Below are 524408 nucleotides of genomic sequence, written 5' to 3' on the forward strand. Positions count from 1 at the left end.
GTACTCCATTTACCTTGTCCATTTGTTAATAACTTGTCTACCAGTTAGTGGTCCTCTGCCTCCCTCTACTATATAAGATGGGATTTGGTCTGTCTTGATCATTTCTGTGTTTATAGTAGAGCTCTAAATATCATATAATATATGCTCATTAAATTTATATTAAATGAATGAATTTTATTGCTTCTGTATAGAGCATATATCCAGATTTTTGACAATCCATATGGTAAGAGTCCCCAGACCATCACAGTTTCAGTGGTTTCAAGGTTTTCTAGTTTTTATGCAATGTTGAGATTTTGTTACAACCACCACAAGCTAGCCCTACAACCTCACTTCCTGGATCATATAATGTCCCTGTCTCCTCATTCACAATCTTTTGCAACTGAACGAAGATGACTCCATAATATGATCTTTGTTGAAGAAGGTCAAATTCTTCATTTTTTCTCAGTCAGACAGAATTAAATCTGACTGTGTGAAACTCTGCCAGTGATGTGGCAATAGACATGAAGAGGATCAATTCAAGTTGACTCCCTGAGCGGATCCCTATAATCTGCTTAGGGCATAAGTACACTTAAATAGAAATTCTGCACTCAGAAATATGTCTACTGTTTATCCAAGGAACAAAAACCAAGCATTTAAATAAGTAAGTCATTTCCATGGAGAACAGCATAATTAGGGAGACCAAGTGGTGCAAAGTGGGTGAATTCTTCTTTAGGACCTTAACTATTGCAGAGACACAGTTCACTCAAGGGGGGTGTGTAACAGAAACATGAAACCCAAGAGCTGCTGTTGTTGAGTAATAATGTTCTCTAAACTGTGCCTTATGCATTGACATAATAATGCAAGGGAGTTAAGCACTTATTATAAGTGGCACAGAAGTGGACAATTTCTACATGCTTCAACACCTCTTTATAATAATTCATTATGTCTGCACTTTGCGCATGAACACTCCCTTGGTCATTTGCTCCCTGAAAAATAAGTCCCCTGTATTAGAGTGAATTTGGCCTTCTTGAATAGGGTGGGAGGCAGCAAAAGGGCATCGCTTGGTATCTGTTGTTTCATTTTATTGGATAGTTGTGAACCTACCCCTGTAAAAAGATTCAGAATTTTCATAGTATGTCTTGAGACTGAATTGAAAGCCCATTGTATTCAACTTAACAAATAGAGTATTACATATCAGACATTGTGAAACATGTAACTGAAGGAATATTACTTCCCAAAGATTGACCCTCCAGATCAGTCTGCCTTCCTAACGATGCCTTGTTTTTTGGAAGGTCATGAAATTAGTTAGTGAATCAAGATCAGCGTGGTTTAAAATGAAATAGAACCATAAATAAAATATAAAAGTACATTACACTTAGTAAAGCTAACCAATATTTCATGAAATTTTGTTTCATTTATTTATATGTATGTGTATGTGTGTGCTTTTACTGGGTTGTGGTGAAATATGTGTTCCTTATAGTAGATTGGGGATAAAATGTTTGAAAGACACTGTCCTAATGCACCTTCCCAAGCTGCCTAATGTCTCTGCAGCTGGGGTTCTGGATAGGGCTTAGGTTCATCCAGTTCATGTACTTGCATGAAATTTGGAAGATATGGTGGTTAATTTTGTGTGTCAACTTTACTGGGCCACAGAGTTCCAGATGTTTGCTTAAACATTATTCTGGGTCTTCTGTGATGGTATTTTAGATGGGATTAATATTTGAATCTGTACAATTGAGTAAAGCAGATTACTTTCCCTAATGTAGTGGGCCTTATCCAATCAATTGAAGTCCTGAATAGAATAAGGATGACTCTCTCATTGATAATAGGGAATTCCTACTGCCTGCCTGACTGCCTTTAAACTGGGACATTGGTCTCTTCCTCAGACTCAGACTGAAACATCAACTCTTCCTGAGATTCAAGTCTGCCAGCCTTTGGACCAGAAATATACAATCAGCCCTCCTGGGTCTCCGGCTTGCCTGCTAACCCTGCAGATCCTGGGACTTGTCAGTGTCTACACTCATGTGAGCCAATTTCTTATAATAAATCTCTTTCTATATATATACATCTTATTGCTTCTGTTTCTCTGGAGAATATTGACTAATTCAGAAGGTGAAAGACATATCTATTGGTTATACAGCTTTTTATCTTTTTACTTTTTGGCAAACACAATGTGGTAGGCAGAATTCTAAAAAATAGCCCCCAAGTTTCCATACCTTAATTGTGGGAACCCATGAATATGAAGAGATATGATTTCTTTAGTCATGTTGTATTATATAGAGAGATTGTCTGGGTGGGCCTAATCTCATCATGTAAACCCATGTAAAAGCAGAGAGTTTTCTCTGGCTGGAGGCAGTAACAGAAGCCAGAAGAGTTAGTGTGAGGGAGATTCCACAGAAGGGTCTTGCCCCAGCTGTGATGCTATGGGAGGGTCTGTAAGAAGGCCTGTGGAAGGAACTGTGGATGGCCTTCTTACATTTTAAAGTGACCCCTGGTCCACAGTCAGAAAATAAAGACCTCAGTCCTGTAACTGCAAGGAACTGAATTCTGCCAAACCCAAAAGAGCTTAGAAGTAGATTTCTCCCTGGAGCCTCCAGATAAGAACCCAACCTACTGACACCTTGACTCCTACATAGAGATACCCTAAGCAGAGAACCCAGGTGAGTCTGCTTGGACTTTGGACCTACAGAATTAGGATAATAAATGAGTGTTGTTTTAAGAATTTGTTGTAATCTGTTACACGGCAATTAAAAACTAATGCACTTAGTCATGGAGATGTGTTTTCCTGTGGTAGCATTAACAGAGATTTAGGGGCCAGTCACTGGTATCAGGGGACAGGGTATAGGACATTTGCTTTGACTGGTGCAGGCCTAGCAGGTGTAGTGGCTCTGGAGCCAACAGTTCCACTGGTGGCCTCCTTGTTTCTAGCTTTCTCATTGCAGAAGAGGCTGGGGTTATTCTGGCAAGACAATTCTGCAGTGTCGTCCTTGGATTTGGAAAATGCAGTCTATACCCCACTAAACCAACCCTTTTCATGGTGTTTTGAACACCCAATTCCTCATATTAAATCACTGCTTAGATAGAAGATAATTTCTGTTATATTCTACTGAACCTTGACTATTTTATTCCACATATTTCCTACTTGTTAAGTACAGTGATATCTGTCAGCTTATTTAAAACTCTGAAACAATACAAAACACAAAATTCTCCTTACCTCTTGAAAATACCTCTTGTTTTGTTTTTGATGACATTTCACTCTCCTGGTTTCTCTTATATATTCCCTCTACTAATTTTTGTTCTGTTTTTCTGCCTCATTTTCATTCATTAAACATGTATTGAGCATGTACTAGGTTGTAGACACTGTATGCAAAGAGCAGAGGCCTTATCTAGAACTAATCATGGACCTTGTCCTCTAGGGATTTGCCACTATGTAAACAAATTAACTATAGTGAGTTTATAACATCTGTAATAGAGGTGGATAAATGTACTCTGGAAGTCCAAAGAAGAAAACACATGATTCTCTGGGGCAGCCAGGGAGGATTTACAAAAATGAGACTCACTTGAGGTGAATCTTTTAGAGTAGACAGATTTCAAATAGACAGAGTAAGGAAGGGCATTCCAGGCAGAAGAAACAAGGCAAAGGCATGGAAGTTTGAAAAGATGACACATTAAAGGAGTAGCAAAAAGTTTCCTGTGGCTGGATTTCTGGGGAGAATGGGCAATTGGTAGAGAGTCAGGACTGGTATAGAAGGTGACATATGAATTGGATCCTAGAAACAGTTTACAGGAGATAGTTATTGTACTAGAATTCTGAACCTTTGATGACTACCCATTATATTCAAATAAATCTGAAGCCACTTCCTGGCTTGGTTAAAAGGTTGTTCATCATCTGACTAACTCTCTAGGGTTACTCTTATCCTATTTTCCTCTTTTCTATAATTCATTCACTCATTTACTCATTCATTTATTTAGTCAGAGAGGATATGGGTGGGGATGCATATCATGAAGGATGTAAAGGTCATTATAAGGACTTTGGCTTTTATTTTAGATGAGATGGAAAGTCAGTTGAGTGGTCAGATCAAATTTACATTTTATTTATTTATTTATTTATTTATTTATTTATTTGAGAGAGAGAGAGTGCAAGCAGGGGCAGGGGAGAGGGAGAAAGAGAGAGAGAGAAACAGAGAGAGAATCTCAAACAGGCTCCATGCCTAGCACAGAGCCAATGCAGGGCTTGATGCCATGACCCTAAGATCATGACCTGAGCTCAAATCAAGAGTCAGATAGATGGTTAGCCAACTGAGCCACCCAGGTGGCCCTAATTTACATTTTAAACAAATCACTCTGGCTACTGGGGAGTAGGATGGAGTGGGAGGCAAGTGTACAAGCAGCAAAACAAATAAGGAGGTTATTATAGTAATCCAGAAGTAACTGTAGCTTGAATCAGGGTGGAAGAAGTGGACAAAGAAGGATTATGATGATGTATATATTATAAAGGTAGATATAATAGAATTGCTTGTGGATTGAATGTAGGGTATGAGAAAAAACAAGATATCAAAGATGACACCAAGGTTTTTTGGCCTGGACCACAGGATGGAGGTAGTTTTAATTTGTGTGTTAGAGATCATGGATTTTAGAGGAAATATAAGGAGTTGCTTTTTTAACATGGTGACTTTGAGATGCTTATCAGACATCCAAGCTGCATTTTGAGCATGCAGTTAGATATAGGCATCTGGAGTTAGAACTGAGAAGTGCAGGCAGGACTCATGGCTGGATTACTTAGTATTGAAGCTAGGAGATTGCATGAAATCACCTTGGAAGAGAGAGAAGATGTGCAAGGACTGAGCTCTGGGTTTAGAATTAGAGAACTCTTAAAGTTCTGAAAGATGTGAAGAAACCAACAAAGGAAACTAGAGGGAGTGGCCACTGAAGGAGGAGAGACAGGAGGAGGACCTCAAGTCCAGGAAGCCTAGTGAAGAATGTGTTTTGAGGAGGGAGGGATCAAATGGGTCAAGTGCTGATGGCAGTCAAATAGGAAGAAGTCAAATAAATGATCACCAGGGGCACCTGGGTGATTCAGTCGGTTAAGTTTCTGACTCTTGGTTTCAGCTCAGGTCATGATCTCATGGTTTGTGGGTTCAAGTCCTGTGTCAGGCTCCATGCTGACAGTGTGGAGCCTGCTTGGGATTCTCTCTCTTTCCCTCTCTCTCTGCCCCTCCCCTGCTCACTCTCTCTCTCTTTAAAAATAAATAAATAAACTTTAAAAAATTATAAAAAGTAATCACTGGATTTTGTGAAGTGGAGTTCATTGACATGTGACAAGAGCCATTTCAGTAGCACTGGGGAAAAGCCTAATTGGAGTGGGTTCAGCAGAGAATTGGAGAAGGACTGTAGAGAGTGGATAAGGCAATTCTTTCAAGGAGTTTTGTAACAAAGTGAGGGAGAAAAATGAGGCAGTAGTGGAAAGGGAAGGAAGCAGGGTCAAGAGAGGACTTTCTTTTTTCTTTTTAAAATTCAAGAAATAAGTGTTTTGTATTTTCCATATTGCTGATGGAAATGATGATGTGGGAGAGTGGGGGAGAATTGCTTATAACAATGTTCTTGAGAGAGCAAGAGTGCCTTGAGTCTAGTGTCCAAAACATAATTGACTCAGAGAGGGATGAACAGATCCTTCATATTAATGTTGGTGAAAGCAGAGCACACGGGAATAGATGTAGATGGAATGATAGATGTGATAGGTGATTTTGCAAATTCTCTTCTCACTGATCTGATTTTCTCAGTGCAGTAATAGACAAAGTTATAAGACCAGAGTGAAGAAAGGATTGGGAACAGGTGGAAGTTTGCAGAGAAAGAAGTTGTAAAGTAGTAGTCTAGGGGTGAGTAGCCTTGTGACCTCACTTGAGGTCAGTGATCCTCAAGTAACTTTTGTGTGTTTTTCTCCAATTACATTGGGTGTTAATATGAATAGGAAGTTAGATTGAACTTCTTGCAGTTCCCCACTCCTTTACCTTTGCCCAGGTAAGGTTGTATCTGTCTGTGATGCCCTCTCTACCCTATTTACTCATCTTTCAACTTTTGACTCAACCATTACTTACTTAAGCCTACCAGGCAGAGTTAATTGCTCCCTTTCTTGGAACTATTGTGGTACCACATGCAACCCTCTATTGTAATCGTTGCCATATTATAATAATTTGCTCCCCTGTCTCCCTAGTTAATTTGGCTACTCCTTGAGGGTGTCAATTTGGTCATTGCAATTCTTAGTATACAGTTTGGCTTATGGTTAGCCTTTGTTAATTGCCTATCGATTTGAATTGAATTGAATTGAATTGAATTGAATTGAATTGAATCGAATTCCATGGAGAGAATGAGCGAAGGAGTTGGCGGGTAGGATAGGCAGGGTCTAGAAAAAGAAAGAGTGGTGACATGTAGAACCAGACTCAGCTGCTCTATAAGGAGGGGATCCCCTGCCATGAGGGGAAAGGTAACTGCTAACTCACCTGCAGTGGAGTGAATGGGCCCTAACCCCCAAATGAACTTATGTAAATTGTGTCAATAATTTTCACTTCTATAGAGTTTTCTTTGAAGATCAAAAGAGTTCATACATGCAGAAGGATTTTGTAAAAATGCACTACATAACATACTGTTTCTTACAACATTCTGTGCCAAAGTAATAGAAATGTGTTGAATTTATATATTTTGCTAGAGGATAGGCTGTATAACAAAGGAAGAGAAGGATGAGTTAAAAATAAAAAAGAATGATTATAGCTATAATCTTTTTGTTGGCCTTTCTACTCTTAAAAGTCTCTTTGGAAGATATCATCATAGTCTCTTTCAGTTACAGCATGTTCCACTGACTCTCATTGTCTCTGAGCCAAGAGCCCTAATGTGACCTACTTTGCTAAGCCAGGTGGTGTCGTAGACAGACAAAACTGCCAGCTCATTCTGCAGGAAGCAGAGGGTAAGGAGTTTGCTGATCTGACTGGCTGGTGTCACAATGCACAAGTTTGGGAATTGCCCGTACTCAGAAAAGGCCAACCTTCCACAACATTCTAAAACTCAAGAGAACTTTCTAACACAGTGGCAATGTTAGTAGTTCCAAAGCAATAAAATGTCTGATTCTTGATGCTGACTAGAAGTAGTGTTATTTTAATACAGTTCTGACTCTTATTGTTTTCACTTCGCTTTCCTTTATGTTTCAAGTTTCTTAAGGGCAGGGACCATGTTCTATACTTCATAGCCTTTGCCCACACATGCCTACCATGGTATTTTATGGGTAGTCAATTATCATCTGTTATTAATTGGGTTTTTCAGTAGATGTCAGGCAGCTTTCATGGTGACTATGTATTGGCAGAGCATAAAAAGGATGTCAAGAATGGAGTTTTTTGGGGCGCCTGGGTGGCGCAGTCGGTTAAGCGTCCGACTTCAGCCAGGTCACGATCTCGCGGTCCGTGAGTTCGAGCCCCGCGTCAGGCTCTGGGCCGATGGCTCGGAGCCTGGAGCCTGTTTCCGATTCTGTGTCTCCCGCTCTCTCTGCCCCTCCCCCATTCATGCTCTGTCTCTCTCTGTCCCAAAAATAAATAAAAAACGTTGAAAAAAAAAATTAAAAAAAAAAAGAATGGAGTTTTTTCTACTATGAAGACCACATGTTGCTTACCTTAAAATCCTGGGAACATAGGATGTCCTGCACAAATGACTGTGAGTTTAGAACACTCATATTATACCCCTTCTTCCCAACAGTTTAAAATACCTTTATGACAGTTTATCTTCCTTTCACTCCCTAACTTAAAATAATTTACAGCATTGGTTTTGGTCTACCTGCTTACATGTGAAAAGAAGCAGCCTTAGAAAACACATAGCTGTTGCATTTTGAAGTATCCCTAGAAGGCTGCCTTACTTGCTGCCTTTGTCAGGTGGGTTGTGTAACTCTGTTATTTCTGGGAAGATCTTCTAAGATGCAAGTATATTTCTTGGGCAGAGTGGCATGTTGGTCCATTATCATCTGGAGTGAAACTCAGCTTATGTCCACTAGAGTTGGTCCTATTGGTCACACGAAGGAATGAAAAACAGGCCAGATTAGTTTGGATGATCATAACATTCTGGGACATATAGTGATGCCCATGAAAAAACGAAATAAGAGCACCAGACTGGAGACTCAAATTAAGAGATGTCTCAGAAAGCAGAATCAAGATGCCAGAATGAACAAAGATAAAGGCTGTCTAGGTTCTAGAGGTTGGAGAGTTTGCTCCAGAAGAGAGAAAATTCCTTCAGAGTTAAGGGAGAGGCTGGCCAGTGATGTACAGGCCCCTTGTTACCACCTCCAGTCCATGATCTTTCTACTCCCCTGAAATTCCTGCCTCCATCCTCCTTAGCCCATCTATTCAATCCCAGAGCATCACCCTTTTTTTATGGAACTCTCTGGAATTCCTTCCTACTCTTCTTTCTTCTCAGCTTGCTCCTGCCTCTGTTGTGGACAATTTCAGAATCCTAGTATAATTGGTCCAGCAATGTAGCTTCAGTGTTCTTTAAATTTTCAGACTCCCACAACCTTAACTGCCAGTTTCCTTCGGTAGCTAACTTCTGTGGTGGTTGGTGCTCTGGGCTCTATGATCACTCAGATGTCTCCTGCTGGAATCTCAAACTTAACATGTCTCCTGCTGGATCTCTCAAAAGAGCCTCCCCTGACCAGGTGTTCCACTCCTTGACTTCACAACTTCTCTTCTTCAGCCTTGCGGTCCCTACTCCCTCCTTTTCGTTTCCCTGTATATTGTCCCTCGTGGCTCTATTTCCTTTCCTAATCCAGTGTATACCCCACAGTGTGTCACTTTGTGTTGGAGCCTCCTTGTCCTCTGCTGCATCTGCCTTGGTGGCCTTGAATCTTGGATGAGTCCCCTACTCTGTCAGCCCTTCCTCTGTTTCACTCAACCTAGTGAGCTGCTGCAGGGAATCACAGTTACTAGGGTTACTCACTGTAATTTTATGGTTGCCAATGTCAGCTGACCCTTAGGGCTCCTTGCCAGTCTTAAAGGGGTCTGGTCATTTCCCATTTCCACTCCTCACAGCAGCTATTCCAAACCTCCATAATTTCCCTCAACCTATCTTTTTCACCTTTTCTTGGGAAATGATTCATATTTCATAGATAGAACTTAGATTGTAGACATCTTCAAACTCTCACTCAGACCCCATAATTACAACCTTCAACACCCTCCAATACCTCAACCCCAGTCTGAGAGACAAAAACGTTCCTATTCCAACTCTAGATTCATTCATTCATTCAACAATCACTGAGAGCCAACTGCATCCTAACAAGCACTGTGCTATATGCTGGGGATATTAGAGATGAAAATGTAGGTGCTACCCACAAAGAGCTTAAAATCATATAGGGGAGACAGATATTATGGTGTAATGATCAAAATATGCATGGAGGATTATAAGAGTGTGAGGGGAAAAGCCACCTAATTCAGCCTTCAGGGGAAGGAGATGAAGTGTCATGAGGGACTTTTTAGATGGGGTGGTGTCTTGAGCTAATCCTTAAAGGGTGAGTGGGTGTTAATTAGGCAAGGTTGGAGTGGGAAGGAGACAAAGGGTCATTGATTAGAGGGCAGGGAAGGTGACATTGTATATAGGGAGAGGGTATAAATAAAAATAGGAAGTTGAGTCATTCTGATTCTTGACTGTATCCTAGACTTTGTTAAGTGGCCATCGCACAAATAACCTCAAACTAACACATTTTCCCCAAATTGCCTTCTCCATTTTTTATTCTTTATCCTAGTATAATTCCTTTCATTCCCTCACTAACATGATTCAACTAGTACCTCACTTCTGTTGATTCTATGGCTGTTGATTCAGCATTTCCTGTATGCCTCACCCTTCTCTATCTTTGCTTAGCATCAGTGCGGTAGTCTCATGACAGATCTCACATCTGTACTCCCCATAGAGAGATCTTTCTAACATGCACAATTTATTACATCACTGCCTTCCAAGATGTGGTTCCCCCACACTCCAGCATGATAGAAAAGGCCTTTCCCATCCAGCCCCTGCCCCCACCTTTGCATCCTTATTGGTCCCAGGCCAATTGCTCATGCTGCTAGACTCTCACATGATCAACTATCAGCGATTTCCTTAATATGCCCTATTGTTTTATACCTAGATGTCTTCCCCCTCCCCACAGGTACAAGAACGTTTTGATGCAGCATCTTAATCTGAACATATTTCATAATGCAGTCTAAAACAACAATCAGACATTTAACCTAATCTTTTTTTTTCTTTCCTGAATAACGATTGTAATAGATGCTCTTTTTTTTTTAATTTTTCATTTTCTATTATTGAAGTATAGTTGACATCCAGTGTTATATTAGTTTCAGGTGTATAACAAAGTGATTTGATAATTCTATACATTATTTAGTGCTCACCATTATGAGTGTAATCGCCATTTGTCACATCATGTTATTATAATATCGACTACATTTCCTATGCTGTTCTTTTCATCTCTGTGAGTTATTTATTTTATGACAGGAAGTTTGTACCTCTTAGTCCCCTTCCCCTATTCTGTACCCACACGACCATTGTGTTTGTGCTTTCAGCACAGTATTCAGTGAAACGCATGAGACAGTTAACACTTTAATATAACATAGGCTTTGTGTTAGATGATGTTTCTTAACTGTCAGCTAATGCAAGTATTCTGAGCACGTTTAAGATGGGCTAGACTAAGGTATGATGTTCAGGAGGTTAGGTGTATTAAATGCATTTTCAACTTAGAATATTTTCAACTTACAATGGTTTTATCTAGAGGGGACTCTATCCTAAATTGAGGAAGATCTGTAATGTTTTTGTACAAATGTTGGAAAATTTCTTAGAACTGCAATTGTGGTATCAGTAGGACAGAAAGAACCTCCTCCACATCCATTTCTTCACCCCCTTCCTTTCATGGTTATTACCAGTGCTTAGCTGTGCCTATGGTTACTCAGAATTAGGACTACATTTCCCAGCTTCTCTTGCAGCCAAAGCAATGTGAGAGGAAATGTCATTTGGCAGCTTCTGAGAAACTTGAGAGACAGCTGATGCATGCCTTTTGTCCTTTATTCTTTGATGTGCTTTGCATACTGCATTGGACCCTGAACTATAGGGCCACACCCTTTGGATGGCAAGTGAACTGAGATTGTTTCAGCAAGAGCTGGAAGGAACTAGATTTCTGAGCACTCCATAGAGTATAGCTGTCCTATCAGTCTTGAACTGCATACCTCCAGATTTCATTTACTCGGGAGAGAAATCCACTTTTACCTTGTTGAAATCATAGTTATTTTCTTTTCTGTGTTGTCCAGCCAAACCTAACCCTAATGAATGCATACAGATAAAAGGTATAAATATTTTGAATTTTTATGGATATTGTCCAGCTTGGCAAGCTGAGTTTGAACTTCAGCTACTCTGTTCATAACACATTTCTTAATCTTCTTCTGCCTCTGATTTCTCATACGAATCATAATAGAAAGTACTTCATTTGGTTGTTATGAGGAATAACTAAATTAAAATATCTAAAATAGACCAGTGTCTGCCTAACATAGCAAATACTCAATAAATATGTTATTATTATTACCATTATCATGTTTAATTGTCCTCCAAAGAAGATGTACCAGTTAGCCAATTACATTTCTGAAATGTCTTTTTCCTCTTCCCTTATTGATACTGTGCATTACCAAAGATTTTTGTCCAACAGATGAATAGTAGTATTTCATTTTTATTTTAAATTGCTTCCTAAAATTGAGATTGTACATCTTTACATTTTTTAAAAAAGCCATTTATGCTTGTTTTCTGGTGAACTTCCTTTTTGTGTCCTCTGTTCATTCCATTGGATTTTTGTTTTGTTTTACAGTGTATCTTTAAAAAAAAAAAGCAATACAAGGATTATGGAAATTAGCCTTTTGTCTTCTGTAGGTGGTGCAAATATTTTCCCTACTTTTCATTTGTTTTTTTGACTTTACTTTTTCTATACAAAATGTAAAAAATTTCAATATAGTAAAAATGATCCTTCTCTATTATAACATCTGAGCTTAATGTCCATCCCTAATTTAGAAAGATTTTTCTCACTCTGGATTATAAAAACAATTCTCCCATGTTTTCTCCTAGGACTTTATAGATTGACTTACATAAAAGTATTTTCTCCATCTGGAATATAACTTGGGTAGACAGTGAGGTAAGATTTGCAGTGATTCTGCAGATGACTGTGTTGGAGCATTGACAAAAATGAACCCTCTGACACATAAAATCCTACCTACGTTAAGTTGTAGTTTACTTTGATCCACATAATAGATACATCTTAAAGCATGCCGGGAGCCATCCCACTTGCAGATATTGGGTAAGCTTGCCTCCTGGGCTTTTTCTTCCTTTTAGAGGGAAACACATAGGTCGTTTACAATGGCATTTTGTATTTCCAGGGTAAGGCCCTGCCAGGTCCAGCATAACTAATTTACCAGGTTGCAAGACTGCCTCTCACACATCACTTCCTGGTGGTGGGCACAGTACCTTTCTCTGCCACCAGGACCATCCTGCCACCTGTTCACAGGTTAGGTAATAATGCCAAGATGCTTTTATGCCGGTGCTAACAATGACCCATCTGTGGACATATGCAGTCAGATACTGCCTACCTTTTAAGGCCAAGGAGGGATTGAGCCCAGGACCTGCCCCTGGGCTCCATTGTTGTTTCTTTTTTCTCTCGGGTTTGTCAGTTGTTATCATCACGGTTGAGAACACAAGCTCTAGAGTAAAACTGTCTGATTATGTACTTCTGTCTTGAGCTATGGGGAAAAAAACAAGTTTTCTTACCTATTTTGTGCTTTGCTTTCTATTCTGTCAAATGGACATTATCAATAGTGTGGAAATGAAATAAATAAATATGTAAAGTGCTTAAAAATTCCTTAGCAACAAATGCTCAGTAAATATTAAGGCCTTTCCCAATCCAGAATATAAAAATAACTTTCTTGTTTTCTCCTAGGATTTTACAGATTCGTTTTTATAAGAAAATGTATAACATCTGTAACAAATATTATAACATATAATAATATGACATAATAAAAATTAAAACATTTATAAGAAAGTATTAAAACTTTATGAATAGAATTATTATTACTATTATTTGAACAATGCATTTGCTTTGAAATGTCACCTTTGTTATATACTAAATTTGCATATGCTTTTGAGTCTAGTTCTGGATTCTCTATGGTGATTCATTCATTGAGCTTAACCACATTTGCTTTATAACATGATTTATTATCTAGTAGAACTTGCCTAATTCATATGCTTCCCTTTCAGAAAATTTTTTCTGGCTGAGCTTGAATTTTGATATTTATACAAAAATCTTAGAACCAGCTGCTTTGATGTAAAAAAATCAATATTTTATTGGGCCTGCAACAAATTAACATATTAATTTAGAGATAATTGACATTCTTACAATATTAACTTTTCCTATTCCAACACAAGGAATAGCTCTATATTTATATTTAAGCTCTTTAAAAAAAAAATCTCAGAAGAGTTTTAAAGTTATCTGAAAGTCTTCTTTATATATTTCTTGCTTGTTTTTTACTAAGTTGCTTCCTTCCTTCCTTTTTCTTCTGTTATGGCAAATGGCACCAATTCTTTTATTGTATTTCTAATTATTTCTTGTTTGTATGGGAGAATTCTCAGTTGTCACTTTGTGAGCCTGGATCATGTAATTGGATCAGGAAGACTCATGAAAATCTGATCTCCCTTCCTTCATTGCAGTTACGTATAATTGCCATTTGTTGGAAGGAGATAAACTGAGTCAGGAGACTGTCTTAGAAGAGAAACCCCTGAGGTGAGAGCAGTCTGAGAGAGCAATTGGAGAAGAAACAAATGTGACCCAAAAAGGAGCTCACCGAACAAAGTGATTGGAGTAACACCCAAAAAGCAGATTGATTAGGAATAGCACCAATAAGTAATTGTCAGATATGATCAAAGCTGTACACAGGCAAATTTAAAGCGTTAAATGTTTTCCTTAAATACAAGGACTTTTTCTTAAAAAAAAATAACCGAGACAAAAGTCAGTAAAATAAAACTTGTTTGTGTGTGTGTAGACAGAAAATTCAAGCGCACAAAATTAGAAAAGTAAAACATGGTAACAGTATAGAGCTTTTTGTTATTTAAAAAAATCATATGTACCTATGCCAATAGAAAATTAATGTTTGGGAGAAAATGTAAATGACTACAACTGGTTTAAGAAAAAGTAGCAAGAGAATGAAAGCTACTCAAGTCATTTTTTAAAACTAGCATAACCCCATAACCCTGACACCAGAGCCAATGGGTAAGACTTGGGGACCAGCCACCCTGGCTGGGATCTTTTTAACTAACACTTAACTTAGTTCTTACTCATTGCAGGTGTGGTTCTGAGCATTTCACAAGTAATCCACGTAATTCTCCTAAGGGCCCTATGAGGGAGGGATTACCATTATCCTCCTTTTACAGATCAGTAAATTGAAGAAGTTCAGAGGTTAAGGAACTTGTCTGCTCCTAAGGTCACACAGGTGGCATGTGATGACACTGAGAGGTGGCATGAAATAGTGTCCTCTCGTTCCAGCTTACCCAAGTTCACATCCCATCTTACCATATACTAGTTGTATGACCACAGGCACAATTTTTAATGCTTTTGTGCTTCAGGTCTCATATATGTTAGACTAAGAAATGAATATAATAATCATATAAAGAGTTTAGAACAATATCTGGAATGTAGCAAACACCCCTTAAACATAATGCTATTATTATTGCTATTACTACTAAAATGGGACACAGAATACATTTTATAAGTATTTTTTTTCAATGTTTTTCATTTTATATTTGGGACAGAGAGAGACAGAGCATGAACGAGGGAGGGGCAGAGAGAGAGGGAGACACAGAATCGGAAACAGGCTCAGCCCAGTGCCTGACGCGGGGCTCGAACTCACGGACTGCGAGATCGTGACCTGGCTAAAGTCGGACGCTTAACCGACTGCGCCACCCAGGCGCCCCCAGAATACATTTAAAAAAACATAGTTCACATATACACACAAAATTTAATTTCCTGGTACCTAAAATATCAGAAAATCCAGTAATTTAATTAAGTACTCTAAAGTCTGGTTTTTCTTTTTTCATAAATTTAATTTAACTTATTTTAAGTATTTTATTATTTTTAAAAAATGTTTTATGTATTTTTGAGAGAGCGCAAGCAGGGGAGGGGCAGAGAGGGAGGAATAGAGGATCTGAAGCAGGCTCCAGGCTGACAGAAGCGAGCCCCATGTGGGGCTTGAACCCACAAACTGCAAAATCATGACCTGAGCCAAAGTTGGATGCTTAACCAACTGAGCCACCCAGATGCCCCGATTTATTTTTTTAATTAATTTTTTTTTACGTAAAGTGTTATATTAGTTTCAGGTATACAATATATTGATTCAACAATTCCATACAACAGCCACCGCTCATGGCGACAAGTGCACTCCTTAATCCCCATCACCTGTTTCACTCACCTCCCCTACCCCTCTCCCCACCATCAGTTTATTCTCTATAATTAAGAGTCTTTTCTTGACTTGTCTTTTTTTTTTCACATTTGTTTCTTAAATTCCACATATGAGTGAATTCATATGGTATTTGTTTTTCTCTAACTGACTTATTTTGCCTAGCGTTATATATACACACACACAATATCTTCTTTATCCATTCATCAATTGATGGACACTTAGGCTGCTTCCATATCTTGGTATTGTAGATAATGCTGGTATAAACATCAGGGTGCATGTATCCCTTTGAATTATAATTTTTGTATTCTTTGGGTAAATACCCAGTAGTGTGATGGCTGGATCTTAAGGTATTGTATTTTTCACTTTTTGAGGAACCTCAGATGTTTTCCACAGTGGCTGTACCAGTTTGCATTCCTACCCACAGTGCAAGAGTGTTCCTTTTTTTGCCATATCCTTGCCAACACCTGTTGTTTCTTGTGTTGTTGATTTTAGCCATTCTGACAGGTGTGAGGTGATATCTCATTGTACTTTTGACTTGCATTTTCTTGATGGTAAGTGATGATAAACATCTTTTCATGTGTCTTTTGGCCATCTGGATGTCTTGAAGTGTCTGTTCATGTCTTATGCCCATTAAAAAATTTTTTTTAAATGTTTGTTTATTTTTGAGAGACAGAGTGCAAGCGGGGGAGGGGCAGAGAGATGGGGAGACACAGAATCCGAAGTAGGCTCCAGGTGCTGAGCTGTCAACACAGAGCCCAACGTGGGGCTCGAACTCACGAACAATGATATTATGACCTGTGCCAAAGTTAGATGTGTAATGGAGTGAACCACCCAGGTGCCTCTCTTCTGCCATTTTTTAATTGAATTATTCTGTTTTGGGGTGTTGAGTTTTCTAAGTTCTTTATATATTGGATACTAATCCTTTACTGGATATGTCATTTGCAGGTACCTTCTCCCATTCTGTAGATTGCTTTTTATTTTTGTTGATTATTTTCTTAGCTGAGCAGAAGCTTTTTATTTTGATGCAGCCCCAGTAGTTTATTTTTGCTTTTGTTTCCCTTGTCTCAGGAGACATACCTAGAAAAAGTTGCTTTGGCCAATGTCAAAAAAGTTACTGCCTGTATTCTTTTCTAGGATTTTTATGGTTTCAAGTTTCATATTTAGATCTCTAATCGATTTTGAATTTATTTTTGTGTATTGTGTAAGAAAGTGGTCCAGTTTCATTCTTTTGCATATTTCTGTCCAGTTTTCCCAACACCATTTGTTGAAGAGAATGCCTTTTTCCCATTGGATATTCTTTCCTGCTGTGTCAAATAGTAATTGGCCAGATAGTTGTGGGTTCATTTCTGGGTTTTCTATTCTGTTCCATTGATCTATGTGCCTACTGTGTGCCAGTACCATGCAGTTTTGATAACTATAGCTTTGTAGTATAACTTGACATCTAGAATTTGTGATGCCTCCAGTTATTTTTTTTTTTCCAAGATTGCTTTGGTTCTTCAGGGTCTTTTGTGGTTCCATACAAATTTTAGGGTTGTTTGTTCCAGTTCTGTGAAAAATGCTGTTGGTATTTTGATTGGGGATACATTCAATATATAGATTGCTTTAGGTAGTATAGACATTTTACCATTATTTGTTCTTTCAATCCATGAGCATGGAATGTTTTTCCATTTCTTTGTGTTGTCTTCAGTTTCTTTCATCCATGTTTTAGAGTTTTCAGAGTATAGGTCTTTCACCTCTTTGATTAAGTTTGTCCCTAGATATCTTATTATTTTGGTGCAATTATAAATGGGATTGTTTTCTTAATTTATCTTTCTGCTGCTTCATTATAAGTGTATAGAAATGCCATAGATTTCTGTTCATTGATTGTATCCTGTGTTCTTTAGTTCTAACAGTTTCTTCATGGAATCTTTTGGGTTTTCTATATAGAGTATCATGTCATCTACAAATAGTGAAAATTTTACTTCTTATTTGTTGATCTGGATGCCTTTTATTTCTTTATGTTATCTAAATGCTGTGGCTAGGACTTCCTGTACTATGGTGAATAAAAGTGGTGAGAGTGGACATCCTTGTCTTGTTCCTGACCTTAGGGGAAAACCTCTCAGTTTTTCCTCATTAAGGATGACTTTAGTTGTGGGTTTTTCATAGATGCCCTTTATTATGTTGCAGTATTTTTCCTCTAAACCTAATTTGTTGAGGGTTTTTATCATGAATCAATGTTGTACTTTGTTCAATGCTTTTTTTGCATCTATGGAAATGATCATGTGGTTCTTATCCTTTCACTTATTGATATGCTGTATCATGTTAATTGATCTGAATAATGAAGTACACTTGCAACCCAGGAATAAATCCCACTTGATCATTGTGAATACTTTTTTTAATGTATTGTTGGATTCAGTATGCTAGTATTTTGTTGAGTATTTTTGCATTGATGTTCATTAGGGATATTGGCCTATAGTTCTCTTTTTTTAGTGGAGTCTTTTTCTGGTTTTGATATCAGGGTAATGCTGGCCTCATAGAAAGAATTTGGAGGTTTTCCTTCCTGTTCTACTTTTTGGAATAGTTTGAGAATAATAGGTATTGACTATTCCTTAAATGTTTGGTAGAATTAATCTGGTCCTGGACTTTTGTTTGTTGGGAGTTTTGGGATTAATAATTCAATTTTTTTTCCTGGATATCAGTCTGTTCAAATTTTCTATTTCTTTGTGTTTCAGTTTTGGTAGTTTATATTTCTAGGAATTTATTAATTTCTTCTAAGTTGTTCAATTTGTTGGCATATAGTTTTTTCAGAATATTCTCTTAAAATTGTTTGCATTTCTGTGGTGTTGATTGTTATTTCTCCTCTCTCGTTTGTTCATTTTATTTTGTGATTTTATTTGAGTCATTTATCTTTTTTTCCTGATGAGTCTGACTAGAGATTTATCAATTTTATTGACTTTTTCAAGAGCCAGCTCCTGGTTTCATTGATCTGTTCTATTGCTTTTTAGTTTCAATATCATTTATTTCTGCTCTAATTTTTATTATTTCATTTCTTCTCCTGGCTTTAGGCTTCACTTATTGTTCTTTTTCTAGCTCTTTAGGTGTATGGTTTGGTTGTTTGAGACTTTTCTTGCTCCTGGAGGTAGACCTGTATTGCATAAACTTCCTTCTTAGAACCATTTTTGTTGTATCCCAAAGGTTTGGACCATTGTGTTTTCATTTTCATTTTTTCCATGTACTTTTTCATTTCTTCTTTTATTTCCTAGTTAACTCATTCATTGTTTAGTAGCATGTTATTTAACTGCCATGTATTTGTGGTCTTTCCATATTTTTTCTTGTGTATGGCTTTGATCTTTTTGAGTTTGTTAAGGCTGATTTTGTGTGTTAATATGTGATCTATTCTGGAGAATGTTCCATGTGCACTTTAAAAGAATGTGTGTTCTGCTGTTTTAGGATAGAATGTTCTGAATATATCTGTTAAATCCATCTGGTCCAGTGTTTCATTCAAAGCCATTGTTTCATGTTGATTTTCTGTTTAAATGATTTGTCCATTGATGTAAGTGGAATGTTAAAGTCCCCTACTATTATTGTATTATTATTGATTAGTTCCTTTATGTTTGTTGTTCACTGTTTTATGTATTTGGGTGCTTCATGTTTGGTACATAAATATTTACAATTATTGTGTATTCTTGTTGGATTACTCCCTTTATTATTATATAGTGTTTTTCTTTGTCTCTTGTTATAGTCTTTGTTTTAAAGTATTTTGTCTGATGTAAGTAGAGCCTTTGGCTTTTCTTTCAATGTTCTAAGCAGTATTTGAAATATGAAAGGGTTGCTAATGGACAAATCATTCATGAAGAAAAGCTGCTGAAATTTTCAGCAATGTTGGTGCACCTGGGTGCCTCAGTCGGCTAAGTGGCCAACTCTTGATTTTGGCTCAGGTCATAATCTCAAGGTTCATGAGTTTGAGCCCCACATCAGACTCTGTACTGACAGTGCAGAGCCTCCTTCAGATTCTCTCTCTGTCCCTCCTCTGCATGCACACTCTCTCTCTCTCAAAATAAATAAACTTAAAAAAAAAGATAAATTGAGACATTAAAATTAAAAAAAATTGGCAATGTTGGCAATATTTTCAGAAGGAATGAATTTGAGAATCTTTATAGATATTGACTTCAAAACTTGTCATCCCAATTTTATACAAATCAACATTTAAGGGGTTTTACATTATCTAATATCAAATCACATTTTTGAGGTAGTTTTTTAAAATCATGGTTTAAAGTACTATAACAATTTTGTGAATAAAGTTTCGAAATTAATGAAAAAAAACAAGAGACCTAACTTTTTGATCAAATAATTTCTGAAAGATTTTCATTTTGGAGAAAATAAATACAAATAATGATCATGTGTAAGATATACAAATTGACTTTATCTATTAAAAACAATTGTTTGGAAAACAATATGGAAACTTTTTAAAGAATAAAACAGACTTATTGTAAGAACCAGCAACTCCACTCCTAGAACTCTACCCAAAATAATGAATGTATATGTTCACACAAAGAAAAAAAAGGCATCATTCTAAACTATAAATATAAATGCAAACTGAACTCTGAACAATAATGGAATTATCCACCATGGCCAAGTTGAGTTTAACCTAGGAATATATCATTTTAATGTATCCAATAAGAGTGTGTGTGTATGTGTGTGTGTGTGTGTGTATATAATGTAATTATCTCAATAGATCATTGCAACACTATTTCTAAAATAAACAAACAGACAACCCCTAGACATTTTGGAACAGCAAATTCTTCCTAAACATGACAAGGATATTCTGTATTAAATAAGCAGCCAACATCATACTCCATGGTAAATTACCTGGATGAAGATCTCAATTCTCTGAACAAAAGAATTGCCTAGGGAGCTTTTAAAACCTTCTGATATTTGAGACCTACCCCTGACCAATAAAATCAAAATCTCACGGGTTGGGACTCTTGCAAGAAAGTAGTGAAAAACCGGTCTATAAGAAAGCGAAATCAAGAACTAAACCAGGATGCATATCATGACCATTTTTATATAACATTATTTTGGAGGTTCTGGTGCATACTCTAAAACATGAAACAAGAGATAAAAATATTGGCCAGGTGGAGATAAAATCATCATTTGTAAGCAATGTGATTATGTACTTGGAAAACCTCAGGAGAATAAACTGAAAATACAGTTTTTTAGAATTTTCAAGAGAATTTATTTATATACAAAGGCAACATTCCTGTATATCAACAACAATACAAGTTAGAAGATGTAATGATGAGGGTTTCATTTATATTAGTAACAAAGAGAAAATAGAACTAATAAAAAACATATGGAACCTCGATCAAGGGTATAATAAAATCTAGTTTGCAGAATAGGGCCTAGGTCTGTGGTTTTCACACTGTACTTTTTGAAGTCTCAGGGCAAAGTTGACCTGGTAAACACTGAAGAGGACAAAGGAGTCTGAGTAAAAGGAGCTCAGGACCCCCCACTCCTGCTTTAATTGAGGCAGCTAATAACAAAGGTTTTGTTTGACAACATCTGTCCTTGATGAAATGTTCCTTAAGAACATTAATTCCTTTTGTCCATTCATTTGTTCAGTTACATGTTCTGTGTTTATTGAATTCCAACAATATACAAAAATTACCAACTTTTGTTGAGCACCTACAGGAGTCTTACTGTGTTAGATGTTTTATGTACTTTACCTCATTCAATCTTTGCAAAAATCATGTGAGGAAGGTATTATCCCCATTATTTACAGACAAGGAAAAACATTCAAGGTGAGGAACTTGCCCAACCTCTTACACATTGTAAGAGCTACAGCCATAATTTGAAAGTATTTTAGCTTGCTTTCAGACCTCCTTTTCTTAACATATCACACTACTTCTTAACATGTGGAAAACAATGGTGGCATGGGAGATCATGATAATGATGGCATTGATGTTCATGACTCATTGGAGTTTTGATGAGGGTGTTAATGTTGGAGATGAGGTAAGGGACATGAAAGAGATGTTGATGATGCTGAGGGTAAGGAATATGGGATGCATATGATTTTGGTAGTAGAGGTGGAGTTTTTCTCTGTGATGACTCATCCTTCTGCCAGTTGAGATGGAATGGCAGAAGCCAGAATTTGCCTGGATGCCCTGGGCCAAATATCTTCTGTCAAGAAGAGAAGAGGGCTAGACTGTTGGGTCTGGAGAATAGATAACATATTTAAGGTAAACAAGGGACTGGTTTTAAGGAACAGGAGATGTTGGGGGAGGATACTCTGGTTGAAACTCAGTCCCCAGCAAGGACTGCTTGGACAGAACAGGAAGCATGCCTAGCAATATTTGCTTCACCTATGGTAGTTCTCAGAATAACTTTACTCTACATCTACTGCACATGTGCCAATAGACCCTGCCACTGTGCATAGTGGAAGGAATGGAAGCAGGTGTTATAAAAGACCTTTCCGATCACTGATTGCATTCTTCAGAAACCTTGAAATTAGGCAAGATATCCAGGGCCTCATTATTTTAAAATAAACTATCTACTCCAGGGGCGCCTGGGTGGCTCAGTTGGTTAAGTGGCAGACTTCAGCTCAGGTCATGATCTCGCGGTCCATGAGTTGGAACCCCACGACGGGCTCTGTGTTGATAGCTCGGAGCCTGGAGCCTGCTTCTGTTTCTGTGCCTCCCTCTCTCTCTCTGCCCCTCCCCCACTTGCGCTCTGTCTTTCTCTGCCTTTCAAAAATGAATAAATGTTAAAAAAATTTTAAATAAACTATCTACTTCAATTCTAGATTCCTACAACTCTAGTTTGTAGTAACTCTACCAATGCATAGGACCCCCAGTCGCCAGAGCAGCAAGTCCTCTCCATCTTTTTCACAATATGACATAGGAGATTTTTCATCAGAAAACATTTTCTGATGAAATAACAATATGGAATAGAAAACATGATTCCATAGACTCTATGAAATAAAATTATTATTTTTACTGAGAACTGTCACCATTTCAGACCTGCATGAAGTTGAAATAAATACTATGAACAACTCTAAGTAAGAACTAACAATTCAGAGTGAAAGGAATCAGAGGTGACCAGATGAGTTAGTTGTGTCCCAAGCAAAATGCCCTAATTTCAAAATTATTCATGTATTCAGAGCAACAGAATCAATGTTCATTCTATTTAAGAGGTAGTGGTTTTTTCTACTCAAGTAAAAACACAGTACATACACCCAAATTCTGGACTGAAAATAGAAGATTATTAGCATTATAATATATGTAAATGTCTGCTCTATTCATGTTAAAGTAATTAGTATCTCTCAGTCATATGCTAATTATTACATAAATAGATTATAAATAATCATTGGAGAAGATTTCATTTTTTAAGCTGAAACCCTACATATTTAAAGAGCCTATTGTTTTATTGTACAAAAAATATGGGAAGAATAACACTGTATGTTAACTATGCTGGATTTAAAATAAAAAATGAACAAAAAGCATGAAAAGAATGACTTGCTTGTTCAACTGATTTAAAACTAAAAATTCTACAAGGTGCCTGGGTGGCTCAGTTGGTTAAGCACTCATTTTGGCTCAGGTCATGATCTTGTGGTTCATGAATTCAAGCCCCACGTTGGGCTCTGTGCTGACAGCTCATAGCCTGGAGCCTGCTTCTGGTCCTGTGTCTCCCTCTCTCTCTGCTCCTCCCCCGCATGTGCGTAGGCATGCGCACGCTCTCTCTCTCTTTTCTCGAAAATAAACATTAAAAAAAAAATTAAAACCGAAAATTCTGTGGTGTTCTAAAACTTGTATTTGTTAAGGTTTGGTAGGTACAAGATACACTTAAGATCTAGAGCAGTAATTCCCAATCTTACTGGAACTTATTGAAGATGTTTGTCTTGGTGGCAGGCTTGGGGAAGAAAAAGGGGTATAATTTTCTCAGAGTGCATAAAAATCACCTGGAAAGCTTGTTAAACACAGACTTCTGGGTTCCATCCCTGGAGTTGTTGAGTCAGTGGGTCTGACCTGGGGCCCATGATTTGAATTTCTAACAAGTTCCAGGTGATACTGATGGAGCTGGTCCCAGCACCACATTTTTTAGTGTTTTCAAGGATGAGATGGTGGTGGGTCCCAAGGACTGGAGGAGTCACCGAATGTGATGGCTTTTCGGGCTCCCATTCCCCTGAGTAGATGCAGCATGTTTGGAGGTATGTCCTGTGTCAGAGGCCTTGCCTTTGCTTTTGCTGGTTGCGGTTGCTCTAGGCAAGTTGGGCTTTGTCTATGCTTATTTATTTATTTATTTATTTAATGCATTGTTTATGCTTATTTATTCGCTTGTTTGCTTGATCTGATCTGATTCAGGGGAGGCTCGTGTTTATGAATTCCAATAGCTTTTGGCCCTTAATCCAGAAAAAGGCCAAGATAGGCAAATTTCTTTGTAGCCTCCCTTTGCCAGCAGACAGCATTTTTTCGAATCCCCTCTTTCCACTGACCTGCGTCTTCAAGGGCTCTAGTGTTAGGTGACACGTGTATGTTTTGTATTGTTAGTTTCTGCTTTTCATGACTTCTTTTATTCTACTTTCTTTGGACTTCATTTGTAGTTCTTTATGTAATTTCTCAATATGAGTGCTTAGATTGATTTTTTTTAACTTTCTTTTCTAACGTAGGCATTTAAGTTCCAACTTTGTACCTGAAGTGAGCTCCAGTCTTAGTCTTCCTTTCTCAAATGGCTGTTAAAACCCAAACTTATTGTTTGGGAAGACCAGCCAATGCCATAGGGCAGCCAGAAGCTGTTAGGGCTTGCTGATAACCATGCCTTTAAGCCTCTTTGTTGTTTTCACTCCTGGGGAAATCCTTCTTTCTCTCTAGCTCAGATTATATTCACAAGTCAGCTTGTTATACTTCATAAATCATTTCTAGGTATTTTTCAATAAGTGGCTTCTCAAGATCTCTGTTCTGTCATATTGCTAGAAATAGAAGTCTAGAGTTAGCAGCACCTACAGATTGTGAGAATGAGATAATATCTATAAAGCCCTTAGCACCACTACTGTCAGATAACAAGTTCTTAGCAAATATTAGCTACTATTGTCATTATTATTAGCATACCTAGATCTCAGTGGATTATTAGTGGCAGAGGTAAGAAATGGAATGCTACAGGAAGCAAATCCTGCCAGGAGAAATAGTGATAGAAACAGGAGAAAACATGGTAAATTTATATTTTAACAAGTTTGTGATAAAGGATTGAGGATATGCATTGCATGCTTCCTGAATAGACCCAGAAAACTGACCCAATCAAGAGAACGTTCTCATACAGAGGGAGAAGTCCTGGAATCAAGTGCAGAGCTATCTTAACCAGTTGCTAAATCTAGGGGCACCAGTTGTAGACCAAGATGTCACAGTGGCTGTGACCAGGCTGAAGACTCTCTCCTCCAAGGTATGCATTTTGGCAAAGTTAGAAAGGAAGCAAGGATGTGGAAAAAAGCTAGACATTTTTTTAAAAGCAATAATTGGGAGTGTCTTTGCTGGCTCACAGGTGCACACCCTGTGTTAAACATAAATTAATAGCCGAGAAGGAATGCTTAGTGTAACTTTCTGTCTTGGTCTCTCACTCTCTCAAAGCTCTGGGATTCCTCTGATAATTAAATGGGTAAAATGAAGTTGTATTCCATCCCTCAAAACTATTTGAAGCAGAAGAGCTCAGTACTGGATGTCCCCTTCTCAGGTCCCCTCTCTTTTTTCCCCCTGGATGTTCTTTTCCACTCTTTCCTCTTAACTTTTCTCTCACCTCTTGTTCCCTGTCTTGGGATCACTGATTCTCCTGTCTCTAGCAGTGAACACCAGCCATTTCCCACACTGTACCATGTCATACAGCAGACAGTTCTTTATAGTTCTGGTTGGGATTCAAGATGGAGGCCATGGCCCTTAGGAAGGCTGGTGGGAGCTAGGCAGGTGTTCACCTTTAGACCTGAGGTATCAGGCAAATGATCGAGCCAGTGCTTGTGGAATTGGGAATAGGTGGCGCTGTTTACCTTAACCATGTAGAGGCCTGTTATCAGAACAGGGGCTCAAACAAAGCCAGACCCAGTCAGAGGAAGCCCAGGACAGAAGAACAAGCTCAAGGCACTTGGTACTGTGGTTCCACTGCACTTGCGCTTTGGGCCACCTCAGAGAATGTATGTCTTTCTTTCCCACACACTTGACTTCAGTGTGAAGACTTTCAGAAAGGTAACAGCTTCTCCTCAAAATCAGAGAAGACCTAGATATCACCAGGCCATTTCTGAGGTAGACAAGAGGAGAGCCACACGTTCCAGTTCCAATGGGCCTTTGCTAAAGAGTCAGGAAAAAGGAACAGTAAAAGATGGGTGAAATGCTGGACCCAGCCTGTGCTGCTGAGATTACTTTGTGGGTGTCTTTCTCTGTGAAGTACTGAGTGCAGTTAGTGGGTAAGGCAGTTTGGGGACCCAAGCTAGGGGCTCCACATGGCCTTGTAAACATGAAGACCAAGTCAGGATACACCTCACAAAGTAGCATAACCATCTTATGACTTACTGTTGGCACCAGCTATAGTTTAGCTGCTGTTTTGGGTAAACTTGGGTGAAGAGGCAAATAAAAGAGCCTCTTAACATACTTGTCCGAGTACTGCTTTTTGATGACCTCTTTGGCTTTTTCAGAAGTTAATGGGAATCTGAGAAAGGGGATGAGGCAGGTGCTGGGGTCTCTGGTAGTTCTCTTCCAACCACTTGAGGTCCTGATGGTAGCACATTTCAGGAGGCAAAGAGAGAGAAGGAAGCAACATCCAGACGCATCCATCCAGGATCTTGATCAATACTGAGTGGAAATGGAGGCTCTTAAATGGTGAGGAAGGTATTCTGGATCTAAAGATCTTGTTCATCAACAAAATGGTCATTGCAAATGAGTTGTATTGTTAAACTATACAAAGTGAGCCATATATGATATTGTATTTGCTCATAATAACTGCCATTTAGAAAGTGCTGCCAATTCAACTCTTCATGCAAATTATTTTCACAACCTCTCTATGGAGAAGACATTGCTGTTTTCTGATTTTTATAGATGAGAAAACTGAGGCCCCAGAGGGACAAATAACATTTCCAGAGTCACACTTAGCTGGTAGTCCGAGCTGGAACACTAACCCTGTTCTGAATTTACCACCCAAGCTTTTAACCACTCTATGAAACTACTTCAGAGCAGACCTGGAAGGTGGGGACTGATAGCTGCATTTCAGGGCAGGAAATTTTGGTTTATATTAGGTTAAACTATATGAAACTGTTGATATTTATCATTTAAAATTTTTTTAGATTTTAAATGTTTTATTTATTTTTAAGAGAGAGACAGGGTATGAGCAGGGGAGAGGCAGAGAGAGAGAGGAAGACAGAATCCATGAAGCAGGCTCCAGACTTTGAGCTGTCAGCACAGAGCCTGATGGGGGGCTTGAACCCGTGAACCACAAGATCAGGACCTTAGCTGAAGTCAGATGCTTAACCAACTGAGCCACCTAGGCGCCGCCCCCCCCCCCCCATTTTTTTTAATGTTTAGTTTTGAGAGAGAGAGAGACAGTGCACAAGTTGGGGAGGGAGAGACAGAGAGGGAGACACAGAATCTGAAGCAAGCTCCAGGCTCTGAGCTGTCAGCACAGAGCCCAACGTGGGGCATAAACCCACAAACCGTGAGATCATGACCTGAGCCGAAGTTGGAAGCTCAACCAACTGAGCCACCCAGGCGCCCCATTATTTATCACTTTTGACTTACAAAAATGACAATGTCATATGCTCCAACCCTAATAGAGACTAAGTGAATTAACCAAGTTTATCCCAGGTAATAAGTATTCTCCTAAGACTCTAAATCCAAGTTCTTTGTACTAATCCACTCAATCTGAAAGTAAAGGTCTAATTTACTCTCAAGTGCCTAAATGTTGCCACCCTTTGGGGTCTCGCCACTTTGCAGGGTGAGGTGTTGGGACAAAGATGCAGGGTAATGGTTGTAAAGAACACCTCAATAGAAGTCTCGAGGTGAGGCTCTGAGATGGTAGAGGACAAAGTCCTAAAGAGATCAGGTAAGACCTCCAGACCACATTCCCTATTGAGAGAGCAGCTCAAGCCCTCACAGACAAGAGAAAGAACTGTGCCTTCAGGGAGCTTTGCATAGTTGCACTCATTTACATCATTGGCCTTTGGGGAGTGGGAGAGAGGTGTGCGGGTGTATCACAAACTTCCTGAAAATGTTAGAAGATTTTATCCTCCTTCAGAGCAACATTCTGATGTGACACGATCACATTTGTGCTTGGAAGACCCTCACTGTATGTGTGTGCATGTTGGATTAGAAGGGCATGCCCAGGGGACTAGTTAAGAGAAATCCAGACAGGACATAATGCACATCTGGCCTAAGTCGCGGGGGAGACAAAATGAGGGAGGAATTTGAGGCTATTTAGAAAGTAGAATTGACAAGGCTTGGTGACTCATTTGGAAGCAGGGGGCATTCTACAAATGACAAATGTGTGTAGAATTTACAAATAGATTCTCAGCCTTAACCAGTTACTAAAGACTGTCACTCAAACTTCCAGAAGAGGGAAGAATAAAGCCTCTAAAATAAAGAGCCCCAGGCCACAAAGAACTATGCCCCCCCTTTTTTTAAGAAATATGGAAACAAGGGAAGAATCTTGCAACCTGGAGATCAGTCATGGGGGAAGTCTCCCCACTTGTGACAGGGCCAACATTCTGTGGTAGGTACAGAGCTGACATACTGGCCAGATCCATTTGGATTGATGACTGCCATACTGCCATGTTTCATGTGTTGTCAAATATTTTGATCATTCCTACTTTTTTTTTTTTTTTTTTTTTTTTACCAAGGGACAAACCAACTAGCCAATTTTATTGGTGTGTGAGAAATGCTATACAAGGATACTTATGTTCTGAATCCTTAGTTACTTATTGGAGAATAGATTTTTTTAATATCTCTAAAATCCTTGGGAGGAAAGGAAGTTGAGACACCATAACCACAGAAAGATAGGGCTTGCTATCCTTGATATGCAAGGATATGGTATTGATATGATATGATATATGATATGATATGATATGGTATTGAATGCCCTGGGAAAAAGAGGGAAGTTCAGGCATATCTTGGGCAGGATTATAGTGCTTATTTGGTTATTGAAAGAGAAGTCATGTATAGCCTCGATCTCACACTGCCCATCTCACTTGCTTTCAGCTGTGTGTCACCTTGGACTGGTGTAAATTGTTCCCATTTTTAAAAAAATATTCTTGGGAGAGCACAAGCAGGGGAAGGGAAAGGCAGAGAGAGGGGACAGAGGATCGGAAGTGGGCTCTGCACTGGCAGGCTGACAGTAGCAAGCTCCATGTGGGACTCAATCTTACAAACAGAGATCATGACCCGAGCTGAAGTTGGATGCTCAACCAACTGAACCACCCACGTGCCCCTAAATTGTTCCCATTCTTAGAACCTTGTGGTAGTATCTACAGTACAACAGCCTCCCCACAGCAAGTAGCAAGAGGAGTTATGGACAGATTTGTCCCACTGACTACCAATATAATGAAATGCAATAAAAAAAGTAATTCTGTACATACTAAAAGGAAAGTTCTGGGACTCTTCTTGGGATTGAAGTCAAATCAAAACACAACCTCTCAAAAGAACCTTTGTCCTTTTTTTTTTTTTTTAAATAAACAAACTAAGCCACCTAGCCCTGCTCTGTTGGAAAGTGAGTTAAAAGGAGGCTATGTTAATATTAGGCATGTCCTTTGACCAGTGAGTAAAGCAAATTTCTAAAGAGTAGGCCGCAAAAAAGTTATGCCCATTTAAAACTTTTTCCTGGAAACCTTTATTTCTCTTCCCCATATAGTCTGTATAATTGAATATGAATTTTCAGAGGGCTCAAAAATACAAAGACTTTTCAATAAACTCTCCCAAGCAGCCTAGTGTAAAGGTTTCCAAGGAGGAGAAGACAGATGCATTAATCAACAGCTTTCAAAGTAGCAAAGCTCTCAGGGATAATCATGAAAGACATCTGTCACCAATGGCAAAGTGTTTAGTAGCAGGAAACAACATAAACTTCAAGATTAAATCATTCCAAAGATCTATGTGTTAGAAATGCTTCATGGTCTATGTCCCACACAACCTACATGTCTACAAAATGACAATTCAACTGCCATGGTTTTCCAATTTTACTGTCTCTTTGTCTTGCTCTGTTCTCAATTTCTTGGTCTCTGTATTTCTGGAGATGCATATGTGTTTCACATAGACATAGAGAGTCCTCAGATGAGGCCAATCGTGGACTTGGCCAAGGACTGGCCTTCATGGGATGCTGAATGTTCCTGCAGCTGAATTTGGTGAAACCTGGAATAAGGGCAGAGTGAAGCCAGAGGACTGCCTAACTCAGCACTGCACCCATCTTCACGGATTGTGTAAGCATGTCTAGGCCGCATGGTCTCCGGGAGCATAGTTCCAATGACCATCAAGGCATGAATACGTTAAAATGAGACATAGTGTGGTCATCGTTTACTGTGGTCCTGTGTTCCCTATGTCACAACTTGGAGAATAACTAATGCCCCAGACAGGGAGATTTATTTTCTCTGATGCAAATGTAGGACATCTACATTTCCCTTCAGCCTTTGCTGTTTCAGGGGGCCCTTCTCCTGAGACCAGGACAGACAATCTGCAGTTACTAAAAATGTATTTTTTTTTCTTAAAATGATCGAATAGGGGGTTATTGAGTATAGATGAAAATGCATCTTTCAAAGACACTGTAGACTGAAATAGACTTTGTATTGGTCTGGTAACCCAACAATTAGAAATAACATTCTTTTTGTGAGGAATTGCTTTTCAGGTTACAAACAAAATAATTAGGAATCCAACTCCTTTGAAAGTTAATGGATACCCTCAGTGGCACATAATAGAAATCTATAAAATGATAACATTAAGCATTTTGTGGCAGAGACTTAGTTGTCTTCCAAATTCTGTAGCTATGCAATATTTAGCTGAGCACATGGCCTCTCAAAGTAGAGATTCTTTTTCTGAGCCTTCCTTGCAGCTAGATGTGGCTGGTGACTGATTGGCTAATAAGATGATGGCTTTACTGATGCTTGATGGTGTGTATGTGCTATATGAGTTATGAGGGATTTGGATGTGGGGGCCTTTTGTTGCTTTTTGTTCTTTCATCTTGCTGCTCAGAATGCACATACTACCATCTTGGTTCATGAGATCAAGTCCACCAATAGCAGTGCAACCAGATAGAAGAAGCCTGGGGCCCTGGCACCATGTTGCTTGGGGGCTTTCTGTTACTTGCAACTCAGCCTAATTCTAACTAAAACATTTATTATCATATGCCTAGACATAGTGACGTACTTGATACTGTCATTTTGGTATTAACTCAGTATCTAGAATAAGTTCCTTTTGTAAATGAGCCTTCCAGGCATGTATATTCTCTCTTTAGTATAAAACGCATCAGGTTTATAGGTAAGGTTTTCATAACTAAGGTTTTTAGTGAAGTCTTTCATTAGCATGCAACTATAACACTAATACTGTTCTTACCAATTGCTTCCAATTGGCAGTAAGCCTGGAAAAAATCAATTATGCAAGTGGATCAATTCTTTTGTATTCTTTCTCAAGGTCTGTGTCAAGAAAAATATGAGATCTTTATTATTTTCTGGTTTGACTCTTTTAAAATACAAAAGTAACTGAGGCTCTGGTCTGATAGAAGGCAGAATTATTGACCAGAATGAAAATAAGCTTTTAAACATTCTACATGTATCAGTTGGCTATTTCTGGGCCAGCTGGTCTAGGATGGCCTCATACATCTGGCTGTTGGCTGGCTGTCAGATGAGTCAACGGGTGACCAGGCCACGTGTCTTTCATTATCTAGCAGGCTAGCTTGGGTTTGTTTACGTGGTAGTGGCATGATTCCTAGAGAGAGTGGAAATGTGCAAGGTCTGTAGAGACCTAAGCTCAGAACCAGCACACCATCACTTCCATCATATTCTGTGTCCAAGCAAGTCACAGCACCAGTGGATTCAAGGCCTGGGAGAAATAGACTTTACCTCTTGATGGGAGGAGCCACAGAGTCACATTGCAACAGGTATAGATATAGGGAGGCTAAAGAATTGTAGCCATTTTATAACCAGTGTAACAGAGGCTGTGGGCTTGGACAAATGTTTCCTCTTCTTGTCTGCTGGAGAAAATGACTGGGAAGGAGCACAGAGACCTAGAAGCAGGGTGAAAGGGGATGGCAGATTATCTAGGTAGAAATGCTCTGGAGTTTAGAGATATTGTGTAGGCTGGAAAGGTAGGTGCTGGGAAAGACAGCTTTTGTTTTTGTTTTTTCTAGGAATCTGTTCGAACTTGAATGTGCATACAAATCACCTAATTCTGATTCAGTAGATCTGGGTTGAATCTTCAATTGCTGCATTTCTAAGAGTCTCCCAGGCAATGCTGCAGCTGATCTTAACACCACACTTTGCACAGCAAGATTCTAGACTCTTCAACCATCATTGAAGCTGGACTCCTGGAGAAGAGTCTAGCTTAATGGAAAACCAGAGAGTTGATATTAGAAAGAGCATTTATTTGTGAAATACCTAGTATTTGTCAGGAACTGTGCCAAGGACTTTCTGTGCCTTGTTTAATTCTGGTCACAGCTTTGTAAGCTAGGCAATGTTATCCTTATTTGAGAATAAAATTATAATACAAGGGTTTTGGGTTGCCTGCCCATTGTGTTACAGTGTGGATAAAGGATGACCACACTTACAATACTGGGCATGGTGCCATAAATGTAATAAAACATAATAAATAGATTGATGTGATCCTATGGTTGGTCAGGCTCATGTTTTTCCAAGGTGAAATAAATCTTTCCAAGCCTGTTCAAGCCTACCTCTCTTTGGATACCTCAGCTTATGAATTGGTTCAGTCACTACACTATTTTCTACTAGATCAAAATGTCAAAGAAGTTCACCCTCTGTACTGCTGAAATTGTGCAGTGAGTTTCCTTAAGATCACCCCCAAAAGAGAAAGCCTTTGAAGTCTGGAGTGATTGGTAGGATTGAGTCATATATTTGTACAGTGTATCACTTATATAAACATAGATGTTGGTCCTTGTGATAAGGAATAACGAAAACTACAAACTCACAACTGCCAAAGCCAAGTTACAGAGAAGGACTTCTACCCATTTCTGGTGCCCTTCATTCCTTTGTATACAACCAATTATTAATTATCACTTGTTTCTTTCATGGATGGTGTCTTTGGTGATATATTGTGTTTAAAAATCTTTGCCATTTGGAATGATCTCCTATGTTATCCTCTAGGAATTTTACAGTTTTACATTTTACATTTGGGTCTGTGATCCAGTTTAATTCTTGTGCAGGATGTAATATCTGTGTCTAGATTCATTATTTTGTTTGTGGATGTCCAGTTGTTCTAGCACCATTTGTTGAGAACACTTTTTGCTTCTTTGTATTGCTTCTGCTACCTGTCAAAATCAGTTGACTGTATTTATATGGGTCTATTTCTGGACTCTGTATTCTGTTTCATTGAGCTATTTGTCTATTCTTTTGCCAATACCACTGTCTTAATTACTGTAACTTTTATCATAAGCCTTGAAGTCAGGTAGTACCAGTCTTCAAACTTTATTTTTTAATACTGTTTCAGCTACTCTGGGTCTTTTGCTTCTTCATATAAACTTTAGAAGCAGTTTGTTGATATTCACAATATAACTTGATGGAATTTTGATAGGGATTGCATTGAATCTGTAGATTAAGCTGGGAAGAACTGACATTTTGACAATATTGGGTTTTCCTATCCATGAACATGGGCTATCTCTCCATTTATATAATTCTTTGATTTTCATCAGAGTTTTGTAGTTGTCATCATATAGATCTTGTACATATTTTTTTCACATTTATACCTAAGTACAGTAAAACTTTGGTTTGTGAGCATAATTTGTTCTAGAAACATTCTTGTAGTCTAAAACACTTATATATCAAAGTGAATTTCCCCATAAGAAATAATAGAAACTCAGATGATTCATTACACAACCCAAAATAAAAATGTGTATACACACACACACACGCACAGGCACACACACACCCTACATCTTTATCCATTCATCAAAGGACATTTGGGCTCTTTCCATAATTTGGCTTTTGTTGATAATGCTGCTGTAAACATTGGGGTTCATGTGCCCCTTCAAATCAGTATTTTTGTATCCTTTAGGTAAAATCCTAGTACTACAATTGCTGGGTTATAGGGTAGTTCCACTTTTAACTTTTTGAGGAATCTCCATACTGTTTTCCAGAGTGGCCGCACTAATTTGGATTCCCAGCAACAGTGAAAGAGGGCTTCCCTTTCTCTGCATCGTTGCCAACCTCTGTTGTTTCTTGCATTGTTAATTTTAGCCATTCTGACAGGTGTGAAGTGATATATCATTGTGGTTTGGGTTTGTATTTCTCTGATGATGAGTAATGTTGAGCATCTTTTCATATGTCTGTTAGCCATCTGTATTTATTCTTTGGAAGAATGTCTATTCATGTCTTCTGCCCATTTCTTAACTGGATTATTTGTTTTGGGGGTGTTGAGTTTGGTTGGTTTTGGGTCTTTATAGATTTTGTATACTAACCCTTTATCAGATATATTATTTACTAATATCTTCCCTCATTCCATAGGCTGCATTTTAGTTTTGTTGATTGTTTGCTTTGCAGAAATTTTTATCTTGATGAAGTCCCACTAATTCATTTTTGCTTTTGTTTCCCTTGTCTCTAGAGACGTGTCTAGTAAGAAGTTGCTCCAGCCAAGGTCAAAGAGATTGCTGCCTGTTTTCTCCTCTAGGATTTTGATTCTCCGCTGTCTCACATTTAGGTCTTTCATCCATTTTGCATTTATTTTTATGTATGGTATAACAAAGTGGTCCAGTTTCATTCTTCTGCATGTTGCTGTCCAGTTTTTCCAACACCATTTGTTGATGAGATTTTTTTTTCCATTTAATATTCTTTTCTGCTTTGTCGAAGATGAGTTGGCCGTACAGCTGTAGGCCCATTTCTACGTTCTATTCTGTTTCATTGTGTCAGTTTTGGAGCCATACCTTCTTGATTCCTACAGTTTTCTTTCTTTCTTTCTTTCTTTCTTTCTTTCTTTCTTTCTTTCTTTCTTTCTTTCTTTCTTTATTTTTTCAACGTTTATTTATTTTTGGGACAGAGAGAGACAGAGCATGAACAGGGGAGGGGCAGAGAGAGAGGGAGACACAGAATCGGAAACAGGCTCCAGGCTCTGAGCCATCAGCCCAGAGCCCGACGCGGGGCTCGAACTCACGAACCGCGAGATCGTGACCTGGCTGAAGTCGGACGCTTAACCGACTGCGCCACCCAGGCGCCCCCCTACAGTTTTCTTATGTAGCTTGATGTCCGGAATTGTGAGGCCTGCAGCTTTGCTTTTCTTTTTCAAGATTGCTTTGACTATTTGGGGTCCTTTGAGTTTCCATAGGATTGTTCCAGCTCTGTGAAGAACACTGGTGGTATTTTTATTGGTATTGCATTAAATATGTACGTTGCTTTGGGTAGCATAGACATTTTAACAATACTTGTTATTCTAATCCATGATCATGGAATGTCTTCCCATTTCTTTGTGTCTTCTTCAATTTCTTTTATAAGTATTCTATAGTTTTCAGAGTACAAATCTTTTACTTCCTTGGTTAGGTTTATTCCTAGGCATCTTAATGTTTTTGGTGCAATTGTAAATGGAATTGATGCCTTGATTTCTCTTTCTGCTGCTTCATTATTAGTGTTCAGAAATGTAACAGATTTCTGTACATTGATTTTGTATCCTGCAACTTTGCTGAATTCATGTATCAGTTCTAGTATTTTTTTTTTTTTGGTGGAGTCTTTTGGGTTTTCTACAGAGTATCATGTTGTCTGCAAATAGTGAAATTTTACTTCCTCTTTGCCTATTTGGATGGCTTTGTTGTTGTTGTTGTCTGATTGTTGAGGCTAAGACTTCCAGTACTATGTTAAATAGTAATGGTGAGAGTGGAAATCCTTGTCATGTTCCTTACCATAGGGGAAAGATTCTCAGTTTTTCCCCATTAAGGATGATATTAGCTATAGGTCTTTCATATATGGCCTTTATTATGTTCAGGTATGTTCCATCTGTCCCTACCTTGTTGAGACTTTTTATCAAGAATGGGTGCTGCATTTTGTCAAATGCTTTTTTCTGCATCTATTGACAGGATCATATGGTTTTATCCTTTCTTTTATTAACATGGTATATCATGTTGATTGATTTGTGAATATTGAACCTGCCCTGTAGCCCAGGAAGTAATCCCACTTGATCATGGTGAATAATTCTTTCAGAATAATTCTTACTGTTGAATTCAATTTGCTAGTGTTTTATTGAGAATTTTTGCATCCATGCCTCAAGGATATTGGCCTGTAATTCTCCTTTTTATTGGGATCTTTGTCTGGTTTTGGAATCAAGGTAATGCTGGCTTCATAGAATGAGTTTGGAAGTTTTCCTTCCATCTCTACTTTTTGGAACAGTTTGAGATGAATAGGTATTAACTCTTCTGAAATATCTGGTAGAATTCCCCTGGGAAGCCATCTGGCCCTGGACTCTTGTTTGTTGGGGGATTTTTGATTACTGCTTCAATTTCTTTGCTGGTTATGGGTCTATTCAAATTTTCTACTTCTTTCTGTTTTGATTTTGGTAATTTGTGAGTCTGTAGGAATTTTTCCATTTCTTCCAGATTGCTCAGTTTGTTGGTATATAATTCTTCATAGTATTCTTTTAGAATTGTATTTCTTTGGTTGTTGGTTTTGATATCTCCTCTTTCATTCATAATTTTACTTATTGGGGTCCTTTATCTTTCCTCTTTGATAAGTCTGGCTAGGGTTTTAACAATTTGATAATTCTTCCAAAGAACTGGCTCTTCGTTTCATTGATCCGTTCTACTGTTTTTGTTTCTTTGTTTGTGTCTATATCACTTATTTCTGCTCTAATCTTTATTATTTTCCCTCTTCTGCTGGCTTGGTCTTTATTTGCTCTTACTTTCTGAGCTCTTTTAGGTGTAGATTAGGTTGTGTATTTCAGACCTTTCTTCCTTCTTGAGGAAGGCCTGTACTGTTATATACTTTGTTCTTATGGCTGCTTTTGCTGGATCACAAAGGTTTTGGACTGTCTTGTTTTCATTTTCATTTGCTTCCATGTTTTTAATTTTTTTCTTTAATTTCCTGGTTTACACATTTATTCTTTAGTAGGATGTTCTTTAACCTCCATGTATTTGTGGTGTTTCCAAATTTTTTCTTGTGGTTGGCTTCAAGTATCATAATGTTGTGGTCAGAAAATAGGCATGGTATGATTTCAATATTTTTATATTGGCTGAGGCCTGATTTGTGACCTAGTATGTGATCTATTCTGGAGAATGTTCTGTGTATACTCAAAAAGATTATATATTCTTCTACTTTAGGATGAAATGTTCTGAATATAACTGTTAAGTCTATCCAATCCAGTGTGTCATTCAAAGCCATTGTTTCCTTGTCAATTTTCTGCTTAGATGATCTATCCATTGCTATATGTGGGGTGTTGAAGTTTCCTACTATTATTGTATTACTTTCAATGAGTTTCTTAATGTTAGTTATTGATTACTATATTTGGGTGCTACTAAATTGGGGATATAAATATTTACAATTGTTAGATCTTGTTGCATAGGCCCCTTTATTATGATACAGTGTAGTTCATCATCTCTTGTTATAGTCTTTGGTTTAAAATCTTTCAAGGAAGGATGCTGTATTTTGTCAAATGCTTTCTCTGCATCTGTTGAGAGGATCATATGGTTCTTGTCCTTTGTTTTATTGATGTGATGAATCACGTTAATTGTTTTGTGGATATTGAACTAGCCCTGCATCCCAGGTATAAATCCCATTTGGTAATGGTGAATAATTTTTTTAATGTATTGTTGGATCCAGTTGGCTAATATCTTGTTCAGGATTTTTACATCCATGTTCATCAGGGAAATTGGTCTATAGTTCCCCTTTTTACTGAGGTCTCTGTCTGGTTTTGGAATCAAGGTAATGTTGGCTTCATAGAAAGAGGTTGGAAGTTTTCCATTTCTATTTTTTGGAACAGTTTCAAGATAATAGGTGTTAACTCTTCCTTAAATGTTTGGTAGAATTCCCCTGTAAAGCCATCTGGCCCTGGACTCTTGTTTTTTGGCAGATTTTTGATTACTAATTCGATTTCCTTGCTGGTTATGGGTCTGTTCAAATTTTCTATTTCTTCCTGTTTCAGTTTTGGTAGGGTATATTTCTAGGAATTTTCCCATTTCTTCCAGATTGCCCATTTTATTGGCATATAATTGCTCATAATATTCTCTTATTATTTTTATTTCTGTTGTGTTGGTTGTGATTTCTCCTCTTTCATTCTTGATTTTACTTATTTGGGTCCTTTCCTTTTTCTTCTTGATAAAACTGGCTAGTGGTTTATCAATTTTGTTAATTCTTTCAAAGAACCAGCTTCTGGTTTCATTGATCTGTTCTACTGGTTTTGTTTTTTGTTTTTTGTTTTTTGTTTTGGTTTCTATAGCATTAATTTCTGCTCTAATCTTTATTATTTCCTGTCTTCTGCTGGTTTTGGGTTTTATTTGCTGTTCTTTTTCCAGCTCCTTAAGGTGTAAGGTTAGGTTGTGTATCTGAGATCTTTCTTCCTTCTTTAGGAAGACCTGGATTGCTATATACTTTCCTCTTATGACCACCTTTGCTGCATCCCAGAGGTTTTGGGTTGTGATGCTATCATTTTCATTGACTTCAATATACTTTTTAATTCCTCTCTAACTGCTTGGTTAGTCCATTCATTCTTTAGTAGGATGTTCTTTAGTCTCCAAGTATTTGTTACCTTTCCAAATTTTTTCTTGTGGTTGATTTCAAGTTTCATAGCATTGTGGTCTGAAAATATGCATGGTATGATCTCAATCTTTTTGTACTTATTTAGGGCTGATTTGTGTCCCAGTATATGGTCTATTCTGGAGAACATTCCATGTGCACTGGAGAAGAATATATGTTCTGCTGCTTTAGGATGAAATGTTCTGAATATATCTGTTAAGTCCATCTGGTCCAGTGTGGCATTCAAAGCCATTGTTTCCTTGTTGATTTTTTGATTAGATGATCTATCCATTGCTGTGAGTGGGGTGTTGAAGTCTCCTACTATTATGGTATTACTATTGATGAGTTTCTTTATGTTTGTGATTAATTGATGTATATATTTGGGTATTCCCACATTTGGCTCATAAACGTTTACAATTGTTAGGTCTTCTTGGTCTATAGACCCCTTGATTATGATATAATGCCCTTCTGCATCTCTTGATACAGTCTTTATTTTAAAGTCTAAATTGTCTAAGTATGGCTACTCCAGCTGTCTTTTGTTGACCATTAGCATGATAGATGGTTCTCCATCCCCTTATTTTCAACCTGAAGGTGTCTTTAGGTCTAAAGTGGGTCTCTTGTAAACAGCATATAGATGGATCTTGTTTTCTTACCCATTCTGTTATCCTATGTCTTTTGATTGGAGCATTGAGTTCATTGATGTTTAGAGTGAGTACTGAAAGATAGGAATTTATTGCCATTATGTTGCTTGTAGAGTTGGAGTTTCTGGTGGTGTTCTCTGGTCCTTTCTAATCTTTGTTGCTTTTGAGATTTTATAAATAAATAAATAAATAAATATATATATATATTTATAAATATATATAAATATAAGTATATATATATATATATATATATATATATATATATATATATATTTTATTTATTTATTTATTTATTTTCATCTCTTCTCCCCTCAGAGAGTCCCCCTTAAAATTTCTTGCAGGGCTGGTTTAGTGGTCACAAACTCCTTTAATTTTTGTTTGTCTGGGAAACATTTTATCTCTCTTTCTGTTTTGAATGACAGCCTTGCTGGATAAAGAATTCTTGGCTGCGTATTTTTCTGATTCAACAAACTGAATATATCCCGCCACTCCTTCCTGGCCTGCCAAGTTTCTGTGGATAGGTCTGCTGCAAACCTGATATGTCTTTCCTTGTAGGTTAGGGACTTCTTTTCCCTTTCATGATTTCATGATTCTCTCCTTGCCTATTTTGTGAATTTGACTATGATACGCCTTGTTGATGGCTGGTTTTTGTTGAATCTAATGGGGTCCTCTGTGCTTCCTGGATTTTGATGTCTGTGTCTTTCCCCAGGTGAGGAAAGTTTTCCGCTATGATTTGCTCACATAACACTTCTACCCCTATTTCTCTCTCTTCCTCCTCTGGGACCCCTATGATTCTGATGTTGTTCCTTTTTAATGAGTCACTGATTTCTGTAATTCTTAAATCATGCTCTTTTGCCTTAATCTCCCTCTTTTTTTCTGCTTTGTTATTCTCTATACCTTTGTCCTCTATATTGCTGATTCTCAGTTCTGCCTCATCCATTCTTGCCACCGCTGCATCCATCCATGATTGCAGCTCAGTTATAGCATTTTTAATTTCATTCTGGCTATTTTTTACTTCTTTTATCTCTGCAGAAAGGGATTCTAATCTATTTTCGACTCCAGCTAGTATTCTTATTATCATGATTCTAAATTCTGGTTCAGACATCTTGCTTGTGTCTGTGTTGGTTAAATCCCTGGCTGTCATTTCTTCGTGTTCTTTCTTTGGGGTGAATTCCTTTCGGGGCTTCTTGCTCCCCAAGTTCAGCTCTTTGTGTTGTGTACCTGCTGAATTCTGTGGTTCAGGTTGTGCAGATTGTTGTGTTAATCTTCCAATCAGTTTTTCAGGTGTGTAGGATGGTTTAGTGTTGGTCTGTCTGTATTTCATGGACATGAGACACACAAAAACCTTCCATGCTGTTCCGCCATCTTGGCTCCTCTGTCTCTTTGGTTTAAAATCTAGTTTGTATGATGTAAGTATGGCTACTCCAGCTTTCTTTTGACATCCATCAGCATGATAAATGGTTCTCTATCCCCTTACTTTCAATCTATGGGTGCCTTTATGTGTAAAATGAGTCTCTTATAGATAGTACATAGATGGGTCTTGCTTTCTTACCACTTCTGCTGCCCTATGTCTTTTGGCAGAGCATTTAGTCTATTTATATTCCGAGTGATTATTGATAGATATGAATCTAGTGCCATTATATTACCTGTAAAATCATTGTTTCTGGAGATTTTCTCTGTTCCTCTCTAGTCTTCATTACTTTTGGTCTTTTTTTCCCCACTCAAAGCATCCCCTTTAATATTTCTTGCAGGGCTGGTTAGTGGTCATGAACTCTTTAGTTGTTGTTTGGGAAACTCTTTATCTCTCCTTCTATTCTGAATGACAGCCTGGCTGATAAAGTATTCTTGTCTGCATAGTTTCCCGTACAGCACGTTGAATATATCATGCCTCTCCCTCTGACCTGCCAAGTTTCTGTGAAAAAGTCTGCCGCTAACTTTGTCATCCCTTGTAAGTTAGAGATTTCTTTTCCCTTGCTGCTTTCAGGATTTTTTTTTAAATCTCTGTATTTTGCAAATTTTATTATGATATGTCTTAGTTTGGCCTGCTTTTATTGATTTTGATGGGAGTTCTCTTTGCTTTCTGGATTTGGATGTCTGTTTCCTTCCCAGTTTAGGGAAGTTTTCAGCCATAATTCACTCAAATAAACCTTTTGCCCCTTTCCGTTTCTTCTTCTTCTGGGAGTCCTGTGATACAAATGTTATTATTCTTTATGGAGTCATGTGTTCCCTAAGTCTATGTTTGTGATCTAATATTTTTCTTTCCCTCTTCTTTTCAGCATCATTTTCCATAATTTTATCTTCTATATCACTGATCCGTTCCTCTGCTTCTTCCATCCTTGTAGTTACTACACCAGTTGGTTTTACATCTTGGTTGTAGCATTTTTTATTTTGGCCTGACCAGTTTTTAGGTCTTTTACCTCTGTAGTAAGGGACTCCCTGGTGTTTTCTATGCTTTTCTCAAGCCCAGCTAGTGTCCTTATGATTGTTGTTTTAAATTATGGTTCGGCCATATTACTTATATCTGTTTTGATTTGATTCCTTGCTGTGACCTTTTCTTGTTCTTTCTTTGTGGATGACTTCCTCTTCTTGGCATTTTGTCTAAGTCTCTGTCTTCTCTGTGTTAGGAAAGCCTGTTATATTTCCTGCTCCTGAGAGTAATGGCTATATTTAGAGGTCCTATACTGTCCAGGGCCTGGCGCTTGAGGAAATTTTTCTGGGGCATGTTGTGTGCATTCCACTGTTGTGTTTTGGCTGCTTTTTCCCTCCAGTGAGTCCTCTGGAGAATTTCTCCCTGTCTGCAGTGGGAAGCATTTGGGGACCTTGTCCAGTGCAGTGGGAAGCATTTGGGGACCTTGTCCAAGTCAGTTTTGGTTTGCTTGTTAAAAGAAGCCAGATCCTGTTTCCCATAGAGCTGAAGCTTTGTAGCACTCTGTGGTCAGTAGACTTGGTACATGCAAGGGGTTTGTGCTGGTCTTCTGGTGGAGGGGGCCCACTGTTGCTCTGGATTTCAGGCACACTTGCCCTAGTTAAAAGGCACCTGTGGGATGCCTGGGTGATTCCATTGGTTAAGGGTCTGACTCTTGACTTTAGCTCAGGACATGATCTCACAGTCGTGAGATCAAGCCCTATGTTGGGCTCTGCACTGGGTATGCTACCTGATTATGATTCTGTCTCTCTCCCTCTCCCTCTGCCCCTCCCCAAATCCTACTCTCTTGTACACCTGCCCACATGTGCTCTCCCTCTCAAAACAAGGGAAAAAAACAGCACATGCAGAATGTAGGGTGGGGTTCATTGGAGATGGGGGTGGCACATGGTGTAAGTAGTTCAAGCCCTCCACTACTGGCACTGTGCTGCTCACTGAAGTCTATCAGTACTGATGGGGGGCAGGGGGGAAGATGACAACAGCCCACTCTCATACCTGGAGTTCGCACCCACTTCTGTTCAGGAATCCCTCATAGAAGAGCAAACAATCTCTCCTCATGTGTCCGAGGCATCCTTCAGATCCCTGCCTTCATGCTGTGTCTGAGCCATCTGCCCACTGGTGGTGTAGTGCTCCTGTGTTTCTTCTCAGGAGCACTGACCAGGTTTTAAAACTCAAATTTTAGGGACCCTGCACAGGGTTGACATACCCTGATCTTCTCCAAGAGGGTCTTGCCATGCTCAGGCTGGTGCTGGTTTGTCCTAGAGGGGCAATTGCACAAATGCACAGGGGCTTGGAGATTATGGTAAAGTGCAACAAAAAGCCAGTGTCCAGGTTAGCTGCCTTCTGCAGGTGCCTCTACTCCTATGCTAATGAACAGGGCAGAAAAATGGCTTTTGCTGGCTCATTATCCCCTATGGGGCAAAGCCACCTTTCCTAGATGTACTCCAAGAAGGGGAACTGTCTCTCCCATTACAAACCAGGAGATCTTCAGTCCATGCTTTCCTCTCCAAGGCCTCTGTGCTCCTCCACAGGAGCACCTCTATGCCTTCCAGGCTCCACTCTGGTGATGGCATGGCCTTCTAAAACTTCAGACTTTGAGCTCTGCTGCTTGTAAAAGCTGAGATAATCAGTCCCTCTTGTTTTCCCAATTAATGGTTTTGGCAAAGTGTTTTTCTTGTGCAATCCTGTGTGTGCTGTGCTCACTTGCTCATACTCTTTCTCTCTCTCTCATCACCTCCCCTCTCTCTGTGATCAGGGCTCCTCCCCTCTGCAGCACCTGTGATTCTTTTCTCCCCCAAATCATATCTCTGCACCTCCTACCTTCTATGATATGTCCTCTTTTCTCCCTCTAGTTGTGCAATTTATTCTTTCAGTTCTCAGATTGATTTCTTGGGTGCTGAGAATCATTTGATATTTATCTAGCCATGTTCAAGGGACAAGGTGAGCATAGATTCCTCGCTACTACTCTGCCATCTTAACTCCTTTCCCCATCTTAATTTCTATTGCTATGTGTTCAAATTAATTTCTTTCAAATTAATTTCTCCACTTAAAGTACTGAATCTTTCCTCTAGTATTTTGAATATAAGGTACACAGTGATAACTATTTTAATGTTCTGGTATGCTAATGCTAACATGACAACTCTGGATTGGTTTCGATTGATTGTTCTTCTCATGGGTCAGATTTTATTATTCACTTGCATACCTGGTAATTTTTTGTTGGATAGCAAACATTGTGAATTTTACCTTTTTGGATGCTGGATATCTTTGTGTTTTATAAGTAGTCTTGATGTTCCCTGATGCAAAGTTATTGGGGAACACTTTTAGATCTTACTCTTAAGCTTTTTTTCTCCCCAGCTTTATGAATTTATAATTGAAAAATAAAATTATAAGATATTTAAAGTGTACATTGTAGTGATTTGATATTCATAGTGTACATTGTAAAAGGATTTTGCCATCTAGTTAATTAATACATCCATCACCTCACGGTTTATGTTTTTGTTTTTTTCTTTTCGTGAGAACACTAAAATTCTACTTCCTTAGCAAATTTCAATTATGTAACACAGTGTTACCAACCAAACGGTCACATGTTTTACATTAGATTTTTAGAAATTATTCATCTTACAGCTAAAAGTTTGCACTCTTTCACCATCCCCTCCCTCCTTCCCTCAACCCCACACCCTGGAAACCACTTTTTTTGCTCTGTTTCTAGGATTTTGATGTAGAATTTTTAAAAAGTGATACTATACATACAGTATTTGTCTTTCTCTGTCTGGCTTATTTAATTTAGGATAATGCCCTCAAGCTCCGTCCATGGCTCTTAAGCTTTTTAAGGCATGACCAAAGCAGCATTTTGTCTAGAGCTGATTCTTTCCCATTACTGAGGTGAGACTTCTTGAGTTCTATACCTAGTTCCCCATGAATTTTGAGATTTTCCAGTCTGGCTTATAGGATGAGACACTATCTCAGGTCTTGTATGAGTCCCTCTAATTATTTCAGGTGGGTTTTTCCCCCTTAGCCTCCAGCAGTATCCTTACATACATGTCAGTAGTCTGCTCAGTGTTCAAAGAGGACCCTCTTCAGACTTCCAAGTTCTCTGTCTGGCAGCATTCTCCTATCTAGTACTCTGTCCTGTAAACTTGAGCTGCTTTTGTGTCCCCAGATTTAGGTCTGTCTTCTCAATTCAGGGAATCTACTGGACTCGGTGTTCCCTATTGTGGAGTATAAAACTCACCCAGTAAGAAGAGAGTTCTACAAGAGCTCACTTTATTTTTCGTCCACTGGTTAGTCCTTAGTTGTCTGATGTCCAAGTCTTGGAAAACATTTATTTTCCTCAATATTTTGCCTACTTTTTTAGTAGTTTCAGGTGGGAGGATAAATATGGTCCATGATGTCTCATGTTGTTCAGAGGCCAAAGTTCCTATAATTGCATTCTGAAGCACACAAACATATAAAAAATTATTTCTTCATTTATGGCTCTCGGGTTTGCACACCCTGGCTTTAGGCTCTATGGGTCTTGATTTCCTTATTTGTAAAAGTAAAGGGCTAGACTATGAATTAGTCTGAGTTCTCCAGAGAAACAGAACCAATAGGATATGGAGGATATGGAGGTGTATGTGTACACACACACTTAGAGATGTATTATAAGTTATCAGCTCATGTGGTGATGGATGCTGAGAAGTCCCATGATGTACCACTTTCAAACTGGAAACCTAGGAAAGCTGGTGGTATAGTTCAAAGGCATGAAAGCCAGACAGCCATTGCTGTAGATTCCAGTCTGAGTCTGATGGCCTCAGAAACAGGAATGCTGATGGCAGGAGGAGATTGATGCCCCAGCATGTGTAGTCCAGTGGGGAACAAATTCAGACTTTCTCAACCTTTTTGTTCTATCCAAGCCCTCAACAGATTAGCTGATATCCACCCACCTTGGAGGTGGAGGGGTCTCATCTACTTAACTCAGCCCACTAATTCAAATGCTAATCCCTCCAGAAACACCCTCACAGACATCCAGATAATGTTAAATCAGACATCTAGGCATCCCATGGCCTGGTCAAGTTGACACATAAAATTAACCATTACAGACCAGAAGCAAGACTCCTTGCATTGTAGTTCTAAAGGTTTCAAGTTCATGAAATAGACCTGCTGATGTTGTCTGAAACAGAGCATAGCAAGCACTCTAGCCTGAGCTGACTCAAAGTTCATATGGGGGAACTTGGTGACCATGCATCTCCTCCCTATAGTTATTTCTCTTCTCTTCATCCATCTATTCGATCATTTAGTGAGTACCTACTATGTGCCAGGCACTATGGTAAGCACTGGAGATACAACAACAAACAGACTGACTAGTACATTAGTGAATGCTTATCAAGCATTTACCAGGAGTCTGCTGGGCCAGTGCAAAGCACCTGACCTGCAGTATCTTACTCAGTTCTTCATAGGATTGACGTGAAGATTATCTTTACACAGGTAAGAAAACCACAATCACAGAACCACTGAGTAATAAAACAGAGATGTGAACCTAGGCAGTCTGACTCCAGATCTCCTGCTTTTAATATATTTGCCATAGATTCTGAAAGGTGACCCACAGACAAAACTCAGCTTGTAGATATATTTGTTTGGACACACTTCCTTGTACAAAAAATTAAATCTGAGTTTCTGAAACTCTCCAATTTGCCACAGTGCATACTGTTTCAATTCTTTCATACCCAGCCTGATTCTTTTATTTACCTGTCTGGCCCTTAAAGGCATTTGGATTTTGATTTCTGCCCACTTCTGTGCTACCTTCTTTTCAGGGTAATTGCGTACATCTTCCTCCTCTCTCAGCTCTGTTAACTACTCCTGAAGTAATTCTTTATCACAACACACCCCTCCCTTTTACTCCTTTTCTCTTTCCCATTTATCCTTAATTTCCTGCCAAGTTTTTTCTCAAAAATTTCTCACTCTTTTCCCTCTGGTTTTGAACCCTATCCCCATGGGCTGATTGTGGCTGATATACTATAGCATTAAGAACAAGAAAGAAGTGTAAATGGACATAATAAAAGATTCCTTAAATGTCTAAAACCTTTGAAAATTTCATTCTATTTCTTCAGATCTCAAAACTAAACAAACAAGAGGACTGACATTATCTTTTTTTTTCTTTTCTGCCTCATCAAAATCTGATTAAGAGAAACAGAGTTTTGATGTGGTCGTGTTTTCCTGTTTTGTTTTAACCATAGTATCTGGGCTTGACTGTAAAGCAAACCATAGGATATACCATCTTATGAAAACAAATACATTTCAAATTCCAAATAATTGACTGAAGAATGCAGTTTTTAAAAATCTGAGTATGATTTATGTAACTACATAACCTGTTAGTTTCAGATGCATAACCAAATGATTCTATATTTGTATATATTGCAAAATGATCACCACAATAAGTCTAGTTAACATCTGTTGTCATACACAGTTATAAATTTTTTTTCTGGTGATGACAACTTTTAAGATATACCTTCTTAGCAACTTTCAAATAAACAATACAGTAGTATTAACTACACTTACCATACTATACATTACATCCCCGTGGCTTATTTTATAACTGGAAATTGTACCTTTTGATTGCTTTAAGCCATTTCTCCCACCCCCACTCCTTGCTTCTGCCAACCACCAATCTGTTCTCTGTATCTATACACTTGGGGTTTTTGTTGTTCCACATATAAGTGACATTATATGCTATTTATCTTTCTCTGACATATTTCTTCTCACAAATGGCAGGATTTCCTTTTTTAATTGCTGAATAATCCATTGTGTGTGTATATACCACACAAAATAATATATATATATTTGTATATATATATATACAAAATATATATATATATATATGTTTTTTGGAAATATAATTGACAACATTCTATTAGTTTATATAATAGACATTCTATTAGTTTATATATATATATATATATATATATATATATATATATATATATACTATATATATATTTTTTTTTTGGAAATATAATTGACAACATTCTATTAGTTTCAGATATACAACATAGTGATTCCACATTTGTATCCGTGGTGAACTGATCAATGCAGTATGTGTGTATGGTTTCTGTCATGATGCAAAATGAATATAATCTGATTTACTATATTTTTATGCTGTACATTGAATCCCTGTGACTTAATTATTTTATCACTGGTGGTTTTTGTATCTCTTGATCCCCTTTACCCATTTTGCACTCCCTCCCTCCCTCAGTCCTCTTTACTTCCAACAACCACCACTCTATTTTCTGTATCTGAGTCTAGGTGTGTTTTGTATTATTTCTTTGTTTTCCATTTGTTTTAGATTACACATATAAGTGAGAACATGCAGTATTTGTCTTTCTCTGACTTTTTCCCACTTACATAACAGTCTCTGTTGTCACATGTTGTCCCATGTTGTCACAAAAGGCAAGATTTTATTTTTTAATGTCCAAGTAGTATTCCTGATTTCAAGCCATACTACAAAGCTATAGTAATCAAAACAGTATGCTACCTGCACAAAAACAGAAATACACAGAGAACCCTCCTACTGTTTTCCATAGGGGTTGCATTTCTTCCAATGGTGAATGAGGGTTCTCTTCTCTCTATATCCTGACCAACAGTTATTTATTTATATATTTTTTATACTAGCCATTCTGACAGATGTGAGGTGATCTCTTACTGTGGTTTTGATTTGCATTTACCTCATGAGTGAAGAGAATCTTTTCATGTTCCTGTTGACTATCTTTTTATCTTCTTTGGAAAGAGTCTATTCAGACCTTCAGCCCATTTTTTAATTGGATTGTTTGGGGAGTTTTGTTGTTATGGGGTTATGTGAGTTCTTTCTATATTTTGGATATGAACCCCTTTTTGGATGTATTATTTGCAGATATCTTCTCCTATTCAATAAGTCATTTTTTTACTTTGCTGATGGTTTCCTTTGCTGAGCAAAATCTTCTTAGTTTAACATAATTCCATTTGTTTATCTTTGCTTTGTTGCCCTTGCTTTTGGAGTCAAATCAAAAACAAAAAAAATTGCTATGACCAATGTCACGAAACTTACCACCAATGTTTTCTTCTATGAATTTAATGGTTTCAGGCATTAACATTCAGGTTTTTAATCCAGTTTCAGTTAATTTGTGTATATGGTATAAAATCGTTGTCCAGTTTCATTCTTCTGCATGTTGCTGTCCAGTCATCCTAACACCATTTACTGAAAAGACTGTCCTTTCCCCATTTGTCATAAGTTAATTGACCATATGTGTGTGGGTTTACTGTCTATTTGGTTCTATTGATATGTGTATTTCTGTTTTTATGCAGGTAGCATACTGTTTTGATTACTATAGCTTTGTAGCATGGCTTGAAATCAGAGATTGTAATACCTCCAGCTTTGTTCTTCTTTTTCAGACTGCTTTGGCTACTTAGGATCTATTGTCGTTCTATACAAATTCTATAATTGCTTGTTCCAGTTCTGTGAAAAATGCCATTGAAATTTTGATAGGGATTACATTGAATCTGTAGATTGCTTTGGGCAGTATGGAAAATTTAACAATATTCTTCCAGTCTATGAACATGGAATATCTTCCGATTTCTTCTGTTTCTTTAATCAGTTTCTTACAGTTTTCAGTGTATAGATCTTTCACCTTCTTGGTTAAGTTTATTCCTAGATATTTTATTGTTTTGGGTGCAGTTGTAAATGAGATTGTTTTCTTAATTTCTTTATGATAGCTCATTATAAGGGTATAGAAATGCAACTAATTTCTGTATGTTAAATTTGTATCCTACAAGTTTACTGAATTATTCTAACACTTTTTGGTGGTCTTTATGGTTTTTCTATATGCAGTATCAATGGCAAATGGTGACCATTTTATTTCTTCCTTTCCAATTTGGTTACCTTTTATTTCTTGTGTAATTGCTGTGGCTGGGACTTCCAATACTATGTTGAATAAAAGTAGGGAGAGTTGGCATGCTTTTCTTGTTCCTGATCTTAAAGGAAATACTTTCAGGTTTCACAGTTGAGTGTGATAATGGGTGTGGGTTTGTCACATATGGCCTTTAATAAGTTGATACACATTTCTTCTGTACCCCCTTTGTTGAGAGTTTTTATAATCAATGAATGTTAAATTTTGTCAAATTTTTTTTCTGCGTCTATTGAAGTGGTCATACAATTTTTATTCGATGTGGTACCTCACATTGATTTGTGGGTTGATTGATTTGTGGATGTTGAAATATTCTTTCATATATGGAATAAATTCCACTTGATCATAGTATGTGATCCTTTTAATGCATTGTTGAATTTGGTTTGCTGATATTTTGTTGAGGATTTTTGCATGTACTTTCATCAGGCATATTGGCCTGCACTTTTCTTGTTTCGGTAGTGTCTTCATCTAGTTTTGGTACCAGGCTAATGCTGGCCTCATTAAATGAGTTTAAAAGGAAGTGTTCTTTCTCTTTAATATTTTGGAAGATGGGTATTAAGTCTTCTTTGGGGGCACCTGGGTGGCTCAGTCGGTTGAGCATCTGACTTCAGCTCAGTTCATGATCTCGTGGTCCGTGAGTTTGAGCCCCGTGTTGGGCTCTGTGCTGACAGCTCAGAGGCTGCTGGAGCCTGCTTCGGATTCTGTGTCTCCCCCTCTCTCTCTGCTCCTCCCCCACTCATACTCTGTCTGTCAAAAATAAATAAACATTAAAAACATTTTAAATCTTCTTTGAATGTTTGGTAGAATTCACCAGTGAAGCTCTCTGGTCCTGGACTTCTGTTTGGGAGGTTTTTTGAATTTTTTTAATCTCCCTTCTACTAATTGGTCTATTCAGATTTTTCTATTTCTTTATGGTTCAGTGTTAAAAGATTGTATGTTGTTAGGAATTTATCCATTTCTTCTAGGATGTCCAGTTTGGTGTGTAATTGTCATAGTAGTCTCATATGATCCTTTTTATTTCTATGGTATCAGTTGTAAATTCTCTTTAATTTCTAATTTTATTTATTCGGACCTTCTATTTTTCCTGGTGAGTGTAGCTGGAGGTTTACCTATATATTTTTTAAGTTTATTCATTTATTTTGAAAGAGAGAGGGAGGGAGGAAGAGAGGATTCCAAACAAACTCTGCACTGTCACCACAGAGCCCCATGTGGGGCTTGAACTCATGAACTGTGAGATCATGACCTGAGCTGAAACCAAGAGCTAGATGCTTACCAACTGAGCCACCCAGGCACCCCAAGGTTGACCTAGTTTTGTCTGTCTTTTCAAAGAGCCAGCTTTTATTTCCATTGATCTTCTCTCTTACTTTTTAAGTTTCTATTTTATTTCTGCTCTGATCTTGTTGCCTTTCTTCTACTAACTTTAGGTTTATTTCCTCTTTTTCTAGTTTCTTTAGGTGTAAATTCAGATTGTTTGGGATTTTTCTAGTCTTTGACGTTGGCCTGTATTGCTGTGAACTTCCCTCTTAGAACAGCTTTTGCTACATTGCATAGATTTGGGAAAGTTATTTTCATTTTCATCTGTCTCAGGCATTTTTTTTTTTTTATTTCTTTGACCCATATGTTCTTCAGTAGCATGTTGTTTAGTCTCCATGTGGTGGTATTTTTTTTTCCATTTGTCTTCTTTTGATTAAATTCTAGTTTCATACCATTGTGGTTGGAAAAGATGCCTGATGGGATTTCAGTTGTTTTGAATTTGAGATTTGTTTTGTGGTCTAACATGTGATCTATCCTGGAAAATGTTCCATGTGCCCTCTAGAATAATGTATATTGAGTTGGTTTTGGATGGAATTCTCTGTATTTATCTATTAAGTCCACTTGCTCTAATGTATTGTTTAAGGCCATTGTTTTCGTAATGATTTTCTGTCTGTATAATCTATCTCTTGATATAAGTGAGGTATTAAAACCCTGTGCTATTATTGTTACTGTCTTTTTCTACCTTTGTCTATTAATATTTGCTTTATATGTTTAAGTTCTGTGCTGAGTGCATAAGTATTTACAAATGTTACATCCTCTTCTTGGATTGACCCTTTTAACATTATGTAATACTCTTTTTGTCTCTTGTTATCTTTGTTTTAAAATATATTTTGTCTGATATGACTATGGCTACTCCAGCTTTCTTTTCATTACCTTTTGCTTGGAAAACCATCCATTTACTTTCAGTCTGCATGTGTCCTTAGATCTGAAGTGAGTGTCTTGTGGGAAGCATATAGATAGATGAGTCTTGTGGGGTTTTTAAAAAATGTTGATTTACTTATTTTTAGAGAGAGAGACGGAGGGAGAGAGCAGGCATGTGGGAGGGGAAGAGAGAGAGAATCCCAAGCAGACTGCTGATTGTCGGCATGGAGCCAGATGCAGGGCTCGATCCCATACCATGAGATCATGACCTGAGCTGAAATCAAGAGTCTGACACTTAACAAGCTGAGCCACCCAGGCACCACAGTCTTGTGTTTTTTTATATCCATTCAGTCACCCACCCTATGTCTTTTGATTAGAGAATTTAGCACATTTACATTTAAAACAATTATTAATACATATGTACCTATTGCTATTTTGTTAATTATTTTCTTGTTATTTTTGTACTTCTGTGGGCCTCTCTCTCTTTTGTGATTTGATGATTTTCTTTAGGTTTATTTTTGGGTTCCTTTCTCTTTATTTTTTTGTGTATCACAGGTTTTTGAGGTTTTGGTTACCATGAGGTTCATATATATTGCTGTATATCTATTTTAAGCTGATAGAATGCATTTGAACTTGAGCAACTCAAGCATTACATTTTTACTCCCCAACCCCTGCAGTGTTTCATGTTTTGACATCATATTTTACATCTTGATTTGTATCTCCCTTAACTACTTACTGTGGTTACAGTTGATTTTTGCCATTTTTGTCTTTCAACCTTTATACTTTTTAAGTGGCTGATCCACTGCCTTTATTGCATGTTTAGTTTTACCAGTGCGATATTTTCTTTTGTATATTTTATGTTATTGTCTTTTATGCTTAATGAAGACCCTTTAACATTTCTTGTAAGTCTGGTTTAGTGGCGATGAACTCCTTTAGTTTTTGCTTGTCTGGGAAATTTTATCTCTCCTTTAACTCTGAGTGACAACCTTGCTTGGAAGACTATTTAAATATATCCTACCACTACCTTTTGGCCTGCAAAGTTTCTGGTGAGAAATCTGGTAGAAGGTAACCTTGCTCTTACAAAGTTTTTCTCTTTATTGCCCCAGGAATGCACACACTTGTTCATTCATCTGTTCATCATTCATTCGTTATTCATATACACCATTGTCAGGCTCTGAACCAGGCTCTGAAAACACAAGGACAAATAAAATTCAACCCCCTCCTTAAAAGGCTCCTGATCCAGTATAGTGGTCCCTACCATTGTTACCTCATGGTACAAATGATGGATGATTGTTCACTCATTTGTTAGTCTGCTGGTTATAATCCTGGATGCACCCTCCTCTTCTTTTCCCTCTTAAGAGAGAATGGAAGGCCAGTGAATGAGAGCACTATTATTCAAGAGAGAACTTTTATCTTTTTGAAGTTACAGAAAATTATTTTTAAAGTACATTATTTGCTAACTTATGTATAAGTAGTGAATGATATGGGTCATGCTGATGTGTCTTGCAGGTAATAATCTAAAATTTAGTGGCTCAAGTGACACTGCTCACTTGGAATGTCCTTTTCTTCTTTATTGAAGTGAATGCTGAGGGCGTCAACTAGTCCTCATGTTCCCAAAGAAAAGCAACTCACAGATGAGGAACTTCCCACCCTTTTGAGGAGAGAACTTGTTATCTGATCTTTCACCTTTGTGTTCTTTGAGTAAATACCACAAAATACAAAAGAACTGGGAATGTTAACCAGAAGAATAGAGTGTTAGAGAGATTGTGACAGGAGTCACTTGTCTGAAGGAAGAGATTTATTCTATTAGTTCTAGGGGAATAACGCCAATGAGAGAAAGCTATAAGAGGTATAATTCACACCCACATGACTTGTTCCCCAAAGGGGTGTGGCCAAAATAGCACTGAACTTGGAAATGCTCTGTTACAGGGGGTGGGGAGAACCCCAACATAAATAAGATCAAGACAAAAGGGGAACTTAATAATGACTAAGGAAGCCAGGGGTGGAGGGACTTCAGTCACCCCTGGATTCCCATTGTGTTGTTAAAAATCTATCTTCACCCCTGGTTTCTATGCCAGTACTGCACTGGCCTCCCCACTGGGAGGGCTCTAAGATACGTGGTGAAGTGAATCTTGGTGTCCCAGGTCACACCCAATAGCAGCAGTGCTATTCACAGTGGCTTGAGCACACTCCAGGGACTTGGGAAAGGGGTGCTGACTGGCTGCTGGAGTCATATGCTGGCCTTAAAACCAGGGATGTGGAAGAGGGGGTTGAAGCTTCCTGCCCAACCTTCAGAGTCTGAAGCTAAGGTGACCACCTCCCACCAAAAGAAAATGAGGCTGCTAGACTGAATGAAGGGGGGAGTAGGTGAAGGACAGGTGAAAAGAGCAGACACTGTTTGTGTTTCCAAGACTCATCAGAATAAATGAAGTCCTGTACTTGTTTTTGTTTTGGTTTGGTTTTTTGTTTTGCTCCACATGAAGGCCATGCAGAAATCTTCGGCAGCTCTTCTTAAAGTTCCCTGTTAATTATCCAATTCCACCCTCTCATATACCACAGCAGTGCTCAACACAATTCTCTTCAACTTAAAGATTCCCCTCCTCCTCAGCTTTTCCCTCTGATTCTTGTACACAAAATGGGAAAACTGGTCTGACTGGTAGAATTGAGGAAGGGACAGGACAAGTAACTGTTTGGGGTGGGTGTGGGGAAGTTGGAAACACTGGCAACTGGATTATTTTATCCCATCACTTCAAGAAAATCAGATTCTTCCAAGGAAAACAATGAATTCCCAATCCTGGAGGACAGGCCATGCTCCTAGGACATGAGAGACCTGGAGCTTCACAAACTCACTCAATGCCCTGCTGCCACATTGGAACTTTATACAAGTCTACTTCATGTTTTTTGAGAAGAGAATTTCTCTTCTCACATGCTATCAAAGGTGTTGCTAATAACTTAAACTGGTATGACTTGCATAATGGTCTGGCACATCTGGGACTGAAGCTTCAAGACTATCTACTAGCAAATAAACAGCTATGAAAGAAGGGGAGAAAGTAGTAAAGAGCAAAAAGCAAACAAAAACTCAAGTGAAAAAACATGGCCAAGATGGAGGGATGGGCAAAATGGGTAAAGGCAAGTGGGAAGTACAGGCTTCCAGTTATGGAATGAATAAGTCATGGGAATAAAAGGTACAGCATGGGGAACCTAGTCAGTGGTATTGTAACAGTGTGGCGTGGTGATAGATGGTAGCTACACTGTGGAGTATAGCATCTTGTATACAATTGCTGAATCACTTTGTTGTATACCCTGATACCAATGTAACGCTGTGTGTCAACTATATTCAAATAATAATAATAATTTAAAAACCTGGCCACCTTCATTAAGTGATGGGAAGTAAAAATAATTCAAGGCGATTACCTAGAAGGGAACTTTTGGTTTTATCCATTTCTGAGATAAACCTCATTAATATAAATAGTTCCAAAACCAAAATTTTGGAAAACCTCCCCCTATATTTAACTAGCCACTTATCTCCTGGCCAATTTGTCTTAGAAGGTACACCAGGAAGCTCTATTTTATTTCTCTAAACTAAAACAACTATAGGAGCTTTGAAATTTTTATTATTTTGTTTAATGGTCCAGGTGGATACATGAGAACACCTGCTTTAAGATGTTTTAGATGAAAATTATTATGATTATAATAAAGCAAAACTCTAAAGCCTTAAGATTTGTTTCATAATAAAGAAGCCCAAAATTGTTCCATCCCTATATCACCTCTGGAATGGCCTTTCATGCAGACCTCATCAGGCCCTCCAGCTGTCAGTAGGAGAGTGTCATTTCCACCCCCCTCCCTTAGCTGATTGCCAAAACATTTAGTTTTGCATTTTACCACCATCATTGGATAGCCCTATTCCAAAAATACATCAGGAAATATCTCAAATTTATGGAGGGTCAGTAATTGTCAAGGACTTAGTTGTGAGAAGTAGTATTTTAAGGAGGATTACCTGAAGGAAATGCATTTCTAACACTGTAAAATTTATCCTTGGGTTAGCAGACCCTCAGGGAACAGACGACCTGGACCACTAAGTTGTGGCTTCCCACCTAGTTAATTTTATTGAGCCCAGCATTGGCGTTCTGCCATTTGCATGCTCTAAGGAGTGGTATAAGAAGCAGTGCCAAGAAATGTGATGCTGCCCTTACTAAGGTGGTTTTGGGGGTGCCTGGGTGGCTCAGTAGGTTGAAAGTCAGACTCTTGATTTTGGCTTAGGTCATGATCCCAGAGTCCTAGGATCGAGCCATGCTGAGTATGCAGCCTGCTTAAGGTTCTCTCTCTCTCTCTCTCTCTCTCTCCCTCTCTCTCCCCCTCCCTCTCCCTCTCTCTCCCCCTCTCCTCCTCTCCCCCTCTCCCCCTCTCCCTCTCTCCCTCTCCCTCTTTACCCACCCGGAGCACAGGTTTGTTCATTCATTCTCTCTCTCTCTCTCTCTCTCTCTCTCTCTCTCTCTAAGATTAAAAAAAAAAAAAAAAGGTTTAGGAGAAACTGCTCATGGTTGTTTTAGGATTCTTCCTGCATTAACTAGAATTCCAGAACACATGTTTATTTGCATCCCACCCCTAGTCCCTGAGGCCCCAAGTGCCAGGCCTTGCAAGGAGGTTTTGGCCCACCCCTCACACTTTGACCTTCCCTAAGGTGATACACCAGATGGAGAAGCCTGGGGGAGATTCTTCAGGTTACTTGGGCTGTGTTGGTGGTGGTTATTTTGCCCTGGAAGGGGACCCCACAAGTTATTACTATTTTAGGCAATCCACAACCATGACTCTGCAAATTTACTGCAGAGGTTTTACTGGCACCATGGGACTGTTTTACAGAGACTGCAGAACTTTGACCCTTAACACCTTAGGGACAGATCCTCTACCCTGGGGTTATGGTGATAAGGTCACTTTCACATAATTTGAATGTGCTCTCTAATGGCCAATTCAAAGATCTGTTTGCAGCATTTAAATTGCTGCTAGTAATTTAGCTGCTGTTTAACACAGGCAATTATTGCATCATTTCACACGTTGAAACTAAACACTCAGCCCTAGTGGTTATTGCATCACCTCAGAACAACCTGCTCTTCCAATCAATTAAACGCATTGCGCTTGAACACGAGTTGGCTGCCAGTCACGCTTTAAATCACCACCTCACCACCTATTTCACAATGAACTGCCAAAATGAAATGACCTCCCTAAACTTAATCCGTCTCTTCCTTGGGACAAACTGGCTTTGAAAGAGATTTTCCACGGTCTTCTGGGAATAAAACTATTGCCTGTCTCCCCTCACCCCTTCCTCCACAGGGAGGAAACCTTCTCAGGTCTCTGTTCCAGGAATAGTAGCGTTGCTTCCCAGCTGAAGTTTGTTTTTGTCCTAAGACATTGTGGATGATGAAACTAGTTGTGTTAACTGTTTTCTCCCCTCCATTTATTTTTGTTATACCAGCAAAGCATGCTCATTCTAGGAAAAATCAGAATACATAGCTGTGCAAGATGAAGAATAAATAAGTTAACTAAAATCTCACAACCCAAATGGTATCATGGCTAAAATATCAGTTACCCTTCCAGTCTTTTCTGTTTTCTCTTTGAACTGGCTGTTAGAAAGAGCCAGATACCAAATCCCAATATGGAAAAGGATTTAGTATACAACCATGGAGAAAAGATGTAAGATATAGATGGTAATGGCTCTCCATTTGGAAGAATATAAAATTGAACTTCTACCTTATACTACATGGAAAAATCCACTTCAAATATATTAAGTATTTAAATGTAAGAAATATAACAAAGAAGTGATTGTTTAAAAATTGGTAGGCTACATGATCTTTCTAAGGGTGGGAAAGACTGTTTAAAGTCAAAACTAGAAGCTATAAATGACAACATCATTATACTTACTTTTTAAAAACTTAAAGCCAATAGAAAAACAATAGAATAAGTATATTTGTAATGTAAGTAACAGGTTTGTATCTCTAATGTAAACTCTTAAATTTGAGGGAAAAAATGAGATGATGAAAGATACCCAAAATATACAAATGAACAGTTGACTGAAGAATAAATTCGAATGGCCAACACACCAACAAACATAAGATGCTGAGATTGACCAGTTGTCAGAGAAAGGCAAATTAAATTTAATGATAAAACACCATTTTACACTATGACTGGCAGAAAGAGCCATAATACCATATGCTGGTGGGGGTAGGAGGATGTACTCATATTTTGCTGGTGAGTGTGATATGCTAAAATCTTCTGGGAAAGAAACGACATCTATTAAAATAAAAAGGACATGTACCCCTTGACCCAGAAATCCATACCAAGGAACATAGCCCATACAAATAAGCGCATATTTAGGGATATATGTCTAAGGAGGTTTACTGCAGCATGGTGTCAGAGGAAAAACAGGGAAAAAGAGCATACCCGTTACCAGAGTACTAGCTTAATAATTTATGATACATCTCACATAAAGGAATATGTTTGCAATCAATTTTAAAAAAGGAATTAAAACTAAACCAGATGATTTGGAGGAAATCCTCATAAGATACTACTGAGAAAAATACATAGAATGATTCTATTTTTGAGAGATAAGAATTGACAGAGGTGTGTATGTGTACCTGAATGAGATGATATAAGTACAGAAAACAGTAAGGAAGGAAGCAAATTTGGTTGTAAAAATTGGTTACCTTGGTCAGGGGAAGAAGGCCATGTGATCAAGGTGCATGAAAGTGGAAAAGGGAGAAGGGACGCACAGAGCCAAGTTTAAGGGGAAAGAAGCAAAAAGGATTCACTAAAAATAAAACTCTGTGCATATGATCACATTTATACTTTTGTATAAAATTATGTGATTTAAGGGTTGAATTGTTTCCCTAAAAGAAGATAAACCCTAACCCCCAGCACCTTAGATGTGACTTTATTTGGAAATAGTCTTTATAGAGGTAATCAAATCCACATGAAGTCATTAGGGTGGGCCTTCATTCAATGTGACTGGTGTCCTTGTAAAAAATAGAAAATTTGACACAGACACGCATACGGTGAAGATGATCTGAAGACACAGAAGGAGAACGCTATGTAAAGGGAGAGGATTGGAGTGATTCATTTATAAGCCAAGGAATGCCAAGATTCTGACTAACCACAAGGAGAGGCAATCAAATAGCCCCCTGTATGTTTCAGAAGGAGCAGAACCCTACGAACACACCTTGATTTCATACCGCTATCCTCCAGAACTGTGAGATGACAGAATTTTGCTTTAGGCCACCCATTTGTGACACTTTGTTATGGCTGAACTACGAAATAAATATATATTGAGTGTGTATTAAAAAAAAATCAAGTGGGGCACCTGGGTGGTGCAGTCGGTTAAGCGTCCAACTTCAGCCAGGTCACGATCTCGCCGTCCGTGAGTTCGAGCCCCGCGTCGGGCTCTGGGCTGATGGCTCAGAGCCTGGAGCCTGTTTCCAATTCTGTGTCTCCCTCTCTCTCTGCCCCTCCCCCGTTCATGCTCTGTCTCTCTCTGTTCCAAAAATAAATAAACGTTGGAAAAAAAAATTAAAAAAAAAAATCAAGTAGCAAATTTAAAAAATCCTTATCTAAATCAGTAAAAATACCCTATAAGTTCAGAGCCGTATTTATACTTCCGTCCCTTGAATAGACTTACCATACTTCTTTTAGTCCTTTTTCATCCCTCATGTATTCATCTTGATGTCCATCTTAAGTTACTTTTGGAACACAGAGCTGTAGATTTATGTAAGTCCTATAGCCTTGGAGCTGATGGCCTAGTTGAACCATATACACTAAAGGAAACTGACCAAGGTGAGAGGAGATGAAAATGCAGAATGAGGTGACCCCACAGCCCTTGATCATCAGAAAGAGATGAAAAACTATCAAACTATTCAGAAACAGCAATCTCATGGCCAGATTCCATGTTCCAGTTTCCATTCACTTTAGGCCTGTTGTTTTGGTTTCTGTGAGGAGTAGTCTTCAGAACCCTCCCCCCGAAACAACACTTTTTTATTTAAGATAATTGGAGTGGATGTCTGATTAATGTAACCAAACTTAAGACCCCCAGGAAGTTCGTGGTGGGTGAAGGACAAATGGTTGAATGGTGAATTCTGAATTAAAATGTTCAGTTGTGTGGCCCAAAGATTGAGTCCCTCTCAGCCTCATCTAATCAGTGTACACTAACACTGAGAATTGCATGATGGGTCCAAATTCTGTAACTGCGAATTTTGATCTATTTTTTGATGTGAAGATAATTAAAAGATAGCAAAGTTGTATATGAGAGCTTAAACTTACTCTCAGAGACTGAAATTTGGAAGAACCAACATATAAGAGATGAAATCAATGATCAGTAGTCCTCCCCCACCCCCTGCTAGAGAAATTGTCTCATGAAAAGATGTAGGAATTCAGGTAGCTGAGGCCAAATTGCACGAGCAAGAATATCTCAGAAGGCTGATGTCCCATGGAATTTGAAAAGAGGATCAAAAGATCAAATGTGTCAGAGTACCTTCAATACTGAGCCAGGAGAAGGAGCCCCAACTCTCCAGGTTACCCACATAGTTTTGGAATGTGCCCATAGTGGGAAAGGTGGCATAATTCTGACTGGCAAAACTTGAGGGCACCTATCATTAATACCATCAAGAAAAACCCTCTTGTTTAGTCTTAATTCTTATCCTTCTGATAGTAAATCCTTTCTCCAAATAGATGTCTCTGTGGGGAAGGTACTTTGAGTTTTGATAAGCTCTCCCAGCCATATTGCCCACTGTGAAGTTGTATTTTCTCTGAAAAGGAATAAATGATGGGCCACTTTATGTCAGCCTCTGTTGAATCAATCCCGAATCTACTTGTGTAGGTAAGTTGACAACACAGTTTCTGATGAGCTCTCTACAGAAGAGCTCTAGGGTATTCTTGTTTTATTAACTGTATCATCTAGCAGATGAGTGATTGAGATTATAAGTACCCGAGGGAAGACTTGGTCAACTCTGTAGGGTGATCTTGATGCAAAATCCAGGTGGTGGTGGTTTGGTGTGTGTGTTTGTTTATGATCACGTGCTTTGATGTTGGGCTGACTAACTGGGAACCATATTCCAGACAAAATTCTGTGTAAGTTCTGGTCATCAATCTTAATACTGCCTTCACACAAACATAGTAAATGACATGAGCCAACAAAAGAAATTCTGCAATTAATTGCTGCCTTTGGCTTAAATGGAATGGGTCAAGAAGGCCAACAAAATAAAATGTATTTTTCCCCCAGACCAACACCCTCTCTACTGGCTAAGAATCAGGTTATTCTTCAGTTTATAAGAAGTTCCCCTAAATAGATAAACTCTAAATATCCTGAACCATAACCACTGCTAGACAATCAGAAGCCTGGATTATAGTTTAATTAGCTAATTAAGCTTAATTGGTTTATTTATGTGCCAAAAGCCATGATCACTCACTACAGGCTGAGTGTGACATGCTTGGCATAGACATCCAACTGCTTTCAGCTCCATGCCTCCTGATTCCATTCGACACCCCCAGCTCTGGATTTCTGTGCTGGGCCTCCTCAGTCCACTCTGTGTTATGGTTATGCCAACGCATATGAGGTCCAGCTTTTCCTTTTTATAACAGAAAGTTGCTTTGGGAACTGCACTGGGGAAGTCACTGTGCTGGACTCTACTCTTTTTAGAAATTTCTCTGAGCTTAAAGTTAAGCTGTGTATGTTCTAATTCTTGGCTCTCTGCTCACTTAGGTGGATTTTGTGCTTCTCTTTAGGGGACTGCAGGGCAGCAACTGCCACCCTTTTGGTCCAAATGTGGGGCATCACAAAGTCCTCCTCAAAGGACCCAGAGGAAGGTAGGCTTAAGAACTCTGGTGAAAATGGTCTGACAAGTGTTCAAGCTATATCCAAACCATAATCTTAATTAAATGGTAAAAAGAGGGGACTAGTTGGAACCAATATCTGGAAAGCCTTCATCTTGGTATTAAGTCTCTGCAGGCTGTTTACGGTTCTCAGGAGATGCTGCACCCGCTGTTTTGACATTTAAGCAAGAGTAATGTGACTTACTTGCAATAGGTTCCAAGCTCACTGGCGTGCAAGCTTTTGGCAGATCTGATCTGAAGCCAGGGTTTTGATGTAGTATGAAAAGATTAAAGAAAGGGTGCTTTAGTGTTCCCTGTATAGCTGATTTGCAGGTTAAATTGTTTATTTTCAACTTCTGAGATTTGTCTAGAGAAGGTTTATGACTGCAGATTTCATTTACATCTTCATTTTACTTGAATTTGATTAATTTGTGGTTAACTCTTCAAAATGGAATGTTAAAAACAGACACAGCAAGTACAACTATAGAGAATAATGCTGGCTTACACATTATTACAGGAAGAGGAAAGGGTAGCTCTCTAAAAATGAAGCAGAACCAACATGAGATACATATTTTCCTTTTTTCCACATGCTGGTGCCATTGTGGAGAGAAAACAAGGGAGCTGTCACCCCAGTGAGAAATCCACTGGGGTTCTCCACACTGACTCAGAGCAGGTATAACCTAGACATCAAGAAGCTGCAATTGAGTAGAGAAATGTCTGAGGACACTGGGTAAATAGGGTAGGGATGACAGGGCCTCACCAGTCTGCATACAACTTTCTTTTGGTAAAAGGGCTGCCTGGGAAGGAGTAGGCACATCCCTTTCCCACGAACTGCCTCACAGCATCAGTTGGAATGATCCAAGCTAGGCTGGGTATGTGATGTTATTGAGGTTATATGATACACCACTGAATATGTGATATAATTGAGGTTTGAAGCCTTGAGTCTCTGACCTTCTTCTAGCTCATCTTGTCTTTAGTCTCCTACCTCCCTCCACCCCAAATTCTTTTTATCATTACACACAGAAACATCAGCACATTATTTCTGATCTCTGATATTCTGTCCCATCATTAAGCTTTGTTTGATGCTGTCTCAATCATCTTGTCTTAGATAATCTGTTGCTCCACCTTGTATGCATATATGTCCTTCTCCACAGGGAAAAGAACTTGCGGGGGACAGAAGAAAGGAAGAGGGAAGGAAGGGAAGTAAGGAGCAAAAGAAGAAAATAAATATGGCTATCATGTGGCTCTTTCCATTCTCCAGAAATTCGTTCATTAATTACTTAAACAAACACTTTTATAGTGTTTATTGAGTGCTAGATGCTGTTTTAAGTGCTATGTTAGTAATAACTTTTAAAATCAAGTAAAAACAACTATCATGATATACTTTGTGAGGTAGGTTCTATTTCTTTCCTCATTTTACAGAAAAGGAAGCAGAGTTGAACCAAATGGTCAAGGTCACAGCCAGGTTCCAACCCAGTTTGGTTCTGGCTTCTTTTCTTAACCATTTCCTTTTGCTATCTTTTCCTTCAGGTATTTTAGTTTTTAAGAATCTAACCTAAACATTTTATGACTATACGAATAATACATTCTTCCTGTCAAAAGTTTGGAAAGGAGATAAAGGATAAAAAGGAAAAGATAACTCCAATATTTCTAGCCTTCAAAAAGTACAGTTCCTATTCTTACATTATAAGTGTTTTATTTATGAGATTTTTGTTCACGTATGGAGATCATATTACATGTATAATTCTATTTCCTAATTTTTCCTTAATGTCCTATAATAAGCATTTTCTAATGGTCACCAAACACTTTTTTTTTTTTTTAAATAACTACTGGGCATTTGAATTGTGCTAAATTTTTACTCACAAATCTACTTGTGTTTTGTCTTACTGTTTTTTCTCTAAAAAAAGATATTTGTGTTAAGACAATTTGATTACAAACATTCTGATGACAAAAGATTTGGAAATAGAGAACTATTCAATTTATAAGTTCATCAAGGTTTGTGGAGGCATCCTTCCTATGCTAGACACGGTAAGAAGCTGTAGATATGGTGAACAGGAGCTGTTTCTTACCCTCAAGGAGCTTACATTCCAGTTAGGTAGACTAATATTGCAAAAAATATTAAAAAAGAAAATAAAAGGAACCTCTTAGCCCCACCACCGAGAGATAACCACCACTCACAATTATGTGTATAACCTTTCTAATATTTTTTTATTTATTTTTTTAGAGAATGGGTGGGTCAGAGGGAGAGAGAGAATCTGAAGCACGCTTCACGCTCAGCTCAGTGCAGAGTCCAATGTGGGGCTTGATCCCACGACTCTGAGATCCTGACCTGAGCCAAAAGCAAGGGTCAGACACTCAACCAATTGAGCCACCCAGGCTTCCTTCTAATATATATTATGTATACATATAGTTTTAAGGAAAAACTGAGATTACATTACCTATGGCTTTATAACCCAGCAGTAACATTTGCTATTATTCAATGTTTGTAAAAAATTATACTGTTAATGGTGGCATAGTTTTCCATTTTATGTATCAAACATAATTTAATCATCTTTCTTTTGTAAAATGTTCAGATTGCTTATACTGTTTTGAACTATAATGAGTAGGCTTAGACTTAAAACCCTTTTTTTTTTCACATCTCCCTGTGAAATTTCTGAAGATCGAGTTTTCAGCTCACAGATCATGTTTGAGACACTTAAGATAAAAACATTACACTTTAGAAAGCCTGAATATTTTTCAGTCTCACCAGGACCACACGAAGATATACCTTTACTGTGTCTTTACTCATATTGTCATTACAAAACAAAACAAAAAGTGAAGGTTTGCCAAGACCTTGTTCAATTCCCATCTCAGTTTGAATATATTTGAGTACTGATAAAGGGCAAATTTTTTTTTCACAAAATTATTGACTATTTGTGTATCTTTTGGTGTTTTTTCCTTGTTCTTCACATCTTTTTTTTGTAGTAGGGTTTTTCTTTTATCCAAACTGATTTGAAAAATTTCTTGTCACTAACCTGTTAATTGATAATCATGTGTTTTTATAGAGATGGCTGTCGAAGTTAAAGACTGCTGCTTTCCTTGGCTCATGCCTGCCATTTTCCAGTTTCAAAGCTAACCACTGGAGCCTCTCTGAACCTTTTTCCATAGTTAAATCTCTCTCTGACTCTCCTCTCCTGCCCCCAATTCCACTCCTAATGACCCTGGTGATTGTATTAGTCTCCCCCGCTCCCCCCACCCCGATAATACAAGATAATCTCCCTATCTCAAGATCAACTGATTAGCTGACTTAATTCCTCCTGCAACTTAATTTTCACATGGGAATTAGGATGTGGACATATTCTGTTCATTACAATACTTTATTATACTTTATTTACCAAATAGCTACCTCTCTATACATCTTTGTCTATCAATTTACTGTATTTTTTGATGTATTTAAAAGTGAATTGCAGATGTCAGTACACTTCACCCTAAATAGTTCAGCATAAGCTGAATTATAATATTTGTTTACAGCTTAAAAAAATGTTTTTTGGGGGATGCCTGGGTGGCTCAGTCGGTTAAGCATCCAACTCTGTTTGGCTCAGGTCATGATCTCATGGTTTTATGAGTTGGAGCACTGCATTAGGTTGTGTGCATACGGTGCAGAACCTGCTTGGGATTCTCTGTTTTCCTCCCTCTCTGCCTCCCCTTCTCCCACTCACACTATCTCTGTTTCTCTCAAAATAAATAAATAAACATTAAAAAAATTTTTTTAACCACAAAACTGGGTTTTCCAGAAAGAGCAGAGAATTAGAATCTGGGATGAACAAGTTACAGCAAAATCATAGGCAAATACTCAGTTTTTAAAAATCTTGTGGTAAATTTTAATACAAGAAAATGTACAAATTTTATTTATTTATTTAATGTAATTTATTGTCAAATTGGTATCTATACAACACCCAGTGCTCATCCCAACAAGTGCCCTCCTCCCTGCCTCTCACCTGCTTTCCCCTCTCCCCATCTACCCTTGATTTCTTCTCAGTCCTTAAGAGTCTCTTATGGTTTGCCTCCCTCCCTCTCTGTAACTTTTTTTCCCCTTCCCCTCCCCCATGGTCTTCTGTTATGTTTCTCAAGATCCACATATGAGTGAAAACATATGGTATCTGTCTTTCTCTGCCTGGCTTATTTCACTTAGCATAATACCCTCCAATTCCATCCATGTTGTTGCAAATGGCCAGATCTCATTCATTGTCATTGCCAAGTAGTATTCCAGAAAATGCACAAATTTAAAATACGCATTTGCTGAATTGAATAAATGCATATACTTGTGTAACCCAAAATCCTATCAAGAGATGGCATCTTAACATCACCTATCATGCCCCTTCAGAACCACTGTTCTGTTTTGTGTTGTATTATAGGTTAGCTTTACCTATTCTAGATCTTCATTTAAATGGAATTATTCAGCATGCATTTTTATGTAAGTCTTCTTTCACTCAACTTTCTAAAATTTTTATTTTTTAGTATCAGTAGTTCATTCCTTTTTACTGTTGATACTCCACTGTGTTGAATATTACTATTGCCCAGTTGATGTATACCAGATTTCAGTTCTTGGCTCTTACAAATAAATTCTTACACCACTCCTTGTATGGGCATATGTTTTTATTTCCCTTGGGCAAATATCTAGAAGTAGAATTGATCAACCACTGGGAAAGAGTATGTTTAGTTTTATAAGAAACTGCTAGAACTTAAAGAAAATTATATTATTTCACACTCTCACCAACAATATGTAAGACTTCCAGTTGCTCTAAATCCCTCAACACTTGGTGTTGTCAGTGTTTTTAATTTTAGCCATTTTAATGGGTGGTGTCTTTTGTGGTTTTAGTTTGCATTTCAGTGATGACTAATGTTTAGCACTTTTTCATATCTCTTTTTTTGAGTGTATATTTACATCTTTTGCTCATCTTTACTGTTTTTTATAATTTAAGTATTAACTGTTTTGTATCTCATTTGTTTTTATTTTAGTGGATGGTTTGAGATAGAAATTAAAAATTGTTTACACATATTGAACTAATTGTGTCTATATATATATTAATATTGATATTATATATTTAAATTCAGGTTAGTTAACATACAGTGCATTGGTTTCAGGAGTAGAATTTAGTGATTCATCACTTACGTCCAATACCCAGTGCTTATCCCAACAAGTGCCCTCCTTAATGCCTATCACCCATTTAGCCCATTCCCCCACCCAACATCTCTCCAGCAACCCTCAGTTTGTTCCCTGTATTTAAGAGTCTCTTGTGGACTGCACCTTGAAGATGGCGGCGTAGGAGGACGCTGGGCTCACCACGTGTCCTGCTGATCACTTAGATTCTACCTACACCTGCGTAAATAACCCAGAAAACCACCAGAAGACTAGCAGAAGGGAGTCTCCGGAGCCAAGCGCAGACAAGAGGTCCACGGAAGAGGGTAGGAAGGGCGGAGAGGCGGTGCGTGCTCCACGAACTGGCGAGAGGGAGCCGGGGCGAAGGGGCAGCCTGCCGGCCAAGCAGAGCCCCCGAGTCTGGCTTGCAAAAGCAGAGGGGCCAGACAGAGTGTGTTCTGACAGCAAGCATGACTTAGCATCTGGGATGCCATAAGTTAACAGCTCTGCTCGGAAAGCGGGAAGGCTGGAAGACAAAGGGAGGGAGAGTTGCTGAGCCCCTGGATGACAGAGCTCAGTTTGGCAGGGAACAAAGGCGCTCGCCAGTGCCATCTCCCTCGCCCATCCCCCAGCCAAAATCCCAAAGCGAACCAGTTCCTGCCAGGGAACTTGCTCCGCGCAAACACCCAATGCTGTGTGGAGCCACCCCTCCAGCAGCGGGTCTGACTCCCTCCCACTGCCACAGGGCCCCTCCTGAAGTGGATCACCTAAGGAGAAGCGAGCTAAGCCAGCCCCTCCTGCCCCCATGCACCTTGCCTACCCACCCCAGCTAATATGCCAGATCCCCAGCACCCCAAGCCTGGCAGTGTGCAAGTAGCCCAGACGGGCCTCGCCACTCCACAGTGAATCCCGCCCCTAGGAGAGGGGAAGAGAAGGCACACACCAGTCTGACTGTGGCCCCAGAGGTGGGCTGGGGGCAGACATCAGGTCTGACTGCGGCCCCGCCCACCAACTCCAGTTGTACACCACAGCACCGGGAAGTGCCCTGCAGGTCCACACCACTCCAGGGACTATCCAAAATGACCAAACGGAAGAATTCCCCTCAAAAGAATCTCCAGGAAATAACAACAGTTAATGAACCTATCAAAAAGGATTTAAATAATATAACAGAAAGTGAATTTAGAATAATAGTCATAAAATTAATCGTTGGGCTTGAAAACAGTATAGAGGACAGCAGAGAATCTCTTGCTACAGAGATCAAGGGACTAAGGAACAGTCAGGAGGAGCTGAAAAACACTTTAAACGAGATGCAAAATAAAATGGAAATGACCACGGCTGGGATTGAAGAGGCAGAGGAGAGAATAGGTGAACTAGAAGATAAAGTTATGAAAAAAAGAGGAAGTTGAGAAAAAGAGAGATAAAAAATCCAGGAGTATGAGGGGAAAATTAGAGAACTAAGTGATACACTAAAAAGAAATAATATATGCATAATTGGTATCCCAGAGGAGGAAGAGAGAGGGAAAGGTGCTGAAGGTGTACTTGAAGAAATAATAGCTGAGAACTTCCCTGAACTGGGGAAGGAAAAAGGCATTGGAATCCAAGAGGCACAGAGAACTCCCTTCAGACATGACTTGAATCGATCTTCTGCATGACATATCATAGTGAAACTGGCAAAATACAAGGATAAAGAGAAAATTCTGAAAGAGCAAGGGATAAACGTGCTCTAACATATAAAGGGAGACCTATAAGACTCGTGACTGATCTCTCTTTTGAAACTCGGCAGGCCAGAAAGGATTGGCAGGAGATCTTCAATGTGTTGAACAGAAAAAATATGCAGCCGAGAATCCTTTATCCAGCAAGTCTGTCATTTAGAATAGAAGGAGAGATAAAGGTCTTCCCAAACAAACAAAAACTGAAGGAATTTGTCACCACTAAACCAGCCCTACAAGAGATCCTAAGGGAGATCCTGTGAGACAAAGTACCAGAGACATCGCTGCAAGCATAAAACATACAGACATCACAATGACTCTAAACCTGTATCTTTCTATAATAACACTGAATGTAAATGGATTAAATGCGCCAACCAAAAGACATAGGGTATCAGAATGGATAAAAAAACAAGACCCATCTATTTGCTGTCTACAAGAGACTCATTTTAGACATGAGGACACCTTTAGATTAAGAGTGAGGGGATGGAGAACTATTTATCATGCCACTGGAAGCCAAAAGAAAGCTGGAGTAGCCATATTTATATCAGACAAACTAGACTTTAAATTAAAGGCTGTAACAAGAGATGAAGAAGGGCATTATATAATAATCACAGGGTCTATCCATCAGGAAGAGCTAACAATTATAAATGTCTATGCGCCGAACACTGGAGCCCCCAAATATATAAAACAATTACTCACAAACATAAGCAACCTTATTGATAAGAATATGGTAATTGCAGGGGATTTTAACACTCCACTTACAGAAATGGATAGATCACCTAGACACACAATCAATAAAGAAACAAGGGCCCTGAATGATACATTGGATCAGATGGACTTGACAGATATATTTAGAACTCTGCATCCCAAAGCAACAGAATATACTTTCTTCTCGAGTGCACATGGAATATTCTCCAAGATAGATCATATACTGGGTCACAAAACAGCCCTTCATAAGTATACAAGAATTGAAATTATACCATGCATACTTTCAGACCACAATGCTATGAAGCTTGAAATCAACCACAGGAAAAAGTCTGGAAAACCTCCAAAAGCATGGAGGTTAAAGAACACCCTACTAACGAATGAGTGGGTCAACCAGGCAATTTGAGAAGAAATTAAAAAATATATGGAAACAAACGAAAATGAAAATACAACAATCCAAACGCTTTGGGATGCAGCGAAGGCAGTCCTGAGGGGAAAATACATTGCAATCCAGGCCTATCTCAAGAAACAAGAAAAATCCCAAATACAAAATCTAACAGCACACCTAAAGGAAATAGAAGCAGAACAGCAAAGGCAGCCTAAACCCAGCAGAAGAAGAGAAATAATAAAGATCAGAGCAGAAATAAATAATATAGAATCTAAAAAAACGGTAGAGCAGATCAATGAAACCAAGAGTTGGTTTTTTGAAAAAATTAACAAAATTGACAAACCTCTAGCCAGGCTTCTCAAAAAGAAAAGGGAGGTGACCCAAATAGATAAAATCATGAATGAAAATGAAATTATTACAACCAATCCCTCAGAGATACAAGCAATTATCAGGGAATACTATGAAAAATTATATGCCAACAGATTGGACAACCTGGAAGAAATGGACAAATTCCAAAACACCCACACTCTTCCAAAACTCAATCAGGAGGAAATAAAAAGCTTGAACAGACCCATAACCAGCGAAGAAATTGAATCAGTTATCAAAATCTACCAACAAATAAGAGTCCAGGACCAGATGGCTTCCCAGGGGAATTCTACCAGACGTTTAAAGCAGAGATAATACCCATCCTTCTCAAGCTATTCCAAGAAATAGAAAGGGAAGGAAAACTTCCAGACTCATTCTATGAAGCCAGTATTACTTTGACTCCTAAACCAGACAGAGACCCAGTAAAAAAAAGAGAACTACAGGCCAATATCCCTGATGAATAGGGATGCAAAAATTCTCAATAAGATAGTAGCAAATCGAATTCAACAGCATATAAAAAGAATTATTCGCCATGATCAAGTGGGATTCATTCCTGGGATGCAGGGCTGGTTCAACATTCGCAAATCAATCAACGTGATACGTCACATTAATGAAAGAAAAGATAAGAACCATATGATCCTGTCAATCGATGCAGAAAAGGCCTTTGACAAAATTCAGCAACGTTTCTTAGTAAAAACACTTGAGAAATTCGGGATAGAAGGAACATACTTAAAGATCATAAAAGCCATTTATGAAAAGCCCAGAGCTAACATCATCCTCCATGGGGAAAAACTGAGAGCTCTTTCCCTGAGATCAGGAACACGACAGGGATGCCCACTCTCACCGCTGTTGTTTAACATAGTGTTGGAAGTTCTAGCATCAGCAATCAGACAACAAAAGGAAATCAAAGGCATCAAAATTGGCGAAGATGAAGTCAAGCTTTCACTTTTTGCAGATGACATGATACTATACATGGAAAATCCGATGGACTCCACCAAAAGTCTGCTAGAACTGATATATGAATTCAGCAAAGTTGCAGGATACAAAATCAATGTACAGAAATCAGTTGCATTCTTATACACTAACAATGAAGCAACAGAAAGACAAATAAAGAAACTGATCCCATTCACAATTGCACCAAGAAGCATAAAATACCTAGGAATAAATCTAACCAAAGATGTAAAAGATCTGTATGCTGAAAACTATAGAAAGCTTATGAAGGTAATTGAAGAAGATATAAGGAAATGGAAAGACATTCCCTGCTCATGGTTTGGAAGAATAAATATTGTCAAAATGTCAATACTACCCAAAGCTATCTACACATTCAACGCAATCCCAATCAAAATTGCACCAGCATTCTTCTCGAAGCTAGAACATGCAATCCTAAAATTCAAATGGAACCACAAAAGGCCCTGAATAGCCAAAGTAATTTTGAAGAAGAAGACCAAAGCAGGAGGCATCACAATCCCAGACTTTAGCCACTGCTACAAAGCTGTCATCATCAAGACAGCATGGTATTGGCACAAAAACAGAAACATAGACCAATGGAATAGAATAGAAACCCCAGAACTAGACCCACAAACGTATGGCCAACTCATCTTTGACAAAGCAAGAAAGAACATCCAATGGAAAAAAGACAGTCTCTTTAACAAATGGTGCTGGGAGAACTGGACAGCAACATGCAGAAGGTTGAAACTAGACCACTTTCTCACACCATTCACAAAAATAAACGCAAAATGGATAAAGGACCTGAATATGAGACAGGAAACCATCAAAACCCTAGAGGAGAAAGCAGGAAAAGACCTCTCTGACCTCAGCCGTAGCAATCTCTTACTCGACACATCCCCAAAGGCAAGGGAATTAAAAGCAAAAATGAACTACTGGGACCTTATGAAGATAAAAAGCTTCTGCACAGCAAAGGAAACAACCAACAAAACTAAAAGACAACCAACAGAATGGGAAAAGATATTTGTAAATGACATATCAGACAAAGGGCTAGTATCCAAAATCTATAAAGAGCTCACCAAACTCCACACCTGAAAAAAAAATAACCCAGTGAGGAAATGGGCAGAAAACATGAATAGATACTTCTCTAAAGAAGACATCTGGATGGCCAACAGGCACATGAAAAGATGCTCAACGTCGCTGCTTATCAGGGAAATACAAATCAAAACCACACTCAGATATCACCTCACGCCAGTCAGAGTGGCCAAAATGAACAAACAAATCAGGAGACAATAGATGCTGGCGAGGATGTGGAGGAATGGGAACCCTCTTGCACTGTTGGTGGGAATGCAAATTGGTGCAGCCACTCTGGAAAACAGTGTGGAGGTTCCTCAGAAAATTAAAAATAGACCTACCCTATGACCCAGCAATAGCACTGCTAGGAATTTACCCAAGGGATACAGGAGTACTGATGCAGAGGGGCACTTGTACCCCAATGTTTATAGCAGCACTCTCAACAATAGCCAAATTATGGAAAGAGCCTAAATATCCATCCACTGATGAATGGATAAAGAAATTGTGGTTTATATACACAATGGAGTACTACATGGCAATGAGAAAGAACGAAATATGGCCCTTTGTAGCAACGTGGATGGAACTGGAGAGTGTGATGCTAAGTGAAATAAGCCATACAAAGAAAGACAGATACCATATGTTTTCACTCTTATGTGGTTCCTGAGAAACTTAACAGAAACCCATGGAGGAGGGGAAGGAAAAAAAAAAAAGAGGTTAGAGTGGGAGAGAGCCAAAGCATAAGAGACTCTTAAAAACTGAGAACAAACTGAGGGTTGATGGGGGGTGGGAGGGAGGGGAGGGTGGGTGATGGGTATTGAGGAGGGCACCTTTTGGGATGAGCACTGGGTGTTGTATGGAAACCAATCTGACCATAAATTTCATATATTGAAAAAAAAGTAAGGGTCTCTTATGGCTTGTCTCCTGTTTTTATCTTATTTTTCCTTCCCTTCTGTTCATCTGTTGTGTTTCTTAAATTCCACATATGAGTGAAATCATGGTATTTGTCTTTCTCTGACTGACTTATTTCACTTAGTATAGTATTCTAGTTCCATCCATGTTGTTGCAAATGGCAAGATTTCATTTTTTGGTCGCTGAGTAATATTCCAGTGTGTGTGCGTGTGTGTGCATATCACATCTTGTTTATCCATTCATTAGTCGATGGACATTTGAGCTATTTCCATAATTTGGCTGTTTACAGTGCTGCTATAAACATTGGGGTGCATGTACCCCTTTGAATCAGCATTTTTGTATCCTTTGGATAAACACCTAGTAGTGCAGTTGCTGTGTCATAAGATAGTTCTATTTTTAATTTTTTTGAGGAACCTCCATACTGTTTTCCAGAGTGGCTGTACCAGTTTGCATTCCCAACAACAGTACAAAACAGTTCTCCTTTCTGCACATCCTTGCAAACATCTATTGTTGCCTGAGTTGTTAATTTTAGCCATTCTGACAGGGTGTGAGGTGGTGTATCATTGTGGTCTTGATTTGTATTTCCCTAGTGATGTGTGATGTTGACCATCTTTTCATGTGTCTATTAGCCATCTGGATGTCTTCTTTGGAAAAGTGTCTATTCATGTCGTCCTCCCATTTCTTAACTGGATTATTTGTTTTTTGGGTGTTGAGTTTAATAAGTTCTTTATAAATTTTGGATACTAACCCTTTATCTGATATGTGGTTTGCATATCTCTTCTCCCATTCCATTGGCTGCCTTTTAGTTTTGTTGATTGTTTCCTTTGCTGTGTAGAAGCTTTTTATCTTGATGAGGTTCCAATAGTTCATTTTTGCTTTTACTTCCCTTGCCTCAGAGACATATCTACTAAGAAGTTGCTGCAGCCAAGGTCAAAGAGGTTACTACCTGTTTTCTCCTGTAGGATTTTGATGGTTTCCTGTCTTATATTTAGGTCTTTCATCCATTTTGAATTTACTTTTGTGTATGGTGTAAGAAAGTGGTCCAGTTTCATTCTTCTGCATGTTGCTGTCCAGTTCTCTCAGCATTTGCTGAAGAGACTGTCTTTTTTCCATACATTGAAAAAATTATCCTTTATATTTCCACTGATGTGAAATGCTCTCTTTCTTATACTGTTGAACACACTGGACTTTTTTTCACAAGGTTTTTTCTGTCCAATTATAATGCTTATTCTTTCACTGTTATAATTTTAATTGTTGTGGAGATAGAATACACATTAAAAGTCGGCACTACAAACTCACTGTCCTTGTTCTCTCTTTTTCAGTATTTTATTTTTCACTTTTTCAAATGAAAATCACTTATTGAAGCTACATGCTTTTATATCTCATTATGATTTTGAATGGAAAATTTTTAAACTTACCAATTTTAGGGAAACTGCCCTTCTTACCGATTTTGCCTTACCATCTAGGAGCATAATAACTTTCTCCATTTATTCAAGTTTTCTTTAATTTTATTGAGTAAATTGAATAAAATTGTTATTTGATATTTTGAGTTTGTTATGGTACTGTGAGACTGGTAATTTGGATCTCTGTCCAGTTTTCCTTCTTTTTGTAAATATTTTCTGATATTTATATCCTTAAAAGAAATGAACAGTCACAAAGCAACCAATTAACACATTTTAATAGACACACCTCAGGACTTGGCTCATCAAGGCCTGTTTGATTAACCATAGCGTCATGGGAGAAAATTTTCTAGGTAAGTAGGGCCACAGATGCCAGATGGAGTCTAGTGCATAGTATTCTATCTATAGGGATGCCTGTCCCTTACAAGCTGCTCCAACTCTAGGGACTAAGCAGATCACTAGCCCTGCATTATGTTACAGTCTTTAAGTCTTTGTAGACTCATGGTCTTTAAGGTTCCTTAAACGACATTGGTCCTGTATCAGTGGTTATTATCCCTGGCTATGCCAAAGAATCTATGATCTCAGAGAATCTGTTTTAAGTGATTTGGGAACTGGAACATCTATATTTTTGTCCCAGTTTTATTGAGATATAATTGACATAAAACATTGTGTTAGTCCATGGTGTACAGTATAATGATTTGATCACATATATATTGTGAAATGATCACCACATAAGTTAATATCAATCATCTCACATAGTTACAAATTGTTTCTTATGAAGAGAACTTTCAAGATTTATTTTCTTAGCACCTTTCCAGTGTACAATGTATTATTGTTAACTCTAGGCGCCATGTTCTACATTACATCCCTAGGATTTACTTATTTTATAACTGGAAGTTTATACCTTTTGACCACATTTATCCACTTCCCCCACTCCCTTCTCCCCACCTCTGGCAACCACCCATCTCTTCTACCTATGAGTTCAATTTTTAAGCTGCCACATGTAAGCAAAACCATACAGTATTTGTCTTTCTTTCTCCGATTTATTTCACTTAGTGTAATTCCCTCAAGGTCCATCCATGTTGCTGAAAATGGCAAGATTTCTTTCCTTTTTATGGCTGAATCGTAGTCTGCGTGTGTGTGTGTGTCTGTGTGTGTGTCGCATTTTCTTTATCCATTTATTCACTAATGAACACTGAGGGTGAATCTAAGTCTTGACTATAAGTAATGTTACAATGAACATGGGGATGCAGATATCTTTTTGAGATAGTTAGTTTCCTTTGGTTATATACCCAGAAATGGAATTGCTAGATCATCAGATAATCTCTTTTTAGTTCTTTGAGGAAACTCCACACTATTTTCCACAGTGGCTACACTAATTTACATTTCCACCATAAGTGCACAAGGGTTTCTTTTCTTCAATTCTCACTAAGACTTGTTATCTCTTGTGTTTTTTGATGATAGGCATTCTAACAGATGAGAGCTGATATCTCATTGTAGTTTTTGTTTGAATTTTCCTGATGATTCGTGATGTTGAACACCTTTTCAAGTACTGTTGGCCATTTGTATGTGTTCTTTGGAAAAATGCCTACTCAATTTCTCTGCCTATTTTTAAGATTATTACTGCTTTCAAGTTTTTGCTATGAGTTCTTTATATATTTTAGATATTCACCCTTTATCAGATATACGATTTGAAAATGTTTTCTCCCATTCCGTAGATTACTCTTTCATTTTGTTGATGGTTTCCTTTGTTGTGCAGAGCTTTTTAGTTTGATGTAGTCCCATTCGTTTATTTATGCTTTTGTTGCCTTTGTTTTTGATAGCACTTCCAAAAGACTCATTGCCAAGACCAGTGTCAAAGAGCTTAACCCCAATGTTTTTTTCTAGGAATTTTATGGCTTCAGGTCTTGTATTCATGTCTTTAATCCATTTTGGTTTGATTTTTGTGAATTGTGTAAGATAGGGGTCCAATTTCATTCTTTTGCATGTTGCTGTCCAGGTTTCCAACACCATTTATTGAAAAGACTATCCTTTCCCCATTATATATTCTTACCCCCTCTGTCCTAAATTAATTGACCATATAAGCATAGGTTTGTTTCTGGGCTCTCTATTCCATTGATTTATGTCTATTTTTATGCCAATATCTTATTTTGATTACTATGGCTTTGTAATATAATTCAAAATCAGTGAATGTGATATATCTAGCTTTGTTCTTCTTAAGATTGTTTTGGCTATTTGGGGTCTTTTGTGGTTCCACAAAATGTTAAGATTTTTTTCTGTTATGAAAAATGCCATTGGAATTTCACTAGGGGTTGCACTGAATCTGTAGATTGCTTTGGGTAGTATGTATATTTTAATAATATTCTTTCAATCCTTGAGCATGGAATCTTTCCATTTATTTCTGTCATCTTCAATTTCTTTCATCAATATCTTGTAGTTTTAAGTGTATACATCTTAATTTATTCTTAGGTATTTTATTAGTTTTGATGCAGTTTGTCAATAGGATTATGTTCTTAATGTCTCTTTCCAATTGTTTGTTATTAGCATATAGAAATGCAACAGATTTTCATACATTCATTTTTGTATCCTGAAACTTTACTGAATTAATTTATTATAACAGGGTTTTTTTTGTAGAGTCTTTAAAGTTTGCTCTATATGATATGTCATCTGCAAATAGTGACAGTTTTACTTCCTTTTTACCCCTTGGATGAACTTTATTTTATTTATCCATTCGTTTACTTATTTATTTACTTATTTTTGCCTAATTATTCTGGCCAAAACTTCCAATATTATGTTGAATAAAAGTGAGGGAGAATAGCATCCTTGTCTTGTTCCTGATCACAGAGGAAAATCTTTTCAGGGTTGAGGATAATGTTAGCTGTAGACTTGTCATATATGGCCTTTACTATGTTCCTCTATGACAGTTTGATGAAAGTTTTTATCCTGAATAGATGTTGATTTTGTCAAATTCTTTTTCTGCATCTACTGAAGTGATCATATAGTTTTTATCTTTTGTTTTGTTCTGTGGCATATTACGTTGATTGATGTGCAGATGTTGGACTATCCTTGCATGCCTAGAATAAATCTCACCTGATAATGATGTATGATCCTTGTATTGTTCAATTCAGTTTGGTAACATTTGTTGATTTTCCTGTCTACGTTCATCAGGGATACTGGTCTGTACTACTACTACTAGTCTCCTCCTCCTCCTCCTCTTCCTGTCCTTGTCTGTTTTGGTGTCAGGGTAATGCTGGCCTTGTAAAATGAATTTGGAAGCGTTCCTTCCTCTTCTGTTTTTGGAGGAGTTTGAGAAGGATTGTTACTAATTATTTAAGTGTTTGGTAGAAGTCACCAATGCAGCCATCTGTTTCTGGACTTTTGTTTGTTGGAAGGGTTTTGATTAATAATCCAATCTCCTTACTAAGAATTGCTCTATTCAGATTTTCTATTTCCTCATGATTTAATTTTGGAATATTATGTTTTGCCAGGAATTTACTCATTTCTTCCAAGTTGTTGAGCTTGAATCATTTAATCGTTGTAGTAGTCTCTTGATTTTTTGTATTTCTGCCGTATCAGTTGTAACTTCAGTTTCATTTCTGATTGTGAATCCTCTTTTTTGTTGTTGTTAGTCTAGCTGAAGGATTGTCAATATTGTTTATTTTCAAAGAACAAGCTCTTAGTTACATTGATCTTCTCTATTGTTCTTTTAGTCTTTATTTATTTACATTCAGACACTATTTATTATTCTCTTTCTTTTACTAACTTTGGGCTTTCTTCTTCTTCTTCTTCTTCTTCTTCTTCTTCTTCTTCTTCTTCTTCTTCTCATCTATCTATTTATTTATCTATTTATTTTTAAAATTTAAATCCAAGTTAGTTAACATATAATGTAATAATTTTAGGAATAGAATTTCGTGATGCATCACTTACATATAATACCTAGTGCTCATCCCAACAAATGTCCTCCTTAATGTCTCTCACCCCTTTAGCTTTTCCCCCCTCACCCAACACCCTGCCAGCAACCCTCAGTTTGTTCTCTGTATTTAAGAGTTTCTTGTCGTTTGTCTTCCTGTTTTTATATTATTTTTCTTCCCTTCCCCTATGTTCATCTGTTTTGTATCTTAAATTCCACATATGAGTGAAATCGTATGATACTTGTCTCTCTCTCTAACTGACTTATTTCATTTAGCATAATACACTCTAGTGCTATCTGTGTTGCTAAAAATGACAAGATTTCATTCTATTTGATCACCAAGTAATATTCCATGGTGTGTGTGTGTGTGTATGTATGTATATATATATATATATATATATATATATATATATATATATATATCATATCTTCTTTATCCATTTCTCAATCAATGGACATTTGGGCTCTTTCCATACTTTGGCTATTGTCAATAGTGCTGCTATAAACAGTGGGATGCATGTGCCCCTTTGAATCAGCACTATTGTATCCTTTGGATAAATACCTAGTAGTGCAATTGCTGGGCCATAGGGTGGTTCTATTTTTAATTTTTTGAGGAACCTCCATACTGTTTTCCAGAGTGGCATATATATAAATTCTCCAAAGTTTTGTTTTTCTGGTTTTCTTCTTGTAACTGATTTCTAGTTTCATACCAGAAACCAGAAAATGTGGTTGATATGATTTCAGTTTTCTTGAATTCATTATGACTGGTTTTGTGACCTAATGTGTGAGCTATCGTGGAGAATGTTCCAATGTTCCATTTGAGAAGAATATGTATTCTGCTTTTAAATGGAATGTTCTATAAATGTCTCTTACAACCATATGGTCTAATGTGCTGTTTAAGCCCAAAGTTTCTTTATTGATTTTCTTTCTGAATCATCTATCCATTATTGAAAAGCAGTTATTGAAGTCCCCCACTACTCCTGTATCAGTGTCTCTTTCTCCCTGTAAGCCTCTTAATATTTGCTTTATATATTTTTGTGCTTCTGTGTTGGATGCATATATATTTACAGATACTATATCCTCTTGTTGGATTAACCCCTTTATCATTATATAATTACCTTATTTATCTCATTGCAGTCTTTGTTTTAAATGCTGTTTTGTCAGATATAAGTATAGCTACCTCTGCTCTCTTTTGGTTTACATTTGCATGGACTGTCTTTTTCCATCCTTTACTTTAAGGCTATTTCTATCTTTAAAGTTCAAGTGACTCTGTTGTGGGCAGCTGATAGCTGGGGTTTGTTGTTGTTGTTGTTGTTTTATCTATTCAGCTACTCAGTGTCCTTAATTGGAGAATTTATTTCATTTATATTTAAAATAATTACTAACGGGTATGGACTTGCTATTGCCATTTTGATTAATTGATTTCTGACTGTGTTAAAATTCCTTTGTTCTTCTCTCACTCTCTTCCTTTGTGATTTGATGAGTTCCTGTAGTAGTATGCTTAGATTCCTTTCTCTTTCGTTTATTTGTTGCAATTTTCTGCTTGTGGTTACCATGGGGCTTATATAAAACATTCTACAATAGTCTGTTTTTAGTAATAATAAGTTTGAACTTATACAAAACCTCTTATTTTTACTTCATTCCCAACATTTTATCTTTTTGATGTCACAATTTACATGTTTTAATCTTGTGTTTCCCTTAGCAAATTACAAGTTATAGTTATTTTTAACACTTTTGTCTCACAACTGTCATACCAGCTTTATATGTGATTTGTCTATCACCATTACAACATTAAAGTATCCTGAATTTAACTATATATTTAACTTTACTGGTGTCCCTGATAATTTTATCGGTTTTCCTGTTACTACTTAAAATCCTTTCATTTGAACTTGAAGAACTCTCTTTAACATTACTTTTAAGACCAGTCTTGTGGTGAGAACTCCTTCAGATTTTGCTTCCTAGAAAATTCTTTATCCCTTTTTCAATTCTGAAGGACAACTTTGCATATATAATGCGACTCTCTTCTGTCTGGCAAAGTCTCTGCTAAAAAAAAAAAATCTGCTGTAGTCTTATGGGGGGTTCCTTGTATGTAGCAAGGTGGGTTTTTTTCTTGACACTTTTAGGAGTCTCTCCTTAACTTCTGACTTTTTAAATTATAATTTGTCTTGGCATGTATCTCTTTAGATTCATCTCATTTGAAACTTTCAGTGCTTACTGGGTCTGGATGTCTGTTTCTTTTTCAGGTTGGGGAAGTTTTCAGCCATTATTATTATTATTATTATTATTATTATTATTATTTAAAGGTGCTGAATTTATGTTTATTGTATTGTATCAAATTTTGTTTCAAATTTTTATTTAAATTCTAGTTAGTTAACATATAGTATAATATTGGTTTCAGGAGTAGAATTTAGTGATTCATCACTTATATATAACACTTGGTGCTCATCATAATGAGTGCTCTCCTTAATACCCATCACCCATTTAACACATCTCCTGCCCACCTCCCTCCATCAACCCTGAGTTTGTTCTCTGTAATTCAGAGTCTCTTAAGGTTTGCTTCCCTCTCTATCTTTTTTTTTTTCCTTCTTTCTTTATGTATTCATCAGTTGATGGACATTTGGGCTCTTCCCATAATTTGGCTATTGTTGATAATGCCACTTTAAATATCAGGTACATGTGTCCCTTTTAATCTGTATTTTTGTATCCTATGGGTAAATACCTAATAGTTCAATTGCTGGGTCACAGGGTAGTTCTATTTTTAACTTTTTATGGAACTTCCACACTGTTTTCCAGAGTGGCTGCACCAGTTTGCATTCCCACCAACAGTGCAAAAACGTTCCCTTTCTCTGGGGAAACAAAACAAACACTTGTTGTTTCCTGTGTTGTTAATTTTAGCCATTCTGAAAGGTGTGAAGTGGTACCTCATCAAGGTTTTGATTTGTATGTCCTTGATAATGAATGATGTTGAGCATCTTTTCATGTGTCTGTTAGCCATATGGATGTCTTCTTTGGAAAAAATGTCTATTCATGTCTTCTGTCCATTTCTTAACTGGATTATTTGTTAAAATTGCTAGAACCAATATATGAATTCAGCAAAGTCACAGGATACAAATCAACATACAGAAATCTGTTGCATTTCTACATACCAATAATGAAGCAGCAGAAAAAGAAATCAAGGAATCAATTCCAATTACAAGTATACCCAAACAATGAGATACCTAGTAATAAAACTAACCAAAGAGGAAAAAGATCTACATTCTGAAACCTATAGAACACTTATGAAAGAAGTTGAAGAAGACACAAAGAAATGGAAAAACATTCCATGCTCATGAATTGGAAGGACAAGTATTGTTAAAATGTCTATATTACCCAAAGCAGTCTACACATTTAATGCAATCCTGATCAAAATACCACCAGCATTTTTCACAGAACTAGAGCAACCAATCCTAAAATTTGAATAGAACTACAAAAGACCCTGAAATAGCCAGAGCAATCCTGAAAAAGAAAAGCAAACTTGGAGGGATCACAATTATGGACTTTAAGCTATGTTACAAAGCTGTAGTCATCAAGACAGTATGGTACTGGCATAAAAACAGTAGCATAGATCAATGGAACAGAATAGAAAACCTAGAATTGGACCCACAACTAACTACATGGTCAACTAATCTTTGACAAAGCAGGAAAGAATATCCAATTGAAAAAAGACAGTCTCTTTAATAAAGGGTGTTGTGAAAACTGGGTAGTAACATGCATAAGAATGAAACTAGACAACTTTTATTATTATTATTATTAATTTTATTATTAATTTTATTTAAATCCAAGAGAGTTAACATATAGTGTAATAATAGTTTTAGGAGTAGAATTTAGTGATTCACCACTTACATACAACACCCAGTGCTCATCCCAACAAGTGTCCTCCTTACTACCCATCACCCATTTAGCCCATCCCCCCACCTCCAAACTCTCCAGCAACCCTCAGTTTGTTCTCTGTATTTAAGAGTCTCTTATGGCTCCCCTCCTCTCTGTTCTTATTTTTCTTATACCATACGCAAAACAAATGCAAAATGGATAAAGGACCTAAATGTGAGACAGGAAACCATGAAAATCCTATAGAAGAACACAGGCCTTGACCTTGGCTGGAGCAACTTCTTATTAGACATATCTCTGGGGACAAGGCAAACAAAAGCAAAAATGACCTATCTGGACTTCATCAAGATAAAAAGTGAAGGAAACAATCAACAAAACTGAAAGATAGCCTACAGAATGGGAGAAGATAACTGCAAATGACATATCAGACATAGGGTTAGTATCCAAAATCTATAAAGAACTTATCTAACTTGATACCCAAAAAACATAACCAGTCAGCCATTATTTCTTTAAATAACTTTCTGCCTCTTTTTTTCCCTCTCTTCTCTTTCTCAAATCCCTTTTAATGCACATATTGGTCTACTTGATGGTATTCCATAAGTCTCTTAAAGCTATCTTCATTCTTTTTTTCTCCTCTGCTTGAATGAATTCCACTGCCCTGCCTTCAAGTTCACTGACCCTTTCTCTGCTTAATGTATTATAATGTGAACTCCTCTATTGAATTCTTAATTCAGTTATTATATTTTTTGAGCTTTTGTTTGTCCTTTTTATATTTTCTGTCTCTGTTGAAATTATCACTTTGTCCACACATTGTTCTCCTGACCTCAGTCAGCATCTTCATGACCACTATTTGGCTGTCTTATCAGGTAACTCACTTATATTCATCTCTTTAAGGTCTGCTTCTGAAGTTTTATATTGTTCTTTTACTTGGAACATATTTCTCTGATCCTTTATTTTACTTGACTCTGTGTTGTTTTCTGTGCACCAGATAAAATAGCCACTTCTCCCATTCTTGAAGGAGATGATCTTCCATAAAAAATGAACCTTATCAATCAGCCTGTCCCTAGCTCTCAAACTTTTGTAATTGTCCCTCAAAACTTTGTGACTATCTAAGCAACTTTCCTTGTTCTTGGTAGCTTCTAGGAGTTGAGCTATGTCAAGATCTGTCAGCATCCCAAATGGGAGCATCTCAGTCAGCACCTACATGCAGGCTGTTTGGAAGCCAAACCCTCAGGCAGCATGTGTTAAAGTATGCAAATAGACTTCTTTTAGAGAAAGACTTGGTGATGGGTATTTTTCTGTTCCCTCTGCGCTGAGCCAGATGACCAAGAGGTGTGTCCCATGGGTGACAGCTGTAGACATTTGCAAAAGTTTCTTTTAGGGAGATACCAACAACCTGGTGCAGGGTAAAGACCTAGCCCAAAGGTGGTACTGCCAGCAGGTGGTTCATAGATGTATATTAAATTTGAAAGCTGACCTTCAGGATGGAGCTTTTGAGGTGTGAAAATAGGTCTCATACACAGAAAAACTGGGAATTGACATTTCCAACTACTGCCTCTGTTCTAAGCCTTGTGGGGATAGTCAGTTAAGTACTGTTTATCTGCTACACTCCTGTTGAAACTGCAAACACAAGCTCACTGGCCAACAAAGCCAGGTGATCAAGGGGATGAATCCCCTGGGAAGTAACTGCAAGATCCAGGGGATTAGATGTGTGCACAAGCTGGGTAGAGGGAGACCACAAAGATGATACCAGGCTGTCTCACCAGTTTCTGGAGAGGATTGTAGTCTGCCCCTAGGTTTGTGTTAAATCAGGAGCCTGACCCACAGTCTGTGCTTTTAAGGTAAGCAAAAAGTTGTTTTTTTTGTTTTTTGTTTTTGTTTTATTTTGTTTTGTTTTGCTTTTCAGGAAAAGAGTAGAGATGGGCATTCCTATCTGCTGCCTCTATGATGAGCCCTGGGTGGGTAACCACTGTGAGTCCTCAGGTGCGCATTTGTTTCCTACAGCCTTGTGGATCTTATGGATTCAAGCCCCATTGCCCTCAGAGCTAGGTTTTTGGGGGCGATTCCTTGGGTGGAAGTCCTAAAAGTTGTCTGAGTCCAAACTCTTCGTTTCTCAGGGAGAAGCTGGGAGTTGTGAGTTCTTTCCCGATTATATGTCACTTTGCTGGGGGTTGGGTTTATGGCAAGATTGTGTCTCCATCTCTACTACCCACTTTGGTGTTGGTTTTTACCTCCTATCCATGGTATATAGGAGTTGCTCAGCTAGTTTCTGGGTTTATTTCAGAGGGACTTGTTCCATGCATAGCTGTAGGCTTGGTGTATTTGTAGGAAGAGGAGCCTGTTATGTTGCCATCTTGAACTGGAACCCTGGAACATATTCTTAAAATTTCTCCCAGATAATTCTAATTTGCTTCCAGGGTTGATAATCATTGTTGTAAATTCTCATCTAAAGATCTGGGGTGGAAATTTTCATATAGTATCCATAACCTGTCACCTGTTTCCTAGGACTCTTTTAAATGGACTGAAGAAAGGAAGGTTCATCCTTCCATTTACAAGACCCCATTCCCTTGAGTGAAATATTGTACAGGTAGGTGTACAGATTGAGAAGCAGAATAGATGAGCATGGAGAGATGGGCATGAAACAAATAGATGAGATGTTTTTCTCAGCCTAGAGACGAAGGACCAGCCTGAGGAGCTGGAAGTTTCAGTTGGCACCAGTGAAATGACAGAAGTTGGGAGTCTTTCTCTTTGGCTAGTGAAAATCAAACATTGTTTGTTGAGAGGCATGGTGATTGAGAGACAGGGAGATTTGGTGATTGGGTCAGTAGATCCATCACTAAATTGACAAATTTAAGAAAGGATTGGTTGCTGATGTTTGGTGGTTATATACCATATGAATAAAATCTGGCAGGCCAGCCTCCCTAAAGCTTGGAGTCTGAAGGCAGATAAATGCTCTGTAGAGAATTTCCCATTCTGGCATTAGTGATTCTCAGATGGCCTTGACTCCTTGGCCTTAATCAGCCATGGGGCAGAGCATTACAGTCATGGATTTCAATGGGATATTTCACTTAAAAGGCAGTTGAGTGCACATGGATTGGTATACCCTGATGTATGTCACTAGTTCAAATCGTTGTTTACATTGTGCCAGAGGTACACACTGTAATTCCCATGACCATACTTTGGCATTAGATGAGTCTCGGCTCAAGGTTCTTTACTTAACATGTGACTCCATATTACTTCTGACAGGAAATTTGGGAAGAAAACCAAAAGTGGGCTTGCCTCCCTCGCCCAGGTACAGCCAGCCATGGTTACTTTAGGATCCCACAGGAAAAAGGTCATGATATTCTGTTTTTCAAATGGAGCTTAGGAGTCCAGACTTGTGATCTGATATGCTAGATGGGCTATCTAAACCTTTCAAAACAGTAATAACCATCAGTTAGCACAGTGTTACGCTCTGAGTGCTTTCTATTTGTTGATAATATATTTCTCACACCAACCCTATGCATTAATATGAAAAAACAACAATACAATTTAGTTCTTTGAACATGGTTTCCAAACCCCCTTACCAACGAAGGGCTCCTTGGCAGGCTCCTTAGCAATGAACCCAGACACAGATTGCTTGGGTTCAGATCCAATTTCATGATTCACTGTTAGTATGACTGAAGCAGGCTATTTAACCTCTTTGTGCCTCCTTCATCTTGTATATGAAATGGGGGGTGAGGTATGGTGAACCTACCTCATAGAATCATTGAAGAATTAAATAAATTTATTTATAAAGCAGTTAGAACACAGCCCGCACATAGAAAGCAGTATATAAATGTCTGCCATATCATCATTATCTTAGGGAGAATTGGGTAAGGAAAGGTTGATAGTTGAGTATTATCTATAGTTTCTGTGGGTAAAACAGAAGACAAGCCTATTGATAATAATATAAATCGACAATATATTGCCATACAATAGTAGTAGCACGAAGTATTTAGGAGCCCAGGTGGCCAGCCAGATTACCTGAGTTCAAATTCAACAACCACTTATAAGCTGTGTGACCTTGAGCAAGTTACTTAACTACTTTGTGCCTCAGTTGCCATGTCAATAATAAGGATAATGACAGTAATAATAGGTGCCACATATGGTTGTTTTATGACTTAAATGAGGTAATCCATTTAAAGCACTTAGATCAGGTGTTGGGGTATAGCAAGTGCTACATAGTAGCTATAATATGAAAAAGAATATTTTAGATATTAAATTTTTCCCTTTTTCATACTTAGCTTTCTTCTTTTTCTCAATACCAGCTAATCCTCAGATTACTCTTAAGTCTTTCTTCAATGAGATTTAAAGAGATCTTTTCAATTCAACATTTGTTAAGCAGCTTTCACACATAGTGGGTTATGACCTACTCTTTGTGGAATAGGATATAAATATGGACTCTACCCTAAATAGCTCCCAAGGTTTTAGGAAAGGCTGTGATATAAACACAAGAAGTAACACTATGATAAGCATTTTAAGAGAAATAGTCCCACAGTAAGACAGGCTCCTCGAGGTTTGATAAAAGTTCCGAACTGGAAGAGTAGAAAACGCTTGCAGAGGAAGTAACATTTAGGGTGGGCCATGAAGTGTAAGTCATATTTTTTCAGGCAGTGAAGAGAAATGTTTAAGGCACACATGAACCTTACACTTACATCCTTTAGCTGTACCTCAGAATCATCTGGGGACATGCTGAAACATGGGCTACTGGGATCCACCCACAGAAATTCTGATTCAGTAGGTCTGGGGTGGGACTTGAAAATTGGCAGATCTAACAATTTACTAAGGGATGTTGATGGTGCTGGTCCAAAACACACTTCAAGAAGCACTAAATTAAGATCAGTAGGTCACCATGGTTTGATTTCACTTTAGAATCCTCCAGGCAGCTTAAATTTTTTTTTAAGAGTCTCATGCTCTACCGACTGAGCTAGCCGGGGGCTGGCATTAATTTTTTTTTTAAAAAGACTGTCAGGGTGACACCAAAAAACGCCTTTGGTTATTTTCATAGGCAGCTCAGGTTGAGAACCTCTAGGTGTTTAGGTTCAGGTTGCATTTTACAAGGTACTTTCTCAAGATCCATTAATTCCTCCCTGTGCTTTAAGGTATTATTATTGGTATCCTACTTTATGGAGGCTTCAATTTTGACAGAGAGACAAGGAAGGTAAGGATTTGTTGAAGGTCACTAAATCCTTGACCAAGCTGGACTCAAACCCAGGTCATTGGCTGACCACATTTGCTTATTTTATACTTTCAGCCCTTTGGGGGGAAAATAATGCATCCAGAGGGGATGACATGAGTATATAAAGGAATGAACACAGGGTATGTTGAGGTATGAGCAGTTGGCTAGGATGGCTGGGCCATGGGTGCCTTGGGATGTCAGGGCTTGGACAGTTTGGGACTTGCTGTGAAGGGGCTAGAAAGTCATATTCAGGAATAGGAACTTAATTTGAGGAGAATTAGGGAGCCATTCAAAGACATTTATTAAGAACCAACAATTTAACACTTCCTGAGCACCAAAAATTCTGTAAAGGCCACTGTGCTCCATAGTTAATATACATTATCCCTAATTCTCATAGCAATTCTACAGAATGGGGATTATTTTCCCCATTTGGTGGATGAGGGAACTGAGACTCAGAAAGACAAATGGCTTGTTGAACTCATGGAGCCAGAAAGTGACAGAGCCTGAACTCAAAGCCAAATTTGTCTGGCTTTAAAGACCCCATGGTGTTCACGATGTGTCACTAATATGATTTGAAGGTGTTTGAAGAAAAAATTTTTAACTTTTAATTTTGAAATAATTTTAGACTTTTAGAAAAGCTGTAAAGTAAAATAGTAAAGTTCTATATACCCTTCATCTAGTGTCCCCTAATATTTGTTGTACATAAACTTGGTACAAATACCAAAATGAAAAAATTAGCATGGGCATAACACTCTTAACCAATCCAAGTGCCTTATTTGATTGATAGTTCTTTCCAATATTGTCATTTTAATTATTTTTAATGTTTATTTTTTAAGAGAGAGCATGAGCAGGGGAGGGCAGAGAGAAAGAAGGGGACAGAGGATCAGATACTTGTTCCACGTGGACAGCAGCAAGCCCAATGCAGAGTTTGAACTCATGAACCATAAGATCATGACTTGAGCCAAAGTCAGAAGCTCAACCGACTGAGCCACCCAAGTGCCCACCAATAATGTCCTTTCAGTTTCCATGTCTATGTCTCCTAATTTCCTCCTTTGTGTCTTCCAGTATAAGGACTTAGATTTACTTGTTCTTACACTTGATTCCAGGTCTAATGGAAGGATCTAGGCCTTGGACTACTCAGCCATCAGCTTGTGCTTATGTTCTTAACTCTCTTTTCTACCAACTCCAGTTCAACCCTTCACTCTGGTTAATTATATTAACTTGGTTTCCTGTATGAATCCTTTAGATTATCTGGTTTTGTTTTTTTTTTTTTTCTTGATGGGTTTGAGAGAGTTTATCATTTTATGTTCACAACTCTTAACATTGCTCTTCTCTCCCTGAGACTGGCATCAAGGGACAATGGCTATGCACAAGTGGATGGGGACCAAACTGGGAGGTGATCTTATAGTGTCTATGGTTCCTGGTGTCCTTAGTTAGCAGTGAACAAGCCAGGAGGGACAAGTTTTCAACTGACTCTCTCAAATAGGAAAAAAAAAACAAAAAAGACCCTCTGGTGGCCCTAGTGTGCATCTAAATCAGGGTTTGGAACTGGGTATGCTTATGCTCTACCCACTACAAATAACAGTGTTAAAACACTGGATGACTCTGTTTTAGCAGTAATGGTGTGAAAGGAACTGTTGCTTTCTCCATTTGTCATTATGATTAGTCTTTAGGAACTTTAGTCAATAATAACAACAGTAATAACAATATGTTCTGCTCTACCATATTGAATGAACTCCATGGTGGTTGATCATCAACAAGAGAATGCCATATTGGAAATTCTTGTTGTAGGTCTTCTAAGACATACATATAGCTCTTCTTGGACATGAAAAGTGGTAGGAACTTTAGATCATACTACCTTGCAAAGACTGATGTTTGTGGTTAAAACAAGAGAACAATGCTCAGATGTAGATCAATCAGCATCTATTCTGGTTTGCTTTATAAACTGTCCATTAATCTGATGGCGGTAGAAAATGCAAATTCTCAGTGTGTCAGCACTTCAGTAATTCAGCAGAACTGACTCTTGTTGAAGCTTGCAGAGTAACTGGCTGGGTAATAAGAAACCTACCCAATTCTTTTTTTTTTTTTTTAGTATTTATTTATTTATTTATTTATTTATTTATTTGGAGCAGGGGAGAGTGAGCAGGGGAGGGACTGAGGGAGAGGAAGAGAGAGGATCCCAAGCAGACTCCACACTGACAGTGCAGAGCCCAGTGGGGGGCTCGAACTGATGAACCCTGTGTTGATGACCTGAGCTGAAGTCAAGAATCAGACGCTTAACTGACTGAGCCACCCAGGCTCCCCGAAACCTACCCAATTCTTATTTGCCCCAACAATCTACCTCAGAACATACTTAGAGTTTTTCATTGATCTTTTACCTACAAATGATGAGAGCCTGCCCTTAGATTCCTTCCTTGCCATAACTGTCTCAAACAGGACTAATGGATATGCAGTCCCACTATAAGAAGCAGTAGTTGCTGCCTGTATTCTCCTCTAGGATTTTGATGGCTTCCTGTCTCACATTTAAGTCTTTCATCCATTTTGCATTTATGTTTGTGTATGGTGTAAGAAAGTGGTCCAGTTTCATTCTTCTGCATGTCGCCATCCAGTTTTCCCAACACAATTTGCTGAGGAGACTGTCTTTTTTCCATTGGATATTCTTTCCCGCTTTGTTGAAGATTAGTTGACCATATAGCCGTGGGTCCTTCTTTAGGTTTTCTATTCTGTTGCATTGATCTATGTGTCTGTTTTTGTGCCAGTACCATAGTGTCTTGATGACTACAGTTTTGTAGTATAGTTTGAAATCTGGAATCATGATGCTTCCAGTTTTGTTTTTCATTTTCAGGATTGTTTTGGCTATTTAGCTTTTTTTTTTTTTTTTTTTTTTGTGGTTCCATACAAATTTTAGGAATGCTTGTTCTACTCTGTCTAGAATACTGTGGTATTTTGATAGAGATTGCATTAGATGTGTAGATTCCTTTGGGTAGTATAGACATTTTAACAATGTTTCTTCTTCCAATCCATGAGCATGGAATGCTTTTCCATTTCTTTGTGTCTTCTTCAATTTCTTTCATAAGTGTTGTATAGTTTTCAGAGTGCAGATCTTTTACCTCCTTGGTTAGGTTTATTCCTAGGTATCTTACTGGTTTTTGTGCAGTTGTAAATGGGATTGAACTTGATTTCTTTTTCTACTGTTTTATCATTGGTGTATAGAAATGCAACAGATTTCTCTACATTGATTTCATATCCTGCGACTTTGCTGAATTCATGTATTAGTTCTAGCAATTTTTTGGTGGAGTCTTTCAGGTTTTCTACATAGGGTATCATGTCATCTGCAAATAGTGAAAATTTGACATCTTTCTTGCTAATTTGTATGTCCTTTATTTCTTTTTGTTGTATGATTGCTGAGGCTAAGACTTCCAGTACTATATTACATAGTAATCGTGAGAATGGGCATCCTTGACCTTGGCCAGAGCAACTTCTTATTAGACACATTACTGAAGGCAAGGGAAATGAAAGCAAACATGAACAATTGGGACTTATCAAGATAAAAAGCTTCTGCACAGTGAAGAAGGCAGTCAATAAAACTAAAAGGCAGCCTGTATAATGGGGGAACATATTTGCAAACAACATATCTGAAAAAGAGGTATCCAAAATCTATAAAGAATTTATCAGACTCAACACTCCAAAAACAAACAACCTGGGTGAGAAATGGGCAGAAGACATGAATAGACACTTTTCTGAAGAAGACATACAGATGGCTAACATACACATGAAAAGATGTTCAGCATCACTCATCATCAGGGAAATTAAAATTAAAACCATGATGAGATACCACTTGACACCTATCAGAATAGCTAAATTAACACAAGAAACAACAGGTGTTGGTGAGGATGCAGAGAAAAGGGAACCCTCTTGCACTGCTGGTGAGAATGGAAACTGGTGCAGCCACCCTGGAGAACAGTATGGAGGTTTCTCAAAAAACTAAAAATAGAACTATGGCATGATCTAGCAATTGCCCTATTAGGTATATAAAAGGATACAAAGAATCCTTTACCGAAAGGATAAAAAAATACAGATTCAAAGGGGTATATTTACCCCAATGTTTATAGCAGCATTATCAATAATAGCTAAACTATGGAGAGAGCCCAAATGTCCATTGACTGCTGAATGGACAAAGAAGATGTGGTACACACACACACACACACACACACACACACACACACACACAGGAATATTACTCAGCCATCAAAAAAATGAAATCTTGCCATTTTCAATGACATGGATGGAACTAGAATGTATTATGCTAAGCAAAATGAGTAATCAAAGAAAGACAAGTATTATATGATTTCATTCCTATGTGGAATTTAAGAAACAAAACAGATGAACATATGGGAAGGGAGGGGGAAGCAAAGGGAAACAAACCACAAGAGACTCCTAATGATGGAAAAAACTGAGCCTTGATGGAGGGAGGTAAGTGGGAGATGGGCTAGATGGGTGATGGGCATTAAGGAGGGTATTTGTTGTGATGAGTACTGGGTATTGTACAGAAGTGATGAATGACTGGATTCTACTTCTGAAACCACTATTGCACTCTATATTAACTAAAAAAAAGAAAAGAAAAACATTAGTGTCCAATAATCCTAAGTGGTAAACAGTAATTTCATTTATTTGAGAACTATTCTCCGGGTGTGCTTGATACTGTGCTAGGTATTAGGGATAAAATGGGTATTGAAGTAAATATAGTCCTTTTGCTGATAAAATCTATATTTTAATGTCAAATACAGAAAAGTCAAAGGACATTATGAGAATATTAACTCGGGGTGCCTGGGTGGCTCAGTTGGTAAAGTGTCCAACTCTTGGTTTTGGCTCAGGTCATGATCTCATGGTTCATGAGTTTGAGCCCTGCATCAAGCTCTGTACTGGCAGCTTGGGATTCTCTCTCTCCTTCTCTTTCTGCCTCTCCTCTGCTTGCACTCTCTCTCTCTCTCAAAAAAAATTAACTTATGATTAGTACGTTTTATTTTCAATGCTGTATTTTAATATTGAAATCCTTGATCTGTATGGAATTTTTGTGGTTCAAAAGTGATACAGAAATCCAAATGTTTTCTCCTAGAATACTAATAAGTTGTCAAAATATTATTTAGTAAGTGGACCATGTATTCCCCACAGATTTGAAATGCATCTTTCTCATATACTAAATTCTAATATACCAATATCAATGGGATTATTTTGGTACTCCATTCTGATCCATTGATCTGTTTCCTTACTAGTTTTTAATTTCTACAACTTTATAGTGTATTTTAATAGTTGGTAGGCAAATCTTTCCTTTTTACTTTTCTTACCTCTCTACCTTTCCAGGTTATTCCCATGTATGTATTTTCCAGATAGCATTTAGGATGGTTTTTTCAAGTTCTTCATCACCCTTTCCCAAGTTTCCTTAAAAGCAAAACAAAAAAACCTGGGGTTTCATAGGCTACTTTAAGCCCTAATGACAAGACATCTACTGCTAATGTTTTTCCATTAAATTTTATAAATTCACCATGTATGTTAAATGAGGATTCCTGGCCATTCCTCATGCAGAAAAAAAAGTTCCTTTGGTGGATTATGTTGAGCAGTAAAGCCTATAAAGTATATCCCTTTAGAGTACTTTAAAATATAAAAATTAATTCCAGATGCAGCTTCCAGTCAGTGCCTTCATGCAACAATTCCCCAATGTGCTTTATGCAATATGGTTAAGGTAAATTATCAACTGCCTGCTGAAATTTAAAAGAAAAAAATCCCTTGTAATGTGTATCCTTTACAGGAAGATAATCGTAGTGATAACTGAAGAACAATTTGATTTCTTTGAGCATTTTCCATGCTAATCATCCCATTCACACACGTTCCACATATAAAGATCTGTTACAGAATTTTAGAGTATTTTTTGATCAATTCAGAACAGCAAATAAATGAAATATATCAAAATTTCTGATAGAAACAATATAACATATTTTGGTGTCTCTAGCAGCAGCTGGTTCAAGCATTATATTGGGTCTTTCTCTCCCAAGCTTGTGGTCAAACATGTAATCACTAGCACGAAGCCGAATATACCATGGCAGCATTCATAGTGACATAATTAAGGACATAGGCTTTTCCTTAAGTAAATCCCAGAGGAGGTTCAAAATCACCAAAGGTACAGAGAAATCATAGAAGTTCTTAACTCACACAGTAAGAAGGAAATAACAAGAATTTATCACTATGAAATGGGAAGAGTTGTGCGTTAAATATCTGAATCTTTCATTTGAACCCAGCATACACTGTTGAATGTGACCATGACTTCAGATTTATTTAACCTCTCTGAACATAAATGGCAATAATACTCTGGCCTAAATCTTAGGGTTCTTTATGGTGTATTAATGGAGACTGAAAAGTCAACATCTTGATGCTCTGGAGAGCACTTTTGTACTGAAATTCTAATACCAGTAAAAAAAAAAAAAAAAATGATAAAACAGCTCACTGATTGCTGCCTTTTATGGAAGAAAAATATGAAGAAGTTAAACAGCCCCAAGAAAATATTTAATCTTTTAAATCTGTTTTAATCCAATCAAGTTAAAACTATAAAACATCTTTTAAAAAGATAGTGTAGTTTAAATTGCATTACTCTGTCTTGAATTGAGTAAATACTAGTGTTAGGGGACCTTGTACTGTTCCCAATTATATGTTAGAGAAACACTTCTCCACCACCACGGACTTCAAGATGCTGCCACCCGACATCAGGCCATCTGATTTACTTTGGCCAATGTAAATGAAACTGACTTGTGCCTTTTTTGTTGTTGTTTGTTTTGAGCAAAATATTAAGATCCTTTATGAGATTCTGCTATTTCTCACTTCTTTTTTCTCTCTGCCATCTGAATTGGATGTCCTAAGATGTGTCAGTTCTGTTGTTCTTACCTGATACTTGATTGAGATGTGAAGCAGAGACACAGCCAAACTGAAGCTAGTATGTAATGTGACTAAGAAATAATTATTTTTTGTTATAAACCTTTGAGATTGGGGGACTGTCTGTTACCAACTAGGATAAGCTGACTAATACAGGCCAATATTCTGAAATGGTAGAAATAAAAGTTCTAATGTCCCCTTGCCATTTCTTTGCTTGGATACCTGATTTCTATAAGGATTATAGGATTCTTTGATTATTTCCATGGATTCATCCTGTGTTGATTTCATAATTATGATATCAATGAAATATGATGACTGGGAAGTGTCGAGGGCTGTTTATTGAAAAATCCCAAAGGAGACACGAATGCATGAGGGAAAGAATTTAGCTTTGATAATGAATGATATTTGAACATTTACAGTGGCTTTATAAACAATAAGCTGTTGGTAAGACTTTACAAAAACAAATTAGACAAGAGCCTCTTCTACCTTTCTATAATACTCAAAACAGTTCCTCCCCTAGACAAGGCATGTGGTGGGCAATCAAGGATAGAGGTGAAAATGGCACATTTCATGATTACTCACAGAGTATTTACTTCCAAGCCCCATGATACAGGCCTCTGTTGGTTTAGAGGTCTGAGTACCCAAGGAAGGAATGCTTCCATCAGGACATCCAACAATAGCTCCACTGAATTGGAGCTAAGACAGCTGCCCAGATGTTTTGGATAAGCAGGCAGATGCCATTGGATAAGCAGGCAAAAAATAAACTGGAACTGGCTAGAATAATTGCTCTTGATTATGAAAGAAAACTATTTTCTGGATACACAGTGGGGGCAGGGAATGTTATGTTGAATCTCCTATGGTACCCTTTGGTACAGGGTATCTTGCAATGAAAGTTATGAGAAGATGATAGCATTTTAACATAGGCAGGACTATCCAGAGCTCAGTCCTTTAGGAAGGATGGTGTGATTCAGTCTACTAAGAGAGGAACCCCAACCACCTGATGTGCTTACTGAGTACAATGAACATGGAATGAATACTGAGGGTAGAAGGCATAAAGATCAATCATGGATATGTGCACAAACTCAAAAGTGTGGATAATGATGCCTACTCATATTTTCTTCCTTATCATATATTTTTAAAATAATTGTCCATTTTCTCCCTCTCCTATTCTTTTCTTTATTATATAGAATGTATTGGTTAAATTTATAGGTTAGCTTACTGGATTCAGAATTTACAGACAAAGTCATGACAGATTAGAGGAGAAAGTTCTGTCACCCCAAGATCCTGGACTTGAAGCAGATGCAGTAATTGATAAGAGGCGAGGATAATAAGATAATAAGAGGTGATCGTTTTTGAGGCGAGGATAATGTGCTTTTGTTTGTACAATGGAGAGTTGGGTTATGTTGACTTGCCCATTTTGTTGTTTATGGTGGTAGTGTAGTTGTACTCTGGAAGTTTGAATATGGAAGAAAGAGTGGATGTAATTTGGCATGTGTCATGTTTTTGTCTCAAGTGATTTGCCTGTCATTCCTATTTTGGCAATTTCCACGTTAGGAGTCCGCCTTCTTCTCCAAGGAAGAATCTCTGCCTTTTCTACCTGAGATCTACATGTGGACATAGATTCTGACACCAGGTGTACTCAAATAAGACTTTGCTATAGAAGGGAATGATGTAAAGGATCAGTCACCACCTAGAATCCATGCTTTGGAGGTAGTAGTTGCACCTGTGTTCTATTCTAGGGGTGCAGTAACTGCTGAGCATCCAGCATGCAGCGCACGGTGTCATCAGTGCATACCGCTTGCTTTGTGTTTGGCCACAGGGAACACTAAGTTTTAGGGAGCTGTCCTTGGATCCAAGCCTGATTCTCTAGCTCTACTATACCAAGCTATCTAATATCTGTTAAGAAATTTGCTTTTTGCAAAACTAACTCAAGTGGATTCTGTTTGCAACAAATAATAACACTTTCCAAAATTGTAGAGGTACCCTGTCCCCTACCTCTCAAACAAGATGTTCTTCAGCATGTCAAATAGGAGAGGTTTATGTGTTTCATTCACGTAGCTCTGTTTACTAGACCTCAGCAGAGTAGCTGCTTATTTGATATAGTGTGGAAGTTTTGCTAATCACGAAATAGTTAAATGCCTTTTACATCTTTCAGGACTCTTGTGCCTTTCTATGCTCATCACTTAAATAATTTTTTCATTTATTAAATATACATTGAGATTCTTCTATGTGCTAATCACTGTATAGGTGCTATAACTACAGCAGTGCTTGATACAGACAAGGTCTCTGTGCTTATACAGTTGAAAATCAAATGAGGGAGCCACTTGGGGCAACTGGCTGGCTCAGTCAGAGGAGCATGTAACTCTTGATATTGGGGTCATGAGGTCAAGCCCCACGTTGGGTGTAGAGATTACTTAAATGAATAAAAAAACACCCTAAAATATAAGTAAGCCAGTAAGTAATGAAGCTGATTAAAAATGTGATAAGTGCTTTCAAGAAAATAAGCCAAGTGATGCAGTAAAATAAAACTGCAGATGGATGAGACATCAACTTATCAAATATATTTTGAGATTCTACTATGTGTGATAGATGAGACCATCAACTACAAAGGATGGTCGTAGAAGGCAGCTAGCGGACATGTAAAGTTAAACTTTTACATTTTACATTAATAAATCTGCTGTTCCCATTCTCACCAAATGAGGCACTAAAATGGAAATGCTAATTCACAAACAAATCTTGGTCTAATTTTCTTTAAAAACAAAGTGTTTTTGCCATATGATATAATCTCCCTAAAAGCACAGTCTTTAGTACCAATGAAAATAGCCCAGCAGGTACATAGAAATACAGAAGCCCATGTTTCATTAAGTGACTCAGTTCTTTTCAGCTTTGGCTTTCAAGTTAATAATACCTAGATTCAGATGAAATCACTAAGGCTTTTCTTGTAAATTCCCAAGTACATAGGAGTCCATCCTATTCTATGGGTGTGACTGCCTCGGACACTGACCACATTCTATGTTCCAGGGCCTATGCTAAATACAAGGAAAATAAAGGCCAAGCCTGACCATGCAGATACCAAATTCAGTTTCCACCTATATCAAGTGTGTGATTATTGTTGTGGAAAGGATACCTATCCTTAAAAGCCTTGATGGAAAGCCCTGGAGAATTTCTCAAGAACCTGTATAATTAGTATATTACAATAGCAGTTGGTTTCTATCTTGTTCTCACATTCAGAAACCCATATCCAAATTCACATTCAAAGTCTTAGCTTATTTATGCCTCTCTTTTCTTCACCTTCCACATCTGGTACATCAGCAAGTTCTGTTGACTCCACCTGAGGGTCATGTGGAACTCTACCACTGCCACCTGCTCTGCCACCATCACCTCCTAGGTCTCTGTCATTTTTCTGCGGTCACTGGTGTACTGGTGAATGTTTAACAGCCACCTCTGGAGGCTGGAGAAGCCCTGCTCTGTAGCCTTTGTTGTTCTGCAGTATAAATACTCCCACTGTGGCCAGTTTTAAGCTACCTACATGAGTCCCACTGAACGTGAAGTTGGGAAGAGAGGCACAGTGGCACCTGTATTTCCCCACTACAGGTAAAAAGATACACATCCCTTCAATGTCATAGATAATGGTTAAATGGAGTAAAATAGTTAGGAAGCAATGACTTTTCATTATTTATGAGCTTTGCTTTCAATATAATTTATTTAATTGTGAGTATATACCATTTGATTTTTACATAATGGTTGTGTTTAACAAGAGGTTCACAAAATTGCTAGAAATTTGAGTCAGTTCTTTGGCTTCAGCACACCATGACTTCCTGTCTCAGGCTCCTACAGCCAGTGATTGCCCCCCCCCAACCCCCGCCACCTCCCCACCCACACTAAGATGAAAATTTCAACTTTTCACCATGACCTTCAAGGCCCTTCAAGGTCTAGCTCTTCTTATCTTTCCAACCTTACTTCCTCAACACTAGTCCCTTTGCTTAATCCTCTGCAACCACACTGACCTTTCTGCTGTGTCCTCAGACACACCAAGAGCAGCTCTTCCTTAAGAATTTTGCACTCATTAGTCACTCTCCCTGGAATGCTTTTTTTTCAGAGATTCACGGGGGTTGCTCACATTATTCAAGTCTCTCGCCACTCTGTAGAAGAGTCAGCCTTCTCCATCAGCACATTCTCTTGCATCTCCTGCTTTGTTCTCCTCATTGGACTATCACTGTCTGGAACTTAATATCTATTCGTTGGCTCCCTGGTTATTGTCCTACTAGAAGGTAAGTCTTATGAGGGCAGGGCCTTTTTCTTTTTCATTCAATTCTGTGTCCCTGGGGCCTGGAACAGCACTTTGTCCCAGGAGGGCACCAAGCCTGCACATTGTGTAACATGGGGTGAGGAAGGGGGGGAGGGGTCTCATTCCTATGGTGTCCTTTATAGGTGGTGTCCTTCTATAGAGTGCCCTTCATCTAGGATAAATCAGTGTTCAAAACACCTTCTGTGAATGAGTGCTCTCGGCCAGGCAATGCACTAGAACTACTTGTATTTTGAGCTGTAACACTTCAAACAGTGTGCCAGAGCCTCATGTGCCTCCCTAGGTTGGAAAGGATAAAAGAATCTTCAAGATCAAAAATCACAAGACTGAGAATAATGGTTTGTTGTCTCAAAAGTCTCACTCCCAGGCATATTTTCATGATAATTGCCTTATAAACTTCTGAGTCCTAGAAGCTCTGACAGTGCCTGCCCAGCTCCTGAAATTTGATTGGATAGACACTGAAGCTCTCTCTGATTCTGGCTTTGAGCCTTTTGGCTTCAGGACTAGAGCTCCCTTGCTGGCTCACTCATTCTCTCTCTATCCGTCTGTCTCTCTCCCTCCCTCTCTCCCTGTCTCCTCCTCTCTCCTTTTTCCATCCCTGAGATGAGCCACACATGCCTAAATCCCCAAGATTTTTCTTACTGTGCCTTTGGCAGTTGCTTTCTGTGTCCTGGTTGTAACTGGATGTTTCTTAGACTTCATTTCTCTTTCCATTCATAGCTCTTTGGCTCTCTTCAATGTTCTTTCTAGAACCTGCACCCCACTTTGCTCCAGCTGTTGTCCTCTTCCATGTTATGGATCTCTGGGTAGGGATTTCCTTATGCCCTACTCACATCTGCCCTCTCCTGGCAGCTATGATGTCATTCATGTGAACCTGACTTTTAATTTAAATATTGACTGGGTCTCCAGGTGTTGTGCTGTATGTAATGGGCAACATGTTTGCAGTTTCTGGCTTTGAGCAGTTTGATGGGGGATACAGAGAAAATACCCACAGAGCAGACAAGTCAGTGTTTTCTCCAATGGAGTGTGTGAACTTCCAGGGCCTCCTAAAACGATCCATTGGGATGCTTGAAGAAAATGTCAGAACCTGTCTAATTCTATTTCATTCTTTTAATTTCTGTGTTTGTGTGTACCAAGGCATCTTTATTGATTAGGATGTGTTATCAGAAGAGTTTGAAGACCCCTGTGCTGGATAACAATCCTACTTATACTTTAGGACTATGAATCATTTTTATTGCTACTGCCTGAGCAGTCATCAAATTCTTCATGTCCCTTCAACTGTGGAGTTCTAACTAGACACAGTTTAATTAAGGTACAGCAAGGGCTGAACAGTGCAGGATCACTGTATCACATCGCGTATGTGATCTTTGCAGAGATAGTAACTCCTTGCGAAAAATCCACTGTATTTTAAAAGTCTGCAAATGTTATCTTTGTATTGCTTCCAAGTGAAATGATATGCGATATCACTGAATCAGTTAAAATGTGCTTCCTTTGAATCATACTTAAAATAATTTTGATATTGTACATTCTAAATGTTAACTTGTCACAAATCACATTTCTTAAGCACTTTTTCTTTTGTGCCGGGTTGTTGTTTGTCAACTTAGTACCATCCCTATCTCTTGCCAGGAGAGTTCTGGTTTAGATTTTGCCAGTCAGAAGAATTTGACATTTGGAAGGGGAAATAAGAGGAAAAGCCAAAATTCCCCCGGTAATGGCAGTGGACAGAAGTGGGGACTGTTGGCAGGCCTGAAGTTGTCAGGCTTCTGGGTAAACTACCTGAGGCTTTGGGGGCGGCAGGTGGCTGAGATGACAATAGCTTCCCTTCTACTCCAGGGATTCCTGCAATTCCTTACATTCTTGCTCCTCTGGATTTCCTGAAAGCCAGTTGAAGTTTTTGCCTGATCTTCATGTTTCCTACCCTTCCAAAAATTGTGTAGGTTTCTAATTTCCTAAATGAAATCCCCACCTACTTGAAGTGTCTCCTGTGGTTTTCATTTTCTTAACTGAACCCTGATTCATAGACTAGTTCTGGGATTGCATCCGAACGAATAAAACAAGGATAAAAGGATTCTTTGTGTTTCATGAGTGAAACAACTCAACATTTTAGAGATATCAATTGACTCCCAAATATATAATTTCATTGAAATTTCAGTCAAAATTCCAGTAGAGGTTTTCTGGGGGTAACAAAGTAGAAAGCTGAAATATATAGATATCGAGATGTTCGATTTTGTTCTCTGCTCTTGTTACTTTAGTCTATTTGCAAGTACCACTTTTTTTTTTTTTCACGCAGACTTTGTAAAACCTTGTAAGTTTTTCTTCCATGGCATTGCCTTTGTAGACCTTTGTTCTTCCTTATATATTTTGGAAACCTTATCAGGTCCCTCGCCTTCTCTTCCATTCCCTCCTAAAACACTATAATATGCATATATTACACATAAATATTAATATATACAAACTTGGCATAGAATAGTAGACACTTACTAAAATAGTGGAGACAGTATGGGGTCTCACATCAAGTACAGAAATAATCTTCAGTGGATTAAAGACATAAATATAAAAGAGGAAAATGATAAAGGACAAAAACAACGTAATAGAAACTTTAAGTCCTCTGAATAAGGGAGATGTTTTTCTTAAAAAACCTAAAAGAACCCGGTGCCTGGGTGGCTCAGTCAGTTAAGCGTCTGACTTAGGCTCAGGTCATGATCTCACGGTGTGTGAATTTGAGCCCTGCGTCAGGCTCTGTGCTGACAGCTCAGAGCCTGGAGCCTGCAGCCTGCTTTGGATTCTGTGTCTCCCTCTCTGTCCCTCTCCCGCCCGCACTCTGTCTCTCTCTCAAAATAAACATTAAAAAAAAATAAAAAATAAAAGCACAAAATTCGACTATTTCAAAATTCAAGATTTAAGTTTAATGAAAAGGGCACCTACTTAGGAACACATCATGATAGAACCTCACCCAGGTCCCCAAGGAGATGGTGTTCATTACAGTGTGGTTTTGGTCACAGGGGAGTAGTTGCCACACAGGGGCCACCATTGCACAACAAGATGAGTAAAACGTGGAGGATATATCCTGAGAATATTAAGTCGTAGTTAAAAGCAAGGAGATTAATGTATATATAGAAACATGGATAAACCTTAAAAACATCCTGGCAAGTGAAAAATATGACAGAATATGATTTAGCCCAACACTATTGTAGAATCAGGCTGACTCTGACTCATTTTTTTTTAACATGTACCCCGTATGTCAATTTTAATATGGAATTCATTCAGGTGCCTGAGTAAACCGAATCCGATTGCCTACTTTTGTCAAAGCATTAAGAATAAATTCTGCTGCTGGATTTTAAACATTAAGTATACCACTAGGTCTTGGCATAGTGCATTGCACAGAACAGGCCGTTAGTAATAAACACTGGTGTGAGCTGGTCCTACCCTAAATTATCATAAGATTTAGACCAGAATGAGTGCTAGCTCTTACTCTATAAAGACACAATTGGTAACTCATGTCGCTTCCACAGGCGTGGGATTGGCTGAGTTCCCAAAAGGTGCCAGAAATGTGTGAGATTCAAGATAGTTGAAGGGCATTTTTCATTTTTGTGGATTACCTCCAGTTCAGGAGCTGACAAACTAGCGCATTCAGCGCAGACCCCGCCTGCAGCCTCTTTTCACAATACTGTGAGCTTAGGATGGTTTTTACATTTTGAATAGTTGTCACACACGGACCTCAATAATATTCTTGATTGTGCTTCTTGGCCTGCAAAACCTAAAGTGTTTATTATCTGAACTTACAGAAAATATTTACGAGCCCTTGCTGTGTGGCTCATCCACTCATTGGGTAAATATTTACTGATACCTGTGGTGTGCCAGGTGCTGTTGGAGGTGAAAGTGGAACAGCGAACAAAAGAGACCAAACATCCTTGTTTCATGGAGCTTAAATCCTAGGGGAGGGAGACTGATAATGAAAGTCAAAATAGAGCAGTGCCACAAGGAGCGATAAACAGGGGAGGGGAACAGGGAAGGCAAGAATGACATGATTATGGAAGCATGGTGTTATTTATTTATTTTAAAGTTTATTTACTTAGAGAGAGAGAGAGAGAGAGAGAGAGAGAGAGAGAGAGAGAGAGAGAGAACGTGAGTAGAGGAGGAGCAGAGAGGGAGAGAGAGAATCCCAAGCAGGCACTATGGTGTCAGTGCAGAGCCCAATGTGGGGCTCAACCTCACAAACCATGCGATCGTGACCTGAACCGAAATTAAGAGCTGGACACTTAACCAACTGAGCCCCCCAGGAGCCCCTGAAAGCATGGCATTAATTAGGAAATATTACAATATATAGCTTTGACTAAATGCTTTATATTATTTGTTGATACAACATAAGCAGTTTTCTTTTTTTAATTCTTTTTTTTTTTTACATTTTATTTTTGAGAGAGAGAGAGAGAGAGAGAGAGCACAAGTGGGGGAGGGGCAGAGAGAGAGGGAGACACAGAATCTGAAGCAGGCTCCAGGCTCTGAGCTGTCAATACAGAGCCCAAGGTAGGGCTTGGACTCACAAACTGTGAGATCATGACCTGAGCTGAAGTTGGATGCTTAACCGACAGCCACCCAGGCACTCCAGCATAAGCACTTTTCTGAGTCTTTGGGTGGTGTTCTCACTTTCGTGAGACTCCACTACAATAAATTTATGAGGGTACACTTACCTCTCTGGCCTTGCCTGGCCTTTGCAACATCTCCTTCTCATTCTGAAACTTCTTGTTATTGACCAGTCTTTGTCTATTTTTTTCTTCAACTCACAGATAGACATTGGTGCTTATCAAAACTGCTTTTGGTGAATCTTTCCTGTTCTCACCTCCTTTTCTTTAAAACAATGTTGTTTATTACAAAAACAAAATATAGCAGGGAAGTTAAACAACACCCAAAACTGTGACGAACTTCAGTGAACATTTTGGAATATAACCTTAGAAATAGTTTTTTATAAGTAACACACACACACACATACACATATCATGTAACTAAAGTGATATGAAGATGAAAAGAGGGGTTTTTTTCTTTTGTTTTTGCTTTATTTCTTTGTAAGCCAGGATATGTAGAGGTAGGAAATTACTGGCATTAGTTCAGTGGCTGAAAGATTTCAAGGCAAGTTCTCTGTGTGTCTTTGGACCTTTTCCTCCACATAATCTCAAAGTAGCTGCTGTAGTTCATCTATTTTATACACAGCCTAGACAGGAGGGAGGAAAAAGGGGAAAGGAAACTATATTGGTTTCTTTTTTTTTTTTTTTTAAGTTTTACCTTGTTTATTTTTGAGACAGTATGAGCAAGGGAGGGCCAGAGGGAGAGAGAGAGAATCCCAAGCTGTCTCCGCACTGTCAGTGCAGAGCCTGACTCAGGGCTTGATCCCACGAACCGCAAGACCATGACCTGAGCTGAAATCAAGAGTTGTACACTTGGCCAACTGAACCACCCAGGTGCCCCAACTATACTGGTTTCTTATTGCTGCTTTAACAAATTACCACAGACTTAGAGACTTAAAACACAAATTTATAACCTTACACTTTTGGAAGTCAGAAGCCTGAAATCACTTACAGCGTGCTAAAACCAAGGTGCTCACATGGCTGCATTCCTTTTGGAGGCTCTCAGGAGAATCCATTCCTTGCCTTTTCCAGTTTCTAAGGGCTTTTAAATTCCTTGACTCATAGCCCCTTCCTTCATCTTCAAGCCAATGGCCTAGCTCTTCAAAACTTTATCTCTGATCCCTGCTTCTTTTATCACATCTTCCCTAACTCTGAGCCTCCCGTCTCCCTAAGAACATTTATGATTATGTTGAACCTTCCTGGATCATCCAGGGTAATCTCCCCATCTCAAGAGCCTTAACTTAATCACACCTGTAAGATCCCTTTTGCTGTGTAGGGTAACATGGTCATACATTCCAGGGATAAGGATGTGGATATCTTGTCAGAGGGCATTATTCTGCCACTCACAGAAACCAATTAGAATAGGTAATATTTCTGTCAAGAAAACAGAAAATTCCTGGAAGTTGCTATCAGACTTGGGCTGATACCTTGTTGCTCAAAGCTATAGCATGTGGCCAATCTTCAGTGACAGCTTTGATGGACTCCAAGGGGAGCCCTGTCAGAATTTCTCTGAATTTGCCCATAATGACCTGACTGTTATACTCCCAGTTGATCAGTCCCTGCATGTGGGCTACCCCAGGAAGTGTGTGAGCTTGGGCAAGACAATGCTCCACAACTTTGACACTTCCTGAAATAACTGACAGCTGGAGGCAGTCTGCAGACAGCATTCCCAGGTCTGGGGCAATATACCTGTCCCTGAAGGGGGATCCGGACAGTGTATCATGGTGTTGTGGCAGTCATGATTTACAAGCTGAAGTAGGTCTCTAGGTATTGCTGTGGGAAACTGTCCACACGTAACATGATGTAAATACAACAGTGAAGAATGTGAGGTTTTAAAACAATGAGGTGACGCGCATGGGACCCAGGAAGGCTAACCTCCTGTTTTATCTCTGCCACTTATTCCCACTTTTAAGTTCACGAAGGAGCGAAAACCTCAAGGAACAAACATAAATCTCGCATAAGATACCACTCCTTTACCACTACTCTTGATCAGTCTTGTAATGAAGAGCTTTCTGGTAAACTGGGCTGGATTATGAGGTGTATATCCAAGATTAGGTGGGGTCTCTCCTCAGAAGCCTCAATCTTATCACCTGTGATCCAAATGACAAACTTTGGAGCACATAAATAAGAGAAAAGAAAGCAAGACTTTGGATGCACTCCAAAGTCCAGCCTTAAGGTCACCACACCTAAATAAAAGTAGCACAAAGAGGGTGTCTAGAGAGAGAGAGAACCATGTGCATGACCTTTGACTTTGACATTGACCTCATCAGTGTCACAGAATTAGGCCCATTCAGGTTAGTATTCCTGTCTCCCAGAGAAGCTGAGTAGAAGAAAAGTTAGATCAGTATATACAGTATTACCCCTTTTGTGGGTAGTTTGTGTATGTAAATGTATCATGCCTAGAACAAAAACCTGGAAGAATACATACCAAACATTTAAAAATGGATTTTTCTGTGGCCTATGGTCATAGCTGGAATAAAGATCAAATCAGATAAGGCTCCTAAAAGATCATTGGAATCAGCCAGAAACATGGCAGCAGTTAATTGCATTTTCCACACAGAACTCATTAAGTAGAGAGTTGTCTCACCATGACTGATGTCCATCCTACCTATTGGAATAGTATCCTTGGGAATAAAACAATGAATACCATAAACAGATTTCACTTTCACCAAGCCACTCCTGTCAAGAAAGGGACTATATATTAAGGATTATCAGGACATAGGAGGCCTATCATGGCCTACCTGGGCACTTGTATGTCCTGGTGTTGCGTGGATGAAATCATGACAAGGTTTCCTTTATCATCTGTGTACTCTTTTATGTTGCTTGAACACTTTACAGAAAACAAGTAGAATTTTTATATTCTGTCAAAACCAAAGTTATTTTCCTGTGGGAGGCAAAATCACACAATAAAATGTTGTGGATTCTCGTGTGGAAAGTAGAGTTAAGAAAAGCATGTGCTACAGAGGAGGACTGCTAGGGCAGATGTGTTTGCTGAGGGAACTCCTAGGTTGACTCACATGACAGGGTGCTGTGTCATGTTTTGCACAGCACCACCCCACACATCACCCTACCTGCATCGACAAACCCTGTATCTTGTTAATTTGTTTGGCATCACCCACTAAAGCCTTCACTGCTGGGCTTCAGGATCCTACAGTTGTGATTGTATTACAACACAGGCCTCTTGAAGGTCCCCAAATCCCTTTAGTTCCTTTGACCATGCCAACTCCCTAGGCAATACCCTTGATTGAAATAGTCAAACAAAGCACGGAGACAGGCTGTGGGGGCCCGGGAGATTGTGAGCTACCAGAACTTCCAGGTTCTAATTTGCCTGTGTACCAGCTGAACCATGCTCCTTTTCTGGTGGTCTGCCCTGCCCGGACCTCCACTTACCCTCACTAGGCAATAAGAGGAGGATGTGATTTTAATACTAGGGTACACATTGGTGCCAATCTTAGTGAAGACAGGCACTTCACATTGATAACCATGGCCTGGTAACTGCCTAGGATTAATCCTGGAACTCTCAGGATTAAGTTCTTTTCCTTTCCAAAAACACATGGGCCTTTAATCCTTGAATATTCTAAAAATGGCAGATTATTTACTGAGATATTGCTTGTGTTTTGTTCTGACTAGTGTAGAAGAAGAAAAGAATATAATGTGTCTTCTCTTTTCATCCCAGCTCACTCTCTCCGTTACACCACCAAACCAAAGGGCAATGCAGACTTCCAACCCTGAAGAGCAGAAACTGTCCTTACCCTCAGGGTGAAATTAAGAAGCTTTTGTTTTCAAAGAACTGTCTCTAGGAAGAAAGGAGTGTCTTTTCTTGAGTTCTGAGGTGGGAGTAAACAGACCTGGACAGTGTTGAGAGCTTAGAGGAGACCAGAAAGGGTCTTGTGTGGGTGGGTGGGGTGATCCTTGGGTAGCATCAGTGACCTCCATCCTGAACTCCTCCCAGCATACTGGGAAATGGCACAGTGGCCTTCCCCAAACGTTTGGATCTGTGTAAACCCAGAAACTTTTGCATGAACCTAGAGGTAGGAGGGAAGCCACAGTAATGACTGACATGGAATTTCCTAAAAGCCTAATGAAATGGGGCCTCAGAGCAGACAAAATTGAATCAGGGAAATGGAAGACATGTGAGAAACTTTACACCCTAGGATGTGCAGCAAAAGTTTCTCACGTGTCTTCTGTTTTCCTAATGTGTGTTATATAAAGTTAAGTCATTCTCTTTGTGATATCAGTGATCTTAGGGAACTGAGAAAACAGAATTTTTACTCAGCTTTATACTTTTCCATCTTTTATTTTTCCCTTCAAAATCTTTTTCTTTGGAATATGTTGTATATGAGAGGCTTGGGAGAAAAATTACTTTTTTAAGAAAAAAATACTGCCAAACGGGGTGCTTGAGTGGCTTAGTCGGTGAAGCTCCCAACTCTTGATCTTGGCTCAGGTCATGATCTCACAGGTGGTGGGATTGAGCCTGGAGTTGGGCTCTGTGTTAACAGCACAGAGTCTACTTGGGATTCTCTGTCTCCCTCTCTCTCTCTCTCTCTCTGCCCCTCCCCCACTTGCATTCATACTATCTCTCAAAATAAACAAACAATAAAAAAAATACAGCTATTAATGTGCTATCTGCTTATATGTCCTGAGCTCCTTGTAAAAACCACTGAGTGACAGGATAAGACTGTAAATCCTGGCAAGAGGAAGTCAGTTGATGGAACTATACCATGTGCCTACTATTACTACTATAGCTACTCCTATTAAAGAAAAGAAAAGGACTGGGACATCTGCGTGGCTCAGTCAGTTAAGCATCCGACTTGATCTCACAGTCATGAGTTCAAGCCCCACACTGGGGCCAGCAGTGGGCATGAAGCCTAATTTAGAAAGAAAAAAAAAAAGATAACAACCAAAAACCAAAGAATAGAAAAGTTTTGATGCCAAGCAGAGCATCTGATTTGGCAGGCAGGCTAAACTTTGAGGAATGAGGTTCTCAAGAGAAGTGGGCAGGTCTTTCAAAGCTAAGACATCAGGAACCATGTCTATTTCACATTAAGGAAAGAATCTTTGAATGTCAGTGATAAGCAGGTGACCCCCAGGCTTGTCAATGAAGCAGTGTTGAGCTTCTAGCGGTGGGTACTGCTGCCTGGATGGAGCATCCACTGCACGGTAGAGTTCCCAGCTGTCTGCTCCTAAATTAGGCCAGACAGCCATATCAGGGGTTAGGCTACTCTTCCATATCATTGTTACTAGCACATCCACCTCCTCTTGGTTGTTGGGCTATATCTTTCATCAGGACACTTTCATATATGTTAATCTTGTTTGAGCTGAGGGAGGCAGAGTACCTGTGCTCTCAGTTTACAGATTAAGAAGCAGAAGCTTATGAACATCTAGTAACTTTACTAGGTAAAGAGTGTTCATGAGTAAGGGAAGAACGAAGAGGGTCAACGATGACTGAGCAGGGCTGAACATCAGGGATGATGGCTGAATTGTGTCTGTTCATTAAGAACTTCAGACCATACACAATGGGAAAAGTATACATCCGGAGATTTCCGTACTGAATTATGTAGTCATCATCATCTACCTTAGAAGCAGTAGAAATACTTTCTTTGGAGTAATTCATTTTTTACATAACAAAAAGCTTAAAAGCTTAAAAAACTTTTTTATTATAAAATTAAACACTTAGAAAGTATAGATGTCTGCACAAACATTAATCCTTTTGCAGAAAACTTAGAAAATATAGGGGGAAAATGGAGAAAAAGGTACCCACAACTCAAAGGTAAACAATAACATTTCTAGGGTTTTTTCTACATATATGTATGTGAGTATGTGTGCACAAATGGGATCACATTACATAGGCATTTTATGTCATATCTTTTTAATTTAACATGGTGTCCTAGTATGGCACCTGTTTTTCTCTGGTAGGGCTGCCATAACAAAATACCACTGACTGGGGGTGGCTTAAACAGAAATCTATTTTCTCACTGTTGTGGAGGCTAGAGGTCCAAGATCAAGTTTTCAGTGGAGTTAACTCTTACTGAGGGCTGTGAGGGAGAATCTGTTCCATGCCTCTCTCCCTGCTTTTGGTGGTTTGCCAGCAATATTTGTTGTTCCTAAGCTTATGGAAACATAACTCCAATCTTCCCATGGTGATCTCCCTCTGTGCAAATTTTCCTTTTTTTATATGGACACCAGTCATTGGATTAGGGGTCCACTCTATTCCACTATAACCACATCTTAACCGTCTTAACATTTGCAACAACCCTGCTTCCAAATAATATCACATTCTGCGATCCTGGCGATTTAGACAGGCGATTTAGAATTTGGGGAGGATACACTTCAACCCATATAGCATGAGAGCATCCTTGAAACTTTCATTTATATTGGAAATAAAGCATTTCATTATACAAACACAGCAGTATTTATTTAGCCAATCCTCTATTGTTTAACATTTGACTTTTTTTTCCTATTTACTTAATGCTGCTGTGAACCTTTTCATGATTCATAATGAAGTCCCTCCCATATCAACAAGAATGAGTCCATTGTGGCATTGCAATGAAAACTTAATGGCCAAAACTCTGGAGAAATACAACTAAGAAAACCTACTTTCAGTCTAGCTCATTTGCATACATATAGAAGCAACTGTGTCTAAACCAGTGGTCTCTGAAGTTGAGTGCAATAAAACAATATTTAGGGATATGGAAAATACATTGAAGTTACTATTTCAATATTCTAGTAGACTAATTCAGTGTCTGTTTTTGTCTTATAATGCTCATAATGTAAAACTAGGGTAGCATCTACACATAATTTATAAATAAGTATATTATAGATTGTGGGAAATTCTCAAAAATCTTTCCCAGATAAGGATTATGAAATGGAAATAATTTACTAGCCTTGAATGTTTATCCAAGGACATTTCCCCTACAATTCCTGATGTTTCAGCTGTGAATCACAAGCCAGAACTTAGTAACCTACACACTTGGCAGATCATTACCTCTGATTCTAGCTTTTGGTATCCATTCTGACTGTGACCCCAACCCCTTGATTCTTCTCCCCATGGCCTTCACTTGGTTTCTAGGCTGGATTCAGAGATAAACAAGTAAATAAATAAATAAGTGATGGGTACCTATGTGGCTCAGTCACTTAAGAATCCGACTCTTAGTTTTGACTCAGGTCATCATGTCACAGTTTGGTGAGTTTGATCCCCACATCAGGTTCTGTGCTGACAGTGTAGAGCCTGCTTGGGATTCTCTGTCTCCCTCTCTCTCTGCCCCTCCCCCACTCATGCTGTCTCTGTCTCTCTCAAAATAAATAAATGAACTTAAACACACCCATACGTACATTCATACGTGACTGATGATCCTGCAGAACAGATAGGGAAGTTCAGAGGTGTGGAATGCCGACAGATCACTGCCCTCTTGAGACCCATTTGGTTTCCCATAAGTATCTTCAAAATGAAGAAAGAGGACCCACTTCAGATCATCTCACAGCCTGCCCTAAATGGTTTGATACTTCCTGTTTATCCTCCCAGATATTTGCCACTTAGTCACATGGGTCCACCAAGCAGACAGACCCCCAACTGCTGACAGTCGGGAATAAATATTTTTCTGGTTTCTCTTTCTGCTTGTACAGTTAGAAAGTGTAGCTACCTGCATTCCATGACAAGGTCTGGCTCTACCAGGAACAGTGTTCAGTGTTCAAAATCTGAGTCTTTTTTTTTTTTAACAAAGAGCCTGAAAAGATGCAAAAGAGAATGGAAAGAAACTCACCTACCTGACTGCTGGAAACCAAACTTGTTTGTCAGTCTTTTTGAGCTAGCAAAAAAGTAAATTTTAAATACCAAGTTGCAAAACAAGATGGAATTAGCTTGAATTTTTAATGCAGATTTATATTCAGGAGTTACTTCTGGCCAAACCCTTTGCTCACTGTCTCATTTGTCATGTTGGAATTCCTTTGGCTTACTGGTCCATATCGTTTTGGGGTCAAGCCAATGGTAAGCCATCAATATTTTGGGTTCCATCACTTTTGTTTCTACTTATTTACTGAAGCAAAAAAATGTGATCTTTTTGTAAAACAGAGCTTAGAAGCAGGCTTTAGTCTACAAGTCTATATAGAAGTTGTTTAGGGATAAGAATACATTTTCTTCTAGATTGCTAGTCTGAACTAAAAAAAGCATTTGTGCTCAAACTTTAGTGTGCAGAAGATTTATGTAGTGGTACTTGTTAAAAAAAATTCCTCAACCCCACCTAGAGATGTATGGGCTCAGAAGTTCTGTAGGGGTCAGGGTGCTGTGGATCTACATTTGCAAATAAAATCCCCACGTTATACAGATGCATTGAAAAGCATATTAAAAAGGCAGTTCAGCCCACAGTGGACTGAAACACCAGAGATTTTAGAGGAAAAAATAGTAAAATAAGAGCTCTGTGTTGAGAGAAAATATTTAGAACAGATTTACAAAACATACCTAGAATGGTGTACAATGAAAAGCAGATTTATTTAGAGTAGGATAAAGAGGTGCTGATTTCTCCTGTCAACAAATATCACTTGAGACCCTACCTTGAAACAGGCACTAATTTAAATAGAAGGACACCGTGGTTTGACACAATTCCTCTCAAAGTTTATAGTCAGTGGAGGAGGCAGATGTTAATCAAATTACCTCAGTAAATGAATAAATAATCACAAATTGAGGTAAGTGCTAAGAAGAAAAAGTATAACATTCCCTAAAAGTGTATGATAAAGAAACCTGAGTTACACAAGGTTAGGGGTGGGCAGTGGGGGGAAACATTCCTGAAGAGGTGATACTTGGACTGAGATCTGAATAAAGTTGTCTTGGTAATGTGTGATTGGTGGACTGAGGCAGGTGTCTGGGGCCGAGGGGGATTGAGTGCACAGAAGTCTAAAGAGGAGGAGGTGCTTTTCTGGCTGAGAAACAGGAAGAGGGCCAGTGTGGCTGGAGCACAGAAGTTGAAGTGGCAGATGGCAGAAAAGACTAGGAAGGAATCAAGATCACAGCAGACTCTTGTGCAATGATGTTGATCTTTAGCTTAAAATCATAAGTGTGTGTGTGTGTGTGTGTGTGTGTGTGTGTGTGTGTGTGTGTTTAATCACTGGATTGCAGGGTGGCCAGAGTAGACGTAGATAAAGTTTGGAAGTTTTTGCGGTGCTGTGAATGAGATTTAATGGCTGCTTGGCCTAGGATAGAAAAGTGGAAATGATGAGAAGAAAACAGAGATAGTTTGGAGGTTGTTGATGGATTGGCTGTGGGTAGTGGGCATCACAGAACATGTTTTGGGCTTCTGGCTTGTGCAATTGGATGAATGCATAAGCTTATGACCATAGTTAAAATAAAAAATAGTGGATGCAGAGCCTGGGTGGCTCAAATGGTTGAGCGATTGAGCATCCAACTCTTGATTTTGGCTCAGGTCATGATCCCAAGGTTGTGGGATTGGACCCCACGTTGGGCTCTGTGATGAGTGTGGAGCCTACTTAAGATTCTCTCTCCATCTCTCTCTGCCCCTCTCTCTCTCTCTAATAAAATAATACATATGTGCTCTCTCTTTCTCTCTAATAAAATGATATTAATAATTTAAAAAATAAATAGTAGAAAGGACCAGGTACTGGGGGGAAGATCATGAGTCTGTTCTTAGACATGTGGAGTTTGTGATATCAAAATGGAGCATTTTAGGCATGCCAATGGAAAGAAAACATCCAGAAAAACTCACTGGAGTAGTTCGAACTGAAGGTACAAATGAAGGTCATCAGTGTCTAAATTGTTACTGAAGCTTCAGGCATAAGTAATATGGCAGGACAAGAATTTAGAGTGAAGTGAGAAGCGGTTCTGGGACAAATCCTTGGGAATCTTCATTATTTACGTCAAGTAGAGAAGGATGACCTGATACATCTGCAAAAGAGGGACCAGAGAGGTGTAAAAAGCCAGGAGATTGTGGTGTCATGGAAGATGTGGGAAGAAAGAATAGTTTCAAGAAAGAAGTAGGAGACCTCACTGTTGACTACTGCTGTCTGTGGTCAGGGATGATAAGGAATGAAAAGGGTTTCCTGATAGATGAAAGTAGACATCATTGGTGGACCTTGCAAGAGCTATTTTGGAGGTATTGATGGGAAAAGAAGCCACACTGAAGTGTCTTGGGAAGTGAGCAGAGGTGAGAAAATGAAATAGTTTCATAGACTCTTAATGGACTCTCTAATGGTTAACAGCACTAGTGTTTGTTGCCTAATTTCTCTTTAAATTGTGTTGTTTATCTTTCCTTTGCTGTCTCAATACTAGTACTTCCATTTTAATCAGCCACCATTAGACTTGTTTATTAACTTTCAAAGAGAATAATTAGGCTTAAAAAAAATCTGGAAAAGAAGACAAAAAAAATTTCCCTAAAAGACTGGACAAGAGTTACAAGAAAAAGAGAAAGATTAAAAGGGGTTCACCAAGATATGTCTACAGATAGTAATAAAAATAAAAATAATAGGGCAATATATGAGAGAAGTATTAGGACACTCTTATTATGTGCCAGGCACTTGATAAAGCCTTTAAATATAATAATTTATTTAATAATCACAGCACTAGGAGTTATTCTCATTCTGTAGATTGAAGCAGTTGGAGCATGGAGAGTTTGAATCAATTGTCCAAGGTCATCTAGATAAATAGTGGTTGAGCTGAAGTATAAACACTGTGTCTTGAATCTTCAGTCTTCATAACTAAATGAATATGAGTTTGCCAGGTAGAAGTGACTTCAGAGTGGTAGAAAATATAGACAAAGCAGGGGACCTGACATGGGCTGAATCCCACTGAAATGAAATGAATGGTAGCAGGGGAGAGATATAAGCAAATGTCTAGCCGGAGTACGAACCACCAGTCCCTCCTCCTGCAGACACTCTAGCCTTTGCTAGTGATTTTCTTAGAGGCCCTTCCCCCATCAGGCTTTTAAGGGCAAGGATGGAAATATTCACATCCCTCATCATACTCAGTACTCTTTGTATGGTAGCTCTGCACTATCATAAGCTAAGACCTCAGCTTTGAGATCTTAACATCAAATGGTGGGATGATGGGAAAAAAATCCCACTTGATAACATGTCCCAAAGTACTTTTCTCTTTTGGCACAATGTCTAACATTCATTAATTGTAGCTATTTTCATAATGTTTATTGTTGTAACCTTACAACTGATAAGAGGGCACACATAGTTTTGAGGACATTCTTCTTGATGGGCAACTTAACCATATCTGAGGGATTTTTTTTTTTTTTTTGGCTTCTCTGGCACTACACTTTAAGAAGGGCTTAGAGCATGTTCAGGTGAAGGTAAATGAATTCATAGTTTTGTCATAAGAAAAATGATGGAGGGAATTAAGGATGAGAAAGGAAGGAAAGGAATACTAACAGAAACTTCAAGAAGATATACTTTATCTTAATACAAATAAGTAATTTCTAACAAAGCCTTTGAAAGTTTTGTAACACACTGCTTTACTGAGTAATGGGTTTCTAAACCTTGGAGGTGGTCAACATGGCTGAGTGCATACTTGATAAATGATAAATACGTTGTAGACAAATGATGGATTCATAAGTTGTAGAGAGTAAGCATTTGGAAGATGCCTGTTAAAACAGGGACTCAAACATATCTATTTAATAGATGAATAAATTAATGGAGCTGGAATCTGTATCCAAGAGAGCCTATGATCCCATATATTTCTTCAGATCTTGGGAAATCAGAGTCATATTTCAGTGACAAGGGATGGTTTTGGATCCAGATGAGGCACTGCCCAAAGGGATAGGCCACAGAGGGGACACTGGGCTTGGGTTTGATACTGTGGCCAGGGCAGTATGAGGTATGATGGTGAGGACAGTGGTTACAGCCAATTGATCAGCTTCTGTTTCATCTTGAGTCACTCCAAGCTCTTGGTTCGTAATTACTATAAAAATATCGGGACAATACATCTTTATCTACAAGAAAAATCACCATCAAAGGACAAGCAACAGGGAATGAATCTCAGGTGAGCAGCTACCAGGGAAGGAAAGTACACATTCTGGCAGGCAAATCAGCATTATATTAAAACTAAGCATATTAACTCTGATAACTACCTTGGAAGGATTTTTCTAAAATTTTTAATGAAGAAATAAGAATCAAAATAGAGTTTTGACATTGGCTGTTCCACCTGTGACTGTCACCTTAATGTCTTTCAGCTTTTCTCTGTGGCTACCTTCTGTTCTAAATGATTCTAGGACTCTACAAGAATTTATAAATTCTGATGTTGCTGATTAAAAGTAGGTTTTACAAAACTACTTTTGTTGATAAAAGTGTGGTGACTACTGAGTAAACAATTGTCCTGACTTGTCAAAATATGTCAGCACAACTTGCTATAATAGTATGTTTTGAACTGCAAAGCTGGTGGGTCAACTCTCAACACATTAAATCGGTTCCTTTTTCTTCCCATGCATTTTCTCCAACATTAAATTGTCATGGTGACAGAATAGCAGCATTGCCAAATGCTGGAAAAATGGCAGGAAAAAAAATATAAGCCACATGAATAAAGCAAACCATGGAAACAGTTCAACTCCAGATATCCAGAGCTGACATTCAGATGGGACAAGTCAGTCTACTTGCAGGCTATATATTCTTGTGGCCTCGGCTACAATAAATGTATCTCTTTTTTTTTGCTTCAAGATCACGAGCGAGGAGATAAAGAATTAAGCAAAGAAGGTTATTGTGGTTTGTAATTCTAAACAGGAAATAAGAACAGCTCTCAAACAAGTGCAAAAATGAAATTAAATGGAAGTCAGGATAAAGATCTCCTTTGCTTTCTGTAGAATTTGCCCTGGGACCTAAGGTAACCTTTACGAATTTGAGTCTGTCTTATTGTTCAATTCTGACCCAGTCTTCCAGGCAGGTGTCCTTTTCTACTTCTCCTTCATCTCTCATTCCACCTGCTTCTGGGTTATTCCTGGCTACCTACATTTGCTTTTCAGAAAGCAAAAATGAGGTAAGAAGGTTAGAACTGGAAAAACTTGTAAGATCGCATAGCCCAACTTCTTCATTTTATCCATGAGAAAAATAATGATGCTCATAAAATTTCAGTGGTTATCCCTGCCCACACAGGAAGCTAGTGGCATCACTGTGGGTAAACAGCTAACACTTGTTGCAACAAGATCATATTTTAAGTACTTTAAAAGCATTAGGTAATTTAATCCTCTCAACAATCTTATGAAGTAGATACTAGTGTCTTGATTATTTTACAGATAACAAGAGTTTGTGTTACTTGCTTCTGGTAAAAGCCAGGAAGTAGCCAGGCAAAAACTCAAACACAGGTATCTATGATAGAGAAAGTCATGGGGTTTTGGAGGAAAATAAATTTATGTTGCAATACTTGCATTGACACTCAGTAGCTTTGACTTGGGTGATTTACTACATCTCTCAAGCCTCAGTTCCCTCATCTGTAAAAGAGGGTGATGTGGGATGGTTGTAAAGATTAAATGAAATTTTATATGTCTTAGCATAATGCCTGGCTTTTAGTAAAGGCTTGGTAAACAGTAGCTATCATTACTATTATATCACTTTATTTTTTATATATTGGTCCTCTGGGTCTATCTAGGGGTTTCCACTAAACTGCTTATCTTATTATCAAATATCATCCCAACATTTCTACGAGTATAATGCGTAGGAAGTCTGGAACCATATTTTTCAGCATTGAAGCTGCATTTGGGTAAAAGTAATTTAAAAAATTTTAGTTGTCTTTTTTTTGTTCTTTAGTTTTTGAGCATCATTAAGGGTATATGTAGTTTCCAGACTTCTTAAACTCACTTTATTCCTCTTTTATTCTACCCATACCTGAAAGTAGCTCCTCTTAGTGACTGTCTCCCCAATGTGTCCTTCCCCTCCACGTTCCCTATATGTGTAAAAACACAGTTATATTGTATCACTCAAGGCCACCATAGGCAAAAATGTAAATATATGATCATCAAATTTCAGAGCCTACAGTTTCCTTAAAAATCATGTCATCCAGTCATTGTTGGGTGAGGATGTGAGTTGAGATATGTAGATGAGGATTTATGCTTTTAAGTTCTCCAAATAATAAGCATCATTCCACCATGACAGCATGATTTGTCCCACATGCAAATTTTTTTTACCTTCTGTGAAATAGGTAGTAATTCTGTGTCCACCAGTCCCATAAACAACTGTCTACATTTAGAAATGTTACCCAGTTATTGATCTACAGGAAATAACAGTTGACTCAACTGAATGTGGAGTTCTAGGTTATAAAAAGTGTCTGGCGAGGTAAGGTGGATTAAAAGCAACATTTTTTCTAGTATCAGTTGTCCTAAAATTTAGGTGACTCACTATCCCTATAGATTCTGAATCTCATGAAGGTTGTAACTGTATCCAAAGCTATTCCAAAAATACAGAAGGCTCTGTTATGGGCGCTCCTTGCTAAGGTTATGAAAGAAGCTGGTTTATGAGCTTGGAAGTAGAGAGCACCTGGGTGGCTCAGTAGGTTAGGTGTCTAACTTGAACTTAGGTCATGATCTCCCAGTTTGTGAGTTCAAGCCCTGCATTTGGCACTGTGCTAACAGCGTGGAGCCTGGAGCCTGACCCTGTCTCTGCTCCTCCCCCTCACACTCTGTCTCTGTCTCTCTCTCTCTCAAAAATAAATAAAATCTAAAAAAAAAAATTTAAGAGCTTGGAAGTAGAGGTAAATGTGGATGTGTGTAGGAGGAGAACGATGCTGAAAAACACCCGGCAAGTGACTTTAGATTTTAAATTTCAAGAGGCTAGGGTTAACTTTTTATGCAGCACTACTCTAATATTCCTTGCAACTCTATAACTGGATTATCTGGATAATTGATTACTTTATGTTTCTTTTGGTATCCAAAAGAGTTGGTTAGTGGAGCCAAGCACTCTTTATCTCTGGTTTAAATAGAGAAAACCACAGTAATATGGAATCGACAGCACGTAATAGTTTGTCTTCCCAGATATTAAAACTCAAATTTATTTATTTATTTATTTATTTATTTATTTATTTATTTATTCATTCATTCACTCATTCATTCATTCACTTATTCATCCATCCATCCATCTATCCATCCATCCAACAAATATTTGTGGAACACACACTATGATCCACAAAGAATTGACCAGGTTTTACAAGACTGACTTATACCAGTCAAACAAGGTAATGTTCATTTATTTTAAAAGAGGAATAGTCTTTTCTAATAATCAGAATGCTTGGGCATACCTGCCCTGAGACCCAAATTTGTCAGAAGATTGCTTTGATAATGCAGAATTAGAACAATTACTGTCATCTGTTTTGTTAGTTTTATCTCTCTCTAGAATAGTCTGAAACATATACAACTCTGCTATAGCAGCAATGATTACATTCAATTAATAGCCATTCTATGAAACTTAGTAAATGTTATAAGCCTAACACTGTATGAGGTACTGAAAAAAAAAAAGTCCACCATTTATTGAGTACTTACTGTATACTATCCAATTTTACAGATCCAGCAATTTATGTGTAGAGAAGTTATGTAAATCACCCAAGATTACATAAGTTTCCTTACCTGTTCCTTCTACAGCTTGGTGATGTCTGATAGCCTTACTCTCTTTAATGACTCTCCTCACCTACTAGCATCAATCCTGAGATATCAGTGAATTGCCAACTAGTCACTAACACTTAACATCCATCACGAGGCTTTTATGCTCTCCACTTCCCCAGATTACAGACTTGAAACTAAAGACAAATAGAGCTGGGTTTGATACAACATAAGGCTGATATTACAGATTGAGCACAAGTAGGCCTTGGTGTTTATGTCCTGTTTCACAGTGGCAGTGAATTTGCAATGAATTAGCCAGCCTTTCTTTCTGTCTTCCTCCTCCTCCTCTCTCTTCTTTTCTCTCCTTTCTTTCTCCAGAAGCAGATGTTTGTGAGATGGCTGGGAAAGATTATACTTAGAGGTATGGCCTGGGAAAAGAAGGTTTTCCTCTGTGTTGGGCTTTATAGAACACTATGACTTCCTTAGCAAGCTACCCTTCTTAAAAATGGTAAATGACTGAACATGAAACTGCTCTGTGTTCAGAGCTAGGAGAGTCTTTGGAAGTGGGCCAGATGACAGCAAGTCTGGGGAGGAGAGCATCACAGGCTAGGTTGTTGTGAGACTGGACTTTCCTAATGAGCAGGTAGAGCTGGCCCATGTGTGAAATATATAGATCCTATTGACCTGGGCAAATAAAAGCACAAGATTGACTGACACGGGGGACTTAAGAGGGTGAGAACATAGGAAATTAAATGTAAGGTGGGAAAAGTATAAATTAATACAATCAGATTACAAAAATTATTTTTAGGGGCACTTGGCTGGCTCAGTCAGTAGAACATACAACCCTTGATCTTGGGGTTGTGGATTTAAGCCCCACATCGGGGGTAGAGATTCCTTTAAAAAAATCAGTTTTAACATTTACATGTGAGGATATTCTACAATTAACAAGAATAATGTAAAATGATATTAATTTTCTTGTTAAAATATTGGTAAGAAAAAAGGTTGCAAAAGTATAGAGTATATGACTACAAGATATAAGAAAAAAATATATATGGAGAAGGCTGGTGGTAACATGTTATTGGTGGTTTTCATTGGGTGATGATATTATGGATGACTTTTAATTTCTTCTTTGTGCATATTTATATTTTCTATAACAGTTATGTTATTTGTATTCTTAAAAATGTTTTTAAACAGTAGGACCTGAAAAGTAAGAATTTTGTCAGTGATTCTATACTAAAAGCAGAAAGCAGTTTATAGCTGTTAAAATTTGGCCACTAAAGACATGGGTTATTTTGGTCTCATGACAGATGTTTATAGAACAGGATGTCCCAGCCTCTCATAAGTCAGACCAGCTGACTTTGTACTTTGCACACTGTAGTCTGCTGTGGACATGAAGAAAATCAAAGCTGAAAAGGAATTTAATTTATCATGATGATGAAGAAGTGCAGTGTACCTGGAAAATGGACGTTGTGAGAGATTCTAGTCTCTAGATAGTGGGGAAGTCAGAGAAGATGCCAAGAAGTTGTTGACAACCATATAATACCATACCCTTGCCTACTCTTCCCTAGTTTTGACAGAAGTGGAGGAATTAAATTCCTTTTCAATTTCTCCGAGGCCTTTCACTACTCCTGGTCCCTTGTCCCATCAGCCAAAGTAGAGCATTTTGATGAGGATTCTTTTCCAGCCATTAACAATGAAAAAACATTGATTTTAATTACTCCCTTTTCCAATGGTCGCCATTGACCCTTGCCCATCTCTATGTCATCACAAAGCTCCCCCTCAGTTCTGACCACTTTGAATTCTATCTTCACACCTTTGCAAGGGCTCAGTAACTTCTGTCAGTGTCTCCCTTGGAGTGTACATTGCATCAATTTCCTCACTGCACCAGTTCAGACCATTAAAACCATTACTGCCTCTCCCTTTATCCTTTGCTTTCTTGCCTCATTCCCACTTACCCCATTCTCCATTCTTATGCTAAAATTTTGTTTTAAAAACAAATGTTCATGCCACTCAGTGCCCCCCCCCACCACCAATATCTAATACCTTATGGTTCTCTATGGGATAATCCAAATTCCTATGTATGACCTCACGTTGTATTCCCCATCTCTTTATCCACACTACTCCTTCCTCAGAGGCTAATCCCTGTGAATTCCAGGTTCAGCCCAAATAGATTTGTCTGGTCCTAAAGGAACATACTCTCTTTCTCTAAGCTTTTGCTTATGCTGTTCCCTTTGCCTGGAATAACCCCTTGTCTTTCTTAGACTAAAAAAATGCTTTTGATCTTTAAGCCTCAGCTCAGTTGTTACTTCCCCCTGGAAATCATAAATATAGCCACCAAATTTATAGTTATTCAAGTATTTGTATTTTCTCTGAGAGCACTTTGTTCCTATGTATGGTGTAGCTTTTATCATTATTGGATAATAATCCAGTGGTCCTCATGTGTAAAATGGAGGTAATTTGCTTCAGAGGACTGTTGGAAATACTAAGTGAGTGAATACATATATCACATTCTCTGTTAGGCAGTTTCATGTATGCTACAGAAATATCTGCACTTTTAGTAGAAGGCAGGCAAAGAGGCCATGAGGCAATAGGTCCTTGAGAAGTTACCAGTAAACAAAAGCCATAATTAAGCAAAATCCAAAAGATAAATGTAGTAAAATGTGAGGTACTTCATTGATAGTAACAAGAAAAGTAGGCAGACATGGAGGAACCCAGGACCGTAAGAACAACTACCTTGTCACCTGTGCTCTGGTAGATCCTGAACACTGTCCTGTTCCCAGCCTACTTTCCTGACCCCATCTTTCTCTTCTGAACCAGCTACATAATTTGCAGAGCCCAGTAAAAAGTAAAAAGGTGAGATTCCTTGTTCAAAAATTACTATGAATTTCAAGACAGCAGACTTACTGTATTTAACCAAGGGAGTGTCTGTTTCTTGCAAATATAATAGTTTGATGAAAATATTCCTCCTTTAAATCTTGTTCCCCTTAATCTTTAATCTGGCTTTGAAGTAAGGACAACATGCAATTTCTTTGTAACTCTCATGGTATTTTATTTGTAACCTTGAGGCACCTAGCAATTTCTATCCTGCTATGATGAATGTCTTATCTGTGATATGTGTCTTATCTCCCCTTCTGGAGAGTGGTTTTAAAAGCAGGTCTATGTCTGATTTATCTTTGTTGCCTCAAGCCTGCCTTTTTCCAGCTTACTTGGTTATAATAACTAACTAGCAAAGGGATCATCTTTTCTCCTGTTTTGAAGCAGGTTACTTTAGTATTAAAGTAAGAATTACTTTCATTAAACTTTGTTAGAAGAGAAATCTTATTAAGTTATTTAACTCTACATCCCCACCCATCCCAAATCTTTCAGTAAATATAGAACTCTTGGGACATATGCCAAGATGAAGGATAAGGCTGAATTATCTTGGGATAATTCCTTGCACAAAATATGCCCTGGTATTATAATTATTACAGCCAGGTATGTCCCCCTAATAAGGGAGAAATAACATTCCTTGTGATCACAGAATCCTCATTCATAGATACATATTCAGTAATTACAAAAATAAGTTTTTTGGACCCTTGACTTGGTAAAGTAGGTTTATAGGTTATATCACATTTATTAAACACTTCACTTTGTGCCAGGAACTGTACTCAATACATAGCTTATATCAGCTTCCTTAACTTGATTCTCACTATGAACACAGTAAAGGAGGCACCATTGTATCCATTGGTCAATAGAAAGAACCAAGGCTTAGAGCACATTGGCCAGAGTGATAAAGACAGCAGATGGCACAGCTATGATCATTGGTCCATGCACTTAGCCTCTACTCTCCATTGCTTCATGGACAGTGACCCTAGATGAAACAGTGTCTACTTCTCTCTGTCCCTCTTTTGAGACATTTGTCCTAGCTCTTCAGGGATTGACACCTCACCCACAGGTACCCATTGCCATCATGACTTCCCATCACTCCTGTTATTCAAAGAAAAAAAATTCTGTGATAAACTCAATAGGGATTCCTAGTATTTGCCTTAAAAAGAAAAAGTCCAGAATATTTATTTAATCAGAAGCACAGTGCTCCTAAACCTTTCCTACAGCAGTGACCCTAAAGGCAGAAGAAGATGGTTAGTCACTTCAAACAGAAGTTCTCTTCAAATCTTGCATATTATTTGTAAACTCCATTAAAATTTTGTGTTCTCTATGTCTGTTTACTTTAGTATTAAAGTAAGAATTACTTTCATTAAATTTGGTTAGAAGAGAAATCTTATTAAGTTATTTAACTCTACCTTCCCACCCATCCCAAATCTTTCAGTAAAAATAGAACTCTTGGGACATATGCCATATCTGTCTTGTTCTTCTATCCACTGGTTCACCTCTGAACCTGTACTTTTATTAATTGAAAAGTAATAAATTAGTACATTGTTAAAGGCAGAATTTGGGTACCAAGGAGGGAGTGAATGATGGGGAGAAAGAATGTGGCCCTCAATTCATACTCTGATGGGCCATTTTCTTAGAGATGCCTCTCCAGGTGTCAGCATAGCATGTTGAGAAGCAAAAGCAAGGTGGATACTAGTCTTACTGTCTACGCTATTCAGCACACACACCTGACATGTGGGTTAGGGTTGAGTTGTTATGCTTTAAATGACCACTGACAGCTAAAACATGTCTAAAAAAAGGACTCAAAACCATGGCAAACAATATTAACCAACACTATTGATGCACTAAATATGTTAGACATTTGATCATTTAAAAGGATATATATTATATATATACATATATAATATGTTTATATACAATTTCATTGAATAGATCCAGCAGCCTTTTGAGGTATTATCTAAATTTCAAAGATAAACAAACTGTGACTCAAAGATATTGAAATGCTTGCTCAGGTCTCCATAGTAATGGCTGGTAGATGATGTGGCAACATTGTTGATTGCCTACTCGATCCCATTCCTTCTTTCCTTGCTAGCAGAGCCTGATTGGCTTCATCCTCTTCTGAGAGATCATGTCTTTCTAAAGAGACTGGGTCCTCTCCAGGTCCATTGGGAGTAAGGGGGATGATGAACCTTAATCAGTTTAAGCCAATCATGAGCATCTCATCATCATTCGCAGATAATTTGTTTAGGCATGGGTGAGTTAATGTGAGGAAAAGTCAGCTCAGAGGATTAGACATGGGGAAGTTTCTCCTTGCTCTTAAAAATCCACACAAGGGGCGCCTGGGTGGCGCAGTCGGTTAAGCGTCCGACTTCAGCCAGGTCACGATCTCGCGGTCCGTGAGTTCGAGCCCCGCGTCGGGCTCTGGGCTGATGGCTCAGAGCCTGGAGCCTGTTTCCGATTCTGTGTCTCCCTCTCTCTCTGCCCCTCCTCCATTCATGCTCTGTCTCTCTCTGTCCCAAAAATAAATAAACGTTGAAAAAAAAAATCCACACAAAAAAAGGAATGTTTCTTTTTATGCTTCTGGACACTCATCTTTTTTTTTTTAATTTATTTTTGAGACAGAGAGAGACAGAGCATGAGCAGGGAAGGGGCAGAAAGGTAGGCAGGCACAGAATCCGAAGCAGACTCAATGCCCTGAGCTGTCAGCACAGAGCCCGACGTGGGGCTTGAACTCACAGACTGTGAGATCACGACCTGAGCTGAAGTCAGACGCTCAACCGACTGAGCCACCCAGGCGCCCCTGGACACTGTCATCTTTATGTGGCACGTAGACCTGTGGTAATCATTGTAAAGGATCCAGATGACATTAACTACCCTCAGAGGCTTTATCATTTTCTCTGATCAGCAGATAGAGTGATAGTTTACCTCTCTACCTTTAGGCAGAGTTGAAGCTGGTTGCAGTTTTTAAAAGATTCTGTCCGCCTCTGATTTTCTTCTGTATCTAAAAGGTAGTTTTTAGGATCTTTTAACTGAAAGCCTAGTATGATCACTGGGGTACCTTCCCCTGGTGGTCTTGAACTTGAATCTTCACGCATATCACAGGGAGACTGCAGAAAACCCCACTCAGCTTTTCAGTGGTTTTCTTCTTGGCTGTTTAGCCTCATGCCCTCTACAGCTCCAGAATTTGACAAATGTCTTGGGTAGAAAATAGCCTGTAAGCTTTAGGCTCTGCCCTTCTGTTACTACCTGGCCATCAGCCCTTGAAGTCTTTGGTTTTTGTCTCTCCCTGAGACCACTGGAGGTCTCTGGTTTGTCTGTCTCCCAGCAGTAACCCCGTGCTTAGGCAAAGTCCAGGTGCACAGCCTCTTGCCCTGAGCCCAGATTTGGCAAATATCCCCCAGAACGAAAGAAGCTGCAGAAGTCAGCATGTCTCTCCATGGTTCTCCTTGTTCTAGAATCCTGTGCCCTCTAGTTCCTGTTGTATCAGCAATTTTTTGATGCCTTGACTCGTTAGAGAATTTTTGAAGTTTACCCCATTTGTTTGGTTTTTCTCAGTGCGAGTATTGGCCAGCTGCAAGCTTGGCCATGCCTTACAAAGAAGTGTGTTTTTAAAAAGCAGATGATATAAATAACAATCTTTTCTTGTAAGTTGTTAGTATAAATGTTTTCAGTTGCGCATTTTGCTATACCTGCTTTATCATCTTTTAAACTTGTGCTGAACCATTTTAAAGGAATTTGCAACCTTCTAACAGTTCCATTACAAATAATTCAGCAAATATCTTCTAAAAATAAGAATATTTCCTTATATTATGATACCATATTATACCCACAAAGATTAAGTTTTCTTATATCTTTTGCTAACTAGTCCATAATACAGTTTCCATTGTCTCACCTAGAGCAATTTCATCCAACTGTGAAAGAATCTGGCATTGGTTTTTATAGTTTTTTTTTTAATCTATACTCTTTATTCATGACATTGACAATGTGAAGATGCTAGACCAGTAGAGTCAGAGTGAATATTTTTGGTAAAGACATGACATAGATGATATGCACAGTTTATATTGTATCATTTCAACAGGCACATGCTCTCACAAAGCTTCACTATTCCTGATGCTAATTTGATCACTAGATTAAGGTGGAGACAGTCAGATTTTTCCATTGTAAAAATATGTTTTCCCTTTGTCATCTGGCACTGTGCAGATGTCCTGCTCCCCCACTCCCCACCCAACCAAAATTTTACTTACTGTATTTAGTATTTATTGATGATTCTTGCCCAAATAGATATTTCACTGAAGTTTGTAGTATGGGTAATTTTCTAATTCTGTCATTCCTCCTCCATTCATTATCTGGCATGCTTTTCTGTTTCAAAAACTTCTTAAAAACTTCTCTTCACCAATTGAGGATGAGCTATATTTGCTTCCAATTATGGAGATTAATTTTTTTTTTAATTTTCTGAATAAGGAGATGAGATGATATGCCACCTTTAATGCTGGCAAATAGGTTAATTTCTTTTTTTAATTTTAATTTATTTATTTTTATATTTCAGATTTCTTATTTCTTCAAGTTTATTTATCAGGGTGACTGAAATAAAAATATATAATTGAGTCCCATCATTGGGGAAGTGGTTTTAAGAGAAAACTGGTCAGATGATGGTTGCCATTGATAAATAGACAGCCAACAGTGTGTCAAGAATAATATAATATGCCTGTTCACAAGGGGATGCACTAGGAAATAATTTATGTGAACTTCTTGATTTTATCATACAAGAGCACAAGAGCACCACCCATGCCTCTGAGAATACTGGACCATGCACCTTTGGAAGAGCTTTGGCTACTTCATCAGGGCAATCTTCCTTCAGCAGTTGGGCATGCCTGTGTACATGATGTCAGTTTCTTTGCACCCTGGATGCATCATCATATGGCCATGAATAGTCAAATGGACAGAAAGTCAACCCAGCAAGCTCTGTGACAGATTGTGCAATCATCCAGCTGATTAAGAGATGAACATTCTGGAGATCTGGAAGCATTCCCTTTGCATTGTCATAGATACCGAAGTAGGCAGCTCAGTAGATGAGATACCCTGCATAGACACATTAAATTTGTACAGGCCCTTAATCCCACTAGATTTGTAGATTTCTTTTAAGTTTATTTACTTATTTTAAGAGAGAGAGAGATGGAGAGAGGGAGGGGGAGAGAGAGGCAGAGTGAGAACCCCAAGCAGGTTCCACGCTGTCAGCACACAGTGCTACGTGAAGCTCAGTCTCACCAACCGTGAGATCATGACCTGAGCTGAAATCAAGAGTCAGATGCTCAACTGACTGAGCCACCAAGGCACCCCTAGATTTGTAGATTTTTTAAATTTTTTAATGTTTATTTATTTTTGATAGAGAGAGAGAGAGAGCTGGGGAGGGGCAGGCAGAGAAGGAGACAGAATCTGAAGCAGGCTCCAGGCTCTGAGCTGTCAGCACAGAGCCTGACGTGGGGCTCAAACTCATGAACCATGAGATCATGACCTGAGTGGAAGTTGGTGCTTAACAGACTGGGCCACCCAGGTGCCCCGTAGATTTGTAGCGCTTAACCAGGCAGTAACAGAGGCCTCTGAATTCCCTTTCAGTTCCAGCTGTGCCCACATCTGTTGCTAGACATATAAGGGAAAAAATCAAGAGGATACACAAAACACAAGGATGTGGCTCCAGCACCACCACCTGATGACAAATTCCCTGCAAAGTAGGACAAAACTGGATTCTCTTGCCCACACCACCCAGGAAGATCTACTTGTATTTATCTTTGAAGGCAAAGTTGAGAGCCTGCATGAGGAAGTATCTGATGACATTGGCCAGGTTACCATCCCTGATCCTTAGGGATACGAACCACGCAGTCTGTAATGCCCTTTCATCACTTACCTGTGGTGATTTGTTTGCCAGCTTGCTGCACCTGCTGGGTGGGTGCTACCACAGTCTTGGAGATGGCAAGAGTCACTCCACCTGCCAGGAAGTCCTTGGACACAGCAGCATCTGTCATGTTGAAAGGAAAGAGAAGATGGGTAACTGCAGGACTGTGGTAGGAACTGGCTGGGACTCTGGGGCCTTTTTTTTTTTTTTTTCTTCAAATAAGCCTGGACTTGTGGATTTTCATTTTTTTCAACGTGTTTGGTAAATTATGGCCCATATTCTTCTTAATGTTTCAAATAGACCAACTATTACCAGTGGTAGCTCCTCTCATTTGGCTTGTATGTCATATTTGAGCATTTTTGTGTTTTCTGGCACAAGAAGATGTTCTACTCTCACCATGGACTTAAGCCATTTCTCCAAGATGTGTATGGGGAATAGTATATGGAAATCAAGATAATCGGACTAGTGATGCTCATTACTCTAAGTATGTTACTGCATGGAGGACAATGGACAGATCGACCGATCTATCTATCTATCCACACACACACCTTTAAAAATCATGAATTTTCACTGATATTTCAAATTAACATTTAACATAATTTTTCTTTTTTGATGTTCTATTTGTATCTTTTTTTGTTTCCACTGAAAATCTTGGTCCCTAGTAATATATTTCCTAATTTTCTCTGTCCTAGAAATACATAAAATAATTTCAAAACTATAGTACCATTACCATTACATCTTGGTATACATTCCACTAAAAATAAACAGTCAGAAGTCCTTCGAAAGAATTCTTTTTCTCTGGGTAATTATATTACCAATTCGATATATTCTTACATCATATATCTTCTATGTTCTATTTGGTTTCAGCTTGTTTTCAATTTTTTGGTATGAATTTTTTTAAGTTGTATTTTGCTTCTGATTATGTAAATGTTTTAATTGCCTCTCATTCACCCCATTGATGAGGTAGAGATTCTTGCCCTAAGATTAGGGGAATAAGAAGCATTTTTTTAGTCACTTATGCTCACAGCCTGGGGGAGAAGGACACTGGACTTCATGCAAGGCACACGGGTTGGATTCAAGAACAGAGAGAAAGGCATGGAGCTGTGCAAGGCAGGCTTTTGTAGTATCAGGTGGGTTGGGTGCCCCTGGTTCCTGCAGGAGGCTGTGATTGGCTCGTTAGAATAATTCTGTGGGCTGTCAGAAAACTGAAACCCTGAACTCAGGGATAAATAAGAACTGTGTCTGGTCCATTTGAAAAGGAGGGTTGTGTGGCTTAAGGATTTCTATCCCCAGGAGCAGAGCTCAGAGGGGAATTTTAGTCCAAGACCCTCCTGATTTTACCAGATGTCAAGGCAGCACATCATGTCAAGCCTTAATTTTGGTCTTACAGCACAGTAAAACATTTATGTGACTCAAAGTTTAAACTATATAAAACGGAATTCTCAGAGTATTGTTTCCATTCCTGTCCCTTCTACTCTGTCTCCCACATGGATAGCCTATTTTCTTAGTTTCTGACTTATTTTTCTTGGGTCTCATTTTGAAAATAATAAGCAAATAAGTAGATCACTCTCTTTCTACTACTTATCACTCTCTACTACTTTCTACTACCTACTTACTCTCTTTCTACTATTACTACTACTCTCTACTACTACTCTCTTTCTTACTACTTTCTACTCTCTATTGGCCTATTTATTCCCTTCCTTTCTGGCATAAAAGAAGCACACTTATCTACATTGTTCTGTATCTTGCTCTCTTCAGCAGGAGCACTTTATATTAGCATATAGAGATCTTGTTCATTGTTGTTTTTTTTTTTTTACCGCTTCCTTGTACATCGTTGTGTGGGAGTAACCATAGTTTACTCAACCAGTCCTTTTTTTAGTAGACATTTGAGTTTATAATCTTTTGATAGTACAAATAATGCTGTAATGAATAACATTGTACATATGTTATTTTCTTTTTGATGGTATAGCTTCCTAATACAGTCTAAAAGAGGAATTACTCTGGGTGTAAACTCATGTAAAATGTTGTTAGGTATTGCCAAATCCCTGATCATGTGGAGTTGTACTATTTTCCATTTCCCAACAGCAGTGTATACCTCTTTGTTCCCTCACCAACAGTATATATTTTCAAACTAGTGGATTTTTTGTCAATATGAGAAATGCTGTATCAGTGAAATTGTATGTATATTTCTCATGTGAATGAAATTTATGGGTCTTTTTTGTGCACTTAATTGCTCTTTACATTTCTTTCTCTGATGTGCTTGTTCTGGTATTTTGCCTAATGTTTTTATAGATTTCTGGTCTTCTAGATTTTTAAGAGCCCTTTACATGTTAGGAAGATAAATGCCTTTTTGTAGCATAAGTAGAAATATTTAACTCCCAGTGGGCATTTTTCTTCTTCATTTGATTCTGATGTTCTTTGCTATGCAAAATGTTTTAGGTTTTAATATATTTGAGTTTAAAACTATTTTCCTTTATTGTTTCTAGATTGTACCCCACTCCCAGGTAATAGGTTAATTCACCTGTGTTTTCTCCAAGTACTTGTACAGTTTAATTTTTTGCAGTTAGATCTCTGATCCACCTGGAGCCTATCCTGACATAGTGTGAAATATGGATTCAATCTTAACTTTTTCTGAATGGTTAATTTCCCCAATACTTGTTATGAAAATATCTAACTTCTAAAATGATTTGATGTATCACGTGACCAAATATTGAATTTCTACATGTACTTTTTAATGCAATAATTATCAAGTTTATTAATGTTATACTCATCTAATAAAAAGTGTTGGAATTTTTTTCTTTTTCAACTGCTCAGGAAGAGTCACATAACATTGGGGATATCTGGTCTACAGAGGTTTGGTAGGTACTCTCAGAGGGTTGTAGCTCCTTGATAACTTTCTCTATTTCTCCTTTAGAATTTTTTCATCTTTGATCTTTACTGCATTCAGATTTGACAAACCCTGTTGTCTTAGAAAATTACCCATTTCATCTAGGTTTTCCAATTTATTTCCTTCCAATTGTTCAAAATAATCTCCTATGGCTTTTAAGGTTTCCTTTTTTCCAATAATAACTTCCCTTTTATCATTCCTTATTTTGTATAATTGTGCTTTTTCCTTTTATTTCTTTTGAGTAATCGTTTGGCTATGTGGTCAATTTTTGCGAAGAACAAGGCTTTAGAAAAGTAAATTCTACCACTTTCTGTATTTAAACTTGATTTTGCCAGTCTGTTTAAAAACAAACAAATACACAAACCTGCCAACAAGCAATTGTAGAGAGACTGCACTTATTGTAACAGGAAAGCAGACTATATCCATTAGAGAGATCCCTTGCTTTTTCCCTAAATTCAGCCTTTATTATTTTCTCTATATGTTGAACTTGAAAAGCCTGCTGGTCCATGTAACTAAACCATAGGCAGTCCAATTTTTCAAGCCTCCTCCAGATTTTGCTGACTTCTCAGTGATGATAGGTTTAATTATTCTCTATGTGTTCATCTGCTTGCTTCACAAGCAAATAAGGCACCAACTCCAGGGACCATGGGCTTAGGCAGAGGTATCTTTGATGATGGGGAAAAAGCCATACACCAAAAATAGAAATTGCTTTCTACATTTGGGGAACATTGTCCTTTCTAATCCCAAATTTGAGGCAGCTCACTGGGGACTCCTAACAGTTATCTTCTTATGGGCTATAGAAGAAACGGACCAGGGGCTGAAAGGCTGTATCTTGGGTAAATGGACAGTGTGCCCCCACTGGTTTCCCTGCCTCTTACTCCACTTCCTCTCTATGCAGACCCCTCCTCCTTTTGTCCACCTTCAGTGTGCCTAATTGTTTGAAATCCAAACCCACTGGGGCTCTGTTTTTAGATTTCTTGCTGGTAAAGATTAGTAAGCTTTTCTTTTAAAAGTTTTATTAGGGAAAATTTGAATCACACACAGAAATCCAGCAAGTATAGAATAAATTCCACATACTGACATAACAAACATCAACATTCTGTCAATCATGTTTCATCTCCCACTTTACATCACATCATATCATCTATAAATTCTTCGTAAGTAAGTCCTTAAGACAAAAAATCAAAATGCCATTTCTATTTAACAAAAGAATTCCTTAACATATTACCCAGTACAAGGCCATATTTCATCATTGTCTCAAAATTTCCCAGCTATTTTAATTGAATCAGGATCCAAACAAAGTCTATACAAATTTTTAAATTTTTCTGTTTTTAAATTGAGATATAGCTGACATATAACATTATATGAATTTTAAAGTGTACAGCATAATGATTCAATATTTATATGTATTGTGAAATTATTACCACAATAAGTCTAGTTAACATCCATCACCATACATAGTTACAAAAAATTTTTTTTCTTGTAATGAAAGATTTTAGATCTACTCTTTTAGCAACTTTGAAATATGCAATACAAAATTATCAACTATAGTTACTCTGCTATACATTATACCCCATGACTGAATTATTTTACAACGGGAAATTTGTAACTTTTGACTCCCTTCACCCCTCACCTCTGGCGATCACCAGTCTGTTCTCCATATCTATGAGCATGGAGATGATTGTTGTATAAATTGCACATGTAAGTGAGATCATACAGTAGTTGTCTTTGTCAGACTTATTTCTCTTAGCATAATGCCCTCAAGATCATTTGTCATGACTAGTGGCCAAGATATCCTTTTTTATGGCTAAGTACTATTCCTGTGTGTGTGTGTGTGTTGTATGTATATGTGGGGTGTGTGTGTGTGTGTGTACACCACATCTTCTTTATCCATTCATCTATCAGTGGACACAGGTTGTTTCCAGATCTTGGCTGTTGAAAATAATGCTGCACTGAATATAGAGATGCATGTATGTTTAGAAATTAGCGTTTTTGTTTTCTTCAGATAAATAATGCAGAAGTTAATTCATGAAACATACGTAGTTCTATTTTTAGTTTAAAAAATTTTTTTAATGTTTGTTTACTTTTGAGAGAGAGAGGGAGACAGAGTGTGAGCAGGGGAGTGGCAGAGAGAGAGAGAGGGAGACACAGAGCCTGATGTGGGGCTCGAACTCACGAACTGTGAAATCATGGCCTGAGCCAAAGTCAGACATTTAACTGACTGAGCCAACCAGGTGTCCCCTCTTTTTTTTTTTTTTTTAAGGAAACTCCCCACTGTTTTCCATAGTGGCTGCACCAATTTACACTTCCATGAACAGTTCACCAAAGTTTGCTTTTCTCTACATTCTTGCCAGCACCTGTCATTTCTTGTGTTTTTGATAATAACCATCCTAACAGGTATTACGTAATATCTCATTGTGGTTTTGATTTGCATTTTCTGATGATTAGTGATGTTGAGCATCTTTTCCTGTGCCTGTTGACCATCTGTACACCTTTTTTTTTTTTTTGAAAAATGTTTATTCAGATACTCTGCTCATTTTTAAATCAGATTATTTTATTGCTATTGAGTTATATGAGTTTTTTATATATATTTTGGATATTAACCCATTTTCAGATATATCATTTACAAATATTTTCTCTCATTCAGTAGATTGCCTTTCTGTTTTGTTGATGATTTCCTTTGCCATGCATAAGCTTATATTTGATATAGTTCCACTTGCTTATTTTTGCTTTTGTTGCCTTTGCTTTTGGAGTCAGAGCCAAAACAAACAAAAGAAACCAACAGCACGTAATGTCAAGGAGCTTGTTGCCTGTGTTTTCTTCTAGGAGTTTTATGGTCCTAAGATGTTACATTCACGTTCTTCCTTAATCCATTGTGAGTTAATTTTTGTGTATGATGTAAGATACACATCATAGTTTTATTCTTTTGCATTTGATTGTCCACTTGAACCCAACATTATTTACTGAGGAGACTTGCCTTTCTCTATGTATATGCTTGGCTCCTCTGTTATAAATTAATTGACCCCTGTATGTGTGGGCTTATTTCTGGGCTTTCTATTCTGTTCCATTGATCTATGTGTCTATTTTTATGCCAGCACCATACAGTTTTAATGCTTTGTAACATAGCTTGAAACACAGGAGTGGGATGTCTCCAGCTTTGTTTTACAGTCTCAGGATTCCTTTGGCTCTTTGGGGTCTTTTGTTCTTCCACACAAATTTTAGAATTATTTGTTCTAGCTCTGTGAAAATGTCATTAGGAATTTTGTAGAGATTACACAGAATTTGTAGATGCCTTTGGATAGTATGGTTATTTTAACAATATTCTTCATTTCTTTGAACCTGGAATATCTTTCCAATTATTCATGTCTTCTTCAGTTTCTGTAATCAATGTCTTATAGTTTTTAGTCTACAGAGCTTTCACCTCCTTGGCTCTGTTTTGTTGATGATTTCCTTTGCCATGCATAAATTTACTCTGAGGTATTTTATTATTTTTAATGTAATTATAAATGGTATTGTTTTCTTAATTTCTATTTCTGAAAATTCATTAGTATATAGAAACAACAGACTTTTGTATATTAAATTTGCATCCTGCAACTTTACTGAATTCATTTATTAGTTCTAACAGTTTTTGGGGGGAGTCCTTAGGGTTTTCCCCTACATAATGTCATGTCATTTGCAAATAGTGTTAGTTTTATTTTTTTCCTTTTCAACTTGGATGCCCTTTATTTCTTTTCTAATGGCTGGCTAGGACTTACAATATTATATTGAAAAAAAAAAAAAAAAAACAAAACAAAACAAGGTAAGAATGGCATCCTTGTCTTGTTCCTAAAAAGTTTTGGGCTTTTTACCATTGATTAGGATGTTAGCTGTGGACTTGTCATTTGTGGTCTTTATTATGTTGAGGTATGTTCCCTCTATACCAACTTTGTTGAAAATTTTTAACATAAATGGATGTTAAAGTTTGTTGGATGCTGTTTTGTATCTATTGAAAGGATCATATAATTTTTATCCTTTATTTTGTTAATGTGGTGTATCACATTGATTGATTTGTAGATATTGATGCATTCTTGCCTTTCTGGAACAAATCCTACTTGATCATGGTATATGAGCCTTTTAACGTATGGTTGAATGGAGTTTGCTGATATTTTGCTGAGAATTTTTGCATCTATGTTCATCAGGATATTGGCCTGTAATTTTTTTTCTTATGATTCTTGACTGTTTTTGGTTGCAGGATTAAATGGTTTGTAAAATGAGTTTGGAAGTGTTCCCTCCTCTTCTCTTTTTGGAAGAGTTTGAGAAGCATTGTTATTCTTCTTTGAATGTTTGGTAGAATTCACCAGTAAAGATGTCTGGTCCTGGATTTTTGTTTATTGGGAGGTTTTGATTACTGATTCAACCTCCTCACTAGTAATTGGTCTAATCAGATTTCCTGTATCTTTATGATTTGGTCTTGGAAGGTTTTATGTGTCTAGGAATTTATCCATTTCTTTTAGGTTGTCCAACCACACATACTTTCGATGATTCAGAAAATGCAGACTAGTTTGGAATTGATCTAAATTGGCTCCAAGTTCTGAATAATTAAATCATTTATAAATTTTGCAACCTTCAGGTACTTGCAGACATGCCAACATATTATTGCCTTGTTTCACAAATAAATGAGGACATTTTCATTGTGTACTATTAATAACCTATGAATGGCTGCCTTGAAAGTGCTAACAGTACAAGCAATTTATTGTAACCTCTAAAATAATAACATTTACTGGTTTTTTTTCTGGTTATATAAGCAATGAACTTTCATTGCTGAAATTTGGAAAATAAGAAACAACAGAAAGAAGTAAATAACAATTCCCTCACTTTGATATAAACAATTGAAATATCTTGTCATATTTTCTTGACATAATTCCATGTATACATTTATTTTTAAATGAAATGATTATTTATATGTACTTTATATCTTATTTAATAACTTAATGTAGATAATGATCACAATATCATGTCTTTAAATATATTTCAAAAATATAAGTTTTAATGGCTACATAACAGTCCATAATACAGACCTGGTTTAATTTATTTACCTAGTCCTCTAAGGTTAAATATTGATGTATTTTCATTTGACACATCAATACAGTGATATTTTCATTTGAGAAGTAAACTTGCAATCCTTCCCCTTACACATAAAAGTGAGCATTTGTTTTGATGACATTAGGGATTGGGTTTACTAAATTTAGGATAATGAACAGTTTAGAGCTTACTGATGCAGATTTTTAAATTGTTTCTCAGAAAGTCTATAGTGTTTAAAATTTTTTTTAATGTTTATTTTTCAGAGACAGTGTGAGTCAGGGAGGGGCAAAGAGAGGGAGACACAGAATCTGAAACAGGCTCCAGGCTCTGAGCTGTCAGCACAGAGCCCGACACGGGGCTGGAACCCAGGAACCGTGAGATCATGACCTGAGCTGAAGTCAGACACCCAACCGATTGAGCCACCCAGGTGCCCAAGGCTATAGTATTAACATGTAGAATGTGGGAGTCTCGTTGTACTCGCTCAGGGACCCAGATAGAGAGTTGCTCCATCTCCCCAGGGCAGGAAAAAGCAAATGAGTAAGTTGCACACTGTTGCCTAAAGTTTCTGTCTAGATGTGACAGATTGGATGTCTTCTCACATTTTATTGGCTACAGCAAATCACATGGCCACATCTAATTTCAGAGTGAGTAAGGGAGTGCACTTTTGCAAGGAAGAGAATGAGAATTTTTGTGAACAGTTCATTACTATCTCATTGTGTTACAGCCAAGCCAACTGGGTGAACGTTGCTTTGAGGGCAAGTCCATTGGTGGTTCCCTTTCTGGGTCCCATGCTACCAGAGGTGGTATAGACTAACTTTCTCATTCACTGGTGGCCTCAGAGGCATGGCTGTCTTTAGCACCTTTGACCATTGCCCTGGAAGCAGCACTTTTTGTTCACTTATCAAATGTGTTATCTAAGAAACTATGCCTGCTATATTGTCTTGAAAGATGTACTCCAGCAAATCCTTCCATTTCTGTATATTTATGTAGTTCTTCCCACCAAGACATGGAGTACATTTCTCCTTTTGTTAAAACTGGGTGAGTTCTGTGGCTTACTTCAACCAGTGCAGTGTGGCAGAAGTGACCCCATGCCAGTTTGGGCCTAATCCTTATCAGGCCTGGCAGCCTCACTTGTGCTGTCTTGGAAGCCAGCCACCCTGCAAAGAGGTCTCTACTATTCTACTTAGAGACAACATGGAGAGAAATCCAGGAAAATGGCAGGACACCTTGGACATTGCAACCCTAGCTGAGTACAGCCACACAAGGGGCCCTGGCTGGTACCACATGAAGCTAAGATGAACTGTCCTAGTTGAATCCTGACCAAAGTACAGAAGTGTGAGCAAATAAATAGTTGCTTAAAGCCACTGAGTTTGGGAGTGGTTCCTTATGCAACAATAGATGAGTCAGCCATTATACACGGGCCCCTGATCTTACACATTTATAATAAAATTCAGCATGTGATAATTGTTATAAGAGAGGTGCAAAGTACTGTAGGAGATCAGAGCAGAGAGATTACTTGGAGACTGAGGTAGTAGGGACTGCTTCATGGAGATGTAAAGAAAATAGGTTTTAAAGACAGCCCAGGGGTGCCTGGGTGGCTCAGTAGGTTAAGCATGGGACTCTTGATTTCAGCTTAGGTCATGATCTTCCAAGTTTGGTTCCTGAGTTTTAGCACTGCCGCTTGGGATTTTCTCTCTCCCTCTCTCTCTCTGTCCCTCCCCTGCACACTTATGTGCATACAAGTGCTCTCTGTCTCTCAAAAATAAATATATATTGGGGTGCCTGGGTGGCTCGGTCGGTTGGGCGTCCGACTTCGGCTCAGGTCATGATCTCACAGTTTGTGAGTTCAAACTCCACGTCGGGCTCTGTGCTGACAGCTCAGAGCCGGGAGCCTGCTTTGGATTCTCTGTGTCTCTCTCTCTCTGCCCCTCCCCTGCTCATGCTCTGTCTCTCTCTATCTTTCAATAATGAATAAACGACAAAAATTAAAAAAGAAAAAAAAATATATATATTAACAAAAAAGACATAGCCCAGCTATGTTTTCATCAACTATTAATCTCCAGACATCTATTTCTCTGAGATTTTATACCTCACCTCACCTCCTCCTCTACCAATGTCCTTCTTATTTTTTTTCTTTTTTTTCAACATATGAAGTTTATTGTCAAATTGGTTTCCATACAAAACCCAGTGCTCATCCCAAAAGGTGCCCTCCTCAATACCCATCACCCACCCTCCCCTCCCACCCCCCATCAAACCTCAGTTTGTTCTCAGTTTTTAACAGTCTCTTATGCTTTGGCTCTCCCCCACTCTAACTTCTTTTTTTTTTTTTTCCTTCCCCTCCCCCATGGGTTTCTGTTAAGTTTCTCAGGATGCACATAAGAGTGAAAACATATGGTATCTGTCTTTCTCTGTATGGCTTATTTCACTTAGCATCACACTCTCCAGTTCCATCCACGTTGCTACAAAGGGCCATATTTCATTCTTTCTCATTGCCACATAGTACTCCATTGTGTATATAAACCACAATTTCTTTATCCATTCATCAGTTGATGGACATTTGGGCTCTTTCCATGATTTGGCTATTGTTGAGAGTGCTGCTATAAACATTGGGGTACAAGTGCTCCTATGCATCAGCACTCCTGTATACCTTGGGTAAATTCCTAGCAGTGCTATTGCTGGGTCATAGGGTATGTCTATTTTTAATTTTCTGAGGAACCTCCACACTGTTTTCCAGAGTGGCTGCACCAGTTTGCATTCCCACCAACAGTGCAAGAGGGTTCCCGTTCCTCCACATCCTCTCCAGCATCTATAGTCTCCTGATTTGTTCATTTTGGCCACTCTGACTGGCGTGAGGTGATATCTGAGTGTGGTTTTGATTTGTATTTCCCTGATAAGGAGCGACGTTGAGCATCTTTTCATGTGCCTGTTGGCCATCCGGATGTCTTCTTTAGAGAAGTGTCTATTCATGTTTTCTGCCCATTTCTTCACTGGGTTATTTGTTTTTCGGGTGTGGAGTTTGGTGAGCTCTTTATAGATTTTGGATACTAGCCCTTTGTCCAATATGTCATTTGCAAATATCTTTTCCCATTCCGTTGGTTGCCTTTTAGTTTTGTTGGTTGTTTCCTTTGCTGTGCAGAAGCTTTTTATCTTCATAAGGTCCCAGTAGTTCACTTTTGCTTTTAATTCCCTTGCCTTTGGGGATGTGTCAAGAAAGAAATTGCTACGGCTGAGGTCAGAGAGGTCTTTTCCTGCTTTCTCCTCTAGGGTTTTGATGGTTTCCTGTCTCACATTCAGGTCCTTTATCCATTTTGAGTTTATTTTTGTGAATGGTGTGAGAAAGTGGTCTAGTTTCAACCTTCTGCATGTTGCTGTCCAGTTCTCCCAGCACCATTTGTTAAAGAGACTGTCTTTTTTCCATTGGATGTTCTTTCCTGCTTTGTCAAAGATGAGTTGGCCATAATTTGTGGGTCTAGTTCTGGGGTTTCTATTCTATTCCATTGGTCTATGTGTCTGTTTTTGTGCCAATACCATGCTGTCTTGATGATGACAGCTTTGTAGTAGAGGCTAAAGTCTGGGATTGTGATGCCTCCTGCTTTGGTCTTCTTCTTCAAAATTACTTTGGCTATTCGGGGATTTTTGAGGTTCCATATGAATTTTAGGATTGCTTGTTCTAGTTTCAAGAAGAATACTGGTGCAATTTTGATTGGGATTGCGTTGAATGTGTAGATAGCTTTGGGTAGTATTGACATTTTGACAATATTTATTCTTCCAATCCATGAGCACGGAATGTTTTTCCATTTCTTTATATCTTCTTCAATTACCTTCATAAGCTTTCTATAGTTTTCAGCAGACAGATCTTTTACATCTTTGGTTAGATTTATTCCTAGGTATTTTATGCTTCTTGGTGCAATTGTGAATGGGATCAGTTTCTTTATTTGTGTTTCTGTTGTTTCATTATTAGTGTATAAGAATGCAACTGATTTCTGTACATTGATTTTGTATCCTGCAACTTTGCTGAATTCATGTATCAGTTCTAGCAGACTTCTGGTGGAGTCTATCAGATTTTCCATGTATAATATCATGTCATCTGCAAAATGTGAAAGCTTAACTTCATCTTTGCCAATTTTGATGCCTTTAATTTCCTTTTGTTGTCTGATTGCTGATGCTAGAACTTCTAACACTATGTTAAACAACAGCGGTGAGAGTGGGCATCCCTGTCGTGTTCCTGATCTCAGGGAAAAAGCTCTCAGTTTTTCCCGGTTGAGGATGATGTTAGCTGTGGGCTTTTCATAAATGGCTTTTATGATCTTTAAGTATGTTCCTTCTATCCCGACTTTCTCAAGTGTTTTTATTAAGAAAGTTTGCTGAATTTTGTCAAAGGCCTTTTCTACATCGATTGACAGGATCATATGGTTCTTATCTTTTCTTTCATTAATGTGATGTATCACGTTGATTGATTTGCGAATGTTGAACCAGCCCTGCATCCCAGGAATGAATCCCACTTGATCATGGTGAATAATTCTTTTTATATGCCGTTGAATTCGATTTGCTACTATCTTATTGAGAATTTTTGCATCCATATTCATCAGGGATATTGGCCTGCAGTTCTCTTTTTAACTGGGTCTCTGTCTGCTTTAGGAATCAAAGTAATACTGGCTTCATAGAATGAGTCTGGAAGTTTTCCTTCCCTTTCTATTTTTTTTGGAATAGCTTGAGAAGGATAGGTATTATCTCTGCTTTAAACATCTGGTAGAACTCCCCTGGGAAGCCATCTGGTCCTGGACACTTATTTGTTGGGAGGTTTTTGATGACTGATTCAATATCTTCGCTGGTTGTGGGTCTGTTCAAGCTTTCTATTTACTCCTGATTGAGTTTTCGAAGAGTGTGGGTGTTTAGGAATTTGTCCATTTCTTCCAGGTTGTCCAGTTTGTTGGCATACAATTTTTCATAGTATTCCCTGATAATCGCTTGTATCTCTGAGGGATTGTTTGTAACAATTCCATTTTCATTCATGATTTTATCTATGTGGGTCATCTCCCTCTTCTTTTTGAGAAGCCTGGCTAAAGGTTTGTCAATTTTGTTTATTTTTTCAAAAAACCAACTCTTGGTTTCGTTGATCTGCTCTACAGTTTTTTTAGATTCTATATTATTTATTTCTGCTCTGATCTTTATTATTTCTCTTCTTCTGCTGGATTTAGGCTGTCTTTGCTGTTCTGCTTCTATTTCCTTTAGGTGTGCTGTTAGATTTTGTATTTGGGATTTTTCTTGTTTCTTGAGATAGGCCTGGATTGCAATGCATTTTCCTCTGAGGACTGCCTTTGCTGCATCCCAAAGCGTTTGGATTGTTGTATTTTCATTTTCATTTGTTTCCATATATTTTTTAATTTCTTCTCGAATTGCCTGGTTGACCCATTCATTCTTTAGTAGGGTGTTGTTTAACCTCCATCCTTTTGGAGGTTTTCCAGACTTTTTCCTGTGGTTGATTTCAAGCTTCATAGCGTTGTGGTCTGAAAGTATGCATGGTGTGATTTCAATTCTTGTATACTTATGAAGGGCTGTTTTGTGACCCAGTAGTGATCTTTCTTGGAGAATGTTCCATCTGCACTCCAGAAGAAAGTATATTCTGTTGCTTTGGGATGCAGAGTTCTAAATATATCTGTCAAGTCCATCTGATCCAATGTATCATTCAGGGCCCTTGTTTCTTTATTGACCGTGTGTCTAGGTGGTCTATCCATTTCTGTAAGTGGAGTGTTAAAGTCCCCTGCAATTACCACATTCTTATCAATAAGGTTGCTTATGTTTGTGAGTAATTGTTTTATGTAGTTGGGGGCTCCTGTATTCAGCGCATAGACATTTATAATTGTCAGCTCTTCCTGATGGATAGACCCTGTGAATATTACATAATGCCCTTCTTCATCTCTTGTTACAGCCTTTAATTTAAAGTCTAGTTTGTCTGATATAAGTATGGCTACTCCAGCTTTCTTTTGGCTTCCAGTGGCATGATAAATAATTCTCCATCCCCTCACTCTTAATCTAAAGGTGTCCTCATGTCTAAAATGAGTCTCTTGTAGACAGCAAATAGATGGGTCTTGTTTTTTTATCCATTCTGATACCCTATGTCTTTTGGTTGGTGCATTTAGTCCATTTACATTCAGTGTTATTATAGAAAGATATGGGTTTAGAGTCATTGTGATGTCCGTAGGTTTCATACTTGTAGCAATGTCTCTGGTACTTTGTCTCACAGGATCCCCCTTAGGATCTCTTGTAGGGCTGGTTTAGTGGTGACGAATTCCTCCAGTTTTTGTTTGTTTGGGAAGACCTTTATCTCTCCTTCTATTCTAAATGACAGACTTGCTGGATAAAGGATTCTCGGCTGCATATTTTTTCTGTTCATCACATTGAAGATCTCCTACCATGCCTTTCTGGCCTGCCAAGTTTCAGTAGAGAGATCGGTGATGAGTCTTATAGGTCTCCCTTTATATGTTAGAGCACGTTTATCCCTAGCTGCTTTCAGAATTTTCTCTTTATCCTTGTATTTTGCCAGTTTCACTATGATATGTCATGCAGAAGATCGATTCAAGTTATGTCTGAAGGGAGTTCTCTGTGCCTCTTGGATTTCAATGCATTTTTCCTTCCCCAGATCCGGGAAGTTCTCAGCTATTATTTCTTCAAGTATACCTTCAGCACCTTTCCCTCTCTCTTCCTCCATTGGAATACCAATTATGCGTATATTATTTCTCTTTAGTGCATCACTTAGCTCTCTAATTTTCCCCTCCTACTCCTGGATTTTTTTATCTCTCTTTTTCTCAGCTTCTTCTTTTTCCAAATTTTATCTTCTAGTTCACCTATTCTCTCCTCTGCCTCTTCAATCTGAGCCGTAGTTGTCTCCATTTTATTTTGCAGCTCATTGATAGCATTTTTTAGCTCCTCCTGGCTGTTCCTTAGTCCCTTGATCTCTGTAGCAAGAGATTCTCTGCTGTCCTTTATACTGTTTTCAAGCCCAGCGATTAATTTTATGACTATTATTCTGAATTCACTTTCTGTTATATTGTTTAAATCATTTTTGATCAGTTCGTTAGCTGTTGTTAGTTCCTGGATGTTTTTCTGAGGGGAATTCTTCCATTTCGTCATTTTGGATAGTCCCTGGAGTGGTGCAGGACTGCGGGGTACTTCCCCTGTGCTGTCTTGAATAACTTGCGTTGGTGGGCGGGGCCGCAGTCAGACCTGATGTCTGCCCCCAGCCCACCCTGGGGCCACAGTCAGACTTGTGTGTGCCTTCTCTTCCCCTCTCCTAAGGGCGGGATTCACTGTGGGGTGGCGTGGCCCGTCTGGGCTACTTGCACACTGCCAGGCTTGTGGTGCTGGGGATGTGGTGTATTAGCTGGGGTGGATCGGCAAGGTGCACGGGGGCAGGAGGGGCAGGCTCAGCTCTCTTTTCCTTCAGAGTTCCGCTTTGAGAGGGGCCCTGCGGCACCAGGAGGGAGTCAGACCCGCCAGAGGGATGGATCCGCAGAAGCACAGCTTTGGGTGTTTGCGTGGTGCAAGCAAGTTCCCTGGCAGGAGCTGGTTCCCTTTGGGATTTTGGCTGGGGGATGGGCAAGGGAGATGGTCCTGGCGAGTGCCTTTGTTCCACGCCAAGCTGCACTCTGTCGTCCGGGGCTGAACAACTCTCCCTCCCGTTGTCCTCCAGCCGTCCCATTCTCTGAGCAGAGCTGTTAGCTTATAACCTTCCAGATGTCAAGTCCCACTTGCTGTCGGAACACACTCCGTCAGGCCCCTCCGCTTTTGCAAGCCAAACTCGGGACTCTGCTTGGCCAGCGGGCTGCCCCTCTGCCCCGGCTCCCTCCCGCCAGTCCATGGAGCACACACCGCCTCTCCGCCCTTCCTACCCTCTTCCGTGGGCCTCTTGTCTGTGCTTGGCTCTGGAGACTCCGTTCTGCTAGTCTTCTGGCGGTTTTCTGGGTTATTTAGGCAGGTGTAGGTGGAATCTAAGTGATCAGCAGGACGTGCGGTGAGCCCAGTGTCCTCCTACGCCGCCATCTTCCCAGGATCCTACCAATGGCCTTCTAATTAAGAGGTAAATAAATATTATATCTTAGTAACTCACTTTAACCCTCTTGTCCCATTATTTGCATTTAATTTTTTAAGTTTATTTATTTTTGAGAGAGAGACAGAGAGCATGAGCTGGGGAGGGGCAGAGAGAGAAAGGGAAACACAGAATCCCAAGCAGGCTCCATCCGCACTGTCAGCACAGAGCCCAATGTGAGGCTCAAACTTGTGAAGAGCGAGATCATGACCTGAGTCAAAACCAAGAGTCGAATGCTTAAGCTTAACCGACTGAGCCACCCATGCGCCCCACATTCTTTGCATGTTAATGGAGGACAATATTAGATAAATGAATCATTAAATTTTAGGAACAAGCACAAGGAAAGTGCTTTGAGAAAACTTAATAGAATCAAGCAACTTGTATCACATAATCACTCTTTACTATCCTTACAGGAAGGCTGGCTCTACTCGTACTAGGTAAGAGTGTACTTCTCTACTATGTTCCCAGGATGACACAAGGGAACAAACTCTTCATTTGAAGACACATGTTAATTCTCCCTTTGGAGCTCACCATAAGCCCTAATAAATCAGTCAGCTCAATCAATGTCTTCAGTCTATTTGCATTGCCAAGAGTGCTACCCATACTCACACCGACACTGTCTCTTCAGTTTTCAACAGGTAGCTATTTCTGTTAAGCTCCTTCATCATTAAATTCTCAAACTTGCACTCACTTTAAAAGTGCAGGTATGCAGTCAGCAGTATGGAAGTAAGCAGGTAGATTTACAAAGTCAAACCCAGTGAAGTTGAGCAGTCTAGAGCTGAAACGAGAATCCAGCAAATTTAAAGGTGTGCATGCTATGTGACCTAGCAATTTGACTCCTAGTATATATCCTCAATGTGCCCAAGGTAACAGTATGCAATTGCTAATGAAATGACAAAAAAATGGAGCCTGTCTACTTATTTATGGAAAAGAAAAATATATAGCAGCAAAACTGAATGAGAATTACATTTATTCATAGCCATGAATCTCAAATATATGTTAGTGAAAAAGGCAGGAATAACATATACAATAAGACACCAGTTATAAAGATTTAAAAAATGGAAAATAATACTATATATTATTTATGGATATATACATACATAGTCAAGTTGAAAATATGGATCGAAATGATAAATAGAAAATTCAGGATGCTGGTTAGCTCTTGGGAGGGATTTATAGGAAAGAGATCAAAGAGGAATACAGAGAGATTCTACTGTGACTATAATATATAATAATTAATTTCTTAAGCTGGGTAGTGGGTACAGGAGCCTCAATGTATTATTCTTGGTATTTTTTTTATATGTCTGAAATATTCTTCTTAACAAAATAAAAGATAAATTTTAGGATGAGCTGATTCATAAATTAATATTGAACTGTTGCAGACCATGTGATTCTAAATAAATCAAAAATCACATCAGTTCTCAGTGATGAATTCTCCTTTTCTGAAATGAGGGACTTGAACTAAGAGATCTCTAAAGTCCCTTCCACCCCCCAAAAAGATTAAATCTTTCAATCTGAAGTTTCTCCAAATAAATGCTGTGTTTCTCAAGGACAGGGAACATGTCTTTACAGCTTTCCATGTTCAGTGTCTTTTTCATTGTTCATAGATTCCCAATAAATTTTAAGGTCTTACATAATAATATAATGTATAGTGACTGAATAAACAAGCAGTTATAATAAAAACAACAAAACCCTTTCTTTGCGTTATTAGCTCCTCCAAAGCCAGATAGCTGTTTAGAAAATGGTACAAAGTGACTGTAATCAATTCTGGGTTCCATGTGTGAAGTAGTATCCAAGAAGAAACTGCTTTCTCAGTCAATACCACACCTTTAGCTATACCTAATCAAGTATGCTTTTGATTACAGACAAAAGAGAAACTATCCTCATGGTTCTCCTGTTAATCCCTACCACTGGAATTTCAAAAGGATTCCCCTTAGGCCTGCCTAGCTGGCTTTAGTCCATAAAGCAAGTGACTCTTGATCTTGGGGTTGTGAGTTTGAGCCCCATGTAAGGTGTAGAATTTACTTTTAAAAAAATAAATGAAACCAAAAGGATTCCCCTTTGATGATGAGTAAGAGGTAATATTTTCTTAAAAATGCAAAGTTCAAAAGAGTCAATCCAATTTTCACTCCTTAAAGAGCACGTGGAAACAGATAATTTGGGTGGTACACATACAGCTTCAGTCTTACTTAACTTTTAAAATACACCCAAATATATTCACCTGTCCCACCCCTGCCCCCTGAATATTGCTTGACAGTTACTTTGGACCTCACTTTGTTCTGAAATCTCTGTGCATTTTTGGCTCATGTGTACTTGGAAAGCACTTGTACTTGCTTAGAAATAGCAGGGAGATTTTATCAGGAATTGGAGGTGATCAAAGAGATTGTCCAAAGAGCAGAAAATTGAGATTGGTGTCTTACCTAGTACCCTGGTAAGGGGTCTGTGAGGCTTTAGCCTAGGATGTAATTGTGCTTGGAAAAGAGACCATGTTGGGGAGAAATTCACAGTTCTTATATAGACCACTTATGCTGGACAATACTTAGAGATTACAGCTGAATATGGGGAGTTATTCAATGGAATGGAATCAATGCCAGAAAACGTATTTCCTAATTGGTCCTATTGTACATGGAGTGCCAATGAATGCAGCCACAGAGTGCTGAAATGATTAATCACTGAATTTCAAGAATGCACTCAGGTGCCATTAAGCAAAAACTGAAACTCAGAACCTGTTTATCCCAGTGAAGCTTAATATTGCTTAGGCTACAGTAAAGATGGTGGGGAGCAAGTTATCAACTCATCTTCCCAGCTTAATGGCCAGAAGAGGAGATGTAAAGGAGATTTTCTAACTCTAGCTGGCCTAGTTTCTCTTGTCATTTTGAGAAAATGAGTCTTCTTCTTCCTTAGAAAGACAAGTAGATTTCTCCTGTGGCCAGAATAAACTGACAGGAATACACTTTTGTCAGTAAATTAGATAGAGTTTGGTTCATGAAAAACACAAAAAAAAAGCCAACTCGGTGGGAGCAAACAAGTTGAGTTGAAAGTCAATTAACTTCACCCTCTGCAACCTAGTTATATAATGAAAGCATTTTAAAAGATGAAAATTTGGATGTGTCCAGCAAATATTATATTTATTTGGAGCCTGATTCTTTGTTTTTTAGACAGGGAGAGGCTTATTATAACAATAGAGGAAAGTTACTAAGCAAACATAAACATAAATGTGGAACTAAGCTTACCCATATGGATAGATATACATGAGACAGTATGACAAATCAGAAATAAAGTGGGGAAATAATGAGGTCGAAAGGAAAGAGTTGAGGGTTTGGGAACAAGTGCTACTGGTCTGATAACTGTGGACAGTTAACTGTGAATCTGAGGCCGAAATTTGAGGAACTTTGAAATCTAGTTAAAGAGTTTGCAGGGGAAATGACTTGATGTAGCAGTGTGGTGGGCACTAGGATCCCTCTTCAATGAAGATTCATGTCCCAGCTACTGAGAGTGCTTTGAGACAGCAGAACTCAATTGTCAGTTCCTTTAGGGATTGTCTTATCTGCAAAGAGCCACCTCCTCCAAGGTTATGCCCTGCCCCAAGGTGGCCTGCATCTGGTGATTGATCAACATGGGGACCTCAGTTAGCATATGAGCTGCCATATTGTGTAGGGTCTTAAAGGTATAAATGGCACCTTTCATACTGCATTCCAGAGGTGGTCGAGGAACTCTGTACAGTTGTGAATGCATAGAGCAGTAGGAATAATTTGTTTGTAGCTGAGGAGGACAATGTACACCAGAAGGCCACTTCTGGAGGCCCAGCAGTGGGCTAAGAACTTTCTCGGGGCGCCTGGGTGGCGCAGTCGGTTAAGCGTCCGACTTCAGCCAGGTCACGATCTCGCGGTCCGTGAGTTCGAGCCCCGCATCAGGCTCTGGGCTGATGGCTCAGAGCCTGGAGCCTGTTTCCGATTCTGTGTCTCCCTCTCTCTCTGCTTCTCCCCCCTTCATGCTCTGTCTCTCTCTGTCCCAAAAATAAATAAACGTTGAAAAAAAAAAAAAAAGGAACTTTCTCAATGACTCTCCTCTCATAGTGGGGAATGAGTCTGGGGTGGCCCCTGCTCACAGGGCTCAGAGAGCCGATTTAGGGTGACAGGGTTACAGCATTCTTTTATCTGCTGGCCAGTCTAGCTTCAAATTTTACCACAAATCTATGCTTTAGGACAAGGGTGCTCTTTTTAGCTTTATATATTTGCTTAGTAAAATTATGTGACCACTTACTATTAGTTTAACATCCTGAAGTATAAGGGAAAGAAACCATGAGCCAGGCATAACTTATCTGCAACCTGAGCAACTAGTTCCTTTGGAATCAGACACAGAAATATGGGTGGGTTTTAAAGTCTTCTGATGAACTTGTGCAGACAATTTAGGTTTACAGTCACTTTTGTATCCAGTATTCCAAAACAGTAGTGCCTGGGACCTGTTTGCTCTTCAGGGTATTGTTGGCTTAAAGAGAGAGATGCCTTCAAATTCAAACTCTTTATCACTGAAGAATCTAAATTACATCTGCCCAGGAAACCTGAATTCCACCATTGCTGCCTGGGCACTTGTAGATAAAGTGTCTCCTTGTTCATGGCTCTGGGTCCTGGAAGACTTTTTTAATTAACACAGCCTCTTTCTTTTGTCAGCTTCACTCCATTTAGGGTGGAGCTGCTTAGAGTTAATTTTAAATTACAAAACTAGTCCTTGAGAGGCTGGCCACAACCAGATCCAAACTGCAACTCTATTTGCTGTTACCTTCATTTCTACCTGGTTTTGTCTCCTAACTGGTGCTGTGATAAGATCAGCAGTGACTTTAGGAAGACATAGAATGAGGGAAAAAAGAAAAATTTAAGGCCTTTTATTCTAACTTCTGCAGGAAGTTTAGTAGGCAAAGGAATCTTTTTGTTTACCTCTAGCTTTTTAAAAAATTTCTATTTAATCAACAAACTGTATTCATCAGAAAAAAAAAAAACAAAAAAACAACCTCCCAATACTTGAGCAAGTGGATGCTTATTGTCTGAATAATCCGCTAAGGGGCAATGAGAAGATCAAGAATAATATTTTTAAGGAAGCAGCCCAGTCGGTGTGGTAAACATTAGTGCTGCTGTCCAGTATTATTTGTTGTTCTCTTCCTCTGAGCCCTGGGGAAGACCGCACTTCCCATTCTTTGAAGTTAGCAGACATGTGATTCGCTTTAGTCAATGACATGTGAGAAGGCATGCCTATTAATTCTGGGTAGAAGTATTCAAGAGGCAATGTGTAATCCTTATGCTTGCTTTTTCCCTGCTACGACAAACACTTAAAGTATCATGAAATAAATTTTTACTTATTCCTGCAGGTAAACTAGGCTATCCTAGCTAACTAAGCTAACTATTGTGACACTGATCATCCTCAAAGACAATATCTATATTAATATCTGGGGATTACATAATCAAAAAGTCTTCTGGTTGTTCAGTCAGCAAATCTTGTTCTCTCTGAAATTTTAGTGCATCACTCTTATGTGACAAAGGAGAACAAAAGATCACCAAATATTTGAGAAAGACTCCAACTTGAGAGGCCAAGTACAAAGCCACAGGAAAAAAAAAAAAAAGAACTCAGGAAAAACACAGATAACATGTACCAGGAGAAAAGAAATTATCATTTATATCCTCAGAAAGATGAGAGCTATTCTATCCATGAAAGAAAACAGAAAGCTGTATAAAGTCTGAAAAAATAGAATTGTTGGGAAGCCTGGGTGGTTCATTCAGTTAAGCCTCCAACTCCTGATTTTGGCTCAGGTCATAATCTCTCAGTCATAAGATTGAGCCCCATGTTAGGCTCTGTACTAAGCATAGAACCTGCTTGGGATTCTCTCTCTCCCTCTCTCTCTCTCTGCTCCTCCTCTGCTTGTGTTCTCTTTCTCTCTCTCTCTCTCTCAAAATAAATAAACATTAAAAACAAGCAAAAAATAAAATTAAGAGCTCTTGTAAATGAAAGACATGATAGCAGAAATTTAAAATAATTCAATAGAAAGATTGGGGGGAAATCTATGAGAATGAATTAAAAAATTAAAAAATAGAGACAATAGGAGTAAAAGGATAATGTAATTAAATGATTAATCTTTAAGAGCCAATCTCTAATGAATATAAATTCCAGGAAGCCTGAACAGAGAGAACAGGGAAAGGTAATTATCAAAGAAATAACACAAGAAAAATTCTTAGAGTAACAGATCAATGGAGTAGACAGCACAATGAATCAAAAAACAAATACTCGAGGGGCGCCTGGGTGGCGCAGTCGGTTAAGCGTCCGACTTCAGCCAGGTCACGATCTCGCGGTCCGTGAGTTCGAGCCCCGCGTCGGGCTCTGGGCTGATGGCTCAGAGCCTGGAGCCTGTTTCCGATTCTGTGTCTCCCTCTCTCTCTGCACCTCCCCCATTCATGCTCTGTCTCTCTCTGTCCCAAAAATAAATAAAACGTTGAAAAAAAAAATTAAAAAAAAAAAAAAAAAAAACAAATACTCGAAGACACATCAGGATGAAAATTTCAAAGCACCAAGAATAAAACATTCTAAAAACTTCCAAAAAGAAAAAAAATTAACACTTACAAAAAAGGATGGCAGTCAGAATGGCATCAGACTTATCAATAACAACACTGGAAGCCACAAGACACAGCACAATACCTTTAAAATTCTAAGGACAAAATATTTTCAACCTAAAATTCTACACCCAATAAGATAACTAAGTGTTAGAATTATTAGCTATACAAGTTTCAAAAATTATACTTCTGCACATTTCTCAACTGCATGGGCTCCACCAAAACTTACTTCCCCAATAGTAGTTAGTGTTTATGTATTTGCTCACTTGATCTTTAGGACAGCAGAATGAGGTAAGTACTGTCTTTTCACCACCATTTTACAGATGGGAAGATTGAGACATAGACAATGTCTCCAAGGTAGCACAACTAATAGTATAGAGATGGAGTCTGAACTCAAGCAATCTAACTCAAGAGCCCATTATTAGATCACAATTTTACTTGGCCTCCAAGACAAAGACATTTAACCCAGGAAACAGCGCATTCAACACAGAAAAGAGAGAAAATTATCAGAATAGCTGTACAAGAGACCCAAAGAATAAATAGTCAAGATTTAGGGGGGTTGGGGGGGTGGGGAATGAAGGACTCTAAAAGACGTATCTCCATAGAAAGAAAGAGGTGATAGTCTATCTGATATATTTGATCATAGTAAAACTTTATTGAGATGAAGACCTTGAAGATTGAATCTAAGAAAATAAAAAACATGAAGTATTTTTTTAAGTTTATTTATTTATTTTGAGAGAGAGAGAGACAGTGCAAGTGGGGGAGGGGCAGAGAAGAGAGAGAGGGAGAGAGAATCCCAAGCAGACTCTGTGCTGCCAGCGCAGACCCCAATACAGGGTTCAAACTCATGAAACTGTGAGATCATGACATGAGCTAAAACCAAGAATTGGACACTTAACCAACTGAGCCACCCAGGTGCCCCTAAAGTATTTTTTAATTACAGGAAAAAGTAAAGTGAACCATAAGCATAGTATACTATCTACTTCAGATATAAAATCATTCATGCATTTACAGTTTTTGCTAAATATTGACTTAACCAAAAATTGCTGTAAAAATGTATTTGGAGGCAGGTCTTCCAACTATGGTGAAGAGATTAGAAAAGTCTCTACCCACCAAAAAAATAACCAAAACAAAAATGGCAAAATAAAAACATTCTCAGATAAATCTTATTTTTCTTTTAAAAAATAAATTTGCAGGGGCGCCTGGGTGGCGCAGTCGGTTAAGCGTCCGACTTCAGCCAGGTCACGATCTCGCGGTCCGTGAGTTCGAGCCCCGCGTCGGGCTCTGGGCTGATGGCTCAGAGCCTGGAGCCTGTTTCCGACTCTGTGTCTCCCTCTCTCTCTGCCCCTCCCCCGTTCATGCTCTGTCTCTCTCTGTCCCAGAAATAAATAAACGTTGAAAAAAATAAATAAAATAAATTTGCATATAATAGTAAATATAATACCATATTATTGGTTTATAGCATATAGACATATATATGACAAATAGCAGGGCAGAGGAAATGAATCAATGTCAAAGAAATTTTTATCAGAATGAATCCACTAATAAACTGATGTATATTATGTTAAGATACATATTGTAATCCCAACCACTAAGAAAATAACTTAAAAAAATACAATTAAAAGTCAACCAATGAGTTAAAATGGTACCCTCAAAAATAAGTATCTGACACAAAAGAAGTCAGTAAAAGAGATGACATGAGGCATATGGAAAACAAATAGAACAAATGGTAGACATAAATCCAACCATATCAATAATTACATTAAATGTGAATGGATTATATCCCAGTCCAAAAGCACAGACTGTCAGACTGGACTTTTTTTAAAGCATGATCCCACAGTATGTTTTCTATAAGAAACACATGTTAGATTCATAGACACAAGTAGGTTGAAAGCAAAAAGATAGAAAAAGTTATGTCATGCAAATAGTAACCATAAAAAGCTTGGGTGACTACTGTAATATCAGATAAAATAGACTTTAAGGAAAAAAAATATTAGTAGATATGAAGTGGGCTATTTCATGAAAATAAAAGTGTCAATAAATCAGGATATATAACAATTATGCATGTTTACACATCTAACAAAAGAGTTCCAAAGTACATAAACAAACCAAGTGTTCTTCAAGATAACTAATGGGTCCATGAAGAAATTAAAAGGAAATTAGAAGAAAAAAATTAGAACTAAATTATAATGCATATACCTCATTTTAAAAATCATGGATGTAGCTAAAATATTATTTGGAGGGGGCGACTGGGTGGCTCAGTCAGTTAAGCATCTGACTTTGGCTCAGGTCATGATCTCGCAGTTTGTGAGTTCAAGCCCTGTGGTGGGCTCTGTGCTGACAGCTCGGAGCCTGGAACCTGCTTCAGATTCTGTGTCTCCCTCTCTCTCTGCCCCTCCTCTGCTTGTGTTCTGTCTCTCTCTGTCTCTCAAAAATGAATAAATGTAAAAAAAAATTTTTTTTAATATTATTTGGAGAGAAATGTATGGAATTAAGTGCCTATATTTTAAAAGAGCAAAGACCAGACATAGATGACATAAACATTCATTTATGAGACCAGTATCATGTAGATATCCACTTGACACGTCCTTTTTCCCCCAACTTTATTTATATAATTGACATATAACATTGTGTAAGTTTACAGTGTACAATGTGTTGATTTTATACACTTGCGTATTGAAAATGATCACCACCTTAGTATAGCTAGCACCTCTATCACATCACATAATTACCATCACTTTCTTGTGGTGAGAACACTTAGATTTACTCCCTTAGCAACTTTCACGTACATAATACAATATTATTGAATTGTTTTATTTCTTAGATATTTCATTGTTAGAATACAGAAATTCCACTGGTTTCTGTATGATGATTTTGTATCCTGCAACTTTACTAAATTTGTTAATTAGTCTATCAGTTTTTTGGTGGAATTTAGGATTTTCCATATATAATATCATCTGAAAATAAAGACAAATGTACTTCTTCCTTCCAATTTAGATGACTTTTATTTCTTTTTCTTCCCTGGTTGCCCTGGGTAGAACTTGCAGTACTATGCCGAATTAAAAACAGAGGTCCTATTCCTGATTTTAGAGGAAAAGCTTTCACCCTTTTGCTGTTGGGTGTGATGTTAACTGTGGGCTTATCATATATGGAATTTATTATGTTGAGGTATGTTCCTTCTATATCCAATTCATTGAGAGTTTTTGTTATGAAAGAGTGCTGTATTTTTGTCAAATGTTTTTCCTGCATGTATTGAGATGATTGTAAGATTTTAATCTTTCATTCTCTGAGTGTGATATATCACTTATTGATATGCATATGTTGAACCATCCTTGCATCCCTACAATCAATCTTGCTTGTCATGATGTATAATCTTTTCAATGTATTGTTGAATTCGGTTTACTAATATTTGTTGAGAATATATCTATATTTATCAAGGATATTTGTCTTTGTTTTCTTCTCTTGAATTGTTCTTATCTGGTTTTGGTATCAAAGTAATGCTGGCCTCATAAAATGAGTTTGAGAGTATTGTCTCTTCAGTTTTTTGGAGGAGTTTGAGAAAATACTTCAGTTCTATATCTACTTGGTTCTTTTTTTATGATTTCTATCTCTTAGTTAAATTTCTCACTTAGTTTATGCCTTGTTTTCTGAATCTCCTATTGAATTGTCTTTCTGTGTTTTTTTTTGTTTTTGTTTTTGTTTTTGTTTTGTTTTGTTTTTGTAGTTCATTGAGTTTCCTTAAAACAGCTCTTTTAAATTCTTTATCAGGTAAATCATTGAGCTTTGTGTTCAGTTACCAGAAGATTATTGTAATTCTTTGGTAGTGTCTTTTTACCTTCATTTTGCATGTTCCTTGAAGCTTTTCATTGTTGTCTTTATATTTGAAATAGCAATCATCTTGTACAATTTTACTAATTGCATTTGGGAAAAAGATACCTTATTCTGAGGCTGTCTCGGGCCTTCTGTGGATACCCTTGCCCTTGCTTCTTACTTCATTTTGTGGCACAATTCTTAAACTTATATGCCTTCTCTGGATCCTGCAACACACCAGGCTCTGTATTCATAGCCTCTCTTTTGTTTTCCCACATGTGGCCCTAAAGCTCAATTTTGTGGTCTCTTTCTTTAGCCTGCAGATTCAGCCAATTTTCTGTGTGTGCTCCTTGGCAGTCTACCAAAACCCACATGCACCATTGTCAAGAGCACACGTAGGGAGCTGGCCATAGGGTGGAGGTGAGGCTTGCAGAGCACCGTGGGTACCTATTAGTCAGTTGGAGTTGATCGATGGGTGAATCACTCTCAGAAACTTATGGACAGGCTTCTGGATGAAATCCACAAGACAGTTAGGATCTATGTCCCTTTTATGTCCTCCAAGAGTTCTGTCATTCTCCTCACCTCTTCCCACCCTCCAAATCATAGAGCTTTTAATTAGCATTCTGGAAAGGAAGAGAGAGAAATGAGCCCATTTGGCATTGTCCTATATAGCTGGGGAAACAGGTATTCACCCAAATGCTCTTCCTTTTACCTAGGGGATAAATCAAAAGCCAGGGAAAGTCTTTCTTGGCCCTATGCTGTGTTGCCTTGTGGGAGTGCTGATGTAGGTTAAGCCAAATTGTTCTTCCCTCTCCAGGGCATCCAAAACCATATTTTATTTCTTATTTTTATTTTAGATTTTTTGCTCTGAGTGCTGGAACTTCTCTGAAAACCAGGAACAAAGGCTGTCTCATTTGTGAGTGATTGTCTTAAGCCAGTGTTCACCAGGTTCTCCCAGATCATGACCAAGTAGAGCCAGTTCAATTTTTGACATGTTAAGCTTGAGATCCTTATCAAAAACCTGGTTAGAGATGATGAATAGGTAATTAAATATTCAAGTCCCTATAACAAGTGAAAAGTTTAGGCTAGAGATATAAATTTGGAAGTCATTAGCAAGCATGCAGATGGCATTTAAAGCTGTAAGACTAAGTGAAATCACCAAGGAAGTGAGTGTAGATAAAAAAGAAAAAAAGGACTAAAGTCTGATCCCTAGAGTGCTGTAATATTATGAAGTCAGGAATAAACCAGGAACGGAAATGAGACTAAGGAGGAGGCAGGCACAAAACCAAGAGTCTGTGGACTCTTGAAAGTCAAGAAAAGAAAGCTTATAAAGGAGTAGGGAGTGATCACCTGTGTCAAATCTTATTGTTAGATCAAGTAAATCAGGCCTGAGAATTGACTATTGGATTTAATGAGGTGAAGATCATAGGTGACCTTGACAAAAATGTTTTAATAGTGTTTTTAGGCAAAAGTCTGATTGGAATGGATTTTAGAATGAGAGGAAAGAATTTAGAAAGGGCAAGTATAAACAACCTTTAACAGAAAGTGTATATAAAGAAGAAAGAGAGTTGAACATGAGTGAATATGAGCTGGAGAAAGATCTGGGGTCAAGAAGGAATGTATCTATTTTTAACAGGATAAATTAAAGCTTCTTTATATACTAATGCAGAAGTTCCAGTAAAGAAGAAAAACTGGTATTACAGGAGAGGGAATAATTTGTTCAAGAGTTGACCTTGAGTAGGTTAATGGGGATAGGATCTAGTTTATAGACAAGTGGTTGGCATTTACTAGGCTTCTTATATCCTCTTGATGAAGTCACTCTTTCATTCTAAAGTATTCTCTTTCTTTCTGATAATTTTCCTTTCTACATTCTGAGGATTATCTAGCCACTCTGTTTTTCTTTTCACTAATGTTAGGATGAAACATAATTTTCTATCCTTTTAATCTCTAAATGCCATTATATTTAAAGTGTTTCTTATAAACACAATAAAGTTGGATCTTGCTTCTTATTTAATCTGACAATCTCTTTTAACTGGAAAGTGTACCATTTATATTTATGTAATCATCAATATAATTGAATATAAATATACCATCTTGCAGTTTTTTCAATTTATCTCCTATGTTCTTTCTTTCTTTTTTCCCTTTTTTTCCTGTCTTCTCTTGGATTCAAGGATTTTTAATTATTATTTCATATGTAGGCTTCTTAATTACACCTGTTTGGGTTTTTTTTGTTTTAAGTCATGTCCCTAGGCTTTAAAATATATTTCTTTATGTGAACAAAGTCTACCATCAAATATTACACTACTTAACATAGATGGTAAAAATCTTACAAAAGTAAATTTATACTCCCTTCTCATCCTTTGTGCAATCGTCATACATTTTACTTCCACATATGTATGGACTCAATTTTCTGTTATTTTTACTTTAGACAATCAATTTTTTTCAAGATATTTTTATAATGAGAAACAATCTGTTATATTTGCTTGTATACTTAAAATTTTTTTCTCATTACTCCTTGTTTAGATCCAAATTTCCATCTGGTGTTATTTTTCCTTTACCATTTCTTATAGTAAAAATCTGTTGGCAATGAATTATCTCATTTTGTTTTTGTCTGAAATGTCTTTGTTTTGATTTAATTTTTTAAAGAAGCTTTTTTGAGGTGTCATTGTCCTATTATAAACTGCACAAATTTACAGTATATAATTTGATAAACTTTGACATGTGTACGCACCTATGACACTATCACTATAATCAAAATAATGAACATATCCATTACCCCCAAGAGTATCTTATTTCCTTTTGTAACTTCTTCCCATTCCCTGCTTCCCTAGGCAGGAACTGATTTACTTTCTGTTACTACCAATTAGTTTGCATTTTGTTTTGGAATTGTATTTAAATGAAATCATAATTATGTACTCATTTAAATCTGGCTTCTTTCACTCAGCATAATTATTAGCGTTTCACTCCTGTTGTTGTATGTATTGACATTCTTATATCACATTTTTTCCCCTCTATTTACCTATTAATGGATATATAGGTTGTTTCCACATTTCCTCTATTACAAACAAAGCTGCTGTGAACCTTTGTACACATGTCTTTCTTTGGAAATATGCTTTCATTTCTCTTGGGTTTTGCCTTAATTTGACCAATGCAGAATTTTAGGTTGACAGCTTTTTTCTTTGAGTAATTTACAGAGAGTATCTGACTTGCAAATCTGAAGCAAGTCTGCTGAAATCTTACCTTTGTTCCTCTGTATGTAATGTGTCCTTTTTCTTCTGGTTCATTGAATTTTTTTTCTCTTTTTTATGGGGTTTCAGCAATTTGATTATGACATGTCTCGTGTGGATTTTTTTCATGTTTGGGTTTTATTAAGCTTCTTAGAACAGTGAGGTTTTAGTTTACATCAAAGTTGGAAATTTTTTGGCTACTGATTCTTCAAATAGTTTTTGTTTCTTTCCATATCCTCTACTTTTGGGACTCCAATTACATGTATAGATTAGGCTGCTCAATTTAGTCCCAGAGGTCATTGATGGTCTTTATTTTTTTCAGGTTTTTTCTCTATGTGTTTAATTTGAGTAGTTTCTTTTTTTTTTTTTTTAAGTTTATTTTGTGAAAGAGAGAGAGAGAGAACGAGGTGGGAAGGTGCAGAGAGAGTGGGGGGACAGAAGATCTGAAGTAGGCTCTATGCTGACAGCAGACAGCCCAAAGCAGGGCTTGAACCCACAAACTGTCAGACCACGACCTCAGCTAAAGTCAGATACTTAACTGACTGAGCCCCCCAGCACACCCCTAATTTGAGTAGTTGCTAATGTTATATCTTCAAATTCACTTATTTTTCTTCCACAGTGTCTAATCTGCTATTACTACCATCCAGTGTATTTTTTATTTCAGGTATTTTTATTTCTATAATTTCAACATTTGTCTTTTAAAATATCTTATTTTTCTCTCCTCATCATGTGTATGTTTTGCTTTTGTTCTGGAGCATATGGAGTATATTTATAATAGCTGTTTTATTTTCATTGTCAGCTAATTCTTTTTCTGTGTCATATTTCTCTGTATCTATTGACAGCTTTTTCTTTTTTCTGTTTATGGGTCACATTTTCCAGTTTCATAGTATTATTGGTATTTTTCTTATTGGATGCCTGACATTGTGAATTTTACATTACTGGGTGCCAGATTTAAAGTATTGATTTTAATATCTTTGGATTTTGTTTTGGGACATGTTGAGTTACTTGGAATCATTTTGATCCTAGCAAGGCTTTAATTCAGGGCCAACTTAACATCACTGCTAAGGCAACACCCTTCTGAGGACATTACCAAATGACCTACATATTAGGAAATCTTTCTACTCTGGCTGGTACTAATATAAATTACAATCAACTCTGTGTGAGTCCTAGGGATTGTCCCACCTACTCTTTTCCTGTGGTTCTTTCCAAGCTTTGAATAGTTTACTCATACGAATGTATAGTACTTGGCCCAAGACTTAAAGGGACTTCTCTGTAGATCATCACAGCTTTTCTCTGCAACTCCCTCCTATAATTTTTTTAGATGTCCTGGCCTCCCCAAACCCCAATATATGTTTCCTCAACTCAGAAAGACTTTTAGGCTCTTGTTGCTATTCCACTCCTGGCACTGTGGCCTGGAAATTCCTCTGCACAGTAAGCTGGGGCAATAATAGGATTCACTTGTTATCCTTTTCTTGGAGATAACTATTCCATGCTGCCTGTTGTCAAATGCCTGAAATCTGCTCTTTCATACATTTTGTTTCATTTTCACGTTGTTTAAGGTAAAAAGTTAAGTTCAACCCTGTTACTCCATTATGGCTAGTAGCCTAAAGTTGAGTCTTGACTTTTTCTAGGAGTGAAGACAGTTCATTGATTTTAATAGAAGAGAAAGAGAAATGTATGGGCACAAATGCATACAGGTATGTGAATGCAACAGTAGCAGTTTAAAATTTTTATTTTTATTGTTTATATTTCCTCAGTGAAGTAAGTTACAAAATTCTTGGCTTAGAGTGGGGAAAGGAAAAGAGATGTTAGAGGTTTGGTAGAGAGGAAATGTAGCCTAGAAGAGTGGGAGGGTGAATCAACTAGGTAATAGAACTTGGTTGCTATGCAGCCGAGTCTCCTTGAACTGGTGATCATGAATTTCATTTCAGAGCTTTAGTTTTGTTTTACTCCAGACATGTTTAGCTGTGTAGTATAAGTGCATAATGGTTGGGTTAAACTACTTTGTTATTTTACCAAGAGTCAGAAAATTGTTTTTCTGAAAGAAAAAATTATTGTTTTTAGAAATGAGGCAAAACTGAGTCCAATGTCCTTCTTTGTCATATGGCCACCCAAGGATTGTATAGGAGAACAAATCTAGTTCAACTCACAGTTAACTATTGATTAAAGTTTCCGGGTAATATGTGGAGGTACATATCAAGTTGTAGTTTTTGTCCAGTAGGAATACAGGTAATTATTGCCCAGTGGAACACATAATTTATGACCCTTGTTAAATGTTAACTAGGTTTGTACCTCATGTAGCAATCCTGTACTTAGCTTCTTAAGTGCTCTTTGAACTGGTTATAACTTCTTCTTACTTTCTTCATTAACTAATTAATTCAATACAATATTTAATCTGCATTTATTTAACATTAACTGATTAATTGAATAAATAGTTGATCTGCATTCATTTAATATTTGCATCAGAGTCTCGTTTACAAAGGTTACTATACTTTAACACAAGGAAGCATATCAAAATGAGAGAGAAGCAAGGGAGCTGAGGCTGTATGCAGTGCAATAAATATGATGATTGACCATAGAATTGAATCTGGGAAAGGAAGTTCATGAGGATAAGAGAGGAACAAAGGTCCATGTAAAGGTGGAGAAAGCAATACATTGTAGGTTTTGGTATAGTAGAAGATTCTTGGAGGCCAAGTAGTAGAGGAAGTAAGCTAGAGAGATAGTAATGATTAGAAATGATGAAATATAAAGTTATAGTTGTTGGTAAAAATAAAATTTATACTATGACCTTTGGAAAAGAAGAGGTCAAAGAACTGAGAAGTCCATTTATTGGGAGAATTACTTATTCTGACATCACCAAGAACCATAACAGGAATATATTGAGGAGGGTGACAATGACTCAGAAGTAAAATCTTCAAAGAGTGATGGACTGTAAGCAGTTGGTTGATAGGTGACTGTCACAAGGAAGAGAAGTAGGCAACATAATATTATGACATAATATCAAAGTTGGATGCTTGTAGAGAAGAGGAAGAGGAATTGTCTAGAACCAGTAAAGAGGAGCAAGGAGAACATGAAAGCCCCCCTCTCCCAGACCTCTTGGCCAGGGAGATGTGGAAGAGAAAGCAGCACTTATTTGAGAAAGCTACAGGAGCAGCTTTATCCAAACTGTATCCTTAAGGGAGAGTCAACCTTTAGTGAGGGAAAGACAATGAAAATATTCAGAGGGGAAGTTAAGCATATAGGAAATTTTGCTGCTCCTGGAGAGTGAGTTCCAAAAGGCACATTCAGGTTATTTCAGGAGGTGAGGAACAGTGGGAGATGAAGTCAGAAAAGGGGATGTGTAGGGTCATGCAAGTATTAGAGTGAGGGAGATGGGGAAGAACAGGGAGACCTGGAATTTTTGAGGCAACACACGCAATACTAAAAAGCAGAGTGAAAATAGCCTTGATGAGTAATGCGATGAAGGTGGAAAGGTCTTGCTAAGAACACATAAAACTGTAGGATCTCACTTGAACCCCTGATTTATGCTAAAAGGCACGCGGAAGGCCACTTGCACTCACCGTTTGTGTGGAAACATGATTTTGGGGACACATGCATACCAATAGGAAATAACTAACAATAGTGTAGATAGGAAATATGGTGACTGATTATGGTAACTGCATAGCAACCCAGAGAGTTTTAAGCTTTGAAAGTCAGTATGGGAATCCATTGGTGGTTTATTGAGTCAGGGTAGGAGTTGAGGAATATTAGTCTGGTACTGGAGGGAATTGAAGCTGGAAAGTGAGTGAGACCAAATGGATCCAGTAATCCAAGGGTGATGAAGTGATGAGGATAAGAACAAGGGAGCAGTCATGGATAGAGAAAGGAGTGGACCCAGAGACATCTTGAGAGGAGAATCTGTTGGACATTGAAGCAGTTAGATGCTGATTATTAAGAAAAAAAGGGACATCAGTGATGACTGAGGTTTCAGTTTTAGGGGTAGAAGGGTGGTAACATTCACAGGTGACAGTAGGATGTCTAAGTGGATACATTTTGCTGATAGTTGGATATCTGAGACCAGCTTTAACCAGGAGTAGCTGCCAGGTTGTGCTTCCTAGATTGTAAAGGGATGGTATGAATGTTTAATTTAACCTAAGCCCCTACCCCCCACCAGGAGCTGCACTGAAAGCAATCTTTCAGCTTCCAGTATTTTTTCTTTCTTTTCCTTGGGGCTGGGTTAAACAACCTCCTGTTCTGTTCTTGTTTTTCTGTTTGACTTTGAGCAAAAGGACATACTCAGGGAACATTTGGTACCTGCAGAACCTCCCCTTTTGCAGGGTTTTGGGCAGAATCACAAATTAGATTCCAGTAGGCATGAATGGCCACTCAGCATGGAGAGGTACCCCTGAATCTCATGACTGCTCCCGAGGTATCTTTCCTATACACAGCCTTAACTTGTCTGGCTGCCTGAGGGTCAACATGAACTTCCAGGCAACGACGTTCCATTTTCAGTTCAACAGCACACCAGTCAATCTGGATGGAAAAAAAAGAAAGGGGTGGGCATTGTGGGAGAGATTGCACTGAGGGGAAATGGTATTGGGCATAAGAAGGCAATTAGAATAAAAGGAAGAATTGTGTGAAATGCTCATAATTAAATAGAAAATATATTAAATTCTAATACCACAAGATCTTAAAAAGTTAGCTTTTTTAACCTTAGCACAGACTTCCTCTTTGGTTTCCTATTCTGACTTTCCTCATCCACGCATTATGTTGTACTATATTGGTGGCTTAGGAAGAAGAAAGGTACTTCTTCACTTGAATCCAGGATGGTTGATAGTTTTAAACTTGCATGACAACTAATTGGTTTGTAGTGAATACCTGGAATGCTATATTGAGACAGATTTTAAGTCTGGGTGCTGCAGGCAAGAATGCTGAAACCAGTGAGTAATGTCTGCTGTGGAAATGGGAAGATCTCTTGGGGACTCAATTGCCATACTTTTTGCTTTAGACAATTTTCTAAGTAGAGCACCCCTCATCTTTCCAATTCTATTACCTTCATAACTTACATCTATTTTGCCCCCATCCCTTTCTTTGCTTCAGAAGCCTCTATTATGATTCCAGATGTTGAGTTCATGGAGGATCAGTGTGTGTTCTTCAGGTATCTTCTCACAGACTTCTCAAAATATCTGAACCTCCCCTGAGGAGTGCTCAGGTTTTACCTTCCCACCAGCTGGGTGGTTCTGACCATTTGGCTTCAGTGTTGAGGCAGCGATGGGCCACGGGGAAAGGGGAGGCAACCCATCTTCAAAAAGTTACCCATACTGGGCACCTGGGTGGCTCCGTTGTTAAGCATCGGACTTCAGATCATTTGCTCATGGTTGGTGAGTTCCAGTCCCACGTGAGCTCGAGCCCCTCTTTGGGTGAGCCCCACTTCTCTCTCTCTCTCTCTCTCTCTCTCTCTGCCCCTTGTAGAATTCTGTCTCTCCCTCTCTTTCTCTGCTCCTCACTCACTTGCACCCTGTGTCTCTGTCTCTGTCCCTCAGAAAAAAAAAAAAAAAAAAAAAAGTTACCCAGACATAGGATGGCCCTAACAGGAGGGGCCAGCAATGCAAATCCCATTGTCCTAGAGGATTCTGGGACCTCAGCTCTTTCCATGCTGGGATTGATACCAGAGGTGTCCAATGTGGTGAGACAATTGTGAGGTCCATCAGGCTTCAGCAAGTTATTAGCTAGCAGTCAGTGACAAGATGTCACAATTCAGCTCTTGGGAGAAGGGAGTCTCAATAAAGTGGGCTGGTATATTAAGCATGATTTCAGTTCCAGAAGGTACAGGAATGATACCCAGGACACCAATTGGGAGGACTTGGGGAAAAGGGAAAATGTAGTTCTTCGGGAAAGGGAGTACGCTGGACAAATCATATGTTGAGGCAGCAAAATTAATTCTAGCTCTCCCACCAGCTGATAAGAACTGAGCTCCTAATGTTATATGTCAATTATATCTCAATTTTTAAAAAAGACATCTTTCTTTGGACAGCATGTCTGAGGATGAGAATAGGTAGAACTAAGTACAAGGCTGAAATTCAACCAGTCTGTACTACTCTGGCTCTCCAGTGCCCCAACCCATCCTTTCTCTGGGACTCTTCTCCCAACCTCCTTATTATCCAGAAACTAAAAGGGTAAGTCTACACACCAGTGGGATGGGGTTATTGCTTATTTGTATTGTGCAGAATCTAAGAAGTGATCCCATTCAAGGACAGTCCATCTCACGCAGAAATAGCCGCCTCAGTTTCTCAAAAAGATCATTATGTATGGCCTCATGACTCGACCACAGAAAAGAGATTTCATTTATCTGCTTCTGATTACTCTTTATTTTAGCTTAATGGGTGTTTTCTCAGCATCCTGGTTTCTTCTAGATTTGTAAATTCACCTTACTATGTTTAAGTCATGTTTTATAAGTTGAAATTAATCATATAGGACTCTAGCTTTTAGGGCAATTTCTTCTCCCATTAAAATACAAGGACTATACTCTTGTTTTCATTTGATGGAGTCAAAAGCATACAGATGTAAAAAGTATTTATGATTCAAGCACTTCTTGATTCTCTATGAATTCTTGGGAAATTATAAAATACCTTTTAGATTGCAGCTAAGAGACACACTATATAGTTAGAAGAAGGCATCCCTCCACTGATGTATTATTTGTGACAGTCAGTACTGTGTTGATACGTGTGGTAACCAAAAGAATATTGATTCCTTCAATCCTCTCTCCAATCTACAAGAACTGGAATTTCTCAAACAGGCCACAAGGTGGCAGATTAACTGCAGCAGGAAAAAAACCAAAGTCCTGCAAAAGCAATAGAGAAATTTCTTCAGCTAAAGTGAAATTAAGAAATATCTTGCCCTCACCTTATCAGTTCCTGTGTAGTAGACCTCTCTGATCAGAAGTCATACTTGATAAAACAAACAAACAAACAATGGTTATAAAGCCTTTTTTTCAGTAAATGTTTTACTACTCCTTTGAAAGAAAACAAAACACAAAACCCTCTGCCTACTTGATAACAACCTTTGTGAACACACAGTTTATTTGAGTCCTACCTGGCAAAGGCCTCTCACAGAAGCCCCAGAAATGACTCCTTGCACTCAGGAATTTTTAGTCTTCTGTCCCTGTCAATCAGTTGGATTATTTACAGTGTGTCTTTCTTTTTAGTGCCCATATGTAGTGTCATTGTTGATTCACTGCCCACCTTCGCTGGGCCTGCTGTCCTCTGTAATTTCTGGGGCTCCTAGAGCTGGTTGTACCTGGCCTTCCTGCTTCCAGTTTCTTCTCCTAACCAACTCTCCTCCTTAAAATCCCTCCTCACTGGTGTGGAATCAAATTCAAACTCTAAGGCACAGTACACGAGGCCCTTCCAACTCAACCTTCAAGCAGTCTTACACACACACACACACACACACACACACACACTAATTCACTGCAGACATTTTGTTGTCTGAAAAATATGCTATTTTTTTTCACACATCTGAGTTTGCATATAATGTTCCCTCTATCTCGAATGCTCTTCTCTGCCTGTGTCTAGCAAACATCCAGTCCCATGGGCCTTGCTCGATACTCGCAGGTGGACCTGTGCTGTTCCTGCCTCTCAGGCCTTAGCACTCTGCACAAAGCCTCCTCTTACTGAACTCATCCTGTTGATATATAGAAGATAGAATTTTATGTCTGTCTTCCCATTTAAATGTAACCGCTTTATTCAAGAAATGGAATGAGTGATGGATAAGATATAATTTTCTAACTAAATAAATATAACCTTTTGTTAAGTTAAATGATGAATAATTATTACATATCTGGGTCACTTCCAAACCAAAAAAAAAAACTAAAACATTAATTACAGAACGTAGATTTATCAACTTTGGGCTTCCTTTTACAGAGAAACTAAAGACATTTGGGTCTATTAGTAAAACATATTTTGTGCCACACTAAAAAATTTACTGTGAGAAAGCATATGTTTTTAGAGATTATAAAATGTATTTATAAATTTGCTAAGCCACAGAATGGTAATGTAACAATGGCTCACAATTGCTTACTTTTTAGTTTTCATTAGAAATTAAAGGTTTCTAAGGGTTAAAACTATATTATATGGCATTAAAACTACTAGAATTGGATAGTATTTATCTTTCTCAGTCACCCTTATTTCACTTAGAATAATACCTGTTAGGTCCATCCACCTTGTTGCAAATGACAAGACTTCATATTTTTTGGCTGAGGAATAATCCATTGGGTTTACATATACCACATCTTTATCCGTTCATCCTTTATACATTCGTCTATGGATGGATACTTAGGTTGCTTTTGTATCTTGGCCATTGTTAATAATGCTGCAATAAACATAGGGGAGCCTATATCTTTTTGATTTAGTGTTTTATTCTTTGGGTAAATACCCAGTAATGGAATTACTGGGTCATATGGTATTTCTTTTTTTAATTGTTTGAAGATTTTCCATACCATTTCTATAGTGCCTGTGTTACTTTACCAACAGAGTACAAGCATTCCCTTCTCTCTACATCCTTACCAATACTTTTATTTCTTGTCTTTCTGATTCTAGCCATTCTGATTAGTGTAAGGTGAGACCTAATTGTGGTTTTGATTTCTATTTTCTTGGTGATGAAGGACGTTTTCTATCTTTTCGTATGTCTGTTGGCCATCTGTGTATCTTCTTTGGAAAAATGTCTATTCAAATCCTCTGCCCATTTTTTCATTGTGTTTTGTTTTGTTTTGTTTGCTATTAAGTTCTTTATATATTTTATATACAAACTCCTTATGGGATATATCGTTTGCAAATATCTTCTCCCATTCAATATGTTGCCTTTTTATTTTGTTGATGGTTTCTTTCATTGTGCAAAAGGTTATTATTTTGATGGAGGTCCAACAGTTTATTTTTGCTTTTGTTTCCCATGCCTGAGGAGACAGATCCAGAAAAATATTGCTAATACTGACGTCCAAGAAATTACTGCCTATATTTTCTTCTAGGGAGTTTTATAGTTTCAAGTCTCACATTTAGGTCTTTAGTGCATTTTAAGTTTATTTTGTATATGGTTTAAAGGGTGGCCTAGTTTCATTCTTTTGCATGTTTGCTGTCCAGTTTTCCTAGCACCATTTATTAAAGAGACTGTCTTTTCCCTATTGTATATTCTTGCCTTCTTTATCATAGATTGATTGACCATATAATTGTGAGTTTATTTCTGGGCTCTCTATCCTGTTCCACTGTTCTATGTATCTCTTGTTGCGCCAATACCATACTGTTTTGATTACTGCAGTTGTAGTATAGCTTGAAATTTGAGACTGTGATATCTCCAAACCTTGTTCTTCTTTCTTAAGATTGTTTTTGGCCATTTGGGGTCTTTTGTGCTTCCATACAAATTTTAGGATTATCTGTTCTAGTTCTGTGAAAAAAAAAAACACACTATTGTTATTTTGACAAGGATTGAATTGAATCTGTAGATTTATTTGGATAGTATGGACATTTTAACAATATTCTTCCAGTCCATGAGCATGTATATCTTTCCATTTGTTTGTGTCATCTTCAATTTCTTTCATCATTCTTTTATAGTTTTCAGAGTACAGGTCTTTCACCTCTTTGGTTAAGTCCATTCCTAGGTATTTTATTCCTTTTGGTGTAATTGTAAATGGGATTGTTTTCTTAATTTTTCTTTCTACTACTTCATTATTTGTGCATAAAAATGTAACAGATTTTTATATTAATTTTATAACATGAAACTACTGAATTTATTCATTTATTACTCGAATAGTTTTTTGATAAAATCTTTAGGGTTTTCTGCTATAGTATCATGTCATCTGCAAACAGTGACAGTTTAACTTCTTTTCTACCAATATAGAGGTCTCTAATTTCTTTGTCTTGTCTTACTGCTGTGGCTAGTACTTCCACTACTATGTTGAATAAAAGTAGTGAGCATGGACATCTTTGTTTCTGATCTTGGAGGAAAATCTTTGTATTTCATCATTGACCATGATGTTAGCTGTGATTTTGTTATATATGGCCTTTATTATTTTGAGGTATGTTCCCTCTAAACTCACTTCATTGAAAATGTTTTTCATGAACAGATGTTGAGTGTTGCCAAATGCTTTTTCTGCATCAATTGAGATAATGATATGACTTTTATTCTTCATTTTGTTGATGTGGTGTATCTTGTTGATTGATTTGCAAATCAGTCTGATCCATCCTTACAACCCAGGATAAATCCCACTTGATGGTGTTGAATGATTCTTTTAATGCATTGTTGAATGCAGTTTGCTAATATTTTGTTGAGGATTTTTACAACTATGTCCATCAGGGCTGTTGATCTGTTCTCTTTTTCTGTAATGTCTCTGTCTGGTTTTGGTATCAAGGTAATGCTGACCTCACAGGATATATTTGGAAGCTTTCCTTCCTCTTCTATTTTTTGGAATAGCTTGGGGAAAAATAGGCATTAACTCTTCTTTTGTAGAATTAACCTATAAGTCCATCTGGTCCTGGATTTTTTTGTTTGTTGGCAGTTTTTTGTTACTGAATCAATTTTGTTGCTAGTAATTGGTCTTTTCAGATTTTCTATTTCTTCCTGACTCAGTTTTGGAAGATTTTATGTTTCTAGGAATTTATCCCTTTTAGGTTGTCTAATTTGTTGGCTTCTAATTTTTCATAATATTCCCTTATAACTCTTTGTAATTCTGTAGTGTCAGTTGTTACTTCTTTTTCATTTCTGATTTTATTTGGGTCCTCTCTCTTTTTTTCTTGGTGAGTCTAGCTAAAGGTTTTTCTGTTTTTGTTTATCTTTTCAAAAAAACAGCTCATTGACCTTTTCTTTTTCTTTTAGTCTGTATATCATTTATTTCCACTCTCATCTTTATTATTTCCTTTCTTCTAACTTTGAACATTGTTCTTGTAGTTCTTTTAGGTTTAAGATTAGATTCTTTATTTGTTTGTTTTTCTTATTTCTTGAGGTGGGCCTGTATCACTGTAAATTTTCCTCTCAGAACAGCTCAGCTCTCAGCTTTTACTGCATCCCAAAGATTTTTGCCATTGTGTTTTCTTTTCATTTGTTTCCACGTATTTTCCTCTTTAATTTCCTCATTGACCATTGATTGTTTAGTAGCATGTTGTTTAGCCTCCATATGTTTGTGTTTTTTCCAATATTTTTCTAGTAATTGATGCCTAGTTTGATACTATTCTTGTTGGAAAAGATGCTTAAAATTATTTCAGTATTCTTAAGTTTATTGAGGCTTGCTTTGTGACCTAACATGTGATTTATCCTGGAAAATATTCTGAAACTTGGATAGACACTTCTCTAAAGAAGACATCCAGATGGCCAACAGGCACATGAAAAGATGCTCAACGTCGCTGCTTATCAGGGAAATACAAATCAAAACCACACTCAGATATTACCTCACGCCAGTCAGAGTGGCCAAGATGAACAAATTAGGAGACTATAGATGCTGGAGAGGATGTGGAGAAATGGGAACCCTCTTGCACTGTTGGTGGGAATGCAAATTGGTGCAGCCGCTCTGGAAAGCAGTGTGGAGGTTCCTCAGAAAATTAAAAATAGACCTACCCTATGACCCAGCAATAGCACTGCTAGGAATTTACCCAAGGGATACAGGAGTACTGATGCATAGGGGCACTTGTACCCCAATGTTCATAGCAGCACTCTCAACAATAGCCAAATTATGGAAAGAGCCTAAATGTCCATCAACTGATGAATGGATAAAGAAATTGTGGTTTATATACACAATGGAGTACTACATGGCAATGAGAAAGAATGAAATATGGCCCTTTGTAGCAACGTGGATGGAACTGGAGAGTGTGATGCTAAGTGAAATAAGCCATACAGAGAAAGACAGATACCATATGGTTTCACTCTTATGTGGATCCTAAGAAACTTAACAGAAACCCATGGAGGAGGGGAAGGAAAAAAAAAAGAGGTTAGAGTGGGAGAGAGCCAAAGCATAAGAGACTGTTAAAAACTGAGAACAAACTGAGGGTTGATGGGGGGTGGGAGGGAGGGGAGGGTAGGTGATGGGTATTGAGGAGGGCACATTTTTGGATGAGCACTGGGTGTTGTATGGAAACCAATTTGACAATAAATTTCATATATTGAAAAAAAATATTCTGTGTGCACTTGAAAAGAATGTCTATTCTGGTGTGTGTGTGTGTGTGTGTGTGTGTGTGTGTGTGTGTGTGTGTTTGCATATGTATACACACATCTGTTAAGTCCATCTAGTCTAATGTGTCATTTAAAGCCACGGTTTCCTGGTTGATTATCCCACTGGATGATCTATCCATTGATGTATGTGGGATCTTAAAGCCCCCGATTTTTATTGTATTACTACAATTTCTTTGTGTCTGCTAACATTTACTTTATGCATGTAGGTGCTTTGATGTTGAACATACAGATATTTACAATTGTTGTATCCTCTTGTTGGACTGATCCATTTGTCATTACATAATGTCCTTTTTTTGGTCTCTTGTTATCTTTGTTTTAAAGTCTACTTTGTCTGATATAAGTAAGCATTGCTACTCTCGCTTTTTTTTTTTTCAGTTCTATTTGCATGGAATATATTTTTCCATCCCTTCACTTTTCAGTCTGTACGTGTCTTTAGGTCTAAAGTGAGTCTCTTGTAGACAACATATAGATGGGTCTTGTTTTTATATTCATTCTGTTACCCTATGTCTTTTGATGGGAGCATTTAAACCATTTACATTTAAACAATTATTGATAGGTAAGTACTTATTGTCATTTTGTTAATTGTTTTCTGGAGGTTTTTTTTTCTCTTTCTTTCTTTCTTTTTTTTATAGTTCTCTATTCCTGTCTTCTTCTCTTGCTCTTTTTCCTTGTGAATGATGATTTTCTTTAGTGTTATATTTGGTTTTCTTTCTCTTTATTTTTTGTATATGTAACACAGGTTTTTCATTTGTGGTTATCATGAAGTTCATTGATAACATACTAAGTGTATAGCAGCCTATATTAAGTTAATGGCCAGTTAAAGTTAAACACATTCTAAAATAACTTATTTTTACCCCCTCAATACTTTATGTGTATGTTGTCATAGTTTGCATCTTTTTATTTCATGAGTCCTCTTAACTAAGTATTTAGATACAATTTACTACTTTTGTCTTTTAATCTTCCAAGTTGCTTTATTAGTGTTGTTCTACTGCCTTTATGTTTGCCTTTACTCATGATTATTTTTTTATCTTATAATTTTCTCACTTCTAATTAAGGCCTTTTCTTTTCGTCTTAAATAAGTCCCTTTAACATTTCTTGTAAGGCTAGTTTAGGGGTGATGAACTCCTTTAACTTTTGTTTATCTGGGAAACAGATATCCTTCCATTCTGAATGATAACCTTGCCAGGTAGAGTATTCCTCGTTGTGGGTATTTTTTTCCTTTCAGCACTTTGAATATATGATGCCACTCCCTTCTGGCCTTCACTGTTCCTCCTGAAAAATCAGCTGATAGCCTTATGGGGTTGTACCTAAGTAATTTCTTTATGTTTCTGCTATTAATTTGCTCTGTTTATCTTTAATATGTGACGTTTTAATTATATTGCATTGTGGTATGGACTTCCTTGGGCTTACCTTGTTTGGAACTCCCTATGCTATCTAAACTTAACTGTCTGCTTCCTCAGATGAGGGAATTTTCAACTGTTGTTTCTTAAAATACATCCCATACTCCTCTCTTTTCCTGTTGGGACCCTTATAACGCAAATGTTTGCTAGGTGTTGTCCAGGATATCCCTTAGCCTATCCTCTTTTTTTTATGTTTTTCTTTTTGCTATTTAGCTTTCCATTTTCCTGTCTTCCAGATCACTGATCTGTTCTTCATTCTCTAATCTATTGTTGATTCCCTCTAGTATATTTGTCATTTCAGTTTTGTATTATGCAACTCTAATTGATTCTTTTTTATATTTTCTATCTCTTTGTTGAAACTGTCACTGAGTTCATCCACTCCTGTCTCTAAATCCAGTTACATCTTAGTGGCCATTACTCTGACATCTTTATCAGGTAGATTACTTAACTCCATTTTATTTCATTCTTTTTCTGAGGTTTGTCTTGTTCTTTCATTTGAATCATATTCCTGTCTCTTCATTTTGCTTGACTTTCTGTTTGTTTCTCTAAATGAGGTGGAACAGCTACTTCTCCTAAATTTGAAGGAATGGTTTGTGTATGGTCATCTCCTGTGTAGACTATATGTGCCTGGTGATTCTGGCCAGCTCACTGTCATTGTGGTAAGCATAGGCTACGGACCCCAAAGCACTCTGTGCTGCAGCAGCCCTGATGGGATAGTCAGAGCTAAAGTGGGCATGGACTGGGGTGTCCATGCAGAGGGCACTTGGGCAGAACAGCTGAAGCTGAAGTGGGTCCAAGCCATGTCCTGGGATGCTCTGTTCAGGGAGTCACATGACAAGATATCTGGAGCCAAAGTGAGTGAGGGTTGAGAGATCCCAGGGCATTCTGCACCTAAGCCACCCTAGCAAGTTGTCTACAGCCAAAGTGGTATAGGCCTGGAGTGTTTCAGAAGGCTCTTTCTGCCTGTGTCTCTTGGGCAAGGAGGCTAGCGTGTGGTGAGGACTGACTGGAGGTATCTTCATGTGTGCTGCTCTGGGGCCACCTTGATGGGATCACTGGTGTTAATGTGGGCTAGGGGCCTGAGGCTCACTCAGACAGTAGGCTGGCTAAGATGCCAGGACCCTCATCCTGTCTTCACTATTAAAGTGGAAGGGGAACATAAACCATGATGCATACCAGCCCCTCTAACCTGGAGAGAGTTCCAGCAGCTCCCCACTGTTTGGTACAGTTTTAGGGCTCGATCTTTCATGTTCTAGTTGATCTTTTAACTCATGATCATTTTTCTGTGTCCTAGTACAGAGGAATCTGCTTACAGTCCTTCAGTACTACCCCTAAGGAACTATGCCACATGTTCCTTACTGTGTGTCTGTCTCTTTTGCCATTTTTTGTGTGGTCTCTGTATCTTATGTTGTGCGGATGCTATTCAGACAGCCCTCAGTTCTTCAGGAAAAATTGCTCTACAAATAGGCATAGGTTTGGTGTGTCTGTGGAAGAGGTGAGTTCAGGGTCCTCCTATGTCACCATCTAGGACCCTCCTTTTCCTAACTCTTGAAAGTATTGTGGAATCTACCACTAAAACAATAGGTGCTCATCAAAAATCATTAGATTCTGGCCAAAGTTATTGATAATAACAGTCCTTAATTATCTCTTAGCTGAGCAAGGAAGTATCTGTGCTGTGACCTACACCACCTGCTGCCCCTGGTTTAACACTTCTGGAGAAGTTGAAACTCAGTTACGTAAGATTGCTGAGCAAACTGTTTGGCTTAAAAAGATGACTCTTTCAGTGTGGTCTCTCTTTGACTTATTTGGTTTGATTGTTTTCAGTCTTGGGGACCATGGCTCCAAAGGGTACTTCAAGCATTGGGAATTATCCTACTTAGAACAATCAGAGTAGTCTCTCTGTCACATTGTATTCTCTCAAAGGTTTTCAATACATGTTCACAGTTACTAACCACCAAGCAGATGATCTCCCAAAGACTGGAACATCAGAAAAGGAATGAAGAGAATGATCAACCTAAAAAATTGTGAACCTGAAGTTATGACCTGTGACTATCACAGAGATTAAGCAAAACAAAACAAAAGAACAACAAAAAGTCATGACCTGTGATCACCACACAAAGGATAAAAAAAAAAAAAAACAAAGCACAAAAAACTGAGAACTTCTGTTCAGAGAGCGGTGTTAACACCTTAAAAATCTTCCATATCTCTCAGTTTAGCTGAGATTCTAATCAAAAGGGGAAATTGTTAAAAAAGTGATCACAGGGCTAAAATAGAGTCATTTATGCTATGCCCCATTCGTCTAATTGAAGGTTCAGCCTCTCCAGAAATGTAACCTTTAACCAATCAATCCAGAATAACCTGGTCAGTCCTAGTAGGAAATTCACCAGATATATCCTTTCCATCCCCCTAAGGAGGTGACCTTGCTGAAACCAGGTACTCTAATAAACTTTTCCTGCCCCCTTTCTGCCTTTAAAAACTTTTCCTTTCTACAGCTCTTTGAAGATCCTTTCTGTTGGCTAGATGGGATCCTGCCCAATTTATGAATCCTTGAATAGAGCCAATTAGGTCTTCAAATTTACTCGGCTGAATTTTTTTTTTTCAAGTAGGCTTCCTGCCCAGCCCAGGGCTGAGCTCACAACCCTGAGATCAAGACCTGAGCTGAATCAACGGTGGGAGCCTTAACCAACTGAGCCACCCAGGCACCCACAATTTCGTTTTAACACCCAGATCAAGTCATGTTGGGACTGAGCTTTTGCACACCACAGGAAAGCAATTCTTGGGTAAACTTGAGGGTCTGCCAAGTAGAAAGATGAGTCCACAGCTCTCCAGTCATGATACAGAGGCACTGTGGGAGGTTCTTCCCGCCTGAAACTTCGGCAAAATTCTGCTGATTCATCCTCACACAGCGGAATTCTTAAGGGGGAGGAGGACTGGGGGAGCCGGGAATACCCTAGACCATGTGACATGGAGAGGAAGCTTGGCCAAGGGAGCTCCAGAACTGTGACCTGAATGCAGGCTTTGTTCAGGTGGGAGGAACCTGGTGCCATTTAGCTCTGAAATAAAGAATTGAGGCATGAATCCACTGGTCTTGCTAGGTTTTGTTCTATTCACTCTCATAGAGAAACCTATTTCAAGTAGGCTATTGCTACAAGGAGAAAGAGATTCCTGTGGGTTAACTCTAAATGTAGTTTGGGGCTTCTTAACAGGGTCCAGGGGAAAAATAACACCTAGCTGTTGAAGGGAAATTGTGGCTATCTACCTCCTCAAGCCAGTTGATTCTCTGGGGATTTCCACCTCAGAAGTTACTTCCTGAGAGAACTTCAGCCTGGAAAGGGTGGTGCCCTCACTACACAATATGAGGCATGTAAAAATATCGTGTAATATTTCTTGGTTTTATTTTTCTCCAGGGAGAAAGCCTGGATTAGAGATAGGTGGTGGGAAGAGGGAGCTGAAGATTCCCAGCAACTTAACTCACCACTTAGCACCAACTAACTGGTGGTTATCGGCCTTACCTCACAACTACCCATCTTTTGGGACTCAACTTTCTTCTCCCCTTCTCAGTGTGGGCTAATTGACCCACATTTAGCTCTCCTATCAGGTACCTCCCCTTTCCTGGACTATGAGTCAAGGAGGACAGGCTCTTTCTTGAGTAGTGTCCCCCAGTGGCTAATGTAGAATTAACTCTGTACACACTTATGAAATGGGCCGAGTGGATGAGTAAGTTAATGAGTGAATTCCTAGCCCTTATAGTGGTCTCTCAAAATAGCCCACTTTCTTGTCTATCTCACCAACTAAATTGAAGGTTGTTTTAGGAAAGAAGCTGTTTGCCTTTTTTCAACAGGACTGTGTATCCCAGTGCCAAGCATAGTGCCTGATCAAAGTATTTAAAATATTGAAAGGAGAAGGGACAGGGTGATCCTGATCCTTTGTTTGTCTCCCAGTTGGGAAGGGCAGATGAACATGTATGGAAAAATCTGAGAACCATAAACAGCTAAGCTGACAGCTGTGACATTCAGAGGGCACAAGATGCCCTGAGGAGAGATGGTACCAGTTGGAGAGGGATTGCCTGGAGACTGAGAGAACCAGAAAGCTCTGCCCCAGGAAGAACTGGTCGGGGTGACGGACTGAGTTAGCAGAGTTTGGTGGGGACAGCTATGGGAATTTGATAATTTCTGAAAGGAAGGGAGGTTTTGCTAACTGACCAAAGCCAATTGGATTTAGGTTACAGACACCAAGTGGTTAGGTGAGAGAGAGCTCTAGAACCTTTTTCTCCAACCTCATTGCCTGGAGCTGGACTAAAATGAAAGCAGGTGGAATTCAGCCTCCCAGACAAGTCTATCTTAGCAGACAAGATAATGAGAGTCACACCATTTTTGGTAAACTCACTCCCCACTCTCTAATCTCTGGGCACTTGATAAGTGCTTTGCATGAAAAGTTCACTCAAAACAGATGTACCAGCATGGTAGTGGCAGGAGAATCCACTACACTTCTCCTGGATCAGAATCCATTGTCAAGTGATAGAATATAAACCCAAAGGCAAGGCCTGGAATGCTCCCCAAAGAAAATTAGGCTACTGTGCCCATTAGATTGTTATTCCTAATTCAAGCAAGTGTGGGGATTTCTAGCCATATATACTAAAGTTTCAACAATGAAATTATATTTTGAATTCCCTTTATGTTAATCACCTCTTCCCCTAGTGCATATTTACACAGAGAATGTTGGAGAGCTGGCCTCAAATGCTAACCCTGCTGCAGTGTTTATTTCTGATTAGGGCTCTTTAAATGATAATTAACCATCCCTCAGATTTGAATTAGAACTAATGTATCCACCTATATGTTACACAGTGCATATGCTGACGTATTTCAAAGTAAATTACAGACAGCATAACACAGAGGATTATGAAACATTCTGAGTGTAGAGAGAGTTGGCATTATTGTACATTGTGGAGGGGGTGAAGTCCTCTTGGGCAATAAGGAGAAGTTGACCCCTGATGGGGAGATACCAACACCTGACTCAACCTCAAATGTGTCAGTAATCTCCTCTTATTTCACAGCCCTTGTCCTCATAGCTCCTGTCCTATCATCTCATGTCCTGAATTATTTTAACAGCTCCCTAACCAATATCCCTACCTCACGTATTTTTCTCACCACACCTCCCACCCCCAGGCAAAGCCGTTCTCTTTATCATCATTTGTGTATTCTCTCTAAAGTACAATCTGCTATGAAACTTGATGGTTTAAACCCCTTTAATAGCTTTCCCACTTTCTAGAACGAACCCCTAATCTCTTAATTCCTTAGCTTAAATGCCCTCTATAATTTACTCTTTGTACTGTCACCTCCTGTCACCTCCTGCTTGGATATTGACACTTGGATTAATGTTTTAGAGTTGCCATCCTGCCTGCTTTATCTTATTCATGCCTCAGTACCTTTGTGTCAGATGTTTGCTCTTTTTCGCATTCGCTCAACCCCACGTAACTAGCTGCTACTTATCCTGCAACAGTCTCTCATGATAGAAGAGTAATATACAAAAATCAATTGTATATATATGAGCAATGAGTAATTGAAAATTGAATTAAATATGATGGACACATTTATAATAACATAAAACAACATAATGTAGGGCACGTGGATGGCTCAGTTGATTGAGCCTCCGGCTTCAGCTAATGTCATAATCTTGCAGTTTTTGAGTTCGAGCCCTGCATTGGGCTCTGTGCTGACAGCTCAGAGCCTGGACCCTACTTCTGATTCTGTGTCTCCCTCTCTCTCTTGCCCACCCCCCTCACTCTATGCCTCTCTCTAAAAATTAAAAACATTAAAAAAAAAACGTGTTTAGCGATAAATTTGACAAAATACAGTTGATTTTTGGACAAGGTTTGGAACCGCACAAGATTATTTATATTCAGATATTTTTCAATAAATACAGTACCAGTACTGTAAATGTATTTTACCTTCCTTACGATTTTCTTAACATTCTCTTTTCTCTAGTTTATTGTAAAAATACAGCATATAATACATATGTCATACCAAACATGTGCTAACTGACCACTTATGTTATCAGTAAGGCTTCCAGTCAACAGTAGGCTATTAGTAGCTAAGTTTTGGGGTAGTCAAAAGTTATACGTGGATTTTCGACTGTGTGTGGGGGGGGTTGGCACCCCTCACTACCACATTGTTCAAGGATCAATTGTATATGCAAGCCTTAGATGCTAGTAACTATAAAACCTTGATGAAAAAAAGGACCAAATACAGTACTAAAAATTCTTAAATTTTCTTAACTTTTAAAAAAATTATTGAGACATAATTTACATACAGTATAATCCAACCTTTTCGTGTATAGTTCTAGTTTGACAAATGTATTAGTAATATAATCATTACCACAATTAATATATGTAACAATTCCCTTTTCTTCCCCTAATTCCTCTGTGTTTCTTTCTAATTAACCCCTCCCCTCCACTAGCTCTGGTTAACTGCTCATCTGGTTTTTTGTTTTTGCCTTTACCAGAATGCCATAAAGTAAATACACTTTTGAGTCTGGTTTTATTCACCTAGCCATAATGCTTTTGGAATTCAATCCTGTTGTTACATGTATCAGTATTTCATTCCTTTTTATTGTAGAGTAGTATTCTACAAGTCAATATTTTCACCAGTTGAGGTTCATTTGGGTTATTTCCAGTTTTTGATGGTAATGAACAAAACTGCTATAAACTGTCATGAACAGGTTTTTTTTCGAACATAAGTTTTTATTTATCTTAGACAAATATCTAAGAGTGAGTTTGCTGGGTCTTATGGTAAATATATATTTAACTTTGTAAGAAACTGCCAATCTGTTCTCAAAAGTGGCTGTATCATTTTGTGTTCCCAATAGCAGCTTATCAGACTCCTAGTTGCTCTGTATCCTTAACTGATATTTGGTATCCTCAGTTTTCCCTCCATTCTAACAGGTGTATTGTTGGATCTCATTGTAGTTCCCTGATGACTGATGATACTGAACACATTCATGATTTTTTTTTCCATATGTAAATATCCTTTCATAAAGTGTTCAAATCTTTTGCCCAGTTTTTAATTGGATTGTTCATTTCCTTTCTGAGAGCTCTTTATGTATTCTGAACACAAGTCTTTCACCAGATGTATGTTCTGCAAAATTTTCCCTCTGATTCTGACTTGTCCTTTTATTTTCTTAACAGTGGCTAAATGGTTAATTTTATATGTCAACTGATTGGCCAAGGAATGCTAAGATTAAATATTATTTCTGGGTGTGTCGGTAAGGATATTTCCAGATGAGATTAACTTTTGAGTTGGTGGATTCAGTTGAATAAATTGGTCTCTTCAGTATGAGTGGGCATCATCCAGTATTGAGGGCAAAAGGAGAAAACCTCCTATTGGTTGTTTCCCTGAAGAACTCTGACATGCAGTGGCTTTCAAACAGAACATGTTTAATTTTGATAAAGTCTAGCAATTTTTTAAAATGTCATGGTTTGTGCTTTTTGTATCCTCTTTAAGAAGTTTTTTGCCTAACACAAAGTGATAAAGACATTCTTCTCTTTTCTCTTTTAGAGGTTGTATAGTTTTAGGTTCCATTTGGGTCTGTGATCCAACTTGAATTAATTTCTGCCCTTAAGTAAGGCAGAGTGTCATTTTATTTATTTATTTTTTTACATTTGGATGTCTAATTGTTCCAGCACCATTCATTGAAAAGGCTATTCCTTCTCCTTTGAATTATCTTGTCACATTTGTCAAAATCAATTGATTGTATATGTGAGGGCTTTCTCTAGATCCTCACTTCTGCTCTACTGAATTAAAGGTCTAAGGCCAGTCCTACACTGTTCTCCCTACTTTCCAGTAATGTCTTGTAGTTTTCCAGTAAGTCTTGAAATCAGCTAGTGTGATCCTCCAACTTTATACTTCTTTTTCAAAATTCTTTGGCTATTCTAGAACTATTGACTTTCCACATACATTTTAGGGTTAGCTTGTCAATATATAGGAAAAAAAACCTGCCAGGATTTTGACTGGGATTGCAATCTATAGCTCAGTTTGGGAGAAATGAATCTTAACAATATTGGCTCTTCTAATCTATGATGTTGACCTTGATTACCCTGCTGAAGTAATGTCTGTCAAGTTTATCCATAGTAAAGTTATTCCTTTTCTCACCTTTTCTATACAGTACTGTTTGTAAGGAGGTCACTAGGCACAGCCCACACTTAAGGAGTGGAGAATTATGAGCCATCTTCTAGAGGGTGGAGTATTACATAAATTATTTGGTACTCTTTTGCATGAGAGATTTCTCTTTTCTCCATTTATTTATTTATTCAATCATTCACTTATATCTGTATGGACTCATAGAGATTCCTTTTAATCTTTGGGTTAGAATAGTTTATTTCATTGCTCAAATTACTCCAGTTTTGGCTATTGGAAATGTTTCCAGTTGGCTCCTGTGTGCCTTTTATATGCCCCATCATTGTGGTGGGTTGTTTTTGAGCATGCCCCTGCTTTTTGGGGCTATAAGATTCTCCAACTTCATTTTTACATTTCCTACCCAGTCCTAGGGTTAGCCATTTCTCCAAGGAACCCTGGTTCCTTTTATTGAAGAAGGGTATTAGAAATCAAGATTTGGTCTCTAGGAGGGCTCATTTTTCTAGTCCCTCTCAGCTGAAAGAGCAAGAAAATATATGCTCGCATATATATATATATATATATATATATATATATATATAATATATATACATACGTATATATGTATATGTATATATATGTACATCAATAAACATTTCTGTATGGAACCATCTGTATCTGTGTTAAACTAAACATGAGTTCATACTGATGCCTTCAACTTTAATCTATTAGCGCAAGGATCATTCTGGCCTCCTTCCCACTTCAACAGTGAGAAACCTGGCTCCTACCATCCACCATGCATTTACTTAATTGTTCATTTCCAGAACACATGTGTAATAGTATAAGAATCGTTAACACAAGGAAACAGGCTTATCCACTCGAATATAGTGCTTACGGATGCCACTCATTTCTGAAGTCACTAAGGTAACTTGGCACTTTGAGCATACTGTATGACCCAGCCATTCTACTCAGGTATTTACCCAAGAGAAATGTAATCATATGTTCATACAAAGACTTATACACAAGTGTTCATAGCACCTTTATTTTTAACAGCCCCAAACTAAAACAACCCAAAATGTCTATTAATAGAAAATGGACAAACAAATTTGATATAGTCAAACAATGAGATACTATTCAGCAATAAAGAGGGATTAACTGTTAGTACATGCACAATACATATGAATCTCTAAATGATTACTGAGTGACAGAAGCTAGACTCTGTTTAGCTGTCAGCAGAGAGCCCGATTCAGATCCAGATCCTCTCTCCCCTGCACCTCTGCTCCTCCCCTTCGCGTTCTCTTTCTTTCAGGAAAAAACAAAAAAAAAGTGTATGCCTAAAACTCCTCATCCTTTTTAACTCTCTGGCAGTGCTTTCCAAACTTTAATGTACACATGAATCTCCTAAGGGTCACGTTAAAATGGAGATCCTGAGCTTCTAGTCTAGGGGGGCAACTTGAAATTCTGCATTTCTAACAAGCACCCAGGTGGTGCAATTGCTAGTCTGTGGTCCCATGCTGAATGTAAATGCAGTTCATCAACTTTAGTTGGAATCACCCGGGGAGTTTTTGAAACCTGCAGATACTTTGAACACAGAGATGAGGATTCTTATAGGCGTGTGGCAAAGTCTGGAAGTGCACTTTTCACAAGATCCTCAAAGACTCTAATGCTCTGATACTCCATGACCAGATGTGGGAACACATTAATCAAGGGCTTGCAAACCAACTTGGCCATGTTCTCTAACATATTCAATAATTTGAACCAAATTTCCAGACATCATTTTAATCCTTTCAAGTTTTCCTCCCACACTTTTTATTCTTCAACTTTTGTTTGTATAAAATAAATAGAATTGGAGACCCAATGAGCAGGTGAAAGTCCAGACATCATTGTATGAGGAAGAAGGGAGGTAATTTAACACCTATAACTACAAAGGATTTATTGTGCTTTGGGTAACAATTGAGAAAAGCCTCCTTCTTCCTTTTTTCTCTTTAATCTGGGCAATAAGGCTATAGAAAAATTTCAGATTGAAGTTAGGCAAACTGGGATTCTTAGTTATACAAATAGCACTCTAAAGTTGGGAAAGTGTACTCCTTGAGCCTGTATTTTTTTTTCTTTTTACTAAATGGGGATAATAATACCAGTTTTGCAATAAATTGGGCATAATGCAGAGGAAAACCAAGGAACTTCCTTTCAATAAGTAAAGTAAAATACAGTTATTGGAAAAGAAAATACAAATGGAGTTTATATATATGAAGTAAGCTTTAACTTGATTCCCAGCAAGAGAAATGCATATTAAAACTACAGTCAGGAACATTTTTTACCCATAATATTGGCAAAGGTCATTTTATATACTGTGTTGACAAAAGCATGAATTATAGGCACTTGCATACCCTGGTGGTAAGAATATAAACATCATCTGTGGAGACCAATTTGGACATGTCAATAAAAAATAAGATCTTTATACACCTTGAACCAGAAATTACACTTCTAAAAATTTATACTATAAGTACTATACATAGGAAATAGAGCATTTATTGTAGTATTGTTTCTGATATCAAAATATTAGAAACATAAATTACCATCAATAATTAATATATGTAATACATGTAATCTATATAATATTATGCAGCTATTAAATGGATGACATATATTTATATGGAAGGATCTCTTAATACATATATGTATAAACGCATATGGTGGACTCACTCCAGAGTGGCCAAAATGAACAAATCAGGAGACTATAGATGCTGGAGAGGATGTGGAGAAACGGGAACCCTCTTGCACTGTTGGTGGGAATGCAAATTGGTGCAGCCGCTCTGGAAAGCAGTGTGGAGGTTCCTCAGAAAATTAAAAATAGACCTACCCTATGACCCAGCAATAGCACTGCTAGGAATTTACCCAAGGGATACAGGAGTACTGATGCATAGGGGCACTTGTACCCCAATGTTCATAGCAGCACTCTCAACAATAGCCAAATTATGGAAAGAGCCTAAATGTCCATCCACTGAGGAATGGATAAAGAAATTGTGGTTTATATACACAATGGAGTACTACGTGACAATGAGAAAGAATGAAATATGGCCCTTCGTAGCAACGTGGATGGAACTGGAGAGTGTGATGCTAAGTGAAATAAGCCATACAGAGAAAGACAGATACCATATGGTTTCACTCTTATGTGGATCCTAAGAAACTTAACAGAAACCCATGGGGAGGGGAAGGAAAAAAAAAAAAAAGAGGTTAGAGTGGGAGAGAGCCAAAGCATAAGAGACTGTTAAAAACTGAGAACAAACTGAGGGTTGATGGGGGGTGGGAGGGAGGGGAGGGTGGGTGATGGGTATTGAGGAGGGCACATTTTTGGATGAGCACTGGGTGTTGTATGGAAACCAATTTGACAATAAATTTCATATATTAAAAAAATAAATAAATGCATATGATGGAAAGAAAGAGTCTAAATGTCCATCAACTGATGAATTAATAAAGAAGACATGGTGTATATATATATATACAATGGAATATTACTCAATGATCAAAAAGAATGAAATCTTGCCATTTGCAACAACATGGGTGGAACTAGAGTGTATTATGCTAAGCAAAATAAGTCAATCAGAGAAAAACAAATACCATATGATTTCACTCATATGTGGAATTTAAGAAAGAAAACACATGAATATAGGAGAAGGGAAGGAAAAACAAGATGAAAACAGTGAGGCAAACCATAAGAGACTTAAATATAGAGAACAAACTGAGGGTTGCTGAAGGGGAGTTGGGGGGAGGGTGGGCTAAATGGGTGACAAGCACTAGGAGGGTATTGTTGGTGATGAGCACTGGGTTTTATATGTAAGTGATGAATCACTGGGTTCTACTCCTGAAACCAATACCACACTGTATGTTAACTAACTTGAATTTAAATAAATAAAATTTAAAACTAAAGTAAAATAAATAAATAAAATTTTAAGATAACAGTGATTCTAATTCTTGAAACGGACTCTAATAATACATGATATTTATAATTTTATCATAATCCTATGAGATAAATCATAATATTTTATGAAGTTTGGGATTAGAATTCAGGAACATAAAAAATTAAGGCAACATGACATGAAATTATTGTAAGTACAGAAGATTAAGACAATAAAAATATGAAATATGTTACAAAAAACACATATGATGAATATACATGTATTTATTTGTACAGAAAATCTCTGGAAGTATTTACAAGAAAATGTTAATAGTAGCTATATTTAAAAAAAAATTTAAGTTTAATTATTTATTTTGAGAGAGAGAGAGAGAGAGAAGGGCAGAGAGAGAGAGGGAGAGAATCCCAAGCAGGCTCTGTGCTGTGGGACACAAACCCATGGACCTTGAGATCACAACCTGAGCTGAAACAGTCAGATGCTTAACCAACTGAGCCATCCAGGTGCCCCTTAATAGTAGCTATCTGTTGGAAAGAGAATTTATTCCAGTAAAATAGGTTGATGGGAAAATTGTATGCCCTTTTCTTCCTTTTAAAATTTTATTTATTTTTACTCTTTAACTTTTTATTTTACAAAATGTTCAGGCCTAGGTGAAGTGTGCAAAAAATATCAGAAAATTCTTGTATCTTACTTTGCAAATGTTAACACCTTATAAAACCACCATATAGGAAATTAACCTTACTATAGTACTATTAGCTATTTACCGATATTTTTTCGGAATTCACCACTAATGCCTTTTTTCTCTTCCAAGGTCACGTGTTCATGTTGCCTTGCTCTCCTCCATTCTAGGATAATTCCTAATTTTTCTTGGTCTTTTGTGACCTTGCTGAATACTGGCCAGATATTATGCAAAATGTGCTTTGAGTTTGGCTAAGGTTTCCTCGTGACAAAATTTAGGGAATGCATTTTTTGGCAAGAGTATCACAGAAGCGGTGCTGTGCTCTGCTCAAAGCATCATCGTATCAGGAGGCTCCGATATCAACATGTCTCGTGAGCTTGACTCTGATCATACAGTTAACTGACGTTCCGCCCCTAAAAACTTACTCTTTTCCCCTTTGTCATGGGAATATGCTTTGAGGCTGTGCAAATATTTTTCTTAATATATTTACCCCAGTAACGTCAGCAATTCAAATTAGTTAACATACAGGGTAGTATTAGTTTCAGGAGTAGAACCTGGTGATTCATCATTTACATTACATTACATTCATACATTTACACCCAGTGCTCATCCCAACAAGTGCCCTCCTTAATGCCCATCACCCAAAACCAAAGATGAAGGCATCACAATTCTGGACTTTAAGCTGTATTACAAAACTGTAATCATCAGGACACTATGGGTGATTCTTAGTTACAACTAATACTGTAGTGTTTGCTGATTAGTAATTTATATTTTCATCATAGCTTCTATATTTAGAGATTGGAATTCTGCTGTAAGAGCTTTCCCTCTCCCACTTTAATTACTTATTTACTTCATTATTTATGTCACAATGAACTCATAGATATTTACTTTATTCTGTGCATTAAAATCAACTATTGTTGACATTTATTTTGTCACTCAAATTATCCCAGATTTCACCATTCAGAAGAGCAAGTTGAATTTGGCCAATGTGTCCTTTTTAACATGTCCCTGTTATTGTTTGTTCACGTTTTTTGTTCATTTTTCTGTCAAGTGTTTGGTTGTTTGTCCCTTAATGTCTAAGAAGTTTTTTAATATTAACCCTTTGTCTAGGATAGATGTTACAAAGTCTTTCTTTTAAATTTTATACTACATGAATATTGTATTTATACTATTAATGCAATGGCCTACATCTGCAAACAAAGTCCAGCCCTGCCAACGCCTATCCCAACTATCTGACAGAGAAGAAAGCACACTTACTGTGGTATATAACCCAAGATATATAGCCAGTTCTCAGGCAATATCATCTTCCAATACAAAGAATGTGGCTAGAATACTTATATTGCCTCAATATTACTGTAAGAAATACTTTTCTCAGCCACTCTTAGCCTCCCCATTCTTCCCGATGAATACATCCTATATAACCAACCCCAGACATTCTCTGGACAGGTTGTATTCTCATACTCTTCAATGCCTTTCTATATTCTGTTCACTTTGCCTGTGATGCCATTCATTTACTGATTCATTTATTCATTGAAGAACAAATTTATTGGTTGGTTGTTTTGTTTTCTTTTTACCGATTAAGATTGATTTTTTAATTTGCCAGTTAGTTTACTGATTGCCAATTACATTCCAGTCATTGTGATCAGTGTCAGGGATATTGTGGTAAACAAAACATACATGGTACCTGCCCTCTTGGGAGATAGAGAGACAATAAATAAATAGAATCAAATATTTGCTTACATGATGTGATAAGCATCAAGAAGTAAATGACTATGGTGGAAGAGAAAATACCAGATGGGAGCAACAACAGAGAGTAATTAGGAGTGGCTTCCTGGCCACCTGCCCTGTGAAGCATTTCCTCACCAGCCCACACTCCCACCTTCACTCAGTCAGTCACTCTTATGTGCTCCAAAGTAATTTGCTTCTACTTCTGACTTGACACCTCTCTTTTGTAGTTAGTTGTTTCTGTAGCCACACCTCTAAGTACTAGACTATTAGTTTTCTCAATGCAAGGAGGGTACAGGGGAAAGCATATGGAATTTGGGAGTCAGAAAACCTGACTGTGAATTATAGTCTTCCATGTAAATGCTGGGATACTTGGAGAATCATCCAAACTCATGATTTTAGTCCAGGTTCCTTGGAAGTAGAGCTGGCAGTATCAAGGCTTGTGTATGGATAGTTTATTTGGGAAGAAACTGAAAGGAGTAGAAGTGAAGGATGGAAAGCGAAATGAAGAAGGAGGAAGAGCCAACATAAGGATGCATTATTGAGTTGGCCACCACTGCAAGCAATGGGCCCCTATGCCTTGAGAGGAGCCCTATAAAAATGGTCTCTGATGAGGGGAGTATTCATCTGTTGGCCATTTCCCCACTGACCGAGGAAGCCCACATGAGCACAGACCTCCGCCCCCTTCATTACTAAGTTTCACAATATATAAGCTACCAGTAGATGCAACAAGCCGCTCATCTGAGATGTCACAGACACCCCAGGGCAGGAAGTTGGAGAACACACCCAAGGATAGATACTGTCCGGTTGTATCTGAGTGAAGCTGGGCAGTCTCATAGAACTGGCTGATGAGGCAGTGATTAGAGTAAGGGATATGATGAAAGGGTTTAAACTTGAGGCATCTGATGCCCTCATTTAGAAAATAGACACAGGAGCAAAGCCTGCCTCTTTGGCATGTGAGAGTTAGAGGAGATGCCCTATGTGGAAATGTTCTATACCCAGAAAACACTTATGCAAGTACTAGTCACTATTGCCATGATAGCGATCTTCAGTTTATAACCTTAGGAAAATACATCACACACAATTAAACACCTAATGTGAGTTTTGTTAATAAGTAAGACTGAGGAGTCAATCCCAGGCTCTTTACCCAAGGTTCCTACCCATGTAAGATTAAAAAATATATATTTCATTCACTCCACATTTCTTCTGCATTCAATTAGATGTAAATTAAGTTAATGGTGGCAGAAGAGATACTTTTGAAATAGGTTACTGAAAATGTTTTAGGCCATGCCTTAAAGAGAGCTAAGAAAAGGTTTATTTGCCTATAGAATGTGAGCCCATTAATGTGCTTAATTTCCTTTGGTTTTGTCCATTGTCTGATAAATACTCAAACAGAATTTGAGTGAGAAATCATTCAGAATTAGAAGCTAAGGTTCTGTCTGTCTTAAAAGCTTATAAACCACGGGGCGGACAGGGCAAAGCAAATTGCATTCAGTCATAAACAATAAAACAGGCATGGCATGTTGACAGAGTCAATAGTTACCCATGATAATGGACTAACAGGACTGAAGTCAGGCAGCACCAACCAAGGACGGTTTCATTACGACTTACTTCATTTCAATTAGCACTTGCAGATCCTATGATAGATACAGCCAGTCAGTGTTAGGCAATGGGGCTGCAGGGGTAGTGAGGGTGACAGACAAGGAAATTAGCAGTAAGAGCAAGTGTCATAAATGCTATCAAGAGAGCTTCACAGAGGTGTTAATGGAGGGTAGAAAACGGGTACAAGTAAAGGGCACCTAAGTCATCTTGCAGGGGAAGAGAGAAGGGCCCAGACAGTTTTCCAAAAAGAAGAGATACTTCACCTATTCCTTAATGGAGGAGTAGACATTAATTGAATGGCGTGAAGGGGAGAGGTCATGTTAGGCAGAGTTAATAGCCTGGACAAAGCCCTAGGGATTGGAGAGAACATAGTGCTTTGGAGGAATTGCAGGAGGGTTAGCATTCAGGAAGAAGGAGAACATGTAGGGATGAAGTGAACAATGAGGCTACAAGGAATTAGTGGGGGCAGGGTCATATGGAACCTTCTGTGTCAGAAGGATGCATTTCAACTTTTCTAAGGGGAAAAGGCAAGTCACAGAAGGATTTTAAGCAGTGGGATGATGCAATCCTATCAGTGCTTTCTAGAAAGATACCTCGGGTCATGGTGTGAGAGTGGAAGATAAAGTGGGGTTGGATACATGTGAGTGTAGAGAGCTCATTTTGGAAATGACGATAGTAGTCAGTTTGAGGAGAGAGAATAATGATCTGTGTCAGTATAGTAGGGATAGAGAAGAAGTAATAGATTCTCAGAGGGAAATCGACAAATCGACATGCTGGTGACCATTTGTTTGAATATGGGAGAAAAGGGAGGTGGTGGACCAGGTGGACAATTGTGCCATTTGATGAAGAGAATAAAAAAGTTCATGGAGAAAGTAGAGCAGAATTGGAAGAAGAGTCGAAATGTGGTTGTAGGAGACATCTACTCAGAATGTTTTATTTTTCTCTATTTTCCTTTAGGACAAGGGACACTTATATAAAATTTTTGTACATGAAAAGGAGTATGATCCTCAAAGGGTCTCAGGACTCCCACAAACGGTTGTGTGGTCTATCCCAGCAAAAGTGTATCTAGCCAAAGAGAATAAGTGGGGCTGATATGCAGCCTATGAATGCTCCTTAGGTGTGTGTGGCCAGGGCCACATCTGCCTGGAGGAAGAGGCACCTGTGCTGAATACTTTCCATTTGCCTCTCTAGATCCAGTTCCCACCTATTACCCTCCTCTGTTCGTTGGGTGGCTGGCCTGTATGGACTGTATTCCTCAACCCCACCTTCTGGCTGGTTCTACCAATAGGAGGCACTGGCAGGATATCAAAGTGAAGAATGTTAGTTTCTCTCAGCTTCCTCTCTGCTGGATGGCCATTGATGACTGAGGGTCACAGCTCCCATAGCTACAGCTCCTGTTAGATTTTGAGTATAGGGTTCTCTCCTCTTGCTCCTCAGGGATAGGGTGGTAATGACATCCCACCATTGCTAGCCCCAGGGTGCTGTGGCATTTCTTGTGGATTTCTCTAAATCCTGCCCACACCTTTGTAAATGATGTGTTCTTTATACTGTCCTCAACTATTCATTTCTAAGTCATTAGTTTCTTGCTAGAACCAGAACTGATTCCGAATATTTTTCTGTTTAACACAAAGCAACATCTTCATTCACTTACCCATGTATCTGTAGAGCTATGACAGTCGTAGGAGCCCCTGTTTCTAATTCTTACAAAGGTGCTGTATAGAAAGGGGTGCCTATGGGGTCTGAAACACAGGCAGCCTTACTTAACCCATCAAGGAAGTAGGACCAGACTAACTTTTTAGTCTGACACGAAGTTTGATTTGGAAACAAAGACAGAAGATAGTATGTTTGAGTCTGTTCAAGCTGCTACAACAAAGTACCAGAGACTGGGTGGCTTATAAACAACAGAAATTTATTTCTCATGGTTCTGGAGGCTAAAAGCCCAAGATCAAGGTGTCAGCAGGGTTGGTAAGAACCCTTTAAGAATCTTTAAGGGTTACATTTTCAACATATGAATTGGGGGTGGGCACAAACATTAAGAGCCTAGCAGTGGAGAAGAGGAACATGCTCAGAGTCTCCAGATCCCGAGGAGAAGCCCTGTGGATTGTCAGTGTCAGGTATCAACATCCATCCATCAAGCCTTCCTTTAGAATTGGGAATGGGCCCTTGGGGATTATTTGGGTGGGAGTAGAATGGCAGATGTCAACTCCCTACCAAGGAGGAATCCTCCCCTTTTCCAAGTCTCTCCCTTTCCTACCCAACCATACCCTTCCCCTGCCCTGGCCAAATAAAACTCCTACTTTTCTTTAATGCTGGAATCAAGTTCAAGAGAGTATCTTAGTTTAATAAGATACTGGGAAAGCTTTTAATCTTCACTCCCCCCAATGCAATAGAGGTAGAGAAATTGTTATTTATAAAATTTGGGGTTTTTTATGTGCGTATTTAGAGCCAATTATTTATTTGCCAACAGCTGTCAAGTATCACCTAACACTGGATCACTGTATCTGTTCTCTGGTGGTCTTCTGACCTCTAATGAGGTGTGCCAGGGCTACAGCAGGATGGGTGAATGCAAAGCCATAATAAGTAAAAGGCAGATGGAGGAGAGGCAGGGTGGGGCAAGCATCCGACCCTTCCCATGATGGCAGGCTGAGGCCAGTAGTGAGGATGACCATGGGCAGGCACATGTTCTCACTCCATGTTCACATTCACTTATGATCTTTTGCCAACAGCTCTGCATATGTGGAGTGGGCCATGCTGGAGGCCTATGCATTTCCAGATACTTGACCCAGCTGTATATGGAAGCCTGAAATCTTCCAAACATGAAGCAAAGGGTCAATGGAGGCCTGTGAGCTTGTTCCCCAGGCCTTTGTGTACTCAGTAACAAAATGCCTCATCTCATCACCAAGGCCCTATTGGGTCCCCTTCTTCCTCTGACTCTTTCCAAACTTTGGGTGGGTGGCACTGTGCTATTTTGGGGTGACTGAGCTATGGGGTGGTGTTGAAGATGCTCTGACATCTCAAATTTATTGCTTAAGTATCTGAATCCTTATTCCAGAGAGTCATAGAGCTTCTAAGAGGCACATAGGAAATTTTGCTATAAAATAAAATCAGTGACATTTGATCTGGGGAAATCCCAGAGCAAGTTCTCAAGGTTCTCTTACCAAAGTGATGAATTGACAAGGGGTCCAAACTTGTTCCTGTTTGCCTGCCTTCCCCAGGGACTCCTAATTTCCTGAGAACCATGCATGAGCAAATGGCCTTACTCAACCCTAGAGAGCTTTAGCCCTCCAATTTGCCTGTTTTTTTTCTATAGCTAGCTATTGCTATATATACCGAAGTGGTGGGATCTCCCCACTTCTCTTTCTCTGCCCTACCCACCCTGCCATAACTGAATGAGAGAGAGTTTAAAAATGAGATTAAGATCTGCTTTTCCAAATCTTTCATTTTTTAACTTTTTTCTATTTTTTCCCCTTCTCTTCCTTTCTCTTTTGTTCATTAATTTATCTAGTTCTTCATTTATTACATTGTATCTGGGGTCTGAGCCTATGCTAACTAGCACCCCTTTCACCATTAGGATTTAGACTTAAGTTTGAGGATACCTGGATGATTTGTGAGGTGGGCCTACCATGGGGCCTGTATTCTTGAGGGATAGGAGTCTCCTCAGAAGACTCACTCCAAATGAGACAAAGGTGAGGACACCTACTTAAGGTTTATTTGCAACAAACCAGGACTGGGGTGTGCTTTGGGGTGGTCTTGGTGGGATTTTGGAAACAGCATAGTGACTGTCACTCATATATCTTCTGGCCTAGCACCCAAGAACTTGTGCCTGGGTCCTAAGGTGAGAATGTTGGGATAAAAGGGCAAGTGAAAACTAAAACAGCTCTTCACTCAAACATCCCTAGGTTACAAAAGCAGCAGCAGCCAACACAGCAGCCCAGAGCCAGGTAGATGTTAGCATACTTCACCCTGGGTAGGCACAGCTTTGGCTTGGTGTGGGCACCAACATGGAGGTCATGCCTCAAAAGGCCACTTTCAGTGTCAGCAGCAATGAAGACAGCCCAGTAAGCACCAGCATGTAAGAAAGAAAGTGGCAGGTGCCATGCATAGTGGCAGGGCCATCATGCTCAATATCTATAAGAAAATCACTGAAGAATCCTAGACGTTGGGAATAAACTTGATATAAGGATGTATGGTTGGAACATCCACAGACTACATTTGGGTTAATCCAGAGAGCACTGTTTTATGTCTCTTGTAATTAAGATCCTGCTCCAGCAGCTGAGTTTGGGCCACGCAGACTGTTATACATTCCTTAAAGCCAACTTAGTTCCACACAGGATTTGTAGGAGCTTTACATGAAAGCTTTGGATATAAAAGGGCTAATTTTTTAAAAAGAAAATAAAAGAACCATAGTCAAGAAATAAAGACTGGAAGGAAGGGAAGAAAAGAGGTGTTGCCTTAGAAAACCTAGTGAAGCAAATGTTCTTGCTTGACTTGAAACCCCTATCTCTTTTGGGTTTAATTCTTGATAATGCACACTCTATGCCTAATCAAGATCCACACAAAGATTAAATTCAGTTATTCAGGCAGAGATGCCTTCCCCCCCCACCCCCCAATGTATTACAGTGCCCAAAGTTTCCACAGTTCTGCATGGTTAGAGAGCTACCTGGAGTCGTTGAACTTAGTTTGAATAGATTGTTGGGAAACTCTGATTATCACATCCCTGCTCCGGTGTCACAAACACCCTAAAATGTAACAAACTGAGTGCCAAGCTGAGGGGTCATATACATGGCTGAGGGAGCTGGAAATGCCCTGTGTTCATGGCCAGTCCTGTACCTCTCTGCTGCCTTTCATCCTTACAGTGATGCCAGTAGATGGGTGGGCAGGAACAATTATCTGCACTGTGCAGGTGAAGAAACCACAAGACAGAGAGGGCCATGGCCCACCCAGGGCCACATTTGCATGCCGGGCTGATGTTTGAACATAGTTCTCTAGTTCTACGTTCTAGCTGCACTGCCCCTGCTTGACTGTAAGTCTGGAATGGTAAGTTGCTCTGATTTTTCTACTAGCACCCTGGAAGACTGATGCTCATCTAGGTTTGAAAACCTCAGTCCTCTAAACTGTCTGTCCTCAGCCAGAAGACTCCAGGGGTGAATTGTCTCAGGTTAAATGTGGTTGATAAATATAGGAATCTAATTGTTAAATGTGATTCGTGGATAAGAAGAAGATATGGTCCCTGAATGAGGAGCATACAGCATGATGGAAAATTGAGGCAAGTATCAAAGAAATGGCAGTTCTTTTTTACTTAATTCTTTCAGATGTTTTTATATATCCAAAGTAAAATCATTCCTACAGAGCCAAAAGAGAGATTGGCACTAGATGGATGGATCCCACTTGGATCCCACTGATGCCCGCAGTCAGAATTTGCATGTCCAGAGTGGGCAGAAGAGGGCCTACACCTGTCTGGGAGGGGGACCCCCCCCACACACACACACATACGCACTATCCTGTCCTCTCAGTGTGGAAAGGTCTGGGAAAATGGCAACTGACCTATAGTCATCTTTGATCCCTTAGGGATTCAAAACTGCTATAACTAGACATCTCCAAGAATTTTCAAGGACCTCAGATTATTATAGAAAGTTAGAGCTAGATGGGTCCGAAGTGTCGAAGGAGAGAGCAATGTGGAGAACAAGAAACAATAGAACATTGCTGGTGAGACAGTAGCAAAGCTTTGATGGCAGAAATTAGCTATGTGTTTGTGAGATGCAAGAAGTAATCTGCTAGGGAAAGAGAAGAAAAAGCATTTACTAAGCACCCAACATGTGCCTAATTCTGTACTTTCATGTATACCTTATTTCATTCTCAAATAGGCATATAGGTATATATTTTGGTTCTATTCTATAGGTGAGGAAACTGAGACTTAGGGCAGGTTATTTATCCAAGGAGACCCAGACAGTAAAAAATGAACCAAGACTTGACATCCAAGTCTTTAAGGACACAAAGTCCATGCTCACCCTGTCACAGACCTGTGCATGTACCTCTCTTTGGTCTAACAAATGCAGCATCTAGTAAATTCCAGGCTCTGTCCTAAGTGCTTACAAATATCAACTCATTTAATACTGACAGTAACCCTAGGACATAAGTGCTACTATCATCCCCAGTTCACAGATGAGGCAATTGAAAGAAAAAAGAGGTTTTGTAGCCTGCCAAATCCCGTATCTGTGGCAGAGCTGACTGACTGGCTCAGAGCCCATCCTTGTCATATTACTTCGTGGTGCTCCTGCACAAATGGGAGTGCATTGGCCAAGCATACACTCTGTGGCAGGCATTATTGGTCCTGTGGTGAGTGCTTTAAACTTATTGACTTGTTTCAGTTCATGTGGTCAGGCAGTCTAGATGCTGAAGGTCCCTAAGGCCACAGGTCATGGTGGCTAGATTATAAGTGTGGGCTCTGGAATCAGTGCCTGGCATTAGTTAAGTGACCTTGGGTAAATAATTTAATCACTCAGTAGCTATTTCCCCATCTGTATAGTAAGAGTCATAATTGCTTCTGCTTCATAGATTTGTGGTAAATATTAATTGAGTTTTTATGCATAAAATGCTTAGATAGTGTCTGAAAGTAGAAAGTGCTGGAGGGTTTTTTTTTTTTTTTAAGACAAGCAGAGACAGACTCTTAAGTGCAGAGAACAAACTGGTGGTTGCCAGAGGAGAGGTGAGTGGGGGAATGGGTGAAATAGATGGGGATTAAGAATACAATTATCATGATGAGCACCAAGTGATGTATAGAATTGTTGAATCATTTTTTGTATACCTGAAATTAATATAACACTATATTAATTATACTTGAATTTTTTTAAAAAGGCAAACAGAGGAGTTTGCATATAATGCATGAAGATGTGAGGATGTCCTAATGAAATCCTGCCATTGGCTCCAAAGGGTCAGTGTCTACACAGTACTGCAGCCATGACTTCCACCTCCTGCAGGGTCCTTACCAGTCCCAGGACTGGCTGCTTGTGCGTGTTCTCCTTTGGCAGAACAGACATCAGCAGAACATTGGCCACCCACTGTTTTTTTTTGTTTGTTTGTTTTATTTTATTTTATTTTATTTTATTTTATTTTATTTTATTTTATTTTCATTTATATTTCAGAGAGAGAGAGTGGGGGAGAGAGGCAGAAGGAGAGAGATAGAGAAAGAATCTTAAGCAGGCTCCATGCTCAGTGTAGAGCCCGACATGGGGCTCAATCCCATGACCCTGGGATTATGACCTGAGCTGAAATCAAGAGTCAGAGGCTCAACTGACTGAGCCACCCAGGCACCCTACCCCCACTGCTATTTTAAGCTGGAGTTAAGGGTTGGCTCTAATTCCAGAAATAAGCTGAAATCGGGAAACTAGGAGGAGGTAGGAGGCTATGAGGTGCTAATGGAAATCTGTCTACTCAGGACCAGATTGCTTATCCTTAATAAGTAACTCAGACTCTGCCATCCTTGAAACAGAGCCTTGACTGTCCGGCAGTTAATTAACTTTTCAAGGCTATTTGACATGGCATAAAATAACAGATGACTCTGCTGTACCAAGATGACTGCTTAGCCTCAAGGCCGAGGACTGTGTTTGAGGGACCATTACTGGCAACCTAAAGGCAAGAGGCCCAAAAAGAGCAAGACAAATTAGCAGCGGGCTGATATACCAGGACTGTAACCAGGTCCAGCACTCCCTCCTCCATTATCTCTCCAGCCTGGACCGCCTCTTCCATTTTGGAAACACTGAGGCCCTAAGGATTCACGTGATGAGGTCAGAACTTATAGGCCAGAGCTTTTTCACATGAGATGAGTCCTTGGTCCCAGGAGGAATGGCTGCCTAGCTCTGAATATGTGCTGAGATGAGGAAACACATAGAGCCACAAGGAGTTACCATGATTGTCTCCATCTCTGATGTTCCTCTTTGCCTTGTGCCTCCCACACATGTGCTGAGCTTTTGCACATAATACCTCAATTGCTGATTGTTGCTATTCTCTTAGTTTTATAGAGGAAGAAACTGTGGCCCAGAGGTGTTGAGTAATTGCCCAAGATGGCACATCAAGGAAACAGGTCTGGGAGGGTGGCCACAGGTGAGGAAGCCAGAACATGTAGGAATTTATCCATTTTTTTAAATTTTCTACTGCAAAGGGGCACCACTGAAAGGTTTTAAGCATGGGCCAGGCAAAATCAGACTTGTATTTTAGAGAAGACACTCTGACTGCTGAGTGGAGAATGGATTAAATGAAGGGGGATGAGTTTTGAGTCTAGTGCAGTAGTCCTGGTGAGAGAAGGGGGCAGACTCAAGTGGTGGTGAGGGAATGAAGTGGATGGATTCCAGAGATATTTGAAAAACAAAGGCCTGCTTGCATTTAAGGGATCCCTGGTTAATAATCACATCTCCTTTTCATCAAGTTTTCCAGAGAAGAAACATTCCTTTGTCAAGACAAAAGAAGGAACCTCAGGGGCTGTTCTGAGCAAGGAACAAACTTGGAAGCTCTCCAGGAATTATCATAAAAGTCTTGGTGCTTTACGTATAAACTTTTCAGAAATGTAGTCTAGGCAGTGAGCAGTCAAAAAGTATTGCACAACCCTAAGCACTTGGAAAAGAATTATTCTGGGAATGTTGAGAGTCTCAACATCTTCTAGATCCTTCCCTGTCCAGGCTCCTTAGAGCAGAGCATCAGGGACCTTGGCCACAGAAACCACGTGTCTCACAAAAGACAATGCTGACTTCTCCTTCAACTCTGAAGGTCTGTGTTTATAATCCCTTATATCCTCAGTATTTTACTACAATCCATGTCAAAGTAAATGGAACTGGCAAAAATAGATTTATGAAGAAAGTTCGAGGAAGCTAAATGGAAAGGCTTGGCTGAGGATCCAGGGAATGAACCCGACAACCAATTGGTGCCAGGCATTGAAGTGTGTAAACAGAGACCTTCTTGGAAAGCAAGGAGGGAGATGCCCAGTAGCTGAGCCAAGCATGCCCTAATTATGTAAACATTTCCCACTGAGGAGTCAGAAGAATCACAGATGGAGAAGTGGCTGTGACCTGAGGCATTTTAGGGCTAAAGGCTAAGAATTTGAAAAGAGTGACTTCCTGAATTTTCAGAGATAAGTCAGACTCCAGGACAGAGGTTTGAGTCCCTTGGTTGCTCTCTTTGGTTGAGTGAAGGAGGCTACTGAAAGCTTGGTTCAGCCACATGCATTCCTGCCTCAAGAACCTTGCTCTACCTGTTTACTCATCCGGAATTCTCCCACAGGTCTTGATGTGACTGAATTCCTCAATTAGCCTACCAGGAACTCTCCACTGTATCATTTTACTTCATTTTCCCTGAAGCACTTATCATTATTTAAAATTTTCTTCTTTAATTTGCTTTTTTACATATCTATCATTGGCCAAGTGTCTGAGAAAGCAGTAACTTCACATTGGTGCAAAACAGTGTCCCAGTAATAGTCCCGGTAATAGTGCCTGGCCTAGTAGGCACTCAGTTTTGTTGAATGAACACCATAAGTTGATAAGTCATGAAGCTGAAGTTTTGCATATATACTGCAATAGTCACCAGTTGGAAGATGGAAAATTTAGGCTAATAGTTTATTCAATGTTTATTGTGTGAACCAACTAATTGGACCAATTTTGTTTTTAATTTTGTCACTTGATTATCTTAGAATGTCTCAGGGACTAAAACAAATGCATATTTATATAAAAAACTGTAAGGCACAATATAGTAAGGTTAAGGAAGTAGTGTGCACACATAAGTTTGCTAACAAAATAAGCTGTGCTAGAACACTTTCTCAGTAATATTGTTGCAAAAAATAGCTCTAATATAAATATTGAAACAAAAATGCAAAATAAAGGAATTGTTGCTTCATTTTTAGAAAGATGAATTTCTGCTTCTGCAGAAACAAACAACCACTTGAAGTTTACAGCAGCCTGAATAATTTAAATAGAGCATTTTTGAGTGCACAATCATTGCAAGATGTCAGACTTATTATAGTTGAGATTCAGACCCAGCCTCCTAGAAAAGAAAACCATAGCAGGAGGAGAATTCTAATTAGTCACACCCAGGGAATAAACCAAACAACCACGGCACAGGAATGAGATTAGGCCCCAGGATATCCAAGTTCTTTTCCCTTCTCCTTTCATGGGCTAGCGTTCATCCCCAGCCACCATGATAAAGACACTCTGAGATTTCAACCTGCAGGCTGTTGGACCACTGTGAGCTTGGCCTCCTATAATGTCCTCAGCAGAGGTCCAGGTTCATGTGGTACATATTAGATGCTGTTTGGTCAAGATGCTGAGAGAACTAACAGATGTTTCATGTTGGTCAGAATGTGATTCAGCCAAGAAAGATCTATAAGAAGGAGCCTGGCAAAACTGAGTAACTCAGTAATCCTCCAACTCCTCAACCTTTGCAACATCATACATGCCTCTGAGCTATTGTGTATGAAGCATTCCTGGGTAAGAGTCTCTAAATGGAATTTTAGTCTGCTCATCTTGTTTTCTAAATTTCTCATTAGCAAAACCTGGGGGCTACTCAGGATAAAGCTGAAAATCAAAGAGACATGGGTCTGTGGCCCTGTCAGTGTTTCATTGATTCTCCCTCTTCCTGCTATTCTTCAGACTAGAAGAAAGAAGGAAATAGAGAGGGAGGTGAGTTTGCATCTTGCTGCCTGATGCTGGGCAGAAAGAAAAAATTATTGCAAGGTCTGGAAAACCCTGGTGGCTTTGAATGAGAGAGCAGTAGGCTTAGTCTTTATGCCATGTTGGAGCAGCCACTCCATTGGATGCGACCTCAAAGTGGAGTAGGGGTGATCAGAGGTACGTGAGCCTCTGCCAATCCTAGGATCCTAGTTTTCCTATGGGATACCCTTCCACCTTCTATCTACTTGATCCTCCTGCCTTGACAGATGAGTCTTATATACTATTAGGGGTACCTTTTTTTTTTTTAATATTCATGTTCAGGTCTTTCAACAACCTTTTTAACTTTATAATCTTCCCACACAATAATATCTCTGAATGAGAGGAGTTCACCAAGTGTTATGGATAGGTAGGAACAGGGATGTGTGAATTTCAGCTCACAGGACATCTCCCTACCACATGTGATAACTATGGAACTGATACTGAAGTCAAAGATCATTAATTAGTGGTTATTAGCACCTTTAGCCTTGAGTGTACAGTAAATACAAAACGTTCCAGAAACCCAGTTAAAGTAACTGATAGGGTCTAGCTTCTGGTAACAGTGAATTGAATTTACTACAAATAATAATTATAAAATGTGGACAGAGTATTTTAAAAACACATACTATTTGAAACTATTTAAAGTGACCAAAAGTAGATAGAAACCAAGGGACGGGGCGCCTGGGTGGCTCAGTCGGTTGAGCATCCGACTTCGGCTCAGGTCATGATCTCACGGTTGGTGAGTTTGAGCCCCGCGTTGGGCTCTGGGCTGATGGCTCAGAGCCTGGAGCCTGCTTCCGATTCTGTGTCTTCCTCTCTCTCTCTGCCCCTCCCCCGTTCATGCTCTGTCTCTCTCTGTCCCAAAAGTAAATAAACATTAAAAAAAAAAAAATTAAAAAAAAAAAAGAAACCAAGGGAGATTAACTCTTGAAATATCACAAGTATAATGGATAAAAATAGAAGACATGTAGGTGTTTGGGGTTTTGTTGTTCTTGTTGTTGTTGTTGTTGCTTTGTTTTGTTGCCTGAAGGCATTACCCAATTTTGCAATTTAATTGGCAGAAAACCATAGTCTTATTGGCTTGAAGTGACAGAGAAAGATGTTCAGGGCTGAGAGCATCTGGAAAAATCGTGTGAGAGGGAGAGAAATCCTGAAAGTGATGAGCCACAGAAATGGTAAAACCCAAAATCTTAGTGTAAACTCTGCTTGAATCCCTAATGACTGCTAAACCACATGTGCACAGGGAAAACCCCAGGGACTCCAGTTAAAAAAAAATTTTGAAGACAGAACTGTACTGGATTGGATAAATGTGTAAATTTGCTGCTTTTTAATTGTCTTCTCCTACACACATCTAATATCAGAGGATAGAGCTCAAGGCAGACAGAACAACAAAAGAACTGAAAAATATGAGTATAATCCCTACCCAAAACCTTTACTGACCACTCAACTATACAGGTTGAGGGGATACCCCTGGGAAGCAAGCTAAAAATCAGTGACTTAAAATTGAAAGAACTGAACAGAGATATCACCTGCTGCACAGTGTTAGGTGACATAGTTTGAGTCTAGGCAAATTAACAACACTGTAAAACCTGTCCTTAGAAGAGCATAACACATTACAGAGTTGCTACAGTGTATCATCCAGTTATTCAGTTTTCAGCCAAAAATTATCATATCTACAAGAGGAAAAATTGACCTATACACAGGAAAAGAGGCAATAAATAGAAATTGACTCTGAATGGATCCAGATATAGGATTTAGCAGCCATATATTATAAATATGCTTAAAGAATTAAAGGAAGCATAATCTCAATGAGTGAATAGAGAATCTCAACATATAAATGAAAACCACATAAAAGTAATGAGAGGGAAAATCTAGCTAAAAATACAATAACTGAAATGAAAAATTCACTAAATAAGCTCAATAGCAGATTGTAACTGACAGAAGAGAAATAAATGAACTTTAAGATAGATGAAGAAAAATCATTTAATTAAATGACAGAGAGTAAAAAGAATTAAGACAGAGTATTAGAGACCTATGGATCAACATCAAATGGACCAATATAGGTGAAATTGAGACCTTAGAAAGAGTTAAGAGCAAGAAAAGGAAGAAAACCTGTATTTAAAGAAATAAGGAATAAAATTCCCCAAATTTGGTGGGGAAATTAACTTCCAGACCCAGGAATGTCAGCCAAACCCAACCAGGTTGCAAAAAAACCAACATTATATGTAAGGGAACTGTGATACAATTAATAGCTGACTTTTTATCAGAAACAGTGGATGCCAGAAGTCACTAGAAAACATATTCAAAGTGCTGAAAGAAAAAAATGTACCAACCCAGAATTTTATATACATAGAAGGTATATACTTCATAAATGAAGATAATCAAATGTTTTTACTAAGTTAAAATGAAAATACAACTTGTCAAAATTTGTGGGATGCAGCAAAATGAATACTTAGAAAAAATTATGGCATTAAATGCATATGTTATAGAAGAAAAAACATCTAAAATCAATAGCCTATGCTTCTACCTTAGGAATGTAGAAAAAGAAGGGAAAATTAACCCTAAAGCAAGCAGAAGAAAATAAATAATAAAAATTATTTGAAAAAATCAATTGAAAATTGGAAAATAATAGGGTAAAATCAGTGAAAGTTGGTTCTATGGAAAGATCAATAAAATGATAAATCTCTAGGTGGGATAACCAAATGAGAGAGAAAGAGAGAGAGACAGAGAGAAATAGACACAAATCACAAGTATCACAAAGAAAATAGATTAAACTAAAACCAATGTAATTAACGAGAGTAATATACAAATTTGGAGGTTTTGACATACTTCTTTCAGCAATTGGTGGCATAATTAGAAAGAAAAATCAGAAGACAAAGAATGACAGTCAACCACATTAGCCTAATGCTTACAGAACTCTACACTCATCAATTGCAGAATATACATTATTTTCAAGTGCATACAGAATATCCAACAAGATATATCATTTGCTGGCCCATAAGAAACTGTTGAGAGATGTTAACACATAAAGAATTAAATTACAAATCAATAATAATAATAATAATAATAACAATAGTAATAATAATTCTACAAAAGCCCTAAATGTTTGAAAATGAAACAACACTCTCATAAATAACCCATAGATCGTTAAAAATCACAAAGATAATATAAAAGTTTTTTTTTAGCTGAAGGACATCTGGTTGGCTTCATCAGTTGACCATCTGACTTCACCAGGTCATGATCTCGCAGTTCATGCTTCAAGTCCCACATTGGGCTCACTGCTGTCAGCCTGTCAGTTCAGAGCCACTTCAGATCCTCTGTCCCCCTCTCTCTGCCCCTCCCCCGCTTGCACTCTCCCCAAAATAAATAAATATTTAATTTTTTTTTTTACATTTATTTATTTTTTATAAACAGAGTAAGACAGAGCACAAGCAGGGGAGGAGCAGAGAGAGGAGACACAGAATCCAAAGCAAGCTCCAGGCTCTGAGCAAGCATTCAGCACACAGCCTGACAAGGGGCTTGAACCCATGAACCATAACATCATGACCTGAACCGAAGTCAGTCACTTAACCAACTGAGCCACCCAGGCACTCCTCAAAAAAAAAAAAAAAAGGAAAAAAAATTTTTAGGTGAATAGTAATAAGAACATAGTATGTAAAAATCCATGGTTTGTAGCTAAAGCAGTTGCTGAGGGAAAATTATAGTTCTAAATACTTACATTAGGACAAAAGAACGGTCTGAGAGAAATAACCTAAGCTTTCATCTTTAGAAGCAAATTAAGCCCAAAGTAGGATAAATGATAAAAATAAGAATGAAAGTCCATGAAATAGAAAATAGCCAAATAGGGGAAAATATCAATGAAATTAAAAGCTAATTTTTAGAAAAGATCAAATGACTTTTATGCATTTAATCTTCACAACAACAACACAAGTTATGTATTATTATCCTCATTTTATAGATGAAAAAATGAGGCACATAAAAGCCAAGAAACTCACCCCAAAATGGTAAAGTACTAAATTGAAATCTGACTCCCCTTCCTAGCTTCTTTTGCTTGTAGCTTTCCAGTTTTCTCAGTAGTATTCACCAGTCTTCTCCCCATTTGTATGTATTTGCCTCCTTTGTTGTAGATAAATTGACCACATAAGCATGGACTTATTTCTGGGCTCTCTGTTCCATTGATGTATGTGTTTATTTTTGTAGCAGTACCTTAATGTTTTGATTACTATAGCTTTGTAGTATAGCTTGAAATCTGGGATTGTAATACCTCCAGCTTTGTTCGCCCAACATGGAACTCGAACCCATGAACTGTGAGATCGTGACCGGAGCCAAAGTCGGACGCTTAACCAACTGAGCCACCCAGGTGCCCCTATTTTATTCCTTTAGATAGAATTTTATTTTTCAGTTTTTATTTAAATTCCATTTAGTTAATGTACAGTGTAACATTACTTCCAGGTGTACAATATAGTGATTCAACACTTCCGTAAAACACACTATGCTCATCACACCAAGTATACTCCTTAATCCCCATCACCTATTTAACCCATACTCCCAGCCACCTCCCTTCTCATCAGTTTGTTCTCTATAGTTAAGGGTCTCTTTCTTGGTTTGCCCCTCTCATTTTTTGTCCTTTTGCTCATTTGTTTTGCTTCTTAAATTCTATATATGAATAAAATCATATGGTATTTGTCTTTGACTCACTTGTTTTGCTTAGCATAAACTTTAGCTCTATCCATGTCATTGTAAATGGCAAGATTTCATTCTTTTTCATTACTGAGTAATTATTATATTACTGAAATATGCATATATGACTATTACTTTAATGCTTTAATGGATAAAGAAGATGTAGTATATTTTTGATGCAATTTTAAATGAGGTTATTTTCTCAGTTTCTCTTTCCGCTACTTTGTTATTAGTGTATATAATTTTGAGAGGTTTCTGTATATTAATTTTGTATCCTGAAACTGTACAGAATTCATTTATTCTGTTAGTTTTTTATAGAATCTTTAGGGTTTTCCATATATGGTATTATGTCACCTGCAAATAATGACGGTTTTACTTCTTCCTTACCAATTTGCATGCCTTTTATTTCTATTTCTTGTCTGATTGCTGTGGCTAGAACTTCCAGTAGTAAGTTGAATAAAAGTAACAAGAGTAAACATTCTTGTCTTATTCCTAATCTTAGATGAAAAGTTATTTACCATTGAGTATAATGTTAGCTGTGGGGTTGTCATATATGGCCTTTATTATGTTGAGGTATCTTCTCTCTAAACCCACTTTATTGAATTTTTATCATGAATAGATGTTGAATGTTGTCAAAATGCTTTTTCTGCATCTATGGTTAATGATAATCATGCTGGGTAGCATATTCTTGGTAGTAGGTCTTTTTCTACATGCCACTCCCTTGTGGCCACTCCCTTGCGGCCATGCAGAGTTTCTGCTGCAAGTCAGTTCATAGCTTTATGAGCTTTCCCTTGTATGTAACTGTTTGGTTTTTATTTTTCTTGGTGATTTTAAGATTGTTTCTTTATCCTTAATACTTGCCACTTAAATCATTATGTGTCTTGGTGTGGACCTCCTTGAGTTCATCTTGTTTGGGGTTTTTTGTGCTTCCTAGACCCAGATATCTGTTTCATTTTGAAGATTAAGGAAGTTTTCAACTGCTATTTCTTCCAGTAAGTTTTCTGCCCCCATTTTCTTTTTCTCCTTCTGTGATCCCTATAATGTGAATATTGTTACACTTGGTGTCAGAGAGATCTCTTAACCTATTACTATTTTTTATTATTCTTTTTGCTTTTTGGTATTCAGCTTGGTTGCTTTTCATTCCCTGTCCTCCAGATCACGGACTCTTTGTTCTGCATCCTCTAATCTGCTGTTGATATATACCACCCTTCTTACTAATATTCATGAAAATGCTTAAAGACAGATTACTCAGATGTTTAGTAATTTTGTCTCTCTTCCCCCAAAATGAGAACTTGATTCTTCATGTCATGCCATTAAGTTCAAAGTCCCCCACTAATGTTCTTCAAATGTCTCCCTTACTTATCTTATTGTAAAATTGATGCCTAAGTGAAATCAGGACCTCCTACTAAGTGAAATGGGCATTATACTATGGTATTGATAGTATATCAGTTTTACCTTATCATTGCTACTCTAAAAGAGGTCCTAGAATGAGTGTTGTATTATAAATAAAGTTTACTTCTACTATTCAACATATACAGAGGGCTTATTAAATGCCATCCATATGATACTGAGCATGTAGTCACTCTTGTAGAAGCTTAGTTGCCATGACCATATCATACATAGTCAATCTTAAATAGGAGTGCGTATCAAAATTTTGGAAACTACATTTGCTTTAGTCTTACTCTAGAAATTCTTATCTAGCAAATCTGGGGTAAGGCCTAAGTATCATGGTAAAAAAAAAAAAAGTTCCTCAGGTGATTCTGATTTGAACCCATGGTGAGTGTGTACTATATGTATAGTAGACAAATATTTTAAACATATGTACACAAACACAGTTATATGGCTGTTGCATTCCTGAAAGCTACTTGTCAAACTTGATAACTATCAAACATTAAAAAGTTCTTTAAAACATGAATTCACTAGAAAAAATTTTAATGAAATTTATGCTCTATTCAACAGTGCAACAGTGACACATATGTCAACAAGATAGGTGTAAATCAGCATCTCAACAAAAAATAGACAACACATTCAAAATAAAATAATTTGAGATGGGTTTATTTAAATCTAGTTCAAAAATGTGGGCAGAATATAGGAGACCAGAGGACTATTTCGGGAACAAAGCTCTAGCCATAGCTGAGTTCTTACGGCTGTAGATCTGATTGGATAGAGGATGGGAGGGAGAAGGGACAAGAACTTGGAAGGAGAGAGAGTCCTATAAATGGATCTACTGTGGGACACAGGCAGCCTAAGGCAAATCCACAGGGAAGGAGCCAGGAGAATAAGCACCCACCCCAGGTCTACTCTCTCCTGCTGGGACTCCCATGGGCAGAACTAACCTGGACACCAAGAGCAATGGAGCCTGTTACTGCAATCCATGTCAGCTGAGGAGCAGATAGCTGGCTGGAGAAGAGTTAGAAGTGAACCCAGCAGGGCAAACTGTAGGTGTATAGAACAAATACAGCCTATTATGTGGTATTTAAGTTACCTGTCCTTGTCCCATCCCACAACCAGTCTATGCCCCCATCCCACCCCCCAGGAAGTAGTTCTGAAATACACCAAGGACCAAGAGCAAAAGGTATTATGGATGGAGATAAATCATCACAGAAATCTGTAAGTAGAATCTAATAATATTTGCTGTTGGACAGGTTGTGGTATGTGAAAAAAGTAGGAGAATCAAGAATAGGAAGAGTTATGAAAAAATATATGGAGAGAATTCGAGAAACCAGGATTTTACTACAAGCTATTCTTTGAACTATTAACAGCTGATAGGTAAGGGACAATAAATAGGCCCTTAGATGAACTTCAAGCCCTGTCCCTAAGTATAAAATTAAAAAAAAAAAAAAAGCTTTCTTTCTGCTTAGTTGAATGAAGGACTTTAAAATCTCAGGGCGCCTGGGTGGCTTAGTCGGTTGAGCATCTGACTTCAGCCCAGGTCATGATCTCACAGTCCATGGGTTCGAGCCCCACATCGGGCTCTGTGCTGACAGCTCGGAGCCCGGAGCCTGTTTCAGATTCTGTGTCTCCCTCTCTCTCTGACCCTCCCCTGTTCATGCTGTGTCTCTCTCTGTCTCAAAAATAAATAAACATTAAAAAAAAATTTTTTTTTAATCTGTACTGCTGGAAGTATATGAGTTTGGGCTCTATTGTCTATTTATTGCTTGACTTGAAAGCAATTCTCTCAATCTCCAGCTTAACTCCTGTCCTCTCTTTTAGGCTGATTTCTTTTTGCTTTACAATACAAATAAATAATCAACTATTTAGTTTATCTTTTATACTAAGAAGGATTTTCATGTGCTGACTTTGCCTAGTATAGGATCAACCTTGACAACAAGAATTAGTAATCTAACCAAAAAAATCAATCATTTAAAAAAATACTAAATTTGTGACTGTAACCAAAAAGAGGGGAGAAAAGTTACACAAAGGATAGTAAACATTTCAAAATGTTCAGCCTCACAAGAAAACAAAGAAATGCGTATACAATGGTGAGATGTTTTCCTACCAAATTGGAAAATATTTTTTAATTATAATATTCACTGTGTTAAGGAAAAGAGGTCTGTACATCTCCTCTTGGTGGGAAATTGATAGAATCTTTCTAGAAATAATTTCACAGTACTTATTAAGAGCCTTATTTTAGTTAAGGTAGATTAATTAACTCTTATAACAAAAATATCCCTCAAAAGAAAAAGGCTTCAAAACAGCAGTTTATTTCTTATACATGTAATAAATACTAGATGGGACAATTGGTGTTGCCAGCTGTGCCATATTTTTAAAATTTTTTTTAATGTTTATTTATTTATTTTGAGAGAGAGAGCATGAAGTGGGGAGAGGGGCAGGGAGAGAGAGAATCTTAAGCAGGCTCCATGCTCAGCACAGAGCCTGATGTGGGGCTCTATCCCACTACTGTGAAATCATGACCTGAGACGAAATCAAAAGTTAGACGCTTAAGTGACTAAGCCACCCAGGCGTCCTTGGCTCTGCCATTCTTTAATAGGTGGTTTCCAAGTTTGTGTGAGGCACATCTCCATTCCAAGAAGCTGGAAAGGTGGAAACATGCAAGACTTTCTAGGATCAGGCAAGGAAATGATACACATCACTTGTGCTCAAATTGCATCAGCCACAATGCATATCTTACTGCAGGTGAGACTGGGCAATAGTCTGTGTGGCCAGAGAGAAAAAAAGAATGTCAATTTTGATGAGTGACTAGCTAGCAGCTTTTAAAATACATGTAGATTTTAACTTCTTAATCTAGAAATCTGTTTTAAGGAAATATTCAGAAGTTTAGTCTGTGGCAGACTAAACTGTGGTTTTCCCCCCATATCTATTTTCCCCTTTTTCCTTAGTAATAGAAGCTGTATATTTTGCTAGCAGATGGCCATCCAGAAGAGAGACTATCTTTTTCAGTCCCTCTTATGCCAAGGCATGGTATATGACTAGCTTCTGACTAGTGGAAGTCCTGCAATCATTCCTAAATTCAATTCCTAAAGGATTGCCTGTTTTACACACTTTCCTTTTGGATGGGGATTCTTCCTCCATCCTTGTGTCCAGAACATGGATGTGAAACCTAGACCTCTTGATGTCATGTTGCATGATGAGGACAAAGGCCACAGCCTAGAGATAGCAGAGTGACAAGCTGTATGGAGTCAAGGGTCACTAGAAGTTGAAGGGCAGAGCCCCCACAGTAACCTTGGAATACCCATTTCCAGACTTGGAGGTGAGAGAAAAATAAGTTTCCTTCATGTTCAAACCAGTATTTTGGTCTTTTGTTTTTGTTTTGTTTTGTTTTGTTTTTTAAATCCAAATTAGTTAACACATCCTGTAATAATGATTTCAAGAGCAGAATTTAGTAATACATCACTTTCATACAACACCCCGTGCTCATCTCAAGTGCCTTCCCTAATACCCATCACCCATTTAGCCCATCCCCCATCCAATATCCCTCCAACAACCCTCAGATTGTTCTCTATATTTAAGAGTCTCTTAGGGGTGCCTGGGTGGCTCAGTCAGTTAAGCGTCCGGTTTCAGCTCAGGTCATGATCTCAGGGTTTGTGAGTTCAAGCCCCACGACAGGATCTGTGCTGACAGCTCAGAGCCTGGAGCCTGCTTTGGATTCTGTATTCATTCTCTCTATGCCCCTCCCTCACTTGTGCTCGGTCTCTTTCTCTCAAAAATAAATAAATGTAAATTTTTTTTTAAAAAGAGTCTCTTATGGTTTGCCTCCCTCTCTGTTTTTATCTTATTTTTCCTTCCCTTCCTCTACATTCATCTGTTTCATTTCTTAAGTTCTACATATGAGTGAAATCATGTATTTGTCTTTCTCTGATGGACTTATTTTGCTTAATATAATATACTCTAGTTCCATCCTCATTGTTATAAACGACAAGATTTCATTCTTTTTGATTGCCAAGTAGTATTCTATTGTATATGTATACCACATCTTCTTTATCCATTCATCAGTTGATGAACATTTGGGCTCTCTCCATAATTTCACTATTGTTTATAGCACTACTATAAACATTGGGGTGCATTTACCCCTTCAAATCAGCATTTTTGTATCCTTTGGATAAATACCTGGTAGTGCAATTGCTGGGTCATAGGGTAGTTCTATTTTTTTATTTATTTATTTATTTTTTTTAGTTTTTTAACGTGTGTTTATTTTTGAGAGAGAGACAGAACACGAGAGGGGGAGGGCAGAGAGAGAGGGAGACAAAGAATCGGAAGAAGGCTTCAGGTGCTGAGCTGTCAGCACAGAGCCAGACGCGGAGCTCGAACTCACAAGCTATGAGATCATGACCTAAGCCAAAGTCATATTCTCAACCAACTGAGCCACCCAGGTGCCCCAGAGTGCCTAAAAATAGTTCTATTTTTAATTGTTTGAAGAACCTCCATACTGTTTTTCAGAATGGCTGCACTAGTTTGCATTCCCACCAGCAGTGCAAAAGAGTTCCTTTTTCTACACATCCTCACCAACATCTGTTATTTCTTGTGTTGTTAATTTTACCATTCTGATAGGTGTGAGGTGGTATCTCATTGTGGTTCTGATTTGTATTTCCCTCATGATGAGTGACGTTGAATATCTTTTCATGTGTCTCTTACCCATCTGGATATCTTCTTTGGAAAAATGTCTATTCACGTCTTTTGCCCATGTCTTCACTGGATTATTTGGGGTCTTTGTTATCCATAGCCAAATCTAATCCTAACTGATATAGGCCAGAGATTTTTCTTCTATAAAACATTAACTTTTTTCTGTTTTCTTATACAGTTGACCCTTGAACCACACAGGTTTGAACAGCACAAGTCCACTTTTATTCAGATTTTTTATAACTGTACTGCAAACGTATTTTCTCTTCCTTATGATTTTAACAACATTGTCTTTTCTGTAGCCTACTTTATTGTGGGAATATAGTATTAATATATATAACATACAAAATATGTTAATTGATTGTTTATGTTGTCCATAAAGCCCCTGGTCAATGGTAGGCTATTAGTAGTAAACTTTTTGGGGAATCAAAAGTTATATTTAGATTTTTTTTGAAAGAGTCCTCTCAGTGCTGGAACTTTCTTTTGTTTCTTTTTTCTAATTTTTTTAAAACATTTATTCATTTTTGAGAGACAGAGAAAGACAGAGTGCAAGTGGGGGAGGGGAAAAGAGAGAGGGAGACACAGAATCCAAGCTGTCAGCACAGAGCCCAATGCAGGATTTGAACCCTTGAACCATGAGATCATGACCTGAGCCGAAATCAGATGCTTAACTGACTGAGCCACCCAAGCACCCCATAAGTTATATTTAGACTTTTGGCTGCACAGGAGGATCGGTGCCCCTACCTCCACATCATTCAAAAGTTAACTATATAACATGATGACAATTTGTTAAAATATATTTATCATAAGTCAGCGGGACATTTTATATAATGGGGATACAGAAATGGGAACTATCTTCTAAAAGTTGCAAACAGTATTCTCCCTTTAAAGACTGAGATTTTGATTCACCTTTGTGGAAGATTGTTGCTTTGTTTTAGTAAAAGATCACCTAAAAGGGTCCTTACAGTGCACAAAAGTAAAAATAAGAACCCACCAATTGTTTGTTTGGAAATTGTGGTATTGTCATTTGGAAGTGAAATTTGTCATACACAGTTGAATCATTATCTCCAGACTTCTGTTTTTGTTTTGGGTTGTTATTGTGGTGGTGTTAGGTGATAGTGAGGTGAGAAAAGGAAGAAGAGAGAAATGCTCCCAGGGAGAAATGAATGGAGACAGGGCTCTGTCTGTATTATGGCTTTTTCCTGTAGGTGGCTCATTTTAGTTAACCTGATGAAAATGAGGAGGAAAGAGACAATCTGAAATGGATGATTTTGTGAGGACTTTCAAGATGAACATGAGTCATGGATGCTTTAGAAGTGCTGGGAAGAAGTGCATGCAGTGTAAGAAGGAGTAGAGGAGCATGTGTGTTGGGGTGGGTCCCAGTGATGTGAGTTTGAGAAACAAGGTTTGAACAGAGAGCATAAGTTTGCACATTTATGTGCCTTCTTATTTGCATAAGAAGAAGAAGCCCCAGGGCCTTGTAGTCAGGTCCCTGCCAGCGTCTCCATATGGATATCCTATAGGTATATGACCAACATGGCTGCCCAGACTACTTACCCGTGTGCACTCATTCATTCCTGACTCTTTTTCCTCTTATCCGGGCCACTACCAAGTCCTGATCCTCCTTCCACCTACATATCTTCAAGTCACTACTTCTTTCCATCCTAGTGATGCTTTTAGTGTCTCCTTTTTAGACCACCATAATCTCTTATAGGAATTTAAGCAACAACTTCCTACTTGATTTCCCCCAACTCCAGCTTTCTCCTGTTCCAATCCATTCTCTACATTTCATACAGAATTATCTCATTTTTAAAAATCCAATCAATAATAGGGAAAATTTCTTGGGAGAAGGTGTATTTTATATTTTGGAAAAATCCCAAGTAGTGAGAAAACATTACCAGAACATATTTAAATTCTTAAATTGATGGATGTACCATTATCCCTGATTAGCCTTGTATTGAGTTACAATTAATGCTGTACTCTCCAATGCACCAAATCAATATTATAAAAATGGTTTCAAGGCTTAGTTTTTAATCTCCTTGTGTTTTGTGCCAGCCCTTAAAGATTTCTGCCTTCTTTTCCTTCATCTTAATCTTTTCACTCACATTGAAAGGCATTGCTCAGAGCTGCCCTTGAAGGCCTTTAAATATGGCATACAGCACACATATTATTCTAAACACATTTCATAGACTTAATTGGAGTACCCCATGGCCAGTCTTTAATAAAACTATCTTTGTGATGACTGCTTATCATACCAGCTATCCTAAGGATGTTTATTTGTGTGGAATTAAGCATCCCTTTCATCTTTGTAGACCTTATCAATAACATGTGAAGTTAGCTGACTTTTTCCTGTACCATAAAGCTATCTTTGGAAAAAAAAAAAAAAGGATCCCTAAAATGCTTGCCTTACTTACCAGCTGAGTATTGAATTGTTTTGTTTCAATGCACCCAGCACTTCTTTTTTTCCTGATTTTCTGGGGTACTGATTACTTGCCTTATCTCCTATGTATACTTCCTCAGACTTGATTTATCAACCCTGCACTGACTTGGCTTTTGACCTCATCTATACCTATCACTCACCCTCTTTGCCCTTGTGTGCCTCTGACCTCCCAGGTAAATTAGGTACCTACTTCATTCTAGTTCAGTGGCTGTTCCCAACACAGACCCTGTGAAGTCCACATTCTTTCTTAAGGCCTTGCCCTCACAGCTGTGACCCAGGATTAGTTTCTATCTAAGATCTTTTTCTTCACTAGAATTCTTTAATGTCATTATCCATAAGAAGTTGTGTGACTATAACTCTTTTATTTTTCCCCATGACTTAATTTCTTCAAGAATCTTCTAGTTTCTTATAAATATTTTATCAAGTGTCTGTGTCTTGCGTCCTGGTCTGATAGCTCTCCTAGCCTTTCCTGACTTCCTCCCTCTTTCCTTTCATGCAGATATTTGCCCTAATACAATCCTTGAGCATTCAATCCCTTCATGGCACCTTTTTCTTGGAGGACCAGGATCAGGACATGGTGGTTTTAAAATTTAGTACCCTAATTATTATATTTTTCTCTTCCTCTCTTTTTCAATAAAAAAGAGTCACCATGCTGTACATTACATCCTCAAGATGTATTTATCTTACAACTGGAAGTTTGTACCTTTTGACCACATTTACTCATTTTACCCACCACTCATTCACCACCCATTGCCTCTGGGAATCACCAATCTATTTTCTGTATCTATATGCTCTTTTTCTCTTTTTTTTTTTTAGATTCTACATATAAGTAAGATCATACAGTATTTGTCTTTCTCTGACTTATTTCACTTTGCATAATACTTCAAGGTCTATCCATGCTGTTGAAAATGGAAAAATTACATTTTTTATGGCTGAATAATTTTAATGCCATTGTATATTTATAAGCCACCTTTTCTATGTTTATTCATCCCTTGACAGATACTTAGGTTGTTTCCATGTCTTGGCTATTGTAAATACTGTTGCATTGGACATGGGAGCACAAATATCTTTTCAAAAGAATGATTTTGTTTCCTTCAGATAAATAGCCAGAATTGGAATTGTTGGATCATATGATAGTTTTATTTTTAATTTTTTGAGGAAACTCCATGCTATTTTCCATATTTCCTGCACCAATTTACACTCCTACCAACAGTACACAAGGGTTGCACCAACACTTAATTCTTGTCTTTTTTTCTATTCTTTAAGTTTTTAATTCCAGTTAGTTAATACACAGTGTAATATTAGTTACAGGTAAACAATATAGTGATTCAGTACTTCCATTCATCACCCAGTGCTCATCACAACAAATGCACTCCTTAATCCCCGTCAACTGTTTAACCCATACTCCCACTCACCACCCCTCTGGTAACCATGAGTCTGTTCTCTACAGTTAAGAGTCTGTTTCTTGATCTCTCTCTCTCTCTCTCTCTCTCTCTCTTATTTTTTCCCTTGTGTGTTTTGTTTCTTCTTTTTAAATATAATTTATTGTCAAATTAGCTTATATACAACACCTAGTGCTCATCCCAACAAGTGCCCTCTTCAATGCCCATCACCCACTTTCCCCTCTCCCCCACCCCCATCAACCCTTAGTTTGTTCTCTGTATTTAAGTCTCTTATGGTTTGCCTCCCTCCCTCTCTCTAACTTTTTTTTCCCCCTTCCCTTCCCCCATGGTCTTCTGTTAAGTTTCTTAAGATCCACATGAGTGAAAACATACGATTTCTGTCTTTCTTTGACTGACTTACTTCACTTAGCATAATACCCTCCTGTTCCATCCACATTGCTACAAATGGCATGATTTTACTCTTTCTCATTGCCAAGGAATATTCCAGTGTATATATAAACCACATCTTCTTTATCCATTCATCAGTTGATGGGCCATTATGAATAATGCTGCTATGAACATTTCATACAACTTGTTCTGTAGATATATATTTCCACTCCATTTGGATAAGTAGTTATGAATGATAATGCCAGATCAGATCATAACTATATTAACTTGCTAAGATATTGTCACACCGTTTTCCAAAGTGACTACCATTTCATATTTCCATAAGCAGTATATGAAAATTTCAGTTACTCCACATCCTCACCAACATTTGATCTTTTAGTCTTCTAAAATTTAGCAATTCTAGAGATTGTCTCATAATATCTCATTATGGTTTTAATTTACAATTTCCTGATGACTAGGGATGATGAGAATCTTTCAGTATAATTATTGGCCATTTGAATACATTTTTGTGTGTCTAATTCTTGTACCCTTTTTTTTTAACTTCGGATATTTATATTCTAATTATTGAGCTATAAGAGTTTTTAATGTATTCTGAATATAAGCCCTTGTCAGGTATAGGCTGTAAAATATTTCCTTCCTTTCTGTTTTTACATTTTCTTGTTTTACATTTTCTTAACTGTGTCTTCTGAAGAGCAGAGGCTTTTTATTTTAGCAAAATCTATTAATTTTCTTTTAGGGCTTGTGCTTTTTGTGTTTTGTTTAAGAACCTATGCCTAGCCCAGTGTCACAAAGATTTTCACTAATGTGTTCTTCTCTAAGCCTAATTGTTTTAGCTCTTAAATTTAGATCTATGATCTATTTTGTATTAATTTTTATGTGTAGCAAAAGTTTAGGTTTTACTCCCATACAGATGTCCAGTTGTCATTGAATTATGTAGTTACCTTGGTTGAAAATCAAATGACCATATAAGTGTAGGTCTATTTCTAGCCTTTCTATCATGTTTCATTGACCTGTATGCTTATCTTTACACCAATGCCACACTGTCCAGATTACTACTGTTTAATAGTAAGTCTTGAAACATTGTAGTATAAGTCCTTCTACCTTCTTCTTTTCAAAAATGTTTAGGTAATCTAAGTCCTTCACTTTCATATTTAATTTTTAAGCATCTGTTTGTCATTTGTATATATTTTTAACTTGCTAATATTTTAATTCAGATTGCATTCAATCTATAGATCAATTTGGGGAAATTTAACACTGTCAAGTCTTTCAATTCATAAACATGATATATCTCCCGATTTATTCAGATCTTCTTTGATTACCCTTTATAATGTTTTATAGTTGCCAATGTGCATATCTCATACATCTTTTGATAACTCTATTCCTAAGTTTTTATTGTTTTAATGCTATTGTAAATGAAATTTGCCATTTTTCTTTTCCTTTTTTATTTATTTTTAATGTTTATTTATTTGAGAGAGAGATCTTGAGCAGGGGAGGGGTAGAGAGAGGGAGACGCAGAATCCCAAGCAGACTCTGTGCTGCCAGCACGGAGCCCCATGTGGGGCTCAAACCCACAAATCATGAGATCATGACCTGAGCCAAAACCAGGAGTCAGTCTCTTAACCAACTGAGCTACCCAGGTGCCCCTATACATTTTATATTCTAATTATTCATTGCTAATATACAGAAATACAATTGATTCCTATATAGTTACCTTTTATTCTGTGACCTTATTAAATTCACTTACTAGTTTTAAGAGCTTGTTAGTAGTTACTTAGAATTTTCAACATACATTGTCACATCATCTGCAAATAGAGATAAGAGACTTTTTTACTTCTTTATTACTAGTCTTTTTGTATTTCATTCCTTTTTCTTAGTGCACTGACTAGGATCTCCAAAACAATGGTAGATAGAAGTAATGAGAGATGACATCTTTTCCTTGCTATTGACTTTAAGTAGAAAACTCTGACCATTCAACACTAAGTATGAATTTAGCTATAGATTTTTTTTAGTAAGTGTACCTAATCACATTAAGAGAGTTCTAAACCCAGGTAGATGAGAGATTTTTTTTTCATAAATGGGTGTATTAAGGCTTTTTATTGCCCAGGCTATGGTCTATTTTGGCAAATGTACCATGTGAACCTGAGAAATGCATTTTTCCATCATTCTGTGTACTATTCAATAAATACCAAACTAAGTCAAGGTAATTAGTAGTGTTGTTCAGATCTTTGTTGAGAGAGGAGTGTAAAAATCTCCAATTATGATTATGAAATGTCTATTTCTCTCTTTAATTTTGTCTATTTTCATTTCATGTATTTTGAAGCTCTTACATTAGCCACACACATATTTACAATTGTTTTTTCTTCCTAGTGAATTGACATTTTTGTTATTATGAAATATCCCTCTTTATATCTTATAATTTTTATAGTATAGAAATCTATTTTGTCTGATATTAGTATAACCAGTGCAATATTTTTATGCTTACTATTTGCATTGTTTGACTTTTCCCATTCATTTGGTTTCAAACTATCTGGGCCTTTATATTTAAAATACATCTCTTATGGACAGAATATAGTTGGGCCATGCATTTTTATCCATTCTGACAATTTCTACATTGCAGTTGGAGAGGTTAGTCCATTATTATTTAACACAATTAGTAATAAGGTTGAGTTTGGGCCTATCATTTTATGATTTGTTTTCTCCCCATCTCTTCTTTTCTTGTTCTTCTGTTCTCCCTTTCTTTTATTTTTTGGATTGTTAGAATAATTTTTGAACTTCATTTTCATTTTCCTACCGGCTTTTTGCCATACTTCTCTGCATTACATATTTTTAATGATTGCTCTAAAGATTATACATCTTTAATTTTTTATAATCAACTAATAGTTAATATAGTACCTCTTCATGATATATATGGAAATCTTGGAATCGCATACGTCCACTTATTCTCATCCCAGATCCTCCTGCCATAGCTATTGTATATACTACTTCTACATATTTTAATTCCACACATCTTTTTGTTTTAAACAGTTATATGTATAATAAAGATTTTAAGAGGAAGAAGATAAAATCAAATTGTTTAGCATTTACCCAGATAATTGCTGTTTTTGATGTTCTCCATTCTTTTCTTGTGATCTGAGATTTTATCTGACATCATTTTCCTGCAGCCTGAAGTACTTTCTTTAGCGTTTTTTGTAATGCAGTTCTGCTTGAAACAAATTCCTTTATTTTTGTTTCATTTGAAAATTTCTTTAATTTATCTCCAATCTTGGAGGCTATTTTCACTGTTTGTATAATTGTAGAATTCTGGGTTTTCAGGATGTGTGTGTGTGTGTGTGTGTGTGTGTGTGTGTGTGTGTGTAACTTTCAGGCCTTTAAAGATTTTCCACTTTCATCTAGTCTCCATAATTTTTCATGAATATCAGCCCTGAGCTACTCTTATCCACCTACTATCTTGTACAAAAGCTAATCGTTTTATTCTCCTTTATCAGGAAGATAAATTGACTTTACCAACTTTGTTTTGCCAAACAATTGGCAGAGATGTGAGAAGATTTTTAGTCTTTTTTTTCTTCCCTGTCTACATAGCCCTCGTAAATAAAGGGTTATTTAGAAAAAAGTTATTAAAACAAATGTCTCCAACCTGACCTTGAATTAATAATCTCTGCCCCTGTGAAAAGAAAGAAAAAAGAGCATCCTTTTCTAGCCTCAGGACATATGTTCCCTGAATGACTTTTTTGGAACTGAGATGAGAGAAAAGTGTTTGCTTTGAAATCAGTCTTTTATTCCCAGGTGTATTGGAAAGCTGGTGTTGTGCATGGCAGATCTGGGGTTGGAATTAAGCCTATAATTATATCAAGAATAAAACTTCAAGGGGCTACACACTCCTTCCGGAAGCGCTTTAGTCTCTATGCTCAGATGAAAAGGGAAAGAGGTAGCAAAGTCACCCATCTAAGTGGTGTATATAAACAAGAAGAGGTTAACTTCTGAAAAACAAAACAAAACAAAACAAAACAAAAAATAAAAAGGAAACAGAACAGACTGGTTCTCCCCTTTTAAACTTGTCCCTCCCTATATCCTGAAAAACATACCCAGTGTTTAGGGCTCAACTACATTTGTCTTTGGTCTTCTCTAATGGGCATTTATAAGGAATGTGCCCTGTTCCAGCATGCTAAAGGTGTCTTATGCTTTTAAGTGTCTAAAAAGGCATACTACAAATTTCCTCCTGAGTGGAGTGCAGCTTGAGAAGCCGTATGATACAGGTCAGACTACAGCATTTGGAGCCAAGTCAACATGAGTTCAAATCCTTGCTGTGCCTTTTATTGAAAAACCTCAGATTTAATAAGTGAATCGAAAACTTTAAATGAAAAGGACTTCAAGTCAAATTCATACTCCTAAGCAGACCTGTTTTTACAGACTAAAAGTTGGCGAAGTCCATTCTCTGACTTCAGGCTACCTGATAACATGCCACCTAGCCACATAATTTGGGCATTTTTCTGAATTCCAGGCATAAACTGAGATAACCACTGTGTCTCTGGTAAAAGGAAGACCCCAGAGCTGCATACCTGCTTATTTGCTGTTTCCTATTCTGGGGTCAGTTCCGAGCTTCCCACTGTTAAGTAAATTGTTCTTTACTTGAACACATCCTATCCCTCCTCTCAGAAGTTTGTAATTCTTAGGAAAAAATAGAGGAGGCTGCAAAACTGGGAAATGTTTCCCAGCTTACTGATAAAACATATGGAACTGTCATTCATAATGGATAATTACAGATATTAATGCAAGATAGAAAGGTTTGGGAGAACATCCTCTCTCATCTACCTCTTCATTCTTGACAATCCACAACATTTTTCTTGGTTCCGATGACAATGAATTGGAAACACGAATGTTGTGTGAAGTCATTAAAAAGTACAAAGTGAGTTACATTGTTCTACATATGAGTAATCATAAATTCTGGAAATCATCTAAGTTGATGGCAGAAAAGGAAATAGCATTAAATATTAAATGCAAGCTTGGGGGCTAAGAAAATACCCAGAGGAAAATTCTTTGTAATACTAAATGAAGACCATCCATCAAAGCAGGAGAGTATAGAGAAGATGGTGTGCCCTTAGGCAGATGGGACTGGTAGAAACCCTCTTCCCACTCACATCTTCCAGCCCGGTTGAGGATGTCGGTGCAAATTTAGAGCTGTCACATAGTTATCATGCCACAATTTAACCCAACTGACAAAAGTATCTAGCATCCCAAGATGCCACAGCTTAATAGATAACTTTTAATTTGAAGATCTGTGAGGAGTGCCCATGTTCCTACAAAACCCGACCTATACTGAAAATTCCTTCCATATGTAGGTGGTGAGGTCCATTTCCTTTTCTGAAATTAAGTGGGCTCCTGGAGAGTGTATGGTCAACCACATGTATGCTATCCCTTTACTTTTGTTGTCAGGTTTAGAAGAATGTCTTAAAAAGGAATGGCAATTAAGCCACTACTTAAAAAAGCCAAATGCCTTTTTGCCTTCATCCTTTGTTTGCTTCTATCCAGCCCTGGGGTAGAATGGTCTGCTACCTAGGCAAGTTAACAGAAGTTGATTAGAATTTAGGAATTCAACTCTGGTGCAAAATTCCAGTTTTAGGGGCATCTGGCTGGCTCAGTGGGCGGAAGCATGTGTCTCTTATCTCAGGGTTTTGAGTTCAAGCCCCATATTGGATGTGGAGATTACTTAAATGATAAAATCTAAAAAAGAAAAAAAAAGACTTCCAATTATAGCTGCCTCTTATCAGCATCTCACCTCCGCTGTTGGCATTTATTTTTTATTTATTTTGCTTTCTACCTAAGTCAGGTCCACCAGCTTTTCCAGCACATACACTCAGAGTTGTCAGACCTGGAGCCTTTTGGTGTATGAGTCACCAGTTCTTATGACTTAGGTGCAAATGGATCCCTTAATAACTAACAGGTAATTTTGAAAATTAAAATTGGAAAATATAGAATCAAAGAAACAGAGCATTTACCATCATGGAATTTTTATTCTAATAAAAAAGCCAAACCCTCCCTCCCTCTCACTCTCTTTCAATCTCTCTCTCTCTCTGCCTCTCTCTTTTATTTTCTTTTTCCTTTCCTTGCTTTCTTTCTGTTTGTGGTTGTTTATTTTTTGATTCAATTATATCTGGCTTTATCTTAGACTACACTGTTCTGATCCTTAACTGAAGACAGTTGGGGGGTTGGTATACATACTAAGTATTTTTTGTAACTAGGTTCAAGGATTCTGCCCCTGGATTTGGATCTTCATTTGTCATTAGCCCCTGCCCTATCCTAGCCCCAAGGACTTGACAGCTGATCTTCCTCCTTCCCTAACCAAGTTCTATTCTGCAAAGTTCAGCCCTTCATTGTTGTTTTAAACTATGCTTCAAACCTTTAAAATGGAATTATAGTTCATTTCAGATTTCACTATTATTAATGTTCAAAGTTAACTTTTCACATTATTGACTTGTGTTATTTATTGATTTCTTTTATCTGATATATGCATATAGTGCAAAATTTATAAGCTACAGAAGTCCTTGTGGTCAAAAGTATGTCTCCCTCCCAAGCCCTACCTCCCCACCGATTGGTTTTCCTCTAGAGAGTCAAAAGCTCTTACCAACTTATTAAATTTTTTTCAGAGATATTCTATGTATGTACAATTATATGCATATGTCTATATGTGTATATTCTTTAAATTGATTTTTAATTATATAAGCAATGCATGAACATTATTTCCTTATACAAATTAAAACAATACAGGGTAGGTTTAGGTCCTCTTTGACCATTTCTCCAATCCCAGTTTCTTCCCAAATGTAACCACTGTGAGTAATCTAGCATCAGCATAGCATAAATTCTTCCAAAATGTTTCTTTGCACTTACTAAAAATATATGTATCTACAGAAAACATGTAGCATTATTTATTTTTTTTTTACTAAAAGATATACTGCAAGAATCATTCTCCACCTTGTTTTGGGTCAAATTTTCAAAGCACCCCCGCTTCTAACGGTAGAAACCTTTTCTCTATTGTACCTGGTTTTTCCAAAAGCCAGAAGATGACTTTATTTCCTCCAGATCCCAGGACAAGCCTCCCACTGGTCCATCCACAAAGTTCTTGTTTGTTCTCAGAGAGAACCCTTGGAACTGAGATAGTGAAGAGAAGGGCTGTGTTCAATGAAGGAGGGAGGTAGGTTGGCAACAAATATCTCATGTTCTCTTTGATGGCTCATCCTGTAGTTTTTTTTGCTAGGAAGTAGTGACCTTACAGAATCTTTTTATCATGGAATAAAACTTGACACAGACACTAACAAGACAACTGGCCTCTCCTCTGGTCATTAACTGGAGAGTTCAAAACCAGGAAAACGTATCATGCAGAGCTGTTTCTTATCATGAACAGAAAGAGGGTGGGTCACAATCCCACCACTGTAATAGGAACTTTTAACATATTGTCTAAGGAGAAAAGGCAAAATCAGAGACATCTAAGTGATTAGATTCTGTGCAGTTACTTGACAGTAATGTCCATGTCACTTTGACAATGTACCTCACACTAATGATCACACAGCCTTCCAGAGGGAAGATGCTATTTTTGAGAAATGATCAAAGCTTTGCCACAGATTTGTATGACCATCTTTATGATTTGAAAATCTTACATGATGTTAAACAGGGTATCTGAATATTTTAAGGAACCAGGAAGCCACTAAATTAGAGAGCCACCTACTGCATTGTGAGACTGCTTAATTGGCTCAGTTTTTTCATTACTGAAACTTTGGATCCTACTCTGACCTCCAGGTCAACATTAAATAAATTTAATCCCTCTTAATAATGATCAGAGCCAATCTTTCATAAGACAAAACCCCCTGTTAATCTGAGAATGCTTATGCCCATCTAGAATATGAACAGGCTTCTAAGACATCTTATTTTTACCTAGACCTATCCATCAGAATTTAAAGGCATCAGCTCTCTTTCATCATTAACATGTTTCTTATCAATGCACTTGTCATTGCTTACTATAAATTTTTGTGTTTGAAATGAGATTCTTGAATAAATATTTTATTTTGTTATAGTTTGTGTAGAAATGAAAATCAAGGTCATCCCTGGGTTATATTATTTGTTTGCCAAAGCAAGAATCCAAGAAGTGGCCAGTCATAACCTAGCCCTTCCTTCCCCACAATATTTAATGTCATCATTGCTTATTCTTATTTCACTTATTTTAATCCCATCAGATTTGTGGTTGATGAAACAAAGTTTTGAGATATTAGCTCATATTTTTTCCACAATATATCTATCAGTATAGTAAAAAAAAAAAAAAAAGAAGAAGCTATATCTCGTGCTTTTGGTTGATATATATGGGATGCTTATATTAGTATTCGGCACAATCTGTGTTTATCATACAAGATAAAGAGTGGGTTTTTGTAAGCAAGTCAAAATATCAGATGCTGTCCTTGTAATGAAATAGCCATTTCCCCTTAAGAGGCAAAATCTTCAATTAATAATTTGAATAAAATAGTTTGTTATAAAAGAATATCATCTGGTTCACTTTAGGGTGACAAAAACTCATTTATGATTTTTCTTTGGTTCTTGTCCCATGCCATGTTTGCTCGATTATGAACTGGGTAAATCTTTACTCATCTTGAGCTGCCTTTTGCCAGTTGTTTTATTTCTTTTAACAACACAAATGGTTCTCATAGCCTACTTGTCCTCAGCTAGGCTGTCTTGCATTATTGCCAATTTGAGGATGGTTTCAGGTTTGTCAACATGTTTTCAGGGAAGGGTTGGGCAAGGAATGTTTCCTTCTTTTGTGTGTGTGTGTCTTAGAATTAACTTTGTTCTTTCCTATTCTCCTTTGCAGCCCATCCCAAAATCCCCTAAGGATTCAAAACTTAGGATGGGACTGACTCTGGGGGGTGGGGGGAAGGTTGTGGAGGGAACTTTTAATATGATTTATTTGGGTCTTTTCTCTTCTTGAGAACCACCAAAACATTGGCCCAAGGCTTCTAGTCTAGATCTTCCCTTCTCCTAGCACTAAGTTGAGATTTATAAGTGATATTCATGAAGGCCTTTTGCAAAGATAGGGAATGGGGGAAGGAAGATACTTCTGCTACCATGGGCCTGCCTCACTCTTTCCCATATTGTGTCGTCCTCCTGTCTACTCTCCTTACCATGATGTCTTACACAGGGCAAGTGTTCAATAGATATGTATGAAAAGCTACTCCCTCATTTGATGTCCCTTGACCACCAGGCTAGGCCAATCTCTCCCTCAAGGATGAGAGGGAAGTAAGTCTGCATTGGCTTACTAGGTGTTGCAGGGTCTAAGTGAACGTACTATAATTCACATATGAAAAATAATGTAACTGTGTTTTCTGTGACTGATCTAGAACTCTGCAGACTCCTAATAGCCAATCAACACATATGAGTTAAAAGAATGAATGTGTTTCATCTTGCTCTGAATCCTCTTCCCAGTGCTGGCAGGCAGTAGTTGTGGGATGATTAAATCTTGTCCATTTGCAGTAACTCATTCTTTTCTAGCTTTAGAGTCTATTTTGGGCAAACTTAATCCCATTGGGGTAATTGTTCAGTCCTTCAGGGCTTCTGCCTCTTCCCCAGGTGGCACATGGGCACAGGAGGGACTTGTGGGTGTTCAAGGTGACACTGGTAAAGAGCTTTTTGTTCTCCCTTGATCCTTCTCTGGACGACTGAGATCACATTGAGATATAGTTCATGTTTCCTCGTGTTTGGACATCAGTTCCTGTCCTCCCTGTACCCTCTGCTGAAATTTCAATAGGTGGTCCAATTTTTGGTTCACTATTTTGGTTTTAGCAATAGTGATTGCTCTCGGAGAACACAACTCACTACCCCCTGCTGACTGCTCTTTTAAAAAATTGTTCCCTTTTTATTGTGATAAGAACACAACATGAGATATACCCTCTTAACAAAAATTTCAAGTATACAATCCAGTAATGTTAACTATAGGCACAATGTTGTACAATTATCTCTAGAACTTAATCATCCCGCGTAACTGAAACTTATACCTGTTAAGCAGCAACTCCCCATTTTCCACTGCCCCCAAACCCTGGTAACCCCAGTTCTACTCTCTGCTTCTCTTTGAAAGATTTATATACCTCATATAGGTGGTATCATACAGTATTTGTTTGTCTATGTCTGGTTTATTTTACCTAGTATAATGTCGTCAAGGCTTACAATGTTGTTGCCTATGGCAGGATTTCCTTCCTTATTAATGCTGAATAATATTCCATTGTATGTATATGCCACATTTTTTTATCCATTCATTCACTGATGGATATTTAGGTTGTTTCTACATTTTGGCTATGGAAAATAATGCTGCAATGAATATGAGAGTGCAAGTATCTCTTTGAGATTCTGATTTCAATTCTTTTGGGTAGATATCCAGAATGTCCTTGGAAAAAAACTGATATGCACATGCAAAAGAATAAAATTGGACCCTTATCTCACATCATACACAAATGTCGACTCAAAATGTAATAAAGACCTAAATGTAAAACCTGAAACTGTAAGGCTCCTAGAAGAAAATATAAGCTCCTTGACGTTGGTCTTAGCAATTGTTTCTAGGATAAGACATCAAAAGCACAGGCAACTAAAGCAAAAATAGGTAAGTGGGACTACATCAAACTTAAAAGCTTCCACACAGCAAAGGAAACAATAGAGTGAAAAGGCAACCTATGAAAGACAGTATGTGCAAACACATTAGTTCTCACACACTCTACTAACTTCTGAGGCTCTCCACCTAAGACGTTCCCTCATCCCTTGTTATGTTCCTCACAGCATCACACAGGAATTTCTGTATCTCTTCCATCCTACCCACTGGTTCATCAGTCCAGTGTAGACACTTGTCCCCATGAGGGGTGTTCTACCACATTCACCTCATGTGGGAATATAGCAGGAGTAAATTAGTTTCCCAGGGCTTTCCTAACAAATGTCCACATTCTATGTGGCTTAAAACAGCTGAAATAATTCTTTCACAGTTCTGGATTCTAGAGGTCTAAAATCAAAGTATCAGCTAAGTCTGTTTCTTCTGGAGGGAGAATCTGTTGGATGTGTCTCTCCTAGTCTCTGGTAGTTGTTGGCAAATCCTTGGTATTCTCTGGCTTGCAGCTGTACATGCCTCCTTCATCAGACAGTGGTCTCCTTGTGTTCCCTGTGCCCAAATTTCCCTTTTCTTTCTTTTTTTTTTTTTTTAATTTTTTTTTCAACGTTTATTCATTTTTGGGACAGAGAGAGACAGAGCATGAACGGGGGAGGGGCAGAGAGAGAGGGAGACACAGAATCGGAAACAGGCTCCAGGCTCTGAGCCATCAGCCCAGAGCCCGACGCGGGGCTCGAACTCACGGACCGCGAGATCGTGACCTGACTGAAGTCGGACGCTTAACCGACTGCGCCACCCAGGCGCCCCAAATTTCCCTTTTCTTAGAAGAACCAGTTATTGGCTAACCCTAATCCAGCATGACCTCGTCTTAAATTGATTACATCTGCAAAGACCATATTTCCAAATAAGATCACATTCACAGCCACCGGGGCTTAGGACATCAACCTGTCTTTTTGGAGGATACAATTGAAGCCACAACAAAGAGAACTAAATTGGAGCACAAGCCAACGTTCTTGGACTCTCCTTCATCCAACCTGAGGTTTGTATTTGGGTTTCTATCATCTAGCACCACCCATCTTCAGGGGATGAGGATACAAAATCTCTTCTACATTAGTGTCATCCCCCAGAATATCATTCCTTAATTCTTTGAATCTTCTTCTCACAATGGAAAAATGCTAGTCTCCTTCATGTCTGGTAGAAACTCTACCTTCATCATGTTCCCCTTACCTCACTGTAGAATTCAGTGCTTAAACTTCCCAGCTTTGCTCTTGATATATCAACATTGAAGGTTGGTCAGAGAGATTTCCCAGTACCCTTTGCTGGGGCTCAGCCATTGCCTCCCATCCACAGAAGCCACTGAGTACTCAGCATCATGGAAATTCTTCCCATGCTCTGAGGGAATGTCTACCCCTGCTTACTCCTAAATGTTCTTTTACTTTCCTTAAAAGATCAGTACTCCTGGATTTTCTCTGTGAAGATGGTCTTTCCAGAACTTTGAATGAAGGACTTCAGGGGTAAACAAGTTGTCAACTGGCAGATTCAGCAGACCACATACCCCATTGAAGAAGAGAAAGACCTAGTATATATTGATCCCTCCAGAAGTAGGAGAGTTCAGAGAGGAGATCAGCAGGTTCTGCATGCACAGGATCCGCAGCATGAAAGTCCTGTGTGACTAGTCATCTATGTACAACATCTTTGAGAGAGAGAGATCCATCTGTCACGCTTCCTCTGCAGAATCATTCTAATGCCACTGCATTCTTTGGCCCATTCCAAGCAGCGCAGAAGTCATGAGTACTTTATCTGTGATTCAAGTGACTTTAAGATTAATACTGGTTTTAATCTTTAAGCCTCAGCTTCCTTGTATATAACACAGGATGTTAGTATCCTCCCTGAAAGGTCATTATCATTATCAGACAACATATATGCATAGCAACTAGTCTAGTGCCTGGTGCTTAGGGGATGCTTAACAAGTAGTAATACATGTATCATTAGTCTATTCTGCTTCCCTCCTCTCTCTCTAGATCACACCAGTACTCTGAAATTACTCCTCTTTTCATTGCACCCTCCCCCCAGAAGAAAGACAAGGGAGAAGAAAGAGTATTACCCTCTCTAGAGCTCCTCTTGTCTGCTTCCCCAAAGAGGGAACTTCTGGGATTCAGAGGTTTTCCTGGGCATCTCAGACCAGAACTGATTCTATAATTTGTCAGCCTGACCAAATGAAAGCAATCCTAACTACATAAATTTATGACATGTATGCCAGTCTACCATGTTGCACGGTAGTTATGCACAGCACAAAATATGTCTAAGTTTTATTTGGAAGTGTTATTTGACCATTGGATTGATCTTAGTTCACTTGTGCTCATTCTTCACCATTTTTGGTCACAGTATCTTGGAAAAAAGGAAATGCCAGTCAGTCACTGCACCGAGTCCTCTGGAAAGGGGAAATGAAACTGGTCCCATGGTCCCTTAGCTCTCCTACTCATAGATGCCTTATCTCAATCCAGGTCTGGCCAGCTCAGTCCAGATTCTTACTGGAGACCTGGTAAAGGGTAGCATCTCATCAGAGCAAGAGGATATGGGAATTTCATTAGAAGGAAATAGTAAAGATTCATCTGGGAGTGGCTCGAGAGGAGCAGGGTGTTTGTTGTTGTTTGTTTTACTTTGTTTTGTTCTCTTGACACAGATAAGCGAGACCTGTCCAGTCAAACTAACATTGGGTAGTCCCATTTCATCACTGATACAACCATTCACCCTGCTGCTGAGGCTAAAACCTGGGAGTCATATGTGACTTTCCTTTCTCTTATATCCTGAATCAAATGTAGCAACAATTTCTATCTGTTCTGCCTTTAAAATATACCCCAAATCTAATTACTTCTTTGACTTCCACCTTCATCTCTCACTCAAACCACAGCCTCTACTTGGCTTCCCAATCCCTGCTCTGGTGTCTCCAGTTGATTTTTCACCCAGGTTCCCAAGAAGTCTTTAGAACATGGGTTAAATAATTTTATTGCCCTATTAAAGCCTTCTAATAGTTTTCTCTTGTACTTGGAATACAATTCAAATTCCTGATCTCAGCCCACAAGATATCTCAGAATTTTTACACCACTCTCTGCCATGTCTTTACTCCACTTTAGGCACACTGGCCTTCTTGCCATCCTTCCTGCTGCCCAAACATGTTCTCACTTGCTATGCCCTTGGAATGGAACATTCTTACCTCCTTCCTTTCACTTAGATGTGACCAGCTCCAAGAGGCCTTCTCCATCCCTACTTCCATCTTTGTCTGTTCCATTACTTGGTTTTATTTGTCTTTGTAGTTATTAGCACAATTTCAAATTACATATATAGTAATTATTTAATTTATGCATTTCTTCTATATCCCCATCTAAAAGGTGGGCTCATGAAAGCAAGAAGCTTGTTTTGCTCACTGCTGTGTCCTCACAATTTTAAAGAGCACCTGGTCATAATAGATGCTCAGAAGGAGTTGGCAAATGAAGGGAAGTTCATCTCTCATTTGATATCTCCAAATGATATCTTTAAATATCTTTAAAATATCTCCTTGTATTTCATTCTTCACCCACACCTTCTAGCCTCTGAGTTTCCATTTCTTTAGTTGAAACAGTATCTCTAGGTGCTTGGGCTTCAGAAATATTTCCCCACATCATCCCAACAGGCAGCCAAGATTGAGAACCACTGAAATAAATCAGGGATTTCAACATTTAATGTACATATAAGTCACCTGGAAATCCTGCTAAAATGCAGATTATGATTCAGTAATGGTAGTAGTAGGCTACTTGAAAGCCTGCATTTTCAGTAAGTTTCAGGTGGAACCACTACTGCTGGTCCATGAAGTGTGCTCTGAGTAGCAAGGGCCCAGATGATTTCCAAGATCACCTACAGCTCTACATTCTGAAACCAAAGTGAAGATAACACAATCCCTTCCACTTCTGTCCATGAAGACTAATACTGTGTCCCACCCTGGATGGCTCTGGGTTGAGTGCTGTGAGGGCACAACAGATGAAACATCATTTCCTTCATTTAAAATAATTTTTTTATGTTTAACTTTTAATTTTTAAATAACATCATACTTAAAAAAGTTGCAAAAATAGTAGAAAGAACTCCTGTATATCCTTCAACAAGATTTCTCAAATGCTAAATCTCACTTAAGCATAGTACCATGATCTGAATCAGAAAATTAATGTTGGTATAGTACTATTAATCTACAGACCATGTTCAAATTTTGCCAGTTGTTCCCACTAATGTCCTTGCTTTTTTTGGCCTGGGGATCCAGTCCATCATGAATTGCATTTAGTTGTCCTGTATCTTTACTTCCCTTAAAAACAGTTCTTTGGTCTTTCTTTGTCTTTCATCATCTTAAAATATCTGTAAAGTACTGGCCAGTTATTTTGTAGAATGCCCCTCAATTTGGATTTGTCTGCTGTTTCTTTTTTTCTTTTTTTAAATAGGCTCTGTGCCCAGCATGGAGCCTCATGTGGGGCTTGAACTCACAACCCTGAGATCAAGACCTGAGCTGATATCAAGAGTCAGACGCTTAATCAACTGAGCCACCCAGTCTGCCCTGACTGATGTTTCTAAGTATTAAATTCATATGGTGAATTTGGGGCAAGAATATCACAGAAGTGATAATGTGTCCTCCTCAGTGCATCATATCAAGGGGGCACAAAATGTGCATTGATCTATCAGTGATGTTAACGATGGTCTCTTGGTGTCTTCCAATACTGTTTTCCTCTTTGCAATTAAATAGGTATGTTATTAGGAGACACTTTGAGATTGCAAATACCCTATATCTCATCACATTTTCACCCACTAATATTAACATCCATTAATGATTCTTACTTTAAACAATTATTATTGTGGTATTTAGTCAGATGGTGATTTCCAGTTTCCATCATTCTTTCTATATCTGTTGGAACTCAGCTGTAAGGAAGAGCTTTTCTATGTCTGCCATTTATTTATAAAATTATTATTTATATATACATAAATTTGTGGAATATATATAATATATATAATTTGATTCCATGTGTATTTTTATGTCTTCTTTAATTTCTTGGTTAACCCATTCATTCTTTAGTAGGATGTTCTTTAACCTCCATGTATTTGTGGTCTTTCCAATTTTCTTCTTGTGTTGACTTCAAGTTTCATAGTGTTGTGTTCTGAAAATATGCATAGTATAATCTCAATCTTTCTGTACTTTCTGAGGCCTAATTTGGGACCCAGTATTTGATCTGTACTGGAGAATATTCCATGTTGCACTCAAAAAGAATATACATTCTGCTGCTTTATGATGAAATGTTCTGAATATATCTATTAAGTCCATCTGATCCAGTGTGTCATTCAAAGCCATTGTTTCCTTGTTAATTTTCTGCTTTGATGATATGTCCATTGTTGTAAGTCTGGTGTTAAAGTCCCCTACTATTATTGTATTATTATCAATGACTTTTTTTTATGTTTGTGATTAACGGATTTATATATTTTGGTGCTTCCAGGTTGGGGGAATTAATACAATTTTTAGATCTTATTTTTGGATAGACCCCTTAATTATGATATAGTGCCCTTCTTCATGTCTTGTTACAGTCTTTGCTTAAAATCTAGTTTGTCCGATATAAGTATGGCTACCCCAGCTTTCTTTGGACATCCATTAGCATGATAAATGGTTCTGTATCCCTTTACTTTCAACCTGAAAGTGTCTTTAGGTCTGAAATGAGTCTCTTATAGGCAGCATATAGATGGGTGTTGGTGTTTTGTTTTGTTTTGTTTTGTTTTGTTTTTTATCCATTCTGCTGCCCTATGTCTTTTGTTGGAGCATTTAGTATGTTGTTATTCAGAGTGATAGATTATTGATAGATAAGAATCTAGTGCCATTGTATTACCTGTAATGTCATTGTTTCTGGAGAATTTCTCTGTTCCTTTCTAGTCTTTTTGCTTTTGGCCTTTTTCACCACTCAAAGAATCCCCTTTAATATTTCTAGGTCTGGTTTAGTGATCACTAATTCCTTTACTTTTTATTTTTCTGGGAAACTCTGTATCTCTCCTATCCTGAATGACAATCTTGCTGGATAAAGTGTTCTTGGCTGCATTGTTTTCCCATTCAGCATGTTGAATATATCATGCCACTCCCTTCTGGCCTGCCTCCACAAGTTTCCATGGAGAGATCTGCTGCTTATCTGATTTGTCTTCCCTTGTAGGTTAGGGATTTGTTTTCCCTTGCTACTTTCAGGATTCTTTCCTTATCTCTGTATTTTGCATATTTTACTATTATATATTTTGGTGTCGGCTGCCTTTTGTTGTTTTTAATGGGAGTTCTCTGTGCCTGTGGATTTGAATGTCCCTCCCTCCCTCCCTCCTCTGTCTCCCTTCCCTCTGCAGCATCCGTGATTCTTTTCTCCCCTAAATTGCATCTCCACACCTCCAACCTTCCACATTTTGTGGCCTCTTTTCTCCCTCTAGTTGTGCAGTTTTCAGATCAATTTTCTGGAGGTTCAGAATGATTTGATAATTATCTAACTGTGTTTGAGGGATGAGGTAAGCATAGTCCTTCTACTATTCCATCATCTTATCTCCTCCCCAGATTTTCCATTTATTCCCAATTTGATCTTGAAAGATTGTATGTTTCTATGAATTCATTTTTTTCTAGCTCCTCTAGGCATATAATTTTTCGTAGTCATTACTTATAATCCTTTGTATTTCTGGCTCTTGTTTCTCTTCTTTCATTTCTGATGTTATTTATTTGGTTCCTCTCTTTTTTTTTCTTGATAACTCTGGCTAAAGATTTATCAGTTTTGTTTATCTTTTCAAAGAACCAGCCCTTAGTTTCTTGGCGTTTTGCTTTTTTTTTTTTTTTTTTTTTTTTTTTTTTTTTTTTTGTCTCTATTTCATTTATTTCTGCTGATCTTTATTATTTCCTTCCTTCTACTTCCCTTGGGCTGTATTTGTTCTTCCTTTTCTAGTCCCTTTGGGTCTAAGGTTAGATATTTTTATTTGAAATTTTTCTTATTTCTTGAGGTTGGCATCTATCACTATACATTTTCCTCTTCTAACTGCTTTCAAGGCATCCCAAAGATGTTGGACCATTATATTTTCATTTTCATTAGTCTCCATGTATTTTTTTATTGTAGCATGTTGTTTAGCCTCTACATTATTGTGGTTTTTCCAGTTTCTTTCTTGCAACTGATTTCTAGTTTCATACTTTTTTGCTGCAAAAGGTGTATGAAATGATTTCAATCTTCCTAAATTTATTGAGACTTGTTTTGTGGCCTAATTTGTCATCTAACCTGGGGAATGTTCCATGTGCACTTGAAAGGAACATGTATTCTGTTGTTTGTGCATGGAAAATTCTGTATAGGTCCATCTGGTCTAATATGTCATTCAAGGCTACTGTTTCCTTGTTGATTTTATGTAAGTGGGATTTGAAGTCCCCTACTATTATTCTTTTACCTTCAATTTCTCTGTTTATGTCTGTTAATACTTGCTTTATGTATTTAGGTGCTCCAATGTTGTTTGCATAGATATTTACAATTATCAATCCTTTTTTGGGGTTGATCCCTTTATCATGATGTCAGTGCCCTCATTTGTCTCTAGTTACAGTCTTTGTTTTAAAGTCTGTCTGGGGCACTGGAGTGGCTCAGTTGGTTAAGTGGTTGACTCTTGATTTTGGCTCAGGTTATGAACTCTTGGTCATGGGTACAAGCCCCACATTGGGCTCTGCACTCACAGTGTGAAGCCCACTTTGGATCCTTTATCTCCCTCTCTTACTGCCCCCCAACTCATGTTCTCTCTCTCAAAAATAAATAAACATTTTTTAAAAAGCATATTCTTAAAGTCTGTCTGATATGAATATTGTTACCTCTACATTTTTTTTGCTTTCATTTTTATGGAATATCTGTTTCCATTCCTTTGCTTTCAGTCTGTACATGTGTTTAAGTCTGAAGTGAGTCTTTTGTAGGTAGCATATAGATGGGTCTTATTTTCTTATGCATTCTGTCACCACACGTTTTTTGGTTGGAGCATTTATATCATTTACATTTTTTTTTTTTTTTTAAAGAGTGTGAGAGGGGACAGAAGGAGAGGGAGGGAGAGATTCCCAAGTAGGCTCCATGCCCAGTGCAGAACACAACACAGTACTTGATCTCATGACAGTGAGATCATGACCTGAACAAAAATCAAGAGTTGGATGCTTAACTGACTGAGCCACCCAGGCACCCCATACACCATTTACATTTAAAGTAGTTATTAATAGGTATGTACTTACTGTTATTTAATTTTTTCTGATTGTTTTTGTAGCTCTTCTCTGTTCCTTTCTTCTTTTCTTGCTCTTTTTCCTTGTGATTGATGACTTTCTTTAGTGCTATGCTTGTTTTCCTTTCTCTTTATTTTTTGTGTATCTACTATAGGTATTTGGTTTGTGGTTACCATGAGGTTCTTATATAACATCATACCTATATAGCAGCCTATATTAAGTTGATGATTATGTAAGTCCAAACACATTAAAGAAACTTCATTTTTACCCCCTGCCACCATGCTTTAAATCTTTTATTGTGTTTGTCCCCTTAACTAATTTTTCAGATATCATTGATTGTACTACTTTAGTATTTTAGCCTTTATATTGGCTTTATAAGTGATTGCTTTACTACCTTTACTGTGTGTTTACTTTTACTCATGACAATTTTTCCTCTCATAATTTTTTTTGCTTCTACTTATGGCATTTTCTTTTCTACTTAAATAAGTTCCTTTAACATTTCTTGCAAGGCCATTTTATTGGTGGTAAACATCTTTAACTTTGGCTAGTCTGGGAAACTCTATCTCTCCTTCCATTCTTAATGATAATCTTGCCAGGTAGAGTATTCTTCATTATAAGGTTTCCCCCCCTTTCAGTACTTAGAACATATCACTTCTGGCCTGAAACATTTCTGCTGAAAAATCATCTGGTAGGCTTATGGGGCCTTTCTTGTACATTATTAGTAGTTTCTCTCTTGCTCCTTTGAAATTCTCTTTCATTTTTTATATTTTAATTACTACGTGTCATGGTGTGAACCTCTTTGGGTTGATCTTGTTTCTTAAACCTGGGTTTCCTTTCCTGCTTTAGGGAGGTTTTCAGTTATTATATCTTCAAGTAAGTTTTCTGCCCCCTTTTTCCTCTCCTCTCCTTCTGGGACCCCTATAAGGCAAATGTTTGTTTTCACTTGGTGTTGTCCAAGAGATACATTAACCTATCCTTTTTTAAATTCTTTTTGTCTTTTTTGCTGTTTAACTTGAGTGCTATCCATTACCTTGTCTTCCAGGTCATTGATTCATTCTTCTGTATTTTCTAATCTGCTATTGATTCCCTCTAGTGTAGTTTTCATTTCAATTATTGTATTCTTCAACTCTGATTGGTTCTTTTTTATATTTTCTATCTCTTTGTTGAAGTTCTCACTGAGTTTATCCACTGCTTTCTCCAGTCTGGTGACCATCTTTGTGACCATTACTTTCAACCATTTATCAGGTAGATTGATTATGTCCATTTCATTTGGTTATTTTTCTGAGGTTTTGTCTTATTCTTTCATATGGAGCATATTCCTCTGTCTCCTCATTTTGCTTGACTTTCTGTGTTTGTTTCTATGAATTAGCTGGAACAACTACTTCTTCTAAGTTGGAAGTAATGGTATGTGTATGGTAGTACCCTCTGTAGACCTTGTGTGCCTGGTGACTTTGGCTGGCTGACTGGAACTGTGGCTTGTGTGGGGTGGGAGTCCCAGAGTACTCCATGATGAAACTGTCCTGGTGATATGGCCAGAGCTGAAGTGGGCATGATTCTGGGGCTCTTTATGCAGAGGATGCCCTGGCAGAACTGGTGAAGCTAAAGTGGGTGCTAGCTGTGGGATCCTAAGGCTTTCCACAAAGAGGGTGACCTGGCTGAACAGCTGAAACTGAAATAGGTACCAGTTAGGGGTGTCCTGGGCTGCTCAGCACAAGGGTTTCCCAGGCAGGACCATTGGACCCAAGGCAGGTGCTGGCTGAGAGTCCCAGGGCACTACTCACAGGGGACACCCTGGAAGGGTAACTGGAGCCAAAGGCAGCTAGAGCCAAAACAGGCACTAGCCAGAAGGTCCCAGAGTGGTCTGTACTAAGAGTACTCAACCACATCATTTGGAGCTGAAATGTGGTTGGCCTGGAATGTTTCAGGGTGCCTTGTGCCTGTGTCACCTTGACAAGATGTTTGGAGCTATCATGAGCATGGACCATGGGTGTTGCAGTGCATGCCGCTCTGGGGCTGCCTTGGTGGGACAGCTTGGGCTGGTGTGGGCTACGGCCCTGAGGCTAACTGAGGCAAGCCAACTATGGCTCCTGGACCCTGCTCCAGTCTGTTCTATGAACTTCGAGGGAGAATGTAAACCACAACCCTCACCATCCCCTCTCAGAGGGAGGCCTGGCAGAGCAGTGCCCGCTGCCACCATTTGGCAGGGTTCTAGGGTTGGTTCCCACATACTCTAGTTGCTTTTTTAAGCCACAGCTGTTTTTTCTATGCCCCAGGGCAGACAAATCTGCTCACAGTCCCTTAATACCATCCTTCCTCACTGCAGCTTAACAGCATTTGAGGGTGAGAATTCCCTTCATTACTGTGTTTCCATCTCTCTTGCTGTTCTCTATGTGGTCTTTTTATCTTTTGTTGTGTAGAAACGCAACAGCCCTTGGTTCTGTCAGCCCTCAGTTCTTCTTTAGAAGGAATTGCTCTATAAATAAGTGTAGATTTAGTATGTCCACCGAGGAGGTGAGTTCAGGGTCTTCTAACATCACCATTTGGATCAGAAGAACCCTTGTTAACTCTTTACTGTCATACAGGTACACCAGCCCCTGTTGCCTATGCATTGTGGTTCTAGTGATGTCAATTTCTGTTCCATTTTCATTTATCCCCTTTATCTATTATATAATTGTCTATCTATCTATCATTTTTGGGAAGGGGGAACAAAAGGAGTGCAACTTCAAATGACCTATTAGAGAAGGGCAGTTTCTATGAGGATTAGTGCTGTTTTTCTTTTAGAAATTATAATAATAGCGTCATGCACAAAATCAGTTTGATTACCCATGCCTTAAATGTTGCTATTCCAAGAGTATAACTTCTCAAAGGGCAGTTATGTTTAAGATCATTTGAGAACAAAGACTTTGGCAAACCATTGTGTCAAGGAGCTGTGTTCTTTTTAGGGCATTTGCATTTTAACAGACTGAGAAATAAATCTAACTTTTCAAGTGAAGAACTATTTACCATCTGCAGTTTGTTAATGTCTGAGGCAGGGAAAATCTGCCGTTCACATACGTTTGTGATGGAGTTGGCAGATTCTACTCTTATGGAAGGTTTCATCAGCAGTGACTGAGATAGAAACTCTCTGCTTCTGAAAACCTGCTTGATGCAATATGGTGAGCCAGCTACTCAGCTTCTGTTTGTGGCAAAAAAAAAAAAAAAAAAAAAAGTCAGCATCTTGAGAGTAGTGTCTTCTCATTTTTTCTTGTGACAAAAATCTGAGTATCATTGATGAAAGAATTGGTATGGTCTAAGATAAAATAGTGACTAATGAATATATTCATCAGATTTCCAAGTACTCGTAGAGCAACTCAGATGGGATCAGGCTACCTTACCAAATGGCCTTGTGCAGCAGGCAGAGCCAGGTGTAAGATTTACAGAGGAAAAGGAAGCAAGACAGGAAAAGAATATGAACTCCAAAAACCACTTCACAGAAATAGACTGTGCACAGAGAGAGAAAAAGGAAATTTCGTCTGTTGCCATGAGTGAAAAATTCTAGATGAGGAAAAGATGTTTAAAGGGGATGTAGGGGCGCCTGGGTGGCTCAGTCAGTTCAAGTGGCCGACTTTAGCTCCAGTCACGATCCCCTGGCTGGTGAGTTCGAGCCCCACGTTGGGCTCTGTGCTGACAGCTCAGAGCCTGGGAGCCTGCTTCCGATTCTGTGTCTCCCTCTCTCTCTACCCCTTTCCCATCCGCACTCTGTTTCTCTCTTGCAAAAATGAATAAACATTAAAAATAGATGATAGATAGATAGATAGATAGAGTATAAAAAGGTTCAGGTGATCTGTTCTAAGCAAGCCTTCTGAGCTGCCTTTTAAAGGAAACTTAATATAAATTGTTATTTATATTATTGTTTATGTTATTTGGTTTGGACTGGTGTTTTTTAAAACCAAAAACAAAACACTAAGCACCAGCAGGATCTAGTAGGATCTAGAAATGATTTGATATATTTGAATAGTAAGCAAGAGTGATAGTCAGTATAAAGATTAATCACAAGATATGGGCATTGATCCATTAGGATGGAAACTCAATCAAAATGGCCATCAGGTATAAAGGGCAGTGTGCCACACTGGTACGTGCCAGCTCAATGTCACCCCTGACATTTCTAGGCCTGAAAATGATTTGTGGTGATGTATGGACATGGAGGAGGTGTAAGAGCTCAAATATTATCCAGTGTCAGCTTCATTTGAGCCTCATGAGAAACTGTGGGAATGGGAGGGCAGAAGCTAATGACCAATTTCAGGTGACCTAAGCCCTGCCTTGTGCATTACTAGACACTGCTACATCTGACATATATTTACTAACTCTATTTCAAATATAATAACAAGAGAAAGTCTTGTGCCTGTTTTGATCATGTTTTGGAATAACAGTACAGGGTAACAAAGATAAGGTCTATTTCCTCCTCTGTTTCTTAGCATTGTTGATTTCAGTTGGGGCCATGAGTAATTCTGACCAATGGAATGTGAGAAGTGACAGGGGTCACTTTTAGATCAAGGTGGTCAAAAGTCAATGTGCTGGGGCACTTGGGTGTTTCAGTTGGTTAAGCATCTGACTTTGCCTCAAGTCATAATCTTGCAATTCGTGAGTTCAAGCCCCACATGGGGCTCTGCACTGACCGTATGGAGCCTGCTTGGAATTCTCTCTCTCTCTCTCTCTCTCTCTCTCTCTCTCTCTCTCTCTCTCTCTCCCCCCCATGCTTATGCTTTCGCTCTCAAAATAAATAAATAAACATAAAAAAAACAATGTGTTTCTTCCATCCTTCTATTGACATAGCAACTTTTGAGGCCAAGTGTCCCAAATAATGTAGCTATCAGACAGAAAACGGATCCCCACTGAGCATCAAATTTGTGAGAGAAGCAAACATTCTATGTTAAACCAGAGATTTGCACAGCATAACATAATTTACCCTGACTAGAAATTGGTCCCTAATGGCTGCTGCATAACAAACCCCTGAGGCATTTTCTTTACCGGAAAGCAGGGAAGACCCAGATATTGAGATCAAAATGCTGCTTATTCAAGTTATACATTAGCAACGTACTTTCTACAGCTTCCACCTGCAATCACTTAGGGAGGGAGAACTCGAGTATAGTATGCCAGTAGTTCTGGAGCACGTGTTCGAAAACAGAATGTAAATAGTGTATGTTGACTGTCTTTGGGTAGGTGCCACAAGAAATACATGAGTCGAGAGAAGAAATGGCGGACAAAAACAAAAGTAAATGGAGAATGTTCAGAAGTCCAGAGTTTTGTAGACCTGGAAAAGCCAACGTTTTCTAGACCTCAACAGTGAGAGACAGGATGGAAATGATTTTGGTTTTGCTTCCACCTAGGATATACTTCAAGAGAACTTGGCCCCCACACTGATGAGACAGAGCTGGGCAATTTACAAAATCATAAATTTTCTCAAATGCATCAAAAACTGAGATTACAAGACAACCAGGTAAACTGAATTCTTGAGAGTGACAGCTTGGCATATGAATTGCTTTAGCTTTGGCGGAGTAAGGTAGGATGAGGTGGCTAGCGTAAAAACACATAAGAACCAATCAGCTAAAAATTTACTAAATTCTTGGGGCGCCTTGGTGGTTCAGTCAGTTGAGCATCCAACTTCAGCTCAGATCATGATCTCACGGTTCGTGGGTTCGAGCCTGGCATTAGGCTCTGTGCTGATGGCTTGGAGCCTGGAGTTTGTTTGAGATTCTGTGTCTCCCCCGTCTCTGCCCCTCCACTGCTCGCATTGTCTCTGTCTCTCTATCAAAAGTAAATTAAAATATTTTTTAAAAAATTACTAAATTCTTAAAGGCCCATTGTGGGCTAGCATAACAGTTGAAAATAATCCCAGCAGCCCCAGACACAGGGGGAGTTTGCACTCGCTCTCAAGCTTTTTTCCATGGCCTCCACCAGAAAAGCCAGTTTGTTTCACAGAAAATCAAACCGAAATAACCTAAGCTAAAAACCTCCTTGTCTGCCTTCACAGAGAGTGAGAATCAATGTTTAACACCAACTCACATCTTCCCACTCACCAAGCAAGTGCTATAAAAAACTCTTAGGTCACAACCGTGTCTTCACAGCTAATTAATCAATTAATCTATTCATTAATCTTTGAAGAGCCGTTCTTTGGCTTCAGCTGTATTTTATCTGTAATAAGTATCAACAAACAACTAATTATGCCTGAACATAAGCACCTTCACCTTAGTGTTGGCTCTGAGGTTTTTTTAACTTTAAAACCTTCAGGTTTAGAAAGGTGTTATTTAAGGTTTAGGACTTAAGCTATTTAGTGACCTTAAGCTCTATTATTAGGTATAAAAGAGGCATTAAAACTTCCCAGATGAAATGCAAAGTAGGATTATTACATTGTTGATGGTATAATGCAAAGTGTAAAATCCTTTTCTCCTTAAACCTCTCCCACATGTATTTCAACTGAGGAAGCACTGAGAGCCCAGAGGGAAGGCAAGGCTATAACAGCACCAATTCCCTACTCCAAAATTTTTCTTTTCCATGTTTAAAGAGTATTGTTTGTTTTTACTCACATATTTTTATAAATAAAAATTTTGTGAATAGAAAATGAAATAAAACACTCCTATACCAGGTATACCCACTCTTAACGATTTAATGTGTATCCTTCCAGGCTTTTCTTTCCTAGGCATATATATTTTCAAAATTGGTTTCATATATTATGGACTCTGTTGCACTTCTCAAATTTCTCACCCTTCCATAAGCCTCATCTATCATCATCTTAGGTAATGTTTCAAATGCATGGTCTCATAGGGGGATACCTTCAGCTCCTGCTGAGAATCTGGTCCAATAGGCACCAAATACTTTCAAACACAACCTAACCCAGAAAAACAATTATTAAATATTTAGATTTTAAAATGTATGCTTTAGGGGAGCCTGGGTGGCTCAGTCGGTTGAGCATCCGACTTGGCTCAGGTCATGATCTCGCGGGTTCGTGAGTTCGAGCCCCGCGTCGGGCTCTGTGCTGACAGCTCAGAGCCTGGAGCCTGCTTCAGATTCTGTGTCTCGCTGTCTCTCTGCCCCTCCCCGGCTCATCCTCTGTCTGTCTCTGTCTCAAAAATAAATAAAACATAAATAAATAAATAAATAGGTAGATAGATAGATATGTATGCTTTAAGTTTCTTCAAAATCTAAATAAGATAGAGCTTTATACTAAAAAGCTTTACTTCGATATCTCTAAACATTTAGTCATAGGCTAGGGATTATAACTTCAAAATATAAACTACTTAAAACAACATGTATTTGGAAATCTATATTTTTAGAATGGTTTAAAAAATAGGTCACCAGGAACTTCGAACATGTTGCCGTGAGAGACCACTGTAACACACTTGAGGAAAGTAAAAACAGCTCTATGGGCAAAGGAACCTATACTTGATCTACTTTGAAGGTCAACCGAGCATTTTTTTTTAAGTTTTGATTTTGTTAAAACCTGGAATTCCAGGGAAAGGCAAGCCATGGGGGTGGGTGTACGATCTGCCTCCATGTTTCCTATGAAGATTTCATCAGTATCCTTTTGATTCTTATTTTCTTCAACACGCAGTGGTCATTTCTACTCGAATCATGGTGACAGTATCCCTAGCACATGGTCAGACCCATAACTGTCAGTGGCTTCAGAGTGTGATTTGTTTGTTGCCTTTTAAATGTTTCCAGGCAGCAGTTACTGTCCTGAAAGCCAGTGAGCAAGTGACTGACCTTGATACTGAAGGGCACTTCTATTCCATTTATTGATGGAAACATGCAGAAAACAGATTCAACATTTGTATTGTAAGAGACATCCCTTTCCAAAAGAACACCACAGCGTTCTTAACTAGAGAGATAGATCATCCCCTAGTAAATTATATATAATTAATGTCCCTTACATTTGTATATAATAAACTCATGAAAATGCATTTGAGAGTCAAGGATCTGAACGTCATACAGTAGGCATACAGAGGGCTCTACTTGTAGAGAGCTCACATTATAAAATTTATGCTTGTGATTAAAGACATTTTGGGAGGAGGAGGGAAGATGGCGGCGTAGGAGGACGCTGGGCTCACCGCGCGTCCTGCTGATCACTTAGATTCCACCTACACCTGCCTAAATAACCCAGAAAACCGCCAGAGGATTAGCAGAACGGAGTCGCCGGAGCCAAGCACAGACGAGAGGCCCATGGAAGAGGGTAGGAAGGGCGGCAAGGCGGTGCGCACTCCACGGACTGGCGGGAGGGAGCCGGGGCGGAGGGGCGGCTCGCTGGCCAAGCAGAGCCCCCGAGTCTGGCGGGCAAAAGCGGAGGGGCCTGACGGACTGTGTTCTGACAGCAAGCGCGACTTAGCGTCTGGGAGGTCATAAGTTAACAGCTCTGCTCGGAAAGCGGGAAGGCTGAAGGACAAAGGGAGGGAGAGCTGCGGAGCCCCTGGACGACAGAGCTCAGTTTGGTGGGGAACAAAGGTGCTCGCCAGCGCCATCTCCCCCGCCCATCCCCCAGCCAAAATCCCAAAGAGAACCAGTTCCTACCAGGGAACTTCCTCGCTTGCGCAAACACCCAACTCTGTGCTTCTGCGGAGCCAAACCTCCGGCAGCGGATCTGACTCCCTCCCGCTGCCACAGGGCCCCTCCTGAAGTGGATCACCTAAGGAGAAGCGAGCTAAGCCTGCCCCTCCTGCCCCTGTGCACCTTGCCTACCCACCCCAGCTAATACACCAGATCCCCAGCATCACAAGCCTAGCAGTGTGCAAGTAGCCCAGATGGGCCACGCCACCCCACAGTGAATCCCGCCCCTAGGAGAAGGGAGGAGAAGGCACACACCAGTCTGACTGTGGCCCCAGCGGTGGGCCGGTGGGCCGGGGGCAGACATCAGGTCTGACTGCTACTCTGCCCACCAACTCCAGTTATACACCACAGCACAGGGGAAGTGCCCTGCAGGTCCTCACCACGCCAGGGACTATCCAAAATGACCAAGCGGAAGAATTCCCCTCAGAAGAATCTCCAGGAAATAACAACAGCTAATGAGCTGATCAAAAAGGATTTAAATAATATAACAGAAAGTGAACTTAGAATAATAGTCATAAAATTAATCGCTGGGCTTGAAAACAGTATAGAGGACAGCAGAGAATCTCTTGCTACAGAGATCAAGGGACTAAGGAACAGTCACGAGGAGCTGAAAAACGCTTTAAATGAAATGCAAAACAAAATGGAAACCACCACGGCTCGGATTGAAGAGGCAGAGGAGAGAATAGGTGAACTAGAAGATAAAGTTATGGAAAAAGAGGAAGCTGAGAAAAAGAGAGATAAAAAAATCCAGGAGTACGAGGGGAAAATTAGAGAACTAAGTGATACACTAAAAAGAAATAATATACGCATAATTGGTATCCCAGAGGAGGAAGAGAGAGGGAAAGGTGCTGAAGGGGTACTTGAAGAAATAATAGCTGAGAACTTCCCTGAACTGGGGAAGGAAAAAGGCATTGAAATCCAAGAGGCACAGAGAACTCCCTTCAGACGTAACTTGAATCGATCTTCTGCACGACATATCATAGTGAAACTGGCAAAATACAAGGATAAAGAGAAAATTCTGAAAGCAGCAAGGGGTAAACGTGCCCTCACATATAAAGGGAAACCTATAAGACTCGTGACTGATCTCTCTTTTGAAACTTGGCAGGCCAGAAAGAATTGGCACGAGATTTTCAGTGTGCTAGACAGAAAAAATATGCAGCCGAGAATCCTTTATCCAGCAAGTCTGTCATTTAGAATAGAAGGAGAGATAAAGGTCTTCCCAAACAAACAAAAACTGAAGGAATTTGTCACCACTAAACCAGCCCTACAAGAGATCCTAAGGGGGACCCTGTGAGACAAAGTACCAGAGACAACACTACAAGCATAAAACATACAGACATCACAATGACTCTAAACCCGTATCTTTCTATAATAACACTGAATGTAAATGGATTAAATGCGCCAACCAAAAGACATAGGGTATCAGAATGGATAAAAAAACAAGACCCATCTATTTGCTGTCTACAAGAGACTCATTTTAGACCTGAGGACACCTTTAGATTGAGAGTGAGGGGATGGAGAACTATTTATCATGCTACTGGAAGCCAAAAGAAAGCTGGAGTAGCCATACTTATATCAGACAAACTAGACTTTAAATTAAAGTCTGTAACAAGAGATGAAGAAGGACATTATATAATAGTTACAGGGTCTATTCATCAGGAAGAGCTAACAATTATAAATGTTTATGCGCCGAATACTGGAGCCCCCAAATATATAAAACAACTACTCATAAACATAAGCAACCTTATTGATAAGAATGTGGTAATTGCAGGAGACTTTAACACCCCACTTACAGAAATGGATAGATCATCTAGACACACGGTCAATAAAGAAACAAGGGCCCTGAATGAGACATTGGATCAGATGGACTTGACAGATATATTTAGAACTCTGCATCCCAAAGCAACAGAATATACTTTCTTCTCGAGTGCACATGGAACATTCTCCAAGATAGATCATATACTGGGTCACAAAACAGCCCTCCATAAGTTTACCAGAATTGAAATTATACCATGCATACTTTCAGACCACAATGCTATGAAGCTTGAAATCAACCACAGAAAAAAGTCTGGAAAACCTCCAAAAGCATGGAGGTTAAAGAACACCCTACTAACGAATGAGTGGGTCAACCAGGCAATTAGAGAAGAAATTTAAAAATATATGGAAACAAACGAAAATGAAAATACAACAATCCAAATGCTTTGGGACGCAGCGAAGGCAGTCCTGAGAGGAAAATACATTGCAATCCAGGCCTATCTCAAGAAACAAGAAAAATCCCAAATACAAAATCTAACAGCACACCTAAAGGAAATAGAAGCAGAACAGCAAAGACACCCCAAACCCAGCAGAAGAAGAGAAATAATAAAGATCAGAGCAGAAATAAACAATATAGAGTCTAAAAAAACTGTAGAGCAGATCAACGAAACCAAGAGTTGGTTTTTTGAAAAAATAAACAAAATTGACAAACCTCTAGCCAGGCTTCTCAAAAAGAAAAGGGAGATGACCCAAATAGATAAAATCATGAATGAAAATGGAATTATTACAACCAATCCCTCAGAGATACAAACAATTATCAGGGAATACTATGAAAAATTATATGCCAACAAATTGGACAACCTGGAAGAAATGGACCAATTCCTGAACACCCACACTCTTCCAAAACTCAATCAGGAGGAAATAGAAAGCTTGAACAGACCCATAACCAGCAAAGAAATTGAATCGGTTATCAAAAATCTCCCAACAAATAAGAGTCCAGGACCAGATGGCTTCCCAGGGGAGTTCTACCAGACGTTTAAAGCAGAGATAATACCTATCCTTCTCAAGCTATTCCAAGAAATAGAAAGGGAAGGAACACTTCCAGACTCATTCTATGAAGCCAGTATTACTTTGATTCCTAAACCAGACAGAGACCCAGTAAAAAAAGAGAACTACCGGCCAATATCCCTGATGAATATGGATGCAAAAATTCTCAATAAGATACTAGCAAATCGAATTCAACGGCATATAAAAAGAATTATTCACCATGATCAAGTGGGATTCATTCCTGGGATGCAGGGCTGGTTCAACATTCACAAATCAATCAACGTGATACATCACATTAATGAAAGAAAAGATAAGAACCATATGATCCTGTCAATCGATGTAGAAAAGGCCTTTGACAAAATTCAGCAAACTTTCTTAATAAAAACACTTGAGAAAGTCGGGATAGAAGCAACATACTTAAAGATCATAAAAGCCATTTATGAAAAGCCCGCAGCTAACATCATCCTCCATGGGGAAAAACTGAGAGCTTTTTCCCTGAGATCGGGAACACGACAGGGATGTCCACTCACCGCTGTTGTTTAACATAGTGTTAGAAGTTCTAGCATCAGCAATCAGACAACAAAAGGAAATCAAAGGCATCAAAATTGGCAAAGATGAAGTTAAGCTTTCACATTTTGCAGATGACATGATATTATACATGGAAAATCTGATAGACTCCACCAGAAGTCTGCTAGAACTGATACATGAATTCAGCAAAGTTGCAGGATACAAAATCAATGTACAGAAATCAGTTGCATTCTTATACACTAATAATGAAACAACAGAAACACAAATAAAGAAACTGATCCCATTCACAACTGCACCAAGAAGCATAAAATACCTAGGAATAAATCTAACCAAAGATGTAAAAGATCTGTCTGCTGAAAACTATAGAAAGCTTATGAAGGTAATTGAAGAAGATATAAAGAAATGGAAAAACATTCCGTGCTCATGGATTGGAAGAATAAATATTGTCAAAATGTCAATACTACCCAAAGCTATCTACACATTCAATGCAATCCCAATCAAAATTGCACCAGTATTCTTCTTGAAACTAGAACAAGCAATCCTAAAATTCATATGGAACCTCAAAAAGCCCCGAATAGCCAAAGTAATTTTGAAGAAGAAGACCAAAGCAGGAGGCATCACAATCCCAGACTTTAGCCTCTACTACAAAGCTGTCATCATCAAGACAGCATGGTATTGGCACAAAAACAGACACATAGACCAATGGAATAGAATATAAACCCCAGAACTAGACCCACAAACGTATGGCCAACTCATCTTTGACAAAGCAGGAAAGAACATCCAATAGAAAAAAGACAGCCTCTTTAACAAATGGTGCTGGGAGAACTGGATAGCAACATGCAGAAGGTTGAAACTAGACCACTTTCTCACACCATTCACAAAAATAAACTCAAAATGGATAAAGGACCTGAATGTGAGACAGGAAACCATCAAAACCTTAGAGGAGAAAGCAGGAAAAGACCTCTCTGACCTCAGCCGTAGCAATCTCTTACTTGACACATCCCCAAAGGCAAGGGAATTAAAAGCAAAAGTGAATTACTGGGACCTTATGAAGATAAAAAGCTTCTGCACAGCAAAGGAAACAACCAACAAAACTAAAAGGCAACCAACGGAATGGGAAAAGATATTTGCAAATGACATATCGGACAAAGGGCTAGTATCCAAAATCTATAAAGAGCTCACCAAACTCCACACCCGAAAAACAAATAACCCAGTGAAGAAATGGGCAGAAAACATGAATAGACACTTCTCTAAAGAAGACATCCGGATGGCCAACAGGCACATGAAAAGATGTTCAGCGTCGCTCCTTATCAGGGAAATACAAATCAAAACCACACTCAGGTATCACCTCACGCCAGTCAGAGTGGCCAAAATGAACAAATCAGGAGACTATAGATGCTGGAGAGGATGTGGAGAAACGGGAACCCTCTTGCACTGTTGGTGGGAATGCAAACTGATGTAGCCGCTCTGGAAAGCAGTGTGGAGGTTCCTCAGAAAATTAAAAATAGACCTACCCTATGACCCAGCAATAGCACTGCTAGGAATTTATCCAAGGGATACAGGAGTACTGATGCATAGGGGCACTTGTACCCCAATGTTCATAGCAGCACTCTCAACAATAGCCAAATTATGGAAAGAGCCTAAATGTCCATCCACTGATGAATGGATAAAGAAATTGTGGTTTATATACACAATGGAATACTACGTGGCAATGAGAAAAAATGAAATATGGCCTTTTGTATCAACGTGGATGGAACTGGAGAGTGTGATGCTAAGTGAAATAAGCCATACAGAGAAAGACAGATACCATATGGTTTCACTCTTATGTGGATCCTGAGAAATTTAACAGGAACCCATGGTGGAGGGGGAGGAAAAAAGAAAAAAAAAAAAAAAAAAAAAAAAAAAAAGAGGTTAGAGTGGGAGAGAGCCAAAGCATAAGAGACTCTTAAAAACGAGAACAAACTGAGGGTTGATGGGGGGTGGGAGGGAGGAGAGGGTGGGTGATGAGTATTGAGGAGGGCACCTTTTGGGATGAGCACTGGGTGTTCTATGGAAACCAATTTGACAATAAATTTCATATAATAAATAAAAAAAATAATAATAAAGACATTTTGTTTCTGTCACGGCTATGCAATGTGTAGATTAATACATTAAAAACAATAAACATTATATATAAATAATAAATTAGAGATCTTGAAATTGATTCTTACCTCAGCTGCCAGTTATCTCAGCCTAGAGAGAAAATTTATTCAAAGCTTGAGTAAGGTCTAGCTGGTAGGAATTCTACCAAAATAGTTTTCAAGAGAAAGTGGAATGCCTGCCATCATCTTCTCCAAAAAGATGACAGCAGCCTTGTGCACTTCTCCCTGCATTTGGGCCACTGCTCATTCTCAATCATACTTTCTCCATTAACACACCATCTGTAGTCTCTAGATGGTTTTTTGTCCACAACTAAACTCACGGTCAACCATTTAAGGTCCATGGAACGTCAACCAAACGTCAAGATTACCCACCTTCAGCCTACCTTACTGCATTATCACTGGTATTGGCACTTTCATTTTGCCGTCTTTCATTCGTTTTTATAAGAAAGCAAAAGCAAAATATTATTGATATTCAAAGAATTGGATAAACACCCACAAATAATGATTGCCAAATACAGAATGTTAGGGGGCAGACAGAACCACCAGAAATTGGCTTAACATTTGTTTGCCAGCTGGAATATAAATGTTCAGCAGAGTTCTGGAGATGCAACGTGTGATAGTGGGGAGACCACGTAAAAGTTATGTCAAAGTCAAGGATTGCCTAAATCCCTTTGAGGAATAGTCACTGCTGATATCTTAAATGAAAGATAAAACATTAAGATTAGTTTATAAGGAAATCCTTATAATTCAGTAAGTTAACTTTCACCAAACTTTGCACATTTCTCTAAAAGTATAGACTTGGACGCTGCCCAAGTAGTAAGAACAATTGGAGTAAGTGAAGAAGGAAGGGGAGTAAAATACAAGGCTATGAAATAGACCAAAACTTTGAAATTCAGTCAGGGCTCCCAGCAAAAGTGCTCACAGGCAGAGAGGATGGCCAGGGAGAGCTCCCTGGTGTTTCAGAATTGGGTGTGGCAGAGGCCAAGGCGGGGCTTGAGTTCACTCCCACCATGTTGCGCATGGCTTCCAGTGCTTACAAGAACACACACGTATGTCTGTGTGTCCTGGGTGACCTTGGCCTTCGTACCAGGAGAACTGTATCCTAGCGCATGGACAAGAATAGTGTCAGTGAGACCTCACTTTCAGAAAGGAAAATATAATCTTAGAAATACAAGTCTCCCTTTGAAAAGGGAATCGGCTTTAATGAAAAGGAAACTGAGAAGTAAATCACTTGGAGTTGAAAAGCACTTTGTTTAGGCATGTACATAGTGCAAATACCTTTGCTGATAGGAGTACAGAAAGATACAGATTATTTATAACCCAGCCACTCAAAGATCTGATTTGCTAAGAAGTTTGAGGCAAGTCTGAAGCAAAATTACACTTTGTTTTGCTAGGTTCCGAGTTGTGGTGCCAGACAGTACCTCCACTAGACCTGGGTAAGCGCGGAGGAGGAAGGGGAAGGAGGAGATGGGCAAGAACTCAGGAGGACAAGTCTCCCACCCATGGCTGTTAACCAGGTGGGGGTACCTGACCCCACCTGTGAACCATGTGGTATGGGTCTGGTTTTCGTTTCTCTCCAAGTGCTCTCCAGTCCTCTAAAATGCCTCCTGTTTGGGGATGATGAGGTGCCTGGAGTAGCTCCAGGATTTGGGCATGTAGGGTTATCTGTGGAGTCCCATTACCTGAGTCTGTCCCAAGTAAGCAGTCCAGTGATCTGATCAATCCTGTCGAATAGAAAGAACTTCTTTTGAGATTAGACCACCACACTGGTACTGACGCACTGATTTGGGGTTATTTTCATTCAAGTCAGAGGACAAGTTCAGGGCTTCAGTGTACCAACTACCCACCGCTGATCCATGGACTTGAGCTACCCAGGTGAGCCTACCATTCAAATCTTACCTATATATGTTCAGGCCATGAAGCTGCATCAATTATACAGTATCTGAAGGCAGCAGAGGTGGAAGCAGGCATCCTTTACCCTGTGCTGTCTCTGTTGCTGGCACCCTGGATCTCCCCACACCTCATGGGCTCCACCCTCCATATCTGACTGCACAGCTCTGTGACTGGCCCCACCTCTTTGCCCAAGGGCTTTTGAAACCATCGCTCAGCAATGCCAACAGTCCCCTCTAACTGAAGTCCTCTTTTGCCTCTAATTGATATCATGACCTTGAGATATCCCAGATCAGTCATTACCCCTGGGAAGAAAGGATCAGAGTTCCCACACACTGACCAGTGGAAACTACTCTAGTTGCTCTGCCCATGAGCCACTGGCCTGCCCCCCTCACCAATTGCCATGTGGAAGTCGGAGTGTAGCGAACATCGAAAGAGATCATATTCTAGGAATGCAGTAATCATGGCCCACAGAGTTCAAGAGAATTTGTACAAGATGTGTTTTTCTGTGGTTGTATTACCAAATTCCAAAAAACAAATTCAGCATGACCAAAGAGCAAATTATTATTCATTTTTCTGCACTGTACAGTTAAAGCTTACATTGTGGCCACCATCAGTGAAACACAGTGAGAGTCACTGGAAGCCAGCATTCATGAATGGCGTGATAAATGTGGCCACACCATGAGTTATGATATAACCAGCATTAAATAGGTGGTATTAAGGAACTGCGGAGCTAAGAGGATTTGCATTGTTTCATGTACCTGAAGGGCCATGGTATTATGAGTGATTACTGCGTTACCACTATATCCTTGCAGTGGGAGATATGAAATTGGTCCAAGAAGAGCATATTGACAAGGAGATGGAAGATATGGTTTGTGGACATGAATAGGAAGAGACACTATGAAGAATCATCACAAACTCTTTGGAAATCTTAAAAATACTGAAGTACCACTTCCCTGCCAATTATTCTAAATTTCATAAATAAATCCTATACCTACAATTATACCTATACTGTAATCCAGTACCTCCCATGGACTCATGAATTTCGGGAAACACTTTTTAATCAAGTTGTTTACATAGGTAGGGGCCCAACAAAATGTATTTGCCTGGGGCCCCCAACATCCTAGTGGCAGCAGCCCTGGTGCCAAAAAGCACCAGTAGAAGTTGACTTGCTCCAGTCACCACTCTTTCACCAAAGGTGACACCATCTTGGTGCCACAGGTGAGGTCTCACTGAGCCCTCTGTACTTTCTGGGAGTTTCACCCCAACCTCTTCCATCACTTCTCAGCCTCATCACTACAACCTGCCTTGGAGACCACCAGGAGCAACCCTGTCATGTCCTATGTCCCTGGTTACCTCAGTCACCAGAAGCAGCCCAAGAATCTGGACCATCACTGCTATCCCAGCTGTCATCATCGTATGGCCTGTACATTCCTAGTCTGACCCAATGTAACACCCAAGCCCACCCCCCAGACCTTTGCCTTCTGGTGTAGGTCTGTCATTAGCAAAATCCTCCATATCCTCCCCTTCTTGCCCTGATCTAAGAGGCATCTCTGTTGCAGCCCTCATCCCATCCTCCTCAAATCTATAGGTTCTACATTCAAAATCTAAAGAGTATCCCCCACCTCTCACGACGTTCTGCTACCACTTGAATCTGAACTATCTTCAGAGAGGGTTTCCTGACCTTCCTAGAAATAGCACCTCTCTTTCTCTCTGTACCCACCCCAACCTTCCTTTATTTTGCTTCATAACATCAGTCCCACCCAACATGTTATCGGTTGTTTGGTGTATAACGTGTCCCCCAACTGGGATACAGGCTCCCTGAGAGCAGCTACTGCATATGTTTTGGCTATTGCTGTGTCCCCAGTACCTAGAACACTGCCTGCTGCACAATACACACTCAAAAAATACTTGAATACCTGACATTCAATATAAACAAAGGAAATTCTTACAAAGTTTTATTACCCAGCCTATTTTTATCTACCTAAAACATAAACATATCTGGATGGAAAGATTTTGGAAAACCAATTATCATGAAAAAAAAAAAAGTCTAGTGAAGGAGACAGTGAAATCTCATAAGTTGTATCTGTTGTTAATCAATTCAAAAATAAAGGAATTAAAGGAATTTTCAATGAAATTATAGAGGTTTATCATTAATTTTTAATTTAATAACTAACTTCATAATTATATATAATAAAGAGTTGGGGATGTCTTTTCTGTGCTCATTCCTTTGTTTTATACAATATTTTAAAAATCCTGCAACTTCATGTATTTATACAGTGCTTCCTAATTGCATCTCCTTGCCATTGTTGCTTACAGTAAGCTTGAGTCAGTTAAAACTGCTTTTCTTTTACAAATGTTAAGTCTAAACATAACCAGAGCCTCAGTCCTTGATAAGACTCAGCTCTGCAGTTATCTGCCAACTGTGTGACATTCAACTTGCCACCTGTCTCCCCCAAAGGACCGTTCTCTCTCATTTCCATCCCCTGAGCAAGTGCTACTTCCTCTACATGGAGTTCGTTTTCCACTTCTTTCCCTTCATCCTTCCTCTTCTATTCAAGGCCCATCCTGACAGCCCACACCACTCTGTGTCTCAAAGAGATCATGGACTTATCCCAGGACTCATCACAATGTTTTTTCTGCTTCTCTCCCTCCACCATGAGACTGCACTGTGAGGCAGAGATCAGATCTGACTTATTCACACCTTGCCTGGTGCCTAACAGATAATATGTGAACAACAAAAATTTGTGAAAGGAAACAGTGATTTTTCTCATCAGCGAAGACCTAGGGTAAGACAAAGCGAGCCTAGGCCAACTTGTAAATGACATGATCTTACGGCATCACCCCACAGCATCAGTGGGAGGATAGAATAGCCAAAAACCACATTTGATCCGCTGAAGGTTGCCTGTCCATTTACGAATATTGTTGTTGTTTTTTTTTAAGTCATATGATTCAACTCTTGTTTAATCTGAGCTGTGGGAGGTACAAGGTTGCAGAATGAGCAGGTTAAAGAGATTTGCCTTTGTCTTTCCTGAGCGTTCTTTGGAAAATCAGAATTTCTAAGTCAGTGTAAGCTCTTCCAGTTTGCCCTGGCTCCAGCTCTGGCACACCTAAATGCCCTCCCCTTTGCCCTGTTGGCCACAATGGTGGTTGGGCTGCCTGTGAAGAGAGCTGTGATCTGGTGGATGAGGTCACCCTGAGCTGCTCTTCATGGGAGAGCCCAGGCTGTGCTGCCTGATTTTTCTAACACTTACTTTTCCCCTTTCACATGATCTCAAGCATTTGGATGAGTGCAGCTTTGTTTGTTTCAATGAAGACACTCTTAAGAACTATTATTAAACAATTCTTTTGCTAAAGCACTACCTTTTGCACTAGAAATGAGCTTAATAGGAAATTTTTCCTGTCACTTTAAGTTGTTCCCGTTGCTTTTTTCCTCATTGAGATCATTGAATACTCCTCCTAAAATAAGATGTTGAAATAGAACCAGTAAGGGTGTGATCTAATCATGATTTGAAGGAAATTGCTTTTCAATCGTTAAATGTGTAAGACTCGAGAGGATTTCAGCTCAAGTTTTTGATGGCTGGTCTCTGTCTGATGTCCAGTTTATAAGAGAAGTGTTATTCTCTAAGAATTTCAGGGGCTTTGGGGGAACACATGATGTCAAAACAATTAGGAGATTTCAGTAACTGGTCAGCTCAACCTCTATAATTAGGAGAAACATCCATGAAGCTGCATGCCTGGGCTCACCTGTTTAAGATCAGAGCACTTACAGTGTAAAGGTATGTAGGCTTTTCACTGTAGGCAAGAGGAAGTGTAGCCTTGAACCTGGAAAAGGCCCCACACCCAAGCACAGTGGTAACCACTCAGATTCAGGACTCTCAGTGGGAATGGAGAAGGTTGGGTTGGGGCAGATACCAAAGCCCACTGTGTACCAGTCTTTCAGGCCACACACAGCATCACTTTGGCTGCTAGTAGACGCTTCTCTGACTGAACTTCTTTTTGAGGCATAGATGATTCTGAGAACAAGGCTTACCTCTTAGATGTCCAGTGAATAGCAGTCAATTTGCCTTTCTCCCTATAAGCGTTAGGGCATTGACTAGAAGTATTGGGGGATCTTGTGTCCTAGAATCATGTAAATATTCTGGAAAAGCACAGGAACAAGGATTACTTAGAATGATAATAGCAGGCACTTATATATCATACCTAGAAACTATTTTAAGTGTTGTTTTTTATAGTAACGATAGCTGTATGAGGTAGGTATTTTGCAGTTGAGAAAAGCAAGATTAAGGAGGTTAAGTAAACCGCCAAAGGGCACTTGGCTTTTGCATGACTGGGCCAGGATTTGAAGCCAGGCAATCATTTCCCAAGTCAGACTTTTAATCATGAGGCTGTAGTCTGTTTTTGTAGCTTCTGCCCTACCAGACCTGCTTACATTTACCCAAAAACCCTACTGTAGCAATCTAATGCCAACCAATCCATCGAGGTGTGTAATGGAAAGATGGGAAACATGGTTTTTTATCAGAGTGGACTCCAGGCTCTATGCACCAGGGCCCAAATATTTGCCAGAGCAGTTTCCCCCACCACACACACACACCTTGAATACTCTTCCAGGCTCCTCCTATTACTAGGTTCAGGAAACAAATACTTGTCTTCAACAGATTCTCTGGGCTTTTCTGGAAAAAAATGCATACATCGCACAAGATGTAGAGAGAAGAATGAAGTGACAAAGTAAGCTGAGGATTAATGCTAGGTCAGAGCATATGGTTTGGTTCCTGGAAGGCATGAAGCAAGTAACCATCCCAGGGTCTCCAGAGGATATTTGTACAGCTCCATATTGGTTTGAGGAGGCAGGAGGACTTCTCTCTCCTCCTTCTCACTCAGGAAGAGACCGCAGAAACTTAAAGGAAACCACAGGCAGAGTAAGACCTTCAGATCAGTTGAGTGGAAGACGCAAGGAAGGATGTCAGGAAAGTCCCGGGCCTGGGCCAGTGTCAGGAAAGTAGAGTAACTAGCAGAGGGGTCCTGGATAGCCTGGGAGAGAGTAAAGTCACCAGCTTCTGGGGAAGGGGAATTCAGAAGGAGAATTGAAAGGGCTGAGTGAGGATAATCCCCACTTGTTTCAGGCTTTTACCTGGGACCCTGCTTTAAGGATAGCAGTAAGCTGTTTACAGGCAAAGAGAACATTGAAATACTATGTGGTAATTACATACCTATTTTTTTTAAGGATGCTACTGATTTGTCAGTCCCCAGAAATCTCCAAAATGGTCTCCAAATTCCAATTTCATCATCTAATGAAATCTCTCAAACTCCTTCACACATCTGGAAGCAGCATAAAACTCTTTGCATAAAATATGGCCTGATGGTTGGCTTAGAAAGTATATTCTCATAACTATTTGTAGATTCCATTAACTCATGTATCCGGTACACATGTTAAGTGCCTACATGTGCCAGGATAATGCTGTCACTGAAGACACAAAGAGAACAGAGCCCAGAAATCACAGCTGAATAGTTACAGATAGTCTGTAGCATTTAACTGGGGTTCTAAGACACAAATGACTTTTTTTTCCAAAATTGTAACAGGTATCTGAAGGGGCAAAGTCCACCCTTCCCACTGCTGTAATTGTTGAGATGTATCATCCTGGCAAAGCCCTTTGAGCATCTTTTTCTGGATTTAGGTCACCAGACCCAGGAGCACAGCTCCACAGAGGTACTTTCTACTTGAACCTAGGTTCTGTGATCAGAGTGGCCCCAAACAGAGACCTTGGAAACCTCTAAAAAGAAAGTAAGACTAGAGAGGAGAGAGATCCAACTGCTGCCAGATGGTGGCAGATTTGCTTAGGGAGGGAACACAGAGGGGGACACCAGAAGCATCCTTTGACGTGGGGAATTGGAATCTAGAGAAATATCAATGACTGCACCTCATTTGTGGCAAAGTTAGGACAAGACGCCTGTCTCTGATCTCTCACTGCTACATTTTGTTGCCTCCAATACAAAAACTTGTCCCCACACACTCAGTCTTATCATTATTGCTGTCCCATGTTGAGCTCTGTGTGCTGATCACTGCCCTTGGAATCCTCCTCTTTCCCCCAAGGATGGGGCCCTGCAAGCCTTTGCCTTTGTTATCCTGGGCCAAGGAGAACCTTTACTAAATAGAACTCTCTTGTTTTCTGACTCATTGTCCCCACCAGCATAAATAGTAGGTCCTGGTCTCCCTCTTTGAAGACCCTTTTCCTCCAGTATATTTAGGGAGCAAGATATCTCAGGGCAGCTGCCTCACTAATCTGAAACCTTAGTTGTGCCTCCAACATTCAATCCCTTCCTGTCTCTAGCTTCTGTTCCTCCACAGACCCCATTCACTTTGCTGCCTGTCACTTTCACTCACACCTGTCAGGTGAAATATGTTGTGATCATTCAGCCCTTTAATTCCCAATATCACAGCTAACCCCAAGCTTTAATGAGTAACAAGACATTAATACACATTTGGAAAAAAATAGGCAGGAATTACAACTCTGAGAGAGTCAAAACTGGTACTAGAAATGATGAATCATATAGTTCACCAGTGAAATCTTTTCCCCTATAAGCTCTGCTGGCCACCACCCATCCCAGCCTACTTTGCCACTCCTAGACTCTGTGCATTTCCTTCCATCAGAGAGAGAGAGAGAGAGAGAGAGAGAGAGAGAGAAAATGAGTCCCCTGGTCCTTCTTTCCATGGAGCCCTTGCCTGGTAACCCCTGCTTCAGTGTTCCCCAAGTCCTTTCCCATTTTCTGCCCCCATCCAGCTTGCCAGACAATGAACTGGAAGGTAATAAATTAAACATCTGTCCTTTTCCAAAGTCCGGGTTAATTAGTCTAGAGTATTGCAAAGTGTAGGACTTTAAACACATGAGCCAGATGGTCCTTGAGCTGCCTAGTCTGGCCCTCCAGGTGATCCCTCCATTCTCCTGAGTGAGGGTAAGTTTCCAATGCTCCCACCGGCACCTAGATTCCAGCCTTTGTTCCAATAAGAACAACCACATCTTTTCCAAGAATAGGAACAACTTTCAGAGACTCTGAGGACTAAATATTCTTTAGAAATGAAACATTTCCTTATAGAAAACAATTCGCAGAGCTGCAATTCCACCCATGATGAAAACAGCTTCTTATGTTATGACACCGGAGCCCCTCAGAAAGACAAGTTCTAAGTTTCTGCATTCTGAATACTTGCTTTCCCTTTTAATAACCAAATATTCACTGTAATGTCTCCCAGAACAAAGGAATATTTATCTCAGAGTTCTGTTTGTCCTCCTATTTTGTAATATACCAAATAAGGAAGGCTTTGAAAGTACTTTTTTTTTTCTTTTCCCAACATTTCAAAGATCCAAGACAAATTCTTTGTTAGGGATCAAGATCAAAGAGTTATGTCCTTCCTTTTCCCCAGGAGTCTCTGCAAGAAGGATGTTTTTCCCAAGCATATGGCCTAAGGTAGAGAGTCTGCGTCATATTCTGACAGCAGGGTTACAGAGATTAGCGGCAGGAGACACATGGGGAGCTCTAGGCAAAGTCTTTAATGTGGGCATTGTGGGAGCAGGTGACATGACCATAAGCAGGGGCCCCCATTACAATCCCATCTCCTCAAGGGCTCTGGAAAGCTATCACCCCCAAATCAAATCCACCCCTTTTTCCATCATTTCCTGGAGATGATAGCTTCAAAGCAGGAGTGGGTGTCTATGCCCATGTTAATACTCTGAGTCTATAAATTAATGTACAGCAGGAACTTCATTCTTGTAAGCCCCTCTCTCTATGCAGAACATTTCAAATGCAGTCCTAGGAGTAAACTAGAAGGGACCTTATAGTTTCTCAAATTCAACCTTGTTGTTCATTCAGATAAAGATGCTGAGATCTAGGGGCGCCTGGGTGGCTCAGTCGGTTAAGCGGCCGACTTCAGCTCAGGTCATGATCTCGCAGTCCGTGAGTTCGAGCCCCACGTCAGGCTCTGTGCTGACAGCTCAGAGCGTGGAGCCTGTTTCAGATTCTGTGTCTCCCTCTCTCTGATCCTCCCCTGTTCATGCTCTGTCTCTCTCTGTCTCAAAAATAAATAAACGTTAAAAAAAAAAATATGCTGAGATCTAAAAGTTAATGTACACTGCCAAGGCTGCCTAGCTTTTAAAAAAAAATTTTTTTAATGTTTATTTTTGAGAGAGGGAGAGAGACAGATTGCAAGCGGGGTACGTGTGGAGAGAGAAGGAGACACAGAATCTGAAGCAGGCTCCAGGCTCTGAGCTGTCAGCACAGAGCCCGATGTGGGGCTTGAACTCATGAATTGTGAGATCATAACCTGAGCCGAAGTCAGACACTTGACCAACTGAGCCACCCAGGTGCCCCGGTAGCACAGCTTTTTTATCCCAGAGCTGGGACATAGCCACAACCTCCTGCCTTCTGGTCAAGTGTTCTTCCCCTATAACAAGGTCTTTTGATGGTGGCAATACGAATAAAAATCAAGGGGAAATCCTACAAATTTTATCATTCAGAAAGCAGTTCCTTTTTTTTTTTTTTTTTTTTAATTTCAAAAGAAGTTCCTAAATGACCCTTATGTTGCACACCCTATACTTGGAGCTGGGAACACAAAGATCAATAAAATATAGTTCTTCTCTTAAAGAGCTCATGGTCTAGATTTTGAGAAAGATAATGACTCAGTAGTGAAAGAGCTGTGACAGGACATCCAGGTATTTTAGAGACACCAAAGAGAGGTACCTTCCTTTGAAAACTATACAACCATTCTGATTTTCACTATGTCCAGGTAATTTAAGTCTTCCTGGAATACTTAGGGAATAATTCAGCTTTAGGGGGGTTTAAAAGCCACCTGCCTAGTCACGTAAGGTGGAGGTGTATGTGGTGCTGGAAGTGGGGGATGGGCTGTGTGCTCTGACCTCCGGAGCGCTGGGTTTGCATTTGTTCCAGCAGCCTCAGGGAGGACTAAGTGTACCCACACCTGGTGACCCACACCCAGGCACTGTGCCAGCCTCAGGATGAACCTGTGGCTCTCCCCTTCTGCAAAGAACCTGTTTGTACAGCTCCTGGTGGGGCATTGTCTCCTAACAGCAGGAACTAGCTGACACTTAGCAAGGTGACATTGCATTTTCAAGGTCCAGTCTTGGCACCAGGATGCAGGCAGTTGAAAATACCCTGAGTGCCTCTCTAGAGGAAGTATGCAGAGTAAGCACAACCACGGCTTCCCAGAAAGTAAGTTCTTGGGCTGAGGCCAGTGCAGGAGCAGGAGTCTGGCCAGGGGAATCCCAGAGGGTAGCACTGGCCCACCCTCAAACCAGGTGTACCCTGCAAAGGGGATTCTATTTGAAGTTGGTCACAGCCATTCAGCTTCCCAAAGAGGTGTTGTTCCCTGAAACCAACTCCCTGAAGAGAGTCCCTAAGTGCCTGTGTGTGTGCCACCCACTGAATGGATGGATGGATGGATGGATGGATGGATGGATACTGAGAATGGGGGCCAACTAGGGGAAAGAGATAAAGGAAGCATGGCAGAGAGGGTCTAAGAACGCAGGGTCTGGGGCTAAATTGCCTGTGTTATCCTGTAGCCCTGTGCAGGTAGTTTAGTATCTGGGGTGTAGGTTTCTCATCTGTAAAATGGGGAGAATAAAGGTAGCTACCTTGTGGTATTGTTGTCAGTATTAAGTGGATAAATACAGGTAAAGTGCTTGGTCCATAATAAGTACTTTATAATGTTAGCTATTATTAAAGCCTAAGACATAGTCCTTGTTCCCAATGGGATTAATCTAATGAGAGAAGAAAGAAAATCACACACGAAACAACAGCAAAGATGTGAAACTATATATAATCCAGTTCTAAGTTGTGTGGTGCAGAGTCCGAGATTAGAGACATTTGGCATCTCTTTACAGGTGAAGCCCACCTGTAAGAAAGGAGATAATTGGGGAGCATTAGAGCATAGTATGGACTCAAGAGACCACCTGGGCTCTGAATTCTGACTCCACCAGTTACTACTGTGGGATCTTGATAGAGATGCTGTGATGGTTAATTTTATGTGTCAGCTTGACCACAAGTACCCAGATATTTAGTCAAAGATTATTCTGTGTGTTTCTGTGAAAGTGCTTTTGGATAAGATTAACATTTAAATTCAAATGAATAAAGCAGATCGTCCTCCCTAATGTGGGTGGGCCTCATCCAATCAGTTGAAGACCTGAATAGAACAAAATGGTTGACCCTTCTCTGAGGAAGAGAGGCTTCTTCACACCTGACTGCCTTAGAACTGGGATATCAGCTCTTTTCCTACCTTTGGACTCAACTGAAACATTGGCTGTTTCTGGGTCTTTAGTCTACCTTTCTCAGGACTATAACAACTACAAGAGCCTCAGGCCTTCAGACTTAGAGTGGAACCGAACTATTAGCTGTCCTGGGTCTCTAGCTTGCCAACTGCAGATCTTGGGACTTCTCAACCTCCATAATCACATAGCCAATTGTTTACAATAAACAATAAATCTTGGTTCCCTGTATCCCTCCCTCTCAAACTCCTTTTGGTTCTCTTTCTCTGGAAGACCCTGACTAATAAGATATTAATATTTCTAAGCCTCAATTTTCTCAGCTGTAAAATGAGGATTGATAGCACCTACTCACAGAGTTGCTACAAAGATTCAATGAATTCTTGCAGCTGAGCATTGACATGGTACCTAACACATTAAGGTGCTCAACAGATGTTAAGTATTAGGGGGTATCAATTCCCTTCAGCCAGAGACCACCAGGAACACTTTTATAGTTGAAAAAGTTGGGTTCATTACTCACTGCAGCAAGGGGGAACACACCATGGTGAACTGAGGGCTGTCTCAGTAAGACTGGGTTAAAAAAGACTTATTCTAAGGTTGAGTTTGTATTAGGTATTTTGGAGAGGTTTTAAGGAAGGGGGCTTTGCTCTGGATTGGATGCTGTCGGGAAGCTGGGGTAATTCTGTATTTAGGGATCTATAGTAAGTTGAATTATGGTCCCCCAAGAGGTATGCCCAATTCTTAGTCCCCAATACCTGTGAATGTGACCTTATTTGGGAAAAGGGTCCTTGCAAATGTAATTAAACAAGTGCTCTAGAAACAAGATCATCCTGGATTAACTGGATGGGCCCTCAATCCAATGACAAGAATCCTATAAGAAGAGAAGACACAGAAACAAAGAGGAGAGACGCATGGGAGAACAAAATGTGAAGATGGAGGCGACATTCGAATGATACATCTATAAGCTAAGGAACACCAAGATTTACCAGCAGCCACTGGAGGTGAGGGGGTAGGCATGGAACACATTCTCCCTCAGAACCTCCAGAGGGAACCAATCCTGATGGCATCTTGACTTCATACTTTTAGTCTCCAGAGCTGTGAGAGGATAAATGTCTGCTGTTTTGCCATTCAGTTTATGGTAATTTGTTATGGAAGGCCTAGGAAACATACAATATCTCAATAAAAAAAATTTTTTTTAAAAGAAGGTTAGAGTGGGAGAGAGCCAAAGCATAAGAGACTCTTAAAAACTGAGAACAAACTGAGGGTTGATGGGGGGTGGGAGGGAGGGGAGGGCGGGTAATGAGTATTGAGGAGGGCACCTTTTGGGATGAGCACTGGGTGTTATATGGAAACCAATTTGACAATAAACTTCATATGTTGAAAAAAAAAATAAATCTTTAGAGAGAGAGCAGAATAGAGCAAGACTGAATTTGTAATTGATAAAGAAGGAGTGGTTACTCCCATTAACTAGGAGAGTGGAATGCTTGGTGTATTGTGATTTGAACAGCGTGCAAGTTGTATCTGTGTTCATGTGTAATCACAAAGTAGACTTGTTTCTGTCATGGTCTACCGTGCTCACAGAGTGGCCTTGTCTTCTGTGGATGTTCTGTTTGGGCTCAACAGAACAGCACGGCCCAGCTGTGAATGCCAGGGCAGCTCTAGGATGTCGGAGGCTTCTTTTCTCTCTCTCTCTCTCTCTCTCTCTCTTTTTTTTTTTTTTTTTCAGGAGCTTCTAAAAGAAGTCAATAATTTTTTAAAAGCCTCCATTATACCCAAATTGCCTTCTGGGGCGTGGGGTATGAGAAATGGCCAGTCTTCCATTTTAGCCTTTCTTTGCTGCTTATTGAGGAGTTACTATTATCTGTCAGATTAGAAAATTTATGTTTCCTTCATTCCAAGAACTGCATCAGGATTTGGTTCAGAGCACAGAGGCAACACATTTATCCTGTGATGAGTGAATTAAAATATGAGCAGTTCCAAGTGTCAAGAGTGTTTTCATCATTCTGGTTGTTCTCAAAGGAACTGATGGCAGCTTTCGTGCAGACACAAGCCAAGTTGTTGGTGCATCTCCAAGAGGCCCATAGCTTAGGATAACTCTTTGGGGAGAGCTAGCTGGAGCTGGACAGGTTTCTTTGCCATCCAGGGATGTTTTGCAAAGAATTTCCTTTATACAGTAAATGTGCGCTCACTCTGGGTCATATCACTAGATGCTACAGTAATTAAAATCTTACTTACCCCATCTTAATCTATCGCTGCCTAAACACACATACACACATATATTCTTCAGAGATGCTGTGACACCCTCCTTCTGGCTTTCAGACTTTGGGATACTCTTCATTTTCCTTGTGAACTAATGAAGCCTTACAGAAACACTGCGTAACAGTGGGCTTTTGCTCTTAGCTCCCTTATTTTGAGCTCTTCAAAACTGAGATTAATTCACATGCTCCTAAGGTGGCTTCCTTTACTGTTCTAACCAACACGGATCTCCCCAAAGGCAACTCACAACTCAATACATGTTCCTATAGCCTTACCTATCCAAAAGCATGCAATATCTTTATGTCCCCAGTGCCAAAGATGTTTTTTCCCTTTAATACTCAAGTAATCATTTGTTATTTCTTTTATTTTGAATAATTGTTTTTCTTTTATTTTGAGAGAGAGAGAGAAGGAGCATGAGATAGGAGAGGCAGAGAGAGAAAGAGAGAGAGTGAGAGAGAGAGAGAGAGAGAGAAGGAGCATGAGATAGGAGGGGCAGAGAGAGAAAGAGAGAGAGTGAGAGAGAGAGAGAGAGAGAGAAGGAGCATGAGATAGGAGGGGCAGAGAGAGAAAGAGAGAGAGTGAGAGAGAGAGAGAGAGAGAGAGAAGGAGCATGAGATAGGAGGGGCAGAGAGAGAAAGAGAGAGAGTGAGAGAGAGAGAGAGAAGGAGCATGAGATAGGAGGGGCAGAGAGAGAGAGAATCCCAAGCAGGCTCTGTGCCATCAGTGCTGAGCCCAATGCGGGGCTTAAATTCATAAACCATGAGATCATGACCTGAGCTGAAACGAAGAGTCAGACACTTAACTGACTGAGCCACCCAAGCACCCCTCATTTGTTATTTCTTATTCTTAATTAATGTATCAGAATGCTATCAGTTGAAACAGAAAAAAAATCAACTAAGAGAGGCTTAAATAAATAAAAATTATTTTTACATATGAGAAGCCCAGAGTTAAGGTAGTTCCAAGGTAGGTTAACTCAGCAGTTCATAATACAATAAAGAACATGGGTTCTTTCCTCTTACCACTCTGGTCAGTTCATTGACTTTTCCTTTGGACTGGCTCCCCTCATGGTGGACAAGATGGTGCCTCCAGGTGTCACACTTTCACATAGTAACTGAATGACAGAGACAGAAATGGAGAATATCCCTTGTTTGGATGCCTGTTATAAAGATAGGAGAACTTTTCCCCACAATCCCACAGCAGACATCTAGCCCTCTTGATAGAATTGTGTCACATGCCTATTCCTAAAGCAGATACTGACAAATAGGATGGAATTCAATTCATTGACTTAATCAAAATTTGCTTCCTTGGGTTAAGGAGGTGCCTGAACTCCTAGTGAAGGAGATAGGCACTAGCTACATTTGAAAAACCAAAGAAGTATGGTGAGGGATGGCTCCTAGGTAGGAGACGGACAGAACCTACCTTTCCCAGAGATTTACAAAAGAAAACAGGTCCAGTAGTATCTGCACACATGTCACAAACCCATGTGATGTAGGGCCCCCTTGTGGAGTTATCTGCTTCCAGGTTAACTCAGAAACACACTGATTTCACCTGGAAATTTCTACCAAACCCAACACAAAGGAGGTCATAGAGGAGACAAACAACATTTTTTTTTCTTCTAGTGCAAGCTATAGAAAGGATTTCTGGGAGAAATATAAGCAAGGCATCAAATATATGAGATTATTTGGATTGTGTTTCCTTGAGGATTTAACATACAGTGCTGTAGGATTTTAATTTTCTTTCATAAAATGCATTATAGTATGTGTGCTTGTTAGAGTGGTATAGCAGTCTGATTTTCTCCAGGGCTTAAAGTAAATAAAATTTTGGAGGGAATGAAGGAGTTAGGAAAAAACATTTCCTTGATCCATCCACAACCAGGAAGTAGAATTCCAAAAATTGATATTATTAGGTGCAGGGAGCTGAGAGCAGATGACTGTGCCTCTCCAGATGATAAAGGGTTTTTACTAGTTCTGATGATGATCTGGGTCTTCATGCCAGCCCTCTCGTGGTGATATCAGAAATCACTTGCATCTGGCAGGTAGTTCAAGATGGCAAGTAGGAAAATATTAAACTCACCTCCTCCCACAGACACAACAAATCTACAGCTGCATATGGAATAATTTACATTTTAAAAGTCCTAAAATGTAGATGAACAGCACCTCTACAACAAAGGGTTAAAGGGTAGCATCAAGGCAGGTAAGAGAGGTAGAGAAACACTCTCACTAAAACCCCACCACAGATGCAGTGGCCCACAGCCCACCCAGATTCCCCAATAAAGATAATCTTAAAAGCAGCAAGAGAAAAGCAATTTTTTATGTATAAGGGAAAACTCATTAAGCTACCAGCAGATTTTTTTCAGCAGAAAATTTGTAGGCCAGAAGGGAGTGGCATAACGTATTCAAAGTACTGAAAGGAAAAATCTTCCAACCAAGAACAACCAGCAAGAATCTCATTCAGAATTAAAGGAGTTTTCCAGATAAGCAAAAGTTAAAGGAGTTTGTCACTATTAACTCAGGCTTAGAAGAAATGTTAAAGTGACTTCTTTAAGCTGAAAACTAATTAATGACAAGAAAACATATGAAAGTAAAACCCTCACTGAAAAAGGTGGATATATAGCAAACATAGTATATTAATCACTCATAAAGCTAGTATGAAAGTAAAAAGGTAAAAGTAGTAAAAATAACTAACACTACAATAATAAGTTGAGATACATAAAATAAAGATGTAGGGATGCCTGCGTGACTCAGTTGGTTGAGCGTCAGACTCTTGATTTTTGCTCAGGTCACGATCCCAGGGGCGTGAGATCAAGCCCTACACTGGGCTCCATGTTGAGCATGGAGCCTGCTGAAGATTCTTTCTCTCCTTCTGCCCCTCTCCCCAACTCATTCTCTAAGATAAATATGTAAAATGTAACATCAGAGACATAAACATGGGGGGAGTAAAAATGTGGTTTTGGAATATGCTCAAATTTAGTTGTTGTCTACTTAAAATAGACTGTTATATACATAGGATGTTATGTGGAAACTTCATGGTAACCACAAAGCAAAAACTTATAGCAAATACACAAAAGAAAATGAGAAAAGAATCCAAACAAACATAGCACTAAGGAAAGTTATCAAACCACAAAGGAAGAAAGAAAGAGAAGAAGAAAAGAACAGAAGACAACTACAAAAATAGCCAGAAAACAATTACAAAATGACGATAAGCACATACTGATCAATAATTACTTTGAAAATTTAAATGGACTAAATTCTCCAGTAAAAAGACATAGCGTGGCGGAGTCGACTTTTTAAAAAAATGACTTATCTATATGGGGTGCCTAGGTGGCTCAGTCTGTTAAGTGTCTGACTCTTGGTTTGAGGTCATAACCTCACAGTTCATGAGTTCAAGCCCCTCATCAGGCTCGATGCTGACATGCAGAGTTTGCCTGGGATTCTCTCTCTTTCCCTCTCTGTCTGCCCCTCCCATGTGGGCTCTCTCTCTCTCTCTCTCAAAATAAATAAAAACTAAAAAAAAGACTCATCTATTTGCTGCCTATAGAGACTCACCTCAGAAGCAAGGACACAGAGGCTGAGAGTGAAGAGATAGAAAAAGATAGTGCACATGAATGGAAATGAAAAGAAAACTGTTGTAGCAATACTTATATTAGGTAAAATATATTTTAAAACAAATACAATAATAAAAGGCGAAAAAGGACATTACATAATGATAATGGGGTCAACCTAGCAAGAAGATATAACATTTATAAGCATATATGCACCCAATATAAGAGCACCAAAATATGTAAAGCAAATATTAATGAATGGGAGAAACTGACAGCAATATAGTAATCATAGAGGACTTTAATACCCCCACTTACATGAATGGAGAGATCATCCAGATATAAAATCATTGAGGAAATAACAACTTTAAATGACATATTAGTCTGGATAAATGTATAGATATATACAGAACATCCCATGCGAAAGCAGAACACACATTTTTCTCAAGTGCATGTGGGACATTCTCTAGGATAGCTCACATGTTAAATGACAAAATAAATCTCAATAAATTAAAGAAGATCCAAATCATGTCAAGAATCTTTTATGACCATGATGGCATGAAATTAGAAATCAATTACAAGAAGAAAACTGGAAAAACCACAAAAATGTGGAAATTAAACAATATGCTACTAAACAACCAATGGGTCATCGAAAAAAAAGGAAGAAATTATAAAATATTAGAGACAAATTAAAACAGAAATACAGCATACAGAAATCTATAGGATGTAGCAAAAGTGGTTCTAAGAGGAAAGCTCATACCAATACAGACCTACTTCAAGAAACAAGAAAAATCTCAAAGAAGCTAACTTTACACCTAAAAGAACTAGAAAAAGAAGAACAAATGAAACCCAAAGTTGGTAGAAGGAAGGGAATAATGAAGGTAAGAGTGGAAATAAATAAAATTGAGACTAAAATTACAATAGAAACAGTCAATAAAACTAAGAGCTTGTTTCTTTTAAAAGATAACATTGACAAACCTTTAGCTATACTCACCAATATAAAAAGAATAGAGAGGACTGAAATAATATCAGAAATGAAAGAAGAGAAGTTACAACTGATACCACAGAAATACAACAAATCTTAAGAGACTATGATGAACAATTATACACCAGTGAATTGCACAACCTAGAAGAAATTCCTGGATAAATTCCTAGAAACATACAATATTCTAAGACTGAATTATGAAGAAACAGAACCACCATGATACATCATATTAACAAAATGAAAGATAAAAAATCATATGATTTTCTCAATAGATGCAGAAAAACAATTTACAAACTTCCACAGCTACTCATGATAAAAACTCCCAATAAAGTAGGTATAAAGGGAACATACCTCAAAATTAAAAAGGTTATATATAACAAACCCACAGCTAACATCATAGTCAATGGTGAAAAACTGGCACCCGGTTGGCTCAGTCAGGGGAGTATGCGACTCTCAATCTCAGGGTCATGAGCTCAAACTGGATGTTACGTGGAGAGACTACTTAAATAAATAAAATAAACTGAATGCTTTTCTTCTAAGATCAGGAATAAGACAAAGATGTTCACTCTTGCCACTTTTATTCAACATAGTATTGAAAGTTTTAGCCGAGACCATCAGACAAGAAAAAGGAAGTAAAAAGCATCCACATTAGAAAGGGAGAAGTAAAACTATCACTATTTGCAGGTGACACGATACCATATGTAGAAAATCCTTAAGATTCCACCAAAAAACTATTAGAACTGGGGTGCCTGGGTGGCTCAGTTGGTAAGCGTCCGACTTCAGCTCAGGTCATGATCTCACGGTTCGTGAGTTCCAGCCTCACTTTGGACTCTGTGCTGACAGTTCAGAGCCTGGAGCCTGCTTCAGATTCTGTGTCTCCCTCTCTCTCTGCTCCTCCCCCACTCACACTCTGTCTCTCTCTCAAAAATAAACAGTAAAAAATTTTTAATAAATAAATAAATAAATAAAAACTATTAGAACTAACGAATTTAGTAAAGTTGCAATATACAAAATCAGTTGCATTTCTATACATTAAAGATGAACTATTAGAGAAATAAAGAAAAAAATCTACAATTGCATCAAACATAATAAAATACCTAAGAATAATTTTAACCAAGGAGATGAAAGACCTATACACTGAAAACTGTTAAGACATTAATTAAAGAAATTGAAGATGATACAAATAAATGGAAAGATATATCATGCTCATAGACTGGAAGAATTAATATGTTCAAATGTCCATATTTCCAAAGCAATCTACAGATTCAATAAAATCCCTATCAAAATTCCAATGGCATTTTTCACAGAACTAGAACAAATAATTATAAAATTTGTATAGAACCATAAAAGACCCCAAATAGCCAAAGCAATCTTGAGAAAGAACAACGCTAGAGGTATCATACTCTGATTTTAAGCTGTACCACAAAGCTATAATAGTCCAAACAGTATGGCAATGACATAAAAACAGACACATAGAGCAATGGAACAGAATAGAGAGCCCAGAAATCACCAGCATCTGACTGCAAGATCCTTTTCAATCTTGAATAGGTATAGGTTTCCTCTTATATGAAGACTTACTTTTTCAAGGGTACTAAGTACACCTGGGAGACTGAAGCATCTGCTCTGGGGTTCTTAGCACCCAGGCTGTGGGCACTTACATAAAACACATTACGTGGACACATCCAGATCTTTAGAAACCTTACATTCATACCTTCCTTGCCCTTTGTTCTAGTATCTATTACTACATAACAAACCATCCCAGAATGCAATGGCTTAAAACATCATTTTATCTCACTTGTAGTTGTATGTGTCAGGAATTCAGGAAGGGCTCAGCAAGGTGCTTAGTCTGTGGTCTACACAGCATCAGCTGAGGCAAGCAGGGATGAAGGATACATCTTTGACATGGCTTCTCCACTTGTGAGTCTAGTACCTTGGCATACTTCCCTCTCTCTGCCCCTCCCCACACAGTACCTCTTTCTCTAGGGCCTCTACACATGGGCTTAGGCTTCCCACAGCATGGTGATCTCAACATGTCCTATTTCTTAAATGGTAGTTGGCTTCCAAGAAACTGGAAGCAGAAGCTGTCAGGCCATTTAAGCACTATGTCCAAAACTGGCACAGCATCACTTATGCTGTATTCTATTGGTCAAAATAGTCATGGATCCCATCCAGATGCAAGGAAGTCAAGAGATAGAGTCCAAGTTTGGGCCAGATTTGGGAAGACAACACTGTAGAAGAGCATACAGAAGATGTTGTTACGGCCATCTTTAGAAAGTACAATCTGCCACCTCCATTTAAAAAAAAAAATTTCTGACATTTCTCTCTTACTTTATAGAGATTCCTTGACATTAAACCACATGTGTTGCACTTTTAAGAGCCCTAAATACACCGTGTACAGTGTTACAAATGGTGGTCCCTCAGTGGGGTGCCTGGGTGGCTCAGTCGGTTGAGCGTCTGACTTTGGCTCAGGTTATGATCTGACAGTTCATGGGGTTGAGCCCCACGTCAGGCTCTATGATGACAGCTCAGAGCCTGGAGCCTGCTTCAGATTCTGTGTCTCCGTCTGTCTCTGACCCTTCCCTGCTCTCTTTCTCTCTCTCTCTCTCTCTCTCAAAAATAAATAAACTTTTGGGGCGCCTGGGTGGCGCAGTCGGTTAAGCATCCGACTTCAGCCAGGTCACGATCTCACGGTCGGTGAGTTCGAGCCCCGCGTCAGGCTCTGGGCTGGTGGCTCAGAGCCTGGAGCCTGTTTCCGATTCTGTGTCTCCCTCTCTCTCTGCCCCTCCCCCGTTCATGCTCTCTCTCTGTCCCAAAAAAAATAAATAAAAAACGTTGAAAAAAAATTTTTTTAAATAAATAAATAAATAAACTTTAAAAAAAATTAAAATGGTGGTCCTTCAGTAAGTCCCAACCAACTCAAAGGCTTGGAATTCAACTCATTAACTGATGAGTCAAAGAAATGTCAGTGGTTGACTCTACACAATGGTTGATTTACACAATATTCTTCAGCCCTTCCCATCCTTGCTGGTAGTGTATAGCAAAACTACACCATAGAGGCCATGATTCCTTTTAGAAAAAGGTAACTGTCAAGATTTGTGGGAGTCCCTGATGCTTATAAAATTTAGTCAAGGGGAAGTATATGAAAAGATCAAGAGGATTGATAAGAAAACAAATGAGGAGGAAGAGAGAAGGGAAGAGACAAGGGGGTTTCCAGGGAGGGTGTATCTGATTGGCTGATCCTAGGTCACATGTTCATGGGAAAGTGAGTATCATTGTCAACTGCTTTCTCTCATCAAGAGTCATAAAGTGGGAATTCCCTAAAGCAGAAAAGGAGTTTAAGTGATAGGGAGCCAAATTATGGACAATCATGCCCATTCCACAACCACTCAGTTATTCTATAACGATTTATGGGGGATTCTGTGGGTGCCAGCCCTTTATCAGGCACTGAAAATAAAAGGTGAACAGGAGAGATTGGAATTTATCTTTCTGTTGGAGAATGACCAAAAATAAAGAAAAAACAACATATTTTAGATAATGATAAGAGGGATGGAGAAAATAAAATTGAATAATAGGATGGAGGGTTGCTGGGGAATATATGGGGTTTTTGCAGGGGGTGCGGAGGGGTGGTGAGCAGGGATTGCTTTAAATGAGATAACCTGGGAAGGCCCCTCTGAAGAGGTAGCAGTAGCTGAGTGGAAATCTAAGAGATGTGAAGGAGTCAAATACTGTGAAGACCTGGGGAAAGAGCCCTCCCGGTACAGGGAAGGGCACATGCAAAGGCCCTGAGGTGGGAACACATGACAAGCTATGAAGGAAGGAAGAGGAGCCATTTTGCCTAGGGAAAAATGAGCAGCAGAGAAGTCTGAGATGACATTCAAGTAGCAGGCTTTAAATGGTGTCTAGGTCTCCTTAGACACCATTTATAATACATAAGACACTCTACATGGACACATCCAGATACAAGAGATAGGCTTTTACATTTGGGGGTATGGTACCCTTTCTTATGGTAGGGACAGTACTGTGTTAGAAGCAGGGTTAAGAATGGTTTTGTGGAGGGGTGCCTGGGTGGCTCAGTCAGTTGAGCATCCGACTTCGGCTAAGGTCATGATCTGTCAGTCTGTGAGTTCAAGCCCCGCATCAGGCTCTGTGCTGACAGCTCGGAGCCTGGAACCTGCTTCAAATTCTGTGTCTCCCCCTCTCTCTGACCCTCCCCCACTCATGCTCTGTCTCTCTCTGTCCGTCAAAAATAAATGAAAACATTAAAAAAAATTTTTTTTTTAATGTTTTTGTGGACTCACTGAAGCTTTCAAGCTTCTTGGCCACACTCACTATAAGATATCATACCCAGTATGTACTGGGTAGTGGAATAACATATACATACATGTGATAGTTACTTTTTTGTGTCAGTTTAGCTAGCTGCAGTATCCAAATACTTGGGGAAACATCAAGTATTGTTGCTGTGAAGGTATCTTTTAGATGAGATTAACATTTAAATCAGTACATTTTGAGTAAAGCAGATTCTCCTCCATAATGGGGGGGGAGGGGCTCATCCAATCAGTTGAAGGACTTAAGAGAAAACAAACTGAGGCGCCCAATGGAAGAGGGAATTTAGCTTCCAGACTCTCAATCTCATTCTCTCCTTCTCTCCCTCTCTCCTCTATTTCTCTGGAGAACCCCAATGAATACAACATACATCTTATATTCACAAAACAGTACTTACTTTTTTACATACAATCTGGTTTTCTCTATTCTTGTCCATTATAGAATATAAATGCCACTACAAACCTTCATGCCTATGAGGCTTTCCCCTCCCTTCCCTCCGAGTTACCAGCACCTTCATACTGTCTCAATTCTTGGAGTGGTAATGAGTCATAAAATGGGAACATGACTTAGAACTTTCTTAATTCAACTTTTGTCATCTTACGAACAAGGACACTGAGGAATAGAGATGAAGTGATTTACCTTTGATTCCTTTTATCCTAAGAAGTTGTCATTTGATAACAGCCATGCAAAGGCTGTAATATCAAGTCATGTCCTCTCCTTAGGTATGTGCTTTTTAAAAAATATTTATTTATTTATTTTTAGGGGAGAGATGGGAGAGAGAGAGAGAGAAAGAGAGAGAGAGAGAGAGAGAGAGAGAATCTCAAGCAGGCTCTGCACTGTTAGCACAGAGCCCAACATGGGACTCGATCTCACAAACTGTGAGATCAAGCCCTGAAATCAAGAGTCTGACACTTAAGTGACTGAGCCACCCAGTGGCCTGGTATGTGCCTTTTGGAAAGATGATTGCCAAAGAACTGCTTAAGCCAAAGCAAGCCTGCCTAAGGGTAGATTTCAGGCACAGCTGCATCTGGTGAGAGAGCCAGGTAGGGAAAAGACCTGGGACAGCATTTTCCCAGTCCTCTTAGATTGCACTAAACTGCCTGCCTGGTATACAATCACTTCTCTTCATAATAATTGATACACTGGTTAGTCATTACCAATTTTTGTTTCTTCTTGATGCTTGTGCCTGGTGCAAAAGCAGTTGTGTCTTTTGTTTTCTTGTATTGTCAGTAAGCCAAAGCCAGAGTGAATCTCCAGAGGATGAGTCCTTTAGTGTGAAAAGATAGTATCCCAAAGTCAGGCAAGAGGCTGATGGGTGAAGGGTGCCGCAAATCCTACCCTTCACTCTTAATGCAAAGCTCTTACACCTGCTGAGAATAAGCATCTGGTGTAAGTCACCCAGCCTTTAGTTTCCTGCCTGTCAGGTTTTGCCCACAGGGACACCTACAAACATCATAAGGAGATGTTGCAGTGGGCGCAGATCAGTGAATAAGATGGCAAGTCATGGGTAGAATGATATTCTGAAGACCTGCCCAGAAATCTGATCCACAAGTCTTTTTCACTCTTGAAGCCAACTTGGCACCTCAATGAAATGTGGGAAGTGAACAGCTTTCATAAAAAAATTTTTTTATTGTTTTCAGTTTTGGCTCTCTAGATTTAATTTGGTTTATCTTTTGTAAATAGCAGAAATGTTGGGGAAGCATTTCTTTCTTTGAAGCCTCTTGAATTAGAGTTATTTCTGTGTATTTCTTTCTCATCTTCCATACCGAACTCTAAGTTCTAAAAGGCACCATGTTCCAGGACACCTGGGTGGCTCAGTTGGTTCAGCCTCTGACTTCAGCTCAGGTTATGATCTCGAGGTTCATGGGTTCGAGCCCCGCACCGGACTCTGTGCTGACAGATCAGAGCCTGGAACCTGCTTTGGATTCTGTGTCTCCCTCTCTCTCTGCCCCTCCCCCACTCATGCTCTGTCTCTCTCTGTGTGTCAAAAATAAATAAAACATTTTTTTAAATTAAAAAAAAAAGCGTACACTTAACTTGATGAGCACTGAGTAATGTATAGAATTGTTGAATCACTATATCGTAACCTGAAACTGTATTGTACATTAATTATACTGGAATTTTAAAAAAAGGAACATTCATGATTCATAGGAAGGGGTCAAAATAGCAACATTAACGGGAGTTTAGAAGAAGCTGATTCCAACCCTCATGGAGAACTTTGAGGGGTTTGAGACTTCAGTGGAAGAAGGAACTGCAGACGGGGTGGAAATAGCACAAGAACTAGGATGAGAAGTGGAGCCTGAAGATAGGACTGAATGGCTGCGATCTCATCATAGAAATTTAACGGATGAGGAGTTGCTTCTGATAGATGAGCAAAGACAGTGGTTTCTTGAGATGGAATCTACTCCTAGAGAAAATGATGAGAAAATTGTTGAAATGACCACAAAAGAGTTATAGTACATAAACTTAGTGGATAAGGCAGCACCAGGGTTTGAGAGGACTGACTCAAATTTTGAAAGAAATACTACTGTGGATAAAATGCTACCAAACAGCATCGTGTGCTACAGAGAAATTGTTCATGAAAAGAAGAGTCAATTGATGTGGCAAACTTCATTGCTGTCTTATATTAAGACACTGCCACAGCCACCCCACCTTCAGTAAATGCCACCCTGCTCAGTCAGCAGCCATCAACATTGAGCAACACCCTCCACCAGCAGAAAGATCGCAATTCAATGAACGCTCAGATGATGGTTAGCATTTTTTAGCAATAAAGTATTTTTAAACTAAGATATGTACATTGGCTTTTTAGACATCATGCTGTTGCAAAGTTAATAGACTAACAGTATAGTATAAATGTAAATTTTATATGCAATGGGGAAAACCAAAAAAAAAATCATTTGAGTCACTTTATTGCAGCATTCTCTTTATTGCAGTTGTCTGGAACAAAACCTGCAATATGTCTGAGGTATGCCTGTGTAGATTCTGTCCTCCAGGAATGTATCCGTTGATAGGTTTGGGCTGGAAGGAGGTAGGGGCTGGTTGGTGGATGAGTTGGCTCTTTCTGCACAGATGAAAAAGACTGTGCATTTGCAGGAATGACTCTGAAGGGGAGCAGACTTCCACCCAGCTTCTCTCAAACACAGCCTTCAGGACAAGCACCGGGGGGCACTGAGTGTTGCTCTCAACAGCATTTGCCCAAGAGCTGCTCACAAATTGTAGGTACTTCCCTGCTGATCTGTTCTGGTTGGCTAAACTTAAGCAAAAATGGTGGGGGGGAACCCTCAAATTTTTGACCCTTAAAGGAAGTGTGATTCCACCCCTTCTAATACCTACCTTTTGGCAAATTATTGCACCAAATTTCTAGTGAAAGTTTGGGTCTGTTCTGATTTACCTTAACCAGAAGGCACCCTCACTCCGGACAGTTTCCTTTCTTTAGGAAAAGACATCATGGTACAGGGGGGAAAAGTTGGTGCTTTGTGGTAGCAAGCATGCCTCTTACTAGCCAAAGTAACCTCTCTGAACCCAAGTTTCCTCATCTCTATAATGGAGCAATAAGACGTACCTTGCAGGTTTATTATGAGAATTAGAGATAATGCATGCAACGTGCCGAGGACAATACCTGATAAGTAGTGGCAATCCTCTATTAAGGTAGAAATATCCTACCTTTTAAGAAGACGCCTGCCACTAAAATGCAGGAACAAATTCCCTTAAATGGAGTATTTGTCCTCCCGATATTTGTCTCCCTTTTTTAATGCAATATCAAAAATAACGTTATCCTGATGAATTAATTTCCCTAACATATAAACACCCCAAATTTTAGATCAGACACCAGAAGTGGGGATGCACCCAGTCTCAAAGCTAATTTTGTCCGAGTAAGAGAACTCAGAAAAGTAGAGAGGTCATATATTTCATAGAACTGATGAGGTCTTTCCAGGCGGATCTCGTGGTTACAATATGAATGTTCTGTGATTACCCCAGCAGTTCAGAGTAAAAAGTGAATGGAATGTTTGTGACAAAGCTTTGGTAAATTTTTAGTTTGGTTTTGCCTTAGTCTGGCAGAGAACGATATTTGTTTTCCAGCATGAAAGCTGATCTTTATCTTTCTTGGCCCTGGGTTCTGCCATTCTTTGGAAAATTTAGACCTGCTCTGTTCTGCAAGCCGTTCAATGTAGGTGAGATGCTACATGCAGCTTCTCCTGGGTGAGCGTCAGGAAACCTCAGGGTTGTTCGAACTTTAATGGCCTGATATAGAATTGAAGACCCTTCATATAACTCCTGGAGATTGGGTTTTGAAGGTTCCATTGGATTCAGATCCATCTTGACCCTGAATTCCCCCCAGTGGTGCCCAGACGGAGTTGAAAACATCAGGGGTCTCTAAGCATTCACCTCCCACTTACCTTCAACCTCACATGTTCCAGAGTTGCTCTAAAGCCAGAGTAAACCTGGCCTCTCAGTGCCTTCACCTACTCATTGCCCTCAGCCCTAAACCCTAAGCTTGAATCAAACCTAACTGTGCAAATATCTTGGTACCTTTTTCTGGGCAATAGAGGAACTGGCAAGGAGCCAATCCCTGGGTGAAATGCCAGAGCTCTTATTATATAAGAAACCTGTTTGACTTGCTCATGTTAGAGTGGAGGCTTCATAATGCTGTGTCATTCCACTGGTATAAGTAACCTGTGATTTAGTAGCTTTTCAAAGTGAAATCTGAATATGCAGAAGATGTGGTCTTAGATCTGCAAACGTTTTTTTTGTTTTTTGTTGTTTGAATTTCTGATCAACATGCTTTGGAACACTGTCTTTAAGTGGCTGCTGTCTCACCTGTATGAGTGGCTACAAGTGGCTGTCCTCAGGCTGGTTTACAGTTCTCTGTGGTGGACAGTGTAACCAGTATAAACAGTAGACCTTGACTGCTCCACACCGCTCTGGTTTTTGTTTGTTTTTGTTTTTCAGATCAACCTTGTCATAGGGTTATAAAGAACCCTCCCCAACTCTTTGGATTATTGGACTGAGTACTGAATTGATAATAGCTGACAATAGTAACCAACACTTATGGAGAACTTAACCTTGTGTCAGGCACAGTCCTAAGTGCTTTACGAGTATATGCTCGTTCAACCTGGCAACCACTCTTTGAGACAGATGTTATTACTACCCTGATTTTAAAATGAGGAAACTGAAGCATGGAATAGTTAACCCATATCTCCAAACTCATGCGGCCGGAAAATGGTCAGCTAGGAGTTGAAGCAAAGAGTCTCTCAACTGCTACACCATACTGCCTGTCCTAGAGTTAGGGACCTAGGATTCAGCCCCACTTCTGGGTATTTTTGTAAGATCAACAACCTAGCCAATCACCTCGCCATCCTCGCTAGAAACCTGAGGGTTGCCCTAAATTCCATTCTCTCCTTCTCGCTCTCTCTCTCCCCCTTCACATCCAGTAAATTACTATGCTCCATCATCCCAGGTTCAAAAAGGCATGCCTCATCAGTTCCTATATAGTCTCACATCATTATAATCCATCATCCGAGCTGCTTTCTGATATTCATATGGGTCATCTAACTTCCTGTCTAGCTATTGAGGAAATCTGTGATTTGAGGGCTGTATCTGAACTTCCTTCTGTCTTCAGGAAACTGACATTGTGTGAGTCCTGGTGAGGATCCATTTACTTGTCCTCTTGGCCCCCTGGAAGCTACAGCTTGGGTACTACACCTGGGTTTAACCAGTTAGATACTCCTGCCTGGAATTGAGCCTGAAGGATACAAAGAATCAGGAAAGGTTTAGGATTTGTACCTGCAGTGGCGGTGGCAACCAGGACCCGGTACAGTGTAAATGTAGCTTTTATATGCAGGGGTAGTGGTGGTGGTGGAAACTGTGTTTGTATTATGAACAGATTCTGCTTATCTAAGCTGCCTCCCCACCACCTCTATTTATTTCCTAAACCCAGTTCTCTGGAATTCTCATGAACTCTAGCAGCTACCAAATATCCAATTAATATAGCCTTTTTCTTCACAAATTAACCAGAGCTTGATTCTGGTTTTTTGCAACCAAGAACTTTGATGAAAAAAGTTTGGTTCCAGGAGTAGGTTGCAATCAACAAACAAGTCGAATCTGACACCGGTCAACTGTCTTCGTTGTTGAAGACAACTAATCAGAAATGGGTAACTGGCAGCCTAGCCCTCACCCAATAAACCCTTGTAAAATGAATGAATAAATCATCACATTAAAAGTAAAAGAACTCTGTTAACATTCTTCTTTCTTTTAAATTAGCAAAGCGGTGATAAGGCAATGACTGTTACGATCGCACACTTCATATTTTGCCTTCAGTGGCATTAAAAATTAGTGACTCCTCTAATCCCATCACAGTTATCTCCCAGACAGAAAACAAAATTAGGAGACGTATATTTTACTGTAGCCTGAAAGCAGAGCTCCGTCCTGCTGCAATCGTCTCCTCTTTGGGAATTGTAAGCGTTCAAAAATGTATCTTGGAATAATTTGGTATAGACTTTTAAGAAATGAAGAGTAGAGGTTGCAGCCTTTCCAAAGACAATGAGGTCTTCCTGTGGTGACATCAGGGATTGCTCAGTAATCTTCCAGATAGAGTGGCAGTGGAGTCACGAACCCTTCAGAGCGCATGCCCTCTGGGATCCAAATGGGCAAAGTAGCGGAAGGAAGATAAACCAAAGAGCAAAACGTCTCTTTCTTTTTGCTGATGGAAAGATGAGTCCAATCTCTTCAGCGGACCCTCAGTTTCTGGTTCCCAACAGGTGATGAAAGTTTATGTGGCACCTTTTGTGACTTAAGTATCTGGACAGGCATAGCATGGACACTTGCTCTCATTCTGTGAATACTGGTGAGGATCTTGGACTTCCTGCCCCTCCCAGGTTGCTGTCGTGTGCTCCAAACCCCTCACGCTGTCAAAGTCCCTGTCCTGTCTTGATCTGCTAGTCTCACTATCTTATTTAGAACACACTAGGTGCCTTCTGTGCCAAGCCTGGACTTGAATCCCAGACTGCCCATTTCTGGCTGTGTGACCTTGGGCAAATTACTTAACTTTTCTGTTCTTCTCATTCAACATCTATAAAATGGGCTTAAAAAGAGAGAATTAAGTATGACCATTTATGAAAAGTGTGTAGCATAGGGTCTGATTCATGGTCGGACCTCACTATGATTATGATTATGATTATGATTATGATGGGTCTACATGCCCTATGACCAGCTTCTCCTCGATGGTTTGACTAATTTCCAACTTTTTTCCCCCATGACTTCTCAGACCCATACATGTAGGAAAGTTGTGTGATTCTAAAGCTTCTCAATAGTATGTGTGCTGTCCAGCTGGTAGATAGCAGAAACCTCCTACAATTCAGCCCCCTGGCCCAGGCTTTTTCCAGGAAATCGCACCTATTGTTTCAGAAAAATAGGAAAGCAGTCAAGTCTGCTCTCTTTGTAACAGGTCAACTCTCACGTGAACTGACTGAGCTCTGCTTTTCCTTAGTGCTCAGGCCACTAATTCTTCCCAAAGATAGCTTCTCCTTTCAGCATCTCTCCTACGGACAGTGAATCCTGTGAACACTTCCGTTTCCTTCTTAGCTGCAGCTGCTAAAAAGAACAAGACCCTTGCTGGCAAAGAGTCAGAACCTGGGACTGGCTGCCTTTTGCCTGAAGATCCCACCCTTACCTGGTTTCTAATCGAATCAGCGATGCCACTTTAAAATTTATCTTAAAGAGGGGCGCCTGGATGGCTCAGTCAGTTGAGCGTCTGACTTCGGCTCAGGTCATGATCTCGCAGTCTGTGAGTTCGAGCCCCATGTCAGGCTCTGTGCTGACAGCTCAGAGCCTGGAGCCTGCTTCTGATTCTGTGTCTCCCTCTCTCTCTGCCCCTCCTCCACTCATGCTCTGTCTCTCTCTGTCTCAGAAATAAACATTAAAAAAAAATTTTAATTTGTCTTACAGAAAACATGCCTAAAAATATTTTGGTAAGTGTATGTTTCATTAGAACACAGTTAATGGTAGCAAAAAATAAGAAACTATCGGTGGGGATAGTTTAAATAAGTTACACACTATTTAGGCAATGAATTAGTAGCTAGCCATTAAAATAATGCATTTGGTCTACATGTGCTGACATGGAAGGATATCCAAAACACGTGAAAATTGTTTAAAAGTTACATGATTCCTTTTTAAAATTATTATTATAGTCATGATTGGGCATGGAGGAAAGCCTAAGATACACTCCAAGCCAGCAACAGTGATTTCTCAAGATAACAGACTTAAAAAGGGAGAAGGGAACCTTTCACTTTTTACTTTATATAATTCTGTGACATCCGAATTTTTACAGTAAGTATTACTTTTGCAATAATTCCCCCTAAAATCTTAAGACTCCACAACCTTTCTTTCACCTTTTACTTTATGTGATTTTATTATATCTGAGTTCTTATAATAAATGGGTATTGCTTTTGGAATAATTTTCAATAGTCTTAAGACCTCCCAATTATATTTCAACAAAATGTCTGTTCCTCACTTCCAACAGCCCTTCCTCCAGACAGGAGGTTAGCTTTCTTACAAACAAGAGGATTTATCTTGTGAGGAACGTGTGGAGCCAAGAGAAGACAAATTTTGGGTGAATGGCTACAAATCCTCATCCTATTAGTGGACAACCACTATTCATTTATCCAGAACTATTTATTGAGTATTTACTAATTCTAGGCACTTCTCTAGGAACTGGGAATATATGCTCAAGATTGGCAATGTCATGCCTCAGTAGACCATTCTTTCTAGTGAAAGTCTCCCTAATTAAAGAAAAGTGTTTCTCTTGCTCTGCTCTTCTTGAGTACCCTGGGCAGATTTTGAAACAGGTCTTTTGCAATTAGCCTTCTGAAGCCAAGCAGATGTCAGAAATATTGTTGGCCATAAATATTGTGTCAATAATTTTCAGTGCCAGAGGTAATGAAAATATTTTTCATTGTACCCAATAGAGAGACACAGAAACATGGAAATCTCCCAATCATAAAATATTCTAAAATCACAGCATTTGAAAGAATTTTAATGATATTTCTATCGAGAGTCCATGTTGCTATTTATATGGTCCTTCTTTCCTCCCTTTCTCCTTTCCTCCCTCCATTTCTTCCTTCCCTCAGCAAATGGCCAGTGACCATCTGCTGTCTTCAAGACATCTAGCCTCAGGGCGCCTGCATGACTCAGTCGGTTGAGCATCAGACTTTGGCTCAGGTCATAATCGTAGTCTGAATCCTCATCCCATTTGACCATATGAAGTGCCAGTGTTGAGCGGGTCCCCGTCCCAAACCTACGTTCCTCTGGCAACCTCCAGGGAAAGCACACATATCCCCATATTCCACTCCAACTGCAATTATAGCCTCCACTCACAACATGATGCTCTCTTCTCTCCAGATCACTTTTGCTACCTCATTTACAGGATCTAGAACTTCCAGTACAGTGTTGAATAGCAACGGTAAAAATGGGTATCATTCCCTGGTTCCTGATCTTAGAGGGAAAGCATTAAGTCTTTCATCGTTAAGTGCAATGTTAGCTGTGTGTTTTCCATAGATGCTTTTTAGCAAGTTGGGGAGTCCTCTTATAATACCTACTTTGTTGAGAGTCTTATCAGGAATGGATGTTTCATTTTGCCAAATGTTTGTTCTCCATCTATTCTGATGATCATGGTTTTTCCTTGTCAGTCTGTTAGTATAGTTAGTTACGTTAATTTTGTAAAAAATTAAACCAGTGTTACATTTCTAGGATAAACTCTGCTGTTCCTAACATATTATCCCATTAATATATTATTGGATTTATAAATTTTAGTTTAGAATTGTTGCATCTGTTTTCATGGGAGGTATTGGTCTGTAGTTTTCTTTACTTGTAATACATTTTTCTGAGTTTATTATGAGAGTCATGCTGACCTTATAGAATGAGTTGGGAATTATTCCCACCTCTTCACTTTTGTGGAAGATCTTGTATACAACTGATATTATTTCTTCATTAAATATTTAGTATAATTCACCAGGAAAGCCATCTGGCCCTGGGATTTTTTTCTTGGAATGCTTTAACCAGAATTAAATTTCTTCAAAATCTATAGGGATATCTAAGTTTTTAATTTTTTCTTAAGTGGACTCTTGAGTTACTTCCATTTCTTGGCTATTGTAAATGATGCTGCAATAAGCATAGGACTGCATATATATTTTTAAATTAGTGTTTTCATTTTCTTCAAGTAAAAACTCAGAAATCAAATTACCAGATCATATGGTATTTCTACTTCTAATATTTTTAGGACTCCATACTGTTTTCCACAATGCTTATACCAGTTTACGTTCCCACCAACAGTGTACAAGCCTCCCCTTTTTCTCTACATTCCTGCCAACACTCATTTCTTTCTTTTTGATAACAGCTATTCTGAATGGTGTGGGGTGATCTCATTAGAGTTTGATTTGCATTTCCCTGATGATTAGTGGTGTTGAACATCTTTTCTTGTGTCTCTTGGCCATCTGTACCTCTTCTTTGGAAAAATGTCTATTCAGGTCCTCTGTCCATTTTTAAATCAGATTATTTTTTCAGTGTTGAGTTACATGAGTTCTTTATATATTTTGGAAATTGCCCCCTTATCAGATGAGTCATTTGCAAATATCTTCTCTCATTCACCTAGGATGACTTTTCATTTTATTGATGATTTCTTTCTCTCTCCAAAAGCTTTTCATTTTTATGTAGTCCCATTGTTTATTTTTGTTTTTGTTGCCCTTGCCTGAAGAGACACATCCATACACATGCACATAAGATATATAAGACACATCTTATATATAAGACTGATTTCCAAGAGTTTATTGCTTATGTTTTCTTTTAGGAATCTTATAGTTTCAAGTCTTACATTTAGGTATGTAATCCATTTTTTATTTTATTTTTGTACATAGACTAAGAAAGGGGTCAAGTTTCATTCTTTTGCATGTAGCTGTATAGTTTTCCAGCACCATTTATTGAAGAGACTCTTTTCCCTATTGTATATTCTTGGCTCCTTTGTCATGGATTAATTACCATAGAAGGGTAAGTTTATTTTGGGACTCTCTGTTCTATTCATCTATGGCTCTACTTTTCTGCTAGTACTGTACTGTTTTGATTATTACGGCTTTGTAGGATAGCTTTGTGATACTTCCTAGCTGTGTTCTTCTTTCTCATAGTTTCTTTGGATCTTTGAGGTCTTTCAGGATTCACTACAAATTTGAGGATTTTTTTGTTATAGTTCTGTAAATACTTTGGTATTTTGATAGAGATTGCTTTGAACCTGTATATTCCTTGTGTAGTATGGACATTTTAACAATATTAATTTTTCCAATCATGAGCATGATGTATCTTTTCATTTATTTGTGTTGTGTTCAGTTTCTTTCATCACTATCGTTTAGTTATCAGAATACAGGTCTTTCACCTCCTTGGTTAAATTTACTCCTAGGGGGGCGCCTGGGTGGCGCAGTCGGTTAAGCGTCCGACTTCAGCCAGGTCACAATCTCGCGGGCCGTGAGTTCGAGCCCCACGTCAGGCTCTGGGCTGATGGCTCAGAGCCTGGAGCCTGTTTCCGATTCTGTATCTCCCTCTCTCTCTGCCCCTCCCCCGTTCATGCTCTGTCTCTCTCTGTCCCAAAAAAAGTAAATAAACGTTGAAAAAAAAAATTAAATTTACTCCTAGGTATTTTATACTTTGTGATGCAATTGTAAATGTGATTGTTTTTTTATTTCTCTTTCTGCTGCCTCCTAATTAGAGTATAGAAATGTAAGATATTTCTGGGGTGCCTGGGTGGCTCAGTTGGTTGAGCGTACGACTTGGGTTCAAGTCATGATCTCACAGTCTGTGAGTTCGAGCCCCACGTCGGGCCCTGTGCTGACAGCTCAGAGCCTGAAGCCTGCTTCAGATTCTGTGTCTCTCTTTCTCTCTGCCTCTCCCCCACTCATGCTCTGTCTCAGAAATAAATAAACATTAAAAAAATTTTTTTTAAATGTAAGATATTTCTGTATGTTAATTTTGTATTCTGAAACATTACTGAATTCATTTATTCTAAGAGTTTTTTGGTGGAGTCTTTAGGGTTTTCTACATAATAGCATCTTATCTGCAATTAGAGACAGTTTTACCTCTTCCTTACCAATTTGGAAGCCTTTTATCTCTCTTTTTTGTCTGATTGCTGTGGCAAAAACTCCTAATACAATGTTGAATGTAAGTGGCAAGAGTGGATATCTTTGTCTTGCTCCTGATCTTAGGGGAAAAGCTTTCAGCTTTTCACCATTGAGTATGATGGGTTTGTCATATATGGCCTTTATCATGTTGAGGTATGTTCCCTTTAAACCCACTTCGGTGAGAGTTTTTATCATGAATGGATGCTGCATTTTGAAAAATGCTTTTTCTGCATTTATTGAGATGTTCATATGGTTTTTATCCTTCATTATGTTAATGTGATTAATTTTCAGCTATAAAACCATCCTTGCATCTCTGGAATAAATACCACTTAATCATGGTGAGTTGTAAAACACAATCTGTTTCAATGTACATTGAATTTAGTTTGTCAACATTTTTAAGAATTTTTGCATCTCTTGGGGCTCCTGGGTGACTCAGTCGGTTAAGCACCAGAGTTCAGCTCAGGTCATGATCTCACAGTCTGTGAGTTCAAGCCCCACGTCAAGTTCTGGGCTGACAGCTCAGAGCCTGGAGCCTGTTTCGGATTCTGTGTCTCCCTCTCTCTCTGCCCCTCCCCCACTCATGCTCTGTCTCTCCCTGTCTCAAAAATAAATAAACATTTAAAAAAAATTAAAAAAAATTTTTTTCATCTCTTTAAATCAGGGATATGGTCTGTAATTGTCTTTCTTTTATAATATATTTGCCTGGTTTGGGTATTAAGGCAATGCTGGCCTTGTAAAATGAATTTGGAAGTATTCCTTTCTCTTCAATTTCTTAGAATAATTTGAGAAAATAGATATTAATTCTTATTTAAATATTTGTTAGAATTCACGTGTGAATCTATTTGGTCATGGACTTTTGTTTGTTGGAAGTTTTTTTATATTACTAATTCAATTTTATTACTATTAATTTGTCTGTTTAGATTTTCCATTTCTTCATGACTCAGTCTTGAGAGATTGTATGTTTCCAGGATTTTTATCAATTTCTTCTAGGTTGTCCAGTTTGTTGGCATATAATATTTTCTTGTCATCTTTTATAAGCTTTTGAATTTCTGTGGTATGATTGTAGTTTCTTTTCTTTCATTTCTTCTTTTTATTTAAGTTTATTTGTTTCGAGAGAGAGAGACAGAGAGAGTGAGTGGGGAAGGGGCAGAGAGAGAGGGAGAGAAAGAATTGCAAGCAGGCTCCACACCACCAGTGCAGAGCCCCATGTGGGGCTTGTACTCATGAACTGCAAGATCATGACCTGGGCCAAAGTCAGGTGCTCAGCTGACTGAGCCATCTAGGATCCCTTCTTTCATTTCTGATTTTACTTACTTGAGTCCTTTACCTCCCTTCTCTTCTTCTCTTCCCCCCTTCTCTCCCTCCCTTCCCTCCCCTCTCTTTCATAATGAGTCTGGCTAAAGTTTATAAATATTATTTCTTTTTAAAGAAAAGATCTTAATTTTATTGATCTTTTCTAGTTTTTTTAGTCTCTATTTTATTTATTCAATTCTGTTCTTTATTATTTCCTTCCTTCTACCAACCTTGGGCTTTGTTTGTTTTTGTTTGTTTGTTTTTTATTTTTGTTTTTTGTTTTTAGTTCATTTAGGCATAAGATTATATTATTTAGATTTTTCTTGTTTCTTGAAGTGGGCCTATCTCACTACAAAATTCCCTATTAGAAATATAAATCAAAACTACACTGAGATACTACCTCCCACCGGTCCAATGGCTAAAATGAACAACTCAGGAAACAGATACTGGTGAGGATGTGGAGAAATGGGAACCCTGTTGCACTGTTGATGGAAATGCAAACTGGTGCAGTCACTCTGGAAAACAGTATGGAGTTTCCTCAAAAAATTAAAAATAGAACTACCCTACGACCCAGCAATAGCACTACTAGGAATTTATCCAAAGGATACAGGAGTGCTGATTCGTAGGGGCATACATACCCTAATGTTTATAGCAGCACTTTTAACAATAGCCAAATTATGGAAAGAGCCTAAATGTCCATCAACTGATGGATGGATAAAGAAGATGTGGTTTTTATATATAATGGAATACTACTTGGTAATGAGAAAGAATGAAATCCTGCTGTTTGCAGCAACATGGATGGAACTGGAAGGTATTGTGCTAAGTGAATATAAGTCAGTCAGAGAAAGACAGATATCATATGTTTTCACTCATATGTGGAACTTGAGAAACTTAACAGAAGTCCAGGGGAGAGGGAAGGGGAAAAAAATAGTTACAAACCGAGAGGGAAGGAGGCAAACCATAAGAGACTCTTAAATATAAAGAACAAACTGAGGGTGGATGGGGGTGGGTGGGGGAGAAGGGAAAATGGGCGATGGGCATTGAGAAGGGCACTCATTGGGATAAACACTGGGTGTTGTATGTAAGCGATGAATCATGGGAATCTACTCTCAAAGCCAAGAGCACACTGTACACACTGTATGTTAGCCTATTTGACAATAAATTATATTTAAAAAATAAATAAATAAAATTCCCTATTAGAACAGCTTTTGCTACATCCCAAAGATTTTGAACCATTTAGTTTGCATTCTCATTTGTCTTAAGATATATTTTGATTTCATCTTTGATTTCTTCATTGGCCCATTAGTTGTCTAGTAACATGTTGTTTAGCCTGCACGTTTATGGGTTTTTTCCAATTTTTTTCTTTTAATTTATTTTTAGTTTCATACACTTGTGTTTGAAAAACATGCTTGATAAGATTTGTCTTTTTAAATTTATTGGCACTTGTTTTGTAGCCTATGTGACCTATCCTGGAGAATGTTTTATGTCCATTTGAAAAGAATGTGTATTCCGCTGTTCTCAGATGGAATGTTCTGTATATATCTTTTATGTCCATCTGGTCTAATGTGTTGCTCACAGCCACTGTTTCTTTATTGATTGTCTGTTTGGATGATCTATCCATTGATGTAAGTCAGGTGTCCCCTACTATTACTGTTTTACTGTCAATTTCTCCCTTCATGTCTGCTAATATGTATTCAGGCACTCACATGTTGGGTGCATAGGTATTTAACAATTGTTATATCCTCTTGCTGGATTGATCCCTTTGTCATTATGCAATGGCCTTTCTTGTCTCTTGTTACAGTCTTTGTTTTAAAGTCAGTTTTGTCTGGTATAAGTATTGCCATCTATACCAGGTTTTTGTGGTTTGGGCGGGGGGGGGGGGGGCGGTGAGGGGGGGCTTCCACTAGCATGGAATATCTAAGCTATCCTTTCACCTTCAGTCTGTAAATGTCTTGAGGTCTGAAGTGAGTCTCTTGGAGACAGAATATAGATAGGCCTTCATTTTTATCCATTTAAAATCACCCATATCTTTATGGAGCCTCTAGTTCATTAACATTTAAAGTAAGTATTACCTTTTCATAATGATGGCACCAAAGGCACCAAAGAAGGAAGACTCTGTCCCTCCCACAGCCAAAGCCAAAGCAAAGGTTTTAAAGGCCAAGAAAGCAGTGCTGAAAGGCATCCACAGTCACACAAAAAGAGAAGATCCGCATGACACCTACATTACAACAGCCCAAGACACTATGTCTCTGAAGGCAGCCCAAATGTCCTTGAAACCCCCAGGAGAAACAAGCTTCACCACTATGCCATCAGCATGTTCCTCCTGCTTACCAGGTCAGCCATGAAGAAGATAGAAGACAACAACACACTTGTATTCATTGTGGATGTCAAGGCCAACAAGCACTAGATCAAACAGTTTGTGAAGAACCTCTATGACATTGATGTAGCCAAGGTGAACACCCTGATCAGACCCAATAGATAGAAGAAGGCATGTGTTTGCTTGGCTCCTGACCATGATGTTTTGGATGTTGCCAACAAAATTGGGGTCACTAAACTGAGTCTAGCTGGCTAGATCTCAATATAAATTTTTTTACCATAAAAAATAATTATTATTAATAGATATGTACTTATTGACATTTTGTTCATTGTTTTGTTGGGTTTTTTTTTTGTTTGTTTGTTTTTTTAGTTCTTCTCTGTTCCTTCCTTCTCTTGCTTTCTTCTTTTGTGATTTTGTGACTCTCTGTAGTGTTATGCTTGGCTCTCTTTCTTTTTATTTTTTGTGTATCTATTATAGGTTTTCCATGAGGCTCATGTATAACATCCTATGTATCTAAAAGTCTATTTTAAGTTAGTGGTTGCTTAGTTTCGAACACATTCTGTAAGCTCTACATTTTTACTCCCCTCCACATTTTATACATATGATGTTATATTTTACATCTTTTTACTGTGTATCCCTTAACAAATTATTGTAGATATAAATGATTTTACTATTCTTGTCTTTAATCTTCACGCTAACTTCACAAGTGATTGATCCACTACCTTTACTATACATTTGCTTTTAACTGGTGAAATTTTTCCTTTTTATAATTGTCTTACTCTTACCTATGGTCTTTTCTGCTTAACGAAGTTCCTTTAATATTTCTTGGAAGCCTGTTTCGCGGTGATGAATGGATTTAACTTTTGTTTGTCTGGGAAACTCTTTATCTTTTCTTCTATTCTGAATAATAGCCCTATTGGGTAAAATATTCTTGGTTGTAGCTTTTTCCTTTCAGCACTCTGCATATACCATGCCCCTCCTTCTGACCTGCATGTTTTCTCCTGAACAATCAGCTGATAGCCTTATGGAGTTTCCCTTGTAAATAAATAAATAGTTCTTTTCTCTTGCTAGTTTTAAGATTCTCTCTTTATCTTTAATCTTTGCCATTTTAATTATTATGTGTCTTGTGTGGACCTCTTTGAGTTCATCTTGTTTGGGGTTCTCTGTGCATCCTGAACCTGAAAATCTGTTTCCTTCTCCAATTTAGGGAAGTTTTCAGCTATTATTTCTTCAAATGGGTTTTCTGCCCATTTCTCTTTTCCTTCTGGACTCCTATAATGCATGTGAAACTTAAGTCCCAAATCAGTTGTATTAATCAAGAGATAAATTGTCTTTGGTGAACCTGATCTATTTAGATAAGCTCTAAACAAGGAATCTAGAAGATACAGAGATGTGTTTCTTTTGGCCTTGAAGAGGACACAAGCTCTCTGAATTCAACAGCTGCATGGAAATGAGTTCTGCCAACAGTTAACTGAACTTAAAAAAAGATCTGAGGCTCAGGTGAGATTTCAGCCCTGGCTGATACTTTGATTACAAGTTTGTGAGGCCCTGAGCAGAGAACCCAAATGAGCCTTCCCAGACTTCTGACCCACGGAACTGTGATAAACGGGTGTTGCGGCAAGCCAGAAAGTTTGTGGTAATTTGCTATGAAGCAACAGAAAATGAATACACCTGGTGATGTTTTATTGTATGCCAGGTATTCTTGATTTTAACTTGTTTGATCTTTATTCCTGCAAATATTCTTATCTTCATCCTTAGACACAGTTCAGTTTCTTGGCAACAGTTTGATCATTACAGGGGATGCATTTAAAGCTTTCTTAGGCAGAACCAGAGCAGTATTTAGTCTAAAACCAATTTTTTCTTGACTACTGAGACAAACATCTTACCTGATACTCCGTAAATAATGAGATTTTTCACTCTGTCTATTGGGAACAGGAACTTTTCCAGGCCCTGTGCTATCTCCAGATACTATGCCTTCTAATTCCTTTGGGGTAGTTTTTTTCTCCACTTTTGGCTAGTTTCAGACATATGCAGTCACCGATAAATACTCAGCTGCAGACTTAAGAATACCCAGTGCTAATCTCCAGGGTGTGCTCATATTATTTCTCTCTTCTTCCCTCTCCCTCCCTCCCTCCCTCTCTCCCTCCCTCTCTCTCTCTCCCTCCCTTCCTCACTCCCTCTCTCTCTCTCCCTCTCTCCCTCCCTCTCTCTCCCTCTCTCCCTCCCTCTCTCTCCCTCCCTCTCTTTCCCTCTCTCTCCCTCTCTCCCTCCCTCTCTCTCCCTCTCTCCCTCCCTCTCTCTCCCTCCCTCTCTCTCCCTCCCTCCCTCCTCTCTCCCTCCCTCTCTCTCCCTCCGTCTCTCTCCCTCCCTCTCTCTCCCTCTCTCCCTCTCCTCTCTAGTACCCTGACTCTCAACTCTAGCTCCCTTAATCCCTCTACTCTCCAGCTCTGAGTCTTCAACTCAGAGAGTAACTGGGTTCTTTCCGGCTTTCCCTTCTCTACACCATCACCTGAAACTCTCTCCAGACAGTTTAGCAAGAGTAATTGTAAGACTTACTTCATTCATTTCTCACCTCTTAGGGATCACTGTGTTTTATTTCTTGACATCCAATGTCTTGAGGATTATATGCTTTCTCTAGTTTTCCAGTTGTTTGAGACAGGATGGTATATACTGTCCCTGGCACTCCATCTTACTAGAATTTGTTGTATTTCTTCGTATTATTATTTTAGTGCTTGTTCTTGGACTGCAGTATACATGCTGAACTTCTCATAGTCCACTTACATTAAATATTATACCACTCAACAGAAATTTTGAAGCCATTTTTTCCATATGTCTTCGTGACTTATGTTATAATTATTATATAGAATGCATGTACATTTCTTATAAGTTACACACCATTATAATTTTTCTTTTTAAAACAATTTTTTAATGTTTATTTTTGAGAGAGAGATAGAGTGCAAGTGAGGGAGAGACAGAGAGAGAGGGAGACACGGAATCGGAAGCAGAGTCCAGGCTGTGAGCTGTCAGCACAGAGTCCGATGTGGGCCCAAACTCATCAACTCTGAGATCATGACCTGAGCCAAAGTTGGGCATCTAACCACGGAGCCACCCAGAGGCCCCTATAATTTTTTCTTTAAAGAGTTATATGATTCATATAAAGCAATTAAGAGGAAAAAATCAAAGAAAAGTTTTTCTTTTGCATTTACAATTATATGTTAATTGTTCTTTTGTGGAGACACAAATACCCATCTAGTATTATTTACCTTCAGCCTGAGAAACTGCCTTTAGCATTATAGTTTAGGTCTGCTGGTAATGATACTTTTAGTCTTATTCTTCTGAAAATAGCTTTATTTTACCTTCATTTTGGAAGGATATTTACTCTGGTGATAGAAACTGGACTGACGAGGCACCTAGGTGACTCAGTCTGTTAAGCATCGGATTCTTGATTTTGGTTCAGGTCAGGATATCATGGTTCATGGGATTGAGCCCCACGTAGACTCTGCACTCACAGCATGAACTTGCTTGGGATTCTCTCAATATCCTTCTGTCTCTGCCCCTCCCCCACTTTCTCAAAATAAATAAACTTTTTTTAAAAATCTTTAAGAAAAAGAAGTTGGATTGATTATTTTTTTTCTTTCAGTACTTTAAAGATGTTTCACTCTCCTCCATCTTCCATTGTTTCTGATGAAAACACAGACATTAATTAAATTATTGTTCCCTTTTATATAATGTATCATTGCTGTTTCTCTAGATGTTTTGAAGGCTTGCTCTCTTTCTTTGGCTTTCAACAATTTGCCCAAGATATGTCTTGATGTGGGATTGTTAATATTAACTCTATTTGACGTCCCTTGCACATGTTTTAGCTATAAATTTCTGCCTTTTATCAAATTTGGGGGAATTTTTTGCCATTTTCTATTAAACTTTTTTCTTTCTTCTGGGATTCCTATTTTACAGAAGTTACAACACTTGGTATTTACGTAAAAGGTTCTGTTCCATTTTTTCCAATTTTTTTTCCTCTCTGTTCTTCACATTGAATCATAGCTATTGGGTTTTTTATTGACTTATAATTAACATACAGTGTTGTATTTCTTTTAAGTGTACAATATAATGATTCAAAAATTCTGTACATTTCTCAGTGCTCATCAAATAAGTGTATTCTTAATCCCTTTATCTATTTCACCCATTCCCCTCTACCTACCTCGCTTCTGGTAACCACCAAACTGTTCTATGTATTTAAGAGTCTAGGTTTTTTGGTCTCTTTTTTTTCCTCTGCTCATTTGTTTCTTAAATTCCACATATGAGCGGAATCATGTGGTATCTTTCTCTGACTGTCTTATTTTACTTAGCATTATACCCTCTTGGGCCATCCCTGTTGCTGCAAATGGCAAGACTTCATCCTTTCTTATGGCTGGGTAGTATTCCATCGTGTATATATACCACATCTTCTTTATCCATTCATCTATCAGTGGACACTCAGCTTGCCTCCATATTTTTGCTATTGTTAATGGTGCTACAATAAACATAGAGGTGCATATATCTTTTCAAATTAATGTTTTTCTTTTCACTGGGTAAGTACCCAGTAGTGAAATTACTTTATCATATAGTAATTCTTATTTTCAATTTTTTGAGGAAACTCCATACTATTTTCCACAGTGGGTAAACCATTTTGCATTTCTTTTTATTCCACATCCTCACCAATACTTTTTATTTCTTGCATTTTTTATTTTAGCCATTCTGACAGGCAAAAGAGCTAAATGAAATGGGGATAATCAATATGTCTGATAAGGAGTTCAAAGTAATCGTCATAAAGATACTCCCTGGACTTGAGAAAAGAGTGAAGGATCTCAGTGTGACCTTCAACAAAGGGATAGAATATATAAAAATACACTAGCAGTGTAGTAATAAAAAATACACTAGCAGCTTAGAGGAGGCAGAAGAATGGATCAGTAACTGAAAGACAGGGAAATGAAAAGCAATAAAACTGAATAGAAGACAAAGATGACAATGACAAAGAAGAAAAAGAAGAAGGGGGAAGGAGAGGAAGAGAAGAGGAGGAGGAAAAGGAGGAGGAGAGGGAGGGGCAGGAGGAAGAGGAGGAGAAGAGGAGGAAGAAGAAGAGTAAAAACTGAGAATTGCTCTTGATCTTTGAGTTCATTTACTCTGTTATCTCCAATCAGCTAAGTCCATTCAGTGAATTTTTTATATCAGATACTATATTTTTCAGTCCTAGAATTTTCATTTTTTTCTGTTAGTTTTTATTTTCCTTTTGGAATTTTCTATTTTTCTCATTCATTGAGCTCATATTTTGTTTACTTCATGGAGAACCATTTTAATAGCTATTTAAAAGTCCTTGTCTGCTATCTGTAATATCTAGTTTGTCTCAAGTTCTGACCCATTTGGTTTTCTTTTCTCTTCAGGATGTGTTTAGTTTTCATGGCTCTTTTTATGTTGGGAAATTTTTGGATTTATCCTGGAGTTTGTGAATTGTAAGATGTATAAATTCTTGATTTTGTTGTTTACCCTAACAAATGGTTTTCTTTTGCTTACGCAACTCTGTTTCTTGCATGGCAACTCCAGTCTCAGTTCAGATTATCTTTGTATGTGTATCAGATTCATGTATCAGAATCTGTGTATCAGATTCATGTGTATGTGGTTGAGGAGTAAGTCAGAGAAACTGGAAGACAGAATTTGTGAATGTTCTTTTTGTCTCCTTCTCTCTTCTAATCTTCACCTCTCTTCATCATCTGTGAATTCCCCACTGAAGAGTGTGGATTTCCTGCTGATATCTTCACCACCATGTACTGGCCATGTACCCAGGCTAAAAGTAACAAATATAAGAAAGTTGCTTTGTACAGTTCCCCTCCTCCAAGTATTTATTGCTCACCAGTGTCTGTCTGCTTCTGTTCTCTCTCCAGTGTCTTCATGTTATTGTTTTTGGCCTTATGTTTAGGTTTTATAGTTGTTTATTGCAGAGGATTTTTCCAGAAGGATCTTATTCCATCATCACCTAGATCATAAATCTCTGTTAGTTATCTTTTAAATTCAAGAATCTTGTCACTTGAAGTCAAACACTTTCTTCAGGGTCTTGCAGATACTTGCTTAATTGGTTCACAGGATGAAAATGTCTGCTGATAAGGCTATGTTTGCACAGCCATTGTTCATCTTCAAAGCACTTAGCAAAATCTGGCCAATATTATCTTGAAAGAACTTCTAAATTTCATCTTTAAGCTCAAAAACCCATTGAAAACTCTTCCTCTAATAAGCCACATAAATATCATGCTATAGACATATACACATAGCATGACATCTATGTGGTCTTGTTCCAGGTTTTTCCACATTTTATATTCTCAAGTGAATCAGTCTTTGTATGTCAAAGTTAGACATTTTGTAGCATCATCCCAAACTCTCTTTTATTTCATCTCCAAGAGTGTTTGACAATAGCACTTCTCTGTGAAGAAGGCAATGTGTTGTGACAGTGTGAGGAAATTTTTTTAGCAAGATGTAAAAGCTGTCATAGAATTAATCATTAACAAGGGACCATCAGTACAAAAATCAGCATAGTTCTCCCAAGAGAGACCTTTTGTTTGTAGATATGAAAGCCAAACATTAATTATATTTTGGCCTTCACGTGGTGTGGGCAATGCTTTCTGTTCTTGAATTTTATAATTCCTTGCATATTTTACCAATGCCTGGCATTAATAGATGAAATCTGTGGCTTTGTCACTCTAAATAAAGAAGCTGTGTGGCCTTTCAATTTATTTCACAAAACCCCTTCAAGTTCATATAACGTGTCATCAATACTTCAACTTGTCTCACTGTTTGAGAGTTTGGAAATTTTTTAATTTCTGGTACTGCATCTTGTCCTAACATTTTATGTACAACAATTGCACATGCTCACGTTATTAGGATCTTACCAACTGTGTGACTTCCTGTTTGGGGCAATAAGTTCTGCTACTGAATAATTCACTTCCTGGTCCTTTTCACTGAGTGAGCCCATTTTTAGCAAGACATTCCCTGTTTATTTTGAGATTATAATAGCTGTTTAAAGTAATCAGCACCTTTGGTTTTCAAATGGCTGTCACTTATATTTAAGTGGGGGTTTTTTACAATTTTGCAGGAGCCATTGCTACATTTGTAAGTTGTTTGACATAGCAGGGCTTGGCAAACTACAGTCCATGGACCAAATCCTACCAGAAGCCTCAGAGTTGAGATTGGTCTTTAGGGAATTTTTTTGCTTTTGTTTTAGTAGGCTTCATACACAGTGCTGAGCCCAACATGGGGCTTGAACCTATGACCTGCGATCCAGACCTAAGCTGAGATCAAGAGTTGGATGCTTAACTGACTGATCCACCCAGGCACCGCTGGTCTTTACGTTTCTTTGTTTTACTTTTTTTTTTACTTTTTTTTTAATTTTAGTTAATTAAAACACACTGTAATAATTGGTTTCAAAAGTAGAATTCAGTGATTCGTCACTTACATACAACACCCAATGCTCATCATAACACATGCTCTCCTTAGTACCCATCACCCATCTAGCCCATCTCCCACCCATCTCCCTTATCAACCCATAGTTGTCTATCATTAAGAGTCTCTTGTAGTTTATGTCCCTCTCTTCTCTTCCCACATGTTCTGTTTTGTTTCTTAAATTCCAAATGTATGATTGAAATAATACAGTATTAGTCTTTCTCTGATTGATTTATTTCACTTAGCATAATACATTCTAGCTCCGTCCACATCACTGCAAATGGCAAGATTTCATTCTTTTTGATGGCTGAGTAATATTCCAGTATGAATGTATATATGTATGTATGTATGTATGTATGTATGTATGTATGTACATACGTACACACACACATACCCCACACCTTCTTTATTCATTCATCAGTCAATAGACATTTGGGCTCTCTCTATAGTTTGACTATTATTGATAATGCTGCTATAAACATTGGGGTGCATGTACCCCTTCAAATCTGTATTTTTGTATCCTTTGTGTAAATACCTAATAGTGCAATTGCTGGATCATAGGGTAATTCTATTTTTAGTTTCTTGAGGAATCTCTATACTGTTCTCCAGAGTGGCTGCACCAGTTTGCATTCCCACCAACAGTGAAAGAGGGTTCCCCTTTCTCTGCATCCTCACCAACACCTGTTGTTTCTTCTGTTGTTAGTTTTATCCATTTTGACGGGTGTGAGGTGGTCTCTCACTGTGGTTTTGATTTATATTTTCCTGATGATGAGTGATGTTGAGCATCTTTTCATGTGTCTGTTAGCCATCTAGACGTCTTCTTTGGAAAAATGTCTATTCATGTCTTATGCCCATTTCTTCACTCGGTTCATTGTTTTTTGAGTATTGAGTTTGATAAGTTCTTTATAGATTTTTGATACAAACCCTTTATCAGATATGTCATTTGAAAATATCTTCTCCCATCTCATAGGCTGCCTTTTAGTTTTGTTGACTGCTTTCTTTGCTGGGCAGAAGCTTTTTATCTTGATGAAGTCCCAATAGTTCATGTTTGCTTTTGTTTCCTTTGCCTTCGGTGACATGCCTAGTAAGAAGTTGCTGCAGCTGAGATCAAAGAGGTTGCTGCCTCTGTTCTCCTCTAGGATTTTGATGGTTTCATGTCTCACATTTAGGCCTTTCATCCATTTTGCATTTATTTTTATGTATAGCGTAAGAAAGCGGTCTGGTTTCATTCTTCTACATGTCACCATCCAGTTTTCCCAACACCGTTTGTTGAAAAACTTTGTTTTTTTCCATTGGATATCCTTTCCTGCTTTGTTGAAGATTAGTTAACTGGTGTATGGGCAGAAATTGTTTTTAAAGAGTTCTAAAGAAACAAATACAAATAAAAAAAAATATGTGACAAAGACCATATGTAGCCTGCAAAGCCTAAAATATTTACTATCTCTAGTTGAGATTAGTTTTGAACCAAGAAACAGTATATTGTCTTCCTTTAATTTCCTCTAGTGACCAATGACACACTTTGTAAGCCAGCTGGCAGAGTTGGGAGTATTGCCTATGTCAGTGGAATTGTTTTTCTGTCTCAGAACAGATGAAAAGCATCACAGAAATGGGAATAGAATGAGGCCTGCTAGAGTAGAGTGGTCAGGCTTCACCACGTTCTCATTAATGACTCAAACCCCATATAGAAAAGCAGAGAGCCTTATATAAACTTTCTGTAGTGCTTCCTTCTGTACAGTCAGAATTTTAAAACTCTGTGAGACCCAAGTCCCATGAAAGAAAAAAATCACTCTCCCTTGACATCTGACATCACAGAAGCTAGCTCTTGGTCAAAAGCCTTGCTTTCTTCAGAGATTGGGCCTCTCTGTCCGGTTATAGCTTTTCCCTGCCAACCTGCCTACTTTTGCAATTCCAGCTCCAGCTCAACTACAGCCATACCTCACTCTTTCTACTTTGTGGGAAGGAGATTTCATTGTGTGATCTTTGTAGTTAAGTAGACAAAGCACTAGAGTGGATGGTTGAAGACCCAGGGAAAGAACAGAAGAATAGTTACAGAAAGACAAATCTTCTTTATAAATGAGGACTTTCCAGGAAATGAAGGTCAGAAATAGGTATAGTTGAAGATTGTATAATTATGAAGATTATAAATGAGGAAAGGAACACTTGGGTGGCTCAGTCAGTTAAGGGTCTGACTTCAGCTCAGGTCATGATGTCGCGGTTCACAGGTTCGAGCCCCGTGTCGGGCTCTGTGCTGACAGCTCAGAACCTGGAACCTGCTTTGGATTCTGTGTCTCCCTCTGTCTATTTTCCCCACCCTCTCTCTTAAAAATAAATAAATATTTAAAATATTAAAAAAAGAAATGAGAATATGGGGTTGGCACAAACTCCTACAATGTTAGTAGACAGCTCTAAAAGCTTAGAAACTGCTAAAAAATTAATTTAAATAAACTTTTGGTTTCACGTCCTACATAACTCCATTCAAGTAGGAGTCTTGAGAAATATCAAGGGTATACAATGAATAATTATGGGTAGAGAGGTAAGGAGCTGTCGTATTCTTACCAAACAGGCAGAGTGGGAAGGCAGGAAAATATTGAGAAGGAGCACGGGAATATACTACCCTTTGGTAGCCAGCCTCTGTGATGACCCTTGACCCTTGCCTTTTTCTATTCATACCCTGTGCAGTCTCCTCCCACACTGACTCAGAGCTGGACTGTGTAACCAATTGAGAAGAATAACAATGCGAACCTCTGAGGATCGGCATAAAAGTCATTGAGGCTTTTTCTTGTTCTTGTTGGGTTACACTTTCTGGGGAAGTTAGCTGCCATGCCATGAGGACACTCAAGCAACTGTCTGTCCAGGACCACACGGGGAGCAATGGAGGCTTCCCACAAACAACCAGCACCGACTTGCCAGCAATATGACTGGGCCAACTTTGAAGCATTCATTGCTTCGTTCCCAAGGAAACCTTCAAATGATTGCAGTCCAACATCTGAATAAAATTCATCAGAATAAAACATATATATATATACATATACATATATATATATATATATATATCCTGAGCCAAAAAAAAAAAAAAAACAGCCATGCCACGAATACTATAAGAAAATAAATGTTTGTTATGGTTTTAAGCTACTAGGTTTTAGAGTAATTTATTGCATAGCTATTGATAACTAATATACTGACCTACAAGGACCAAGATCAGTGAGCAGAAACTCTTGTCAATGGCATGAAGAGCTGATAAACCTAGAGGAGATGAGCAGGTTTCAAGGCTTGAGGATGTTGAGGGTACACTTTGGATTCAAAGTCAGGAACTCCAGTGGATGTGTGAGTTCACAGGTCAGGGTACGGGAGACAGATGAATGCCAAGAGCTGGCTCAAAGGAGTACAGTATATAATGCCATATTGTCCTTTCCAGGTAGTTCAGCTAAGGTTAAGGTCAGCAGAGTAAGAAGGGAAGCAGGGATTCCGGACAGTAAGTCTGCCGATATAACAGATGCTCTCGGTGACCTATCCAGGTCCCCTTTACTAGACCAATGCACCATTCCCCTAGCAGTTCTCGAGGGAACTGCTGTGATACCCCCTTACCCGTAAATGGCTGTGGTTACACTGTCCCCAAGGGTGACCTGCAGCCACTAAGTGATGTAGGGATACCAAAAAACCCATAGCCTCGATGTTTGTCATTTCTCTGGTGCCATCCTTGCTCCAGAGTTCCCCCATGGGATCAGGCAGGCCAAACCACCACATCTTTTTTAGCTTTCTCCCCTGCACTATCTTCCCTTATTCCCTTACAGAGTTCACCAGAGATCACTCCCTCAATAAATCACTAGTGCAAGAATCCCTACCACCCACTCCGCTGCAAGGAAACCCAACCCAAGACAACAGGTTTAGGGAAAGCACGTATGCCTATAGCATCCATTCCACTGCATTTTTCAGAAACCATGATTGCCTCAGGGTGCAGGGGTGAGAACCCCAATAAGAACTAATTTATGCCATGGATATTACATATGTAAATTCTCTTAACCCTAAGAAAAAAAAAACTTAAGGAGAATTAGGGAGATGTGGGGCAAATCATGGTCCCCATACCAATTATGAAGAAAAAAGGGGGATACGGGGCGCCTGGGTGGCGCAGTCGGTTAAGCCTCCGACTTCAGCCAGGTCACGATCTCGCGGTCCGTGAGTTCGAGCCCCGCGTCGGGCTCTGGGCTGATGGCTCAGAGCCTGGAGCCTGTTTCCGATTCTGTGTCTCCCTCTCTCTCTGCCCCTCCCCCGTTCATGCTCTGTCTCTCTCTGTCCCAAAAATAAATAAACGTTGAAAAAAAAATTAAAAAAAAAAAAAAGGGGGATACATAGATGATTATCTCATTTTCAAGATTAGTTTCTGAAGTACTATGACAAGCCATTTCTGACTCTGCAACACTAGTCTGACCCTATGCAATAATTTTTTGGTATTAGCATGTGTTGCAGTCCTAATCACAGCTTTTGGTTCTTTTTTAAAGTTTTTTTTTTTTTTTTTTAATTTCTTTTGAGAGAGAGAGAACAAACAGGGGAGGGGCAGAGAGAGAGAGAAGGAGAGAATCCCAAGCAGGCTCCACAATGTCAGCACAGAGCCCAATGCAGGACTGGATCTAATGAACCCATGAGATCATGACCTGAGCTGAAATCAAGAGTCAGACACTCAACCAACTGAGCCACCCAGCATCTCCTAATCACAGTTTTTGAGAGCATTAGGGCACATGACATAATAAATTACATAAATGGCACCTATATTTGATGCTTCCATCATAGAAGAAAATACGAACAGGGTTATATGATGTTATCTGACATGGGACCATCAAAGAGTTCCCAGAAAGCTTTAATGTAAAGATAAAAGTGAACCCAAGAAACTCACACACTGGAACTTGGGGGAGAGGTGTGTGTGTGTGTGTGTGTGTGTGTGTGTGTACAACAAATCTGAAATCATAAATTTTATATCTCCTGCCCACATCAATAGCCAAGGGAAAAAGAATCAACTTAAGAATGATTTTTTACTTTCCTTATAAAGAACTTCTGCAGATATTCTAATTTTAACACTGATAGCTTCCTCTGAGTGATATCCCTCATCAATTTATAACCTGTCTTATCATTTATTCAACTAGAGGAGAATTCTTATCAACTTCCTGCTCAAAGTACAGCAAATGGAGACAATCGCCTAAAACCCCAAGACTGATCCACCCACTCCCTCCCCTCTCCCCGCTACTCCCTGCTGGCAATGGCGGCTGTCACATAGATCCCAGGGGGAAAAGAAGAGGATCCTACCATCTGTTAATCTGCCCACACAACCTTCATCAAAACAAAGCAAGCCAAGCTGGCATTTCTGCCATGTAGCCATCTACCATCTACTCATTAATCAGAACTAACTTCACCTCTGTGGAAGTGCTTAAGACTTACAGAATCGGGGGCACCTGGGTGGCTCAGTCGGTTGAGCGTCCGACTTCAGCTCAGGTCATGATCTCATAGTTCGTGGGTTCGAGCCCCACGTCAGGCTCTGTGCTGATGGCTCAGAGCCTGGAGCCTGCTTGAGATTCTGTGTCTCCCTCTCTCTCTGCCCCTCCCCTGCTCATGTTCTGTCTCTTTGTGTCTTAAAAATAATAAAAACATTTAAAAAAAATTTTTTTAAAGAGTTACAGAATCAATCACAGTCGCCTGCCCCAGATCAAACACCTACCTAGGAAAAGCTCCAATCCTCACCAGGGTTACTACCAGCTTTTTATATTTATATTTTTGCACCTGGAAAAAAACTGAAGTCAGTAAACTTGGGTCTGTAATTGCCACCAACTCTCTGACCCGGGTACCTTCGCCTCTCTATGCCTGAGTTTCCCCAGCTGCAAAAAGGAGAGCTTGATTTTGATCATTGTGTCTGCAACAAGAAACAACATTTCTAAAAGATGACCTTCACACAACACAAAAGATTATATGAACCAGAGATCATTGCAAACTATAAACTATTTATTTATAGAATAAATAAATGTGTTAAATTGTTTAAACCAAAAACGTGTTGACCATGGAAATCTTCGGGGTGGAATACTTACTAAAAATCCAGGCAGTCTTTTTTAGGTAGAAACTTGAACCTGAGGAGTCTTTCCAGCTTCATAGGTCAGCAATCGTAATTGGTCTGGTCAAACACCAGTCTGGATATTGCTGTGAAGGTATTTTTTCAATAGAATTAACATTTAAACCAGTAGACTTTGAGCAGACTTATGATCCTCCCATAATGTGAGTGGGCCTCATCCAATCAGTTGAAGGCCTTAGGAGCAAAGTCTGAGGTTTTCAGAAGAAGGGATTTGCCCTCAAGAGTGCAACACAGAAACCCTGCTTGAGTTCCCAGCCTTCATGGCCTGCCATGTGTATTTTGGACTCAAAATTGCATTAACTCCTACCTGAATTCCCAGATTGCCAACTTCTTCTGTGGATTTCAAACTTCCCAGCTTCCACAATGGTGTTAACCAATTCCTTAAAATAAATCTATCTCAGATAGATGGGAGGAAGGGAGGGAGGGAGGAGGAGACAGAGAGAGAGAAAAAGAGAGAGAGAGAAAGAGGAGATTCTTACTGGTTTTGTTTCTCCGGTCAACACTAATATAATACGCTGATATTTTGTTATGAGTGAAGCAGATACCTATATAGAACAGTATAAATCTCCACTGTCTGATTTTTGTCATCTCATGTAATATGAACCCTTTCAAGAGTTTTTCACAAAAGACTTCTGGAGCAAATGAGGAACAAGATGGTAGTGTGGAAAGATAAACTGTGTTTAGAGACGAGATAGTCGCCATTACACCCCTTGATCACTCAGGGACTTTGTTGTGGCACCAAGGAGGATAGTGGTGCCCTGCCTATCTGAGGCAGTGATTTGCTGAGGTGATTTTTTAGTGGCCCTTTCAAGTTCTGAAAGCTGTGGTTTTCTGAGTTAACAGCTAGTCTGCTTGAGAAATTAGATTTAGGTCATATCCTGATAAGCTTTTTAACTTTTTTTTTTTTAATGTTTATTTATTTTTGAGAGAAAGAGACACACACAGATGGTGTGCGGGGGAGGGGCAGAGAGAGCCAGAGACACAGAATCTGAAGCGGGCTCCAGGCTCTGAGCTGTCAGCACAGAGCCTGACATGGGGCTCAAACTCACCAAGTGTGAGAACACGACCTGAGTCGAAGTCAGCCGCTTGAACCGACTGAGCCACCAAGGCACCCCTTGACAAGCTTTTTAATAACACCACACTGGCCAGGTTTGTTTGAAGGAGAGGTTGCCATCATTAACCCTAGTTTCTGGCAGTTTCTAGTTTAAATTGGTCCTCAGAGAAGCCTTTTCATGCTAATGAACAATTTATAAAAGCTACTTAATGATAATCTTGGCTTCCTATACTGTGTAGTTGCTTTGGAATCCCTAGAGAACTCTTATTCTGGCATAAATATTGTATCTATATAGTCCCTCGAAAGAAGCAATGACCATAAATAAGATGAAATTCTTAATGCCTAAGTGAGCACGTTTTTTATTCTTTCATTAACTCACTTTTCTCCTCTATAAAATACTAATAAGAAGAATTCTACCCTTTAAAGTTATTATAAGTAGTGAATATAATAATGAATTTAAACTCCTTAGCACAATGCTTGGCACAGTGAAAGTGCTCAAGAATTATAGTGAACAGAACAAACAGTGGTTTATTAGATTATCATTACAGATTTCAACTGAATATAGTTGTGCTTGGAAGTACATCGTTTGCCCTAAATATGAAGGAAAGTGATGCAATGATAGGTACCCATCTATGAATCCCAGCCAGAAACTCAAGCACAAAATGTAGCTTTATTTTTCCGTCGTTCTATTTAATTCCTCTCTCTGGCTTACATTCTGGTAGGGCGATGGAAACTTAGTCCATTCAGAGTCTTCATTTCTCAGGGTCTGTCTTAAATTCTAGGAGGCCTCAAAGGAGCCAAGGCACTGGGTGGTGTAGCCAGATGGGGGCATCTTGTCCAATTCTCTGTCTCCATAGTGTCCACTGACAGATCTACAGGTGTGGTCTTGGGCATGGCTCTCACACGTCATGGCTGAGATACCCATTCCTGTCCTCACAGCCCCTTTATGTCCAGCCTTCCTCTATCTTACTTCCCAAGATGAACAGGGGGCAAAAGCATTTTTCTGCTGTTTCCTTGCCTCTCTGGAGCATGCAAATCCCCCAAAGCTGTCTGTGTCTGCCTATCTATCCAGATATATCGTTCCCCTGCTTTTTTAATTTGTTTTGGCTGGGATATTGCAACCCCACCAGGGGCTCTGCTTGTTAAATGGTTTCCTCTGCTCCTGGATACCCTGGGGGTGTGGTGGGGAGTTCCTGCTTAGTTTTGCCAAATTTCCCCAGAAACACCTCCTTTATAAACTCAGGTTTTTGCCCATCCAAGAGTCAGGAGATTCTGTAGCTTTTCTCTAAACACCGCTAAAGGTTTGCTTGAATTGGAGAAAAGGAAATACTTAGAGAAAACAAGTACAAGTTAAAAATCTCAAACACTTTTTTCCTGCCACATAAGCAAAGTGTCAATGTTTGTCTATTGTAATTTAACATTTATGAAGAAAAGGCCATTTCAGGTAATTATTTCAGTTAGACATATGATCTGAGGTAAGTTTTTTTTTTAATGCTTATTTATTTATTTTGAGAGAGAGCATGCACAAGCAGGGGAGGGGCAGAGAGAGAGGGAGAGAGAGAATCCCAAGCAGGCTCTGTGCTGTCAGTGCGGAGCCTGATGTGGGGCTCAAACTCATGAACCGTGAGATCATGACCTGAGCTGAAATCAAGAGTCAGATGCTTAACCAGCTGAGCCACCCAGGCGCCCCTGAGGTAAGTTTTTAAAAGAATATAAACTTCTCCCTGACACAGGAGATGCTGTAGAGAATTGTGCTAGATCTCAAAGCCACACCAGGTAGATCACAGAGCTAATTGTTGATTAACCACACCCCTCTTTTTTTTGCATATTTATTTTAATTTTTTAATTTTTAATTGAAGTATAATTGATATATTACTTTCAGTGTACAACATAGTGCTTCAACAATTATATACGTTATGAAATGCTCCCCTGTACAGATGTATACGAGTATTATTGACTATTCCCTATGCTGTCCCTTTCATCCCATGGGTTACTTATTTTATGACTGGATGTTTGTTCCTCTTAACCCCTCCAGCCATCTTGCCTATCCCCACACACCCCTCACATTCTGAGAACCACCAGTTCCCTGAGTCTGCTACTCTCTTTTTTATTGTTGTTGTTGTGTGTTTCTTTGTACATTTGTTTGGTTTTTAAGATTCCACATATAAGTGAAATCATACGTTATTTGTCTTTCTCTGTCTGGTTTATTTCATTTAGCCTAATACCCCCTCTATTCACCTTGCCACAAACGGCAAGACATCATTCTTTTTATGGTTGAGTAACATTCCATTGTGTATATATCCCATCTCTTCATCTATTGATGGACACTTGGGTTGCTTCCATATCTATGTTATTGTAAACAATTCTGCAATAAACATAGGGGTGCATATATTTTCAAACTAGTATTTTCTTTTTTTCAGGTAACTACCCAGAAGTGTAATTACTGGATCATATGGTACTTCTATCTTTAGTTTTTAGGGGGAACTTCCATACTATTTTCCATAGTGGCTGCACCAATTTACATTCCCACCAACAATGCACAAAGGTTCCCTTTTCACCACATCCTCACCAACCTTTGTTATTTCTTGTCTTTTTGATAGTAGCTATTCTGACAATGTGAGGTGATATTTCATTGTGGTTTTGATTTGTATTTCCCTAATGATTAGTGATGTTGAGCATCTTTTCATGTGTTGTTAGCCATCTGTATGTCTTCTTTGGGAAAATGTCTGTTCTGTTCCTCTGCCCATTTTTAAATCAAATTATTTGTTTTTTTGGTATTAAGTTGCATGAGTTCTTTCTATATTTTGGATATTAACCCCTTATCAGGATATCAATTGTAAATATCTTCTCCCATTTGGAGGGTTGCCTTTTTGTTTGGTTAGTCCTTCACTTTACAAAAGCTTTTTAGTTTGATGTAGTCCCAATTGTTCATTTTTGTGTTTGTTTCCCTTGCCTTAGGAGATAGATCCAGAGAAATATCACTAAGGCCAATGTCCAGGAGATTACTGCCTATGTTTTCTTTCAGAGGTCTTATGCTTTCAGACCTTAAATTTAGGTCTTTAATCCATTTTGAGTTTATTTTTGTGTATGGTATAAGAGAGTAGTAGTCTAGTTTCGTTTTTTTGCATGTAGCTGTTCATTTTTCCCAGCACCATTTATTGAAGAGGGTGTCTTTTCCCCAATTGTATATTCTTGCCTCCTTTGTTGTAAATGAATTGACATATATGGATGGGTTTATTTCTGTCTGAACTCTCAATTCGGTTCTGTTCTGTTGATCTATGTCTGTTTTTGTGCCAGTACCATACTGTTTTCATGACCATGGCTTTGTAGTATAGCTTGAAATCCAGGATTGTGATACCTCCAGCTTTGTTCTTTCTCAAGGTTGCTTTGGATATTCAAGGACTTTTGTGGTTCCATACAAGTTTTAGGATTTTTTGTACTAGTTCTGTGTAAAACAGTATTGGTTTTTTGGTTAGCATTGCTTTGAATCTATAGATTACTACATAAAGTACGGATATTTTAATATTGATTCTTCCAATACATGAGCATGGTATATTTTTCTATTTATTTGTGTCACCTTTGATTTCTTTCATCACTGTCTTATAATTTTCAGAGTATAGGTCTTTCATCTCTTTGGTTAAATTCATTCCTAGGGATTTCATTCTCTTCGAGGCAATTGTAAATGGAATTGTTTTCTTTATTTCCTTTCCTACTATTTCATTATTAGTGTATAGAATGCGACAGATTTCTGTATATTGGTTTTGTATCCTGCAACTTCAGTGAATTCATTTGTTAGTTCTAACAGATTTTTAGTAGAGTCTTTAAAGTTTTATATATCTAATATGATATCATCTGCAAATAATGACAGTTTCACTTTTTCCTTACCAATTTGGATGCCCTTCCTTCCTTTCTTCCTTCCTCCCTCCCTGTCTCCCTCCCTCCCTTCCTCTTTCTTCCTTCCTTCCTTCATTCTTTTCCTTTCCTTTCCTTTCTTTTCTCTTTTCTTTCTCTTTCTTTCTTTCTTTCTTTCTTTCTTTCTTTCTTTCTTTCTTCTGTAGATTTCCAGTGTTATGTAGAATGAACATAATGAGAGTGAACATCCTTGTCTTGTCCCTGATCTTAGAGGGAAAACTTTAAGTTTTCACCATGGATCATGTTAGCTGGGGGGTTGTCATATATGGACTTTATTATATTCCCTCTAAACTCACCTTGTTGATTGTTTATCATGTATGGATGTTGAGTTTTGCAAAATACTTTCTCCGCATGTATTGAAATGATCGTATGATTTTTATCCTTCATTTTTTAATGTGATATATCACATTGATTGACGTGCATATATTGAACCATTTTTGCATAAATCCCACTTAATTGTGGTGAGTTATCTTTTTCATGTATTGTTGAATTCAGTTTGCTAATGTTTTGTTGGGTATTTTTGTATCTATGTTCATCAGAGATATTGGTCTGTATTTTTACTTTTCTGTAGTGTCTTTGGTTTTTATATCCGAATAATGCTTTCCTTATAAAATATATTTGTAAGCATTCCTTTCTCTTTAATTGTTTGGAATCATTTAAAAAGGATAGATATTAATTCTTATTTATATGTTTGGTAGAATTCACTTGTGAAACCATCTGGTCCTGGACTTTTATTCTTTGGGATTTTTTTATTACAGACTCAATTTCATTACTAGTAATTGTTCCATTCATATTTTCCATTTCTTCCTGATTCATTAATGGAAGACTGTATGTTTCTAGGAGTTTATCCATATCTTCTAGGCTGTCCAATTTTTTGACATCTCATTTTTTGTAGTAATCCATGAAAATCCTTTATATGTTTTGTGGTGTCCGTGCTAACCTCTCCTCTTTCATTTCTGATTTTATTGATTTAAGTACTCTCTGGCTAAAGGTTTATCGTTTTTGTTTATCTTTTCAAAGAACCAGCTTTTAGTCTTATTGATCTTTTCTATTTTTTTCTTTAGTCTCTGTCATTTATTTCTGCTCTGATCTTTATAATTTCCTTCCTTCTGCTAACTTCGGGCTTTGTTCTTCTTTTTATAGTTCCTTTAGTTGCAAGGTTAGGTTGTTATTTGAGATTTCCTTGTTTCTTGTTTAGTCTTGTATCCCTGTACACTTTCCTCTTAGAACTGCTTTTGCTGCATCCCAACGATTTAGAAACTTTGTGTTTGTATTTTCATTTGTCTGTAGGTATTTTTTTATTTGCTCTTTGACTTTTTTGTTGACCCATTAGTTCTTCAGCGCCTTGTTATTTAGCCTCCACATATTTGTGTTTCTAGTTTATTTCTTGTCATTAATTCCTGGTTTCATACTTTTGTCATCAGAAAAAGTGCTTGATATGATTTCAGTCTTCTTAGATTTATTGAGGCTTATTTTGTGGCCTAACATGTGATCTATCCCAGGAAGTGTTCTATGTGCACTTGAAAAGAGTATATTCTGCTGTTTTTGGATGGAATGTTATATATACATATACCTTTTATGTCCATCTGATCTAATGTACCATTCAAAGCCACTATCTCTTTGTTAATTTTCTCACCACATGATCTATCCATCAATGTAAGGTGGGTGTTAAAGTCTTCTACAATTATTGTATTTCTGTCAATTTCTCCCTTCATGTCTGTTAATATTTGCTTTATATATTTAGCTGCCTCTATGTTGGGTACATAGATATTTACAATTGTTATATCCTCTTGATGGACTGATCCCTTTATCATCATGTAATGATCATTTTTATCTCTTGTTACAGTCTTTGTGCTGAAGTCTATTTTCTCCAATATGAGTATCACTACCCCTGCATTTTTTGGCTTCCTTGTACATGAAATATCTGTTTTTGTCTCTTCACTTTCAGTCTATATGTGTCTTTAAGTCTTAAGTGAGTCTCTTATAGATAGCAAATAGATAGGTCTTGTTTTTTCATCCATTCAGTCACCCGAAGTCTTTTGATCAGAGCTTTTAGTGTACTTACATTTAAAGTAATTATTGATAGGTATGTACTTATTGCCATTTTGTTAATTGATTTCTGGTTGTATTTGTAGTTCTTCTGTATTCCTATCTTTTCTTGCTCTCTCCCCTTGTGATTTAATGACTTTCTTTAGTGTTATGCTTGGATTGCTTTCTCCTTATTTTTTGTTTATCTATTATATGTTTTTGGTTTGTGTTGACTACAGGACTAATACAGCATCACTAGCATGGCAGTTTATATTAAGCTGATGGTTGCTTAAGTTTGAACACATTTTAAAAGCACTATTTCTTTCCTTCATCCTCTATGTTTTATGTATCTGATTTTGTATTTACATCTTTTTATTTTGTGTATCCCCTGACTTTACTACATTTGTTTTTTTTTTTAATTTTTTTTTTTAACGTTTATTTATTTTTGAGACAGAGAGAGACAGAGCATGAACAGGGGAGGAGCAGAGAGAGAGGGAGACACAGAATCAGAACCAGGCTCCAGGCTCTGGGCCATCAGCCCAGAGCCCGACGCGGGGCTCGAACTCACAGACCGTGAGATCGTGACCTGAGCTGAAGTCGGACGCTTAACCGACTGAGCCACCCAGGCGCCCCCTCTACATTTGTTTTTTAACCTCCATACTGGCTTGATAAGAAATTAGTCTACTACCTTTATTATTGTTTGCTTTTCCTGGTAATATTTTTTTCTTTCATAATTTTCTTACTTCTAGTTGGAGCCCTTTCTTTCCACTTAAAGAAGTCCCTCTGACATTTCTTGTAAGGCCGATTTGGTGGTGATGAACTGCTTTTTTTTTTTAATTCTTTTAATGTTTATTTATTTTTGAGAGAGAGAGAGAGTAGGGGAGGGGCAGAGAGAGAGGGAGGCACCGAATCTGAAGCAGGCTCCAGGCTCCAAGCTGTTAGCACAGAGCCTGATACAGGGCTCAAATTCACAAACCACAAGATCAAGACCTGAGTCAAAGTTGGACGCTTATGGACTGAGTCACCCAGGTGCCCCAGTGATGAACTTCTGTAACGTGTGTTTGCCTGGGAAACTCATTATCTCTGATTCCATTCTGAATGATGATCTTGCCAGGAAAAGTATACTTGGTTGTAGGTTTTTTCCTTTCAGCACTTTGAATATATCAGGCAAAGTTTCTGCTGAAAAATCTGCTGATAGTCTTATTTAGCATGCTGGCTCTTTAAGGGTGGAGGCTCAGTTTCCTGTTGCCCTCAGACTCTCCCAGAGTTAAGCCTTTCTGGTTTTTAAAGCTCTATGAAATTAAGCCCCACTAATTTTTAAAGCTACTGGAATTACTGAACACTGCTGGTTTTCAAAGTCAGACGTTATGGGGACTTGTCTTTCCAGTACAGATCCCCAGGGCCAGTGGTGCCCACAGTGGACTCGGGTCCCCTCACTCCTTCAAGCTGGGGATGTCTCTCCTGTTGGTGATTAGTCACACTGGGGAGTTGGCTCCCGATCACATCTCCACCCCTCCTATCCTTTTTGATGTGGTCTTCTCTCTACGACTAGCTGTAGGAGGTCTGTTCTGCCAGTGTTCAGGTCATTTTCGGGAAGAGTTGTACATCTGGTTGTTGTCTCAGTGTGTGGGTGGAACAGGGGCTGCTCAGCGTTCTCCTACTCTGCCATCTTGCTAAATTGCGTCTACATTCCTCTTTATTTGTTAGACTCTGGTCGCAAGAGACAGAAAACCAATGTGAAATAGCTTCTACCCAAAGAAAATTAAGATGTCTCATGGTAAGCAAGGGCAGCAACATCTGGATCCGGGGACAGGAATGCTGACAATAGAGCTCTCCCTGTCATCTCTTTTTGTTCCTTTTCATCCTCTCTTCAGACCATTTGCCTCTATTTCCTTCATCCTGGTGACAAAACACATAGCACAAAGATCCTGAACTTTACATGTTACTGGTAGCTTCAACTATCTGGAAAAATAATGACTTGAGTCTCAGATCAAAGTTTTAATATCCTGTGAAGAAACTGTATTGACTCAGCTTGGATCTGATATCCACCCCTAGACGAATAAATTTTGGCCAAGGTCTAAATGACATTTGAACTAAACTTGCCACTCCCAAATTAACCACATGGATAAATAGGGAGAAGAGATAGTTCCTAGAAAGGGGAGGGAATGCACAGAAAAGAAAGTGGGTGAGTTATGGGTGCACAAAATAATGGAATCCAGTCAAGAACACAGTGGACTTTTTCTCTAAGTCCAACCTGCCCTCAAACCCACTCAAGGTCTTTCCTCCAACCTGATGATGGCAAGTAGAGAGAAATGCAGTATAGAGAGTTCTCTTCATAGGCAGGTTTAGGAACTCTGAATCATTGTTTGGTAGTGAAGTTTAGTTTTGTTGTTGCTGTTTCTTTATTTTTTATTATTTACTTTTGAGAGAGAGAGAGAGAGAGAGAGAGCGTGTGCAAGGAGGGGAGGAGCAGAGAGAAAGGAAGAGAGAATCCCAAGCTGGCTCCTCAAGCCCAATGTGGGGTTTGAACTCACGAACCATGAGGTTATGACCTGAGCTGAAACCAAGAGTCTGATGCTTAACTGACTGAGCCACCCAGGAGCCCCAGCTGGGAAGTTTTTGAAAAAGCAACATTCTTTCCGATTACAGAAGGGTGGGAAACAAGAAAGAGACAGCTCACTAAATTGAATAAGGGGTGAGCTAAGATTTTTATCTCTTGGTATCTTGCCAGAGAAACATTTTGCTATAGTGATTGAAGATTAATAATATCAGAGAAAGGGATAGAAAATAACTCAGAGTGGTCCTACCCTAATACAGTAATATTTGCTTTATGCCGGCTTCATGAAAAGACTTTGTTACGTTCTAGATATGGTCTTTTGGGACCCAGAGATAAAGAGTGCAATGGTAATGGATTACTGGCTGCTCAGGGCTAATTTTACAAGTCTGAAGATAGGAGATCAAAGCAGAAAAATCATAAAAGGGGAGAGTAGGCTAAGTCCTTACCCTCCCCCGCCCAACACACACAAAACAATGTTAATAACAGCCCCATTCTGAGCAAAATGGAAATGAATTGAGATTTAATCATTTGGGCTCCCACAAAAAAATTAAGAAAGGATGGATGAGAAACCAGTAATGCTGGTTGCCTGCAGGAAAGCTGAATGGTCAGGGTACAATGGTTAGAGGAACTCTTTTCACTGTCTACTCTTATATTTTTACATTTGGACCCATATAATACCTAGTAAAAAAAAAAACAAAATTCGTTAAAACATTTTAAAATTATAAAATCACTAAGAGATAACTGGAAGAAAGAATGAATAGGATATAAGTTTCTGGCCAGACCTTATGTATAAATTTTACAACAAAGAGGAGACTATTTTGAAAATGCAGAATTTAGGTGGGGGGATGGCACAACTTAAAATACTAGTCCAAATTTACGTGCCCAGAAACACTTTCAGTAAGCATATTAACAGCAGGTTCTGCCTCTCTCTTTGTAATGAAGACCATATAAAAAGGAAAAAGCCATCCTTAAAGCTGTCTCGAGATCTCCTCCCAACGTCTGCACCCTGTCTGACTCCCACTTGATCAGAACTAATGCCCAGTGAAGGGAGCCATTAGGTATATGGTACTTGGGACTGGCCCCTCTACGCCCCCAGCACAGAGAATCATCTTTGCACACTTGTGCCCTCTCTCTCCAGACACAGGAACATACACTACAACATACTTCTGTGTGCCAGGCACTGTACTATATATAGATTATGCAGATGAACAAAACACTGGTAAGAAGGGGAGGGGAGAGGAGGGGAGTGGAGAGAAGTGGAGGGGAGGGGAGGGGAGGGAAGGGAAGGGAAGGGAAGGGAAGGGAAGGAAAGGAAAAATGGGAAAGGGAAGGGAAGGGAGGGGAAAAGAGAAGGAAAGAAACAAAAAGAAAAGAAAGAAAAGAAAAGAAGTAAGTAAAATCAAAGTTTCTCCCTAAGAAGTTCATAAATACATATACATAGTTTCTCATGATGATGCTAAAGCCTGTTTATTCTTGTTTATTTGCTTGAGTTACTTAAAAACAAAGCCTCAGAAATAACCAAACTCAGTCACTTTCTTACCAAGAAAAAAAGGGACATGTTCCTCAACACTACCAATTTCAGAATGAGAGTAGATTGCATTAGCATAGTTCATTCTTTGGGGCTTTTTTTATGATGGAAAAAAACCTCACAAAAACCTAAGGCTTGTTTCCATTTCAGAAATATAAACCCTGCTGTTCCTCTTTAATTTTCTTTCCTGATTTTACATCCTAGGGCATCAATCCTAATCATTTTATTTCCTTTTTGTATTTGGCCCTTTTGGATAATCTTTTATCTCATGTGAGCTTTTGACAGCCTTTCTTCCTCTGTGGATCAACCAAACAAGGGAGGATTCAGTTCATTATTAGATTTTTTCCATGGTGGTGAAGAATTGTAGCTGTCTTCAAATATGCAAAACATTGTTATTGTTAAAAGAAACTTATCACGCAAGACACAGAAGACTGATCAGTAGGCACAGTTATAGAGGGGTAGATTCCAGGATTGACATAGGCTGCCCCCAAAACTGTCCAGTTCCTACTTGCTCTGTGAGCACACGCAGAGACCAGATGACTGCTTCTCCAGCATGTAAAAAGGGAGAGTACAGACTCAGCAGGTGGCCAGAGCAAGTCCAGTTACATCATTTGTGGGACCCAGCACAAACTGAAAATATGGGCTCCTTGTCCAAAAAAATAAGAATGTCGAGATGGTGACAATAGAGCATTAAATCAAGAGTGAGGCTCTTGCCAGATAAAACCTCATGTAGCTGGCCCTGGGTCAGAGAACTGATGGTGAGCTCAAGAGGGCTTCGATTTCTTCCAAAGCTGAGAAGGGAAGGAAGGTGGTGCTAAAAGCAACTATTCTCAGTCACAGGATTTAGAAGAAAAACAGGGACACCTGGATGGCTTAGTCGGTTAAGTAACCAACTTCGGCTCACGTCAGGATCTCATGGTTTGTGAGTTCAAGCCCCGCATCAGGCTCTGTGCTGACAGCTCGGAGCCTGGAGCCTGCTTTAGATTCTGTGTCTGCTCCTCCCCCACTCACACTCTGTCTCTTTGTTTCAAAAATAAATAAACATTTTAAAAAAATATTTTAATTAAAAAAAAGAGAAAGTGAGGGGTCCAGGAGTTTTAAACTTGGACTCATGAACCATACCGTTAATATCATATGGAAAATGTTCGTGTCTATGCAACTCTGAGAAGAAGGTCCAGAACTTTGATCTGATTATGAAAGAACTTGGATACCCTCCCCCACAAAAGTCAAGAATCTCTAACCCAATTCCCTCATTCTGTCCACAAAGAAGCTGTACCTTCACAAAGTTGGAGAACTAGTCCCTATGGATTACTTTAGACTTCATATCTAAAAGGGTCTGTTAATCCTATAACTTAGTCAATTTAATTGCAATTGCCTCATCAGGAAATTTCAGGTTTGCTGTGGGTTCACTCATTTTACCATTCTTTTTTAATCTTAGGCAATAATCTGATTCATATTTTATATGAGTATGTAACATTGGCTGATACTCTGTACCTTTAACTCTATAGCATTAACTTCCAAAATACTTATATTGACTTCTCAAAAAAGTATTGAAGATACATTTTAGAAACATTGATGTTGGCAGCTTGCTCTGGTCATGAGATTCATAGAGTGAAATGTCAGTCACAGCCAAGAGAGGAGGCTCCACTTCCCACCCTCTCTCCTTTTTTTTTTTTTTTTCAATGTTTATTTATTTTTGAGACAGATAAAGAGAGACAGAGTGTGAGCAGGGGAGGGACAGAGAGAGAGGGAGACACAGAATCCGAAGCAGGCTCCAGGCTCTGAGCTGTCAGCACACAGAGTCCGGCATGGGGCTCGAACTCACAAACCATGAGATCATGACCTGAGCCGAAGTTGGACGCTCAGCCAACTGAGACACCCAGGCGCCCCCCCCACCCTCTCTTATTACTCAGGCATGATTGCAAAAATATGTAAATACACAATTTTAATCAGAAATACTAACATATGCAGAAACAATAGCAGATTTATGACATAAATGTTATTTTCACATTCCTTTCTCAAGTGTCTGTGTATCTTGCCCTGAAAGCTCAACATGATCAAACTTGGCTAATTATCTTTTCCACTCAACTTCCTCTTGGATATGTCCTCACTAGTATTTTCCTGATGTGACCCGAGACTTATTTCTCATTCACACTGTTCTCCTTAGGGGCCATTCAGCCCATTCGGGTCTTCAGTTCGATATTTTATTTTTGTCATGTAGTCTTTTGAAATATTTCTCGTTTAATCTTCACAAATATCCCACAAAGTATGGCCTATTGTATTTTCAAAGATGGCCATACCAGTACATCTCAATCCATATGTTCTTCTTGTAGTATGACATTGACTCCACCAAAAGGTGGGGTCCTGTTTGCTCCTTGGGAATTTGGGTAGGCCTGGAACTATGATGGCTGTGACCCTGTGTGACTTCTGAGGCTAGGGCACAAAAGACAAAAGACCTTTCCTCAGCTCTTTGTCCCCTTGGGACATGTGCATTCAGCCCTCAGCTGAATGTAAGAATTTCAGCTATCCTAAAGTGGCCAAGCTGGAAAGGTCACATGGAGAGACCTTGGAGGGAGGGAGAGAGAGAAGAGAGAGACCTAAGGATCTTCTTCAGTCCCAGCTGAGTCTTCCTAGCCAAGCTACCAGGCATGTGAGTGAGTAAACCTCCAGATAATTCCAGCCCTCAGTCTTCAAACCACCACAACTGGCACCACCTAGAGCAGAAATAAGCCAGCCCCTCCCATCTCTGCCCAGATTTGCCAAAACAAATGTTTTCCTGTTTAAAACCAAGAAATTTTCTGGTTTTAAACTATGAAGTTTTGGGGTCATTTGTTACACAGCTGTAGTCACTAGAGCAGTGGTCGTGTCACTCTTAGGATTCATGTGGACGTAGGTAATTGACAAGTCAACTTACACTTGTCCAAGCTTAAAAGGGATCAAGTTATGTAACTGAAAAGTCCAGGGCTGATGCTGCCATGCTTTGAACAAGGGCCATGTATGATGTCCCCCAGGCCCAGGCCCTCTGCATCTCTCCGCTCTGTCATCTCCATGCTGGCCACACTCTCCGGCTTCACACGGGCACAAAGGTGGAGCAGCTCCAGACAATTCGGATTCAATTCCGCAACAACAGCAGCGGAGAGAACTCCACTTCAGTAATTCAAACAAAGGTTTTACGCTTAATCCCAGTGGCCAAAGTTGATTTGTTTCCATCCCTGAAGCATGGAATGTGCTGATCAGCCAGGCTAGAGGCACATATATGGAAAATCGGGAAGGAAATCAAAATAACAGATAGGAAAGAACTGAAGATATTTCCCCCCAAAGACATTTCTGGATACTGACAGCAAAAGAAGGGCCCGTGGATACCAGCCAGCTAAGCAGTAGATGGCAAATTATCCCTAGGCTCTGTGTGACAAAACAGAGTTCAAGTTTCTCTCAGCCGTGGCCCCACAGTTAGCTGAGTAGTTTTGTCATCTGTTGCCCTGCAATGAGCTGAGTCAGGATTTGAACACAGGTCTGTCTGATGCAAAAGTTCATTTTCTTTGCCCCAAACCATGATGGAATAGCATTCCCGCTCTCTTTCCTCTCTTTTTCTGATATATTATAATTCACAAAGCAGAAGTAAGAAAGCTGAGGAAGAAAATCTTGCTACTAAGAATAGAAACTTTGTAACCTGAAAGAGGTAGTTTTCAATTATACTCTGTTTAATTCGTCCCTTTTCCTTAAACTTCCTCCAGATGCTACTGTAACATCCACCAGCATAGATGACAGCGGGCTGTCATCAGAGTTGCTGTGAGGTTCTATGCAGGAAAGGGTCTTCAGAACTAATTTTTAAGGGATTGATTCTATACCGACAGAATGGCGGTGTTGTTGTTTTTTTTTATAATAGCGTTATCAAGATATAATTCACATGTAATAGAATTCATCCATTTAAAGTGTTCAATTCAGGGGCACCTGGGTGGCTCAGTCAGTTAAGCTTCCAACTTCAGCTCAGGTCATGATCTCACAGCTCATGAGCTTGAGCCCGCGTCAGGCTCTGTGTTGACAGCTGGGAGCCTGGAGCCTGCTTCCGATTCTGTATCTCCCTCTCTCTCTGTCCCTCCCCCACTCATGCTCTGTCTCTCTCTCTCAAAAATAAACATTAAAAAATTTATAAAGTTTTCAATTCAGTGGTTTTATTGTATAAATAGAACGATGCAACCATCACCACAATCAACTTTAGAACATTTTCGTCACCATAACCTGGTAGCGATTAGCAGCTAATGTTTATCCTACCCCCATTCCACCCCAACAACCCCATGTCTATGTGGCTTTCCTTATTCTGGACATATCTTATAAATGGAAGCGCCCAATATGTGGTCCCTGTGATTGGCTTCCTTCACTTAGCATGATGTTTTCATGTCATAGCATGTATTAGTACTTCATTTTTTTTTAATGTTTTATTTTTGAGAGAGAGAGAGACACACACACACACACACACACAGAGTGTGAGTGGGGGAAGGGCAGAGAGAGAGGGAGACACAGAAACTGAGGCAGGCTCCAGGCTCTGAGTCGTCAGCACAGAACCCGACTTGGGGCTCAAACTAACGGACTGTGTGATCATGACCCGAGCCAAAGCCAGATGCTTAACCAACTAAGCCACCCAGGCACCCAAGTACTTCATTTCTTTTTGTTGTCAAATAATATTCCATTACATGGACATACCACATTTTGCTTATCCATTTGTCAGTGGATGAACATTTGAGTTCTTTTTACTTTTGCAGTGCTTCTATGAACATTCATGTACAAGTTTTTGTTTGGACATATGTTTTCATCTCTCTTAGCTGTATACCTAACATTGGAATTGTTGGGTCATGTGGTAACTCTATATGTAAACTTCTGAGGAACGTCTAGACTATTTTCCAAAGTAGTCGCACTGTTTTAGGGGTCTAATTTCTCCCCATCCTTGTCAACACTTGTTACTATCTGTCATTTTGATTATAGCCATCCTAGTAGGTGTCAGGTAGTATCTCACTGTGGTTCTAATTTGCATTTCCTTGGTGGCCCATGATGTCAGCCATCTTTTCATGTGCTATTATCCATTTGTATATCTTCTTTTGCCCATTTGTAAAATTAGGTTATTTGTCTTTTTATTAGCAACTTATGTGAGTTCTTCATGATTCTAGTTACAAGTCCATTATCACATATATGATTCGCAAATGTTTTCTCCCATTTTCTGGGTTGTCTTTTTCCTTTTTTGATGGTGTGCTTTGAAACACAAAAGTTTTAATGTTCCCTAAGCTCCAATATACTATTTTTTCTTTTGTCACTTGTCTTTTTGGTATCATATAAGAAACAATTGCCTAATCCAAGTTCACAAGGATTTATGCCAATGTTTTCTTCTGAGCTGTATAGTTTTAAGCTCTTACATTTAAGCGTAAACATTTATATTAAGCTCCTACATTTAAGTGTAAACATTTATATTAAGTTTGAAAATCAGAGTATGTGAATCCTTCAACTTGGTTCTTCTTTTTCAAGATGATTTTGGCAATCCTGGGTACCTTGAATTCCCATATGAATCATCTCATCAAGTTCTTTATGGCTGTGTGTTTGTTTTCATCCTTTCCCATGCATGAATCCTGTTTATAATAATATAAACTGTCATTGGCAACTTTAGCAAATTTAGAAGTAATTTTTGCCCAAGACTTGTGGTTTCATTTGATCTCATCCAGGATGTTTTCTCAGTTATAATCAAAATCTTGTTTAAACTCTGGTCATCAGTTTCACAATCTGAATCATTATCAGGCCAATCAGTAAATGTGATTTTTCATTCTTTTATCTGTTGTCTATTTGTAGACAACCTCTAGATACTGCTTGAAGAACACTTGTTTCAGTAGTTTTCTTTGGACTCAGTAAACTTCCAATCCTTGGAGAATTGAGGGCAGTATCTACATGTGAGTTAGATGCTTGATCTGATATGAACCCAGAACAGCTATTTATTTTAAGTTAATCAAAATATAAGTAAGTTTCATTACAGCGTGTAATAGTAAAATGAATCTCGGCCCAACCCTAATCCTTGCATCAAGCAAGTGAATTACTCTGCCACAGATGGAAAAGGAGTTTTTGAACCCTTCCATGAGCCACTCACATCTTGCCCCCAGAAGCATTCCACTCGCTGTTTACTGAACTGATGGCCCATTCATCAACTAGCAAGTGGCTGCCTTAACAAATGTATCTGTTTCTTTTTTTTTAATGTTGGTTTATTTTTGAGAGAGAGAGAGAGAGAATTGGGGAGGGGCAAAGAGAGAGGGAGACACAGAATCGGAAGCAGGCTCCAGGCTCTGAGCTGTCAGCACAGAGCCCAAGGTGGGGCTAGAACTCACAAACCATGAGATCAAGACCTGAGCCAAAGTCAGACACTTAACTGACTGAGCCACCCAGGTGCCCCAAATGAGTCTGTTTCTCACTCCGGAAGTGGAAGCTACTACTAGAGTGGAGGATCTCAATCAGAGGCAGGACTGCAAGTTGGAAGGTCACAGCAGAAAAATCACATGTGGAGATTTGGCAAAAAAAAAAAAAAAAAAAAGCGCCTGCTTTCTATCCCCCATACCACCTCAATCCTGGAATATCAGCATAAGGGTAGAAGAAATGGGAAGGTCAGATATATTTATTTAGGATTGTCCCCTAGGTCAATCAGATAACTAGTGTTCTACAATCATCCAAGAAGAAACAGGGTTTCATAAGCCAACAGAAGCAAAGACTCTAACCTTGGGGAATGAAGAGAGAGAAAAAGGAGATTGGGCTTAAAATCAATACTTTCTTTAACTTGGATCACACAGAAAATGAAAAGCAGAAAGGGGCTGTTCGGTCTTTCCAGCCAAATAGGCAAAAATAATGAAAAGATCAGAAGAGTGGAACAAAAACTTGAAAAAGACAAATGAATATATAACAGAAACTATGATGTGGAAAAAAATGGAAGAAAGGCAGAGAGAGAAATAAAGAACTTGTTCTAGGAACTCAGAGTCTGGATATGGGAATTTAACGCAAGGAGCTGCCAACGTAAAATGAAATTAAACTCAAAACTAAATAAACATTAAAACAAATTCTAAATGGAATTAAAGATACAGGATCATGGAAGAGGCCTTGGGGAATGGCTCTAATTTTACTTTTGAGGAAGTGAACAAGGATATGAGAAGAAGCAGAAAAGAAGAATTGAGTAGCAGGTTTAAGGAACTTGTCAAGAAGAGAAAAGAAACTTTGGAGAAAGAGAAGTTGAAAGAGTAGAATAGTATGAAACGTACAGGGCCCTTTCAATTTAGGACATCCTATTTCCTAAGTATATGAGGCCAGACTATCTCTGGTGCAAGTTGCACAAAATTAGGTTTAAGAACATCAGCGTTGTGCCTTGGAGAGAAAATAAAAGTTAAATAAGGCAAGCAACCAATTAATTAGCCTCCAGTGCTCCTCTACAGAATTTCAAGAATCTATTGGGTAAACCATTTTTTTAGAGGAGATGCTGTAGGAGATTTTGTTAATATTTCCCTGAGAAAAGTGACAAAATCAGGAAGGGAACAAAGCATAGACCAAAGGCACTGATAAATTTTTGTGTGCACTTTGTGTACTTTCAGATAAGATCACAAGGGCCACGTTTCCAACTTTCTTATTAGGTATTATTTGCAAAACTTTAAAATTTTCTTTTCCAGTTCCACCAATGAAGAGGAAGTGATTTTTGTGACATACTTCATAATTTTCTTAATGCTTATTTATTTTTGAGAGAGAGAGAGAGAGAAAGCATGAGTTGGGGGGAGGAGCAGAGAGAGAGGGAGGCACAGAATCTTCTGAAGCAGGCTCAGGCTCTGAGCTGTCAGCACAGAGCCCAACGTGGGACCCAAGCTCACAAATCACGAGATCATGACCTGAGTCGAAATCGGACACTTAACTGACTGAGCCACCCAGGCATCCCATATACTTCACAATTTACATTATTGTTCATTTCTTATTGAAGTTTCATTGCTCTTTTGAGTGATCCACCTAGTAACTTGAGAGACTCTAGTGTAGATGGGCTAGAATCAGATTTTCCAGTTTCAAACCCCACTCCACCACTTGCTGGATTTGTAATTCAAGACAAAGTATTTAATCTCTTTGTGCTTATAAAGTAATCCCCATCTCAAAGGATCGGTATAAAGAGTAAATTAGGCAAGGAAGAGGTCAAACTTTCAGTATTTGCAGACTACATGTTACTTGACATAGAAAACCTTAAAGATTCCACCGGAAAAGTACAAGAACTGATACACAAATTCAGCAAGTTGCAGGATATAAAATCAATGTACAGAAATCGGTTGCATTTCTATGCACCAATAATGAAGCAGCAGAAAGGGAAATCAAGGAATTGTTCCCATTTACAATTGCACCAAAAATAATAAGATACCTAGGAATAAACCTAACCAAAGAGGTAAAAGATCTGTACTCTGAAAAATATAGAACACTTATGAAAGAAATTGAAGAGGGCACAAAGAAATGGAAAAACATTCCATGCTCATGGATTGGAAGAACAAATATTATTGAAATGTCGATACTACCCAAAGCAATCTACACATTTAATGCAATCACTATCAAAATACCAACAGCATTTTTTACAAAGCTAGAACAAACGATTCTAAAAATTTTAATGGAACCATAAAAGACCCTGAATAGCCAAAGTAATCTTGAAAAAGAAAAGCAAAGCAGGAAGCATCAAAATCCCAGACCTCAAGCTGTATTACAAAGCTGTAGTCATCAAGACAGTATGGTACTGTCACAAGAACATAGATCAATGGAACAGAATAGAAAAGCCATACAAGGACCCACAATTATATGGCCAACTAATCTTTGACAAAGCAGAAAAGCATATCCAACGGAAATAAGACAGTCTCTTCAACAAATGGTGTTGGGAAAATGGGACAGCAACATGCAGAAGAATGAACCTGGACCACTTTTTATACCATACACAAAAATAAATGCAAAATGGATGAAAGACCTAAATGTGTGACAGGAAACCATCAAAATCCCAGAGGAGAACAGGGAGCAACCTCTTTGACCTCAGCCCTAGCAACTTCTTACTAAATATGTCTCCGGAGACAATGGAAGGAAAAACAAGAATGAACTGTCGATACTTCATCAAGATAAAAAGTTTCTATACAGCAAAGGAAACAATCTACAAAACTAAAAGGCAACCCTCAGAATGGGAGAAGATATTTGCAAATAACATACCTGATAAAGGGTTAGTATCCAAAATCTATAAAGAACTTATCAAACTCAACAACCAAAAAATAAATAATGCCATTAAGAAATGGGCAGAAGACATGAACAGACATTTTTCCAAAGAAGACATCCAGATGGCTAACAGATACATGAAAAGATGCTCAACATCAGTCATCATCAGGGAAATACAAATCAAAACCATAATGAAATATCACCTCACACTTGTCAGAATGGCCAACATTAACAACACAGGAAACAGCAGATGTTGGCAAGGATGTGGAGGAAGGGGAATGCTTTCACGCTATTGGTGGAAATGCAAACTGGTGCAGCCATTCTGGAAAACAGTATGGAGGTTCCTCAAAAAGTTAAAAATAGAACTGTGGTTTTCCTGGATGGCTCAGTTGGTTAAGCATTGACACTTGACTTTGGCTTAGGTCATGATCTCACGGTTCATGGGGTCAGGCCCTATGTCAGGCTCTGTGCTGACAGCATGGAGCCTGCTTGGGATTCTCTTTCTCCCTCTCCCTCTGCACTTCCCCAACTCATGCACACATATGCGCACACTCTCTCTCAAAATAAATAAATAAATGTTAAAAAAAAAATAGAACTACCCTATGATCCAGCAATTATACTACTAGGTATTTACCCAAAGGATACATAATTATGTAAAGAGCCCAAGTGTCCACCCACTGCTGAATGGATAAGGAAGGTATATATGGAATGGAATATTACTCAACCATCAAAAAGAATGAAATCTTGCCATTTGCAATGATGTGAATGGAGCTAGAGTGTATTATGCAAAGTGAAATAAATCAGTCAGAGAAAGGCAAATACCATATGATTTCACTCGTATGTGGAATTTAAGAAATAAAACAGATGAACATAGGGGAAGGGGGAAGATAAGGGAGGGAAGCAAACTAGAAGGGTCTCTTAACTATAGAGAAAACACTGAGGGTTGATGAAGAGAGGGAGGTTGGGGATGAGCTAAATGGGTGACGGGTATTAAGGAGGGCACTTATTGTGATGAGCACAGGGTATTACATGGAAGTGATGAATTTTATACCTGAAACCAGTATTATCACATGTGTTAGTGAACTAGAATTTAAATAAAAACTTGAAATTTAAAAAAAGAGAGTAAATTAGGTAATTTTTGTAGAATGTTGGCTGCAATGCCCTGTCCATAGTGAGTGCTCAATAAATAGCAGTTATTGTTTTTCTATTATTTTTATTTGGAATAACCTTTGTCCTAAACCCTAAAAGAAGGTTTTGTTCCAAAGAGAAGGAAAGAAATGGGCACTTAGTAGCATTAGGAAGAAAGGACGGCCTTAGTTTCTTATTTTAAAGTGAGAATCATGAAAGCACCCAAGCAATTTTGAACATCACATGGAACAGCATATGTAAAGCACCCCACATGACATTTGGCACAAAATTGATCAGGATACTTCATGACAAACATTAGGTTGGTGCCGATTAGAAATGAGCTCTAAATTGAGAACATGATTATGTTGTACCAACAACCAGCAGTGGAATCTAGCCACACCCACACTTTGTCAAAAAGGATAATCACATGATAGCACCATAACCACATCAAAGTACCACAAAGCAAACCCTAGGTTTTTAATGCAGAGATGTATCACTATTAGAGATTCAGATTAAACATAAATAATTTTTTAATCCTTTTGGGGGAGTGAGTTTTGTTTCCAAGCAAAAAGATCTTGAAACCTTGAGATGGGGGAAGGGGGTGCCAAGGAAGGAGAAAAGGACCCAGAATGGGGAGATTCTAAGACCCTGTTGTCTATTTCACACCTCAGTCACAATTCACGTGAGCATTTGAAAGCAGAGTGGGAAGAAACTTTGATGTGTACAGTGTGGTTGCCTCTGGGGAACTGAGTAAAGCAGACATAGAAGGGCTTTGGTGTTGAGCAAGTGAGAGAAAGTCTGTTGAGGAAAAGTGGATCTGCAGTCAGGAGGAAGGGGAGGCAATGCTCTTTACTGTGTGAGCTGACCTGAACACTAGGAAAGGTGTTGCCATGAAAAAACAAAATTAGTCAATGAGCCTTATGCCTGCATTTGGGCTTTTGCTGAGATGTGTTGGTATCACATAGAAACATCTTACAAGGGGCATCTGGGTGTCTCATTGGGTTCAGCATCCAACTCTTGATTTCAGCTCAAGTCATGATCTGAGGGTCATGGGATTAAGCCCCGTGTGACAAATCCCTTCTTGTAATGCAACATGGAAAGACCAGATTGATTTGGAAGGCTATGCTGTGGTTTGGGGGCTATTGAAAGTTGAGTATTTTATTTCATCAGCCTTGAAAGCTTCAGACTAAATGGTTTGTTGGTAAGTTCAACATAACCATTTTTCCCTTTGGCATATGGACAGGCAGGGCCACTGTGTGTGTGGTAATGGAGGTTGTGTCTCACCCACACAAGGTCTCCAGGGGCATGAGTGGAAACAGATCTAGCCTGATCTCTTCACCAAGATGCAGGAGAGGAGCTGTTCAGTAACTTGCACAGCAGTTCTAAATGATTTAATAGTGGCTATGAGAACTGATCTGTTTATTCACTTAAGCTTAAGGAAAACACCTAGTGTGTTTGCATCAGAAGCCATTTGTACCTAACAAGCAAACACTAGGACCATACCTAGCACAAGATGAACACACTATGAGAGGCATGGACATGGGACAAAGGGAAGAGGAGATTTATGTCCTTCATCTCATCTCTCACCTACCTCATGGCCTGCCATCACCAGTGGGTGGAATTTAAATTATGACTACACTCTCCCTAGGTGCTAGAGTAACTAGCAAATACTCTCAAAGGGGGTTGATTGAAGAGAGTTTAATGACGCTTCCCTTTACAGAAATGTGGGCAGAGTTAAGGGAAACTAGCAAGGGTTGGTGATTCCCCAGGGTTGGCTGTCTGTAAGCCCAAAGTGACAAGGGTAAGAGTAGTTTCCAGAATTTCCAGGGAGAGCTGTGGCTGAAGGGATGAACTGCTCTTCAGGAACAGTAACCTTTTATAGAGAAGCAAAGTCGTGGCCAAGTGTGCGTTCTTCTGTAGAATACCAACATCCTAACTCCACTACCACCCAAATAAGAATGTTCTGGAGTCAAGGTCATCCTCTCCACCAATCATTGAAAAGCATTACACATTTTAGACTGCATTTTTGGACTTTGACTTTCTTGTATAATTTTTTTTGTTTTTCTAGTATTTCTGATTGCTTTTTCCTCTTATAGAGAATAAATCTCCCTCTTCTCCATGTTATGAATGGATGTTAGCTTCTTATTCTAATACATGGAAGTCATTCCATTTTTCTTCTTAAAGAACACTGGATTTCTTCTTTAATTTTAATTATTGCTTTCTAGGTCTACTGAACAAAGGTCGTTCTGAGATTTTTTTTTGGAAAAAATTATTAGAAGTGTAAGTAATTGTATTACTAGGTTAATTCTACCTCTTTATTTCACACTTTTTCCTAGTTTCTCACCCTTATTAAGCTGAATCATGTCACCAAGTAATATGCAAAAAAAGATACAACAGTAACATCTTTTTTTTTTAAGTGCTAAATTTTTCTACTTAATTCTAGAATAGCTTATCTAATATGGAATGGGGCTTTAAATCCCTTGCTAGCTGGTGAAAGATGAGATACCAATCTTCAGTTATAGATTAGCTCAACTTTAAATTTAATGTATTCTGAAAACCATGTCCTTAATCACCTTGAGATAAGATAAACCCTTGACTGCCATATGTATTACTCCGATTGTTCCTATGTTTTCCCCACTTGGACCTTTGCAGAAACCACTGCCTTTGGGACAAAAGAGAGACACAAAGTACTAGAAGTACCAATGAGATAGCGGTACTGATGAAAAATGAGAACTGCCTGTACCTATCTTCCCCATTAATCTTCAATCTGAACCAGACTTCAGGCAAAACATTGAATCCCACAAAGAGAGCTAGAAGAGATATAAAACAATCTTGGCAAAGTGTCCTTGATATGAAGGACCTTATGCCCTAAAGAGCACATGCCACAAACGTATTTTAAAAAGAAAAAGGCTGCGTGCGTAATGTTAGAACAATGATGTCAAGAACAAATGACCTAAAATGATCTAAATGGTTCTGCTCCATTTCATTATCAACTCACTGAGCCAAAAACAGTAAACAAAAAATAGTCATCAACATACATCCACCTGAATGGTACTTCTGAAGATATAACTGTCCTAAGCACTCTGAGGGCATGAGACTATGAAAGGTCAAGGACTTGCCAAGGCTTCCAGGCCTACCTATTTTCTTTTCTCTCCAGGATCTTAATATATTGTTCTCTTTTGGATCCTTCTATCCCCTTTAAATACACTCAGTTTTCTCATGTTCAAAATAAAGAACAAAAGCAAGAAAAGAGAAAGAAAATATTTTAAGTTCACTTCCCTTCTGAAGATGCTCCTTCACCACCAAACTTATCAAAGATATTGGTTACACTTGCTGACACCATTTCCATATGTATGTATGTATGTGTATGGATGTATAGGAAAAGCATAGTGGATATAGGGTTCAATAATGTCCATGGTTTCAGATACCCACTGGGGGTCTTTGAACATACCCCTGTGGTTAAGGCTGGGGACTACTGTACCTTCTTAGGCAGTCTCAAACACACCCAAATCTTAATTATCATATATCTTTTCTTATGGATAACACTTTGGTTTTTTAATTTTATTTTATTTTCTCTAGATATAATTTATTGTCAAGTTAGCTAACATAGTGTATACAGTGTGCTCTTGGTTTCAAAAGTAGATTTCCATGATTCATCGCTTACGTACAACACCCTGTGCTCATCCCAACAAGTGACCTCTTCAATGCCCATCACCCATTTTCCCCGCCCCCCCCCCCATCAACACTGTTTGTTCTCTGTATTTAAGAGTCTCTTATGGTTTGCCTCCCTCTCTGTTTGAAACTATTTTTTCCCCTTCCCTTCCTCCATGGTCTTCTGTTAAGTTTCTCAAATTCCACATATGAATGAAAACGTATGATATCTGTCTTAATTAAAGTATAGTTGATATATTAGTTTCAGGTGTACAACATAGCATTTCCACAGTTATTCACAAAATGGTCATGACAGTAAGTGTGGTTACCATCTGCCACCACGCAAAGCTACTGCAATATTATTGACTGTATTCCCTATGCTGTACTTCTTATCCCTGATAATGATTTATTTTATGACTAGAAGTGTATACCTCTTAATCCCCTTTACCTAGTTTGCCTATCTGCCACTCTCCTACCCTGGCAAGCGACCACCAGTTTTCTTCTCCATTTATGAGTCTGTTTCTCAGGTTTGTTTGTTTGTTTGTCCTGTTTTTTTTTTTTTAGATTCCACATATAAGTGAAATATATGGTATTTGTCTGACACATTTCATTTAGCTGAATACCTTCTAAGTCCACCCATATTGTAGCAGCCCTTTGAACAGCACCCAGACTTCATGTGAGAGACTCATTTGCTAATTTTAAAGTGTTGGTCTGAGGTGTAGGGACCTGGGAGTTACTCTCCAAGGATGGGAACTAGTGGGCGCCATCTTCCTGCTTCCTTCTGCCTTGCTAAAAAGTCAGGAGACACCACCTTTTTCTTTTTTTTTCTTTCTTTTTTTTTTTTTTTTTTTGTTTGTTTTCTTTAAAATTCTTTTTTTCTTTGGGGCGCCTGGGTGGCGCAGTCGGTTAAGCGTCCGACTTCAGCCAGGTCACGATCTCGCGGTCCGGGAGTTCGAGCCCCGCGTCAGGCTCTGGGCTGATGGCTCAGAGCCTGGAGCCTGTTTCCGATTCTGTGTCTCCCTCTCTCTGACCCTCCCCCGTTCATGCTCTGTCTCTCTCTGTCCCAAAAATAAATAAACGTTGAAAAAAAAAATTAAAATTCTTTTTTTCTTTTTCTTTCTTTTTTCCCTTTAAAAAATTCTTTCTTTACTCAGCAAATGCCATCTTTGCATGCTCCCTCCACCTTATTCCAGCCGGTGGGCACCATCTTAATGCTCAGCTTCCGCTGTGCTCGAGTGCCAGTATCTCCCACAGGAGAACTTCTACTCATGTCTGGTGCCCCAGCTTTTACATCTGGTGACCTAGTGTTTGTAGCTGTTACCTAGGGGATGCCCCTTGATCACTGGCTCTACAAGCCAGGGAGACTTGCACTCCTGGGTCCCATGGGATGGTAACAATCAGACAATTCATGACAGACTACAGTTCCCAGGGCTCTGCATGGGCAGCAGACTAAAACACACCCCCAGTCTTTCTGTGGAAGAAGCCTATTTGTTTATCCCGGAGTTTGACATTAAGGGCAGGCTTCAGATCTGGCGCATTTCTAGAGGCTATGGAGCTATGCTTGGGGTACATAGGCTGGAAGATGTTATCTTTATGCTCCCCACTAAAGCTCACTGGTATCTCCCAGAAAGGAATTTATATACTCATCTGGAGCCCCGATATTTTCAACTGCCACCAGCAGATACCTCCAGATAGGCTGGCTCTGGTGGCCACGGGCCTTATACTTGTGGTCCTATCAGATAATACGTATTTGCATTCCTTAGAAGCTGCTGCCCTGATTGGAAGCCAGAGTCTAGGTGCTGAGATCCTCCCTTTGGGATACTAACTCGTCTTGGCACACCCTCAACTATTGGGAGCTATTAAAACTAAAATAGGCTGCCTGGACAATCATAAAGGCTTGAGAGACAACCAAAAGCTAAGGTGGAGTTGAATGATAAGTTTCATCTCTGACACAAGGCCAGCCAGCCCTTCAAGAATAGGAGAGGTGACTATTTCATCTAATGCATATAAACCAACACAGAAAGTCAAGCAAAATGAGGAAACAGAGGAATATGTTCCAAACAAAGGAACAAGACAGAATGTCAGGGGGGAAAAAAAAAAACATAATAAAATGGAGATAAGTAATCTACGTGGTAAAGAGTTTAAGGTAGTGGTCATATATATGCTCACTGAACTTGGGAGAATGGATGAATACAGCGTGGACTTCAAGAGAGTGACTTTATAAAAAAGCATGAAACAGCAGTCACAGAGCTGAATAGTATGGTAACTGAAGTGAAAAATACACTAGCAGGGTTTTACAGCAGACTGAATGAAGCAGAAAAAAGGATCAGAGCAGAGGAACTCACCCAGTCAGAGCAGCAAAAAGATAAAAGAATGAAACCTGGTAAAGATAGCTTACGAGATTTAGGGAGCCGCATCAAGTGGACCAACATTGCATTGTAGAGGTCCCAGAGGAAAAGAGACAGAAAGGGGCAGAAAGTTTATTTGAAGAGATAATGTCTAACCTGGGGAGGGAAAGAGACATCCAGGTCCCAGAAGCCCAGATAGTTCCAAATTGAACACATCGTCTATCCCACCAATTCACTTCATCTATGGTGTCTCATATTTCAGTAAATGGCACTGAACTCCAATCAACGGAGCAGGTCAGAAGCTCAGGGGTTGTCCTAGCCACCCAGTACTTGCTTCTCCTCCACGTCCAAACAATCACAAAGAGTTGTTCGTGTTACCTTCTGAATATCTCAGTCAATTTCTTTTTATCTCCTCTCTTGCCACTGTAGTTTAATCTACCCTCAACTCTCACCTGGACCATTGTAAAAGCCTCTTACCTGGCCACCTCATATCCTCCATCCAGTTGTCTACTTTGTTGGTGAATTGATTTCTCTTTAATTTAATCTAAATATGAGCATGCCATTTCCCAACTTAAAAGCCTATCAATGAATTCCAATCACTCTGAAGATCAGGAACAAAATTCACATTCTGTGTATAATGTGACCCCTGTCCCCCTTTTCCAACCTCATTTCTCAATGCTCTTCCCTCATGGGAGTGACTCTCAGACCTCTGGTCACTTTGGCCTTCTTCCAGTTCCCAGAGCATGCCATGCTTAGTCCTTGCTCAAGGCATTTGCATAGCGTTTTTTCTCTCCCCAGTACGCTTTCTTCTCCCCATGTTTACCTAGTTAATTCTTTCCCTTCCTGCAGATTTTGATTCAAACACTTTCTCAGTGAGGCATTCCCAGAACTACCAGCCCAGGTCAGGACCGTCTTTTAGACATTATTTCAGCCTCTTGTATCATCTTTTCCCACCACTTCTCATGGCTCATAATTCAATGTTTGACCCCTCTGTCTTCCCAACTTGACTGTAAACTCCATGAGAGCACAAACAGCCTCAATGTTTCTATCACAGTGTAGCCCAAACATCAGGCACATCAGTTGAAACAAAATAGATGCTGAATAAATAAACAAGTCGGTAATGGTGTTTTATTGTGCAAGGCAGGCAATAAGAGGTAAAGAAAGATATTAATTCTATGCCTCATGTAATGCAATAAATATAAAAGGACTCAGAGGAGGAAAAAAATCAATATAAATAAATTTTTCAGTGACATATTTATGAACCTTTTAGGAATTGGACCAAAAGGTAGTTGGGAAATGGTATATAACTTTCTGCCACATCCTCTGCGGTGCTGACAGATTTAATCTGGAAAGATAAACCTCCCAATAATAGATTCTTTAAAAAAAAAAACTGAAAGAAATAGAACAAGAGTTTATGATTTATGAGACAATTGGAAATTTGAGCACTGGTTTTATTATATTAAGGAATTATGTTTTGGTTGATAACAGTATCGTGGTTATAATTTAATAGAGAGTATTTTTCTCTTAGAGATCTATATTGAAATACTTATTCATAAAATGGTGTGGTATCTACGATTTTCTTCAAAATAGTATTTAAAGTGTTACATTTGCCAAGATTGACCCTGAGCTGGCAGTTGTTGGAGATGGATGATGTGTGCATCGTGTTTTATAATGTCATGCTATTTTTCCATTTGTTTGAAATTCACAGTTAAAAAGTTGTTTAAAAAGAAAGAAACAAGCAAAAGAAATGCACCAGGTCAAATCTGTTCACTGAAGAATTCCAGCAAGTAACGGTTACATTGTATAAACTTTTCCAGAACATAGGTAAAGAAGCAAAGTTTCTCAAGGCATTCTTTGAGGTTAGTACAACTCTAATAATAAAACAATAGAAGGAAGGGCACCTAGGTGGCTCAGTCTGTTAAGCGTCCAACTCTTGATATGGCTTGGGTCATGATCTCATGGTTCATGAGTTCAAGCCCCACGTTGGGCTCTATGCTGACAGTGCAGGTTCTGCTTGGGATTCTGTCTCCCTGTCTCTCTGCCTCTCCCCTGCTCGCTCTGTCTCTCAAAAATAAACAAACTTAAAAACATCAATAAAAATAAAACCACACAAGGATATAGTATTAAAATATACAACTCTAGGCTAATACTATTCCTGAACCTACTTTAGGTGTAATATTAACAAATTGCAATACTAACAAATTGAATATAGCAATATATTAAAGAATAACACATGAGTAAGTAAGGTTTACTCCAGGTAAACAAAGTCAGTTCAATATTAGGAAATCATTCTATAGAATTTACCACACTGAAAGATTAAAAGAAAAAGACATTTCAGGGGCACCTGGGTGGCTTAATGGTTAAGCACCCAACTCTTGATTTGGGCTCAGGTCATGATCTCACAGTCGTGAGATTGAGTCCCAAGTCGGGCTCTGTGCTCACAGCATGAAGTCTGCTTGGGATCCTCTCTCTCCCTCTCTCTCTGCCTCTCCTCCACTGGCTCACATTCTCTCTCTGTCTCTCTCTCTCAAAATAAATAAATAAACTGAAAAAAAAAAACTTAAAAAAAAAGAAAAAGCCATTTCATTAGCTACCAAAAAAAGTATTTTAGAAGAGTCAATACCCATTCATGTTTAAAAACAGAAATGCATAGCAAACCAGAACATAAAAATCAATTTACAATATAACAGAACAGATGGTAACTATACTGTGGTAGTGAACACAGCATAATGTACAGACTTGTCAAATCCCTGAATTGTACACCTGAAACTAAGGTGTCTCAACTATACTCAAAAAAATCAACTTAAACTTTTTACCCAATATTGTCCTGAATTCTATAAATATTCAAGATAATCTATGTGTTGAATACTCCTGTCATGGACGGTGGGAAGTTCTCAGGCCCAGCACAGGCCAATGCAGCTGAGCAGTGAAGGACAGTGAAGGGAGCAAAACTCAGCGGAGGTGAAGATGGGGTGGGGGGGGGGGGGGTTGCGGGGTGTATGTGACGCTATCTCTTACTTGAAAGAGAGCAGAGCAAGAAGAGGCAAGAAAGATGGACACCTGCTCCACTCCCTAGGGTGTAAGGCAGAGCCCGAGGTTCTATTTTGTATATAACATATTATTTTTAATTAAAGAACAGTTGACATATAATACCTTATATATATTTTTTTATTTTCTCATTTTAGAGAGAGAGAGAGAGAGAGGAGGGGAGAGGGGAAGAGGGAGAGAAAATCTTAAGCAGGCTCCATGCTCAGCACAGAGCCCGATGTGGGTCTTGATTGTACAACCCTGGAATCATGGCCTGAGCCCAAATCAAGAGTCAGATGCTCAACCAACTGAGCCACCCAGACACCCCTCTATTTTTTATTTTTTGAGGAATTTCCTTACTATTTTCCACAGTGGCTGCACCAATTTACATTCCCATCAATGATGCACAAAGGTTCCCCTTTCTCCATATCTTTGCCAACACTTGTTACTTCTTGTCTCTTTGACAGGAAGTATCCATTCTGACAGGTGAGGGTTATAGCTCATTATGGTTTTGATTTGCATTTCCTTCAGGATTAGTGATGTTGAGCAACTTTTTATGTATCTCTTGGCCATCTAAATGTCTTTTTGGGAAAATATTTATTCAGGTCCTCTGCCCATTTTTAAATCAGATTGTTTTATGGTGTTGAGTTGTATGAGTTATTTATATATTTTGGTTATTAACCCCTTATCAGATGTATATATCATTTGCAAATATCTTCTCCCATTCAGTAGGCTGCCTTTTCATTTTGTTTATAGTTTCCTTCACTGTGCAAGAGCTTTTTTGGTGGTGTAGTCCCCATGGTTTATTTTTGCTTTTGTTTTCTTTACCTTAGGAGACAGATCCAGAAAAACATTTCTAAGACTGATGTCTGAGAGATAACTGCCTAAATTTTCTTCTAGGAGTTTTATGGTTTCAGATCTAACACTTAAGTCTTTAATCCATTTTGAATTTATATTTTGTGTATGGTGTAAGAAAGTGGTCCAGTTTCATTCTTTAACTTGTAGCTGTCCAGTTTTCCCAGCACCATTTGTTAAAGAGACTGTCTTTTTCCTGTTGCGTATTCTTACCTCCATTGTCATAGGTTAATTGACCGTATAAGTGTGGGCTTATTTGAGGCTCTCTGTTTTGTTCCATTAATCTGTGCATCTATTTCTGTGCCAATCCCATATTGTTTTGATTACTACAGCTTGGTAGTATGGCTTGAAATCTGGAATTGTGATGCCACCAGGCTTTTTTCTCTCTCAAGGTTACTTTGGCTCTTCATGTCCTTTGTGGCTCCATACAAATTTTAGGGGTATTTGTTTTAGTTCTGTGAAAAATTCTATTGGTATTTTGATAGGGATTGAATTGAATGTATATTTGCTTTGGGTAGCATGGACATTTTAACAATATTAATTTTTCCAGTCCATGAGCATGGGATATCTTTTCATTCATGTGTGTCTTCTTCCATTTCTTTCATCAGTGTGTTATAGTTTTCAGAGTATAGGTCTTTGACCTCTTTGCTCAAATTTATTCCTAGGTATTGTTTTTGGTGCAATTGTAAATGGGATTGTTTTCCTTACTTTTCTTTCCGCTAATTTGTTATTAGTATATAGAAATACAAAAGATTTGTATATTGATTTTGTAACCTTCAACTTTACTGCATTCTTTTATTACTTCTAATAGCTTTTTGTTGGACTTTTTATGGTTATCTATATATAATATCACATCATCTGCAAGCAGTGACAGTTTTACTTCTTCCTTAGCAATTTGGGTGACTTTTATCTCTTTTCATTGTCTGATTGCCTGACTAGGATTTCCAGTACTATGTTGAATAAAAGTGATGAGAGTAGACATCCTTGTCTTATTCCTGATCTTAGAGGAAAAAAATTTCAGCTTTTCGCCATCAAATATGATGTTATCTATGAGTTTGTCATATATGGCCTTTATTATGTTGAGGTATGTTCCCTCTATACCAAGGTTGTTGAAATTTTTATCATGAATGGATGCTTAATTTTGTCAAGTGGTTTTTATGCATCAATGAGATGATAATGTGATTTTAATCATTCATTTTGTTCATGTGGATTATCACATTTTTTATTTGAAGATATTGAACCATCCTTGCATCCCTGGAACAAATCCCACCTGATTTTACTGAATGATCCTTCTAATGTATTATTGAATTTGGTGTCCCAATATTGTAAATATTGAGTACTTTTGTCTCTATGTTCATCAAGGATATTGCCTCTCATTTTCTCTTTTAGTACTATCTGTCTGGTTTTGGTAACAGGGTGATGCTGGCCTCAGAATCAATTTGAAAGCATCCCTCCCTTTCAGTGTTTTGGAATAGTTTGAGAAGGATAAGTGTTAACTCTTCTTTAAATGTTTGGTAGAGTTTACCTGTAAAGCCATCTGGTATTGGACTTTTGTTTGTTGATAGTATATCAATTACCAATTCGATTTCATTACTAGTTATCCATTTGTTCAGATTTTCTATTTTCCTGATTCAATCTTGGAAGATTGTATGTTTCTAGAACTTTATCCATTTCTTCTGAGTTGTCCAATTTCTTGGCATATAATTTTTCCTAGTAGTCTCATAATCCTTTATATTTTTATGCTATGAATTATGCCTTATCTCTTTTTCTGATTTTATTTAAGTCCTCTCTTTTTTCTTGATGAATCTGACTAAAGATATATCAATTTTGTTTACTTTTTCAAAGAATCATCTCTTAGTTTCATTGATATTTTTTGTCTATATTTCATTTATTTATTTAGTATTTCTGATCTTTAGTATTTCTTTCCTTCTAACTGTGGGTTTGTTTATTCTTTTTTTTTTTCTATTTTCTTTCAGTATATGATAGATTGAGATTTTTTTCTTATTTCTTGAGGTAGGCCTGTGTCACTATAAACTTTCCTCTTAAAATTGCTTCTACTGAATCCCAAAGTTTTTGGAACTTTTGTGCTTTCATTTTCATTTGTCTTCAGGTATATTTTATTTCTTTTTTGATTTCTTCATTGACCCATTTGTTGTTTAGCCTCTCTATGTTTATGAGGTTTTTTAGGTTTTTTAATTGTAATTGATTTCTAGTTTTGTATCCCTATGATTGGAAAAGGTGTTTGATAAGATTTCAATCTTTTTGAATTTATTAAGACTTGTTTTGTGGCTTAATATATCACCTATCATGGAGAATATTCCCTGTGTACTTGTAAAAAATGAGGATTATGTTGTTTTGGTACGAAATGTTCTCTATATGTGTTAAGTCCATCTAGTGTAATGTGTTGTTCAAAGCCACCATTGCCGTACTGATTTCCTGTAATAGTTGCTTAATTTAAAAAATTAAAAATTAAGGGGCGCCTGGGTGGCTGTGTCGGCGGAGCATCCGACTTCAGCCTAGGTCATGATCTCACAGTGTGTGGTTTCGAGCCCTGTGTCAGGCTCTGTGCTGACATCTTGGAGCCTGGAGCCTGCTTCGGATTCTGTGTCTCCCTCTCTCTCTGCCCCTCCCCCATTTGCACTATCTCTCTCTCAAAAATAAATAAACATTTAAAAAATTGTTTAATTACAAATTACAAAATAATGCACAAATGATCAACAAATTATATAGATCAAATTTATTGCATAAATTTCCAGTTTACCACCTTTATATCTCTGTCAGCCCAGCATTTATCACATGATAAAATTTATACAAACTTCTAAATGTGTAAAAATAATTGGAATGAATAAATATAATCTGTATAAATTTCCTTCCTCTTTGATTTTTAACATATATCTATATACCAATTAGACTTTGGAACCCACGGAGCATTTATGCCCATTTTTGCTTTCCCAAATTATGTAAGTCCTCACACTTCAGTAGATTCATACACATCAGTAATTATTTTGTATAATTTCATTGTGAAGAACCTTGTGAATTTTCAGCAAACATAATCTGGCACAGAGCTTTAAAGTCATTCTTAAAACTTGAATATTGTTGGCACACGAAGGACTACACAAAAATATCCAGAATATGGGGATAGCATACGGAGAAAAAAAATCATCTGAAAGTGAAAACAGAAAAAAATATAATCATAACACCAAAAGCTGAAGAGACAGCTTACAAATGTGTTGCTTGATTTGGAAAACGGTTGATTCCTGTGTCAAGAAGACATGGTTCATATGTCACTGATGTAAAATGAAACCGTTCCCCTTCTCCAGTTGTAGCTTGCCTGGCACACTGAAATCGTACCTGTGGAATTTGCACTGTTTTCTGATACTATCCAGGAGGTGCTTTGATTCTAGAAGACAGCCCTAATAACCTTGAACTTATTGCCAGAATGAAGAAAGCTAATTTTCCAGACTTAAATGGCTTAATGAAGATGTCTTTTGAGAGCATCTAACACTCTGTGTCTTATTCTGTATCTACCAACCAAAGTATTAATATGTAAACAGTTTTTCAGGGAGTAACTGCTATATACAGATAGTGGAATCCCAATTTCAGGTCAGGTTTATTTCACATTGCAATTTATTAAATTTTCCTTTAAAGCAACCAAACTTGAAGTTTCTTGTGAGCTTGGTTGGTGTTTCACAAGTCTTTATAGCTTAATCAGCATTGAGCAAGCAATTGATGGAACTATTTCTGGTCCAGCTCTAGGACCATGAAGATACCCTAAAGACATTTTTTATCTGAAGAACATAATGACCTCTTTGGTGCTTCTTTCTTCATTTGCAATAGGTATTTACTCTCCAAATAAGAAAAAATCAATAATAAATATCCAACTTGCTAATATCTATTTAGTATTTGGCCATTTCTTAATACGTATTTTATTTCTTTGCTTATGCCCACTAAAATGGGCAACAAAGGAAGAAAATTATACAAGATTAAAATTTCCAACACCTTGTTTCATTTGAAAAAAAAAAAAGATTTGTCTGTCCCCAACAACTTCATGTGTGTAGACTTGATTTTTGTAGTCCCAAGGTATCCTGTGATATAAGCTCACTCTGGAGACAGAAAACCAGACCTGGGCAGAATGGAGCTTGAGAAAGTGAGAATTACAAAGACTGGTCTGAAAACAAATAACAAGGAAATTGTTTAAAAAAAAAAAAAAAACAGAGGAAATGATAGGGGCACAAATTTATTCCTAAATTTGGAAGCATTTGGGACCAGGTATCCATTTAGGACATAGGAAGGAGAAATCCAAATAGTCAAAAACTCAGTAGGCAAGCAGGTAATCTTATAATTGTCTAATAGAAATCCCAAGCTTAAACTGCCCAAATTGAGCTTTTAATTTGATCCACTAAATCTCTTTCCAAAGTTGTCCACAACTCGTGTAATGAGACCACCCTGTAGTTAAAGTCAAAACCTAATAAGAATCATTGATTCCACTCTTCTCCATCTAGTCCTAATGAATCTCCTCCTACTCTCCCACACACCTTATTTCTCAGCAAGTCCTGTTAACTTTCCAAATATCTCTGATCTTTTATCCTCTTTCCACTACTGCCCTCTTAATCCAACCCTCTTAATCCAAGTCCAGTCTCTCACGTGGACTGCAATGGTCACTTAGCTGCTTTCCACACTTACTCTCGTATCCTGTCTAGTCTCTTCTGCATATAGCAGCCATATTTTTTTCATCGTTCATTTATTTTTGAGAGAGAGAGGGGAGACAGAGAATCTCAAGCACGCTCCACGAGGTCAGTGCAAAGCCCGTGTGGATCTTGAACGCACATATCGTGAAATCATGACCCAAACTGAAATCAAGAGTCGGACACTTAACTGACTGAGCAACCCGGGTGCCCCCAGCAGCCAAACTGAGGCCAAGTTGATGACCAGTGTTGGAGTAGCCGATTTAGACCACAGGATCAGAGCCTTGCATTGAAGATAGCAAAGCAGGAGCACAGAGAAAGAGCATGAATTCCGAAGGCATTTTATCATTTCTGCACTGCTTATTCCCAGAGAAAGAAGTAAACTTAAATCTTATTTAGGGCACTGTTTCTTTTAGTTTCTCGCGCAGCCAGATAAGTCTGACTGCATCCTAATAGACTCTGTATGGAATAATGTGCTCTAACAAGGGACGTGCTTTTAAAAAGGTAAAGCCTGTCCCATATTTCTCTGCCTTCCACGGTGGTCCTTGCAGACGGGGCCCCATCACTCAGAAGGCTGAAGTTCCAGCTATAGGAGCAGCAAGTGATTCGAGGTGGGAGGTCAGCAGAGCAAGGCTAATGTACACCATTTCTGAGGGGACATGAAGGCGGGAAAACCGATTCTTGGGTTTCCCCATAAAATTGTTTGCCTCTAGAGGGCAGAGTTTGTATCATTTAAATCCTTGTAGGTCCAAGAAGATCTTAAGCGTAGGAGGTGCTCATGAAACGATAGAATTCAAATAAAGGCCTTTCTGAGAGGCAACCATCCCTTTGAGCCCATCTTGAGCTTGGTCTCCCTCTTTGTCAGTGAAAATTATGAATGTTTAAATCAATCTGTTACTTTCCTATGTTTAATATGAAACCTCTGCGTAAAATGTGTTACACTGTTTTGTTTATTTCCCAGCTAGAATAGTGCTCTGTGGAATTAGGTGCTTTGGGAGGACAGTGATAATAATTTTTTGAACAGAAGATCCTATTAATTTTTAAAAATTTGAGCATTAATACACGAAAATGTATCTAGACGGTACTTAAAAACTGTGATTGACAACATGAGAGCCAATATTGTGTTAGATTCAGTGTAATGATACAGTGGGCACATGGTGTAAGATTACAGTGAAACTAGTTGAATAAATATCTCTGAGAATAAGTCGATATCTTGTGCTTCCTCAGAGATTTTAATGATTGCGCTAGAAAAAAAAGTGTGAACATGTTTGCTAGCCCGCACACATTTTCCTGAGCCTGCATAAGGAGTGCACATCACCTTTCGTTGCTTTACTGTAGCAAAACCAGGGGCAGGGGCCTGGAAGGAAGGTGGGGTTGGGGAGTGGGCAGATAAGTGGCAGAGATAGGACTCATTTTACATGTTCTGGAGGTTGGTTCTGGAGTCCCAGAAATGAGGAGGTTATTTACCTGGTAAGAAAGAGACCTAAGAGGCCAAATCTCGGGGGAGATTCCTTTATGGAGACAGAGAATCAATTCACTCTGAGACAGACCTCTGAGGTATCTGGGCTCCTAGCTGGTAATCGCTGATGCTTCCCGAGCAGCAGACATTCCTAACCCCCTTCTTTCTTATAGGTGAAGCTTTCCTCTCGTTTCCACAAACGGAGTAGGCCAGCACTCACACTGTTTCATCCTCCTTCACAGCTAGGTCACGGGCAAACCTCCCACTGTGACCAGGAGGGCCCAAGGGAAGTCTTCTGGGGCCTCTTGGAGAGGTTTTCACATTTAATACAGAGAGAGATGCGTTCATAACAAAACCCTACTTTCTTTCCTTGCTCCTGCATGTTCTTGTGTGAGGTCGTGATAGAGCTGTGGCAGTCACCTTTTGACGTGTGTGACAAAGACACATTCAGTACATGGAAGGTCACAGAGGGGAGAAAATGGAAAAGAGCAAGAATCTTGATATCTTTGAGTTACTGGACCCACCCTAGAAAAACCTACCTCGAGACTCCCCTCTGTGGATGAAATTAAACCCCTATTCCTTAAGCTACTTTTAATAGCAGTTGTGATACCTGGAATCAAAAGCATTCTATCCGAGAAAAGTGAGGGAGACCTTTTTATTAAAACAGGATGATACATAGGGGTGCCTGGGTGGTTCAGTCAGTTAAGCATCCAACTCTTGGATCAGGTTATGATTTCATGGTGCGAGTTCGAGCCCCACATCAGGCTCTGAGCTGACAGTGTGGAGCCTGCTTGGAATTCTCTCTCCCCCCCTCTCTCTGCCCCTCCTCCACTTATACTCTCTCTTTCAGAATAAATAAATAAACTTAAAAAAAAAAAAAAAACAGGATGGTACATTCCAATATCCTCTAGGTAAGCCCTTGAGAAGTTGTCCCAAGTATCTAAGAGAGCTACACAAGCCAGAATTCTTTTTAAGGGTGTATGATGAGCTGTAATCACTGGTGGTCCAAGAGCCTTACCCAACACTACAATTTACAGAGGTACAAAGCCACCATCTGAGCACAAGTTTAGGACATGTGGCTACAGAGTGATGACAAGTGGGCTAGAACAGCCCACCATCAACCAGAGCAAAGAGCGGAGAGAATGACTCCCAAATCCAAGAGTAATCAATGCATTGAAGTGAGTCTCTTTGAAACACCAATAAGGGAAGAGCTGGGACAATTTGGAAGGAAAGAGAAGATGGTAAGTCCTAAACCATTTTGTTTGTCTTACAAGTTCTTGATTGTTCTGCAAGGTTGGTGTACCCTCAAGAAACAAAACAAAATCTAGAACCATTTTTATGTGAGTGCCTATAGTATCATAGGTGTGGCTCAGCAAACACTTAAAAAGAACACTTAAAAAGCCTTGGCAGGCACCACGAGCTTTAATTAAATTGGATTATTTTAACTGAGTAGTATATACAGACATACTGCTCACTTTTGGGGGTGATACTTGTGTTAATTCTTACTGAGTTTGGATGAATTTGAAGAGCAGATTAATATCCTTATATGTAGCTTATAGCATGAAGTATCTGTGGGAAATCCAGTCCACGTGCCCAACTCAGAATGCTGAATTTCAGAGAAGGCCATAAGGATTTCTCTGTGCATGAAGAGCCCCTTTCTCTCCTCTGAAAAATAGGGAAAAGGTCTTTGGGCATGAAGTTGGCCTCAGGATAGTATGATTAATACCCCTGGATAAAGATAGAAAAAGGCAAGAAAACCAGTCTGGGGGCACCTGGATGGCTCAGATGGTTAAGCATCTGACTCTTGATTTCAACTCAGGTCATGATCTTGCAGTTCATGAGATCAAGCCCCAAGTGAGGCTCTGTGCTGACAGCGTGGAGCCTGCTTGGGATTCTCTTTCTCTCTCTCTCTCTCTCTCACTCTCCCTCCCACCCCCTCAAAATAAATAAATAAACTTGGAAAAAAAAAAGAAAACTAGTCTTATATCAAGGTTATGAAAATCCTCAGTCATAAGATAGGAAAGGCAAGGAAAATAGTAAGTTTCACCAGTCTGAGTATCCCTTACTGTGGCTTCATCCTAAGTATTAATTTCCAAGAAAAATTGAGTCTTATATGCCAGTTATACTTTTCTAAAATCCACTAGAAATAAACACATACTTACTGAAATGAGAAACATTTATCTGAGTACCTCTGACACACATCATATGCCATCAGTGATAAGCAAACCACACTTAGGAAAACACTGCAATAAAAAATCTTAACAGTTTTTATAGTTCTAATGGTCTTTCTCTCCATCATTGATTTTGGCCATTGAGTCCTAAGGTGACCATCAGGAAAATGCATAAATACTTATGACCCCCAAATCCCCATACATAGCATCATAACATATGCACATTTGCCTTACTTTATTTTTTTAAGTTTATTTATTTTGATAGAGAGAATCCCAAGCAGGCTCCATGCTGTCAGTGGGGCTTAATCCCAGGAATCATGAGATCATGACTTGAGCCAAAATCAAGGATTGGGTGCTTACATGGCTGAGCCACCCAGGGGCCCCTGCCTTACTTCTACAGATCAATCAAACCTTTTTATTTTTGCTCTTTACCATTATTTCCCACTTTATTTGTTTGGAATTAGAAAAATGTATGTTTGGATATAATAGGAAACAAAAACACAACTAACAAAGATGGGGAAATTGATGCAGCATACATAGATTGGGAAACTTCTTGCAGGATATGACATGTGGAGGGTTTAACATCAGATGGATGATCAACCCAGCACTGCCCAGGTACATAGTGGGTGTGGCAGACCACAGGACATTTGCAATGGAATGACTGTGCACAATCCATGTATGTGTGCTAATCCTTCCTGTATGTGGGTTACACTTACTCTATCACTTCTGTACTTTCAGAAGAAGACTCAGCAGTTTTCTGGGTGTCTCTGTGTGACTGCAGTGAACCCAGCAGACTGAGTCATTAAAGGGTCAGCAGCACTGATAATCGGATCCACGAAGACCCACATCTTTCTGTAGATGAGTCCTTTTCCTTGGGAAATCACAACTCTGGATGGTCCCCAAAGGGCCATGGAAGTTTGAATGAACTTCTGTTTAATTAAAAAGGTTTTCTTTTTGTCTTTGTGACAACTGTTGATGCTTGGTAAAGCTGGAGAAAATTATAAAGGGTGATGGATAGGACCATTGTCAGGAGTTGCAGATGGGTGAATCCCAGACCTACTTCTCTGTTTGGGGTTTACTTTTTTTTTTTTTTTCCTGTTTTTGTTTTGTTTTTGTTTTGACAGTGTTTCTTACTAAAGTGAAATGTGGTCAGACCGGAATATCTGAGGCAACCTTTAAATACAAACATGTACCAAAGTCTGTCTGGAAGAGTGTGGGGCAACAGAAGTGATGTAGTAACACCCACTTTGCCTGATCAAATGTATGAGTGGCAAACTTTCATAGCACTCTGAGGGATACAAATAAGGAGCTGGATGCCCAATTCACCCTGCTTGACTGGCTATTTGGTAGGAATGGTAGATTAATCCAGGGCTTTGAATAAAGTGAAGGGGCCCAAATAAGTCTTTTTATTGACAGTATTTGTCATGTGTGGGTACTCACGAGAACAGTTTCTCAGAAACTTTTACATGCTACTAGATAAACATACTAAATGCTAGCTGTTAAACTGTCTTTCAAGGGAGGCTATTTCAAAACGAAATCTAAACTTTGTATTTGGTAATAATTTCATGGTTCTAAACCCCAATTAATTCAAAATTGGTCCTGCATTAAGCATGTAGGTAGTTACATACAGTGTGCCTGATTCTGTCTTAGAAAAATGGTGATTTTCTGTTGCTAACATATCTTCTTTTCCTCTGGAGATGGCGTTGATGGTTTAAGTCACTGATAATGTGTGTAGGCCTTGTGACTTTCTACATTTAACAAGCAATGTCAATGAAATATTAACACTTTTGCTTGTCCTGATATTAAACTTTTTCACCTTAACAGTGCAAAGACAACACCAAGACTGTAAGATCAAATTTTATTTTGCCTTAAAAAATGCTACCATAAACAAAGCCCATTTTGTAATCAGAACCCTATTTTTTTCCTGTGTAAGGCAGCATAGAACAATGGTCAGTTATACATACATGGATTCCAGGAAGCGAAGCCAAAAAAATTTGTCATTTAAGTAAAGTAGGTTATGGAAATTTTAAAATGAAGAAACAAGCACCAAATTAAGAGAGGCATACAGGATCATCTTCCTTCTTTGAATCACACTGCATGACTTAAAATTTCCCAAAATAAAAAAATTTTAAATAATTCACTTAAGTGTTTTAAAAAGTTATTTTCCCCAGTAAACACAGAGTCAACCAAAAAAAAAAGCCTCTTGGGGCGCCTGGGTGGCGCAGTCGGTTAAGCGTCCGACTTCAGCCAGGTCGATCTCGCGGTCCGTGAGTTCAAGCCCCGCGTCAGGCACTGGGCTGACGGCTCAGAGCCTGGAGCCTGTTTCCGATTCTGTGTCTCCCTCTCTCTCTGCCCCTCCCCCGTTCATGCTCTGTCTCTCTCTGTCCCAAAAATAAATAAAATAAACGTTGAAAAAAAAAATTAAAAAAAAAAAGCCTCTTTTGTTTTCAACCTTTTTGGTGAAAATTACTCTAAATGTATTATTATTTACTACTCTGGTGAGTGTATTGTCAGTTACTACCTTGGTATCTCACCACTTCCATGATCTTTGCCTGTACGGACTCCATAGATGAAGGTGACTGTCCAGAACCTGTACTTACTCCAAGACCATAGTCTAGACCGAAGTTGCTATTAATTGAAGAGGTCTCCGTTTTCTTGTGATGAATTTCTCCATTCACAATGTACCTGTTTCCACCCCACTCTGCAGATAAAATGAGAGATTTTCACTAACTTGAAAAATAGTCTGTTAAGTTCCTGTACCAGTTTTCACTGAACCGTCCCCTCCATGGCTACTTGTATCTTGTAAAACCTAAATCTTACAACTTAAAAAAAAAAAAAAAAAAAAAGGCAGCACCAGCTACTGACCATGTGGACAAAGGAAATCTGTTTCACGCAAAAATGCAACCACGTATGGGAACTGCGCAAGTGGATGGTCTGTACTTAGATGAAGTCATCTGACGTCGTTTCCCTTGCTTCTTACTTGGAGGTTGCCAAACCATTTCCCAAGATTTAACGATTCTAACAATGATGAAAGTCAGTTTTGCACCGTGTCAAAATCTTGGCCCGTTGCCGTTTACTTCCGGGCACTATTAGATTCAATCAGGCCTTGTACTTTCATTAGATGTGAGGACTGAATTCAACCCCCGCCTTCCCGCGCGGGGTATTTTCTCTGGGAAAATATCAAAACATCATTCAAAGGATCAAAGAGCTCAGCCACACAGGCGGAGGAAACGCGGAGTCGATGTGGCAGAGTAAAGGGGCCCCTCAGACCTTATTCCTCACCGCAGCTCTTCCGATTTTAAAGAGTGGGTTAGAAGGACCAAGAGGGACAAGAGGGATGGAGGCAAAAGGTTCGCTTTTCAATCCCAGCCGGAGACAAAGGTAAGTAACTGCGCGGGGGGGGGAAGGGGAGAGCGGCAGAGGGAGGCTCCTCGGCCCCCAGCCGGGTGGCGTGACTTCTGGAGGACTCAGAAAACGGGCCAGGACTGGGTAGGACGGGAAGATGTCACGCGGCGGGCGAACCGGCTAATCGCAGAAGGAGCGAGGCTGGGAATTACCCCTCCCCCGCCCCTCACCGTCCCGCCGGGAAATGAAACCGAGGCAGGAACACAGATCCCCGGCCGGGACTGCCCGGCAGCCTCCGGTTTCCCGGAGCCAGCGTGCGGGAAAAAGAGCGCGTGCCTCACGTCCTCTCCGCCCAGCCCCGCCCCCCCGCGCGTTGCGCACGCGCGGCCGCGCCCCGCCCCTCGCCTCGCCTCTGCTCCGGGATGATGGGGCGGGGGCGGTGAGCCGAGGTGAGGAGTCGGTCGGAGTTCCTGGGCTGAGAGCGCGAGAGCTGCCGCCGCCACCACCCCCCGCCGCGTCACGGCTCCCGGGCCCGCCCTCCTGTGGCCCCTCCTCCCCACTCCGCTTTCCCCCTCTTCTCCCCCGCCCCTCCGGCCGAGCGGTGACTTAAGCAACGGAGCGCGGTGAAGCCCATTTTTCTCCTTCCTCGCCGCCGCGCTGGGCAGCTCGCGGCGCGTGGCCCGCACACTCCCGCCCGAGATGAATGCTGCGGCAGACGCCGATTTCAACATCCTCCTAGCTACTGACTCCTACAAGGTAGAGGTTCGGGGCGGGGGCAGGTGAAGGAGGAGGAGAGGGCGCGTTCGGGACGAGCGCGGGGCTGTGGGGCGGGGGGCGGCCGGCCTGGGGTCGTGGCGCTGCGCTAGCCCGAGGGAAGAAGCGGGCGAGTGGCGGCGGCCGGATGAGGCAGGTGAAGCTGGCGCCGCAGTGGGGAGGAGGTGGATGGAGGAGGGATGGAGGGATGGACGGCAGGAGGCGGGGCTTTGGGGTGCGTGGTTGGGGGGGGCGCGGCGAGGGGCTGAGGCGGGCCCCAGCCGGCGCCGCCCGCCTGCCCGCCGCGGGGCTCGGGGCTCGGGGCTCAGGCGGTTGTGGCGGGGTCGGGGCCCGGGAGGCTTGGGCGTCACCGGCCGAGCGCACGCTTTCCCCAGGGGCTCGGCCTTTTGGCCTTGGCCAGGTCGGATTGGGCCGGCCTGGGCGAGGGCTCTGCCGAGGAGAGCGGGTCAGTTAGGTAACGGCTCCTGGGGCTTGGCCCTGGAGAAAGGGAGTGGGGTTTGAGAAGTGGGTTTTCCCCGCCAAGCTGAATCGAGTGCACTTCCCCGCCCTTGCTGAGCAGGTACGTCCCTTCCCGAGGAAGAGGTGGGCGAGGACCTAGTAGGGGTGCTAGTAGGGGTGCCGCAGCAGCCAGCCACGTTCCTCTGCCTGTGGCCGGGGTGTGGAGGACACCTATCTGCCCTCGGGAAACATGCTGGATTCCCTCGTCCCACTCCACTGGGCTCCGTTTCAAACTCGTTTGCTCCTGGTGATCACTCGTGCTCCTTATCCCTGTTGTAAAGGCCGATCCCCTGCCCTTACTCCATTAGGGTCACTACAGGATTTCTGTGAAAAGGAATGTGAATCACGAGTTAAATGAACTGTAGTTTTAACCCTGGAGAACTTAGAGTGGCACAACACAACATTGTGTTAATATGCCTATTGGACACTTCAGTGTATTGCTGCCCCATTAATTTTGTTTGAAACCCACACAAATTAGTAAAGGAAAGAATGATTAAAGGAAAATGTGGCAAAGTTTTTCCCCCTAGTTTCCAAATTACATGAAGTAAACTGAACTATACTCTGCTAAAGCTTTGTTGGCCAACACACTTAAAAGATGAAATGTCAGGCCAGAAAACCCACTTGAACAAAATAAAGTTCAGTTTTTACTTGACAACGTGGTGGTTTGAAATACAAAGGGAAAGCATATTTTTGGGTTTAGTTGTGAGGTTTTGCTTTTTGTTTCTTTCCTTAAATTTAATTGGACAAAGTATTTTGGAGAATCCCGTTTTATTTAAGTTCTGTTTTGTTCATTTCTTCCCAGGAGAAGATTCTACTAACGATAATTTAGACGGGTAGTTACTTAAAACAGAGCCAAGTTTCCTTAACAAGTGGTCTTTTAAATTGAATTTTAAAGTGGAAATCTACACCATTGTAAGGAGATCAAAGTATTATTAACTATGGTTTTCTAAGCCTTAAAACCTTCTCTTGTCTTAGGTCCTAGCATTTTGAGTATCTTCAGTAGTGATTTTAGAATGGTCTCATTCATAGTTTTCTCTTAATTAATTTTTTTTTCACCCAGTTTTTTTCCTAACTAAATCTTTAAAATGATTTCCAATTTTTATAATGTAGTAATTTATGATTTGATTGAAAATGGGAAACAGTTGATGGGTCTAACTTTTAAAAACAAAATGAGTGTAAATTCCTTTAGTTTGTGGTTCCTTGAGCCATTATAGGTAAGGAATGTAAAATTGCCTTAACATCAGTTTTCTGGGATGCTTTTAATTAGAAGAATGAATTACCGTAAAGTTTTCTAATCTAGCAGGGCATACTTAATGCACTAGTAAAATTTGTATCTCTTTAATAGCTTATTCCTGCCCATTTTCAAATCAGACTGGTATATTTTATTCTCTAATATGAAGCCTATTTGTTTTTTATGTGTTTTTAAGTTTTTATTTTAATTTCAGCTATTTAACATACAGTGTAGTATTCATTTCAGGTGTACAATATAGTGATTCCATCACCCAGTGCTCATCACAAGTGCCTTCCTTAATCCCCATCACCTATTTAACACATCCCCCCCGCCTACCTCCCCCTTGTTAACCATGTTTGTACTCCATAATTAAGAGTCTGTTTTTTGGTTTGTCTGTCTTTCTTTTCCCCTTTGCTGATTTGTTTTGTTTCTTAAATTCCACGTATGTGTGAAATCATGATATTTGTCTTTGACTAGTTCACTTAGCATTATACTCTCTAGTTCCATCCATGTCTTCACAAATGGCAATATTTCATTCTTTTTCATGGCTGAATAATCCATTGTGTGTGTGTGTATACACATATATACACATATATGTATGTATACATATATATGTACACACGCACACACACCACCTCTTCTTGAACAGTTGGGCTGCTTCCATATCTTGGCTATTGTAAATAATGCTGCTGTAAATATAGGGGTGTATGTATCCCTTTGAATTAGTGTTTTTGCGTTTTGGGGGTAAGTACCCAGTAGTAAAATTACTGGATCGTAGGGTAGTTGTATTTTTAACTTTTTGAGGAATCTCCATACTGTTTTCCAGATTGGCTGCACCAGTTTGCATTTCCACCAACAATGCAAAAGTGTTCCTTTATCTCCACATCTTCGCCAACACCTGTTGTTTCTTGTGTTGTTGATTTTAGCCATGTTGACAGGTGAGAGGTGATATCTCATTGTAGTTTTGATTTGCATTTCCTTGATGGGGAATTGATGTTGAGGATCTTTTGATTTATCTTTTGGCCATCTGTATGTCTTTGTTGGAGAACTATCCATGTCTTTAGTCCATTTTTTAATTGGATTATTTGTTTTGTGGGTGTTGAGTTGTAGAAGTTCTATATATATTTTGGATTCAAACCCTTTATTAGATACGTCATTTTGAAATATATTCTCCCACTCAGTAGGTTGTCTCTTTTAGTTTTGTTGATGGTTTCCTTTGCTGTGCAGAAACTTTTTATTTAGACATAGTCTCAATAGTTTATTTCTGCTTTTGTTTCCCTTGCCTCAGGAGACATATCTAGAAAGAAGTTGCTACAGCCAAAGAAGTTACTGCCCGTGTTCTAGGATTTTTATGATTTCAGGTCTGACATTCAGGTCTTTAATCCATTTTTAATTTATTTTGTGTATGGTGTAAGAAAGCAGTCCAGTTTCATTCTTTTGCTTGTAGCTGGCCAGTTTTCCCAGCGCTCTTTGTTGAAGAGACTGTCTTTTTCCCATTGGATATTCTTTCCTGTTTTGTTGAAGATTAATTGATATGTAGTGGGTTTATTTCTGGGCTTTCTAATCAGTTCCATTGATCTGTGTATCTATTCTTGTGCCATACTGTTTTGATTACTACAGCTTTGTAATATATCTTAAAGTCCAGAGTTATGATGCCTCCAGCTTTGCTTTGCTTTTTCAAGATTGCTTTGGCTATTCGGGGTTTTTTGTGGTTCCATACAGATTTTAGAATTGTTCTACTTCTGTAAAAAATGCTGTTGGCATTTTGATAGAGATTGCATTAAATGTATAAGTTGCTTTGGTTGTATAGACATTTTAACAATATTTGTTCTTCCAGTTTATGAGCATGAAATGTCTTTCCATTTCTTTGTGTTGTCTTCAATTTCTTTCATGAGTGTTTTACAGTTTTCAGAGTACAGGTCTTTCACCTCTTTGGTTAGATTTATTCCTAGGTGTCTTACTATTTTTGGTGCAAATGTAAATGGGATTGTCCTCTTAATTTCTCTTGCTGCCGCTGCAGTATTGGTGTATAAAAATGCAAGATTTCTGTACATTGATTTTGTATCCTGCAACTCTGCTGAATTCATTTATCAGTTCTAATAGTTTTTTGGTGGAATCTTTTGTGTTTTCTATATATGGTGTGACCATGTCTTCTGAAAACAGTGAAAGTCTTACTATTTCCTTACCAACTTGGAAGCCTTTTCTTCTGATTGCTGTGGCGGGAACTTCCAGTACTGTATTGAAAAAAAGAGGTGAGAGTGGACATCCTTGTCTTTTCCATGACCTTAGGTGAAAAGCTCTCCCATTTTTCCCCATGCAGGATGATGTTAGCTATGGGTTTTTCACATATGTCATTTACTGCATTGAGGTGTATTCCCTCTAAACCTACTTTACTGAGGGTTTTTATCATGAATGGATGTTGTACTTTGTCAGATGCTTTTTCTACATCTATGGAAATGATCATGTGGTTATTATCCTTTCTCTTATTTGTGTGCTATATCACATTAATTGATTTGCGAATAATCAGCCACTCTTGCAGCCCAAGAATAAATCCCACATGATCGTAGTGAATAATTTTTTAATGTATTGTTGGATTTGGTTTGCTAGTAATTTGTTGAGAATTTTTCATCTGTGTTCATCAGAGATATTGGCCTGGAGTTAGTGGTGTCTTTATCTGGTTTGATATCAGAGTAATGCTGGCCTCATAGAATGAATTTGGATGTTTTCCTTCCTTTTCCATTTTTTGGAATAGTTTGAGAAGAATAGGTATTAATTCTTTTTTAAATGTTTGGTAGAGGGACCCCTGAGTTGCTCAGTTGGTTAAACGTCTGACTTCAGCTCAGGTCATGATCTCACAGTTTGTGAGTTCGAGCCCCACATTGGGTTCTGTGCTGACAGCTCAGAGCCTGGAGCCTGGAGCCTTCCTCAGTTCTGTGTCTCCCTCTCTTCTGCCCCTCCCCTGCTTGCCCTCTGTGTCTTTCTGTCTTTCTCAAAATTAATAAACATTAAAAAATTTTTTAAAACGTTTGGTAGAATTTGCCTGAGAAGCTGTCTGGTCCTGGCCTGTTTGTTTGGAGTTTTTTGATTAGTGACTCAATTTCTTTGCTAGGAATAAGTCTGTTCCAGTTTTCTGTTCCAGTTTTGGTAGCTTATACGTTTTTAGGAATTTATCCATTTCTTCTAGGCTGGCCAATTTATTGGTATATCGTTTTTCATAATATTCTCATAATTGTATTTCTGTGGTGTTGGTTGTTATTTCTTCTCTCTCATTTGTGATTTTATTTATTTGAGTCCTTTCTCTTTTTTTCTTGATGAGTCTGGCTAGAGGTTTATCAATTTTGTTGAGTTTCTCAAAGGATTAGCTCCTGATTTCATTGCTCTATTCTATTGCTTTTTTTAGTTTCTATATCATTTATTTCTGCTGTAATATTTATTATATCCTTCCTTATGCTGGTTTGGGGTTTTGTTTGTTCTTTTTCTAGTCTCTTTAGGTGTAAGGTTAGGTTGTTCATTTGAGACTTTTATTGCTTTTTGAGATTGTCCTGTATTGCTTTAAACTTCCCTCTTAGAATCGTTTTTGGTTGCATTCCAAAGGTTTTGAACGGTTGTGTTTTCATTTGTTTCTGTGTACTTTTCAATCTATTCTTTTATTTCCTGATTTACGCATTCATTGTTTTTTGACCTCCCTTGTCATCCAGATTTTTTCTTGTGGTTGACTTCTGGTTTCCTAGCATTGTGGTCAGAAAAGACGCATAGTGTGTCTTTGATCTTGAATTTGTTGAGGCTTGTTTTCTGGGCTAACATGTGATCTATTCTGGAGAATGTTCTGCGTGCAATTGAAAGGAATGTGTATTCTGTTTTAAGATGGAATGTTATGAATATCTGCTAAATCCATCTGTTCATTCAAAGTCATTGTTTCTTTATTGATTTCCTCTTTAGGTCATCTGTCCGTTGATGTAAGTAGGGTGTGTTAAAGTCCCTTATTATTATTGTATTCTTATCAATTAATTCCTTTATGTTTGTTATTAACCGTTTTATGTATTTGGTGTTTCTGTGTTGGAGGCATAAATATTTACAATCGTTATATCTTCTTGTTGGATTGTCCCCTTTTTTATTATATAGCATCCTTTGTCTCTTGTTACAGTTTTTGTTTTACATTTATTTTTGAGAGACAGAGAGAAAGCACAAGCGGGGGAGGGGCAGAGAGCGATGGAGATGCAGAATCCAAAGCAGGCTCCAGGCTCTGAACAAGCTGCCAGAACAGAGCCCAATGTGGGGCTCGAACCCACGAACCATGAGACCAGAACCTGAGCCGAGTTGGACACTCAACCAACTGAGCCACCCAGGAGCCCCACAGTTTTGTTTTAAAGTCTACTTTGTCTGATAAAAAGTATTGCTATTCCAGCTTTTGTTTGACATTATTTGCATGGTAAATGTTTCTTCATCCCCTCACTTTAAATCTGCCAGTGTTTTTAGATCTAAAAGGAGTCTCTTGCAGGCAGTATGTAGAAGGATCTTGTTTTTTATCTACTCTGTCACCCTATATCTTTCGACTGGAGTGTTTGATCCGTTTACATTCAAAGTAATTATTATAAGATATGTATTCATTGCCATTATTTTTTTGTGATTGTTTCTGACGATGTCTCTGATTCATTCTTGTCTGTCTCTCATGGTTTTCTGGTTTTCTTTAATATATTTGGATTTCTTTCTCTTTGTTGCATGTTTATTAGTGGTTTTATATATGTGCTTACCATTAGGTTTGTATGTAACCTCTTTGGCATATAGCAGTCTATATTAAGTTGATGGGCGTTGAAGTTTGAACCCATTCTTTACTCCGCTCCTCCCCACATTTTAAATATATGTTCTCATATTTTGCATCCTTTTATTTTGTAAGTTCCTTGACTGATTTTTTTACAGAAATACTCATTTTTACTGATTTTCTGTTTCCTACCTTTATACTATCCCTTCTGGTCTCTGTTCCGCTGAGAGACTCCCCTTTAATATTTCTTTCAGGGCTTGTTTGGTAGTCATGAACTCCTTTAGCCTTTGTCTGGGAAACACATGATCTCTCTTTCTATTCTGAATGACAGCCTTGCTAGATAGAGTGTTCTTGGCTGCAGATTTTTTCCATATAGCACTTTGGAACTAACATGCCACTACCTTCTGACTTGGGAAGTTTCTCCTGAAAGATCCACTGATAGCTGTATGGGGTTTCCCTTGTATGTTACTGTCTTCTTTTGTCTTGCTCCTTTAAACATTGTTTCTTTATTTTGCCACTTTAATTACTATATGTTTTGGTGTGGATCTCCTTTTGTTGATTTTTTTTGGAGGGTCCTCTGTGTCTCCTGGATCTGGATATCTGTTTACTTCTCCAGGTTAGGTAAGTTTTCAGCTATTATTTCTTCAAATACATTTTTCATCCCCATTTCCTCTCTCTTCTGGGATTCCTATAATATGAATGTTACTATGTTTGATGGAGTCATTGAGTTCTCTAAGTCTATTCTCGTTTTGCGTAATTCTTTTTTCTCAGCTCGATTACTTTCCACTGCTCTGTCTTCTAGATTATTAGTTTGTTTATGTTCTTCCAGGCTGTTGCTCATTCCATCAAGTGTGTTTCTCATTTCATTTACTTAGCCCTTTATCCCTTCTAGGTTATTCGTTATTTCTGTGTTAATGGTCTCACTGATGTCTTCCACTCTTTTCTCAAGTCCAGTGAATGTTTTTATGATCATTACTTTAAATTCTCTGACATGTTACATATATCTGTTTCACTTAGATCTCTGCCCATGGCCTTTTCCTGTTTTTCATTTGGAACAAGTTCCAAAATGTCTTCTCATTTTGTCTTAGTCTCTTTGCCTGCTTCTCTGTGTTAGGAAACTTAGCTACGTCTCCTGTTCTTGAGGGTAATGGCCTTATAAAGAAGAGGTCCGATAGTGCTCTATTGTGTAGTGTCCCCTGTTCCCCAGGGCCTGGCACTTCTGGGAATGCCTCCAATGTGTGCTGCATGTGCTCACCTGTTGTGTCCTTTAGGCCAGTCATCTATAGAGGTTCTCTTTGTCTGCCATGGGCAGTATTTGGTCCCTAGCCTGAATGTGGTGCATTTTAACTAGGTGTGCTCTGTTCTGTTTGTGAAGTGAGACATGTCACTATCACCAGTAGAACTGAGGCCCTGCAAATCTCCCACCTCAGGAAGTGCCAGGTGCTCAGGGTTTGGCGCTCTTCTGGGCGAGGGGGCCCAAAGTGCTAGGACTGAGGAAAATGTGAATGGAAGGGGCAATTCCACCCAAGTGCACGGTGGCAGGGGGTCGTGGGGGCTTGGTGTAAGCAAGTTAGGTAGGGAGTGTGGGTGTTGCACTGGTTCCCACAGGTGGCCCTGTGCTTATGCTGAAGGGCAGGGGGAGTGAAATGGCTTCTGCCAGGGCCTTTCTTCCCAGAGGAGTCTATCTATGAATGCTGCCTCTCTGGGACATGCTCCAAGATGAGCAGATAACCTCCCCGCTGTGTGCCCTGGCTGTTTTGCAGATCACTGTTTTCACACTGTATGTTCACGGGCTGTTTGCCTGCCTTTTCTGTAGGAGCAGGGCAGTGCCCTCAGCTGTATCCCGGCCAAGCCTGCTGACCTTTAAAACTCCAGGCTTTAAGCCCTGCTGATTGCAAGAACTCACAAAATTTGGCTCCTCTCACTTTCCAAGCCAAGTGCTATGGGGATTCTTATTCCTCCGTGCTCCCTTGTGTGTTTGCCTGTCTGTAGCCCTTCTCCCTTCCACCATAGCGGCCACAATCCGTTTCTCCCAAACCACGTCTCCATACTTATGCCTTCTTTTTTGTGGCCTCTTCTCTACCTTTAGTTGTGGGATTTGTTCTCCCGCCTTCAGGTAAATTTCTAGGGTATTTAGTATGATTTGATAATTATCTAATTGTTTTGGGACAAGGAAAGCCTAGGGTCCTCTTATTCTGTTGTCTTCCAAACTGGTCTAATATGAAATCTTTTTAGTAAGATTTTTAATATCCCCCCAAAAAATATCTCTTAAGAGGATTTAGTCAGGTTGGTATGTTTTATACCAATGGTTTACAACAGCACAATAAAATACATTGTGTATTCCATACTAATATTTTTAAATTTTATTTGCCTTACATATTTAGTGGTCTTTATAGGCTATATCCCATTTTTACCTTTTTATCTTCTTAGATGAAAGAGAGACAAATCAGAATCTTGATGTTAGAAGCAATGAAATTTTTATTTGGCAATTAAATGAAACTATTAGATATCCTTATCAGTACTTACAAAGTACTGGCTAGTTACAGTAGTGAACCTAGTGGTTTTAGACATGTTGATGGATAAGAGAATAACATTGATTTCTTTTTTTTTTTTTAATTTTTTAAAAAAAAAATTTTTTTTCTAATTTAAAAAAAAAAATTTTTTTTTCAACGTTTTTTATTTATTTTTGGGACAGAGAGAGACAGAGCATGAATGGGGGAGGGGCAGAGAGAGAGGGAGACACAGAATCCGAAGCAGGCTCCAGGCTCTGAGCCATCAGCCCAGAGCCCGACGCGGGTCTCGAACTCCCAGACCGTGAGATTGTGACCTGAGCTGAAGTCGGACGCTTAACCGACTGAGCCACCCAGGTGTCCCAACATTGATTTCTTTCTAAAACTGAAGAAAGAATAGTTGGTCGTCTAAGGACCATAAAAAGGTATTTTGCAAGTAGTAGGATAGTGCTTAAGCACATGACAACACAGGTGCTTTGTTTGTCCTTGTATCCTCTCCAGAGGGTTCATTTCTATAATCGCATACTATATCATACATAATAAGGAACTGAGGAAACAGGTAAATGTGGTTGTTTTTCCATTTTCATTCTGGGTTCCTGTTTAATCATTTCAAAATGGCATAAAGCACAATTATCTACTGGGTTGTATTTACATTGTGCTAGGCCAAGTAAGGAAGGGTGCATTGAGGGGTGTTAGTCACTGCCGTGCTTAAAAGGCATTTGGAAATTTTCGTGAAGGAGACAGGTCAGGTTTCTGTTTGGGGGTGGAGGGTTCCCTACCTATCTCTGGGGTAGCCAGTGATTAGTTTACAAATAACTGGCTCATTAAAAGATGCATTTCTGTTCCTTGTTTCTTTTCCTACTGTGCGGATAATGTTTGTAACAATCTACAGCAGAGAATAGTTTCATTATTTCTGAACATTTATCCTGTTAGATAAAAATGGAAGATGTTGTCAATTAGGTTGAAAAAAATATATATAGTGTATAACAGTAATCTCTAAGCAATTTACACATCACCCATTGTTATGAAATGTGTATTAAAGCATATCACCCATTGTTATGAATTGTGCTGTCCAGCGTGGGTTGCTTCTCAAAAGGTCATTTGTAAACTGGTTATCTAGAACTCAGCCCATTTTCATCAATTCATTTAATAAATATTGGAGATCTCCTAGGTATTTAAAAGACAAAAGATGTCTCTTAAAATTCAGAATGGGTGAAAATTGTTTTTAGAGAAGTTACAGAAGATCATATAATTTATGATGATGAGGCACCCAGGGTGGCTTTTGTAAAACAGATTTTGCTGTCTCATTAATGGCGAATAACAAACCTTAAAGGTTTGGGCTTTTTGGAAAAAGAGTTGGGGATAGATGAGAATTCTCTCACTGGCAATTTTGTCCTGGCTGGGACTTTAGCAACCCAGTGTCTTTCTCTGACCTGTCCCCATTTTTCATAGTTGCTTCTCTTTCATTGCTTCTGATCGGGCAGCTGAGTTATGTCACAGTGGCTCTCCTGGCAGCCTGATCTTTGTAAGGAGTGGAGGACTGTTGCAGTTTCTATGTCAAATTACCTGTGCATTCTTACAATGCAGTTTTCCAGTAAGGTTTATACTATAAGTTATAGGAAAAGCCCAGGCAATAGAAATAAAATCTTATATGTAAGTCATGAATATAGTTCAGAGGAAGATTAACTTAGATCAGTAAAGTTTTGTAAGATTTTGCAAAACAAAGATACCAGAAGCTGGTGTCCTCTTTGTCAGTTAATTAAATCTTTTTCAAGGGTGCAGCCAAAAAAGTACAAATTATCAAACGCTCTGTGCCAAAGAGGTTTAAGGGAAGGAGTAGTGTAATTATAACTGATTTGACAATTTCCTCTCTCCCCCAAAATGTAATCCAAATATTTTTAAGCCATATTTTTGAAGTTATTATCGCTTCAAAAGCCAAATAGCAAAGAATTATTTTCTGTGGCAACAGAAGTATTTCCAGGACTTGAGAAATTTTTAAAAATGTTGAAAAGAAGATTTATTTATTTATTTATTTATTTATTTATTTTTGCTATTTTAAGCACAGTAGCATTGAAGAGACATAAAGTTTTAGCCATTCATTGTAAGGCTGAGTGGATCCTCTTCTGAGTGCCCTTATACATTTTGGAGATAGTAAAACTTATTCTGTGGCATTATACGTGCTACCCCATGTGCTCTTATATACACGTGGTATTGTTAAAATGTTGGCTTATGATAATTACTTAGCTATTAAAATTATAACTGGTAAAGTAGGTTAGTAGTGATTGCCTTTGGACATGTGATCCCATTATGAGAGGAAAGCTCTTGAAAAGACACCAAATCGACTTTATGGAAAATCTGGAGAAGCTCAGGAAAAAGTTAAGAGTCTGCTCTCACAGAAAGATTCTATGCAACTTAAATATTTCTCATATTTCTCTTTAAATGTCATACTTGGGACAAGGATATTTACCCTAGGGATTGTAATTTTTAGAAGCTTTTCATGAAGTAAATCACTCACATGACTGTGAAATTAGGTTCTGTTAAAAGAACTACATTTTCTTGTGTGCCTGTGTTCTTTACCACACATGTATTTATGTACTGGTAGTGCTCTGTTAGCTGTAGGAAAATCATGCTAGTTTAGGAAACATTTTTAGGAGTAAGGTTTGCTGGGGATATTATGAGAAATTAGCTATTCTCATCTTACAAAAAATGTTGAGTTTACTATAGAACCATTTTTCCTATTGATAGAAGCTAAAGTAGTGCTAAGAAAACCAACGTGATTTAAGAGCTTCTTTTGTGTAGTTTAATTTTGAATACTGTGAGACTTTGTTAGCATTACATGACATATTTAAAACAGCTCTAATCCATTCCTTCCACAGCCTTTCCCATCTCTGTAAACGGCACCCTTATTCACCCAGTTGCTCAAGCCAAAAATGTAGGCAACAGTGCTAATCCCTCCCCCTTATTACCCCCACATCTAGTGTTTTAGCCTAATTCTCCTTTACCTCCAGATGAGCCAGTGCTCTCACCTAAGCTAGTCTTTGGTGTAGTAATCTTTTACCTGATGGTCCTGCTTCCTCTTTGGTCACCTTGTAATCCATTATCCACCTCACTGTCCAGCTGATCCTTATAAAATATGAATCAGATCATATTCATTCCAGCTTAAAACATCCAGTGGCTTTCTATTGCACTTGATGTAAAATTCAAGCTCCTCGTGGTTGTCTGTAAGCCTTATGTGATCGTGTCTCTGCATCTCTCTGACCTTAACATGTATGTACTTCCTCCCTCTCTGCACCTCTAAGAACCAGCCATGCTGGCCTTCATCATGTCCTGTCCCTTATGTCTTCTATCTCCTTGTTGTGTAGGTCACATGTCACCATCTCGGAGAAGCCTTCCTGGCCCCCTATTTACAGCAGTCTCTCAGGCCCCCTTTGGCCTATCATTTTCTTTTAAGTTTCCAAACCTCCATCTGTATCTGAAATTATGGTGTTTATATATTGGTTTTCTCTGACCTTTCAGCCCTCATTAGCCCTTTGAGAATAGAAACTGTCTCAGTCCATTTTATTTCCCCATCCTCAGAATCTGAAACAGTGCCTGATACATAGTGGACACAGGATATATATTTGTGAATGAACTATTTATAAAATAACAATTAATTAATTTGATTTTCTGCCTGTATCATCTCATTTTCTGAAGGTTCCCAGGTTCAGAGAGACCAGCTTAGCAGAAAGTAAAATGAAGAGGATAGTAAACCTACCAGAACTAGAATCATTGTAAATCATCTTTTGGCTGTAGAATAGTATTTACTAAGAAGCTCGGTTTAAAAATTTCCCCAATTTAAACAATGGTATAAGCCAATACAAATATATCTAACTATACTATTTTTTTCTATAAATGTATTGGGTGTTCATTGGTAGGTGGTTAATGGTAAATTAGATTTCATGGTTAATTACCTGAGAATTAGCTGCTTTAGCAGTTCAGTTCTGAAACCTAGAGAACTGCAGAACAGTTCTCTAAAGCTGTCCAAAGAAGATGTTTTTTTAACGTTTGTTTATTTTGAGAGAGAGAAAGAGCAAGTGTGCACAAGCAGGGGAGGGACAGAGAGAGGGAAAGAGAATCCCAAACAGGCTCCATGCTGTTAGCATGGAGTCCAGTGCAGGGCTCGATCTCACTAACCCGTGAGATCATGACCTGAGCCAAAATCAAGAATTGGACACTTAAATGACTGAACCATGCAGGTGCCCCTGTGCTAAGGTTTTAAGTACCATAATTAAAAAACATGGCAGAAGAAAGCTTTAAAATTATAAACATGTTCAGTTATTGGCCAGAACTGGGACTCTATTTGTCTGATCGAAAAATTTTAGTATACTTTTAGACCAAAGAGGAGAGTTAAATGCTTTAGGGACATTTCCATTCAGCTTTTAACTGTTTGGTCTACTCAGAAGATTCATTTACCTTCTCATACTTTTAAATTTGATGTAGAAAATAAATTTATAAAGATGTACCTTTGAGTATCTGAACTGTAAAAGGTCAGGCTAACTACTGAGAGTCACAACTATGAATCTGGCTTTTATAAACTTGCATGATGTGATCCAGACCTTCCTTCAATTTTTACTTCATCATAGTTGACTTTTCTTCTACCTCACTGCTTATTCCCACTAAAGGAGTTGAGTTATTTAGATTGTAAACTGGGCATTTTCATTTTTATGTACTTCTTGGGTATGTTTTTAGACAGTGTTCTCTTTTTCTAATCAGTTGAAATAGGGTATCATTCATACGTATATAAATGTTGTTTTTGCATTTTAGTGAATCGGCTTGAAGATTTAACTGCTTTGGGTTTGGCTTTAGCTATTTCACTGAGCTGCTACTTCAGCCTCCAGTGGTATCAGTCTCCAGGTTCTAACCTTGAAAAAAAACCCTGGTGTAGTACCTCTAGGTTTAAAATTGACCACCCGGTTGCCTTCAAGCAGCGTACAGGTGCTGTTTTCATAGAGTGACAAGTTGCTTCTGTTGGAGCAGAAACATTAAACATTTGTGATCTTTTTTTCTTTTGCTCTCTATATAGAGTATATTCATCTTAGAATTTTTGTGCTAAGCTACAAAGGTTAAAGCCAAGTTTCATTGGGATTAAGATTGTGCAACCAAACAAGGAAAGCATTGGTTTCCCTAAACTGAGGATCAGAGCTAACCAGGAACCATGGTTCATGTCACAGTGATCATTCATGAAACTTGTGCTGCAAAGATTATTCCACCATGACCTACCTTACCACCCTGTCCCTTAAGTTTTAGGACATGACCATTCCTAATGCTACAACAGAGCAAACACACATTATTCTCCCAGTTATTTTCTATCGGTAAAATGTTTTAACCACATTAAAATATTAAAAAAAAAATCCAACTATAATGAACTCACTTTTTTCTTAAAACAAAGATTAATTTTCAACAATGACTCTTACCCATATTTATGGAAAAATTTATAATACTTATTTTTACGCTCCTAAGGATTTGATGTTGCATTGGATAGACTTATTTCCCAATTTGGTGGTAATTGGAGAACAAGTAGTACTATGAAACAAGATATATTTTCTCCTGCTATTGCTTTCATCCAGGTTCCATGTGTTATTGTGAAGATCGGAGTCATTCTCCCTACCTGGCTGTACAGATGAAGAAGTCGAGTCATGGGAAGCATTGCCTATTGACTTCTCAAACATACCACATTTAGATAGTAACAGTACCACACTCTTCCAGTACGTTCTTTTATATCCTGGTTATGCCCCTGCCAGGCAGCTACGTCTCTCTTCCCCTGAAGGAAGACCATTCCCTAAGATCAAATGAGATAACTTTCTTCAAACTTTATTTTCAAGTGCCTGTCCAGCTTAGAAGCCTCGTACTTCCTTAAGTTCATTTGATTTGTTTATAAAAGTCAATACTCTCCTGTGGTTTTCAAAGTAAGATAGTGAACATTAAAAGTATCCTAATAAGTATGATACTTATTTTTTATTCTTTACAGCCAGGAAAAGAAGCTGATGAATAGCAAATAAGTTTAGTTTCTTTGGTTTTAAATAATTTCAAGCCCTTTCAGTCATGATTTCTATTCTATTTGAATGTTTTCTAACTCAAGTATTGCTTTCGCCTTTAGGTTACTCACTATAAACAGTACCCACCCAATACCAGCAAAGTTTATTCCTACTTTGAATGCCGTGAAAAGAAGACAGAAAACTCAAAAATAAAGAAGGTGAAATACGAGGAAACAGTATTTTATGGGTTGCAGTACATTCTTAATAAGTACTTAAAAGGTATTATTTTTCCTAGTACATTTCAAACACTGCTTTTATGTAGCTCTTTATAATTTTTCTCCTATATTGTTATATTCTTAATTTAAAGGAACTCATTGAACAGTTTAATTTTGATATTTACTAAATTATTTTGACTATTTTAGGGTTTTTTTTTTGAATTGTAAAAAATGTGTTAATTTGAACACATAAATCTTATAATTTGGTATATGTGATTGGTTCTAAATATGAGAAAGATTTTCTGAAACTAATAAACTTGGGAATAAGTTTAGAAAAGTCAGTAATTTTCTGAGGCTAATCTGGTATGTTAATAGATTTTAAGTCCTTAATTCACAGTAGAGGATTCATTATTGACCTGGGAACTCATTTTGAATCATGGTAGCAATTAGAATATTTTTATCATAGTCATTTTTATCTTAAAGGCCTATTTTTCAGAACTACCTGATGCTGCGGCCTTAGTCTCAAATGTATTTTAAATGGAAAACCCCCAAAATAATTTCTGTGAAGTTTTATTTGAAAGTCCATTTCTAGTTTGTTTTATAATGGTATTTCAAGGATGGTGGGGGGGGAACAGTTCCCAAAAGTTTTATACATTTTGGAAAATTTCATCTCTGACCTTTAAACAAAAATAATCTCAGAATTGAATACAGATTAAGTTGAATTTTACACAGATAAAAACTGAAAATTTTCCATAATCTTGACAAATTTTTAAGACTGATGTCACACTTCAGTTTTACAGCTTAAAAACTTGATACAACATGACATTATTAATTATACCTAAAATATACTGACTACCTATTACAGGCCAGCATTATGCTAAGTGCTTCCTGTGTCTTAACTCAGTCCTCACAATCATCCTGTGAGTGGGTACTCTACTATTACCCTAATTTTACAGATAAAGATAACTAAAAGTGTACTTGAGGAGCAAAAACTTAAACTTAGTAATTGTGAAAATTATTGGATTATCATCCCTGAAGACATCCTTTATGAATAAAGCAAAAAGATTCACCTGGAAAATTATCTGTATCAAATTTCAAGAGTATTTAAATTAATAGAGAAAAAACACGTCTTAGAAGTTAACTTATTCCTGGGATTAAGAAAAAAAATACTCTGTGTAATAGTTGCTTCTGCACACCTGTTTTTCAAACTGGAAATTAACATAGGGTGAGTGATCAGAAGTGCAGATTCCATTTTCTGGCTCTGCTGTTGACTCTGGGTGATCATTTAATCTCTCAGTTCTTGTTTTTTTATCCACAGAATGGTGAAATAGGTAGAGACATGAATCCTACCACAACTCAGCAATTCATAGAATGCCTTTAGAAATGTAAACAGGAAACGTTTGTCCTTTTAGGTAAAGTTGTGACCAAAGAGAAGATCCAGGAAGCCAAAGAGGTGTACAGAGAGCATTTCCAGGATGATGTCTTTAATGAAAAGGGATGGAACTACATTCTTGAGGTAAAAAATGTTTTTAATGTTTTGCTCTACTTTGGTTTTTCTTTCAGTTCAAAATTCTTACAAAGGAATTTGAATAGAAAACTGTTCTATAATTACAACTTTTTTCTGTCTGGCCCAAATTTAAGAGCTATTTTAGACATTCTTGGGAAAAGTTAAGGGTAACATTTAAATTTTTTTTTATGGTGGCAAATAATTAGTATATAGAATCTATAGCAGGTCTCAGTAATTTGTTGTAATATAAACAAATGATAATTTAGATAGTGTTTTTCAGAAAGGTGATTTCCTCTTTTCTTTGAAAATATTAGGAAGGAGCATCATTATTTGGCAATTTTGAAATTTTGGTCTATTTTCTTGGCTGTAGCTTATCTAAGGCAATAGATGCAGTGAGTCTATCATTACCCAGTACTTCTAGGAAATTTCCCTTACTGAATAATTGGAATGGTTTGGTGTAGATCCATAAAGTTGGCTTTCATTTTTTATTGTACTATGATATTAATACCTAGCATGTTTGGATCAGTTACTTAATTTTGAGCATCTAAAGATATGGGAATTGAGTTAGAAGAGTTGAATGGTGGTGATTATTACGAAGATAGGTTGGGAATGGGATCTTTAGGCATGTTGGCGCGTTAAGTGTTAATTCATTTATATCTTAAAAACAAATGTCTTTTCCATTGTAGACTATCATCAACAAAATAATTAGAAATACTTTAACTTTCAGGCGTATGTTGTCATACTGAGTTTTACTATTTTTTACTTAATGGGTCTTTGAAGAAGTCAAGTAAGCACTCTGTGGTATAATTTCCCCATATCTTAAGTAAGGTCAGTAAAATCTGGGGGCTAATTCCTGCACTTACCCTATTTGGTTTGTTGGGAAGAGAACAGGAATAGATAAGTGTTAGGCTATATATAATTCCCAGTAGCCAGGGTGATAAATCTTTTGATTTTTTTATGTTCAGAGAATCGTAGGGATCTAACTTAGAGATGGTCTTATCTAACCCTGTTGGAAGAATAGTCTGAGACGAGAAATGTTGAATGACTTGCCCACAGTCTGAGTCTAGATTGTTGAGTCCGAGCTGGGATTTCTAAGCAGTATTCTTTCTGCTGTATCATGAGACTTCCAGTGCTTCTCATTAAACAAACTTTTCTTTTATCTATTTACCTGTCCCAAATCACATAAAAACTACTAGGATTTCTGAAATAATTTGCCTTCCTAGCCAAAATGTAGCCACAGCCCTTACCTTTAAAAGAAGGGAGGCGTAATTAAATATCTGATCACATAGTCTGTAGCAAATATGTTGCAGCCTAGTTTTGGAGAGAATTGTTGTACTTGGATATTCATTGCCAAAGCTCTGGAAAGTATACTTAATGATTGGTCTATCCACTCTACGAAAACAGTTTCAGGTCTACTACTAGAATAAAGGGAAAACCTGCTTAAGGTTCTTGTACTGTCAGGGACCTCTCTTTTTTTTCCTTTTTTTGTTTGACATTATTTTGTTCATGTTGCTCTTTAATAGTAGTCCCTTATTTTATCTTTTAGTATTTAGCTTTTGTTTTACGAAAATGGCGACTTACAAGAAGGAGTGTTCTTGGAAAATTTTTGGGATATGTTGGAATAAACTCTTCTTTTTTTTTGAAATCTTGAGAAAAAACAACTTTTTTGTTTTGACCAGTTTGAGATTATCTCTATCATCTGGTAGAAATGTTCTTAGCAGAAGTACTTGGACTACATAAAATGTAAAAATTAATGTCGCTGTCTAAACTGTTAATCATCTTAGCTAATTTTAAGAGAATGAGGATATTACTAGCAATATAATAACATGTACAATTGCAGTTTCTGTGAGAGTAAGTTTAGCTTCTGTAAAATATGAAGAACCTATTAAAGCAGGTATCTGATTATCATTTGCTGAATGAATAATTTCATTATTGTCTTTCACCAGAAATATGATGGACATCTTCCAATAGAAATAAAAGCTGTTCCTGAGGGCTATGTCATTCCCCGAGGAAATGTTCTCTTCACAGTGGAAAACACAGATCCAGAGTGTTACTGGCTTACAAATTGGATCGAGGTGAATTGTTTTGTTTTGTTTTTAATTTTTATTTAACATTAATTGACAGATACCATATGTTTTCACTCTTATGTGGATCCTGAGAAACTTAACAGAAACCCATGGGGGAGGGGAAGGAAAAAAAAAAAAGAGGTTAGAGTGGGAGAGAGCCAAAGCATAAGAGACTCTTAAAAACTGAGAACAAACTGAGGGTTGATGGGGGGTGGGAGGGAGGGGAGGGTGGGTGATGGGCATTGAGGAGGGCACCTTTTGGGATGAGCACTGGGTGTTGTATGGAAACCAATTTGACAATAAACTTCATATATTGAAAAAAAAAAACATTAATTGAAGATGTAAAAACCATTCAACTGGGATTCTAGTTTTAAAATTGCTGCTGATAAAGCTGTGTAATCTACAATTTACTAAATCTTTCCAGGCCTTAGTTTCCTCATTTTAAAAATGACAGTTGAACTAAATAATCTTTAAGGTTCCTTCCAGCAAAATCTAACATTCTAAGACTTTATCTGTGTGAAATTATTAAGAACTAGTACCGGTAAGGCTCAGTTGGTTTCCGTCTCGTTTGTTGCAATCTGAAATCTATGTTGTCATAGAAAAAACTGAGAAAAACAGCACAGGTATATTGTTAGTAATTTAAGACATTTTGCGGATATTCTGTTCTAATTATACAAAGGGAATTTTGTTCAGATTTTTAACAGCTTTCTTCATTATCTAATCAGTTTAGAGCTGAGGCTTTACCACCTGATATGTCTCATCTAAACACACTCAACACTTGCTGATCATTAAGTCCAAAAAGGAGGATACATAATAGACTCTGAGTTTATATTGCAAGGCTTTTTATTTGTTTTCCTTTCATTTGGACCCAAGCAGTCCTGTCTTGACGTGCTCATAGTTTTGATATTATTTACATAAATAACCTAGTTAGCTTCTCAACAGTTCGGTTTAGATTTTATCTATTAGAGGAAATATTCTAGAAAGTGACTATAGAAATACCACTTTTCTATCTGAGAGGTGTTTTTTACTTAGTGCTTAGAATGGATTCTTTATCTTAATTAGTTTATTAAGCTAATTTGTTGTACTGTAAAATAATACATTTGAGGTTATTTATAAGGACTAGAAAATTTAGGGGAATTAAGAGGTCCAAGAATATGTTTGAAATACAATTTCTAAGTTGACAGAAAATTTAAAACTTCTCTTTATGGGACATTAACTTATAGTAGGCTAATAGGCCCAGAAAAAAAATGTTCAATTAACCAAAATAATGATTTTAAATGGTTTACTGCTGTGTCTTAAAACTTTGAATTAACTGTGAACTCAAAAGAAAACTTATCTCATTACTAGTTTTTGTACAGGTGTTACAGTATTTGTACTGGGAAATCTGTGATTTTAAGAGGATGGTATTATTAAAAACACAAGAGTAAGCGTTTTTAACCACAACGTCTTGTCTACCCGTATATCCTTTTACCTTCAATGCCGGAAGAGCCCAAACAGATAAACCTTAGTTTGAAAATCATCATCACTTTTTTCTGTTTTCTGATTGAGGGTTTAGTCAAGAAGTACTTTTCCCTGTGTTTGATGGAATTCCCATAGAGCAGACATTTATGGAGGACTAGTTCCCAGTTCACCTGCCTCATGTATGTTTTTCTTTATCTTCAGAAGGTGAAAAAAACACCAGCCTTTGAAAACAACCACCACCAAAAACCTGTTGTCATAATCATTATTTTGGTGTATTTCACTAAAACATAAAGTTAAAAAATTTTATATATAGACCCCTTAGAGGAGTAGTTTGTTAGCAAATAAAGAAATACCACTTTTAATATAAAAATTATTAAATGTGGGGTGCCTGCGTGGCTCAGTTGAGTGTTCAGCTCTTGATTTTGGCTCAGACTTTGTGAGATCGAGTCCCACTGATAGTGCGAAGCCCATTTGGGATCCTGTTCTCTCTCCCCCACTCTCTCTGCCCCTCCTCTGTTCTCTATCAAAATAAACAAACTTAAAAAAATTTAAAAATTTTTTAAAGTAAAATCCAGTGTGGGAGTGCTGGCTTTTGAAGGGAAAAAACATACATAGGTACGTGTTTTTATTTGCTTCTGCAACAGAACTTCCATCAAATTTACCTTCTATTCTACTAATATATATGATTTTAAATAACTTCAGTCCTTGCCAGGTATTTTTATCTAAGCCACAGTTGTTTATGGTCTGACACAATCCCTATTTTAGTTTCTGACAGATCCTGTGTTTTATAAAAAAAATTGTGTTTACACTAGATACCAAGTCTCCAGAAGAGACTTTTTCATAGTAACTTTGCATCCTTTGTGGGTTTCTGTTGTGAGGGTTAGAGAAGGTTTATCCTAATCTTATCCATCCCCAGCCCAAGTTTACCACCATGTATATGAAATCTGTTACCAAGTCCAACAAACTTGTTATTTACAAACTTAAAGTTGTTCTTCAGGCAACCCTTGTTTTGAAACATTTTAAATAATAGTCCTAAATAGTGTTCCTTCCAGTAACCTCTCCCAGTGTATGTTCAAAGTTACTAATAATATCCTTTGATTGTTACTTACCATACACTGAATTTTAAAACCCACTAAAATTATTGGATTGCTTTAGCAATATCAATACTGGTGCTCAAAGAAACCTTAATTCTCAAGTCAGATTTCAAAACCTGTTTAAAAGAGCCTAAAGGTTTTGCAAAGGTGTCTCAGACTTACAAAGGGGCTGAGGAATGAACGTTTTGAGCTAAACTTAACCATTTCTTCCAACCAAAAAGCAAAACAAAACCTTTTTGCTATTAAAAAGAATTGTAAAATAGATGGTGATCTCACAGTTTTACAGCACATGCAGAAATGTTTCATGTGACTTTTTTTTTAATTTTTTTTTTTTTTTAAATGTTTATTTCTGAGACAGAGAGACAGCATGAGCGGGTGAGGGACAGAGAGAGAGAGAGACACAGAATCTGAAGCAGGCTCCAGGCTCTGAGCTGTCAGCACAGAGCCCGATGTGGGGCTCGAACTCACAGACCGCGAGATCATGACCTGAGCCAAAGTCGGATGCTCAACCGACTGAGCCACCCAGGCGCCCCTCATGTGACTTTCTTAAAATGACTTGCTAAAAGCCAAGGATGTAAAGCATAACTCAGTTAATAGAATTCTCTAGTGCTAAGCAAAAGTATATCTGAACTAAATAACCTACCAGTAGTCATAATAGATCTAAGAAAAATTAGGTCCAAGACTATAAATAGGAGTAAATGAGTAACTTCTTTAGACCCAATACACCATTCAAGGTGTATTCCCGTGCTGCTGCATAAACTGTTTGGTGCAGGTCCACATCAAGTAAAAAAATTGAAGATAGCCTAACTTACTTAGAAACTTCTACGGTGGGGCACTCAGGTGGCTCAGTTGGTTGGGTGTCCGGATCTTGATTTCGGCTCAGGTCATGATCTCACCATTTGTGGGTGTGAGCCCCGAGTCGGGCTCTGCACTGACAGTACAGAGTCTGCTTGGGATTCTCTGTCTCCCTCTCTCTCTACCCCTCCCTGACTCGTGCTTTCTCTCAAAAATAAAAATAAACTTAAAAAAAAATGTTTTTAAAGAAACTTTTATGGTAATTGCCTCAACATCCAAGTATGAGTGTAATATTATTTGCTTTGTGGCACTTTGGATAGAAACTAGGTAATCTGATGTTCTCTACTGTTAAGGTCCTGCTGTGCTTATCCTTTGCGTTGCTGATCTGAGAACTGAGCTATGCACTCTATCTGGAATGCACGTGGTAGGCATCCTGCAGTACAGTTGAGACGTCTCACTAGTATTTCCAGTAGTATGGAGGTCTAGGACATACCTCCAGAGAAAGCAGAGTGTTTCCTCAGAAAAACTCAGCATTTTATGTTCTAATATTTGTGATTAATTTTATCACTACAGACTATTCTTGTTCAGTCCTGGTATCCAATCACAGTGGCCACAAATTCTAGAGAGCAGAAGAAAATATTGGCCAACTATTTGCTGGAAACATCTGGTAACTTAGATGGTCTGGAGTATAAGTTACATGATTTTGGCTACAGAGGAGTTTCTTCCCAAGAGGTATGGAAGTATGAAGTGCACTTCATTTAATAAAATGTGGTTTGTTGGTTAGATCACCATTATAAATTTGGGGGGAATTATTGATAGTGACCTTGGTTCTGAGCAGGCTACATTTTGAAATTCCAGGGATTCAGTCAATATATATATATTTTATATATATATATATGTATATATATTATATATATAATATATTTATATATATATATTATATATAATATATGCTACATATATATTATGTATATATTATATATATATAAAGTACCTACTATGTGTTAGCTTCTGTTCAGAGTACCTGGAATAAAGCTTTCAGCAAATGTCCCTGTCCTTTCTATATTAGATGGATGATGGATGGACAGACAGACTTAAGTGTTACATATTATAATAAATATAGCAGATGTCAGATAATGCTACAGAGAAGCACAAGGCGCAGGGTAAGGGAAAAGAGGCTGGTGGGGAAAAGGGGGGTGGGTCATTATTGGTAGGTTTCTTTGAGGAGGCAACAGTTGACTTCTTAAATATTTAGGAAAAACTTGATCTTTACCATAAGGAACTATTATGTCTGATAATGGTATCTCTAAGAATATCTGAAGACAGATATTCCTTTGAGAGCTATGCTGCTTTATACCTCAAAGTATGGGTCTTTTTCTTTTTTGGATTTTGGTTTATGGTTTATTTTCCAGACTGCTGGCATAGGAGCGTCTGCTCATTTGGTTAACTTCAAAGGAACAGACACAGTAGCAGGAATTGCTTTTGTTAAAAAATACTATGGAACGAAAGATCCTGTTCCAGGCTATTCTGTTCCAGCAGCAGAACACAGGTAAAATTCTGTCTTCATCTGCCTATTATCTAAACATTTGTTTTCTGAAATGATTTTTTTTCACTCTTGTATTGGTAATTCAGTGATATTTTGCTTAATTTCAGAGCCAGGTACTACAGTAAATCCTCATGAATTTAAGCCATACAAACTTAGCATTTATACTAGGCATAAGGACTAGTATCAGCGAGGTAGAGAACTTTGAACCATCCTCATGAAAACAATTTAAGAGCTTGCTTTCAACTCTCACATTCCCATGTAAGTTTTATTTTAGGGACTTTTTCAACTGCTCTATTGCCATATGCAGATAGGTTTCATGTGTTAAATCTAGAAGCACTCACTGTAAAACTTGGTCACTTTTTCCCTTTTCCTACTTTTCTACATGACCTCGCATAACCTTACCCTGGAAGCTGTCGCTTGGACCCAGTGCCCTCAACTGTAGAAAAGCTAGTAAGGCCTTTTGATGAAAGGAAGAGAGTTCATATCCTTCTTACGCTTCCTTATGTGACATTACTAAACATCTCAAGTTAAACTAGGCGCTGCGGCTGCCCTGCTCTTAGTGATAACTTTGTCGGAAGGCAGTGGAGTTTTTACAGTGTACAAGCCTGATTTCTGGTTCTTAATAGCAAAAAATACTTACAGTAATGAGTTTGGGAAAGTTTAGTAAGTTCTGCTCATACTTGGATCTTGCAGGGTTCTAAAACCAGCAGTGAGTTTTAAAATAAAGCTGAGCTTTTATCCAAGGCAATCTACTGGGTGCTAAAAGGGATAGGAAGATAGAAAAAACTGACCCTATATTCAGTATAAAAATAATACACTACAAACACTCTGCTCTGTTGATTAAGTACTTTTAAGGTATTAAAGTGCTCTACTGTGCAAGGGAAAGAAAGGAAAGATGTTCTCTTCCTGGCAGGACCGAGAAAGTTTTATAGAGACAGTATATGAATTCTTCATTTCTTGAAAGAATGGTTAAATTTAATGGGAGACATGAGCGAGCAATCATTCTGAGTAAATCTTTTTTGCGTGCCTACCACACATCCAACATTGTCTTGAAAGAGCAAGAATGAAAGAGGAGAGTGACTGTGCTTTGGGAATAAGGGCTGAAACAGATTTTGTAGGGAACATGGGTTAGACTCAGAAGACAGGTTAACCTGTAAACGCCCTTAAATTCATCTTGACATTGAATGTTAACTATGTGCACATCATGCGAGGTTATTCTAATTCCTTTTTTAAATGGGAGTGGGCATCGAAGTTTTGAGCGTAAGCAGCTTTGTCATCAGAGAAATATTTTAGGATGGTTGTTTTTATAGGATATATTATGAATTGATAAAAAGAGAAATAAGAAATTAGGCTGAAGAGGAAGCTGTTCTAACAATTTGGAGAGATGCACAAAGGTTCAGAACGAAGTGGCTCAGTGAATGTTAAGAAGTGGCTAAACACAGGCAATGGCTTAGGAGACAAAGTTGATGGAATGTGAGGATTCGGATTGGAGCTGGTGGAGGGTAGATTCCGCTAATATTTATGAGCCTTGCTGTATCAGTAGGGCCCTTGTTAAGGATTCTGACAGTCGAGACTCATCAGAGTCAGAACACAAGGCTGTTGGTTCTACAGTTAACAGTATTTTTATTTTGGACTTAAGTAATATCCATATATTAGACTCTTACTGATGGTTTTGCTTCACAGTAGTAATATCATGAGTATGAATCTGAGAAGAAAGGTATCTTCTTTAGGGTTTTCATGTTAAAACAGGGTGAAATCCATTTTAAAGTCTCACAGTAGTATTTACTACATTTGTAAAATTTACTCTTTAATATATAAAAATATTTCAGATGTTCTTAAATAGAAAAGTCTTTTAAACAATACATGGTATAGTGAAAAGAGCTTGGAACTCAAAGGTGGGAAACCTGAGTGACCTAGTGACCCTACAGCTGACATTCTGGGTGGCCTTGGGCAAGTCACTTCCCTCTCTTCTCTGTTCCTCCATCCAGCCAGACAAAAGGAAGAGCTAAAATTTAATGTCTCCAACATCAGAAGGTCATTAAGGATAAATGAGCTAACATCTAAAATCACTTGGCCACCTGGGTGGCTCAGCAGTTGAATGTCCACCTCTTGATTTAGGCTCAGGTCGTGATCCCACGGTCGTGGGATCAAACCTGGCATCAGGCTGGGTGCTGAAAAATGTGGAGCCTGCTTAAGATTCCCTCTCCTTCTCCCTCCCCCCTCCTCCTTCCCCCTCCTCACACTCTCTCTCTAAAATAAAAAAAATTAAAAACTTCAAAATAAGAGAACTCTAAAGTTTAGAGCATTGCCATTATGGTTATAAATATTTTCTTAAGGAATGTATGAATCTGGACTTAGAAATATGCCACTATCATTGTTTTAACACAACTTTTCTGTTTTCTTCCCAATGTTCTACCAGTTCACACACTCAGATTATTTCTATTCATATAGTGGGTTTTCGTATTCCTGATTTACTTATTCTGAGATTGTGTAAAGCAAAGCCAAGCATATGTTAAAAAAAAAAACAACAACACTGAACCCAAAGATGTGGGGAGAGTTTTGTTGACCAAAAAATTTAAGAGAGACATTAGACTATTTAATATGGAACCCAGTTTAAAATTGTACATCATGTGGTTAAGTGCTTACATTCTGTGGTTGATGTGAGCTTATGTAAAACTGTCTTGTTAAACTATATAAGTAAAACAAAAATAAATCAATAGAAGTTGAGAAAAAAAAAGAAGTATGCTATTGTGTAACCTTTCCCTCAAACTTTGGAAAGGTATCGATTTGATGCTGGAAATTAGAATAATAGCATTAGGAGAATTCATTGAACAAATACTTATGAGCTCCATATACTATCATCGGAAGAACAGGTGTTATGATTGGATTATGTAGAGAGGGTGCTGCAGGAAGTGTCTCGAGGATGATGACGTAATAAAGGTAATCATCTCCCTGCCTAACAAGTAGATCTAGAGTCCAGAAGAAAAACCTGGACTAAGGGACAGATTCTGGAAACCCTTACCATGAGGGGATTTTTTAAAAGCCTTGAATATTTTTCACACAGGGAGTTGTATAGAGGAAAGCACGTGTGCAGGTCAGAGCCTATGTTGTATTGAAGGAGAACATGACCTCTGAGGGGGACTGTAAAGGAACCATAGAAATAGGAAAAAATAAATACATGAAAATGAGAGAGAGGTCACTGAAGTCATGGAAAAGGAAAGTTCAAGTGCCAGAGAAAGGAAGTAAGGTAAAGACTGAAAATGAACTTTGCTAGACAATACAAACAGCAGAGTTAGATGACTGTATCAGTGCATTGCTGGTAAAACAGAACTGTGTAGTCAAGGAGCTCTGCCTGTAGGAGGTCATTATTACATTACAAAGCTCTCTGGCATCGGTATTGAGCTTAATTCTCTCCATCCTTATTAAGAGGACAATAGTAGTTGACATGAAGAAGGGGGTTTTTTTTGCATCTGAATTTTCCCTTCAGCCTGCAGATGTTGGCATGAAGTCGGGAGTTGGCATCATAACTACTAGCAGCCTCTGGAGTTGTTAAGAAGAGTGTTCACTCTAAAATGAGTTTTATGTAAATAGACTATCTCTCTGTTTCAGATTAAGAGTAGTCTCTGGGTAGCTGGCTCTTTATAACCCTGAAGTGTACATGCTCTGTTATCATCAGTGTATCATTGACAGCAAGGGAAAATAGTCTACCCCAGTCCTTTAGGAAAAAAAAATAATAAAATGACAGTTTCAACTATAAATTAGTATGACTCTTCAAACAGTTCTGAGATAAACTTATACCTACATGGGGTTATATAATAAGTGAAATGGGCTCTCTTTCCATTACTTTACTTAGGAAAATGGATGGGGTAGAGAAGACTAGAAAACTAGGGAGAAGGAAAAATTACTGGGCATGAGGAATTGGTAACAGTTTTTCAAATTCATTATTAGATTCTATTTAAGGATTTTTAAAATGATTTATATTAATCAAGAAGTACTTGTTACAAATAATTATTCAGTAAGAACCGTTATTGAGGACATTGTGAAAATCACTATAACGGTTTTTGCCTAATAGAAACTCACATCTTATTTCCCATCATAATTGTGTTTTGCTCAAACTAAGTATTAACATTCTTACATTTCCTGGGCATATATTAACTTTATAGATGAAATAAATGACTGCCTGTTACTGGCCATTTGAAGATATAACAGGTAAAGGGTTGGTTGGCTGTATGTATGTATGGTATAGTATAAATAACTGCCTAAGTAGTTGCCTTTAAGTATAAGAGTTTTAAAGATAAAAAAGACTAGTGTATGTCCCTGCGATTATTGGTATATGGTTTTGAAAGCTCACAGAAGGGAGCAAGTCCTTGCGTTACGTAGCAAAATAATGGGAGTATGTGTTCATTGTTTCTCACATCTTGGCATAATGTACAGAGTGCATTCAGTAGCTGCTTGTTTTAGTCAACTAATTTTATTATATTTTTTAAGTGAACTCTACATCCAGCGTGGGGCTCAAACTCACAACCCTGAGATCAAGAGTTGTAGGCTTCCAACTGTGCCAGCCAAGCACCCCCTAGTTAACTGATTTTAAATGAGTAGGTTCAGGAATACAAAAAAAACAAAAACAAAAAGTTGGTTGAAAATAGGAGTTAAAATAACTATGAGACAGGAATAAGATTCCTTATAGTATTAAACATCAACCAAGGGGTGGTTTGGCCCAAATAGTCGATGATCCTTATTACATGCATTCAGTAAACTAAATCTCACCTTTGCAGTGTTGATGGTATTAGAAGTATATAGTACATCAGATATGATTTAGGAATAGATAATGTGTCTGCCTAAGTAAATCTGTATTTTCATTTTGTTTTCTAGTACCATAACAGCTTGGGGGAAAGACCGTGAAAAAGATGCTTTTGAACATATAGTAACACAGTTTTCATCAGTGCCTGTATCTGTGGTCAGCGATAGCTATGACATTTACAACGCATGTGAAAAAATATGGGGTGAAGATCTAAGACATTTAATACTGTCAAGAAGTACAGAGGCACCACTAATAATCAGACCTGATTCTGGAAATCCTCTGGACACTGTATTAAAGGTAAATTTTAATACATAACTTGATTATTAAAATGCCTGTGGACCCACTGTATCAATACTGTTGTAGTTTCATTTATGCACATGGCATTTCAGAACCATTTCTGGACCATTTCTGGACCAGGCCCCTTATTTTAGAGTTGGAGCTCAGGGAGAGTAATAAATTTGTCCAAGGCCACACATTAATAACAGAAAAAGGATACCCACAGTTCTGGGTTATTTATATACTGTCGAATAGATAATACTGTTGAACAGATATTTTCTGCTTACCTTGAAAATTAATAGTATTAATCCTGTGCTTTGGTTACCAAGTTTGTGTTTTTTCTTTACTACAAGTCATTGCTATACCTTTGAAGTTTTTAGTGCAAAAGAAATATGTGGAAGGTGATGTGGAATAAAAAGAATTCAAAAATACTTTTCAGGTAGTGATTCTTTAGAGATACTGTTGATCCTCAGTAGAGCATTGTTGTTTTGTTTTTTTAGTGTTCAGGACTTGGTTTGCCTTCTTCAAAAATCATTAATAAGAACAAGTTATTTGATGTGTTAGGTGCTTTACTTAAGCTATGTCATATAATCTCTGTGAAAACCCTATGGTAAATATTACTCTCTCTCCAGATGTGGGGTCAGTCTCATGAACCATGAGATCATGACCGGAGCAGAAACCAAGAGTTGGGACTGAGCCACCCAGGCGCCCCAGCAAAGTCCTTTTTTTTTTTTTTTTTTTTTTTTTTAACTTTGAAACCTTTTCACACTTTCTTTGAGTTTGTTATTTTGTGTTGTATGTGTATTTTCCCCTACAGGTTTTGGATATTCTGGGTAAGAAGTTCCCTATTACTGAGAACTCAAAGGGCTACAAGTTGCTACCACCTTATCTTAGAATTATTCAAGGGGATGGAGTAGATATTAATACTCTACAAGAGGTATGTGTTTTATATTAAAGTTCCAATAAGGCAACCCTTATAATTAAGCTCTTTATTGGTTTGATAAATAGCACATTAATGATTTAAACATAGTTGTGATTCTTTTCATAAATGTTAATGATAGCATATGTCTTTTCTGTTAATTGCTTAAAGTTTGTAATAAACGCAGTTGACCCTTGAATAGCACAGGGGTTAGGGTCATGGACACTCCCCTGTATCCCACACAGTCAAAAAATCCATGTATAACTTTTGACTCTACCAAAACTTAACTCCTAGAAGAATGCCATTGACCAGAAGCCTTACAATAACATCAATAGTCGATTAACATGTATATATGTATTATGTACTGTATTATTATATACTGTATTCCTAGTAAGCTAGACAAAAGAAATATTTCTTTTATATAATTATATATTATATAATAGATATTTTATTAGAAAAAATATTAGGTAAAATATTAAGAAAATTGTAAGGAAGAGAAAATACATTTATAGTACTATACTGTATTTATCAAAAAAAATCTGTGTATGTAAGTGGACTGGTGCAAACAAACCCATGTTTCAACAGGCAGCTGTACTAGTGAGTTAAGGTCTAGGTGTATCAGCCATACCACACTTAACTACTCTCTGTCCTTAATTGGGCACCCTTGATGAGCCTGAAGAAGCGTCACCATGAAACAAAATGCCAAACAACATTTCCTTGTATATAAAACAAAACATTTTGACACTGCTTAAGTAGGTGTGTTTTATTGGAATGGAGCTGCACATACTTGACAATTTATTATAAAACCTGAATGGTATTAATGTATGCTTTCTTAAAAAGTATAAAATGGTTTATCACCTCTTCTAAACATTAACTGTCATCACTGTTACTGTTAGATTTAGCCAAACAGTGTTCTAGTATCTTAAAACTTTTGCCTCTTTTTCCCCCAAATAAGCTTTTAAAGAGCTATTATTTCATTTTAACAAATACCTAAAATACTCCATAAAAATTAAGGTTATCATTTGATATTATAATTTAGACTACTATCGTAAAACCACTGATATTTTAACGTCTATCAGCCTCAGATGGTATCCATTTTCATAACACAAGTTATTAAAGGATTTTTCTGTTTGCAAGAATTTGGTGTGGTGAGAGTAAGGGCAGTATTCAAAGTGTAAATAGTTTGTGTTCCAAAAGATCCATATAAAAGAAAGAACTATTGCATATAACAAACTGTGTTTCTGTGGTGATGTGCATGTAAAGTTCCAGAATGAGGTTTCTGGAATAGATCTCTTGCAATTACAGAAATGAGGTTTTTTCCACCCAGCTCTCCCAAACCGCTTTACCTAAGAAAAGTGGAAACTCCCCAAACTCCTCTAAGTGATTTGGTGTTGGGACATTAGGGGCTTCCATGTGAGAAGGAAGGAAGGCATAACGTCTGCAATGAGGAGGAAGACCTAAGTACAGAAATCTCAGCGGGCATTTTTTTAATAGCTGTTGTCTCCTTAGCTAACGTAAGGGTTTCTTACCTCATCATCAGTTAAGAACTGTTACCCATACCTGCATTTTAGCAGGTTTAGCAGGTGCTGTCACCCACATTTCTCCCTCTTTCAGATGAAACATCATGGGCAGGGACCTGTGCCATTGTCAGAAAACCCATTAGCTCTTCTCATGGCTCAGACCTGGCATTCAGCTCTTTAAAAGTCAGGTGGTTCAGTCAGGTATTTGAACTTCCCTTTAAAAACCAAAGTTTCCTTTCCTTTTTTTTTTTTTTTTTTTAAATGCTGAGAATGCAAGTGCATTTTTTTAAGTTGAGACTCAGCTTAAAACTTGAACTTTTTTTTTTTTAACTTTACGAACAAGGAGTTAAATATTGAGACAGGTACTCTTTATTCATCCCTGACCAAGGTTTCACCAGTGCCAGTTTGTGTTAATGCAGATGCACTTGTGTGTTGGTTTACATAAAGGGTAATACCTGCTTTCTTCATCCTGGAGGGGGCTCAAAATAAGTTTTCCGAAGTAGGAAAAGGAACTGTATGGTTTTGCTTCCTACATATAGTAGATGCCTTAATTTTGACACAATGAAAAATCTGTTTAACTTCAGACTTCTCTCATTGTCAGCCTCACTTTTGAACTTGGCTCTTCATGGTCAGTCTTCCCTGTGACATGTCATGAAGTTGATGGTATAACCCCACTCTGGGGTTTTTGTGTACCAGAATGAATCCACTTATTTCAGTAAAGAGGCAAAAATCTCTTTTGTGTTAGACACAATTCACCAGGTGAATCCTTGACTCCACAGCCATACCCCCAGGAGGTCACCCCGTACACAACCCAGCTCTCCTAAGCAAACACACGAGTGGTCCTCCGCTGTCTCCCTGGCAGCTGTCAACACATTTGTGTTCATGTAGATTTCCGGCACAAGACCTTACGTGTCTTATCACCAGTTACTTCTCATTCCCTCATTTCCCTCATTCCCCCGACCCTAACCACAGCCACAGTGACAACACAACAAATTCAGGAGCTCTGAATGAAATCCTCCTTCTGCACTTACACCTCAGCCTGGCATTTTTGAAGGTGGGTAGGTCTTTTAAAAGAGAAAATGTGGACTATAACTCTGTAGGCCTTACTCTTCACTGTGTATGGTGTTATAAAATGGCTCCAGGATGTTTTACTTTATTCATCACTATGACCCAGGGGAAATAACCTCCTTCCTTTTTTCAAATTACTTAGTGTTTTTTGATCTTCTAGATTGTAGAAGGCATGAAGCAAAAAAAATGGAGTATTGAAAACATTGCTTTCGGTTCTGGTGGAGCTTTGCTACAGAAGTTAACAAGAGATCTGTTGAATTGTTCCTTCAAGTGTAGCTATGTTGTAACCAATGGCCTTGGGGTATGTCCTTCAACTTTTACTCTTGTGTTAGTACCTTCTTTATGTGTCAGGTAGAATGCAGTTACTGAATGCAGTAGTCAAAGGATATGTCCTAAACTACGTTGTCAGGTACCACTGACCTTGACTCAAAGCAAGGAAAGAAAAGAGATCTTAGGTAAAAAAAAAAATGACATGACTTGGAGAAAGGAGGAAAAAGAAGCTGATTATTTGAGAAGTAATGCAAGCCAGTCATTGCCTACTCGTTCAGTATTAGAGTCAAAAAGTTTACCATTTTGAAGGGGAATGTCAGCTAACCCAGCCATCATATATGAAAGATAAGCAGGTGTGTAAGCACCATCAGTGTTTTAGGAAGGTGGAGCATGGAGTGGGAGTTGTGATACCAGAATCCTGTTTTAATAGCCTTAGAACGGGACCCCAAGCTGCCTGTTTCAGGCAGCTGAACAACAAGGGTCTTCGTAGGCTCTTGAGACTCTATGGATCCAAAGGTGGGAGTGGGAGATATTAAGAATTCTTCAGAACACCTGGGTTCTGGGTTGGTTCCTTGCTTTCCTCACCTCTGTCTTTGGAACCTTCTGGGGTTGATCATGTGCTTCTCCACCAGACCATCACTCCTTGCTTCTATTATGTTGGCCTCCTACCTTTCTGCTCTTTAAACAAACCTTGTGTTCTCCTCAGGTTCTCTAGGTCTTTGCTTTTCATAGTAACAAGGAATAAAGTAAAAGGTAACAAAAGGAAAAGTTATGGAGTATGGAATGGAAGCCTTTACCTTAGTAAAAATCTTAGTTCCCTTGCCACAGATTATATAATACAGTTGACATAGTTTTTTTTGTTTTCTTTTCCCAGTAGCCTGCATGTGCTATACTGGAATGTTAGGATATTCAAGACTTCAATTTTGTTCATAACCCTTTTCCCTAACAGAGGACTCTGTCTTCCAACAGAGGCTAGAGTTCTGTTTCTAAAAGTCCGATGTGGATTCATTTAGTTATACCAATGAAGTGCCTTAGGTTTATATATAAATTATGTATAAACTTTGTTCTTTAATGGGAATAACATTTCTGATTAGTCTTTTATTTCTCTTTCTTCCAGATTAATGTCTTCAAGGACCCCGTTGCTGATCCCAACAAAAGATCCAAAAAGGGCCGATTATCTTTACATAGGACACCAGCAGGGAATTTTGTTACACTTGAGGAAGGAAAAGGAGACCTTGAGGAATATGGTCATGTATGTTATCTTTGCTGATTTTCCATATTATGAAAGCGGGCTCTTACGTTGCATTTTTAAAGTATCTCCAGAATGTTTTTTTCTTGAAGGACAAAGTACTTTTGCTGTAAAACGTGTGTGTTGCTAACCTAGCAACCAAAATAAGATGAAAACCAAGAAGGGGCTAGATCATAAATAAGAACTGTGCATACAGTGGGTGACAAACTAGGACATTTCATAAAAAAGCAAAAGTTCATCTACACAGTGGGCAGCAGGGTAGTGGCTGATGAACTTCAGCAAGCCCTCGTGTACTCCACCGTACTGTTAGTGCCAACTTGGCAGCCAGTCCTTTCTGAAAAGGAACGGCTAAAAATACTTAAAGGAAGCTATTTATGTTGTAAAACTGGTAATTTAATAAAGGAAGGGCTATCCAAATTCTAAGGTGTTGAAAGATAATCCCATTTTTTAAAAACTTAACAGAATCCAGTTGAGATGGTTTTCTGTAGTCTCCTGTGCTTCTCACAGCAATTCTGGGCTACAAAAGCAGATTATGTTATCTTAATATAAGATGTGAAAACATTATGACTGGATTCTGATTACATAATAATAATAATAATGATAGGTGAAACCTACATTAAACCAAGTTTTCTGATTCAAGTCAACCAAACTGGAAAAGTTTATAGTGTGCTTAAGTGGTCCATATGATCTGATGCTCTTTAACATAAAAAATACACTTATATTTGTAAACTCAGAAGCTACAAAATGGATTTTAGCCGCTGGATTGAAAAAACTCATTTTTAGAGGAAAACTGCTCCAAACATAAAACACTAATTTATCACTGTAGATTCTTTATACCATTTCAGATATTCTACTTATGGTATATGTGATACTAAGTTTTGAGCTAGAACTGAACATTTTACTGTATTTAATGAAAAATAAGTTCCTAAACAAACTTTTCAATATAGCCTGTTGTTCAGGTCGTTAAGTAGCCTTCACTGAACTCTTGTAGCTACTGAGAGTTTGCCGAATGAGTGTGTCCAGATGGACTGATAAAGTCAGTGTAGACAAAGTCCCAACTATGGCTTTAAAATGCATTGATTTCAAGAGTATGTAAATGACACCCTAGAACATCTGAGGCAGTAATCAGTTATAATCATCTAGGCATTTTAAGAATAGGAACCACCATTCCTTGATGCTTGATGATATTTAACTTTATAAAAGAAAAGGTTATGCACCTCAATCTTGATGGAAAACTTAGGCACAACAGATTACATCTGTCGATTTTTCAGAGGAAACCAAGGGCAGACAATTCCTTAGGGAGTCGAAAGTGGCTTTCTCAGACTCCAAAAGGAATTCAGTCTTCTCAGTTGACTGTTGTTACCCTTGCATCGATCAAATGGATTATGTGTATCAGTAACTTCTGTAATATACACCAAGTTTTTAAATCCGTCCTTGAGCATTCATCAAGAAGCCAATACTTACTTCTGTTTCTGGTTTGGTTTCTTGTTTTTTTAGGTTTTTTTTGTTGTTGTTGTTCTAAGTCCAAAACTCAGTGACTAGGAAATTAAATTCCAGGGTTATAAGTTTAATCAGTGTTGAGTCTGTTGTCTAGGAACAAGGGAAGGCCTGGCAGGCTTTCCTTGCTCACTGTCAGTCATAATTATCAGCAACAGCCATGATTCTTCTGGGCAACCAAGCAATAAGCATCTTCCACCTGGAAAAATAAAGAGAAGGATCAGCTACCGTTTTCGTCTTTTCCCTTCAAGGAAAACTTTTACGAATATTTAGATCGTTGCTTTATATAAAAGCTAAATATTTCTACATAGCCATTTTAGATAGTGCCGTGCTTTCCGCCTGCTCCACCAGCACTGCGTGTAAACATTCATAATTTGAATGCCATCAAACATCTCTGTATTTGACTAGTGAGTCTGACTCCTCAAAGCCTTAACTTCTTTTGCTCGATCGTCTGATATAACGGTTACATTTTAGTCTTATTATATTTGTGCAGGATCTTCTCCATACTGTCTTCAAGAATGGGAAGGTGACAAAAAGCTATTCATTTGATGAAATCAGAAAAAATGCAGAGCTGAATATCGAACTGGAAGTAGCGCCTCATTAGGGTTTATGACTGGGTGTGCGTGCTCGCCTGCGTGTGTGTGTACACGTGCATACATGCACGTGTGCACTGGCGTGTGAGTATGTAATCATGTTTATTGTACAGATGTGGGGGTTTCTTTGTGTTTTATGATACATTACAGCCAAATTATTTGTTGGTTTATGGACATACTGCCCTTTCATTTTTTGTTTTTTTCCAGTGTTTAGGTGATCTCAAATTAGGAAATGCACTTAACCATGTAAAAGATTAATGATAAGTAAGCTTTTTAGGGCCCTTTGCCAATAGATAGTAATTCTATCTGGTATTGATCTTTTCACAAATAACCGAACCCAGAAACTTTTATATATAACTGAAGATCACATAAAACAGATTTGCATAAAATTATCATTGATTGCTTTATGTTTATATTTAACTTGTATTTTTGTACAAACAAGATTGTGTAAGATATATTTAAAGTTTCAGTGATTTAACAGTCTTTCCAACTTTTCATGATTTTTATGAGCACAGACTTTCAAGAAAATACTTGAAAATAAATTACATTGCCTTTTGTCCATTAATCAGCAAATAAAACATGGCCTTAACAGAGTTGTTTGTGTTATTGTACAATTTGAAAGTTATGTCAGGACATACCCTATAGAATTACTAACCTCACTGCCCCTTGTAGAATATGTATTAATCATTCTACATTAAAGAAAATAATGGTTCTTACTGGAATGTCTAGGCACTGTACAGTGATTATATATGTTAGTCATTGTATTGTACCAGTGAAATGCCAAATTTGAAGGCCTGTACTGCAATTTTATATGTCAGATATTGCCTGTGGCTCTAACATGCACCTCAAGATTTTAAGGAGATGTTTTTAGAGAGAATTTCTGCTTCCACTACAGAATATATACATAAATGTAAAATATTAACAAAAGTGGAAGTAGTGTATTTTAAAGTAATTACACTTCGGAATTTATTTTTCCTATTCTATAGTTGATATGACTGAAATGAATTACTGGAATGGGTAGTGAGTGTACTTATTTTAAATGTTTTGATTCTGTTATATTTTTCATTAAGTTTTTTTAAAAATTAAATTGAATATTAAATTGTATGGACATCATTTATTAAACTGAATCCCTCCATAAATAATAAGCAGGTTCTTAAATGAGGATAAGTTAAAGCATGAGGACATAAGTTTGAATAGAAAAGTCTTAACCAAAAATAGTAAGTTGGCTACATGCAAAGCAAAGCGTTCAACATCAAAATGTTCTAGAGTGATTAACTGCTAGATTCTGAGTCAGTCATCTGACTAGAGACCAGGTTTGGTTTAGTTTGGTTTTTTAATGATTCTGTTTTATTTATATCTGTTGTTCTAAGGCAGGAGGCCGACTAAGGCCTGCAGGCCAAATTCAGACTGCTATTTTTGTAAATACCTATGTCTATGACTGCTTTCTCAGGGCAGCACAGAAGTCAAGTAGTTACATAGTGACCATATGACCCACAAAGCCTGAAATGTTTATTACCTGGCCCTTTGCAGAAAAAGTTTGTTGACCCCTGGGGTCTAAGAAGAGGAGCGTGCCTTGAAGTATAAGAGAAATGTTGAGTTCGGGGAAGGGAGGAAGCTTTGTTGATAAGGAGTTTGTCTCTCTTTTATCCTTTCTTTTATTTAAACATCTCATCTTGGAAGACTGATTTTTGAAAGCTTTAACATGACATTAAATGTGAAATTTTAAATACTGAAAAGCCATAAATCATCTGTCCTAAACAGTTACATGAGAAGGTATTTATCAGTGGAATAATCGAAGTAGAAGTCTATTAAATGTCTCCTATAAACATCATTAAAAAGAACATGGTTTTTGCAGATGATTCTAAACCCTTGTTTAATGAGAATAAGCATTATTTTATTAAGAGTTTTCATCCTGTAATTCCTGGTGGAAAATAGTTTTAAGCTGATTCTTTTAAATGTATCTAAAAATTAGTAATATTAAGAAGAACACAACTTTCTTCACCAGATGTGATGGGGGTTAGAGAATTAAAAAAAAAACCATATTTATCACCAAATAACAACTTTGATAAACGATCCATAATTTTGGTTTTCTTTAAACATGGGAATTCTACTATAAACAGTATTCTTTGTGTGCTGGGACTTTCAGCAGTTTCAGAGTAGCTGGAGTTTTACTTTAAAAAAATCTACACTTGTACATGGCCGTAGATTGTAGAAGAGGTGGAATGATTAATTCTTTTAGCCACTTGGAACCAATGAATCTGAATTTCTGTCACTAAACACTTAGTATTTGGCCATCCCCATTCTCAGTAGCAAATGGTTAACATAGTTCTCAAGTAGGATTCCACTGTGTGTCACCTTTAAATCAGTCTAACTCTTCCAGACAAAAGCAAATGGCATGTATGGGTTTGCTTAGGTCCTTAGATTTGCAGTTGACATCAGTTAATCCCTCTCAATTCATACTATCATGAAGTATTTGTATTTTAAATAGAAGATAGGAGTTCTGTGTTAAGACTCTTTATTTGTACTCTATACTTAAAGTCAAATGGTTTTAATCCCTTATTTCCTTTCTTGAAATAAATTGTTATGAAAAATATTTTATAACAAAATTCATCTTGGAAAACCAGAAAGAGAAAAATGGCAAGGTAATTATTGTTCTGTTTGCCATAATTTAGAATTCAGCACTTAAACAAGTATTTTGTAGTTTTACATTCCTTTTTAACCCATTCAGTGGAGAACGCTCAGCTTTTCTCCCAAGTTGTATGTTAATTCTAATATGTATACAACATCAAATATAAACATGTAATTAACATGGAAATAAAGTTTAGCTCTATTAGCGAAATGTTAAATTTGACTCTGTGCTTCAAATAATGGCCATTTCTAGACTTACCCTCTTTTAGGTACTCCTCTATTTTCTGCCTTGTGCAACCATCTGAATGGCAGTGCCTCTTATTAAGGACACTGGAGAGAGACCAGATCTGGAGGGAAAGGGCAGAATTTCTAGGTTAAGATCTTTCACGAGATGCTATAGAGACACTTAGATGTGGATGTTAGGTAGCTGGATATACAGATTTGGGGACACGTGAAAGGGTACCTCACTAGGAAGCATATAAAATATGGCCTGGCAAACCACATGCAAAATCCAGCCCGTCTGTTTTTGTAAACAGAGGCTTTTGGAATAAGCCATGCCCATTAGTCTAATTTCTTGTTTATGGCCGCTTTCATGCTACCATAACAGAGTTGAGAAGTTGCTAAAGACAGACTTTGTACCCTGCAAAGCCCAATAATTTTACTTTATGGCCCTTTAAAGTAGAAAATATGCCAACCTGCAGTAGAGTACAAGGAAAAGAAAACTGAGGGAAAAACCAGAGGAACTCTACAAAAGTTAAGTGGCAGAAGGTAAGAAGGCAAAGGAGACTGACAAGTGGTAGTCGAAGAGATGAGAGGAAAACCAGGAGGAGTAAAGGAAGAAGAAGGGAGTTTTTCGGCACAGTACGGAATGCTGCTGAGAGACCAAGTAGAGTGAGGGATTAAAAGCATCGACTGAATTTAACCGGGAAATAACCAGTGGCTTGCAAACATTCCCTCCACAGCAGCTGAGGCAGCACATGGCAGAAAGAAGCTATCTTACAAAACTTTGAATTTTGGACAAGAAAAGGAGAGAATGAAGCAACAATGTGTCTCCCTTTCCCGTTTTAGCTACTGCTTTACTTTCTAAAAAGGACCCGGGAAAGAGGGAGAAGTTGAAGATAAGAGAGCCAAAAGGAATCAGTGATGCTTTTGGGTTCCATACAAGGTTGGAAGAGGATGGGGTCCAAAGCGCCTGTGGAGAAACTGGCTGGCTTTCACATGGAAGGGGTGCTTCTATTCTAGAAAGAAGGAGAAGGGGATAGGTGCACATGCAGGCTTCGGTTTCCTCGGTAAAGTCAGAGACCAAAGGAGACTGGACTTCTGAAAAAGGTTTTAAAATGGTTTTTGTGGAGAATGAAGTGACCAGATGTACAGCAGGATGATAGAACGGTATGGAGGACCCACCTATTTGGTGACTGAGAATTTAAAGTTTAATTTGCCTGTTATGATCTTTGTTCCCCTCCATAGTAGCACCCCAATGCCTGGGTACAGACAGAGAAAATGGAGATACTTGCTGTTTTCCCAGATGAATTTGATCAAAGGGATGCTAACTGAATAACTGCTGAAACTGTGGTCCTACATATTTAACCTGTGGATAGGTAAGGACATGAGGGCTACACAGAGCATTGGGAAGACAGTAAGGAGCCTGATGGATAGTCTGATAACAGATCTGGGCTGCTGGGAGTTGCTGGAACAAGCAGGTTTGGAAGGACAGGAAACACTAGTCTCAGACCAGGATGTGTGGATTAGTGATCAGAGAGGAGCAAGGTCATGGTGGAGTGTGATCTTGCAGTGGCTAAATGAAGATCATGAGACCAAACGAGAACAGGAAACCTGAAAGGACAGTTGGGTGGGATGGTGAACATTAAAATCATCCAGGAGGACTGCAGAAGTTGAAGTAGAGAGGAAAGCTAGGTCAGGCACTGACATGTTCAGTGAATGAAGAGAAGGGACCAGGAGGTCAGCAGGAGGCAGCGTCAGTGAAGGGTGTGAGCCTCAAAGAGATAGGGCAGAGGAGACCACGGACTCAGGCCAGCCTGCAAGAGGAGGAACTCAGGGTCTGAGCACGCATGGACGAGTACAGACTGATTAAAAAGCACCTGTGTATTGCCAAAGGTTTGGTGTCCTTTACCAGGCCCTCAGTCAATATTTGTTGACTTGATGAATGAAGGGAAGGAATAATTTAGATTTTAAAAAGTCTTGATTTTATTAGCTTGCTACAAACATCCCTTCCACTGACACAGGCCCAAGTGTTCAAGCCTTTAAATACATTTTTGAATGTGTTTTGTCTTGAATGTGAAGATTTACTTTTTTTTTTTTTTTTTTTTTTTTTTTAAGCAACCAAAGCATTCTGCAGCCAATTAAAATCAGTCCTCTCTCTCGTATTCGGGTTCTTCTCACCTTGTTTTAAATTATTGTTTTATTTGAAGATATCTGTTCCCTAGAGACAAACTCCATCTTTATTTGGTTCACAGTTCTTCATTCTATTAAAACTTATTAAATTATTTGTTTGGGTTATTCCAGCAAAGAGAAATACGCTCTTGAAAGGAATTTTAGAATCATTCAAATTACCAACTTCACCAAAATTTTTTTAATTAACATAAAAGTGGGTCCTTGGGGCGCCTGGGTGGCGCAGTCGGTTAAGCGTCCGACTTCAGCCAGGTCACGATCTCGCGGTCCGTGAGTTCGAGCCCCGCGTCAGGCTCTGGGCTGATGGCTTGGAGCCTGGAGCCTGTTTCCAATTCTGTGTCTCCCTCTCTCTCTACCCCTCCCCCGTTCATGCTCTGTCTCTCTCTGTCCCCAAAATAAATAAATAAAAAAAAAAAAAAAAGTGGGTCCTTGATGATCAGGAATTTTGCCTGTATGCTATCACATGGGTGGCCAAGCCTTCACTTGACTGGTACAAAGGACTCTTGGTGACTTAATTAGTATTCATAAGGGACATGGAACTTTTACCACTTTTCAGGGCTTGTGCTGCTCTCTTGGTGAGTAGTATAAGCTGCCAGGTCACTTTTCTGCCAGTCTATAGCATAGTCTCCACAGAAAAATACACTCTTCGTTTATATTGATTTATATTCATCCCAGAAAAAGCAGTATCATTCTTTGATTGACAACAAATTTTATTTTATCCTGTAATTGGCTATTGAGCTCTTACTTCTTTGACTTAAAACTTAGGGAAGGCATAGGTTTTAACGAAGATGGATTAGCTACTGTGCTTATGAACAGTCCTGATGCATGAACTGGCTACAAGTTTGATTCTGATGCGGTCTTCCTGAGTAGCCTGAAGATTCCTAGCAGATTTCTAAGCTTGGGGAAAAAAACAACTCTTACCTTCAACCTCTCAGTTTCTATTCCTTCCTCTTCAGGAGCAAACATGTTCCTGTTTCATCCTTTTAGGAAACGTAAATCTCGTTAACATCAGCTCTAAGCTCCCTTCTTCCATTCAGATCCAGAGTTCTCAAGCTGTGCACATTTACTGCCTCACTTTTCCCACCCCCCTCTGGTTATTGTCCCTCATACAGTGACCTCTTGCCAACTGGGTGTGTTTACTTCTGATCTTATCAGAGGATCTCTTCTGTATTTGCCACTAATAATTCATTCCTTAAAACTACTCCTTTGTCCTCTGTTGTAATATGATGTCTCCCTTCTCTTTCCTGGGCTCTTATTCACACACTTACCTTTTAAATGTCCTATCCCATTTATCGCCACAGTCATCTTGGCTGATCTCAGCCATTCTCATGGTCTCAGCTATCCCCTATCTACTAAAGCCTCCATGCATTGATCTCTAGCCCAGACCTCTGAATTTTTCTACCTGTGATGCATTCCCACCCAGAGACCTACTCAAATACAGCAGGTCCAAACTTATCATGTTCCTGGATTTCTACCTAATTTGGGGGTTCAACCACCCACCCAAATGAGACTTCCCACTCCATTACCCCACATGTGATCAGACTCACAGTCCTGTTGATCTACATACTAAATATTATGATATGTCTTCCCTCTAACTCTCATTTCAGACTTGGAAATCTCTTCCTGAAACAATACAAAAAATATAACGCGTTTTCCTATCCCAGACCCTCTCCCTCCCATTCTACTACCAGAGTATATTTATAACAAAATCCAATAGCTTTAGTCCCCTGTTTAAAACATTTGAAACTCCCTCTAGCCTCCAGGATAATGCTCAGAATCCAGCCTAACCCACAAAACTCTCTGATCTGGCCCATGCTACACAGATAGCCTCATGTTTTGCTTTTAATTTTCTGTGCCAGCATCACTGACTTGCTCTACCTTACATTCACGCACACATATTCACGATACACAATTTTCGGCCTTTGCCCATGCTGACCTCTTAGCCAAGAATGCCTTCCTCTGGCTAACACATTTTAGGTGATTAGGTGATAATGCCTCCAAGAAGCATTCAACAACTTGCTTATCTGCTATCCTTACTCCACATGCCCTTCTGGGCTCCACAAGTATTGAGTGTATTTCTAAACTAGCACTTGCAATCCATAGATCTATGTCCTAGGGTGTAGGATGGTGTTTTATTCATCCCTGCTTCCTGCATTCAGCGCACAGTACACACTCAAACGTTTGTTGAATAAATGTCATTAAGATGAACACTTAAAAAGTTGATTTATTTTGAGAGAGAGAGCGCACAAGGTGGGGAGGGACAGAGAGAGAGAGAATCCCAAGCAGGCTCTGCACTGACAGCCAGAGCTCAATGTGGGGCTCGAACTCACAAACTGAGATCGTGACCTGAGCCGAAATCAAGAGCTGGATGCTTGACTGAGCCAACCAGTAGCCCCAAGACAAACACTTTTCTATAATGTCTACATAATGCTAATACCCTGAACATTTCACTAAGTGTTTAAAAAGTAGAACATTTTTATTAAGTTTTTTTTAATGAATAACTTTCAAAGCATGATCACATGCTACTGTCTTTTTGAAAAATCATTACAGTATATTCATGAAATAAAGGGTTTCATCAAAATGTAGATTAGAGCCCAGAGATTGGATGATGGCATGAAGGAGGAGGCCCCTAGGTACGCCGGGTCCCATGAATACAACGAGATGAGTATCAAATCATTCTAAATCCCCCAGAAATTGACCTGAAGACTGGCAGAACAAACTCCACAACTAAAGGTACAGAAGAAGCCATCATGAAGAAGTTAGGAAGCGGGAGACGCGGTTTGGGAGAGAAACGGATCGAGGCTGCTGTGGTGGGGAGGAAGCTGCGGTCGCGGAGACAGGCTAGAGGCAGACTGACACAGGGAAATGAATGCTCATAGCACTTGGCTTCAAAAGTGACAGGGGCCAAATTTCATGAGTTCTTGCAGTCAGTAGGGCTTAAAAGCCTAGAGTTTTAAAGGTCAGAGGCTTGGCTGGGATGGAGCCCAGGCAGAGCCCAAGGGCACTGTGCTGCTGTCGCAGAGAAGGCAGGCGAACAGCCCACAGACCTACAGCATGGAAACAGATGTGAAGCATGCCTGAGGCACACAGCGGGGAGGTGTCTGCTCGTCTCCAAGCACATCTCCAAGAGACAGGGTTCATGGAGAGACCCTTCTGATGATAAAGGAATGGCCGTTTCCCTCTGCCACCCCTCAGCGTAAGCACAGGGCAACCTGAAGGAACAGCGCAGCACCCACACTCCGTACCTACCTTGATCACACCAAGCCCCGACACCCAGCGGAACCACCTTTCTAGCCCTGCTGCCTGAGTCCCAGTGTGGTGGGCTCCTTCCCCAGAGGACTTCCCCAACCTACTGTGCACAGTGTCTACCAACTTGGGAATATCGCAGGGTCTCAATTCTGGTGGTGGTGAGGTCTTGTTTCACACGCACCAAAGCTAAAACAGCACATTCAGGCCAGGGATGAAATTTTACCACCCACAACAGGAAAAAAGAGCCCCTGCAGGTGACTGCCCTGAAGCATAAAGTAGCCAGGACACGACAGCCGAGCACACGGCAGGACACGTTGGGAGACATGCAGAAGTGCCAGGTCCTGGGGAACAGGGACACCACATGGGACGGTACCACAGGACCACTTCTTAATGAAGCCATTACCCTCGAGAACAAGAACAGGAGTTGCAGTTCTTTCCTGACGTATGGAAGCAAGCACAGATAAGACAAAATCAGACAGAAACTTGTGCCAAATGAAAGAACGGGACAAGGCCATAAGCAAAACAGATTAATAAGTAACATGCCTGATTTTTCTTTTCTTTTTTTAATGTTTTTTTTTTTGAGAGAGAGCATGAGTGGGGGAGGGGTAGAGAGGAGGGAGACTGATGACCTCAAGCAGGCTCTGAGCTGTCAGCACAGAGCCCGACGCAGGACTCAAACTCACAAACCATGAGATCATGACCTGAGCTGAAGGTGGACGCTTAACTGACTGAGCCACTGGGCACCCCAACAGAGAATTTAAAGTAATGATCATTAAAAAAACCCTCACTGGACTTGAGAAAAGAGGGGAAGGCATTAGTGAGACTATTAACACAGAGATAAGGAATAACACAGCAAAGATAAAGGGCTCAATAAATGAACTCAGAAACATGCTTGATGGAATGAGCAGCAGGCTGGAAGAACATAAACAAATTAATAACTACAAGACAGAGTGATGGAAAGTAATCAAGCTGAACAAAAGAGAAAAAAAGAATTATGCAAAATGAGAATAGATTTAGGGAACTCAGTGTCTCCATCAAATAATACTCAAATTATCAGAGTCCCTGAAATAGAAGAGAGAAAGGGGGGAATAAAATGTATTTGAAGAAATAATAGCTGAAAAGTTACTTAACCTAGGGAAGGAAACATATCCAGGTATAGGAGACAAAGAGGACTCCCCCCACAAACCCCCAAAATCAACAAAAGCAGATCCAAAGACCTATTGTAATTAAATTGGCAAAATACAGTGATAAAGAAAATGTAAAAGCAGCAAGACAAAATAAGACAGTGACTTACAAGGGAAACCCTGTAAGGTTATTAAGGGATTTTTCAGCAGAAACTTACCAAGCAAAAATGGAATGGTATGATATATTCTAGTGCTATTTGGGAAAAATCTGCAGCCAAAAATATCAAGCAAGGCTATCTATCGTTCAGAATAGGAGAGAGAATTTCCCAGACAGCAAAGACTAAAGGAATTCATGACCACTAAACGAGTCCTGCAGGAAATATTAAAGGGGACCCTGAGTGGAAAGGAGAGACTAAAAGTGACAATATAAAAATAGGAAACACAAAAGCAATTAAAATGAATATTTCTCTAAAACGTCAAGGAACTCACAAGATAAAAGGAAGTAAAACATGACAACATATACCTAAAATGTGGGGAGGAGTAAAGAATAGGTTCAAACTTAATCTTCAACTTAATATAGACTGCTATATGCTAGAGGTTACATACAAACCTAATGGTAACCATTAGGTAACCATCAAAAACCACTCAAATATGAAACAAAGAGAAAGGAATCCAAATACATCATTAACAAAAACCAGCAAACCATGAAAGACAAAAGATGAGAGAAAATCTTGAGAACCACAAAAAAATAAGGTGACAATAAGTACATATCAGTAATTACTTTGAATGTAAATGGACTAAACACTCCAATCAAAAGACACAGGGTGACAGAATGGATTAAAAAAAACAAGACCCATCTACATCCTGCCTACAAGAGACTCCTTTTACACCTAAAGACACGTGCAGATTAAAAGTGAGGGAATGGAGCAACATCTACCATGCAAATGAATGTCAAAAGAAAGTTGGAGTAGCAATACTTATATCAGACAAATTAGACTTAAAAACTATAACAAGAGACATGGAATGATACTATATAATAAAGGGAACAATCCAACATGAAGATACTATAAATATTAATGCTTCAACATAGGAGCACCCAAATACATAAAACAGGTAGTAACAAATATAAAGGAACTAACCAATAATAAATACAACAGTAGTAGGGGACTTTAACAAGCCCACCTACATCAAGGGACAGATCATCTAAACAGACAATCAGCAAGGAAACAATGGCTTTGAATGACACTGGAACAGATGGATTTGACAGATATATTCATAACATTACTCCCCACAACAGCAGAACACACATTCTTTTCAAATGCACACAGAACATTCTCCAAAATAGATCACACAGGCCACAAAACAAGCCTGAACAAATCAAAGAACGTCAGAGTCTCACCATGCATCTTTTGTGACCACAACATAATGAAACTAGAAGTCGACCACAAGAAAAATACTGGAAAGTGACAAATACATGTATATTAAATAACATGCTACCAAACAATGACTGGGTCAGCCAGGAAATAAAAAAAGAAATAAAAAAGTACATGGAAACAAATGAAAATGAAAATGCTATGGTCCAAAACCTATGGGATGCAGCAAAAGTGGTTCTAAGAAGGAAGTTTATAGCGATACAGGTCGAACCCAAGAAGCAAGAAAATTCTCAAACAACCTAATTTTACACCTTAAAGGAGCTTGAAAAAGAACAACACATAAAACCCTAAACCAGCAGAAGGAAAGAAATAATAAAGGTTAGAGCAGAAATAAATGATACAGAAAGAAAAACAAAAACAATAGAACAGAGCAATGAAACTAGGAGTTGGTTCTTTGAAAAGATCAATGAAATTGATAAACCTCTAGCCAGATGCATCAAGAAAAAAAGAGAAATGACTCAAATAAAACCACATACGAAAGAGGAGAAATGACAACCAACACCACAGATATACAAATAATTATAAGAGTATTATGAAAAAATTTATGCCAACAAATTGGACAACTTAGAAGATAGGGATAATTTCCTAGAAACCTACAAACCACAAAACTGGAACAGGAATAAATAGAAAATTTGCATAGAATGATAACCAGCAAAGAAATCGAATCAGTATTCTGAAAACTCCTAAAACAAAAATCCAGCACTGGATGGCTTTACAGGAGAATTCTACAAAATATTTAAAGAAGAGTAAATATCTATTCTTCTCGAACTACTCAAAAAAAAAAAAAAAAAAACAGAAAAGGAAGGAAAACTTCCAAATTCATTCTATGAAGTCCAAATTACCCTGATACCAAAACCTGATAACAGACACCAAAAAAAGAGAACTACAGACCAATATCCTTGATAAACATAGATGCAAAAATCCTCAACAAAATACTAGCAAAACTGAATCCAATAATACATTAAAAATATTCACCGTGATCAAGTGGGATTTATTCCTGGGTTGCAAATGTGGTTGAATATTCACAAATCAATCAGTGTGATACATCACATCAATAAGAGAAAGGATAAGAACCATATGATCATTTCAACAGATGCAGAAAAAGCATTTGACAAAGTACAACATTCATTCATTCATTTCTTAAAAATAAGAAATTTTTTTATTATTCATTATTCATTCATTCATTCATTCATTTCTTAAAAATAAGAAATTTTTTAAAAAAACCCTCAATAAAGTAGGTTTAGAAGGAATATACTTCAACATAATAAAGTCCTTATATGAAAAATCCACAGTGAGGGGCACCCAGGGTGGCTCAGTCCAAGTTTGGCTCAGGTCATGATTTTAGGGTTTGTGAGTTCAAGCCCCACGTCAGGCTCTGTGCTGACAGCTCGGAGCCTGAAGCCTGCTTCAGATTCTGTGTCTCCCTCTCTCTTTCAAAAATAAATAAACATTAAAAAAGAAAATTAAAGAAAAGCCCACAGCGAACATCCTACTCATTGGGGAAAAAGAGAACTTTTACCCTAAAGTCATAAGACAAAGATGTCCAGTCTCACCACTTTTATTCAACATACTATTGGAAGTCCTAGCCACAGCAATCAAACAACTAAAAGAAATAAAAGGCATCCAGATTGGTAAGGAAGAAGTAAAACTTTATTTGCAGATGACATGATATATAGAAAACCCTAATGACTCCACCAAAGCCTACTACTAGAACTGATAAATTCAGTAAAGTCACAGGATACAAAATTAAATACAAATCTGTTACATCTCTATACACCAATAATGAAGCAAGCAGAAAGAAATTAAGAAGACAATCCCATTTACAATTGTACAAAAAATATTAAGATACCTAGGAATAAAACTAACCAAAGAAGTGAAAGAACTATACTCAGAAAACTACAAAATACTGATGAAAGGAAACTGAAGACGACACAAAGAAATGGAAAGACATTCCATGCTCCTGGACTGGAAGAACAAATATTGTTAAAATGTCTATACTACCCAAAGCAACCTACACATTTAATGCAATCCCTATCAAAATACCAGCAACATTTTTCACAGAAGTAGAACAAACAATCCTTAAATTTGGATGAAACTACAAAAGACCCTGAATAGCCAAAGTAATCTTGAAAAAGAAGAGCAAAGCTGGAGGCATCACAATTCTGCACTTCAAGTTATATTACAAAGCCAAAGGAAGCAAAACAGTATGGTAGTGGCATAAAAATAGACACATAGATCAATAGAACAGAATAGATAGCCCAGAATAAATCTACAACTATTTGGTCAATTAATATTTGACAAAGCAGAAAAGAACATCCAATGGGAAAAAGTCTCTTCAACAAATGGCATTGGGAAAACTGGACAACAACACACAAAAGAATGAACTGGATCACTTACATCATACACAAAACTAAACTCAAAATGGATTAAAAACCTACGTGTGAGATCTGAAACCATAAAAGTCCTAGAAGAGAACATAGGCAGTAACTTCTTTTACATTGGCCCATGCAATTTTTTTCTAGATATGTCTCCTAAGGCAGGGAAACAAAAGCAAAAATAAACCATTGGGACTACATCAAAGTAAAAACCTTCCACACAGTGAAGGAAACAGTCAACTGAAAGGCAAGCTAGAGAACTCAAGAAAGTATTTGTAAACAACATATCTGATAAAAAGCGTAAGTATCCAAAATATATAGAACTTATACAACTCAACACCTACAAATCAAATAATCCAATTAAAAATGGGCAGAAAACGTGAACAGACAGGTCTCCAAAGAAGACATACATATGGCCAAAAGACACATGAAAAGATGTTCCCCCATCACTTACCATCAGGGCGATGCAAATCAAAACCACAATGAGATATCACCTCACACCTGTCAGAATGGCTGAAATCAACAACACAAGAAACAACAGGTGTTTGTGAGAATATGGCGATTAAGGAACACTCACGTGCTGCTGGTGAGAATGCAAACTGGTGCAGCTGCTCTGTAAAAACAGTATGGAGATTCCTCAAAAAGTTAACACAACTATCCTACCATCCAGCAATCGCACTGCCAAAGAATACAGGAGCACTAATTCAAAGGGATACATACACCCCCTGCTTATTAAAGCATTATTTAAAAATTTTTTTTTCAACGTTTATTTATTTTTGGGACAGAGAGAGACAGAGCATGAACGGGGGAGGGGCAGAGAGAGAGGGAGACACAGAATCGGAAACAGGCTCCAGGCTCTGAGCCATCAGCCCAGAGCCCAACGCGGGGCTCGAACTCACGGACCGCGAGATCGTGACCTGGCTGAAGTCGGATGCTCAACCGACTGCGCCACCCAGGCGCCCCATTAAAGCATTATTTGTAATAGCCTAGATATGCAAGCAGCCCAAGTGTCCATCTATTGATGAGTAGATTAAGATATGTGGTATATACATATATATATATATATATACACACACATATATATGTATTTATATATATACACACACCTATACACACACACACACACAATGGAATATTCAGCCATCAATAAATGAATTCTTGCCATTTGTAATAATAAGGATGGAGCTAAATAGTATAAATGCTAAGCAAAATAAGTCAAAGACAAATACCATATGATTTCAGTCATGCGTGGAATTTACAAAACAAAAAAATGAAAAGGAAAAAGAAGACAAATCAAGAAACAGACATTTAACTGTAGAGAACAAACTGATGGTCATCAGAAGGAGGCGGATGGCTTAAATAGGTGATGGGGAAAAAGGAGTGTGCTTGTTGTAATGAGCACCGGGTGATGTCTGAAACTGGCGAATCACTCTGTCATACACCTGAAACTAATGTAACGCTGTATGTTAACTAGAATTTAAAATAAAACTTAAAAAGCCAGAAATAAGCAAAAATTAAAATAATAGATTTAAAAACTAAGGTATAAAAATGATACATTATTTGTATGCAGTTCACTAGTTAATAATTTTCCTTGGGTCTCAGACATCTGAGAATTGGCTTAAATCTATGAACCCTCTTGGCAGAAAAATTCTTACTTGCAAATAAACAAAAAAAAATTGCACAGAACAACTCAGTTGTTCCACCAACTCCACACTGGGAGCTCTAGTTAGTAGCAGAGCAGAGATGAGCATTCAAAGCTATATTTACCAAATGCCCTTACCTCTCTTTGAATTTCTAGTGGTGCTCTTAGGAATTCTAAGATTTTAATTACCTTCAATTGTTTTGGTAACAAGGCAAAGTAAGTAAATATAATTTTAACTCAATTCTCAAATGGTTGTTAAATAGAAGATCAACTGAGTGAATTTAAAGACAAGCAATTCATGGAAAGCAGGGAGCATCCCACTAGAAAGGAGCTCCACTGAGCTGTAGAGAAGCCAACATTTTTTTAAAGGCAGAAAGGTGGCAGAAAAAAAAAATATTAGCAAAGAATTCACTGTTTCATGGCAAGGTCATCCTCCTAAGGGGAAGAGAAGGGCCTATGAGGCAGAATACCTCAGTAGTGCTGGCCAGGTGATTCCAGATTGATTGGCTAAAAGTTTCATTCCTGGGGTGTTGAAGCTGCAATTAGGAAAGCATTAAGTCTTGGTTTGCTGGGTTTAACACAAGTGACTTCATTTTGGGCTGCGGTCTCCAACAAAGTTCTGCAGGGTTCACTGATGCAGATTCCAAAATCAGTGGCTATTTTAAATGCCTTTGCTTTTGGATTGAGAAGCAGAAGTTTAGAGAGGAAAATTAAGAAATATGACCAGGTGATGTGGGAAGAGTAAGAAGATAACGCAGGAATCTTCTGTGCAAATCAGCAGCACCAAACTTTTGACAAAAGCTTTCTTTGTATTTTTATAACCAGAAGATTTTGTTTCCAGAAACATATGAAGGCTAGGTAATTCTGACCATCCTATCACCAAAAACAACAAAAACTAATGGGTAACTTTTTTTTATTGTTTTATTTTATTTTTTTAATGTTGATTTATTTTGGGGAGGGAGGGAGAGAGACAGAGAGAGACACAGAGCGTGAGCAGGGGGAGAGAGGGAGACACAGAATCCAAAGCAGGCTCCCGGCTCCGAGCTGTCAATAGAGACTGATGGGCTTGAACTCCCGAGCTGTGAGATCATGACCTGAGCCGAAGTTGGACCCTTAACCGAATGAGCCACCCCTTTAATATTGTTTTTATTAATGTTTTAGAATAATCTGACAAGACAGTAAGAAATTACCAGATCAAAATCCAGGTGAAAATAGGACCCTGGAGAAAGAACCAACCCCTGAAGGTGATTTTGTCCTGGGGCGTTTGCCAAACCTTGGGACTATGAACTTTACTTTTTTAAGGCCTGACAGGACATGGTTAACAGAAATCAAAGACCCTCCTTCTACAAAGCAGGCCCCCAAAGGGCTAGGGTGAGGATGAACCAATAGTAAACCCACCACCACATTAGAACACTGCAAGAAAAGTTGCTTTAGGCAGACAAAGTTGACAAAAAAAAAAAAAAAAAAAAATCCCAAAGAACTTACCATTGTAAGCTAGGCCTTGCACCTTTCTGAAGTCCACACACCCTCATGTTACAGAAATGTCAGGCTATACATTTGGTTTAAACTGGACTGGTAGAGTTCCCTAACTGCACGACAGAATATAAATCCTCTCTGAAAGGACTCTCATCGTAAACCCCAAAGGATCCCCAGAATACTTTTCTAAGGAGAATGAGCAGCTCACAAAGTAATTACACAAGGAAACAAGACATCATGAAGGAGGGTGACTACAATGGATCCGTAAAAGGTTCAGATATCGGGGGTGCCTGGGTGGCTCAATCGGTTGAGCATCCGGCTTCGGCTCAGGTCATGATCTCACAGTTTATGAGTTTGAGCCCCACATCAGGCTCTGTGCTGACAGCTCAGAGCCTGGAACCTGTTTCAGATTCTGTGTCTCCCTCTCTCTCTGCTCCTCCCCTGCTCGTGCTCTGTCTCTCTCTTTCTCTCTCTCTCAAAAATAAACATTAAAAAGAAAAAAATAATTAGAATAAAGGTTCAGATATTGAAATTCTGAGACATTCTAAAATAACTATGCTTAGTGATTTTTAAAAATAAAATAACTTGGAGTTAAGAGGACAGAGAAGTTGGGGGACCCTGTGCTTTCCTCATCCCTCAAACACAGCTGTATTAAGGTCAAATCACTTGGAATATCCAGGAAATTGATCGGCAGACTGGCAGAAGGATGTCTGCAGTTGGAGGAGGACGGCGTGGCAGGTGTGACATGTATGGAAGTGAACTGGGTGAGAGAAAAATGGCTGTGCTGCAGAGGGGAGGGAACCCTTATAGTGGAGAGACAAAAGGGAGAGAAAAAGAGAAGGGTAAGATTGCATCATCAATTCGCACAGGAGGAAAACCTCCCTGGACCACAGACTGGGGAGCAAGAAGTACTGAGTGTTACAGGATATTTTTTTTTACAAACAGCATCTGGAGATCAACTCTAAGGTTTTGGACATGCGTGACTTTCTCTGGAGCCGAGCTGTAACAAGTGCTCCTGGGGAGGAGGAAGCTGGCCCCAGAGGGCACGGCATGGTATAGAATCTCAGGGGCTCATTGGGAGAGAACATCCCCCTTCCTGGAGTACTTCTGGAAGAGGGTATATTGCCTCCCCAAGGACAGAAGACCTTGTGGGTGCCAGCAAAAGGCCTTTTATCAGCAGGGGACAGAGGTGCACCCAGAGAGAATATAACCTTTGCTGATTTTAGTGGTGCTACACCATAGATTCCACACACTGCACAGGCGTGGGACTGCTTTTCAGGGACAAAGGACTTCCGGCACAGTGTGGAGATGCTCTACCGTGGAGGAGGGGGGCAGGACCACGTAGTGCCAGGTCCTTCAACACTTCAAGTTTTGAATCCCAGCCGTGTGCCAAAGAAAAAATGCAGGAGTGTTGTGGCTCAGGGTGAGCTGACTCCCTCACTATTCTGGGAGGGCTGCCTAAAGACAGGGGCTGTGAGATCCCCTGTCCAGGGTGAGAGATTGGGATGGCGCCATTTCCCCCCCAACACCAACACGGTGGGACTTCAGAGAACGACACGGCGTCCCCCAGTGGAGGTAAGATCCGTTTACACCAAACCCCATCCACCTGTGCCTGGCAGCTGCTTATTTCCTGGGGCAAGACTTACTCTGAGCCAACACAGTGAGACTCTCCCCCAGAAGACCAGCTCAGCCAGCACCCCACATCCACCAATGTACTGAAAATTGAGTGCTTCAAAATTACACCTGAAGTTTTGGTGGAAATAGGACCAGACTTACTTTTTTTCCTTTTTTTTTTTTCCTTTTGGAATCAGGCTCATAGTTCCTTGTTTGTTTGTTTTTTTTTTTTTCATTTTCTTTTTTTTTGTTTTTGTTTTTTGAATCAGCCTTATATAACTTTTTTGATTCTCCATTTGGGTTTTCGTTTTTGTTTGTTTGTTTGTGTTTTGAGATTGGGGTTTGTTTTCCCTTTTTTTCCAGGGTTATTTTAAAAAACAAATCAAAGCACACCTAGTTAAAGGTCCAAAGGCTCCCTACTGCAAGCAAGGCAGAGCTGTGCAGAGGACTGACCAGTGGGAAAGAGCAGCCAGAATGCAACAACAGACTGCACACAGCATACACCAGAAACACTTCCTGAAGTGCTAGGCCCTGGACAGTGTATGACCCCTTTTGAATATAGCAGTACTCTCAGGTGCAGGAAACATAACAAGCTTTTAAAACACGCAAAAGACAGAAACTTGGACAAAATGACAAGATGGAGGAGTTCTCCCTAAAAGAAAGGTCAAGAAGGAATCCCAGCCAGGGATTTGCTTAAAACAGGTATAAACAATATATCTGAACAAGAATTTAGTTAGTCTTATGATTACTAACTGGGCTTGGAAAAAAGCATAGAAGACACCAGAGAAACCCCTGCTGCAGAGATAAAAGACCTAAAAACTAGTCAGGCTGAAATAAAAAATGCTATAACTGAGATATAAAACCGACTGGATACAGTCACAACAAAGACCAAAGAAGCAGAGGACAGAACAGGTGATAGAGAAGATAAAATTATGGAAAATAATAAAGCTGAAAAAAGAGGGGAAGGAAACCATTAGATCATGAGGGGAGACTTAGAGAACTAAGTGATTCCATGAAACAAAACAATATCCATATCATAGGAGTCCCAAAAGAAGAAGAGTAGAGGGAAAAGGGCAGAAGGTTTATTTCAAATTATAGCTGAGAACTTCCATAATCTGGGAAAGGAAGCAGGCATCCAAGTCCAAGAGGCAAAGAGAACTCCCTCAAAATCAACAAAAACATGTCAACACCATGACATACCATAGTCAAACTTGCAAAATACAAAGATAAAGAGAGAATTTGGAAAGCAGCTAGGGACAAAAGGTCCTTAACCCACAAGGGCAGACACATAAGGTTAGCAGCAGACCTGTCCACTGAAACTTGGCAGGCCAGAAGGGAATGGCAGGACATATTCAATGTGCTGAGTGGGAAAATTTGCAGCCAAGAATTCTTTACCCAGCAAGGCTATCATTCAGAATAGAATAAGAGATAAAGAGTTCCCCAAACAACTAAAGGAGTTCATGACCACTAAACCAGCCCTGCAAGAAATATTAAGGGGGATTTGGGGGGAAAAAAGACCAAAGTAACAAAGCTTACAAAGAACCAGAGAACATTCCCAGAAACACCAACTCTACAGGTAACATAATGGCACTAAATTCATACCTTTCAATAATGACTCTGAATGTAAATGGACTAAATGCTCCAATAAAGAATAGGGTATCAGAATGAATAAAAAAAATAAGATCCATATATATGCTGCCAACAAGAGACTCATTTTAGACCTCAAGACACCTGCAAATTGAAATTAAGGGGATGGATAACCATCTTTCATGCTAATGGACATCAAAAGAAAGCCGGAGTAGCCATACTTCTATCAGACAAACTAAATTTTAAACCAAAGACTATAACAAGAGATGAAGAAGGGCTTTATATCATAATTCAGGGGTCTATCCATCAAGAAGATCTAACAATTATAAATATTTGGAAGCACCCAATTTGGATGCACCAAAATATATAGTCAAGTAATAACAAACATAAAGAAACTCATTGATAATAATACCATAATAGTAGGGGACTTTAATAACTCACAACAATGGATGGATCATCTAAGCAGAAAAATCAACAAGGAAACAATTGCTTTGAATGACACACTGGAATGATGGACTGAACAGATATATTCAGAATATTTCATCCTAAAGCAACAGAATGTACATTCTTCTCAAGTGCACATGGAACATTCTCCAGAATAGATCACATACTCAGTCACAAATCAGCCCTCAACAGGTACAAAAAGGTTGAGATCATACCATGCATTTTTCCAGTCACAATGATATGAAACTTGAGTTTGGCCACAAGAAAAAATTTGGACAGCCCTCAAATACATGGAGTTTAAAGAATATCCTACTAAAGAATCAATGGATTAACCAGAAAATTAAAGAAGAAATAAAAAAAATACATGGAAGCAAGTGAAAATGAAAATCTGACAGTCCAAACCCTTTGGGATGCAGCAAAGGGAGTCCTAAAAGGAAAGTGTATTATATGTCAGGCCTATCTCACAAAGCAAGAAAGGTCCCAAATACACATTCCAATCTTACACCTACAGGAGCTAGAAAAGGAACAGCAAATAAAGCCTAGAGGCAGCAGAAGAAGGGAAATAATAAAGATTAGAACAGAAATAAATGATATAGAAGCAAACAAGTAAACAAAAAACAAAACTAAGAGGTTGTTCTTTGATTTTTTAAAATGTTTATTCATTTTTGAGAGAGCGAGAGCAAGCGCGGGGGAGGGGCAGAGAAAGAGGGAGACACAGAATCCGAAGCAGGCTCCAGGCTCTGAGCTGTCAGCACAGAGCCTGATGCGGGGCTCAAACCCACAAACTGTGAGATCATTACTTGAGTCGAAGTCAGACGCTTAACTGACTGAACCACCCAGGCACCCTTAAGAGCTGGTTCTTTGAAAGAATAAACAAAATTGACAAACCCCTAGCCAAATTTCTCAAAAAGAAAACAGAAAGGACCCAAATAGATCAAATCATGAATGAAAGAGGAGAGATCACAACCAACACCACATAAATATAAACAATTGTAAGAGAATACAATGAAAAATTATATACCAACAAATTGGACAATCTGGAAGAAATGTACAAATTCCTAGAAACTCACAAACTACCAACACTGAAACAGGAAGAAATAGAAAATTTGAACAGACCCATAACCCACAAAGAAATTGAATTGGTTATCAAAACTCTACCAACGGAGGCGCCTGGGTGGCTCACTTGGTTAAGTGTCCAACTTCGTCTCAGTTCATGAGCTCACGGTTCATGAGTTTGAGCCCCACGTCGGGCTCTATGCTGACAGTTCAGAGTTTGGAGCCTGCTTCAGATTCTGTCTCCCTCTCTCTCTGCCCCTCCCCCACTTGCATGCGCGCGCACGCGCGCGCTCTCTCTCTCTCAAAAATAAACATAAAAAAAAAAAAATCTACCAACAAACAAGAGTCCTGGGCCAGATGGCTTCCCAGGGAAATTCTACCAGACATTTAAAAGACATGTTCCAAAAAATAGAAATGGAAGAAAAACTTACAAACTCATTCTATGAAACCAGCATTACCTTGATTCCAAAACCAAAGACACCACTTAAAAGGAGAATTACAGGCCAATATCCCTGATGACCATGGATGCAAAAATTCTCAACAATATACCAGCAAATCAAATTCAGTTATGAATTGAATATGAATCAAATTCCTTAAAAGAATCATTCACCATGATTAAGTGGAAATGTGATACACCACATTAATCAAAGAAAGGTTAAGAACCATATGATCCTCTCAATAGATGCAGAAAAAGCATTTGACAAAATACAGCATCCTTTCTTGATAAAAACCCTCAAGAAAGTAGGGATAGAAGAAACATACCCAATATCATAAAGGCCATATATGAAAGCCCCACAGCTAATATCATTCTCAATGGGGAAAAAGTCAGAGCTTTCCCCCCAAGGTCAGGAACATGACAGGGATGTCCACTCTCACCACTGTTGTTCAACATGGTACTTGAAGTCTTAGTTTCAGCAATCAGACAACAAAAAGAAATAAAAGGCACACAAACTGGAAAGGAGGAAGTGAAACGTTCACTCTTTGCAGATGACAGGATACTCTACATGGAAAACCCAAAAGACTCCACCAAAAGTCTGCATGAATTCAGCAAAGTCACAGGATATAAAATCAATGTACAGCAATCTGTGGCATTTCCATACACCGATAATAAAGCAGCAAAAACAGAAATCAAGGAATCAATCCCATTTACAATTACATCCAAAACCATAAGATACCTAGAAAAAACCTAACCAAAGAGGTAAAAGAGTTGTATGCTGACAACTATAAAAAACCTATGGAAAAAATGGAAGAAGATACAAAGAAATGGAAAAACATTCCAGTTCATGGATTGGAAGAACAAATATTGTTAAAATGTCTATACTACCCAAAACAATCTTCACATCCAATGTAATCCCTACCAAAATAACACTAACATTCTTCACAGAGACCTAGAACAAACAATTCTAAAATTTGTATGGAACTAGAAAAGACCCCAAATAGCCAAAGTAATGTTGAAAAAGAAAACCAAAACAGGAGGCATCACAATTCCGGACTTCAAGCTGTATTAAAAAGCTGTAGTCATCAAGAAAGTATGGTATTGGCACAAAAACAGACATGTAGATCAATGGAATAGAGTAGAGAACCCAGGAATGGACCTAAAAATGTATGGCCAACTAACCTTTGACAAAGCAGAAAAGACTATCCAATGGAAAAAAGGCAGTCTCTTCAGCAAGTGGTGCTGGGAAAACTGGACAGCAACATGCAGAAGAATGAACCTGGACCACTTTCTTACACTACACACAAAAATAAATGCAAAATGGATGAAAGACCTAAACATAAGATAGGACACCATCAAAATCCTAGAGGAAAACACAGGCAGTAACTTCTCTGACCTTAGCCACAGCAACTTCTTACTAGACATGTCTCTGGAGGCAAGGGAAAGAAAGCAAAAATAAACTACTGGGATCTCATCAAGATTAAAAGCTTCTGCGTAGTGAAGTCAACAACGGACTGGGAGAAGAGATTTGCAAACAACATACAGGATAAAGCATTAGTATTTAAAAAGTATAAAGAGCTTACCAAACTCAACACTCAAAAACAAATAATCCAGTGAAGAAATGGTCAGAAGACATGAATAGACACTTTTCCAAAGAAGACATCCAGATGGTTAACAGACACATGAAAAGATGCTTAACATCACTCATCATCAGGGAAATACAAATCAAAACCACAGTGAGATACCACCTCACACCTGTCAGAATGGCTAAAATTAACAATTCAGGAAACAACAGATGTTGGCGACGGAACACTTCTGCACTACTGGTGGGAATGCAAACTGGTGCAGCCGCTCTGGAAAACAGTATGGAGGTTCCTCAAAAAAGTAAAAATAAAACTACCCTACAACCTAACAATTGCACTACTAGGTATTTATCCAAAGGATACAAAAATGCTTATTCAAAGGGGCACATGTACTGCAATGTTTATAGCAGCACTATCAACAATAGCCAAAATATGGAAAGAGCCCAAATGTCCATTCACTGATGAATGGATAAAGATGCGGTATTTACACACACACACACACACACACACACACACGCACGCACACAATGGAATATTACTCGGCATCAAAAAGAATGAAATTTCACCATTTGCAACAACACAGAGCTAGGGTGTATGATGCTAAGTGAAATAAGTCAGAGAAAGACAAATATCATGAGTTCACTCATATGTGGAATTTAAGAAACAAATGAAAATAGGGGAAGAGAAAGAAAATTAAGTTAAAAACAGAGGGAAACAAACCATACGAGACTGTTAAGTACAGAGAACACACTGAGGGTTGCTAGAGGGGGGTGAGGTGAGAAGATGGGCTAAATGAGTGATGGGCATTAAGTAGGGCACTTGCTGGGATGAACACTGAGTGTTACATGTAAGTGATGAATCACTGGGTTCTATTCCTGAAACCAATACTATACGGTACATTACCTAACTTGATTTAAATAAGTAAGTTTGTTAAATAAATAAATAATTTAGTAAATAAGTAAGTAAAATAACTTGAAAATACCCGCAGGGAATGGAAAATTTTTAAATGACTCATCAAAATGCTAATGTTAATAGAACTTGTGGAAATAAACAATACAGAAACAAATTAATCAGATTTGACAGTTGCAGAGGGAACAGAAGGGCAGACAGCTCAGAAGGCATTTTTCAGAATACAGCACAAAACAAATGGACAAAATCAAAAAGACGTCAAGCAACATGGAAGAGGGAAAGGACTAACATATGTGACTAATCAGAGCTACGGAAGAAGAAAGAGAAAACGGGGTAGATGTACATTTCAAGAGATAAGCATTCAGGATTTATTCAAATTTGTAAGGAAGAAGCAACTCTCTAAAGATTAAAGGAGCTCGATGAGGGGTGCCTGGGTGGCTCAGTCAGTTGAGCAACCGACTTCGGCTCAGGTCATGATCTCACGGTTTGTGAGTTTAAGCCCTGCATCGGGCCCTGTGCTGACAGCTCGGATCCTGGAGCCTGCTTCTGATTCTGTGTCTCCCTCTCTCTGCCCTCCCCAACTCATACTCTGTCTCTGTCTCAGAAATAAACATTAAAAATAATAAAGAAAGACAGAAAGACAGAAAGACAGAAAGAAAGAAAGAAAGAGAAAGAAAGAGCGAGCTTGATGAATTCCAAGCACACCCAAACACATTACTGTGAAACTGCACATCAACGATGGCAAAGAAAGGATGTGAGAAGCAGCCAGAGCGAAAAAGTTGGCATTCTAATGAAAGAGACTGACAGCTGAACTCTCCACAATCAAAACCAGAAGATAATGCAACATCCCAAAAGGACAATGTCCTAAAAGGAAACCTCTGCCAACATAGAACCCTATTCCCCCTAAAAATATTTTTCATGAATAAAGATAAAATAAAGACACTTCAGACCACCAAATACTGAAGGTTTTCCACCAGCATACCTTCACTAAAGGAAGTTTTAAGAGAAGAAGGAATAAAGAATAAATGTAGTAGATATCTATGGAAAAACGAAATTGGCTATATGAAATAATGATGCTGTCTTATGGATTTAAACAATACTTAAAATCTACAAGTATAGCTGAAATCCACAAGTATAGCAAAGTAAATGCAGTTACAAGTGTTCTGAGGCACTTGAATCACCAGGAGATTAAATTTATTGATCAATTTCAGACTTTGTTAAGTATGTATGTTGAATTCATAGGAATAGGTACAAAGTATGTTACTTTCAAACAGGAAAGGTTAAAATTTTTCAAAAGATGGGCAAAACTGAGAGAAAAAGAAATAAAAACAAGTGGGACTAACAACAACAAGAATGATACATTCTCTCTATATAACACATATGAGTAATACATACATATATTCTATATGCACGAGTTACAAAATAGAACGGTTTGGTATTTGCTTGTGTTTTTTTTAATCAAGTATTTGCTGCTTACAAGAGACACATCTAAACTGTAAGATGCAGGGTGCCTGGGTGGCTCAGTGGGTTAAGCGTCTGACTTTGGCTCAGGTCAGTATCTCACTGTTTGTAGGTTGGAGCCCTGTGTCGGGCTCTGCTGACAGCTCAGAGCCCGGAGCCTGCTTTAGAATCTGTGTCTCCCTCTCTCTCTGCCTGTCCCCAGCTCACGTTCTGTCTCTCCCCGTCTCTCTAAAATATAAAAATGTAAGATGCAGAAAGGTTGAATATGTTTTCTAAATTAGAATTCACTAAAAAATAATTGCTATTTTCCGTTAAATCAGATGACCTGTTTGCTCGGGGTTGCTGACCCAGGCAGGCTAAAACAACACATTGCATCACTGGGCTCCAGAATGGTGCTAAGTGGCACTCACAAGGAACAGAGCATTCTAGCTATGTGCTCCTGCCTTTCTTTACCAAGCTTTGTGGATAATATGTGCCTCTGGCAAAGAGCTCTTTCAGTCTTCCCACAGCGTATGGGGATGCCCAGGAAGCCACTTTAGGAATGCCAGAAGACATTTCAGGAAAAGATACATTCTGAGAAATAGTACCTGCTGTTGATTCTTTTTCTGAACTCTCCTGTATCCAATTTTTATATTTTTCACATGCATTCACTGTGTATTTCCGCAGGATTTCAGTGCATCACCTTTGTATCAGTAACGAGTAGGAAAGGGATAGGTTGAGAATTATCTGTGGGGGCTTTTCTGAACCTGAACATTTGCTACTTGCCACAATACAACAGCAGGAAAGGCCTGTGTAATTTGGATAAACCACCAGAGTATTCTTAAACACCCATCATTTCTGGTTGAGAACCACTGCTCTATATAAAACACTACCCGGATATTGACTCAGGACTATATGCTCTATAAACCATATCACCTCTATTCTAAACCTTAGCTGTGTTCCCTCTTCTGCTTGGAGAGCAAAGCAAAGTGAAAGATGTGCCCAGAATGGTTTTATGAGATTGATACAATTTGTCATCACCCTAGCCTGCCTGAGGAAGGAATGTCGCTGTATTTTTCCTATAGGGCGCAAAGAGGAGAATGACTTAGCTCTGGGAAAAGGACACATTTCATATTATTTGCAGGCTCTGCAAGTCTATTAACATGTCAAAATGTGTCCTTTCTGCTCATCTTCAGATACGATAACCTGGAAAAATAAACCTCTAAGGAGGCTTCTAGCAACAATCTCCAAACACAGAAGAGTTCTAGGTATACACTTTTCTATTACATATATTCCCTAAAAGGGGCAAGTGTAGCTGTTATTATCTCCAAACGGCAAGCATTTTTGACAAATGGAATTACAAGTGCTGGCCTCCTAAGACAAGACAGTGGCATGCCCAGGACTCCTCGGAAAATGAGTTTTTCCGAGTGCTGGAGGCGGGTGGGGAGAGCTTTCAGCTATCGAGAGCCACTGGCCCACTGAAAAAAACTTAGGACCATGTAACTGAAAAGCAACTTCATTCAGCATTGTGTGTATGAGTATGTGTGTGTATACACGTGTGTGTATATATACATACATGTGCGTGTGTACACACACATACACACACACACTCATTCTTCTCCTTAGCTAGTTTTAAAATTAGAAACACAAAACAAAATAATCAATATACATAAGACAAATAGTTAAAAATCTATTTCAATCGCGTATTATATCCAGGGACACTTGAAATCTAGACAAGCAAAAAACATGATTCACTGGTTAAAAGGATTCTTTGGCAGTCCTTACCTGTTTCCACCACTAGATACTGTACATTTCAGAGGCAGGAGCAAGGCACAGCAGACCTTGAACAATTACATGCTGAGTGAATTAAGTTTCATCATCCTGGCTCATTTCCACCTCACTGTCAAGCCCCTCCACTGTCAAGCCACATCTCATTCTCCAGCGGTCTCATCTACTGCATAACCCCCAAAGCCTTGTTAACCTGAGCCACGTGCTGATATTTTTTTAAGGAAAAAAAAAATGATCAGTGGGAACTGGTCAACCATTCAAGTAGCTCTTGTGTATCTGCATTTTGTGGGGGAATTTCTGACTTCTTATTTCCATCTGTTTTACCCGGAAAAGGTCAAATTTGATCATTCCTCAACAGACCCCCAAAACTACAAGTGGTTTGAAGCTCTCAGGATTTCACTGTTCACAAGGCCTGACCTCTCGAGGCAGTTAGAACTCCCTGAAGTGCAAACCGGTCCCACACATATACCTGTGTTACCGGACCCTTACTTTGGGCAGTGCACTCGGGTACTGTCACACCTGTTCTGTTTGCTTCTCTTCTACTCCACTCTACTCTGTTTTGTTTTCTAACGCTGATTCTAGACCACAAAATTGATTTCTGGAACCACTAGTGGTCATGATCTGCAGCTGAAAAACACTGACCTAAACTGACCCAAGTACCACATCACCCTCCCTGGTCTCACATTCACAAGACCACAGCTCTCCAAGATGCCCCACATCAAGCAGTTCCCAAGCCAAATTTTGGAGCTCCAAGTCTAACTAGATGAGCTTCAGGAACATAGTGAGTAAACAGACTTGCACACTGTGCCATATCTTATGTAAAGAAAGACGAGAAGGGAAAGGAATGAATCGTTAGGCTTGCCAACTCTGTGCTAAGCATGCTGGGAGTCTGCATGAATGATCTCCCTTCATCTCTTCAACAACTCTCTGTGATAGGCATCACCCCCACTTGAGAGGTGAAAAGGCTGATGAGCATAGATGGAAAGCAACACACACAAGGCCACACACTTAGTAAGGAACGAGATTTCCAGCCAGGACTTTGTGACTCCACAGGCCACCGTGCTCATCTTCCTGACCATATTGCATCAGCCACAAGGAAGGACCTTTTCTCTTGTGTCTGTCCAAGGGTGGCTTCTCACTCCAGACCTGGCTTTACCTTTTTTTTAAGATTTTATTTTTAAATAATCTCAACACTCAATGCAGGACTCACATTCACAACCCCAAGATCAAGAGTTGCATGCTCTACTGACTGAGCCAGCCAGGCACCCACAGATCTGGTTTTCTATCACTTTCTCCAGGAAGGACCCTCCGAGAAGCCACTATCTGTCAACCCCTAGATGTACAACTGGCACTTGATTTTTCCATGAGATTCTGCAGTGCTTGGTCATTGCACATGCAGTATATGCACAGTATCAAATGTATATGATATGCTCTTCTGCCAAAATCACACCCAGGCTCTCAGTAAACAGGCACTGGCAGTTCTTGGAGCTGCACGTCAGACTCCGTGATTCTCTCCTGGTGCCTCATGTGACCCAGCTACTTGAGAAGGACTAGCTAGAGCATTTCTAGCTATTTTTAGTTCCTTCTGACACTGACCTAGGCTGTTCACTGAGGAGGCCGTAGGAGATGGGAAGGGCTGTATCAGCTTCCTCAAAATGACTTCTCAGGCAGCTGACTGCCTGCAGCTTTGTGACAAGACTGAAAATAAGAAATCATATGTGCATCGCTTTCCAGGTGGAGGAATAAAGAACAAGCAATCTGGACTGCCCACCAACAATCCAGACGGCCACCTGGGCTGGCTGAGGCTGTGGGAGAAAAGAAAGCAAAGAATATAAAGCGGGAGGTAAGGGCGCTCTGACACGTGGGGCACCAATGAACGCCTAAGGGCAAAACCATGAAAAGAACCAGAGACCGGCGCTCCTTCCTGACTTCCTCCTTCAGCTTTCCTCACAGGATTTCTGGTGGAGATGGTACTAGGAGGGAGTCAAAGGCAAACTAATGACCCCCCTCCAGGTGGGGTGCTGCCCAAGAACAAAGGAAAGAGAAAAAACAATGATTAGCTGGTAGAGATCGCAGTCATGCAGGACAGGAGGCTCCAGCAGTTTGCAACTGTCTTAATGATTTACAAGAAAGGCAATCTCTAAAACGTTCCTCCAAGAAACTCCCAACTGTCTGGTCTTAATGTCAACGCCTTACTAGAGGGAAAAATAACTTTAGCTCAACAATAGCAAGGCCTCCAGTAACTTGAGAGTCCTCTTTAGCCTATGAAAGTCCTTCTGGAATCCTCCCTTTTTCCTTAACCCTCCCCCCAAATCCATAGTATATAATTTGTCACCCCTCACATTTATAAGACAGCTCTTTCTGCCCACGGTTCCTGTCCCTGGGCTTGAATAAAACAACCTTTTGCAACAAACACATCCCAGTAATTCTTTCTTGGCCGTTGACTCCAAACCCCAACACTTCAAACTGCATCAGTACCATGGGAAACGAGAGCAACTTGCCCAGGCTGTGTACTTGGAGAAGCACCCTGCACTCATATTGTGGTAACGGGGGCTCAGCCTAATAGATACAAGGCAAAATTCCTTTGGTTGGAACATGTCTTTCTTCAGACTGTAATTGAACTGTCCAGTTGCCAATTTGGCATATATTCTGATCCAATCTCATGTTTTAAAATCTTTATTATTTTGAGAGAGAGAGAGAGAGAGAGAGAGAGAGAGAGAGAGAGGGCATACGTTCATGAGTGGTGGAGGGGCAGAGAGGGAGGGAAAGAGAGAATCCCAAGCAGGCTCCACGCTGTCAGCACAGAGCTGTAAGGCCCTGTAAGGCTCTATCTCACGAACCATGAGATCATGACTTGAGCTGAAATCAAGAGTCAGGTGCTCAAATGACTGAGTCACCCAGGTGCCCCTCCAATCTCACTTTTAAAAACTCTTCTATATCTATTGGTTTAAGGATATGTAGAAAGAGTGCAGATATGTACAGATATACAGAAAAAATACATATGGATATGTAGAATAATCAGAGAGAGAGAGAGAGAGAGAGAGAGAGAGAGAGAGAGATTGTACTCAACACTTTCACTTTAATAGACCAATACACATTAGAGATGATAATTGATACTTAAGAGAAAGATTGTCTTTTAGTTCTACTACCTTTGCTCAAAGGAGCTCTAGCCCCAAAGAACAAATCGGGCCTTTTCAGATCATTTGAACTGATATTTTTGTCTTGCCATAGACTAAAAGGAAATAGTTTTTTAGCCTTTATCTGCTTCTCAGAACAATAAGAAAAATACTAACATTTTACAGTATAGTCAATGGTTCAGCTCATTATAATCTGAAGACTGATGTGTCTGTGTTCACAGCTACCTCCATTTCAAGTTTTTGACATTTAAATAATCCATCTACCTATGAGCACATTTCTTGATGAAGGGGCAGTAACATCTATTCCAAACATTTTCAGCATTATCAATGGCTGGTTTCTATGATAAAACAGCAGAATTGAGAAGGGGTTCCTTTTCACCCCATTCCAAATGAAACCCAAACTTCATTATTTATATTTCTTCACACCTAAAAATAACAATAATTTTTAATATCATCAATGACTGAGTCAGTGTGCAAATTTCCCCAACTGTCCCATATTTCTTTTTTTAAGTTCATTTATTTATTTTGAGAGAGAGCATGCAGAAGGGGCAAAGAGAGAGGGAAAGATAGAGAATCCCAAGCAGGCTCCACACTGTCAGCACAGAGCCTGGTATGGAACCAACTCAAGGCTCAAACCCATGAACCACAGATCATGACCTGAGCTGAAATCAAGAGTTGGATGTTCAACCGACTGAGCCACCCAGGCACCCCAACTGTCATAATTCTTAAAAGCCTATTGGAAGTACACATGAAGCATTCTCCAGGATAGATCATATGTCATGTCACAAAGTAAGTCTTAATAAATTTAAGAAGACTGAAATCATGTCAGGCATCTTGTCCAACCATAATGGTATGAAACTAGAAATCAGTTATAAGAAGAAAATGGGAAAATTCACAAATACGTGAAGATTAAACCACATGAACAAAACCAGTGGATCAAAGAAGAAATCAATAGAGAAATCAAAAAATATCTTGAGACAAATGAAAACAAGGATCACAATATACCAAAATTTATAGGATGTAGCAAAAACACTTCTAAAAGGGAGAGAACTCCATAGAGATAAATGCCTAATTAAGATCTCAAACAACCTTAACTATACACCTCAAAGAACTAGAAAAAGAACAAATTAATCCCAGAGTTAGTAGAAGAAAGGAAATAACAAAGACCAGAATGAAAAGAAATGAAATAGATACTAAAAACAAAATAGAAGAGCCTGATAAAATTAAGAGCTGGTTTTTTTTGAAAAGATAAAATAGATATACCTTTAGTCAGACTCACCAAGAAAAGAGAAAGAGAGCTTAAATGAGAAATAAAAGAGGAGACATTACAACTGATACCACAGAAATACAAAGGATCATAAGAGACTGCTATGAACAATTATATACCAACCAATTGGACAACCTAGAAGAAACAGATATATTCCTAGAAACACAACCTACCAAGAATGAATCATGAAAAAATAGAAAATCTGAATAGACCAATTATTTGTAAGAAAATTGTATCGGTAATTAAAAACCTTTCAACAAAGAAAAGTCCAGAACCCAATGACTTCACTGGTGAATTATGTCAAAAACTTAAGGAATTAATGCCAATCCTTCTCAAACTCTTCCAAAAAATAAAAGAGGAGGGAATACTTCCAAACCCATTGCACAAGGTCAGCATTATCCTGATACCAAAACCACACAAGGACACTACAAGGAAAGTATAAGCCTATATCCCTGATGAAACGGATGTGTCCAATCAAATATTAGAAAACCAAATTCAAAAGTACATTATCAGGGGGCGCCTGGGTGGCTAAGTCGGTTAAATGTCTGACTTCAGTTCAGGTCATGATCCCACGGTTTGTGGGTTTGAGCCCCACACATGGAGCCGGGAGCCTGCTTCAGATTCTGTGTCTCCCTCTTTCTCTTCCCCTCTCCCATTCGTGCTCTGTCTCTGTCTCAAAAATCAATAAACATTAAAAAATTTAAAAGAAAAAGTACATTATCAGGATCATACGTCATGATCAAGTGGGATTTACTTCAGGGATGCAAATATGGTTCAGCATCCACAAATCAGTGTGATACACCACGTTACCAAAATGAATGCTGGCACTCCTATGATCATCTCAATAGATACAGCAAAAGCATTTTTGACAATATTCAACATCCAGTCCTGTTAAAAAACTTTTAACAACTGGGTATAGAGGGAATGTACTTCAAAACAACAAAGGCCATATAAGACAAGCCCACAACTAACATCATACTCATTGGTAAAAAACTGAAAGCTTTTCCTCTAAGATCAGGAATAAGACAAGAATGTCCACTCTCACCACTGTTAACACAATACTGTTAATCCTAGCCTCGGCAATCAGACAAGAAATAAAAAGCATCCAAATTGGAAAGGAAAACATAAAACTGTCACTATTTTCAGACAACATGATACTATATATAGAAAATCCTAAAAGCTCCAAAAGACTATTAGAACTAATCAATGAATTCATTGAAGTTACATGATACAAAAAAAAAAAAAAAAAAAAAAATCAGCAGTGTTTCTATACACTAATAATTAACAGAAAGAGAAGTTAAAAATAATCCTATTTATAACTATATTAAATAAAGAGAATAAAATACCTAGGAATAAATTTAACCAAGGAGGTGAAAGATTTGCACACTGAAACCAAAGAAATTGAAAGAAGCACAATTAAATGAAAGGTATACAGTGCTCATGGATCAGAAGAATTAATATTGGTCAAGTGTCCATACTACCCAAAGCAATCTAAAATTCAATGCAATCCCTATGAAAATTCCAATGGTACTTTTTAACAGAAATAGAATAATCCAACCTAAAACTTTTATGGAACCACAAATGACTCCGAATAGCCAAAGCAATCTTGAGAGAGAAGGGCAAAGTGGGAAGCATCATACTTCCTGATTTCTAACTATATTATAAACAGAACAATACTGGCATAAGAACAGACACACAGGGGCGCCTGGGTGGCGCAGTCGGTTAGGCGTCCGACTTCAGCCAGGTCACGATCTCGCGGTCTGTGAGTTCGAGCCCCGCGTCGGGCTCTGGGCTGATGGCTCAGAGCCTGGAGCCTGTTTCCGATTCTGTGTCTCCCTCTCTCTCTGCCCCTCCCCCGTTCATGCTCTGTCTCCCTCTGTCCCAAAAATAAATGAACGTTGAAAAAAAAAAAAATTAAAAAAAAAAAAAAAAAAAAAAAAAAAAAAAGAACAGACACACAGATCAACAGAACACAATACAGAACCCAGATATTGTGTGTATGTATGTATGTATACACACACACACACACACACACACACAGCCAGTTAATTTAAGACAAAGGAGCCAAGAACACTCAATAAAGAAAAAATATCCTCTTCCCTAAGTGGAGAGGGGAAAAGTGGACAGCCACACGCAAAAGAATGAAACTGGATCACTGTCTTACACCATACACAAAAATCAACTCCAAATGCATTAAAGACTGTACCATAGGACCTGATAGCATAAAACTCCTAGAAGAAAACATAAGCTGTTTGACACTGGTCTTAGTAATGACTTTTTGGATTTCACACCAAAAGCAAAGGCAACTTATTTTTACAAAAAAGTGGGACTACATTAAACTAATAGGCTTCTAGACAGCAAAGGAAACTATCAACAAAATGAAAAGGCAACCTACAAAAAGGGAGAAAATATGTGTGAATCATTTATTTGATAAGGGGTTGATATTCAAAAAATATATAAGAAGTGCACTTGCTGTGACAAGCACTAAATGCTGTATGGAAGTAGCGAATCACTATATTTACAGCTGAAACTAATATTACACTGTATGTGAACTGGAATTTAAATAAAAACTTTAAAATATGTACATAAAGGACTCATACAACTTAAAAACAAAAACTAAACAATCCAATTTAAAAATAGGAAGTGGATCTGATATTTTTCCAAAGACATATAGATGGCCGATAGGTATATGAAAAGGTGTTCAACCACACTATCATGGAAATGCAAATCAAAACCACTATGAGATAGCACCTCACACCTATTAGAATAGCTGTTATCAAAAAGACAAGAAATAACGGTGTTACTGAGGATGTGGAGAAAAGGGAAGCCTCGTACACTGTTGGAAGGGGGGGGGGATGCAAATTGGCGCAATCACTTTGAAAAACAGTACGGAGATTCCCCAAAATATTAAAAATAAAACTACCATATGATCCAGAAATGACACTTCTGTTATTTAGCCAAAGAAAGTAAAATCATTACCTCAAAAAGATATCTGCACCCCCATATTCACTGCAGCATTGTTTACAATCACCAAGATGTGGAAACAACCTAAGTGTCCTTCAACAGATAAATGAATCAAGAAAATGTGGTATACTATATACACAATGTGATATTATGCAGTCACAAAAAAGAAGGAAATCCTGCTCTTTGCGACAACAGGGATGGTTCTTCAGGGTATTATACTAAGTGGTATAAGTCAGACAAATACAAAAACTGGTGTTGTTTGACTTTATTGTGGAAACTAAACACAACACACACACACACACACACACACACACACACACAAGAAAACAACCCCCTGAACTCATAGATAGAGAACAGATTGGCAGTTGCCAGAGGTAGGGGTGGGAGGTGGGCAAAATGGGTGAAGGTGGTCAAAATGTATAAATTTCCAGTTACAAAATAAGTGAGTCCTGGAGATTTAGAGTACAGCACAGTGACAATAGTTGACAATAATGTATTGTATATTTGAAAGTTGCTAAGAGAGTAAATTGTAAACATTCTTAGCAGAAGAAAAAAGTGTATAATTTTGTGAAGTGATAGATAATAATTATGGTAATCAACTCAAAATATATACATTTATCAAATCATTCTGCTGTACACCCAAAACTAATACATTTATTTCGTCGAATGAACTGACTTTGTCCACACTTTCCAACTGTGGTTGATTAACTCCCTGTGGTTGTTTGTTCCCTGGGCATGCTATATTTTCTGTAAATGGGTGTTAAATCTAGAGGCTAGATCATGTTCAGATCTAATATCTTTGGTAATACCACTTCAATGGGAGCTTGCTTACTTTCATAAGGAGGTACATAATGTTCAGCTGTCTCTTTTTGTGATGGTAGCAGACTCTCAGGATCTATATCTAGATCCATCAATTCAACTGGCATTAAAAACTGGTGATATTCTAGCTCTCGTATTTATATATCATTGATTATCAGGGATACAACTATACAAAAATCAACCTTTCATCAACCATATGATTACCCTGAAGTACATGTCCTATAGGCAAAACATGATAAATGCTGGAACCTTTCCATTTACCGGTTTTCAAAATAAAGAGCTGGTTTTCTAAATTTTCTAAAGGTAACAAATGAGGTTGCCTTTGTCAATTTACTATCATTACCATTATGAACTCAAAGATTTTTAGCAGATGTTGTTGATGCCCAAGCTCCCCTCATATTTTGTCTACATTCAGAGTAGGCAGTAACCATGCATACTGATGGCTTACCATGTCACTCTCCACTTTGCTTCTTTGAGAGCTTTCTCCAATACCATCAGAATTTTCTCAGCCCGCCCACAGGACAACCAGAAATGATAGGGATTAATGTCTCAAGAAACAACTTTTAATCACCAGTGAAGGGCAGCTTTCCCTCCTCTTGGTGGGACAATTCTTAGAGCTATTGCACATAACTTATGAGAGGGTCTTCAACTCATTAATGTATATCTGATTAACTATTTTCCCTTCTCTGTCTTACTTTCCTCATTCTCTGATTTGTGTTGCCTGGAATCACCTCTCAAACAAACTTTGCCCAATATCCAATTCTTTGTTTCATGTTCTGTTTTGGGGGGGGCACCCAAACTAAGATAAATTTAGGTGCGTTTAGTGACTTTTGATCTACTGCAACTATTACCCTTACAGACAACTCTAATGATCCCATGTTTGGTCAGCTGGAGTCTATTCAAGTGGTTTCTGAGTCTCTTTCACATGACACTACTTTCTTTCTGATATGACAAGATGTTTCCGGTTCATTTTGTGTAGTTATTTCCTCAAACCTGGGATCAGCCTTAGTTTGTGCTTATTTCTTTACATAGGAAATAGTATTTAGACACCACAATTTTGACACTAAGGTACTTACTGCAGTACTAATTGCTACTATTTGGTACTTATTGCAATTAGATTTATATTTTTTTTCTAGGCCTTTCAGTAGACAGAGAAGGACACTTCCCAGTTTCTTTGTATGTCTTATTTTTTGTTGTTGAAAAATAGACATTTGAAATAATATAATGTGGCACACCTGGAAATTATATCCCCCACCAAGGATTTTTTTGTTGACGTATCATTGTTATTGCTGATGGCGTGTGCTTGTTTAGGGGCTTTTCTGGATTCTGTAAAATCTGTATTCTTCGACATGTGTGACCACTGAAATCTCTGCTTATTTCACTTAGTAGTCAGTTAATAGGCTAGAGACCTCTTCATGCCTGAGCCAACAGTCTCCTACCCTTTTCTGAGAACTCAGTGTGTGTGTTGGGCCACACCTTCAATGCTCTATCACCTTCACTTTTGCCTATGCAAAGCCTCAAGGTCAGTCAGAGGTGGCACAGTAGGACCTTCTCTGATCTTTCCTGGGCATACACACAGCCTTGCACAAGCATACAGCTTTCTAGATAATCTTGGAGCTTTTTCAAAGTCCCTATGGAAATCTCATTCTCCAGTATTTCCTTATGTTTTTGATCAGCCTCGTTAGCCCCAACTAGCAATGCTACTTTGGGCAGCTGAACTGTTAAACAGTTGTTAATGATTGTTTTAAACAAATCTCTAGAGGACAGTTATACACACAGAGTCAAATAAAGACGTGCTCTGAGAATGGAGCTTTCCAGTGAGTTTCCAAACATATCAAATAGTGACAATTCTCTGAGAGTGGGTTTTTGGGAAGTGCCAAACAATTCTGCCTCCTCAGTGCCCGACAAGCTTCTAGTCTTCAAAGTTATCATAGTTGCAAGTTACAATGCAGCAGGGGTTAGGGGGATGGGATTAGGGCAAGCTAAATCCCACAAAGCTTACTGTTCTTACCAAGAGTCAGTAAGTTTTTTAATAAACTCTCCTCAAATTGTTGCAAACTTTTAACTTATAGAGTCCTGAAAAAGTTTATCTTGACAGTTTTTGCCACTGCCTTCCTTGTTTTTATGAAGAAGCAGATTTTTGGAGAGCATTATTCCACCATTACAAAAGGTGTAATTCTGGAAAAAATTTTTAGGCAAAAAATCAAGAATTCATACTAATACTTAAAATAGATTTTTTTCTTCACCTTATGGATATCAACCTCATTGATTTTACTTAATCTCCTCTCTCCTTTATCAAAAATCCTGTTTTTCAGTAACCATCAAAATTATTTGCTTTTTCCCACTTTTCACATACAGCAGACTCAGGATAACAGTACCAATACTACTGCCCACAATATGATTATTAGAAATAGGTTATGATATTTTTCAGTTCTTCCTGTCTTTAGACTTTATCCCACCAGGGTGTAGGCACATTGCTATATTTTAGAGTCAGTTTGAAAAGATTCTCTCCATGTGGGTTTACCTCAATGTGGACTGGCAGTGGGGTTTAGTTGATTTTACTTTCTTTTTTCAGAACTGATTTTTCATTTTAATTTATAATTATGTAAAGTATTTACATGGTTCCAAAGTCAAATCTACAAAAGAAGGCATTCAGAGAACTGTAACTACTATCTTTATCCCTTCTATCTTCTGTGCTCATCTTCCAAGCATAACCATTCTTAAAGTGTTATAGTTTATTCCTAAATTCTTATTTTTTACCATTAACATAACAACATATGTGGGTATATCTTTGGACATGTAGGAAGGGTTATATTTATGTTCTAATCATTACCTTTATACTAATACCTTCACTTAGTACTCATAGAGCTCTCATTTTTTTACTGTTGTCTATTGGTTTTTACCATGAGCAATATTGAAACTAGTGAAGTTCTTTCTTTTCCTTTCTTCTCCTTCACCATCTAATTTGAAGTAATATTGTTTTACTCCCAGATAATACTGATAAGGCAATCAGTAGTCTTAATTGATTTTTCATATAGTCACCCTACTCTTCCCCCAGTTTTTCACAGATGCACTCTATAATACTATCAGAACACACAGCCATCACACACCATACTTACACATATACGTTTATAATCTTCATTTAGATTTAGCTCCACAGATACTTAATGCTTACCACCAGTATTTCTATCAATGCCCCTCCATTATTTTGTTGTCTGGAATTATTCTTTAGTAGTTTCCTCAGGAAATGTCTTTAAAACAATATTTCCTAAATTTTCACATCTCCAAAATAATTTTCCTGAAGACTTTAAAACTGAATGTGAGCAGGATTAGGTACAGAGTCTTTGGCTAATGTTTGGGTTTTTCCCCCCTATTGACATAAACCAATGTTGTAACAAAATGTGATAGTAATTTAAGTCTAACAAATGTCTCAGTTCAGTCTGGCACTGGCACAAAAACATACACATAGATCAATGGAACAGAACAGAAAACCCAGAAATGGACCCACAACCATACGGTCAACTCATCTTCGACAAAGCAGAAAAAATATCCAATGGGAAAAAAAAAACCAGTCTCTTCAACAAATGGTGTTGGGAAAACTGGACAGTAACGTGCAGAAGAATTCATTCCAGTTTCAACTGGACCACTTTCTTACACCATATGCAAAAATAAATTCAAAATGGATGAAGGACCTAAATATGAGACAGGAAACCACCAAAATCCTAGAGAAGAACACAGGCAGCAACCTCTTTGACCTCTGCCAGTGCAACTTCTTACTAGACACATCGCTGGAGGCAAGGGAAAGAAAAGCAAAACTGAACTATTGAGACTTCATCAAGATAAAAAAAAACAAAACAAAACAAAACAAAAAACAACTCCTGCACATCAAAGGAAACAATCAACAAGACTAAAAGGCAACCACAGAATGGGAGAAGAGATTTACAAATGACATATCTGATAAAGGGTTAGGACCCAAAATCTATAAAGAACTTATCAAACTCAACACCCCCCCCCAAAAAAATAACCAGTTAAGAAATGGGCAGAAGACACTAGTAGACACTTTTCCAAAGAAGACATCCAGATGGCCAACAGACACATAAAAGATGCTCAACATAACTCATCATCAGAGAAATACAAATCAAAACCATGATGAGATACCACCTCACACCTGTTAGAATGGCTAAAATTAACAACACAAGAAACAACAAGTGTTGGTGAGGATGCAAAGAAAGGGGAACCCTCTTGCACTGCTGGTGAGAATGCAAACTGGTGCAGCCACTCTGGAAAACAGTATGGAGGTTCCTCAAAAAAACTCAAAATAGAACTACCCTACGATCCAGCAATTGCACTACTAGGTATTCATCCAAAGGATACAAAAATACAGATTCAACGGGGTACATACATCCCAATATTTACAGCTGCATTATCAAGAATAGCAAAACTATGAGAGAGCCCAAATGCCCATCAATTGATGAATGGATAAGGAAGATGTAGTATATATACAACGGAATATTACTCAGCCATCAGAAAGAATGAAATCTTGCCATTTGCAATGACGGGCATGGAGCTAGAAGGTACTATGCTAAGCAAAATAAGCCAGAGAAAGAAAAATACTATATGATTTCATTCATATGTGGAATTTAAGAAACAAAACAGATGAACATAGGGAGGCAGCAAGATATAAGAGATGGAAACAAACCACAAGAGACTTTAAATGATAGAGAACAAACTGTAGGTTGATGGAGGGAGATGGTAGGTGGGAGACAGGCTACATGGGTGATGAGTACTAAGGAAGGCACTTGTTGTGATGAGCACTGGGTGTTGTATGTAAGTGATGAATCACTGAATTCTACTCCTGAAACCAATATTGCATGTTATGTTAACTAAAATTTAAATAAAAATTTAGAAAAAAAGAAATGTCTTCATCTTTTTATCTAAAATTCCAATTTTTTAAAAAATTCCAATAATTTTACAAGAATAGGTCTCAGTTAAATCTGCTTTAAGTCATTTTCCCACAGTTACACATTGCATTCTTTCAAGATACCATTTTGAGGTCTATTTTTCAAGGTAGTTTTTCTTGAATAGTTTTTAGCATTAGTTCTTTTCCAGTGCTTGGTTTTCCTTTACAAGAATTCCAATCATACAGGTGTTTCATCTTTAGATATGTTCTATTTTCTTCAGATCCTATCTCCATTTTTTATTTTAAAAATTTTCCTTTTAATATTTTTTTAAAAGGTATGTGTTTTATGATCTTAAATTCAATATAGTTTATTCTTCATTTCTAAAATATTTTTTTTAATTTCTAATTCTTGTCTGAAGTAGCTCTGTCACCTCTATATTCAGGAATTCCTATTGGCTTTTTAAGTCTCTACCTTTAATTCATATTGTCCTTTCATACTTTTATCATTTTCTTATTTTAGCTTGTTTTAAATACTAGATTAGAGTTTTCATCTCTTTTGTGAGCATGTCCTTTTTATGTGCTTTCATTGTCTGAAGGAATGCTATTGTGCTCCTTATTATATTTTTTCTTAGAAGGATTTTGGATGGACTTTGACCGTGGTCTTTTCCTGTTACTCATAATTAAGTGAAATGAATTTTCCTTTTACTTTTGCAAAGGATGGATAGCCAATAATACTTTTTCTAGCTTCACATCTCTAGAGGCCCTTCTATTTTGTCGTTTTGTGACAATACGGCCTTAATACTTTCCAAAATATGTTTCTATATACCCTTGCCCATTTTTCTTCATTCTGTTTCCTTTTCCCCTATTGTCCTTTTCTGCTCAACTTTTATTCATTCCAGTACTTTTTCCTCAGCATGGTACTAAGAAAGCTTAGTAGGAGAAGAAAAATAATACATAGCAGAGATTGTATGCAGCCCATAAAGCCTAATACAGTTACCACCTGGCCCTTTACATAAAAGCTTACCAATCCTGTCCTATAAGCAACTGTGCCTTTTGTCTAGAGGTTCCTCCCCATTCCACGTGGTCTACGTGATGCTGTCAATCCCTGGGCACCATCACAGCAGTGAGATGTGACTCAAGCAGGAGACAATAAATGGAGTCTTTCCTGGAGTTGGTATGCAGATATTAAGAGAAAGGTCTTTCTATTAGAGTGCTTTAGCTATGGGTTTGTAAGTCTCAGGTGGCTGGTGGCCACTGCTCTTAGCCACACTGAAGAAGCGTATTTACAGTGAGAGGAAAGGAGGCTCAGATTATGAAGAAAGCTGGAGTGATGGATGAAACTTCTGAATCAAGTAGAGGTAACTGTATCCCTGGACTTTGCAGTTAAATTCACTTTGCAATTTTATTCCAATAAATTCACTTTTCTGCTTGAGCTCATTTGAGGTGGATTCTGATATGGTGACTCAAAAAAACCAGACTAACACAGATGTATACATGAAAATATGTGTGCATGGCCATTTAAGGGATTTTTCTCAAATTACTGCCTGAGTCTGTTTTTCTTTCTTTTTAGCTATAAGAGGATTAAAGACTAATGAAAGAAACAAAAGCTTAACAAAGGATGTATGAAAAATCACTTTGTGAACAGGAGAATACCGTAGCTCAGATTTTGTAAATTAGTGTAAACTTTTTTAAAGTATGCACTAAATAAGTGCAGCTTATGTTTATAAATAAAATTAAAAATAATTGGGTTACTGATAACAACTGATATCACATTTTGATGCACTTGTGCTGGCAGGGTTTAAATTTAAAAATATAAATGACTATTTTGTAGAATGGAGCCTATCAGAGCCACCAGTAGACTTTTTACAAAAACCAGATTTTGAAAGACCACACCAAGGACCTACAATGGTAACTCTGATAAACAGAAAAGCTCTAATACAGACACTTTAACCTTTTAAAAATTATGTGTATTTTATATTTTGCTTTTTTAAAGCAACAAAGGTTTCTTTTAATGATAAAGTTTCAAAGTTTTTATTTCTGTCATCGCTAAATATACACTCATACCACCACCAGATGATTTCACCAATGCAACATAGCAATTTTTCAGTTGATTACACTTAGCAGTAACAAGGATCTGGGTAAATTTTATAGATCTCTTATACCAAGGTCAGATCCCAAACAAAAACTAACAATGATTAGGATACCAGAAAGGCACAGAACGAACATTGAAAATTCATTAAGTTGTTTAATAATACTATCAGAGCAATAGTCTCTTTATCTTGAATAAGAGAGTAAACAAAAAGCTGACCCTGATAAATAATTTAAGACTGACTCCAATTTGCTCCTGATGTGATTCTCTGGTGATTAAAATCACTCATGTGTAAGCATGGCAGATGGAAGCCCTCGGGCTCCTGAAAACAACCTCCCTTGTCTCTCATCCTTAGAGGGTCTGAAAGGACCACTAAATGCTCTCTTAGATACTAGAGCAAGGCAACAAGAGGCCCAGAACAGCTACAACTCACCTTGCAGGCGCCAAGGATGAAACAGAATGCCCAGTGGTTCTCTGAAAAGGACCCGGGGACCATGAGTGCTGTCCAGTGGGAGCCTCTCGACCACATCTGTGAGGAAGAACCCATTCCAGTTCCATTGATAACTGCGCTGTAACCTGTCCCTACAGAGTTCTGTCCTGGTTAATGCCAGAAGATATGTATGAGAAAGAGGGAAGGCCAGGAAGAAACAAATGTCTATCATTTTCTTGTCCTGTGATCCTTTACAAGATAATTCTTTTCCATGCTTTTTAAGTCTCTGAAATCAAAAGAAGCTAGTTCTTGATTTGGATGAGGGAGGGGATCAAAAGGATGCCTATCCCTCCTGTATTTTGCTTAAGTTCTTCCAAAACAATAAATGCACTTCTCCTTGATTTGACCTTGCAAATGAACTTGGCCATTTCCCAGACAGCTCCAGAAGCCAGCCAAAAATCAGAACTTGGGTCACTAATTGGAAAATAACTGTGAATAACACTCCTGGCTTTCCCACACATTCTGTCCCCAACCACTTCCTAGAAGCCCAGGGTGACCTGTAGCAAGTTTTTTACTCGCCTCCTGTCTTCATCCAGTCTAGAAAGAGGACCTCCCATAAAGCCCTCAATAATGGTAGCAGCATTAATAGGCCTCAAATCAGTCTGACAAACATCATCATATTTGATTTCCAAGCAATCCTATGGCAGAAATCAAGTACTATGGTCTTTCTATAGACTTACAGACTGAGATTCATTAAAACTAAGCTACAAATGGAAAGAGCAAGCCCTTGAAGTTCAAATCGTGTTATAACCCAGTTCAAGGATGTGGATTTTGATGTTAAAAGAGGTTCTATCACCTGCCCAAGTTATCTCAACTAATTAGTTGCAGTCCTTGAAGTTGACAGATTCAATAACTACTGGAACCAGAGACATCAGCCTCTCAAGTGTTAACAGGAGTCCAAAGCTGTGTAGCTTCCTTGGCCTTCCCATGGAAGATGAAATGGCTTTGCTCTGTCACGCACTAGAGAGCTCACTGGTGATAGAATGGGGAAATGGACTTTAACCTCATAAAACAAAGATACATCTAATGCTTACAGTCATCAATCATATGCCTCAGATATAGAGAGATAATCATGTTAGAGATGGTCTAAAAATGCAGGCCATCCAAGGAGACACAAGCCATGTGTGGACTCAGAAAACATCTCTGGTCCTTTCTAATCCCAAAATTTCTGAGTCCCTGGAAAAGTGGGGAGGAAGGAAAGAGCCTGTGAAAAGCGGAAGTAATGATTCAGTGACGATGATGGCTGCTTTTTCACTCCGGACAGTGATCTAGAGAATAAAGAATAGATTTTTCTTTATTTTCTAAGATGCAGGTAGGAAGAATGGAGGGGAATGGAGTAAGGATTAACACAACTGGAATTGAAGACACAAAAGAATGCAGGGAACAAGTAGGTAGAGAAAAGAAAAAGAGGAAGTTTTCCTGAAAACTATTTGAAGGGACACCACATCTTAAACCTGATAACACCTAACAAACTCAGCCCCAAGTATCCGACAAAAATAAGAGAAAGGGATCACCTAATTGAAAAAAATTCAAAAACCTATTTTTAGTCCATTTCTTTACCTCTTCCAAGCAGATATATTTAACTAAGCATTACAACTGGTGTTATGTGCTGTCTGAATTGTGTCCTCCAAAAAAGGTATGTTGAAACCCTAACTCCCATTACCTCAAAATGTGCCCTTCTTTGCAAATAAGGTCTTTACAGAGGTAACCAAGTTAAAGTAAGATCATTAGGGTTGGTCCTAATCCAAACAGACTGTGTCTTTATTAAAAAGGGTAATTTAGACACAGAGACAAACAGGCACAGAGGGAAAATGCTATGTAGTGATGAAGGCAGAGACCGGGGTGATACATTTACAAGCCAAGAAACCCCAAAGATTGCTAGTCAACCACCAGAAGCTAGGAGAGAGTCAGGGAACAGATTTTCCTTCAAAGCTGGCCTATTTCCAGGAGGAACCAAACCTGCACTCAGCTTGATCTTGGACTTCTAGCCTCTAGAACTCTAAGACTGCAAATTTCTATTTAAGCCAGAGCCGGTGGGTGGTATTTTGTTAAAGTAGCCCTAGAAAATTGACAATATAACTGGCTATTCTGAGTTTCACCTTTTCCAGACACACACTTTCTAAGTAAAGTTCTGAAGTGCTCTACAATTATGAAGCTCAAAGTCAAATCAGAGCAGGAAACAGTCACAGAGGTCATTGAGTACAACTCTCATTTTACAGACAAGAACATCAGAAGTCAGGAAGAGTGAGCAGATTGCCCAAGTCCTCACAGTGGAAAAACCAAAACCATAACTAGGTGTCCTAACCCAGGCATCCTAAGTTCCAGGCCACAGCTCTTCCCACCAAGACTTGATTGTTCCCAAACTGCAAACACGGCTCTCGAATAACTGTACGCTGAGTGCGCTCATCTTAAGTGTGATACCAGAGGCTGGTGTTCATTATCTCAGTAGCGTGGCAGTTGGTGGAGGGGTGGGGGTGTCATCTTATTCCCTGGGGAATATGACCAAGAGCTGCATCAGGAAAGCCACTGCTAGGAGGACTAGATGCACCTGCTGTCTGCAGACATATTATACTGCTGGTCCTTCCCCACCTTCCTCTGTAACCCTGCCCAGATGGTCAGACCAGGGAACTGAGAGGGCTGGAAAGGAAAGGATTTCACACTAGCTCAAATGCCCAGGGGTGTGTGGGGGGGAGGGGCAGGGGGACAGTGACTACAACATATATTTTCTAGGATCTCACAGAATTCAACTGAGAATAAACGTTCTGATCCCCAGGTAAATGTTCAAGGAAGGAGGCATGTTCTTCACCTGCTCCACATCTATAAGAAAAGACAGCACTGAGCAATTTATCCCCAGCCTTACAGATCAAAGGAGAGCAGAGGATTGGACTTTTGAAGTGGCTTGTCCTCCCAAGTCAGAAGGCATGTGGGTTGGTTTCCTCTCCAAAAGTCCTCAAAAAGCACAAGAGGAAAATAACTTCATAAAGGGGGCTGCCTCGAGCAGACCCTTGATTTCTGTCCCACCCAGTAAACATGCTGAGTGCCCGATAATGGCACATTTAAAGGGACAACAATTAAGTAAAACTCTGGTGAATAAGGCATGGCTTTGTCTACCAATTCAGACTGAAGGAGCAAAGGAAAGGGACTCTTTCTCTTAATGTCTCCTGAGACAGTTTCTCTGGGTTTGGTCTCTCAGGAGGAGGAATGAGGCAGAGCTGCATTTAAAGTGGCCTAGAAACTGGAGAGTGTTATGCTAAGTGAAATAAGCCATACAGAGAAAGACAGATACTATATGTGTTCACTCTTATGTGGATCCTGAGAAACTTAACAGAAACCCATGGGGGAGGGGAAGGAAAAAAAAAAAAGGTTAGAGTGGGAGAGAGCCAAAGCATAAGAGACTCTTAAAAATTGAGAACAAACTGAGGGTTGATGGGGGGTGGGAGGGAGGGGAGGGTGGGTGATGGGTATTGAGGAGGGCACCTTTTGAGATGAGCACTGGGTGTTGTATGGAAACCAATTTGACAATAAACTTCATATATTGGGGAAAAAAATAAAGTGGCCTAGAGCTCCATGGAGTTGATGGGCAAGAAAGGATCTTGGATCACCTGTACAAAAGGGCACCACGGAAGTCCTTGGTTCAGATGCTCAGACAGACACAGGACTGTGGACGGAAACGAGGTAGGGTTTGGGGCTGCTGGCCTATCTTCCTTCTTATGCCTACTTGCACACTACTCCTACCCCAACAATAACCAGATAGAATTTGCTGAAATGATTAGCTTCTCACCTTGCCTTTTTCTAAACGGCCATTTTCAGCTTGGTGCAGACAGACATGGCAGTGAAGGTGAATGTGTGGCCTGTTTTCTTTCAAAGTATAGAATCAGAGTTTTCTCTGCTTATAGCCTGACCTACCTGCCCAGTCACTTTGTACATTTCTAGGCTTCAAGGAGGATATGGATCCAAAAGTAAATAACTATCCTTGCCATGACTTTTAAGTAGATACTTAAATATTACATATATACACATGCTATGGACTGAATGTTTGTACACCCCAAAATTCGTTATGTTGAAGTCCAATCAACTGTGTGATATGATGGTATTTGAGGAAGGGCTTTCGGGAGGTCATTAGGGTTAGATGAGGTCATGACAGTGGGGCTCTCATGATGAGATTAATACCCTTTTTAAGATTAATACACTTTTTTAAAAAATTTTTTTCTTAATGTTTTCATTTATTTTTGAGACAGAGAGAGACAGAACATGAGCAGGGAAGGGGCAGAGAGAGAGGGAGACACAGAATCTGAAGCAGGTTCCAGGCTCTGAGCCATCAGCACAGAGCCCAATGCGGGGCTCGAACTCACAGACTGTGAGATCATGACCTGAGCCAAAGTCGGACACTCAACCGACTGAGCCACCCAGGCGCCCCTGATTAATACACTTTTAAGAGTAAAAAAGATCTGTCTTGTGAAGACACAGTGAGAAGTAGGCTAACAAACCAGGAAACGGACTTATAGCAGAACCCAACCATGCTGCCATCCTGTTCTTACACTTTCAGCTTCCAGAACTGTGAGAAAAAAATATTTGGTGCTTAAGCCACCCAGGCTATAGTATTTATTATAGTAGCCCAAGTTTACTAGGACAATACATATATAAACCCATTTTTTTTTTTTGCAGGGGATGGGGTCTGTCCAACCCTTCCATTTTCCAACCTTGACACACTTTACCAGGAGTTGTCCTTCCCCTCTTCATCTACAAAGTCACTGAGGGAAGAGCCATGTGTAGACAAAGTACCCCTGTCCCTGTGAATTACAACACCCCCTTAGCCTATTGGACCAGATGATGTCCCCTCCTGAGGAATTTGGAATTTGAACTGATACATTAAGCCTCAATCAGGTTGTGCTTGCAAATGGAGGAGATACAACACAGGACCTGTTGGCAATGGTTATTTTCTGCCAAGTGGATTGGAAAGTAGAGAAAAATTCTCTTCAGCCAGACATATGGATAAACTAGACTTACAGAGAAGCAGGGAAAAAAGAGAGTGAGAGAATCCTTAAATCTCCACAGGGCTTTAACTCCTGGTTCCATAACATCCCTAAGAGCCAGCTTCCCCTTTACCTTGAGTTTCTTGAGAATGCTCTGGCTTGGGCTAGCTCATGTAGACTTCTGTTCCTTACTACCAAAAGTCCTCATTTACCAGAAATCATCTATGAAACCACTGGTTGGGCAATGGCCAAGAGCAGAACACTATGGGATTCCCCCAAAAGCACCTCCCAGGAAGCTGTGCAAATTTACCTGTGTCTTTCAAGCCACATTTTATCACCTTGCTCACGAGGCTAAAATTTGAGTTTCTAGGATGACTTGATGACATCCGGACACTCTGATCACCACTATTTTACTTTGAACTGGTACACTGACCCCAACCAAAGTCCTGCATTCATTCTAGCTGCCATGTTGGTTTTTTTTTTTTTTAACATTTATTCAATTTTGAGAGACACAGAGCATGAGTGGGGGAGGAGCACAGAGAGAGGAAGACAGCGAATCTGAAGCAGGCTCCAGGCTCTGAGCACAGAGCCTGACATGGGGCTCGAACCCACGAACCATGAGATCATGACCTGAGGTTGGATGCTTAACCCACTGAGCCACCCAGGCACCACTAGCTGCCATGTGTTCAGAAGGGTAATAGGTCACAATCCCTTATCTGAAATTTCTGAGGACCAATGTTTTTGGAACTCGGAATTTTAAAAATTTTAAAAAGTATGACCCATACATCATAAATTACACATTGCCCCCAACAGGGTCTGAGGCTGTTCCCTAACCAAACATGTTAATATTTCTGTAGCAAAATGCACAAATATTTTTTTAACTGAGTTAAACAAATAGTTTTATATCAAGTTTTCCTGCCAGATAGGTTCACATCAACTTCAAGCAAGATTCTGTCCTCAAGTGATTTAGTAAAAACCTTAGTTTCAGGGAGAAGAGTCCAAGATGGTGGAGTAGAAAAAAACCCAAAGTCACCTCCTACATATAGAATCTATACCTATATAGAGAGCAGTACCTCCTAAAGAAACTGAGGATTGACTGAACAGCTTCTGCACACCAAAGAACAGAGGGATCACATAGGGAACAGCAGAGACAGAGTCGGGACCCTACTCTTGAAGCTACAAACTGCAGGGGGTGGATAGCACTGAGGGGCCCACGTGCAGATTTGACTGCCCTGGGGTACGGCAAAACAAAAACAAAAATAAAACAAAACAACAACAAAACCCAGCTGTTTAAAGGGCAACTGGCATACATGTGAAGGAAACCCATTTACTAATCCTAGAGCATGGGCTAAATGGTGAGGTAACTGCTGGAAGTCTCTCTGGGGTCAGAGGTACCAGCAATCACCACTGTTTACATTTCCCCTCCACTTTGATAGCACAGACAGGAGCAGGGTCTGGGTGCTCTAGCTGGTCTGCCAGTTCAGTGAGGCCAGCCGCTAGCCCACACCAGCTCCAGCAATCTGCCACTGTGACCCCCACACACACACTCACTCTAGCCTCAGCCATCCTACCATGGTGCCACCTGTATGAAAAGCCCTGGCCTATTCCCACTCCAGATAACCCATCAGGGCAGCCCCAGTGCACAGCACCCTGGGAACACCTGGCCTGTGCCCATTTCAGCTCGAGCCATCCCAACAGGCTGGCCCTAGCGCAGAGTGTCCTGGGACTCCTGGCCTGCACCTGCTCCAGCGCCAGCCAGCCAGCTGAAGCTAACAGGCGCATGCAGTCTGTACAAGGGATGTTCCTACACAAGTCCGCTCCTTCAAGACTGGGAAAGGTGGATGTTTTGCTTATTAATTCAGTAAAACAGAGAAAATCAAACAAAATGAGGAGACAGAGGATTATGCTCCAAATGAAAGAACAAGACAAAACTTCAGAAAAAGAACAGAATAGAGATAAACAATCAACCTGAGAAAGAGTTCAAAGTCTTAAAGATACTCACCAGACTTGAGAGAAGAGTGGAAGAACTCAGTGAGAACTTCAACAAAGAGATAGAATATATGAAAAAAACTAATCAGAGCTGAAAAACAACTGAAATTAAAAATATGCTATAGATAATCAACAGCAGATTAGAGGATCTAGAAGAACAGATCAGTAATCTGGAAGATAGGGTAATAGAAAGCACTCAAACTGAACAGCAGTAAAAAAAAAAAAAAAAAAAAAAGAGAGATATGAAGGGGAACTCTGGGACATCAAGAGTCTAACATTTACATCATAGGGTCTCGAAGGGTAAAAAATGTGTTTGAAGAAATAATAGCTGAAAACTTTCCTAACCTGGGGAAGGAAATAGACATTCAGGTCCAAGAAGTATAGAGAACCCCAAACACGATGAACTCCAAGAGGTCTACAATAAGACACAAAATGATTAAAATGGCAAAAATTAAAGATAAAGAGAGAATCTTAAAAAGCATCAAAAGCAACTAGTTATATACAAGGAAAACTCCATAAGACTATTGGCTGATTTTTCAGTAGAAACTTTATAAAACAGAGAGAGTGGCATGACATATTCAAAGTGCTAAAAGGAAAAATCTCAAAGCCAAGAATACTCTCTCCACCTGGCAAGGTTATCATTCAGAACCAAAGGAGAGATAGTTTCCCAAACAAAAGTTAAAGGAAATCTTCACCACTACACAGCCTTACAACAAATATTAAAGGGACTTCTTTAAGTGGAAAAGAAAAGGCCATAACTAGAACAAAATTATGAAATGAAATAAAACTGCATTGGCAAAGGCAAACATAGAGTAAAAGTAGTAGATCAATCATTTATAAAACTAGTATGAAGGTTAAAAGACCAAAATAGTAAAATCAATTACAGTTGACTCTTAATGAAGAGATTAGGGGTGCTGACATCCTATACATATAACTTTTTACTCCCCGAAATTTAACTACTAATAGCCTACTATGAATCAGAAACCTTACCAATAACATAAACAATCAAATAACACACATTTTGTATGTCGTACATATATATACTGTATTCTTACAATAAGGAAAGCTATAGAAAAGAAAATGTTATTAAGACCATAAGGAAGAGAAAATATGTTTACAGTACCATACTGTGAAACTTTCCACACAGGAAAAGAAAATGAGTTAAGGGATTCATAAAAGAAACAGATGTAAAATATGACATCATATACATAAAACATGTAGGGAGAGGAGTAAAAATGTAGTGATTCTAGAATTTGTTTGAATTTAACTAACCATTAAGTTTAAACTGCTATATATTTAGGATGTTAACTATGAACCTCATGGTAACCACAAACCAGAAACCTGTAAAAAATACACAAAATATAAAGAGAAAGGACTCCAAGCATAACACTAAAGAAAGCTATAAAACCATAAGGAAGCAAGATAAGAAGAAATAAACAGAAAAGAACCAACAATTAACAAAATGACAATAATACCTATGAATAATTACTTTAAATGTAAATAGCCTAAATGCTCCAAAAGATGTAGGCAACTGAATAGATTAAAACAACAACAACCAAAAACAAGACCCATCTGTACACTGCCTACAAGAGACTTACTTCAGACCTAAAGATATATGTAGATTGGAAGTGAAGGGACGAAAAACATATACCATACAAATGGAAGTGCACACGCGCGCACGCGCACACACACACACACACACACCAGGATAGTAGTACTTATATCAGACAAAATAGACTTTAAAGACTGCAGCAAGAGACAAAGAGGGGCACTACATAATGATCAAGGGATCAATCTAATAAAGGATATGGCAATTGTAAATATCCATGCACCCAACGTTGGCGCATCTAATTACATAAAGCAAATATTAACAGACACAAAGGGAAAATTTGATACTAATACAATAATAGTAGGGTACTTTAACACTCCACCTATATCAACAGATAGATCATCCAGAAAGAAAATCAACAAGGAAGCGGTGGCTCTGACAGCACAATAGATGAGATAGTTTTAACATATATATGTGTGTGTGTGTGTGTGTGTGTGTGTGTGTGTGTATATATATATATATGTTTTTAACATATATATATATACATGTATATTTTAACATGTATATACGTATGTATGTGTATGTATATATATATGTGTGTGTGTGTGTGTGTATACACACACACACACACACACACACAAACACTCCATCCAAAAATAGAATACACATTCTTTTCAAGTGCAAATGGCACATTCTCCAAGATAGATCATATGTTAGGCCACAAAATAACTCTCAAAAACTTTAAGAGGACTAAAACCATATCAAGCAGCTTTCTGACTGCATCAGTATGAAACTAGAAATCAACTACAAGAAAAAAAAATGGAAAAAATATAAAAACACATGGAGGCTAAACATGATACTAAACAACCAATGGGTCAATGAAGACATCAAAGAGGAAATTTTAAAAAAATAACTGGAAACAAATGAAAACGGAAATACAGCAGTTCAAAATATTTGGGAGGCAGCAAAAACAGTTCTCAGAAGAAAGTTAATAGCAATACAGGCTAACAAAAAAATACAGAATAAACTACATTACCTTATACCTAAAAAACTAGAAAAAGAAGAATAAAGGCCAAAGTTAGAACAAAGGAAATAACAAAGATCAGAAAATAAATAAATGAAATAAAGTCTAAATAAACTAATAAAGAGACCAATGAAAAGTAGAAAAGACCAATGAAACCAAGAGCTGGTTCTTTGAAATAATAAACAACAATGATAAACCTTTAGTCACGTTCATAAAGAAAAAAAATAGAAAACTCAAAATTGGAATGAAAGAGAAGTTACAACCTACACCACAAAAATACAAAGGATTAGAAGAGATTGCTAGAAAAAATTATATGCCAACAAATCAGACAACCTAGAAGACATAGATATTCCTAGAAATATACAATCTTCTAAGACTGAATCAGGAAGAAATAGAAAATCTGAAGAGACCTATCACTAGTAACAAGTTGAATCAGTAATCAAAAAATTCTCAATACACAACGTCCAGGACCAGATTACTTTACAGGTAAAATCAACTAAACATTTAAATAAGAGTTAATACCTATTCTTCTCAAACTATTACAAAAAATAGAAGAGAAAGGAAAGATTCTAAATATATTCCACGAGGCCAGCACTATTCTGATAACAAAACCAAAGACACTACAAAAAAATTTTAAAAAATTAGAGGCCAATATCCCTGATGAGCATAGACACAAAAATCTTCAATGAAATATTAGAAAACCAAATTCAACAATACATTAAAAGAATCATTTAGAACACCTGGGTGGCTCAGTCAGTTGAGTGTCTGGCTCTTGATTTCGGCTCAGGTCATGATCTCACGGTTCATGGGATGGAACCCCACATCGGCCTCCAAGCTGTCAGCATGGAGCCTGCTTTGGATTCTCTCTCTCTCCCTCTCTCTCTGCCCCTCCCCCACTCTCTTTCTCAAAAAATAGACTTAAAAAAAAGAGAGAACGATCATTCACCACCATCAAGTGGGATTTATCCCAAGGATGCAACAATGGTTCAACCTGAATCATCCACAAATCAATCAACATGATACATTACATTAACGAAATGAAGGATAAAAATCATGATCATCTCAATAGATACAGAAAAGGCATTTGACAAAATTCAATATCCATGTAAAAACTCAACAGAGTTGAAAAAATATATCTTAACATAATAAAAGTTATCTATGACAAGTCCACAACTAATATTATATTCAATGGTGAGAGGCTGAAAGCTTTTTCTTTAAGATCAGGAACAAAACAAGAATGTCCCCCCCTTCACCTTTATTTAACATAGTCCTGGAAGTCCTAGCCATATCATTCAGATAAGAAAAAGAAACAAAAGGCATCCAAATTGATAAGGAAGAAGGAAACCATCACTATTTGCAAATGACATAATATTTTACATAGAAAACCCTAAAGACCCCACCAAAAAAAAATCTATTAGAATAAATGAATTTCATAAAGTTGCAAGAAATGAAATTAATGTACAGAAATCTACTATGTTTTTATACACTTACAGCAAAGTAGCAGAAAGAGATATTTAGAAAACAATCCCATTTATAATGCATCAAAAATAATATACCTCAGAATAAATTTAACCAAGGAGGTAACACACCAGTACTACGAAAATTGTAAGACACTGATTAAAGAGACTGAAGATGACAAAAACAAATAGAAAGACACACCATGCTCATGGATTGAAAGAATAAATATTGTGAAAATTTCCATGCTACCCACAGTGAGCTATCCAAAGAAAATGAAAACACTAACTCAAACAGGTGTATGTTTCCTATTTTTATTGCAGCATTATTTACAAGAGCCAAGATATGGAGGTAACCCAAGTGTCCACTGATAGATGAATGGATAAAAAAGATGTGGTACATATACACAATGGAATATTACTCAGCATTTAAAAGAATGAAATCTGGCCATTTGCAACAACATGTATGGACATAGAGAGTATAATACTAAGTGAAATAAGTCAGACAGGAAAAGACAAATACCATATGATTTTACTAATTTGTGGGATCTAAGAAACAAAACAAATGAACTAACAAGCTAGAAATAGACTCATAAAAAAAAAAAAAAAAAACAGAACAAACTGATGCTTGCCAGTGGGGAGCAGAGTGGGTTAATGGGCAAAATAGGCGAAAGGAATTAAGAGGTACAAATTTCCAGTTATAAAATAAGTCATGGGGATGAAAATTACAGCATAAGAATTACCGACAGTCAATAACACTGTAAAAACTTTGTATGGTGACTGATGGTAACTACATGTGGTGAGCATTTCATAACGTTGAGTCACTGTGTTGTACACATGAAACTAATATAATATTGTTAACTATACTTCATATTTTCAAAAATTTTAGAGCTCTTGGTATTGTGGTCAGAAATCACTATTAACTCCCATTTAATAGATAAGCAAACTGATGGCCAGAGAGATTTAGTACTTTACTCAGGGTACCCCAGACATAAACAGGCCAAATTGGGATGCAAATCCAGGAAGTCTGGCGCAAAGGTAAAAGCCTTAATAGCACTCCACTAATTATACTGCCTCTCCAAACTTGACACTTCTGAGCATCAGGTTATCAGGCTGGTTCCAGATCTGGAAAACCACATGGAGAACAATTAAAAGAGAACTTGAGCTATTTAGCAAAGAGCAGAGAAAACCAAGGAGGAGATACCATGTTTTATTCAGATATCGGTCCCCTTCCCAGATTCCTTCCCTAACTCCATTTTTTATGAGAGGACATTAGGCTACCAAAGACTCTGGGATCAACTACAAAGATAAGAAGATTCTGAGAGATTGGAGCTGAGAGACGTGTGTAGGATGAACAAAGGCCAATCCTACTCTTTGCTGAAGTAAAGCAGAGGCAAGCTATGAATTAGAGGGTAGCTGTCAACAGCCTCAGATCTTTCTCTGTTAGCTTATTCATTTATCAAACACTCGTTGGGTACCTAGCCTGTGCACAACTGTCCTCAGTGCTGGGAAATGCCAAAGAACAAACTGCTCCTGCCTTCCTTTCTAATCTTATGTCCTCCTCTCTCCCACTCCTGCTAAATCCAACCACAAGGGTCCTTCTGTACCACAAACCCTCCCAGATTCTTTCCACCATCAGGACCTTTGCACTTGCAGTTCCCCATTCCTGGCATATTCTGTTTCCTGTTCTTCAAGTGGCTCAGCTTATACATCATTTCCCCAGCAAGGGCATCCCTAACCACCCCATCTAGTTGCTTGTTAATTTTCATCTTTGCACTTACTGGTATCTAATGTTTTTTTCCAGTATTTGTTTACCTTCTCCCCCTATTGAATTTAGTTTAATGACTTTTTTTGGTTTTGTTTTGCTTTTTAAGTAGGCTCCATGTCTAACATGAGGCTTGAATGCATGACCCTGAGATTACGAGTCACATGCTCTACCGACAGAGCCAGCCAGGTGCCCCTGAATTTAGCTTAATGAAATCAGGAACTTCATCTGTTTTGCAGTCTGCTGTATTTATGATGTTTTGAATAGTACCAAGCATATAGCAAGTAGTCTATAAATATTTACTGAATAAATTAATAACCAAGAAATTATGCTTCCATTTTGGGGAATGTGTTAGCTTTGTTGTTTTGAAAGCCTGTCCTGTGGTTGCAAACTAGAGAAAATATAATGAGCTGTGTGGTTGAGGTGGCTAAGTGTAGAGCAACATCCAAACTCCTCCTCTTTAACAGGACTCCCACTGGAGTTTACTGACCCCAGCATTCTTTATAGAAAGGATTTGGTCATTGGGGTGTGGGTGGAAAAATGAAGTGTGCCATTTCTATGTCATGCCCTTAAAACAAAGGTAGATGTGGCCACTGGCCCTTTCTCCACTTCCCATTACCTGGAAGATGTCAGGATCTAAAGCAACCACTTTGGATCCAACAATGGAAATCCTTGCATCGAGAATGACACAGCTGCTCTGCCAGCCTTAGACAGTTTACCTCTGGATTATGAAATAGACACAAATAAGCTTCTATCTTGTTTAAGCTGCTGTATTGGAGGGCGGTGGGGGGGGGCTGCTTGGTTACAACAGCTAATAACTCTAATAACAAGTCTTAGGTCTTTTTTCAGCAATTTAGAGGATCCTTGCTACACCTGGCCTGCCTCTCTCAGGAACCACTGCCTAAATACTATTTCCATATTTTTTCATTTTAAAATTTTATCCTTACCATCTCTCAAGTTAGTTTCTGTGTCCCACAACACATTGCCTTTGCAACCTTCCACGTGCAGAAAGGGAAAGGAAACACATTTAGTGAATGCTGAGTAGGAGCCACTTACTATGCTAAATGCCTTGTCTATAATATCTTAACTCTCTCAATATGTCTGTGAATCCAATGTCATTTCAATTTTCCAAATAAGAAATGCCTTGCCTATAATATCTTAACTCTCTCAATATGTCTGTGAATCCAATGTCATTTCAATTTTCCAAATAAGAAACAGACTCAAGGATGTTAGATGTCTGGTCCAAGGTCATACAACTATTAAGTGGCAGTGTTAGACTTTGAACCAGGTGAGAGCCAACTCTATAGAGCCACTACTCCATGCTGATACTGTGGCATGCACAATGACTGAGGGCTTGCATTTGTGTTCTTAGATTACTTTTTTTTTTTTTGCTATAACTTATTAGCATAATTGCATGACTTTTACTTGACTTGTCTGTATGCCATCTCTTTACTCAACTGTTAGGGCGTTTGCTTTTTATAAATTGTGGTCATATATAACATAAGATTTACCATTTAGCTATTTTTAAGTGTCCAGTTTAGTAACATTAAGCGCATTCAGGTTGCTGTAGAACCATCCACCACTATCTACCTCCAGAACTTGTTCATCATCTCTGAAAAAATATGAGAATCTCCATGAGTTTGTGTGTCGTCCTTGCACCAGGGGACATGCTAATCTTCTCTGCATTGTTCCAATTTTAGTCCATGTGCTGGCCAAGCGAGCACAGGGGGCCAAGTGTTTAAGTCACTGGTTTTCTCATTCTTGGCCTCTCTCCCCGTTTTCTTTCTTTCCTTCCTTCTGTGACCTGTTGCCTGCTGCTTAGTAATGAACCGGAGCATCCTAGCAATAGATGTGCCTGTTCAAAGTCATGAGAAAGAGGAAGGAGAAATAAACATAAAAGGGCCTGGCTTGGATTCTATCTTTATCCTCTGCCCCAACCAATCCCCAGGGAGGAAGGGGATTGAGCAAGGAAACAGAAGACTCACAAACAGCCTAATTTAAAATGGAATCACTGTGAAGTTTCTTAGCCCTTCATACAGCAAGTTAGCAACTCTGATCTGCTCTGCCCTGCATGACTCCCTGTCCATGCCAAGTACTGCCTGCGTCTCGGAACTTCGTCCTCCTCATCTCAAGCTCCCAGGCCCTACCTCCATTTTCTCCTTTCCTTCCTCCTACTCTCTCTCCTCTGGAGGTTTTCACCACCTGCAAGAAAGCATGGCAGGGAGAAGTGTCGGTGCTTTAAGGGGAGGAGATCAATTCAGTGTGAATTTCTGTTTTCCATGAAAGGCCTTTCCATGAGAACACCGGCATTTGAGAGTTTCCTGTGTTCACTGCCCTCTCACTCGGCGGTGACCCTTCCCCAAATCCCTACAAACACTGGAGCTGCTCTGCTTCTCCAAAACATGCTTTGTCCCCACAAATGCTTCTTGTGGGAAGAGGCTCTGAGTTTGGCCTGCTCCTGCCATTTGATGATTTGCTTATTGTGCTGATTCGATACATAAGTAAACATTCGGGCTTCTAATTTATACTCTATGTGATTTTGAAAGCCTAACGATGGGTGCAAAGAGCTTGAAGCTGTTGCAGTGTGGCTTCCATTACCATGCTTGCGTGAGCCTGAATCTGTTGCCCGCCCTTCTCCCTCACCCTCACAGGGTCAATGGGAGATAGCCTAGGGTGCAAGCCAAGCATCTCTCTCGGACCCGGTGGGGGCAGCCTGAGGCTGGGCTGAGCCCATCAGGAGAATGGAAATGGTGTAGATATCCAGGCCTGGTCCTTGAGAAACCGAAAACCTTATAGGCAGGGGAAATCAATGTGCAAAGTTATACCTGCCATCGGTAAAAAGGTGCATTTGTAAGAGTGACAGTAATGATTAGGGTCATGTGGGGCATGAAGAAGTACTTCCTGCTAAGGCAGTTTCAGTATAAATCATTTTTCTTGTTAAATATTTTGGGGTGTTGTTATTGTAACAGCAAAACATATTCTTGGTAGGAAAATCATACATATATTCGAATCCTTCCAATCCCACAATACAGAGATAACTGTTGTATATATTTTTTTAAAACTTATTCCATTTAGGTACAGAAACTGTGGTTTATATACACAATGGAGTACTACGTGGCAATGAGAAAGAATGAAATATGGCCTTTTGTAGCAACGTGGATGGAACTGGAGAGTGTGATGCTAAGTCAAATAAGCCATACAGAGAAAGACAGATACCATATGTGTTCACTCTTATGTGGATCCTGAGAAACTTAACAGAAACCCATGGGGGAGGGGAAGAAAAAAAAAAAGAGGTTAGAGTGGGAGAGAGCCAAAGCATAAGAGACTCTTAAAAATTGAGAACAAACTGAGGGCTGATGGGGGGTGGGAGAGGGTGGGGAGGGTGGGTGATGGGTATTGAGGAGGGCACCTTTTGGGATGAGCACTGGGTGTTGTATGGAAACTAATTTGACAATAAATTTCATATATTTAAAAAATAAATAAATAAAATTAAAAAATTAAAAAAAAAACTTATTCCATTTAATTTTGCTTACTTTAGCAGGGAAAAAAGGTGAAGTGAAACTAAAGGAGCTGAATTTTATGTATATAGTTCTTCAAACAAGACCTGTTAGTTACTAAGGAACTCTTCAAGTAAGTTACAAAATTCCGAGGCTTAGATATTAGGGTCAGTGGATATTATTTAAAATTTTTTAAGCTTATTTATTTATTTTGAGAGAGACAGAGACAGTGAAAGTGGGGGAGTGGCAGACAGACGGGGGGAGAGAGAGAAAATCCCAAGCAGACTCCACACTGTCAGCACAGAGCCCAATGCAGGTCTTGAACTCACAAAACCATGAGAGATCATGACCTGAGCTGAAACCAAGAGTTGGACACTTAACTGACTGAGCCACGCAGGCAGCCATCAGTGAATATTATTTAAAGTTTATGCTTCTTAATGACCGTAAGTTTGTTCCCAAATTTATTTTTTATTTTTTTTAAGTGTATTTATTTTTGAGAGACAGAGAAAGACAGAGCACAAGCAGGGGAGGGGCAGAGAGAGAGAGGGAGACACAGAACCTGAAGCAGGCTCCAAGCTCTGAGCTGTCAGCACAGAGCCCGATGTGGGGCTTAAACCCATGAACCATGAGATCATGACCTGAGCCAAAGTCAGATGCTCAACCAACTGAGCCACACAGACACCCCAGTTTGCTCCCCAATTTCGAGGTTTAGAGGACTGTCCAGTCAAAATCCAAAGTCACCTTTGCTATGTTAAAAACAACAAAATCGTATTCCTTTATTTTTTGAGGGAGAAACCAAAAGAGAAAATGAGAACAAAATTTTATATCTAAGTTTGCCCTCTAGGTGATTCTTCAAAAGAACTATTAGGGAAAATCTGATCTGTAAAGAATAATACGCTATAAAAATGGCAAACCACTTTCAAGAATAAAAAACAACACATTCAACACAGAGAAATGTTTGTGCCCAGTACTCATTACAAATTCAAACATATTTAATTCAGAGCCCATCACTATTTCTTTCACACCAACTGCTCAAAATCTAATTTGCTTCATATTTAGACCAGGACTTTCTTGTAGAGTGTTTTATTCTATTTCCCAAACTATTCAGTGGCCATTCTTTCTCTTGTTGGAAAAAAGAGACTTTACACCACCATGTTATTGATAGCCGGCTATAGTGACACTTCTAGATCCTAATCACAAGATCTGTGCAGCGTTACTCTTTCTTCCTGAAGACTGTTTCCATGGAGCCCTCTGACTTCCCCTTCTGATTTGGACTCCCCACCGTCTACGCGTGTGAAACAACTGTCACCGTCCTAGGATTTCTCTCATCACTGTCCTTCTAGATTGGTCTCTTGGATCCTATCTTTTCCTCTTTCTTGGGTTCTGTTTCTGTTTGGCTCTAGTACAGTTGTGAGTAACTCTTCTAGAAAAAGTATTTCGAAGACAATCTTTCTGAGTCCCTGCCTGCATCTGAAAATACGTATGCTTAATCTAGCTGGGATGTATTTTCAAATATATTTGAATGTTCAGATATTTCCCCCAGAATGTGGAACTCCCCACTGCATGGTCTTTCAAAATCCAGTGTTGCTAATGGGAACTTGATCCAGTTCGACTTGAGTCCCTTCATAGGCAAGCTTGTGTTTGCTCTGAGAACTTGAAGGATATTCTTTTTATCCTTGTAGGACAGAAATTTCACCAGTATGTATCTAGATGGACCCTTTCAATCTGAAGACCCAAATCATTTCTCTGTTTTGATTATGTCCTCTGTGTTCTTTTCATCCTTCTGAGATTCCAGTTGGAGGATATAGAGGGTACACTGCTAAGATCTTTTCTCAGCCTCCTTCTCGAACTTTTTCTCTATTTTTACATCACATATCTAAGTTTTAGAAGATTTCTTTTTTCAACTTATCTTCCAGATTACTAATTCAGTCCTTGGCTGCTTCTATTTTTTTAGATTTTGGTGGAATGTCAAAATTAACTTTGGTAATCATATTTTCAAGATTCTGGTTTTCTGATTATTCCTTTCAATGTAAGGATATAAGTCAGTCCTCTTCAGTCTCTCCATGTTTAAAATTTTGTTTTTAAGTAATCTCTACACCCAGCATGGGGTTTGAATTTATAACGCCTGAGATCAAGAGTTTCCTGCTCTACCGACTGAGCCAGCCAAGCACTCCTCTCCAAGGGTTCTAATGAGACGTCAAAAGTTTCTCTCCTCCCTAGTGTTAGTTCACTTTACCCTAGGGGTATGCTGTTCTATTTAGACTCCCTTTATGCTGAGGGTTTTCTTTAATTACCTATTTATCTTTGTCCTTAGATCAGGACCAGTTTGCCCTGGGCTTCCTCTGAGCTGGTTTTTGAGCTATATTTTGAGAGGTGAGGACTCATTGGCAAAGTCTGTGTAAAGGCATCCCAGGTTGACTGTTTTGTTTCTTGTGGGGGAAGAAGTAAGCAAATCAGGGTCAAGGCAAAGAAATTAATATGACTAGGAAAAAAAGTGTCCCACTGAGGGTAAAAAAGAGAGGGATAAAATTGGAAGGTGTGAATTTAAGATGGTAACTAACAAAGGATTTTTAATGGCGGGTGGGGGGATATGCCGGTATGATATGAAATGGAAACACTTCCAATTTCCTGATCACCATAGACCCTACCCCTGCCACCACCTGCTGCTGTCCTCCCAGAGAAGACATGGAGACTGATTTCCATTTTTTACTTGCCTCGCAAGAAACAGAAGTATCTGCTCCTGCCTCTCCCTGGGGTCCTACACAACTGAGAGAGAAGCCATGAAGCAACCTGAAAGAGGAGAGGCCCTGTTGTTCAGGGTCCAAGGGTACAGCACAGTCCTGGCAGGCTGCTCAGTTCTGGGTCAGTTCCCACTTTGGGCAGCACACCTTATTGCTTAACACCACCATGCTATGGTCATGTTGCTTCCTAGCTGGCCTTCCCGGTCGATTTAACACATGACGTCTCTGTGACTTAGCCAACTCTGATTAGTACAGTAACCTTGATGGGCTTTGCATGCTATCAGAACTTTTTCTTTTAAAGCTACTACTTACGAAAATTCTCAAACATATTCAAGGGTAAAGAAAACAGTATAATGAGCCCTCATGTGCCTGTCACCCAGTATCTTAGTCTATCTGGGCTGCTCTCACAGAATACCACGGACTGGGTAGCCTGTAGACAGCGGAAATTTGTTTTCTCACAGCTCTGGAGGCCAAGATCAGGGTGCAACTGTGGTCAGGTTCTGGCAAAAGCCCTCTTCCTGGTTCACAGACAGCCATCTTCTCACTGAGTGCTCACAGTGGGGAAGGGACGACGGAGCTCTTTGGGGTCTCTTTCATAGGGGTACTAAGCCCATTCAGGAAGCATCCACCCCACAACATAATCACCTCCCCAAGGCCCAATCTCCTAAAACTATCACACCGGGTGGGGGGGTGGGTAAAGATTTCAACATATTAGCTTGGGGTAGACACAAACATTCCAGCTTCAACAACTACATCAACATTTTGCCAATTTAAGAACCTACTTTTAAGCAGCACCCATTTTTCAAAATGAGACTCTCCTTTTTAATAAACATGTGGCTAAGCCCCACCGTTGGAAATGCTGTGATCAAGCCTCCCCCCAAAACCATAGTTTTAAAAAGTTTCTCAAGTGATTCTGAGGCCCACAGAAAATTGAGAGCCACTGCTGTAATGAAATGACAAGAACATGATTCTACCGTATGCATAACATTCAAAAGCGTTTACTAGCAGAATACCCAGAAGACATAAAGGAAAAATGGTTATATCAGTCTATACGAAAAATGTAAATGGCAGTATAGCAAAAGACCACTAAAGAAAAGAAATATAGGGGTGCCTGGGTGGCTCGGTCAGTTAAGTGTCTGACTTCGGCTCAGGTCATGATCTCACTGTTCGTGAGTTCAAGCCCCACATCAGGCTCTGTGCTGACAGCTCAGAGCCAGGAGCCTGCTTCAGATTCTGTGTCTACCTCTCTCTCTGCCCCTCCCCCACTTGCTCGCACACGTGGTCTCTCTCTCAAAAATAAAAATTTTTTAAAAATTAAAGAAAAAGAAAAGAAATACAAATAATACAATAAGAGAAATATGTTCAACTTATAAAATATCCTTAATTCATGGTGTTTATAAATTAGCAGCATTAAGTCAAAATAGCAGTAATTATAAAACCCCATAGACGAAGGCTATGAACAAACATAACCTGTTAAGACTTGACAAGAAAATCTGAAAATGGCCAATAAATCTGTGTGCTCAGTCTCTTTAGAGATCAGTAAAATGCCAATTAGAATGATAAAGAAACAATTTCTAGCCATCATATTAGCCAAAAGTGAAATGATTTCTAATCTCCCATGCTGGTTGAGATTTGGGAAGAAGACCACCCCTTTAGTAAGAGTAGGACTGTAAACTTGTTAGGTAGCAGTTAGACACCATGTATTAAAATTGTAATGCATATACTCTTGGACCCCAAATCTTACTTCAGGGCATCTAGCTAGGAAAAACAAAAGTATAAATTTATTAAGATATGGAATAATAATTATATATATTTCATAATAATATCATGTTTTACAATGTCAGCAACTAACATTTACTGAGTGCTTACTATGTGCCAAGAGCTGTGCTAAATGCGCTACAAAGGACGTCTGACTTAATCCTTGCGACAGCTTGAGGTGGTAATTACCAAAGATTTGTTTTTAAATGTGCTAGTCAGTGTTGGAGTTGGAACTTGAAACTGTCAATATGACTGCAGAGTTCACACTCTAAGCCACTGCAATGCACTGCCAAACTGGAGACAAATAACCGAAAAAGAAAACTAACCCAAATGCCCTTGACAGAGGCATGGTCTTTACAATGACATCAACTAGTACACAAAATGCCCAGTCACAATTAATATCCACTTTGGGGGTAGGGAAGTTGCAACACATTTGTTTTCCGTAGAAACAGAAAAAGGAAGTCATGATGGGGAAGGGACAAGTATAAAAGTCTTTGAAGAGATTTCTCTTCAAGTTTTTCCTGTAAATTCCTGGTTAGAAGGGTTCTGACCAAGCCATGGACAGAGTATGGGTTCCCCAAGTTTCCAATGAGAAGCAACTTTGTGGCCTCGTCCCAACTGGCCCTCCCAAGGAACCACTGAGGGTGTGAGCAACTTTTTTAATTGGCTGAGGGATGGTGCTTATGAGGATTCTGAGGGCCCTGGAAACATGGCCTCAATTTTCCTGGAAAATCACCACTTGTTCGTTTTATTTCCTTGGAATTTGGAGAGGATGTCATGAATACTGTGTTCTCATCAAGCCTGTGGCTGACTCTGCCCTGAAGGCTTACTTATTAACTCCTGCTGAAAGGAGAGAAGATTCTTACCAATGGCAGGGTCATTTGCCATCATGTTCTGGGTTTCAGGACAGACTCTCCAAAGCCTCTAGGTTTTATGTCTGGAGTGTGGGGAAAACTCCACAGATAAACCACATGCCAGAGCTGTAGCCTGGGAGCATATAATAGAATATGTTCTCAATTTGCTTTAAAATAGATTTAAATCGATAGTATGAACAAGTCACAAGGACCCATGTAGACAGTGTGTAATAAAGATTATTAATCTAATTGTGTGTGCCTGAAATTAAAAGAAAATAAACAAGTAGCAAGTATTACCCCAATACTCTAATAATCTATTTAAGAAACTGTGACAACCACTGTATTTTTTTCTTATTGTCAACTATTATTAATAGCTACTTAACCTAACCTTGTTCTCTTTTCAGACTCATGGGAGTAAATACACTTCTAACTTGTGCAAACCCCTGCCTTACAGTAAAATCTTGGAGGCATATTTACTGCTCGAGCACAAAAATGTGATATTTCCAGATGACTTTTCACACCAGGTCCTTGTAGAAAGTTCCTATTAAACTCTTTCCTTGTAGGAAAAGTCTGCTTATTACCAGCTTGTCCAAGAAGACAAGTGGCTCCCTTGTCAGGCCCAAGAACCCTGAGCACCCTGAACAATGTCACATCTTCCCAGCTTTTGACCAAAACAGAATGAGAAAAACCTGGGTTGAAGCATTAGATAGAATTCAAGTGCTCAGATTCTGGGCAGATTATTATTTGGGTTCAGATATGAGCTCTGCCATTACTAGCAAGATACTTCACTTCTCTGTGCCTCAGCTATGCCATCTGTAAAATCGTGGGGCAATAACTGTTCCTCCTTCACACGTTTGTTGTAAGAAGCAAATGAGAAATTGCACATAAAACATACAGCACTAGGTCTGCACAGAGGAAACACTCCATAAAACTGACCTGTATCTGTTTTGTGTGTCACGAAAAAACCCACCTTTGATGGACCCTCCTTGACAGTTGGAAGAGCGGTTAAGCTCTTAGCTCTGGCATCTAACACACGTGGGTTCAAATATAGTTCTGGTATTCACTAGCCATGTGACCTGTGATTTTTCTTTCTTAACCTTTATAAGCCCTTTTTTGAATCTATAAAAATAGAAGTGACTGTAGCACCTCACCTCTTAGGCTTGTTGGGAGGATTAAATGAGATAATGCATGTCCTCTCCAATGCCTGGCACTTTAGTAAGTGTCCAATAAATGTTAATGGCTTTTTATTTTCATTTTAATACTTTTGATTTCAATTCTGCTTGAATCAAATACAGTTGACCCTTTAAACAACACAGGATTGAGCTGTAGAGGTCCACTTACACATTTTTTTCAATAAATACAGCACAATACTCTAGATGTATTTTCTCTTCCTTATGATTTTCTTGCTTACATTTTCCTTTCTTGGTTTACCTTATTGTAAGAACACAGTATGTAATACTCATAACATACAATTAACATACAAATGTTAATTGTAATATGTGTTATCAGTAAGGCTTCCAGTCAACAGTAGACTATTAGTATTAAGTTTGGGAGGAGTCAAAAGTTAACAGGAATTTTCAACAATGTCGGGGGTCAGCTCCCCTAGACCCCATGTTATTCAAGGGTCAACCATACTCATTAATTAGAGCACAATGGACTTCCCTGTTTTAAAAATGCAGTAAAGGGGCGCCTGGGTGGCGCAGTCGGTTAAGCGTCCGACTTCAGCCAGGTCACGATCTCGCGGTCCGTGAGTTCGAGCCCCGAGTCGGGCTCTGGGCTGATGGCTCAGAGCCTGGAGCCTGTTTCCGATTCTGTGTCTCCCTCTCTCTCTGCCCCTCCCCCGTTCATGCTGTGTCTCTCTCTGTCCCAAAAATAAATAAACGTTGAAAAAAAAAATTAAAAAAAAAATGCAGTAAACCTGCAAATCTCGTCAGTCCATTTTTGGGGATCAAATCGTGGCTCAGGAGTCAGAATATAAAGATACTGGACATGACTCTTAGCCAGAGCTAAGAGCTTAACCATTCTCCCAACTGTCAAGGAAGGTCCATCCAAGGTGTTTTTTTTTTTTTTTTTTTCATGACACACAAAACAAAAAATAAAGATACGTGATCTCAAGAAATATCAGAAGCTTGGATTTCTTAAACTATAAAACCAAACATAAATGTCTCCTCTTATTAAGATTTTCACAGGGTAATGGATGAAACATGTTCTGTAAAGTATAAAATACAAAATGTAAGACTTCATCATTTTCTCAAGATAAGTAAGGACTTAATAAATATAAACAGAGCATAATATAGACCTATAAAATGATTTCTCCATTGGCTGGATTTTTTATTTCTGAATAAGTTTAAAGTGATTAATAATCTCTTAGTTTGGAGCTGGACAGAAGGACAGAATTCCATCTACAATCATCAGTTAAGCAGTGTATGTGCTTTGGGAAAATGATGCCCAGAGAATGGAGACATAGATCCATCTTCAGCATATTGAGAAAGGAGCAAACCTTTACTTCTAAGTGCCAGGCCAAATCATTTGGCCATGGATTATGCTTTGGCACTTGGTGGATATTTCCTTTTGCTAATTTTTATTCTGTATCTCAATAAACTCTCCCATGCAAAGAGCCAAATATCTGAAGGTCTCTCAGTTTCTCTCTCTCTCTGAAAGTAAATCTATAAACATCACTAGAATGTGATAGGCTAGTGATCACACTTGTACAAAAAATGAATTGCAATTAAGCCAGGCAAAACAGAAAAATCCATGATTATTTACATTACTCAAAATTGCAACTGGTAGGTATTTTTTGTTGTTTGTTGTTGTTGTTATTGTTTTCTCTTTTTTTAAGAGTATACTTTTTTCAATCAAAGTCATACTATGCATCTTTTCTGAACACAATGCTAAGAATCTAGAAATCAACCACAAGATAAAATATGAAAAGACCAATGGAGGTTAAACAGCATGCTACTAAACAATGAATGGGTCAGCCAAGAAATCAAAGAAGAAATCAAAAATTACATGGAAACAAATGAAAATGAAAACACAATGGGATGAAAACACAATTGTTGCTTTTGGGATGCAGCAAAAGCAGTTCTAAGAGGGAAGTTTATAGCAATACAGGCCTACATCAAGAAGCAAGAAAAATCTCAAATAAACAACCTAATCTCATATCTGAAGGAGCTAGAAAGAGAACAACAAAAAACCCCAAACCAGCAGAAAGAAGGAAATAATAAAGATTAAAGCAGAAATAAATGGTATAGGAACTAAAACAAACAAAAATCAATAAAACACTTGATGAAACCAGGAGCCAGTTCTCTGAAAAACTCAACAACACTGATAAACCTCTAGACAGACTTAGCAAGAAAAATAAGAGGGACACCTGGCTGGCTCATTCAGTTAAGCATCCAACTCTTGATTTCAGCTCAGGTCATGATCTCATTGTTGTGAAACTGAGCCCCGTATAGGGCTCCACACTAAGCATGGAGACTGCTTAAGATTCTCTTCCTCTTCCTCTGCTCCTCCCCTGATTTCATGTGCATACACACTCTCTCTCTCAAAAAAAGAGAGAACTCAAATAAATACAATCACAAATGAGAGAGGAGAAATAACAAATACCACAGACATACAATTATAAGAGAATATTATGAAAAACTATACGCCAACAAAATTCACAACCCAGAAGAAATGGATAAATTCCTAGAAACATATAAACTATTAAAAGTGAAGCAAGAAGAAATAGAAAATTAGAACACACTGATTACTAGCAAAGAAATTCAATCAGTAATCAAAAAACTCCTAACAAACAAAAGACCAGGACCAGACAGCTTCATAGGTAAATTTCACCAAACATTTAAAGAAGAATTAATACCCATTCTTCTCAAAATATTCCAAAATCAGAAGAGGAAGGAAAACTTCCAAATTCAAACTTCCAAATTCATTCTATGAGGTCATGCCACCAAAACCAGATAAAGACACTACAGAAAAAGAGAAGTACAGGCCAATATCTCTGATGAATACAGATGCAAAAACCTTCAACAAATTACTACCAAACCTAATCCAACAATACATTTAAAAAAAAATCATTCACCATGATCAAGGGGGATTTATTCCTAGGTTACAAGGGTGGTTCAATATTTGCAAATCAACCAACGTGATACATCACATCAATAAGTGAAAGGGTAAGAACCATATGATCATTTCAATAGATGCAAAAAAAGCATTTGACAGAGTATAACATCCATTCATGATAAAAACCCTCAACAAAGTTCAGAGGGAACATTACTCAACATAATAAAGGCTTTATATGAAAAACACACAGCAAACATTATACTTAATGGGGAAAAACTGAGAGCTTCCCCGAAGGTCAGGAACAAGACAAGGATATACACTATCACCACTTTTATTCAACATAATACTGAAGTCCAAGCCACAGTAATCAACAAGAAAAAGGAATAAAAGGCCCCCAAATTGGTAAGGAAGAAGTAAAACTTTCACTATTTGCAGATGACATGATACTGTATATAGAAAACACTAAAGACTCCACCAAAAAACTACTAGAACTGATAAAGGGATTCAGTAAGGTCACCAGATATAAAACCAACGTACAGCAATCTGTTGCATTTCTTAGGGGGCGCCTGGGTGGCTCAGTCGGTTAAGCGTCCAACTTCAGCTCAGGTCATGATCTCATGGTTCGTGAGCTGGAGCCCCGCATCAGGCTCTGTGCTGACAGCTTAGAGCCTAGAGCCAGCTTCAGGTTCTGTGTCTCCGTCTCTCTCTGCCCCTCCCCTGCTCATGCTCTGTCTCTCTCTCTCTCAAGAATAAACATTAAAAAAAGAAGAAATCTGTTGCATTTCTTCAATATTGAAGCAGCAGAAAGAAATTAAGAAAACAATCCCATTCCTATAAACACTAAAGAAATCGAATTAGTAGTCAAAAATCTCCCCAAAACCAAGAGTCCAGGGCGAGATGGCTTTCCAGGAGAATTCTACCAAACATTTAAGGAAGAGTTAGTACCTGTTCTCTTGAAGATGTTCCAAAAACTAGAAATGGAAGGAAAACTTCCAAATTCTTTCTATAAAGCCAGCAATACCTTGATTCCAAAACCAGACAAAGACCCACTAAAAAAGAGAACTATAGACCAATTTCCCTGATGAACATGGATGCAAAAATCCTCAACAAGATATTAGCCAACCGGATCCAACAATACATTCAAAAAATTATTCACCACGACCAAGTGGGATTTATACCTGGAATGCAGGGTTGGTTTGATATCCAGAAAACAATCAATGTGATTCATCACATCAATAAAAGAAAGGACAAGAACCACATGATCCTCTCAATAGATGCAGAGAAAGCATTTGACAAAATACAGCATCCTTTCTTGATAAAAACCCTCAAGAAAGTACATCCCTACTTTCCTTTTATCCCAGAAGGATTATACCTCAAGATCATAAAAGCCATATATGAAAGACCCAATGCTAATATCACCCTCAATGGGGAAAAACAGATAGCTTACCTGAACAAGACAGGGATGTCCACTCTTGCCACTGTTACTGAACATAGTATTGGAAGTCTTAGCTTCAGCAATCAGACAACACAAAGAAACGGCATCTAAATCAGCCAGGAGAAGGTCAAACTTTCACTCTTCGCATATGACATGATACTCTATATGGAAAACCCAAAAGATTCCATGAAAAAACTGCTAGAACTGATCCACAAATTCAGCAAAGTTGCAGGATATAAAATCAATGAACAGAAATCGGTTGCATTCCTATTCACCAACAATGAAGCAACAGAAAGAGAAATCAAGGAATCGATCCCATTTACAATTGCACCAAAAACCATAAAATACCTAGGAATAAACCTAACCAAACAGGTGAAAAATCTATACACTGAAAACTATAGAAAGCTTATGAAAGAAATTGAAGAAGACACAAAAAAATGTAAAAATATTCCATGCTCCTGGATAGGAAGAACAAATATTGTTAAAACGTCGATACTTCCCAAAGCAATCTACATATTCAATGCAATCCACATGAAAATTACAACAGCATTCCTCACAGAGCTAGAACAAACAATCCTAAAATTTGTAAGGAACCAGAAAATACCCCAAATAGCCAAAGCAATCTTGAAAAAGAAAACCAAAGCAGGAGGCATCACAATCCCGGACTTCAAGATATACTACAAAGCTGCAATCATCAAGACAGTATGGTACTGGCACAAAAACAGACACTCAGATCAATGGAACAGAATAGAGAACCCAGAAATAGACCCACAAACGTATGGCCAACTAATCTTTGACAAAGCAGGAAAGAATATCCAATGGAATAAAAACAGTCTCTTCAGCAAGTGGTGCTGAGAAAACTGGACAGCAACAGGCAGAAAAATGAACCTGGACCACTTTCTTACATCATACACAAAAATAAACTCAAAATGGATGAAAGACCTCAATGTAAGACAGAAAGCCATCAAAATCCTCGAGGAGAAAGCAGGCAAAAACTTCTTTGACCTTGGCTGTAGCAACTTCTTACTCAACATGTCTCTGGAGGCAAGGGAAACAAAAGCAAAAATGAACTATTGGGACCTCATCAAAATAAAAAGCTTCTGCACAGCAAAGGAAACAATCAGCAAAACTAAAAGGCAACCGACGGAATGGGAGAAGATATTTGCAAACGACGTATCAGATAAAGGGTTAGTATCCAAAATCTATAAAGAACTTATCAAACTCAACACCCAAAAAACAAATAATCCAGTGAACAAATGGGCAAAAGACATGAATAGACACTTCTCTAAGGAAGACATCCAGATGGCCAACTGACACATGAAAAAATGCTCCACATCACTCATCATCAGGGAAATACAAATCAAAACCACAATGAGATACCACCTCACACCTGTCAGAATGGCCAACATTAACAACTCAGGCAACAACAGATGTTGGCGAGGATGTGGAGAAAGAGGAACCCTTTTGCACTGCTGGTGGGAATGAAAATTGGTGCAGCCGCTCTGGAAAACAGTATGGAGATTCCTCAAAAAATTAAAAATAGAACTACCCTATGACCCTGCAATTTGCACTACTAGGTATTGATCCAAGGGATACAGGGATGCTGTTTTAAAGGGGCACATGCACCCCAATGTTTATAGCAGCACTATCAACAACAACCAAAGTATGGAAAGAGCCCAAATGTCCATCGACTTATGAATGGATAAAGAAGATGTGGTATATATACACAATGGAGTAGTACTCGGCAATCAGAAAGAATGAAATCTTGCCATTTGCAACTATGTGGATGGAACTAGAGGGTATTATGTTAAGCAAAATTAGTCAAAGACAAATATCATATGACTTCACTCATATGAGGACTTTAAGATAGAACATAAGGGAAGGGAAGAAAAAACAATATGAAAGCAGGGAGGGGGACAAAACATAAGAAGAGACTCTTAAATATGGAGAACAAAGTGAGGGTTACTGGAGGGGTTGTGGGAGAGGGGATGGGCTAAATGGGTAAGAGGCATTAAGGAATCTACTCCTGAAATCATTGTTGCACTATATGCTAACTTGGATGTAAGTTAAAAAAATAAATTAAAAAGAAAACCAATCCCATTTACAACAGCACCAAAAACAATAAAATGCCTAGGATAAATTTAACCAAAAAGGTGAAAGACCTATAGTCTGAAAACTATAAAACATTAATGAAAGAAACTGAAGATGACACAAAGAAATGGGAAGACATTCCATGCTCATGGAATGGAAGAATAAATATTGTTAAAATGTCTATACTACCCAGTGGAATCTACACATGTAATTGCAATCAAAATACCAAAAGTATTTTTTACAGAAGTAGAACAATCCTAAAATTTGTATGAAACCACAAAAGATCCCGAATAGCCAAAGCAATACTGAAAAAGAAAAGCAAAGCCGGAAGCATCACAATTCCTGACTTCAAAGTTATATTACAAAGTTGTAGTACTCAAAACAATATGGTACTGACACACAAAAATAGACACATAGATCAACAGAACAGAACAGAAAACTCAGAAATGAACCCACAATTATATGGTCAATTAATCTTCAACAAAGCAGGAAAGACTATCTAATGGGCAAAACACAGTCTCTTCAACAAATGGTGTTGAGAAAACTATAGAGCCACATGCAAAAGAGTAAAACTGGACCACTTTCTTATACCATACACAAAAACAAATTCAAAATGGATTAAAGACATACATGTGAGACCTGAAATCATAAAAATCCTAGAAGAGAGCACAGGAAGTAATTTCTAGGACATTGGCTGTAGCAACATATTTCTAAATATGAAACAATATGAGATAAGAAAAATAAAAGCGAAAATAAATTATTAGGACTTCTGCACAATGAAGGAAACAATCAACAAAACTAAAAGGCAAACCTACTGAATGGGAGAAGATATTTGCAAGTGACATATCCAATAAAGGGTAAGTATCCAAAATATATAAAGAGCTTATACAACTCAACATCCAAAAAAAACAAATAATCCAATTAAAAATGGGCAGAAGACATGAGTAGGCATTTCTCCACAGAAGACATCAGATAGCCAACAGACAGATGAAAAGATGCTCAACATCAAGAAAATGCAAATCAAAACCACAATGAGAGATCACCTCCCATCTGTCAGAGTGGCTAAAATCAAAAACACAAGAAACAACAAGTATTGGAGAAGATATGAAGAAAAAGGAACGCTTGTGCACTTTTGATGGAAATGGAAACTGGTGCAGCCATTGTGGAAGACAGTATGGAGGTCCCTCAAAAAATTAAAAACAGAACTACACTACAACCCACTAATCACACTATTCAGTATTTATCCAAAGAATACAAAAACACTTAATCAAAGGGATACATGTGTTTATTGCGGCATTATTTACAATAGCCAAATTAGGGAAGCAGCCAAAGTGTACACTGATACATGAATGGATAAAGAACATATGTCATAGATACATAACATGGGATATTACTCAGTCATAAAAAAAAGGATGAATTCTTGCCATTTGCAACACTATAGATGGAGCTAGAGAGTATAATGCTGAGCAAAATAAATCTGTCAGAGAAAGACAAGTATCATGATTTCACTCTAATGTGAGATTAAGAAACAAACAAGGAAAAGGAGAGTCAAAGAAACACTCTTACTTACATACAGAACAAACTGACAGTTACCAGAGGGGACGTGGGGGTGAGGGGGATGGGTGAAACGGGTGAGGAGGAGGGCACTTGTCCTGATGACCACTGAGTAACAGACAGAATTGTTGAGTCACTGTATTGTACACCTGAAAACTAATATAGCTCTGCATGTTTACTATACTGGAACTAAAATAAAAACTGAATAAAAAATGCAAAGTTTTTTTTAAAAAGAACATACTTTTTTCTACTTGAGTTTGTGAATTGTTTTATGGCTGAGAAAATTGGAAGAGACCCAGGATGCAAGAAAATCCGTCTGTTTTCCCTTTTACCGCCATGTAGGCTGTAGCACTGGCAACCCTAATACCTGACCATATGGATCTCTGTGTCAGTCCACTCCTAAAATGTGCTGTCATGAGGCCCATGCACGTGCTGGGACCAGGAAGAGTCAAATTTTTGATAAAATCCATGAGAAGAGGACGAGTAGGAAACGCGTTTATGTTACAAAGCGTAAATCTGAAACGTGCTGTCCACAACTACGGGGCAGCCTGCAGTCTGTGAGATCAGAGTCCTTCCCCCTGGTAGCTTAATCTATTCTTAATTCCCTACTTAAAAGAAAACCTCCAAGAAAAAAAAAAGGAGAGAGAAATTGGGGTGTGTGTGTGTGTGTGTGTGTGTGTGTGTAAATACTTATTCAAAGTGTACACACTGAGCGTCTAAGCTGAGCACTGCCAGGCAAACAAGACTAAGTGAGACATGGTCAGCTCCGTGCAGACGTTTTCTTCCGAGAAGGCAGATTAGACCTGCCGGTACGCCAGGATTCCCGTCCACCCCCACACCACTGCAAACCAACATCTGAAGCAGGTCACGCATCCCCTCCTTCCAAATTTTTCTCTAAGGGTTAGGGCTTTAATCCTGCATTTCCGCCCTTTCCCCACCCCCAGTACTCCCCGCCCACTCAAGTTCAAGTTCCGGGTACTTCCGTCAAATGCCCGTAAACAAGGTGTGACTTCACCCTGCCCATGACTCCAGCTCTCTTTGCTGCAAGAATGGCTTTTCCCTTCCCCACCCAAACTCTGCACTTGGTCCAGCCCTCTTCGGACCTGACCTCCCAGGGAATCTGTTCCCTTTCGCCTCATGCCAGCAAATTCATTCCACCCTCCCTGCAGCCTGCTTTGCTCCTGTGGGATGGCAGGTGGTCCAGCGGTCCCCTCCCTACTCTCACCCCCATCCCACCCCGGGGTGCTGTCTGCTTTCCATCATTGTCATGACTCCCAAAAGGGCAAGGACCAAGTCTTCATCTATTTCTATACCCTCAAGCAGAGCACAGAAATAACTTAAGAAATCTGCTGGCTTGAATTAAACAGAATACTGTGAGGGAGCCTATGCTAACTGTCCTCAGAGCAACCCCTAAAGAGTTTTGAAAGTCCAGTGGAAGGATAGAGGAAATATGAAGTTACAGAATTCCTTTAACAGCCTTTAAAAAGTTGCAAAGCCAGCTGATCAGAGTCTAAAATTTCAGAAACATATAAGCATAAGGACACATGCTCCTACAAGTGCAGAGAGAAACCCTTCGCTAAATGAACACAGATGAGGGGGGAGGGGGACAAGAAACTTACATTTTTGAGCTCTAGGGATTCTACTAAAGTGACTCATGGACCAGCTTCTGAAAAATTTGGAGGTGTCTTCCCTCCTTTCCCAACTCAAACATTCCAGCCATCTGGACATTTACTTGATTTCTCAAACCATTCAGAAAAGTACACCCTCCTTCAAAATACTCTGAAAATAGGGGAAAGTGACAAGGGTAGTGACAAGGGTAGTGGACACTGGACAAGGGTAATGACACTCATTCCCAGCACATTTTACTTGTTTTTTCACTACAGTCTGATGGTTGGTTTTGTTCCACTTCTGGCAGCAGACCCAGTGTGGTCCCCAGTGCGTATCTGTACCCTTTTCCTTAAATGCTATTCAGCCTACATCCACATGCCCTCATGTTGTCCCAGATTCCTTCAATCATAGAATAAAATAATTCATCCACAGTAAAGCATTGGTGGCTCCCTATGTTACTTTTCCCAGAGCTGACCTGGAAGAGAGGACAACAATTTAAACAAAGGGATTAGACTCTGATGGGGTGGGGGGGAGGATTTCAGACAATGTGGCAGAAGCAAATCTTAGTATCTCAGGGTGAATGACCTCTGGTCCCCCCAATACAAGGCTTGTTGCAACTACCTGTGCTGTCCATGCATAAAAGTTAAGTGTGGCTGCCCTCAGGATGTGCCTCCAACATCTATGACAGCAGGGAGCCCAACTGCCTGAGCTGAGGAGAACCCACCAACGCATCTGCATGAGGCTGTGCCCATCCCTGTGAAACCCAGGACTTGTTCAATGGGAGATTTGGGCTTGAGGCCTCCACAATAGCCTGGCTGAACCTTTCTGAGAACTACACCGCAATCTTAAGACTCTTTCTACCCGACATTTCCTCTTTCCCTTCTCCTCCCCAGGTCAGACTTAATATCTCTGACTGCTCTCCCGGCCTCTTCCAGCTCCCTCCCCATTTTCCTCAAGGCATGTTCCCCAAATTTCTTGCACATCTAATCCTGTCTTGACATCTGCTTCTTGGGGGAGCTGAACTAACACACCCACCTAATGCCCCGCTCCTGCAAGCCTCATGTAGTAAATGCCTCCAGTATCTACATCACATCCTTCAGCCCACCTGCGTGAGCGCACACTCACCATGTGCTGACAGCATCCTGCCTCCAGCAAGAGTCCAGGTTTCCACTAGATCTCAGAGCCTTCCCCACAACCACAGGGGCCCCTAGTCTAGAGACAAGTACAGATCTGACATGTATAGGATGCTTATCTCCCAGGTGAAAACAGTCAGTGAGAGCTGGGAGCTGGTGCATAAATGTCTTGGCCTCCCTTCCTTCTGTACCTTTCTTAGCAGGTCCCAGAGGAAGGAAGTCCACGGTGGCCATAACAGCAATCCCACAATGCACCCTTAGATACGCTTTCCCTTCTTCCCTGCCCCACTTTCCACACTCCCTCCCTCCTGTTTCCTGGGATCACCTCCTAAATGAACTCCCTAGACCAAGTCCTTGTCTCAGGTTCTGCTTTCAAGAGAACCCAAACCAAAACACCTGATAATGTGAGTTTAGCAATACAATCATTACAGACCAAACTCTCCTTTGAGAAAACACTGCTGAGTGTCTATGTGGACTGCATAATTTAAAAATATTCTGTATTTAAGTATCCTATACCTAATGCTTCCTTAACAGGTATGGTCTCCAGCCTCCATGATGGCCAGACTGTGGGCCACCTCCTGGTAATCGTGCCCTTACATAGCCCCTCCCACAATGAATATGAGTGGGACAAAAGAGAAGTGACAGTGTGTGTTTGGCAAAGCCAGTCCTTAGAAGCATCACATTTCCACAATGGTCTCTTAGATCTCTCTCTCTAGGGGAAGCCCACGGCTCAGCAGCTCTGAAATTCTAGACCCTCAGAAACCCTGAAAGAAAGTAAATGATGATTCTTGTTTCAGGCTAAGTGTTGGGATCTGTTATACAGAAATAAACAAATAATAAAAAGGAAGATTCTGAGGGTTCTCACAGCTTTACATATAGAACTCGGTAACACTCATACCAATCCTGTGAGTAAGCACTATTTAGAAGCCCTATATATTTTTTTCCAATTCCCCCAGGGAAAAAATCTTGTCTCAACTCCCCAGCATGATGTAGTAAGATGAGTACAATCTGTTGACGGCCCTGAGAATGTTTAGAAAGTAAACCTTCCTGAGCTTCCTAGTCAAACTTGGGCTAGATGACAAGCAGGGCCCCCTCCCACGTTCACATTCTATTATTATTCTTCCATCTATTTAACTAAATAGGATCTGCCTCCACTCCAAAGAGCAAAACAAAGAAATGAAAAACGAAGACTTAACCAAACTTTGGAAATTAGGGTGTTTAATGTTAGGGCAGGAAGAGTAGGCTGCTGATTAAAAATTAGCTTGAGGGAAGTAAGAAAATAGACACAGGTATTGATAGGGAAAAACATATATTTAGTAAGTGGCTATAAAGACTCTCTCTCGGGGCGCCTGGGTGTCTCAGTTGGTTAAGCAGCCGACTTCGGCTCAGGTCATGATCTTGCGGTCCGTGAGTTCGAGCCCCGCGTCGGGCTCTGTGCTGACAGCTCAGAGCCTGGAGCCTGTTTCAGATTCTGTGTCTCCCTCTCTCTCTGACCCTCCCCCGTTCATGCTCTGTCTCTCTCTGTCTCAAAAATTAATAAACGTTAAAAAAAAAAAAAAGACTCTCTCAAAACATCATCTCTTCTATCTGAAGAATAATTCAGGATATGAAAGGAGAAAAATCGGGCAAGGAGTGACTTAGATAAAAATCTCTACTGCTTTTCCCATGCTCTGGACTTCCGGGTTCACAGAGAGGGGTGTGGAGTGTGCCTCACTCAACATACGCTCAGGTCCTGCAGACAGAAACAACCGCTGGGCCCCACGTTCTATCACTCCTGGTATACCAGCTTTTTAGTCTGGAAATTGCCAAGCTGGTTTCTTTCCTTCTGCAAAATAGAACCTTCCTTGCTCCTCTCCTGGGGGCACCTCCTGGTAACATTGCCCTCTGTATTCCATCTTCTGCTGGCCTGGCATTTTGCATTGTCTTTGGGTCAATGAATCAGTAATCTGGGCCCCTGGGAGCATCTACCTTACTTACTGATTCTGTTCCCAAGTTACCCCAAATGGAAACTGGGGCCTCTTACCCATCATTTAAATGCATTTCAGTTGCTTATGTTACTTATGAACGAACTTGCTGCCAAATCACCTTAATTACACCCTTTTCCTAAAGCCACTTAACCCACATTAGCACAAACATTGGTAAAAAAATAATTATACATACACCCATACTGTACTAAGGATTCTGAAAATGACCCAGTATTTTCTGAAAAATGTGCAGAGATAGATTCCAGACTGTTCAGACATCTGAATTTTTTCTATTTCTTCACTTTAATTCTGATCAACATTCAAAGACACACTAGGCAGCCATTGAACACACATAATCAGTAATGACTGGCTGTAAATGACCACAGGCTGGCTCTCCCTCCTCTTAAAATACAAATTATTATGTATTTATTGAGCACCTGCCCATACCTGGTACATAAGTACCACTGAATTTCATCCTCATCATAACACTATTAAGGTTGGAATTATCATCGGCTTTAAACAGGTGAAAACCCAAAGATTTCAAGAGGTTATAAAACTTGTCTGATGCCACAGAGCAGGTGAGGCTGGAGTTCAAACACAAGGTTTTTTTACTCCTAAACTCATTGTTTGCCTGTTTCTTTTTCCATCTAGTAAAAAATATCAAATTCATTAACTATACTCTTCTATTCAGATTTAACCTTGATGAACAGGAATTTGATGTATGGTTTCATATTTTATTATTTCCCCATCCTAATGTCTGATTTTTTTAATTGAAGTACAGTAACACTGACAATGTTATATTAGTTTCAGATGTACAACACAGTGTTTCAACCATTCTACATGTTATGCTATACTCACCCAAGTATAGCTACCATCTATCATCATACCATACTATTACAATACCAATGACCATATTCCTTATGCTATACCCTTCATCCCCATGAGTAACTCATTCCAAAACTGGAAGCTTGTACCTCCCACTCCCCATCACTTATTTTGCCCATCCCCCCATCCATCTCCCTTCTGGCAACCATCAGTTCCTTCTCTGTTTTTATTGGTCTACTTCTGTTTTTCTTTGTTCATTTGTTTTGGTTTTTTTATATTCTACATATAAATAAATTCATATGGTATTTGTCTTTCTCTGAGTTACTTCACTTAATACAATATCCTTTAGGTCCATCCATGTTGTCGCAAATAGCAAGATCTCATCCTTTTTTTATGGCTGAATAATATTCCTGTGTGTGTGTGTGTGTGTGTGTGTGTGTTTGTGTATGTACACACATTTTTATCCATTCATCCATTAATGGATTCTTAGGTTGCTTTCCTATCTTGGTTATTATAAATAATGCTACAATAAACACAGGTGTGCAAGTATCTTTTCAAATAAGTGTTTTTGTTTTCTTTGGGTAAATACCCAGTAGTGGAATTATTGGATCATATAGTATTTTTAAGTTTTTGAGGACCCTCCATACTGTCTTCCATAGTGGCTACACCAGTTTACATTCTCACCAACAGTGCACAAGGATTCCCTTTCCTCCACATCCTCACCAACACTTGTTATTTCTTGTCTTTTGATTCTAGCCATACTGACAGGTGTGATGGGATCTCTCATTGTGGTTTTGATTTACATTTCCCTGGTGGTGAGTGATGCTGAGTATTTTTTCACGTGTCTATTGACCATGTATAGGTGTTCATTGGAAAAATGTTTATTTTGGTCCTCTGCTCATTTTTTATTTGGATTATTATTATTATTATTATTATTATTATTATTATTTGCTACTGAATTGTATACGTTCTTTATATTGTTTGGATATTAACCCCCTATCAGATATACCATTTGCAAATATCTTCTCCCATTCAGTAGGCTGCCTTTTTTGTTGTTGATGGTTTCCTCTCTTGTGCAAAAATTTTATTTTGGTGTAGTCCCAAAAGTTTATTTTTGCTTTTGCGCCCTTGCCTGAGGAGATATATCTAGAAAAATGTTACTAAGGCCAATGTCAAAGAGATTACTGCCGGTATTTTCTTCTGGCAGCTCCAAATTTAAAACAAAAGAAAAAAAGGCACTGACAAGTAAAGTACTTAGCCAGGGCCACTCAATAAGTACAAGAGCAAGGATGGAAACCAGGCAGTCTGGCTTCAGCATCTGTGCTCTTAGCCACCACACTGCCCTGCCTTGGTTGTGGGAGTTGCCTTGAAAAGAAAGTATTTGTATTTCTCAACTTATCCTGAATAATACGTTGTACCCTAAAAAATTTCCTCTCTGCTTTGGCATTTAAGCAGAAGTCTTTTTTAGAAACTGACTCCAATTCAGGACATGATTTTTGAGTTGGAGTAAACACTGCTTTCTTCCAGGAAACACTCTTCCAATACTATAAAATATCATTGGGAAGAAGTATTCAGTAATCAAAATGTTACTGCCAAGCTATGTGGGAGCACACAGGCTCTTCAAAACAAGGCACTTCTTTCAGCCCATCAGCAATGTTTATTTGTCCTCAGTAGACGTATGGAATTTGGGGGAGGCAGTATGCAAACAGCTAGTGGTTAATCTTCCTTGAATTCCCACCACTGTAGTTAATCTGCATAATTGGGCATCTGTTGACACTATCTTGTATTTTTTACCTTTCCTCTTAGACATCCTCCTGCTTCAGTGACCAGCTCTTTGAGTGAAAGAGTAATGGCTTACACCTCTCCTCCCCTCCATAGAGCCTTGCACGTAATGGGCTCTCCAGTGTTCGCTTATTTAAGACATTTCAAACCTTCTATTTGTTCTCTGAGCCACTACAAATTCCACAAGCTTCTCTTGCCTCTGGCACCCATCATTTCTGTGCTGAGAGCTGATTAGCCCACCCGGTCAGGCTGGAAATAGACAGAATGATAGTGTTCCAAGGGTTCTAACTGTGCCCAGTGGAACCAAGCCAAAAGCCACCAGAGGACTACCAGACTCAATGCTAAACCCCACACTTTAGGAGGGACTTTGCCAAGCTGGAGCTGCCCCGAGAAGGGTGACCAGAGAGAGAAAGTTCTGAAAACCTAACCATGCAGAAGGCTGAAAGATGCAGTGATGTTCAGTTTGGAGCAGACCATACTTGGAGCACATGCTCAGGCATTTGAAAAGCTGGTCTGGGAGAGGAGGATCATGCTAATTCTAACTGAGGGACACCAGAGCCTTTCTCCCCCAAGCCATTTCCAGTGGGGCATTGATATGTGGCTATGAAGAAAAGAGTTGGGTGGGTGGATAAATTTGGAAAATGCTACAAAGGCAATCCCCCTCTGAGATTCACAAAGCACGTCAGCATACAAAAGATTCTGAGAAAATCCCCTCAGAAAGAAATCTTTGTTAGAGTTTATTTACCTTACTTATTCTGTACCACAATCCTCCCTTTCGTTTCCCCGTATAATGCCTATGAACATCTCACACACAGTACATGAGAAGAAGGTGTCCCGTGAAACGCAACTGGGGCCGGTTTTCAGAAATTATCAGGAGGTAAATTTTGACATGACAGATCATATTTCCCACCATTCAGGCTGGCCAAAGACAACGGGCTGTCTTGTGAGGCTAGCAGTGCTGAGCCACTGAAGTTGTTCAAAACAGGCCAGAGGCGGTGAAAATTCTGATCATCAAGTCTGAAATTCTGGATTCTATGATAACTGGCAGGAAAAAAGAAGGAATTTCCATCGAAGTTCCCATGTTCAGTTGGTCTTCCCTGTGGAGTTAGGGACCTCCACTTCCTTAGAAATAATTAGTCTCATTACGTTTGTGTTCCAATTACCCTTGCAGCATTATAATTATTTATAAACATGTCTGTCCCTCTAGACAATGACTCAGTCTGGAGAGCACAGCCCACTTATTCCTCAGTTATGTAATGGAAACAATAATGGTACCTACACCATAAAGCTATTATAAATGTTAGGATAGTTACTTCATGTAAATCACTTTGAACTGTGGCTGGCACTGCTCAACAGATCCAGCAAATATTCTTGTAATTATAGACGCTGGGGCAAGAGTAGCTTTGAGAACTCCTACACTAGACTTTTAAATTCTTGAGATCACAGTTTCTTTCTGCCTATTACCATCCTCAATATATAGGAGATATTCAATATTATAAGATACATAATTATAAAATACATGGGTAGATGGAGGAAGGGAGAGAGGGATGGATGAATATTTAAATGGATGGATGAGTGGGTGGATCGGTCTTGTCTCCACTGATGTAGCTTGTGGTGTCTGCGTGGGCTTGGTCCATCAATATCTCCAATGCGTCTCCAATGTATAGTCGCAGGCCTTCCAGAAGGGGCTCCTCTATCCTTTCCTTTGTAGGGGCACTGTAGTCTTAGAGCAAAACTTCTCCATTATCCCACTGAAGTACCCCTTTCTATGCAGCAGAATGGCCGTCCTGGCCTGCCTTCCAGAGTCTGAGGGCCTAAGTCTGATTTTTATCTTAAAATTCAAGAAAACTTACGGTTTATATCATAACAGGTCTGTGTGCTTTTAAACAAATGTTTTAAATTTTCACCAACAGGTAAAATTGATGGTACACAATATGTTGAGTTCGTCCTGTGGCTTCCAGCCCCTCTCACATTCTGGTGTGTACCTTCGAGAAATACACAGCCCTCCAGTTCCAGAAACCTAACAACCTTCTCTGGGTCTCATCACCCAAATCCACTTGCTCTATTTTGTTTGTTCTGTGTGTAGATTTACACCCTGGAATTTGATGTTTCAGATCCATTTTTGTTTCTGCCAACAATAAATCTCAGGCAGCATTCTGGAAGGCAAGGAATTTATCACATTTACTGATGTACTTGCTTTGAGGCATAAATAGAGAAGACACAAATATGGAGTCTAAGGATATTCTGTCTGACAAAGAAAAATGACCATTTATACGGCTTTAAAAAAATCTTTTTTTAACGTTTATTTATTTTTGAGAGACAGAGAGAGACAGAACATGAGCAGGGAGGGGCAGAGAGAGAGGGAGACACAGAATCGGAAGAGGCTCCAGGCTCTGAGCTGTCAGCACTCAAACCCACAAAGTGTGAGATCATGACCTGAGCCAAAGTCAGATGCTTAACCGACTGAGCCACCCAGGCACCCCTATATAGCTTTTAAAGTAACAGTTCTCAATTTGAGTACCACTACTGCTGAAGACCAATTAGCATTAAAAGGTGTTCAGAGGCTTTTCAAGAATATATTACAGAAGAGAAATGCTGGAAATCTAATCTGCTCAAAAAGAATTTTTTTAACTCACAAAAATATAATAACTTCAAAATACAGGTCAGGACTCCATCTTGATAAGTACTTTCTGTTTCCAAGTTTATCTAAAAAATTTCTCCTCATTAGCTTTGCTGTTTAGTTTACCAATCCTGCAGGCCTATTCAGCTAATCTATCCAGAGTTCCTTCTGGACTGGACTTCCTCCTTGAGAAGCAGGATTTCACTTGCAAGAACTGAATCAAAAAGCCAGGGACTAAAGAAATTTCAGACTTAATAAAGGAATATAGAAAGTAATTTTTTAGTGAAAAAAGTTGTATCTGTATTCCCTGAACCTCTCTTATCTGGAATATAGATAGAACTGCCCCCTCTCACCCCACAGAAAGGGTCGGGCCCTCCAGTTCCTCAATCAAGCCCAGTCCCAAGATTCCAGCCTGAGCCAAAGCCCCAGACCCCTGACTTAGCCAGAAGGGAAGATGGCAGGAAGGCCATTCAACAGAAGATGAGTACAAGGAGGAATTTTCCCCAGCATTTTATGAAGGCCTAGACTTTTTTTTTTTTAATTTTTTTTTTTAATGTTTATTTTTGACAGAGAGAGACAGAGCATGAGCAGGGGAGGGGCAGAGAGAGAGAGAGACATAGAATCTGAAACAGGCTCCAGGCTCCGAGCTGTCAGCACAGAGCCCGACACGGGGCTCTAACTCACAGACCGTGAGATCATGACCTGAGCCGAAGTCAGACACTCAACCGAGTGAGCCACCCAGGCGCCCCTCAAGGCCTAGACTTTAAAGGCAGAATCTGGGAACTTCTGCTTCCCACCAAGATGGAGTGACAGGGAATGTATTTATCCTCACTCCTGAAACAACTTCTAAAAACAAACAAACAAAAAAAAAGCTTTTTATCTTCATGAGGTCCCAATAGTTCATTTTTGCTTTTAATTCCCTTGCCTTTGGAAATGTGTCAAGTAAGAAAGTGCTGCAGCTGAGGTCAGAGAGGTTTTTTCCTGCTTTCTCCTCTAAGGTTTTGATGGTTTCCTGTCTCACATTTAGGTCCTTTATCCATTTGGAGTTTATTTTTGTGAATGGTGTGAGAAAGTGGTCTAGTTTCATCCTTCTGCATGTTGCTGTCCAGTTCTCCCAGCACCATTTGTTAAAGAGACTGTCTTCTTTCCATTGGATGTTCTTTCCTGCTTTGTCAAAGATTAGTTGGCCATACGTTTGTGGGTCTAGTTCTGGGGTTTCTATTCTATTCCATTGGTCTATGTGTCTGTTTTTGTGCCAGTACCATGCTGTCTTGATGATTACAGCTTTGTAGTAGAGGCTAAAGTCTGGGACTGTGATGCCTCCTGCTTTGGTCTTCTTCTTCAAAATTACTTTGGCTATTCGGGGCCTTTTGTGGTCCCATATGAATTTTAGGATTCCTTGTTCTAGCTTCAAGAAGAATGCTGGTGCAATTTTGATTGGGATTGCACTGAATGTGTAGATAGCTTTGGGTAGTATTGATATTTTAACACTATTTATTCTTCCAATCCATGAGCACGGAATGTTTTTCCATTTCTTTATATCTTCTTCAATTTCCTTCATAAGCTTTCTATAGTTTTCAGCATCCAGATCTTTTACATCTTTGGTTAGGTTTATTCCTAGGTATTTTATTATTCCTGGTGCAACTGTGAATGGGATAAGTTTCTTTGTCTTTCTGTTGCTTCATTATTAGTGTATAAGAATGCAACTGATTTCTGTACATTGATTTTGTATCCTGTGACTTTGCTGAATCTGTGTATCAGTTCTAGCAGACTTTTAGTGGAGTCTATTGGGTTTTCCATGTATAATATCATGTCATCTGCAAAAAGTGAAAGCTTGACTTCATCTTTGACAATTTTGATGCCTTTGATTTCCTTTTGTTGTCTGACTGCTGATGCTAGAACTTCCAACACCATGTTAAACAACAGCGGTGAGAGTGGACATCCCTGTCGTGTTCCTGATCTCAGGGAGAAAGCTCTCAGTTTTTCCCCATTGAGGATGATATCAGCTGTGGGCTTTTCATAAATGGCTTTTATGATATTTAAGTATGTTCCTTCTATCCTGACTTTCACGAGGGTTTTTATTAAGAAAGGATGCTGAATTTTGTCAAATGCTTTTTCTGCATCAATTGACAGGATCATATGGTTCTTATCTTTTCTTTTATTAATGTGATGTATCACGTTGATTGATTTGTGAATGTTGAACCAGCCCTGCAGCCCAAGAATGAATCCCACTTGATCATGGTGAATAATTCTTTTTATATGCTGTTGAATTCGATTTGCTAGTATCTTGTTTGAGAATTTTTGCATCCTATTCATCAGGGATATTGGCCTGTAGTTCTCTTTTTTTGCTGGGTCTATGTCTGGTTTGGGAATCAAAGTAATGCTGGCTTCATAGAATAAGTCTGGAAGTTTTCCTTCCTTTTCTATTTTTTGGAACAGCTTGAGAAGGATAGGTATGATCTCTGCTTTAAATGTCTGGTAGAATTCCCCAGGGAAGCCATCTGGTCCTGGACTCTTATTTGTTGGGAGATTTTTGATAAAACCTTCTGCACTGCAAAGGAAACAATCAACAAAACTAAAAGGCAACCGACAGAATGGGAAAAGATATTTGCAAATGACATACCAGACAAAGGGCTAGTATCTGAAATCTATAAAGAACTAACCAAACCCCGCACCCAAAAAACAAATAATCCAGTGAAGAAATGGGCAGAAAACACAAATAGACACTTCTCTAAAGAAGACATCCAAATGGCCAACAGGCACATGAAAAGATGCTCAACATCGCTCCTCATCAGGGAAATACAAATCAAAACCACACTCAGATATCACCTCACGTCAGTCAGAGTGGCCAAAATGAACATATCAGGAGACTATAGATGCTGGAGAGGATGTGGAGAAACGGGAACCCTCTTGCACTGTTGGTGGGAATGCAAACTGGTGCAGCTGCTCTGGAAAACGGTGTGGAGGTTCCTCAGAAAATTAAAAATAGATCTACCCTATGACCCAGCAATAGCACTGGTAGGAACTTACCCAAGAGATACAGGAGTGCTGATGCATAGGGGCACTTGTACCCCGATGTTTATAGCAGCTCTTTCAACAATAGCCAAATTATGGAAAGAGCCTAAATGTCCATCAACTGATGAATGGATAAAGAAATTGTGGTTTATATACACAATGGAATACTACTTGGTAATGAGAAAAAATGAAATATGGCCTTTTGTAGCAACATGGATAGAACTGGAGAGTGTTATGCTAAGTGAAATAAGTCATATAGAGAAAGACAGATACCATATGTTTTCACTCTTATGTGGATCCTGAGAAACTTAACAGAAGACCATGTGGGAGGGGAAGGGAAAAAAAAAGTTAGAGAGGGAGGGAGCCAAAACATAAGAGACTCTTAAAAACTGAGAACTGAGGGTTGATGGGGGGTGGGAGGGAGGGGAAAGTGGGTTATGGGCATTGAGGACAGCACCTGTTGGGATGAGCACTGGGTGTTGTATGGAAACCAATTTGACAGTAAATTTCATATTAAAAACAGAAACAAAAACCAAAAAAAAAAAAGCAGAAAAAAATAAATGAAACTATGGTTTATAAGACACTGGACACCAGGCAACAAAGAAAGTGATCCTTTAAAGAGAAGAAACAAACAAGCAATGAACCCAGGCAAGCTTGACCAATTCTCAAAGTTACAGAAACACAGCTGAAAGGCCAAGAAGACCATGGACAGTTAGAATTCCCATGATCTACGTGCAGGGAAGAGTACCATAAAGGGGAGGACTGCACAGAGAGCACAAGAGAAAGCGCGCACACATGCTCCAGAGATCTGCGGAGGGTTCCTCTTGAGTATTCAGCAGAGGGCTGCTAAGAGCATGTGTGTGAGGAAGTGCCTGAAAGGGATAAAGGAAACAGGACCTAAAACACCTGCAGACCCAGGATTAGTGCCTGTTCTGCCAACCAGACCACAAAACACTGTAATTCACGGGCTGTGTGGGTGATACTCAAAAGTGTTGAGCATTGGGAGTGAGAAATAATTAACCCTAAACGAAAGACCGTTCCAGTTCTGCCTAACAATCTTAAAGGCAAGCCCTGAAAGAATCAAAGTCTTCCAAGTAAATTAACTGCGTCCTGGAACAAAGCTCAAGAACATTTATAACAATATGAAAATATTCAGTGTCCAGGGGCACCTGGGTGGCTCAGTGGGTTAAGCATCCGACTTTGGCTCAGGTCATGATCTAGTGGTCCCATGAGTTCGAACCCCGCGTCGGGCTCTGTGTTGACAGCTCAGAGCCTGGAGCCTGTTTCATATTCTGTGTCTCCCTCTCTCTCTGACCCTCCCCCCATTCATGCTCTGTCTGTCTCAAAAATAAATAAACGTTAAAAAAAATATATCCAGTGTCCAACGGTAAAATTTACAATATCCAATCAAAAGTCACCAGACATGCAAAGAAGCAGAAAACTACAATTCTTTGTAAGAAGAAAAACCAATCGGGTGAAGCCAACCCAGAATAGATACAAATGAGAGAATTGCAGAAAAATATTTTAAAACAGTTATTACAACTATATTCCTATGTTCAGAAATCTGGAGAAAATGTTGAACAGGCTACAGTAGAGACATAAAGATATTTTAAATAATTTTTTAATATTCATTTATTTTTGAGAGAGAGAGAGTGTGTGTGTGTACATGAGCAGGGGAGGGACAGAGAGAGAGGGACAGGGAGACAGAGGATCCAAAGCAGGCTCTGTGCTAAGAGAAAAGCCCGACATGGCCCACAAACCATGAGATCAGGACCTGAGCTGAAGTTGTACACTTAACCATCTGAGTCACCCAGGCTCCCCAAGACATGAACATATTTTAAAAAGACTTCACTTCCAGAGATGGAAATGACAATATTTGTGATGAAAAACATATTAGATGTGATTTAAAGCAGATTAAACATTACAGAAAAAATGATTAGTGAATTTAAAACCTACCAGGAAAAGCTATTCAAAATAAAACACAGGGTGAAGAAAGACTCAAATATCAATGTACAGAACATTATTAACCTGTGGGAAAGCATCAAGGAGCCTGATACACATATAATTAGAGTCTCCAAAGGAGACAAAAGAGAGGGAGAAAACAGAAAAATGGGTCAATAGATCACACCTACAATTTTTTAAATTTTCTAAATTTTTAAATTTTCAAAATTCTAAGAAGTTCAACAAACTCCTGCACAAACATGAGAAACATAAATAACATGATACCAAGGCACATTATGTATCAAATTTCTGAAAGCCAGTGTTAAAGGGAAAATCTTAGAGAAAAAAAGACACCTTACATTCAGAGGAACCAAAGATAAGCATGAATTTTTTGGTAAGAAACAATAAAGGGGACTAATAACAAAGCAATGTCTTTAAAGTACTGAAAGAAAAAGTCTATACTCCATGAGAATCTCTTTTAAGAATATCAGTGAAATAAAGACATTGAAACATATAAAAAGGACAAAGGAAGTCCTTTGGGAAGGTAAACATAAGGAAGGAAAGGAATGGAAAGGAAATGATGCCAAGTGGAACCGTGAATCCATAGTAAAGACTGAACACCACTGGAAACGTTAACTATTTTTGGTACGATTGTTTTCCTCATTGTTTAACTCTTTAAAAGACAACTGCCTGGGGCTCCTGGGTGGCTCAGCCAGTTTAGCATCCAACTCTTAATTTCATCTCAGGTCATGATCTCACGGTTCTGAGATCCAGCCCCTAAACGGGCTCTGAGTCAGGTTCCATGCTGGGCATGGAGCCTGCTTAAGATTCTTTCTCCCTCTCCCTCTCCCTCTCCCCTACTCGTGTTCCGAATGAATGAATGAATGAATGAATGAATGGCAACTGCCTGATTAAAATGGATAAAACATCATGACCAAGGCAGGTGGAGTTTAATCTGATGAATGCAAGGTTAATTTCACATTCAAGAATCAAAAACATTTTATAACTTACCATATTAGTAAACTAAAATGAAAAACCACATGATCATTTCAATAGATGCATAAGACATACTTAACAAAATCCAACATTATTTCTGGTAAAAACTGAGCAAACTAGAAATAAAAGGGAACTTTCTTAATCAGATAGAGAGCCCTATGAAAAATCTATCATTAATATCATATGAGGGGAAAGACTGAATTCACACAGGAACATAGAATAGAGAAACAGCTTTGAAAATGGAAAAGAAAACTGAAGGATTAATATATCCTGGTTTCAGTGTTTACTATAAAGCTGCAGACATCAAGACAGTGTGGCATTAGGGGTGTCTGCGTGGCTCATTTGGTTAAACACTTGACTTGATTTTGGCTCAGGTCATGATCTCATGGTTTATGAGATAGAGCCCCACGTCAGTCCCTGTGCTGACAGTGCAGAGCCTGCTTGTGATTCTCTTTCTCCTTTTCTCTTCTCTTTCTCCTCTGCTCACACGCTCTCTCAAAATAAATAAACATTAAAAAAAAAAAAAGACAGTGTAGTATTAGTGTAAAGATAGACAAATAAATCAATGGAAAACCAGAGAGACCTCAGAGATACAATCACCTTTGTGTGGACAATTGATTTTCGATGGAGGTACAAAAGCAATCCAAAGGAAAATGGATGGTCATCTCAATAAATGGTTCCTGAAACAACTATATATCCACATGCAAAAAAAGGGGGGGAGGGGCTTTGATCCATATATCACACATATTTGAGAATTAACTCAAAACAAAACATATCTAAGTATCAACCTGAAACTATAAAACTTCTAGAAGGAATTTGGGGTGGAAAGGAAAAAAAAAAACTTCTAGAAGGAAACCTAGGAGAACATCTTTGTGACATTGTGTTAAAGACTTCTTAGCTATATACTAAGTGTATCATCTATAAATGGAAAAAATTAATAAAACAGACTTCATTAAAAACTTCTCTTTGAAAGACACTCTTAAGAATGAAAAGACAAGCCACAGAGTGGGAGAAGTTACTTACAAATCACATATCTATCTGATAAAGGACTTATATCCAGAATATATATCACTCCAAAAACTCAGTAACAAGAAAACAACCAACCATTAAAAAAAAAAAAAATGGGCAAAAGATTTGAATGGACACTTCACCAAAGAAGATATAAAGATGGCAAACACATTTTTAAAAGTTTTTTAATGTCTATTTAGTTTTGAGCGACAGAGCATGAGCAAGGGAGGGGCAGAGAGAGAGGGAAACAGAGAATCTGAAGCAGGCTCCAGGCTCTGGGCTGACAGCTCAGAGCCTGACACGGGGCTCAAACTCACGAACCGTAAGATCATGATCTGAGCCGAAGATGGATGCTTAACCAACTGAGCCACCCAGGCGCCCCAAACACATTTTTTAAAAAGATACTTGACATCATTAGGCATGAAACACAAATTCAAATCCCAATGAGGTATCATTATATACCTATTAATAGAATCCCTAAAATGTTAAAAAGTACACATACTAAGGTTGGTGAGGTGTGAAGGAACCACAACTTTCATACCCTGAATGCAAATTGGGGCAACTGCTTTAGAAAACAGTATGCTAGTTTCTTAAAATGGTAAACATACTGTGACATATGACCCAAACATGCTACTCCTAGACATTTAGCCGAGAAATGAGAGCAGACATCCATACAAAGATTGCACGAGTGTTCACGGCAACTCCACACGTAACAGCCAACAACTGCTCATTTGCAAAAAAAGGAATGAGCTATCGACATGCACAGCACTGATGAATCTCTAAATAATAATGCTAACTGAAAGAAGTCAATGAGAAAGAATGAAATACGGCCCCTTGCAGCAACGTGGATGGAACTGGAGAGTGTTATGCTAAGTGAAATAAGCCATACAGAGAAAGACAGATACCATATGTTTTCACTCTTAGGTGGATCCTGAGGAACTTAACAGAAACCCATGGGGGAGGGGAAGGGAAAAAAAAAAAAAAAAAGAGGTTAGAGTGGGAGAGTCTAGCCAAAGCATAAGAGACTCTTAAAAACTGAGAACAAACTGAGGGTTGATGGGGGCAGGGAGGGAGGGGAGGGTGGGTGATGGGTATTGAGGAGGGCACCTTTTGGGATGAGCACTGGGTGTTGTATGGAAATCAATTTGACAATTAATTTCATATATTGAAAAAAAAAAGAAAGAAGTCAAAAACACATAAACTTTATGATTCTGTTTCTGTAAGATTCTGTAAAGATTCTGTAAAGTGCAGATGGCTGGTGACAGTTTCATGGATGTATACAAATGACGGGACATCAAATTGTATCCTTTAACATGTGTAGTTGATTCTATGTCCATTTTACCTCAAGGGAGCCGGTAAAAAAAAAAAAAAATTAACAAAGGCAAAAAGAAAATAAAGGCTAACTTGATTAAACCAGTAAGAGTAAGAAAAGGAATAAAGAGGAACCAGCAAAATAAGCAACAAACTTAGTGTAAGTTTGCAGAAAATGAGCATTATCAACTGCCATTAAATGTAAATAAACTGAATGAACCTGTTAAAAGACACAGATTGTCAAATTGGCTTAAAAAAAAATCCAGCCAAGGGGTGCCTGGGTGGCTCAGTCGGTTAGGCATCCGACTTCAGCTCAGGTCACGATCTTGTGGTTTGTGAGTTTGAGCCCCATGTCAGGCTCTGTGCTGACAGCTCAGAGCCTGGAGCCTGCTTCAGATTCTGTGTCTCCCTCTCGCTCTGCCCTTCCCCCACTCATGCTCTGTCTCTCTCTCTCTCTCTCTCTCTCTCTCTCTCTCTCTCACACACACACACACAAATAAACATGAAAAAACAAATAAACTGATAAAGCAGATAATGAAAGCTTAAATAAGCCAACAAGGAAATAAAGTCATTAAGGGAGATTTAAGTACCAAGGTAGGCCCTATAATAAAACATTTACCCTTAAATATCCAGTTTTGGTTTTTTAATAAAAGGGCAGAGAGGGGTGCCTGGGTGGCTCAGTCAGTTGGGTGTCTGACTTCAGCTCAGGTCATGATCTCGCAGTTTGTAAGTTCAAGCCCCGCATCGGGCACTGTGCTGACAGCTCAGAGCCTGGAGCCTGCTTCAGATTCTGTCTCCCTCTTGCTCTGCCCCTCCCCCACTCATGCTCGCTCTCTCTCTCTCTCACAAATAAATAAACATTAAAAAAAAATTAAAAACAAAAAACCAAATCCAGGTACTATATATTTTTTTAATATTTTATTTAGTTTTTGGGAGAGCCCAAGTAGGGGAGGGGCAGAGAGAGAGGGACAGAGGACCTGAAGCAGGCTCTGTGCTGACAGGCTGACAGCAGCGAGCCCAATGTGAGGCTTGAACTCATGAAGCACAAGATCATGACCTGAGCCAAAGTCAGACACTCAACCAACTGCGCACATGTCCCAGCCAGGTACTATCATTTTTTAAAAAGATGCAAAAACAATAGAGTTGCAAATCAAGGAGTGGACCAGGGATCCCAGGCATATGGGATACATACGGGAAACAAAGGGATAGGAGGAGAAGCATGCTAATTACAACAAACAAAAAAGACTATCTATTGAGGGCAAACTTCCTTGATCTGGAAAAATTAAAATGTTAGTAAATTAGTGATCCTTCCTGAATAGACAGGAGTTAAAACTTGGGATACTTACTAATGTAATTTATATAAACGATGCTCCAAGAGCGAAGCCAGTGTTGATTTTTAAATTAACAATCTACCTAAATTAACAATTTTAAAAATAAGCATGTTGTCCCACTTGGAGGTTCTTGGAATAAAATTACTTGCTTGGAGGAACTGGTTGAATGATACATTGTCTTTAATTTTTTATACCCCAGGCTTCTAAATTGTTGCTTCTAAGTAACTGTAAGTACTGAGAGACTCCGGGAGGGGGCAATTATAATTTGTAATTTACCCATGAGTTACTAGCATTTTATCAACTGGAAAGAGACGGGTTTAATGTATTATTCCTCTGCTGAACATTGGCAGGCCACAGATGTGACTAACCTTGGATAAGAAACCTCTCTTGTGATTCCCCTTTCTTTGGGCCATGTAATGATTGGCTCTGTATTTTGTTGTTATTTCCCTCATTCTTGGACAGAATTGATGGAGAGTCCATCAGGGTGGGGAAGAGGGAAACAAGGATTGTGTCCAATCTATGACATGCCTGATTTCCCTCTACAGAGGACCAGAACTCAGCACTCAGTCAGGCCTGCCAACGAGATCACCTGGAACAGTGGTTCTCACACTGGAGCCTGCATCAGAACCACATGAGGCTTGGGGCGCCTGGGTGGCGCAGTCGGTTAAGCGTCCGACTTCAGCCAGGTCACGATCTCGCGGTCCGTGAGTTCGAGCCCCGCGTCGGGCTCTGGGCTGATGGCTCGGAGCCTGGAGCCTGTTTCCGATTCTGTGTCTCCCTCTCTCTCTGCCCCTCCCCCGTTCATGCTCTGTCTCTCTCTGTCCCAAAAATAAATAAATGTTGAAAGAAAAAAAAAAATTAAAAAAAAAAAAAGAACCACATGAGGCTTGTTAAAAACAGCATGGGTGGCTCAGTCGGTTAAGCGTCCAACTTCGACTCAGGTCACGATCTCATGGTTTGTGGGTTCGAGCCCTGTGTCGGGCTCTGTACCGACAGCCCAGAGCCTGGAGCCTGCTTCAGATTCTGTGTCTCCCTCTTTCTCTCTGCCCCTCCCTCATTCACACTCTGCCTCTCAAAAATAAATATTTAAAAAACCTAAAAACAACAACAACAACAAAAAACCCAAAACAGATTTCTGGGTCCCCTGCCCCAGAATGGCTGACTCAGGAGGTCTGGAGTGGGGCTGAGAATGTGTCTCTAATGAGCTCCCAGGCACTGCAGTTATAATGGGGAAGCACACTGTGAGTGCCATTCTTTCTTCTTCCCGTTTTCAGCTTCTCAGACACAGCTTCAGGCTTTGATCGTTTCTCTCGCCGTTTTGAGGGTGAATGTGTCTGGTAGCACATGTCGTGGGGTCTCCCTCAGATCCCCCTTTATGACTTATCACCTCACGCCCCAGCTGTGGGGAATGTTAGGCACATGCAGAGCCCCGCATTAGTGTCACCACACTGGACACTCAGAGACCACCTGCACGGCCCCTGGGCTTCAAGAATGAAGCAAACGTACACAGGTAACTTTCCAAAGCACCGGTGAGGTTAGGAAGAGGGGAGCCTTTACGGCCTTCCCTGCCCCTGGTTCATCACGGAGGTTGACTCTGCCACCACCACTGGCAATGTCGCCTGCAAGCAGCGTCCAGAATCATCAGTGCACATGTCTGTTCCACCAGAGAAAACATGCAGTGCTCAGGTACACACAGGCACATGGGCAGCTGGAGTGAGGAGGGGCTGCTGGGGAAGAGACAGGGGTGGGACCTGGAAGGTTCCTAGCCAGCTAAGGGTTGCTGGGACCTCCCAGCCAGTTCCCCCCAGAGGCCAGAACTTCCCACCCTATACCCACAACCCCCTCAGAGACATTAGGTCTAAGAAATGCAGGGCAAGAAACAGTAGTTTAACTGACACTTTTGTTTTTTCATTCATTCATTTAACAAACATTTGTTTGTTTCTACTGTGCTGGGCTCTGGGTTAGATCTTAGGATCCAAGAGATTAAAATACAATCTCTTCCATCAAGGTGTTCACAATCTGGCATAGGAGATGGACAAGAAGCACGCAGTCCCAATGAAGCATGATGAGAGGCAATGCACACTGTGGGGCAAAGCTCTGGGGCCAGAATACCCAGCTTCAAATCCTGTGTGACTCTGGGCAAGTCACTTAACCTCTCTGGGTGTCCATGTCCCGTTTCCGTAAAAGGGAAACAAAAGCAGAGCCTGTCTCATTAGATAGGGGTGATGGAAGGTCTAAATGAGTTAATATAGGCAAAGTGTTTGAAACTTGCCTGGTGCAGAGTCCCGATAGCCAGTTCTTGTCAATACTGGCATGACCAAGAGAAAGGTGCAGAGGACATCAGGGAGAGGGCAGGAAGCCAGGTATGAAACTAACAACCTCAGAGCTGTAGTCTTTTGTAACGTGAGCAGATCAAAACAGAGGATCCCAGGGCCCCTTCTAGTAGAAGAGCTGCGGGCTACAGGTGCCTCCTAGTGGATACTTAGTAAGTATCCTGAGAGCCAGGCACGGGACACAGGAAGTAGTCAGAATTTCTCCTGCCTTGGACATACATGAATTAGGGAGAAAGGGAAGATACAGTTTCACATGGATTCACAGGAGGTTTGACATCTCACAGCCAAGGGCACCAGTTGAGAACAGCCAGGGTGGTTCCCATGATCTGGCAGGCTTCTCCCTTACTGAGAGCCCCGGGAATGAGGGCTACATCCTCCCTCGCTGTGCCTTTCCTCTCCTCCCCACACCCTCAATGCCACCAGCTCCATCTGTTGGCCCATGTTCCTCTTCTCTTTGTAACCACCACTAAAAGCCTGTGATTTTGCACATACATCTGCTCTCTTGGCCAGAGGAACTACCGGCCCAACAGCACACACTGGCTGGAAATTTCAGAGGGCTATGGGCCAAGACTTTTGGGAACATACCCTGTCCAATAACACTCAGGTCAGGAAAGGACACTGGATGACACATGAAGAACGCTGAAGCAAAGCTGGAAATCCCTTGGACAGTGACTCAGGGGCAGCAGGCAGGGAAAAACAGGCCAGCAGGCAGTCCGTTATTGTGCAATGCAGACCATTCCCTCCTCCTGGCCACCAATCAGGGATGGCTCTGGCCACAGACATCACCTTCACTGGGCTTAGCTGAAAAGGATGGTGTCCAGCTCACAATCTTCCAGCACTCACATGCCAGCACAGTGGCTGTTATGAAGAACAGAGAAATGACCAAGCAAATTCAGAGGGTCCCCAGGGTCTATCTTGTGTTGTCTTACTCTCCACCACTTCTTGCCTTCTCCTTTCTTCTCAACTCCAATTAAGAGAAAAAGGAGGGGGGGGGGAGGGGGTAGAAACAAGCCCTTGGAACAACCTGGATGCTAATTTCAATCCAAAACAGTGGGTTCACTGAGCCCTGGCCACCAGCCCTCAGCAACTTCCAGCTCAGCTACCCAGTGTTCCTGGGACTGAAAATACCAGAACATCTGATGAAGCAGCTGCAGTTAAATTTAGCCCCAGCAAACCCAGGCAGTCTGGGAGCCAGAAGCAGCAGAGTGGACCCACGAATGCACCCATCACATGTATGGGAGCCTCCAGCTACACACAACACCAGTGTGAGTAGGGCAAGGGCAGGGAGAGGGAATGCGGTGAGGTTCAAGGCCCAAAGGCAGGTCTCCTCTCGCAGCAGCATTGCCGGGACCCATCAGCCCAGTGCTGCCACCAGCAGGTACCAGGCAGGTGTCATAGATGAGTATAGCATAAAAATGGAAAGAAAAGAAAATGGCAGGGATTCTGTTGAACTGCAGGGTGATATCCCATCTAAATCCACTGAAATTTAGACTTTTAAAAGACACCATGTTAGCCAAATAAAATCCTGCATTACGTCTGCAGATTTTCAATGTGACACCTAGGTCCACCTGCATGGAGTGGGCAACCCCACAGCTACTATTTCACCATCGGCCATTCATTCTTTGTTTCTTCAGTTTCCTGTTAAAATGCAAACAGACCATGGGCTTTAAGATTGCTTACCTAACTCAGTTATTCTGACAGATCCCTTTAAGAAACAAAGGAAGGAGAAAAGAAAAAAATCAGCCTATATGAATAAATTAATTGGTAAATTAGCATGTAGTAATATGTTCAGAATCAATTAAATGTTAGCTGTATAAAGTAGCAATTGTTCAATGCAAAGAGCATTTGGCTTAGAGTCATATAGGCTTGAGTCTAAACCCTGGCTTTGACACCCACTAGGAAATTAATTAACTTTCCTAAGCTGCAGGGTCTTCTTTGGTAGAATAGAAACAACATGCCTGCCTACCTTGAACTGCTATGGAGATTAAGTAACGCAGGGCAGTGTTGAACCTGAGATAATTTATGCACAGTAAATGCTGTATGAACTTTAATCATCTGAGAGCCAGGTTCTGTAGGGCAGAGACAAAGAGTGGGAGGAGAGGTAGGTGGTGGGACAGCATCTCACCCACCAGAGCTTTCCTGGAGCAGGGGACTGCCCCAAATTAGATAGAAGGCTTCTGAGCCACATAGGGCCACACTGTCCCCCAGTGTCCATTTGCCACACTGCAGCCACACTTAAGCCGAATTGTCCCTGGCCTTTCTTCCGCCATTTGAGGTAATGCAATGTCAAGCCAGTAGACCTACCTCACCATCATTTCTACTCCATGTGAGCCCCTCACACAGTCTTGTGCTGAGCTAGGTGGTTGTTGAGGGTAATCTGAGACAGCAATGCCCTAGTTTGTCCCATCACCCAAGCAAGCTGCCTGCACCAGGGGGAGGATTTGTTTAGCCTCTCTGACCCAGTGTTTACACAGACTTCTAGCCTCGACAGTGCACTTGAATACCCTGGAGAGATTTTAAAGTGAATAGCCACTTGTACACAACACTCTAACTGCAGACCTACAGAATCAGAATCTCAGCAGGTGGACTGGAAAATCCCTAGGAAAAGAAAAATACTCAAGGGATCCCAAATTCAGCCAATTTTGAAAACACATTGCTTTATCCCTTATTGTGCTGCCTCCCGTCGCCTCTTGGGTCTGTCTTGGCTTTGTAAATAACACACCGAGAAAAAGCACTCCCTATACTGAAAATTAGTATTCATGTGGAGCTAAAAAAAATGAGGGGTAAACAGCCAGGTGAGAGGGAACATAAAAGAGACCAAGAAACACATAGAAAGGCAGGAAGAGGGGAAGGAAAACAGGTGTGCCCACGCATGCGCACACACACGCACACACACACAGAAAGATGGGGAAGAAAGGAAGAGAGACAGGAGGAAGGAAGGCACATTTCATGACTGTGCCAACATTTTGGTATGGCAAGAGATAACCTAAGCCAAATCAATGGATGAGTCTTAGATAAAAAAAAAAAAAAAATTTCCAGTCTGGGCATGGGGTTATTATCTACAACATGCAAAAGCTCTTATGTATTGGCAAAGATACAAACACCACAGTAGAGAAATGGGCAAGACATGAAGAGATAACCCAAACAGCCAATACACAAAAAGGTGGGTGAGTTCACTAGTGGTTTGGGAAATGCAAATCGTTACTTTATACCTTTGAGGTTGGCAAAAAATCAGAAAGCCATGTAGTTACTGCTCAGTAGGATGTAGGGGAAGTGATTTCTTTAAATCTTGATGGTAAAGATGTCAATTGTCATATAACTTTGAAAAACTGACATCTAATGAAATTTACCACTCTTTGTCAATCCCCCTGTTCCATTCCTGGGACTTGAGGCCCTGGAGATCAAAAACACCAGTACCTAATGATGTATGCTCAAAAATGTCAACTACATTTGTTCATGATAACATAAACACTGGTAACAGAGAAAGTCTGTTAATAGAGTATTAATAAATAAGTGTTGATACATCTAGCCTGCTTAATATAACTTTATATAGCAGTTAATAAGAATGAATAAAAGTCATATCACAGTTGGAATTTAAGGGATTGGGTACTGTTGTATAAAAACAATAAGGCAAAAAAATGTTTATAATATTGCTGTTTTGTAAAACAAAATGACAGAAACTCTTGGCGTGTGTGTGTGCACACGTGCGTGCACAGGGTTGACATGCAGCTAGTATACATTGATAGCTGAAACATTCAGTGTGGCTCTATCATTCTAACTGATTCACACGGTGCCATACTGTTGCTACAGATTTTGAATGGCACTCCTGTATACATGCGTTCATGCCTTTGTACATGAGTACATAACAAATATGGAGAAGAAACCAGATAGGTGCATACTAGATTGTTAACACAGATTAGCAAGGAAGGAAAAGGGGGCTTCTGTGGGTAGAGCTGGAGGAGAAAAGGTGAGGGAGGCAACCTAAGAACAAGAAAAAAGAAACATTTAAAAAAATGTGCAACAATCATAATTATGCTATGCACTTATGTAAAATTATGTATATGTTTTTATGCATACAGGATCTCTTAAAATATAACTGTTAAGAGCTTATTAGTCAAATATTATTATAATAATGATAGGTAACACACCAAACCCAAAGCCTCAGTGACATACAAAAAAGGCATCTTTTTCTCACTCATAGATCTACGGACTGGCAGGTATGACTCCTTCAGGCTATAGGGCACTCCCTGTGACTCTCATTTCGAAACCAGAACTATCTGGGGCATGTTCTTCTCATGGATAATGACAGAGGCCCAAGAGGTCAAGCTAATCCACGCAAGCACATTTAAATCTGCTCATGGACTGATGTCAGCACCATGGAGATGTAAGATGCCCTACTTTTAACAATTAACTAGGCACCTATCCATGAAGAAAAGTACCTCTGTGGCAAGTGTGGGATCCAGCACCTTACGTCAAAGGACCCAGAAGGAGTCTCACCCACCTGTGCACCCAGTAATAGGCAGACAGACCTCGTCTAGACTGCAAAACCAGCAAGAGCCAGTGAATCTGCCCCAACCCCTCTAGGTTGTTGTCGGGGAAAGCCTAGAGGGCGCTGATTTGCATAGAAACCCACAACAAAAGAGACTTTGAAGAGATCCAGCCTTCCCAAGGGGATTTCAGCATGCCTCTGGGGGGTAAAAATACAGATTTCAACACGTAGGAGAAGAGCAATTGCGCCAACACTGCCCCTCCCCCAAGGCAACACTGCATAGGGCTGACCTAGCCAGTGGTAACCTCTCCCACAGGATAAAGGACGAACAGCGAGCCGCTTTGCCAGCCACGGTGGATGCTGCTGGAGAAACCCATTTCCACGTAGCAGCACCCAGAGTACTGAGAAGGGACCTCCATGACCGAGGGGGGGAGAGGGGGGAGGGAGGATTTCAAGAAAGAGGCAGGTAAGATTACCAAAGGGCATTAAAGGAAGGGGGTTCCTGCTGACAGTGCTCAGGACTTCAGCAGGAAACCTGCCCACAGCCTCTGGGAGAACCTTACCTGAGGACCTGCCCACTGGCCCAGGGGCACCCCCAGCACCCTGAGTGCTCCACCCACACTTTCCCTAACTCCGAAGCCGACTCCTGTGTGTACTCTAGAGTGCGGCGGCAAGGATCCAGCGTCCGGCTAGCTCTCAGAAAAACAGACCGGGGCGAGGGAGGGAGAAACCACAAATTTGACCTGTAGCGCCACCTTCTGGAAAACTGAAGAGAGGTTTCCAGCAGCCATTCTGATGAGCTTTAAGAGCCAGGGAAGATGTACACGCGTAAGAATTCTGCCACAAGAGGGAGCAGGAAATACGGAGCAGGTGTGTTGACGCAAGGTTGAGGAAAAACCTCAGATTTAACAGAACCAAGGCTGCTAGTAAAGATGTGAGGAGCTATTGGGTACCTCAAGTGCAAAAGAAGCAACATGAAACTACAAGGAATATAAAGAATCAAGAAAACATGTCATCACCAAAGACAATACTCTTCCAATGAGCAAACTCAAAGGCACAGAATTTTCTGATCTAGCTGATAAAGAATTAAAGAACTTTTTTGAGGAAACTCAATGAGCTACAAGAAAACAGACAAAGATGTCGGGAATACATGAACAAAATAAGAAATTTAACGAAGAGCCAAATCATAAAAAAGAACCCAACAAATTCTGAAGCTGAAAAAGTCAATGGATGAAATGAAAAAGTACAGCACAATAGAGAGCATCAGCAGTAGAGTAGACCAAATGGAAGACAGAGTAAGCTAGCAGATAGCAAGTTTTAAACAGTCCAATGAGAGGAGACAACGAATGAAAGAACAAAGAAAGACTACAGGACTGATGGGACTCCATCAAACATACAGATATTAGAATAATTGGCATTCTAGAAGAAGAGGTGGAGAAGGGACAGAAAGTTTATTTAAAGAAATAAGAGCTAAGAAATCCAAAGCCTGGGGAAAGACCTGGACATCCAAGTTCATGAAGCTAACAGATCACCCTAGTATCTCAGGGCAAAAAGACCTTTTCCAAGACACATTATAATGAGAATGCAAAAATCAAACATAAAGACATTCCTTCAGGCAGTCAAGGAAAAAAATTGTAGCCTATAAATAAACAAAACAAACCCCAAACCAGCAGCCTATCAGTGGATTTCTCAGCAGCAACCCCTACAGGCCAGGAGCACGGAATGAGATATTCAAAGCGTTGACAGAAAAAAACTGCCAGCCAAGAGAAATACTCTATCCAAAGTTATCCTTTACATATTTCATATGTAACTAACATAAAATATATATGCATATACATGTATATATTTGAAATAGACTCCCAAACAACAAAAGTTGAAGTTCATCACCACTAGACCTGCCCTGCAAGAAATACAGAAAGGAGTTCTTTAAGCTGAAATAAAAGGGTGCTAAGTAGTGATATGAAAACAATGTGTTGTAGAACATATTGGCAAAGGTAAAAATACAGTCAGATTCAGAAAATGAATTCTATAATAAGATGATATGTTAACTAGTTAACTACAGTATAATGGTTAAAGAGAATATTAAAAATAACTACAGCTACTACAATTTGAAAACAAATACACAATATAAAAAGTAAATTACAATATCACATATGTAAAAGGGGAGAGTAAAAGGGTGAAGCTTTTATATGCAAAGTTGCTATCAGCTTAAAATGGACTCTTTTATCATTTTATGCAAGGCTCATGGTAAGTACAAAGCAAAAACCTAGACTACATTCATAAAAGATAAAGGAGAAATAGAACATATTGCCACACACACACATACACACACACACACACACAAACCCCACCAACTTACAAAGGTAGACAGAAACAGAAAAAGAGAACTACAAAATAGCAAATAATTAAGATGGTAAGAATAAGTTCATGTATATCAAAACTCATTCTAAATGTAAATGGATTGAATTCACCAATCAAAATACACAGAATGGCTAGATGGATAAGAAAACAACCCCTAACTATAAGCTGCCTACAAGAGACTCGCTTCTGATTTAAGGATACACATAGGCTCCAAGTGAAGTGACAGAGAAATTTATTCCATGCAAGTGGAAACCAGAAGAAAACTTTTATTTATATGAGATGAAATATTCTTTAAGTCAAAAAAAAAAAAAAACAGTAATAAGAGACAAGAAGGTCACTACATAATAATGAAGAGGTCAATTCATCAAGATGATGTTAACAATCATAAATAAATATACACCCTACATCTGAGCACCTGAATATATTAAGAAAATACTAACAGATCTGAAGACAGAAATATAATACAGTAATATCAGGGACTTCAATATCCCAGAAACACTGGACTTGAACCATACATTAAACGAAGTAAACCTAACAGACATTTACACAACACTCCATCCAACAAAGTAAAATACATATTCTTCTCAAGTACACACTGAACATTATCTGGCAAAGATCATACAATAGGTAATAAAACAAGTCTTAATACAAGAAGACTGAAATCATAACAAGTTTCTTTTATGACCACTTTTCTGACTTGCTATGAAACAAGTCAACAAGAGAAAAGCTAGAAATTTTATAAGCATGTGGAAATGGAATAACACACTCCTGAACAATCAATGGATCAAAGAAGAAATCAAAAAAGAAATTAACATTATCTCAAAACAAATAAAAATGGAAATACAACACACCAAAACCTATGGAATGCTACAAAAGCAGTTCTAAGGGGGAAGTTTATACCACTAAATGCTTTTTTAAAAAATGTTTGTTGGGGCACCTGGGTGGCTCATTCGGTCAAGTGTCCAACTTTGGCTCAGGTCATGATCTAGCAGTTCATGGGTTTGAGCCCCACATCGGGCTCTGTGCTAACAGCTAAGAGCCTGGAGCCTGCTTCAGATTCTGTCTCTCCCTCTCTCTTTCTGCCCCTCCCCCACTCATGCTCTGTCTCTCTCTCTCTCTCTCTCTCTCTCTCTCAAAAATAAATTAACATTAAAAAAAAGTCCACAATGGGGTGCCTGGGTGGCGCAGTCGGTTAAGCATCCGACTTCAGCCAGGTCACGATCTCACGGTCCGGGAGTTCGAGCCCCGCGTCAGGCTCTGGGCTGATGGCTCAGAGCCTGGAGCCTGTTTCCGATTCTGTGTCTCCCTCTCTCTCTGCCCCTCCCCCGTTCATGCTCTGTCTCTCTCTGTCCCAAAAATAAAAATAAAAACGTTGAAAAAAAAATTAAAAAAAAAAAAAAAAAGTCCACACTAATGAAAAAAATGTGTGTTTATTTTGAGAGAGAGACAGAGAGAGAGAGAGCTGTAGAGGGGCAGAGAGAGGGGAAGAGAGAAAATCTCAAGCAGGCTCTGTGCTAACAGTGTAGAGCACAACCTGGGGCTCACACTCATGAATGGTCAGATCATGACCTGAGCCAGAATTGAGTCAGTCACTTAACTGAACCACCCAGGTGCCCCACCAATAAATGCTTTTACTAGGAAAACAGAAAAATCTCTAACAACCTAACTTGAACAAACTAAGCCCCAAGTTAAGAGAGGGAAGGAAATGATAAAGATCAGAGCAAAAATAAATGAAATAGAGACCAGAAAAACAACAGAAAAAAACAACAAAACTAAGCTAGTTTTTTGATGAATAAAGTTGGCAAACTTCTAGCTACACTAACAAAAAAGAAACAAACAAAACAGGGAGAAGACTAAAAATGTGAAGTGAAAGAGGAGATATTACAACTAGAAAAATACAAACAATCATAAGAAATTATGAACAATTATATGCCAATAAATTGGACAACCTAGAAGAAATGGATAAACTCCTAGAAACAATACCACCTATCAAGACTGAATCAGGAAGAAATAAAAAATATGAACAGACCAATAATGAATAATCAGTAATCAGTAATCAAAAAACCTCCAACACACAAAAAAAGCCCAGGACCAGATGGCTTCACTGGCAAATTCTACCAAGAATTTAATGAAGAATTAATGCCAATCCTTCTCAAACTCTTCCAAAGAATTTTTTTTTTAAAGAAACACTTTCAAATTCAGTTTACAAGGCCAGTGTTATTACCCTGAAACCAAAGCCAAAAAGGATACTACAAAAAGAGCAACTATAGACCAATATTCCTGAGGAGCATAGATGCAACATTCTCAACAAAATATTTGCAAACCAAATTGAACAGCACTTATTAAAAGTATCATACACACCTTCACCAAGTGGGATTTATCCCTGGGATGCAAGGATGGTTCAACATATACAAATCAATAAATGTAATACTCTACATTAACAGAATGAAAGATAAAAATCATGACTATCTCTATAGATGCAGAAAAAGCATTTGACAAAACACAAAATCCTTTCATTATAAAACCCTCAACAAATTGGGTATAGAAGGGACATACCTCAACATAATAAAGACCATATGCAATGAACGCATAGCTAACATCATACTCAATGGTGAAAGACTGAAAGCATCTCCTTTAAGATCAGGTAAAAGACAAGAGTGCCCACTCTCACCATTTTTACTCAACAAAGTACTGGAAGTCCTAGCCAAAGCAAATAGACAAGAAAAAAAGGGGGGGAGGCATCCAAATTGGAAAGGAAGGTATAAAGTTGTCATTATGTGCAGTTGATATGATCTTATATGGAGAAAATCCTAGACACTCACCCAAAACACTGTTGGAACTAATCAAATTCAGTAAAGTTGGACATAGCAATCAACATGCAGAAATCAGGTGCATTTCTACACGCTAACAATGAAAAATACTTCTTAAAACTATCCCACTCACAATAGCATCATAAACAATAAAATACTTATGAATAAATTTAACCTGAGAGGTAAAAGATCTGTATAATGAAAATTGTAAGACTCTGATGAAAGAAACTAAAGATGACAAAAATAATGGAAAGATACCATGTGTTCATGTTTTGTAAGAATATTGTTAACACGTCCATACTACCCAAGGCCATCTATATATTCAAAATAATCCCTATCAAAACTCCAGTGGCATTTTTCATAGAAATAGAAAAAATAATCCTAAAATTTGTATGGAAACACAAAAGACCCCCAACAGCCAAAGAATACTGACAAAGAAGAACAAAGCCAAAGGCACCATTCTTCCTGATTCCAAACTATACTACAAAGCTAGAATAATTAAAGCAGTATGGTACTGGCATAAAAACAGACATGAAGACCAATGAAACATAATTAGAGAGTTCATAAATAAACCCACATATATGTAGTCAACTAATATTTGACAAAGGTGCCAAGAACATTCAATGGGAAAAGGATAATCTGTTCAACAAATGATGTCTGAAAAGTTGGATAACATGCAGAAAAATGAAACTGGACCCCTATCTTACACCACTCACAAAAATTAATGCAGAATGGATTAAAAACTTTAACATAAGACCTCAAACCATAAAACCCCTAGAAGAAAACACTGGTAAGAAAACCCCTTGACGTTGGTCTTAGCAATGAATTTTTGATATGACACCAAAAACACAAGCAACATAAGAAAAATTGACATGACATCACATGAAAAAGCTTCTGCACAGCAAAATAATCAACAAAATGAAAAGTCAACCTACAGAATGGAAGAAAATATTTGCAAATCATGTATCAGGTAACAAGTTAATATCCAAAATATGTAATGAACTCACACAACTCAATAACAAGAAGAAACAACCCTATTTTAAAATGGGCAGAGGAACTGAATAGACTAGTACAAATGGCCAAGTAACACATGAAGAGGGGCTCAACATCACCAATCACCAGGGAAATGAGAATCAAAACCACAATGAGATATCACCTCACACTTGTTAGAATGGCTATCATCAAAAAGACAAGAGATAACAAGTATTTGCAAGGATGCAAGGATGCGGAGAAAAGGAAACTTCTGTGCACTGTTGGTGGGAATGTAAATTGGTGCTGCCACTAGGGAAAGCAGTAGGGAGGTACCTCAAAAAATTAAATAGAATCACTATATGACCCAGCAATCCCACTTCTGGGATTAGATTCATATTCAAAGGAAACGAAAATAGGACATCAAAAAGGTATCTGCACCCCATGTTCACTGTAGAATTATTCACAATAGTCAAAATATAGAAACAACCTAAGGGTCCATCGATGGCTAGATGGGTAAAGAAGATGTAATATGTGTGAATAACACAATGGAATGTTATTCAACCATGAGAAAAAAGGAAATCCTGCCATGTGTGACAACATGGATGAAATGAAGCCATTATGCTAAGTGAAATAAGTCAGACAGAGAAAGACAAATACTGCATGTTCTCAAATGTGGAATCTGAAAAAGCCAAACTCATAGAAACAGAGTAGAATGGTGGTCTAGTGTAAACCCTGACAGTTGAGTTTTCTCCTTCCTTTTTTGTAAAGCAAGTGCCTGGCTTAAGTTTTGATGGCCAACTCATCCATATCAAAGAGGCATCTACTTCAAAGATGGCTATCTCAAATAAATACATTGCCAGCCATAGGACTAGATAAAGAGGACATCTCCCCACACTGAGGCTCCTTTGTTTTAGAGTTCCTGATAGATTTTGATAACACTTGGGGCCACTTATTTTTCCTCTTCCTGCACTTTAAATTCACCAATAAAAAGTGAGCTCGTGAAACCCTAGGCCCCACCCTCTACCCTAACAAAAGCAGAACCCCATCCCTGTGTGCTTAGGCTGAGTGCATGGGGGGTGGGGGAGGAGGGGTGTAGCCCCAGGTGGGCTGTGTGATTTCCAAGTCCTATAAATAATGAACCGCCTTTTCCCTAAATTTCCTGCTTGGTTATTGCTGAAGGGCATCCTGCAATTATAAGAACCACAAGAGCTAATCCAGCCACGATATTGGTTATTGACAGACTGACACCAACACAGAATAATTGCCTTAGCAAGAATGCATAACTGCCCTTTCAGTTAACCAAGGGGAAGGCCCTTTAGCTCTAACTTGCTTATTAGCACCAAACTCAGGTGGTAACAGCATCTGGGAAATGAGCACCACCTGCTGGGGGATCTGCGGCACTGCTACATGCTGTGGCACATTGCCTCTGTCACCTGCTGTGTTGCCTGCAGTATCCGACTCAAAAGGCCACAGCTGCTGTAATAATCCAACAATCTCCCCTGTATGGTCAAGGGCAGCATGGTCAAGGGCAGCATGGTCAAGGGCAGATAGTCTAACAAGACAATTAGGCCACTAATTATAAAGGCGTGAGTTAGCTGTTAATGTGTGTGAGGGTCCTTCACTCCTCAAGGCCAAGAAGAGCTAAGGAAGGTGGACTGGATTGCCAGGCTATGGTCACCAGACAAGGAGAAGCTCTGGGCTAAAGGCATGAGGAAAAGATTCCCGAAGCTGGGGAGGATGGGAGACCTCTGTCTAACCACTGAGTCAGTGGGTCATGCCCAGACTACATGTCCTAACCCTGAAAAGTGGAATAGCCTTGCAACTGGAAGCCAATGGCATCACCAGAGAGAAAATACAACAGAGGCCTATGGTCCATGGCACCACTTCACTCACTGCTATCACTTCGTCCCCTGACCCAATGGGATATTATGGGTCCAACCCCCGTGTGATGTTGCTAAAGAATTAATGGACAAATATAAATGTCCTGAACAGCTGGTGCCAGAACCTCCTAAGAACCCTGAAGAACCCCAGCTTCTTGAGAAATGCCAACCCCATGAAGCTCCCTGAGCATTGCTCAATGCCATGCATACCATGCCAAGACTCTAGTTTATGCCCCAGAGGCCTAAGAGCTTTTCCCTAAGACCCTGTGCATATCATACTAGTGGGGGTGGACCCCAATCCAAGAGACGTCTCTTGGGACACCCTGGAAAGGAAAGTGGCCACCTATGAAGAGGGCTCACAGTGACATCCCAAAGTTTCCAGTAACAACACATAAGATTATGGTAAAAAGAGACAATCAAGAAGTAGAAACTGAGATAAAAAACTATGTTATCTGAAATTCAAAGCTTTCTTAAAGATTTCATATAGCAGGAATGACAGAGGGGAGCTAACTGGCTATCCCAGGGTTTTTTGCTTGTTTGAAATGAACTCCGAATTGTTATTCATGGCAGCCAAAATGTATCAACTGGCTGGTATCTCTAAAGACCCTAAAATCCATAACCCTAAAATCCATAGCTTTCTTAAAGAAAGCCACCTATATGCTCATTTTCTCTGTGATACCATAGAGCCTGAGCCCCTAGGCTTTCCCATGAATGGGACAGAACTAAAAAAATATGTCTTATAAGGTGTCCCTACTGCTCCTAAGGGAAAAGCTGACAGGGAAATCAAGGCCTCTAGAGAGGAAGAAGGGGGAGAAGGGAAAGCAAAGGCCCCAGAGTCACCAATATTTGAATATTGAATTGAATCCCTCTCCTAACCTGGACATTTATTGCCTGAGGCTGTGTCCATCCTTCCATCATAATGATCACTGCGAAGGCTCGCAGTAAGTGGAAAACGTTAGATGAGGCCCATCTCCTGCTGCACAAAACTGGCGTGGTCCAATAGGTTGATTATTTCCATGACCACAGTGACCCAAATGACCCCTCTTAATTTCTAACCCTGAAGAGACCCCATTTGACCCTGAGCCCAGAGAATTATTCTTCACAAGGTGCTCTCCCTAATGGCTGGGTGGCACTACTACATTTCAATTGGGACTGCTCAAATTACCAAAAGGCACTAAAACTCCTTGGAGAAAATTTTCTCTGTCCCTTGAAGATGTAAATCTTACTGTGTCTTTGAAATATAAACACCCAGGTGGTAATTAAAACTGCCCACAATCCCCTGAGACTGAAGAAGAACAATGGATGGAGAAGCCTTTTAAAATAAAAAGTGCTACAAAAACTCTTTTGCCCAAGATCTAGCCCACCTTAATCTAGCCTCCTTAAGGTCACTTGTCAAGGACAAATACAGATCTTAAAAATCTTCACAAGTATTAGTAAAAAGTTTTAGCCATTGGATTGGGTAACCTTAACTTCTGTCTTCCAGACACAATTTGAATTAAAATTTTATTTATAAATTAGTAGGGTGCCTGGGTGGCTCAGTCTGTTAAGCATCCAACCTCAGCTCAGGTCATGATCTCACGGTTCCTAAGTTCAAGCCCTGCATCAGGTTCTCTGCTGTCAGTGCAGAGCCTGCTTCAGATCCTCTGTCTCCTTCTCCCTCTCTCTCTCAAAAATAAAAACATTAAAAAATTTTAAAATGTTATTTATAAATTACTGAGTTTTATATTATTGTACCTGATTCACAGCTAAAAATTTGAAATTAAAAGCTATCAGGTCAGTGTCCTATATGCATGCTTATGTATGTGTATGAATGTATATTGTGTATATGTGATTTTTTTTCCTCTCTACCTCTGGATTGTATTGCCAAATTTAATTTGTAAAACAGCTCTATATAACTGGCTTAAAGAAAAATAAGCACTTATCAAATTAAATATTTCTAAACTCTCAGAAATGTAATGAAAACTAACTCAAATGTTTTCAAGTTCACATGGCCTAGGAGAATCTTTGGTAAGCAAAAGCTAAAGTTTGTTGGTCTAATTAAAACAGGCATTTCTTCAGGTTATCAGCATTAAACATAATGGGGTCATACAACTTTTACTCTACCTGGGTTTATTAGTTAAGTGAGCTCATGCTATCTCTGTTGCAAAAAAATTTATCAGTAAGAAAATAACACTTTCATGAGTCATCTAAATATAATTGCTAAGAACAAGTACACTAAATAAATGTAAGTGAAATAGAAGCTTTTAAGTAAACTTTTCAACAATTATGTATTATGATATATCTACCGAAATAGGTTCCCAAATCTCTTTGGTAATTTATACCCTTAGTGTTTTGCTAAGTTAAATGATGGAAATTCATTAAATGTCTAGATCACTTCCAAACAAGACAAAATACTGAAACATCTAAATAAGCTTATCTATTTTTGATATAAACTTCAGAGAAATCACAATAGCTCATGTATGGACAATCTTCATGCCTGTTGCTATGTAGTCCACTCAGAAAGATCACCAGAGACATTCAAACAGACCAGGAAAATCTATCAGACTGCCATTGTGCGCCCGCACTCCATTCGAAGATGCTTCCAGCCCAACATCTAGAAATCTTCTTGATTGGCTGCCTTCAGAACTCAGAACCTGGGATTATAACTTGCTCTGATCATTAACCTTTGTGTTTTGGTTTTGGTTTCCATAGAAATGCCTCTTATTTGATACCTGATGCAAATACTTGCACCAAATAGGCCTAACTTTGGGAGCCCACCTGCATGACCACCTCCCGAAAGAAGACACAAACTTTAAATGAACTGACCCATCCTCAGGACTAGAAGACCAGTTTGATGCGATATGGGACAATCTACCAACTCAGGACAGGTTCAATTTATACCAAATGGCCCAAGATGTTAAAATATTTTCCAACAGTACCCAAATCTTTGAAGACATTCCTAGGGTCCCTGATATCACAGACTTAGTTTCACTGCAGGACCTTTCAAGTTCGAGACAACACCTACAGACTGGATTTCAGACTATTACCTACATAATTATTATAAGATTGCCTACCATAATCCTATTTAGATATATTCTTTCTGGGTTACAAATTGCCGTATTCCTGATGTTCAGCATATCAGCGACCCAGGCAGTTAATGTCTTCGCCATTAACTTGTATGCCTTGGCATCAGAGTGGACTGTAGTATAGACCCTTGACAGTTTTTTTTTTTTTTTTTTTGTAATTTCAAGTATCTAACTTAAGCTTTATTGCCAAGGCATCCACTTCAGAGAGGCATTCACTTAAAAGATGGCTATCTCGAATAAACACATTACTAGCTACATCACAAGATAAACAGCCAGGCGCCCTCCGGCCATTGAGCCTCCTTGGTTTTAGATCTTGGTTGATTTCTATATGACCATTTGAGCCACTTGTTTCTTCTCTTCCTGGGCTTTAAGTCCCTGCTCTTATGTTTTAAATTCACCAATAAAGAATGAGCCTGCAAAACCCCAGGCCCCCACCTTCCATCCCAATAAAAAATACCCAAAGGCTTGTGCACACTCTCTCCACCTGCAACCCCACTGTGTGGCCCCAGGTATGCTGTGCAATTTCCTGGTCCTGTAAGTAATGAGCTGTTTTTTCTCCAAGGTTTCTATATGGTTATGACTAATGAGCATCTTGAAATCACTAGAACCGCAAGGGCTGGTCCAGCCACAACACTGGTTATTGACAGGCTGAGACCAGAACAAAACAGGGGTTACCAGGTATTGGGGGGCAGGGTGGAGAAATGAGGGAGATGCTGTTTAAGGGTACAAACTTGCAACCAGTAGATAAATAAGTTCTGGAGATCTAATGCACAGATAAGTGATTATAGTCAACAACACTGTATTACAAACTTCAAATTTCTAAGAGATGAGATCTTAATTGTTCTCACCACAAAAAAAGAAAATTACCTCATGGGATTGAGTGGTCATCATATCGCATCATATAAATGTATCAAATCAACATACTGTATACCTTAAATTTATGCAATGTTATATGTCGGTTATATCTCAATTAAAAAAATAATCTCAACTAAAAAAACAAAACAGAAACAAGAAAAAAACCCTCTGCATGTGCCTCAGACATGCACATTCCACTGTCCAAAGCAAGTCACATGGCCAACCCAAAATTAGTGGGATAAAGAAATATACTCTTCCCATGAGGGTGTGAGGGGTGTGGGGAGAAAGAGTAGGAATGAAGGCAATACTTGCTAAATAAAAAGGTCATCTTCCCCTGAGTCATGTGGGAAGCCAGGCATGAGAAGATGTTCTCACCTTGGAGAGCACTCAGGAATGATAAAGGAAGAGATGGAAGGGATGATGATGATGATAAAGTCTTGTTGTACAAATGGCCTAGTGAGAGTTAAAGAGTACAGACAGCATTTTCCTGATCCCAATAGAAGAGAGACTTGTTGAAGAAGAGTATAAGCTGGTGCAACATTCATTAAAAACCTGTCTGACCTCAGCCGCAGCAATTTCTTACTTGACACATCCCCAAAGGCAAGGGAATTAAAAGCAAAGATGAACTATTGGGACCTCATGAAGATAAAAAGCTTCTGCACTGCAAAGGAAACAATCAACAAAACTAAAAGGCAACTGGGGCGCCCGGGTGGCGCAGTCGGTTGGGCGTCCGACTTCAGCCAGGTCACGATCTCGCGGTCCGTGAGTTCGAGCCCTGCGTCGGGCTCTGGGCTGATGGCTCAGAGCCTGGAGCCTGTTTCCGATTCTGTGTCTCCCTCTCTCTCTGTCCCTCCCCCGTTCATGCTCTGTCTCTCTGTCCCAAAAATAAATAAACATTGAAAAAAAAAATGTATAAAAAAAAAAAAACTAAAAGGCAACTGACGGAATGGAAAAAGATATTTGCAAATGACATATCAGACAAAGGGCTAGTATCCAAAATCTATAAAGAGCTCACCAAACTCCACACCCGAAAAACAAATAATCCAGTGAAGAAATGGGCAGAAAACATAAATAGACACTTCTCTAAAGAAGACATCCAGATGGCCAACGGGCATATGAAAAGATGCTCAATGTCGCTCCTCATCAGGGAAATACAAATCAAAACCACACTGAGATACCACCTCATGCCAGTCAGAGTGGCTAAAATGAACAAGTCAGGAGACTATAGATGCTGGCAAGGATGTGGAGAAACGGGAACCCTCTTGCACTGTTGGTGGGAATGCAAACTGGTGCAGATACTCTGGAAACCAGTGTGGAGGTTCCTCAGAAAATTAAAAATAGATCTACCCTATGAACCAGCAGTAGCACTGGTAGGAACTTACCCAAGGGATACAGGAGTACTGATGCATAGGGGCACTTGTACCCCAATGTTTATAGCAGCACTTTCAACAATAGCCAAATTGTGGAAAAAGCCTAAATGTCCATCAACTGATGAATGGATAAAGAAATTGTGGTTTATATACAATGGAATACTACTTGGCAATGAGAAAGAATGAAATCTGGCCATTTGTAGCAACGTGGATGGAACTGGAGAGTGTTATGCTAAGTGAAATAAGTCATATAGAGAAAGACAAATACCATATGTTTTCACTCTTACGTGGATCCTGAGAAATTTAACAGAAGACCATGGGGAGGGGAAGGAAAAAAAAAAAAGAGGTTAGAGAGGGAGGGAGCCAAAACATAAGAGACTCTTAAAAACTGAGAACAAACTGAGGGTTGATGGGGGGTGGGAGGGAGGGGAGGGTGGGCGATGGGTATTGAAGAGGGCACCTGTTGGGATGAGCACTGGGTGTTGTATGGAAACCAATTTGACAATAAATTTCATATTAAAAAAAATGAAAAATAAAAAAATAAAAAATAAAAGCAAAATAAACACATTTTTGAAATTTAAATGGCCCAACCATTTAATATTATTTTAAGTCTTTTGAAAAAATTTTTTTCTGAAAAATATAAATAACTGTACATCCAAAAACATTACTCCCCAGGAAGTTTCCCAAAGGCAAAATATGGAATAAAACAGAGGGATGAAAACATAAAAAAAAATACAAAACGCACATACTTTTTGATCTACAATCTATCTCCTAGAATGGCATCTGTCCATGACTATGCTAAGCAAATCACATAATATAAAGCAGTGTTTACAGTAGGAAATAAAAATGGGAAATAACCCAAGTATCAGGATACTGTTAAATAAAATATGCTCTATCCATGAAATGAGACATTCTGCAATTGTTAACAACATACACTCTACACATGCACATGTACAGAAAGATTTCCAAGATATATTATTAAATTTAAAAAATATATATCAAAGTTCAGAAAAATGACAAAAAATACCAACAGGCAAAAAACAAACAAAAACCATAGGAAAGAAAACCCAAACTGTCAATATGAAAACATGCTCAACCTCATCAGTAATTATCACCGTAAGAGACCATTTCACCCTCAGAAAACTAACAAAAATTATCCCTGATAATACCATGCGTTGGCAAAAATGTGGAACAGCAGGAACTCTTACACGTGAGCAACAGTATCATTCACAAGAATAAGAGGGACCTGCTTCACCAAGAGACACAGCTGCTGATATAAAAGGGAGGAGACCTTTCATTTTCTTTTTTGATAAAGTTATAATAATGCAGATCACACACAGGCTATGAGTTTTCACAAAGTATTTTAAAACGGCTTTCATGATATCCAAGAGGAGAATCTGAAGCTATGTGGGTTGACAATTAGAACAATCAGGAGCATTTGCAGCTGGCTAAATAAACCAAGAGTTCGGATTGATTAATCAGCCAGTATCAGCCAAAAGGAGTGTAGACTGGGTTTTTTTTAATGTCCTGAGTGACAGAACAGCCAGCCTGCTCATCCAGTAAGCATATCTGTTATCCAACATAGTGCATATCCAACTGATGTACTGGATAAAGTAGGTAAAATGGGTGTGTGCATACACAGCAAAACAATATTACAGGCATCAATGTGAAGCCAAGAACTTAGGTACAAATTTTCAGCGGGACAAGTACAGAATAGGAGAGATGTGGTTTATTAGCAGTTCGTGTAAAGAACTGCAAGGATTTTTTTCATTAGAAGATCACTTCGAGTCAACAGTATGATGTGGCTACCCCTTGCCTCCCCCTGCCTTAAAAAAGATTTATTGCGGACTAAGATATATTGTTACAAGAGTTCAGAAGATGATGAGCTCATTAGATTATCTGAAATGCGGTGTTCAGATCTGGCTTCTGCATTTGAAGAAGGACACTGTAGCATTAGTTGTGTTGAAGATTTATGAAGCATTTACTCTGTTCCAGGGACAACTGTATCCACACCCACACCCACATTTTTGCACCACTGAGTAGTTCTACCATGAGGCAGATACAAAATCCCATTCTATAATAAGAAACTATAACTCAGAGAGAACATGGCAGCACAGCATATAAACAGCCAATGCAGAACTCAGACCCAGCTCTCTAATTGTAAAGCCCTGGCCCTTGATTATGGCATTCTGCCACTTCCAACTGGAGGGTGGCCAGAGAAAGGCCAAGTTAGAGAAGAATGTTCCTGAGGACCACTGGGAACAGAACTCCTGCAGCAGGCACTCAACACGTGGTACATTCCTGTGATTTCAGGAGGTGAACCGGGCCCAGAAGACTGATTCAAACAAGTCAAAAACTGGTTATGAAAATAGAACATAAAAATGAAAACTATAAACACTTTAACAGTCATATATTGACTACTAATAGGTAATAAATAGATGGACATCTTGTGGAGACACTTACCACTGCTTCATCTAAGTCATCTGTGTTCTGTTTCACCACCTAGATTTTACCGGAGGTTCACCTTTGGCAAAGGACAAGCAGAAGGAATTCTAGGGTCACTTTTGGCTTTAAGGTAGAACCCAAACTCAGAGAGGGTCAACTGGGACAGCTAGGTAGACCGACCTTGAACGCTCCAGTTACAATTACTCAGGTGTTTCAAAACCACCAGAGAGAGCAGCATCAGGAAAAATGAATCCTAAATACTCCAGCGGGAAGTATCCAAGTCAGTTGTATGAGGGTGAATCCCAGGAGTTTTCCTTTATCCACTGCAAAGGAGAAAGGCACTTACTCTTTAAGGTAGCAAGGCTCTGAGCCTAGAGCTGCCAGCACCATTTTGCCACCACGTGAGGAAGGTCTGCCTGGTAATAAAGGCCGCACAGAGGAAAACGTTGCTAGGAGCTAGAGAGAGACTCTCTTATGGTGAATGATACCTACATTTGTTCTTGACTGCTATGTAATGAGTTACCCCCAAAACATAGCCCATAAAGCAACACATTGATTATCTCACAGAAGCTGAGGGTCAGGAATGGAGTGGGGCCTAGCTGGATGGTTCTAGTTCAGCAGTTAAGATAATGACCAGGACTACAGTCCTCAAGGCTCCCAATGGGCAAAGAGCCACACTCACACGGCAGTCCACAGGTCACAGTGGACCCACTTCCAAGCTCACTCATGTGGCCTTTTGCAGGTCTCAGGTGCTTGCACGCTGTTGGCTGGAAACATTAGTTTCTTGCCACCCAGGCCTCTCCACAGGGCTCCTCACAACATGGCAGCTTGATTCCCCCAGATCAAGAGCTCTAGGACAGTGTGAGCAAGCAATGGCAAGAGAGACTGAAGTCACAGTCCTTTCACAACCTAATCTCGGAAATGACGCCCCACTGCTCTAACCATATTACACCTGTTGGAAGCTAGTCCCTAGGTCCAACCTACAATCAAGGTAAGAAGATTACACAGGGCATGAATAGCAGGAGACAAGGATCACTGGGAACCCTTTTAGAGACTGCCTAACGCAACATTATTTGAGCCCCTGGAGCCAGCCATGCCTGAAGTCAGCTACTTTCTGGTCTTTTCAGTTATGAGAGTTACTTCTCTTGGCTGAAATCAGTTTGAGTTGGGTTTCAGACAAATCACATGTAGCCCAGGGAATCCTTCACTAATATGTTAATATATACACTGAAAATAAACACCATCGTCAATAAAATCAAAGTGCAATGGGAGGTCATCAAAACAAGTTCTCCCTAGAGTGGATGTGTAAGCCAACTAGTACTCTTAAATGTCCTGTGTGATCTTTGATGATATTTTTTTGGATTTATTCTGCCTGGATTTATTCTAGCAGTCTGATATTCTTCCCAGCTAATTTAGCATGCCTGTGCCAGTGTGAGAGCATGCCAAACTCGGAATTTTATTGCCAAAGATGACAGTGAATAGAATTAGACCATCAGGAGTGCAATTAGTTTGACATGCTATTAACACCCCAACCATGAACACAGAAGGAAAGGCTTGAAAAAAATGGAAAGTTAAAATAAAACTAAGTTTAGCTCAGTTAAAGGCAAACAATAAAATAATTCAAATTTGATCTTTTGGTTTCCAATGCCTGTGAAAATAGTATCTATATACAAATGATGTGAAAATCTGACAATCACTTTCATTAATTTTAGCAGAAAGACAACGTATCATGTGTCTAGGGCTGAGAAACTATTACATATACACCACTAAGACTTGGGTATCTTCCCTTCCACATCTATCCTTAAAATATACAGTAGTACCACCATTGTCTACAGTGTCCCTTTCTGTGGTTTAAGTTACCCCCCCCCCCCCCCCGGCAAACCACCGTTCAAAAGCAAATGATCCTCTTTGTAACATAGTGCGCTTTCCGTGGCTTCAGGCATCCGCTGGGGGGCTTGGACTGCATCCTCTGTGGATAAAGCGGGGAGGATTTCTGCAGTCAGCACCCAGTCAGGGGAGAGGATGTCACTCCCAGACACTCAACCATGAGAAAAACGGCAGATCAGTTTGCTTTAGAAAACATAATCTGTGTGGTCGTTTTTTTCTAACGAAAAATTTCACTAACAGAATATTTTCACATGCACAGAGGTGTTCCACATCTCTCGAAATCAGGTATTGTCAGACTTGACTGTGCTTCCCAAGAATCTAGGGGCTTGTTAAAACCCAGGTGGCTGGGTCCCATTCCCAGAATTTCTGATAAAGTGAGTCTGGGATGAGGGCCTAGAATCTGCATTTCTAGCAAGTTCCCAGGTGACGCTGCAGGTGGGAATAGGGGAACACCCCGAGAATCAGGCTCCTCCCATAGCTACTTGTAGGCTCAGCGCTCATTCTCACAGCCTTCTATGGCTCCTACTTCCTGGGCACTGCGAGTTCTTATCCAATGCCCTTCTTTTGCCACTCCTGACACTTGTCCTAGCCACCAAGAAAGGCAACCTGTGCATGCTAACTTCCTCAAACAATTTTAGATTTCTCAGTCATTGAGAGATTTTTACAGTTTCACAATATATTTTAATTGTTTTTACTTATTTTTAAGAGAGAGTGCAAGTGGGGGAGAGAGAGAGAGAGAGAGAGAGAGAGAGAAAGAGAGAGAGACAGAGGATCAGAAGCCAGAGGATCTAAAGTGGGATCTGTGCCAACAGCAGAGAGCCCAATGCAGGGCATGAACTCAAGAACTGTGAGATCGTGACCTGAGCTGAAGTCGGCTGCTCAAGCAACTGAGCCACCCAGGCACCCCAACAATTTCACTTTAAAAAGTGGGGGTGTAGGTGCTATCTGACCTCTTGTTTAAGGAGTAACAAAATTGGAGCTAGATCTTTAATGAGCTTAAAATATTAGCAACAGAGAAGTTTGATTATATAGCCTAAGAGAATTTTATTACCTGAAAGATCCTGTATTAATTCAATTAAGTTCCCTTTTTTTTTTTAATTGCAGCAAACAATTGATGGGGAAAGTTAAAAAAAATTCAAACAAATTAGATTTTATTGCTATTCAAGGACAAGGATTTCTTAAGCTTATTTTTTCTTCGTGCAGTTTGTGTTTAGACAGAGCTAGGCATATAATCAGCCTTCAAGGAGAAAATATATTCAAAACACATGAAATAATTTACCTTATTAGTTGCACAAAGAAATACCATCTAATTTTCTATGCCAGTCTAAGAAAAATTGAAGCTGTTGTCAACAGTAAATGAACAGGAAAAAAAAAAATAGTATTTAAAGAAACTCTATGTTTCTTTGCCTTCATTCACCAGACTGCTAAAACAAATTTTTCAGAATCACTCAGAATGAAAGACTGTAGAGGGTGGTGTCCGTGGGTTTCTAATGAAAATACTGCAGTCTTGGGGCGCCTGGGTGGCGCAGTCGGTTAAGCGTCCGACTTCAGCCAGGTCACGATCTCGCGGTCCGGGAGTTCGAGCCCCGCGTCGGGCTCTGGGCTGATGGCTCAGAGCCTGGAGCCTGTTTCCGATTCTGTGTCTCCCTCTCTCTCTGCCCCTCCCCCGTTCATGCTCTGTCTCTCTCTGTCCCAAAAAATAAACAAACGTTGAAAAAAAAAAAAAAAAAGAAAAAAAAAAAAAAAGAAAATACTGCAGTCTTTATTCTAACCTCCATGGGAAACAGAACTGATCTGCTGGGTTCTTTTCTTTTCATTTCTTCTCCTGTTTAGGGCTTCCCGTCCCTGAGGAGGAGTTAAGTGGGAGGACAAACGGTGAGTGGCCGCAACTGCCGTGCTTTCTGCTCTGCACACAGGACTGTACACGTGGGTGAACATTCCGACTGAATACGTAACCCAAGCTACACCAGCAAGCACTCCCTCATTTATTCATTCACACAGACATTTATTAAGTACCTGCTAGGTCCTGGGGATGCAAACTTAAATAACATGTGGTTCCTGCCTCAAGGCCACAGTCTAGGGAAAGAGACAGCCACAAATGGACGGTGACGAAGGCCTAGGCTGAGGCCTAGGCTCAGGAACCAGAGCACGGGAGTACTGGCTGTCATCATGGGACTGGATGCCGTCCCTCTGGGGCTGTGAGTAGACTGACAAGTTGGGAAAGGATGGAACCCGGAGGAACACCAACAGTTAAGACAGAAGCAACAGAGGAGTGAGAGAGGAGATCAGAGCAGGTGAGGGGGCAAAGGCTATACCACAGAAGCCAAAGGAGTTGTCTCCAGAAGGGAAGACACTCACGAGTGTAAACTACAATGGGGAGGGCCAGGGTAATAGCCCGAAAAGAGTTGTCATGATTCAGAATTGGCCGACAGCCTCACAGAGGTGCTATCAGTGGAGATATGAGGAAGCTCACCGCGAGAGCTGGGGAGTGCATATAAGAGGATGTAAAGAACAGGGGAAGAAAGGAATTCTTCCCATTCGAAATAGATGCTGAAAAATCATTCTAGGCTGGAAGAAATGTTCCTCACGAAGGGCAGGTTAAGTATTTACCATGAATCAAGTGAATCCTAGGCTTCAGGCCCCTCACCTGCATGGACCCCTGCCAGGCCCTGGGAGAGGCCCTCGTAATGGGTTTACATGGACATGTTTTTGTAAAATTTGCCAAAGAAAGATATTTCAGCTGCAGCTGGTTAAGACCGCTGTAGCTTCCACTCTGACTTCCTCTCCTAGTTCTCCTGCCAATTATATTGGAGTGAACACAGGCCCTGAGGGTCCAGCTACAGAGAAGCTGAGGATGTATTTGCTTTGAGTTTAGTGGGATATACTTAGGTGGTTTACAGTTACTTCACTATAGAGCTAAGCTGTTGTTAGCTGTCCCAGTATAAGGAGGTCTTTTCCAGGAATACTCCTACCATCTACCATGACTATTTAACCCGGGTCATGACCTGAGGACCCGAAGGCTGTGTGTTTGACCGTATGATCATGACTTATGGTGCGCAGCTCCGGAAGTATATGGATAGTCAGGGAGAAACTAAGTTTGACACGTAGAGAACTAGAGGCTAGACTATGGAAAATTCTTCCAACTTTCATAGCTCATACATGGAAAAATTTGTTAGAGGACTTCCAAAATTTACAAGTTAATTCTAAAATTCTAAATAACATAACCAGGGTGCCCAGGTGGTACAGTCAGTTAAGCATCTGACTGACTCTTGATTTCGGCTCAGGTCATGATCTCACAGTTCATGAGTTCGAGCCCCATTATCAGGCTCCACACTGACAACACAGAGCTTGTTTGGAATTCTCTGTCTCCCTCTCTCTCTGCCCCTCCCCACTCGCTCTCTCTCTTACTCTCTCAAAAATTAAAAAAATAAAAAATAAAAAACAGGGGTGGCTGGGTGGCTCAGTCGGTTAAGTGTCTGACATCTGGCTGAGATCATGATCTCACGGTTCATGAGTTCGAGCCCCACATTGGGCTCTCTGCTGTCAGCACAGAGTCCACTTCAAATCCTCTGTCCCCCTCTCTCTGTCCCTCCCCCACTCGCATGAACTAGCTCTTTTCTCCCAAAAATAAACATTTAAAATTAAATTTAAAAATTAAAAATAAATAACATTACCAATAATGAATTATGAAACTGTAAATAACTTTTCTAAACTCTGTTCTTAAAGGAATTTTGATCAAACCATGCTGAAAGGAATGATGTAGGTGTCTGTCTTAGTCCATTCAGGGCACTGCGATTAAAATACAACAGGGGTGCCTGGGTGGCTCGGTCGGTAAAGTGTCCCACTCTTGATTTCAGCTCAGGTCATGGTTTCACGGTTCGTGAGTTTGAGCTCGCGTCAGGCTCTGCACTGACAATGTGCTCTGCAGTGCTTAGGATTCTCTCTGTCTCTGCCCCTCCCTGCCTCTCTTCCTTTCCCTCTCCCTCTCTCAAAATAAATAAACAAACTTAAAAAACATTTTAAAAAAATACCAGAAACTGTGTGGCTTAAACAACAAACACTTATCTCTCACAGTCCTGGAGGCTGATAAGTCTAAGGTTAAGATGCTGGCAGATTCGTGTTTGGTGAAAGCCTGCGTCCTGGTTCGGAGACAGACATCTTTTCTTCATGTTCTCACTGGGCAGAAGGGCCAAGGGAGCTTTCTGGGGCCTCTTTCATAATGGCACTCATCCCATTCACCAGGGCTCTGCCCTCAGACGTAATCACCTTCCAAAGACCACACCTCCTAACACCATCGCATTGGGGATTAGACTGCAACATCTGAATTGTGGCGGGACAAAAGCATTTAATCCATAGCACCATCCTTCTGTCATCTCTCACAAATTCTAAAATCTTTTACATGTGAAGATGCGCTCAGAGAGTAAACAGCCACAAATGAAGGGAAAAAAATATTGTAGAAGGACGCTGGGCAGTTAATAAATGTCTTTTGTTATTTTGCTCGATTTGTGTGACATTTCTATTATGTGCTAGCTTTAAAAATGTTTCATTTGTTAGGACTGATGTCTCATTCTAAATACTTTTATATCTAATATTTATCCTAATTTTATGTTGTTTTCCTCAAAGAGCACCCCCGACACACACAATTATCTAAGTTTCAGGCCCCACAACACCTAGATCTGCCCCATGGTGATAGCCTTTGTGGGAAGGGCCTTGAGAGAAGGCAATACAAGGGCAGGTGTCCAACATGTCCTAAGACTGACTCTCCCCTCCTACCTCTTCTAAATGAGCAGAGAGAAACTCAAGGGAAGGTTCTGACCTTCTAGACAGTGTTCTAAGACTGAGCTCCTAGGGGAAGGTCCGCGTGCCGAGGGACGGCATGAGGAAATGGTCCTCCCACTAGCACTGGTCACTACGAGATTTCTAATTCCTCCAGGACCCAGGGCCAGGGAAGCCAGTCAGGGTCAGCAGATGCTTACAGGAAATAAAAACTGTTGCTTGTACCACAGCAGGCATTAAATCCAATAGTAACGTGAATATTTCCGTTGGAAGCAAAAGGATCTAGGAATGGAGGGAGAGAACACTGTGGGATTTGACCAGCTCTGAGCAAATGACTTTCACCCAGGCACTGCTCCCAGGGGCTTATGTATTTATTTATATGTTCATCAGTTCTCTCCCCTACCAGGACGTAAGCTCCTTAATGTCAGCAACTTTGGATATCAGTGTGACGCCTGTGTGAAAACAGAAAACTACAAACCTCGGAAAGTTGATTCAACCTTGGTTGAGAGTATAGTTGAAATCAGAGGTTTTCCATTCCAACAATGGCTAAGAAACTTCAAGAAAATGAAAATACTGTCATCACAAATGCTTTGAGAATGCCAAGCCCAGAGCAAATCTTAAGGACACCAAAAATATAGATCTTTGCCAAGGTGGAATGAGGGACATTTCAAGCCAAATCATAAATTGGGCTGTTTGCTACAAGGGCTCTTGTGAAATTCTACTTTACCTACGATGATTTACTGTTACATAACCCTTAACCTAGACGCTTCACCTAGGACATGTGTTTCACTTTTTGCTGTATAAAACTGAATCTCCTCATTGTACATTTGTTGTGAAAAATGTGCTTTGCAATAAACCTTGCATTTTTTACACGATCATCTATGGCTTGTGATCTTATTGCAGTTAGCCTAGCCAGCACTATAAAAAGTGGCATAGATTTATTTGGGATTAGAAAGGGCAGGATGAACTTCTCCTCCTCACAGAAGTCATGTAAGTTGTTTGTGGGGATTTTTTTTGTTGTTGTTTTAAGGAGAATAACAGCAGATTTGTTTCTGAAATACAGTGGAAGACATTTCCTTCCAGCTGCATCCTAGTATCTAAGAAGAGTGTGAAGTATAGGGAAACCTTAGTTTCTGAGAATAATTCATTCTGGAAACATGCTTGTAATCCAAAGTACTTGCACATCAAAGCGAATTTCCCCATAAGAAATAATGGAAACTCTGAAGATTCGTTCCACGACCCAAAAATATTCATATAAAAATGATTACAATACTGTAATATAATACAAATAAAGAAAATACAAAATATAAAGAAAAATAAACAAATTAACCTGCACTTACCTTAGAAAAAGTGCTGGTGTGAGGCAAGTGGCTGGTGTGAGGCAAGAGGAGGGTTATTGTGTAGGACAACTCTCACTATCACTAGCAGAATCACTGCCATCTACTGGTCAATGGAATCTTTCTGCATGGGGGCCGTTGTGTATGCTCGCACAGATGTTGACCCCAGTACAGTATTAATAAACTCTGGTCATATACTGTATTTAATGTAACCAGCAATAAGGTGAGCAGAGGACAGGGTCTATATCTGCAGGCAGCCTGACCTAGAATGAAGCAAAGCATTCCTAAGCTTACTCTTATACAGAAAAGCAAAGGACTGTCCATGGGTGCTTTGAAGCGACAAAAAATACACTAGTGCCAGTTGTAAGCACCTTCCGATGTTCTGAAAAATCACTGATTTCTGACAAATACCATGGCCTGAGACTGAGCATCGGAGCATGGGAGATTATCACCCACAATCATGGAGAGAGAGAGAGAGAGAGAGAGAGAGAGAGAGAGAGAAAGAACAAGAACAACCACCACCACCACCACCACCACCGGTCGAGTTGTGATCACGTGATGTTCGGCATCACATACTACTGGCTTTGCAAGACATCACTCGTTTATCAAGTTAAAATGTATTAGCAACGTTTGCTTGTCTTGCAGAACACCCGCAGAACAAGTTACTTGTGACCCAAAGTTTTACTGTACTTGGCAAATGTTAGTAAATGTTTGTTGACTGATTTGTTGACTCCTTAGTAATACTGAGAGGAAAATATCCATTAGAACGGGGATCAACTGGAGGTCAAAACATTAGAGTAGACCTTTCCTTGGGTTCTCAGCAATAATTATCATTAATTTTTTTCAAATCTTGAATAAAATGACTGTATATCCTTTAAACACATAACAGCATTATAAAGGAGGCAGAATCTGGTCAAAAATGAAATACAGTCATTCAGCACATCCTTTAAAAAAAACTGTCAGTTCCAACAACTGCTTTCAGCTCAGAGAGCAGGTCATAAAATAAAGCAGTAAATCAGGAAGCCACTAGAGGGCCACAAAGGGCCAGGAATTTATTGAAGAGCCAAGAAAGTATAGTGAGGGGACAAAAATGACCTAACTCCTTTTTAGGCCAAGTTTGTAGGACCCAAAGGGCAGAGGTAAAACCTTTATGCTAAAGAACTGATAAAGATAGAGCTGGAGAATTTAAAAATCTTAATCCAAAGCAGCAAAGAGAATAGATAAGGTAGAATACACTTTAAAAGCATGGATACAGGGATCAGAGAATATGTTACTAGGAATGCCAAATGCAATGTTGAAAACATCAAAGATCATAAAGAATATGCAAAAACCAAAGTCATAATCATTAGAAATTCATGACCCTGAATACAGATAGCAGAGGGCACATGGCCCCGTAAACCTGGGCTGCCCCACTCGGCCTGAGCAAAGAACTCAGTCGAATCACCTGTAGTGACTGTACATTCCTGAACTGTGTTCTGCAGTAAAGAAACAACATTTTAGGTAACTGGTATTGCTCCAACTTTCTGCATTGCCTGCCATCCTAGAAGGCACCTGCCATTTGCTGTGTGATCTCAACCTCTCCACATCTTAATTTCCTTATCTGTCAAATGGAGATAATGATAGTGGTCCAAGGTCATTGAATTTTATGTGAGGGATTCAATAGTGACCTCACATTACGGAAGACTCCATACTTTAAAGTTGATCCAGACAAATATCAAGTATTTCTATTTCTCAACCTGGCATAGTTCACAATGTACTCAACCAACCAACCTTGAAGTTATAGGATTCTTGACAAAATTTGGTTGGAGTTGAGGGGAGGAGGAGAGACATAGGTTTTTGCTTCATTTCAAATTTTTCTACACAAACTGAGACTTTAATATTTTTACTATAGTCTATCAAAATTCCATTGAATATTATGAATTATTATTTAAGTTAATTAAATGAGGGGCGCCTGGGTAGCTCAGTGGGTTGAGTGTCTGACTTCAGCTCAGGTCATGATCTCACAGCTCATGGGTTCAGGACCCGTGTCAGGCTCTGTGCTGACAGCTCAGAGCCAGGAGCCTGCTTCAGATTCTATGTCTCCCTCTCTTTCTGCCCCTTCCCTGCTCGCACTCTAACTCACTCTGTCTCTCAAAAAGTAAATGTAAAAAAAAAAATTTTTTTTAATAAATTGAAAGACTCTTGGGCACAAAGGACCTCTAGTAGACGTTGATAAATACATTTAGTTGTCAGCTATTGCTGTGTAACAAAACACCCAAAAATTCAGAAGCTTAAAGCCACCACGATTTGTTAATTCTCAATCTGTCAGTTAGCGGGAGAGATGCCAAATATTGGCCAAGCTTGGTTCTGCAGTTCTTCTGGGCTCAGCTGGTCTTACACACACATCAATAGCCAGCTAAGAATTGAAGAGTCTAGCTAAATTTAGCTCAGCCTCCCCTATCTTTTCACCCATCTCCTGGGAATAGCATGCCAGGCCAGCATATCCCTTTCATGGAAATAGCAAAAGTACAAGAAAGCAAGAAGAAACACACAAAAACTCCCGAAGCCCAGGCTTAAAAGTGGAGCACCCTCACTTCTGCCTTATTCCATTGTCCAAACCAAATCACACAGTCAAGGTCGGACATGCCTAAGGTAGGGCAATAGAATCTGCTATCTGACATAAACTATGTGTCTTTTTAAATTGTCTCCCACAACTAAAATGTGAGTGCTCTGAGAATAGGGATCCTGTCTGTCTTATCATCTTACTGGTAGGAAATTAAGGTACGGAGAGGTCCCACAGGCATGAAATGGTAGAGCCAGGATTTGAACTAAAAGTCTGGCTCTGAAGTCCATGCTATTAATCACTACATTAGATTACCTCTGCTAATAAAAGAAATGAAAGTAATTGGATGGGATAGAAGATTCTGGACTCTAAATTAGACCTAAATAATAATAGTTCTTTCCCTTGAAGTTAGAATGTCTACAGTAAGCATCAAATTACTGTGTTCATTATTGGAGCAGATGGAAATACAGAAGAGAGACATTAAGAAAACTGCATTTATTAGAAAGGCTGAAAGTGTCCATGACACAACCCTGAAAGACCATCTTGTCCATCCCCCTGTCTCCAAGTAGGAGTGCACGTCCACCTTATTAGGAACCGTATAGTCAAATGTGATTTTTAGTCTTTAGAGACTATTTCTACAACCACCTCTGGAAATGCATGTGAATGTCTCACGATTCTCTCAGCAAGTTTTCTCCATGTTAGACCTAAATTGTCCAATTTAATTGCTCTATGACTTGGATCAGCTCTTCTTTGTAAAATTTAGATCAAGGGTTGCAAAGTGGCAGACTATGGGCCAAAACCAGCTTACAGACATATTTTGTTTTGCCTGCACCAACAAAAATGTTTCAATAGTTGCCAACATTTAAAAATAGGGATAGTTATATTTAAAAAGCCAGCTCTTGCTGAAATAAGTTGAAATAAGTGAAAGGGTTTACTTAGAATTATCTAGGCTTTGAAAGTATAAAAGACTTTAAAAGTCTTTTATAAAACCTTCTGAATTTGATGTTTTCTTTAAGGGCTCATATTAACAGATTTCAACTTACTTAAGTAACATAAGATTTTTTTTCTACATATTCTTGGGTCAATTTAAGTAAGTTGTATTTTTCTGTGAATGTAATAATTTTTCGGTAGAGAGAGAGAGAGAGAGAGAGAGCATGAATAGGAGAGAGGGGCAAGGGGAGAGAATCTTAAGAGGGGTAGAGGGAGAGAACCTCCAGGCTCAGCATGGAGTCGGACACAGAGTTCAAACCCATGACCCTGGGACCATGACCTGAGCTGAAATCAAGAGTCAGACATTCAACTGACTGAGTCACCAAGGCACCCCTATGAATAATTTAAACGAAGTCTTCAAACGTATTGACAAAAAGTTTTTTTATAATGTCCTTTTACTACCATAATGTCTACAGCATCTTTAGTACTATTTCCCTTTTCATTCCTTTTATTTAACCTCCCTTTTCTTCCCTGATATGGGATAATTTTGCCAAACATCTATTTTATTGTTGTGAACCAATTCTTTGTTTTATTTACCTTCTCTGTTGTATCTATTTGCTATGTCAATAATTCTGCTATTATTTCTCAATTATTATATGTCTTTAGGTAGGATATGCTATTTCTTAAAGTTTTCTAGTTAGAATCTTAGATCATTAATGTTGATCTTTTCTGACAAACATTTAAGCTTTCCATTTCTTTTTTTTTTTTTTTTTTTTAATTTTTTTTTTTCAACGTTTATTTATTTTTGGGACAGAGAGAGACAGAGCATGAACGGGGGAGGGGCAGAGAGAGAGGGAGACACAGAATCGAAACAGGCTCCAGGTTCTGAGCCATCAGCCCAGAGCCTGACGCGGGGCTCGAACTCACGGACCGCGAGATCGTGACCTGGCTGAAGTCGGACACTTAACCGACTGCGCCACCCAGGCGCCCCATTAAGCTTTCCATTTCTGAGTGTCTTTTTCACTGTACCTCACAAGTTTTGATAGATAATATTTTATTGTTCGATACTGAATAATTTTAAATTCACATCATGATTTTATTCTCTTTGACCCATGAGTTATGGAGGACTTGGGAAATTGCCATTTCTCATCCATGCCAAACCTCTTTCTAGTCGTCTTCTAATCCTGCAAAGCCTGAAAAGTTAAAGGTTCATTGGTCAGATTCCCTTGCAGCTGAAAGTGAATTCTTTCCACCGGATGTGTCTACACATGATTTAAAAGGTGGAACGGAAGTAAACATCATCGCAGGCGGTCTTCAAAGATGGCAACACAGGAGGCTCCTGAGCTCCTCTCCTCCCACAAACACGCTGAATGAGCAACTGCACATGGAGCAAATCCCCCGGAGAGAAATGCAGAAACCACCTGAGTGGCCGCTACACACTGAGCAAATGAAAATATCACACAAGGGGCGCCTGGGTGGCGCAGTCGGTTAAGCGTCCGACTTCAGCCAGGTCATGATCTCGCGGTCCGTGAGTTCGAGCCCCGCGTCGGGCTCTGGGCTGATGGCTCGGAGCCTGGATCCTGTTTCCGATTCTGTGTCTCCCTCTCTCTCTGCCCCTCCCCCGTTCATGCTCTGTCTCGCTCTGTCCCAAAAATGAATAAACGCTGAAAAAAAAAAAAAAATACCACACAAAATGGGTAGAAGAGGCTGAGACACAGTCTCACCATAAACCCCACTGTAGCACAGTGCCATGCAATTGGAGGGAATCCCCAACTCCCAGGCTCTCTCTGATGAATAAAGTGTTTAGACTCTACATTTACAGCCCCAAATTTAAGAGTCTCGTGTGAAGGACAGGCTCCCAAAACACCTGCTTCTGAAAGCCAACAGGGCTTGCATCCATGAGATCCCCAAGACTACAGTAAGCAAACAAGCAGATAAAAACAGGCACAAGCACTTGCCATGGATATCCCCCCAAGCGCTCGGAGCAGAGGGAGCAGGCAGAAATGCCCATCTCCCAGTCTTTTCCTAAAACGGGTCTATTTGCATACTTCAGTAACTGCTGTCTGAGGGTAAGGTTTCTAGTTTAGCACACATCTAGGAGCTAGCTTCTCTGCAGAGACCAAGGAGGTCTACGGACAGCTCCCCTGCTTTTGCTCTCTAGCCCACTCCAAGTCACCAGTAGTTCCCTGGAAGGAGTTTGTATACACGTCTAGTGCCCCAGTGTTTGCTGCTGCCACCTGAGGAGGAGCCTCCTGGATCACTTGGCTCTGAGAGCCAATGGGACTTGCATCAAGAGTCCCATAGGACTATAGCAAGCAAGGAGTTCTTAATAGGCTCAGAAGCACCTTCCCACAGCTGTATACCCAGGCCCAGTGCAAAAGCAGCAAGTAAAAATACCTACCTCACAATTCTTCCCTGGAAGGGGCCTACCTACATATTTTTCCAGCTGCTGCCTAAAGGTCAGTAAGGCTTCCAAATGGCCCGAATCTAGGTACTGACTGTGATCCTCCCCTCTTTGGGACACTGATGGGTCTTGGCACATCCTCAACTACTGGGAGCCACTAGGAACAAAGAAGACAGCTTGGATAATCACAAAGATATGAAGGACAACCAGGAGCCAGGCTCCTTGATGAGGTTTATCACCTACTCAAGACCACTCTGTCAAGACTGGGAGAAGTGGCTGTTTTATTTAATGCCCAGAAACCAACACTGAGTCCAAGGAAATGAAGGAAAAGAGGAATATATTCTAAACAAAAGAACAAGATAAAATTCCCAAACAAATCTTAATGGAGAGAGAAGTGATTTATATGACAAAGAGTTCAAAATAACAGTCATAAAGATGCTCACCAAAATCAGAGGAACAATACATGGACAATACAAATATTTCAGCAAAGAAAATAGTTTAAAAGTACCAAACAGAAATCACGGAGCTGAAGAATGCAATAACTGAACTGAAAAGTTCAACAGCAGGTTTAAACAGAAGAAATCAAACAAAAGAATGGATCAGTGAACTCAAGGACATGACCACTGAATTCATCCAAGCAGAGGAACAAAAATAAAAAAAGAAAGAGAGTGAAGGTGACTTAAGGGATTTTTGGGACACCATCAAGAAGACTGATATCCACATTATGGAAATCCCAGAAAGAGAAATGGGAGAGAAAGATGCAGAAACATTATTCAAAGAAATAATGGCCAAAGTCTTCCCTTTCCTAGGGATAGAAAGAGACACCCAGGTTCAAGTCCAGAAAGTATCTGTAAGAGTCATCTAAGACCCAACCCAAAGGGCACCTGGCTGGCTCAGTCTGTAGAGCATGCGACTCCTGATCTCAGGGTTGTGGGTTCAAGCCTCACATTGGGTGTAGAGATTACTTAAAAATAAAATCTAAGTTAATTAACTAATTTAAATAAATAAACCCAAGACACATTAAATGGTCAAAAGTTAAAGTCAGGAAAAAACGTTGAAAGCAGTAAAAAACAAAACAAAACAAATTATAACATACAAGAGCAACCCCATCAGATTTTTCACCACAAACTTTGCAGGCCAGAAGGAAGCAGGAAGATACATTCAAAGCGCTAAAAAAGAAAAACTGCCAACCAAGACTATTCTGCAAAGTCATCCTTCAGAACTGAGGGGCAGACAAAGAACTTTAGAGACAAGCAAAAGCTGATGGAGTTCATCAGCACTAGGCTGGTTTTATGAGAAATGTTAAAGGGAGCCCTTTAGGCTGAAACATACATGCGGGGGAGTGGGGCGGGAAACAGAGACAAAGGAGACTGAGGAATAGGTTCCAAATGAAAGAACAAGACAAAACCTTGAAAAAGAACTAAGTGAAACAGAGATAAGCAATCTATCTGATAAAGAGTTCAAAGTAATGGTCATAAAGATGCTCATAAAGATGGGAGAAGAACGGATAGACTCAGAACTTCAGCAAAGATAGAAAATATAAGAAAGAACCAATCAGTGCTGAAAAATAACTAAAGTGAAAACTATGCTACAGGGAATCAATAGCAGATTAGAAGATGTAGAAGAACGGATCAGCTATTTCAAAGACACGGTAGCAGAAATCATTCAAACTGAACAACAAAAAGAAAAAAAAGATTTTTAAAAGTGAGGTTAAGTTAAGGGACCTCTGTGACAACATTGAGCATACTAACATTCTCACCGTAAGGACCCCAGAAGGAAAAGAGAGAACAAAGCAGGAAAATTATTGGAAAAAGGAATAGCTGCAAACTTCCCCAATCTGGGGAAGAAAACAGACATCCAGGTCCAGGAATCATAGAGAACTCTACCTGGCAAGGTTATCATTCAGAATTGAAGAAGAGAGAAAAAATCCCCTTAGACAAACAAAAGTTAAAGGAGTTCACCACCACTAAACTAGCCTTACAAGAAATGTTAAAGAGACTCCTTAAGCAAAAAAGAAAAAACATGACTAGAAGAAACTTAAGCAAGAGAAAGTTTCCTTATTAAAACCAATCATAGGGGCACCTGGGTGGATCAGTCAGTTAAGCATCCAACTTCAGCTCAGGTCGTGATCTCACGATTTGTGAGTTCAAGGACTTGCATCAGGCTCTCTGCTGTCAGCACAGAGCTGCTTCAGATCCTCTGTCCCCCTCTCTCTCTGCCCATCCCTGCCCATCTCTGCTCACAGTCTCTTCCTCTTTCAAAAATAAACATTTTAATAATTTTTTCTAATGTTTATATTTATTTTTGAGACAGAGACAGAGCATGAGTGGGGAAGGAGCAGAGAGAGAGGGAGACACAGAATCTGAAGCAGGCTCCTGGCTCTGAGCTGTCAGCACAGACTGAGCCACCCAGGCACCCCTCAAAAATAAACATTTTAAAAAGCAATCATACAGTAAAAGTAGTATACCAATCACTAATAAAGGTAGTATGAAGGTTAAAAGACAAAAACAGTAAAACAAACTACATCTACATTAGTTAGGTAAGGGATATACAACATTAAAAATTTTAAGTAGGACATCGAATACATAAAACATGGGTGAGGAGGTAAAAAATGTGGTACTTTTAGAATGTGTTTAAATTGAAGCAACTATGAACTTAAAATACACTGCTGTATACATAAGGTGTTACATATGAACCTCATGGTATCCACAAACCAAAAACCTATAATAATGACAAAAATAAATACATAAAGAGAAAGGAATCCAAGTAAAGAAAGTCAACACACAAGAGACACAAGAGATGAAAGCAAAAGAAAGGAACAGAAAGAAACCAGAAAGCAATTAACAAATTGGCAATAAGTACATAACTATCAATAATTACTTTAAACGTAATGGACTAAATCCTCCAACCAAAAAAACACAGTGACTGGATTTTTAAAAAGACCCATCCTTATGCTGACTATAAGAGACTAATCATCTAATTCCCAGAATCAATTCCTTTTCTGCCTAAAACATCTAGAGACCTTTGAGTCACTGAATGCTGAGTGATAATTTTCTAGTGTTCGCTATTTAGATCCACAATTGGATCGTCAGCAAATGTATTCTATAGGATACTGAAACTTTGAAATTTGTAAAAGCCAGATTTGTGATTTAGCATGTAGACAATTTTATTAAATTGTATGTTCTAAAAAAATAAAATAAAAAATAAAAACGGGTACTCTCCAATTGTTTATACATGCTTCTTCCAGTGCTTGCTAATTGTACTATTCAAATCTCTCTCTCACGGATTTTTGTCTTCTGGATCCAAAATTTAACGGAAAGTGAGATGGCAGAATCTTTCACTATCTTGATGGATTCATCTCTTTCTCCTGGTGGATTTGCTGTTTTTCTTTAAATAGTGTGATGCAGTGTTATCAGGCACAAGCATGTTTAGAATTATAACTTCCCAGTGAACTAGACCTTTAATCTTTATGCAGTAACCAGCTTCTCTATCCTCTCTGCAGCTTTTTGGGTCATGATGCCTCGTTTAACAGTATGTTATTTACTTTTAATCCAGTCTGATGTTATCTTTTTTTTTTTTTTTTTTTTACATTTATTCATTTTTGAGAGACAGAGAGCACAAGCAGGGGGGAGGGGCAGAGAGAGAGGGAGACACAGAATCCAAAGCAGGCTCCAGGCTCCAAGCTGTCAGCACAAAGCCCGACGCAGGGCCCGAACTCACGAGCCGTGAGATCATGACCTGAGCCAAAGTCAGACGCTTAACCGACTAAGCCACCCAGGCGCCCTGAGAAATATTCTGAGTATAGAATTCTAGTTTGAATTTTCCCTTAGCAAACTGAAGCTATTATGCCATTGTCTTCTGGCTTCCATTTTTGCTGTTAAGAATCCAGCTTCTCTAATTGCTGTTCCTTTTTAATATAGCTATTTTTAAGCTCTCCTCTTCATACTGATGCTCTATGGTTTGCCTCTGAGGTATGTTGGTAAATTTCTTTTTATCTGTGCTACTGGAGATTTCTTAGACTTCCTGAATATGAAGATTGGTTGCTTCTGTCCGATTTGGAAAATTCTCAGCCATTGTCTCTTTGAATGTCACCCTCACTGGCATGTCTCCTTCTAGAATTCTGGGGAGGGTCTGTTAGATCCTCTCTCTCCAAGTCTTTGTACCTCTCTCATTTCTTGTGTCTTTGCCCTTCTGATCTGTATTATGGATAATTCTCTGAACTGATTTTCTAGTTCACTGTTTCTCTCTTCAGCTTCACCTAAAATCTGATATTTAAACCATCCTTGGGATTTTTATGTTCAGTTAATACTTTATTGCTAAAAATTCTATTTCTTCAAATTGACTTGGACATTCCTTGGCAGTCTTTTCCAATCATATTTTCAAGCTTTTCTTTAAACACATTAAATATGTCCATATATATAGCCAGCATCTGATAATTCCAATATCCAACGTCTTTAGGGTCTATTTCTGTTATCTATCATTTCAAGTGGGCCTCAGTCATGTGCCTCATTCCCACCCACCCCCCACTTAAAATTTTTTATCTGAAACTACTTGCTCACTTGGAAGTGAGGAAATTCTCTACAGGGAGTCTCTGAAGCTGCTGCTGAGGTTGCATTCTTCCAAAAAAAGGTTGATGTTTGATTCTGCCATTTCCCTGGAGGTACTATGAACTGACAGCCATTCTAAATTTAATGATCTCTTTGAGGTTTTTGGGGGGTTTTTTTTAGCCACACAGGTTACATAAATTTGGACCACAACTAAGAGAGCCAGCTTGTCATAGCAGATTCTCAGAGAAGAGTTTTTATTCCCTTCCATCTGGTGTCAAGGCTGCAATAGTCAAGTCTCCTTGCTGTCCTCTGCAGTACATTGGGTTTACTTCTCACTCATGCTTCCCTCAGACTGTAGCCTGTTGGATCCCTGTCCTTATGCAGAAGGGTCTCCTCATAAACTCCCCACCCCCCCCCACCCCGGGCATGGCCTACTCTTCTCTCCTACCCCCTAAGCTCCCTGCGACTATCAAAGAGGAAGCTCGTGGTCTCCATATTTCAGCAGAAACCCTCTGTGCAGAAGCCAGCTTTGTCATTCACATACCTTACAAGATTCCAGCTTTCCTTTTATTCTTTTTTGACCTCTGCAGATTTTACAAAAGCTTAACAATACATTTTTAAAACATTTACCTGGCATTTTGGTGTTTTTCAACTGGAAGATGACTCAGACCATCTAGTCTGCTGTATGAACAGAAACAGCCATTTCACTCCATGGAGAGTGGATCACCAGGGAGGGTAAGGGCCCCTGGATTCTGGGTTTACAAGTGCACAATGCCATAACAAATGGGCCAATGTCTCTGGGGCCACCTTGGGCTTTGTAAAGTCCTGAGAGAGCTGACTGCTAAGAGTCTAGGCTTAGGAGACTTTGAGTAACCCAAAATTGCATAGGATGTTAGCATTACCTTCCTCTAAAGAACTACTGCCATGGGAAAGCATCTCCTTAAAGATATAGTCTAATAAGTGAAATGAAAAGAAATGATAGTTTCAGAATATCACCATTTCTCAAAGCCCAGTGAACTGGTGGATCTGGACATTGAGAATCAATGGCTGCCAACATCACAGTCAGAGGTTATGAGACAAAAGAAGTCTCTTCACCTAGCATCTTGCCAAAAAGGTTCAAACCAAGTGTGTTTTGGCTTCCAATATGCAGGAAACACAGAGCTCAGAGGAACATAGAAGGTGACACGCACACAAACACAAGATCCCAATCACAGGTCAAGTTGCCCCAGGCTACCAATACGTAAAAGCATGGAGGGGGAACCTGTAGATTAAGAGTGACTTGAAGGAAATATCAATCATTTTGAAAAGGCTGGGAGTGGGGGACACTGCTAAACTACAAGATCTAAAATTACACACTTAGATGTTCACTTTTGTGTAGTCTTCATATCTGGTATTATTCTACATTTAAAAAAATGAAAAAGGTGGGGGGGAATGATTCATCCCTCAAGTTATTACTGTACCACAGTCCTTATTAATCTAATTTCATGCGAAACATTTAATAGATCTCAGTATTAGTCTCCACGAAACCCAACGAAAGCAACCAAATACCATTCTTTTTATGAACATGTGTACAGATATACATATGGATCTCTTATACTTGTGTGTATATATATACATATGTATATGTATTTATACGTATACACACACACACACACACACACACAGAATAACAGTAAGTAACTTCTAAAACGGTACCAGAATGTAGGATAAAAGGGAAAAAGAACTAAATTCCCACCTGTCTTCCCCAGCTTCCCCCCACCAGGCCATATATGTGCTAATCTCTGCACACACTTGACCATTCCCCAATTCCAAATGCCATCTCTCTTCTTCCCTCCATCCTAGATCTTGTTCCTGCTGTTCCCTGGATGGAATACTCAGACTTCCTCACAGACAGCTGCATTCTCTACTTTTCTGAGACCTCCCCTGATCTCTAACTGAATCGGAACTCTTTCTCATCAGAGTCCCACTGCTATTTGCTACTCTCTTTGTGGGGTTTACCTTGATCCTTCTTATTTTATAATTACTTTCCCTGGATGATACAGTTATAAACTCACTGCAGAGAAAAACTGTCTAACTCATTGTATGCATAAAAGATGAGCACGATATCTTAGACAGTATAGCCATCGATAGGCATTTATTTCCCTCTAAGTACAAGAAATTTGTCTTTTCTTTCTTGGTTGATAATTAACTATCTTCATCAATTGCTTGTTACTACAGCCATGTTGCTCATTCTGTGATAATACAGCATTGATTGTAACTTAGTATTCAGTTACAAGTCATTGAAGTCTGCAACTTACTTGTCAGCATCTCTGCAAGTATCAAGAATTGGCCAGGAGCCCTAGAAAGCTTTGGCGACAAATCCTAGTGGTGGCGGCAGCACCATTCCAGCAGAGGGCAGCAGAGAGCCAAGGGAAGGGTAGCCATCTGCACCAGGGCTCCAGGATGCATTTCTGGGCTGAGTCAGGGCAGGTGGAACGAGGAAGAGCTCCTATTTCAAAGCAGGTTTCCAGAATTAGAGAATAAGCAAAGCTAGAATGCTCTGCAAGTCTCTTGGATCTCAGAGAGACCACAGCCTTAGTGGGATCTGCACTTGTCTAAAGTTCAGACTGCAGGGGGTGGGGGTAGTGAGACAGAAGGCTCCATTTCCTTTGATAAAACACCCAGAAGCAACCTTTCTCCTGACACACAATCAGCCTCCTGGAAAACCACATTATTTCTGAATACCATTTCTCACCAGGAATTCCTCCGAGAGACAATTTCCTCTTTGTTCTTTGAGAACAGGGCCAGTTTTTGAGGCAGCCTTAGGGTCTCTTCTGTGAACTGCTGCCTGCCTTACCCACTTCCAGTCAGCAGTCCTTTCTAGTGAACGCCTGACCCACTCAGCTTTTGAAAAAGACCATCCTTATTTCAGGCCCAGATAACTTATTAGCACAAATTTTATTCCAAACTTTGAGTACATGTTTAAAAAGGAAATTCCATGACACTCACTCTAAGCATTTGTCTTACAAAAAGCCCATCTGGGGCCACTGGGTCTCACTGCTCACAGACCTCCCGGTCCTCAGAAAGGTACAGGTTCCCTCTGAAAAATCCAATGCCAAGCACGTCTGTGATTTTAATGACTGTCAAAAGAACACCAGTGGGCCCCACCGTACAGGGAAAGAGGGAAATACAGGGGGTGACAAGTAAGAACCTTCTGCTCCTGTGCTGGCTTTCCATGGATCAGCCGTATTGAGACCCCCTGCGCCCTGCCACCCAAAGGCGGATCTGCTGCCCTGGGCCCCTGCGGTGAACTGGACAAGATCCTGACTAACCGACTGCTGCCAAAGAGCCATCTTGTTGAGCAGACCTTCCCGTGGGAGATCTTTACGGCCTTTGGTTTTCCAATTTTTCAAAATCCCAGTCTCATCGTGAAATCTTTGGAGCACATATGGACTTCACAGCAAAAAAAAGGCAGAGCTTTTAGATACAGACTGCTTTGTTGCCTGCCCGGGGCCCTTTCTCAGGCAGTGTGCCGGACTTTGTCCAGATATATGCATATGTGAGTAAATACATAAACACATAAATATATTTTTAAAAACAATAAAAATAAAGATGAACTATACCCAGAGCTTCTTGCGCAGACTGAGTGCCACCCAAGAGGAAGGCAAGCCCTAGGTGAGGCTTCTTGGAAGGCACATCTCCACCTTTCCTCCAATTGCAGCTGTAACAAGGACACAACGGCTGAAGGTCCAGCCTCGTCTTGTGAGCTCAGTGCTAAGAGCCACCTACCAGGAGTGGCAGGGCAGAGACAGGAGGACCCTGGGTACAATGACCTTCAGGAGACACCATACCAGTCCCGGACTCCTTCGTCCTTCTGGTACTTGAGAGAATAAATCCCTAATGTTCTCAAGGTACCGACATTGACCCCCCGCTGCAAGCTGCAGGAGCCAGTCCTGACCAAGGCTATGTGAATGTCATTGCCAGACACTGAGGAAACTGAGAAAGAAAAATGCCCTCTTGCCTATCTCCAATCCAGACAGACTTCTGATTTGTTTTTCCCCATGGTGCCATGGAAATAACCTTAACCGGAACCTTTGAGTGGGGAACCGAGGCAATCTCTCAGTCCTGTCCCCAAGCTGGAAGGAACCTCACATTTTAGCAACTGGTTAGTCACCAACATGTGGAGGGTTACATGTTATAGGTGTATAAGTGTATGATACTTATTCCTGTAAGTATCATATCACAATTCTTATGAGTAAGAATTGATCATAAATGACAATTCTAATGATAATTCACAAATTCACTTCCCTCCCCCTAGATCCCCCTAACCCAACCCACCTACCCAACTAGTTAGGTGAAAGCAGAAAATTTCAGTTATGTTCCCTTTTTTTATTCTAGCTACAAAATACAAAAACTCCTTTAATCAGAAAAATCTGCAGATACATAAACATGGAAATAGACATATTAAGAAAACAGTAGGGGTGCCTGGGTGGCGCAGTCGGTTAAGCGTCCGACTTCAGCCAGGTCACGATCTCGCGGTCCGTGAGTTCGAGCCCCGCGTCAGGCTCTGGGCTGATGGCTCAGAGCCTGGAGCCTGTTTCCGATTCTGTGTCTCCCTCTCTCTCTGCCCCTCCCCCATTCATGCTCTGTCTCTCTCTGTCCCAAAAATAAATAAAAACGTTGAAAAAAAAGTTAAAAAAAAAAAGAAAACAGTAATTTCACCCAGAAATAATTATTTTTAATTTTTTTAATGTTTATTTTTGAGAGAGAGTGAGTGCAAGTGGGGGAGGGGCAGAGAGAGAGGAGACACAGAATCTGAAGCAGGCTCCAGACTCAGAGTCAACCCACAAACTGTGAGATCATGACCTGAGCCGAAATCAGACACTTAGCCGACTGAGTCACCCAGGCGCCCCCAGAAACAATTACTTGTAATCCCATGGAAGTAACCTCCCAGATCTTTTCAACACACATATACACGTATATGCATTTATTATTAGATGGGACCATACTGCAGGTACAATTATGCATCTGTAATTGCAACCGCTTTACAGTGCATCCCAAACATCTTTCCATTTCCATACAACAAGGGTGGCCTGCCCCTGCCCCATTCGGCCCTGGTCCCAGATCTAAGACTGTCCCTCCCATATCCCCACCTTCCTCTGTTTCTAGAAGGGCTTTTGAGGTGGTGGTGGCCTTCATGGAGCCAGGACAGCAGAAGCCACTTCTCTACACTGCTGTCAGCTGGCTTGGGCCAGTTGGCCAGCTGCCCCTGGGTGTGCAGACTAGTCTCACACCAACTATCTCCTGAGGTACCTGCAACGAGCCCTTCAACTTTCCCTAGACCACATCTCTCTACTCTTCCCCGGGGCCTTTATTCCCATCCAGTGTGCTCTGGAGGTACCTCCCTCTCTGGTCACTTCCCAGTCTGTTAGAGGCAGGAACTCCTTGCTCCATGACGCTGGGGTCTTTCATTTCGGTTCCCCAACCAATAAACTGTAGTTTTCTCCCTGCAATGTATAGCAGCCCTAACAACCCAACTCTCCTTGGGGCCATGTGCACACATCCCTGACCTGAGAGAGGTCTGCAGGGTGGTAAAAAAACTCTATTACACCAGTAAGTAGGCAAAGGCTGAATTAAAACTGCTGTTGAGTAGATCTAGAACAGGACCCTGGGTATGACTCTGACTCTCTCCTGTCATAATATCCAGGACCTTGGAAATGTTAGATTCAAAGAACTGAAGGAGTCCAGTATATTAAGGGATTTTTCAGCCAAGGACACAAATCAACTGTTTTCCTTCCACACTGCTGAGAGGTAAATGACAATATTAGGAACACCCCGTTTAGTCTGCAACAAGTAAAGCTTGTGGCATCTCAGAAATGAAAAAGTAATATTGTTTTGCCATTTTCCTAGGTGAATCTCAAAGCCCTTGAACAGGAACTTCTTTCAAGAATAACAATGGAGGGGCGTCTGGGTGGCTCAATTGGTTAGGCAACTGACTTCAGCTCAGGTCATGATCTCACAGATCGTGAGTTCGAGCCCCACATCAGGCTCTGTGCTGACAGCTCAGAGCCTGGAGCCTGTTTCAGATTCTGTGTCTCCCCCTCTCTCTACCCCTCCCCTGCTCGCGCTCTGTGTCTCTGTCTCAATAATAAATACACGTTAAAAAAAAAAAAGGAAGAAGAATGGCTAACATTTACAAAGCACTTTTTCTATGCCAGACCTTTTTCACATATGATCTTGTTTAATCCCTATCGATATCCATGATGTAGATACTAATAGCCCATTTTACTGATGAGGAAATTGAGGCCAGAGAGTTTTTGCTAACTTGCCCAGGGTTGCCTGGCTAGTAAGTGCTCTAGGCTAATAAATGGTATACTCGAAAACAATTCAAAAATCTGACTCCAGAGCTCATTCTGTTTCCAGGGTGTAGTCCCCAAAGGAGGGGTCAGAACAACCTCTCAGTCAGTCACCCACTTCCAAATATCCAGTGATTTCTCTTAGAAAGGCTATAAGCTATTTCAGATTCAATTGCTATATTTCAGTCTACTCCAAGAAATAGAATGTAACAAATATAAGAATTCCAAATATTGGGTTCAAATCGGATTTTAAGCCATGGATGGGAAAGCCCCAGAAAGGACCAGTTGGGAAGTTGGGTAAGTCACTTCCAAAAACACAACCCAGGAAAGAATCATAACCCTGTGATACTCATTTCAAAAGGGAAGCTCCAGGTTTTAGTCAGTTCTTATGTAAAATATCAAAATCTTAGCCAAGTCATTCTTGAAGTAATACAATGGAAAACTTGCACAATTGGATGTCAACACTCATTATAAAGCTACAGTAACTAAGAAAAGGTACTGGTGCAATGATAGCAAAATAGGCCAGTGGACAGGATGGAAATCTTCCAAACAGACTCACACATAGGGGCCCTTGGCACTGTGGAGTACTAGGGGAAGGACACTCTTTTATTTTGAGAGAGAGAGAGAGAGCGAGAGAGAGCAAGTGTATGCAAGCAAGGGAGAGGCAGAGAGAGAGGGAGAGACAGAGAATCCCAAGCAGGCTACCACTGTCAGTGCAGAGCCTGATAGGGGGCTCAAACCCATGAACCATGAGATCATGACCTGAGCTGAAACCAAGAGTCAGATGCTTAACCAACTGAGCCACCCAGGTGCCCCAGGACACTCTTTTTAATAAACAGCTTTGTGGAAAGGAGATGAAACCTGGCCTGTGCCTCACACACAGAGACAAAAACTCTTCCAGGAGGGCTTTATCCCCTCAGCTGCCTTTCATAATTGGATCTAATCTATAAGAATATCTTTTTGACCCCAATTCAAGAAAGTTTCCTACAAGTCACAGAAAGATAAGTTGGACATTAAATTTAAGAATTTCTACTCAAAGCATCTTCACAAGAGTAAAAAGACAAACCAGTGTGGAAGACATTTCCACACATATCTAGAATTTAAAAAATATATACAAATCAGTAAGCAAAAGAGAAACAGTAGAAAACCAGGCAAGAGTTTGAATAGGCACATCATAAGAGAAGAAATCCAAATGGCCAATAAGCATACGAAAAGGTGCTCAATCTCATTTACAAATCCAACAGATGAGTCAAAACCACAAGCCTAACCTAGTGAAGCCTTCAGCCCTAACTTCCAGTTTATAGGAAATCCCAGAAAGCAGGTGAAACACCAAGAAGAAACAGCAGACAAATGCAGAATGTGGGGCTTCGAGACAACTAGCCTAGCCTTTTTATTTTTTTTTAACGTTTATTTATTTTTGAGACAGAGAGAGACAGAGCATGAACGGGGGAGGGGCAGAGAGAGAGGGAGACAGAATCGGAAGCAGGCTCCAGGCTCTGAGCCATCAGCCCAGAGCCCGACGCGGGGCTTGAACTCACGGACCGCGAGATCGTGACCCGGGCTGAAGTCGGATGCTTAACCGACTGAGCCACCCAGCCACCCCACAGCCTAGCCTTTTTAAAAGGTCAGGGTCATGGGGGCGCCTGGGTGGCTCAGTCAGTTAAGCATCTGACTTCAGCTTCCACCTTCAGCTCAGCTCATGATCTTGCAGTTCATGAGTTCGAGCCCCGTGTCTGGCTCTGTGCCGACACTTAGAACCTGGAGCCTGCTTCAGACTCTGTGTTTCCCTCTCTCTCTGCCCCTCCCCCACTCACATTCTGTCTCTCTCTCTCTCTCTCAAAAATAAACATTAAAAAAAAATTAAAAGGTCGGGGTCATGAATACAAGAGGCAAAAGATACAACAACCAAATGTGATGTATAAACTTTGAGTGGCTCCAGATTTCAAAAAACTAGCCATAAAAAACACTTTCAGATCAGCTGGGGAAATTTGTGGACCAAATGTTATATGATATTAATTAATTTTCTTCATTATTGTGATTAAATAGTAAAATATCCCCCTTCTTAGTAGAGTTTATGTTGAAATATTTAAGAGTAAGTGTCCTCACAACAGCTGTTTTTATACAATTCACACCCACAAAACAGATGATAGATATGGATAAAAGAGCAAATATGCCAAGTGTTAATAATTATTGACTTACTGGTAGGTATGCGGGTGTTCTCTTATTCTTTATGTTTGAAATTTTTAATATTAAGTTAGCCTAATAATAAACATTAGGTTAAAAAACACTCTCACACAATTATATTTCCATGCATACTAACAGGGAAACTAAACTCACAAATAGTGACATTTCCAAGGGTTGGTGAGGATGTGAGCCCCAAGACCTCTCACACACAGCTGGTGGGAGCATAAATTGACAGAATCACTTTGGCATGATCCAATCAGGTTGAAGGAACATAGCCCGTGACCTGGCAATTCGAATCCAAAGAATCTACCCTGCTTAAATTTGTGTACTTGAGTACGGGCAGACATGGTTGAGAATGCTCAGAGTAGACGTATTCACAAAATCCCCAAACTGGTAACAAGTAATCGCCCGTAATTACGCACATTTGTAAAAAATCAGTTGATTATTCATACAATAAAATACAACAGTGACAATGAATCAACTACAGCTGTGCACAACTTAAATGCATCTTGCATATATTAGGTTGGTAAAAGAAGCCAGACATAAAGAACACATACTGTATGGATCCATTTCTATAAATTTCAGTAACAGGCTTTAAAATAAAAGTGTCCATGGATGTACATTTATGTAGTAAAATTTTAAAAAGCAAAGAAGTGAATGACCATAAAAATATGGCCACTGAGCAGAATATGCAAGAGGGTTCCAGGGTGCCAACAGGATCTCATTTCTTAACCTGATAAGGGGCTTACTTTAGATTTTTAAAATTTAAACTATATATTTTTCCGTATGAGTGTTTTAGTTCACAATGGAGTTAAAATAAATGTCAAAAACAGTCTGCAGAAAAAAATAAAAGTCTGGCCTGAAATCCCTCAATGTTATCAGGGAGGACTTTTCCACCATGTTTGCCTGGGAGAAGATGGCGTTTTGAAATGAAATAGTTGTGTGTGTGTTTGTGTGTGTTTATTTTATTTTTGAGAGAGAGAGAGAGAGAGAGAGCGCATGCGAGCGAGCGGGGGAGGGGCAGAGAGAGAGGGAGACACAGAATCTGAAGTAGGCTCCAAACTGTCAGCACAGAGCCTGACATGGGGCTCGAACCCATGATCTGTGAGACCATGACCTGAGCTAAAGTCAGACGCTTAACTGACTGAGCCCCTGAAACAGTAGGTTTCTAGGGCTCTTCTGGAGGAAGGCTTTCTGGATTTCCATTGACCTTACCACAAAAAGGACTGGTCAGTTGTCATCAGACTCTGAGCTCTTGTGTCCATGAAATAAGCTAAATTATGTTTCTTTCTGGAAATGTGCCCATCCTACCAGAGAGGTAATTCTTATTTCCCCAGCCTGTGAACTCTGGGAAGGAGAGTGAAAATCTTCTGTCCTCATTACACCCAGGGTCTAGAGTCCAGGGCAGAACACAGAAGACATCACAACGTGGGGAGGGGTAGGAAGTCTCAGAGCACTGTCGTCCTGCCTTGAACTGAATCTTGAGGTTAGAGTGACTGGCTCAGGGGCACAGAATAAGACAACAGGTCACACCTCAACCCAGCCACACGTATCATTCCATGTTCCTAGAATGAAAGCTTCTCCTATTTCTGTTTGCTTGAAGCTTTTCCTTAATTTTCTCATTTATCACTAAGGAATTTCATTCAGCTGTGAGAAACAGAACCCAAGAGAACAAGGTGAGGTTTTCATTTTCTCTAACAATGAATCTCAAGGTGAGTGGCTGCTGGCGTTGGTTCAGAGATTGGAAGGGGATGGGGAGGGGGGGTAGGGGGAAAGCACAAGACTTCTGTGATTCTCTTGGCCTTTTCCTGGTGGCCCCAAACCAGAGCCAGCATTAGGACATGTGGCATTCTTGAGCAAAGTACAAAAAGACACTCTTCTGAGCAAGTAAAGTCCAACAGGATTCACTCCACCCCTGGGTGAACAATATACTAGAAGACACCCCCACCAACAAAATCTAGATTTTACAGCCGTCTTTACATACTCACATATGTGAGTCAGGACATCTGAAATGAACCTCTGGAGTTTTTCCACATAGTACTGAAATCTGAATTATGTAAAGCCTAGGACCTGAGTTCTTAAGTAAAAATCACCACCTCAAATCCATACTGCTAGAAATTAAATAGTTAGAGGCCCATCTAGTGGCACTACCCAGGCAATGCATCCAATGGGCTCACAGAGTTCACTTGCAAGTTGAATGCATGGGTAGAAGGGGAGGATAGCAAATGTCCTGGCAGAGGCTGGTGCTAAGCCGTTCAGACACAAGTTCAACGCCATGGCAGTTTCAATGCCTGTGAACATGTACCCTAGGCTATGCAGGCCCCAGCTACAAAAATATCAGCTCTGCTGTGGCATCCACTTTCATGCTTTGGTCAGCTTGCTCTCAGAACTGAGGGAGAGAAATTCACTTGTATGGAAACACTTCCCCAGCTGACAGGAAAAGGTCAGGAGAGGAGTGGTTTTCATGGCCTACAGGTGGAGCTGAGAGTTAAATTAGGGGCAGGAGAACACACAGCAGGTTAGCATTTGAATCCGGTTTAATATTTACAATTGACACCACACCAAAGCTACGGGAGGGGATTTGGGTAACAGGTGCAACAACTACATTTATAAAGTATGAATCAAGCGCCTACATTTATAGCTGCCAGATCACTGTCTACACAACTGGCAAACCTGGGGGCATGCACACTATTTTCTCTCTTAGATCCACATCAATCCCTAGAGAGGGCTTTTATAGAAACTCTGTTTGGATCCATTTCTGAAAACCAAATGCTCACCCTCTTTGTGATTAAATTTTACCCTACTTCCAAGCTAGTAAGTTGGCCCGTGGCTGTTTCTTGCAAGCTGCCAAAGACGGGATAGTTCAAGGACCAGAGATTTTACTACTCACTGCCGAGCACGGAGCGTGAATATCCGTGCCCCAGTCTATGGGAGCACCCAGATGGGACAACCCAGAAACCCGCCCCCATCCTCTCCTTCCCCCCCCCCCCCCCAACGCAGTGTTTGTGCGCGTGCTACAGCGCAGGAACACTGGGCTTCAGACACCCACTGCTTTTATAGCAAGCAAGCCTGCTCTTTGTCGGTTGTGGGGGGAAATATCATCTGTCTCACGAGGTTACCAGCAACATAAACAGCCCTGACGCAGGGTCGCCAGAACAGACCCAGGAGGATTTTGCCTCCTTGGTCCACATGCGGGACCTAGAAGGGCTCCTTCTCCCAACAGTGAGCACCTTTGTGGCTAGAAAGCCAGAGCCACACGGTTCACAGCCCACAGAACCTTCCTGAACGGGAAAGCACCAGTTCCCACTAAAGGGGCTGCAGAGATCCACAAAAACGAAAACGTAACAAGAAGACAAGCACACGTGCGCCAGCCTTGAACCACCTGGAGCTGGGTGTCACCCCAGCCCCGGCACTCACGTGGGCACAGCGCAAGTCCTGGCCGCCGGCGCGGCGTCCGCCATTTCCTTCGTCCTGCTCCGTCCGCCTCTCTGCCCACGCTGCCCGCGAAGCCGAAGCCCAGGAGACGTCTTGCTGCTGCCGCCAGCGGCTTCTCGGGGTGCCCACCACGCGCCGTGGCTTCTGAGCCGCAGGAAACTACGGGGCCCGGCCTCAAGAGGGCCGCTCCGCCTGCCTTCTTCGTGGACAGCCCCTAGACGTGAGCAGCCCGTGCTCTCCTGGTCCCGGAGCCCCTGTCGCCGTTTTCCTCTCCCCTCTCCGCACCTGTCCCCGCTGCGGGGTGAGGCAGGGGTGAGAGGAGGAGGGAGGGCCGGGCGGGGGGGAGCAGAGGTGCCGCAGTCCGCAGCCGTCTGCGCCCAGGGCCAACCGCTCCTCCCGGAGGCTTCCCTACCCACATGGCCCACCCCTAAGGAAGGGTCAGGCTCATCCCTCACCGTCTGTGAGGGTTTCCCAAACCTGAAGGGGGAGGGGGCACCTTATATAGATTCAAATTCAACCACCTCATTGTATTTAAACACTTCCAGAATTAACTACTCCCTCTTTCAGCCTACCTTTTCTCTTCTCTCCTTTATCAGCTCTGACTCCTTTTCTCCTTTCCTACTTCCAATGGCAAAGTCAAAGAGGAAAGGGATGAGGGGGCATTGTCAGGACCAGAAGAAACAAACCATTTCAGTTCCCTCCCCATCTGCCACCTCAAACCTGAAATTAAAAAATTAAAATAAAAAAAAAAAGCCTCTTGAGAAATTCAAACATTTGGACACAGATCCCTACGCCCCTTTGGTGATGTGCGGTATGTTTGCAGTCCTGTAGTGGGGCAGTTAGTGTTACCTATGCGGGGAAGCACACACCTCCACCTGGAGGCAAGTCTCTGGGGAGTGGCCACTGCTGACCATACTGCGCAGGACATGGGCTTTAGGTGACCACTTTCATCCACACTTGCTTCTCTGTGTCCTTGTGACTGAATGATTAGATTTCTAAGAAAGCTAGCAAAGATTAGATACCCAGGAAAGAAAGCAAGGCCAAGTTTGGCCTCCTCAGCACGACGAACTATTCTCCAAACGCTAGCCAAACTCTAGAGCAGGGATGGCAAACAAACCTTTCATTACCAACACACAGT

The 524408-nt window shown here is 39.1% G+C and overlaps 1 protein-coding gene, 2 long non-coding RNA genes, 1 other non-coding gene and 1 pseudogene across 5 annotated transcripts; 2 read left to right on the top strand and 3 right to left on the bottom strand.

Annotated features, from left to right (window-relative positions):
• The first annotated feature begins 97963 nt into the window (after positions 1-97963).
• Positions 97964-339355, top strand: LOC123606317. 2 transcript variants are annotated; one of them, XR_006716226.1, is made up of 4 exons: positions 97964-98121; positions 158359-158424; positions 236259-236368; positions 338294-339355. It is a non-coding gene; the product is annotated as an uncharacterized LOC123606317 (long non-coding RNA). The 2 variants fall into 2 exon arrangements; XR_006716227.1 differs by lacking the exon at positions 338294-339355 and adding an exon at positions 247646-248967.
• Positions 125832-127190, bottom strand: LOC123606314 (annotated as a pseudogene).
• A 1590-nt stretch (positions 339356-340945) lies between the features above and the next one.
• NAMPT (nicotinamide phosphoribosyltransferase) lies at positions 340946-380023 on the top strand. The gene is made up of 11 exons (XM_045494470.1): positions 340946-341270; positions 356423-356579; positions 357928-358031; positions 359969-360097; positions 364012-364170; positions 364851-364987; positions 369857-370082; positions 370879-370998; positions 373729-373869; positions 374956-375090; positions 377078-380023. The coding sequence occupies exons 1-11, from the start codon at positions 341214-341216 to the stop codon at positions 377186-377188; spliced, it is 1476 nt and encodes a 491-aa protein (XP_045350426.1). The 5' UTR covers positions 340946-341213; the 3' UTR covers positions 377189-380023.
• Positions 376265-385576, bottom strand: LOC123606316. The gene is made up of 3 exons (XR_006716225.1): positions 385464-385576; positions 380065-380152; positions 376265-376783 (listed from the first exon to the last, which is right to left on the bottom strand). It is a non-coding gene; the product is annotated as an uncharacterized LOC123606316 (long non-coding RNA).
• Positions 385577-434405: 48829 nt separating this feature from the next.
• On the bottom strand, positions 434406-434514 carry LOC123607738. The gene has a single exon (XR_006716887.1). It is a non-coding gene; the product is annotated as a U6 spliceosomal RNA (small nuclear RNA).
• Positions 434515-524408: the final 89894 nt, after the last annotated feature.

The sequence above is a fragment of the Leopardus geoffroyi genome, chromosome A2 (assembly GCF_018350155.1).
Source record: "Leopardus geoffroyi isolate Oge1 chromosome A2, O.geoffroyi_Oge1_pat1.0, whole genome shotgun sequence".
Taxonomy (NCBI): Eukaryota; Metazoa; Chordata; class Mammalia; order Carnivora; family Felidae; genus Leopardus; species Leopardus geoffroyi.

What these genes read in the sequence shown, in the direction of transcription:
- NAMPT (XM_045494470.1), top strand. Translation starts at nt 341,214, where the DNA reads ATGAATGCTGCGGCAGACGCCGATTTCAACATCCTCCTAGCTACTGAC. An exon ending in CTCTGGACACTGTATTAAAG is followed by an intron (nt 370,083 to 370,878) that starts GTAAATTTTAAT and finishes TTTCCCCTACAG; the next exon opens with GTTTTGGATATTCTGGGTAA. An exon ending in ACCTTGAGGAATATGGTCAT is followed by an intron (nt 375,091 to 377,077) that starts GTATGTTATCTT and finishes ATATTTGTGCAG; the next exon opens with GATCTTCTCCATACTGTCTT.